This window comes from Leptinotarsa decemlineata, unplaced genomic scaffold (assembly GCF_025532065.1).
Source record: "Leptinotarsa decemlineata unplaced genomic scaffold, Ldec_3_MD MMD2_tig00001064_RagTag_RagTag, whole genome shotgun sequence".
Classification (NCBI taxonomy): domain Eukaryota; kingdom Metazoa; phylum Arthropoda; class Insecta; order Coleoptera; family Chrysomelidae; genus Leptinotarsa; species Leptinotarsa decemlineata.
This window is the reverse complement of record NW_027412558.1, coordinates 9,309,649-9,886,364: the sequence shown is the minus strand read 5'-3', so window position 1 is coordinate 9,886,364 and position 576,716 is coordinate 9,309,649. Positions and strand designations below refer to the sequence as shown.

The 576,716-nt window shown below is 35.0% G+C and overlaps 3 protein-coding genes, 1 long non-coding RNA gene and 1 pseudogene across 4 annotated transcripts; 3 read left to right on the top strand and 2 right to left on the bottom strand.

The window, feature by feature from the left end:
• The first annotated feature begins 100,273 nt into the window (after nt 1-100,273).
• On the top strand, nt 100,274-109,666 carry LOC111505492 (alanine--glyoxylate aminotransferase). Its single transcript, XM_023160311.2, has 7 exons — nt 100,274-100,519; nt 102,574-102,766; nt 103,373-103,538; nt 105,546-105,701; nt 108,903-108,998; nt 109,094-109,342; nt 109,448-109,666. The coding sequence occupies exons 1-7, from the start codon at nt 100,370-100,372 to the stop codon at nt 109,611-109,613; spliced, it is 1,176 nt and encodes a 391-aa protein (XP_023016079.2). The 5' UTR covers nt 100,274-100,369; the 3' UTR covers nt 109,614-109,666.
• Nucleotides 109,667-111,673: 2,007 nt separating this feature from the next.
• On the top strand, nt 111,674-554,077 carry LOC141482424 (uncharacterized). Its single transcript, XR_012465528.1, has 5 exons — nt 111,674-111,998; nt 267,962-268,013; nt 360,248-360,351; nt 505,974-506,067; nt 553,603-554,077. It is a non-coding gene; the product is annotated as an uncharacterized lncRNA (long non-coding RNA).
• Nucleotides 114,663-198,876, bottom strand: sog (chordin short gastrulation). Its single transcript, XM_074175647.1, has 9 exons — nt 198,265-198,876; nt 156,768-156,871; nt 148,056-148,188; nt 123,662-123,724; nt 122,652-123,280; nt 122,208-122,595; nt 120,634-121,115; nt 119,309-120,004; nt 114,663-117,844 (listed from the first exon to the last, which is right to left on the bottom strand). The coding sequence occupies exons 1-9, from the start codon at nt 198,380-198,382 to the stop codon at nt 117,656-117,658; spliced, it is 2,802 nt and encodes a 933-aa protein (XP_074031748.1). The 5' UTR covers nt 198,383-198,876; the 3' UTR covers nt 114,663-117,655.
• LOC111509560 (peroxiredoxin 2-like) lies at nt 163,625-164,406 on the top strand (annotated as a pseudogene).
• Ptr (patched domain-containing protein) lies at nt 486,502-574,530 on the bottom strand. The gene is made up of 16 exons (XM_074175646.1): nt 574,223-574,530; nt 526,022-526,295; nt 519,360-519,574; nt 512,673-512,854; nt 509,964-510,151; nt 507,592-507,750; nt 506,600-506,800; nt 506,405-506,536; nt 497,436-497,742; nt 494,404-494,623; nt 494,111-494,320; nt 490,973-491,183; nt 490,616-490,885; nt 489,489-489,642; nt 488,958-489,200; nt 486,502-486,982 (listed from the first exon to the last, which is right to left on the bottom strand). Exons 2-16 carry the CDS (start codon nt 526,293-526,295, stop codon nt 486,763-486,765), a joined length of 3,186 nt encoding a protein of 1,061 aa, XP_074031747.1. The 5' UTR covers nt 574,223-574,530; the 3' UTR covers nt 486,502-486,762.
• Between the last annotated feature and the right edge of the window lie 2,186 nt (nt 574,531-576,716).

Genomic DNA, 576,716 nt, shown 5'->3' with positions numbered 1-576,716 from the left:
ATCGTTTCTGCATCAGCAAGCATGAACCGATCCTAATTGTAAAGCGCAATAAAATTTTTATTGAAACTATCGATCTTAGTGTATCAACTTGCCAACGCTAATTGGAAAGCTTGAAGTTGTATAATTACTTCGGAAGGATTTCTGCAGACAAGGAAATGTTGTTCTTCGGGCTTGACAAATATTTGGGCAATTAGCCGATCAGTCGATGGAAAACATGGAGTGTTTTTGTTGGGAAGAGCAACATAGAGAGAAAGGCTCAAGTAGGAAGTTGGAGTGGTTTGTTATTTGGTTTGCTCGAATCCCGTAGACAGACATGCAATCCCGATGTAGAGGAATAACACTGCAGTTCTTAATGAGGTAGGGAGGTGCATCGAGTTCTCGTTGTGAACAATAGAATTAGGTATTTCAGGTTGTAGAGGAAGGGTCTTCGAACTCAATAAAAGAAGATTTATGATATAGGTAATTAGTTTTCTATACCGCCGGACAGCATCCTGAAACGCTATTGCTTATTTAAATAGAGAGGGTTATATTTTTAGGAGTGACTAATTTTTCGGGAAAGAAAGTTTATGGCTTTCTACTACTCCATCTTGATACACAAAATGTAGAAATCTTCCAAAGAAAGGAAGGAAGTAATCAATTTGTATACAAAATACTGTTCCAAACTGTATATAGAAGTACTTTCCCAAAACAAGGTTCTTTACTGACTTTTCAATTTTTTTAAGTTCTTCAATTGATGTAATATGTTTTGGTAGATGATTATATATTTGTCTACTTCTATAGATTTGAGACTGCCTGGTCATAAATGATGTCGGCAGTGGAAGGGCAAGTTTTTTGCTATGCGTAGACCTTTCTGTATGGCTTTCAAACTTTCCTTTATGGATGTGAAGTAAGCAGACAGTCTCTAAAATGAATATTTCAAATATTGTTATTATTTTATTTCTGCAGAAAAGTGGCCTACACGAGTCACGCATCTTCAATTTGAATATTATTCTCAAAGCTCTTTTCTGTATAACGAATATACTCTGCATCAAAATCTGGCTGGCTGAGCCCCTGAAAGGAATTCTATACCGGAGATGACTCTCCATAAATGAATAGTATGCATTTATTGCTGCTGAAAATCCGAGTTCACGAGATATGGCAAAGCAACCAGAAGATAATTCCTTTTCAAAGCAGTAATTTGCGTATCAAATTTTAAATTACTGTCAATGAGTATACCAAGAAATTTAGTTACAGGCTTACTTTCAGTCATGTGTTCACCTAGTATTACTTGTTCTAAGTCCCACTTACCAGATTTGTTTTAGAAACATTCAGCGATAGCATAATAATAATAATAATAATAATAATACCTTTATTTCCAACAGGTTAACACCCAATCACAGGAAATACAGAACAATGCAATTAAAACTATTTCTTAGAGATACTATAATGAAATGTTACATAGGCATAAAAATTAGTACTAATATAAAATTAATTAATAACAAATGAAATTCAAGAGAATGCAGAAACTTATAAATGGAATTTATACACATACATTTATACACATATTGACTATGAACGACATATTCGATTCACACAGTATCAGGAACTTTATTACGCCAAAGTACCGTAGTGTCATCCGTAAACAAGGTAAATGCCCCAGATATATCAAGTTTTGACATATCGTTAATATATAGCAAGAATAAAATTGGGCCCAGGACTGACCCCTGAAGAACTCCGCGTACAATTTTTCTACTAGCGGAAGTGTTGTTGCTCAATGTTATCTTTTGACTTCTACCAGTACTATAAGATCTGAACTATTCTAAGACTGTTCCCTGAATTCCATAATGAAAGAGTTTTTGCAGCAGGATTTCATGTTCCACGCAATCAAATGCCTTAGAAAGGTCCAGAAATATTGCCGCCGCCACTTCTTTATCATTTAGGCTCGTGTAAACGTTTTCGAGGAAATGAAAGATAGTGTCATTCGTGTTTTTTCGTGTCGGAATCCAAACTGTACGGGAGCTATAATTTTGTTTTTTTCCAAGAAACTCACTATCCTCCTACTTTTGATTGGTTTTTCAAAAATTTTTGATAACCTTGATAAAATTGAGATCGGTCTGAAATTGCTGGGGTCATCAATGGCACCTCCTTTGTAAAGCGGTATCACTTTTACTGATTTTAAACTAGAAGGAAAGACACCAGTAGTAAACGACGAGTTTATAGCTATTACTAAAGCTTGAAGAGCTCCATCAGGCAATTGTAAAAACAACTTTGGTGATAAGTTGTCTTCACCAGCAGAATTTTTGTTTATTTTTTTTTTACTAACTTCAGCTCACTCAAATATGTGTCATATAAAAACAAGAAATTCATTGGAGAGCTTACCTTACTCAAATTCTGAAGCGGGTCAACTGTTGGAATGATATCGTTGGTTAATTTTGAGGTTATTGAACAATAATAATCATTTAACTGATTCAGGTTTATCTTTATTTCCGGATGGTTCTCTTTCATATTTCCTCTCAAGTCATTTACTATTATCCACATTTCTTTTTTTCTATTTGCTGCTTCATTCAGTCTATTATTATAATAGCGATCTTTGGCTAGTTTAATAATTTGTCTGTAGATATGACGACAATTATTAAAGAGTGACATAAAAAATATATTGTCACTGGGGAATTTTCTAACGGTATGTAGGCACCTTAGATTTTTCCAAGAAATTTTAAGTCCTTTAGTGATCCAAGGTTTGGATTTTTTTCCTTTTATCAAACGCAGGGGAAAGGCCTTGCTAAATTTTTCACAGACAAATTTCTGAAATTCATTCACTGGATCTTCTGCCCCATGTATATAATTCCAATCTGTGACCTGACAGTTATTTTAAAATTGATCATAATTTTTTCTGCTATATATTCGTCCATACAGTTTACCCTGGTGTATGTTTTTATGTCTGAGAATGTTCGGGATGAGGCAAAGAATATCCTCGTGATCAAATAATCCTGAATTTAGCGTGATACAACTTTGATGTTTGTGACTAGATTAAATCAGTCTGATAAGTTATTGAGCGTTTGGGTATCAGCGCATGTTTTGTTTTCGTAATGTATGTTGAAGTATCCAGCTAAAATTTTTGATGCAAGTGTGGGTAATTTTAACAAGTATTCTAGTCTTTCTATAAACATTTTATGATCTGTATTTCATCAGTTCGGACTTCCATTATCTAATATAATATAAATTGATTTGAAATCCCTGAAAAAAATAAAAAGATTAACCGAAAATAACAATTTTATTAAAACAAAAAACTGAAATTACAAGAAAATAACATACAAGCTACAACCAGAAAATAAAAAATATCTTCAGATGATGTGGAGCTGCAGGTTTTTCCGGGTTTTCCTGCAGCTGAAAAAGCAAATGCGCCACTGGAATCAATTAAGTCGCCCCGGAGCGCCAATTAAATTTAATTGTTGTTTTTATTTTATTTTTATCGTTGTTTTAACAAACGCATTAGCAGTATTTTAAACTAGGCAAGTCTTCAAAACCTATTTCATACAAACAATCAGCTCAAACCTCTCTTGAAGATTGAACATTGAAATATTAATAAAAGCTGAAACTTAAAAAATATCATTACCTAACACAAATGAAAAATAAAAATAAAAATTGAAAGATTCCAAACCAAGTTACGCCATGACGTTTCGATTGTTAGTATCTACAATCGTCTTCGGGTGATAACGGGTTATCACCCGAAGTTATCATAATATTTTTTTAATTTTCAGCTTTTATTAATATTTAAATTTTTTTATTTTCTGATTGTAGCTTGTATGTTATTTTCTTGTAATTTCAGTTTTTTGTTTTATTAAAATTGTTATTTTCGGTAATCTTTTTACTTTTTCAGGGATTTCAAACCAATTTATATTATATTAGACAATGGAAGTCCGAACTGATGAAATACACCACGAAACATTGTCAACCATCTTCAAACAAATTTTATGATCTGATGAAGGTGGCCACACGATTTTTGAACATTCAGAAGATTTTGCTGATCCAGAAAAATATTTAACTAATCAGTTTTGTTACGCAACGATTGAATATTTAGTAACATTAATGATACACAGTCAACATTGTGTTCTGATCTAAAAAAGGCAAAACTGGATTTGTGTTTGACGAACTGTCACTAGAATCATTACAATAATATGTTTTAGTCGATATGTTCCTCGCAAGGTGTACCTCAGATATGAATTCTGATGAGTCATTTTCCTCTTCCTGTGGACTCTCTGTAGTTACTCTATTAACTAGTGTATCTCCGACTAGTGAATTTTGTGTTTCTGACTCCTGGTTTTTCAGTAGTTTCACCACTGCCTTATTCAAATATCACTTTCCTGTTTTCTTAATATTTTGACCATCTGTACTATAGTTTGTTTCACGAAATATGTTGTTACAGTCAAAAATGTTCACATGATCGATAAAAGAATTGTGTATTATTTTTGCCAGATCTAGATTTTTTTTGTAAAGTCTATCATTGATATGGTAGTGGTCATAGCGATATGGTTCAATTATGATAATAGCATTTGTGTGTACCATCATGGAAAGGGTTTCTTTTATGGAACTATCATTTTTTGAAGCCATATGACTACGTCATTCGTGGAAAAAAATGTGAAATTTTCCAGCGCTGTTTGCAATAGTATATGGTTTCACAAATGAGATGATCCTAGTTGAACCTCCAGTCTGAAAATTTTTTATTTTTGATACATCTTTTCCGGCATTACCTGCTACAAAGAGAATGCTATTTTTCTTGAGTTTTAAATATGCTGTACTTCATTGTCTTTTTGAAGCCAATAGCCTTCGAAAATATATGCAAAGGGAAGACTCATTAAATTTTAATATATTTTAGATAGTAGCCTATTATTTGAGGTGGTTGGTCACTTGTTCTCGTTGAATCAATGCGGGATGGATTCCTACTCGGGGACGACAGGTATCCACTGTGTTTCGTCTGATCCGTGCTAGGTACATTGAAATATAAGACCTTGTTAATCCTCAGCTCGTACAAAATTCGACTAAAAAGAGTTTTTGCTCGTATAGAATTACTCAGTTGAAGTAATTATTAGTTTCAAAAATATTTTGAAATCCCATGAATTTTTCCAATTTATTTTATACAGCGCCGTTGAATCTAGGGAAAATGGAAAACTGTGAAATATATCGTGGAAAGTAATGAAAACTCATACACCGACTTCTCGCTTATTTTATCTATAAAAAATAATGGATTCGACGTAATATCAAACTGACGAATCAAAATTTTGCAGGAAACATGCCAAAGTGCCCTGAAAACAGAAATGCGATATACCAGCTGAATTTCCCATTATGAAATCAAGTTTCCACCAGCGTTGAAAAGTTTCAACGTTTTTAATGGACTCACATACATGGCTGGATGCATGTCGAATGTGATTAGAAGAAACTCTGAAAGACATGGAAACTTTTATGCGGATTTACCTACCCAGGACAGTAATAGGAGCAGATGTTCAATTATTTTGAAGAGGGAAAATTTTTGTTGCCCTGGGAATGCTACGTGAAGCTAATTTGGATAGATCTGGGGAGATGGAAAAGACACTGAATTGGGGTTGATCTCAGGAATGAAATTAGATTGTTAAACGTACTTTAGGGTGAATCTCACTTAAAAAATGGTTGTGGATCTTGTTTTTAAGTAGTTATATGTGAAATGACGGATTTAAGACATTGCTGGAGTTTGTATTCATTTTGATACCGAATTGTTGGTAAAAAGCATTTTTGACTTTTTACTTCGTTATTGCTAAACTATTTGGCAACGGTATACCATTTTTTTTTCTTTACCCATCAGTTTTTCAAACGTAGTTCCTCGAATAAACTACATGAATGTGCCACTTTGTTGGTTCATTTCATCTTTAGATACAATTTTTTTCAAAATTTGCAGAATAATAATGCAGTTTTAGTTAAAACCATAATGATTCAAGGGTTGTCGTATGTTGTCAGATATAGACTATAAAGTTTCCCATACAGGATTGGGGGAGATTGAGGTAGGTTTAGATGATTCTTCATCAGAATGGTGACCTACTCATAACAAAGAAGGGAACAAAAGACCCAGTTAGATGACTTCTGCGTTCAACATATTTCAAACTCACTTGACTCCTGTGAAGTGATTTGAAAAATTATATACATACAACTACCACAATATCATGTGGAAACAAGTAGTTGTAAAAGAAACAAAACTCATTCAGAATACAATGCTTCGAAATAATCTGGAAGTTACATAAAATCAGCGTTTCGATTAGGCATCCAAAAGGAAATAGAAACGTTCGAGGCTATATCCAGGGAATACGAAGTTATGAAGAAAAAGCCAGGTAGGTCTAGAGTGAATGTCGTCGACGTTACTTGGTGAAGATGCTCGAGCAAATAATTATTCCTATTATGTTAGCACCTTATGAACCAATCTCAGTAATCAGCCAGTCGATGAAAATTTAATTGGTATCACAATAACCTAGTTCACACGTGAACATTTTAAAACCTCCAACATTCAACGGGAAATCTTTGTGAACCATATTATGGTCTGTTTGAAGCAGCAGCAAGCAAATATTGCTTTTGGGAAGAAAATGCCACCACTTCCACTTCACGAGGTTTAGATGAGTCTCCACATTCGTATTCGGGTAATAACTGGTAATAACGGGTAATAACTGATTTATGGTACTACGAGACAATTTTTAGACTAGTTGAGTGCGCTTCTTCTTCTCTTGTTTTGGATCGTACGGTTTTCCAGTTCAATGAACTGTAGACCATTTTGTCACTTGATTCAAAGTGAACATACTTTACGGATCTACAGAACTCACGAATCTCTAAAATGATCTCAATATGTACGTGGTTTGAACTTTCGTTTGAACCAGTCTTCCTCTCTAAAAGTGATCTCAGATCCGGTATATCCATATATTTTTCGGTATTTTCTTCTTTCATAGACGATCCTCTTTCCTATCATACCTAGGAACGGTAATTCAGTGTGAAATTGTTTTGTCATCGTTGGCTATGAACGGTGTGAGCGATACCATTGGCAGACCACCATGCTGATTGGAAAGTTCGTCCCTCAGTTAGCGACATCAGTTTTGATCATGAAGTTGGCAACAGAAAGAGACATAGATTTCTGTTGCCAACTTCATTTTGGTTTCTAGACCCTCATCGTAGAATCGCTTCTTCTGATCAGTTGAACTCAATCTATGACGTCCATTTCCTTTAGTAACTCGACAATGTTTTCAGTCAATAGAATTTTAAACTTCTAACAGTCAACAAATACTATTGCCGAACACATTTGAATAAATACATGTATTCTTTCCTTGTGAGTTGTTAAAACGTTCTAAATGAGGTTTATCGTCAAAAAATGCTTTAATTTTTCTTATGAAACTATTATTTCGGAGTCGTTATGGATAACCAGAGAAACTACATGAAACTTTGTCCTCTCTTTATGAGGCTGCCCTTTATGGTTTATTACTTCACACAGTCACAGAGACATGGCAATTTAGCTTCAGATTGGTTTTCCATCATGACAGGATTCAGACTATCTCTCCTAATATCTTATTAGGAACTATATTTCTATTTTTGCACCTGGAAACATCAGATGGCTGTGGTACTTTTTATAGCTTCCCAGATACCACAAGTAGCAGTAGAAGTATGTCCTAAGTGAATGAGTCTATTGGACCCCCACTGTAATTCGTGAGATTTTATTGTGATCACGAATAAATAAGTCAATTTTTTCAACGAAACCGATTAGATTGTTAGTGAGTGATCCGATGAAGAGATTGAAATTTTGCCAAATATTTGATTCTGGGCAGGCGAATCTTGAATGATTCTACCAGAAGTCTGTAACTTTTGAAGCCTAATTCATGAAAAAGGAAAGATTAGGCCGTTCATGATACATAGGCAATCAATATGAATCTAGTTTGCAGAAACAACCAATAAGTTACGAGTATGACTGGTGTTATTGAGATTCATTGTTTTATGTTGGTGTGTTCAATGCTACCAATATTATGGAATGGAAATTTCGAAAAATATAGGTACTTTACGTCTTTTTGAATCAGATTCAACCATTGTCTTATTGGGTGCGTCCCCAGGTGGCGGATAGGTGAACGGCCAGGGGACTGGAGGCCCTGTCCGGAAAGCCAATGTGGCCTTACGGACGAGGTCGCCGGACTCCTGGTCAGTGGCAGAATAAGTAGGGTGAGGGATCCTAAAACTCCTCGAAAACCTTTGCTAAACATGCCACCGTGGACCAACCTACCTAAGCTATGGTGTAAGGAATCGTGTCGACCGACAGCGGAATAGTCGCAGGTTGATATGCGGTTACGAACGATTCCCCTGGAAACCGGGCGAAACCTCATTATAATCAGCCTTTCTCTGGTAATGCGAGGCTCTGCCAGAGGTGACCAACTCTTTCCTTGCTACCCGTGGAAACAAACAGAAACAACAAAAACCAATCCAGAGGCTGGACAGAAGTGTTCATATCAATCTATGGCGGTGGCTGGGGATGAACAGAAATGTCCACCCCAATATACCGCTCGGAATGAGGCTGGAGATAGCAGATCACCTCGAGATGTAATACAAAGGCCAAGGCATAAGAGCATTTGCGGCGCCGAGGCCAAAAGGAGAAAGAGAGCGATAGAGGCAGGAGTGGCAGCAAATATAAGTGCATCCTCCTCCTCCCTCACTCCTCCAAGGAACCGGCTGCCCCTGCAGGAAAGCGCTCTCACTTCAGCACCTTCACGAAGAGAACCTCAAGAAGGTTGAAGAGGCCGCGCAACGACACTAATGTCGCTGCACCCCTCAAAACCTTCGCGGAGGCCGCAGTGAGACACCTCAAGGTTGCCATCATAGATAAGACTAACCCGTACAATAAGGTTACCGCAAAACGGGAAATTCTCATCGAAAATCAACTGCTGGAGGAGCTGGACAAGATCATATTCTCCGCCTCCAGCAGCAATCTGGCGATGACCAGGAGAAACCTATGCTTAACAGTAGGGTTTCTGACTGTCAACTAAAGAAACACCTATAATATGGAGGATGTGTGAACAGGAAGATGAAACTGTCAGGCATGTCCTATGTGAGTGTCCAGAGTTATTGTCAATAACAGAGTGTGAGTTCGGCGAGTCTTGGCCTACACCTGCCGTCCTGCCGATTTAAAGGAGATGTCTCCTAGGGAACTGTCCACCTTCCTGGAAAGGACAGGATGGACGACTCCTCGGGAGGATGTACATGGGTTACATGTGGCCCTCCTCATGGACTATATTCAAAGCGATGCCAATGGTAGATTTATGATGCAACAGACAAAGAAAAGGAGTCGTTAGAAAATTCCTGGGTACCACCAAAATAATAATGATTTTGTTGATTTAAGTTTTCATTTTTTTCCCTTCTCTTCTCCCTCTTTGAAAATGTATGTGTCTCCCACTTTAGTTATGATCCTGGGAACGCCTTCGCCCACTTATATAGGAAGATATACATCAGAATCATAGCTGGATCATTGGTATTCCTTGAAGAAATACGCCCGAAGTTGGAAACGATTTACAGCCTATTCACCCAGACCGGTATAATACGTAGTTTGATTATTGAGTTTATTCCTTGAATACCGTTTCACAAGTGCTTTATTGACCCGACAGATTGAACCTCGAGAGCCGTATCAAACAACGTGAAAGATATCCAGGAGCGGACATCGATTGCGATCACGACCTTGTTAAGATGCTGTCACACCCGGAACTTTATGAAATATATGGCTGTTGAATTCGAAACAATGTGGTGTATGAGGAGTCGAGTTGTAAAAATCGAGTAGGTAGTAGGCGGAGAAATATGAGTAAAAAAGTGTTGCCTTTTTTCAACTCGATTTAATTCATATTACGACGAGATGGCGACAACAGCAGATATCCTTAAGTTTTCAATACAAGAAATTGATCAATCACCAAGTGATGGTGCTAAAATACTAGGAATAACAAGGTAACAAGTAGCAATCAGAGGGTAAAAATTAACAAACTGGGAAGTATAGGAACAACGAAAACGAACAAAATTGAGGAAAGAGAAAATGGGAGAGAAAGAAAGAAAAGAAGAGAAAGAGAAAGAGGAGAGAAGAATAGAAAGAAGAGGGAAGAACCCGTTGAAAAAAAGGTAGTAAAATGAAGAATAAACAAGAAAAGGAATTCAGTAGAAGTCTGAAAATGAAAATAAAAGAATAGAAAAGGAAACACAACAGAAAAAAAAGATGGGAAGGACGCGTTGCTAGTAGAAACAGTAATTTCAGAAGTTTAACGAAAAAGAATTACTGAGTGAAACAAATACAAGGTGAAATCTACAACATTAGAGAGGAAGTCTGATATAAAATGGAGACAGTCAGCCGACGAGTATGAGAAATTGAAACTGAGTTGGTGAATGAATATTAAGATCAACTCAAGCATATCCACATAGCCAAGCAATCAATTCCCTTGGACAGAGCACAACGGTTTTGACAAGGTGATAGGCTTATCGTCAGCATAAAGTAGCCTGAAGCATTATAACAACTTCGTGGAGTATGGGTGTCAAAAAATTCATTATACTCGTTGCCATCCAACACAGGAAATGTTTTCATGTGAATATATTGAAAATATCTTAAGTGGCTTAAGCGGAAATGGTCTCAAGTCAATTATTTTCAATAGATCCCCCTGTATAAGTTTGATAGAATATGAAATTACATATAGCACTCTAGACATATCGTCAAAAGGGAAAAACAAAAGACAAAGGCTGGTTCAGAAAAAGGAGACTCGTTTTCAGTAGTTTATAAAATATACGCTTTCATGTTGAGATTTGAAAAATATCACAAACTCTTAAATTTTTGAGGTAAATGAAGTGAAAATGGTATTTGTATAATATGAATGAAAATTACATCAATTGGTGAAACATTTAAATTTTTGATTTGAGTTTATAAAAAAAAATCACCTTGAAGGTGCTGCTTCGTTCCCTCCTGTGCCACGTGCCAGTATATGGGTGTCTGCAATATGCTGTGTAATACCCATTATAAATAATCCTACTGTGATTCGAAAGTGCATATAGATTATAACGACAAGGAGCCACTTTGTCTGCTGCATAATTGCTCACATAAAATTCTTCTAAACAAAAGTCAATGGCAATAAAATAAAACACAAGCAAAAAATTGAGAATTGAACAATTGAAAAGACAAGAAAGAATATTTAATAGTTCAATTTTCAATTTTTTGCTTGCATTTCATTTTATTGTAATTTCATTTCAGGATTTTTTTGCTTAATATAATTGTTATTGGTTCTTCAAATCATTTTATATCATATTAGACTATGGAAGTTCGAACTAATGAAAATCATCATGAAACTTTGTCAAACACCTTCAAACAAACGATGAAATTTCAAATTATATCAAATCAGTTGAAAATACAAGCACTACAGGAAAATCCTTAAGGGGCTCTCAATGCCTGTGCGAAAGTAGCGATTCACATTGGATTTGAATCGCTTTGGAAAAATGTTCTCAGGAAGTTTATTCCACATAAAGGAAGTTCTCCAGAAGAAAGAGTTCTTGAACAGTGAAGTTCGAGGTGTACTGAGTTGAACCTCACAACGATGAGCAGCCACAGTCCGTCGCGTATTTCTGATATGTACCGCTCTTGGTGAAATCAAATGTGCCAAGTCACTTGAACACTATCCGTAAAAATATCTATAGAAAAGAGACAATTCTCCAACCTTTCTTCTATGTTCCAGGCTATCAAAGTTGCACGTGATGTTTGCGTCTCCAATCAGGCCCATGGCCCTTTTCTGGATGGAATCCAGCATCTTCAGGGTATGTTTGGGGGCAAAGCTTTATGCATGAGAACAATACTACAAAAAAGGTCTAATCTGAGCTTCATAAAGCATCAAAAGTTGCTGAGGTGTTTACAGTTTTCTGGTTCGGAATAGTGTTTCAAGCTTTTGAGAAGCAGCCTTTGCAATTCCGGCGACATGATTGTGCCAAGACATATTGGTGTCCATTTTAACCCCCAACAAACTTATCGAAGCAGAACGTGGAATTGTCTGAGCTGACATTGCTCCGTGTGCAATTATTTTGTTATCACTAGGTATATCGTCGACAATTTGAAGCAGAAATTGGTCAGTACTTTTTTAGCACCGCAAGGTCAGCACTAGATATACACATGCAGAGCATGTCTATACAAAAATTAGAGGATAATGTAAGCTCTGGAAATAAAACATGCTCAACAATACTTGAAGCAAGTATATATACCAAAGCCAACTCAGCCCCGATTGAATTTGTGAAATAGATTGTAGTAGAGACTCCACCAATGATTCAAGACTTCGAGGTGCAACAAGTTCCAATACTAAGTTTATACGGTGTTACTGTGAAGGGTGTAAAGAATGAAAATGTAGATGAGAAGTTACTATGTCTGACGGATAAATGTTGAAGGATAGAGTGATAGGTAGAGAGATAGAAGTGACCAAATGAAATTAGAGGAAGAGCAGCATACTTCTAGAATAAAATACAAAGTTCCTCGAAAGACAAGAAATCGTTCCTGTGTAAGATATCTTCTTCAGTCGCATTTCCAAGTGATTCAATCTTCATAGTTGAGAATAATTGTTACGGATTTTTTTTTCAATTTGTATCTGAAAAAAACGTTTGCGCATGACCCTCAAGCTTTGATGTATTTTGATGTTCTGATTCATTTGATTTTTTCTACCTTTCTTCGGATGCCCATAATTTCTTTATAGTGATGAAGAAGTATAATACAGCAGTAACAAAAAAAAATTCATTTTACTAATTTTTGAATCCATATTACATGCCCCTACTCACCATGTCCTCAAAGAGTCCATCCCTGCGGAAAACCTCCGTATATTCATTGGAATCTTTGTCTCCCATCTGCATATATTGATTTTTTATCTGGTAGAAAAAGTACGGAGATCATATTGATGCTACAAAATGAAGTTCTTCTCATGATTGTCGCCTTCAAAGTCCTCTGCGATAGTTTCATACATTTTAAGCGATTTCGTGATTGGAGGAATGAATTACTCATGGGATTAATGGATTGAATCTCTTCAATTACGTTGAATGTCGTTTGGATATAGAAGTTCGCTTGATTAAAATATTTAGGATACATCGCGCGATTCCCTCGAGTTCTCGAGATTTAATCCTTTCAATGAATTAATGGAATAGAGACTTGTTTATCATCATTTGTTAGAGAATTAATTCAGTTTGGTTCAGTTATTTTTTGTTCTCGTACTCTTTTGATTGGGTAAAATTGAAATAATAATAATAATAATAATAAATAGTAATAATTTTTTTTGGTACCGTGTAAATACTTTTACCTATGTATACCAAGTATACATACTTGGTAGTGATTGAAATGATTTGATCTGTTTTACTTGATAACTCATCATTACAATTATGATTTCACAAGATTACCAAATATCTTTCGTTCATTATGAAGAATTTACTCGTTTTTCAAAAGTGTTATATTGAATATTCTTTGGTATCATCTCATATATTCTTGTGGCGATATAATTAGCATTGCGTTGTTCGATAATTTTTTCAGAATTGGGAAGTAACAATCCAGTATTTTCTTTCGTCAGTGTATATGGGGTGATATAATCTGATATAGTTTATTGCGAAGAATCTGTTATAATCCATAACTTGTACATCATCACAGAGAGTGTGACTAGGATAATCACCGTAAGATTATTGTGACTACACTAACGAGTGATGAATAGTTTTCAGGTGCAGTATATCAAGACATTCATTCAGATATTTGAAGATGGCCGGTGTAGGAGCTTGAACTTGAGTTTTTATTTATATCAAGTTGTCCTAAATTTGGTAGTTCACACGCGTTCTCTGTAAACGGCAGGTTTCTGTGAAGTTTGGAGTCAATTCATTGAATTGGGACTATTCGATAATTTTGAAAAATTTTCTTGTATAATTTGCCTCATGTTTTTCCAAGAAGAGGAAGTGTTCATGACAACCATATTATCAGCAAAGCTCGAAATCTTTCCAGTTGTGTTGGTTTCTAGCATGCTATTTATGTAAATAATAAAAATAGGACCAGACCTAGTGCAGGGCCCTGGGGCACACCTTGGATAGCTCAAACTGTTCAATCGTTCGTGTTCGTTCTACTTAAACTACGAAGAAGTTCTGCCAGTGATTCAGGTCTGCAATATTCCTTCTCCCATTTATTCGATCCCTCATACCACATCTATGATCAACATTACCTCTTTCTTAAGGCCAATCTGTTTGATTTCCACCATGTTTTTCAAGAGAAACAGAGCACAAATGATACAATTTTTAGTTTTCCGGAAATTTTTTAGCTGCGATATTCTGTGATTTGTCACATGCCTACTACAGAAGCTTGATCATTATGGATTCGAAGATTTGGAAGAATTGGATGTGCTCTTACATAGCAGGAAAAAGTCAATCTGTCAAACTCTTCTATATTAAATGTGAAATGTGGAGTATTACGAGGATCAATTCTGGGCATCATTTTTTTCTCCTTCACGTAAACAATCTCACTTGAATGATTACAATGGAAAAATTCACAATATTCACTAATGACACCTCAATTATGTGGCATGGAAAAATATAAATACTCTCCATAGCAATGTAAACTGTGATCCCAAGAGAAACTGTAGTGTGATGCCAATTTCTCAGCCTTCAACACAAAAAAGACCAAAGAACCCACCTTCGAATGTAACATACTGAACCTACTTCAAGGAAAAACCACTCTCGTAGACTACAAAATTATTGGAGCTATAGATAGATGGGATACTAAAATTACAGAACCACAAAAAAACCTCTTGAAAGTTAGCTTCTGTAGAGTATGCTATCAGGATGGTTTCAATTGAACAGTTACATCGTGGGAAGCGAAGCCATAAGTTCGTTGAACTACATGCTGGTCAGCTTAGAATTCTGAAACCAACTCGACGTTTATGAAAAAAATTGTGGTTTACAACGGTTTGAAAATATTCAATAAAGTGCCTATGACTTTCAGAGCGGCTGAAAGTTACGACTTGTTCAGGAAAAAACTCAAAATCACCTTGTTGATAAGGTTCATTATACATTAACAGAATATTACAATAATTGAGCAATTTTTTTTTCAACAAACGATCTAAATCTAAATTTTTTAAGACAATTAACATTTATTCATTCATTCAAACTAACCTAGATGATCATGTCCACTCAGGAAACCTACCTGGTAACAATACAGAGGAGACCGATCCACTTCTTCTGGAGTTTATAGCTGATACCTTTCTTTCTCTGTAGGTAGTAGAGCCAACAACATAGACTTGTTTTAGTATTTTTCATGCCCATCGGCTGTGCCGATGGAGTCCTCTCAAAGCTGCGAAACATGTGACGTAAGTGGTCATTAGTACGAACATAGTGTGCCATAGATGAAAGCTTGCTAGATATATCCAGCCCAGATTTCTGTCGTAGTACGGTAAGTCAGGACTCCAGTAAAAGAGTAAACACTTCAACAGAGGTGTTTGCGTAAAGTCTGCGGTTTTCAAAGAGTGTTTCTCGATAAACCATCATTTTTCTCCCCTTTTCGTATAATATTCGTGTCACCGGAAGCTGAAAACTCTAAAATGACATCGACCTAATTGACGTCGAGAAGAACTACATAAGGTTTATCAATCTGAGGATGGTGAATGAAGCTTAAGCTGTCTCTTCAATGGTAGGAAGATGGTAGCATATGTAATACGTTGTACGCCTACAGGTACAGGCATTAGCTGGACGTGCTGACAGTAAACGCCTAAGGGTCTCAGGCGCTTCACGGTGGGTCATGCATCTGGTGTCAACAATATCTATGTCCATCACTAGACTACAGTGACCAAGGTTTAAACACACCATACATACTGGTCATGATGAAGCTGTCGGCTTATGATCTCAGCCCACTTGACCTGAGCAAGGCAAAGGTAAGGAAATATAATTGATACTGGCATAGCCTCATGTAGCCACAGGAATAAATAGAGAAGCAGAGTAGCAGATTTTGTGTAAGCTTTTTGTTTAACGGGTTTCATCTTGATGTCGAAGTTCAAGCCAAGTTAACTGACCGCTCCTATTCCTGTCTCAGAAAGACATGTTCAAATTTTTTTCTTGGTTACTGATCATGCAGTTGAGAGGTGCCATTACTATCACATGGCAAGGATAGGGAGAGCATTCACCAATATATTTAGATGTGGATGACTAAATTATGACGTTGTAATGAGAAAACCATTTTTCTGTAATATAAATAAATGGCATAAGATGATTAAAGTTATTTATGATAAAAGACAGCAAAATGCTGCTTTCCTTGATGTCAGGAATAGACATTTATTTACATTGCAGGAAAATATATTTATCTTCAACGACTTTCAAAACAGAGCTTTACAACCAGAAATCCAATCGCTTTTCGCATTCCCACCAAATGGATTAGTTTCAGATTATACTCCTTATTGAGCGCCTTTCAATCGATTATTGTCGACCAGCAAAGTATTCGTCTCTGCTGACCCCGACGAGGTCAGAACTCTATTAGACCACTTGGGGATATGCGGGTTTCAATCATCAATTCGATTTGTTGCCGGGAAAAGGAACAGACAAAAAACGCCTTTGAGTGTTAGGAGTGACACATTTGGATGTTGATCATTTGGGGTTTGTACCGGGGCTGGTCGAATGATAGCGTGAAAAAACCGAAGAAATGTTTTTTTCCAGAAGTGGGATGAAGGTGAGATAACTAAACGGAGTGTCCATTATAGATAAATTTTGACTCGATTTATGACACACTAAAATACAGTCACATTTTATTATATTTTTGAACTGACAGATGAATTTTATTAACAATTGAAAATTAACAAAATTTAAGAGACAAGAGAAATTAAAACACCTCAAAAGTGCTGCTTCGTTCTCTCCTGTTCCTAAAAGAGGACATATGCCTCCTCACTCATAAGCGAATTAGGTGTAATTGGGGACACATGGGAATCGTTGTATTCATGCCACGCGCCCCTATATGGGTGTCTGCAATATGCTGTGTAATGCCCGTTGTAAGTAGTCCCACTGTGATTCGAAAATGCATATATAGTATAACGACAAGGGGCCACTTTGTCTGCTGCATAATTGCTCATATCTAATCCTTCTAAAGAAAAGTCGATGACAACATTTAATTTGTTTCTGAATCTTTCCGTTGGAGAGAATATTTTTAAATGAATTACTTAAATACGGGGAAATTCATGGATTGATAGGGACTTTGTGCATTTTCTCCTTTCCTTACAACTCGAAGACATTGGTTCCAGAGTTTCCTCTCTAGTGAAGGAATCCAAGCATTGTAACAAACTCAATTGGTCAGTTCTTTGTGGTATGGAGAGAGACAAATCCCAGAAGGGATACTGAAGAGTATCCACAGTGTGTACACTTCATAGTGGATTTTAATTGACCAACAAAAATTGTCCACAATTTTAGAGTTGTTCATGTTTAAATATCTCAGCCAGGTTTAGGTTTTTCAGTAATTCTACTGAGGTCCTCATGTAAACCTTCTAAAAGATATCGAAGGAATTCCTGGGCGTTTTGATGGGCAGATCCCATGAATCGAGGAGCAAATTTTTGAATCTGAGTTTTCAAGTAAGCAGTGTTTATTACTCTATGAGATGAATTTTCTGACCACAATTCCTTGATAACCAAAATATGTAACGTAGTCAGTGCTACTTTGAATACCCAGGCTAGTCACTACAGAACGGTGTGAATTTTTTGGACAAGAAAATGAGATAAAAACTTCCTTCTGCGATCAGGTGAGCATAAATCTATAACAATTTGTTTAAAATCTGTTTCTGTTCAAATCTGTTTTTCCGTTAACCAGTTGCCGCACCCCTACGAACGACATCCCTCAGAAGTCGAAACTTGTGTGAGCTAAGGATTAACGAGGTCTTACCTTTTAAAATGTGATTCCTAACAATGTATACATATATTTATGAAAATAGAAAAAACAGCTACCAGATATTGAGCTCTTCCACCTTCTCACCTCTACCAGAGAAAAGTCTTTTTTTTTATCCCTCCTTGTCAAAATCTTCCTCCTTTCATTCTCTCTCCTTACCTATCTTCACGTTAGTTGTGAACCAAAGATGGCTTATGCTAGGAGGAACGGCTGCCAATACCGGTTACACAGAATTCAGAAATCAGCTTTGAACAACACTTCATAGATGTCACATTTTATCATATCATATATAGAATGAAATGATAGTAACGAATATATCGTTACAGAGTAATTCTAAGGCACATAATTCTGATACAACTTTTTGGTTATAGGCGTTCGTTTCTATAGATCGACATTTAATATTTGACTTTAAGAAAATGCAAACACCTCCATGTTGATTAAAACTTCCGCAGTAATAGGAATGATGAATAAATTGCAAATCCACTGAGGGTTCAACCCTGTGTGTGGTTAAATTAACAAATACAGAAAATGAAATAATGTTACATATAACACAATCATAATTACTCACGTAAAACAATTTGTTGTAATAGCTAAAAAAATATCAATGTCATATATTCCCGCATTGATAGACAAAATCAAAGATTACAAAAAAATTAAGAAACAACCAACCACATACAGACAGACCACGGAAATTCATATTTGTTTGTGAGGATAACAAATATTGAAGTTTCACACATTATACTATGGTATTGATAAACTGAGGAGATACAAATATTGACCAAATTAATAATATGAAATATATAAAATACAATAATATACATGTATTGGGTAGAATGCAGAAAGGGCCAAGTTCATATTTTAGTAGTGTGAGGTTCAAATTCCATGATTTACAACTGTTTATCTTTTGTCTTATTTTATTGGATCAAATTAAATTATGAACACTCTCGCCAGGTAAGTTCTTTTGAATTGGTTAATCTTACGTATCTTTTGAATATTTGAAGGTAAGCTATTGTATAATTTTAGACCCAAGTATTGATGAAATTTCTGGCCCACCGATTTATGCACACGAGGACATTGGAACTGCTTACTATAGTCATGGATAAGTGTTACTAACTGATTCTTGTGTTTATGTTACAGTTTTTGTAATACAATTGTCTTACAATTAGTAATCCCGATTCTTTATAAAGTGTATTACTTGGATATCTCGAGCTCTTAGATAGCATCAGTTTTAGAAATCGTTTCTGAATTACTGCAAGAGAATGAATGTGACTTTCAGATATACCTCCCTATCCGAGTAGTCGATAAGTGATGTGACTTTCCACAAGACTGTGATAAATTATCTTTTTTTGTTTCAGGTCAAGAATATCATTCTCTGTCGGAATTTATAAAGAACAAATCGAAGTTTTTTCAGAAGGAAGTTGATGTGATGGTCCCATTTCAGATGTATATCTATAACTATTCCAAGATATTTTATCATATTTGCCGACATTACTCGTGTATTGTTTTCTAGAAATAGAGAATCAAATTTGGGCATTGTTGTTTCGTAATTAGAAAAAGGTAAAAATAAGTTTTATCTGTGTTGATGGTTAGAAGCTTGTTGTCAAAGAACGATTTGATTAGGGAAAAATCTGATTCTACATCTTCTTTCAAAGTAGGCCATGACTCGCCCTCATAAAATATTGGAGTATCATCTGCGAAAGCTGATTATTTTTCCTTTGCTCTGAATGGAAAATAAGCTGTTTTTGTATATTGAAAATAGTATCGGCCCCAGCACGGTACCCTGAGGCACACCATATTCAATTCATCTGAAATAAATATCTGTTTCATTTATTCTCAGACATTGTGTTCGATTCTCAAGGTAGCTTTTAAATAACAGTAGACAACTGTCTCTTATCCCAATTTTTTCCAGTGAAGATATCAAAATGGTGTGGCTCACGGTATCAAAAGCCTTTGCAAGGTCTACAAAAATGACAAGACATGGTCTACTTTCATCTAAGGCTCCATAAATATGATTTGTCAGCCCAATAATGGCATCTTCCGTTGATTTGCCCTCTTTGAAACCGTACTGCCTATCAAATAGAAGTCTATATTTATCCAGATCATTGGATAACCTTATTTTTATAATTTTCTTAAAGATCTTACTGAAGTTCGTAATGAGAGAACAGTAACTCACAAACTTATAAGTAGATGCAATATGACTAGCGCTATCTATATGTTAGGCCCGAGTCTTTTCAGCCCATGTAGTATTTGACGAGCTTTTTTGCATTCATTCTAACTATATAATTTTGAAAAATCACCTCTCAACTAAGAATTTTTCGAGTCCGACACTGTACCACTCATATATCCCACCTATCCCAAGTACTCTGGAGGACAGTTTTTCTAGTAAATAAAAAGCTCTTAGTCGTTTCGCCAACAAAGCGAAGAGCAGGAAATATAAGTCACAATAACGTGTGAGGATGTTCTAGTGTGTTTGACATGTTTAGGCAGGGTGTCGGCTCGGTGGAATGTCAAAATATATGGATGGCGTCTTCGGTGAAGTAGAAAAGAATTTTGATTTCAGAGGATATCGATGACCACTATGCGACCACTTGAAGTCCTCAAGAAGAGCGATGATATAACAACTTTCTCCGAATAAAGTAGCAGGGGATGACGTGCGGTTAATATTCTAGTTGTATTTTAATTAGGTCATTGGATATGGAAATCGAATTAGTTTTCAGATTGAATGTTAAATTGGGACTCGACCAGAAACGTAACCAATTAAATTAATGCTGGAAGAATTGCAGATGTAGGTATAGAAATTATAGATTATTTACTGTTCAGTGGCTTCATCACTGTTTGAATTTGCAGACTTCACTTAACTTACATGGATTTTTCTATAATTTTTAATGCCTCTGTGGAAGATTATAATTGAAAAGACAAAAAAAATTTGATTAGGAACATTTTTCATAATATACAATAATACAACCGATACACAGAAGAAACTACCAATTCATTATTTTTTTTATATTGAACCAAATATGGTATAACTAATGCAATTTTATCTATTTGATTATTCTGATAGAAAAAAAACCATTAAATTCCCACATGAATATAGCCAAGAAAAAAATTTAAAAAAACATGCTTTAATAGCAACACAAACTAAAAAATAATAAATAATTATAAACTAATTTAAGATTATGTTCCACATCGATAGTATAAGTTCTATGGCTTGATATAACTAATGACTATTGATAAGGCTGAAATCAGAATAAATCTATTTAAAAATTAATTTTTGTTGTTGTAAAAATGCATGGGATGTTCAAAATTATATTTTTATTATAGCTCCAATCTGGCAAACATCTAACCACTTTTTAGTTTCAATGTATGTTGTCCAACAACGCATTCAGTCAAGCTAGCGTAGAGATACGTAACATATGAAAACTTCTAATCAAGCGGAAAACGACCAACTCCCGCCGAACTTGGTTAGAAATCTTTTAATTTTTATTTTTTCATTTTTTGTTAATAATGTTTTTAATTTTTCAATTTTTTCAGCTTTTATTAAGATTTAAATTTTTATTTTTTTGGTTGTTGCTTGTATGTTATTTCTTTGTAATTTAAGTTTTTTGTTTAATAAAATTGTTATTTTCGATTAATCTTTTTGATTCTTTTCAGGGTTATCAAATAAATTTATATTATATTAGACAATGGAAGTCCGAACTGATGAAATACACCACGAAACATTGTCAACCACCTTCAAATAATATATATATATATATATATATATATATATATATATATATATATATATATATATATATATATATATATATATATATATACGCATGCGCAGACAGTGTGGTTGTCTCATTTGCTCTCACACAGAGACTGTGTTCATGATACTCACCATATTCGCGGATGTGAATTAAATGATATTTACCCGTGGGTTGGGTTACCTTTTGGGCGCGTCCCCAGGTGGCGGTTGGGGATAGGGGAACGGCCAGGGGACTGGAGGCCCTGTTCGGGAAGCCATTGTGGTCTTACGGACGGGGTTGCAGGACTTCTGATCAGTGGCAGAAATAAGTAGGGTGAGAGGAACTTAAACCCCCCAGCAGCCTTTGCAAAACATGCCACCGTGGACCAACCAACCCAAGCTAAGGTGTAAGGAATCGTGCCGACAGCTGAATAGTCGCAGGGTGATATGTGGTCACAAGCGACCCCCTGGGAAACTGGGCGAAACCTCATTGTTATCAGCCAACCTCTGATAATGCGGGGCTCTGCCAGAGGTTACCAACTCTTGCTACTCGTGGGAACAAACATGAATGAAACAACACAAAAACAGAAACAACAAAAACAAAAACCAATCCCGAGGCTGGACAGAAGTGCTCACCTCGATCTAAGGTGGTGGCTGGGGATCAACAGAAATGTCCACCCCAATCTACCGCTTGGAATGAGGCTGGACATAGCAGATCACCTCCAACAGCAAGGGCACTTTCTGCGGAGGGCGCCAAGAGCTCCGCCTTGAATAAAGGCAAGGAACCGACTGCTCCTGCAGGAAAGCTCCATCACTTGTGCACCTCCATGGAAGGAACCCCAAGAAGGTTGAAGAAGCCGCGCAACGACAGTAATGTCGCTGCACCTTCCAAAACCTTATATTGATACCTGTCAATATAGAGGAGATGTCTCCCAGAGACCTGTTCACCTTTCTGGAAAGGACAGGACGGACGATGACCTAGGAGGACAACTCCTCGAGAGGATGTACGATGGGTCACATGTGGCCTAAGTGCTGTGAGTCTACACTCACCCTCCCTACTCTACAGATCAGAGATCAGATAGATAACATTTATCCAATCTTCATTTATAATATTCTTATTACAAAAGTATGAGTGCTAAATTGAGAGATACATGTTTGGTTTCTTATTCTCCATCTTCGTAAAAAAATGTGGAAATCTTCCAAGGAAGAAAGCAATTAATTTCAAAATAAATTCTTTACAAAAATATGTAGATCATGCAAATAAGTAACTTTCAGACAAAAACTGGAGGGAAAACCCTCTCGAAACAACTACTTTCATATAAACGAAAGAAAGCATACTTTCAAAACGACCACTTTTATATGAACATTGAATTATACAAGATACACCTTCTCCTATTCAGTTTGTATTTCAAATATTCGTTATGGAATTGAATAAGATATCATTCACAGGATTGCTACACAGTATAGTTATATACAATTTTTATACTTGTTATTTTTGTTTATTAGGAAGTTTTACTCTATTCAGTTCAACTATTTTCTCAATATTGTTGTGGATTAATTTTAAACACAAACTACCTTTTCAAAAATAGATATTTTATGGAGTTACCTTATACGTAAAGTCTGAAAACTGCATCATCTGTCATCAATTTTTGATAGCAAATTTTTAATTTTGTAGAAAAATCAAACAATTAATATGTTTTATCCTTAAGAAAATATGTCTGCAATGAAGCATTGTGGAAACTTAAGAATTTTATGTATATGGCGCTGAATTTTTCATATGGACTAAACATTGTGTTCAGGAAAACTTTCTAGAATAAGGCTTTTTGGATACTTCAAGAAATGACTCCACTTTTGTCTTTTTTGGAAAAAATCAAATTTGTCAGATAATGCGAATCACGTGACTACATTTTTGAGTTATTTTCTATCCCGATCAAAGCAGAGATTTTAATTTTAAATAAGGCTAACAATAAAAAAATCAAGGATCGTTATCTGCTTTGAGACGATGGATGTTCACCACTTACCGTCTGACTTGAAGAGGGAGTCGCATGCTGAAAAGTAAGACCTCGTTATCCCTTAGCTTGCAAACGTCTCGACTTTTGAGCACTGACGTTCGTATGGTGATGACTGCATTTTGATGGAAAAACCACTTCGATCCAGTTTTCATCTGATATTATTTTTTTGCGCTTCCATCACTTTCCAATCTCTAGCTGGTTTGTTTGAGAAAAAGAAGTATCCGGATATTTGATAACCCAATTTACACAGAGACTAAAGGAATAACTATAAGGGAAAGTACTTCTGATAATAACTCAGAGGGCTCAGAAAAAGGTCTTGCACTTCAGAGCTTTTTTCATGAACAACTATATAGTCGACATCATTTCACATTGTCTAAGATGCGGATTATTATCAATTTTTGTGTTTTCCCTGCATTAAATTACTTCCTTTCATTAATTTGAGCAGGTTGCCAAACTTAGCATTGCGTGATTGTGCTTCTGAAAAATACAAATAATGAGTGAGTGACGCGATATACTTCGGTGAACATTTGAAGTGAGGTCAGTAAAACTAGTAGAGTTGTTTCAGGAATGATTTATGAAGCTAACAACTTGTAGAAATGTTAAAGAAATTGAAAACCCTGAATTATCCAGAAAACTGCCCCTGAAGTTATTCAAAATGTATTTATTTATTAATGAGTAAATATTTGCCGAAGTGAAACTTCTGAGAAACACATTCATGACACAAGACGAAAGAATAATATACCCTTTTCAGTGAATAACAATAATATACCCAACCTCCAACCACTTGTTGGTTGGAGGATGTGAAAACAACATCGTGAAAATCACACCAGCTACAGATTTAGACTTTCTCGGTGTAATGATAGACAATCATATAAAATGGAACTTATACATTAGGAAGTCAGTGCAAAAAAATTAGAAGCCCATTGTCTAAATTCATCAGTTCAGACTTATTATATAAAATGATTTGAAATCCCTGGCGTCTTCGTGAGGGGAGATGTCAGCGCCCTTAGTTTAGGTTAGGTTAGGTCAAAAGTGAGAGGGTCTATTTTACCCTCCCACAAAGGTTTATTGTGGCTCACACTTATTCACACTCGACCAAATAAACCCAGTTTCTTATCGAAGCCGATTAGTTTGTATGGTGAGTGATCTTTCAAGTCAAATGGTGAGAGTACGGCTCTGCAAAACTCTGAGAAACTGATTCAATCCCCCGTGGGGCTGTTTCATCATTTTTGAAACAAAGGCGACATACACCGTCTTCCGACATTGCGAGAAGGCCAGTTAAGCATCGTAGTTCATCCCTACTGTAGTCCAACAACTGTTTGGTATCAAGCTTCGAAGGGTGAATAAACGCCTTGAAGTGAACCAATCTTGGAAGATTCTGTCAGAAGTTCATAAATCTTCTTGCCATCCAGGGGTTCTATGTTTGTTTGGCAAAGCCTAAAGCGATGCCAATGACAGATTCTGGTCCGATGAAGCTGCTTGCAGCACCTTCCTTTGCAAGGGAGTCAGCAGCCTCCTTGCCTTCCAGGCCGGTATAGTTGAGAATCTAGACCAGAGACAATCTGTTAAGTCTTCCTATCGAAGAGAGTCGTTTTTGGCAATTTGCTACCAATTTAGACGTTGCTCGGTAGTAGCCAAGAGCTTCCAACGCCGCTTGACTGCCCGAGAATATTTTTGTTGACTTGTGTATGACGTTGGATTCTTCCAATCTTTCCACACACAATTCAATAGTGTAAATTTCCGCTTGAAATACAGTCGCATAGGTTCCTAGGCAGGTTGATATCTCTGTCCTGGGTCTGCGACTGAAAACACCTGCACCAAAACCGGAAGGTGTTTTCGATCCATCTGTGAACCAACAATTGTCTGGTCTCAATACTTCCTTCTCCCGGAGGATCCAGTCCTCTCTACTCGGGAACAGTACTAAGGCAGTTCGTAGTTGACAGTTGGAGGCTTAAAGTCAGAGGTCATTTCTAGAATGCTGTGACTTCAAACAAAAGTCTGTTGCACCCTGTATTAAATTGATTTGTGCAATTGGCAATGTGCACAAGTCTACATGCAGTCCATCTAGCCTCTCACTCCAGAAAAATGTGGAGAGAAGGTAGATCTAGAAGGATCTCCATGGCCGCTGACGGTTTGGTCATTTATAATGACATGACAGAAATGAGAGTTTCAGTTTAAGTCAATACGTCAAGAAGAGTACGCCACTGAAGATGTCTGCCACAGTTGCATTTGAAACGTTTGGAAATTGTGACTGAGCCGGGAAACCAACCAAAACAGATTTCCATTTGTTATGGTTTTGAAAACTGTCCAGTGAAAACCTTCCATTTTGAGTAACATTTATATGGAACAATAAAAAAAATATTTTGATGAAACTCATCAGCTTTAGAGAATCTTCTCAGTGATCAGTTGTTTTTTCAGTTTGTATCTAAAGAAAAGTTTTATCCACAATGCAAACAACTTTGTGGGGAGTTTTTATTAATATATTTGATTTTTTCTTCGTTTTTGGAAGTTTCAGCTCTTTATATATTTATGAAACCTAAAAGGATTTTTCCAGAAGATATTGATTTCAATTTTTTTAATCCTTTGGTTGAGAAAAATTCCAATAAAAATTGATATACTGCTACTGACAGCTACTAGAGTGTCGAATGTTTATATTTATTACAAAAATCTGTTTAAAATCTGTTAGCCGTTAATCATCTGTCGCCTCCATATGAACGACAACTTTCAGAAGTTGAGAAACTTGTGCGAGCTAAGGACTAACGCGGTCTTACCTTTTAACGTGTGATTCCTAACACGGTTGCAGAATCATTCTAGCTTCAACCAGATAAATTCTTTCGAGAAAAATATCTGGTCGAGGCGGGAATCGAACCCACGGTCTTACGATCGTGAGTCGGGCGCACTACCACCGCGGCCAATTCCACAACAACATAGTATATGTCCGAGAGAGTTTTTTTATTTTCACACTCCCATGAGTTTCTGTTAACTTTGAAAATACCAAGGCACACCTCTGCTTTCTCCGACAAAAAATGACTTCGATCCAATTATTTTAATTTTTGGAGGTTTCGTATATAATTCATCCTGTCACAAGTTTCTCTGATGTATTAATTCTGATCGTCAATTTATCGTCTCATAACTGACAAATCAGACTGAAAATATTCGCTCCCACTAAAGTAACTATTCAAGATACATGCTGGGGAGAATTTCCATTCATATTGAGTCTGAATTATGCGGCTACTGTAATTATCCAATCAGTTTAAAATGATTGATGCAACGTGGAAACCATGCATACTTTCCATCACTCTCGAACTGAACGTGTTCGCTGCAGCACAGAAAATGCCACTATTGAAAAATCCAAGCGTAAAAAAAGAGTAAATTCAATTTGTCAAAAGCCGCTAAAATAAATCAGTCTCGGTAAGGAAAGACAAAACAAAAAACTGGCTCCACAATTTTCAAGGACGCCAAGATTCATGTTTGATGAAGAAACCGCTCGAAGACTTTGAAGTATGCTGTCGAAAGGACAAGAAATCATTTCGTTTTCGATAGTATACGGAGATGGCTGGAAATATCTTGTTTATAGAACTCACTTGGACTTTTATACAAATTAGGTACACATAGAGGTAAGCGGGAGAATTTGGCTTTCAATATATTAGTCGCGTGCTGCGCTGTGATATATCGTTTTTATTAAAGCGCTGAATAAATATTAGCTCTAACAGAAAAGCCAGCCTTTGGAATTTTATTTTTCCACTAATATTTGGCGAACACGCAGAATTGTTCCATTTTCTTTCATATTTACTTTCTAGGTTATTTTACGAGGTCTCTCCAGTATTGAAAAGTATTGTTTCTGGGAGATATTTACTGAAAGTTCTAACAGATATACATATTTGCCATTCAAAAGTAAATCCGTGAGGAACAGAATATTTCCCCTCTTTGCACACGAATTCCAAATATGTTGTTCCCTGTATTGATTTTTTTAGATGTTTGTCATATTCGTCTGAACCTATTTTGGTTGTTGCATTCAAGAATCGGATTCTCAACTTCTTCAATAGGATTGCTCATATCCCATTTTTCAAATCGAATTCAGCTCGTCGAATATGGAGGTGTTCCTGTCGAACTGCTATATTTTCATTTCAGGCGTACCCCAGAGGTCTAATTTGAAGCCTCTCTCATTCTTGCTGTTTATAAGTGACATATCGTAAAAGATCACATTCCCGCGTTTATGTTGGTCGGACGACTTCAGAATTTATTCAGTAATTAACTCGTTAGACAAGCATCCCTTTGTGAAGTTATATCTGAAGTAGTGAGAACAGACTTGAGTACAATTTGGATGAATACAAAGTAGTGTTTTTCTATAGTAAATCATCATCCAATAATTTTCAAATATTCCATCGATGATACGACTCTGGAAAAGTGTGACACGTTTAAAGATTTGGGGGTCGTGTTTGATCGATGGCTTACATACATATATCTCACATTGTATCGCCGGCGTTGAAGCAATTGGCTTATTTCTCCAGGAACTAGAGAATTCTCCAAATGTTGATACGATCAAATTGTTGTAGTGGGATGTTTGTTATGTTGTTTCACCCCTCTCGAACATATATCACATTTTCAGCTGTTTAGCATGTTTAGTTTGTTTTGAGATTTACAGTTTTTCGTGTTCGGCAATTTTCTGCTATCGAAAAAAAAAGAATCAAAGAATAATCATGCCTCAGCCATCATATTCGTCCCAAGATTGAAAGGATCTATGAAAATTTGGCGTTTTGCATTGATTGAGGTTATAGAAATTGAATCGCTGCGATTCCTCAAGGACATGCCATACCAAAAACATCAGAATTGCTTCGAGAATTAAAAATAAACAGTGGCACAAGTGAGGGAAACCACTTTCAAGGGAACAAAATAGAAATTGGTGAATTAATGTTTTTTGAGAAAAATTAAAATTCACCTAATGTTTTGAAAATAGTAGTATGTTTGTTTACATAAGAAGTAAGGAAGATTATGCAGCTTCAATTTGGTCTCCATTATATCAAAATTCCATTCAGCTCTTCGAATCTCGAGTGCAATGGCTAGGGGAACAGACAAGAATATTTCATAAAACACATTCAACTTGGAGGAACTGACGATTGAAAAAAATGCACTGCAATCATGTTTGTACAATTTGTTGTACCTAGCTCGCAATATAATATTTCTTCAATAGGTATTCAAGGACAAATTTGTTGTAATAATCACCGATACTTGTAATATGTGTGTTGTTCAATGAAGTGCCCGACCTGTGCGATATACATTACAACAGCAAACAGTTTATTCTAAGAACTATTGAAAACTTGATGTTATGAATGTTTTCCATTTTTTATATTCTGAATTTTTCTTTATACTCTCTGATTATTTGTGTTTTCTCCATTTGTGTGTATAAACCTATTGAGAATGAACATATTATTGGTATTATTTTTATTGTTTTCAGCTGAGCTGTCCGTTATACAGTCCTATTTTGTTCAGAAGTCCACCAAGTGGATAGTGTGCAATGCATAATTATAATTATTCAGAGACCAATTCCTCTTCTAGATATGCAGTTCTTTTGAATTCAAATATAATTTATTACCAATCAAAATATTTATGACACTGAATTTCATACAGAAATACGTAATTTCTTCAACTAACTGATTACTGAGGTCGTAACTTATTGAAACTAGACGTCATAAACAACGCATTGGTAGTCCAATAACTTATAGCGCTGTTTTAGCCCATCATAGTTTTTATTAGTGGTGAAAGGCTGTACCACAAATGCCCCAGTAGGTTATTGTCTAACGGTCATTAGAGAAGTTTAACATTTATAGTAGTAGCAGCATGAACAGCATGTTTTTATAACATTGTTTATTTCATTTTCGAATATTTTTATTCCATATTAATATATTCTTCTCTTCTCCCTATAAAAAATATCCAGCTACGCCTTTGCAAGCCTTACAGTTTATTATGAAGAAATAAAATACCTCATGGTTCACATCGAACCCGTAGCATTAGCGATATTTCCTAACCCACCTGTCGTGTCTGATTTCATTCAGACACGATAATCATTCTGATAAAATCATTCTGATAAAATCATCCAACATGCATTTCATCTGGAATTCATCAAATTGTTTACCCACACTTCCTCTTCAAGTGAATTTTTAATGTTACGCCTAGAATAACAGGCTTTACTTTAATTTTCAATTATCCCTCTCCTATTATTATTATTCATTTTATAAATTTCTACCTGGGATGCGGTTACGAACCATGACAAAAGTGGTTGGGTATCACAAAGTGGCGGTCTATAATTCCATATAGCAGAGGAGCCCACGATACAAAATGGGGATTTACTCGAGTGTCATTGAGACATATTAGGTTGCAAAGCACAGATGAAAAAAAAATGTTATATAATATATACCTTTTCATCGGTGGGGGAAGCGGCTATAGATGTTTAAATATCTAAAAAAAATACTGTTGCATGGACATCCTCGAGCGCGTCAGATATTGATTGCATCAATGTCCTACGTTTTTTTAATAATGTTGGTATGTTAATCTGATGGTTTGCATGATGTTGGTGGTTGTACGTAAGGGTTAAAAGTGAAAAGAAAAAAAATCATTGAGCGCGTCAAATTTTCTAAGGGGGTGTTAAGTGCAACAAAAAAAATCTCTCATTCAATAATCTGACGATTTCAATCTGACCCAAACTCGCGGCCATTATTATAATGTGCAAAAAAATTCGCCATTTTGAAATACTCAAGCGCGTCAGATTAAGATATATATGGTTCATCTTTATGTTTTAGACGTGCTGTGTTAATCTGATGATTATCTAGAGATCTAGAGGGATTCGCTTGATCTGACAAAAACGATATTTTAAAAAAAATAATTCTTTGAATTTAATTAATTGAAAAGCTCAGGAAATAGCATGCAAATAAATGAGTGTATGTTTTTTAAGTAGAACACTTGTATTTATAAAAAAATGCTCAAAAAATATATTTTTTTATAATCAATTGATTAATTGATGAAGAAAAGAGAAATGAAACTTTCTATGTTTTTTATCACTTTTAAGTAACTAACTAACGTTACTGCAATTTCGTCCTATATATATATATATATATATATATATATATATATATATATATATATATATATATATACATATATATATATATATATATATATATATATATATATATATATATATATATATATATATATAAATTTGAAAATATCCTTATATATTGTATAAGTTTGAAAATGTCCTTATTCTTACCACGTAGTAACGGCTACATCCATCAATTAATTGATTAATTAATCATCATCTTCATCTTCATCACGAACGAGTCTCTGTGATCAGCTGTGATGGCGTCATGGCAACAGAATTCAGAGTGGGGATGGAGTGAGAGAGTAATAGACACAGAAAAAGTGAATAGAGAATAGAGGAATAGAAACTCGGAGAGGCAAATATAGGTATCACACAGCTGCACGCATTAAACTTTATCGACGAATTTTTGTTATTTCGGCTTGCGGAAATCGTCAGATTATATATTTTTCGGTACCCTTGAATTATTTTCTTCAAAATGAAACAAATTAGCTACGCTCGAGAATGTCGAAATGACTTAATTTTTCTACAACTTTGCTGCCCTCCCCTTTCTTTACGTCACTCTCAAATTGTCAGATTACTGGAATATACACTTTTTAACAGGTAATTAACTCACCCTACCTTAATCTGACGTGCTCCAGAATTTCTGATGATCACTTTTTTTTACTAATCTGATCCTTTACCCCTTACAGACAGCTTTATATATGGGGCTCATATTTGGTTGAGGTACTTAACCGGGTACAAGCTATCCCCCTGTATATTTATATGCTGCGCTTTAGTAAATTCCGAAATCCCCGCTTGGGCTCCCCTATTAATATGGCAAACGCAGAAGTGGTTTGTAGGGAAGGTGATCATTTTGATATTTACCTTCTAAGTGACTATCGCTATAATCAGGGATAATAAAAAATCACTGCGATGTTAGGGCTAGTGGTTCTTTCCAGGTGGGATACTTGCAAGTCTCCTGTTTCTTTTCAAACGCCAATGAAACTATTTTATTTATCATAACAACGAGGTATTTAATGTTGGTACACCCGTTCGGAAGATTTGTTCACATTTCGGCTGTTTAGCGTGTTTAGTTTGCTGCTGACAGGCATACAAATTTGAATTGTTTTGCGTGTTCGCCGATTTTCTGCTTTCAAAATAATGGATCATAGAATTTGCATCAAATTTTGTTTGAAAAATAGATTGATGGATGTAGCCGGTTACTACGGGTAGAATATCATCATGAAAAATGAGAAAACTATTTATGTTTTCATCACTTTTAATTGGAACTAATGTTATTGCAGTTTCGTCCTATAAGGGCATTTCAAACAATTACAATAACAATTATTGTGATTTTCAAACAATTACAATACTTCTAATTGTTTGAAGATGTCCTATAAAGGACATTATACCTATATTGTTCCTAAAAAACTTCACATTCACGCTTATTCGTGTTTAAATTTTTCTCGACGCCTGCCTAATGTACTACCTGGACCTGTATCAAGGAACTTTCTGAAAAAAACAATTGAGAAGACTGAAGGAACAACTTTTTTTGAAAATAATTTAGCCATCTCTAACTTTTATACTATCATGTCAATGTCTTGGAGGTATGCGTACTTGCGAAAAGCAATACGAAGAAAACATCCTGTATTCAGGAGAAACAATTCAAATGATGAGTGAGCTGCTCACTGATCATTTATTTTTCGTACTTTTTTGTCCGAAAACAACACCGTAATCATGCCTCAGTCACCGTATTCACCAGATTTGCCCCCTGCGAGTTTTTTTGTTTTCAAGATTGAAGAGATCCATGAGAGGACGACGTTTTGCGATGATCTAGAAATCTAGAAGATGAAAACCGAATCGCTGAGAGCGCTGAAGGACATTTTACTCTCGGATTGGTTGACGAAGTCAGGAATTGATCGCAATTTGAGTGTTGAAATTCGATATTGGTGCAGTTATAATAACTTAATTTTTTTTTTAATCTGTTCGAAATGTGGCGTCCTTGGACAAGTACAAATAGTAATAACGAGTGTGGTAACAACGCAGACTTTTTCCAGTGTAGTGATTCCAATAGCGATGGTGAACAATATATCAATGAATAAGATTCGGATGCATGTGAATATTGAAACACAGAGAGTATGTTTCGATTCATATAAGAATCTACATCTCAAGTTTGGATTCGAGGGAAACAAAGTATTACAAGCAACATCAGATTTGACCGAAATTCCTTTCTCAACTGTACGTAAAATAGTCAAAAACAAACCTTATGCACGCAAGACGCGATGTGATACGTTTATAGGTTCATCTAATAAAATTATTAAAAAAAAACAATATACGACTGTTACAAAGACAATGAGATTCCTACAATTGAAAACATAAGGAAGAAATTGAATAATTCCGGCCATACCGTGAGCTGCTGTGACAAAACTCTTCAGAAATGATTGAAGAAACTAGGATTTAGATTTGAAATAATGAACAAATGTCAAACAGTTATGGAAAGTAGAAGAATATTGGAATTGCATAACAAATACTTAGAAAAAAATAACTGAATATAGACAAGAACGGTAAATTTTCTATTTGGACGAAACTTGGTATGACACTCGCGACACAGTTCCGAAAGGGTGGATTGATGGTTCGAGAATGTGTACGCCTAACATGCCTGCAAACAAAGGATCGCGAATAATCATTATGCATTGCGGAGGGAGTGAAGGATGGGTTTCGAATTCTTTGAAATTATGTGGAAAAAAACTTAAGGACTGACAATGTTGACTATCATACTAACATCGAAGCTAATATTTTCGAGGAATGATTCGAAAACACATTGATCGCGACAACTCATCAAAGTACCGAATAAAAATTCAAGGAAAGATGAAATAGAAAGTTTTTCAATGGATATCAATTCGTATTTTGAAGATTACTATACCAAAAACCAACTCCTTGTTTTACAGACAAAAACATTTGAAAAAGTGTATGCCCTTGAGAGTATGGACACACCATACTGAGACTTTTCCCCTATTTTTGTGCCTTTAGTCGCATCGAGTTGATTTGGGGAAAATTGAAACAAAGCATCAGGCCTAGAAATAATTTTCCAAAATTTTATAAGAACGTAACTAGAACTAATTAAAGAAAAGTATCTTATATTACCGAAGAAGACTGACAGAAAAGGATTGAAAAAGTAATTTTAGTTGAAAAAGACAATATTCAGATTGGACACTTCCATAATTATGGTGGAAATGTATTCTTATTGATTTAAATGATGAGAGTGAATGAAACAGAGAATATGGATGAGGAATTATCAGAAACTTTCGAAAAAAGTTAGTGAAGTGTTTTTGAAGCGATCAATTGTTTATATATTATGTGAGTAAGTAGTATTCAGAAGTATTTTCAATTATCACCCTGTTATATATATATATATATATATATATATATATATATATATATATATATATATATATATATATATATATATGTATATATATATATATAATATATATATATATATATATATATATATATATATATATATATATATATAAACATATAATATATTATGGTTATTGTAATTTTGAAATTAGTTAGCTCCCTAACTATATTATTAAAGGGGAGCTGTTGGAAGGTAAGTTGCACTCACTATATCGTTTACTTGAACTATACAAATCATCAAATTACTTTTGAAGTGCATCGAAAAATAATGGCGTATTTTTTGAGAATTTCTTCCAGTGAATATTAAATCGTTCATTTGAGCTTTCTCTCTCTATGAATAGTTCCATTAAAACAATTCCCTGAAAAGAAACCAAGACAGAGGTAATTTGATGTCTTTTGTTTAACACAGGATGCAATATGGAGCTAATAGATGTCGAGAGAAACATGCAATTATTAGCATTCTTTACACAGGAAGTCTGACATGCCCCTATATCTTCAAAAGAGGCTGCCATTCATTTATTCATAAAAGCTACCTGTTTCATGTTACGACTATTCGGCATGCCATTATCAATACAGTCGAGAGCTGTTATCTGACAATTTCTCATTTTGTAAGTCGCGCTTGGTGCAGAACGGTATTGTGAGTTTTGATGTTTGATGAAGTCCAATTCTCCTCCTTCAATTATCGAACGGTTTCATTTCATTTCAAGCAGTTATAAAATTGAAAGTACCTACATTTTCCAGGGCCGTAGCAAGGCACTTCTGCAACCTTGGTGAGGTTGCCCTTCGTCCTCCAATTCCGAGAGACTCTGACATTTTTTTCTGTGAAATTATTCATCATTTTGATATAAAAACACTATTACTATCACTGAAATTCTAATCCATAATAATAATAAAAATTAATGTCTCAACCAACCGGAATCACCGAGGGAAGAGCTATTTTGGTTTTACTCAATTATTCGCTGTCTGAGGATTATTATCACAGTAGGCTTTTTGCCTAATATCAGGGATTCCTAAAATTTCAACTTCAACTTTTTTTTACAATAAATGCCTGTAATGAAGCAGTAGAAGAATATTGGAAGATATGTAGAAAACTTCCTAAGGGAAAAAGAAAGCAATTCAGTTGAAAAAATTATCTTTGAAAGTACAATGAATCTGTTACCTGTATGAGACAGACAAAGATGACATATTTCAGAGGCGTGCTGTTCTGTTTACTTATGTTCCGAGTTTCGAGACATTCTGTGACATATGACATTTTGTGCACCTATACTATCTTCCTCTATATAAATGAATAACAAAACAACTGTTGTTTATGTGGCTTGTGGAGGTGGTATTGAACTATGATTTATATTTTGCCCTAATTGTTAATTTATAAAGATAATTTTCCTTTTTTAAAGTAGAATACGTATAAATTATTTCAACTTGATATAGGCGCTGCTGCCAATATGTGAATTAGAAACAAATCCCTTTAAAAATTAAAACCCAACATTTGAAAAATCAATTTGAATACTTTTCGAAGTGAATTTGAAAAACTCATGAATTGAACTCAACTTTATTTTGTTCAAACTTGCATTTGCTGCATAACCCAAATTAAGAAACATTCCCCATTATGTATGCGGATATCTTACAATAAATAAGTATTGAGTAAAGACAATTTCAGGTAATTTTGTCTTCCAAAATCTGAAAAAATAAAAATGCTTATGGAGAACCTCTAGAATGTAAATGTTTCCCAATAGTAAAGAATAATGAAACCTCATTATATTTTGATTGGCTTCAGGGTTTTGCCAAACGTTTCGACTGCTCCTGCGGCAGTCATCATCAGTGGCGTGGTCGAAATAATCTTATTGACGTGTCAACTGAGTTTCAGTTGACACGTTATTTGCGAACACATTTCCACCAGAGTATCAACGGTATACGAAGTATTTTGGTGTAAGAGAGCGTCATATACATTAAGAATAATAACCTTTTCGTTTACAGCACATTTAATCATTCGTTTTACTGGAGAGAGAACCGAAGTAGCAATTTTAATACACACACTTAGAATAATTTACTAACAACAACACTGTTATACCTGATTCAATCAAGTAACATGTGCTGATATGTAATACATTCAAAAGTGTTTTTCACAGAAAGCATTGAAAATTTTAATCGAAAGTCAAAAGTAGAAACAATAAAAGTGGTGAAACAATTTTGTGTGTTTAATTGAGAAAAAGGAGTAATTATTAATGCGAGTCATACATATTTTCGTTATCCACCATATACAAACAACTATAAAAAGTGTTTTGAGATTCGCTATCTCAAATCGAACAACATTGAATGTTTGAAATAATTACCTCATTTTTTACTTTTTAACCGACACAGTTATATACGCCTATATGGAACAGATACTTGGAAATGATTTATTATTCCTCTGCTTAAGGAAATATATTACAGTAATATATTTTGCATTGTTATGTTCAGTGAAATGAAAGAAGCTGTCATCAACACAATAATGGAAAAGTCATCAAATAAAAAATAATTTGTAATAACTGAATTGAACAGCATTGAAATATGTATAGTCTATCCATTCCCAATTTGAACGGCAATAAAAATAAGAGTACAGCCAAACATTTTTTGCCTGTGGCTCCTAGTCGCCCAGATAGTAAACGTGCTATCAAATGTAGTTGAGGAATAAAGGCTCGGCTAGCTGAACTAGCTGAATACTAATTTTTTGTCCGTTTCACAATATTTCTTTATCAGTGCCGTATGTTCGTGGGGTTAGGTGAGGTAGTGAGTGGTTTTGCAAACCGATTTTTAAAAACTTTTTCTAGAGATCAATTACCCTAACACCATACTGATATTTTTGCACTCGACGCGCGTTTCGCTAACAAGGATAGCATCTTCAGGAGAAGAAAATTAATACTGAATCTAAAGACAAGGGTTAGCTGTTCATATACCTAAAGTTTTTTGGTCCGATGCGGACTTTGTTTGTTAAATGATGATTATCCTAATTGATTTTTCGGTAATTAACTAGTGGAAGCACTACCTGCAAATTAATTTGTCAACAATAAATTAAAAAGCGAACAAATTAATTTGCAGGTAGTGGTTCCATTAGTTAATTACCGAAAAATCAATTAGGATAATCATTATTTAACAAACAAAGTCCACATCGGACCAAAAAAACTTCAGGTATATAAACAGCTAACCCTTGTCAGTATCAGTATCAATTTGCTTCTCCTGAAGATGCTAACCTTGCTAGCGAAACGCGCGTCGAGTGCAAAAATATCAGTTTGGTGTTAGGGTAATTGATCGCTAGAAAAAGTTTTCAACTTTTACACCAAAGGTTCCAATCTCATCGTTTAAACCGATTTTTGTGAAAATCTTAGTGTTTTTGGGTACTTTCATCAATATGGCTTTCTGGAGACCTTTTGAAACAAATGATAACATTACGGGTGAGGAATCTGTGTCAATCGACAGGGATCCGGAATTTGAAAATAAGGACTTACTAGTTCAAATTCAGCGGGTAATTTTAAATATTCATGAATGCTTGAAGAAGGAAAACTGTCACACTTCACAGAATGCTATTGTGAATAGAATATGCAAGTTAACGAAACTATCTCGTTCGATAGTTCTTTGAGTCATTAAAATAGGGGATGTCATTGACCATGCAATGAAACGAAAACAAAGGAATAAAAAATTCGCAAACGTTGATGGTGCTACAAAAGATGTGATTCGGCAAACAATTTATGGTATATACCAAAAAAATTAAGTACCAACCTTGGAAATCATTTGGTATAAATTACTCGACTATCCCGATTACAATTACAAATCTTTAGAAACTCTACGAGGTGTCTTATTGTCTTGTGGTTTCAAATATAAAAAATTGAACAATCGGATGGTCATAATGGAATCGATACGCATTGTTCAACTTCGACAAGAATATTTGAGGCGAATGAAAAGCTACCGAGAATCCAGCAGACATATAATCTATCTCGACGAAACTTGGTTTGACACCCATGATGTTTGTCAAATATGGCTGGGTAGACGAAACCAAGTATTGTGCTTTGAACACACCTTCTTCAAGGGAAAAAACGTGTTATAATTTTGCATGCCGGGAATGAAAGTGGTTTCGTACCTAACGCTTTGCTTCTGTCGGCCAAAAATATAAAAGATTCGTCTGCTGATTACCACGAAGATATGACTGCGGCTTTATTCGAAACCTGGTTCAGTGAGCAGCTTCTCCCAAATATTCCTCCAAACTCGGTTATTGTTATGGATAACGCTTCGTATCATTCTCGATTATTGACTACAATACCGAACAATTACATAAAAAAGCAGATATTGTTAATTTCATGCGAAATCATGACATGGAAATACCCGAAAAGATTCCAACGAAAGAGGTATTACTGGCGACCATAAAACAACGTAATTTCAAAAAAGAGTATATTATTGATTCGATGTGTGAAACACGTGGTCATATTCCCTTACTATTGAGTGTTCAATCCAATTGAAATGGTTTGGGCCACAATGAAAGAAAGCTTGAGGAAATGTAATCAGTCACCGACTTAGAATGCTGTGGTGCTTGACAATATAAGGCGAGTGGTGAATGAAGTAGGTAATAGTGATGTGTGGAAGAACTGTGTGGCCCACGTTATGAAAGAACAGAACAAATATTATGTGCAAAGTTCCATAAATCCGATCGTTATCAACCCGATGATTATTCCACCTCATCCGAATATAGCGAAGAAGAATTTTGATTTTTCTAGCAATTTTGTTGGCCTCTATTATTTTGTAAATATATTCGTTGTGATTATTCGTGTTTCCATTGTATTTTAGAGTTTTCGACTCGGAAATCAACTACCTTAAATTTCGAAGTTTTTCATAATCACCCATGGTGGAAAAATTCAGTTGAGATAACTTTTTCATGGGGTGATCAATTGCTATGATTGTAAAAATAAGTAACTGAAAAACTAGCACTGAAAAATAATATGCCGACGCCTATGTCGGAGCGGGAATTCCTTCTCTGTGCTATTCCAATTGATATTGGAGATACTATACTATAAGTTATTATATGTGGCAGTATTTTTTGTGACGGAAATTAAAAAAAACAGTATCTAAACGAATATTAGTCCATGGCTCCTTCGAATATCTGTCACCTACTGAATTATCAACTATTTTCTGTAATAGATACACATCATTATTTATTGAACACAACAGTACGTACATCTACCTGACGTGGTACTTCCATATCATATTCGAATATCTCAAAACCTGTATCAAAATTAATATCCGATAAAAGCCTACACATTCCCGATTTTATCGCTTTCGATTTATCGCCATAGACCTTATAAACTCTGTAAATCTTCAATTAATGAATGACTGGAATTTGGGCGATGTTCTACTATTGACGCTACTATTTAGAACTTGAAAATATGAGTGAATAGTTATTCATTACACAAATACAACACGAATAATTTTTGTAAACAACATGAATATGCTTTTCACTAAATAATGAATGTTAAATATTTTCACAAATGAATTTTTCAAATACGCTGTTTCTTCAAAAAGTAAGAATTTTCATTTTTCTCAAAAAATATTCAATGTATTCATCAATTTCCGTTTTGTCCCCTTCGAAGTAGTCCCCCTCAGATATAATACACTTGTTCCAGCGTTTTTTCCAATTCCCGAAGCAGTCCTTGAGGTCTATCAGCGACTCGGTTTTTATCTCCTCAAGCGTCGCAAAACGCCGTCCTTTTATTGGTCTCTTCAATTTTGGGAAAAGAAAAAAGTCGCAGGGGGTTAGATCTGGTGAATACGGTGGCTGATACATGATCACGGTATTGATTTTGGACAAAAAATTATGAACAAGCAATGATGACCATGTGGCAAAAACTCTTGATGTACTATGCTACGGTAATCGAAGAAAACAGTGTAGTCTAATCAACAAGTTCAAAAACATGAAAAATAGAGATAAAGATCCTGAAAATATGAGCGATAGCTCATTCGATTCGGAATCACCTCTACGAAAATATTTTTGAAGGATTTTGGTGCAGGTACAAAATTGCAATTGTTATTAACAAAATGAAATATCTAAAAATTGTTCATGAAATTTTTTCAATTGATATTTAGGTATGTCTGTTTCCACATTAAACAATGGCAGTTATTAACATAGGATATGAATTTCTCACGTAATTTGTTTATTAAATTGTTTTAAACAAATAGAGAAATTCAATATTTTTGAAACATTTTTTTTTGCTATTTTGTTGTCTAGAGATAAAAATGATTTAAAAAAAATCTCAATTTTAATTTTTAATTGTTTAAAATCGATTCATTTATATTTCGATTGTTCAAATAATTAATTAAGAAATAATTTTGCTTTCAAAAATCATAATTTACAATTTTAAATAGTTTGTCAAAAAAAAATTATTTATTATTCAATTGTTTATTATTTTAACAATTTGTTATGTACAAAAAAAAATTATAAAAACAGCTACATATAAAAAAGGGCCATAAAATGTTTTTTTATTTATTATTATACTTTCTAATATCATACGATACGGTAATTGTAGCGCCTACTTGACTTGTCAATTGAAAAATTGATGTATCTTCTAAACTATTAGAGATACGATAAAGGATTTGAATGTCCTTTTATAGAGAATAAATTTCTCTTTCAGATAAATCTGAGATCAAGTTCGTAATTTGTTAGGCAATTTATCCCTTAACAAAATTGTTCCTGAGTTTATTGCTGTATCTGCATAATTTAACAAGTTAAAGATTACAAAAGATACGAAAAAGGTAAAAAAATACCGAATTTTCATAAACAAATGCATGTAATAGGTAATAAACAATAGATACGAACTTGGTGTTAGATTTATCAGAAAGAGAAATGTATTCAATATAAAAAAGACTTGAATGTCCTTTATCGTATCTCTAATAGTTTAAAAGATACATCAATTTTTCAATTGACAAGTCAAGTAGACGCTACAATTACTGTATCTTATGATATTAGAAAGTATTATGATAAATGAAAATTATATATAAACTAATAAACAATCAAATAATAAATAATTTTTTTTACAAACTATTCAAAAGTGTAAATTATGATTTTTAAAAGCAAAAGCAAAATGATTTCTCAACTAATTATTTAAACAATCGAAATATAAAAAAATCGATTTTAAACAATTGAAAATTAAAATTAAGGAAACAATTTTTTTAAATCATAATTATCTCTAGACAACAAAATAGAAAACAAAAATTTCAAAAATATTAATTTTCTCTATTTGTTTAAAACAATTCAATAAACAAATTACGTAAAAAATTCATATCCTATGTTAATAACTGCCATTGTTTAATGTGAAAACAGACAGCTGAATATTGGAAAAATTTTATCAACAATTTTTAGATATTTCATTTTGCAATAGTCATAAAAAATCATAATTACTAAATTAATAAATTTTTATGAACTTTCATCGCAGGATTGTATGAAGTATATGTTTGTATCAAAAGAGCGCCACGAAGTTTAAAATTTAAAGGCCAATTATATATACCTTTTATCCAATTATTTATGCCAACGGAGATTGGGAAAAAATTTGTTAGTTAACAATTGAATGACTTTTTGAAAAATGGTGATAAAACTTTTTTTCTACGGGACTCGATTCATTCAATTGTTAAGAAGATACTAGAATTTTTTCAAATTTTCAAAATGACATTTTATGTTATAAAAAAATTATTTCTTTTGCGGCAGCGCGCTCATGCCGTAACATCAGCGCACATTTTTAACGTCAAATTAAAATTATAAATAATGGAGATAGAGTTTCGGGAGACGAGACTTTTTTATCGGAAATTTCCTCCTCTTTAACGACTTTTTGTCAAAATTGCTTAAATATTAATATTTTTGATTTATTAACGAAAAACTAAATAACATTTTTTTTAAATCTTATTTTGTTAATAACAAATGCAATTTGTTTCAAAATAATTTTTCTAGAGGTGATTCCGAATCGAATGAGCTATCGCTCATATTTTTAGGACCTTTATCTCTATTTTTCATGTTTTTGAACTTGTTGATTAGACTAGTGAGCATGGTATGACCCTCCTGAGCAAATCTGCATCGCTGTTCAATAATTCTTGAGCGATGTTCGTGTTAGAGGTGTTTTGGTCGAAATTCAGTAAGTTTGAAACGAATTTCGCTGCCACACACTTCTTGCCCAAAATTTCCGAAAAAATGTCATGGCATGAGCCTCTAATAGTAATTCATATCTTCTTGACCTTCAGTGAAAAGCTTCTACCACATTTTTCTGACTCAGAGTACAATCACCGTATGTCACTGTCAACATTTTGAGTGTTTTTGAGCACTCAATAATTCCATTTTTACACAACATTTGATGCAAATATACACTCGATATACAAAAATATGAGAAGCAAATCTCACAGTCTGAATTAATTCAAGAAAACATTTGGTTCAATTCAGTTGAAAAGTAATTATTGAGAGATCGGCACTTCTATTTCGCTAAAGAATCCATATAGAAATATTTGTTAAAAAAATAAATAAGACTCTTGCCTAGTTTGTATGGTTTCAAAGTCTCCTGGGGAATTAAGTCATCCCTCTATTCAAAGTGACGCCAAGACACTTCATCTCGCTGAATATCTTTCGATAGGTTGCTTTGAAGTGTCGGAAAGTTTTCAAGCTCCCAGCTTTTTCTCTTGCTATGTCAACTTTCGTTTCAGTTTATATCAAGCGTGTAAGTGTGGAAGAAGCCCTTTGCGTTTTTCTTTAATTTATATTTCATTCTTGAAAACTGGATATTGAATCGTTCTTTAGATTTGTAAATTGCAACTAATATATATTCAATAGTCAAATAAGAATGAGTTAAAAACAAAAGGAACATCAAAAAATTTCTCCAAAAAAATATTATCAGATGAATTTGATTTATTTTACTGTAATAAAGGATGACTCAAACAGAGTAATAATGAGATATATCACAGGGATTCAAGTGAATAGTTTTTCAAAATAAGTGTAATTGTTATTTATTCCTTCAATGACTTTGGGAATATTATTATAAGTTGCCCACACTTTATAAAGGTTATTACCCATTATCGTAAAATATTGACAACACAATTTGCAAAACCGCAATAGGTCTTTCTCTATATAACAGCTTCTTCAGGTGTGTATAATTAATTCTGGGGTGAATTCTACGCTATGCTTCTTATACATAGAAATAATTTGAATTATAATATAATGAGGAAAATCCGAGTCTAGGTTAGGTTATGTCCAAAGTGAATGGGTCAATTCGACCCTCCAGCGCAACCTGCAAGGGTTTATTGTGGCTCATACCTATTCACACTCGACCAAATACACCCAGCTTCTCAACGAAGCCGATTAGCTTGCATGGTGAGTGATCTTTCAGGTCAGATGGTGAGAGTACGTCTCCACCGAACTCTAAAAACCTGATTCGATCCCCAGCGGGGCAGGCACAAAATATGTGCTCTGCTGTTTCATAATTTTAGAAGCATAGGCGACATTCACTGTCTTTCGACAGTCCTGCATATGATGATTCAAATGACAGTGACCTGTAAAAAGGCCTGTTAGTTCATCCCTACTGTAGTCCAACAACTGTTTGGTATCAAGCTTCGAAGGATGAATAAACGTCTTGGATTGAGTCAATCCTGGAAGATTCTGCCAGAAATCCATGAATTTTCTTGCCATCCAGGTGTTTGTTTGGCAAAGCCTGAAGCGATGCCAATGACAGGTTCTGGTCCGATGAAGCTGCTTGCAGCACCCTTCTTTGCCATGGAGTCGGCAGCCTCATTGCCTTCCAGCCAATATGGCCAGGAATCCAGACCAGAGACAATCTGTTAAGTCTTTCTATCGAGGAGAGTCATTTTTGGCAATTTGATTCCAATTTAGACGTTGCTTGGTAGGAGCCAAGAGCATCCAACGCCGCTTGACTATCCGAGAATATTTTTATTGTCTTGTGCATGAGGTTGGATTCTTCCAATCTCTCCGCACACAATTCAGTAACATAAATTTCCGCTTGAAATACAGTCGCATAGGTTCCTAGACAGGTTGATATCTCTGTTCTGGGTTTGCGACTGAAAACACCTGCACCAAAACCGGAAGGTGTTTTTGATCCACCTGTGAACCAACAACTGTCTGCTCTTAATACTTCCTTCTCCCAGAGGATCCATTATTCTCTACTCGGGAACAGTACTTTACAAGGCAGTTCGTAGTTGATAGTTGGAGGCATAAAGTAAGAGGTCATTTCCAGAATGCTGTGACTTCCAATGTCAACCAACAGTCTGTTGCACTCTGCATTAAATTGGTTTGTGCAATAGGCAATGTGTACAAGTCTATATCAGTTCCAGCTAGCCTCTCTCTCCAGAAAAGTGTGGAGAAGAGGTACATCTAGAAGGATCTTCATGGCCGCTGACGGTGTGATACTGATGGCACAATTGATGGCCAGACAAGTCTGTCTCTGTGAGCCAAAGAGTTTCACCGGGGTCTGAGTTTAACTATAACTATGAATAAGTAACTACTTAATGACTAATAATTTCAACCATTTTAGAAAAAAACTCATTATATAAATATCAAATAACACCTATATTCTCAATGAATAATTCCATCCCGAAAAAAAATCGAACAGAGAATTTTTAAATTCTATTTGAGTGTTCAAATGTTCAGAATGTAATACGTAAGTAATACGTCATAGTCCTAATTGAACTTATGCCTCTCTACCAAAAGATGCTGTGAATATCTCGTAATAAAGTGAATCGAATAATCGAAATGAGTTGAAAATAAAGCAGTCAATGGAACACAATGAACACAAGGAGCCGAAGGGCTAAACAAAATATTTTAAAAAAAAGAGAATATATTGAAATATTTTACAGGTGTGCTTGAAGAAAAAATTCAACATTGCCTATTACCTTATGTGTTGATTCAGTATTGTTTCAATATTGAATACGTGACTCTGCCGCTTTTGTGAGACTGTTTATACCACCTATTTGGGATTAGTTTTCAGGAAATATTAAATCAAATCAACAATAATTAAGATAAGAAATCAAAAGGTGCGGCAGACATTTCAAAGCTGAACAAAACATCGGTGTTTGTTTTATATTGAAGTAAGTATTTGAATGTCATATCCTGTCATTCATATTATCCAAAAACTAGAGACAAGAACACGAAGAACTTGAGTTCTTACTGAACAAACATTATCGGGTTGTTGGAATTGCCATAAAGCAGATAAAAAAAATATTTTTAGAAATATTAAATTATGAAATATTCCGCCATTTTGTAGTGGGTGAAGACATTGACTTCATATTCTAGAGTTGTGAAGTATTCGTCAGGAGCTTCAAAATGATGTATCACAAGTATCACAGTTTCAATTTTTTTTTCCAGATGGTGCCCTGTCGCCATCTTGAAAGTTATCTTTGTCAATATCACCTCAAAATAAAGTATTCATGCATAAATTTCATTATCAACAATTTCAATTTTTTGAGTTGATCCGTTCAAAAAATGAAAGTGGGGACATTAAAGAAATGCACTGTATAATTCAGGTTCACTACTATTCTTTTAGTATACATTCCAGTTAAACCTGAATGAATCATTTGATATTGAGACTGTAGAAAATCGTGAAACACCATTAATTTTACTTTTCAGGGAAACACAATTTACTCCCTCCCCACAACAACCTTCATGTAAAAAATTTCAAATGGGAATAATAATCGAGTGACACCTTATTTGAAACGTGTCTCTATTCTCTACACAACCCTGTAACATTTTTGACATTACATTATTTGAATTTCATTACGAACTATAACGTAAAACTGAACGGAAAAATTTACTGTATCTATTATGTAGTTTCAGGATACAAGTGGTAATGGTTGATTCTGTTTCTGTTTCAATGGGAGTTCCGCAGAGTTTAATCGTGGCTCCAATTCTTTTTATACTATTCATAAGTGATATAGAAAATTCAAATATATCACAACAAAAAACAATAATCTGTGCAGATGACACAACTCAAATGGTGGCACGAAATGAATCATCTATTTCCGTAGAAGCCGCAAATGCGGTATCTATGATTTTCCAACAAAAAAAAAACATCTTCTATGATTTTTGTCCTCTTATAAATATGGATAGTAGTACATTGAGTATGTAATCAACTTCAAATATTTAGGTCTAACCATTGATCAAAAACTAATATGGGACGTACAAATAGAAAATATAGTAACAATACTGAGCAGCATATGTTTTGTAATAGAACAGTTACGTGAAACTGTCTCTCTGGAAGTGCTAAAATTAATATACTATGGACTTGTGCAGTCTATTTTATCTGACGGATTGCCCTTTTGGGAAAACTTAGTTATGCCAGGAAAGCAGTTAAAATCAAACTGAAAAAAAATTGATGAGATGCCTAGCGGGACTTCACTACTGAGAATCATGTAAGAACACATTCACACAGCTGTCCATACTTACTCTTTCCTGCCTGTACATATATGTAGTAGCCGTAAATTTGAAAAAATGAAGCTCACTACATAAGTAGTATGCCCCTGTGATGGTTTTTCCTTTTTGTATCTATCCCAATAAACAGTTCCCAGTCGAAGAAACAGTTATTTTTTTTGGAAACAGTTTCTTCTTTGAAGTCCACTGTTTGGTCTGTATTACTGTTTGGGACATTTAATGTTGTATCCAAGTTTCATCTGCAGTAATTGATCGGTTCCAAAGCTCTGATTTATGGCGCTTTAACTGAGCCAATAGAGCGTTGGAAATGTTCATTCGAACACGTTTTTGGTCTAACGTGTGCAAACGCGGCATCCATATTATTCATTAAGGTAAAAGGGCCAGATTCGTTCTGAAAACATGTGGTACACAAAATTATATTCTATAAAATTGAACTCTTATGTCAAAAGCATTTTCGTTCAATTTATGAATCATTTATGTTTTCTGAGGATAGCATTTGTGTCGAAGTAGAGTTCTAAACACGTTTGTACATATATTTCATTAAGGTAACGCGGTCTGGAACTACAACAGTAACGCCTTCCTTACTGATTATTTCTGAAAGGTCATGATGTCTCTCATCAACGTTACCAGTTTCCATGTAACAATTCCTATACATATTAATATCTCACATTTCTATTCTCGTTGAAAACACGAGCATAGGCCCTTGCATTTTCCATGAACAAACCCGAATACTTTCATGAAATGTATAAACCAATTTTATAAATGAGAAGAAACTAAGAAAGAATTCTTATAATGAAACTAAGCTGACTATTCCAGAATAATTTTGACATAATAACAAACTCAGCAGTAATAAGGTGATGAATTTCAGGACCATATCGTGTACTTGAACAAACATTTTTTATTTCTATTATTTTCATCATTATTATCATCCAATAGTTGGGTTGACGTGGGTGGTTTGCTCCACTCTCTCAATAGACCAATGTGTTAATCGGTGGTTCGAACCACAAGGCTGGTCGATCGATTTTCGCTTCCTAGCGTCCAGCCCGTGCTCGGTAAGACTTCGTCAGTCCTTAGCTAGCACAAGTTTCGACTTTTGAGAGTTTTCGTTCGTAGGGGGGCGACAGCTTATTAACGGGAAACAGAACAGAACAGAGTAGAGCTTGGTTTGGAACTAAATAAAAATACAACATGGTTTTCTGACATTGGCACCTAAAAAATGTTACAGAATACGGAATGGATACAGAAATAGAAGATCTTTCAGATAAAGAATCACCTTAGCAAAATCATAACTTATTATTGAAATGAAAAAATCCTGGTTTATGTCAACCCTGTCAACATAGTGAACATAAATATATACTCAACTCTTGACAGCCCCACTTTGAAGTCTTCCTGACTCACAAACACTACAGGAAAATCTTTAAGGCGTTCAAAGTGAAGTGCCTGTGCGCAAGTAACGAATCACGTTGGTTTGATTTGAAATCATTATTCTCATTAAGATATGCAACCTCCTGCTGCCAGTGAAGATTTGCCTCCGTAGCCGATGTCCTGGAATCCAAATGGTACGACGAGACAAGTGTGCTGTCATCATCAAAGCAATATATTGGATTCATGTATTGTCACTATGACAATATCGCTAAATTGTATATTTTTCCTTTTCACCCAACTGGTGTATAGCACTTTTCAAATTTCTTTATTATACTCAGAGTGCAGGTCACGTTGCAATATAAATTTGATAAATGTGCTCAACTTCTTCCTGAACCAGCTTTTAAAACTTCACTCATGTTGTGCTTGAAAGCCCCTCATCTACGTTCCCGTTTGGAGGCGTATTATGTTCTGAGGTTGCACTTAATACTTTCTTTAAGGAAAACACATTTTGAGATAAAGTAAATAGATCTCGTGGGACATATTATTTTGAATTTATTTCCAGGATATTCATTACATAAAAATCAGTGGGGTAGCAAAGTGGGACTATGTATACCGGATTTTAAAATTCATATGAAAGGTTATCAGTTTTAATGATAGATTTTTTGTTTAACACTTTCAACAGTTGTATCGCTTTTGTGAAGAAGCATTCCATTGCTGTAAAACTCTGATTTGATGGTCTAGCCTTCAATGTTTTTATAGTTTTATCATTTTTTTTTTTTTTTTTTTTTCTGATTGATTCGGCCGTTACTTGATGAAGATCCATAGTAATTTCACAAACTACACTTAAACGATTTGATCTCCACTAACTTTATTGAAAATAATCATAACATGTTTCGCTAAAACATTAGCTTTTTCAAATGATTAATCATTTGAAAAAGCTAATGTTTTAGCGAAACATGTTATGATTATTTTCAATAAAGTTAGTGGAGATCAAATCGTTTAAGTGTAGTTTGTGAAAATAGTTTTATCAGTTTGAAGGAAATAATCTTTGTTAGTATTTTGATATTGACGTTCTCAATATTTTAGATATAATATTGTCATTTTAAAACATAATACAGCCGAATATTTATAGAAACCACTGTGAAATTGAATCAATTTCATTAGTGGTGCAAAAACCAGAAGTATTCTCAATTGTATTGAATTAGTTGGGAGGCAGATGGGAGGCCTAATTTAATTTTGAAGATACAATAAAAGTAATCTGTTATCGGACACACTGTGTGTATGATTTTTTGGCAGACGCATTGTATCTATGAATCAATAAAAAAATATGACCTGGTTGTGCTGAAGCTGTGGCATTTCTGTTAGACCACATATATTCCTAATATCGATCAAAAAACTATTATGGAGGCGAATTCGTCGATTAAAATATACAAAAACAGTTATATTCGTTTTAGTAAGATTTCCGTTCACTCTGTTTCACAATTTAGTGACTGGAAGATAGGATTTGTCAAGACAAATCTAATCTGTCATGCAGCTTTGTGAGTGCAACATTTCAGCTCTCTAATGGACTCGATAAAGGATTTTATTGAATGATACAGTAACATCAGGACAATAATTTTGACATGATTCTTCAGTTACTTTCAGATACTGTATTAACTTAAGTGGTGAAGCATCATCAGGTGTACATAGAAGGTGGAAGAATATTATAATAAAAATTCTGTTTTTAATTCAGAAATGGCTTGGATGCTCGTTTTTGAACATTCTTGTAAGATTTTCATTATTGTATACATAAACTTCAGGTGACCGTACAGAACTCTTAGATTAAGGTCATGATAGGTCTTCACAAACGCTTAACTTATAAGTTGAATGAATAAATCTGGAATTAGTTTGTATTTTTTTGGCACACAAAAATACTTGACCCAATCATAAGTTTATTCTTTTTTTTTGGATGACCTGAGTGCTTTCCTCATTCTTTGATGAACAAAAATAAGATGTTATCGCTATATTTTCCCAAAACATTTACGAAGACTACTAATTTTGTGATTGAAAAGGCAAAATTGTTTTTTGCTGTGGATATTGTTTATACCGCTTCAAACCTCTACATCATATGGGTCATTGGGGCAAGGAGAAAATGAACGTTTTATGAGAGACCAAAAACATTGATAACGCTGGCTAGGTATAACCCGCCCAAGCGGGGATTTCGGGATTTACTGAAGCGCGGCAGATTAATATACAGGGGGATACCTTGTACCCGGTAAAGTACCTACACCAATTATGAGCCCCATATATATGGCCGCCCGTGAAGGATAAAGGATCAGATTTGTAAAAAAAAAGTTGATCATCAGAAATTCTCGAGCGCGTCAGATTAAGGTAGGGTGAGTTAATTACATCCTAAAAAGTGTATATTCCAGTAATCTGACAATTTGAGAGTGACGTAAAGAAAGGGGAGGGCAGCAAAGTTGTAGAAAAATTAAGTCATTTCGACATTCTCGAGCGTAGCTAATTTTTTTTATTTTGAAGAAAATAACTCAAGGGTACCGAAAAATATATAATCTGACGATTTCCGCAAGCCGAAATAACAAAAATTCGTCGATAAAGTTTAATGCGTGCAGTTGTGTGATACTTATATTTGCCTCTCCGAGTTTCTATTCCTCTATTCTCTATTCACTTTTTTGAGCATTTTTTAAAAATTATTGTTTTATAAATAAAAGTATTCTACTTAAAAAACATACACTTATTTATTTGCATGCTATTTCTTGAGCTTTTCAATTAATTGAGTTCAATGATAAAAAAAATTTTTTTTGGCAGATTAGGCAAATCCCTCTAGATAATCGTCAGATTATGAGACAGCACAGCACGTCTAAAACATGAAGATGAACCATATATATCTTAATCTAACGCGCTTGAGTATTTCAAAATGATACCCTCTTAGAAAATCTGACGCGCTCGATTAAATTTTTTTTTTGTTTTTAACCCTTACGTACAAACACCCACATCATGCAAACGATCAGATTAACATACCAACATTATTAAAAATACGTAGGACATTGATGCTATCAATATCTGACGCGCTCGAGTATGTCCATGCAACAGTTTTTTTTTACATATTTAATAATCTATACCAGCTTCCCCCACCGATGAAAAGGTATATATTATATAACATTTTTTTCTTATTATCATCTAAGTTTTGCAACCTAATATGACTCTATGACGCTCGAGTAAATCCCCACTTTGCATCGTGGGCTCCCCTGCTATTATCAGTATTAAGAAGGCAAGGAATCAGTTCAAATATTTCTGAGGCCAACCAAAATTTGGGACAATGGAGATTAAAGTTATACTTAGCATTTTCGGTTTTCACTACAAGTTGTCTTTCATTGTCGAATTATTTTACATCGTTTAATAATTTCAATCTGAGAATGTAAACTGTGTGAAACTATGTGAAAGCTATTTTTTGTTACAGGCCGGATTGGGAGAATCTAAGAGAAACAAGACGTGAAACGAATATTTAGACCAATAAAATCTACTTTTGGCAACACCCAGGGGATACCGGATTTCTTGTAGCTGCGGGTCGGTCTACATTGGAACCACGAAAAGAAGTGTCTCTCGCTGAACACAAGACAAATTTTGGACTCGGACAAACCGACAAATCAGCTGTAGTCGAACATGCTCTCAACAAAGAAAACATTAATATTATTCCATTGGAAGAGACAGTGTTGCTCGATTAAACTCAGAATTACTATCCAAGAACCCGTGGTTTGGGCTACCTATCGGGCGCATCCCCAGGTAGCGGATAGGGGAACGGCCAGGGGTCTTGGGGCACTATTCGGTAAGCCATTGTGGCCTTACGGACGAGGTCGCCAAACACCTGGTCAGAACCTGGTCAAAACTCCGCAAAAGCCTTTGCGATACATGCCACCGTGGACCAGCCTACCCAAGCTAAGGCGTTCCCCTTGGGGAACCGGTCAAAACCTCATTGTAATCAGCCTTTCTCTGGTAATGTGGTGACCAACTCTTCCCTCGCTACTCGTGGTAAGACACATGAATAAAACAAAAACAGAGATAACAAGATAAAAACCAATCCAGAGGATGGACAGAAGTACTCACCTCAATCTATGGCGTTGGCTGGGGATGAACAGAAAAGTCCACCCCAATTTACCGTTCGGAATGTGGCGGGACATAACAGATCACCTTGTGATGTAATACAGAGGCCAAACCGTAAGCGTTTACCTGGGAAGCTGGCGCCGAAGACATATCTGGCTATGACTAGGAAAAACCTACACTTAACAGTAGGATTTCTGACTGTCAACTGAAGACACACCTCCATATTATAGGTTTAGTGGACACACCCCTATGCGGGATGTGTGAACAGAAAATGTAACTGTCAGGCATGTCTTATGTGAGTGTCTGGAGTTATCCTCAATAAGAGAGTGTGTGTTCGGCGAGTCTTGGCCTACATCTGCCGACATAAAGGAGATGTCTCCTAGTGACCTGTCCACTTTCCAGGAAAGAAACACCGTAGTTACCGCGTTCAGAACGGGAACAAAACTTGAGCACCAACTAGTGCACTGTGACCGTTACCACATTACCTTCGATACTTTTTACCTCAATAGTAAACAATACGTAGGACATAAAAACCTGCAGATCACGGCCAAAAAACCCGGTAAGTAACTTTCACTTTCACACAATTCTGATGTAGATTTTCAAGCAATTCCTGAACAATTCCTCTTTACGAAACAAAATTATTGATTTCCTACGTTACACTCGTCGAGATGAACAAAGAACAAAATAGTTTCCAATTTTCACACGGTTTTCACCAAGAGATGAAGTAATTCAAGAGGATGGTATATAGGTATACTTCATTGATGTTTCGTGTAAACTGGTTGACATAAGACTATGATACTATCTGTACGAAATCGAGACTATGCGAGCTGAAAACGCTGTCCCTTTGAGCTATAACAAAACAATTCACTACATCTTGTTTATATTGAAAGTGGTATATTTTCAGGAGAGATTCATTTTTGGGAAAGGAAGATTTTGTTTTTCACTTTTCCATCTTTATACAAAAAAATGTGTGAATCTTCCAAAGAAAGAAAAAAATCAAATTATTAAAATTAAAAGGCAAATAATAATTACAAAAATACTAACTGGAAGAGAAAGACATCTCGAAAAAAGAGTTCATTTTGTAAATTACTTGCTTTCTTCCTTTCCTTTGGATACTCCCACATTTTTTTGTATAAAGATGTATGAGTAGAAAACCAAAACCTTTTTTTTCAAATATTGTTTTTTATAGGCCTACAAAAAAGTACGTGAAGGCATATATCTATCTTTTAAGGATACAGTAGCGTAGTTAATGTGGTAATTGAAAAGTTATTCAAACAGATACGAGAATGATCCTTATCAAATCAAATACGTTACTTATTTCACTAGTTCGGACTTCCATTGTCTACTATATAAAATTATTTGAAATCCCTGAAACAAGTAAAAAAGAATAATTAAAAAAGAATAGTTGAAAATAACAATTATATTAAGCAACAATAAACCTGAAATGAAATGATAGTGAAATAACCTACAAGTAAAAATATAATAATTGAATAAATAAATATTAAAGGAATGGAAAAAGAAAATAATAAAAAAATAAAAAAGTGTAGAGATTTCAAGTCACGTTAGTTCACGACGTTTCGATTGTTGGTAGCAGCCTCACGAAAACCAGGCCCCCAAACGCGGACTGCGATTCCAAGAATTGCATTTACCGGATACCCTGTGAGTGCGGAAAATCCTATATTGGTGAAACTAAGAGGCCATTGAATGTTCGCATTGCCGAGCACAAGAAGCACACACAGCGAGGAGAAACCAGCAAATCAGGAATAGCAGACCATGTTTGGACCCATCAACACAACATCGAGTGGTCCCAAGCTGAGATCTTGCACAGAGAGGAACATTGGTTCAGGAGAAAATTTAAGGAAACCGCATACATGTTGTCCAACAACGTATTCAGCCAGGCCAGCGTAGATATACGAAACATATGGAAACCCATCATCAAACAAAAAATGACCAACTCCCGCCAAAACGGTCATCTCTCACGGAATCAGTGAAGCGGAAAATGGAAAGTAGAGAAAGTGAAAGTATTTCAACGACCTATAAAATAGTCATCTCTCGGAGGAATCAGTCCAGTCATCACCCGAAGACGATTGTAGATACCAACAATCGAAACGTCGTGAACTAACGTGACTTGGAATCTCTACACTTTTTTATTTTTTTATTATTTTCTTTTTTCATTCCTTTAATATTTATTTATTCAATTATTATATTTTTACTTGTAGGTTATTTCACTATCATTTCATTTCAGGTTTATTGTTGCTTAATATAATTGTTATTTTCAACTATTCTTTTTTACTTGTTTCAGGGATTTCAAATCATTTTATATAGTAGACAATGGAAGTCCGAACTAGTGAAATTCATCACGAAACATTGTCAATCACTTTCAAACATACGTTACTTATCTCAATCATTTTATACACACTATAATTGCCAACACAAAGTGATGAAGAAAGGTTGCATTTGCGTTGGTTCAGTACATAGCGAGTCATTCTAAAGGGTGGGGTCAAAATTTAGTTTTGTTTCATCTTAAGGTGGATAGGAACTTTCAACTGATAGTTGTGAACATATTTTTGTTTGGGAGAATTTCATCGAATGTCATAGTTATCAGTTAAAAGTTTAAGCGACACTATGACTGAAAATAAAACAGGCATATATGCTCTGAACCCTTCCTAAACCGCGGCGGATCTTTAGTAACGAACAAAGTGGTAATCCGTTCAAAATGAGTATTTCTCTCAGTGTAGCTTGTTAATTCACATCAAAACCTCTCCACGATCTCACGAAGCGATCATAAGAGGAGCTAAACAAAAACTCTTTTGTACAACGTTGCACGGTATACAAAGCTCGTTATCTTGTATCGAATTATAATAGATCTCATTATAATTCATAGGAGTTATTTGAATCATGCGATGACAAATCAGATTAAGTGACAACTTGTAAGCGATACGATCTATATTTGTGATTAGGTTCACTTACGATCGTCTACGCTATGCGTTTGTGCTGTGACGAAGACATTTCTGACATTTCTCGGAGTCTTTTGTTCTGCTACGCTTGTTGGATTGTTTTCGAAGTTGAGTCTGCGATTTTGCGATTCTTCGACCCTTCCATTTGACGAATTCTTGAATGAGTTAAACCGGATTCGAACAGTTTTGGGTTCTGTATTGAGCAGAATAGGGAATCGGGAAATGTTCAATGAAGATGTCCATTTGGGAATTTGGATTGGAAACTTCACAAACGATAGGACAGGAAAAGGAATTCATTTGATTTGATCAGTATCGTAAAAGACTTGAAACGTGAATGTCTAGGTCTAGAATATAGCAATTATTGACCTTTGATGTTGGTTAAAATCAGTTGACAATAATTCTAACTTTCAGTTCGATAGAAAAAATAGTCATAAAGCAATCAAACAAAACGTAACATGTACATGAACATACCTCTCAAAGTGAATCAAAACCCTGTCTTTCTGTTTTGGGAAACTTCATAATTCAGGAAAAAAAAGTTTATGCCTAAGCTATGCAAAACAACCTAAGACATCATATGTCATGCTTTTTTTAAATTTACACACATCTTACTAAAAATGAGCATTATTTGAATTTTAATATCTGTATCAAAGATTTGCTAATTAATAACCTGTATGTAAATATTCGAATGAAATATTTGTCTCCTCTTTATATTAACTTCCAAAAAAAGAAATGAAAATTTCTATGTTTTTCACCACTTTTATTTGTAACTAACGTTACTGCAGTTTCGTCCTATATGGACATTCTCAAACTTATACAATAAACTTTATTGTATAAGTTCGAGAATATCGAAACTGCAAACAAATAAAATAGTTACAATAAAGTTTATTGTATAAGTTTGAGAATGGCCATATAGGACGAAACTGCAGTAACGTTAGTTACAAATAAAAGTGATAAAAACCATAGAAATTTTCATTTCTTTTTTCATTATGATCTCCTACCACGTAGTAACGGCTACATCCATCAATTTATTCCATGTCTGATTGTATTACACCTGAGTTTAACAAAACGCTTATATTAATGTTGAAAATTACCAAAAATAAGCATTATGCCCATGTAGGAGATTTTTTTGTTGTGTTTCTTATGATATTCCTTCTCTCTTACTCAAGAAATATGCCCATCTTTCGATCTACAACATAGCTCTAGAAAGAGATCAGATTAGGTTAGGTTACGTTAGGTCCAAAGTGAGTGGGTCTATTCAACCCTCCACCAACCCGCAAGGGTTTATTATGGCTCACACCTTTTCACACTTGACCAAATAAACCCAGCATCTCAAAGAAGCCGAATAGTTTATATGGTGAGTGGCCTTTCAGGTCAGATGGTAAGAGTATGGCTCTGCCAAACTCTGAATGCCTGATTCGGTTCCCACAAATCATGTGCTCTGCTGTTTCATTATTTTCCTTACAGACGCGACACCCACCGTCTTCCGACAGTCCGAATCTCTGCATATAAAGATTCAAATGACAGTGACCTATAAGAAGGCCTGTTAGACATCGTAGTTCATCCCTACTGTAGTCCAACAACTGTTTGGTATCAAGCTTCGAAGGGTGAATAAACGCCTTGGAGTGAGCCAATCCTGGAAGATTCGGCCAGAAGTTCATAAATATTCTTGCCATCCAGGTGTTCAATCTTTGTTTGGCAAAGCTTAAAGAGATGCCAATGACAGGTTCTTGTTCGTTGAAGCTGCTTGCAGGGAATCAGCCTCATTGCCTTCCAGGCCAGTATGGCCAGGAATCCAGACCAGAAACAATATATTAAGTCTTCCTATCGAGCAGAGTTGTTTTTGGCAATTTGCTACCAATTTAGACGTTGCTCGGTAGGAGCCAAAAGCTTCCAACGCCGCTTGACGGTCTGAGAATATTTTTATTGACTTGTATATGAGGTTGGATTCTTCCAATCTTCCCGCACACAATTCAATAGCGTAAATTTCCGCTTGAAATACAGTCGCATAGGTTCCTAGGCAAGTTGATATCTCTGTCCTGGGTCTGCAACTGAAAACAACTGCACCAAAACTGGAAGGTATTTTTGATCCATCTGTGAACCAACAACTATCTGCTCTTAATATTTCCTTCTCCCGGAGAATCCAGTCCTCTCTGCTCGGGAACAGTACTCCATAAGGCAGTTCGTTGTTGACAGTTGGGCATAAAATTAGAGTTGGGCATAAAATCAGAGACCTTCGGCCACCAGGCAATTGCACCATGAGTTATCATTGGTATGACAATCATCACATAAATCCAATGTTTGTTTGGGACTTAAAGTTTCACCACAAATCCTTCGACATGTTCATAGGGACAGTCTGGCTTTGTGTAAAACTTTTTTCAAGTGAGCGTTCCAGGTGAGTTTTTTATCAAGGACAATGCTAAGATATTTCACCTCTGTTCCAAATGAAATGACCTCACGATTGAGGGAAAGTGGCGTTAGATCGTCCAATTTTCTCCTCCTGGTGAAGGGGATTATAACAGTTTTGCTGGGGTAGGAAGAGATTGATCTGCTTACTTTTGAAAACCAATTTTCATACGAATGTTTTATAAATCAGGTTGCATTCAGGATATGCAAAATTATGAAATATCAATCATGAATTACAAAAATTTTCACTGGTCACTGATTATATGGTAAGACAAAGCAAATGTTCGAGTAGCACCATGGATTTGCTCGAGGTAGATCCTCAGTTTTCAATTTATCCATCTATCAGAATGTTATTCAATTATAGAGTCAATTATGATTTGCTGTTTGCTATAAAGAATGGTTTTTGAATTGGTTTAATTGCTTCCTAACTGCCAATAACCAACCTGTCAAGATAAATAACTGCATTTTATATATAATGCAAGTTACATCTGAAACTCCACACATCACACCTCTCCTGGTTATATCAATCAAAACATTAGATTTAGGAACTGTCACTAAGATAAAAAAAATTGGTGTTCTCTTGATGAAACGAAGGGTTGAAAATGTTAATAGTCTTGACAAAATAACTGCTAAAGACTCTCCGATACACATCAATAATTTGGGACGGTGATTTGGGGGAAATCATCTCGTTAAAGTTCCCGTTAATTTTGACGAAATTAGGAAATTGAAAATCTCCTAATTTTAGAGTAAATAATTAGTATGTTTCAACTCCTGAAGACGCTAACTTGTTTGGTTAAACACACATCGAGAATAGTATATTGCAGAACTGATGTTTGGGAAAAGTGCTTGGTGTGGATTTATTCTACGGCAGAGATGCCAGTTTTACCTTTCATAACGAGTTTGGTATACAAACATCGTAATAATTGATTGAAATGTATCTTCTTATGCAGAATAGAATGAGTTAGTGTTTTTTTCTGTGACAGTTTTCTGTAACTATGATGGAACTGATGGTATACGTCCAATCTATGGCTGAATAAATTTGATAATGAAATGAAGAATAATGATAAAATACTTCATCACGAAATTTTTATTTGATTTATTTTTGCTCAGTACTTACTAACCTGATTTTTTATTTCAGATAAGAACAATTTTTACCCGACTCCGCACGATAATAACGATGCAACCCAGCTCCGCACGGGTGGCATCTTGAATCTCCCTCCATTGTTGCAAACCGTATGAAACTTTGTTCGATGATTTTTGGAGTGTTTCGCGTTCATGACCAACAGACAAACGCCGTAGTGATAAGTAATGAAGACTTGTCACAGATTTTGACGTGAATGAATATTTCTATTTCGGTCGTTTAATTTCTTAGATAACTAATATGGTCCTTCGCGGTCTTTCATTGGATGACTTTTTGAGACATGGATCAGATATAAGAATAGATTTAAAACTATTTTTCATTTTAATTCATTTTCTGTCAATGCAGAGCTCAACAAGATTTCTAATGATAATAATAATAATAAGACGTTTATTAATCGGAATTTACAATTACATGATTAGTATGATAATACATATATTTTGTGATATACAGATTAATTGGCCTATTGTCAGCTTTCTGATACGAGATCAGGTGCTGTTGAGGCTCAGAGGGAAAATGCATATACTGAGAGTAAGATTGAGGTTATTATATTTCGAATATTATGGAAACTGTCAGTTTTATTATCCTTTTGAATGACGCCATCGATTTTGAGAAGTCAGTGATTTGGAATTTATTCAGTATAGTTATAATTCCTCTCCTACGAATATTTACATTATAAACATGGCTTCTAAAGATGATTTTTTTGTGTAAATAAGGAGGTTTTTCGTATTTTAAAATTTTATAGAAGAAACAGGTTGTATGAAATAGTCTTCGATTATACATATTCATCCAATTTATTTCCTTCAGTTTATGCGACACTCTCTGTCTTCGCCTTATACCAAATATCTACCTTAAACAAGAATTTTGTAATTTCTGAACGAGTCCGGAATCTATATTATCTAAACACGGCCCATATATGCTATCACAGAAGTTCATGTGTGAGAGAACAATTGAATCACATGGTTCTTTCTTTGTGCTTTGGTTTAGAAATTTTCTCTGGGGGTAGATCATTTTCAAATTAGCATACCCAATTTTCAACTTTGACGTGACATGCTTTTGTCAATTATCAGATTTCTAGCGGATGTTCTGAAAGAAATAATCTCATTAGCTACACTAATGTACAATTAGTGCAATTCTGCAATTCTGCTCTGATTCTATCATTACAAAAAAGTATAGCCATGAATTTTTTTAGATTGATTTTCAATAAATGTTCATTTGATACTTCAAAAAGTTTTTGGAGATCATAGTTGAGGGAGTATTCTGCTGCTGCAATATCTGATGGGTTATGGGAAAATTATAGCTGCGTGTCGTCTGCGTATAGATGATACTTGCAAAAAGTTAATGACTTTACGAACTGTGCAGTATAAATCGCATAAAATAATGGACCCAAAATACTCCCTTGAGGTACACCAGTAGTGACAGTAATCGCCGTCGATGTCTCATTTTTATACACTACTCGCTGTAGTCTGTTCGTTAGGAATTATTTTATCAAATCGCAAGCTCGCACAGAAAAGCCGATATGCTATAGAATTGCCAATAGAATTCTATGATTCAACATATCGAACGCTTTTGTGTAGTCCAGGAGTACCAGAATCGTTGCCTTACTTTCATCCATTCCCCTCAGAACATCATGACAGTGATTATTTATCCAACTTTCATCGGGAGATCCATATTGGAGAGATTTTCAGATTAATTGGAAAATTATTGAATTCTTAATGTACTTTGATCTATTTGATGTTCGATACTGACAAAACACTACAATTTCCCGATAAAGTGACGTACTTCGAGAGTAACACAAAAAATTCCGAACATTTTTTATCTTCGATGAGGACTAGTAGTAGCCGTATTTTATGTTTCTTCGTTGACACTACTGAAAGTTGATTATGTCATGAACAAGTTTAATATGGACACCTTTTGCTTACATGAGAAAGGCCAATTCCGTTACAGGTAGTTTCTGTTTTGCATATTTGAATTTATTGGGCAGTATTTTGAAGATTCCATTTGGAGCTACTCTTATATTTGTTATTAGTCATCTGTAGATGATGTTTGTCCAATCTTGAGTTTTGTTGGCTGTTTGCATTTTCATTGCAGTCATTTATAGTTCATATAAATCATAATTTCGTTTGCAGCACAAGCTTTCTTCTGATTTGGCCACTCCCTGTAATTTTCTTTAGTGTCAATTGTCATATATAGTTGTGTTCTATTCGGTGTTCTCATTATATTCATTTTTGATTGATATTCTCAATTTTTGGTTGAGGTGACAGCATGACACTGATACTTATGTCAAATGGTATACGTCCATACGTCCATGGTATACGTACTAGTCATTATTTGTATAGTAGAGTATATCAAAGGATTTTTTAATTATGTTCTAAATAATAATCTTTCATGTCTCTTGGAAAGAGATATCGCGATCATTAATTTTTCAGGAATATCATGTGAGTGTGTAGGATTTATTATAACAAAAAGTCGAAATTCCTGTTTTCATTATTAAAATTAATGACGTTATTGTTTATAAAGATTAACTAGAATTTACAAATCCACACTTATCAATCCCAAATTGACAGAATGTTTGTATTCAAATCTGAAAACCGGTCTCATTACTGAACCTTGCAGTACTTGAATTTTCAAAATGGACTTTTGACTGAATTAGTTCAACTGACTGAACAAAAGTATTTTCTATAATTTCCGCAGACTTCTGTAGAACTATTTCAGTCTGACAAAACTGTCTCCATTTGATTGGAGATCATGAAAATTCACAGGTTCCATTGGAAAAGTCACAAATACAAGTGGTATATTTCATAAAATTAAATTGCAGTATTTTTACTGATTTACCTTGGATACAAAATTACTAAACGGTAATTTATAGAATAGAATATCGTCTCTACATATATTTGGAACGGTAATTTCTATTTTCAAATCAATTCCCCAGCAAGTAATCCCATATTGACTATTTTGCCCTTTTTTAGATCTTTGCCGTGAGTCAACAATATGCAAATTATTGAACAATAACTTAATGAAAGAATATTTTTATCACTTCATTCACGTTAAAAATTTAAATATCCATCAACAACTTCGAAAGCCTCCACTGAAAGCTTTCATTCCTCATCAACAATAGACCTTCACAACGTATAATTCCTTTGTTAGTTGGCGACGGTCTGTTCAATAATAGCTCCGTGTGTTAAAAAAGATATCTTTCCTAGATGTAGTGAAGATAGTGTCAAATTAATTTCCTCATGGTGGCAGGATTGACAAAGCGTATCTAATCTAATCACCCTGTAACTAGACTAGATAAAATGATGAAATTCATAATGATAGGTTGTCGTACTTCACAATGAAAGAAGGTATCTTGTTTTTCAGAAGCTAGAGGGGACATTGTTCACATTCGGAAAGAAGGTGTTGGCAGATGTCTCGATAAGCTCTTTTGTGAAGAATGGCGAGAACCACACGTTTGGAAACGAACAATTTTTGGAAAAGATAATAATTTCAATGTGAGAAAAATTATTTCTTTTTTGCAATTGTACTGTAACATTCCATTTTTCCACTTTTCATTTTATATTGTTTGCGAGACAATCTGAACACGAAGAAACCCTGTTTGCCAATTCCGAATTATAGATTGTAAAAAACCAATTGTTTAAAATTTCTATTTTCACAAATCTGGGATACTTCTGAGCAGTCTACAATAGTACTCCAAATGAATCATAACCAGAAGGCTGACACCTTTTCAAAGTCCATATTGTTTATTTCGATTATTTTTATTCATGTTCCGGTTAGGTTAGGAAATGACATCAACAACTATTCTTCTATTCAGTCCTAGAGTTGCTTTCATAGTGATTGACGTAGAGTGAGAAGTAAGGTACAGACAGAGATATCTACTTTTAGTAATGCTATACTTACAATCAGTGTGTATGTCTGTGTGTGATGGATGAAATTTTGACCTTCTCTGTGCCTAGTTTCAGATAGAGAACACCTAGTGAAGCTTTCAGTAAAATTTCTGAGAATCATCCATAAGAATGAATTACATCTTTTGTAGTATTTATAGATAATTTAAAAGTGTCATATATTAAATGATATTTTGTCATTATAACTAATCGATGAGTCATTAGGATTTTTTACAATTATTTCATTATAGTTGTGCCAGGCAAAATCATAAAAATCATATGAGCACGAAATCATAAAAAGCGTACAAGCATAAAAAGCATACAAGCACAACAATATCGAAGTAAAAGAACCACGAATAGCATAAACACGGGAATACATTGGACATGCGAGGAGATCGTCTTGGATGTGTCTGGCTGCACTGTAAAAGATAGATCTGAAGTGGCTACTGTTGGAAATTGCCATAATCCCGGATCTCAAGAATAATAAGACTCTAATGGGATGAGTCTAAAACAACAACCTTGAGTTGCCTTGGTGGTGTCTGGAAATTGGATTTCGATTTAATGCACGTGTACGAATTTCCTATCAAAGCAACCTTTGGAAAAAGTAAATAAAATCAGAACCTTGACTCTGACAATTTATGTTTATTACAGATTATTTGGTGTTTTCATTCATTCATTTCAAGGGTAAGGATGTAGAACCCTATTGAAATTATGGTATGCTTGAAGTGTCTCCTATCCAGGTGTAACTTAGTTGGTCCACGTAGTGACAAGGGGTACGGTATTTCCAAAACGCTGGTGTTCCCCAGGGATCCATATTGTCTTCAACCTTCTTTTCATTGTCTATCAACGACTTATTCGAAAAATCCAAGAATTCAATATTTTGTTTTGCTCACGACAGCACACTTGTCTTGTCATTTGGAATCCAGAACATCGGCTGCGGATGCTCATCTTCACCGACAGCAGGAGGTTGCATATCTTGATGAGGATCTAGAGGTAATTTCGAATTGGGATGAAAGTAACCAGGTACAATTCAATGCCACGAAAACCCTGGCAACGGCATCTCCAAACCGGAGGAGTCAGGACAGACAATTCCGCTTTCTGCTTCGATAAGTTTTTTGTGTGTTAAAATGGACCCTGTTCCAAACCAGAGAACTGTACACACCTCAGCAACTTTTGATGCTCCATAAAGCTCAGATAAGACCTTCTTTGGAGTATTGTTCTCATGTATAGAGCTCCGCCCCTAAGCATACCCTGAAGCTGCTGGATTCCATCCAGAAAACAGCCATTCGCCTGATTGAAAACACGAACTTCACTTGCAACTTTGATAGTCTGGAATATCGAAAGAAGATTGGAGACTTGTCTCTCTTTTATTCATACTTCCACAAGAGGTGTTCAAGCGGCTTGGCACATTTGATTCCACTAAGAGCGGTACATATCAGAAATACGCGACGGACTGTGGTTGCTCATCGTTTTAAAGTTCAATTCAATACACCTCAAACTTCACTGTCTAAGAACTCTTCCATTTGGAGAACTGCGTTTATGTGGAATTAACTTCCTGAGAATGTTTTTCCAAATGAATTTAATCTCCAGCAATTCAAATCCAATGAAATGAATTCCTTTCATATTTCATTATTCATATATTGTTTTATCTAGCTACCTTTCCCGACGTGGACCTTGCCAGGATGACAAGGTCATCTGCATAAGCTTGCAGAACAACTTTTCTTCTGTCGAGGGCATCAAGCAGACTATCCACCAGGAGCGACCACAGAAGGGGAGATAGTACCCCACCTTGAGGGCAGCCTCTGGTGACCCTGAACCTGATAGCCTCGCCTTGAAGAGTCGTAGTTGCAGTTCTGTTTACTAGCATGGCATAGGTCCAGCCAGTTATGGTCGATTTTACACCCTTTCTAGCCAGAGACAATCCTATAGATTTAGGTAGTGCATTGTCAAATGCTCCTTCAATATCAAAAAATACAGCAACCGCAATCTCCTTTTTGTTAAGGGATTGGGAGATTTTCTCAACGAGGTTGTTTAATGCTGAATCCGTCGATTTGCCGGATTGATAAGCATACTGGTGGTTATTCAGTGGGGATGCATATAATGCTACCCTCCTGATATGTCCGTCCAGTATCCCCTCAAGTCCTTTCAGCAGGAAGTATGTAAGGCTGATTGGTCGTACCGATTTGGGGTGTGGGTCTTTCCGGCGCACTTTAGGTATATATATCACCCTTGCTGCCAACCAACTGGGTGGTATATAATTCCACGCCAGACTAGCTCTATACAATTTTGTGAGAATAGGTAAAGTTATTTCCAGTCCGTTTTGACAAAGAGCTGGAAATATGCCATCCTCTCCGGGAGATTTGAAGGGCTGAAAAGACTTGATAGCCCATTCAACTGCCGGTGCTGTGATAACCTTTTTTGCGACGTCCCAGTCGTTCTTTTTTGGGCGTTTAACGCCCTCGAAGATGGGTGGTTTGTTGTTATCAAGAGTCAGATTTTCAGGAAAGTGGTTTTCTATCAAAAGCTCTAACGTTTCTTTACTAGAGGTCGTAAATTTCAGCAGTCGGCTCTCTAGAAAGAATCTTGTGAATTCTTGCGCTGCGAGGTAAATCAGAGATACTCTCACAGAACTTCCTCCAAGACTCCCGTTTTGCCTTTCTAATTTCCTTGTTGTATGACAAGGAAATTGTTTTATCTAGCTAATGCCTCAGTGAAAGCTGCACAGAAATGGAAAGTGATTTCCCATTAGACCATGCATGTGGTGAATGTAGCAGGTTTCTTCTTACAGATGAACTGTTTATTTTTGTAGATCTTTGGTTCAAATCCAAAACAAATCAAAAAAATTCATCACTGAGATGTCATGCTTACATTCATATCTTTTTTCGGAATTATAAATTAGTAGGAATACTGCTCATTTCTCAGGTTGGGTACAGTTCGTTATTGTAGGTCTCGCTACAACCGATTATTTGTTACAAAGCAACAAAACCTTTTGTGATATGTAGAATTTAGGACCTCTAGCGTGAAATGAACCTGTAGAAAACACGTTTCCCTAATCAGAACAAAATTCTGTTTTCCGATGCATGTTTCGCTAACCAAGTTAACATCATCAGATGACTAAGACTCAATACTCTCATATGAATTTTCTGAATAGCGTTTGGAAAATTATGAAACGAGAAGAATAAATTATCTAGATAAAGACAAATGAAAACGCTAAAGCCATCAAACTGCTAATTTTGATTTAAAAAATAATAATTCAAACGATGAGCTCCCTGTAAAATAGAGAAAAACCTTGAAGTTTTCAATGAGATGAGAAGTTTGTAAAACATAGTTTGTATTAGGAACTTTCATATTCTACAATTTATTATTATGAATAAACAATCAGGTCACTACATAATTCATTTAAAGTGGAGTTTATTATTGTTAAATTCAGCTTCTCAAGGGCGGACCGGTTTTGAACAAATTAATTACTGAGGCTAATTAGACAAGCATCGAATTAAGCAGATACAAATTAAGGACGTTGATACTTTTCATTTTGAGAGCTGTTAAATTCACTGAAATATTATATAAATAATTACTTCAATCAGTATTAAAATGTCCCACATTCTTTTTATTCCCAGCAGCATGTTAACTAACTGCTTGAATGAAATCTTATTAGATGTTATCTCATTTCAGATCTCGGAAAATGTTTCAGTAACGAGGAATTCAGAAGCGATTCTAATGAGTAACAAAATCCCATATGGAAAATCTCAAACGCTACTTAGTCAACATCTGAAGAGATGAAAGCTATTTAGAGTAAATTGATACAAATTACATTGAAGAAATACAGACTTGTTAGAGGAATTACTACAGTTAAAGATAGTTCAATATTCTTACGTTTTCAAAGATTGGATGAAACACACAGGAATTGTCAATATACAAAGTGCTAAAGAAGTTATAGAATTATTTCGGAAATTATGTATTTGAAGAAAACTAAGACTGAACAATTCCGTAAATAAGATGGTGGTCATTCAATTGAGTGGGACTGAACTGGAAAGTAATGTTTTTCTCTAACAAATTGAGAAAAAATTCGAAGTTTTTGAAAACTGGGTTAATCAGGAAGAACATCAAATTAGTTCAAAGTTCAAAAGGATGTATAAATAAGAAGGTTGGTCACCTAAGCTCCATACGTTGGCCACCTAGGTCGCCATATTCTAACCTTTTGAATTATTTTTTGTGCTTTACTGAAGAAAAATCAATATGCACTACATGCCTACCACCAAGAAATGTAGAATATGATTTGAACGCAATGAATTCTCAATTACAAAAACTACTAACAACTAACCATTCACTTATTTCGAAGAGGGCCGGAAAATGATTGCGGCAAAATGGGGAAATCATCACAAAAAAACGCTTTACAACTCATTAAATAGACATTTACTGATCACCAATTTTCACATTGAAAGAAGAGGGAAATAATTTATTTATTTTGGTCATTCATTGAATTTTCCAGAACTCCTGACATCAAATGTATCTGTTCCAAATGGGATACTTCAAATTCAAGAAAATTTATCTGTGTTCTTTCATTCTTTGGAAAAATGTTCATCCCGATTGACCAATATAATTCGACACTGAAGTTTTGTCGTTATTGTTTTCAGTTTGCTTGTCCGGTAAGCCATATATCCAAATCTTTTCTTTCAAAAATGTTTGCGATGTTATCTATGAGTTCACTAAAGTATATTTATGACCTATAACGCTCATTATTGTTGTTTGGAGTGGGATAGATCTTACAAATGGCTTGTTTTCGCAGTTTGTTTGAAAATTATGGGGCCGATAATATCTACCTTGCAACCTTTGTTGGCAAAAATTGTTCAGAAAGATTCAGTTCTTCCTGAAATTTACTTTCTGACAGTGGAATATTCACAGTCTGTGGAGATATTGTCCACTGTCCCTATCCACATGAAGTAGCTGCTCCACATACTGTGGCAGTTCCACAGTAGCTGCTCCACATACTGTGGAGCTGCCACAGTATGTGGAGCAGCTACTTCATGTGGATAGGGATTTGTGAAAATAGCAAAATCATCTTGATTATTGATTTCTATAATAGTAAAACTTTTCATCAAATCTAAAATAATTTTGAGACAGACAAATAGTTTCCTTAAAAAGTTATATTTTTGATATTATTCCTAATTGATATGTATGAGCAATTTTTACGTATAGAACCGTTACAAACGACACCGCAGGTCTATCTGGAGAAATGGTTTTATGTCATTTGGATCATCGTGGCTTTGACAGGTAACTGGTAACACATATGTATGTATCAGGAACTTAAACACGTCACTCACTGCCAGATACTTAGTATAGTGGCAATTCCTTTTCAAACCCATGGAAATGTAAAGCTAATTTGTAACTGTTCTTTTGTCATTGCAGAAGAACTGAATTTTATGTATGATATCTGGATGTCTTTTGGAATGTCTGCAAGCATTTATCGCACCAAAACAATCCGTATCTATTACTGCTTCAGAGAAATATTTCAGATGAGTTTTTCCAAAACTTGCCGATTTCATTTCACTTAATAGTATAAAACAAAGTCGCTTCCCGCTGTCTGTTCCTATGTATGCTCAGATTATGATGCGGGTTTTTTAATGGATATATCAGATAAATAATAGAGAAACACTGAAAATTTCAGAGGTTTTTAATGTGATGTCGTAAATAAACAAATTTTTTGCGCTTACATTGCAAACGCAGGCTGAACCCTTCGGGATAGATGAAAAAGTGTACTACAGTATTTTACAACGTGAAAACGTCTACAAAAAGTCAGCGACGGCATATGTCTATCTCTTAGGGATAACCCACGATAACCATAACCATAACCGTAAATAATGGCTTATTTACGAAGCGATTTTAAGCAATACTCCTTATCCAATTAAGTGCCTTAAATACATTGTGCATTTAATAAAAATCAATATCGCCCTTGGCAACATTTAATTTGAATGAATATTCTCGGAGATATTACAGATTCAAAATACAGGAACATAGCGGTTGCGGCGGTACCGGCCGAGGGGCCTGCGGCACGTGCCTATAAATAGCGCGTCGAAGGCGGCGCTTCGCCCTATAGAACTTCATGATTAGCAGCGATCGCACGCGTTTATATGTATATTTATTAACAGCATTGTACCCGTGCGAATCCGGGACGGTTCGCTAGTTACCTATATTTCAAATTCAAATTCATTAACAAATGTACAATATCGAATGAATGTTTATGAACATTACAAAAAAATGTAATTACATATATAATATTTTAATATACCGGACTATAACCAGTATCATGAATTTTGTTTCGAAAACTCAAGCTTATTCACGACCCACAATCCACCCAACACCAAAGAATCCCCTTTCTGAAATATCGTCCCGCCACTGACATCAAACAAATCGAACTGACCTTCACTGACCTCAGCATCATGGTACACTCTGTACCGAAAAAGCGACCACCCAAAGTTGGTGTGTACACGTCGAGATCGCTAAATGAAAGAGCGAGTTATAATTTCAAATTAGGAACATGTAATAAAAGAGTATTTCTGGCAGGCTGAAATTTAAATTCGGATAATTTATTTGAAGGATTGGGCGGTAGAAAGGGCCTCATTGCACTGCTACAGACTTCGACAGGTGGAAGAGGAAACCGAAATGGTAAATGATGTGGTGTACCGTGTAATTTGCATTCGTATATTTTCGTGTTGGTTTTTGGGAAAATGATTGAACGCGAAACTGTACACTGTAAAACGACTCAATAAATTGAATAAATATACGAAAATCCTTCCTTGCTTTTTACATTGTGCATAGCCGTGACCCGGGGGGTTCAAGGACATATAGTCCTTCCACAAATGTTTCTACAAAATATGTTGTTTATTTATTCACTTATTTGTCCATTCCATCAAAACCTTTTCACATGAATCAATAATTACCAACACAAATATAAGGTTCCAAACTTTTGTTCGTTTTTATGATTAAAACCTGACACTGCACATACTACTAGGGCAAATGGCCAATATATATCTTTATTAATCCCCAGAACCACCCAATGCCTAAATTCAATTGTTAACAATGGTACGAAAATGCTCGACCATCCACCGAAAGAAATTAAAAGTATTTCTAGCACTCCGAAATTCAGAAGAGCTGTAAAAAAATGTTTAATAATAAGACCGTTTTATGATTTGGGGGAATTTTTTGAACAAAATTTTGAATAGCTGTGACAGCAGTACAAAATATGTCGTATCCATGCCAATACTCTCAATTCATGAAAAGTTGATATTTTGATGATAGTTTGGACAAACTCAAAATATTCAAATAATATCAAGAAATCGACTCCATATCATACAGGGCGTGTTAAAATTACTATTATTTCCATTGTGCATAAAAGTAGTCGAAAGTTCATTTTTTCAAATGAAACCCCCTGTATATTACTCGATAAATTAAAAGACGGTGAAAATGCTTCAAGACGATATACATGTCCCTATACCTAAATCGTCAAGTTTTCTTAATGAAGCCGTTTTTGTGGAAAAATAGCTATTCACGTTTTACCTACAAGTGTTGAAAGTGGCATTTTATTTTGTGAGTGGGGATTATTGCAAAACGAGCGTCAGTAAGTGGAGCAAACTCACGAGCAAAATAAAACCACTTTTAACAAATGTATCATAAAAATTTTTTTGTATAACGTTACTGCTGATAATAAAAAAATTATAGGGTCCATGGGATTTGAACACACGATATTTGGATTACAAGGCATATGTTACAACTACATACGCCAACTCACGTTATTTTAAGGAGGATTATTGGTTAGTCATGAAGGACTTTCTACAGTTGGACTGAATACTACTTCGTCATCGTCAATAACTTCACAGGGCTTTAATATTACCAATAGCACAAACTGCATGTGTGAACTTTTCTAAATGATATTTTGGTAGGTGTTCTGATTGAAGTGTTTTTATCAAAGAGATTTTCAATGACAGTTGTACAAAAAATAATTTTTAAAGAATTTGATTTCTAGGTAGCCGTGGAAATATCAAGCTTATGACAGTTTGGTGACTTTTATAAGTAATTGATAAATGGATTTTGACGGTGTTTCAAAAAATCTCCAAAAATGAATGCAAATATTGATTATTCAAACGAAGTTCTTATGTATCCTGAATTAACACCAATGAACGAGAGGAAGTTTGTAAGATTACAAAATAATTTCCTTAACTATGGCTCCATGTTAAAAGCGCCTTCAACATTACCAAAACCTGTTACTTCAAATGAGGACAATACTGTTAACGTTTTGGCATATTTTTGTGCATATGCTTCCATTCGCAGAGCAGAAAAAGATTTAGGTGTATCACATGCTTCAGTACAACGAATTTTGAAAAATCACGGAATGCATCCGTATAAATTTACCAAAGTTCAAGCTCTAAAAGCAGAAGACTTCGAACGTAGAATGCATTTTTGTGAATCCCTTTTGATTCATACATTGGAAGATCGGGAATTTTTGTCAAAAATAATTTGGAGCGACGAATCAAAATTTACGAGAGATGGTATGTTCAATAGAAGGAATAAACATTTTTGGGCTGATCATAATCCTCATGTTACAAAAGAATAGGGTTTTCAAGAAACCTGAATGTCTGTATTTTGAAGAACAATAAAATTAGCTTTTTTATTTATGAAGACACACTGAATGCAGAGAGATATCTCCAAATATTAAGGACGACTGTAACCGATTTTCTTGAAAATTTGCCTTTAGAGGAATATAGAAATTCGTGGTTTCAACTGGACGGAGCGCCAGCTCATTCCACCCAGGAAGTTTCCAGGAAACTTGACGAACTCTTCGACGATTGTTGGTTTAGGCGTTTAGGGCCGTGGGATTGGCCACCAAGATCACCCGATCTCACGCCACTAATTTTTTTCATGGGGTGTTTTAAAAGAAAGGGTATACAGTACTCCAGTGCCTACCAAAGAAGAATTGCGACGTCGAATAGTGCGGAGTATTGAAGATCTGGATCCCCAGGAAATTGAAAAAGCAACCACAAGTTGCGTACAAAAAAACATTTTGAAGTGTTCAGGATGTAATGTACATCATTTCCAGCATTTACTGTGAAAATGTGATATTTTGTTTACAATTTTGTTATTTTGAATCATCCTATTCTGTTACTGTCTGTACTTTCACATGTTTTAGCCCACAAAATCTTACTTTTTACCTAGAAATGACTGATTTTTGGTTCAGTTGGTACTGGAAACTTTGAGCCATAGTTAAGGAAATTATTTTGTAACCTTACAAACTTCCACTCGTTCATTGGTGTTAATTCAGGATACATTTGGTTGAATTTTTTACACGTTCTGACAATGATTTGATCACTTTGTTCATGTGTATAATAAATAATTTCATAAGAACTTCGTTTGAATAATCGATATTTGCATTCATTTTGGAACATAATTCAAAACACCGTCGATAACTCTTTTTAAATTACTTATAAAAGTAACCGAACAGCTATAAGCTTGATAATTCCACTGCTACCTAAATCTAAATTCTAAAAAAAAATAATGTTTCTAGAAGAAGCGACTTTATTGAGAAAACTTGACTATTTAAGTATAGGGACATGATATATCATCCTGAAGCATTTTTCACCATATTTCAATTTACCGAGTAATATACAGGGGGTTTCATTTGAAAAAATGAACTTTTAACTACTTTTATGCACAATGAAAATAATAGTAATTTTAGCACGCCCTGTATGATATGGAGTCGATTTCTTGGTGTTATTTGAATATTTCGAGTTTGTCCAAACTATCATCAAAATATTAACTTTTCATGAATTGAAAGTACTGATGTACTTAATTTCAATTAAGGCTATGTTTTGGACCAAAATTTAGCACAATTTATTTTTTATCTCGAAAACAGATAGAGATAGGTATAGGACATTATTGACAAAAAAGTATTTAAATACCAGAGCGATTCCAAAAATGTTTTAATATACGGGGTGTTCTATTTAAAAAAATTAAGTTGCTAGGACTTTTTGATGGAAGTGGCAACGCCGCAATGCTGAAAATATTTTAGATCGATAGAACAGTTAAGGAAATGTGACAGGTGAAAGTTTCAAAAAAATCATGCTTTGCGTTTTCCAGAAACGTCTAACCTACCATCGACCGTGAGTCACGCTGTATATGTATATATATTATTTTTATCATCTGACAACTCTGTCCTGTTTTGTATTTATAACCAATTGATATAGAATAAATTAGGGAAAACTGTTTATATATCTATTTTACTGTATTGTTGTGAAAATATTTTATAGTAGCATGACTGTAGTCGGTTGGCAAGAGGTCTGGGGAGTACGGTGGTTAAGGCAGAACTTCGACGCTCGATTCGTTCAATTTTTGGACGGTGATTTGTAAACTGTGTGGATGGGCATTGTCATGTAGCAGGATCGGACCTCGTCCGTTGCAACCTGCTGCAGCTGACGAGATTTTCGGTTGCAGAAAGTTATACTGAATCACATCAGCCGCTAAACACCATACAGTTAACCGTGGTATTTGTTTGAGAAGTGCGTTGGTGGCTCACCGGTTTCCAACCACAGTCCTGAACGTCTCCTTTAACATAGAGGATCCAGTTTTCATCACACGTGCATTACGATCCGAAAATAAATCGTTTTTGTTGCGCAAAAGCAAAGAAAAACAGACCTCGAAACGTGGCAATTTCTGTCGATCGTTCAAATCATGGAGTGCCCACTTTTCGAGCTCTCGACCATTCCAATACGTTAAAACCATCAAAAAGTGTTGGGAGCTGATACCAAATTCTTCCGCCATCCCACGCAACATGGCTCAGTCTTCACCAGGGTCCTAGTCCTGGATTACTCTAGATCGGTCACTTCGGGACTCATCTTCGAGGTAAAAATCTCCGTAACAAAATTTCGCAAACCACCGTCGTTCACTAACACTATCATTGCCGAATGCCTGTTTGATTTTTTTGAACTGTTTCAACAACGTTTTGGTCTAATTTGAATTCGTAGAGCCAAAATTGGCCGAAAATCATATGATGATAAGCTGAATAATGGCCAAAATTGAAATTTAGAAAAAATGGACAGCATCATTGTGAACAAAATTCTCTGTCGATCAGTATATACCACAACAACCTAATATAATTAAAGAATTTTTCAATAACAGCGTTTTGATTGGCTATTATGACCAGAACTGTAGAAGGTTACTTTTGAAAATGGAAAATGAACATAGTCATATACTTTACTGAATACTAAAATATGGCATTAGTTTCTGGGGCAATTCAACTCATGCACGCGATATTTTTACCATTCAAAAAACGAATTGTGAGGTGTATTTTCGAAATTCCGCGGATGGGTTTATGCAAAAATATTTATGAAAGTTGCAATATACTGACAGTTCCTTGTTTATACATATATGAATTATGTGTATACGTTTTCCAGAATACACACGAATTTCTGCACAATATGGATATACACGAACATAATATGGGATAAAAAAGTAACATCTGAGTAAAAATATAGTTTAAAAAACTAAAAACCACGTTTTTAAAGAACATCGAACTAAAAAGTTGAAAATATTTTTTTTGAATAAGCTTGAAACAATAACGAACGAAAAATAAATTATTGTGAAATAAGGGACGAGCGATTGATATATAAAAAATATGGCACGCTTTTTTCATAATAATACTGGTATTTTTCGTTCGTTACTGTTTTCAGCTTATTTAAAAAAATATTTTTAACTTTTTAGTTCGATGTTTTTTAGAAGCATTTATTTTTTTTATTTTTAGTTTCGTATGTTATAAAAGGATGTTTTTTGGTCTTTTCAAACTGTATTTATTTTATCCAAATTTTAGGATCGATCAACCGTATATTGTTTAGAAAAATTACCATTGATACTTTCCGATCCCGGAGAGGGAGCTTGAAAATCAGCTACCAAGCCCAAGACAGCAGGCGCACAAAGGAAGCTTACAAATAAGGCAGCAGGCACGCGTGTCAATAAAAAAATACTTTTTTCAAATGAAGAAATACATGTAAAGTGAGTTCGAAATATATCAAGGAGGTTACGTCAAGCGCCATCTGTCCGCGAATAGATTAAGCAGTAATGTCAATATATCAAGGAAGTTCTGTACAGCGCCATCTGACCGGGAATAGATCAAGCAATTATGTGGATATATCAAGGAGGTTACATACAGCGCCATCTGCCCTCGAATAGATCAAGCAATAATGGTGATAATACTCTTCAGAAAACTTGAATTGTTTTTTATTGACGAATGATGCAAACGAATTTTAATTATTTGATAACGTATGAAACACATTTTTTCAAGGACAAAACACAAGCACTACAGGAAAATCCTTGAGGCACTCTGAGAGCGGTGCCTGTGCGAAAGTACCGATTCACATTGGATTTGAATCGTTGGAGATTAAATCCATTTGGAAAAACGTTCTCATGAATTTTATTCCACATAAACGCAGTTCTCCAGATGAAAGAGTTCTTAAACAGTGAAGTTCGAGGTGTACTGAGTTGAAACTCAAAACGATCCGTCGGGTATTTCTGATATGTACCGCTCTTGGTGGAATAAAATGTACTAAGTCACATGAACACCTCCCGTGAAAGTATCCATAGAAGAGAGACAAATCTCCAACCTTCCTTCGATGTTCCAGGCTATGTTCTACAATCAGGCGGATGGATCTCTCCTGGATGGAATCCAGCAACTTCAGGGTATGTTTGGGGACAGGGCTCCATACATGAGAACAATACTCCAAAGGAGGTCTGATCTGAGCTTTATAAAGCATTAAAAGTTGCTTTTATTTTTTATTGTATGTTTTTAAACCTTTCGCTGAATTGTTTACAATTTCCTAAATTTGTATTCAACAAAAACTGACTATTCCTATACACGTATAGGAATGTCACAAGGAAAATAAACTAATTGATTGATTGAATACTTAAATTTCATATTTAATTTTCAATGCATATTGTCAGTGGAAACAAAACGGAAAATGACTGAAAGATGGGTTCTGAAATTAGATCTGTATTGAGGTAATAGTTCAATTCAAGTTCAATAGTTTGCAACCTGACATGGATAGCGGAATATTGAACGGTATCAAATGAGTTGAGGCTACTATTTATTTATTACCTTACGCAAAAATAGCATTTCAAACAGGTTCCTTCTTTGTTGTTTCTTTGTTATTTCTTAATTTTGTTGTACGAATCGTATTGGAACTACAGAACTACTTATCAACATCTAAATTTAATATTTTGTCGATTTTTTATTAGAAAATTTGGTCTTGACACTCGAAATAATTTTTTTGTTGGGAAAAAAAGGTTCTGGCTTTCTACTTCTCAATCTTGATTCAAAAAATGTGGTAAGTTTCCAAAAATTAATCTCTCCTAAAATATACCCTTTCAATTAAAATATTTGTTTCTGAAATTTTTTTTGAAAAAGGTCCCAAAATGACTGATTAACGACCAACTTGGATATTTTCTTAGTTACGTTTGAGAAAATTTTGACTTCAACCTCGAAATGATGAACTTCCTTTTCGAAGTTCAATGGAGTACATGAAAGCACCGTTTGAAGAAAATAAATGTTATTCAGATTCAATATTTTACTTCGACATTAAATATCAACAATTTTTCTACATTGTCAATCGAGTATCGTATTTAAAAAAAACATGTAACAAGCTGGGCTAACCCTGTAGATGAGCTCTCACAAAATCACCCTCCAGCAGTAAAAAGCATGACCTAAGCAATGCCATGAAAATGTAAATTGATAATTAGTGTTTTCGACTCGTGTGGTTTTTCACCCCTTTAGAAGCCTCATAATACCATATGCATTCAAAGTCGACTACAGCTAACTAATCACATTCATCTAGAACCAATTAAATAGTGCATTTCATTTGGTTTAGGACTTAATTGGGGAAATTTTTAAAGCACTGAAACCACCAATTAACCCAAAACTCCGGAATTTAGCAAATAACATGGATTTGAAATTGAACATTGCGAGCCCGCACCATTTAGCTGATTGGAATTGATGTTGATGTTGTTTTGAATCAAAAGTGAAAAGGATTTTGAAGTAAACAGTGTAAAGCGGTATTTTTTTAAAAAAGACACTTTACAGGAATATTCAAGTAAATTACGAAATGAGTATGAACTAAATAAATAACTGTTAACGTTATCGACATGAAGGTGCAATTGCCTGGTGGCCGAAGGCTTTACAGAAAAGGGCCCAGGCGAAGCTCTCTGGCTCATAAAGACAGGCATATTTGGCCATCAGTGGTGCCATCAGTGCCACACCGTCAGCGGCCATGGAGATCCTTCTAGATCTAACTCCTCTCCACATTTTTCTGGAGAGAGAGGCTAGATGGACTGCACATTGCCAATTGCACAAATCAATTTAATGCAGAGTGCAACAGACTGTTGGTGGACACTGGAAGTTACAGCATTCTGGAATTGACCTATGACTTTATGCATCCAACTGTCAACTACGAACTGCCTTATAAAGAACTGTTTTCCAGTAGAGAGGACTGGATCCTTCGGGAGAAGAAAATATTAAGAGCAAATAGTTGTTGGTTAACAGATGGATCAAAAACAGCTTCCGGTTCTGGTGCAGGTGTTTTCAGTCGCAGACCCAGTCGCTATTGAATTGTGTGCGGAGAGATTGGACCAAACCAACCTCATACACAAGTCAATAAAAATATTCTCGGACAGTCAAGCGGCGTTGGAACCTATTGGCTCCTACCGAGCAACGTCCAAATTGGGAGCAAATTGCCAAAAACGACTCTCCTTGATAGGAAGACTGAACAAATTGCCTCTGCTCTGGATTCCTGGCCATACTGGCAACGACGAAGGCAACGAGGCTGCTGACTGCCTTGCATCGGACCGGAACCTGTCATCGGCATCGCTTTATGCTTTGTCAAAGAAAGATTGAACACCTGAATGGCAAGAAGATTCATGGACTTCTGGCAGAATATTTCAGGATTGGCTCACTCCAAGGCATTTATCCACCCATCGAAGCTTGATACCAAACAGTTGTTGGACTACAGTAGGGATGAACTATGATGTCTTAAAGGCCAGTGTCATCATATGCATAGACTCGGACTGTCGGAGGACAGTGTGTGTCGCCTCTGTTTGGAAAATTATGAAAGAGCAGGGCACATACTTTGTGCCTGCCCCGCTGGGGACCAAATCAGGTTTTTAGACTTCGGCAGAGCCGTTCTCTTACCATCTGACCTGGAAGATCATTCACCATACAAACTAATCGGCTTCGTTAAGAAGCTGGCTTTATTTGGTCGAGTGTGAATAGGTGAGCCACAATAAACCCTTGCGGGTTGCGATGGAGAATCAAATAGACCCACTCACTTTGGACCTAACCTAACTTAACCTTTTGACGTGAAAGTAAAAAAGCAAATGATGAAAAGGCTTAATTATTAAAAACAACTATGAGAAAAAAAATTATGTTGGAGTTGTTTCTTCGTCTTCCCAATCAGAGTAACAATTACTATAACGTTTTTTATAGAATATATGTAGATGCAGGTGTAGGTAGTACATTGGACATACATCGAAGAAAATTGGAACACGTACAAGTGTGAAAGTATATTTGAAAGAAGATTTGACAATGTTTTATGGTGAATTTTATTAGCATGGATTGCCTAATGTGATTTGAAATCTGTGAAAGAACAAATGAAATTAGAATGAATAACTCAAACATCTATCACATTGAGCAATAAAACGTGAAATGAAAATACAACGACACGAATAAAATAATAATGATGCAAAATGAAAATGATCACAGAGTGAAAACTAATTACAATAAAAATGAACAATTAATTATAATCAAGTTACTTCACGACGTTTCGATTGTGAATGTAGAGTTTTGTAGAAATATTATATAATTTGATTATTCTTCCTTCAACACCATTCACATTATTTTACTTCCCGTACTGCACATTCACAGAGAAAAGGAGTCAGATATTCTCTTATAGTAATTTTAGAAATTTTGAGTGGATTCTTCATTTTGTATGAAATGGTATGCAAGGTCTGTTGAAAAAATAAAGTAAATTTTAATCTTTCTCAAAAAATATTAATTTATTCATCAATTTCTATTTTGTCCCTTTCAAAGTAGTCCCCGCCAAGTAAAAAAATACACTTGTGCCGGCGTTAACATGGTGATTCGTTTTTTTAAGTCCTCCACCGTCGTCACAAAACACCATCATTTCATGGATCTCTTCAGTTTTGGGAACAGGAGAAGATCGCCAAATCTGGTGAATATGATGGCTGAGTCATGATTACGTTTTTGTTTTTTGCCAAAAAACTACGAACAAAATATGACGAGTGAGCGAGTGCATTATCGCGATGCAAAAGCCATGACTTATTTTTCCACAATAGATAATACTCCTTTGTTCGAAAGTGGTTGACAATTTTCGGAACGTCCAAATAAAATTAGCGTGAATAGCTTAAATATCAATTATATTAAGCGATGAAACGTGAAATGAAAATACAATAAAACAAATAAAATCATAGTTTTAGACAATGAAAGTACGAGCTAATAAAAATAATATTCCTTATTGACCGTACGACCATATGGCAAGAACTCTCGATGCATTACGCTGGATCGCCGTTGACGCCATTCAACAATTCCTGAACGATTCTCAGGCGACGGTTTTTAGGTCAGAATTTATCAATTTTGGAACGAACTCGCTGCCACATGCTTCATGTCCAAAATTTACGAAAAAAATGCATGGCATGAGCCAAACGATGTGCCGACATCCTCAGCAAGTTCTCTACTAGTGATTCGCCGATTCTCCAAAACAATTTTCTTCACGTTCTCAACATTTTCGTCGGTTGTCGATGTATTGAGGTATCCAGGTCAACCATCGTCATTCACATCCAGTGCTGCCGCAACGTCAATTCAAAAAGTACCGAAATTTACAAGAAAATAGTACCCAAAATGTACTGCGCAAGACTAGGCATGGCACATGCGAATAAGTCATTTCAGACCAAATGCCAGTAATGCCAAACGTGTAATAATGGTATCCATTTAAATTCAGAAAATATATGGAGTAAAAAATTTGCTGGAAACTAAGAAATGTTCTTTAAGAGAAAGATCATAATCAGAACATTTGATAAAAAGGTGTCTTTTTCCTTCTTCGAATTGCTCTTTCATGATTGCAAATGTGTTTTGTTTTAATTAGGTTTCTGTCACAATAGAATGAACAATACTAAAGACGTTTTCAAGTAGCTAAATTCGAGAATTCATTTTTACCTGTCCATATTCCTATTTATTTTGACAAAACAATAAAACCAATTTCTCAAAGGTGAGATGTGAGGTTAGAAGTTAAAACTGCTGTTCTGCTGACTGACTGACAGATGACAGAACCACAGTTCACAGGCACAATACAGAACACAGGATTAAATAATGCAGAGTTATGATGATAGCTCGCAATTTTGACACAAGTACGGTATTTGCTGATCTGGAACTTGAAACATGGAATTGCATTGTTGCCACACATATTGTTGTTATTTTTTACTGTACTCGATGGGAGTCAACGTGAAAATGTAAAAAATTGGGATTATAGTAAATAGTACCGAATAGTCTACATATTGATCCGGGTAGTATCTTCGTATCAAAATCATGGAATAGTACCGAATGCGGTACAATAGTACCTTAACGGCAGCACTGTTCACATCTTCTCGATCTTCTGTGAAAAGCCTGTGCCACTTGTAAATATTTTTTTGACTCAGAGCACAATCATCTTATGCCACTGTCGATATTTCAAGTGATTTTAGAACACTCAATTTCATTTTTTACACGAAATTTGATGCAAATTCTTTTATCCATTTTTTCCATAGCAGATAATCGCCGATCACACGAAACACTTCTAATTTTTATGCCTCTTGCCAACAAACTAAACATGCTAAACAGCTTATGAACATATGAACTATGAACATATGTTCGAGACGAGTGTACCTATATAAAAAAAAAACGTGAACTTCGCCAAAACAACTTCATTCGGTATAGGTCTTCAGAGGGGGTATTGTCGAAGTAACCTTTGTTGTGAATACTTAAAACTATCGGCATCTCAAAGGTCAAGAAAACCAATACAGAGAAATAATGCCGCTGCGAACTATTCCACGTGGACTGAAGAATTAGCAGTTCGTGTGGGATAATCTTTACTAACCGAGTTCTATGACTGGCTGAAGAGTAATAAAATGAAATTTGCAGTCATGATACAGTGACGAATAGAATGTGGGGATTAGTATCGTCAATGTTCAGTTCAGGAACTGTTGGCGATTTGAGTGTTGAAATTCGATATTGGTGCAGTTTTAATTACTTAAAAATGTTATTATCTGTTTTAAATATGGCGTTCTTGAACAAGTACTAATAGTAATAAAGAGTGTGATAACAACGCAGACTTTTTCCAGTGTAGTGATTCCGATAGCGATGGTGAACAATGCAAAAACGAGATACCAGTGAATGATATTTGGATGCATTTGAATATTGGAAATTGGAGAGTATGTTTCAATGTATATAAAAGTCTACATCTCAAGTTTGGTTTCGAGGGAAACAAACTATTACAAGCAGATTTAACCGAAATTCCTTTCTTAGCTGTACGTAAAATAGTCAAAAACACACGATGCAAGACGCGCAAGACGCAATGTGATACAGGATCACCAAAACCTTTAGATGTTCATCTAATAGAATCATTGAAAAAAACAATATACGACATTATGAAGGCAATAAGATTCCTACAACTGAAATCATAAGAATTGAATACTAACAGCCATACCGTGAGCTGCTGTGACAAGACTCTTCAGAATTGAATAAAGAAACTAGGATTTGGATTTAAAATAATAAACAAACGTCCAGCAGTTATGGAAAACAGAAGAATAGTGGAATTGCGTAACAAATACTTAAAACAAATAACTATATATAGACAAGAACAACGGCAAATTTTCTATTCGGTCGAAACGTGGTATGACATTCAAAAATTTGTACGCCTAACATGCCTGCAAACAAAGGACCGCTGATCATTGTAATTGCTGGGGAAATGAAGAATGGGTTCCGAATTCTTTGAAATTATGTGGAAAAAACTTGAGGGTTGCAATTTTGACTATTATAAGAACGTGGAAGCTAATATTTTCGAGGAATGGTTTGAAAACACATTGATCCCAAATTTGAATGCGAATAGTTCTTGTCAACGCTTCCTATCATTCGCGACATTCGCGAATACAAATTCGAGGAAAGATGAAATACAAAAATTTTTTTAATGGATAACAATTTGTATTTTGAAGATTACTCTATACCAAAAACCAACTACTTGAAGTTTTACAGACAAAAACATTTCAAAAAGTGTATGCCCTTGAGAGTATTGCTGAAAAGTATGGACACACCATACTGAGGCTTCCCCCCTATTTTTGTGTTTTCAATCCCATCGAGTTGATTTGGGGAAAATTGAAACAAAGCATTAGGCGTAAAAATAATTTTCCAAAATTTGATGAGATGGTAATAGAGCTAGTTAAAGAAGAAGTATTTAATAATACTGAAGAAGACTGGCAGAAAAGGATTAAAAAGGTAATTTTAGTTGAAAAAGGCTATATGGAGATTGGACACTTCCATATTAATGGTGGAAATAAATTCATTATTGATTTAAATGACGACAGTGATACACTGATAGTGAAACAGACAATAAGGAAGAGGAATTATCAGAAGCTTTCGAAGAAAGTTAGTGAAGTATTTTTGAAGCGATCGATCGTATCATCACTCTGTTATTTGAATCCCTACTTTCCCACCACCCACCTGCATAAACGCAGGTGGGTATATATATATATATATATATATATATATATATATATATATATATATATATATATATATATATATATATATATAAATATATAACTATATTATTAATGGGGGCATGTTGGAAGGTAGGTTGCACTATATCGTTCACTTGATCTATATATGAAGGTGCTATAAGCTTGGTCGTTCTTTGTCAACCATGCGAGGACCTGATGAAGAAGTGTTACTTGACAGTAGGGCAACACATTGTTTTTTATTATTCAACAATAATATCGGCTCAATATTTGTTATTACATAAAAACGGATAAACTGAAGAAAAAATAAATGTTAACGCCCCAACTACGTAATCATGATTTTTTTTGTTTTGGTTCTTCATTTGTGAAAACTTTCACTGAACTGTTCTAGAACTAGTGTGTTCTTGTGTTCCGCGTAATGCGTCAATTCAAAACGATTCTTTAACAGTTACTAAAGCAAAACAGACCAGAAATTTGCTAAGTGGTACGTACTTTCAGGACTCTCAGATCATTATTCGATAAAAAATTACAAAATCCAAATGGTTTTGTAACATCATCAAGAACACGAATTTAATCGTCAAACCTGAGTTGATAGATATTGATAAATAGCATTTAGTCCTGATTGAAATAGATAGAAATGACCAGAAAAATAATCTCTCGTTCGAAACACTTTTTCTTGGGTGATAGCGTTCATCCAATGCATCATTAGAAGAATTTCTAACAGGAAATCCAGGTTTCCAAACTTCACCTGTTATCCAATTATGAAACAAAAACGAAGCACCTAAAAATAACTTCCTCGATTGTAGGAGAAAATGTGTTCGAAGACAAAAACGGCCAATTCGGGCGCGAAGTCTAGAAATGAAATAAGAAATAATGGCAATGAACAGGTGAAACGTGTACTTATCTTTCAAGAAAAATTCTAGCTCCCTTGTCGGCGATAATAACCACTCAGGTAGACACTCACATTCGCAGATCAAGAACGAAGCTCGTACAGGGAGTGTCGAAAGTATAGAGCGTGGGTAGTGTTGATATATGCCATTTTGCTAGATTGAATATTACGTCTTCTTTCATCCTGTTCCGCGACTGCTGTTTTTTTTTTTAAACTATCTCACTGAGGTTTTGAAATTATGAAAATTTTCAATGTTGTGTATCAATGACTAGTTCATTTCAAAAATTAAAGAAAATTTGCTCAATAGTTCAAACTAGTAAATTTTTGGTTTTTGTGAAATTTAAAAAAATTTAATATTTTTTTCATAAAGAGCACATGAGTATTCATGAGATTTGTTTCTTCTTTGATGAGTGGAATATAATATTAAAAACAATGGGAATTTTTGTTTTTTGAAAGAAATATTTATTAATTCGTCTACATTAATGTTGTTGCCTATACTTGGAAAATGAAGACTCTTTACGTTTCTCTTCATTTTTGGAAACAGAAAAAATCACATGGGACTTTGTTCGGTGAATATGGAGACTGGGGTATCGTTACAGTATTGTTCGAGCGATGAAGTATGAGCAGGTGCATTATCGTGTTTTTTCATAAATCCGGGTATTTTTATCAAATTGCTCCACGCAATTCATCAACTACCTTTCTGATTGTGATTCAGGACATCTTTCTCCAACCTTATTTACGTTTTTATCGGTTGTTGATATGCTGGAGCAATCGGGATTGTCATCTTCATCGTCTTCGCGGCTATTTTGGAAACCCTTGATTAATTTCTGAATTATTGTTGACCTTATGGCAGACTCATTATAAGCCTTTGTAAATATATCCCATTTTTTATTATACTTTATTTCATTTTGTACACAGAATTTGATTCACATTCTTATATACATTTGTTTTAACAGACAGACAAACAAACACAGACAAAGGAAACAATAGATACAGCTCAAAATTTTAACATATTGCATCGGACTCTCCGAACCCGTGAAATTTGTAAATTTCCGTTACTTTTGAACATAGTTTCGGTGTTTTGTATAGAATGGAATCAAAATTTTTTGGAAGATAAGTTTTTGGCTTTCTATCTCTCCATATTGACACAAAAAATGTGGTAATTTTCCAAATAAAGGAAGGAAACAATCAATTTGAAAAAATACCTCTATATAAGATAAGATGTGTAGATTATGCAAATATGTAACTTTCATGTACAAACTGGAAGAAAAAATCTTTTTGAAACAGCTATTTTTATATAAACATTGAATTATACGAAAGTAAAATACTTTCGAAACAAATACTTTTATATGAACGCTGAATTAAAGACATTATTTCTATGTCTATTTCTATTCCAATTTCACTTACATGGAACTATGTCATCACTCTCTGGTAGTCTACGTCCACGACAATCCCACGTCCCAAAGAATCCCACAATATGCAGACGATACAACATTATTCTCCTACGCTTCTAACACCAGACAATTACAACAAGACATGATAAACCACTTTACACTCTGGTGCAATAAGTGGTGGATTAAAACCAACCTGACGAAAACCCAGACAATCCTCTTTAGATATCCAAACACCTCAAACCGACCCCAACTTAACGCCAATAACTTGAACCCCAGGCTTCTAGGAGAGCCCCTTCCGCTCCTAGACTCGGTGACCTACCTGGGGGTTACTTTCACGAAAACACTCAACTGGGAATCCGACCTGAGAGATACCCTTGGCAGAAATAAGACAAGAGCAAACCTCCTGAAAGCCTTGAGGGGCAAGCTCGAAAGTTGTGACAGCAAAACACTATTACACACCTACAAGACATACATAAGACCGATCATGGACTATAAAGCCATGAACTACTGCGCAATCCCCCCGAGACTAACACACCGCTTTCTAACCACAGAGAGGAGAATAGTACGAAACGCACACAACCTTCCTTACCGATTCGCCTCCAATGAACTATATAACACCGTAAAACTAACCCATATACATTTGAAATTTCAGGTACACTGAGAAAAATACATCACCAGAATAATCAGAAGCAGCAACACAATCGCAACTGATACACTGGCGACCCCCTGGACGCCCCGCGGGGGCCCAAGGAGGATTCCCAAGAAAAAGCTCCCATTTCCTCCCGTCATGCTCATAGGAGCCCTGAAGGATATTCCAGAGCGGAGAAGACCAGGAATAAATAGTTCTACCTATCCCCCAAGACTCATCAGATCCCGTAACAACCAACAAACCACTTGCAACTATACCCGGACAACCTCACCAAGGATAACCCAACCAATACACAAAAACAGTAATGCTCAAGGAACGGGAGAAAACCCACTAACCCGACCAACACAGGACAAAAGCACTGTAACCATACTAGCAAGGACTAGATTAAGCTACACACAAAAACAGTTAATACAATACAATTTTTTTAATTGACACAGCCCCTGAAGAGGCACTAGCCTACAGTAGGGCACCACATGAAACACATGTAATACCAACATTAAGAGAAAATGAACGTTTTCGATCGATCCATCGTTAGACACTTGCCTTGTTGGTTCTTCAGTATCAAATACGGATACAATTATGAGAAAAAACACTCAATTCGTTCATAAAATTACGACTTTTTGTCACAGAATGTGTCGAATCCACCCATGTCATCGATGACAGTACGTAAATAACATTCATTCGCTTATTTGATTAAATCCCAGCCAAAGGAATCTTGTTTAAATTGAAAGGGTATATTTCTAGTTGATATTAATTTTTGGGAAAGAAAAATTTTGGCTTTCCAAAGAAGAGAAGAAAGCAATCAGTTTCCAATCTATATAAATATGTTTAGATCTTGCATACGAAGAGAAATATTTCGCATTATAGGAATAATTGCCTATAATGAATTACCATTGACATTAAACACTGTTTCAATACAGCAAAATGTAAATTCTCATTGAAAAATGTTTTACTGTATTAATGTACCTACATTATCATATTTGTTAGGTTTCATTATTCATAATAGCAATTCTGAAATTATCTGTTTAAAAATATGTTTAAAATCTGTATTTCCGTTAACCAGCTGTCGAACCCCTACGAATGACAACCCTCAGATGTCGAAACTTGTGCGAGCTAAGGACTAACGAGGTCTTACCTTTTAACGTGTGATTCCTAACACGTGTTGGACGTTGCAAGTATAAATCGATCATTCAGCCTGGGGCTTGAACCACCGACCAACACAGCGGTCAATTCGAGTGAATGAACAAAGCACCCACGTTGAACCGACTGGCTACCGACCGAAGTTATATATTGATATATGACTATTTCTTGTATATATTCCCTGTATGAACCATAGTATAAACAAATTATGAATTTATTTTCGATGTTGATTCAAATTTTACGATTAGAAGACTTTTCTTAAATGTAGATGACCTTTTTCTTGTACGAAGTCTTGCAACTTTACCTTCACTACATCATTCAGTTTTTTTCAACCAAAACATAAAAAATGGAACCTCAAATAAAAAAAGGATGTTTAACCGCCTTCTCCCTCACCGCAATTCAATTTATCAATTACCAAATTCTTCTCGATTGTTTTTCTACATGACGCAACCACCGTTTTTAGTCACGATTTCGATGGTTTACAAAAGACCGTTCGACCTATGTTCCCATTAAAAATCACCGATTATTTTGATTTTTTCCGTACAGCCATACTCCTCTCAGACATGATTGCCGATGTTTTGTCAGTTATAATTATGTTTGTTGAGCAATACAATATTAGTTATTTATGAGATTTGGTCAATCAAAAGTTTACGATCACTGATGGTATCTGTGGCATTTTCATGGATTTATAGAGCATTGAACACTTCAATAAAATGTGCCTTAGTGATTATAATCAGACGAGTAAAAGGGGTGTCTGTAATTTACTGCAATCGTAAACATCAGTAGTTATCAATTAGTTGCACGTTAAATTTCCTTGAAACAGGGTTTCTTCTGTGTTAGGAGCTAAATCTAAGGTTAATGTGAAAACATAGTATGCAAAAAGTCGACAAATGAATAGATAGTCGAAAGTTTTTTTTTAAGGGCGAAACACAAGCACTACAGGAAAATCCTTAAGGGTCTCTCAGAGCGGTGCCTATGCGAAAATAGCTATTCACATTGGATTTGAATCGCTGGAGATTAAATCCATTTGGAAAACCGTTCTCAGGAAGTTAATTCCACATAAACGCAGTTCTTTCTATGAAAAAGTTCTCAAACAGTGAAGTCGAGTTGTACTGATTTGAACCTCAAAACTACGAGCAGCCACAGTCCGTCGCGTATTTCTGATATATACCGCTCTTGGTGGAATCATATGTGCCAAGTCACTTTAACACTTCCCGTGGAAGTATCTATAGAATAAACACAAATCTCCAACCTTTCTTCTATGTTCCAAACTATCAAGGTTGCTCCTAATGTTCGCGTCTCCAATCAGATGGATGGCTTTTCTTTGGATGGAATCCAGCAACTGCAGGGTATGTTTGGGGGCAAAGCTCCATACATGAGAACAATACTCCAAAGAAGGTCTGATTTGAGCTATATGATACGTGAAAAATTGCTAAGGTGTGTACAGTTTTCTTGTTCGGAACAGTGTTCCAAGCTTTTGAGAAGCAGCATTTGCAATTCCAGCTATATTATTGTGCCAAGACATATTGGTGTTCATTTTAACCCCCAACGAACTTATCGAATTAGAAAGCGGAAGTTCAGAGACATTTATCTTCTTCGAGAAAACCAATGTCTGGATTTTTGTGGTATTGAATTGAATCTGGTTACTTTCACCCCAATTCGAAATCATTTCTAGATCCTCATTGAGATCTGCAATCTCCTGCTGCCGGTGAAGATGTGCCTTCGATTTTAGAATCCAAATGGAATAACGAGACAATTGTGCTGTCGTCAGCAAAGAAATATATTGGATTCTTGTTTTTTCCAATAAGTCGTAGATATATAATAAAAAGAGGGTTGGAGACAATATGGATCTCTGAGAAACACCAAGGTTGATGGTGAAAGCATTCGAGAAATATCCATCGACGGCCACTTTCATTAACATCGAAGTTTGGCCAGCAAACCCTCATGCCTCATGCTTTGCTGTCTATTTAAGATAAGAATGCTGTCAACATTCTTCGGGGGGAACTACAAATCTTCTTACAATCAGACTAGTGTAAATACTACTTACAGTGAAGTTTGTCTCGGCAAACTTCAAATGAAAGTACGTCAAACAATAAGAGTAACGTCCCAAAAATGTTAATTAGCATACTAATTCCAAAAAAACTTTCAACTCTCTCTTAGTAATGGCCGTTGTTTCCCACTTGGGCGCATTTTGCCGAGCTGCTTATGTCATCATCAACAGGAGCTTCGTCGGGTGGAGGAGGTGGGGCAACGATCTTGTTAGAAACAATGCTGCCACCCAAATTTTTTTGTGGAACATTCCTGTTATAAAAACATATTAAATTTTTTATAAAGTTGCCTTCTGCTCGAGGGTCCTTTACGTGGTTATCAGAACTACCCCAGCCTGGATACCGGCGTGAATGAAGAGAGCTCCTTACCATTAACTTTTAAAAAAAGTCACACATTTCAATAATTACTGCAATGGACTAATACAACACAAAACCAAGCCCCGCGATAGCACGCGTACCTTCTTTGTGGTCGGACGTTATCGGCCCGTCCGTCCACTTACACGGCCACCACAAAATATCTCGAAAAAATTCAATTTTGGAAATGGCTGGCACATGAGCACATGCCATAACGGGCCTGAAATACAAAACAAAAGGAAGCAAAAAAATTATTGAGAATAATTGAATGACATTAGACGACATATGACATAATGAAAGGTAGTGGTCTAGTACCACTGGTGACAATTGTCATTCCTTGAAGGAGTGGTAGAAGTTTCAAATTCTTTAGTATAAGTGCATATTCCAAACTTGAAAATTTCAATAATTTAATGAGAAGAACCTAAATCCAAAAATTATCCAATGTCTAAAATGAGGAATTTTGAAAGTTACACGGATATTTTCCTCTTGATCATCTTCGAGAGAAAGATCTTCCTCTTGAAGATGATCACTTGGTGATCGAAACACGTGTTGAGATGTTAAAATAACGATTTGTTGTTGGGAAAAAACCCCAGTAATATTCATTACTACACCAAAGGTTCCAAACAGTGCATCACAAGTGGGTAAATTACACTTAAGACCTGTTAATATCCACTTACAATCTTTTGCCTTAAATTCAAATGTGCAAATGTCGATTCAGTTGTGATCCTCAATGAGTTGACTGTCGTGCGTCTATCACATGATAAGTGTGTTGCCAAAAACAGTGTTATAGTTTTATTTCAGTTCCTCTTTGAATCATTATTATGAAACTATATTTCGTCTTTATCTTTCGACCTACCTGATTTTTCAATTTGTTATTTGAGTAAATCAAAAATATAAGCAGCTCCAGAACAGAACCTCGTTGAAGGTCAAATAAAATACCTTGCTCATCAGAAGTTATGATCATGCTCAATTATACAGGGCAAATAGGCCTGATCAGATGTTGGGGCTACACCTTTAGTTACTAGAAGATCTGCCCAAATATTTGGAATAAATGCAGACTATGCAGAAGGTATTTACGCTTGAAAGACCCGGTTCTAAAAACAGAATGGAATAGACAAAACACCCGCAAACATCTCGACATAAACAATTAGTTGAGAAAAGGTGGAAAGAGGAGACGAGTCAACTTGATTATAGGGAAGGAACGGACTTTCAGCGAGAAGAAAGCAAAAGATCGTCACTCACCTAATGATTGACGATAACATAACTGCCAACCCATCGGAGAAAGCATTCCGTGATGACTTAAGGCAAACATTAACATATCCGACTGAATATGTACACCTGCATAACATACAACATCAAATAGTCAATCACTTGGGACTCCACTACGGACACATTCAACTTGAACCAAATTATCCCTCAGAGTCCCATTTACATGAAGACATCTTTTACGCTATCCACTCCGGACCTGATTCCCTCAACCATGGAATCCTCATGGAATCCTCATGAACTTCCTGTCCCACCTCACCTCAACCATATCCTCAATGCCTGCCTCAAGCTAACGTACTGGAAATAGGCAACCATTATGATCTCTAAAATTGATTGACCACACAAAGCCTGTTGGGTATGTACCATTACCCTCCTAAGCTGCTTTGGTAGAGCACTTGAGAGACTGCTGAAATAATTTTAATAACATAATCCCTATGCACCAGCAGGGCTTTCATCCTAAATGCCTTCATCGAACTTCATCTATATTTCCCATAACATAACGCCTCTTACGATACGGTTGCCGTCATACCATACATCTACAAAGTCATTCATATGGCACATGGCACATGGAACTTATGTGGAAATTTATATACATAATCGTCATCAAGCTGATTGTCTCTTCTCTTTTCCAGTGAAAAAATCCGATTTGTCTCTTTTCTATAAATACTTTCTCAGGAAGAGTTCGGAAGACTTATATCTCTTATACCCAGAGCGATATATGTCAGAGGTAGGGCGAAAGACACCTGTCTATCGTTTCGAGTTTCAACTTTCTACACATTTTAAGAACCCTTTCATTTGAAGAAGAGTGTTTTTGTGGAATAAACTTTTTGGGACCAAGTCCAGCATATTGCTCTCAAGGATCATCTTGCAGGGTTTGAGTTTCTGTATGGAAAAATGAAAATTATTGATTGCGATTTGACTCAAGTGTCAACAATTGTTTCATATTGGAATTTCATCGGAGTAATTCAAAGTCAGCACATCTGCAGAGCATCAACGCCGATATTTTATATGGCGGGCGTGGCGGCAGGTTTTCATTGAGGATTTTCAATTAAAACATTAATAGCCGTTTTCGATTTCCAGTTTCCATTCCATTTTTACGAGCCCGCACCAACGCCATACACGCACATTCATTTGTCATCGGACTCATTTGTCAATATTACCAGCAGTTGTTAAAGCAAATGATTAATATAATTGAATATCTGCAAAAGAATCGTGACTGCCGGGCTTGTATTAAACGAAAAATCTCGGCTTCTGCTTTTTACTAACGTATTCCGGCTAGCACTTGACATTTTTGATAGAAAAGAAGATAAATTAACCGTATAGGAGCATATATTTAGACTTGTTTTTTGATACCGCGCACTGACAAGTGAAATTTTAATAGACAGTTGCCGACTAACCAGCTGTGTCTGATGGCTTGAGACATTTTTTTTATTTTGGAATGTTGGATGGTGAAGTGCGTATGATTTCGTAAAGTTCAAAATGAAACTAATTATACTTTACTCGAAGATAATTCGTCAAACGTTCTGTCAGTCATCTAATATGGAATGAAAACCGATTTTGTACTCTGTTATATGTAATTTTTCTTTCAATATGGTTAGCAGATACATTTCAGAAAAAAATTATCATATCGTATTGTTCATTTAAAAGGGGGATATGTTTCAGGAGATTGTTTTGGGAAAAATCTTGCTGGCTCTCCAATTCTACATGAATATATTGAGAGTGGATATGTATTAAATACAATCGAAATTGAGGTTTTTCTTGAAAAAACTGAACCAGCATCATATGTAATTGGGTTGAATGAAAAACAAGAAAAAAATATTGAAAATTGACATGCATGTCATATATATTATTCGATCTGTAGAATGTGGACGTACGTGGTATACATTTTTGTTGTTGAGGATTCATATTGAGTTCCTTATACCTGATCTTCATCATCATAAAAAGTGTTATATAATCAGGATACACGTGATTTCAATACTTTTAGCGATTTCAATTTCAAATATATTCTTAATGAAATTGAAGAAGTGGAGAAACGAAATGAAACTCCTTACAATCGAAATTAATATCCTAGAACTTCCTTTTAGCAAGTATTCATCAGAAAAACTGTGAGAATTTCAAATTAAACTTTAAAATTTTATGAAAGAGCCGAATCTCACAACCAACAAAGCAATCACTCTCGGACAACTATTATTTAATACTGTCCTTTCCTCAACTCTAGTGCATCTATAAGTATTCCAACCAAAACAACTTTACAGAAAAATCCCTCGGATGATATGGAGATATAATATAACAGAACAAAATCCAGTTCATTTTGGGAAAATGAGCCTTAACATTGGTTCGATGGGGTAGACACAAAATTTAAAATGTATGGAATTGTTCAGGAGAAAATATAGTTTGAAAAAGTTATCTGAGTAATTCAATATTCATAGGAAAAAGTAGTTATTTAAGATCGGCTTTCTGTCGGTTTGTATTTATGAGAGTCATCTGTGGATTATCTACTACAGGTATTTCTAAAATGTGGTCTTTCTCCTCTTTTGAGGTGAGCGGGTAAATATCAAAAAAATTCATTATATTGTATTGTATGTTAAAAAATGGGATATTTTTTTGAGAAATTAGTTTTTGAGAGAAAGTTTCTTGACTTTCTAATTCTACATAAATATTTTGAAAGTGGAGATTGTTGTCATGAAGATGAATACAAAATTCATTCGAAACAACTATTTTCGATTATGAACATTGAATTGCCCGAAAAAAAACACGTTTCCTTCATATTTGTACACCACGCTCACCGTTGCTCGCAACAAAAAATGGCCAGGCTACATTTCCTTGACCACAAACTTGTAACGGTCCCTTTCAACAAAAAATATACGTCATCAAGAAATAGATTATCAAGGAAATAGCTGAAAGTAACTGTTATCCCTCAGGCATGGTCGTTGAATATGAAAAGGACTTTTCAAAAACCTGAAAGTTCAAACTTTACAGTTCTGAGCATCGCACGTTAAAAGATAGGACTTCGTTAACCCTTAGCTCGCACAAGTTATGAGAGTTGTCGTTCGTAAGAGGACGATAACCGGTAAACGAAAAACTGCTTTTAGACTAAAACAAATGTTAAACAACCCGAAAGACGGAGAACAACGGAGAAGACTGGGATATACGGAAACAGATGTGAGAATGTTGGTCAAACTAGCCGAAATATCATAACTCGTTTCAAAGAAATTGTGCCAAATATTCAGTTTTGTAGGGAATGGTCACAGAATAAATGGGAAATACTTGGAGTTGTTGGGACCGGGACATGAGTATTTTTCAGGAAGAAACATGTTCTATTCATTAATCAGTCCATTGAAGTCCATTGAAGCTGAAATATGCCTCCGTCTTCAGATTTGAAATAAAATCAAAGATACTTGCAGTTTTTTCCTTTAGTTCGTCATAAAAACTCTTTTGACATTTGTCGAGGACTGTAAGAAAATAAAGCGAACCAAAAAAAAAACAACCGAAAGTATCATTGAACTTTTTCTAATACTGAAGACGGGGGCAGATTTTAGTCTCGGAAACGTCAAGTATTTGTATAATTCTTTTTTGACCGAATTATCAAATACGACAGGTTACTGAAAAATAGAACATTTTTCTTTGTGAAAAATACTTCGAATTTACAGAGTAACTTATCGGAATGAGCTCAGAAGTTTGCATTTTCTACACTTGTATAAAGTTCTTCGTTACAAATTTTCATTTTTTCAGATTGTGGAGGATGAAAATACTCAAAGAAGGTCGATAAAAAGCTATAAATGAAACGTACTTTATCAAGATCACTTCAAATTAATGAAAAATCCGGAAGGTTTATGCATAAACAATCGAATGATGATTGTGAGGATTTATTTTGCCATTTTGTGTATATTTTTATCTCCCTTTCTCTCCTATCTCTTCCTCTCTTTATGTTTATCGCTCTGGAAGTAAATTACTTGAAACGAGTGTCCATTTTACACTCCAACTGGAAAAGACAAACAAGAAGACAGACACATCGTAGTAAAATAAAACGAAACTCAACGAGACCTTCACAAATAAACAGGTCTGAAACACAGTGGAAAATATACTTCCCGTCCGTAAATATTGACTTCTGCCTGGGTATCGGCGTAACGCAAACTTTTGAAGCCATTGATCAGAACGTAACAATCAAATTAATATTGAAGCTTTCGCCTGGTGCTCTTTCAAAGATAACACCGAAGATTCTTGTCAGAGGCGGAGTTTTCCATTTATAACATTTTGAAGTTTCTGAAAAGTTCCGGCGATAAAGTTGAACGTGAATTCGGAATTCTAAGTGAGCAAAACTTTGGGAACTTGAATCGTTTCATTTGCTTGTTTTATCATTATAAACAGAGGAAATGTTCGATTACTTGTCTGAGGAAATGCTGGAGATAATTCCGGGAAAATACTAGTAGTAAAATTAAAAAAGAACTACGGCATGTGAGTTATTCAAATGAAGTATTTCAAAGCTTTCGACAAAGTTTTGTTTGATGTAATTCCAAATTTGTCCTAGAGTTGATCTATTTGAGAACCATGTACAAGGTAATTGATTCATCTGGGTTTGGGAAGTCAGATTGTAATTTTTTTTTCAATATGTTGGTATATATGCCACAGAAGTATTGTTACGTTTTTCCCCGTGGGTTCACCAATAATTGACTACACTGAATAATCAAACTTAACTTTATTTCACTTTAAATACAACAAACACTTCAACTAAAAATTTAACTATTATTTTATGTCTATCCCCTTACTAGATCACTTCGCGTATCGCAAAGTATCTTTCACTTCACTGTCTCGCTCTCAGCCAGCGTATAAATATCGTAATCGAATGTCGTAGAATTTTCGCCGGAATTCTTGCTGCTTCTCGAGCGGCAGGGAATATTGAGCATTCCCGTGCTCATAGCTACGTCACGTTTGGTTAATGGTAACCAGTGGTGGTCGGCGTTATTTTTTTTTCGGACATGATCTACAACACTATCCCCTTTCTTGAGGTTGTTCGCTCCTAACAACATTCCAAGAGGAGACATCACGACCCATAGGGCTCAGCCTATCTATGTGGACAACTTTACGCTTGCTCCTGGGTGAGAATTGGATTCTGTACACCAGATCCTTCATTTCTTGGTTACCAAGTAAGGTCCTTTCCATGGTCTGTGCAACTTGGGACGGAACCTTTCCGACGTTGGGGCTGGTAGAGTCACACTGCATCGCCCTTCTTGAAGCTCACTGGCCGCGACTTTATGTCGAATCTTATCTTCATCGTGTCACTAAAAAGTTGTAATTTGGTCCTGGCAAATTCGTGTACAGTTTCCAGTCTCTCCTTCAGGTCATTCACATACTCTGAAAGATGTACCTCTTGAGATTTATCGAAAGGACTGCCATACAATACATCTATCGGAAGCTTCAGTTACCTGTCAGTTAACAACATGGATGGTGTATAACCTGTCGCGCCATTTTGGGAGCTCCTGTATGCCAACAGAAAAAGAGGAACTAATTTATCCCAGTCTCCTTGGTTTTCGGAGACAAACATCGAGAGGTAGTTATTGATCGTGTGATTATGCCTCTCGACCATTCCATCGGATTGTTGGTGATAAGCAAATGTTCTTTTCTTCTTTATTCCCAACAGAGTCATTGTTTCCTTACATAAATCCGATTCGAAGTTGCGGCCCTGATCCAAGTGTACTTTTTGGGATACTCCGTGTCTGCCAATTACGTTCTGCAACAGGGCTTCTGCCACCGTTTTAGCCTCTTGGTTGGGTAAGGCTACCACTCCACGACATTTGCAAAAGTAGTCCATCACAATAATAAAGTACTTGTTACCGGATGTGGTCATAGGGAGTGGCACAAAATGTATACTGCGATTCTCTCGAAAGGGCACCCATTGAGGCACTGTTTCAACTTTTCTCTTTGCCTTGTCTTCGGACCGTTTCTCGAAGAGCACAGGTCACAGCGCTTACACCACTATCCCACTTCAGACACCAAATGTTACGTTTTTTTGCGTGGGTTCATTAATAATTGACTATAATGAACAATCAAACTTAACTTTATTTCACTTTAAACACAACAAACACTTCAACTGAAGATTCAACTATTATTTTTATGTCTATTGCCTTTCTAGATCACTTCGTGTATCGTACTGTATCTTTCACTCGATACGATCGTAGCCAGAATTTTCGCCGAACTTCTTGCTGCGTCACGTTTGGTTTATGGTTACCAGTGGCGGCCGGCGTTACTTTCTTTCGGGCATGATCTACAACAGTATGACATGATTCATAACTGTATTCATATTTTCTTTATTTGTAACAACCGCTAAGGTCAGACGTGTATTAAGGAGCTCGACGATGTTCGTTTGTTAAAACAAATGGATCAAAGACGTTGTGTTAAATTTGGCATAAAAATGAAATAAAGTGCAACAAAGTGGGCCAAATTGGACACTTTTAAAACGAAACTCCTGTTTTCAAACTAGATAGATGAAAACTGATGGCTGTGTCTGAGAGGCAAATTTTATGACAAGCTCAATGCTGAAAACCGCATAACGATATCTTTAATCTTTTCTGAAGTACAGCATGTTTTTCGAAAATGTGCATTTTCGAAAAGTTGCTGTAACTTTTTTCCTGTAAAAAATTTTTTGTTTCTATCAAGATATTTCCAAAGCACTTTTTCGTAGAATTCAATGGTGCAAAAAACTTATTTTTTCAAATGAAACATCAATAGTTATTGATGGAAATATTTTTTAATGAGACACCCTATATATTCCTGCATATTACCATAGAGTTCAAAATTACTTTTCCAAAAATGTAGCATACTTGATGTTTTGTTGGAGTCATCTTTGAAATACAGAGCTTTTAGGATTTTTCATGTAGACTTTGAAACGCACACTTTGATCAAATATGCTTTAAAAGACGCGGCGATAAAACAGAAAGAAATTGATCCGTAGTAGCTTTCAAATGTTGAGAAATCTTTTGACAACAGTAATTAAAGTACATAGTTTCAATAAAACCGATAACAATTTATAGTATACTAACTACTAATAAATGAACTTCAGCAATAATAATAATAACAATAATAATGAGAAAGAAAAACAGTGAAATATATTTTTTCAGAGAAGGTGTTCGAAATGTCTAACAGGCACACAGGCGAAACCTTTTCTGAAAGTTTTTTGCCGAAATAATTAGTTCAATAGGAGTGAGTGATGCAGAACTTTGCATCACTACCGCTTACAATTCGTATCTAGAATTGGTCGGCAATTTCAAAATAAGATCTTTCAACCTTCTCCAGAGGTAAAAGTCCATAGGCGTTAGATCCGGTGACCTGGCCTGCCAACGGTTTGGTCCTTAGTTGGCTATTCTATTATTACCAAAATTTGCAGCCAAACAATTGGTGGCAATTGCAGTGTTGTGAGAGAAGCATTTTTCTAAGCTCCATTAGTGGCAATTCATCAACAAGGGGTTCAATATGTTGCTTTAGATTTTTTAAATAGCTCTGAGTACCATTATAAATGAACAGGCTGATAATTCTACTCCTGAAAACATCTACTTAATCCAAATATTTCTTGACTTCTCTGTTCCACAATAGAATGAGAATTTTGTTGGGCCCAAGTAAACGATTGTAGCGGTTGAAAATGCCAGCACTGCTCACATAATCTCTGTCTGTTCAAATACAATTCAACGAAAAATCACGCATTTGGTTACAACTTTCCAGGAACCACTGGCAAAAGCCATGAGGTGTTCAAAATCTCCTGGCCTGAGTTGATGAACTCTTCTGGTCCTGTATGGCTTGAATTTGTGTTTTTTCAAAATCCTTCCAACGTTAGTTCTTGGTAGGCCTGTTTATATATTCAAATCTCGCGTTGATATTTTGGGATGCTTTTCAACAGCTCCTAAAACGACTATTTCTTCCAACACCTTATTCCTATTTGATTCATGTAATTTTGGCTTCTTTTTCAAATTGACCACCATTTTTCATTGTTCATAATTCTCATACTTCAAAGCGAATACGTTTGATTATTGAACAGAAACCATTATTTGAAGAGCGTCTTCACTGCTTGAATAATAATTTAACAGCTACCAGTAAAGATTTGCATTTTGTTTTATCACCGCACCGTCCAAAGCCGGAGTGTAATAGTGTTTATGTGGGACAATGTGGTCGAAATTTCTCAAAACGGTATGCTGAACATGAAAGGTTCTTCAGACTAGGAAAAAATGATTCGACGTTTTCAAACCATTCCTTGGGATGCAACCAAAAGTTCCCGAATCTAAACGATACGGAACTTTTACACTATGCAAGGAAGGGTTGCAAACTCAATTATTTGGAATCCTTGGAAATTCATAAGCATAAATATTGCGGGCGCAACCTGTTAAATGATAAAATCAATCTAGTTTACTCACTGGTTTTAAATTAGCGTATCCACGTTGTCACAAGTAAATAAAATGTAGGTACTCAATTAAGCTAAGTACCTCTATTATTACCTACAGTGGTGTAATGTAAGGGCTAATGTAATCAATCATTTTCAGTTTAATATATAAGTGGTGATTTCCTACCACATAGTAACTGCTACATCTATCAATTTATACTAAGTAGGTTAAATCATGTTATGGGTAAAATTGGCTTGAACAAAAATATATGAGTATGTATGAATGTATGAAAACTGAAAAAAATTCATGTGGATTATTACAATTTGAGCTCTACACTGATATTGAGATGAATGCATAGGTGAAAACTACATGTATATTATACAAGGTTTTATAGTTTTTACAATTTTTTTGGCGGTAGTATTTTGTTATAGCTAACATTCGATATGAACTTGGGAACATTTGGATTTGATGGTTATTCCGAAATTGGGAAGCGTTTCATGTAACGAAACAGAGACTTGATATTTGGAATTTTGTTGAAGAAATATTTGATTGAGCAATACTAATTGAATAATTATGTTGTATATTCATTCGTGTACTTTTTTCTCCTCTGCAAAAATCATATACATTTTGGTACGTATTTTGAAAGTGAGGGTAAATCTCATTAGTTGTGACCTCACAATGATTCTCGAAACTTTTATTCTTCTTCAAAATAGAAAAATTTTGGTGTAACTTTCTGATTAATGAACTATTTTTTACAGTACCAACGAAAAAATACTGATTTTATCTTTTTTTTTTTCAAAAAGTGTAAGGGTGTGTATAAAGATACCAGTTTCTGTTGAATAATCCTAACTGAACGTGAAATGTGACAACAATGCAATAAAAACTGCATCCGACAAATCGATGATTTCCGAGAAAGAAATCAACAGGTGGTCTTGATGCAAGATGTTCGAGATTGGGATAGGTAAAAGAGACCTAAATTTTTACGGTCCTTCTGCTAATTTTATATTTCGGCAGGCAGCTAGGCCCCAGTATTTCGTTTTCAATTTCCAGAAGTAATTACAGACGCCATTATATCTCGAGATAAATATTATTGCATTATATTTTAGTAGTTTATATAGCTAGATAAAGGAAGATGAAGAGTATATTATAATTTCCTGTTTTTCATCAGATTCATTACGGTCTTCAACTAAACTCCATCCATCAAACTAATAAAATAACACAAACAATGATGCGTGATCACCACGCACATTTGAATCTATTAGGTAAAATAAACAAGCCTTCTTACCCTGGCCAATCAGGTTTAACTGCAATCGGCTGACGGATGATGGTCAGTTACGTTTTAAAGCCTGTGATGTTACGGTATTTTGAAGTTTGAAATGTTTAAAATGGCAAGTACTGATGTGGCTGAAGAAACTGCTAATTTGTGTCCATACACTCCACCTAAAAAGGTTTCCTATGCCCAGCCGTATTTTATTAAAAATAATCGCTCTGTACAAGCAGCCTTGTCTGGGAGATTACGTGTACTATGCATGATTATGTTTTGAAGCACTCTGTTGCTTGTATGGACAAAGTATAGTTTTCGTTATTTCTAATACTATAAAGAAAACTGTGGGTGATGGTGTAAGGAAAAAATCGGACGTACTTGAAAGAAATAGTTTTTTTTCCAAAAACTAACCTCTCCTGAAAAATACCACTTCCAGTTTAGATTGCAGTAAACTTCTTATTACGTGTTTTTTACTCTTTACAATATGAACTATTCCAAAACGATGTATGTACGTCTTGAGGTTCTGTATAACCTAATTTTCAGCCCAGATACAACAAAATAGGTAACATAAAAAGATTTCAAAACACCAACGTACAATATAAATTGGCATTTAAAGAGATAAACATAATCACTGCTTATCGCAGAGGTCATAACAACACGACTCGACCATAGATTAAACCACAACACTGTATGTAGCATTTCATTTCTTGAAGATTCGGGTAGAAGCAGTTATCCGATATACTAAGAAAACTGTGAATTCAAGAAAATCAATTGACATGGAAATACCACCTCCAGAAGTTCTCAAGAAGTCGCTTGTTGTGCCTTCGAAGACACTTATGGGACCGGGGCCTTCAAATGCCCCTCCAAGAGTTTTGCAGGCAATGAGTTATAGTGTTTTAGGACATATGCATCAAGAAACTTTCCAGGTACAACATATATATTTGATTTCGTAAAGATGGATATGCACTAATTTTATGGTTTTATCGAATTGAGATTATCACTTTTCATTTCAGAAATAACATAAGTAACTTCTTCAAAGTTTATTTGAAACTATCTCATTAGATATCAACCTAAATGGCTCGACTCATGGGAGTTGTCAAATTTAAAGTAAGAATTCATCTTTGTAACTAACCATATATAGAAGTATATATATGCATATATACCTGAATTTTTCTATCATAGTTCACATCAGCTTGTAACTGATGATGAGTTTTGATAAAATTTACCCACTACTATCGATTTCAGTTTTGTACACAAAACAAAAATATGGCCTTAACCTTCAAAGTGATTCACTATTTCAAGCAAAAAACAACGCAACTGCAACCTTCCTTCATTGAATTTATTTTGATTTGAATTGTATGGTGTAAAGAACAAGTATAATGTAGGTAAATGAAATGCTGTATCAATTTGATGAGGATAAATATCATATCTAAATAATTTTACAAATAAAACTGCATTCTTGACAATTTTCTAAAATATTTTAGAATTTTTTTTTAAATATTCAAATGTAGATTAATAGATAGAGATATGCTACCGAGGATTTTTTTGGTTAGTTATATCTCAAAGGAATGAGACAGCGTTTTCGATGAAAAACTTCCCCGGATAGCATCTTCGCTCCAAATACTCATTGATAACGTCATCATTTCAATCAATTCACATAAATGGTACTTTAGTTAAAACCATAGTTTGCAAAGTACCATTAAGTTTTTGAGTTTACCACATTCAGGTAGACAGGCAGACTCTCGTGAGACTTTTATAATATATAGGGAAGAAAGCTTTTGAATCAAAAAAAGGAATTGTGTCTCTCTTCATTACGAAGATAGCAACTTCATTATACTAGTTAAAGAATTGAGGGTTTTTAGTGATGTTCAGCAAGCTAAGGAAGTGTATATCTTTTCACTACGATAGTTGAAATGATGAGGATGCTTGCAAGGAGTTGAATCTTGGCTGACCTCTTTATCTATGATGGACCCACCAGGATACCATAACAATGCGTACAACTCCTTTGTTTTGTTGCTACTCCTTTCATCACATACACGTTAATGGAGGAAGATTTAGCATTGCCTCTGGAGTTTTTATTGTAATTATTTTCTTCCTTTTCGTTGTTGGTAGTATCCCACATTTTTTTCGATGATGAAGAAGCTTTTATCCCCTAGGATTCTCAAACACGCGAATTGTTACACTTTCTGCAACTCAATTTGCATTGATGTTTCCATTTTTTGCCATTGAAACATAGAAATATTGTTTTGATGTCCTCATGATATGACCAGTGGATCATTTCCTTATCAAACCACATGTTCTACACAAAATATTTCAGGGCATATTACAGTTTTCGTGAGATAGAAAAAAGCTGAGGTTCTAAGGAACTTTTGCCCTGTAATTCCTTGGATTCTGAAATTTCTTTCTACTAGACCCCTTATGGATCCGTATAGTTGAGCTCTTTATGATCCTTCGTCCACAACTGTCTGGAACCAGGTAAATGTATCTCTCAAAACTCACTGACGCTCAAATGTTACTAGATAGGGCTGATATTTCTCATTCAATTTTCTCGTCAATCTGATGCCGTCCTTTCGAGGAACTTCATTTCACAAGGGTACGTCTTTCATGATAGCTGGTTTCATATGTTACCATGAGCATGCATCATGTTGACTTCAAGTCGAACTTTGAATGCTTGTGATCCAAAATTGAATATTTATTATTTTCTTTGTTTGTTATGTTCACTTTAGCAGCAGATAAATATTCTAAAAGGTATATTGATGCTTGTGCTTTCTCATATAAGATGATGTACATTCACATTCCAGCCTAGAATAAAATGCTTTTCTGATACCGAGTAATGATACTTTCTCTAAAGTAGACCAAGGACAGGATTATCTGCGATGATGGTCCTACTAAACGATACCAGTAAATTTTCTTTGCTCAAAGCCGTCTTGGGGTAAATAGTCGATACTTACTAATATGTAACTTTTTTTTAATATTCCAGATTATGGACGAAATAAAAGAAGGTATAAAATACCTATTCCAAACAAAAAATGAGCTCTCATTAGCAATTAGTGCATCTGGACATAGTGGAATGGAAGCAACAATGAGTAACTTGATAGAACCAGGCGATAAAGTATTGATATGCAGTAATGGTTTATGGGGATCCAGAGCAGCAGATATGGCGAAACGATGTGGTTGGTTTGTATTTACAAAAATTTTGGTCGAATTCAGTCAACTTAAATTTTGAACATGTTCAAATATAATAAAACAAAATTCACATTTTCATGTCCAGAATCACAGTTGCCGACAAGGCGTTAAATATTGTGAAGTTTATTTTCAAAGTAGGTGCGTTTTCAATGGTCAATAGACTTTATTCACGATATTTCTCTACAGAAACTGTAGTCGAGGTGGGTTTCATAATATTCTTGCTCTTGCAAAATTATACTTCATTATCACTTAAGATATAAAATCATCACTGACCATGATGCGGAAAATGTCAATTCAAGTTTTCAGTAACCGTAATGAAAACCCCAACCGTTGAATAATTTGCATAAAATTGTATTCAAAAGAATATCTGAGACGGGTAGTAATTTGTTTGTCTAAAATTAGTTGCGAATTGAATGGTATATAAAAATTCGGAAAAAAACATTGGACCTCTTTGATGAAACAGTTGGAAATACTTGGACTTTTTGGGCTAAAGAAACCAGTTACATCCAATCGACCAATTGGCTAGAATAGACTTGAACTTTCCAAACGTTTTTCAAAAAACTAAGCTTCATAAAGCATTTTTGACATTTCAGGTGGTATCGTTACAAAAATCGAAAAGAATCTTGGAGACGTCTTCGGTTTGCAAGAAGTAGAAAATTATATTCTGAAACTAAAACCAAAATTACTGTTCGTTGTTCAAGGCGAAAGTTCCACAGGAATTTGGCAGCCAATTGAGGGGTTTGGAGAAATCTGTCAGAAGTAAGTACTGAGAAGTTGTTCTAGTAAATTACATTAATTATTGAAAGTCAGAACCAACTATTCTGCAGAATATGAGCTCACAAAAAAGTAGTAGCTTGTGAAAGAGAGATTCATTTTGGAGAAAGAAAGATTTTGGCTTTCTACTTCTCCATCTTTGCTTGAAAGTAGTTGTTTCAAAAAGGATTCTTCTTCCAGTTTGTATCTGAAAGTAACATCTATGCTTTTTTGTAAGGAGTTCAGTTTGAATGAAATTGCTTCGTTCCTTCTTTTGGAAGTTCACCACATTCCCCTTTCAATTTAGAAATACTTTTTCGTGGTGACACATCGAAATCAGTTTCGCAGAACCAGGTCCAGAATAGTTTGCCATCTAATGATATACACATTCTTGGTCTGCAAATTTTCTTCCTAAACACATTTCTATTTTGAAGAAAGTGGAGTTGATTACATTTCTGACGTGGTGTGTCTTGGACGAAAACCCTGTCATTTATCTTGGATCCATTAGTACATTACACCAATGTATTTCTAAAGACACTGGTTGTTCTAATAATTTTCAGTGTGAAGTTCAGATATTTCCGAAGATTAGGCCAATAACAACTGGCCATAACTCTCTTGCGATATAAAAATGGAATAATATACGTTATCAATGGAACCCCTAATATTTTCAACTGAACATTTAATATGACTGTCATCTCCTATCGCTTGTCTTTGTTTTTGAGTTGTTTCAGTTTTTGCTGATTCTTATATTCTTGAAGGTCCTTCACCTCACACAATGAGTTCCTTACTGAAATAGCATCTGTTGGATCGACAGAAAAGTTGTAAAGTGACGTACAAAGCTATTTCTCAGTTGGTGGTAGATTTCAAATATTTTTGAAAAACTTCGTTTATGTTTAACATTCGTTGTTTCAGTTTTCGTTCGACCAATTGATGGTGCCAGAGTTTTTTTTGTTAAGGACAGAATAGTTGATTCTGGTATTTTGGAAAACGCGTTGTCTAGCAATCGATAAATGAATGTAATGATGCTTTTGATCTACTAACCGATTAAATTTGGAATTTTAGTGTGACTCTTCATTTCAGATTATCATCATATCAGAATACAAACAAAAAAATCATTGTTAATTTACAATGATTTTTTTGATTATTAATTTTATTGAATTTCTCTTACTTCTGGTAAAATGAACGTTATACCCTGGTTGCAACAGAACTTCAGGAGATAGATCTGTTGATCAGTTTTGTCCTGTTTCCTTATTTCAGAATTTAAATAATTCCACCTATAAAGAATTGCATAACTGGTTAGTTTTTTGTATTCCGTATCATGTGACCTTCAAGCGACCTGGGCGAATGTTAGCAAGACTCTATGCGTTTCTTCTCGAAACGTCAGTTCACCTCATACATACATATTCATTTCTTTTCTTTATACACCCGAATGCTACCGGAGCTTTATCCCAACACCAAACTGTTATTTTTAACACCTCGACACGTGATTGACCAGTTTAATCTTCCTTTTAAAGATGATCATTTGGTGATTGAAACACGTGTCGAGGTGTTGAAAATAACGGTTTGGTGTTCGGAAAAAACACCAAAGGTTCCAAACAATGCATAATGAGAAAACGTGTATTCCTACTTGAACCTAACCTAACCTAACCTAACCTTGAACAGATGTCAAATTGAGTTGCCAACCGATTGAAACCAATATAGAAGGAAGCCTTATTACAATCCTCTTCCGCATATTTTAGTCATTTTTGTATTCTCCTGCGAAGTTGTGGCAAGGAAATTGAGTTTCCAAAACCAGTTGTAGAAACAAACTGCTTCAATAACTTCTATTAAATTGTTATGGTTTGAGCTCAACCGTAACTTTCACTCCCTAACTAGTATGGAACAATAAATTCGACCACACATTTTTTGTTTAGCATCATAATTTTGCAAGTCTCCAATCTGGCTGCATGAACTCATGGAATCTTTTCTTCTTTCTAACCTTCCTTACTTTATAGTAAAAGTGATATTTTTCAGATACAATTGTCTTCTAGCCGTGGATGTAGTTGCATCTGTGGGAGGAGTACCATTTCTTATGGATGAATGGAAAGTGGATGTAGCCTATGCAGGGGCACAGAAAGTATTGGGAGTTCCTCCCGGATTAACTCTCATCTCCTTTAGTTCTAGGGCACAGTGAGTATTTTTGTACTTACCTTATTGGTCCAAATGCGGAGGAGAAAAGCCTTCAAAAAGAAATAAATTGGTAGTATTTGCCTTGAATGTTAAAACTCAAAGTATCAACTAACTCATAAATGGAAACATTGGTAAAAATTAACACGATTATCACAAATGACTTTTCTTCAAATTCTATGAACTTATGTATCTTACAAAATGTCCACAAGGCAGTGTGAATTACCCAAAGTGAAATCACTAACAGTAGTCTATTCCTAATAAGAATTTGCGACCATTTTTAAGAGTTGATCAGAAAGTTACAGGTTACCTGATATTTTATCGGTATATATCTGGTAGTAATTATAAAATGTTAAACAGAGGTAAAACGTCAATAAAGAAAGCTTACAGACCCATGGCCAATTATTATAGAATAGTTTGTAAAATCGGTAGAAATGGAACAATATTACAAAAAATATAGTCGAAAGCTGGTTACATCCCTTCTTTTCATTTTCGCAACAATTTTGAAATAGTTGACCATTTTATAGCAACACACATAACACACGAAAATCAAATCACAAAAAAGCACAGTATTCCGTGACAAAATCTTAATAACCAATTATGAACAGATGACAGATGGGTTAATTTCCGCCATCCGTTATTAGTTCTGCACCTGGAGTCGAACTCGCTCTCTCTCTCTCTCCTTGGACTTCTGAGAGAGAGAGAGAGAGAGAGAGATCGACATTGGTGCTCGTGTGTTTATGGATAATTATAGTATATTATTATATTATAGTATAGTATATAATTATAGGTCAGAAAAGACTTCAATGACGGTAGCTTGAAGTTTATTAATCATTAAACCATGCGCAATTCTGGAAATATCGACTTATACGCCTACTTTGAAAATGACGCCATGTTTGAATGGTAATTGAAAAATGAGTGAATATAACATGCGAGACCTTTATTTTGGATAGCATGTGATTTCTGAAATAATTTGTGAAAAAATTTAAAATCTCGTGCAATTATTTTTGCGATTTGGCCCCAACATTCACAATATACATTTGGTGCACAAAAATCGTCAAGATCATCGGAATCATGACCTGTACAACCTTCACCAACCTTTACAGGAAGTACACTGTACCCAAACCTCATCTATGCGAGTTTGACCATATTTCTCAAGGCAGTACAAGCAAAGACCTTTACTATCTCCAGTTTTACTTTTTACCTCATCTTTATTTTTTTTCTTGGTCTGACAGATTCAGCTTTGATATTTTAATTTTCGACTGCGAGTTACTTAGAAGCTCATCTTTATATAGAGATGATGTAGTTATTAAAGTTTCACCTCTGCCACGGGTGACACGTTTAGTGCTGTTTTCTACTAGAGGCATAGGCATTATATCCGACGGTGGTACAAGATAGTGTGACTGGTCGGCTGTTACCCGGTGTCGAGGAAATAATACACTGCATATTGCTTGTAGACTCTGTTTGCAACTCCACCGATGTGAATGTAGAAGAAGTGGCTAATAACGAATTGACAGGAAAAGCTGAAATTTCTCCAACTGGGGGTTCTTGCGAAATAGATGACTCTAAAGATGATGTGAAGGCATGGTGTTTGTATTTGTGGATTAAGTGGCATTTTCTTCTAGTAAAACCATCTCCGTTGTTTCAGCAGCTGCAAAATCTGCCTCACCAAACACATTTTGATTCGTAGGGTATATGCCGGTCTTGGAAAAACCGGAGTGGGCATTTTGCATTTAAGTCTCCCTGGCGTAAGCTTCACCAAAGAGTCTAGAGAGCTGAAATTGCGTGAAAATTCTTCCAGGTACTGTAATAGGTACTCAGTGGGCCCATCAAACTGACGTCCAATGGTTAGAGCCTATGGGTGCAGTGTGGGGGAAAGCTCAACATAATAACTCCATTGTCTTGAGCTTTCATAATCAATAGAAGGTTTTTTTTGCGTGGGTGGAATGTCCGTCCAGCAAGAGCAACACAATGTTTTTTTTTGTAGGCTTTACAGATGAGATCAGATGATCTAACCATTGAACAAATATTTGACTTTGTATGGTGCCCCGTGGGGTGCCATCAAGCAATTCAGCAATTCAGGAAATATTAGCAGCGATGGCAAGTAATATCCAGAGGAAGATAATGCAAAGCACAGCAGTAGTCAGTTGACCCCTCTCGGCAGAACTTGCTAAACCAACTTGCTTCTTCCCTATCAAAGCGATAATTCTGCTGTTTCTTGAGCACGGTTGTTTTGTCAACAATAAAAATATGAGTTGGTGGAAGTTTATGTTGACCCATCAGATCTTCAAGCGAATCAAAAAACTCACCCACACTAACTCTATTAAAACCCATGGCTCTTGCAATAGAGGTTGGCTCAGCAGCACGCAGTGACAGTTCAGGGTGTCTCTTCATAAAACAGGATAACCAATCCTCTCCAGCTTCTTTCCGATTCTTATTGAGATTATGATGGATACCACAGTGAGTTGATAAGCTCAGTCGATGAACGCGAGTAGCTTTTTGATCAGCTGAAAAATTATTTTGAATCGGCTTAATCCATTTTGTGTTGACACTGTTGGGTCATTATTTTGTCAATATTTATCAACACGATCTTGTAACGTGCTTTTTGGCACGCCGAAGACTTGAGAGGCTTTGAGGTATCCAAAAGTTTCTGCGGTCACGCAGTTCATTTGTTCGACATCCCAGTCCCGTCTAGTAGTCATTCTTGAATAATTGCGCGGCAAATGTTAGCATGTCGGGGTATACTAACTGATTTTACCCCATACGGTTCTGCCCCAAGGCAGGTTCTGTCCTTCAAACGAAAATTTGCTCACCACAACAAACACAAATAAATTCAGTTAAACAAACACTGATGATAATAGAAACACAGTGGTTATTTAAACGAAAATTAGATCACTGCACCCGAAAAACAACACAATTGTTTTTGCAACGAACATGGCGGCACCAATAAGTTTATGTCGGCTCTCATTGGAAAATCACATTGACAGAAGTTTGAGCGCGAAATTCAAACAACCAACAAATATAAGTGGACCACACGGTATATGGTTTTGGACGGGTTATTTTGAGAAATCATAAATATAATTAGAAGAATGTACTGTTGAAAGTTACTAATCTGAGTCGTTATTAAATCATAAATATCTGTCAATTGTCAATTGATAATATTACATAAGTGGGTCCGAGAAAACAAACGTTTCATTTTTTCAGGAAAGCAATTTTCGAAAGAAAAACGGCTGGAAACGTCTACTACTGGGATATGACTATTTTGGGGCAGCAGTGGAACTGTTTTAAGAATGTTAGACCGTGAGTTCTATTGCCTTATTTTATTTGATATGTGGAACTTGGAAGCTTTCGAAATTAAAAATGATCACAACAATATTTATTCATACTTTTTGCAGCTACCACCATACAACCTGCTCAAATCTTCTCTGTGCTCTTCGAGAAGCTTTAGCTATGCTTGCAGAAGAGGGTTTGGAGAACGTCATCAAAAGACATGAGGAATGTTACGAGAGGCTGAAAAAGGGATTCGAAAACTTGGGTTTAACATTTTTTGTTAAAGATGAACGTAACAGATTGAGAACCGTTACATCTTTGGTGTTGGAAGGTGGAATTGATAAAAAAGATGTCATTGACTACGCTATGAAGAAGTAAGAGTTGTTTGTGAAATATATTTTCATAAGAGTATCAGAAATAGTGAAATTTCTTAAATTTCAATTATGACAATTGATTCCAACTCCCAACTTGTTTCTTAGGTATAACTTCGAGATAGCGGCTGGTCTTGGTCCGACAGCAATAGGTAACATACTGAGAATTGGTTTAATGGGTTACAATGCCAAACCAGAAACTGTGGATTTCGCACTGGAGGTTCTGAAAGAATCCCTGGATCATGCAAAAAAAAAAACAATAGCAAAATTGTAATTTTATCATCAGAAATTTTATATGTATTTAAATAAAGTTGAAATATTCCATGACATTAATTGATTGAATAACCTTGGAGTGACACTTTGGGATGGTACGGAATCTTCAACTGTGAGATTTCTCTTTGATAAATTGATACCATTCCCACAACTAGTTCTTACTGTATTGAAATTTGATCAATTCAAAATAATTTGAAAATAATTGGATGGATAGTAATTCGAAACAAGCAATTAATGTATACATTATTTGAAAAATTTGGTCTTTTAAAAAAAATTCACTGACTTTTTCGAATGAATTATATCATTATAATAAGTTCGAACTGAGCAGGGGCAGTATACGAAAATTGGAAAATGTCAGAGATACAAAGTCGTTTGGATTAGGAGCAAGTTTACCATTTCAAAGCGTAATTGAATGTCACAAACTACACTTAAACGATTTGATCTCCACTAACTTTATTGAAAATAATCATAACATGTTTCGCTAAAACATTAGCTTTTTCAAATGATTAATGATTTCAATTAATTAATCATTTGAAAAAGCTAATGTTTTAGCGAAACATGTTATGATTATTTTCAATAAAGTTAGTGGAGATCAAATCGTTTAAGTGTAGTTTGTGAAATTACTATGGATCTTCATCAAGTAACGGCCGAATCAATCAGAAAAAGAAAAAAAAAAAAAAAAAAAAAAAAAAAAAAAAAAAAAGTAATTGAATGAGGTTTCAAAAGTCAGAAAATTACGATGAGACTCTAAGATATTCAATTTCGTTTTAATTTTGTTCTGACGTTTTTAAGGAGAAATCAAAAACCAAAAATATTTTCTCATTGCCACTATTGCCACTTCTCAAGCTGTACAAGATGGTGTTTACAGATTTTTAATCCCACGTATCGTCTCAAAGGAAACATGACCAATTTAGCGTTTTCATATGTACCGGAAAAAAGAAACAACCATTATGAGTTTGCTTTTTTGACGACAATTCCACTGATGTATCACACATCATCAGAATTTCCTAAATTTTAAAACGTCACTCAAACATTCTCTAAAATTGGCAACATTATACAATAACAATCATAACATTTTCAAAAACAAGTTTTTATGAACATGCTTCAGAAAGAAAAAATTAGTCTTAAATGATTTCATCAATTTATTGCATTACACAATTCAAGCGAGATATACAAGCGAGATTCTTCTGTGCAAATGAATATATGTAACTTGATCTTGACATAATAAGTTATTCGGAGGAAAAACAATGTTTGATTTCTGGTGAATCAATTCCAAGCTTTTTCAAGAGCATGTTAAATGAAATCCTGTTTTATAAAATGTTCCCTATTATTATTATTTTCCTAATTCAAGCGACTTTGCATTTCTTACGGTTGCCTGAATGAATGTTAGTCGCTTCCGCCATCTATAGAAAAGAAGTAGAACAATATATATTTATAACCAATCTACTAGAATGTAACCCAACTTCCATTGTTTGAAGAGAAATAAGATTGCTTTAATTTTTTATTAACAGCTCAATTCTTTAAAAAAATCGGTTATTTTTTGTAACGACGAAGCTTTGTTACAGTGAAAGCAAAAGAAAGTATGTTTAAACTTGGATGAAAAATAATTAAATATTCATTAATTTTGTCCTTCATTCATAGATGACAAACAGAGCGTATCTTCTTAATAGAGCCTGTTATTATTTGATAATAAAATTTCGATATTTTCCTTTGTTATTTCTAGTATTTCATGTATTCCGCATGCGGTACAGTTTTTCTCGTATTTATTTCAACAGAAAAGGAAGAGTCAAATCATTGAAAGAAATACATTTCTATTTCTAAACTGAAATCAAGCTTCTTCATCGATTTAAGATGTTGAAGGAATTCAAATAAGACCTTGCAGCAACAACAATATTGCGAAACATGATATGGACCAATTTCGGAAAATTTTGGCTATTTGAGTTACCTACAGATCACACAATTGTTTATTTCGCCATCTATTACACAATAGACGAACTAAATTAAGTCACAAATTGTAAAAACAGTTGCATATATTTTTCATCAGTAGACGGTACACGCGTTGTTTGAAGTCAAATAAATCGAGATCATTCAAACAATTTGTCAATAATTTTTTTCAGTAAAGTTGAAGTAACATTATATTATGAAATGGTGGTCAAAATATTGATGCTCTTCGCCTAGCTTCAGAAATTCGAAAAATAGACAGACTTATATAAAAACACGACAGCTGGAATTGTTACTATGAGGAAACAATTCCACAGGGATAACTTTCCCGCTTTTTATAGGGTGTATATTGTGATAAAATTGCGATTTTCAAACCGTAAAGAAGTGTGTGAACTGTAAGTGAGAACTTTGTCAAATTACTGGATTCTGGGACGTAAATGTGAATGTGAGTATTTGTAGTCCAGATGAGAATAAATTTTTATATAAGTAGGTATAGTAAATTTTACCAAACCAGAATTAACGTCTGTAGTAATACCAAAAAACAACTCAAAATTTTGGAATCATCAACAGTTTTATATTGATTATCAAGCCTAAATCTAGCATCTGACAGCTCTATTCTGCTGTTTTCTTCATTTCCTCAAGATGCCAAATTGGTTTGTGAAATGTTAAATAGCCTAATAGGTATGCTCGTCTTACGATATAACTCAACTATGATAAGATGGTCGGTTTCCGGTATTTGGCTTCTTTATATACGGATAAATCACTCACCTAACTGATGAAAAACACGTTTTTTCAAAAAGGATCATTCGAAACTATTTTAACGACTCAAAATACGGCGATTTCAATAAGGTATTTGCCAAGATTGAGTCACTGTACTCAGTCTACTTCCGTAATTTGCTCCGTTCATTTGTAATAAATATCGAATTATTACCAAAAATCGTTACAAAACAATGTCAGGTGTTTCCCAAAGCCATTAGTTGTTTATCTTCATGAACATTATTCAGCAATGCTTCAGATTCTCGAATTTTCTTTTATATGCAGAATATCTTAAACCATACTCCAAAATTTCGTCACTTAACGATTGTTCAAATAATCAATGTGACCTTGAATATTACTGGAGTTTTATCCCAACACCAAACCGTTATTTTCAACACCTTGACACGTGTTTCGATCACCAAGGGGAAGATTAAACTGACCTTTATTGCTTTTCTGCATATTGTGAATGTAACACATTATCCTGACATTGAAAAAATGCTTGCTAATAACTTTTTTAAATAAGCAATGTTTGTTATATTTCAGCTATTATTTCTGTGAAGAAAATCTTGTCAGAGTATATTCAATTATTATTCTAGGAATGATATTAGCTACTCTTCGTTAACATGTCCCAATTTTGATTTTGTGAAGGCCCTATATATCGTATCGGGTTTATCTTTGATATTCGAGGATTGACGATCCCATCTCAATAACAGTACAGTCCAGCAATGCATTTGTGGTTCAGTCTAGCACCACCGATGAGATCTATTGCAGGTCGAAACATTGTTGGATCATTAATGCGTTGCATTTGGGCTTTGGTTTGGACCAGTTGCATAGCAGTGTCAGCTGCAGAGAAAGACAGCATGGCTTTTCTATTGACCACTTCGTGGCGCCTCCGTCATATTTGTTTTTAGAGGGTCTCCATGAGAGGAAATGTCATTACCCTTACTGAAAGATATTGGCTATTGAAAGGAAAACAGATTCAAGACCTTTCTATAGCTAATAGAGGCGTATGATACCTGTATCAAGTTACTTCTTTTAAAATTGATTGCTTCTTTCCATTCTTTGGAAGACTCATACATGTTTTTGTATCAAGATTGAGTAGTAGAAAGCCAAACTTTTTCCCATGAATTTATTATTGCCAGATGTCAAACGCAAGTAAACAATTAGATCCTTCATTGATCACAACATTGATTTCCCGAAAGAAACCTTTGAATCAACTCACTGAATCATGGCTGAATGATTTTTTATCTCACTTAGACTTGCCTCCCTGTCGCCTGATTGTCTGGTCCAATCCTCTTGGGAGTTGATCATTGATTTCTATCAATTTCTTTGAAATACAAATTTTCATTTGTTACCTACTCAAAGGAATGAAGAGTTCTTTTTTTTTTACTTACATTCATGGTTGTGTCCAGATCTACGAAAATACGCAACACAAGCTTAGCTTAGGCGTTTCCCAAAAACTGAACCCCACCACTTATTTATTGTTATTTTTTTTTAATTTACTTTAATTGTTATTTAACATATGTTAACATCCATTATAGACAAGAATATGTATCTGAATTGAATAAATTGATTGTGTTATCTTTTTATTCAAATTATGTTCCAGTCAAATGTAGTGTAGTGATAAAATATAGTGTGATTCGACGAAGGAGTTGACTGTATAACTCAGACATGTTAACAAGAACGTTAAATTAAACCCAGATAAATTAAACCCATTTTTTCTCAACAAAATTCTAAAGTAGATGTTATAACTGGCACTGGATCCAACATGCTTGGCATCTAGACGAAATTTACAAGAAATGCCATACTACATAATAGGAAGAAAATGTATTTGGAAAAAAACAGGATTGATTTTTATAGAAAAGGGAAGTTTTATCTTCAAGTCAGTTCTTCTTTCAATTATGTCTGCATACCGTAAATATACTCTCTTATTGATGTAATCTAGAGTTCATTGTGGTTTTCATATCAAATTTTTCATCCAGAACTATAAACTGAATATTTCGAATGTGCCAACTTCGTTAGTGAGTTCCCAACTTTTTTTGATAAAGTAAATTTAAATCATTTCACAGTTGCAACATATAATTACGGTCATGTGTTTCATGTACTCACAAGTAATATGTAAGAAAAGCTGCTTATCCTAACCTGAAGTCAAAAAAGAAAAACTTATGTGCATCATGTGAAAAGGTTCATGTTTCTTCTATGTATGTCATAATTAATATGAAATGAATCTTATTTCATCATGTATTATCAGTTTCTACTTCACCATACATTTCATTTCTACTATTCTTCAAAAAATATTTGTTTCAAGTGGTTATGAATTTCGTTTGAGATGTTCGAATTAAAACAAAAAAAATGTATTAATGAAGCATATAATATCTACCTAGCAGGTACACTTAGATTTAAATATAGCTTTACTGTTACTCACTGCATTTGCTAATATATTTACAAGTCCATTGATTTACTGACAAAGAATCATTAAGTTACCAAATGCAATATCATGAGGCCCATATTACAACTATTTATATTACAACTTAAAAGAAGTTAGTTCATATAAGTTTTTTCTCATCTAACACTTACGTACATTTGTAGCTTATACTAGAAAACAAATTTACAAAGCGTAAAAGTATTTAATAAGATAGAGGTGAAGAAAAATACAATTTTCTTACCTGCTATCCATGACCTGCACACTGAATTGAAATATTTACAATGTTCTTATTTTAGAAAAAATCACATTCACTCATAAACTACTAAGATTAGACTATGTAATCATTTAGCAAAATACTGTAGTATTGCAAAGGGAGATTCCAGAATGAAATTTTAAATGATATACAAGGTGTTCTGGAATCAAATACGGGGTTTTCTCGATACAGATGATCTGTACTCGAAGTCCAAGTGTCCAGCCACCCTGTAAGTAAATGCTCCTACGAGTATAGGCAAGCCACGTCCGATAACATTTTCGCTTTTTCAAAATTTTTTCTTGACATTCATAACAAATACACAACAACTAATTAAGTATCTATGTTTTTTCGATAATGGCACCAAATATGATATGTCCTACTACAAATATGAAAGTGGCCAAATGTTTCTCTGTGTTTTGTTAAAAAATAATTTGGTTTCATATGATAGTGGGACAGAAAAATTAGGACTAATGAACTAATTATAGTTTTGGTACCAGTGATTGTCTTCTGAGCCTCAAGAGTTCTGTGAAGCACAAGCCGAGATATAAAGAACAAATTACGATCTTTTAAGAGAATTTAACTGAAAATTATTCAGGCTCAATAAAATATCAGTTCAGCTATAATAGAAGAAGCATTATTTGAGTTGATTCTGAACAAATATTGTTTGAAACAATCATTTGTTTTCACTCGTGTCAGTTACTTTTTATGGAGTGTTTTCTTGGATACAGATGAGAATTAATGTCTGAAATAATGTAAAAATATTCTGCTTGAATTTCTTAATACATGTTTACTGTTGTGTAAAACATTCATAGTCTTCCATAATTCTTTAACAATTTTAACAAGACTAATGAAGAGACAATATTTTTTATGTATTTTTGGAAATAGATGCATATTTTCAAACAATCTGGGAAATTTTTGACACGGATGTTATTGAATAAATAATTTGATACATGCTCATATGAACATTGTATGTTATGAGAGCTGAATAGGACAAAGTCAATGCCTAATGAAATATCAATGAGAAATTGTAATACCTGCTACTGCTGAACGTATGTCTAACAAACTGAACATTTTTTTGTTTACTCCTATGTATGTATATATTATCGTCCATATTTTTCAAAATTATTTTTGAGGCAATCTAACATTCAAACAGAGAAAATGAACTTCGTGTCCTAAGTTTTAATCATTATGTTTTGAATATTGATTGAAATAAACACATTTTCTGAAAACGACTCACTACGAGAGCTGAATCTAGATTATAAAGACTATTTTGTAAATACCGATAAAACATGACACCTAACTGTAGAATTTAACACTCAACATTGTTAGCAAGTTGAAAACTTCCGATTCTGATTTGTAAAGAATACTTTTGTATTCAACAGTTAGAAGAACACAGATACTTCTTACAGCAATTTTGATAGAACAGTTTTTATAATGAAGAAACTATTTTTGTGGTAAATACTTTTTGCATAATCCATTCATATAATAACATGTTTAATGAAAAGAAGCTTTTTGCGTTCTACACAAAAAATGTGAGAAACTTTCTAAGAAAGGAAGAAAGCAATGCACTCTTTAGAAAGATGTGTAGATCATGCTCATATGTTTCAGACTAACTTAGAGAGTATAAACTTTATTCTCACTTCTCATACAAAATCGTATTTGGGGAATTTGAAAGTATAGATTGAATTTTTTGGAAGAATGTTGTGTAATACAAAGTGATGAAGGATTCAAAAAGCTTCGAACATGGAACATTCGGTTTTTGACAAGTTCGAAAGTACCAGGAGGAAGTAAAATCGTTTTACATACATCGAATGGATAATTTTGGTTTACGTACAACTATTTATGAGATCTCCATTATTGAAACATGAAATGGAACAACTTACTTTGAAATTCAGATATGAACTTGAATATTTTCATTGCTTGAGTATACAACCTGAAGAAAATAGGAGTTTATTGAACAGACATTTCGTTTTTTCATTGAGAAGTCACTCGTACCATCACTAATCTCACTGGAAAAATCTATCACGTTTTGGCCACCGTCAAAATGATTTAGCTCTATTTCTCTCAACCAGGGAAAAAACAAAAAAAAGTTCGTCATAACGAATTTCAAAATAAAATTCACCATAACGATAATAAATTAAAGGTATAAATATTATACAACAGAGTATGTTTTTCATTTTTTCCCAAAACGATCTATCAGCCTTCGTCTCTAGTGAGTATTGAGAATTCTATCTCGTAGAAACCCTCTGTTTTATACATTTATGGAATAATTTATAATAATTTTGTTGAATAAATAGTGAATAGTTTTTTGAGCGCAGTCAAATGAAACTTCCCTCAGAAATAACTAGAAAAATATAAATAAATAAAATCTCAATTAGCCACCATCGATTTGACTCCGCTCGTTCCTAACGTATATACAGCATACAGGGTGAAGTGGCGAAAAATGCATCACAATTACCCGAGCCAAGTAAATACGTCAAACCCGCTAGGAATGAAACGTTTCGAATTGTGACTAGTTTTCCACACCCACCCTGAGCGATACTTAAAATACAAAATAAATATGACAGCTCTCTTCTCTTCTCATAACTGCCTCAGTCTTCTTTGGTTAAGGGGGTAACTAGGACTTTGAAAGCCTGTTTGAAAGTTCCAGAATTGCGTGAGTTGTCTTTCACTGCGTATGCGAGGTCCTCTCTTCCACCTTCTTTCGGTGCCTCATTCTCTTACATTCCTTGACAGTACAGCAATAATCTGAGAGGTCCATCGGCATCTTCTTGGCTCGCCGTTCTCTGCGGAAGTCGAATAACTTCTTGCAAGTCTTCCATTCACACCTCTGCCTTACGCATGTTGGGCTACCATTCTGGAATAGACGTTAAATATGAGTCATTGGAATCTATCTGTCAGAAACTTAATCTTCGGTTAGATATTTGAAGAAGAAGGAATTATGTTATTCATGATGATAACTAACTACAAATGTTCACAATATATACTTTATTTCCAATACGCGTTTCGCTACAACAGTAGTTATTGTTGTACTATTGTAGGAAACTACTGGCCCAACTGGTCAGTAAGAAACTGCTGGCCAACTGTTGTAGGACTGGTCCAACTGAAGAAACTAATCTTGAAGTAAAACGCATATCGGAAATATTGTGAAGATTTGTAATTATTATCATGAGTGTTACAAATTCTCACCAAGTAACGGGTCAGTGTATTAGAATTAATTGAGGAATGAAGTGAGTAACTCTAATCGATGGCTGCCCCTGCAGAAAAGCACCCTCACTTGTGCACCTTCAAGGAGGGAACCCCAAGAAGGTTGAAGAAGCCGCGCAACGACAGTAATGTCGCTGCACCTTCCAAAACCTTCGCGGAGGCCAACGTGAGACAACTCAAGGTTGCCAAAGAGAGTGTGTGTTCGGCAAGTCTTGGCCTACACCTGCCAATATAAAGGAGATGTCTCCTAGTGACCTATCCACTTTTCTGGAAGGGACAGAATGGACGATGACCTAGGAGGACAACTCTTCGGGAGGATGTACAATGGGTCACAAGTGGCCTAAGTGCTGTGGCCAAACTGGCTTGGAAGGTAACGGAAGTGCTGACTGCAATATCATTTTTGGCCTTATCATGCCAAGATACAGTGCAGTAAATAAACATCAGATTGTGGAAAGTATGTTTTTGGACCCAACAACCAATCTACATGAATCTAAAATCTACACATAATGAACACCAAATGAATGACAAACAGAGGTTTTAGAAGGTTTCAAAAGGTTCACTGTAATGAACATCACATTTTATACGTGCGCAGAATCTTATTATACTTAAGACAATCAAATACATAAAATATATTCAGAAATATCGATTTTATGTAATGGGATATTGCTTCGATGTTTTTGACAGTAGAATATTAGCCTCACCAGCATTACTACTTTTCAAACAGAACGATGTTGATGAAGCTGTCATTTCAATGACATGAATTATATTATTTTCACGATAAGTTTGCACTGAAGCCCATATATGGTGGAAAAGTATGACCAAATACATAAGTGCCTCAGGTTTTTTTGAAAGACAGTTAATAATGTCCATGCTGTTCATGTTGGTAACTCTGTGCGATTGTGGGACATGACACGGGACGCGGCATTCTCCTGTATTTCTCAGCTATCAGAGATGTCAACAAATTATATTATCAAGAATTTATTTTACCCCAACATTATGCGCACCAATATTATACTTTTCATGGAAACAACTCGGACATCGTTATTGGTGGTTTGATGACATCATTGCAAACTTATCGTATCGTGACTGGTTCCAGTTGATGAAAACTACTTACATGACATGTACAGGTGACACATTTATATTCCCCGAGCGATGCTAAGAAGGGATGGAACTTGCTTCCGTTGGGGTAAGGTTTCCTTTCGTCGTTTTGATTTCTGCAGCCTCCCTCCTTCATTATCAAAGCCGGCGGCTTACCATTGTCCTCTTTGTGTTTCGAGCCGTACTTATTCTGAATGAAAGTGATGCCGTCGTCATTGGAAGTCGAAGCAGAAGAGTTTATGTTTTTGCAATTCCTGCAACAATTCTTTTCATTGTCGTCCAACCTCTTGCATTCGATTTCCAAACTTTTGGGATTGCAAAAGCACTCGGTGCACGTATCGAAGCCGGTGGGTATGAGGAAGGGATAAAACTTGCTGCCTGCCGAATATATTCTACCATTGAAAGTGCATTTGTTGCTGCCGGATTTTGTTGCATGTTGGTTGCTGCAGACCGGACAACACTCCCCACTCGTCATGGTTATGTTGTTTTGAGGACAGTCGATTTTTGGGCAGGGCATGAAGTCGCACTTGGAAGTGCCGTCTTCACAGAAGCACGTCTGGCAAGGGTTTTTCGTCGATTCCCAAGAGGTGTCTTTCTTATAGAATTTACCTTCGAAGAAACACTCCTCTGTCGGTAGCGTCAAGGGATTGTCCAGTAAAGTCGGTACGTTGTTGTCGGTGAAGGGTGATCTGCAGGTGAGGGGCAACTGCATCTGAAATTTGATTTTGGTTGAATATGCGATTTCGGGCAGGTAAAATATACATCAACAAGAATTTTTCGTCATTTTTTGCGATATATTTGGAGATATAGGATATATGAGCAAGCATGCCTATAGATAGGTAAGGGTAGTTGTTAGGTTATACTTAGACATAGTCTCAGCAAGCGTGAGTCTAACTTGGTTTTCGAGCAAAGGATTCAATACCAATCCCAACAAAAGACCCACTCTTAGCAACGATATAGAAACGATTCTATATCAATCCTAGCTTAACAGGTAAATAAATGTTAGTAGTAATCAACTAAAAAGTAAGTCTAAATAGTCTAGATCAATAAAGTTTTACCATTTTGACTGCGTTGACCATGATATTTTTTCAGAGGAGTTGAACAGTTATGGAAATAATGGAGTCGTTAAGAATTTTTGGATATGGTGGTTTTGTTTTATGGCTATGTAATTTTTCTTTGTTTCGATTCAAATATGTAGTGGCGTTTCTCATGAATTATTTTTATAGTTTATTTTTAACTTTTTAGTAGAACTTTTTGCGATATCAATCTTGGTTGACACTGAGCAAGTGGCTGCTAAGTGTGGTAATACACTGATGGTGTACAGTACGAATAAAAACTCACCTTAGGTAATGTCGCCGAGAGCAAAATAACCTGCGAAACGATATCCTTGACCTTGATGAATGTTACTCCACCGTCCAATCTATCTAACTCTTCCTTGCTGAGTGCCTCGACGGGGCTTCCTTCCACTTGGTTGCCCTGGAAGTCTTCCAAGTGCTTTTGAATGTACGGTGCTCCAGGTGCTATTATGGGATACATCTCCATGTAGAGTTCTAGTTTTCTGTCGTGTCCAAGGCCCGATATGGAGACATCGTAGTGAAAGTGGCAGTCATTGTCGACGGAAATCCAAACTATTCCCACCACTGAGGAGGGTAAGGTGTAGTTCTCTCGTTTGAGGAGGACCGGAGCTGGAGCATCCCTCGCATCAGCCACTAGCTTGGGGGAGAGGTAGCCATGAAGGGTGTCGTTTGCGATTACGATACTCATATCTAACTTGCCGTTGTAAAGAGGATCTATGATTTTGTGGGCCATTTTTTCTTCTGTGCCTAAGGATCAATTTGAGAATTTGTACTATGGTTTGATTTGATCTTTTGAATTTAACAAATTAAGAATTGGAAAGGAGTAACTTTGAACTTTGACCTCATTAGAATTTTATTCAAATCAGTTGAACTCTTATAATTATAGAGTTGTATTGAAAATAAATCACACAGTACGAGTATGTTGTTTTCAAATAGCTGCCCATTATAAATACTTCTAAAGAACATCATTCAGAACGATAACAACAAATATATTACCAGAAACCAGAATACATTGCTTTGAAGGTTATTCGAATGAAAAACCAACGTCTGAATTGCTCTAGTGGCTCATATTTTTTTCGAGATATCTGATTTCGGAATGATTTGGTAGTTTGAATAAATTTTTTATTTTCGGAGTAGCATTAGATAGCTCTTTTCTCACCAGAAGTTTTTGGGTAACAACCCAGATGAGTTGTATAAACTCCCAACCCAGAGGGTTGGGAGTTTAGTTCAACTGAAATGGAGTTTGTATAGATGATTAATAACCTCAGTTTTCTTGAAAACTGATAAATAAAGAAAAACTACGAATTGCCAAAACAGTTCAACTAGAGACAGTCCAAAAAGAAACTTTTTGAGGTAACTTAATGAATTCCGAACCTCTGACATAGCATTTGAAAATGTTCACCTCCAAGATGTAGAATTCTCATATATATTCACAAAAAAATATTTTCTAGATCGTGTTGTTGAAACAAAATTGTTTCAAACCATACAACCTACAAATCCGTTGTGAGGGAAAATTGTTTGATGCCATTCCGTACATTCGATGAAGGTAAACTATTCAAGTTCAAAATAAATTTTCTCCAAGAAAGAAAAATATCGGGATAATAGTTATTGAGGGTAAGAGTAGCTCTCAAATGAGAATTAATTACCTTTGATGTATTGAAAAATCAAGATTTTTACATACTTCAGAAAGATCGGGAGAGAGACTTATCAAAAAGACTATAGATTGATGACTTCTGATGGAAACTGATGAACACTGCCCGTTGAATTACCATATTTAGACTTATTTTCGTTATTATATCAGTTGGAAAATCTATGCAAATTTGTTGAATCACAACTTACCATTAGCCCATCCCTTATGGAAAGGGGCATAAACTTCTGCCTTCTTCTTTCCCGACGGGTCCGTCAGTGTCATCAAATGGTATGTATCAGAATCTAAGTTGTCGACTTGGACGTTGTAAATCAAAGAACCCTGGTTGTTTAAGTACATCCAGGCTAAACCAGAGTCGCCATCTTGCGAGTGCTTCTCCGAAGACAAAGTCGTTTGGAAAATTTCGCACGTAATCTTGGTTATTACATTCCCGCTTAAACGTAGGGCTTCAGGTTTCGATACTGAAGACACCGTAACCACCAAACGACCCCTTGACAGCGAGCGAAGATCTGCTTGAGATACCGTAGAACTCAGTTCGATGAGGTTCAGGTCTGTGGCTGGTTGGTGAACAATGATGTTCTAGAACAAAACGGGGTTTAGCAAAAGGGCTAAGGAAAGTACGGGTTAGAACTCACTTCTTGAAGAATTACTTGCTTCTTCTCCTCCAATACAAGCATCACGTTGAGTGGCACTTCCACGTCGTCAATGTTTGTGAAGAGTCCGTTAAAGATTATGGCTAAGTGTAACACAGGCGACAACGATGAGGAAGTAGATACTATCGCGGTTCCTCCTGCGCCTGCCATCATCATGGAGTCCGTGCCAGGTGCAGGTTCTAGCAAGGAACTGAACTGTTCGCTTCCTAGAGCGAGGTAGCGCATCACCCTACCGCTCAACGTGAATTCGGTGTCCTTATTTCCCCAAATTAGGACCACGTACATCTTCTCTTCTTTCAACAGATGACGGTAACCTTTCGGTAGTCTTCTCCATATTCCGCATACCTTTCTGGTGGCGTTCTGGTACAAGCTGTTGACCAGTCCGCCTGCGTGGGAAAGTATGAACTCTTCCAGGATGTTACCCTGGTGGTCTATGAAGTGAAGAGAACGTGGTCGTGCTGCTTTTTCCGATATGTAGAAGGAAAAGTGGAGGTTCTTTCTATGGAAAGTGAACCTACCGGTTGCTACCACGTTGTTTTTGTTGAAATCATCGGACCATGAGTGATTGTGAAGGTCCAACGAGGATCTTCCTGTCAAAAGCGCCGCAAAATCTGCAAAGGAATGATTCGTTAGATATGCCAATTGGGCAAACAAAAAAGTTGTTATTAGTAAAAAAAATAATACACTGGTAAGAAGCTGAAGAAGATACTATCAAACCACTACGAACATGAACTCTTAGCCTAAGTTGTATCGATCTGCTGAAATTCGGGTTTAACTAAAGTTTTGCTATGCTAGGTCTTGAATTACCGCGATGCAACTTATCTTAAGAGTAAGCGAGAACAAAAGAAGGCAGAAGTGAAGGAAAGGCGACAGAGAAAGTTACTGGGAAAAAGTTAGTGATGGTAGACAGGGAAAGAGGCATTGGGAAACGGAATAACAATTATAGAGGGAAAGGTATACGTTCTCTCGTCATGTTGGAAATATATGCTTACGTTTATTACTTATTTCATCGTCGTCCGCTGCGTTTTGAGGAACGATGTCTATGATATCGGGATCTGAAAAAAAAATTGAAATTAATTTATTGTTCATTTGCCGTTATCACGTACATTTTTCAAATTTGACTGATTCGACTTTGTAACGATGGCAGTTTATTGGTGAATTCATTGATAGCCAATCAAAATACACGGGAATCAAAATATTGAGTTACAATTAGCTTACTTTGGAAATAATGTTGGTGAAAAGCTACCTGTCTGCTTTACATCACGGAGAGAGTAAGTGAAGGAAGATGCTGAACAGCTAGTCTAATACTTAGGCAAAAATTGATATAATATATAGTTAATTGTCCAAGATCCCAAAAGTCATATGTCATTTACGACTCTGGGGATATTGGGTATTTGTGAATTCAAAAAATAGTTCCAAGTTTTCTTCATGAGACATTCAATTTGACATTCATGATTAGTTTGAAAAAACTAAAGAAACACGCTTTTGAAGTACATCGAACTAAAAAGTAAAAAATATTTTTTTTAAATAAGCTTGAAACAATAACGAACGAAAAATACTAGAATTATTGTTGAAAAAGCGACGGGCGCTTGATATACAAAAATATGGCACAAAGCGCCCACGCTTTCACAATAATACTAGTATTTTTCGTTCGTTGTTGTTTTAAGTTTATTTTAAAAAAATTATTTTTTACTTTTCAGTTGTTCTTTAACAGCGTGTTTCTTTAGTTTTTTTGAACTATATTTATTTTTCACTTTTTAGTCCGATTTATTGTCAAGAATAATTTTATTTTAAGTTTTAGTCACTAGTATTATAAATCTTTAACAGACGGCGCACGAATGTAAAATTCCTCTCAAACAACATAATAAAGTTTGAGGTCTTAAATTCAATAGTAAAACTGAGATGCAGTAAGTCTCCAACAGAGGGCGGATAGTTGTAAAATTTGTTTCGAAGTAAAGATAAAATTTGCAGTAATAATTTCAAAAAACAATTCAGTCTTGATGTTTTGATTTGAAGTTTCATTCAAAATATTAAGGGACTAAAAATATTTTTTCAGTGAATAATTTTATTTTTCAAATCAATCTCTTGATTTGATATGTATGTCAAGCACCTTAATTCTAATTTTTCGATTTTTTGAAATATTTAGGTGTCTGAATTTTTTTAGGTGTACAATTTACGATAAAGTTTTCATTGTTGAAATCCATATTCTGGTTTACTTTCAAATAATTGAATTAGATTTTAAAATGTATCTTCCGTTTCGTTCAAAACACTTTGCTGTACTGAATCACGGGTAATTGAAAATATTTAAATATTTCATCTGTAGTACAAAATTTTGCTTACACTTATAATTCTTAAAATATGTTTTTTATTTTGATTTTCTTTTGAACAACCTATCAAGGAGGTTACGTATAGTGCCATTTGCCCGCGAATAGCTCAAGCAATAATTGATAGTTACATACAGCGACATCTGCCTGCAAATAGATCAAGGAATAATTGATAGTTACGTACAGTGCCATCTGTCCGCGAATAGATCAAGAAATATCAATGAGGTTACGTAAAGTGCCATCTGCCCGCGAATAGATTGAGCAATAATGCCGATAATTCTGTCAATACAGATTCCAAGCTTGAGAGTTACAAACAAACATACATACATACATACAGGTGAAACTAATATAAAGCGTGTAAAAAATGAGGAACTATCCAGAACCCACTGTGATGAAAAGTTTGATATATATGAAATATTTGTCCTGTTATTGAAAAAATTGGTAGTGTGCCGATCATCACTAGCGTATAAGAGCTCTGAAGCATACCAGATCAAAAATGGGTCAAAAGAACAAGAAGAATACCGGAAAAATTTACCTGGAAATACACATATGCCATATACAACGACAGTAATGTCGCTGCACCTTCCAAAACCTTCGCGGAGGCCACCGTGAGACACCTCAAGGTTGCCAAAGAGAGTGTGTGTTCGGCGAGTCTTGGCCTACACTTGCCAATAAAAAAGAGATGTCTCCTAGTGACTAGTGACCTGTCCAACTTCCTGAAAAGGACAGGATGGACGATGACCTAGGAGGACAACTCCTCGGGAGGATGTACAATGGGTCACATATGGCCTAAGTGCTGTGGATCTACACTCACCCTCCCTACTCTACAGATACAGATACATATATCCCATACGCCAACACAAAAAAATGGTATCAAACAAATAAAATTTGCATCCAGTACCTGAAGATTTAAATTTGAAATTCAGGTCTTCCTTAGTTCAACGTCACCTTATGAATAGCCACTGCTGGGAGTTACAAATGTTTTGAAATGTTATTGCACAACTCGGAACGAACTCTGTTACAATCTTAGCGTAAACCTACATCAAACTGCTGAACATTTTTTTATCATCAGTAGTGGGATAATTAATGACCATTCCGATTCAGGTGTGGGACGAAGACTTTATCAGGCCTAGTGAGAGTCCTAATGTTCCCGCCTCTGCTCACGTAACGACACAACCATCAGAAACATAATTTTCCCTATCAATGAAAATTAAAAAGCGCCTCATGAATGGTATAAAAGACGCGGGGGCGTCCACTCGGATGCATTAAGACGAATCTGCGTGGTAAGATAAGAACAAATAGAAAGTTTCGAAAATAAACAAGATTTACAAATAAGGAGGCGAATAAGGCGAACAGCCGTATGCTGTTATTTTCCAAAGACGTGTCGGTTAATTTTTATGCAACAGGTCGGGTATTACTGGCATTTTTCAGGCGGAATGCAAATATGTATGTTTTCTCGTGAAAATTTGCCGTTCGTCTAGCCAAAGGCGTCGTATATGACATGTGAACGGTTACACGAAGACGAGGTGACATTGGCGCACGGTTTTTTTTCAACAGGGGCTGTTCTAGCTTTATTTATTGCTTAAAGTGTAAACTGAGTGCTGAGGTTGAAAAGTTAATTTTCATTTCGTATACTGACACAATCAAAATATTTATCAATAGATGCACATGAAAAAAAGCTCTTTGACATTGATTTTTGCTTTGAATTATACCAAAATAACATGAGTAATGATATTGTCATTCGTTACCTTCAAAATTCAAAATTGTTTTTTTAATTAGAAAATACTGCTCTTCCTTTAATTTTTTGACGATACCAGCTGATTCGGAAACTTTGTAACATCAGAATTAATAAATGTTGTGTTGGGTTGTCAGCTGAGTTATATTTACTTTTTTACGTATGTTACGAAGTCAGGCCATACTAACACGCTCTGTCTTGTCAGCTCATTTTCATGTTTACCAGAAAAGATGTAAATTGGTACAAAAACGGTAAAAAAAAAGTTCTGTATCTGTAGAGTAGGGAGAGTGAGTGTGGGCCCACAGCACTTATGCCACATGTGACCTCCCGAGGAGTTGTCCTCCTAGGTCATCGTCCATCCTCTCCCTTCCAGAAAGGTGAGCAGGTCACTGGGAGACATCTCCTTTATATCGGCAGGTGTAGGTCAAGTCTCGACACGACTCATCTTATGGAGGTGTTTCCTTAGTTGACAGTGGCCAATCAGAAGTCCTAATGTTAGGCGTAGATTTTTCCTGGTCATCGCCAGATATTTCTTCGGCGCCAGCTTCCCAGGGACGCCCAGGGTGATCCTGGCAAGATTGCAATCTTTGATTCCATCCGATCTCTTCAGGGATTGAGCATGAATGTAACACTTTGCTATTTCCGCAATTGTTCTTGGCTAAAGAGTCGGCAATGTGATTACCTTTACTCCTGTCGTGCCAAAATACAGAGTTATTTTGCACTACAATCATTTGATGAATATTATAATAAACCGAGTCACTGAGTCATCACTAGCACTCAAATAGTAGAAAAGTAGCTCGACAGTCAAAACACTAGATCTACTGTTCTATTTTTCTTCATTTGCAGTGGATTGTTTTGCAATGTTCCCTAAACTAATTGAATTATGGTTTCTTTGTGAAAGATTCGATCTTCTCGCTCGATAACACTGTGATATTGCTGACTTTGTTTCTTTTAAAAGATAACTATAATTCATACGCGCACAAATGTCATAACCTCAGTTGTCTTTGCGCGCATCTAACTATTTCGGGCGGAGACAAATCCAATAAATTAAAAATTATTAATATATCAATGGTGTAACTATCATTATGCGACTTCATTTTATATATTCGACACCACATTTCGTCGAGTTGGCACGAAACTGACTTTTCTTCTATTTGTAACAACTGATACTTTTACTGGAAACAGAAGTTAACACAAACAATCGTCTTTGAGCATTTCATATCTCACCAAAAAAAGGAGCTTTTCAAATGCTATGAAATTTTATCCAAGTCATGTAAGGTATAACCAAGAGTTCGACAAAAATTATTGATGAGTAATAACTAGAACAGTACTATTTAAGAAAGAAGAAAAAAGAAATTATGGAGATGGAGAAGTCAGAAATAATTGTTTGGTAATATTCACACAAGTTATACAAAAATGTCATTTCCATATTTCTTTGAAAACGACATTGGCCAGACCATCACTGTCAGTGGTGAGCACAATGGGTCGATGATTATCAACTTCTTTGGCCTGAATTGGATGATCTAGACAACAGAGAGATGTGGTTTCGACAGGAGAAATATTACTTTTCTGAATCAAATTCAAATTCATGTATCAGAGTGAAACGTCTCTACAGTGAGCTGAAACTGAAGAGACGAGTAAGATCAAGTTGGTTCAAGACTACCTTCAAAATACTTGAGGCTATTGAAACTCTGAATTCAAGTTAGGGAAAATACTTTTGTCTTATACTTTGCATAATGAATCGATTCAAAGAAAATCAGATTTTCAGAACCGAAATCCATAGAAATCTCAATCGGTAGCCAAATCTGTCACATGCTTTATAACTTACCATTAGTTTCATCACAATCTACGAGAATCTACGGTTTTGCAGTCTCCCACATCTCCGCCCATGTAAGATAGTACTATCTCACCTTGTGGGCGCCACTCTGCCGTATAAAGATCGTATTCATCTCGAACAACCTGTCCATATACTCATTGATTATGCTACAATCGATTGAAGTATGCTCATACGTCTGTATATCATTACTTAGAAATTATTTTGCGATACGTTTTTGGAAAGTTGAAATATGGTAGTAGACGGTTATTCCGTTGTATTGTATGAATAATGACATCGATGATGGTTTCATCTTACCAAATTGAAATTGTCATTCCGTCTCATTAGTTGTATTCAGGAACTTTAGAAATTGCTATTTATACCACGTTTATACGGCATCTTGTAGGAGTATTTCTAACAACTGATGTTACTGAAACCAACATCAACGCTGGACTTGTGGAGTCATGTAAATATCTACTATAAGCTTTGTTCAAAGACCATGAGATTCCTCCAGAGTGTCAGAAAGTTAATTTGTTTTTGAAGTGGCCAATTCAACAGAGAAACGGAATAGCTGCTTCTCAAAAGTTTGAAACACTGTTCCAAACCAGAAAACGGTGCACACCTCAGCAATTTTTGATGCTTTATAAAGCTCAGATCAAACTTTCTTTGGAGTATTGTTCTCATAACCTGAAGCTGCTGGATTCCATCCAGAAAAGAACCATGTGCCTGATTAGAGACGCGAACACCACTTGCAACCTTGATAGTCTCGAACATCAAAGAAAGGTTGGGGATTCGTCTCTCTTCTATAAATACTTCCACGGGAAGTGTTTATGTTACTTGGCATATTTGAGCGGTGCCTGTCAGAAATACGCTACGGACTGTGGCTGCTCATCGTTATGAGGTTCACCTAAGTACACCTGAAGCTTCACTGTTCAAGAACTCTTTCATTTCGGGAACTGCTTTTATGTGTTTTGTCTTTAAAAAAAAGGTACGAGACTTTAGTGCCTTCTTGACTCATTGAGAAAAACGCAAATAAGACATGAGTTTCACCATCGATGTACAAATTGTTGGTTCATTTTTGAAGAAGTAAAGTAACAATTCATGGGACAATGTATTTTTCAAAAGTGGTAAGAAACATAGAAAGTTTAATTTCTCTTTTCTTCATTATGATTTCCTACCACGTAGTAACGGCTACATCCATCAATTAATTGATTAATTAATCATCTTCATCACGAACGAGTCTCTGTGATCAGCTGTGATGGCGTCATGGCAACAGAATTCAGAGTGGGGACGGAGAGAGAGAGTAATAGATAGAGAAAAAGTGAATAGAGAATAGAGGAATAGAAACTCGGAGAGGAAATATAGGTATCACACAGCTGCCTGCATTAAACTTTATCGACGAATTTTTTTTATTTCGGCTAGCGGAAATCGTCAGATTATATATTTTTCGTTATCCTTCAATTATTTCCTTCAAAATAAAAGAAAAATAGCTACGCTCGAGAATGTTGAAATTACAACTTTGCTGCCCTCTCCTTTCTTTACGTCACTCTCAAATTGTCAGATTACTGGAATATATACTTTTTAGCAGGTAATTTACTAATCTCATCCTTTATCCCTCACAGGGAAAGGAGCTTTTTGGCTTTCTTCTTCTACTTTCAAAAAAAACTTTCAAAGGACGAAAGAAAAAAATTACTATACATATATATATATATATATATATATATATATATATATATATATATATATATATATATATAAACTCTTCATAATATATGTAGTGTATTCATAGACTTTTTTTTTCAGATAGAAAAAACCCTTTCATATGATTATTGAATTACACGAATTACACAACTTTCATAGGAACATTAAATTATGGAAATGAAAAGTTATCTTTCACTGGAACGCTACAAAGTGTGATATATGAAAGAGTATTGATATGAAATGTCACATGAAACAGTTTCATCCTCAATGGTTTACTTCGAAGATTCGGGACAAGATACTCATTTCTTTCACAACATAACGACTTTCACCGAAAAAGCCAAATGAGCTCCTATTGATGGTGATCGCTTGGTGATTGAAACACGTATCGAGGTGTTAAAAATAACAGTTTGGTGTTGGGATAGAACTCCATTGAAGGTTTATTCCAAGAAGGTTTACAAAGTGTGGATGGTTACCGAGATTCTACTTTAAAATAGAACTCTCAGTTGAATAACTGCCTCATACTTTGGATTTCTGGCGTTTTTCAAAACTCTTCATTGATATATAGTAGAAAAAGGGTTGGTGACAATATTGAACTCTAGTACACACTAGTGTTAATGCAGAATGTATCCAATAATTATCGATAGCTCTGTGTTTCTCGATTACATTATTTTAATAATACATGACATAGGAAAAGGTCGCCCGTCGATCTTTGCATGGAGAAATCATATTGATGATCATTTGAGATGTTGAATTATTCCAAAGATAAAAATATGTTGATCAAAAGACTTTTTTGATGTCCTATGATGAAGTCTAGTGGTTATCCAATGAGAAAATCGTTTAGTACAACTGTGTAGTTCATGCATATGTTCAGCAAATTTATACGCTTTTTTATTTCTGTTGGTGTTGAACCATCCGTTTACCTCACTGATGGATTAGTGGACTTCTTTGAATTTTCACCAATGGCCAAGGTATAGGCTAGAAATAACTAGAACCGTTGAGACCGACAAACAATTTATTCCCACTTCTGAGTCTATGCAGGTTTTTCATTTCTTTAAAGACAGCTTCGAAATCGATACCGATTTCTGAACTGAGATTTTTGCTTCACTGTTGGTAGGTTTCTGTTTCCTTGCAGCTCTTTTTGAACCATCATTTTGTTGTAGAGGAAATAAATCCGACTGGTCGTGAAACTTATTTGACGCAAATTTTTGACTCACGACTCACAATAAAATGTTGATTTCAGTAGACATGACTATTACTGATGTTTAACCAGAATCATTAATAAGTAAAAAATATGTATTTTTAAGTATTCATCAGAACAATTTGAAACCGTGCTAGATGAAAATTTGTAATTTTGTTGACGAGAAGGACGGTGACACGGGGTTCCTTTGATGTTATTTTTTTTTCTTTGATTAATGACATTCGTAGATCATTTCCGATATATTTAGATCTGCTAAACGAAATAAATTAATTCTATAATCCCCTTCGACAACTTTTACATACGCTAAAATTTCGACGTAACCTTTTAAATCATTTTAACCGTTTTGTAAAATCGAGGAAATCGTTTATTTTCGTATTTTATATACAGAAAACAGACTTAAATGACTCACGGATCAAAAATTTTGCCGCTGGTTTTGGGCCAAGCTAGGCGACATAAGAGCATTAACTTGTCAAGAAAATGATATAAGGTGTAGGAAATAAGTCTACCACAGTATTTACTATAAGTGTGTTGATATAACGTTGTACATTTTATTTATATTACTTGCACAACAATTTAGGCGCCAAGATATAGGGTGTTTCTATACAGTCTTATCACAGTTTAATCATAGAAGGTTGAAAATTACCTATGATAACCATGTGAGTTATTAATGTGAATTTGTTTCCTGAAAAAAACATTTCGATAATACAAATTAATTTGGTGAAACGTGGTTGAGAAGTTGGAAAAAAAACAATAGACTAATTGAAAAATGAAAACTATATTTGAGCGTTAAGTGTGGACATAGAGGGTATTTCGTATGTTATTTTTCAAATATAAAATATATACAACAGTAAATACTGACCTTGTAAAAAACTTTCAATCACAAAATACAGTTAGAATTCTTCTTCTGGGTATAATGTACTCATTTTCACACATTTTCTTTATCTAGACAAATGTATTAGATATTTAATAATTCTTAATTTTGACACTTGCATTTCAAAAGTATAAAACCAGGCTTGTTACGGAATCTCACAAAACTTCGTCATAATTTAAACCACGGAGTTTTTACGGAGTTTTGTTTATGAGGAGTTTTCACGGAGCTTTGTTTATGAAAGTGTGCGCCATTTTGTGCGGCAATGCTACAAAACTATTATTTGTGAAATATAATTTGGCTTTGGAAAAGTGTTTTTGTGTCAGCATTCCTAGAATTTTCTGGGTTTCACCCTATACTATGCTTTCACATTCCATATTTTTCTCGATGAATATAATCAAGTTGGCTATACTCATCTATAGTTCATTTCCTGAATCACATTTTTCCGATAATTGTTCTCATTGATATTGAAGAAGTTAACATGTTCAATGCTGAAGAAAAATGATTTTATTGAACTGAAATAATTATTCGTTCATTCTTTGGTATTACTTTTTAAGGAGGATTTGTTCAAACGTTTCATATACAAAGATTTAAGAATATCCGGCACGAAGGACCACACTGCATATGTATGGTTAGTAAAGTCTGTTCCTAATCAATTTCCCAATACAACTGACTACGATTTTTTTGATGTGATGAATTTTCAAGGCTTTCGATATGATTGTTTATGGCAATTAACCTCCTAGTAAATCTTCAATGGTTTCAAAGAAACTCTATTTATGGTTAGAGCAATTTATTGGGGCAAAACTATATCGATGTGATATATATGTTTCGAACACTATTCGCAAACATTTTATAACCATTTAAATAAGCAGAACACATTGTTTGTCGCTTATACAATGTATTTTTGTTGGTTCGATGGCAAAGAAACAGTACGAGAAGGTAATAACCGGATTTTTATTTACTTTTCGCATTGTAATCCTATCGATATATCGACGTACTTGAATGCAAGCACTCTGTATACGACTTTGATGACGTTTGCGTATAATATCGTGGCGCCAGTGTAAATATTTTGCTTCAGACATACGACAAAACACTAATCTCGCGGTCTATAGTGTCTACATGTGGGGTCTGTGTACACAACTATAGCTATTTATAGAGAGAATTATTTCATAAATGTAGACCATTTCGCACAATGAACTAGTAGGCGTGCATTTTACTATACTTTCGAAAAATTATGTCTCGACATACGCTCTCGGGAGACTATCGATGACTAATCATTGAATTACGATACGATATTTTAACCGAATTGATTAGCTTGGATACTAGATTAGAATTCAATTAATAAGGATATCTCAATTCTTTTCCGAAAATAAATATTTCTTGTCTGTATATTTAGGACTAAAAGCTACAGGCAAACATTTTTTTTGCGTTTCTGGCATTTTTAAAAATTTTATTTAACATGAAAATATAACCATCCACTTCAACCTCGACGTGACAGCTATCGCCTGAAAATAGCACATTTGAAAACCATATTTCTGTTTTTTTAAGGACTGAACAGAAGCAGTACAGGAAAATTCCTTAGACGCTCTCAGAGCGGTGCCTGTGCGAAAATAGCGATTCACATTGGATTTGAATCGCTGGATATTAAATCCATTCGGAAAAACATTCTCAGGAAGTTTATTCCCCATAAACGCAGTTCTCCAAATGACAGAGTTTTTGAACAGTGAAGTTCGAGGTGTACTGAGTTGAACCTCAAAATAACGAGTAGTCACAGTCCGTCGCGTACCTCTGATATGTACCGCTCTTGGTGGAATCAAATGTGCCAAGTCACTTGAACGCCTTCCGTAAAAGTATCTATAGAAGAGAAACAAATCTCCAACCCTTCTATGATGTTCCAGGCTATCAAGGTTGCACGTGATGTTCGCGTCTCCAATCAGGCGGACGGCTCTTTTCTGGAGGGCATCCAGCAACTTCAGGGTATGTTTGGGGGCAGAGTTCCATACATGAGATCAATACTCTAAAGGAGGTCTGATCTGAGCTTTATGAAGCATCAAAAGTTGCTGAGGTGTGTACAGTTTTCTGGTTCGGAACAGTGTTCCAAGCTTTTGAGAAGCAGCCTTTGCAATTTCAGCGACATGATTGTGCCAAGGCATATTGGTCTCCAATTTAACCTCCAACAAACTTATTGAAGCAGAAAGCGAAATTGTCTGACCTGATATGGAACCTCCTACTGCCGGTGAAGATGTGGCTCCATAGCCAATGTCATGGAATCCAAATGGAATGACGAGACAAGTGTGCTGTTGTCAACAAAGCAATATATTGGATTCAACAAGTAAGTCGTTGATATATATTAAAAAGAGGGTTGGAGACAATATGGATCCCTGGGGAACACCAGCGTTGATGGTGAAAGTATTCGAGAGATATACATCGACGGCCACTTGCAGGGAACGTTATTTCAGGAAGCTGAAGAGTCATAGCATCGAAGTTTGGCCAGCAAACCCTCATGCCACGCACGGTCAAAGGCCTTAGAAATATCAAGCAGCCCATAAAATCTTTTGTTTTTTTATTTTCAATTGATTACTGATCGATAAAATTGTGAGCAGCCTGTTCATACTGATCGATTCAGTTCTTCAAACTGACAATAACTCATTTGTGTCAAACACACATGATCCAAACCTTAATAACGTTGGATTATGGTAATAAACTAAGAATGTAGAAAGATGTTGAGCGATTCTTCCAGATGAAACATTGATTAACATATGTGGTATCAATAAATTTTCGTTTCATCATATTTTGCAGTTGAATTTCTTGTTTAGACGAAGCTTTCCCCAAGAGGTAAATTAGCGAAGCGGTATGCTAAAATGACAAGCTCGCCCTCTCTACTTGATTCCGGTGGATTATTTTTGTTGGGGTTATCTGAAGTACGAACACCATGTTCATATTGAATGTGTTGAAGTGTTCATGCATTCCAAATTTGGTTTATGACAAGTGAATTCATATTTTTTGTGTCGTCAATGTCACACACAAAAATTTTCCTCTCCTAGTTTGTTTGATTCGGCGAAGTATATGCCAAAATATATTTATGTTCTGATTTTTTTTAAATAATGTAGCTGTGTTTTTCGATATCAGCGTTTATTCCGGGATTTATTCACACACTGTCAATGTACGAAAAAATAAACATCGCCAAAATTCTTGGATCCCCTTATATTTGCCTAAATGAGTCAAGAAGTGTATTACATAGTACATTTAATTTGGTTATGTAACCAACGAATATTGGCTGAATTCAATTTTAACTGAACAAGAAAAAAATAAAAAAGAAAAATAGTGCATAATAAAATGTTTACCAGAATTTGAAATGTAGAAGAAAAATACTTTAGAGCGAAATCAGAAATGCATTAAAATTCGGTTAACTCGCCTGTGCATTGAAGCAATAAAAGCGTTAATGGTATCCATTGGGATGTTCCATTCTGCTTGGGCCGCGAGTGTGAGTTCCGCGAGGGTGCTAGGAGGATTAATTCGGTTTGAGATTGCTCGTTTAAAGAAATACCATATGTGCTCAATGGGATTAATGTCTGATGAATTTGCTGGCCACGGTAATCTTTAAATATTCTCAATCTCTAGTGCATTTTGTACTCTTCTCGTGCGATTTGGCGTAGCATTGTCATCCATGAAAATGAAATTGGCTCCAATTTCATTTCGGAGAGGATAAATAATAATGTTTCGAACATATCTATCCCCTGTCATAGTATCTGGAATGGAAATGAGCTGTGTACGACGACCATGCGTCATGCCTCCCCAAAACATTACTAATCCTTCTTGGTATGGAACGCCTTCTCTAGCAAAAGATAGTCCTTATTATCGCCCTGGCCCTCTCCAAACTCTGTGTCGCCGACTATAACTAACTTAACCACATCTGGTTTCGTCCGAAAAAAGGACATTTCGCCACTGAGCTAAAAGCCAGTCTCTATGTACCTGTACCCACTGTAGACGAGCGGCTATGTGTCTGGGAAGTAGCCTGGGTACTCTTCTTGAATTTGTTCGGACTGCTGAGACTGTTATGGTTCGATTTCGATATACATATCCTGCTAGATATCCTGCTTCTCTTACATTAGTTACCCTAGGACGGCCAGTTCCATGTCTCCAGTCAACGCTGTTAGTTTCCTGTTACAAATGCACTATTCGGATAACTGAAGCGCGGGGAATCCTTAGTCTATCCGCGATTTGATAATTCAGCATAGCCTCATCATGCAAAGCCACTATTTTTGCTCTATGGAACACAGAAATTCTATTGCCAGACATAATTGCAAAGAAGAACTCAACACTTAAACTCACTTAAACATGCTAAATAGATATCATTGGTATCTAAAACTAGAGAAAATTGTTTTTGTAAACATTTTTGCATGCCTAGCACAGGTGAAAGAAATAAAGATGAAATGTACAAAAAACCAGCCATGATAAATATTTTGTTTTACAATTTACGAGGGGGTCCAAGAATTTCGTCGATGGGTGTATATAGATGATTCGAAAATGAGAATAGTATTGGAAACTGGTGTAGAAGAATGTATTTGAATTTTATTTTTATTCCACTTCCTCTTGGGCTAAGAATAATTTAGCTGATTCGTTTTATCTATGTTCCTATTGAAATAAATAGTTCTTCCATCTAGTTCTGTGAAGTTATTTGGAAGGTTTCAAAAAGCAAAAAATTTTGAGACAATAAATCAATAATTCGATAGTATCCAATTGAATCATCCTGATATCAAACAGGTTGGAGCCTGGCTCCCTTACCGTTTCGGCTGGCGTTAGTCAGAAGGACAAATGGGACATAACTGAATATAGGTGGCGGCATGAAAGTCCTCAGACATCAGTACCGCCCTTCACGGTGTGCCCCTACCTGGCTGGGGTGCGGGGATGAAAAAATTATTCATCCGTTGGACTTGAGGGCCTCATTCGACAGAGTGTCGGGCCTTCCAAACCTGGAGGGGTCGTCTACAGCATAATCTACAGTTTCCTTTACTAACGGATTATCGTGAGTTTCCGCACCATCGAAAACTCGCCGATTCCTCAACTGAATGGATCGATATTATCCATTTCACCTGATCGTACCATATGTTGATATATCTAAAATCAGCTAACTGAAGCAGGGATACTGCTTAATTCCCATGAATCAATGACTCATGATGTATTAGAACCATTGACATGTTTGGAGCTACACTCAATTTTGACTTTGCTCTTAAGAGCATGATTCCAGCCTTTTTTTCTATCAAAATAAAACAAAAATCACTTCCATAATGAAGTGAGAAAAATAATAATCGTTCAGCAAGGAGATGAATATCGGTAAACCTCTATGATAAAATTGTTGGAAGCAACATATTTCATAGATAATTCAAAGTACGAGGGATGGTTGTATTTATTGAATATTTGATATTTTTTCCTTTTGGAAGACCACATATTTGTGTAAGAAAACATCCATGATCCTGCACATCATTTCAATAAGGCTAATATTTTGTTGTTCCAAATTGTTTCGTAGCACCTAGTTTCGGAAATTTTTGATATACAAAAAGGCAATCTTCATATCAGTCAGATGCCACTCAATTCCTGTTCTATTTTAGAAAGTCAAGCTAATGAAAAAAAAAGCTTGTTGGTGCAGTAGACGAAAAATCAATGAAGATCAGCTTTGTTCGAATTGAAATATATTGAAATTGTAATTTGAATTTTGAAAACGTTGTATCGTTCCCAACCTAGTTTTCTTTGGTGAAAGCACATTTATCAAAGACCCCTTGTATACAAACCTGATCACTTCTTTACTAAAAATATCCCAAGAAAATTAACATATGTCGTATTACCTTTGTAAATTTCACGAGTCGAGCCCGAGAGAGGAAATAAAAAATAAAATAAAGAAAAAAAACAAAGCCGATAAAAATTCCTTGACGGTAGAATCGGTGTTTTGTTCTGAGAAGCGGGATTTGAGACATTTTGACTTGAATGCCGATCTCTGATATAACTTTACGACCAATATATTTAACGCCTTGTCACCAAACGTGTCTCTCGTCCGCCGCTATTTTTTCACATTTTTTCACGCCGTCTGACGGGAGTTGGACACTTCAAGGGTGTATATCGGACGAGGTGGAAATGTTGCAAATTGCGTTTTTGACGTAGAACGTTTTTATAATTGGTAGTTTTTAGAAACTGAGTCCGATAAATGGTTATTTTTGCCAGTAGTGCGTGGCAAAGTTAGACAGGATTATATCGAGAGAGACAGAATTGCGTCATTATTTATAGTTTGCAGGGAAATTACTTTTCGTAAAAATACAAAAATGGTTTTTCAGGGGGGACACTTTTAAATAGAACCATTTCACAAATGAAAGTAAACAATTTAGTTGCTCGATTTATACCAACAAATTCCTTATTTGACACTACTTCATAAAAAATATAAATGAAACAATTGGAATGTACAACTTCTGGGAGCGTTTTTTTTTTATTTGTAAGCAGTTGTCTCTGGACAGCTAAATATCGCTATCTTTGGCTAGCGCTAGCTTTAACATCAACTAAATTTATTCTTATGAAAGTCTTCTGTTTCAAATACTCATATCTACTGAAATTATGATGTGAAACTGAATAGGAATGAATGAATGAAAGGTCTTGAAAGCATCCAAAAATCTAGTGAAGTAATGTACCGATTTCAACAATTTCAGGTAGACATCATTTATTTTATGGCCGTTCTAGAAGGCGTGTTGGGCGGCACTTGATTTTTCTGGTATTCGAAATCGAATATGTGCTGCGTGTTCCTTGACTCGAGTTTTAATGACTCGCTCAGTCTGACCGATATATTTTTTGTCAAAGCCACAGCTCATCTCAGATATCCCCAATTTTCAATTTCCAACACCTTGTATTTGGGGTTACCTAACACGCATTGAAGTGAGCAAGAAGTTTTGAGAACTACTTTCACCTTTAACCTTTTCAAAATACCACCTAATCCATTAGTGTTAGGTTATGTTAGGTCAAAAGTGAGTGGGTCTATTCGACTCTCCGCCGCAACCCGCAAAGGTTTATTGTTGCTCAAACCTATTCACACTTGACCAAATAAACCACCCAGCTTTTTAATGAAGCCGTTTGTATGGTGAGTGATCTTTCAGGTCAAATAGTAAGAGTACGGCTCTGCCAAACTCTGAAAACTTGATTCGATCTCCAGTTCATCCCTACTGTAGTCCAACAACTGTTTGCTTTCCAGCTTGGAAAGATCAATGAACGCCTTGGAGGGATGAACCAATCCTGGAAGATATTGCCAGAAGTCTTTAATTTCTCTTGCCATTCAGGTGTTCAATCTTTGTTTGGCAAAGCCTCAAGCGATGCCAGTGACAGGTTCTGGCCCGATGAAGCTGCTTGCAGCACTCAACTTTGCAAAGGACTCAGCAGCCTTATTGCCTTCCTGGCCAGTATGGCCAGGACTGCAGACCAGAGACAATCTGGTAAGTCTTCCTACCGAGGAGAGTCGTTTTTGGCAATTTGCTATCAATTCAGACGTTGCTCGGTAGCAGCCAAGAGTGTTCGAGAATGTATGCCTAGGTTCCTAGGCAGATTGATATATCTGTCCTGGGTCTGCCACTGAAAACACTTGCACCAGAACCTGAAGGTGTTTTTGTTCCTTCTGCTCTTAATATTTTCTTCTCCCGGAGGATCCAGTGCTCTGTACTCGGGAACACTACTTTATAAAGCAGTTCGTAGTTGACAGTTGGAAATCTGTTAGTGTATCTCGTGTTGATAAACTTTGCATTTTCAGTGACTTGCAAACAATTCGGGATTTGCTTATCGCCTATTTTTCGTAATATTTTCGTAATGGTTTGTTTTCTAGAATTCTTCAACTTCAAGTCGATTTTTTTAAGCCATCAGTTTCATTTGAAGGTGGTTGACAATGTTTCGTGGTGTATTTCATCAGTTCGGACTTCCATTGTCTATTATAATATAAATTGATTTGAAATCCCTGAAATCCCAGTTAAAAAGATTAACCGAAAATAACAATTTTATCAAACAAAAAACCGACAATTACAAAGAAATAACATACAGCAACAACAAAAAAAAATTGAATTATCAATAAAAGCTGAAAATTCAAAAATATCATTAACAAAAAATGAAAAATAAAATTCCAAATCAAGTTACGTCACGACGTTTCGATTGTTAGTATCCACAATCGTCTTCGGGTGATAACTGAATTTATTTTTCATTTTTTGTGAATATTTTTGAATTTTCAGCTTTTATTGATAATTCAATTTTTTATTTTCTTGGTTGTTGCTTGTATGGTATTTCTTTGTAATTTTCAGTTTTTTGTTTATTGAAATTGTTATTTTCCGTTAATCTTTTCAATTTTTTTTCAGGGATTTCAAATCAATTTATATTATAATAGGCAATGGAAGTCCGAACTCATGAAATCCATCAGTTTCAGTTATAATAAGTGTTCTGTTTACAATAAATTTCTATATAGACGTAAATGTTAACCATCATTATTAGCGACTCCATAAATGGAAAATTGGTCTGAAATAATTTCAAACAAGAGGCCTTGATTTACCTTTATATCTCAATAAGTCTGTAATTTATTATAAAAATAATGATTGCGAATAAATCGAATTTGCTCGACGGATTGCTTCAGCTGTTGATTTGTAAAATTATCAAATGATAGTTGTTGATCAATATTGGAATTGTATGGGTGTATTGAGTTTTGAAATCAACCTGAATCAAGTATTATTAATTTTCGTGTAATTCGATCTCGGTTGGTTTGACATACGTTAAGTGTGCCACAATCACTCCTTCACGAATAAAACAGTTATTCTTTATTTTTCTGATTGATTCGGCCATTACTTGATGAAGATCCATAGTAATTTCATGAACTACACCTCACGATTTGATCTATACAAACAGTGATCACTGTTGAAGAAGCTACTGTGTTGGCGAAACACGTCGCGATATATTTTTCTAATGAAGTTTGTGGAGATCAAATTGTGAGTTGTAGTTTATGAAGTTATTCTTTATCTGTTAGCAGTTTATAGATTCCATGTGCAAGTGTGTGTGTATAACTATGTTTTTGTAGTTTGAGAATTTGATCCAGAAAGTTTTGACATCCTCTGATGTTGAACTTAATAATAATCAATTCTTTATACATTCGATACATTTTTTGAGAATAAGTTGGTACTTATTTAATTTTCACTCCTTTAAGAATGAAATGATGGAAGATGAGTTCACTCATATACATTACCAGACGATCCATTGCGTTCTGATATTATTCAATATGAATTAGATTTAATATAGGGTTTAGTTAGAATATCAGTAAGAGATACTAAACTTTTCACATATAGAAGAATGGCTATAAATCAAATCTAAAGGAACAATTCGTTTAGGCCAGTCTCAACGTCTCACACTGTAGGTTGATGGACTGATACCTATCAGAAAACAACTTCTCCCCTGGCTAATACCACGAAGGGCGTTGGATTATATCAGAACGAACTGTTCCTTTAGATTTGAGAGACACTAAACATATTTGTATAAGTTTGTTGATTTCCAGTATGCTCTATTCTGCGCTTGCTAGCAGCAATATCTTCTTTCTGCAAATGGACGCCTTGTAAGAGATCGGCGACCTCACTTATAACAATTTTTTGTAAGTGTTACAAGTGAGTTTAGTATATAGTTGTTGCTATTATTCGTTTATTCGCTCTATCCAATGAGAAACAAAAGAGTTTGGTGTATTTTTGGTTGCATATGTAACCCCATATACCATTCTTCACATTGTTGATTTGAGAAATTTGCAGTCAGTAATTCTTGCCTTTCCCTGGTATGCACCGAAGTAAACAATCGTATGATCCAAGAACGCGAAGTAATAAAAAAACAAATGCATAACTGATAAGGCTATACGAAAGCCTTGTTCCTTGCTGAGGTAAGTAAAATACGAGAGCCGGCTTTAGGTGGGCGCGTAATATTACCGGACACCCACCCATCGTAGATGGCGCCACTATTATATTTCTTTCGTCTGAACCGCTTCTTTTCATTAAATAATACTCCTACTATGACGCGACTCAGTTATTTTTCAAGACAACAACAACACACCGTGATGATACGAGGTGTAAACGAATGTATCTCTGAGGAATATTCGTATATTAACTTAAGATATTTGTTATGAGACATTTATGATTGTGTAAAATTCTTCTGAGTATAGGAAACTACATATTTATACAGACATACATTTTGAGTATTTTTTGTGAGTGAGAGTGAAAAACAAAGGTAAACTGTTTCGGGTTTTGAGCCACCGGTTGTTGGAGTTTCTTCCTGACGTTTCGCCGGCGCAAGTGGCTGGTATTTTCCTGTGGCCAGTGTTTTCACTTCCACAGTTGGAAATTGCGTTTTTATACTTTGTCGATTTATTTCGGATGCACTAATTGATGACGCATGAATGAAGATTGACAGTAAATGTGACAATCAGTGTTTTCATTTTAAAATTGTCATCATCCTAACCCCGAACTCTCGATGTTCGAGACTTGTGCGAGTTGACAATCAAAGTGGTCGTATTTTAACTTGGAATTTCTATATAGTACGGGTTACTTGATGTGTACCTACTGAACACACTCGCTTCTGTAGATGTATATTTTTCAACTCAACAGTTCATGCCGTAATTGTTTCTTGGATAAAAATTGGTGTCCATGGTATTGGTGTCCAACCAAATAAATTTTGATTTATTATGGCGGGCACGAAACTGAAATTTTCTCAATATCAAAAAGTGGTGGTGGGAATTATGGAAAAAATAATTTGATTCACCATTGATGAAGATATAGTTCAGATGCGGTACTTCAAAAATACAAAGGGGGTTGTTAGATACCTACTAGGAGAAAGCACGCCTATGATCAGTGCCCGGCGATCCGATAATTTTAGCTCTCTATTTCAGTAAAATTCTCCGAAAATCGGCGGAAAAGTAATTGCTTGGCAAGTAGTGAACTTTTTTCATCATCCAATGAAACAACAAGTAAAAAAGTAATGTCCAGTTTTTACTCCCCACAAAACAAGGGCTTTCTAGAAAGAAATATATATTTTTGTTTGAAAAACATGGTTAAAAATGGAAAATACTTTGTGAAAGGTAAAAAGTACTGTTTTATATTGTTGCAAAATAACATTAGGATGTGAAATAGTAGAAATCGTTTCATGAATTCGAGTTTATCGCTATGACTTCACAACAGTAGTTTTTCAGAAAAAAATGAATATCGAATAAAGAAAATGACTTTTGTCTAATTTTTACTAAGTTTATTATTTTTTACGACCGGTTTCGGTTTATTATCACTTGAAAATTAGACAAAATAGGTCATCAGTCGAACATTCTAGGAAAAATATTTTTCTCAATTTGTAGGGAAAATTCAAACAGCTTCTAAAAATGTGCTCTAATATTTTCAGAATACATGAAGTACCCAAAATACATCCAATGATTGAAAAGAAATATTTCTAAAGTATTACAGATGTTTTCATTAGAAGTAAAACAAATTCAGATTTTTCAAACAGTATTTTTTTTAAAGTGGGGACATGTATAAATAATTCATTTCAATCCTACCATGAAAATATCAGAATGTTATTGAAGAGATACAATGATGAAGTGTACCACACTGACTTTTCTCCAGAAGGTAATAATTTTCCTCTTACAGTAGTGAATTTTAGATTTCGGAAACTTTTCATTCTTGAAATTTATATTCTAACAAATAACTACTTTTATTGTGCATTAATAAAATTTCCTATAAAATCTATATAATAATAAGCGAATATTTTATCAGTCTGTGTTGACCTTGATTCGAAACTTTGCATGCAAAAGTATTCTTGAAGAACTGAAAAAAATGCAGTATGGAATCAATCTACTTATATAATATAAGGATATTGCCAGAACACTGGGGATATATTTAGAAATCTCATGACAAACCATGATTGATTCCCAGGTTTCGAAAAAACACAAGGTTTTCCATTTTTTTTTCTGGTTGTTACTCATTCAATAACTGATCTAAATTTTTTTATCGGCTTCTCTTTAAGTAAATTTGAAGAACGCAACAGTTAAAAGACACTCACAACAAATCAACAGCTTATCAAACGTTTAGAAAAAAATGTATTTCTTATTGCTCTTTGACTCGCGAGGTTCACAGCTATGTCTGTTTTGAAGCACTAGGCGCCATTCGAAATTATTTAAACTGTTTATCAATTCATTATTCAATACAAGGCGAATACAAGAAATTCGCTTTTAGATTCATTCCATTCACAAACAAAGATAGGATACAATGAATGAACTTTTGCATAATGCCTTGATCTATTTTCTAAACAATGATACTGAAGTATCGTATGAAGTATGAGATAGAAGAAGCAGTCAATAATTATATTGGTTGGTTGACCTTGAGAGGGTGAAGTGAAAACGGATTTCTTGACAAAAATGGTCAACTTCGTATCAACATGTTATCAATATTCACTGATTGGACCTTCAGTGGAGTAATGAATATTATTGGAGTTTAATCCCAATACCAAACAGTTATTTTTAACATCTCGACACGTGATTGAAACACGTGAAAATAACCGTTTGGTGTTGGAGTAAAACTCCAGTAATATTCAATTCATTCAGTAATGACACTGTTTTGGAGATCGTAAATTTTGTGAGAGGAAATATATATACAAAATAATATTCAATGAACACCATGCATTATAGTAGCAATTCGGGATTTTGACATTACATATATTTATATCTTCTATATGAATGTAACTATCAGGGGCAACATGATGAAAAATAAGGAAATAGGAAATAAGTATACCATACAAAACTCCTGATAGAAGATTATCAAAACCTAGAAACACATAATTTTTGCCAACTAATTTCTAAAAATATTACTGGAGTTTTTTCCCAACACCAAACCATTATTCTAACACCTCCAAACCGTTATTTTAACACCTCGACACGTGTTTCGATCACCAAGTCATCTTCCTCTTGAAGATGATAACTTGGTGATCGAAACACGTGTCGAGGTGTTGAAAATAACGATTTGGTGTTGGGAAAAAACTCCAGTAATATTCATTACTACACCAAAGGTTCCAAACAGTGCATCACAAGTAACTATTTCTGTAATGATCTACCAAATGGACTGAAAGATAAATCAGTTACTATCAACTGATTGAAGTATCAAATGAAGAATTTTCTTATCGAAAATATGTTATAAATGTTATATTATATGATGTGTTAATATTTCATGGTGTGATTCTTGAAGAAGTGAGTTATAAAAAAAAGAATGATGATTGGTGTAACCCTTGTTGAAAAACTATTCTTCGCTGGAACGTATCTATCTAATCTTTAGATGCATTTATCATTTTTAGTGGGCACTCGAGTTGATATAGCACGGTGCAACGGTTTTAAAAATAAAATGGCGAATAACGTATTGGTTTACTACTACATGCTTAACATTGTAGAGAATCGTAGTAAACATAGCACTTTTTCAGTATGTAGGTCGGCAGGCGCCATGGATTACTTGATACAGATGGCCTTGTGAATTGCTGTCATTGTGCTATCTCGAAAAATGATACGGTAAACTGAATAAAAAATTGAGGAATTGAAGGCGAAAAGATAACTTTTATTTCTGTGCTTTTACAGCCACAATCAATTTTTAAACGTAAATTTTATGTACTAGAATCAATAATTCCAAAAATTCAAGAAAGGCTCACTTTTTGTGGTGCGATCCCAAGCATACAAACCTGTTCCAATGAAAACCGTAAAATGCGATTCCTTTTAGATGATAGGCTTCAAAACTTCCTCTAGCTCATTTGAAAGGATCCCTTTATTCAGAAGGTCAGTTGATGTTGATAGTGGAGACAAAATTGTTGAAAGCGGTCATCATACTATTGATTTTTCTATACAGTGCATTTCTTTAATATTCCTGCTTTTATTTTTTGAACGGGTCAACTCAAAAATTGAAATTTGGGATAATGAAATTAATGCATGAATACTTTATTTTGAAGTGAAATGGACAGATGAAACTGGGCGCCATCTGGGCTCCTGACAAATGCTTCACAACCTTAGAATATAATGTCAATATCTTCAACTACTACAAAATTGCGGAACTTTCAATAATTGCCTGAATACATTGACATTCAACTAATTTGAGGTAATAAGCTTGAGGTCAATTCAGAAGATGCTTGAAATGGTTTCCTTAAACTACTTGACATATGAACAGCCTATCCGATATTTCACGACGAACATTTTCGAACACAGTAACGTCAATATCCCTCGAAATATTTATTATTCTCTGTCGTATATCCGATATTGAAGAAGTTTTACTTTCGTATACCTTTTGCTTCAAATAGCCCCACAAAAAAGTCCAAAAGTGTCAAATCTGGTGGGCGGGCTGGCCATTCTGTAGGACCTCGGCGACCAATCCAACGACCGGGAAAAGTAGTATCCAAATAGTTTCTTACTTGTCTGGAGTAATGTGGTGGTGCTCCATCTTGTTGGAATACAATATCCATAATTGTGCTTCCATAATTGTGCATCATTGGGCTTCGACGATTTCAGTGATGAGAGGGTCAACAGTAGTTTCCAGCATATTCAAATACAGTTCCCCTGTTTGATTTTGATCAATAAATAGAGGTCCTACAATATGGTTTTCCAATATTCCTGCCCAAACGTTAATTTTTTCTGGATATTGGGTATGTGTTTCCCGGAAAACGTGAGGTTTGGTGTCACTCCAATAACGGCAATTGTCTGTGAACATTGCCGTTTAAAAAAATGTACATTCGTCACTAAAACAAGTATTTGTGTAGGATGCCTTGCAATGGTTTCCGTCATGATTTCGCAGATTTCTGTTCTTCGATCAGGGTCATTAATTGGTGTACGGTTTTGAATGGATGATAAATATTCCTCTTCAAAAGTCTCCACACAGTAGAAGGAGAGATACCTCACAAACATTCGCGATAGAATAAGTAGACTGTTCAGGATTTACTACCATCTCACCAATTATTTGCACTTGCTGTTCTTCCAGAATGGACGGATGACCTGGGGGCTTCTTGTTATGTACACTTTCGGTAGTTGTGGATTTGGATACAAGTTCCCTTAACTATTTTCTACAGATGGGACGTTTCGGAAAACGTTCATTGAAAATCCTTCAGGTCTCGTGGAAGTTAGGCATCGCACTGTAAATAAAAATCGCTTCAATTTTTTCATCCAATAGACGAGAAATGACCATTTTAGAGATTGTTGACGTGGCACCTTTATACTAGTAAAACCGAAAACTAAATGAGAATATTCTAACTGAACAATGATGTTCATTGTCGTACTGACATTTTTTGTCGTTTTTATAAACAAAAAATGACCCAGCAAACCTTATCGGGTTGTTGGAATTGCCATATGGCAGATAAAAAAGGAATATTTCTAGAAATATCGATATTAACGTGTTTGTCTTCAGGAAATTATTAAATGTTCCGCCATTTTGTAGTAGGTGATGATATTCTAGGGTTGTGAAGTATTCGTCAGGAGATTCAAAATGATGTGTCACAAGACCTCCCTCTCCATTTAACTTTTTTTCCCAAATGGTGCCCAGTCGCCATCTTGAAAATTTCATCTGTCAATTTCACTTCAAAATAAAGTATTCATTTAAATTTTTTGAGTTGATCCGTTCGAATAATAAAAGGGGAGGGTCTTTAAAGAAATGCATTGTATAGTAAACACCGCATCATATGTAATTGTGTCGGATTTCTTTGTGTACTTACTGTGATCATCTCCTGGACAACTTTTGCAACATCTTCCTGGCAGCAACACCGGCTCATCACAAGACGGTTCTGGACATTCGCTCTTAATATTCCGACACTGTACCTTCGCGACGATCCTCCTTTTCTTCTGGATCTGAAATGAAAAATGCAGGACGTAATTTTCTCGTTCTCTTTGGCATGTGGGGTCGAATGCGGTTGGCTTTGTTGAATTATTAAGCACCGCAGTCGCATAATAATAAAAAAGGTGGTTAATATTTAGTACTTGGATGACGAGGGTTGCTGGAGATAGCGGACGCGGATGCTGCGGTGTCGTAATTTACGTTTCGCTGAATCTACAAGCTATGGATTATGTAACGGATATGTTTTGAGTTGGACGAATAGGTCTACAAAGGAGATATCAGGGGTATATAATTTGTGAGTGCTCTGACTTGGAGGAGAGAAAAATGAATGGGTTGCAGATCAGGGCTGTAAGGTGGATAGACCAGTAAGTTGTATGGGTCGAGTTTGAAAACTTGTTTTGCCGTCACTGAAGAGTTTTTTATTAATGGACATTGATTGGCGCATTTTGTGGTGAATATAGGGCAAACTTTTCTGTTCTTGTTTTGTCGGTTTGAGCGTAGAATCAATATTGTCAATGCGATCCCCGAGAAAAAAGTCTTGATAACATATACCAAAAAATATATTAATGCTCATTGTAGTTCTGTGAAGTAGTTGTGGTGCTAGCTGAAAAGTCGTTTTTGAGAGATTAAGACTAGTTTACTGCAACTGTTTTATAAATTTTCACTATGTATCAGAAAACTACCGAAGGAAATTATTTTCACACAATTGCAATTTAACTAGCGTTCACCTTGATTATTATGATATCTTTCAGTCAATATATCAGTATCATGATGCGATAACGTGATCTATATTTAGAGAATACAATTGCCACCACTCTAAAATTTGAATTTTGAATTAGAATGAAATCAAGTGCGATTTCACCCTCGTGTCTTTCAGATATTGTTATTAGTTAGTGGGATATGTGAAGATTGGCACTTCGGAAGAGGAATGAAATACTCTGAAAGAATTCCGATTTTCAATTATGGAATATCATTGACTTTAGGTCGATGATGGTCACTATCTTGCACTGACGAGTGGCTAATGAGCCCGAAACCGTTCTGCAAGTGTGCGCGTTCCAGAATTGAAGGTCAACTCTTTCAGTTGTATTGCCAATTGCATATGCAGGAAATTTTCTGTGAAGATTCCTGCACTGACGCCTGTCGGATATAATCCAACACCCTTCGTGTTATTAGCCAGGGGAGTAGTTGTTTTCTGATAGGCGTCAGTCCATTCAACCTACTGTGTAGGTATATCGAGACTGGCTTGAACGTTTGAAGTTCATTTGTTTAGATTTCAGATATTGACTGTCAAAACAGTTATATCCTCATCGATATGAAATGAATTTAAAAACAAAAAAATGTTAAACGAGACGATGGTTTTATCACATTTCAACTCGTGTCATAGTTTATGGTATTTTTCTTCGGAAATCTGATGCCCTTCGTATCGAAAAGGTACAAAATTCATGTCTAAGTCTAATTCTCAGTCTCAAAAGAAGAGATAGGATTTCACATAAGCTTAAGGAAATGGTCTGGTTAAGTATGTCTAATCGTCGTTTACTACATTCGCGTTGTTTTTTTTATAAAATCCTCAAAACTAATAGAATAGAATAGAATAGAATACACCTGAATATCTGTGCAGGAGAGTCACATACAGGACAGATGTTCATCTCAATTTGAGGAGAAAGAATCTTATTGATGTTCCAACGCATACAAATAGATAATATGTAAATCCTCCTTGTCTTATCAGATTCCTATAACTGCCTCTTTACTGGATATTCCCAATTTTGCATTGTCTTTGAATTCTTTAAAAAAAAACAAAAAAAAATTGTTGACCCACCAAGGATATAACCTAGAATAAAATGTACTTTATAGTTTATATTTGTTAACCAGTGATATATTATAAGTATTGATTATTTATATAGGTTATGGGTACGTACCTTATTATAAGTGGGTAGATTTTTCATTAATGATTTATTATTTACAATTTTTTTAGGGGAGTGTGGAAGGATCGGTCATCTGACCTAACACTACTCCTTTTGTTTTGCTGTCTTCTTTGGGTTAAGTTTTACAGTTCTGTAATTATTTCACCGGCAAGCAATAAACAATTTATTATTATTATTATATTACAATAATTTTGATTACAGAAATCAACATCTGATATTTTTACAAGTTTTGGAGTGGTCTACATCGATACTTTAATGAAAATTAATACACAGTTCATCCACTACAAATTTTTATAGCAGTGAGGTTAATCCCTGAAGGGTCGTATTTCTATTTCACCCATAATGTATCTCCTTCAAGCATACCAGCAGATCGTCAATGTTTTAAAAAGAAGCTAACTTCCTTGTTTTTTGAACATATTCTGTTTTTTTATCGGGACCCAATATAACGTGTTTATAAAAGTACCTATACCGTACGCAAATTGATCTTGAAGCTAGTGATATGTCTCAAAGATGACATCCTGTGTAAGGGTAGACTTACTTGGTATTTTTTTTATGTCCGGAATATTTCTCTTGGCAGTATTTCAGTTTCTATACCTTGTGTTGACTTGTTGTAATACTGCATATTTTAGAATTGTTTCTTTGATGCCACGATTGCCGATGTTCTTTACTTCTTGTCGTTAATTGTGAACCTGAAGGTGTTTTAGAGCAGTTCTCAACCGCTGAACATTCCAATTGCTTTAAAGAAAAAGCAGGCCGATTCTTTTATTTTTCTCTCTTTCGGTTTCTATCCACGTTTGCTTCATTTATATCACGTTTCCATTACTATTATGCACCAATTATAATCTTTTATCTCGCCGACAGTCTGTCCGACTTTTTTGGATAAATTAACCAGTTTCAATGATTAGTACGTCGCAAATTGCACGTTTTTTTCGTCGACGTTTTAATTTTTATCAGTACAGACAATTATTTTAAAGGTAGAATAACTCTCCGTACAGACACACTGTGTGCATACCAGTTTGCAGTTGAGTCTAGCGCAGAATTTTAAAATCTGATGAATTATTCAGTCGCATATTTTCACACAAAACGACCTTCCCGGCGAGTCAATATAGAAAAATAAAAGGTATTAAAGCTATTGATAGTGCACTGAGAAGCAGGTTATGGCTGATGCAAGTTTATTTTTTCAAGATGCTTAACTCTAATAGAATGAAAAGGAAGATGAAACCTGCGATGTCAGGTTAGCTGCGATGGTTATTCGCATAGCTAGTTGTATAATCATCCTTTTAGATTTTAAAGTTTTACCGAATTCGAAATAAATTGAAATATTTCAAAGGTATTGAATATATATGTATCCTCTAATTATTTAATAATAATGGATCAAGAGTTCTTCTTATCATGCGAATACTAATTAGCTGACGCATCAGTTGATAAGGTGTTTTGACAATTGACCTTAAAAATTATCTTTCCTCTACACGGCGAACACACGTACAAATAATTATAGCAATACGGTTGAAGGCTCCTCAGGAAAATACTGTTTTGCTCAAGTGCATCAAAATGTTGCTATTAGTTTATCGATTTTATTTGTCCATCTTGATATTGGACATATATGTTAGTAGGTATATGAAACCTTCCTATTTGCTTGTCCAGCGACTCATGAGAATTTACGATAGCAGTAGTTCTATCAGTACCTTCATGAGAATAACATCTCAAATGAAGTCTGTAAATCCTGACCGCTCTGGATTGAATGATTCCGAATAGTCTATCCCGTCTTGTGTTTGTATATCTTTTACTGTAAAAATTCTCACTTGTTTACTTTGTAGTAAATGTTCAAGAGGTAGCAAAAACGTGGGTGATTTTCTAGAACTTCAACAAGCGCTTGCTTTCTAATAACTGGTGATTTTTTAAGAGGTATAGAATTTCATTTTCAAAACAGCTCAAAAAATTTGAAAAAATTGATGAAATCTTAATTGGAATCGATAGAACGATCAATATAATTTAATGTTTGAAGATGATTTCATTCAAATGTTGTCCGCGGCTCCGCTTTAGATGGCCCATACGCACCGACCCATAATCCAAACCAAACAGTGACTTTTTCGGGATGCATCGGTAGCTCTTGCAATACTTGTGGCTGGTATTCACTCCGAGTGCGGCAATTTTGCTTGTTATCGTATCCATTCAACCAGAAATGAGCCTCGTCGCTGAACACAATTTTTCGATAAAAATGTGGATCTTCCTCCAACTTTGCCAGCGCCCATTCACCAAATGTTAGACGTTGTGGGAGGTCGTCTGCTTTCAATTCTTGCACCAGCTGTATCTTATAAGGTTTTACACCCAAATCCTTTCGTAAAATTTTCCACGTAGTGGGGTAACAGAGGCCCAATTGCTGTGAACGGCGGCGAATCGACATTTCACGGTCATCATGAACACTGGCGGATACAGCTGCAATAATTTCTTCGGTCATCACTCTACGTATGCGTGTTGGTAGTTTAATGTACAATAATGTAAACTGGATTCGAAATTTAGTCACAAGCTTCCGAATAGCTCCCTCAGTAGGCCGACGAAACTGCCCATAAATTGGAAGAAGTGCACGATGCACTTTCTTCACCAATCATGAATTTTGATTCTTAAGTCGATTCATGGTTGAATTTATAGACCAAACTGAATAAGTTTGACAATGACATAAGACACGACTCACGCGTGATCTGTCAAAAACAGTGTTGTCAAAAAGATACCAGCAAAAAAATCACTCATTATGACTGATAAACAGTCCGTGCAAAGCTTCCATCTGAAAATGGAACTTTTAACGGGTGATGATCAATTGTATTGCCAAATATGCGCCAAACTAACTGACGATTATAAGGCAAGTATAGCTGAGGCACCAGTCAATCTAATAATAACACTGATTATCTTTAAACATGACTCAATTTCTGACGGATGCACCAAACTCTTACAAAAGTTCGAAATAGATGAACACTTCAATCTAGCAGACCACTATTATAAACTTTATGCAGTCATTGTTCACTGTGGTTCTGGCGTTGAATCTGATCATTATTACGATGCGACGCGACGATAGTCGTATTACTAACCGTTCTGGCGATGACTTGAATTTATTGGAGCCTCTGAACACACCCTTTATTTTGTTTTATGAAAGAGAGGACATTGACAGATCAAGATCTCCAGATGATGTGGTGCTGCAGGTTTTTCCGGATTTTCCTGCAGAATCAATGAAGTCGCCCCGGAGCACCAATTAATTTTTGTTGTTGTTTCATAATTTCATGATTTGTATTACTTTCTTCTTTACTATTACAATAGTTGTATTTAAATGAAGTCTTTTTTGAAAAGTGGTTTTCGTGGCCCGAACATTTTCTTCTACTCGCATTGTTTGAATTTGTGTTTCTATTCAAAATGTTTGTTCTTTTACCTATTCCTTATTTTATTATACTTCAACAGCTGCACACCCGTTTTGTTCACGAATTTGTATAGAAAGAAAAAAAAAGAAACAGTTTTTCGAAATTATCTTATTTTTACTATTGCTCTCATCACAATCTTGAATTTTCAATTTGAGCTGAAGATTACTTTGTAAAGACTGGAAGATTTACCACGCAATTCGTCGATGACATGCTTATACTTATAAACTCCTACGCGACGAATAAATTCTGCGGAATAAAATAAAAAAACTGTCATTGATCCAATTGACTTGAGTCCATTAAGAATAGCGGTTCGATTTTAATGTCATTGTGTGTCATGGTGAGGAAGAGATTTCTCTCTCCATTAATGAATCTATATGGTCGGGGGCGTAAAGGTAGAGGTCAGCCGGGTCTTTGACCGACAACCGACAACTGTTTCATAAGCTGCTGTGATCTACCGACACTTTTCAGTATGGGCGGACTACTTAACCTATTTCGCAATTTTTTTATTCGTGTGAAGGTGTATGGGAGCATATTTATTAGGATATAGTGTGATGGGCTACCGTTTGGTCTGCGAAATGCACCTACGAACATGGGAAGGTTGATTACCGGTTTTGTGTCGTCGGTTGTGGTCAAATTGTTGTTTGTCAACAAATCAATATAATGTACAGAGTGGTTCCCATACTTGAATGACGTTGAAAAAATATATAAACTTGTTTTTTGGTACCCATAAACTATGCTTGAATATTAGAGCCACCTACTAATTTCATCTAATGGGTTTGACTGAGTCCTTTTCTTCTGTCGTGCTCACTTGACATGTAGTTTCAAGGCATTCACAAAATATCTCAGAGAGTCCCTTCTTAAAATTGAATCTGTAGAATATTTGTGGATTTTGTCAACAGGGTCTGTGTCTGTTTAAGCTTGATATGCAGTGAGACAACTGATTCTAGCTCAATCATTGTTGGAAAAATGAGATTTGTCAATCAACCAGTAGTGGAGCTGAGCATGTACTGTGATAACTGTTGAGCTAGGTTTGTTGTTAATTATTTATATTTTCTGCACTGATGGCAGACAAGTCCTATTAGCCTTGAACAGACAACGTGTTATCTCAGGGCTAGTATTAGAGTGCCACCAAGATTTAGCCAAAGCCTCGGTAGATAATAACGTTATCCTGAGGTGGGTTAAAGGGCACGACAGGAGTGAAGGTAATCGCAATACCGACTCTTTAGCCAAGGAAGCGGCTGGACTAAGACTTTTAGGACCCAGTGGCACCTACGGCCTGATAACTTGCGAAACTAGCCAAACATTACACCCATGCTCAATCCCTGAAGAGATGGGATGGAATCAAAGGAAGCAATCTTGCCAGTATCACCCAGGGCGACCCTGGGAAGCTGGCGCCGAAAAAATATTTGGCGGTGACCAGGAGAAATCTACGCTGAACAGTAGAATTTCTGACTGGTCACTGTCAACTAAGGAAACATCTTCATAGTATGGGGCTAGTGGACACACCTCTATGCAGGATGTGTGAACAGGAAGATGAGACTGTCAGGCATGTCCTATGCGAGTGTCCGGAGTTATCGTCAATAAGAGAATGTGTGTTCGGCGAGTCTTGGCCTACACCTGCTGATATAAAGGAGATGTCTCCCAGTAACCTGTCCACCTCCCTGAAAGGATAGGATGGTCGATGACCTAGGAGGACAACTCCTCGGGAGGATGTACAATAGGTCACATGTGGCCTAAGTGCTACAGGCCTACACTCACCCTCCCTACTCTACAGATACAATTGTTTATATTTATCACGAGAGTATGTCAGATGCTCTATAGTAACTGTCATGTAAACGAAAAATGAGTTTGGATCCATCATAAGAGTCGGTCTTTTCATCATTCACTTGTTCCGGAGGTATGGCGTAGCACTAGTTCCGAAGATATAGCCTAATCAACTCATAGTAGCCTTTCTTCCTGCTTATTCGACAAATTATTAATTTTCACTTTCTGTATTTTGGCACGGAGCAGTCGATTGGTCCGGATGTTTTCATCTTGGATGACAATTTGTTGAGCAACATGGAAATTGCTGAGAAGAACTCTGATTCACAAGTTTTTTGCCAGTCATACTTATTGCACCACAAAATCAAACGAATGTTGAAAGATAAACTCATCGAATTGATCATGAGTATGATGAATTGACAAATATGTGTTTGTCAGATTGTGAAAATGACGTCAGTATCCATCTTCATCATCGTCAATAATAATGATGGCTTCAGAGATGTACTTGTGACGTGACGGTTGTGATGACATTCAATTAGAAATTGAAAAACAACCCTAAGGGTATGTACCTTTTGATTTGTTGTCAATTTGTGAAATATCAATACTGTGAATTGCATCTTTTGCTTTGTAATAATTCTTCGTTTCTTTATTGCTGATCAAGTTCTTGTAAAGGAAGGGTCCAATGATAACTCAATTTTTCTTCATAATCATCGATCGTTGACGATCTTGTCGAAATATTGAAATTGAGGCATATATTTAAAATTAAAGTTATGTGCAGGATTCATCTGAAGATACTACGTATGCAGTGAATTTTGGGGCAAAGTAATCTTCAGTTTGAATTTCTTTTATTGAAAATTCGCAGAAAAGGAACGTAAGAGTTTTATTTCATGATGATGAACCGCAAATCCTGTTAAAGGCTATACCAAAATCCTCATTGTGATAATGAAAGATTCACGGCACTTGAAATTTCAATAGAAGAAAGTGATTTTGGGATAACAACTCTCCGGAATGACAGGAAACACGTAAATAATGCTGGAAACATGATGCATCACTACCCAATCAACAAACAATATGAAAATTTCGTCATTTGCCGCTTTCAGACGTTTCCCAAAATGTGGATTACAAAATAAATCCACCCAGACGTGCATCGGATTACCTCGTTGAGTAGTCAAAAGCGTAATGCTAGATAACAATATCTTTTGGAACAGATCTGTGAATCATTATTTCAATTGAACAAAAGGCTTCAATACAAGAAATAGTTCTTTTTTTAATAGCTGAATCAGTGAAAAATATACCTCAAATATACTAACAGCTTTTGATATATCGAATTTGAAGATGTTGTTAGATGGAATCGTACCTTCATTTATAAAATGGAACATCAAACTAGAAGAATTGTCTGACCCCGATAAAACATTTCATTCACAATTATCTATTTGACTATCAATTGGAAATTATTTTTCGACTTAGTGGTAGTGTGGTATGGTAGTGACATTTTCAACTTACCGGGAGACATTCGCATTTCATGCAATAAAGTACACCAATAGGGACGCCCAAATCCGGTATCCACTGTGAGCCCAGCTCCCTAATTTGTTTTCCAAAAACACATTCTGAAACAAATAATAACTGTTAGACGAGGATTATATGAAATACAACATTTCAGTTGTTACTATCCTAAACAGATTCGTTATTTTTCCTTATTTAAACTACATGTTTTTCAAGATCTCTTATTTTTGGCGATGATTAATCAAGTAATTCATTGACACTAAAATGCCTCAGCTGATAATGAACAATTTGTTTTATTTACAATTTGAACTTCATTAATACCATAAATTAACTTTATATGCCTTGTCATTTCTCAAGACATGTTGAAAATATAATATATTAATTATCTTTTTGAATAATTACTTTTTGAATAGGTGAATATATCACCCTGACGTCTTAAAATCTTTAGCTATTCTTTTTTTTATTACGTTGTTTCACAAGATTTGTCTGTTTATATGAGTCTATTTTGAACTGAATACTCTATCAATTCAATGGAAATAAGCGCCATTTGAATCAGTGGACTTTTCTAAACGTAACACGAGTCAATTAATTCTATAAACATAAAATGTTGTGCTCGGCATTCGATGAAATCGACGAAGGCCGTTTTTGACTGGTCCTGATTGGCGAAGGTTCTACCGGTAGGAAAGTTAGCGAACTGCTTGAAAAGAGGGTAGTCGGTTGACGAGAAGGTCTGGAGAGTGTGGTGGGTGAAGCAGAACTTCGACGCTAGTCGGGCGTTGTCGTAGAGGATCCACTTTTCGTCACACGTGACGATTCGATCCAAAAAAGGATTGTTTTGGTTGAGTCAATTGGGTCAGTCTCCATTAAGTTCCCTAAATCTTCGTCCTGGAATACTGTAGGTAGACTACTTTGAGTCTTATCTTCTAGGATGAATCCCCGAACCAACAGTCCGTTCATTAACACTATAGTAGGGGAGCCCACGATGCAAAATGGGGATTTACTCGAGCGTCATAGAGACAAATTAGGTTGCAAAGCTTAGATGATAAGAAGAAAAAAATGTTATATAATATATACCTTTTCATCGGTGGGGGAAGCAGCTATAAATTTTTGAATATGTAGAAAAATACTGTTGCATGGACATACTCGAGCACGTCATATACTGATAGCATCAATGTCTTACATATTTTTAATAATGTTCGTATGTTTATCTGATCGTTTGCATGATGCGGGTAGTTGTACGTAAGGGTTAAAAGTGAAGAGAAAAAAATTCAATCGAGCGCGTCAGATTTTCTAAAGGGCTGTTGAGTGCAACAAAAAAAGCTCTCATTCAATAATCTGACGATTTCGGCCATTATTATAATGTGCAAAAAAAAATTCGCCATTTTGAAATACTGAAGCGCGTCAGATTAAGATATATATCGTTCATCTTTATGTTCTAGACGTGCTCTCTCATAATTTGACGATTACCTAGAGGGATTCGCCTGATCTGCCAAAAAAATATTATTTTTTAATTTTTTTTCAGATCATTGAACTTAATTAATTGAAAAGTTCAGGAAATAGCATGTAAATAAATAAGTGTATGTTTTTTAAGTGGAATACTTGTATTTATAAGAAAATATTTTTTTTAAATGCCCAAAAGAATATAATTTTTTATATTCAATTGATTAGTTATTTATCATCTTCATCACGAACGAGTCTCTGTGATCAGCTGTGATGGTGTCAGTGTGAGAGATTAATAGATAGAGAAAAAGTGGAAGAGGAATAGAAACTTGTAGAGGGAAATATAGGTATCACACAGCTGCACGCATTAAACTTAATCGACGAATTTTTGTTATTTTGGTTTGCGGAAATCGTCAGATTAAATTTTTTTCGTTATCCCTGAATTATATAAATTAATTAAATTAATTTAATTAAATAAAAAAAAATTAGCTACGCTCGAGAATGTCGAAACGGCGTTATTTTCATATTTGGTGGCGGTACTTAACCGGGTACAAGTTATCCCCCTGTATATTAATCTGTCGCGCTTCAGTAAATACCGAAATCCCCGCTTGGGCTCCCCTATTACTATCATTGCCAAATGCCTGGTGGATTTTTCGGACTGTTTCGGCTGCGCTTTGGTTCAATATGAATTCGTAGGAAAAATTGGCCGAAAATCTCTTGAAGATAGCCTTTAGTAATAAGCTGAAAAAGGCAAAAAATTAAAATTTGAAAAAAATCCTCTATCGACCAGTATATACCACGACAAAATACCACTGACAAAACGTTTGAAACAACTTGATATCAACAGAATAGTTGGAAGACAAACGGCTCAATCATATCTTCGGGATATTTCTCGGTAGATAGGCGGTTCGACGTGGGTGCTTTGTTTACTCAGTCAATCGGCCGATGTGTGAGTCGATGGTTCAAGCCCCAGGCTGAACGCTCGATTTTCACTTGCTATCGTCCATCGCGTGTTAGGAATCACACGTTAAAAGGTAAGACCTCGTTAGTCCCTACCTCACACAAGTTTCGACTTGTCGTTCGTAGGGGTGCGATAGCTGGTTAACGGAGGAAACACATTTCAAACATATTTTTTCCTATCTAATATATACATAATGATTATTGAGCTTGGTTGAAGCTAGACCAAAATAACAAATTATATGCATTTTGAAAATTTGCAGAAAAAAATTGAAAGTTTCAATCTACTTTCCCATATTTTGGCCAATGATGCGCCATGATGATTCACCGGCAAAAAATCATCGATTTTCCAACGCCGTATTTTTCTCTTCAATGACTGACTGTATCAGTTGTATGATTATCATGTGCATTTCGTGAGACCAATCCCGAAGACATTCAGCTATGGTATATGATTAACGCCCAAGAAAGTCACAACGCAGGGGAAAGGGAGGGCTGTAATAACAATTTGCCGACAATTGAATTCTTTGCAAATGTAAAGGCAGAATAAATTGAACGAACAAAATGCATGTTGTACGAACTTATAAATAAAGCTATCATGTGGCTTTTTAAAGTAATTGGTTTGTATATAATTATCCTATAACAATGCCGCATGTGTTATGTGCATAGCCGTTTTATTTAAGTATGACCTTTCCTAACATTTTACTCAGCTGCCACAGCTAGACTTTTAGTCTCTTACTTACGAATATAACGCGACGTATACAGGTTGTTTGGGACTACGATTGCCATACTAATAGGGGAATCGTCAATGTTTTTTTAGTGTTGATTTTCTAGAAATTTGTTGTTTTGTTGATACAGGATTTCATAGTTTGAAAATGAAATATAAGCGAAACCCTTTTAAAAACTTTCGAGGTGTTATTTTTGCCCGTTTGAATACTTACATTTTTCTCCGCTATTTTTATACCACAATTATGATTCTTTGAAATATGTTGGATTCTTTCTGCGTAGAAAAAGTATGACCTTCGAATATAAATCTTTTATTTCCGATACATTGTTCATGTCATGATAATATCATTATTACTGACCTAGGCTTTGTGAATCGAGTTACGTTGCATAGGATTTGTATTGGTATATGCAATATAACATATTTCTTTGGGAAATCACGAAAAACTGATTTCCATGGCATAAATATCAAATGAACATTCTTTAGGCTAGCGTTCAAGACATTTCTTTGATGTACAAACTTTCAGAAACGACAACCTGGAACAACTAGTTCTGCTTACACAACTTGTGTTTCAATTTGCACACCAAATATTATATGTTATTAGATGTATTTCAGACAAAATACGTCACTTTCCACAAGCGATAATGGAAATCGCTTTTAGCAAAGTGATTGGTTGACAGATCGCGATGGTTTTAAGAATCACCTCATGTACATTTTGAATAACCTCATCCTAAACGACTATGTTTTCCAAGTAAAATTGAAGATGCAACACAGTTGGAAGATCAATCAAAGGTTTCACTCATTAAAAAAAATCATTTCATACTGAGTGAAATAGAGTATTTTATCCTCCTGAAATTGATATGAAATGATATAAAACGACATATGAGAAAACTGCACATAAGATCATTTTTTTGAAAATCGTAGGCACGGCTGCCATTAAATTTTTCAGTTGGAATTTGATATTGGAACTTACCACTTGTAAAAAAAGTGACCCAACCTTTTTCTACTTCTGTATCTGTCTGTTTCAAAAAAATCAAGGAAAGGCTATTCCTCACGTTTGTGAATTAAACCCATTGTTTTGATAGGTAACGGTATTTATGTTCAGTAGATAAGATAGAACATTTCTGCATTTAGAAGACCTAGTACCGTATTTTCTTAAAGATATGCCGTGACATGCAAATCTCAAGTCAACATTTACTTCAGCAGTTCATAAATGAACCGTAGTGCAACACACTTCTCATTCACAGCATTCTCATTTTATTATTTTTAGAGACGAGATACGAGATAAGACAGGTTTATAATATTGTTTTTCATGTTGATAATTTTTATCACATTTTATCTGGTTTATCAATTGTTGATGCACGATCTTCAAGTCGCTGAAGGGAACATTGTTATATGTTTTGCTTACATAATTTCATTTAAAGCTAATTATGTTATGAAATAATATTTATACTCGACATTACTCAATATTTCTCCAAATGACATATTATTCTGTTAATTTTTTTTGTTTTCGATATTACGTTGTTTTTCCAACTATTAATCCATGAGCGAACAATTTTGGTGAAAACATGTTTTGTAGAACATTATGAACGAAGAACTCATTTACATAATATTTCTTTAAAAAATATTTTTAACGAATTGCAATTGTTTTAATATCATCTAAAACTTTTTTTGGGTGGTCTTAGTTATTGGAGAAATGAACTTGGATATTTTTTCTTTTCATACATGTTCATAGTTTTTTAATGTTCTATAATTGAATAGGTATTTGTTATGTAAGAGAACGTCGAGGGGCATTTTTATTTTATAATCGATAATACAAATTGTCGATTAGCTATATAGCCATCAGCCATTAAAGACAATCGCCACTTTAAACTGTCGATTATTCATAATTAACATTTCAAACTGTCCAGTATATATAACCGACAGTTTAAACTATCGATTATAGATAATCGACAGTTTGAACTGTCAATTATAGATAATCGGCATTTTGAACTATCGATTATGGCTAATCGATAGTTCATACTGTAGATTATGGCTTATCGATAGTTCAAACTGTAGATTATGGCTAATCGTCAGTTTAAACTGTAGATTACTGATAATTGATTATGGAAAATACAAATACTTACTGGAGCGAAATATTTGGAAAAATAAGAACGCCAATTTGTTAATCAAACTGATTTTTATGGCCTGCAATGATTATAAATAAAACGTCAAATATACACAATCAATCAAAAATGATAAAATAATTAGAATAAATGACGAAAAGGATCCACATTCGAAACGTCGTGGAGTAAATTTATTTTTAAGTCTCTTTATTATTTTTTTTTCCTTTATTCTTTCTTGCATTTTAAATAATTTATGGTGATTATTTTGATCCTTATTTATTTCACTTTTGATTATTTGTATATATTTGACTTTTCACATTGTTAACCCCTTAATAGAATTCAGATAACAATAATTTGTTTGCTTTACAAATTAGCGTTCTAATATTTTCTGAATTTTTATACTCATTACTTATTCATTTTTGCCCAAACATTTTTTTCAGTTTATATTTATATATATAATTTATCCGAATTTTCAGTTTCAGTAATTTTTAGTATTTTCAATAATTTTACTATTCCATCATTTTCGTTCCATTTGTTCTTCCATAGATTCGAATCTTTCAACAACTTTTTTAGACAATGACAGTAACAAAAGATTTTTTGTTGAATTTGTTTGAAGAAATAATTTTATGATACAGAAATATATCTTCATTCTCATTGAAATTGATTAGTTTTAAGTTACGATATTGAAAAAACCAACAAGGAAACAAATTTACACTCGTTCTGAAAAATTTCAATCAAAATTCAACACAATATTTTATTAATTTTGAAGCACAATTAAAGATACTGATAGTAATTAAAATCCTTCAACGAACTATTTCGGTTGATGAGCGCAATTAATTAATGATCTTGAAATAGAATTTTGATCAAAAACGAAATTCTCAATATTTCATTCATCTGTAGAAACCGCCGACGATTTGGATATCACAAAAAGTGATTTGTTTATCCATTCGTTCTTGGTAATATCGTTGACAGTATCTGGGTTTTCCGTTTAAAGTTATTGAGTTTAAAATATGCGCTAGTTATGTATTTACGTTCTTAAAAAAATTACAAACCAGTTCTCATATGAGAGAATTGTACCTATCTTGACTTGTATGAGCCCACCGTGAAGTTGAAAAAGGAAAATAAAAAGACCAGAAAATTATTCTTGGACAACTCGGACTTTATTCGCTATGTAAGGAGAGATCTACATACAGAAGTGAGTCGGTTAGCGAAAGATGAACAAATGGAATACGGCTTTATAGTGGCCTGGGGCGAGTTCAATTATGATAGCGCTTGTTTCTTATTTGATGGAAATTGTAATTTTCGTAGCTGTAAAGCTAACAGAAAGATACTTGTGACGCACTGTTTGAAACCTTTGGTGTAGTAATGAATATTACTGGAGTTTTATCCCAACATCAAACCGTTATTTTAACACCTCGACACGTGTTTCGATCACCAAGTGATCATCTTCAAGAGGAAGATCAAACTAAAAATACGTACAATGTTATCCTTATTTACACCATATCTTCCAGGTGCCTGCGGCGTAAGTGTCTTAAATTATGTTTTTGTCGTTGAATCCCTGGATTAATTGTATCCCATTTTATTTGTATCCGTTTTTCGTAGAAGGGGAAGCATATTCTTTAGTCAACTTAACTTACTACAGACTTGACTCATGCCTGTTCCATCTCTACAGAAACCTGCCCCAGCATTCAAAGGAACAGCCGTTGTTGATGGGCTGTTCAAAGATATCTTCGTAGTCCCTTAAGGACTACGAAGGAAAATATGTTGTCTTGTTCTTCTATCCTGTGGATTTCACATTTGTATGTCCTACCAAGATCATAGCCTTCTCCGCTCGTTTTGATGAATTCCACAAAATCAACACTGCTGTTATCGCATGCTCTACTGACAGTCGGTTCTCACATTTGGCTTGGATCAATATTCCTCGTAAACAAGGTGGCATTGGAGATATGGAAGTTCTCGTTCTCGCTGATAAATCAGGTGCTCTTTCTAAGGATTATGGAGTGTTAGATGAAGAGAGTGGCATTCCATTCAGAGGAGTATTATTCATTGATGGAAAAGGAATTTTGAGGGGAGTCACTATCAGTGATTTACCAGTAAGTGGATCTGTGGACGAAACCCTCTGACTTGTTCAAGCTTTCCAGTTTACTGACGAACATGGAGAGGTCTGTCCAGCTGGCTGGAAACCTGGTGGAAATACATTGAAACCAAACCCGAAAGAAAGCATCACTTTCGCAAATTGATGCTAGCTTATCAATTTCATTAGAATTAGACTGGAGGAACAGCCAAGATAGAGTATAAGTTATTTTTACAGTAATTCTACGAGTATTCACTTAGTTAAGATAACTTGATTTCATTTTTGTTTTGCTTCCTACAAAACCTTCCAGATATTTTCCATTAACTTTTGTGATATTTATTTTGTGTATTTTCCAAAGTACACCTGAGATGTGATGAGCTTTTCATTCAATATTTGAGAAAATAAGAATTGAAATTTTTTCCTCTTAATTTTGGATATTTATTTAATTTCACAATATTGCCTTATCTACTAGTCTTAACTTAATTTTACAATGTGTCCTTATGTGATAGTCAGGTAAATCTGATAATTATTTAAACAAGCTATATATCATAGTATTAGAAATTGTTCTACCATCGTTATCCATAATATTTACTTATTTCTACACTCTCATAGGCATCTAGATGCCTGTTGTTGTTAACTTGTCTAACTAATCTTAATGAACTGAAGTTTATGGAATTGTTTTGTTGCAAAATATAATGGGCGACTGCTGATTTTTCAGGTCTTCCATATTTCAAGTGTGCTAAGTGTTCCTTATATCCTATTTCAATAGATCTTTTTGTTTGTCCATAATATTTTGCATGTCAGTCCTTACATTTACGAAATTGAATTATGAGTGATGATGACAATGTCACATTTAAAAAAAATCTATCAATGCTAAGAATGAATAGTTTCACTTACTTTTTCATCAGAATGATATTCTCTTTTTTCATTTTTTGTTCATCAAAAAAGTTTATTACTTTACTTTACGACTTTATTAAAAAGTTTTTTGTGTAGATAGATTTGATTTCTCTGTCTGATTTAATCTTTGAAATTTTGAAAAAACATGCTTATAATGATAAATTGACCATCAGGTTCAACATCATGTTTTTCAGTTCATATTAATATGAGAAAACTTCGCACGCAATTTCTGCATTACGATGAGCATGTGGGTAATAGGTATATATAATATTGTTGCCGTTATCAAATTCAGAGAGATTTACATAAATATCTCGGTAAATATTTTCAAAAATGACTACTTGACATTCTCAGAATTTCAGCATCTTGTAGAGTTGCAAAATTGTTTAGAAACTTTGTCTGGCTACATTCACTTTGAAATGTTCCAGAGTGGAAAACCGTGTTCTACTACAAAATGGCCCTAATTGTCCTGACATTAGAAGAGAAAATGCTCGGCAAATGTCGAGACAGGTGCGGCGCAACGTGATTTATCCGACGACGATTTGTGTTGACCGATTTTATAGAAGTTTTGGTTATAATTTTGCCCGGGTCAAAGGTGAACCTGGATCACTCTTATTAATAACACGATTTATCAATTCTCAACTTAAACGGGAGAGGTTAATAAAATTTTTGTTTTGTTTCTCCTAAAATAGAAAACTGATCAGTTGAAATATACAGGTTGTTCCCAATTAAGTGGGCATTATTGGTAACTTTCTTATTAATTATGGGAGATACGAATTAACTAACTATTATTAAGTTTCAAATTCTTTGAGATGCAAGAAACTATTAATAACGCATCTTCAACTTTTCCAGTAAAATTCAATGTTTCCAAAAAGCTCCCTTGGCATATCTTTCTCAGTATTAGTATAATAATACTTGTATTCGGAAAATTTAGGTATTATTATTATTTGCAGAAAAATACTCATCGTAGTTGATAGCTATTTTTTTGAAGTTGTCTCAACACTGTCTTCAACAGATACTAGAAAACTGCTTTCTTTCTTCAATATGATACGTTTTGGCGTTGTCAGAAATATTTTTTGTATGCGAAAACAAATAGTACACATTCTGTTCAACAACATATAGTAGGGGAGCCCACGATACAAAACGGGGATTTACTCGAGCGTCATAGAGACATATTAGGTTGCAAAGCTTAGATTATAAAAAGAAAAAATGTTATATAATATATACCTTTTCATCGGTGGGGGAAGCGACTATAGATTTTTAAATATGTAAAGAAATACTGTTGCATGGACATACTCGAGCGCGTCAGATATTGATAGCATCAATGTCTTACATATTTTTATGTAATGTTCGTATGTTAATCTAATGGTTTGCATGATACCGGTAGTTGTACGTAAGGGTTAAAAGTGAAAAGAAAAAAATTTAATCAAGCGCGTCAGATTTTCTGAGGGGGTGTTGAGTGCAACAAAAAAAGCTCTCATTCAATAATCTGACGATTTCGATCTGACGCAAACTCGCGGCCATTATTATAATGTGCAAAAAAAGTTCGCCATTTTGAAAAACTCAAGAGCGTCAGATTAAAATATATATGGTTCATCTTTATGTTCTAGACGTGCTGTCTCATAATCTGAAGATTATCTAGAGGGATTCGCCTAATCTGACAATTTTTTTGAAATTTTTCTAATCATCGAAATTGATTGATTGAAAAACTCAGGAGATAGCATGAAAATAAATAAGTGTATGTTTTTTAAATAGAATAGTTGTATTTATAAGAAAATATTTTTTTGAAAATTTAAAAAAAAAATTAATTTTTTATAATCAATTGATTAATTATTCATCATCTTCATCACCAACGAGTCTCTGTTATCAGCTGTGATGGCGTCATGGCATCAGAATTCAGAGTGGGGACGGAGTGAGAGAGTAATAGATAGAGAAGAAGTGAAAAAGTGAAAGAGGAATAGAAACTGCACGCATTAAAGTTTATCGACGAATTTTTGTTATTTCGGCTTACAGAAATCGCCAGATTATGTATTTTTCATTATCCTTCAAAATGAAAAAAAATTTGCTACGCTCGAGGATGTCGAAACGACGTTATTTTTTTACAACTTTGCCGCCCTCCCCTTTCTTTACGTCACTCTCAAATTGTCAGATTACTGAAATATATACTTTTTAGCATGTATTTAACTCACCCTACCTTAATCTGATACGCTCGAGAATTTCTGATGATCATTTTTTTTTACTAATCTGATCATTTATCCTTCACGGGCGGCCTTATATATGGGGCTCATATTTGGTGGAGATACTTAACCGGGTACAAGTTATTCCCCTGTATATTAATCAGCCGCGCTTCAGTGAATCCTGAAATCCCCGCTTGGGCTCCCCTATTAATAGGCTTCATGAAAAATTTGTCACAAACCGTTCACTTACTCTGTTCTATCAGATTTCCCACTTATGTAATCTTTTTCAGTTTCTATAGATATCAAAAAGGTTTAGGATGTTTGGGATATTTGAAAAGTGTTCAAAACCAATTATCTAGTTTCGTAACGATACTCTGAACGTTTTTGAAAACAATAAAAACATTTTTGATAGCGTTATCAACTTTTAAAAGATTTGAATCAACGAAAGTATTTGCTTTGATGCTATCCAATAACATATTCTCTTTAGATTTGATATATGGAGAGTTCTCGCTATCAACTTACTGGGTGAGTTGCATTCAATTCTGGTCAAAAAATATTTTCCTTTTTTATAATTCTGGTGAAATACTCGACAGACCAGAAACTTTATATTCAAAAAAGGTAGAAATACTCGTCATCCAACAACTTTTTTTCCACATAGAAACAAGGCCAGATGAAAACATCTCAACGTCTGGAAAATGCATGTACAGCTTTGATTTTGAGAAGAAATGTCGTTATCGTGCAGAATTCTTGAAATTGCTCGCTCTTTTTATAGTAGGCAAACTACTTCTGTATTTGGTTAAGTTAAACAATAAAGTACACAATGCGTTGGCTATATATGCACGATAAGAGGCCTTCCACTGCTTTCTTGAATATTGCAAAAGAGCAGTTACGAGGCGAATTCGATAATTAGGTCACTTGTCCAGCGATGGAATTCGAGAAAGGAATATGTGAAGATATTCTTTTTTTTCTCCATTTTCGTAACTTCCAATAGCGGCTTGGTTCCAAGTCCACGTCTTATAAATAGATATCTTCAGTTATCAGTGACAAAGTTATATCATTACTGTACGTTGGGGTAGCGCATGTCGGAACTTACGAAAGTCAAGTAACTTTATTTGCTTTATTTTTGTGTGCAAATATTATCCACTATCATAAAAGTCACGAAACTCCAGTAGCTTATGATCCCATAAATGAATGATTCTTCTGGTCATCTAATCTGACCACTAGCCACCACCGGTGTCCATTTCAATCCGTAGCCCGGCCACCTATGAAAATAGTCACTACAAAAATTTCACTGTGATTGTTATGATCTATTTGTCTAAATGAATTACTGATTTAGCTTTCCCACAATGAATCTACTTTTTATCACGGTATCCCCAGGGGATCGGGTTCTGCGCGGTTGAATAAGTTATATTCTGTACTGAATACTGGTAGAGTATACAAGCAAATTCTGTTATGAATTGTTTCCAGCAGAGATGATGAAATTTCAACTAAAGGCGATAGAATTTTTGAAAATTATCCAAGCAGTTTTTGAGTATATTCATTAAAAAAAAATCCTGACTTTTTTATAATATTAATTGATATTATAATTTTGAATCAGATACTTGCATTGTTGGAAAATGTAATGAAATAGGCGAAAAATTTGTCTAGTCATGAGGAAAATAAAAATCCGTGGGACATATACCAATTTTTTAGTTACCACAAAAATAATCAATGACCTCATGAAAGGCGAATACGTTTCTTAAAATTTTCGGTCGCTTTAATGGTTAATTAAAATATTGGCATAGATTTAGATGAAAGTGAGAGTGTTATAAATGTGAGTTAAAGATACACGGGGATGTGGATGTCAAGTCGGTAATACGCTAGACTCGAATAGAAGGCAGTGTTGTCAAGTTGTACGATAACATCTGCAATTTGCCTGCCAGAATCTCGATAATATATTCATTTCCAGTGGTTTCTATTTATAGAAATGTGGATTTTGAATATACAATGTCCACTTTCATGTCCACTTTTCGTATCAGAAATAGTAAACATAGTCGTTTTGTAACTCCCGAATAGTAGAATGAAATATGGCTGATTTGATCCTATTAAATTTATGAACAAAACTATGTCAACACCGAAGATTTACTGTTGACAACATTGTTGGCAATGCCAGTGATACTTTTGGCATCAAGTTCATTTCCATTAGTTCATAAACAGTATCTTTCTGTCAGTAACGATGTTGCCAATTACGTGATATCGATGTAGATATTTCGTATAAACTTGACTTTTGTTACAGATTCCGTTTGTTAATTACCCAGAGGCATGTGTAATTTGAAATGAATAATATTGCTTGTCTATTATCTGTCATGTTCGTTACCAAAATAAGCTTTTTCAGTTTATTTTACATGCAATTGTTTTGAAAATGGTAAAAATAATTTGATACCCCAATAATTACTGAAGAGCTTGATATGTTTTCTCATGATTTCTCTTCAGAGAATTAAAAGCTAGTATATCTAGTGCTAGTGCATTTGTTCAACAGCATCATTTCTTGACTGATGGTTTACATATACTTGGTCATAGTTAGGTAAATATTCACCTTGAAAAATACCAAATGAACGATGGGTTTCGTAAAATTTTTCTAGGTGATTATACTTTACATGATACCTTTATTTAGATCTACACATTCCTTGAGGCTATAATGGCAGTAAAGAATAGATACTTTTTCAAAACCTTTTTTACTGCACACGTTTATGAAACTCGAAGGCAATTTAGTGTCATTAAACCGTCTTGTCAGTTACCAAGACTGGAACTTATGATTTGGTTCCATTTTAGAATTCAAGAAATATACCACCACATTTTATTACTGCAATTCCATAAACTACACCTCACGATGGATCTTCATCAAGTAACAGCCGAATTAATCAGAAAATTTATTACTGCAGGTAGAGTTGTTAGGTGAGAATATTTGAAGTTGAGAGCTCAGTTCAAAATAATAATGAGCATTTTTATCGACCTTCTTTGGTTATTATCACCTTTTACAATCTGAAAAATATGAAAATTGTAATGGAGAACTTTTCACTTTACCCCGATAAGTTACTGTGTAAATTCAAGGTTTTTTTCACAAAGAAAACTGTTCATCGGTAACTTGTCGTATTTAATCATTTTGCCTATCAAAAAAGAGAACTGAGAAATTATACAATACTTAACGTTCCGGAAGCCAAAATCAGCCCCCGTCTTCAGAAATGGACAAAATTCAAGTCTATATGAATCTATTTCTTTGCTGATTATCTCTATTTTTTTCTCGACAGATGTCAAAGGAGTTTTCAAATGTGAATTACGTCAATGTTATTCGATGTAGTACAAGGTGTTTGCTGATATCAGTCTTGTTATTTCGCCACTATCCATATTTTTCTTCAAGACGGGTAGCCAAGTTCGATCTATTTCTAAGGAGCTGTTAGAATCACACTTATACGCTGATTCATTAAGTTTACATCTCTTAAAGTGACGTTTATTGGCAATCATTCTCATTTTGTTCCATCCAACTCGATGTTCAGCAATAAAAATATGATTTCCTTCACAAAAAATGGCTTTTCATTCGCGAAGACGGTTCTTCTAGATATAGTTTTTGATTTCCAGTTATTATTCAGATCTAGTTCTGAGGAATTGGTGCGTAAACAATCATATCTGTTATAAATCAACATGACAGCATTATGCTATTAGGATAGCATCATAATCGAATACTTTGACTGTAAAATTCGTATTTTGATGATAAGGTTGCACGGATTTCGGTCCTGAGGTAGATATGTTTTGTTTCTCAAACATTTGTCTCTAACCCAACTTTTCCTCGCATACTTTCGAAACATTTCTAAGAAATTTCGTCGAGACGTGTCAACATCGCAGAAATGCCAACATTTCATCCAGATGGGCCTCAGGATATATTAGTCATGTTATATTGAGCCTGGCGTGTTTTCAATGCCAACAAACAGACGACACACCTCTCTTCGATGGTAGACTGTGAACATCGCGTCTACATATATATGCATCAAAACCTTGCCTTTACCAAAATGACGGCGGAAAAAGACGAGTTCGTTTCGAATTGAGATTTCTAATGGACGATTTGGTTTCCGGGAAACACCGCCTGTACATTTCGTAACTAACGTTACGTAACTGATACGTTTATTGCGAATGTTACATCAGTTGGTATGAATGCACTTCTAAAGGTCGCGCGGGTAAAAGTTGTGTTCGATTTTTTTTCGAAGAAATATTTGTTATTGGGTACTGAACTGAGCGTTCTTTGGTCTATCTTGGTTTTTTACAGGTGCCGTTACAATTTTAGTAACATTTGCCTTGACTTACATCAGAAACTTTCCAACTTGCAAGTTATCGAAAGTTATACCACAAGACCTCAAAATTTCATCGATAAATTTCAATTTTTCAACGTTAACTCTGTTAATTAGCAAAACCATCAGACCATAAATAGCATGATAAAACCACGAGTCCGTAGGGATAGTTCTGGAAGAATCTTCCAGGATTGGCTCACACCAAGGCGTCCATTCACCCTTCGAAGTTTGATACCAAACAGTTGTTGGACTATAGTAGGGATGAACTATGATTTTTTACGGGTCACTGTCATTGGAATCATCATATACAGAGACTCGAACTGTCGGAAGACAGTGTGTGTCGCCTCTGGTCGGAAAATGATGAAACAGCAGAGCACATACTTTGTGCCTGCCCCGCTGGGGTCCGAATCAGGTTTTTAGAGTTCGGCAGAGACGTACTCTTACCATCTGACCTAAAAGACTACTCACCATACAAACTAATCGGCTTCGTAAAGAAACTGGGTTTATTTGGTCGAGTGTGAATAGGTGTGAGCCACAATAAACTCTTGCGGTTGCGGCGGGGAGTCGTATAGACCTACTCACTTTGGACCTAACTTAACCTAACCGTAGGAATAGTGGTTTCATCTATTGACAGTTATGCGTTACGCGATTGGTATTGTTGGGAAAATTTTCAAGTCGAGTGGTATCGATAAAGATCATTTTTTGAATTATTCTCAGATGAACGCATCGATATAAGAACAAACGATCAATTCTCTGAATAAATCAAGGTTATTACCTGAATAACGAAAAATTCCAACAAGAACATTAGTTTGGAAGTACAATTATTGAATGATAAAGCTAATACTTTTTGAATGTAGGTTTTCATTGTTGAAATCTATCAAGCTTTGAAATGAGACCGCAGATCCGGAACACGACCTACTTGGCGCATCTGGATGGATTACCAGTACGTCGCGTATTCTTTTCGAAAAAATGTCTTATCATTCAAATAGTTTCGATTATGATCTTGACATTTCTGGATATCATATATACATCAATTGTTGATATTCTATTGAAGGATTGTCGTCTTATTTTCGTGAGGTATGCCTATTCATATGAGTTATCTCAAGTAGATTTATGGTCTGGTCACTGTCATATTCATGATAATCAACTAAATCAGTAGATTTCTGTAGAAGTATTTTTGAAAAGTTTTTATATTTAGTCACAATCATATTTGAATATTCGATTCTTGATGAATTTGGTTCAATCCAATTAGGACAGGGACAGTGATTGAAATTTTCAAAATGATGCATAACTATCTAATAACAACCAATTTTCTCAAAAAGAAAGAATCTGGCTTGAATATTGAACCTCAAAGTATCAACTATCTCATAAGGCAACAATGGCAAAAATTAGGATGATTATCAACAATGACTTCTATGAACTTCTATGGAAAAAAAGGATGTCAAAAAGTGATTATTTACTGCAGGAATGCCTCGATAGCCTTAAAGATGGCAGGTATATTATTGACCAAGAAAAAGTTATTAAAGTCCAATATCCAATAAATCATATGGTATTATTTCAAGGTGAATATTTACCTATACTTGACTATCTATAAAACTTCATGTCGGTGGAACAAAAGGGCTGTTTGTTTTGTTTCTATACAATACATTTCTTCAATTAGAAAAAATTATGCCATTTGTAATAATTATGTGCAAAAACAATCTGTTTTTACGTTAACTAGCTGTCGCACTCTACGAACGACAACTCTCAGAAGTCGAAAGATGTGCGACCTGAGGATTAACGAGGTCTTTCATTTTAACGTGTGATTCCTAACACAGGTTGGACGATAGCAAGTGAAAATCTATCGTTCAGCCTAGGGCTTGAATCACCGACCAACCCGGCAGTCAATTCGAGTGAATGAACAAAGCACCCACGTCGAACCTACCGGCTACAGACTGTCTGTAAACGAATGAAATTAAAAAATTAAAGGATGTGCCACCAAAACAGCGATAAAAGCTCCTACCCAAAATCGAAAAACTGACTGCCATGAAATTATTCTGGAATCATACGTAACCAACTAAAATTTTTAGTTAGAATTAAGTTAGTTTGACCCTTGATTAGGTTGGCGACCTTTCCGGAAGGACACATGTTTACATTATGTTTACCTCAAAACAGTTATATAATTAGTTTGTGTCATATTTTGTAAGTATTCATTTGTAGGCTATCCTTGCGAAGAGTTGGATAGATTTTCTGATCTAACTTTTGATAAATATGAATTTTGACCATTACAATGATGTTTTTCCTCTCCAGTCCCAAACACAGCTTTGGGGTGGATATTTAATGTGTAATTAAATGCTGGACTACTTCTATCAAGGCTGTTTTATCATTTCAGTTTTTGTATTTAGACCCAACTTAACTCTGGAAATACCTAATATACTAGATACTATTCAAGTTTTTCATTCAAATTTTCGGCTCTCTGTTCTGTATATTTTTCAACCTTTCCGTTGAAATCGTTTGACTGGAATTGCATAGATACTGTAGAGAACCGGAGATGAAATCATTCAAGTGACGTTGATATGTTAACTAAAAATCTTATGTTTGATATTAACGGTTGCGATTGACTCTTGAAATTATGTGCAATTACCGTGTAATAAACATTCAAATTATTCATGAGCGTATCTCAAATTGCATTGATATAAAATGATAGGAATTTATCTTGATGCATTGCACTTCGTCTGTATATTTTTTCAGTATTAGATCTGGATTGAAACATTCATGATTGGTGTAGGGCTCTTGATACTTCTGAAAAAAGTTCGCTGATATTTCCATGGAACATCTGCGAAAAAACCGTAATAACACTTCCACCGTAAAATGCTAATATGAAGAAATTAATCATAGAGGCCTAATGGTGCCAGATTGTCGCGATATCGAGCCAAATGTAGGCATTAGTTTTACCAGCATTTATTGTCTGGTTGCTCATAACTGGCGAAATCTTGGCTCAAACAAATTACTAAGAGATATAATGGCGGTGATTAAAAAAAGTCTGGGGATTTTAAGAGGTGATGAATTGCGGTTCTATGCGTTTGAGCCGGAAAATACAGAAGTCGTTGTATGTGTGTTTGGAAATGAACCAAATCCAATAAAAGTTGTTCTTGCTCCAAGCACTCTGAAACAAATAGTATTTTGTTTTTTCGAAAAAAAACCTGAACATATGACAACATTGCCTTTAGGTCAACCTAGAACGGTCATTTTTGAATGGTACACAACCATTCCTGAAGTCTCTAGTGATATGAAAAAACCAGCAGGTCAGCTGTCAATAATCATCTTCAAAAACTGGATATTTGAGCACCTGAAACTGATCTGATGAATCATCCACCCTACAGTCCAGATTTGGCACTCAAAGAGTTAATTTTCGCATAATGTAAACACTAAATTGCGTAGACTACGATTTTTGTAGCGACAAGTGTAACGAGCGGAAGTAAATATGAATATTTTTAAAAACAATAGTCATTTTCAATGATAAATCACTGTGACAATGTCAGCTGTCAATAATCATCTCTAAAAACTGAATATTTGAGCACCTAAAACAGAACTGATGGATCATTCTCCATACAGTCCAGATTTGGCACTCAATGAGTTAATTTTCCGCACAACATCAAGGGTGAATTGCGTAGACGATTTTCACCGTGACATTACTGTCCCGCCCACTTCTCACAATATAAAGTGCTGCCCTCATAATGCGAAAATAATAAACAAAAATTTCAAATTTACATTATAACATTCAAGTCGCGGTACCCTTTGACTCAATATTAGCAACAGATGCACATTGCAGTACCATATGAGAAATCGCAATAACAAGGCTCTGTCAAAGCATTACCAGACCATTGACTTTGAGAGAGCTAGCTGTACAGTCGTAATACTGACATATTAAGAGAAGTTTCATATGTGGCGCCGAGTACGCACAAATCCGAATTGAATTAAGATTAAACAGACTTAATTATCGAGTTAATAGCATGATAATAGTGTTATTTATTGCATACTCTGCCTCTTTCACTACCACTTTTCACGACTCCAAACATTAATTATATTGTTATGGAAGGAATGAAAAATTTACATCGTCAGGATGAACTCCCACAAGCTGTGTTCGTATAAGAAAAAGTTATTCGAAAAAGATTGAACGTGCCGTGAGTTTCGAATTGAAGTCACGAGTATCATTGAGTGGTTTTTTAATGTTTGTTTTTCAATTCTATAATCTGTCCAGAATATTCAGTCATGACTGTGATAAAATATCACAGGTGCAATACCTAAGTGAGGGCTTCTTTCGAAAAATTGGTGGTGGTAGGGGATCATTATGAACATAGAAAATTTTGATTCTCATTTTTCAAAAGTAAGGGCCTCACTCAGGTTATAAAGGAGCCATTAAGTATACAACAAATCCTGAAGGGTTCTGTATCTGTAAGAAGGGTGAGTGTAGACCCACACCAATGGGTCACATGTGACCCATTGTACATCCTCCCGAGGAGTTGTCCTTCTAGGCCATCGTCCACCCTGTCCAATCTAGGAAGGTGGACATGTCACTAGGAGATATTTCCTTTATATTGGCAGGTGTAGGCCAAGACCTGCCTTACAGACACTCTCTTTGGCAGCCTTGAGGTATCTCCCGGTGGGTTCCGCGAAGGTTTTAGAAGGTGCAGCGACATTACTGTCATTGTGAGGCTTCTACAACCTTCTTGGGGTTTCCTCCGTGGAGGTGCACAAGTGAAGGAGCTTTCCTGCAGAGGCAGCCAGTTCCTTACCTTTATTCAAGGCGGAGCTCTTGACGCCCGTCGCAGGAAGTGCCTTTGCTGTTGTAGGTGGATTGGGGGAGGCGGAGGGTGCACTTATAGTTGATGCGACTCCTGCTTCTTTCGATCTCTTTCTCCTTTTGGCCTTGGCGCCGCAAATGCCCTGGACATAGCAGACCACCAGGTGATCTGCTATGTCCAGCCTCATTCCAAGCGGTATATTGGGTTATTCCGATATGAAGCTGCGAAAATGACGACAGCTGGTGTTGGCTAAAATATAATACCATAGGAATAACCATTGGAAGGTTCAGACCTACAAATATTTTGTAGTCCAAATAGCGGCATGGTTCAACAAAAGTAGAGAATGAAGTGTAGCTTTCAGGAACGTAGATGGTTACGCAAAGACTCCAGTACTTTCTGAACAATTTGTATTTTATCTACACTCGATTTTCAGGAAAAAATGTCATCACTTTTCCTACCGCATAGTCCACAATATTTCCTTTCGATCCCATCTTCTTGGAAGATGACTAAAACAGCTCAACAACAATAAAGCGTATGGTGCTGATGAAGAACCTAATGTTTTACTTCATGCCTTGCAAAAAAAGCCTTTACTTCCTGTTGCAAGTCCACTCGAGTTCAACCTATACCCAAAAAGGGCAATAAAATTTTTGCTTAGGCCAATTGATCTTCTATTAAAAATCAGGGAGAAAGACAGAACTAACACATTACTGAATATTTGAATTTTTTCAACATCCTGAGCAACATCTGGAAGAAAATATCAACACCATATGTCACCATATTACACTCTTGGGCATACTTGTTTCTTCTTTCCATATGAATCATCTTCCAAAAATCTTCCACAACAAGAAGTTTCACATCTTGAGGAAGCTCTGGAGTAAATTCCGGGATGAGACGACAGTGAAGAAATAAATGCCAACCGTGATGAATTGTATATTGCGAAATCCAAGTATAACGGCATCCCCTGGAAAGCTTCGTTGTTTTTTGAAACTCAAATACAGTTTCAATTCATTCCAACATATGTATCAGTATCTTCCACTAAATTTTTTGGAATAGATCGTTCTGAAACGTCCATTTCACATCAACGGCTCGATCAGGATGAAGTTGTGAGGACTGTCATCAAAAACTATGTTGATCAGAGTACATAAGTAACTGAAATTCGTTTCAAAGAACACAGTGGCACTTAACAGTGGCCTTGGCCAACGGGTTTAGGATAAGATACCATTATTTGATAACGATATGTGACTTTAGAGTCCTTGATGTTTTCAAAAGTTTAGAAATAGCAAAGTGTGACAGTTTCTTGTGATATTTTCCAATAATTTGAACGGATCGTTAAATGTTAGAGATATATATCGTCATTATCGGCTAATTTTATATAGTAGTTTTTTTTAATCATCGTTGGTAGGTTTTCTGGCCTTACCGAATTGTTTGGGAATCAACGTTCACTTATACCTATTCATAATCTTCATCATATTTAGTCACATCCCAATTGTGTCAATCGTAGTGCATATGTCATCAGTGTCTTGTGTTGAAGATCTGATTAATTTTCAGTTTCCAGATAAAATAAATGTACTAGTTTTCTTCGAAATATAACAACTCTAATTTTCCTAATCATGATATTATTCACTAGTCACATTTACTCGTACGAGCGTAAAGAATACGATAGGAATTCTAAAAATTACTCGGTAATAAATCAAAAAAAGGAAAAAAACCCACACCAAGGTGATTCAGTTAATAAATACTTGAACCAAGGAAAGTAAACAATCATTTAGCAAATTAATTGATTATAAATAGAACAAAAATCGGTTTAAAGGGTCTTTTTCAAATTTACAGTCTTCTTCGAAGTCACCCAATGAGAATAGAGATTCAGATTTTATAATTGCAAATTTTAATGCACCGGTGAGTGGTGAATAAAATAAGTTACTTCGTATTAGCAAGTATTGAATACTCATCGGTATAATGCTCTGATAACAAGACTCTTGAATGAATATTCATACTGTTCTAACCTTGTAGTGAATGAAACATTTCACAGACGAAAAAAGGAAAAGGAAATGGATATTCAAGTGCGCATACAAGAGTGTATTTGTTTGTTTCGAAATGAATATGAACCGAGCTTCAATTACTTTAAGTAATAAAGTTTCAAGTGAAGTTGATAGGGACACATTGAAATTTTGAAGATGTTAGCAGTAATAAGCCTTAACCTTATTTGAATAATGTTTGACCTTGAACATATTACCTTAGATGGAGTTATTGGACGAACCTGGAATTTGTCTTGCATTAGTGTCCCCTATTTCTAAACTTCTTTTTTTCACTTTAATTTAAATCATCAAGTTATTTATAAGGGCAAGTATCCTGAACTTGCACTAGTCTTCTCTATTTCTAAGCCTACTTTTCAGGTCGTCAAGTGTATGTTTATTTTCACTTTGATTTAAATCATCAAATGATTTATAACGGCATGTATACAGAACTCCTTTTGAGTGTAAAATAATTCCACGAAAACTCGGAAGGCCCAATCAGTTTTATTATTTGTTTCTTGTAATTTAAGACTTTGAAACTAAAAATTTCGACTTCAATCTTGACATTTCAACTGTATTCATTAAAAAAAAATTGTCCAGAACAGATATTCTTTATAACCATTGTCAGATTTGCTTTCCTTTTGGGTTCAAGCATCTAGAAATAAAATTGATTCAATTTCAAAATTTAATTCCAAATTATGGCGACGGATTCAGAGCAAATACTACAAAAAAAACCGTCACGCTAGTGATAACCATAAACACTTGAAATGCACGCTTTCTTTATCATTCACAGGATATCTCTCACGATCGTTTTATGAAGAAGTTATGGTGTTAGAAACTTCGAAAGATTCATCGAAACTTGGTGACGTCTAAGTCTCTTTTCAATGTTTCGTAAAATCTGGCTACCATGGAGATGTGTCTCTTTTGAGAGTTTGCTGCACTGGGGCTTATAATCCTAACACCACTATTGGTTAAATTTGACAAAAGATTGAACCAGAATTAAGGACATCGTGCAGCACACTCTCACAAGAGAGTGAATTTGGAATTTGGAGATATCCACGGTTGCCAGATTCCACGAATATTCGTTAGTTTCAAACATGGAATTCTCTAACCTATAATTTTTTAGTGAAACAATTTTAAAAATTATCCTGTGAATGATTTAGATCTACTTCATGATGCTTTGAAAATATAATATTTTTTTCCATTCACTTAAGTATGTGAGAAAACTATAAAATTCGTACCATTATCTAAACTAAAAATTGGTCTTTACTGGGATTGAAGGAGAAATTTATGTAATGGATATTTATGGTTATTCGAACGATTTATATGAATTATGACATCATCGCCAAGATATCGATACTAATGCCACTTTTACAATAAATCAGCTCAGCGTCCACTAAATAATGTATGGGTGAAGTGAATTTGTTAAGCCGATTCTACACTTTTCAACTAGATCCGCGAAAAACGGTATAACCAAACTGCACGTGACGTGCATAAATCAATCCGCGTGGGTGGGGAGCACGTCCCAATTGCCCCAAACAAGTATTCAAATTTCGGAGGCCTAACACTCACTACCTACTAATCGCCATTGTTGGCACCCGGCCAAAAAAAGTACGTTCTTAATGAAAGCTTTTATCAAAGACACCGATGATTATTAGAGAATGAATTACCATAAGCGAGCGACGAACCGACACAAAAAATGTTGGAATACATATTATTGAATGCTAATAGGAAAAGGAGTTCCGCCCGTGGAATAAAATCATCAAGCGCGGCACATAAGTAGGCGTTGGAAGAGAACGAGAACGGAATGGAAAAATCTCGCACCATTGTTGCGAATACGAAAAAAAATTGCGGATATTTTTGTGGCCAGACAAAGTACTATGTCACGTCTATTCAAAAACACCTGTGAGATCTTTTTAGGAGTGTTCATTGTGACACTGTGCACGTAGGTGAGTATGGGGGCAGGTACGGAGTGTTAAGGTTACTTTCGTTAATTGAGATGTGTATGTGGTCATTTCGAAACAAATGAGTTGAAAAATACATGCGAATCACTGGTTTCCCCATCTTTACTTTATTTATGTTGTTAGTAGTTTTTACAATGTATGAATGAGATTGTATGATTCATACAGGCCATACTGGCCTGGAAGGCAATGAAAGGAGTTGCAAGGGAGTTAGCAAGAGAGTTAGCAATGAAGCTGCTAACTCCCTTGCAGCTTCATCGGACCAGAACCTGTCATTGGCATAGCTTTAGGCTTTGCTAAACAAATATTGAACACCTGAATGGCAAGTAAATTTATGAACTTCTGGCAAAATCTGGCAAGGCGTTCATTCACCATTCGAAGCTTGAAACCAAACCGTCGTTGGACTGCAGTAGAAATGAACTACGCTGTCTAACAGGCCTTCCCACAGATCATTGTCGTATTAATCATCATATGCAGAGTTTCGGACTATCGAAGACAGTGTGTGTTGCCTCTGTTTGGAAATTGATGAAACAGCAGAGTTCATACATTGTGCCTGCCCCGTCGGGAACCGAATCAGGTTTTTAGAGTTTGGCAGAGCCGCACTTTTATCATCTGACCTGAAATATTATCCACCATCTAAACTAATCGACTTCGTTAATGACCTGGGTTTATTTGGTCGAGTGTGAATATGTGTGAGCCACAATAAACCCTTGCGGCTTGTGGTGGACGATTGAATAGACCCACTCAGTCACTTTTTACCTAACGTAACCTAATATCAACGAATCACCTAAGAAAAATTATCTAAACCGCTCAAAATTTGGGTACTACAGATCTACCACAGATGATACGTCAACATATACTTAGGAAGTCACCTACGAAAGCCTATATTTCTTTTTCAATGAAATGACCTTCTAGCGGTAAATTTGTTTCGGAATGCGAGCAAGTTGTGGCCTCCAAAATTTTGAAAACTAACATAGTGAGAATCTGTTCAGTCGGTTAATTCGGTACAAACTATTTTGCTGGTCATTGAGTAAATTCGCTTCTCAAAAGTTCACCAAATGCACAACTTCACCCCTACATAACTTCTTTTGATCGTCTGTGTTTTCAAATAGACTTGCAAAGAGGAATTACTACATGACAAGCAATGAATCCCAAAGACATGGATTCCATGTTGGGAGCCAACATTTTCCAATCATCACCCAGAAACCTTTAGCTGAATGTTCACTGTATCCTATTGATTTTTTTGTTGAGCGCTGTTTTTTATGTTTAAGATTTTTTTGAAGTTTAAATTTTTGACTGGTGGTAACCAAGATGAAAATGTGATAAGTCGGAATATTGCGAATTGAAAACCAAGATGGTTGCTGTTCTAAATGCTTCGAATTTGTAGTTGAAATGCTTCAACTGTTACCGCATGTTGCTTCGTTCAAAAACTTACGAGGCATGAGAACTTTAATTGTGTGCAGGATAGGTTAAGTCACTTTCGTGTTGCACAGTCTTCGTGTTTTCGAAATGAATAATACTATAGTGAGTAGAACTTCGATATGACGGTTGCAGGTTGAACTAACTCTCCATATATTCTACTTTGAGACAGACAGCACCGCAGGTAGCTGAGGTTCCCCCAAAGTGGCTTTGTGGGTTTTTCCCCAATATTTTCACTGAAGCTCAGAAGAGAATACTTCATCTGAATAACTTTTGTTGTTCTTGACTAAAAGATCACTTGTTTGAGCTTGTAATTTTTTTAATAGTGAAAACCTTATTATATGATATTTTGAAAGGCAATGTAGATGTCTACCAAATTCATGCTGAATCATTGAATAATTTTTTATTGTTTATAGGGTATACGTGAGAAAAGTAAAGAACTACCAAAATCAAAATGAAAATCCTTTAATTATTGAAATCAAAAGTAAACAAAAAGTTGTTTCTGAGTTACAATTAATTGCTCAGTATCTTGTGTTTCCTCCTCGGGCAGAAATCACAGCTCGAATTCGCTGGAGCATGGTTTTTATGAGCCTCCTGAGGTTTTCTTGAGGAAAACGCTCCCACTCGTCTCAAGGAGCGGTTTCCAGCTCATCCATAGTAGTGGGTTGGTTTTGACGGGTTCGGATGCTTCTTCCCAGTTGATACCAGACATGTTTGATGAGCTTCAGGTCCGGGCTGCAAGCGGGCCCACACAAATTGGTGATATAATGGGCTTATGCATAAAAATGAAAATATGCCTTCAGCCCTGTGACGTATCTGAACATCAAACATCTCATAAACCCACCTTTAGGTGGTCAGGGATCCGTTGCGGATGTCTACAAAGTCTGTACGATCATTGAGTGTTATTACACCCCACACCATTATTGATCCACCTCCAAATGGACCCTTGAAGATAAGCAACAGGGAATGAAATGTTCATTCCTTCTTCTGTATACTTTGGCCTGACCATCATTACCAAAATGAGTGAATTCCGAAGGTCACATTAATATTTTTATCAAAAAATTATTCATGTACACAATCATTACAAAGTAGTCATCATTTAATTGTTTTGATTAGTGCATAATTTATATAGCTGAATGAAAGAAATAAACAAATATACTTAACAAGGCTTGACACTGGAAGGAACTTTCTTCAATAGATTTCTCTGGAAATCTGTATTGAAGGTATTCGCTGATTATTGCGTTACTGACATAAAAAATAAAATAATTGAATTCAAGAAACCACAATGTTTCAGAGTTCGTCAACACACATGAACTCGTCTACCTTGATACATTGGACAGTGATAAAATGAGTTTTAATATTGAACGTCTAACAGGTGAAGAGTCAAGAGTCCACAAGTTTTGGCGACCGCCGCATCTAATAAATATTTCCGTATTTTATAATAGACAGAAGAAATCGGAGATTGCTACAATCTAACTAAACTCAAAACACATTTCACTAGCGTTTTACCAGATCACAGAAGTTACATTAGCATTAAATTTGCTCGTAATGGACGATTTTGCGAGAATTATTGCAGCAGTATTTTCCCGAAATATTAAAGCAACGTCACCGAGAAGACAAACAGAAATCAAAATGCGATGATATGAGCTTTCATGGCGGATATTTCAGCGGAAATATAGGAGCACATTTTCTTCATTAAGGTTGAGTTTATTGAGTTTTTCTCTGTAAGTAATGGCTCGGAGGAGGTGGAGTTTGACATGATATCTGCTCCGTTTTAAAATAGAAATGTTGCTTTTCTGGAAGCGACTGAGAAAGCTAGAGTCTGATCTTGGTCTACCCAATAACCTGATAAAAGAGATCGTTCAGTTCGGATATAATCGAAAAAGTCTATGTGAACGTTTTATCAGTATGAATATGCATTCCAGTAAACGATCGATGACAGTAATCATGAATGTACTTTTCGATTTTGATTGGCGATTAGTCAGTTGAAGGTCTTTTTTGCGATCCCGAGAATATATAATCCGTTTTTCAGCTATCTTAGACTCCTATAGTACATAAAAGAAAAAAGGACGTACTGCAATTGAATTACACAAAATTTACTTTATCTTTCTAGAAAACATAAAAAATCCACAACAGAAATGAAACAAATATATTTCACTAGTTGTTGCCCGCGGCTCCGCCCGCGTAGAATTTGGTTTGTCGCATTAAGTTTCGTGACAGACCATTTTAAACAAGTAGTTACAATATTTTTTTAACGACCCAAAACAGGTTTCCAACATCATAATTGACGAAATTCAATACAATCTTTGAACCCCTATTTTCCCCCCTTGGGGTGGGAATTCCTGAATCCCTTTCTTGATGCTTATTCAGGCTATACAAAGAACCTACCTGCATATTTCAAGATTCTATATTCAAGATTTCATTTTCCAGTCCATAAAGTTTCTGTAAGCGATTTTATATTTTTCTCTTAATGTGCTTTGTAGTAAATTATTGCAAACATCTATTGCTTTCTGAACAATTTCTGAACTGTTTATACTATAACAATCAACATTAAAACTATTTCAGTTGGGTAAGTTGACAACAATAATTATGCAGTGCTTCGGTTTTGTTGTTATGGAAACGCCGACAATGGGCTACTTGGATATTGCACGCGAATCGTCGGCGTAGCGTTGTCAACATGGAGAACGTGTCATATCAATCTGACATGTAACAATTCATGACTGACTTGGGTTATCGTGATAACAGTGAGAAATTATTTCTCACTGTAATGGCGGATATTTCTCACAGCGTGAGAAATTGTTCGTTTTAAACGTATAGAAGCGATGAGAGAAGTGGCACATTGTATAGCATCCGTAGAAAAACAATCTTACGGTACCTGCATGTACCTCCAACGGTATATAGGCAGCAAACGCCAAGATAGCTCTCAAGGAGCAAGAATTTTTCCGACTTACTCAATACTTATCGTTATATTACGAAGAAAATTATACAAAACGTTTGTAAATTTTAGCCTACATATTATTCTGATGTATAAGCTGTATTTATGTGAAGTTTCCTCTAAATCCGTTCAGTCGTTTAGGCGTGAAAGAGCCACAAACATACATCCATCCTCATCAACTTTTACATTAATAATATTTGTATAGATTCACGGGGAACGCTAAAGAACTAAACGAATGTATTGAATATTGGTATCGAAAGATAACGTTTTTCCTGAAAATTCTGTCGTATCTGTGTTTGTTACAACTTATTTACATTATGAAACACTACATTCGACCTTGTGTACGTGTGTCTTATTCTTTTCGATATCGTTGACCCTATTGTCAGGTAGAAGTGGCGCCTATGATAGTTTGCCTTTTATATCGAAACATATATCGTCTGAGAAATTTCAATCGATCAGATTACCTAATCATTGTATGAAACCAACGAATGTTATCACATAACAATAGGTGAGGCGAGATTAGCTTATCTTCCACATAGTAGATTCGTGCTATTTGTTGGTTAATTTCGAGGAAAATCGTCGTGCTTTTGACAATTTTCTGCGCAGTTGCTGTAATTTTAATTGCAGCGTTTCTAATCCATAGGAACAGCAAAAAAATATTATCGATCATAAATATTGCTTCAAAGCTTTCATCGGAATGATTTCACCACGCATTCAGGTTCATTGATGCTCTAACTTTTCGAATATATAGAGTAACTTTCATAAGTTAGAAGAAAATCAAGAGGTTTATTTACTTTCAATGTTTTTTTTGTAGGGAGGCAATCAAACTACGGTGAACTTGTGTTCACCATGTTACAGTTGTGTCAATTTTGATCATACAACTTGAGATTATTTGACAATACTGATGGTTGTTCTGCTGTCATCATCAGTAGCTGAGCCATTGGCATACCAAAACCTCGAGCAACCTGACGGACTAAACTACTGCAGTTGTACTTTCGGTTTTTACTTCTCATAGCTTTGTAGTTTTTGATATAACTGCAAAATCGTTTATAGAAAAAGTGTTTGGAAGCTTTCAGTAGACTCTGCGATTTCAATAATGAATTCGATATATTTCTTCTTCCTAAAAAATGAGAATTGAGATCCAACCAAAATTTTACCTAGATGACTATCGCAAGCTAATGTTACACTCTCACAAAACATAGGTGCTATGAAGATTATAGACTGGTAATGATAAAAATCTGACCACACTACTAAAACGACATTAAACGACATATTTTTATAATTTATAACTTACTGGAGTTTTTTCCCAACACCAAATCGTTATTTTTAACACATCGACACGTGTTTCGATCACCAAGTGATCATCTTCAAGAGGAATATCAAACTGGAAAACTTGCGAAGCTAACCCTTTTTATGCTATTCAGGTATACCATACAGGTATACCACACAAACAGGTATACCACACCTTTGGTGTCTTAAATTAATTTTACAATTTGCCTTGTATATCAATTTTACAATATGTCCTTATGTAATGTTTAAATGTTATAGCTAAAACAATTTTCAAGTTTTCACAATATTGCCTATCTGAATTTATTTTTACAATGTGTCCTTATGAAATAGTCAGTAAATCTAATAACATTATTTTAACAAGCTATATATTATGCTATTTGGTATTGGTCCGTCATCGTTATTCATAATATTATTATGTTTACTTATTTCTACACTCTCATAGGCATCTAGTTGCCTGTTGTTGTTAACTTGTCTAACTAATCTTAATGAACTGAAGTCTATGGAGTGGTTTTGTTGCAAAATATAATGGGCGACTGCTGATTTTTCAGGTCTTCCATATTTAAAGTGTGCTATGTGTTCCTTATATCTTACTTTAATAGATCTTTTTGTCTGTCCATAATATTTCGCATCGCAGTCCTTACATTCAATTTCGTAAATTTCAGACTTTTATGAATTCTCAGCTTTGTCTTTTGGACTTTCCAAAAGACTCTGTAGTGTATGACTTTTTTTAAAAATACCTTCATATAGTGTACCTGTATGGCATAAATAGGGTTAGCTTTACAAGTTTTCCAGTTTAATATTCCTTTTGAAGGTGATCACTTGGTGATCGAAACACGTGTCGAGGTTTGAAAATAACGATTTGGTGTGCATCGTAAGTGATAACTATAACTTCAAAAATGTTGAATTGAAGAACAGTTTTCAATGAAATTTCGGACAGTGAAGAACAAAAACTTGTTGAAGTAATCAGAATTTAAAAATTCTGGAACTGAATTGGTGGGATAATGAAATGGCACATTTTTCAAAATGTTTTTACCTATAATTTTTTTGGTGACGAATGCTTTCTAACGTAATTTTGGTATGAATCATTTCAAAACCCTGTGAATCCATTGATTTAAAAAAATCACTAATAGTTTTTTCGATTTTTGATATTGGAAAAATAATAACAATTATTTTTGAAAATGAAAAGTCAATCATGAAATTTGTTCTACTAGATTTTTTGAATGTGTCACGATGTATATTTTCAAGTCAATTAAAAGTAATTACTGAAAAATTAACGTAATTACTTTTTCGTGCGGAAATATGATGCAAAAATGTCACCTTGTTGACTTTTTCGAGCGGTCCAAATAAGAAAGTCTATCCTGGTGGAATTCAACAAAACGGTTCTTCGACTCCAGCCTTTCGTGATATCTAATCAAAATTCCTTCACACTAGCATTCTTGAAATCTGAAATCACACATGAAATTCGCATAGTGAACGGCGCTGTCGTTTCGTACCAAATATAACACTCCTCCGTCGCGACGGCAAAATTCTATTTGGAGCTGCACTCGATTGAGGTCATCTACTCCGGACGACACAACACATTATAAAACAAATGCAGACTAATTCGATGATGCGTGAAATTTCCACTGTTTTGATACTTATACAGTTTTTTTATAGCTCCGAACTTTCTAAAAATATGCTCGCTGGTCAAAACAAAGTTTATTTTGTTTTGTAACTCGAAGAAATGAATCAAAAAGAGGACAGGTCTGTATACCATCTTACAAGAGCGCCGAGTTGGTTCGTGAGACAAGGTGTCTACCACCTGCAATTCTGGAAAGGACTGGGGTGTGGAATGGCCGCCTCATTGTCCCGAGTGGAGCCCTATTAGTATTTTTGAGAAATATTTATTCATGATCGCATGTGTACACTCTGTAGCGCGATTTTTCATCCTCCGTTCAATTTCTAAGATCTGATGAAACGATTGAGATTATACACGTCGACACGTACTTTTATTGCAAATACCGATAAGAAAGTGAAGGTGACCACTTCTTGATTGAACATTTGTAAAACTATTACTGATTAATATTGGTTCCGTTTCAGACCTGGTTGATCCTAACAACGACTCCATTATGATATTATTAATAATGATGATAATAATAATAATAATGTTTATTCACAATACGTATACATCCAAGTCTCTATTGAGTCTTTTAACACGTCATGTACTTTTCATCAAAGTCTCATAAAAATTATTGATCAATGGTCAAGAATGTAATATATACAGAAACAAAAATTCTAAAATTTTGGAACCTTCAAGTCTATACTCCCGAAAATACAGAACTACATAGTTCATATTTCCATTCACAGTCTCTTACGTTCACCAAATCAGTCTTGAGGCACATTTCATTTATGATTTATTCCTTTCATCCTCGTTGAGAGTCTGTTATAATGAAATTAATATTTTGTACTACGTTTTATACAATTTCCTCATGTGAAACAGATTATGAAATATTTTATTGCATTGATAGAAATAACCTAAATTTAGAATCCACAAGGCAATCTAAAAGTTATAGATATATAAATTTACATTATCTGCTTTATAACACTGATATCGTGCTTTGAATGAATTTATTGTATTTTTCCTATACCAATTTAATAATTTGTTTAATTTTTATCTGAATTGTCTCCTGTAAAATGGATCAGGAAGGTATGAATATAATAAAAAAAAACATCACACAGTGAATAGCTGTCTGTTTATGATATTGATATTGGAAATGTTATATTTTTTGAGAACAACACAAACATTTTCAACACATACAAAAATGTCAATTTTCTAGAAAGAAAAATCTAACGAAATCAATCAATCAAAAATGTATATTAGTGACAGTTATAGTTAAAAGAAAGAGAGAGAGAGAAAAAGAGAGGGAGAGAGAGAAGAGAGAGGGAGAGAGAAAAAGAGAGAGGGAGAGAGAGAAAGATACTAGGTTTTATTCAATATAATTACCTCATCTACAACTGGATATCAATATTCATGTGAAAGTAGTTGATTTGGGAGGGCTTTTTTCCAGTTCGTTTCTGAAATAAATATTGATTTTCTGTTGAATGAAACAGTGTTACCATTTTCTAAGTTTCTTCAAAATGATTAGGGAAGAATTTCTACATATCCTGATAATTCTTGATTCTTGTCTTCATTTATGAAGACAAATGGACAGACAAACAGGACAAGATTGGCCAAAAACCAACTACGGACCTGGTTGGCCAAATGAAAAATGAGTCTGATCTTACGATTGTAGAACACTTTTGAATTATATGTAAGAGTTGGTATTTTTGGCAATGCCCCCACGATTACCAGAATTGTCTCTGCTTGTTTCCTCCCTATAGAAGCATTCGAAAAGCAAAATGTATGCAACCCAACCTGATTTGAGGTTCGAGAATTTCGCTCAATCGTTAAAAAAATGCCCCAAAATGCCCAGAACATTTTCAGTAGAACCTACGAGGTCCGGCTATTAAATTACAAGACTACTTACGAAAAAGGGTTTTGTTATAAAAATTATTCTACATTCGAATGCTCCCCTTCAGTATACTCCCCTCCCCTCGCCACACACCTTTCCATACGTTTTTTCCATTGATCTAAGCAGTACTGGAAGTCTTCTTTCGTGAGGGCCTTCAGGAGAACTTTGCTTTTGCTTTCCAGCTTCCATCGACTCAAATCGGGTCCCTTTCAAAGCAGATTTTATCTTCGGAAACAAAAAAAGTCACACGGTGCCAAATCTGGCGAGTACGGGCATGTTCGAGCACTGGAGTGCGTTTATCGGCCAAATACCGCTTCACAGATAGCGCGTTATGGGCAGGTGCGTTGTCCTTGTGCAAAATCCACGAGTTGTTCTTCCACAACTCGGGCCGTTTATTACGAACTCTTTCTCGCAGTGATGTCAAAAATGACAAATGGTAAGTCTGATTGACAGTCTGACCCTCTGGAACCCAGTCAGTAATCACAATACCGATAATATCGAAAAAAACGATCAATACTGCCTTAAATTTTGATTTGGACATCGTTACTTTTTTGATTCTGGGCAATTCAGGCATCTTCCAATGCATGCAACATCGTATTGAAAATTCACGTTTCGTTGCAAGTAATAATGTTTCCCATCAGTCTGGGATCTTCTTCTAACCTTTCATGGAAATCTGAGCAGACCTGTTGACGCAATAGCTTTTAGTCAGGAGGCGGGTTTCTTGGCACCAACTTTGCACAGGCTTTTGTCATGTGTAATTCCTCTTGTAAATTTTTTCTAACCGTTTCTTTATCGGCGTTTACAGCCTCGGCAATCATCCAGATGGTCATTCGACGATCGACACGCACAATTTGATTGATTTTGGTTTCTGAAGTTGAAACAGTGATAGGGCGACTTGGGGTCTGGTCATCTTCGGTGCTACCTCGGCCCTCACTGAAGCGCTTACACCACTCAAAAACACACGCACGAAATTGAGAATTGTCCCCATAGGCCTCTTGCAACAATTTGTAGCATTCAGTTGGAAATTTTTTCAATTTAAAGAGTAATTTGTAATACATGGTTTTCAGCATGAGAAAAAACACGTTCGTTTCAAACCGCCACTGCACAAATACTATAATAGTGACGAAAACGTGTTTTGGTACGTGAATAATGAAGATTTCCAGATACCCAACGCCAGTGGGTAATCACACTTGTCGTATATGCTTCCGACTTCTTTCCGATTTACCGATCCGGATGATACACTTGCCATTCTTGCCAGTGTCGATTCAAGCAATATCTAGGAAGGTCCTCTAAGCAAAATGTTCAAGAATTTTATCAACTGCGATTTAGTCATTAGGGCACTCTGTTTGGAAGAAGAAGATGATGAAAATCGGAGAGCTCTCATAGAGAACAGCGGTATAGCTCTTCAGATTGGTCATACAGAATTGGATATTTTCTGACTTGTTCAATAAGTTCCTCCGGTTTTAATGACATGTCCCGCAACTGGAGAACAAATAGGCTGCACCATCTGATCATTATCTAATACAGGATCGGAATCGGGTGGGAGCGGGGTTGGCCACGCATCGGAACGATGTGAATTACTCTATTCGGACTAAAGTACAGTTGGACACTTGTCCAACTGTATGATGGGAGTCGGATCTGAATGGTGTATGACAGGTGTGTCGCGGCCTTAACTCGTTTTTTCCCCACCCCTCTAGAGCGCCTTTTAGGCGTGCAGTCTCGTTATTTAATAGCCGGACCTCGTACATCTTTGCTTGGAACTTGGGGTGCACATTTGGAGGATTTGTTCAGATGAGAAAAATGTTAGTCAATATAACCCTATACTTATGGTTCATAACAATTTGAAACATTTTACTATCATTGTTTTGAGAATTTCACGGCCTCGATCCCATTCCGTATTCACATTTTTGGGGTGGTTCACCCTACTCCTCGTGGGTTGAAGTGACTGTGCTGCAAGTAGGGAAACAAAATGTTCCCTATGTTTCAATGGGCTACCCCGTATGTTATAGTCTTCTTTGAATTGATTTCCACTTTGCATAATCTGAAATTTCGAAACGAAGCTTTTAATAGCTTTATAAATTTATATTTCCTCCATTAAAACAACTTTTACTCGCCAAAGTATAAATTTCTCAAAAAGTAATTTTTCAATGAAACTAAAAATAATCCCATTCAAAATTTGGCATTTATATTTCTGTTATTCGATGATAGGTCCAAACTACGTCGGTACTCATCAATCACCGAACATCCTGCGTCCGTTTACGACCACCTTTTGACTTTCCGAATTACACCCACTTTCACACTTTTTGCACACCTTGTTCAACCGCCTCTACAGTTATTTTTAGTCCCATTCATAAAACTTTATGTAAGGTTGTTGTAAAAATGTGTGAAGACTGACAATTACACCACCCGTTTACGATGTTTTCCCCTTTTTCAATAAACCGATCTCTCACAAGGGTGAGGCAATTTGTTTTACTTTCACTGATAAGGCGTTAAATATATCACTATTTGGAGAAACAATAAAACTTGGCAAACGTACAAAAAACATTGGGTAATGATAGTAATCGTTTGTCGAGTTATGTAATTTTGGAGTGAATTTGCAAAGCAAAAACTCGTCATATCCACAATTAAATCCGGCATAGGCGTACCGAAGGGTATGGTTGTACGGTAACTATCATCATCAGATATCCTACCAGGTTTTGAGAAATAAATCATTCGAACTTACGTATTCTTGTCCGCTCTTCAGAGATCCGGCCACTCAGAAGTGGAAAAATCGGCTATTCCAGCAACTCATTTTCGGGAATACAAAAAAAAAACGATATCAAACTTGAACATTATTATTTGGCAGGTAAACTGATCCTCACGATCAAGTCATTATCATCAAGTCAAGATAAACTTTGACGTTAATAGCATGTTATTTGGAGAACATGCAAAAGTACTAAGCGCCGAACGAGACCGAATATTGCCGAGAAGAGCCGAATACGTGAGTGAAACTGGAAGCATTTCTAATATTCTAAAGAAGACGATTGTTTATGAGAGTAAATGACACTCACAAGGGACTTTTACACTGATTCTGTTAGTAGTGTCAGCAGATTGAACTAGAAATATGTGCAATGTTTTCAAAATTATGTGGGTACCAAAATGCTACATTAAATTTTTGTGAATTAGTACCTTTCACAAGTGATTCCATGTTTGTAATTTGAAATAAGTCTAAACTAATAAGTTATATTTATAAGTGGGAATGGAGAATCAAGTGATAGTCATGATGACAGTAAGTAAAAATTACTAAAATGGTGGATTTATTCAATGAAACCATAGTAATGGATTGAAAAATACACATTTATTGTATCATTATGAGCGGGATTAATAGTATTTTGAAAAAATAAAATTACAAAATACGGCAAGCCGCCATGACATCTTGAAGGCCAATCAGAGCGAATTACGTCACGTTAGAGTACACAAACGAATACGACATCTTGTATAATACAACAATGATACTCTAAGCTAGTTTTCTTTGATTTTTTTATGACTTTATATTGTACAGCGGTAATATGCCTAAAATTGCCTTGTTGCTGCTGGGAGAGTTTCTGCTGAGTTCTGGGCAATACTCCTGTTGAATCTCATGTTGCAACTTCAAGCCACTTATTTCGTATTGTTGTTTTTTGTAAGAGACGAACATAAATAACTTGTGCGGAGTTTTTATTGATGTATTAGTACAGTGAAGGACCACACAACACCGATATTCCTTTGAATTCGTATTCAATACTACATGTAGACTACTACATGTAGTAGTCTATTCGAACGTGACGTCACAAGCGACGACATGACACTTTGAAGTGTTATGGTGCAAATTTTAAACTTATGAATTGAAGTGTATTTACTTTAAACTGGAATTCAATTTTTTGCAGAAATATGATGTCATCATTCCTATTCTAAGGAATAGCTAAGCAAAATTTTCGAAGTTTGGCAATAAACTAAATAAATAAAAATAAACCATCACTTCCATGCCTTGACTTTTCGCTTTATTGCCAACAAATAATAATAAAAACTCTAGTGTTATTGGACATTTTTCTATTTATTACAAATTATCTAAGTAATATGAATCGTTTTTTTATCAACATCATCAAATCTATACCCTCATATAAGTATAATTATTGAAATTTCAGAGGTATTACGTGGTATTATGAGGCACGTGGAAAAAGCATTATTTGGAAAAGCATCTGTTTGAAAATCACTTAATTTAAACATATACATTGTTATTGAAGAAAAGTTTGTGAAGGTTTTTTCTGTGGAGAATAAATAGTTTGGCTGGTTTTATTATTTAACAATCTGAAAAAAAATTAAATCATCATCGAGCAATCATTTTCTGGGAAATATTATGAGAGAAAGTGAAATATTTTCTTTAATAATGTTAAAATATTTCTTTTGTCTCATGGATACACAAACACTAACCAACTTTCCAAGTAAACATGTAGATTGAATATATATTTGTTCATATACAAAAAAGTAGAAAATAATCGACCTAAAACAACTTCTTTCTTTTCTATGGATATTAAATTACACTTAAATTTTTTTCACGTCCATCGAAAAGCCGAAACAAGGTTTTTATAATTTTTTAATGCCATCGCTTCATTTATACCAGTTGTTTTAATCAATTTTGGATATTTTGTTGAACCAATTCCAGAATACAACAAATTGCAGCATTTACTCAGATTTTGTAATTACGTTTTTCAGGTTGTGAAATATCATATTATCTAAAAAGACAGTAAAAAAATCTTTTTTGAGTCGACTGATGGAACGTAACGATTTTTAAATCAATGCAAGTTTTTCTAAATAACTACAAAAGACAGTTACTGTCCAAATAGTTATCTATAAAATATTTTACAATTTGAAGTATCGAAGTTCAGGAAAATTTTTATTGAATAGGTCATATTAACTGGATTAAAATTCAATGATTTGGATTCCCAAATTTAAATGGATTTTTAATAATATTTGGTTTAAAAATAAAATTTTCTCATATATTATAAAAAAAGTATCTTTAGCTAAATGATTCCTCGTTAACACGTGAAAAATACTTCATTAATACTAGAAAATCTTAATCTGTTGACTAAATAAATTAAGTGAGCCATACTGACAGAGGTCAAGTTGTAAAGGGTGAAGATTAGGGTCAGGTACTGAAAAGGGCTGGTATTATGGCTAGAATTGAAATGAAGGTGGCCATCTGGAATTCCCCACAATATTCCATAATGTGACTCTTATTCGCTTGACATCCAAAATTGCCGATCCTTTTAACTTCATCCACCCGTGTCGATTGTATGAGATATGTTGACAATTCAACGAAAGTTTGTGACCGATTAAATTTGCTGGATCGAAATAAACATCACAGACACGAAAAAAATATCTATAAATCAGAACGGTCTGTGTTGGTTCGGTATTTTTAAAAACATATGACTAATTTTTGGTGATTTATACCTTGGACATCACACGTTTTATAAGAAGTCGTAAGATATTTTTATCGAGTTTCAGCAAATGACCCACAAAATTCGAGTCTAATGGTATTACATTATATCGTCAAGGTTCTTTGATCTCTGGAAATGTTTATCGAAAGTACATTAAAACCGAAAAGCGTCGATGGGAAACAATAACAAATAATAATAGTAATATACCAGAATATTACATTTAACAGATAATGAAAGTTGTAAAATAAAATGAAGACATTCACAAGCCGCATAAATATTATACTCGTATATAGATAAGAAGTATTACATATGACATATTATTTGTCTAATCAAGGATCATAACAAAATCCTTTTGTTTCGTCTTCCTGAGACGATATCTGATAGGTAGAATTGAAACTTCCGGCAAAAAATGAATAGAAAGGCGTTTTGCTAACTAAGTTGGAATCATCATCAGATGACTAAAACTCTTGATAGTGTTAACTTTTGATGTGTAGGAAACGTGTTTCAATGGCTGATATGTTATGATAAATTAAAATATTCTGCCTGGTAGTAACCGAAATCCCTATTCAAATGGTTAAGATATTGTTTAGAAGCACTTGGTACAATATTAAACGCAAATAGAAGTGAATTATCTGTATTAGGGTGCTAGATATTTTTATGCTAGTGGCGTACTGCCACTTCAGTCCCTTGGTGTCAAAAATTATTAGTTAAAAATGCGAAACAATATTGTTGCCTAGCATCAAACAGATTTGCTTCGCTCACTAATATTCCTGCGGGGTATTTGAAATGTTTACCTAATATTATTCTCAGTATACATTTTTGGATAATTTTTAATCTTTCAATGGTTATTTGTGTGCCATGTGATTGAATCAATGTCTGATAAAGAGTCAGGACTTCACGAGGTACACTCCTAAATATTAACACTTTGGATTATAATTTCTTCATATGAATATTTATAATTCATTATCATCAGGGCCCTAAAACAATACCTAGAAGAATCCCATATTTAGGAATCTCCTTTTTGGTCAATTTTTTCTTAATTTTGACCCTTTTCAGGGTTACGTAATTCTTCAGTAGTTAACATGGCATAAAGCCAATTTTATCCAAAACCAATTTAACTTATATCTTTCGTATTTGAAAGTTTTTATAAAGAAATCACATACTTACCTACCACCGAAAATATACCATACACTTAGTGTGCAGGCTGATACCACGTCGGACATTGAATAACTGCTAAGAGTTTTTTAGCTCCCGAGTGGTATCATTGTCAACTGACAAAATTTGATGATGGAAGTACCATCCTTATGCCACGAGTGGAGACCTCGATTTGAATGAGTGCCTGCAGCCTTACGTGACATCACCGCCGACGAAGAGAAGATTTGCGACAAAGGAGCGAGAAAAAGTGTATATAATGCAAAAATTAGCATAACGATTGTGTGAATTTAGTATGTCAAATCGATAAAGAATGATAAATTGAGCAATATGTTAAAAGTACCAAAATTCATTGATGATATAAAGCGGTATTTCGTGAATGGCATAATACATTAATTTAAACGAAATCTATGTAAATTGGCCATGTCGACATGTCAAAGGTGGACCATTGAGAGATTGCGCCTTGGAAATGAGAGGCAACTTTTCATTTGTTCCGATATGAGCGCATCAGTAATTCGAGTAGAGGTCTGCAAATTCAACATTATAAACAATAATATTTATTATGTTGTTATCGTGGATTTTTTGAAATATAACGCGGAGAACATTATATTATACGAGGACTGAGGAAACAAATGAGAAACATATTCAATTGTATTTTCACTTTAAAATTTAATTATAATAGAGAACGAATAATGGCATTTTACTTTATATTTTAAAAATTATACAATTTTCCTTTGTAATAACAGAAAAAAGTGCCAGATTCAGGCATGAATTGTAAGAATTAACATCTTTTGACTGCACCTATACATATAACATTGCACGCTTATATAATCAGCTACCCATCGAATTGAAATCACTACTACCACTAGGTTTTAAAAAAAAATCTGAAGAGATATAAGTTTCAATCCGCTTATCTTTATTATAATATTGATTAGTTGATACCTATACTTGATATTCATTTACCGTAAATATGTAGAAAATAGCAACATTACCGTTATATAATCTTAATAAATTTTTTTACTATTTATGACATGACTTTCCATATGAAAGAGATTCAATTCTCATCTATTCGTTTTTCGCTGTTCTTTCGTACTTTTCTCCCTCTTTTTATTCAAGTTTTATTCAAAATATTTTGTATTAATATGCGTTAGCTGTTACTGGTTGGATGGAACAGTAATTTCTGTCTTAATTTATCATGTGCCGATGTTGAATTCTACCATTTGTTAAGTTAGGTTAGTTAGTCTCCTGTACTGAGTAACCGTTCAATAAAAACATTTTTATTATTATTATCTTTACTTGAATATTTCCATACTGGTAGTAGTACGACAATATTCCTAATATTTCGCATAACATTTTGCTTTATCGCAAATTACGCCTAAGTAAAACTTTTTTGAAAAAAAAATTTACAAATCAGAAGATTAATTTCTCGTCGAAATAGGAAAAAACTTTTGAAATTCAGCCAAGTGTTAGCAAAATTTATGAGGAGGAACCTAGTATGAATTACCAACATTCTCGAGATCTTTTTCCACTTTTTAAAAATACGAATATTTCAATCGTGCTTTCATTTTGACGAGTGTAATTTATGAAATGAATGATAGATTTTCATCATTTGCAGTCGATATATGTAACAAAATGAATCATAATATTCATGAGTATATAATTGAATATAATTGGAACTTATGACTTCATAGGAATTCTAAATAATTTAACTGATTTACCTGAGTAATTAGTAACGAGATATTTTTTTTCTGGAAAATCCATTCAGAGCTGTTTTTAGTTAATCAGCCGTATAAAACAAATTGTTGTCAGTTTTATAATGATTACTATGTCAGGAATATTTGAACCATCATATATTTTTTTCTCTTCAATTACGTGAGGCGGGTTTTAAATAGGAATACTCCTGACGAAGACAAAAACTACATTTTATGTCGATAGCTTGACATATATTTATTTTTGTTTCATTCTGGTAACAACATTGCTTGTCAAAACTGATGACACTCGATAATTTCATCAAATTAATTTAGTACGTATATGTCGATTTCGCAAAAATGTTCAAATCGCGCTGTATAATCATCTTTATAATCAATCAATAAACATATCCCGGACTATCATGTGAGGCAAAATATGCAGTAAATGAAGAAATGGTTGAAAAAAACTCTTGAGTATTTTGTTGAGAGTAAAACAGTTTTTCAATTGAAAATTGTTGTAAATGTCGAGGTTTTGAAATTAATCAACATATTTAACAAACTTGATGTGTTGTCATGTAAAATCACGTGTTGTCAACTGAAAAATATGAAATCTATCACCCACCTGCTGCCTTATTCCTGGAGATAGCATGGTCGTCGTCAAGCAAAGGCGATTTATTCCTGCTCTCGACGAAGACAACCAAAAAAACAGCGAGTACCAAGATCCTCAAAACACCTTCCATGGTAACTCGAAACAGTTATGTCACTACACACACAAAACACAAAAAATCCAACGAATCTCCAACTTATCTCAGATGCATCTCCGATTTTATGTAATAGAAACAGAGATCAACGCGTATAATCGCCAGCAAAGCGAGCGCCAAACTGAAGTAACGTCAGAAGAAAGCGTACTCGGAGTAGTATGTACATTTCCCCCTACTCCTTCTCGTCCTGGAGGATTACAGTGGCAGGATAACGGCTACCGACTGTGAGGATGTGCCTCTGGACCAATGGGAGTCTGCCGCAAGGACTGGGTTTGCCCAAAGGACGTTAGTTGCAGCATCTTCCCTGTCTCCTGTCAGATGCGGTGTGAAGTTTCCCAAACGAGGTAACAGCCTGTCTAGTAATTCGATTTTCAGTGGCCTGCTGCGGTTAATAAATTAAATGGAATAATTTATAAGGGTACTCGCCTTGGTTAGCCCGAGTATAGGTTCGACTAGGTTCGAAAAATTCACAGCCATATCTAGAGAGCATTTTATCATTATTAATGTATTTATTTCAACTGCGGGATTGAGATAAAGGGATAATTGAAATTTTTATCTACTTGTATAATTTATCGAACCGAATTTGTGAGATTTATATTTTTATAGCTCGTTACGTCCGAGAAGCTGATATTTGTTTGTTTCGGTGGATTAGTTGTAATTATTTCCTGATGATGGCAACTGCGTTTTCTTGAAGGTTTGAGAATCCAGATGATAATAATCATTTGCTCATAATATTTAGATGTACAACAGAGTGACTAACAATAATAGCAAATAAAATAGAAAACTGATAAAAGGTGAAACCTTGTGCATGGGTATGCTACTAAAACATGAGTCTGATCTATAAAATGTAATAATAAAGTTGAAAAAATAATATTAAATATAATAAAAGTCCAGATATATATATATACAGGGTCCTGCAACAGTGGCGTGGTGTCCCATTCCTCAATTTAGGAAACAGATAGGAATCTAAATTTCTATAATATTACCTCATTGCACGAGCTCGACAAAATAAAAATATTGGCGGTCACACAGGGTGTGTTTATTTAAATAGCAACCTATATTTTATATTGCTTTTTCGGTTTCTACATAGAAAATAAAAGACTCTTTATGTATATCTTCACTTCGAAAATATTGACGGTTTTCGAGATATCTAGCATGACAGGTTTTTTTTTCCAATATTCGTCACTCAGAATATTTGAAATTATAAAGTTGTGCCAAGTCCAATTGAATATTTTTTTTGGTCAAATATTCCACATTGGTAACTCTCTCAAAAAATATGTCTGAAATCTACCTGTGATATACAGGGTATGAAAAACCGCTTGCCATATATTGTATATAAAATTTTGAAGAGTCTTCCTTATTTTAAATGGAACACCCTGTATATTATTGATCTTCAGCAGCAAATAGTATCTGAGTATACTATTTGCTAAGACTCTTCCTTTAGTTCATAGAGCATATCTTTTTCTCGTTTAAATAATATTTGTGCTGAACTGTTCTGTCTTCAGTTTCAGGTTGGGAGGATTTTATGTATTCTAATTGTATCGCGATGGGAAAATGGTCAGAGATACATGTATGTATAATGATTGGATGGATTGCTTCATGGTGCAGTTTTGTTTTCAAAAATTTGTGGTCGAAGCAAGTCTTTGAATTATTTTGTGTTCTGGTGTACTCGTTTATTGCTGGCATACAACCGTGTTCACTCATGATGTTTAGATACTCCGTAACGTAGTCTAAATGTCTATATTGATATCGCCTACAATTATTTCGAAATCTTTTTGTTGTTGATTTTTATGGTAGAGGAAGGAGTTTAATGGATCATTGAACTCAAACGGGCAAGTTGATGGTGATCTATAAATTGTGATGATTTCAACTTCTTTCCATTAATTTCCGTTTTTATGATATCATTTTGGTTTAGACCTCCGTTGTTATATCCAGGTATAGGTTCAATTGAAATAAACTTTCAATTTTCCAGGTTCCAGTTAAAGCTATTATATCAAAATCGTATGTGAAATTTTTTAGCGAAATAAATGAAGGAAATCTGAAGAAAAAACTACGTTATTTAGGGTGAACTTTGACTTTTCAGGAACTAGTTATGCTTCCATGATATCAGAAAAATAAATATTAGCACAATTCAGAGACGACTTATTTCGATTTGGTTTGTCTTTGACGACTACTGGCTAATTTTATCAAAAACTAGTTGAATTACATGAAATGATGAAAGTTTTGACTAACCTTTGATGTTTCAGAAAATAATTTTGGTGTCATATCAGGAAAATAAATTTTTGCACTATTCAAAAAACGATTTCTGATAACTTTTCAGTTTACTTTCATTTTTATTTGGTTCCTCATGACAGTTGTCTTTGATGATTTTATGGGAAATTGAAAGTCTCTATGCAAAAACTGTTGAATTAAATGGAATAATTCATGTTTTGCCAATTTAACCGACACTCTATCTCTTATCGTTTACGAGATCCCCATGTACAGAAACGAATTTTAGCCCTCTATATAAGTATATATATATATATATATATACACACATATATATATATATATATATATATATATATATATATATATATATATATATATATATATATATATATATATATATATATATATATATATAATCGAGAAAGGTTAATGCAGCCAAGCTGCTGGAAATAATTCCATGAAAATCAAAATATGAATACATGAGTACTTTCTGATCATTCCCATATTGATTTCAATTTAAGAGCACCCGATAGACAGCAGTTTCAGCCTATTGGGCATCGTCAGTACCGGGCAGGCGGTCCTCGATTGAAGACAAAATGTTAACCATCTTGATTTTATTCAGGTTGAAGCCTGGCCTCCTTCCCCTTTTAACTGAAAAGACAAGACAAAATGTGAAAAAACAGAAAAGTACTTGATAAAAATAGCTGCGTAAACGCAAGCGAAACATAAGTAGAACCACCTATTGGTGTGACACCCAAGTCAACTTGACAAGTTTTTATGTCAGTGTTGGTAGTTTGTAAGGTGACTGCAACCTCAGAAATTGAACTGTTTGATCTTCCTCTTGTCTCGAGGTGTTAAAATAACGGTTTGGTGTTGGGAAAAACTCCAGTAATATTTAGGTACTTCATAGTTGATCATGTGCCCTGAGTAACTGCAATGCTATTTGCCATTCCATTCTTTCAAAAGAGTGGTATGGGTGGAGTAAATCACCTTATTATTTCCGCACTCATTAGCTGGTATCAGCTTGAGTTTTAAAAAATTTGGCGAAAGATATGTTTTGGGATGGAAACATTTATGCAGAATCATTTTTTATATCCCAAAGAAAATTTTTCTAGAAAAAAAATCAATACAAATTTTGAAAATCCAAATTGCTAGCAGCCAAATATAACAACCCTAACAGAGCATCCCTCAAGGTTCCATTTCTGGGCCATACGACCTAATATTTTCGTGAGTTGTCGCGAACGTGTTGAGTTCGCTGTAAATTCATATTTTTAGATTGCAAAATCTGCCAATTTTGACTAATGACTATCGGCGGTATTGATTTTATTACTTCCTCAAAGCTACTTCATTTGTTATTGCTGTGTATGATTTCTTGGTTCATTTGTTTCTCTCAAGTAAAACCGACGTTGAGGTTTCCTAACAATATGAATGTGTTCAACCGACCATGATTTCGAAACATTCCAGGTATGACATTATTGATTAATTATTTGCATTTGGTGCATTTATCAGTAATATCGATGTAACGGTTCACTTACATTTATCTTTATAGCGTTTATGAAATTATGTATGATATGAAGAGTACATTTTCACAATAGTTCAATGATACTCATTTCCCAAGTTGAAATCATGACCAGACTTTTATTTTCGTGCTTTTTTTCATGATCATGTACAGTGCGGTCCAAATTAAATTCTCAACCACTGATAGATTTTTAATTATTGGTGATTATTGATGTGAGACTCATGAAGTCACTGAGATGATTTCTGATCAGTTCGGAAGATTTTGATAAATATTTGTGCCAGCGGGGCAGGCACAAAGTATGTGCTCTGCTGTTTCATTATTTTCCAAACGGAGGCGACACACACTGTCTTACGACAGTCCGAGTCTCTGTATATGTGATTCAAATGAAAGTGACCTGTAAGAAGACCTGTTAGACATTGTAGTTCATATCTACTGTAGTCCAACAAATGTTTGGTTTCAAGCTTCTAAAGGCTAATGAACGCTTTGGAGTGATCCATTCCTATAAGATAAATCTTCTACTTACCATCTAGGTGTTCAATGTTTGTTTGGCAAACGTTAAAGCAACGCCAATTACAGGTCAGCAGTTTCATTGCCTCACAGGCCAGTATGGCCAGGAATCCAAACCAGAGATAATTTGTTCAGTCTTTCTATCGAGGAGAGTCGTTTTTGGCTATTTGCTGGAAAATAAGGTTGTGTGGAGTAGACGATGAATGAGCATCAACTCTATTAATACTAGAAGTTTTTTCGTACAAGAAAAATGTAATTTTGCGGATAAATAAAAAAGTTTCATCTAAATATTAACAATAAAGAGTTTTTGGATACCCAAGTACTAAAAGATGAAATTTGTTCTTGTGATGCACTGTTTGGAACCTTTGGTGTAGTAATAAATATTACTGGAGTTTTTCCCAACACCAAACCGTTACTTTAACAACTCGAAACATGTTTCGATTGCCAAGTGAACATCTTCAAGAGGGCTCTTATGTGATATTATGTTTAATAACTTGTCTTCGTTTATTTGGACCTAATCTCTTCTTCTGTTTGACTCATCGTATAAATTATGTCTGAACTTGAACGGTATGGCATCTAAAGTTTTATGATTATGTGGTAGTTGGCATTGGCTATTACAAATGGTGCTTCTTTTTCAAGGAGTGTGTCTGTGAGTGGGAATTTTCAACTAGCATAACAAATCTTTTGGTTGAAGACTATTAACAGTCCAGTTGACGATAATTTTGAAAGCAAACTCTTTTAAAAACTAAGTACTTTCATTCTATCAAACTTTAAGAGCGTATCACATGTACATATATAAAGTGAATTGTAAAGTGGTAATGATTATTTTCAACTGGTGTGGTTATTAGGCGGTGATTTCCACATTTTATGTCGTCGAAAAATAAAGATGAACCGCTTGGTTAGTTTTGATTGTAGAGACTTCCATAGAAATTAAAGTGAAGATATTTGAGCACTCCAAAAATAGTTTTTATGAGTTTTCCCAAAAAATGGATCGTTTTTCGGTTACTTCATGTTGAATCTTCTCATTTGGCATTTGACGACTTTCAGTACTGTACTACTCCAAAAATACTACCGTACGATTCTCTTTATATTGTGAATTGTGTTTTTCACTTCAACTATTTCGACAATTAAATAATTCTCTTCTGCCGCCCTTCATCAGGCTAGGTGAGCAGAAAGACCGATCGTTGGGTATGCAAATACTGTTAGATTATCTATTCAGCGAATGTACCCTTACATCACATTCAACGTTTAGTCAAGTGAATCTGTTGATTTAACCCAATCAATTTCATCATTTATCTTGGTCTGTTGTAAGCAACAGGAGCGGACTGACAACGTATCATGCTTGAATCTAGATTAATTGGCAAGTGATTTGAGGTTATCTATGCGAGAGCTTAATATAAAGCTTTCGGAGCTGTTATATCTTTGAATACATACTCAAGTGGCAGAGCAGGAAAACGTTTATACATCATTTGGACAGTTCATAATTTTTTTCTGCCTAAAATGTGTAGGTAGGAGGTCAAACAAGAGTATGATAAAGTCAAATCAACAAGTTCAAAAACATGAACAATAGAGATAAAGGTCCTTAAAATATGAGCGATAGCTCATTCTATTCGGAATTACCTATAGAAAAATGTTTTTGAAGGATTTTGGTGCAGGTAAAAAATTGTAAATGTTATTAACAAAATAAGATAAAAAAAATGGTATTAAGTTTTTCGTTAATAACTCAAAAAATTTAGGCAATTTTGAATAAAGCTCGTTGAAGAGGAGAAAATTTCCGATAAAATAGACCCGACTCCCGAAACTCTGTCTCCATTATTCATAATTTTAATTTGACGTTGAAAATAGGGTCCCGCGCGGCTGTTACGGCATGCGCGCGCTGCCGCTAAAGATAGTTTATCAAAATAAATAATTTTTTTATAACATAAAATGTCATTTTGAAATTTTGGAAAAATCTAGTATTTCCTTAACACTTGAATGAATCGAGTCCCCTAGAAAAAAAAGTTTTATCACCATTTTTCAAAAAGTTGTTCAATTGTTAACTAACAAATTTTTTCCCAATCTCCGTTGGCATAAATAATGGGATAAAAGGTATAAATAATTGGCCTATAAATTTTAAACTCCGTGGAGCCCTTTTGATATATATACTTCATACGATTCATACAATTGAATAACTTTTTGAGAAATGGTGATGAAACTTTTTTTCCTACGGGACTCGATTCATTCAAGTGTTAAGAAGATACTAGAATTTTTCAAATTTTTAAAATGACATTTTATGTTATAAAAAAATTATTTCTTTTGATAAACTCTCTTTAGCGGCAGCGCGCGCATGCCGTAATAGTCGCGCGGAACTTTATCTTCAACGTCAATTTAAAATTATAAATAATGGAGATAGAGTTTCGGGAGTCGGGACTTTTTTATTGGAAATTTCCTCCTCTTTATCGAGCTTTTTTCAAAATTGCAAAATTGCTTGAATATTAATATTTTTTGAGTTATTAACGAAAAACTAAATACCATTTTTTTAAAATCTTATTTTGTTAATAACAATTACAATTTTTTACCTGCACCAAAATCCTTCAAAAACATTTTTCTAGAGGTAATTCCGAATCGAATGAGCTATCGCTCACATTTTCAGGACCTTTATCTCTATTTTTCATGTTTTTGAACTTGTTGATTAGACTAATAGTAGGGTGCTAATGACAGCACCCTACTTTTGACGTTTTATTTGTTGGTTTTTCAATCACTTTCCCTACATTGTATATTTATTCATATAGTTTCTCAGCTTTCATGATATACCTGCCAAAGATGTTAGATAATGAAACTCGTGTGTTGGTTTTGTAAACTTTAAAGCCTCGTATGAATACGTTATTGAGGGAGTTTGGGAAATTTCATTTGCTGAACAGGATATTTAGAAAATTGGGATCCGATGTCCCAAACTCATCAGGTGAAACCAAAAAACATAAGCTATATATTTATTTCACAAAAGGGATATATTATGGTATGCTGGATTTTTTATCGGATGGATCTTCAATTAAAAGTAGAAAAGAACTAATGGTGCTAAATGTTTGTTGCTGACAACATCAGATATTTCATGAAATCTAATTCATGTCCAATGCAGATCATCCCGGAATATGAATGGCCCTTCATAGGGATCCCTTAATGGATTCGCAAGGCATCTTAGAAGGCACCTATTCCATGGATATCCATAAGTTTTTCAGAGAAAATATATGAACAAGCTCAAACTTTTTTCCATGAAATACTCCATCACTGGATTTGAACTGGATCAAGTGTAAGGCTTTCAGCTGAGTTAGTCGAACTCCTGAGGGTTAGTTACTCAAGACATTTCAAGAACTTTTATACAAATCACTGTGACACTCTCATCACTGCAGTAAAAGAAACTTACAATATCGAATCTCTTTTCTCCGTTCTCTAATGAGTATTTTTATTATTTTCATATCCTACGTGAGGGTCGTTTTATTATAAAAGCATTCAATTTTATTGAGTTGCTACTGTTGTAATTCTTCCATTCTACCCGGTGTGTTCGTTCACCGCCAAGGCATATCTCAGATGCATCAGTAGGACTAGTTTTTGGTGCTGATTTGTTATTTTAATGTAATAGTAATATTAAGATTACACATATGAATAGAGCTCTTTTGTGAAAATTGATGCTTTTTTGTAAAGAAGAGGGATAAAATTGACATTTTCAATTGATCTCTTCAAAATGCATTACTTTCAGGTTGTTGGCGAATTACTGTGTGATCAATTTTTGAAACTCCGAGTAACTACTTCTCATGGGAAATCTTCAAAAACTACGTCTTTCTAAAGATAATATGTTGCTCTCTCAACCGCCACTGCAATTGTTGACATTCATAATATCATCTTGTTTATGCCAGTGATGATCTGAGTGGTTTTCTGTCCAATGTAATAGCAACTACACTTCATTGGCGACACAATACTGGATTATCTGTCTTCTTCATTTTATAGGATGGTCAGGCTGTTGTAATTGAACATAAATTCAGTTCATATCTACAATCCAAATATTAATAATGGATATCATTGTCAAGACTCTTTTCACATCAAATCCTCATTAGAATGAACCAAAGGTAAAGATAGGTCTAAGGAGGGCTCAAATATAAATCTCAATGATACATTTTCAGTTCATCTGGTTCAACTCATTTGTTATTAATAGGTATATTGAAAACTTGAACACAAGTTCTTCATTTTTTACGTTTCATCAAGTTATTCAGGGTAGCTTATTATTTGTTTGAAAGTCGTTTACAATGTTTCATGGTGAATTTCTACTAGTTCGGACTTCTATTGTCTAATTTTATTTGAAATCTCTCAAAGAACAAATGAAATAAAATATTAAAATGAATAGCTGAAAATAACAATTATATCGAGTAGTGAATATAATGAATCGAAATTCCTTCTTTTCACTGGTTTAATGGAAATTGACAGTTTTTCTGATTGATTAAAGGATTCCCTATGTTGCGAATCTCTACGCTAGCTTGGCTGAATGCGTCGTTGGGCAACATATATGCAGCTTCTTTGAACTTTCTCTCAGACCAGTGCTTCTCCGATAGGATGATGCCCGCTTGAAACTACTTGATGTTATATTGATTAGTTCGAACATGCTCTGCTATTCCCGATTTGCTAGTTTCTTCTCACTGTGTGTTTCTGTTGTGCTCGGCAACGCGGACTTTCGATGGCCTCTTAGTTTCACCGATGTATGATTCTCCACACTCGTGGGTATCCGGTGAATGCAATTATTGGAATCGCAGTCCGCGTTTGGTGGCCTGGTTTTCGTTGGGCTGCTACGGATGGTGTTTCCAGATCTGAAGCGGGTTCTGATATTGCACTTGGACCCAATTCTTTTTATCCTTCTCGATTAAAATCATCTGACGTAGGGAAGGGCAAGCACTGGTTGTTACGGATTCCCTTCCTTGTGAGGCTCTTGCTGTCTTCTAACCAAATTCTGTTACACCATCATTTAGGGTAACCATTCCGTTGAAGATCTCTTTTAATGGTACCCAGTTCCTTCTCGAGACCTTAGTTGATATTTGTTGGATTCGTAATTCAGATACTGTCCTGTTGTTGGGTTTTCGGTATACAGATCTTCTCCACTTCGAGTTGGTCCTCTTCACCAATACGTCTAAGAGTAGCAAATCGTGGATTTTCTTCTCCATTGTGAACGTGATGAAAGGTTTTACGCTGTTGATGTGCTTCAGAAAGGTGTCCAGTTCTGCATTCCCATGGTTCCGTACTATGAAGGTATCGTCAACGTATCTCAACTAGACTCAGGCTTTCAGTGGCCAGAGTTTCAAACCACCCCATATACATGGCTATTCAAATTTGTTTCTGTACATGGGGATCTCGTTAACGATAAGAGATAGAGTGTCAGTTGAATTGTGGCAAAGTTATGTATTTTAGAGACCTATTCAATGATGTGAAGAAATCGAATATAGCTCTTTTGGTTTTGGAGATATACAGGAAAAACAAAAAAATCCCAAATAATTTTTTTGTCTATATCTTTTTTATTCGCAGACATATTAAAAATCTGTCCACATTTTACTATTGGCACTTGATGTGGGCTCTCAGAATATATCCATGAATCTTTTATACAGGGTGTCATCTGACTTGGGCCACCTCCATCTTTGAATTTTTAAATACGGACTTGTATTTTTTGTTGTAGTTTTTGGATCGTAGACGTTCACTTCATCCTGAGAAATTAAAATAAATTTTATATTTCGGGATGTTTCGATAATATTCGATCAGATTGTCCTCAGATTATCATAGAACATGACAAACTGAGATGGTGGGATATTAATGCTAAGTACTTAGTCTTCTAGAGCCTTCTAGTGCAGCAAATTTTGTAATATATCTTTTTGCAATTCTGATGTTAACTCTCAAGACTCTCGATTGCATTTCTGTCACACTGCCTTTTAATACTTAATACGGTTCTGGCTACCTGTTATTGTTTAGTCGTTGTTTTCCTAGACATGTGAGGTGTATTAACTAAAGATAAGATAACGCTTTGAAATAAATCAGGAAGACATTATGTAATCGGGATGGTGCGACGCCTCGTACCATTGTTATTTACTTTGGTGGTACTGTTAGAATATTGATAGTGGAATTGTGTCATGAATCGCCCAACACAAATACTTACATAACACTCTGATGTATTTGAGGCGAAGGTAGCGAATTGAGCAAGGTTTTCGTAGAATGAGTTTTTTTGAAAGTGGTTGTGGAATAAGCCTGTTTGAAGCTATAGCGAAAGAATCGGAAATAGAATATAAATATTATGGAAGAATGTTTTCAAGGTTGCAGCACAGTGCAGTACAAAGAATGTAAAAAAAATGTTTTGTCCCGAAAATGCCAACTGATTATATCAATCGCTTATATCTACAAAGAAAAATTAAATCTCATTCTTATTTGAAATGAACAACAAATCAAAAATAGCCCGTCTAGTGACGATAATCGAAATTTTTAGCCACCACAGATTGACACCTCAAAAAAAGTGATGATATCACCGATCGTTTCCACATAGCGAGCCCAGTTTACAAAAACACAGATATCGTTAGGCTAATTGCACACACACCGATTTTGGACGACTGATTTTATACCGGTCATCCAAATTCCAATAGTGAACCACATGTGGGTACGGGACCTGGCACACACGCCGACCGGTGATCGGCGTCGATCAGCGGTCGGTATGTGTGCAAGGTCCCGTTCCTACATGTGGTTCACTATTCTTTTAGATCGTTCCGCCTGCCGACGGACAACTCAGTAGTTTGTCCATGAATTGAGTGTCTTTTTTGATCCTGTGCTGAAGTCAGAGTATCCATTGTACAGCCCTATTTTGTTCAGGTGTCCTCTAGATGGACTACAATGGACAGTAGCCCTGTAACTGTTCTGAAATGATCCATAGTTTGTTGAAGCAGTTTTTCTGCTGATTTTCTTGTGTGTGTTCTCGATTGTGCTTTTCCAGACGGTCTTCACTTTGTCAAGCTTCAACTTGAATAAACTGCTTTGTGTCTTTCTGTGCTGCTTGCATTAAATGGCAACTAGGTGAAACAATAGCCCACAAAATTTGACAGCAGGCACTATTGTGAGGACAACTTTAGCACTTCATCTTTTGCTCCATTGCATTTGACAATGTCTAACGCAGCTGTAGACGAAATATCAGCTATAAAACCCTACAGACTATTGGTCTGATGGTAAGACTACGGCTCTGCCGAACTCTAAACATAACATACTGTCTTCCGACAGTCCGATTCTCTGCATATGATAATTCAAATGACAGTGACCTGTAAGAAGGTCTGTTAGACATCGTAGTTCATTTATACTATAGTCCAACAACTGTTTGGTATCAAGTTTCGAAGGGTGAATAAACGCCTTGGAGGTAGCCAATCCTGGAAGATTCTGCCAGAGGTTCATAAATCTTTTTGCCATCCAGGTGTTCAATGTTTGTTTGGCAAAGCTTAAAGCGATGCCAATGACAGATTCTGATCTGATGAAGCTGCTTGCAGCACCCTCCTATGCAAGGGAGTGAGTAGCTTCATTGCCTTTCAGGCCAGAATGGCTAGGAATCCAGACCAGAGACAATCTGTTGAATCTTCCTATAAGCAGAGTCGCTTTTGACAATTTGCTACCAATTTAGACGTTGCTCCGTAGGAGCCAAGAGCTTCCAACGCGCTTGACTGTCCAAGAATATTTTTATTGACTTGTTTATGAGGTTGGATCCTTCCAATTTTTCCGCACACAATTCAGTAGCGTAAATTTCCGCTTGAAATACAGTCGCAAAGGTTCCTAGGTCTGAACTGACCTAGGTCTGAACTGCCCCAGAACCGTAAAGTGTTTTTGATTCTTCTGTGAACCAGCATAAAATCAGAAGTAATTTCCAGAATGCTGTGATTTTCAGTGTAAACCAACAGTCTGTTGCACTCTGCATTAAATTGATTTTACGAAAATGTACCGAACCATTATTAGCCAACTACAGAAAGGTAATTCGATACTCTAGTTATCTAAAATAACAATTCGTTCAGGCAAGACTTCAACTCCCTACCCTGAGGTTGATGGACTGGCACCTATCAGAATATAACTACTTCCCTGGCTAATACCACGAAGGGCGTTGGATCATATTCGACAGGTGTCATTGCAGGATTCTTCCATACCCTGAAGTATAGACCTTCACAAAAAGTTTTTTTCTACAAAAAACTCCACAACGTCCATCACCTCTTCGTTAGAAAAATAATTTTTAGACTTTTTATCATTTGAAAAATTTCATGATAGTCGAACGGAGCAAGTTTTTGTGAATGAGAGCGGTGTTGTCCACAGGGTCATTATCCTTTGAATAACTTTCCGCGACATCTCTCTATAATTTTTGTTCGTAGCGTGGTTAGTAATGTCGAATACTAATCCATAGTCACTTTTTTCCTCTTCCAGAAAATCAATCAACATCACTCTCAGCATTACTTCTGGTCAATATTTGGAGATCCATTTTGTAGAATTTTTTCACATGTCAAAATCGACGTGAATTATGTCTAATATTTAGTGCTTCAGATATTTGTTCCACTACAATTTTATGGTTTGATAAAATCATGTCATGATCTGCATCAATTTTTAGTGTATAGAGAAACTGGCCTTCTCGATTGGTCTTTATCCAATGTAAAATTCACTTCTTTCGAAATTTGCCATCCAATTGATAATATTTCGGGTGAGTAAAAAATGTATGGTCCTTCGAGCCGGATCTATATGTTATCGTTTGACTTTCTATGAGGCTTGTGAAGACATGTATCACAGCTGTTTGAAAAACTTCCACAATAGTTTTAGTAGGTTTTAGTAGGTTATTCTTTGTTGTTATGGTAACGAAATATTGTACTTATCTACTGGCTTAGGCTAACTAGATGTCAATATATCCTCAAACATACATTTTGGTTTGGAAGGTAAAAGCGAGCATATTGTATGCAAAGTTTTATTCAGCATTTGAACAAAAATAGCCCAATTAGTCAATTCATTACCTTTTCAGATACCATCCGCTAGAAATTGAATTGCTTCAAAATTATTGATGTCAATCTCTCGTGGGAATTACCAGTTATGTCAATAATGGATAACAATAAAATAACTTGTTTGTATTATAATATTCATGAATCAAGAGTCTCAACAAAGTAAAAGACAAACTGACTACGATAGGAAGAACTGCGACGACAGAAATGATGCATTATTCGATTGCCGTATCAAAGATGAGATTATACAAGCGAATACCATGAATAAAATGAAGTTAAATTCTGGATCACCTTGTACAGAGCCCAGCATAGACTTATCAATAAAGCAAGACAAGAAGTAAAATAAATGGACATATAACACCAGACCTGCGACACATTATAAATATCATAAAAAGTGGTAGCGACTTAAATGGAGCTGTGGGAAAAAACATTAAAACGTATAATCCCAATAGAATCAGGTATTGTAGTTACAAATATGTCAGTTAAACGTGACTTTAAATGTAAATCTCGAAATTTATGGGGAGCCTTTTTTGAAAGTAATCCTTGAGATTTTGAAAGGACGCTTTAAAAATCGTACATATTTTCGATTATTATAATGAGAGGGTTCTTAGAAAACAAAAATAGGTACAAAGCATATGCCCAGCTTACCAGCGGCCATAACTCATACCGCTGCAACAAATTTCATCGTAAAGTGTGCGTCAAAATTCAGGAGTGAAAATCGGCAGAGAAAACTTTATCCATGATGATAAACATACAGTACATTTTTTTATGCCCCCCCTTTTATTTTTGAACGGGTCAACTCAAAAAATTGAAATTTGGGATAATGAAATTAATGCATGAATACTTCATTTTGAAGTGAAATTGACAGATGAAACTTTCAAGATGGCGACTGGGCGCCATCTGAGAAAAAAAAATTAAATGGAAAGAGGGGTCTTGTGACACATCATTTTGAAGCTCCCGACGAATACTTCCCAACCCCAGAATATGAAGTCAATATCTTAACCTACTACAAAATGACGAATCATTTATTAATTTCCCTAAGACAAACACATTCATATCGATATTTCTAGAAATATTCCTTTTTATCTGTCATATGGCAATTTCAACAACCCGATAAGGTTTGTTAGGTTATTTTTTGTTCATAAAAACGACAAAAAATGTCAGTACGACAAGGAACATCAATGTTCAGTTAGAATATTCTCATTAAGTTTTCGGTTTTATTATTAGAAAGGAAGGAATTTCAATGAACGTTTTCCGAATCGTCCTATCTGTAGAAAATATTTGAGGGAATTTGTTTGTATCCAAATTCACAACTACCAGTAGTGTACATAAGAAAAAGCCCCCAGGTCATCCGTTCATTCCGGAAGAAAAGCAAGTGCAAATAATTGGTGAGATGGTAGTGAATCCTGAATAATCTACCTATTCCATCGTGAATGTTTGTGAGGTGTCTCCTTCTACTGTGTGAAGACTTTTGAAGGGGAATATGTATCATCCATACAAAATTAAAATGGTACACCAATTAACTGAAGATGACCCTGATCGAAGAACAGAATTCTGCGAAATCAGGACGGAAACCATTGCAAGGCATCCTACCTATCTCCACAATATTTGTTTTAGTGACGACTGTACACTTTTTTTAAACGGCAATGTTTACAGACAAAATTGCCGTTATTGGAGTGACATCAACCCTCACGTTTTCCGGGAAACACATACACAATATCCAGAAAACAATAACCATATTGTAGGACCTCTATTTATTGATCAAAATTTAAAAAGGGAACTGTATTTGAATATGCTGGAAACTACTGATGACCCTCTCATCACTGAAATCGTTGAAACGAATCCTAATGAATTCGATATAGATATTGTATTCCAACAAGATGGAGCACCACCACATTACTCCAGACAAATAAGAAACTATTTGGATACTACTTTTCCCGGTCGTTGGATTGGCCGTCTAAGTCCTACAAAATGGCCAGCCCGCTCGTCAGATTTGATACCTTTGGACTTTTTTTGTGGGGTTATTTGAAGAAAAAGTTGTACAAAACTGAACCTGTTTCAATATTGGATATACGGCAAAGAATAATAGATATTTCTAGAGATATTGACGTTACTGTGTTCGAAAATGTTTGGCGTGAAATTTCGGATAGGCTGTTCATATGTCAAGAAGTTCAAGGCAACCATATCGAGCATCTTCTGAACTGACCTCAATCTTATTACTTCATATTATGTAGTTGAATGTCAATGTATTCAGGCAGTTATCAAAGGTTTCGCCATTTTTTAGTAGTTGGAGATATTGACATTATATTCTAGGGCTGTGAAGTATTTGTCAGGAGCTTCAAAAGGATGTGTCACAGGACCCCATGAATCTTATTTGAGACGCGTTTCGCTATACGGTACATCAAACTATTCTACAATGTGTTCATATAACAATAGGTGATGACAAAACTCATTAGATGAATAAAAAAAAGTGAGTGTGCTGCTTCAGACCACACGACTGAAGTAAAACTTCTTTAGCTCCATCTATATGTGTGCACAATCTACACATGAATATACATATACATAAACATTAGCGTGTTTCATTTATAGGCGGTATTTTTTTCTCGGTTGGTTATAGAAAGAAAAAATTCTCGTTATTTTTTTTTTGAGTCAATTAGAGGCTTAGCACATACAAAAACTCGATTTTCCATATGAATAACACAGGAACATTTTTATTTTCGATTTCAACTCGATTTTTCGGTATCAAAAATATTTTTACAAAAAATGAATATGAATATTCCGTAGGAAATTGAATTTGCTACAAAAAAGTTCTTTGAGCAAACACTCTCCGTTCAACAGTTTTTGAGCTGTAGAGTTGGAAAGGTGAATGTTAATAATCAGTAATACTAATTTTTTTTTAAATTCGAATTTTTGATGTTATACATATTATTTACATAATGAACTAAAATTCTGATTTTCGAGCTTGTTTTAATTTTCAAATTCCTTCTAGTTTTACTCGAACTAGCGCAGTGTATTTGGGAAACCGTTCCACGAAAAATACTACTTTTGAAGATTCTAAATATACACTTCTTTGAATAGATTTTTTTCATTTATTATTATCATTGTCGGATACTGTAGTTGATTGTAAGACTGAAACAATAGGCTCTTAGTATGAGAAATAAAATACATATGTTTTCGAAAGAAAATCAGAAAGATATCTGGACAAAACTGCATCGATTGCTGTTTCACGTCTTGTGGTAGGCTTTTTTCGGTTATTATTCATTTTTACTTCTAATTTGTCTTGTAGAAAATTTACCATTTTCGGACGCAAAATTAACATTGAAATCCCCTGCTAAAATTGGTGGAAACGTATGATAGTTTTCTTCTAATTCTTCAGAGCCTACTCGACCGTAAATGTGTACTCGCACCTATCTCTCTTGCCCCTACAGTAATATAAGGAACGTAACCCTCTCTCTTTCTATTTTCACCAACTTATACCTCTCTGTCAACTTCCGTTCGCCTCCCCCGATCACACTTCGTAACGCTCTCGTCATGCATTCACCAGCTTACTCCCCAAGTCAAGCGCGTGTAAAGGAGTTTCACTTCAATAAATGTGGTGAAATAGTAAAATATTGGCTTTTTAGGTCAAAACTTAATTAGACAAATGATTAATTCTGGCTAAACAGGTAGATTTGGAAAGAACAATCAATACAATATCACTTCCAGTAAATTTCACTCTTTTTTGATAAAAACAATTGAAATGAACATGAAGGCAATTTATTTCCGAATTTGAATTGACAGTTCTCCTGAGTTTTTATTCTAATCTATTCTTGTTTTCTTTCTCAAATGCAAACTAGAAGTCTATGACAATTATACTTTGTGACCAAGGTATGGTGTGCCAGTATATGAAAGTCGAGAACCACGAGTGATACAAAGTCGGTTGAATGAGGAAGAATTTGACATTTTTGAGCTTATTTGAATAATTGTTTTTCGAAATTTGAGGAAATACCGGAGGTATTTGAAAATGATCGAAACTCACCATTTTTTTTCTGACAAAGGTATTGAAAAACGAAAATTATTTCTCATTGCCACTTTTCGAACTGTACAAGATGACGTTTACATATTTTTCATCGATGTTTTGTTTCCGAGAAAGCAACAACAATTCTGTGACAACTAACTGATGAATTAGCAATTTTTAAGTCCATGAACTGAGCCCCAAAATGGTCAACTTTTTCCAACTATCGCTTACAGTGTCCGATTATTCTTGCTTGGCCTCTCTTTCTTTTGGATACATTAATCAGGCCGTTTTTTTAGCGGATTCCACTATTGCTATCTATTTGTAAGTGTGTAATGAGTTCAATTGGTGTTGTAAAATGTAGGGTAAAGTGTGTATAAAGGAGTCAGTTTTGAAAAACATCAAAAAATGTTAATGGCAGGTGATGGTTATTGAATAAAGTTGCTTTTTGTAAATGATTAGTTTGATAGTCATGATTATCCAATGAAAATAAAATGAGATACAATGACAGAAATTAGTAATATGGCAACTTAAAAAAAAGGGAAATCGGTTCTTTCAAACAAACATGTGTATGAAAGAGCTGAGCATATGATATAAAAGAGCCAGGTTCCTCTTTACAAAAAAACAGTCTTTCAGCAAATAAAAATTACTTTATAAACTATTTATCTGTTATATAAATTTTATCAAAGTGTAAACATTTTCATTCCTGTGAAAATCAGTTATCAGTCTGAAATCACAATTTTCCAACAATCTTAAGCAATATAATGTATATTTTTCAATAATCAGTCTCCATTATGAAATACTCAACTGGAAACCTTGTAATGCCACAAGGCTCCTCTTCACAAAAAAAAACTTTTTTTCAGCAACAACAATTTCTCAATGAACTATTCATCTCTTATAAAAACCTTATCAAACTTGAACATTGCTTATTTCTATTGAAATCACAGTTATTTATCAGTTTCAAATCACAATCTCACAATATTCTTGAGCATCTTGATACAATTATAATTTTTTTTAAATCAGTCTCCTTATGAAATGATTAACTAGAAACATTTTTGGCAAAACAAATTTGTAACACCTTTAATGCTACGAGACTCATGTGCCCAATCATTTTATATTTAGTTTTGTTGATATATTTGTAACACCAATTTTTCTAAGTTTATTTTTCTTCTCTTTTCCTAGTTTTATTTTTTCTGAAGCTGGATTAGATCTGTCGGTCACATATGATGCAATTGATGCATCGTCAGAAAATATGTTGGAATTCAAGGGATATATTTCGGGATATACTCCAGTTTTGATGAATCCATGAGTTACATTTGGTAGGCTAAAAGCTGCTAAATTGGCATCTCTAATTTAAAACTAAAAGTTTTTAGTGTATTGAAAGGGCCAGTTTTCGTGTCATGAAAGAGCCGGCTCAATGAGGTGGCTCCAAAAGTGGCTCTTTCAAAACATTTTGTCATTTAAGTTGTAACATCAAAACACAGCTATTTTGCTTAAACATAATGACAATGGGTTAACGCAAAAAAACTTACTTTTTGGTCCTAAAATCTTTGACGTGGTCTACAGACGCCATTCTTTTTCGCATAACTGTCAAATGTTTGTGGATGCTGTTCAATGTTGCCATACAAACATTGAAATTAAATTATGATAGGATTTTGGTTAGTGGTAGAAAATCACATCGGCTCTTTCAAAGTCTGGCTCTTCAATACACACTCTCCCCTATAATTTCTACAATGTTTCGACATTTTCCAAATGTATAACTGACTGTCCCTTATTTCTAGAGGTAAGGATGTGGTTAGTCTCAATATATTGTTTTTTTTTTCTATTATTTCATTTAAATTTTATTTTCCCTTTCTTCGTAATTTCTCATTCACTGATAAAATTATATAACAATTTACATACTGAACATATTAATTACATATATACACATTTTTGTCTCTTCTCGTTACTTATTATCTATTTTTCAATTTTTTAAAAACTTTTCCGTCTTTTTTTTCAGAGACGGTGAGACCTACAAGGTCGGTTGAATTGAATTTTGAGAAACTAGAATAATCTTCTTCTTTCAGATCGAGAATATCAGTGGTTGTTTTTGAAATATTCGCCAAAATCTAGAATCGTCGAATTTCGTTTTTTTGGCTCTGCTGCCTCCATTTCAAATGATTTAAAAAAAGCAGGGAAACTTTCAATACCGTTTCATATTTGTTATAATCTGATATAAACCAATTTACAATGCCAAAATTTCATGCATTAGATTCCATCATCAATTTTTTTACTAAAGGGCCATTGATGATGAAATCTAATGAACAAAACGTCGCATTGCAAATTAGTTTATATCTGATTATAACGAATATGAAACAGTATCAAAATTTACTATGCCTTTTTTCATTATCATTCCAAATGGAGGCGACAGAGGAAAAAGCGAAGTTTGACTTTTGTACTTTTTGGCGAATATTTCAAAAATAACCACAGATATACTCGGTCTGGAAAGATATTCTTTCAGTTCCTCAAGTAAGTAAATTTTTGTCCGATTCAACCGACCTTGTAGGTCTTACCGTTTACGAGGTAGTACTGATCAATATCGAAATTGAAGTTCGGTAGTTGTCAAAATCTTCAAGCAATTTCCTCAAAGTGTGTTAAGTGTAAAATTATAATGATACCCTAATGAAATAAATAAATGAATCTTTGAAAAAATTCCTGCATAACTCAGAGTACCATAAAGACAGTATTCCTTTGATCCAAAAAAAATCAGGAGTAACATTTATGTCAATAATTAATATGTTGACACTTCGTAATTCAGGTTCAAAATGCAAATTTTTCAATTGTGGTGTCATTGCGCTACGCTTTGCCATTGCATTAGGGGATACTAAAGGTCCCAAGTTAATATTAATCCTAATGATGTTACTAGGTAGCCGATTGACCCTTACGAAATATTGGAAAAACCCCACATTAAATTAATTGTCCTTGAGCTAGGTAAGAATCAAATAGTTAACAACAATTAACTTCCATTCAACTGAATTATTTCGTAAATTGTTGAAAGTAGGTACAATATATTTCAGAAAAATAAATCCTGTATTTTCGACATCATATTCTTTCACAAGAATAATTGATGATTTATTTGTCTTGGCGAACTTCGGATTACATTGGAAAAATATGTAGTAGCTATGAAATATATAAAAACAAAGTTTCCATTCATAAAGGAAGTGTTTTTACTTTAGAAGTTACCCAATCCATTTTGCTGAAATTCATTAGGATTAACTTGATGATATCGATAATTACGAGGTAACGTCCTTGAAATTTAATGAAATTACAAGTATTTACCAATTTTCCTGAGTTATTCAGTCAGAAATTGTTTCGTGAAAATATGAAGGTTTGTATCACCAAATGGTCCTATAACGGTTTTGTAAAAAACACGCGTTTAATGTTGCGCTATATTGAAGGCACTGTGAAATTGTCATAACTTAGTTCTATTTAGGTTATTTAGGATATTATTTTGTAACTGGTGCAATTACAAACATTTACAAAAATATAAAAATTACATTTTGCGATTGAAATTTTGCGTACGGGCTAGAACTTGTATTCAAAAAAACTTTCTGCTAGCGAATATCATAGCTGGTTTTTTCGTTTTTTTTTTATCCCAATCGAAGCACAAAAGGATGTCAAAGTCAAATTTCATATAAAGTTATTAATAAAAACATTCCCATATGAAGTGGACTTTATTATACATGGTGTTCCTTAAACACATGCTAATATTTAAAGAGGTAATTCTTAGACCCATTTTAAGGAAAAAACGTCCTATGGACGTGTGTCCTAAACGACTTAACTTTTGAGATACAGGGTGGCAAAGTTTTCAAAAATAATCAGTTTTTTAATAATAACTGAGATAATTTTGTAGACATCTTTGGCATATTTGGTACATATGTTCCATGCCTCAAGGCGCATTTTCTGATGTACAATTTTCTTAATTTTCTCTGCCAGTGGCGTACGTACGAGTTTTGAAATGTATATTTTTGGCGAAAAAAATACTACGCCACTGCTTTATCTTGAATTGAAAATTATTTTTAAAATCTCCATACATTTTTGAGCACATTTGATTTGCTGGATTTTCTTTGTCCGACGCATGGTTTTCGCTCAAAAAATTAAAAATCGCTTTACTTAAGGATGAATTCCTTAAAAATCTGATGCGGTATCGTGCATCGACTGAAAGCAAACTAAGAGATCAGATTTGTTGCAAAATAATTGAGGATCTAAAAGGTATTTGTTTGTTGTCAGATGCACTGCTCTCAATTAAAATTACGTCATAACGCAGCACCGCTTAATAATTTTTGAAAACATAAATTTAGTTATCCTGGAATAAATGACGTATAGCAGAATTTATTTACTGCACCTCTTGGAAATATGGAGTTTGTCGATATGTGATTTCTTTTAAAGATTGAAAGCAGAAAAAACAGCGTACCCACCATAGCAATAAAAAACGAATTCTCTGTATGTACAAACGTCAGTAGTTGATATTGATGTTGGTTTAAAGTAAGGTGTTGGTGTTAAAAACTGTCACAGCGCGTTTTGATTGATTTTGAAGTGTTATTGAAGTTATTTGGGTAGTCCGCTCTTTTTCTGAATTTCAGTAAATATGGTAAATTATACGAATGCGGAAATGGCGCAAATGCATTACGTATATGGCCTTGCCGATGATAATGCAACAGAAGCCAGGCGCATTTATCAGGAAAGATATCCTAATCGTGCCTTACCAGATAGCCGAACCTTTTCAAATATTCATCGTCGACTTGGGGAAACTGGTAGTTTCAAGAAAGGGACTCCGGAAGGTAGACCTCGTGTAGTAAGAACTCCTGACATTGAGGAAGCGGTGCTGCAAGAAATTGAGGAACATCCTGAGACGAGTACGAGGAAGATCGCTAGAACTCTGGATATTTGTCATCAAATTGTTTGGCGTATTTTGGTTGATTTTTTGTTATACCCATACCATATTTCAAGAGTGCAGGCATTACTCCCAGAGATTTTCCACAGCGTGTGAACTTCAGTCAGTGGTATCTACAAAGTATTGCACTAAATCCGCAGTTTGAGACACAAATTTTGTTCACAGACGAAGCAAATTTTTCTCGGAATGCCATTCAAAATTTCCATAACAATCATGTGTGGGCTGAAGAAAATCCTCATGCAATAACCGAAACCCATTTCCAACACCAATTTTCGGTTAATGTATGGGTAGGAATTATAGGTGATCATCTAATAGGCCCATTTTTTCTACCAGGACGCCTTGATGGTCGTTCTTATTTACACTTTCTCGAAGAAGACTTACCTGGGTTATTGGAAGATGTGCCACTTGCGTTAAGGAATCGTATATGGTACATGCACGATGGCGCCCCTGCTCATTTCAGTGTAATTGTCCGAAACCATTTAAATACAGTTTATCCTAATCGTTGGATAGGTCGCGGAGGACCTCAGCAATGGCCAGCAAGATCCCCCGATCTCAACAGTTTAGATTTTTTTTATGGGGTCACCTTAAAACTCTTGTGTATAAAACTCCCGTTAATACTTTAGAAGATTTAAGATAGCGAATAGTTGTCTCGTGTGAAACTATACGAAATACGCCGGGAATATTTGAACGGGTGCGTAATTCCATGCGTAGAAGGGCGGAAGCATGCATACTAAGTGCAGGTGGCCACTTCCAACAATTTTTATAATCAGTTTTGGTATTATTACTAATTAACAAATTTGTGCTATTCGTTTAGACTTAGTGTTACAAAATAAAATAAAACTCATTTTTGTGAAAAATTTATTTTTTTGCAGATTATGTTTTCAAATATTATTAGGGAATTGGTAATGCGTTATGAAGCAATTTGCTTTCTGTCGATTTTTATTTTTTTGAGTGAAAATCATGCGTCGGACAAAGAAATACCAGGAAATCAAATTTTCTCAAAAATAAATGAGGATTTCAAAAATGATTTTATTTTGAAAAGAAGGCATTGGCGTAGTACTTTTTCCTCAAAAATATTCAATGCGAAACCCGTAGGGATGCCACTGTTTGAAAAAATACAAATTTGTGTACATCTGAAAATGCACCTTGAGGCATGGAACCAAATATGCCAAAGATGTCTACAAAAATTTATTAAATTATTAAAACACTGATTATTTTTGAAAACTTTGCCACACTGTATCTCAAAAGTTAAGGCGTTTAGGACATACGTCCATAGGAAGTTTTTTTCTTAAAATGGGTCTAAGAATCACCTCCTTAAATATTAGCATGTGTTTAGGAACACCCTGTATATGTACGTTTTGAAATGATCAAAATTCCCTATATATACTCAAGATGAAGATACCCCTGTATTTTAGTCACTTTTAAAAGCAGAAATTTTATTTTTGGTACAGGCGTTTGAAAATGTTTTTAAAGGAAGAAACTGCAGTTATTTTAGTTACGAATACAAGTGATAAAAAACATAGAGTATTATCTCTCATTCTTTATGATGATCTTCTACCATCTAGTAACTGCTACATCTATCAATTTATTGAAAGAAGCAGAGTTTATTGTAAATGTTCTTATAGGACGAAACTGCAGTAACGTAAGTTACATGTTCAACTGGTAAAAACGTAATAAGTTATATTTTTCATTTTTCATGATGCTAAATTGATGGATGTAGCCGTTACTACGTGGTAGGAGATCATAATGAAAAGAGAAATGAAAATTTCTATGTTTTTCACCACTTACAATTAAAAGTGGTAAAAAACATAGAAATTCTCATTTCTCTTTTCATTTTCATGATGATATTTTACCACGTAGTAACGGCTACATTCATTAATTAATTGAAAGAAGCAGAGTGTATTGTATTCGTTTGGAAATATTCTTATAGGACGAAACTGCAATAACGTTAGTTACAAGTACAAGTAGTAAAAACGTAATAAGTTTTATTTCTCTTTTTTCATGATGATTTTCTACCACGTAGTAATGGCTACATCCATCAATTAATTGAAAGAAGCAGAGTATATTGTATTCGTTTGAATATTTTCTTATAGGACGAAACTGCAGTAACGTTAGTTACAAATACGAATGAAAAAAAAAAACATAAAAAGTTTTATTTCTCATTTCTCATGATGATCTCCTACCATGTAGTATCGGATACATCCATCACTTTATCACTATCATAATCATAGTACCAAATATGACCTTTAAATTTCTGTAGAAGCATTCATGCAAAGTTTTGATATTTAGTAACAATCATATTCGTGTATATGATTCCATCAGTTCAATTTGATTAGGACAGTGACAGTGATTGAACTTATGAAAATTATTCATAACAAGACCCCGAAAGTCACATATGATTAAAGAATAATCACACCTGAATGTTAATTTCATGGCTGGCAGGTTTATCGCTTTAAAAATATGTTTTGGTGGCCTAGTCTTCAATTGTTTCATCATTTGGTGGTCGGTAGCCAGGCGGTTCGACGTGGGTGCTTTGTTCACTCAGTCGAATTGACTGCCGTATTGGTCGGTGGTTCAAGCCCCAGTCTGTACGATCGATTTTCACTTGCTATCGTCCAACCCGTGTTGGGAATCACACGTCAAAAGGTAAGACCTCGTTAATCCTTAGCTCGCACAAGTTTAGACTTATGAGGGTTGTCGTTTGTGGGGGTGCGACAGCTAGTTAACGGAAAATCCAGATTTTAAACAGATCTTTAGGCAGATTATATCGGCTAGAAGAAAAAATCCTAAATAAATCACTCTTTTCTTCATTTCTGAACAGAATTCAAATCGCAGTTGATTGATGCAGGATCCTGAAATGATTTAATGTTTCTATTCATTTATATACAAATTATGGGCAGGATAATCATTAGAATATATTTTATTTTGGTTATTTCATATACATGGATTGTATATTCTTAGGATAGATCAATTTTTGAGTCAGTGAGGTTTTGGAATTCTACTTCAAAAACTTTTACAAAAAGTGTGAGAAACTTCCAAAGAAAAAAGAAAGCGAATAATTTTTAAATGAACTCTTCACAAAAATATGTAGATCATGCAAAGAAGTATAAGTATAAAGATGAAGAAGAAGATAGCCAAAATCATTCTTTTCCAAAAACACATTTACCTACTCTTGCGGACACACGTTCCTATATTTTTTTTTTCAAAATTGCCAGAAAAAAACTGTAAACCTCCATGAAAATATTGATATGGTGTACAGGTATCGTGTGGAAGAAAGAAAAGGGTAAAATAAAAGTGGGTATAATGATTATATAACCGTCTCAAAGGATACTGTGGACATGCAATCCAAGTTTCTAAACTCTTCACTTCGTTTGAAAAAATACGGATAACTGTTTGAGAAGATATCTATGGTGTTAAAATATTACATTTATTGGATCTGTGTATTTATTTTTTTCCCACGGACCTTGTTACTCAGAACGGCATTTTTATGCATTTATTGGCTTGTTTGGAACTATTTACCTGCTGAAAGGGATTACAAAGTTATCACAAAAGGGATTACAATATATACAAAAGATCAATAAGTCAATGTGTTGGTTTTTCCCCAAGACTTAACGACAAGATCATCAAATGATCACATTTCTGAAGTTGACCCATCCCGAATTTTACCTCATTAAGTGGTAAGAGAAAATCTTGACTTGACGAGATAACGAAGAGTTGAAGATTTCATGATTATTCAATGAATCCTATTTGTTTCAAAAAACCAGAAGTTACCTTTTATTAACGACAACCTTCATAAGTCACGAGTATGTGAGCTGAGGATCAACGAGGTGGATAAATCAAGAATTTTTTATTGACCTCCTTGAAAATTTTATTCTTCTATAATTTGAAACAAATTGAAATTGTAATGAAAAGGACGAATGTAAAATGGACAAACTTCTAGTTTATCTTCACTGAAGATACAATTTCTTCAGAAAAATAACTGGTCCAATTTCATAATGTAGCATTTGGAAATCAAAAAATACCTACTCCTCTCAAAATTTCGGATGCCAAAAATCTGATTCCGTCCTCAGAATTAAAACTTCTTTAAAAACTATATTTTGCAGTGTTCCTTCTCAAATTCGTTAAAATCGTTTCAAACTTTCTCCACAGATGTCAAGGGAAACATTAAATATGAAAAAAGTTGGTGATCGAATTGGGATTATTTTTTGAAGAAATTTTTCATCGTAAACTTCTGTGTAAACTCTGCATATCTTTATAAGGATTTTTATTGTAGTTATCTTATTTCTTTCTTTCTTCAGAAGATTTGTTTAATGTTTCGGGTTGACTTCTGAAACTTAAGATGTAATTTTCTTTTACGATATAAGAATATACGCTGATTTTTTGAATGTACTCCTAACATGTGGTTAATTGATGATCATTCTCTGCTCATTCCATGTCACCATAGGATTCAAAATATTATCAGACATTTCTGATAATGTCTCTTTCTGATACATTTTTGCATTTCGTTCAGTGTCTTTGAATTTTGTATGTGCCTCTGTTTCAGAATTGTTAACAATGAATCTATGGCCAATTCGTTTTATCTTTTCAGATATTCCTGATATTTAGATATTCAGATATAACATATAAGGTTCAACGTTAGTAGTGAAAGTTGTCGGTGATTGTTAAAAAAAATCAAAAAATGTTCACAAACATGAAAATGTGAATAAAAAAAGTTAATAATTATAACTTTTCCAAATTTCATAACGACTGTGAAAAGTTGAAGAGGGTTCAAATTATTCAGTTATATGAAATAACATTGTAGAAGAACTGCCAATAAATTCCATTTGAATTATCGATAATTTGTATCAAAACTATGTTAGAAAAATCAAATGGGAAACCAAATATTCGTCATATATTACATATTTTGAAAAACTAAGAACAATCGCATTGAAAAATGACATAGCTGAAGCTCACGGAGGCACCATAACTGTAGTTGTCGGTTCGAACGAGTATGACAATGAATGAATTGTGAATGACGCAAAATCGAGAAAGAATAATGCAGTCAAGCTGCTGGAAAATAATCACATGGAAATCAAAAGATACATAGATAAGTACTATTCTGATCATTCCTATACTGATTACATTTTATGAGCCACCGGTAGACAGCTCTTTCAGCCTGTCCAGGGGCAGGCGGTCGTCACAAAATGTGGCGGTGGAAGTCATCTTGAATTAAGTCAGGTTGGAGCCTGGCTCCCTTACCCTTTGAGCTGATGTTTGCCAGAAGGACAAACAGGTCATGACTGATATGGGTGTTAATGGTATGGCGGCATGAGTGTCCTCAGACATCATTACCGCCCTTCACGGTGTACTGGGATGAATTGGATGAAAACGTTGTTCATCTTTCTTTCTATATCGGGAGGGGTCGTCTCCAGTATAATCCATAGCTTCCCTGACTAATGGGTTTTCATGAGTTTCTGCACCATCGAAAACTCTCTGATTTCTCGACTGAATGGACTGCCGAATGGAAGGCAGCTGCAAATCTCTGCGGATGGCTTCATTCCGCACGAACCAAGGAGCATTCACAATCATCCTTATTAGCTAGATTTGCAAATTTCCAGAATGGTGATATTAGATTTCGCCGCTTGTCCCCAGACGCCTGAAGCATACATGATGACAGGCTTGAACATCGTATTATAGATGGTAATTTTGTTTTTGAGACTCATTTTTGATTTTTTGTTTATCAGAGGGTACAGACGTGCTATCCGACCCTCGATCTTTGATTTGTCACACGTTATGTGCGGGTTCCAAGTGAGCCTACGGTCTATTAGAAGGCCGAGGTACTTTACCCGCGCTTGCCAGTTAATCTCCCTTCCAGAGATTCTCACTTTTCTGGCCGGAGAAGATTTCAGTCTTCCCATGGTTATTGCCTGAGTCTTATCCGGGTTCACTTGGATCTTCCAATCAAGGTACCAGCGCTCGAGGTCGTCCAATGCACGTTGCATATAGACGACACCGAGCTCCCGACCCATGGAAGATGAGAGGAGAGCCGTGTCATCGGCGTACAGAGATATCTTCACACGCTCGGGACTCGGAAGGTCACTGGTGTAAAGTGAGTACAACGTCGGAGAGAGCACGGCCCCCTGTGGCACTCCAGCAAGGATCTCTCTGTTATATTATCAGACAGAGATCTCTATACTCTAACCTGAAATGTCCTGTCTTTTAGAAAGGACCCGATCCACCAGACGAGGCCCCGAGGCAGGTCGAACGCATTTAATTTGTGCAGAAGACCTTCGTGCCAAACACGGTCGAAGGCCTTCGAGATGTCTAATAGAACAATGTGCACTTTTTTATTGGTGTTTAACTCGTGGATGGTGTTTTCGACCAGCCTTAGAGCCTGTAACTCAGTGGAGTCACAAAATGTGAATGACAGGAAAAGTACTTGATAAAAATAACTGCGTAAACGCAAGCGAGACATAAGTGGAACCACCTATTGGTGTGACACCCAAGTCAACTTGCAAAGTTTTTATGTCAGTGTTGGTGGTTTGACCAATCAACCGACAATTGCGATAGCAGAAATTTGGGAAGCTATCGTGGAATGCTATCGGAAAACGAATCCACATGTTTCTAGAAACTTCCGTTTCATAACGCTCTCGTCACGCATTCACCACCTTACAAGTCAAGCGTGCGTAAAGAAGTTTTACTTCAGCAATGAAAATACTTCATCTGAATATAGAATATGTCAAGAAAAAAATGTTCAACACCAAATTACAGTAAATCACTAAACTTGAACGGTATTTCAAAAATACCCAAACTACTAGTCCTAATGGGACTAGTAGTTTGGGTATTAGTTATCATTTTGCAATTCATCAATCTGTCGTATTTCTTTGACAAAAATATCTCATAAAAACATTCAACATATCTGAACCAACATTATGAATTGGTAAGCTTTGACGTTAGTTTACTTTTAAACAGGAAAGTGAATAAAAACGGACTCAATGATGAAAATTTGAAACTGATGGAGTTGGTTGAATGTTACACTGAAGATGAAAAACAAATCAACTTTGACAATGATGAATGGAAAATAATGGAAACAAAAAGAAGGATGTGTAACCAGAAGCAACTGCTTTGCTAGGACACCGATAAGCGACATCTTTGGGGGGCAACTGAAGTCGAGCATACATTGTGCCGGAGTTCGCATTACTGAGAATATCCAGACTCCTCTCATGCTGTCACTGTCAATGAAACGCCGGAGATACTCGTCTCTAAGAACAGATTATAATAAGAGCTTACTCTGTCGAAAACTAACGAGCAGGTCGAAGCGTGGGAGCAAGTGATGTTCTGAGAACTTCCCGTTATCCTCATATTGCATCTGTAGTCTTTAGATTACACCCACGACAGTTGCAAGAATATTACCAAGGCTTTGGAGTTTGTAGTTGACTTGAAAATTCATTCGAAGCTGATATCACCGAAAACACAATCTCCAAAAGGGAAACAGTTCAAATTATTCGCCGTCGAGAACCACGACAGCAAAGAGGCCAACACGGGACATTACGTGACAGATGCCTTCCAAGTTGGCTAATGCTGCTGGCTGATGTACAACGATTCCTCGGTCAAGACTCCCTCATTCATTATTCTATAGGCGCAGCCATACAATCTGACCTAAATAATGTCCTCCTAGGAGAATGACGTTGCTGCGGTTATCTGGAGGCCGGCGTCTGGAAAAGTACGGAATGTCTTTGTCAATTGTTTGCTGAATTTTATTTTTTTGGTGGTTTCAGTGAAATTGTCATTCCTGCAGTGATTAATGAAATGTAACTAAAATCGTACTTTAGAAATATTTTCAGATATTGATCCGTGACCATCAGAGAGCAGGAATTGAAGCATTTCTCTTTAGGGCAGCTTCTCGAGCAGCTGATGAACTCGGTATAGTTTTCGACACTGAACGAGGTGACCACAACTCTGTCACCGAGTTGAAACCCGTTCAGCAAAAAGCTCAGATAAAAGCCGCAGAGATCACCTCACTTCTGCGGAAACACAAGGATAAGCCAATGCATGGGGTCTTCTTCAATAACATTGGAGACCTTGGCTTATCAAAGCACATGACGTTCGCTTTTCTCAGGTCGAGTGGGCTGAAATCGGAAACTGAGGGGTTCATCATGGCTTGCCAAGATGGTGTCTCCAACACCTCAGTCTACCGCAGTCGCGTGATGGGTATAGAGGTTCCTGACACAAGGTGCAGGGCCTGCCGCGAGGCACCTGAGACCCTAACGCACTTGCTATTAGTATGTCCAGCATATGCGGTCTCGGACTATATCCATCGACATAACGCGGCCCTAAGAGTTGCCCTACGCTCCGGGGAATATTGAATCCGTTGTGGGGAACGAAAAGGGCCGAATTTATTGGAACTTCCCCACACTCAGGCTCAAACAAGCTAATGAGCCTGATGTGTATTTGTCGTGGAGTTTTCAGCTCCTGGTGAGACAAATATCGTCAGAAAAGAGGAGGAAAACTGATAAAATATCGATATTTTATCTTCGAACTCCGGAGACTCTATCCAGATCACTCTGTCAAGATGGTTGTTCTGATTATTGGAGTCCTTGGTGAAATGATGTCCTCTCTACTCTCGAATCTCAAAATCATACCGGCTTGCCGCACTAAGGCAGAAATCTAAGCCGCGCAGATGCAGAAGGCTGTCATTCTTGGCTCACTGCGCTTGCTCAGGGCACATGATTCTCGGACAGAATGATCACTTACCCCACGGTGTGGGGAGTGGTCATTGGTTGATAATGCTGGGGCGTCCTCCCGAATGTATCGGGGGATAGGGTCTGACCAGCGCACACTACGATAATAATATAGTATTTATTGTCCAACAGAAATCATTTACAACAGTGTCACAACAAATAAAAGATGATTTGAAAGGGTTATATTTTTAGGAGTAGTAGAAAGCCAAAAACTTTCTTTCCCAAAAATGAAATATGAGATTAATACAACATAAAAATAAAAAGTAAAAAGATTACATCTATGATTGATTCCCAAATTGCTTAAGATGAGCTCAAAACCTATTTCTTAATTCACTCCTACTGTAGTTGAAAATATCACACATATTTGACAATTTGTTAGCATTTGAACATATCACATTAACTGGTGCTTTAGACATAATATTTGTTTGAGCTCTTTTGCACTTGAAATTGATATTTCATCTAGACTTCAATCTCAGCACATGAAAATCTATTTGTGATAATAGTACAGGGGAGTCAACTTCACAATAGCTTATGTAGAAATATTATGGTTGCTTAATTTCTGCGCTTTTCTAAAGATACGAAATCGAATTTGCGTAGTATATTCAAATAATCAGCTCCATCTACCTTAAAGTATAAACATTTCAAAAACTTATGTTTGCGTACTTATTTTTGGTTTCATTGCTACCTTTCATTGCTACCTTCCATTCGGTTAACAAACTAGAAATAAAACCACACAACAATTACAATCATCATCACAATACCAACAGTCAAAACTAACTGTAACTACTGTCCATTTCTTCCTTAGTGATTCTGAAAACACTAGACGGATATTTTCCAAATTAATGTTGTTCCCAACGAAGCCAAAATAATCGTAAATCTTCATTGACTCGGGCAAACATCAAGTAAATAAACATTTCGAATGTCAATTCACATCTCCATAGTTTCTACACAGTAAAATCTGTCAATTTGGAATATTTTTAATAATCAAAACGTGTAAAATAAATATTTTCAACTGAATATTATTTGCTTTCATTGATTTTCCATATTGGATTTATTCTCAATAGTGTTTTGAGGACAGGGATATATATAAATTGACTTCTGATTTTTGTCCAACTTTCATAGATATGGGTGTAGATCCATTGAAAACACTTTCCCAACAAGAGAACAAAAATAGTGTCTCTTGACGTACGTTTCGCTAACTAACTTAGCGTCCTCAGGAGACCATTGTGACTACATTTTACTACTATGTTAGTGTTTTAAACGCTAGTGGCCTGACTACTACCTGTTATTGTTCCTATGCTAAACTACTACAGGTAATTAACTGCTATTGTTCCTATACTAAACTCCATGTAGTAGTAGTATGAATATTACTGGAGTTTTTCCCAAAACCAAACCGTTATTTTAATACTTCGACACTTGTTTTGATCACCAAATGATCATCGTCAAGAGGAAGTTTGATCTTCCTCTTGAAGATGATCCTTTGGTGATTGAAACACGTGTCGAGGTGTTAAAATAACGGTTTGTTGTTCGGAAAAAAACTCCAGCAATATTCATTACTAACCAAAGGTTTCAAACAGGGCATCACAAGTATACGAACTATCATGGGTACAGATAATAATTCAGAAATATAGTCTTGGCCGTGTTATCGATTGTTTATATTGTTCTCAGCATGAAATTTCTTTAATGTAACTAAGTGAAATGCTCTCAGTTATCTATCAGAATGATCCCATTCTTGAGAAATCCCGTGTGGTAGACAAAACGCTGACGACGACCTATTTACCAGCATCTTTCTCTTATCTTAACACGATTTATTATAAATTCGCTATATATTATATCTCGTAAATATTTTGAATATGGTTGTCAACATAACACCATAATTTCACACTACACGAGTATCGACTGATAAAAAGTCATAGGAATATTTTCGCTGAATAGTGGTTGAAATATTATAAACATATTTCGAGATGAGATCGGAAATGTTTATGGTTGATATAATCTTTTAACAAGCGGGATACTTACTATTCAAATGAATTCAATTACATAGTAAATATTTTCACTGACTTTGCATTATGTATTCATATTTCCAAATCTTCAGACCAACCTGTGAGAGTACAAATATTTATCGCTTACTCTTCAACAGATTCTGGGCTCCACAATTATTAATTATTTCAAACATTATAGTATTTTCGATACATGAATCGAAAAAATTGTAGATGGTTGGCGAAATTGTAAAAGAATCCAATAGCATAACAGCAGTAACTTTTTTCTGTCTCTCTCAGAATTTATGGAAAGGAAGGTTCAGTATTTGAAACAACAGTGGTATGTCAATTATTAGGTTCTTTCAAAAGTTTTGTCTGTTTCAATGTCCTGTGTTTTTGTAGCTCCATATCTAAATATACAAGGCGTTCCAATGAAAACTTGACTCCCCCTGTAATACAGAGACAGACGTGTAATCGAAAATTTCAAAGTACACGTCAATTTTTATTTCTAGAGAAACTAATTCTGATATGGGAATCATACCCGAAACTTCACCCCCCTGCGGTCAGCAACTACCCCCCCCTAGTTTTTCAATGGCGTGGGGGGTCGAGTGATATAGCATTTTCAAAATATTAGTACTATTAAGAGAAATAAAATTCGGAATTCATTTGTTCTGCAAAACAGGCTCAACACCAGTTTTTTTATCAACTTATCCAGTCTCTTTTATCCAAAATATAATTGGACTTTGTCTAATTTTTTGCAAAGTTTTGAGCACACCATCCATTGATGCGACGGAACACGCAAGGATAATATCTTCATCCTAAATTTCCATATTCACTCGATTGATTTCGTGGATAATATTCGCTGAAATAGTTGAATTGAGAATAAATTTAAAAACTTTCATAGCAGTTGAGAGATGACCTGCTTCGTACTTAGCTTCTGGAGCATGAGAAGTTTGCGTAACTTCTTCTAAGGATTTCACTAATTCTGGCAAATTACTTAATAGGACATTCACAGCAACATGTTTCGCTTATTTATTTCAAATTTTGGTTAACATATTTTTTCATAATGGCCCACCTTGTAGTGGAGCCAACAAAAAAGCAATATACTTTTTCAACCAGTTCAAATAGGTCAATAGCTTCCTGGCATGATGAGGCAGAATGAACATCAACAAAATTCAAAGTGAGCCAAGCACGGTTCGTTGATGTACAATAAAAAGAGGGTTGGAGACAATAAGGATCCGTGTGGAATACCAACGTTGATATGGGTAACATACGATAGAAAATCGCCGTTGATCTTTTTTGCCGAAAGCCATATTGATGATCGCTGAAGATGTTGAAGTCTTCCAAATATTTAGGATATGGTGGTTTACGGCTTTCTCTATGATTTTTAACATCACTGATTGCAAAGCGACTGGTTTATAGTTATTTGAAAGAGTTTTCTTGCTCTTTTTGGGAATTTGCTGAATGTTGTATGCTGAATGTTGTATTAATTGGAGTAAAATTGCATATTACCGATATATATTTTTTGTCATCCATTCAACTACAATGAAATTCAGTGGATCGTAATTCCTGGACTATTTGTGTTGTGAAGTTACACCCTTCTTTATATTATGAAATATCTACAGAGTATGTGTGATTTACAATACCACGCTTCTCACTATAACCTTATCGAGTGGCATTTTCGAAAGTATACATGATATTTATTGTTAACATAGATTTTATTGTTTTCCTTTTTTTTTCACACAATTATCTTGTTAGTAATCTGATTATACTAACTGAAAGGCGCTATATATCTGATTAAATCTGCTGAAAGGCATTGACACGTTGACACCATGTGAATTATGTACTTGCTACATAATATTTCTCACATTTTTTTAAAATATCTTTTGTTGTTCGGATTGCTAGTAATCTACATATTTCCTAAAATATAGAGTGAAAAGAAAGATGATGAGGTCATACTTTTAATGATAATGACATTCAACTTTTCAAACACAAAGCTCTAGAAGGGCCGTAAACAGTTTTATTTTTAGTAAGATCACGAGTTTTTTATGAAAATGTCTGCAATTTTCTATTGATCTCGATTTTTTCGAAATATCGCTTTTTTATCCAGATATCACTTTTTTCTCAAGGAGTAAAAAGAAAAGAATTCCTGAATATAAAACGATCACTTGAGAAGAAGATGATTTCTAGAATGAACTAGTGATATAGCTTTTATTTGCAATTAATTTAATTGATGCAATTGAACCCAGGTTTTTGTTCAATGAACCTAACAAAATGCAAATAAAACAGAACACAGAGTCAGATGCTACCAGCGTGGTTCAAACAGAACTGGTTGGTATCTCAATAGCCACAAAAGAAATAATCAGGAGAGAAATTTCTGGCAAAAACATAACAATCTGCACTGATAGCAGCCAAGCCCTATTAGCCTTGAACAGACAACGTGTTACCTCAAGGCTAGTACTAGAGTGCCAACAAAACTTAGCCACGCCTCGGTAGATGATAACATTATCCTGAGGTAGGTTGAAGGGCACGACAGGAGGTAGTCGCATTGCCGACTATTTAGCCAAGGAAGCGGCTGGACTAAGATATCTAGGACCCAGTGACACCTACGGCCTGATGACTTCACCCTGGCCCTGGGAAGCTGGCGCCGAAGAAATATTTGGCGATGACCAGGAAAAATCTACGCTCAACAGTAGGATTTCTGACTGGCCACTGCAACTAAAGAAACAACTCCAATATGGGGCTAGTGTACACACCTCAATGCAGGATCTGTGAACACGAAGATGAAACTATCAGGCATGTCCTATGCGAGTCTCCGGAGTTCGGCGAGTCATAACCTACAGCTGCCGATATAAAGGATATGTCTCCCAGTGACCTGTCCACCTTCCTGGAAAGGACAGGATGGACGATGACCTAGGAGGACAACTCCTCGGGAGCATGTACAATGGGTCACATGTGGAATAAGTGCTGTGGGCCTACACTCTCCCTCCCTACTCTACAGATACAGATTGCTTTTAATTCACCAGAATTGTAACTCTCTTCTTTTTGCGCTGACGTCTACTAACTCCAAAGTAGACTATTTATATTTATCGGAATGAAACTTCACTTCTAGTCATACATCAAAGACCTGTGTACTAATTAGCGAGAAACGTTTGTTTGAAGGTGATTGACAATGTTTCGTGATGAATTTCACTAGTTCGGACTTCCATTGTCTATTATATAAAATGATTTGAAATCCCTGAAACAAGTAAAAAAGAATAATTAAAAAGAATAGTTGAAAATAACAATTATATTAAGCAACAATAAACCTGAAATGAAATGATAGTGAAATAACCTACAAGTAAATTGAATATAATAATAATTGAATAAATAAAAATTAAAGGAATGCAAAAAGAAAATAATAAAAAATAAAAATAAAAAGTGTAGAGATTCCAAGTCACGTTAGTTCACGACGTTTCGATTGTTGGTATATACAATCGTCTTCGGGTGATGACTGGACTGATTCCTCCGAGAGAAGACTATTTTATAGGTCGTTGAAATACTTTCTCTACTTTCCATTTTCCGCTTCACTGATTCCGTGAGAGATGACCGATTTGGCGGGAGTACGTTGTTGGACAACATGTATGCGGCTTCCTTAAATTTTCTCCTGAACCAATGTTCCTCTCTGTGCAAGATCTCAGCTTGGGACCACTCGATGTTGTGTTGATGGGTCCAAACATGGTCTGCTATTCCTGATTTGCTGGTTTCTCCTCGCTGTGTGTGCTTCTTGTGCTCGGCAATGCGAACATTCAATGGCCTCTTAGTTTCACCAATATAGGATTTTCCGCACTCACAGGGTATCCGGTAAATGCAATTCTTGGAATCGCAGTCCGCGTTTGGGGGCCTGGTTTTCGTGAGGCTGCTACGGATAGTGTTACCGGATCTGAAACAGGTTCTAATGTTGTACTTGGAACCAATTCTTCTTATCCTCTCCGATAATCCTCTGATGTAGGGAAGTGCAAGCACTGGTTGTGACGGCTTCTCTTCCTTGCAAGGCTTCTGCTGTCTTTTAGCCAAAGTCTTTTCTACCATCGCTTTGGAGTATCCATTCCGCTGAAGATTATTTTTGATGATGTCTAGTTCCTTCTCGAGACCTCCCTTTGTATTACAGAGCCCAAAAGCACGGTCTAATAGAGTCTTGATGATTCCTCTTTTTGTCGATTGATGGTGGTTGGATTCGTGGTTCAGATACTGTCCCGTATGAGTGGGTTTTCGGTATACAGATGTTTCCCACTTAGTGTCGGTCCTCTTCACCAAAACGTCTAAGAATGGCAATTCATTGTGGATTTCCTTCTCCATTGTGAAAGTGATGGAAGGTCTCACGCTGTTGATGTGTTTCAGAAAGGCGTCTAGTTCAGTATTCCCATGGTTCCATATTATGAAGGTGTCGTCAACATATCTCAACCAGACTCGAGGTTTCTTGTGGGCTTCTTCAATGGCCAGAGTTTCAAACCACTCCATATATATGTTGGCTATGACTGGTGAAAGTGGCGATCCCATTGGCAGTCCCTCATCTTGTGTAAAGAATTCGTCCTTCAGTTGGAAATAATAGTTTCGTACACAGACAGCATCCTAGTAATTCCATAATTACTTCTATAGGTAGATTCGTTCTCTCTTTCAGGTTCCCGTCTTCGGATAGCTTTCTCTGTATGATTTGGAGTGCTTCTTCGACCGGAACGTTCTTTTTTACTTGTTTCAGGGATTTCAAATCATTTTATATAATAGACAATGGAAGTCCGAACTAGTGAAATTCAATTAGCGAGAAAGTTCCTGTTAATTTGAAAAGAGGTATTCATGAATAATGTGCCTTGAAAACAAATCATTCGTTTTCCAACAACAGGTAGCGCTGAATCGACCCGCCATAGATTCCATCAGTGGTGCTAGGCTGAACCACGCATACGTTGCTGGACTCAGTTGTCCTTGAAGGACAAGCTTGAGTGAGTTGAGGTCATGGTATATCTCTATACGAAAACGTTTTCTATTAAATGAACAGAAGAGTTGGTCTATGAATATCTAAGATGAGTGAGGCTCCCCAAGGCGGTCAGTTGCAAAGCCATGTTTCGACTGTGAAATTACTCTAAATTCAATCTTCTCGAATAATATATCGACTTTGAAGTATTCCCTTTCTACATTCATTCATTTCTGGAGCATCGTTCTAGATGTCAGGTGATATATAATGGAAAAAAAATTATAATAATGTAATCAACACAATAACTTTTCGAATAAATGAGTAATAATAAATGGGAAAGTAGTTATTAGCAATTTCTACTCATTCTGGAACCAAACACTCTATTTTGAGAATAATGCCAAAGTATCTTTTATGTAGAACCGCAATAACAATATTACTACGTTTTATTATAAAAGAAGAAGATATAGAATAAATTTGACTTTCACTTTCCTTTCCTCTTCAAAGTATGCAAATTGAGTGCCTATTTGTATTTTTCCAAATTGACTGAATTAATTAAATTTTTTGTCACCTAATTTACAAAGTTTCAGATCTATTATACAGTTTCAGGTAGCGATAATTCGACCTGGTTATATTTTATCCTGTTTCGTGTATTACTACAACAAATTCTTGTTATATTGAAGGAATACATTTTATTGAAGTTACCTTCTGACATAACGTAGATTTGAGGCGAAGAAAAGTCGATATAATGACAATTCGACATAATGCAAAACTTGGTACTTTTTTTTCAAGGACAAAACACAAGCACTGCAGAAAAATAATTGAGGCGCTCATAGAGCGGTGCCTGTGCGAAGGTAGTGATCAATATTGGATTTGAATTGCTGGAGATTAAATCCATTTGGAAAAACTTTCTCAGGAAGTTCATTCCACATAAACGCCGTTCTTGAACAGTGAAGTTTGGGGTGTACTGATTTGAACCTCGAAATGATGAGCAGCCACAATCCGTCGCGTATTTCTGATATGTACCGCTCTTGGTGGTCACTTGAAGTGACTTGGCACTTAAACTCCATACATGAGTAAAATAATCCAAAGAAGGTCTGACCTGAGCTGTATGGAGCATCAAAAGTTGCTGAGGTGTGTACAGTTTTCTGGTTCGGAACAGTGTTTCAAGCTTTTGAGAAGCAGCCTTTGCAATTCCAGGGACATGATTGTGCCAAGAGATATTGGTGTCCATTTCAACGCCAGAGAAACTTATCGAAGCAGAAAGCGGAATTATCTGACCTGACATTATTATATCCGGTTCCGAAACATTTATATTTTTGATGAAAACCGATGCCTGGGTTTTTGTGGCATTGAATTGAACTTGTATACTTCTACCCCAATTGGAAACTACTTCTGGAACCCCATTAAGATATACAACCTCCCGCTGCTGCTGAAGATGTGCCTCCGTAGTCGATGTCCTGGAATCCAAATGAAATGACGAGAGAAGTGTGCTGTCGCCAGCAAAGCAATCTATTGGATTCTTGTTATTTTCTAATAAGTCGTTGATATACAATAAAAAGGGTGTTGGAGACAATATGGATCCCTGCGGAACACCAGCGTTGTGGTGAAAGTATTCGAGAGATATCCATCCACAGCCACTTGCAGGGAACGTTTTTTCAGGAAGCTGAGGAGCCATACGCAGTCAAAGGCCTTAGGAATATCAAGCGCAACATACAGATTCAGGTCCACTTGTACAATCATTTTGAATGTGGTGCAAATTTTAGGCAGATTCAACGGTATACCTGATTTATTTCACCTCATTAGCCCAATTTTACTGAACAATCGATTCAAAGGCCGACCAAGCTCGACTCGATACAGGGGTGCGCATAAGTCCGGAATAAAATTAATATCTTTTTAACCAGTATTTTAGGGACAAAACGCTGAAATATGTCAGTTGATTTCACGTTGTGCGCATTTTCTGGCAATAAAATGAAATCTTTTTTCCAACCCCGTAGCTGCAACCCTCCCCAACTTTTTTTTTTCAAATGCAAACCTATGTCGTGTATGGGCCCATTGAAAAGCTCGTAAAAATGGAATCTGACCATACTCTTTATTTTTCTTTACTCATACGATTACCACGAAATGTGAAAAAATTAGAAATACCTACTTAGTGCTAACTACGGATGAATTAACGTTGCAAAAAACAAATAAGTGGTGATGATGACATTGCACAATGATTGCTAAGGATCACCAGTACCTTCTTTCTAAAAGTTTACAAATTTTAAGAACAGACCAACCGGGCCAGGCACCACAACAAATTTTATTGATTTTTGTGTAAAACTGATAACGTAATGTAGCATCAACATTCTGTGGATTTTAGTTTTTCACCAAAAACTTACACATAAAATTAGTTCCATCCCAAGCATTTGTTGACTAGTGTACCTCAAAAAGAGAAAAAGGTTGTTGCATTTTTTGTACCAAAATGAATGCCCTGATAAGAACTATTATCTTGACTCAGTTTTAAAATTGTGGCATTTCTGGGTGAAATTGAAAATATGTATGTTTAATTTATTAATTGGGTACCTTCAAAGTGTTCTTATTCAATTTGCTAAACAAAAATGGTATTGTCAGAGAGGCAGCGTATCGAAGTCTTGATAATGTTGGGATAGAATACGGAGTCAAAGTGAGGTGTGCACTTTATTTAATGCAAAATATCCGGAAAATCACATTTCCCAGGCTACTGTGAGTAAGATCTTACACAAATTTGAAGAACATGGTACAGTGAAGGACTTGCCCAGAAGTGGCCGGCCACATGTTTTAGACGAAGATCAAAAATTGGACATTGCCGTATCTCTGCAGGAAAATCCACATTTGTCAACGGTTTCATTATCCCTAAACAATCCTGCGTCTAGACGTACGATTGGGAGGTTTATGAAAACAAAAAAATACCACCCACATAAAGTATGTTTCGTCCAAGAGCTCTTGGAAGATGACTATGACAGGCGTTTGCAATTTTGTGAGGAAATAATGAGGCGATGTGACGAGAATAATGGGTTTCCACTCAACATACTCACAGCGTCCTCAGAAAGTAAATGTATGGGCTGGCATCATCAACAACAGAATATGAGGGCCATACTTTTTTGAAGGAAATCTTACAGCTGCACGCTACTTGGACTTTTTACGCTTTGAATTAGTCCCTGCTTCAGCTGTTATGTTTCCCAATGGAGCAGATCCAGATATCCGCACTGAAACACTTTGGTTCCAACAGGACGGTGCTCCCCCACATTTTGGTATTAATGTCATAGAATATCTCGATGACATATTTGCAGGACGCTAGATTGGACGACGTGGTGCAATTGAATGGCCTCCAAGATCCCCAGACTTAACGCCATTAGATTATTTTTATTGGAGATATATGAAAGATAAGGTTTATCAAAATAGGCCGGCTAATATTGAAGATCTAAAAAGCAGAATTAGAGTGGAATCACATAACATACCGGCTGAGGCCATTCGGAATTCTGTAGACGGGTTTTACCAACACCTAGGAGCCTGCCAAGTAGAGGGTGGAGGCCAATTTCAGCATCTGTTACGTTAATTCACCCGTAGATAGCACTAAATTAGGAATTCGTAACTTTTCAAAAGAGTTTTTTGTCATTTCGTTGTAACCACAAAAAAAGGGTATGGTCAGAATCCATTTTTTACGAGCTTTTCAATGAGCCCATACACGACATAGGTTTACATTTGAAAAAAAAGTTGGGGGGGTTGCAGCTAAGGGGTTGAAGAAAAAGTTTCATTTTATTGCCAAAAAATGCGTACAACGTGAAATCAACTGACGTGTTTCAGCGTTTTTCTCCTAAAATACTGGTTGAAAAGATATTAATTTTATTCCGAACTTTTGCGCACCCCTGTATAAATTCAACCTGACCCCAGAATACTCATTTGAATTTTGTGACGTTTTTACTTTTGGTGTTGGAATTAACTTATTTTTCCTGACTTCGTTGAAGTCATTTTTAATTGTGATGCTGGAAACATCTGCGAAATTATAGAAACAGGCAAAATCACCTTTTGATAGGAAATTATTCTATATGAACATTACCGTTCTTTGCGATTGCGATTGGAATGTTACGAGAATGTTTGCTAGCCTATAAAACAGATATGTAATGATGTCTCAGATTGAATAGGATGAAAGATTTTTTTTAGTTTATTATATCATGAAATTTCCTAAAAGACACCTCATAATCCTTCTCAGATCTTGGAATAAGATGGAAACAACTTTTGGAAAAGAGTTTGATTGATGGCTAAACGTTCTAACTGAAATTATGACAAAATTGCCTTTTCAACAATATAATCCAAATAATGTAAAGGAGTTGCCCTCCCATTTGTGGATAAATTAACATGAAATCTCATAGAATATTTATGGTATTCATAATGTCATTATTTCATAGTATTTTGATTCGTTGTCAACCCTTACTATTACAATTTTTGATTTTTCAATATAAAAATGTACTTTCCCCTTCTGTCTTTCCGTAAATTATCTTCCTGATCACGTTAAGAATCATATCTTTCATCACTCATATATGCTTTCATCATATTACGGCTGAAATCTATTCTACCCAAGATATTTAGTTACATTTGATTTTACAAAGAATTACAATATTCAAACCAAGTTCTGAGTTGAATGAGGTTTAACTGAGTCTGAACTTGAGAAAAGCACCTTAGTGCAATCTAGAGTTAGGTCGAACATGATCCTATTTTCATTGAAAATGTTAAAGCTTCAATCGAACGTCTATATTTATTCCGACTCGTAAATTTATGATGAAATAATTGATCTCATTTGGTAATTTTTGAAGATTGATATTGAATTTTGATTATTTTGACTGCGAAAATTCAAAACAGCAACTCAACATTCAGTGTTAATGAAGAACTTTCAATCAAGTGAATATTTCTAATAGGAAATGGTGCCAAATAACGCAAACAGTGAATGTAACCAGCTTGAATATTATTCAGACTCTTTCTAAGTTTTCGCAGAATGTTTTTTGTTACTTTCTTGTTATCTGTGAATGTCCTCAAATTTTTATCGCCGCTTGAAAAAAAAGTAATTGAAGATAGTGTCCTCTTATCATGCTATTTTAGAATGTGGTTTGCTGAGTGATTGAATATATTTATATAATTTGTATTGAATGAAACCTAGAATTTTGAAATGTTTCACAATGTGACAAATCCACTTGATATTTCTTTGGTTTAAATTTGAATTATTATGCCTTAATTATCGGATAGAGATATTTAGTTTAGCGAAATTGTATTGGTCGAAGTAACACAGTTTATGCTGATGAGGGTATTTTATTAGCTTTTGAAGATTTTTTTCTCAATATCAGAGAGTTTGAGAATAATTTAGAAGAGAATATTTTTGTTCAACTGATACAAATTATATTTAAAGATCTGTAATAATAATTTTCGTGCCCGGGATGACAAAGAGCCGCGTCATACAGTGACCTAAGTTACTCGTAAAAAAATCGAGAACTTCAGTCGAATTAACGAAAGAATATACCATTCAACAAAAATTCTGATTATTTTCCATGAAATTTCTAATTCTCTTCAAAAATCAAAAAGCGGCGCTCTCCCTTATTTATAAAGTTACGGCCCTTCAAACTTCAGAAAAGGGCAACTTTTCAGCCTTCTTTTTCACAAGATGAACTATTTAAAAACATAAGCATTTATTCACTGGGTCACCTTTATACCATATTCCACCTTTCAATACAACTTTTCAATACAACAGTCAACATTTTTCTTATAAAAAACTTAATTCAAAAACGAATTCTTCTTCTGGTGACACTTCTCTATTTCTAGGTTAGTTACTAGTGACAGAAAGACGCGGTTGGTATTTGCCGCCTACTAATTCAAATTCGTAGATTTGGATTTTTAGTTTGACGTGAGTCATTAGAAAAACACAAAATGAATTTGAATGAAATTAATAATTTAGTGAAAAAAAGAGAAAATTTAATTCTTTATTTAGTTCAAGTAGGAGTGTTGGCAGCAACAATACGTTGTACCAATTGCAATGATGAGTGCAAATGGAATTATGACACTTTACTGTGTTTACTTCTTAAATCCATCTTATATTAATATACCATCAAAAACCAATTTATGATCTAAAGAATGAAGGCAAAAAACATTTGAATTACTTTAGGAATATTGACAGCATCAGTCGTACCAACCATGCCATTAACCTTAAAAACGTAAAATACAGAGAGATATAACCAAAAAGCAGCTCAGTGTCAAGGAAGGAGGAATAAGGTGTAAAGGTGACCTAGTGAATAAATGTTTGTGTTTTTAAATAGTTTATCTTGTGCAAAAGAAGGCTGAAAAGTTGCCCTTTTCTGAACTTTGAAGAGTTTGTAAATAAGAAAGAGCGCCGATTTTTTCTTTCGGATTCGTAATACACGCATCAAAATAAGTAAATACACTCAAAAAATTTTTCAAAATCGTCGGCTGCCCTCAAAACGAATATTTACCAAACAAATTATTTTGTGAATTGATACTTCTGAAAATATCACTGATTTTTGGACCACAAGTGTACTAAGTAATACTATTTTTGAAGACATTATTAATTGAAACTGAAACTGGAGTAGAATGAATCTTCGACTTTTCAAAAAGAAGACGTATCAAAGTCTGATGGGATTCCAACAGATTCAATTTTTATCTTTTATTATCTGTATGTGGTATGTTGTAGTTCATGTTCATCCTTATTGTGGTCTGAAATTCGGCAAGCATACGTGGAATTTGTCCTCTTTGTTTGAAAATTTCTCTTGTGTTCTGAAGTTCTATTTTCGAAATTTCTAGACATGTTCCGCCTACATATATTTTGGGCATGATCCATATGTTGTTCTCCACTTGTCTACCCTTTATATGTCTTGCATGCTGTGTTGATGTTCTGTTCAGTTAGTAGTTTTTCAACACGCTTTTATTAGCTTCATCTGTATGTATGTTTGTTTGTTTGTAACTCTCGCGGGCAGATGGCGCTGTACGTAACCTCATTGATATAATTCGAACTCACTTTATTTTCTTCATTTGAAAAAAAGTATTTTTTTTATTATAACACGCGCCCCTGCTGCCTTATTTGTAACCCTCCTTTGCGCACCTGCTGCCTTGGGCTTGGTAGCTGATTTTCAGGCTCCCTCTCCAGGGATTTTGGAATATTTTTAAATTCCCTAAATGGCCTCTCAATACTTATTTGTAGAAATAATGATAAAGTGATTATAGGTGGCGACTTCAATATCGATTTTATTGGCAGTAGTATGAATCTCAATCTTATACAAGATCAATTAGCTTCTTTTGATCTGGAGAGCACTATATCTGTCGCAACTAGGGTACCTTGCTCCTCAAAGACATACTTGGACAATTTTTTCATTAATGCTGAAGCTGAATATAATGTATCAGTCAAAAACCTCCCTATATCGGATCACTATGTCCAAATAATTAATATTCCTCTTATTACATGTACATGATAATGACACATGATAATGACACAAAGTCTAAAAATAGCTATAGAAGACAATTCTCTGAAGAAAATGTTTCAACTTTCAAAAAACTTTCAGTTAGCGAAAATTGGGATGACCTTTATGTTCAAAGCTGTCCAAACAAAGCATATGACATATTTCACCAATATTACATCGAAGTAGCCTTTCCTATGAGACGTAACCACATCAGCCCCGTTGACCAAGGAACTCGTTGATTTGAAAAACTTGGTGTCTCTTTACTCAGAATATGCTAGAACAAATAATAATGCCTTCTGCATTAAGATTCGAGAGTAAAGAGGACATCATTCCACCAAGGACTCCAATAATCAGAACAACCATCTTGACAGAGTGATCTGGATAGAGTCTGTGGAATTCGAAGAGAAAATCTCGACATTTTATCCGTTTTTCCTCCTCTTTTCTGACGATATTCGTCTCGCCAGGAGCTGAAAACTCCACGACAAATATCGTTTTGCTCTGGTGGTCGAGAAGGACCACATCAGGCTTATTAGCTTATATGAGCCTGAGGGTGGGGAACGAATAGTTACAATAAATTCGGCACTTCTCCTTCCCCACAACGGATTCAATATCCCCCGGAGCGTGGGGCAACACCGGTGTCTCGTCAATACCGTAAGAGTGCCGTAGATGTTAATATAGCACTCTTAGGGCCGCGTTATGTCGATGGATATAGACCGAGATCGCATATGCTGGACATGCTGATAGCAAGTGCATTAGGGTCTCGGGCGCCTCGCGGCAGGCCCTGCACCTTATGTCAGGAACCTCTATACCCATCACGCGACTGCGGTGGACTAAGGTGTTGAAGACACCATCCTGGCAAGCCATGATGAACCCCTCAATTTCCGACTTCAGCCCACTCGACCTTAGAAAAGCGAAGGTCAGGCGCTTTGATAAGCCAAGGTCTCCAATGTTATTGAAGTACACCCCATGCATTGGCTTATCCTTGTGTTTCCGCAGAAGTAAGGTAATCTCTGCGGCTTTTATCTGAGCTTTTTGATGAACAGGTTCCAACTCGGTGACAAAGTTGTGGTCACCTCGTTCAGTGTCGAAAACTATACTGAGTTCATTAACTGCTCGGGCAGCTGCCCTAAAGAGAAATGCTCCAATTCCTGCTTTCTCATGGTCACGGACCATGCAGAGAAGGGGATTCGAACTCCTGACGACTTCACAGGCTGTATCCAGCACCATTCTGTCATGCAGACACTCCAAACTCAAAAGTCCACGGCCTCCCTGTTGTCGGGAGAAGTACAACCGTGGAACGGACGATTTAGGATGCAAACTTCTATAGAAATGCATCATTTTTCGGGTCTTTACGTCGAGTTGATACAGCTCCTCTCGAGTCCACTTTACTACTCCAAACGAGCAGAGTAAGATTGGAACGGCAAGCATATTTGGTGCAGCAACTTTGTTCTTCCCCGACAGTTCCGATGACCAGATCTGTCGAAGTTTGTGCTGATACTTGCCGCGGAGAGAGTTTTTCATTGCAGTTACCTCTTGTGAGTGGCGTTGTTCCACCCCGAGGTAAGTATACGTCTCTCCTGCATCCAGATGGTGTGATATGCTTCCATCTACGAGCTGTACATCCTCTCCGTAGTCCCCTCATCGTCCTCTTTTGAGATGGACCATTGCACATTTGTCTATCTCGAATTTCATACCGATAGCATGCGTGTACTCTTCCACCACCCTCAAGGACTGATGGAGATCCTTCTCTCCAGAGGCATAAAGTTTAAGATCATCCATATAAAACAAATGGTTGACCTTGTGCCTTCGGTTACCGGGGGTGCCACAGTTATACCCTCGAGTGTTTTACCATAACATCTGGTCAAGCAAGAGTCCAAACAGGGTGGGTCAGAAGGGGTGTATTTCAGGGTGATTCTCTCAGTCCACTTCTCTTCTGCATCTCACTATTGCCATTATCCGTTGCGCTCAGAAATATTATTATTATTATTATTGTATTATCAGAAAATATCTTCTGTAAACAATATACGGCTGATTTATCCCAAAGTTTAGATCAAATGAATATAGTTTAAAAAGACTAAAAAACATGCTTTAGCATACGAAACTAAAAAATGAAAAATAAATATAGTTTAAAAAACTAAAAAACACGCTTTTAAAGAACATCGAACTAAAAAGTTGAAGCGCCCGTAGATTTTTTTACAAATTTTTTAAAACTTTTTTAGGTCGATGTTCTTTAAAAGCGTGTTTTTTAATTCGCTAAACTATATTAACTTTTCTGAAAATTTTCTGGTATATGTAAAGGTTTGTAGGTGTTAGGTGGGGTTAAGTGGAAGAACATTTTCTGTGATGCATTGCATTACAGACGATGAACTTCGCCCTTTATTTCATTTCGTAGATCAAGGATATAATTATGTTAATTTCTGTTTCTTATTTTTTGTAATGAAATAATAAAGACGATATCATTATTATTATTATATTTTTATTGTGAATATTGTTATCCAGATTGGTACTGAAGAGGCAATAAGTCATGTGTCTTATTCCGAAACATCAGATATCCGTGAAAATTTACCTCTTTCATGTGTAGCAATTCTGGCAATGATATTTATTGCAGTTCCGTAACTATCTTTGAAGTACAAACTGTCCAGAAAACAATATAGGTATAAAAGTAGTTGTTTCGTGTAATTCAATATTGATATGAAAATAGCTGTTTCTTACAGCTTTTGTTTAAAAGTTACTTCTTTGCATGATCTAAACATACTTGTATGTGCTCAAATAAATTGCTTTCTCCCTTTCATTGGAAGATTCCTATATTTTTTGTATAAAGAGAATTAAAAAGCCAAACCTTTGTTTTCCAAACATTGATATATCCTAAAACCTTTTTCAATTCAATATGAAGATATATTTGGTTAATGTCATCAGATTCAGTTCTTTATTAACTTTTTTGTGGTAATTGAGATATTTTTGAGGATCATTCTATGGTAAGTTGATGATAGTATTTATTGATAATGGTAAGTAAAATGATTACTGGTGATTTTTATATTCGGGAGCTCTAAACAATTTATCGAATTATTAGTTTCTAGTTCTATCGTGAACCCAAATTGAAGCTACTGAAAACTTGTTCTCATACTTCTTTCCAGTCTTTTCAGGGCTTTTAAATTTCTCCATCTCTTCAAAACTCATTGTATTGCCAATTTAAACTTTCTGCAGAATGGCTATACGACACCTGTTGGAAAACGTGACTGAAGAGACCAACTACAGGTTAAAATGACATCTGGTTTAGATTGAACGGGTACAATTAACATTTTGGTATACGACAGTTCGGTTTTAAGTGAAGAGTTTCAAATTATAGTGTACTTGAAGATTTCACATCGGATAATGATAGCTGGTGTTTAATACAGTGGTTCTCAATGGAGTTTCTAGAAAAAAGGTTTTGGCAAACCCCAAGAGTTGAAAATCATTTTCGAAATTATTATCGCTTCCTTGTAAGATGTGTCAATATTTTTATGAAACCAAGAAAAGGTCATGAAATGACAACTCCAAGGATTTTGTCAGAAAATCCCCAATGAAATTGTTTGAAGTTACGAAAAAGATAAATATATGTTGAGATGAAAGAAGGATGATAAAATAATTCAGAAATATGAGACCTGCATTACTTTTTCATTTTACCATAATTTCAATACTGAATGGTAAGAAAAGTAAGAAAGAATTGCCTATATGTTTGAAACTACCAGCAGTACAAGATGGGCTCGTTATACACAAACAAATGAATTTTTTTACAGTAACACTACTTCAATAAAATCAGTTGCAAGCTCTATTTTTTATCATGTTATTCTCTGCAAAAATTTTGATGTTTTTATTTCATAATTGTCACCGTTTTTATAGAATTTGGAGTTCATTTGATAATATGGATATATATCAAATAAAATATCTCCAGAACCGTCAAATTCATGTTTTGGATCTCAATGATTTGCATGAGATAAACATCTTTGTAAAGAACTTTTGTTGATGTTGACCGATTTTTCCAAATCAATTTCGAAAAATTGACTCATTACAAAATGTGTAGATCATGCAAAGAAGTAACTTATAGACACGAACTGGAAGAAAAAGTTCTCTCGAAACAGCTACTTGCATTGAATTACACGAAAACAAGATATTTTCATAATTCGTTATGTTTACATAACATCTCTTTAAGATGATATTATGAGAAAGAAAAAGTTTAGGTTGGGAATGAACGAAATTTCGACTTTTAGGAACTACGAAGATAAATATATCTCAATTCCATACTACCAATACACGAAGAACTTTGAAAAGATTTTCCAGAAACTAGGTAAAATAAGCCATACCCTACAGACCCTTTCAGGAAATCCAAAAGACAAAGTCGAGAATTCAGAAAAGTTTGGAATTTTCGAAATTCAATTTAAGGACTGCGATCCAAAATATTATGACCAGACTAAAAGGTCTATTGAAATAAGATATAAGGAACATTCAGCACACCTGAAATATGGAAGACCAGCAGTCGCCCATCATATTTTGCAACAAAACCATTCCATAGGCTTCAGTTCATCAATATTAGTTAGACAATTTGTTTGAAGGTGGTTGACAATGTTTCGTGGGATATTTCATCAGTTCGGACTTCCATTGTCTGATATAATATAAATTGATTTGAAATCCATAAAAAAAAGAGGGGGAAGAGGAGATAGGTGAAAGCACTCGAATGACCTATAAATAGTCAGGTCTCGGAGGAATAAGTCTAATTATCACCCGAAACCGATTGTGGATACTGACAATCGAAACGTCGTGACGTAACTTGGTTTGGAATCTTTTAATTTTTATTTTTCATTTTTGTTAATATTTTTTAATTTTCAGCTTTTATTAAAATTTCTATTTTTTTTTTGGTTGTTTCTTGTATGTTATTTCTTTGTAATTTCAGTGTTTTATTTAATAAAATTGTTATTTTTGGTTGATCTTTTTAATTTTTTTTCAGGGATTTCAAATCAATTTATATTATATTAGACAATGGAAGTCCGAACTGATAAAATTCATTAGTTAGACAAGTTAACAACAACAGGCATCTAGATGCCTATGAGAGTGTAGAAATAAATGAACATAATGATATTATGAATAACAATGGTGGACCAGTACCTAATAGTAAACTATATAGCTTGTTGAAATATTATTTTAATTATTAGATTTACCTGACACATTGTAAAATTAATCCTTCTTATGGTCCTTATAGGACAAAACTGCAGTAACGTTAGTTACAAATAAAAGTGGTGAAAAATATAGAAATTTTCAATTCTCTTTTCTCCATTTCAGTTATGTATGTATTTAAACTCATTTTCTGAGAAATATAATTGAATTATTCAAAAAACACTTAAATATTTACTTCCATTTATAGTGCAATTCACTCAAAACGAGCCATCATGAATAAAATATTAGATATTGAGACTAAAAAAATCTGTGGTAAATTCTAAAGATCTATAAATTCAAGCAATGTCGGAGAAAAATTAAATACACTTTTGAGTTTCCAAGTAAAATGAAAGGTCAACCTGAGCACAAGCTTTCATATTTGGAATCTTCAAACTGTGTATTAGTGAATAATTCTACTGAAAGTAACAGAAATAAGAACTCGCGGTAGACAATTTCTTGATCAAGTACACAATGTGGCCCCAGATTTATCACCTAGTTACTTCTGAAGTTATTGATGTTTATGTTAAAATTATTCTGCAATAGCCAATGTTCAGTTTCATTGAAAGTCACAAATTCTGACTTTCTGACAACAAATGACATGAAAATTTATGGAATGTTGAAATTATTGAAAATACTAAAAATTGCCGTATCGAAATATTTAAGTTAGTTGAAACTGGTATAATTTAGGAAAGATTAGTGTGAAAAAATCAGGGAAATAGTCTAAGAATGCTAGTTTGTGAAGCAAAACATTTATTGTGCCATTAATGAAAATGAAATTATAAATATATGTCAACTGTATAAAAACAACAAAAATTAATTGAAAATATAATGAAATAAGCGAATAATTGACGAAAAATGCAAAAATATCAAAAACAAGATGAACTTAGAAAAAAATCAAAAAAAATTCATAACAAGGTACTACACTTGTTTGAAGGTGGTTGACAATATTTCGTGGTGCATTTTATCAGTTCGGACTTCCATTGTCTAATATAATATAAATTGATTTGAAATCCCTGAAAAAAATAAAAGATTAACCGAAAATAACAATTTTATTAAAACAAAAAACTGAAATTACAAGGAAATAACATACAAGCTACAACCAGAAAATAAAAAATTCAAATATTGATAAAAGCTGAAAATTAAAAAATATTCAATACAATGTATTGAATGGCCACGAATCGACCTCGAATTCTGAAAAACTGTCCAACATAAGAAAAACAAGAAAAGAAAATAACATTTAGTTTTTCTGTACATTGCTCACCAGTGTCAGATGATATTCGAATTTACCACATTAACTTACTCTATTGATATTTCACAAAATATGCAAACAAGTGAGAAAATAACAGCACACAAGATAATTTATATTAAATGTCATCTGCCCGAGAATTATGTATTTAATATTGTTTGCAGTCTTGGCCTGGAGAAATGCAGCAGAGACATCTGAAACACTTCCTGTATCACAGTAACTTGGCCTCAAATAACAAACAATTCACTTGGTTGTCTAATATCCTTTGACAGGATACTGGAATAATCAACATTTGGCAAATATATTTGTTTAATATTCTTGAGTATACTAGTATGCGAAACTAAACATTGTCTACTGTGTGTTGGGATTTTATCAACCAAAAAATGTTTTGTTTTTTCCCAGGGTCTGTGAGAATGATTTGAGCTTACAATATTTGATGAAGAAGATTTTGGAACAACAGGAATAGTATTCGGTATATTTACGTAATTCAACATTAGAATAAATATCCAGAAATCCAACCTACATCTATAATGCAGATTTTATATTGCATTGAGTCGCAAGGTCATCCAGCTTCTCAGTAATGTGATCTATAAGATCTTTTCTACATAATACGATCTATCAGTGACACATGAACTGTTCAATTTTCTCTGGCGGCATAGGCTAAACACTAATCACTCTTTCAGTCTATGTTCCGGTATTTATTCCAGTGATATCTCAATTGATCACTACCTGTTTGTCGCAATTATTTCTTTGTGTTGCTATTCCTTGAAAATACTCCGGTCCAGAGACTCTCCTTTTTTGTGAGGGCATCAGCTGTTGAATTCCTTCAATTCCTTTGAGACATCTGTTACTCTCATTAATTTCACTGTGTCTGTACGACCTCATAGTGAAGAAGTAATTCACTTCATAGATTTTAGTATTTATGTCTTTCAAGGCTGTTTAGAAAAGTTTTGCAGAGCTTCAAATTTGACTCTATTACATCCACTCTAAGCTCTCATTCCATATTGATTGATGAGTTCTCAGCTATTGGCGGCTTATACGAAACGTTTGTTAGAAAGCTGTTCATGCAATTCAAGCTTCACCTTGGAATCATGCCCAACTGGCAAAACATCTGTGGGTTTCAATAAAGATTGAAATAAGATCCAGCATTTTCTTGGGTCCACACAGATTTTTTTCTCTCTGCCAGCTCTTTTGAACCCTAACTGCTGCTTCTTTTATAATACAAACATCAAATGGTGAAAGATTTAGTTTCATTGGCTTTGTGGGCGCATAAAGATTACCCTTTGGATCATATGCGACTCTGCATACAAATGGCCCTTTTGTATAGAAATTACTCTTCTGCATAGAAATCACTTTTCTGCATAGAAATTATGTTTTTGCATAGAAATTACATTTTTGCATAGAAATCACCCTTTTGCATAAAAATTACCCTTTAGCATAGAAATTACCCTCTTTGTATAACAGTTACCCTTTAGATTCTCTCTGCTGTGAGTTTTTGTACTATTTCCAACTGAACTGCTGAAGGCTGCTGGGTGTAATACTACTATATCAGTGAGGCATAGGTTTGGTAATCTTTAGATATGAGCAGTAGATCATTTTTGGTTTCAAACTGCACCAAATATTCTATTGCATATCTAGGCAAACTATACAGCGTGACATAGAATCATTGTACATATGCCTCTCTTCTGTACCTCTTGAGCTATTTTTACGAAATTCGTTTTATTGTATATGCTCAGAAAGAGGCACTTTTTAATGCAAAGGGAGATTTTTTCCAGCTTTTTTTTTCCGGAAATGACATGAAAGTTTGATTTTTATATGAATCTCCATATAATATAACCTTGATACCGATGATACCCAATGATGATACCCGATGATACCCAATAGTTGATATTTGAATTATGGATTGGAACACGTGGTTTTGTCAGGTGGTCTACAAGCTCATCCGACTTAACCTCTTTAAACCTCTATCAGGCCCTCGCAGATTTTTGGGGAAGTTGCTATGATCCAATAAAACAACTTATTGTATTTCGATGCATTGTTATTGTTAGCTAGTTACTGAATACAAAGTTGGAAATCATATTGATAAAATAAATGAGTTGAAAATTCTTTTTCATGAGTACATTCATTGTGCCAACTTTCAGATTAATAGTTGAATAATTAAAGAAATAACGAAGGGTGTACCATAAGTCTAAACTCTGTTCTTGAAGACGCTTGAAGTAATTTTTCTCCTGACATTATCGTACGATGCGATTTGCCGACATTTCCTGTGGATAAGCTGCATATACACCAACTTGTGGCATTTTCAACTTATGTCTGTTATCAATGCGACATACAACAATGTATTCAGTAACTTACTAACAATAATGTTTCATCAAAACGTCAAAAGTTGTTTAATTATTTTATAGCAACTTTTTCGATAACCCCTGAAGACCTTCAAGAGGTCCAAAGGGTTTAAGTAGGGTGATCTTGCAGGCCACCTGAAAGGACCATGTGTTCCAATCTATAATTCAATTATCAACTATGGCGTATCATCGAATCCAGAAAATTATGTAGATTTTAAAAACATAATAGTATGCAGGGTGTTTCATTTGAAAATGAAACTTTGGTGTCATTTTCAGAAAAACCGGATGTATATTACCAATTTCGTGAAAATGGCTTGAGAAATATAGAAAAAATTAGGGGTGTACAATGAGTCTGTGTCACCCGGTATGGACAAGGTTGTTTATGTGATTTTCATGAGTTAACTATTTCAGCGTATTATACTTATACAATATTAACGTTCTGAATAACATAATCATTCTATAGAAACTAACATTTTGAAAACAAATTGCACGGTTTTGTGTAGAAAATCCATATGTATCAAAGAAATATTATTTATCTGTTTTGGTTGTGAAAAAGATTCTCCACAATAATTGCTCTCGATATTATGACAAAAAATTAAGAAGAGATTTATCAAAAAACCCCACATTTTTTATTTACTGCATTTTAAACTTAGTTTTCCATCGTCTTTTTGTACATTCAGGATTTCATAGTAAAGCTGGAGTTGAAATAACTAAAAACTTGTTTTCTCGTTTCTCACAGAATGAGTTGAAAAATTTACTTTGTTAATTGGCATAAACTATTTCAGGAGAGAAAATGTCAAGTCACTATGACGTCTGGAATGCTTAATTGAACAAACTTACTATTCTTTCTTGGAATGTATTTAAGTATAATGAAAATACACATATGTTCTCTTTTTCCGCTTGAACTCACACTTTCGTGGAAAAATCCTCGCAATTATATTCTCGAGTGACTTCAATCATAAAATAAATGAGGTCAGATGTTAGAATTGGTGAGTTTCAATGAAGAACAGGAAAATAGGAAAATAAGAATTCCAAGCTGATTCATTACATTTGTTATTAGCTGAAATGATTGATCCTTGACAGTTTTTGTATCGCTTACTTTCTACAATCCGAAACATAAATAAATGTAGATCAACAGAGAATTTGTTCAAGTGTAATAACAAGAAAACAGAAAAGTTCACCCCGGAAAATTATGGCGTAGTATCTTCGAAGAGGCAAGTTACCCAGTAAATTGCCGTGTTTATAAATTTTGCCACGAATGAATTCAAAAAACCACTTTTCCAGTTACCACAAATACAATATTGTTCTCGACGCGATAAGTTGGCATCTTCAGGCGAATATGACAACTCGACATTTAATTCTTACAACAGTAGTCAGAAAAGAACATTTGATAGGAATTTTTTCAGGTTTCGAGAACGGAAAACGACTTTTTGTAAAGATAAGCCGTTTTGAGAAAACTAAGTATTGAAATGAAATGTTTCAATTCTGTGCTCTATTTGAAGGCAACAGTTATAAATTCAACAAATTATGGGGTCAAATCCGAAACCGGTCATATAAATAAAATCTACCAGTGGTATTCAGATAAAAGTGTTTTTTATTCATTTCATTTGAGTCAACAAATTATATTGATCAACTGGACCCTTCAAAGATTCATATTACATGGTAACTTTTCGGGGAGAACTTTTCAAATCGCCATTAATAACACTTAAGCAGATTCTCTGTTGATCATGTTTTCTTCTCCAGAATGAGTTGCACCGTAACGACTTATTGGAACTTCAGATAGAAAGTGAGTGGGATTATTCGCCCCTACACTGTAAATCGCAGGGCTTCAGTGTGGCTCACAACCATCTGAAATCGATAAAATATGTCCAACTTCTTCTAAGAATTGTTTGGTACCATACTTGGTATAGTTCAAGTAAACGATATAGTGCACCCTACCTTCCAGCAGTTCCCCTTTAATAAAATAGTTAGGGAGCTAACTAATTTTGTTATTCAATAATCATCTCTGATTATATAAGAATCACAATAACTATAATATACAGTGTCACCATTAAAGTGCGAACCATATGGGAAATTTTTTTTTCGAAAAGTTTCAATGAAATTTAACTTCGGCACTTGCTTGTGCTTTAAATTTAACTTGAAATGATGCGGCCAACTGCGACCCACTGACGTTCAGTGTTTGTCAAATTCAACTTTTTTTTTGTTTCTAGATCGAATTTAACAAAAAGTTACTTGAAAAAGTTGTGTCTACGGCAATTTTATATCCATATGCCAAATTTTATGCAACTGGAATAAAGTTAACGGTTTGCTTATTTTTGACAGATATCCACTTTATTTTAAAAAACAAGTTCAGTTAATTGTCATCAATTCATGTATACATAACAAACTCATCAAGGAGTTTAACTTTTCTGATACATATTTACTTATACGGACATTTTTAGAGAGAAATTAAAAATTTGCTATAAAAATTTCAACATGACTGGTGCAAAGTTTCAATCACTTGGCTATTTTTTTAAACAAACCTTTGATTCCAAAAAAGCAGAGGCAACTGAAAAAAATGCAAATAATTTCGATAGAACTATTATTATTATTATAAATTTTAAACAAAAATAATGTTATAGAAAATACAAATCGGTATAAAATATTACTTATTGATCTAAATGAGGTTGTCAAACACTTATAGCCTACATTTCAGTATGTCGTCCTCCACGTTCAATACAAATTATGGTCCGTCTATTGACTGATCTGTAACTGCTTTTTTAATAAATCGTGGATTTATACTTGCACAGCACTTTTTGTTTCTGGTAACCCCACAAGAAAAAGTATAATGGCGTCAAGTTGGGTGATCTAGGTGGCCAATAATGTTCCCAGTTACGTCGAATCACTTTGCTTCTGAACATTTGTTGGAGGGACTGTTTTACAGCAACCGTATGATGTATTGGTGCGCCATCAAGCTAATGCCATAGGTCGTATTTATTATTTAAAGGCATATTATCTAAAACTTCACTAACCTCATTATTCAAAAAGGTTGAGATAACCGACGGATGATAAATTTTCCCTAAAGAAAAATGGCCCAATTATTTGGTCGTTAAGTATCCCACACCATACATTAGTTTCAAAGGAGTACTGATCACCACATTCAACTGTGAAATTGGGAGTTTCTTGGGTCCACCATCGGCAATTTTGAGAACTTAAAGTTCCATTTGAAGAGAACGTTGTCTCATCTGTCCATAAAATTTTATACGGAAACTTTTCATTTCCTTCTCTCTCTCCTTGAAACCAGAATGAGAACCCCAAACGGACATCAAAATCTCGTTCTTTTAATGTGTCAATAAATTTTGGCTTGTAAGGCCAAAATTTATTCTTTAATAAAATTTGTCTAACACTTTCTCTCTTGTAATCGGTATTTTTTATAATATCGGTTATGCTCATTTGCCCGTATTCAATAACTTTTAAACAAATGTTAAGTTGGGCCTCCTCATCATATTTACTTGGAGTGTGCTTTTTCTTAAATTGATTTGCTAAGGATCCTGTTTCTCTGAATTTCGACATTATCCTTGACACAGTAGTATGTTGAACATTTTTTCCTGGATGCCGTTCATTAAAAATGTTAGCTACTTGCCGGTATGGTGTATTCTCACCACATATTAAAACTATTTCTATTCTTTCCTGAAGAGACAACATTATTGCAACAATAACTGTTTAAAATTTGACAAGTTAATCAACAACTTGACACTACCATACCATGCATTTTGTTTGTCATGACCTACTTAAAAATTTTATTCAACGTGATTAAGCATCCTTACCGCCCTAGTTAGTGTTTATAAATAATCTGTAAATACTGAATATTGAAATTTCAATGTAATTTTAACTCTAGTAATTTTATTAATACTTATTGCAGTTTTTGAGTTCTGTCTGCATTTTCAAAATTGAAGGTACTGACGTTTGTTTGAGAAAATAGCCAAATGATTGAAACTTTGCCCCAGTCATGTTAAAATTTTTATAGTACATTTTTAATTTCTCCCTAAAAAAATTGCCGTAGACACAACTTTTTCAAGTAACTTTTTGTTAAATTCGATCTAGAAATGCACTTTTTTAATTTTTTTCAAAAAAAAAGTTGAATTTGACAAACACTGAACGTCAGTGGGTCGTAGTTGGCCGCATCATTTCAAGTTAAATTCAAAGCACAAACAAGTGCCGAAGTTAAAAAGTTTTCGAAAAAAAAGTTTCCCATATGGTGCGCACTTCAATGGTGACACTGTATATATATATATATATATATATATATATATATATATATATATATATATATATATATATATATATAGAATAGTAGTTTTTTGGGGATTCGGTCTGATTAGAATAAATATTTACTCTTTTTAGCTGCCCGAGCTTTCGCTAATGTTTATTAGCTTTATCGAGGGCTGTAATATAAAAAGGACATGAAAAATATATATATATATATAAAACATAATAACGGATAAAACAGAATACCTGTGCTATTTGAGAATATTCAATTTGAAAATTTCAATTTTGAAAGAAGTCTTCAACATCACAATGACAACTTTTTGACATTTTGACATATATATATTTTTCATGTCCTTTTTATATTACAGCCCTCGATAAAGCTAATAAACATTAGCGAAAGCTCGGGCAGCTAAAAAGAGTAAATATTTATTCTAATCAGACCGAATCCCCGAAAAACTACTATTCTATACATACATACGGTCGTTACACTATCAATTATATATATATATATATATATATATATATATATATATATATATATTTATATCTATTTTCAGTATTTTAATATTAATATGAGTCACAACAAGGATGTGAAGCTTTATAACTTCTATTTAATTATATGCGAGCGCTTTCGACAGCTGGTCGTGCTGTCATCCTCTAGGCTCTACGCAAACTTTTGAGTTTATATCCCAGTTAAGGTGCATTCGAAATGCAGACCTCTGTATTTCGAGTCGTAAGACTCGCCACTCAGAATATTTGATTAAGAAGTGCAAAATCTTGATGGTGTATCATTAAAACATTAATTTTTTGCAAATATATATTGCGCAGCATCGAAATAACCACAAATAAGCCTCAAACACTGCCGTTTTTTTATTTTATATTCTTTTTTGTATCATCACATCGACTGCCACATTACTACAAACATTTCCATACGAACACTTGGAAATGTATTTCAGAGTGCTTCAAGTTGAAAGGAGGTCCGTCATATTTTTTCAATGTTAAATATATCCATTCAACTGCTATCAACAATCCTCTATTTCACAGACGCTATTAACCCGAGAGTCAGAGATAAGTGCAAATTTCCATTTGCATTTTATTATCAAAATCACCGCTCCAGAAATCGGCTGCTTTTTCTTTTTCGTGTGTAATCGCCAAATCGAGTCCGAAAATAAAACGGCACACTGAATCAAAGGAGAAAAAATCGCCCATCAATATAAGTCTGGTTTCCAGCCGGTGATAATTAAATATTATTTATCAAATATCTGCGAAATAATTTTTGGCTAGTAATCGTGGCGCCTGGCGCCTTTCATAAATATTTCACGTACAAAATCACGTTCGTCACTGGTCGTGATCGTTATTGCAATGAAAACCGCTGAGAATATGAACTGTTGGGCAATATTTTTATGGGTCGTCAAGACAAAGCATTATTGTAGACGAGAGCTATGACCTCAACCAATTGAAAATATGAAATGTTTAATGAGAAAAAAGCATAAATAAGCTTGTAGGTGATTTTTGTTTCGAATATTGGTTATGTTAATTGTGATCAGTGTTGCTCCATAGTGGTCAATTATACGAAATTCAATATTTTAAGCTGTGTTGTACGTTTTGCATCGCTTCCGCAAAATACCCTAAAATCTGTTTAAAAAAAATCTGTTTAAAATCTGTTTTTCCGTTAACCAGCTGTCGCACCCCTACGAACGACAACCCTCAGAAGTCTAAACTTGTGCGAGCTAAGGATTAACGAGGTCTTACCTTTTAACGTGTGATTCCTAACACGGGTTGGACGGTAGCAAGTGAAGATCGATCGTTCAGACTAGGGCTTGAACCACCGACCAACACGGCAGTCAATTCGAGTGAGTGAACAAAGCACCCACGCCGAACCGCTTGGCTAACGACTGACCAATGCTGTACAATTTCAAATTTCATCCAATTAAGGGCTTATAATGGAAAACCCACTGTTGGCAGAAATTTTCGTAGATGCTTTAGAACGAAAAATTGTGTGTTTCACAGGAACAAATGGACCATTTATTTGAGTTCTTGCAATTTTCTGCACCCTTCCCCATCACATTATCTATGGAGATAGAAGACCAAATAGACCAAACCCTATCATTGGAAATGAGGAAAAAGAATTTCTCATTATAGGATCCATCATAGAAACCCCTCTTACGAGTCAACGTAAGTTCGAGAAAGATACAGGAATAATCAGACAGAGAATTAAAAAATACAAATTTAACCTGTACCGTATTATGATTCACCAGGAATTATTTGAAATCAAGTTTTGTCTATGGGTTCTGGACAACTTTAGTGGGGATGAACATTTTTTGGATCCCATTTTATTTTTTGAAAAACCTACTCTTCATAACAATGGCTTGGTAAACAGACACAACTTCCATTATTATTGTTACGTGAATCCTCATTTGTTCTGCACTCTGGATCATGAATTATAGGTACCATGCGTTTTTGGTGGAAACTTGAATGGACAAAAATGTTGAAAATTTTTACCTGAACTTTTGGAGAATGTGAAGCTGAACATCAGTCAACGGATGTGGTTACAAATGGATGGAGCTCCGGCACATTTCAAATTCAGTGTCAAACAGTTTTAGAAAGAGTGCTTTCCGAATAAATGGATCGGTGGGGGAAGACCACAAAATTGGCCAGCGAGATCACCAGATTTGATTTGCCTCGAGTTTTGCCCATGGGGATACTTGAGGTTCACGACACTCCTCCAACCACATTGAAAAATATGAAAGAGAGGGTTGCTTTTCGAAGAGCCTCAAATGTTACTAAATGTTGAGCAGTCTTTCATAGAGAGAGTGGATTTTTGTATTCAACAAAATGTTCATCATTTCGAGCACCTACTTTCAATTAAATACATTTGCTTTTCATATTTTGTTGTTGATTCAGTTGAATAATAAAAAAAATGTATAGTTTGTTTAATGAACTACTACTGTCAGACTATGAATGTAAATGATAAATTCATTTTAGTGAACAGTGAATATTTTCGATGAAGTGAAGTATAACAACTGTCAATGAGAATTCTGTAAGCAAATCAAATAAATGCCGTTCCAAAGTTATTTTGATTTAAAGAATGCATTTTAATGAGAACTACTATTCAATAAAAAAAAATCTGTTTAAAAATCTGTTTTTCCGTTAATCAGCTGTCGCCCCCATACGAACAACTCTCAGAAGTTCAGAAACTTGTGCGAGCTAAGGACTAACGAGGTCTTATCTTTTAACGTGTGATTCCTAAAACGGCCAATATCTGAAAAACTATTTAAGTTAGATATAGGGAACCCCAAAATAATTGAATTCTATATTGTACAGACTAGAAAAATATAGAGTGTTCCATTCGAAATAGTAAAGTTATCTTCGTCCTAAACTATAAAAAAGTGAAAATGATTTTTGAACATTCTGTATTATATAATAATAATAATAATAATAATAATCGTCTTTATTGTTACCCAGCTGTACTTACATACAAATATTTAAATAAATTAGAGAGCTAGTTGCTGGCATAACAAAAGGCGAAGTTCAACTCAGTTAGCACAAGTGCTATTGAGTTGTTCTTCCACTCAACCTCAAAAAGATTCTACCTAAGCTAAAACAAAAAAAAGTAATACATAAAATAAGAAAAAAATTGGGATTGTTCCAATATCTATTTGGATTCTGGAGAGGATGTCCATTACTAAGGCTTATTCTGGTCTCATAATGATGAAAAGTGTATAGTTTGGGCAGGTTATATTTGAAGTTGGCTTTCGAACAGAAGTAGTTTGAATCTTTTCCGTAAAACAGAAAGTTCTAAATTTCTTTTAGTAACAGGTTGATCACTTGGCAAATATTATAGCTGAAAGATCGCTTGAAAAATTCAGTTTTAAAACTAGGTGGGGTAAGAGTACCCTCAAATCTGATGTTCAGATTGTGAACATCAGTACGAAAAGTTATTTTTCTGTACAGATAACGAGGCGTTTTGGTTTGTATAATTTTGTTATATAAATTAGCAGCATTCAATATCCGTCTGTTTTCCATTGTGATCCACCCCGTATCCCGTAACTTATGGGATATTCTTTGATATTTCCCAATTCCGTGAATGAACCGTAGACACGAGTTTTGTACTTTCTGTATTTTCTGAGCATACTGTTTGGTTAAACATGGCCCATATACCATATAAAGTATCCGAGTAGTTAAAGCGCGATAAAACCAGTGCATCACAGAGAGTTGTTTTCGTCTGCTTCGTGAGTATGTCAATACTCAATAGCCTAAAACCTTGGTTATGCTTGGTCAGAATTCGAAGGGATGATTTCAATACATTTCCATTTTATTTAGTTTCCAATTGTACCTAGCATTTTCATATAGAAAACAATAACTAGAAAACGGTTTTAGTTGGGTACATAGTACCTCTTATTTAATCATATTATTTTTTCCTGGCCTATTCAAAAGTGTAACGAAATATAGGATGTTTTATATAAAAAACACTATTTTGCTATGTCACACTTTTTCAATCAATATAAATATAATGAAATGAAGAAATTCCTGAAAATATTTGGTTTGGTTTACAGTCAGCCTGAGGTGCTCCACCCTGTATAACTACGAAATAAAATCACCCTGTATAAATCACAAACATTGAAAAGTATCGAGTCAAATTTTTGTCTAATCAAAATTGTATTTGATTTTTACTCAGTCTAGAACCTGCATAATCGTGGTTTCTTGTATCTCTCAATTGATCAACAATTGAAAAACAGTTCAACTACCCTTAAACAGGTATCGGATGGAACGTGTCCAGATATAATGAGCCGAACACCTGTTATACCCTTGGTATTTCCTGCCTTCTGTTAAAGAAGTAAGAGTGTTACTTAGAGAGAAATGACTTTTACAATTTTATTTTTGCGGGTAAGAAATACGGGGTTTTACATGTAGTTTTATTGTTCAAGAGACTAACTAATACTGGGATAATATCAACCGACATTATGTTCAGTGTTCAATAATTTGTTGTGTCGTAATTAACCGACAAGTTCAATAAGATCATTATCCCATTCAAACTGAAAGGGGATATTTTCAGGAGAGATTAGTTTATGGGGAAAAAGGTTTTGACTTTCTAGTTCTCCATCTCTATACAAAAAAATTGTGGCGATCTTCCAAAGGAAGGAAAAAAGCAATTAATTTCCAAATAAACTCTTTACGAATATGTTTAGATCATGCAAAGAAATAACTTTCAGACACAAACTGAAATAAATAATAGTTTGAAAAACTAAAACTAAATAACTATTAAAATAGGTTCAGATTCAACAATCATCAAGATACAAATCCACATCCAGGCGAATCCTTCTTTCGCCGCCATATTGCATTTTTTTAAAATGGATTGAATTTTTTATTTCGAAAGCCACCTTACATCAGTTATGAATAAAATGGAAGGGGATAATTTTCTGAAATGATATTGAATTTTATTGATATCAATTCACATATTTTTTCATTGTATCCATATTGAAATTTTCCAATTGCATTTTCCTTCGAATAGGTTCGTGTATCTGTTAGAAATAGATTATCATTATTATATTATCTAATCAGTTTTCACCTATCAATCGCCGACTTTGAAAGTTAATACAATTTTCGACCTCAGAAGAGAAGGCCTAATTCAAATCAAATCCTAAGAATTTCCTTACATCTGACTGCACTGATTTCATTATGATCCCCCAAAACTTATTGATTTCATTAAAAGCGGACGTTCAAACTTGGAAGCCGGAGTTTAGATGCCTTCCGATATCCCCATGCAATTAGAAACTTGTGAAAATAAAGGGGTTTACCTTTCGATAAAATTCGTTTATGCGGTGCTTTCCAAAGTAGGAAAGTTTTAATCGAAATTTTCTACTTATCGGGAATTGCTGCCTCAGTGGCCTGCTTGGGAATAATTTAATGGGACTAAACTTGCATTTCGAAATTGAGATTATTCTGTTATGGAACATGCAAAAATGGGATAAACTTTCACATGGGACAACGGAACATCTACGCACGGTCCCTTTTCATTTATTATGATCTAGGCCCGGGTACGCAACTGTGACAGAACATGTATTCCAACATTTTTTATGTCATAGTGTAAGTTAGGTTAGGTCCAAAGTGAGTGGGTCTATTCGACCCTCCACCGCAACACGCAAGGGTTTATTGTGGCCCACACCTATTCATACTCGGTCAAATAAACCCAGCTTCTTAACGAAGCCTCTGGTTTTGGTGAATCATCACTAGAGCGCAAACGTTTGCTAACCTGCCCATGGGGGGTTTGTTCCCCCACCTGAGACAGATTCTGCGTACGCCACTCAAGAATTTGGTGCAAGGCGGTTTTATAAGGTACCCCGCTCTTGAGGAGACGACTCAGTCGTTTCCTGGCTGCACCACCAAACCCTTTTTTATAAGGTTCAGTTGTTGGATCAGGAGTTGCGAGAGTTGAGAAGCTCTCGCTCCTGATCTAAATTTACAAGGAGGTTGTTGTGGTTGCCCTTTATCCCACATCCAAGTAGAAGGTTTCCGTTCTCGCCTGAAGGGCGTGCTTTTGAAGCTATAACGGTTCCAAGTTTCGTTTTCTAGATCAATCCAGATCACCTGAAAGTATTTCAGAGCATTCCACAACATTCTAAACGCTACCAGAATGTTAAAGAATGTTGGTAAATAGTCTGGAACGATCAGGAACACCCATATACCTTTTCTTGAATGCTGCGGGAACATTGTAGATCATTCAAACAAAAGTATATTTAAAATTATCGATTTCAATTTCAAAGTAGGTCATTTAGAAAGTCATTTAGAAAGTTTTGTCCGTTTTATGAGTATAGAAATAAAAATAGAAATATAACCCTATTCGTGCACCTTTGTGAACGTAACACAAGTCGATTAATTCCGCCAGCACGAAAATTATGTGCTAAGTCAACAAAGGCCGTTTCTACCTGGTCCTAATTGGCGAAGGTTCTACTGGTGAGATAGTTATCGAAGTTCTTGAAAAAGTGGTAGTCGGTTGGCGAGAGGACTGAGGAGTATGGTGAGTGGAGCAAAATTTCGACGCTCAATTCTTTAAATTTTTGAACGGTCATTCGTGAAAGGTGCGGATGGGCGTTGTCGCATAGCAGGAGCAGACCTCTACTGCTGACCAGTTTCGACTCCTGCTGACGCAATTTTCAGTACATTTCGTTGATTTCCTCAAAATATGTTGGGTTAGGTCCAAAGTGAGTGGCTTTATTCGACCCTCCACCGCAACCCGCAAGGGTTTACTGTAGCTCACACCTTTTCACACTCGACCAAATAAACGCAACTGTCAACGAATCCAATTAGTTTATATGGTGAGTGGTCTTTCAGGTCGGATGATAAGAGTAAGGCTCTGCCGACCTCTATACACATGATTCTGTCCCCAGCGGGGCAGGCACAAAGTATGTGCTCTGCTGTTTCATAATTTTCCAAACAGAAGCGACATAAACTGTCTTCCGACAGTCCGAGTCTCTGCATATGATGATTCAAATGACAGTGACCTGTAAGAAGACCTGTTGAACATCGAAGTTCAACCTTACTGTAGTCCAACAAGCTTCGAAGGGTGAATAAATGCCTTGAAGTGAGCCAATCCTGGAAGATTCTGCCAGAAGTACATAAATCTTCTTGCCATGGAGCTGTTCAATGTTTGTTTGGCAAAGCCTAATGCGATGCCAGTGACAGGTTCTGATCTGGTGAAGCTGCTTGCAGTACCCTGCTTTGCAAGAGAATCAGTAGCTTCATTGCTTTTCAGGCCAGAATGACCAGGAATCCAGTCCAGAGACAGTCTGTGAAATCTTCCATTCGAGGAAAGTCGTTTTTGGCAATTTACTACCAATTTAGACGTTGCTCGGTAGGAGCCAAGAGCTTCCAACGCCGCTTGACTGTCCAAGAATGTTTTCATTGACTTGTGTACGAGGTTGGACTCTTTCAATCTCTCCGCACACAAGTCAATAGCGTGAATTTCCGCTTGAAATACAGTCACAGACGTTCCTAGGCAGGTTGATATCTCTCAATATCTGGGTCTGCGACTGAAAACACCTGCAGCGCAACCGGAAGGTGTTTTTGATCCAGCTGTGAACCAACAACTATCTGCTCTTAATATTTTCTTCTCCCGGAGGATCCGTAGACCCAGGACAGAGATATCAACCTGCCTGGGAACCTATGCGACTGCATTTCAACCGGAAATTTACGCTAATGAATTGTGCGCGGAGAGATTTGAAGAATCCAACCTCATATACAAGTCAATAAAAATATTCTTGGACACTCAAGCGGCGTTGGGAGCTCTTGGCTCCTACCGAGCAACGTCTAAATTGGTAGCAAATTGCCAAAAACGACTCTCCTCGATAGGAAGACTTAACAGAATGTCCCTGGTCTGGATTCCTGGCCATCTGGAAGGCAATGAAGCTACTGACTCCCTTGAAAAGAGGGTGCTGCAAGCAGCTTCATCAGACCAGAATCTGTTATTGGCATCGCTTTAGGCTTTGCCAAACAAACATTGAACACCTGGATGGCAAAAAGATTTATGAACTCCTGGCAGAATCTTCCAGGATTGGCTGACTCCAAGGCGTTTATTCACCCTTCGAAGCTTGACACCAAACAGTTGCTAGACTCCAGAAGGCATGAACTACGATGTTTAACAGACCTTCTAACAGGTCATTGTCATTTGAATCATCATTTGCAGAGACTTGGACTGTCGGAAGACAGTGGGTGTCGCCGCTCTTGGGAAAAATATGAAACAGAAGAGCACATACTTTGTGTTTGCCCTTCTGGGGACCGAATTAGATTTTTAGAGTTCGGCAAAGCCGTACTCTTACTATCTGACCTCAAAGACCACTCACCATACAAACTAATCGACTTCGTTAAGAAGCTCGATTTATTTGGTCGAGTGTGAATAGGTGTGGGCCCGCAACACTTGCGGGTTGCGATGGAGGGTCGAATAGACACTTTGGAGCTAACCTAATCTACTGTTTGAATAACAGAAATAGTTGTGTTCCCGCTTCATAAGGTTTCGAATTTCTAATAATACAAACAACAATCATGGTAACTGAAACTGTTTCTGAGGACTTTCGATGAAAAAACTTAGTTGACTCATTTCCAAAATGTCACAATTGATTACCAGTTTGCGCTATGAAAGAAACCATGAAAAAAATCCTAAAGTACCTGATATCTACTGTTCAACAAGAAACAAGATGGAGTATTAGAAAGCCAAAAACGTTCTTTCCCAAAAATTATTCACTCCTAAAAATATAACCCCTTCAGTTCTAACAAGAAACGTTTTGAAGAATACATGCAGTCAAGACATACCCACTCAATTTTCAGTTGGCACTCATTGAAGAAAATTACAGCATCCTGCACAGAAAATGGCTTTCACATAAAACCACGGTACGGTGCGTATGATTGCAATTCTCCTTCAACTACCTCCGTTGTTGGCATATTCATTTCCACTTTTCCAATTCAAATTCAAAATAAACAGCCGAACAGTCCTTAGGTTATCATCAAACATGTAAACATAGCAAGTTACAGAGCTATTACAACCCACAACGGCAATTTCGAAGGTGAGCAGGCACATAGCAGGTGGCAATAATAATAATTTTCTGAAATAACTTTTGCTGGAGACGGAATAATGGATTCGAAATAATGAAAGTGTGCGAGTCAACAATAGAAGTAATGACCTTTTTTTGTGCCAGTTCTTGTTGGGAAACAATCAAGTTATCGGGTTAACTCATTATTGAACGATCATTTCTGTTATATATTGTAGGGCAAAAAAGGTTACTGAAATGGTAAACAAATTTAATTGCAATTATTAGCCAGCAGGATGAATTCAGGACATATTTCTATATGAATGAAATATATTTTTTCATTCAAGAAACACGTTATTGTGAGATTTTCACTACATAGTTTTATAAAAACGCAACACGTGTTCCTCACTAAACAATAGCTTCTTCAGGCGTTTCTACACTGTGTTCTCTTCTTCATCGATGACGGTCGGTCGGTAGCCAGTCCGTTCGATATGGGTGCTTTGTTCACTCACTCAAATTGACCGCCATGTTGGTCTGTGGTTCAAGCGTTAAAAGGTAAGACCTCGTTAGTCCTTAGCTCGCATAAGTTTCAACTTCTGAGGGTTGTCGGTCGTAGGGTTGCGACAGCTGGTTGACGGTAAAACAGATTTTAAACAGATTTTTTTAAACAGTTTAGTCACGCATAAAGAAAGGAACATGGGTTACGTTTTTGTAAAATTGTGTAGTAACAATCTCAGAAAGTGTTTCTTGAATATGGATTTTCATCAAGAATCGGCCGATTCCATACATATATTTTTATATTTTTTTCGTAAACTGTCTCCAAAATTGTGTATAACTCTTCTGTAATCTATTATTCATAACTAGGATATCTTAATCGGATGTACGGATGTTGAACATATAATTCAATAAACCTAAATTTTTTCAGAAAGCTTCAGAACTGTTTAATCCGTGAAAGCTCGGTTTTACCATATGATAACAGAAAAATTGGTTAATAAATGTTCGGTTTTTGGGAAGAAAACTTTTCGGTTTTCGACTTCAACATAATTGAATGAAAAATATGGGGAACTTTCAAGCTTTCTACAAATATTCCTTATGAAATCGAAACAGATATTCATAGGAACGCTACACAACGTTATTATATATGGTAGAGTATTGATATAAAATGTCAGTTACATGGAAGACTATCATCCACAGTGGTGTACTTCGAAGTTTCGGGACAAGACACCGGAAGAGACAATATGCTTTTCACCCACCCATGAGAATTCCATTCGAATTGGAAAAGGAATCTTTTCAAAAGAGATTAGTTTTTTGAGAAAACCCCCTTTAGCTTCCTACTTTTCCGTCATTAAACAAAAAATGTGGGTAACTTTAAAAGATAGTGTTTAGTTTTTCCCCGTGGGTTGACCAATAATTGACTACACTGAGCAATAATCAAACTTTAATTTATTTCACTTTTAGTACAACAAACACTTCAACTAAAACTTCAACTATTATTTGAATGTCTATCGAGAAAGAACTAGAATAACTACAATGAAATTATATGTGGGGCATTCACAGATACAGATACAAACTGGAAAAAAAGCTGTGTTGAAACAACTACTTTCACGTGAATATTGAATTACACGAAAATTACTTTTTCACACTCAGTGTGTACTACAAAAAAATAATATCATCTGAAAATAAACTTTTTTCAATTGAAATGTTAGCTATATGTTTTTGTCTTTTCCAGATAACGAGCAGCATCAAAAAGTTCACAGATGAGATATAACTGGACATGACGAGTGAGTATAAAATTCGAAGTTGTTTGAATGTTGATAATTTTTTATTAATTCGCTTACTTAAAATATTTCTTTTTCACTCAGTGTAATCAGTTTGAATCAGTTCTATTTTTAGAAAAAGAACAGTGTTTTGTCAACCAAGCATTATCAAATGTTGTTACTGTGACTATGGTACTCGTATTACTACTTTTCTTCATTTATTCATTAATTGAATACAAGCGTGGTTATACTTCAAGGAAAACCTTGGAAATTGCATTATATGAAGTTGGTATTACTTGCATTGAACATTCTAGAACGGAAACTTGTATGCTCACAAGATGGGTAGATACCTACTCACGAGTATTGTAATATTGATTCATCATTGTACAGTATCAATCACAAATGTCAAAGATACTCCAGTCGAACGTAGTATACAATTTTTTCAAACTCACATAATTTCAACCCTTCCGAAACTTCAACGACGTCTCTAATCACTTTGACTAAAAATTGCTTTGTGTTTAGACATTCTCGAATTCTGTTTGAAATGGATATTTTACACCGTTTTGTGATATTTGCAGTTATAGCTCAAATGTTTAAAAATAAAAAAAATATATTCAAATTTCTACATAAAGCATATATGTAGTATTTATTGATTGCTATGAAAATGGCGAAACTGTAACATATCTTTCAACGGCCTAGCATCCGCTGGCTCTGGTCTTCTGTGGCTAAAGTAATCCAGCAAGAATTCAACCCTGTGTCTTCAGAGGAGATCTTTCCAGTTCTCCAACTACTGATCTTGTTAACCAACCTAGAAGGCTAGATGGTGCAGCCAGGAAACGAGCAGGTCGCCTCTCCATGAGCAAGATAACGTATGAATCTGTTTTGCATCAAATTATTGAGCAGCAAAATTATAATCTGCATCAGTAGAGTAAATGATTCTCCCAAACCATGGGCGAAAAAGCCCTGTATGTGTGCATATAATATATTCTCATTCATAGGTGACTTACACATACTCTCATATGAAAGGATTGCTGTAGTTTTTGCACCTAGCCATCTGACAACATCAATATCAACCAATCAACTGGTATCAGCTCTGTTACGCCAGCAACGCAAAGTACGGAAATCGCATTTAGATAATGCCAAAATTAGATACTCTTTAGGTGCTTTTTAGGTACCGAAGTCAAAAATTAGGTGCTCCGTAACTTACACCGCAACTGAATACTCAAAGTTGCGTTGCTAGCATTATGTGATGCTAGCAACGCAATGAAAATAATAATAAAATAGTGAATGTTAAGGGAACACTATTAGGTGCTGATTAAGTATTAAACGGTGAGGACCGTAAAATTTTCTAATTAATAAACAAAAGCTTCCAATTTCGCTAAACAACAGATCTAAAAATCAGGTCTCTCGAAAACGAGGACGAATGCTCTATCAGGTATAAACTAAGTGTGATAATAAAGTGCTAATTAGGTACTTGCAAGAAATTAAGATGAAAACGACCGCGAATAAGCGAAAAAAAATCGAGATACCTCATCTGAGAAAAAAATTAACAATATGCAATAAAATCTTGATATACTCGTAAAATAATACAGAGACAATCAAAATAAAGTGCTAATTAAGTGTTCATTAGATATTCATACTAAAACTAGATTGTTTAATGCCTTGGGACTCATGGACCTGAAAACCACCATGATTGATGTACTGAGTTATTTAATGAATAAATAAGGCAAGAAATTGAAGTGCTTATTAGGTGCTCACTAGATAAATAATAGTAAACCTAGATTCCATAATGGAAAACCCTACGAACGGTAACCTTCAGAAATCGAAACTTGTGCGAGCTAAGAACTAACGAGGTCTTACCTTTTAACGTGTGATTCCTACCGACTGGTCGGTCGGTAGCCGGGCGGTTCTGAGGGTTATCGTTCGTAGGGGTGCGATTGCTGGTTAACGGAAAAAACCTTTTTTTAAAACATTTTTTTTAATGGTGGTTATCGGGTCCATGGTGGTTATCGCTCCATATGAATTATGGAATCTAGATTTACTGTAAATATCTAATGAGCACCTAATTAGCACTTTATTCTCATACCCTTACTTATCGAGGAACATACTGTAAGAACTCAGTCCATCAGTCATAGTGGTTTTCCATAATGCCTATGGGGCAATCTAGGTTTACTATTATTTATCTAGTGAGCACCTGATCAGCTCTTTAATTTCTTGCCCTTATTCATTGAATAATGTACTATAAAAACTCAGTACATCTATCATTGTGGTTTTCAGGTCCATGAGCTCCATAGGCATTAAATAATCTAGTTTTACTATGAATATCTAGTGAGCACTTAATTAGCACTTCATTTTGATTGTCTATGTATTAGTTTACTAGTATCTCAAGACTTTATTGCATATTGTTAATTTTTTTTCTCAAATCAGGTATCTCGGTTTTTTTTTCGCTTATTCGCGGTCATTTTCATTTTAATTTCTTGCAAGAACCTAATAAGTACTTCATTACCACGCTTAGTATATACCTGATAGAGCATTCGTCCTCGTTTTCGAGAGACCTGATTCTTAGATCTGTTGTTTAGCGAAATTGCGTTGCTAGCATCATATAATGGTAGCAACGCAACTTTGAGTATTGAGTTGCGGTGTAAGTTTCAGAGCACCTAATTTTTGACTTTGGTACCTAAAAAGTACCTAATTTTAACATTTTCTAAATGCGATTTCCGTACTTTGTGTTGCTGGCGTAACAAAGCTACTGGTATCTCTTTAGGATGCCATGATAGCTGCCGTAGAGGATATTCCGGAATATGGTCCGAGCTGCACATTCTAGCCTGGATGACTACAAGTTACCAGGGAAAATAAGGAGTGTATCTCATGCCTGTTAGGTGCTGTTATGAATTGCAGGCTTGCAGAGTGTCTTTTTGATATGCATCACAAGAGACGTACTAGCTACACATTTGTAATCCTCATCTACCCGCCGAAAGTAGTCGCAGACTGATTGAATTCAGGTCCTCCCTGGATTGGGAAAAATGTACCATAGTCATTCAACCTTGGATTTCGCAACGAAATTCAGACTTTGTTAGCGGAGTCCATACTCAGCGTTTGGCAGAGTATTACCTTTGCCAGCCGGCATGAAAGATTACTCATTATAAAATTAAACGATTGTGAGCCACAATATACCCTTGCTGGTTGCAGAATAGAGTTGAATAGACCAACTCATTTTGAACCTACGTACCCACTACTGATAATACTCATTATGAAAACAGTTTCCTCAATTTGATCACACGTTTTACTCTCGTACAGAGAAATGTGTCTTTCTCTGTTATTAGTTACGTGTCTTCCAACAGGGACTTCCGAAATTTGACAATGACCCAATGACTTCAAATGACCCCATAGAAAGAAATCTACAGGAGTGAGATCCGAAGACCTTGGTGGCCATTCTGAAGGACTTCTTCTGCCAATCCAACGACCAGGAACATGATAATCCAAAAATTGTCACACTCAAGCTGCGTAATGAGGAGGTGCACCACCCTGCTGAAAAAATATTTCTTATTCGAATAAATTTAGATCCTCCTCAATTGCCCTATTGATGCACGGTATTATTCGATTCTCCAATATATCCAAATATTTATCAATGGTCTAATTATTATTGATAAAAATAGGTTCTATGATGTGGTCACCTAAAATTCCTGCCCAAACATTCGATTTTTGCGGTCGTTGTGTATGAACTTGACGGTATAAATGAGGATTCGTACCACTCCAATATCGACAAGTTTGCCGATTCACCTCTCCATTCACTCATTCTTGATTCTCGAGATAACTTTAGAAAGAGATTTCAATTCGTTTTGGAAGCGTATAAAACATTGCTTCTCAAGAGTTCACAAAAACAGAAAGACCGATTGTAACTTCACCTGGAAAATGGCAGGCAGAAGATCCTTCTGCCTGTCATTTTCAAGAAAACAACGCTCATTCCAATTTCTCAAAAAAAAAAATCAAAAACAGAAAAACATGGCCAGAACTTTTACTATCAATTATCATAAATGCGGATTCAAATAACTAGAACAACACATCAATACTATTTACATTCTGAAAATATCAATAATTTTAATATATTATACTATATTTGTCTGAAATGTCTCTCAGTATGTTCTATTTTCATTTTGTATTTATACAGTTTTATAATTCGACAAGTTTTATACTCGTAAGGGTCGTTGTACCAAAAAAAAATCCAAAAGAAATTTTCTATCCATCAGTCTGTCTCCATTCCTGTATAGTTTCCACATTTCATACTCCTTTTCAAGACTCAGCTGAAAAAACTGTGAACTAAAATCTTGTCCAGGCGATAATTCACCGAACGAAATATTTCTACATCTCAGTCGATTTACGATAGACTAATGTTTTTACGACACAACATATCATCGAAATGTTAATTATAAAACAATTACAAAACCCTTCACAATTTGTTTAAATGTCGGAGGTCAAATAATATTGGTGACAGAAACGAACATTGGAGGATGTCTAAAGTCTATAAATAAATCGGAGTCGTTTATTAATCTAAAATTGCATTATATATGGCGGAAAATATTACTTGGCGCCGCGTAATTCATAAACATTGTTAATAAGAATGAATAAATATGGCTACGAGGGAGATTGGGTAATTTCGTTATGTTAAGTATGAATGAATCTATAAAATCAACTGATTTTCAAACTAGTGAATCCAAAATGTATCGTTCAATGAACCAGTGTGATGATTATATAATTGAAAATTCGTCAATGCACATATTTTTGCTATATTCAAAAATGAGTATGAAAAGAAAAGTATACTCAGAATTGATTAGCCAATGTCCAAAAATGTACTCTCTTCAACAGAAATATTTTACTCAAAATAATAAAGAAAATAAAATACAAGCAACAACCAAAAAATCAAAGAAATTGAACTATTAATACGAGATGAAAATTAAAATATTATAAACAATAAAAGAAAATTAAAAATTTAAAGATTCCAAACCAAGTTACTTCACGACGTTACGATTGTTAGTATCCACAATCGTCTTCAGGTGATAACTATACTCATTTCTCCGAGATCTGACTATTTATAGGTCATTCGAGTGCTTTCTCCTATCCCCTCTTCCCTCTATCCGCTTCATCGGTTTTAGCGGAAGCTGACCGGGGGGTGGGAGTTTGTCGTGTTCCGCTTGATTTCGTGTGATTACAGTGACTAGTGTTCCTCCTGATTTCAGCTAGAGCCCATTTGATGTTATGTTGATGAGGCCAAACATGATCTGCTATTTCTTATTTGCTGGTTTCTCCACACTATATGTGTTTTTTGTGCTCGGCAATGTGAATTTTCACTGGCCTCTTAGTTTCACCGATGTATGTATGATTCTCCGCACTCGCAGGGTATCCGGTAAATGCAATTCTTGGAATCGCACTCCGCGTTTGGAGTCCTGGTTTTCGTGAGGCTGCTACGGATAGTGTTTCCAAATCTGAAACAGGTTATGATGTTGTACTTGGACCCAATCCTTCTTATCATTTCCGACAATCCTCTGATGGATCACTTTGGAGTAACCATTCCGTACCTTTTCGAGACATTCCTTTGTATTACAGAGCCCGAAAGCACAGTCTAGTAGATTCTTGATGATTCCTCTCTTAGTCGATTGATGGTGGTTGGATTCCTGGTTCATATACTATACTGTTAGTGTGGGTTTTTGATATAGGGGTGACCTAGGAGAGTTGTGACAAATTTTACTTTAAGGGACATATCTTGCTCAAGAAACATTTCTCAGTGATGGTGTTTGTGAATTAATGTAGCACCATTCCTTCACTTTGCAAAACAATTATCAAAAGCAATTGAAGTATTATGGTTTCTGAGAAAATCAACAAATTCAGAGATTACTACTTTTGTTACAATTCTCCTATCATCGAGGTAAGTTGTGACAAGTACCTATAGGTGAGTTGTGACAGCTTTGTATTTAGACTATTAAACTATTACAAAACATCATTATGAATAGAGTAAATCAAACAAACATTTTCATTTTGCAAAAAAGTATGAAATCATCTTTTATAAGCAATTATGCCATAATTTTGAGATCAATCATAATATTAATCAGTAAAAAATCTTATTTCAATCTGTTAAACAATTATGGCAAATATATTGCAGCATATCTCCAGTACAATCTACGTGTGATCATCCTTTGCATTCTAGGCATTGGACCCACTGCTCATTTGATCTGCTGTTTGCATAGGCTTCTAGGCAAACCAAGCAAAAGTAATTATTGTTTTCTGCCTCTCCATCGTCATCACCTGTTCCCTTATGCTTTTTAGTCCTCTTGGTTTTATAAGGTTTCTTCTTTTCTGCACTTAAGATATTCCTCTTCACATTTCTCGACTTCCTATCAGCTTCTATAGCAGCTATTTTGTCTTTAGTAGGTGTGTCAGTAAGCACAGCAAATTTAATTTTGCGTCTTTTCGGTTGGCTGTTTTTTCTTGGCGGGGCTTTCGGCAACGGCCTCACTGATTCTGGTAAAATACATTAGAAACATTGGCAAGAGGAATATGGACTGTAGACGTGGATGCAATAGGTTCAATGGGTTTAGTATTCAGAACTGTGATATGGGCTGTAGACGTGGAGGCAACAGGTTCATTGGTATAATTTACAACCGATGAATTTGTAGATGGCATAGTCTGATTTGTAGATGTACCTGGAATGATGGCTCTTGCTTCATCATTATCAACTGTGTCGGTGTTGACATTTGAAGTTGTGATGCTTTCCGCTGGATTGTCCACAATTTCTGAAACAAGTTGTTGTAGTTCTGGGTTGGGACGATCACTGCAGACTTTGAATGCAGACTTTGCAATTGATGGTATATCATATATGGTCATGACTTTGCCGGCATTGCTTCGCATCCAATTATCACACGCTGTATTGATTGCTTTTTTAAAGGTCCAAAAATAGCACGATCCATGGGCTGTAGCTTGTGCGTACAATGTGGGGGAAATGTGAGTAAAATTATCCCATTTTCTCTACAAAACTCAATGTTTTTCAGTGATGTATGCGAAACATGATTATCTAGAAGCAACAGAGCTCTATGCTCTTTAGATGGTCTAACGTGATTTTCAAAATGTTAAGGAAAACATGAAAATCATCCTCTTGCATCCAACCTGATCCGTTAGCTGTTCCGATTGAACCAGTTGGGCCGTCCCTAATAAAATGCTCTTGGAATCATTTGCTTGGGAATACAAATATGGGTGGTATATAATTACCTATTGCATTTCCAGCTAAAACCAGTGTGACCAAAGTCCCCCTTTCTGCAGATGTCATAGCACTAACCTGTTTTTCTCCGCGTCGTGGACGGCTTCTGGACGGTAGTTATTCCGGTTTCGTCGATATTCCAAATATCCAAATATCTTTTGCATCAAGTTTATGCTTATTTGAGACGCCTGTGTAGTTATCAAAGAAAATGGCCACATTTGTCTTATTGAAACTGGTAGCGCGAGCCATGCTAGTGGGTTGTGGTAATCTTAAAGATAAATTGGGATGCCGTTTCATAAATAGCTTGAGCCACACTTCTCCAGCTTTTTTATTTTGCCTCCATGTCTGATATGCGATAACTCTAGTTTCTTTCGTAGTCAGCCCACGTTAACAAATAGCCACTCAATATATTCTCCTCCTCTGCTGTGAAAATTGTCGAACAGACTGTCACAACTCTTCTAGGTGTCCAAAATGATGACTTGGCCCGAATAATAATTCATATTTTCTAAATACGATGGAAACACAAACGCTCAGCCTTATGCTTTGAGACTTGAATAATCATACTACTCAAGAAAAAATAACACAGCAATGCACATGTATTAAGACATGATATAATTTCAATCAAAATTTCGAGGAAAAACTTACTTTTCGTATTTTTTGCACACAGTTATCGTAGTCACACAACGGCTTCTCATGCGACGCCAGTGGGTACTAAGTCAAGTACTAAGTAAGCAACAAAGCTGCGTTGTTGCCAACTAGCTAACTATTGTTGGTAAGGAGAAATCGCCTTTGTCACAACTCTCCTCTGTCACAACTCTCCTAGGTCTCCCCTACAGATGTTTTCCATCGATCTGATCAAGGCAGAAGAATTCAGATGAATCAAGGCAGAAGAACTCAGATGGAAAATCAGAGAACAGCTAGATCAAGAACGAGTTCCAACATCTAACATCAGCAATGAAGAACGAAGAGCCCTGAACGGGCTACGTAGAGGCAATACCATCAAGATCTTACCTGTGGATAAGGGAAACGCTACCGTTGTGATGCATACTGATCTCTATGAACAGAAGATCATGGAGGTGCTTCAGAAAGAAAAATACACGAAGATTGTAAGGGGTCCTACTGCATCAATTGAAAGGAAGTTGTACCAGACGTTGAAAAAACACCAAGTTTATTTTTCGGAAAAAGAGAGATCATCGCTAACACCATAGCACAGTAAGCTCCCTGACTTGTATGGACTACCCAAAATTCACAAGAAAGATGTTCCGCTCAGACCACTAATTAAACCACTGCAAGGAAAAATATCTTTCTTTGTGAAAAATTCAAGGCATTCTGTTGAACTACTAGGGGTAATCGCCACTACTTAAAAAACTACCCAAAAAACTCATAGATTATTTTGTTCATAAAACAAAAATAGGATGATCCTGCTAAAGTATTATAAACCCGCATTGTGTGTTTTTCATACATGATAAACATTTATTACTCTTTATTGTTATACTCTGTGTATAACGCATTTATTTGATAAGGATTGACATCGTATCCATCTATACCGGGTGTCCCACATTTTATGTGACAGGCAATATCTGGTTTGTTGAAGGAGATACATAAAAATGTTTCATACAAAAGTTTTAGGAGTTCATGAGAGCTATATTTTGATATAATTTTTAAATATACAGGGTGTTTGGTGTAGGTGCTACAGACCAAAATTCCATTTTTTAAAATAGAACGCCCTGTATATCATTACATATTCAGATGCTACGTTGAATTCTGATATCATTTCATGTTTGGTTTTTGAAATTCGGTTACGGCGTTGTTGAGTTATTGCACTTTTCCTTAAATATAAAGTTTCAAAAAAACTTATTTACTCGTACACGAATCCAGTCTATATCTTTTATTAGATTGAACTAGACTACTACTGAATACAAACCATTAGTCTCACCTCTACGATACGATATCGATATCAGTTGAATATAATATTGATATTCTTGAGAATGTGACTAACTTGAGGGTGAATTGCTTTATATTGCACAATTTCATCAAGTAGCTTATGCTTGTTGATGCCATAGTAACAAATGTTGTTGAATTGTATCTACTTGTCAGTTCGATTCAATGATTCTTTGCAAAACAGTAACTGTGTTCTTTGTGCGAAAACTCCAGTATGCCTTTCGCGTTTAGTCCAAGTGATTGCATTGATATGTTATTAATTTTTGGGGAATGTCAGAAAAACTGCCGTCAAGCACAACGTCTATACCAAGAACGTTTTCCAGACAGACCCATTCCGTCACGATTGACTTTTTCGAGAGTTGTAGAAAAATTGCGAACTGGGTCATTTCATTCTACTATAAAGCATCGTCATCATACGAGATCTGTTAGAACTGAAGATTTAGAGATCAATGTGTTGGCTTATATTATTATTCATCCACATGTTTCTATCCGTACTCTTGCATAAGAAGTCGGTGTGAGTAAATCTAATGTACAGAGAATTCTGAAAGAAAATAAATACCACCCATTCAAAATTCAGTTGGTACAAGGTTTGAAACCCACGGACTTTGAACGACGACTTGAATTCATTGCTTGTATTCAGGTAATATTACATGAAAGTCCTAACATATTCAGTCAAATTTTGTGGAGCGATGAATCGCGATTCCACAATAATGGAGTTGTGAATCGACATAACAGTCACTATTGGTCTCAAGAAAATCCCCACTGGGTCCGCGAAAGTAATTTTCAAACTACTTGGGGTATTAATGTATGGTGTGGATTGTTCAATGGCCGCATCATAGGACCTTACTTTTTCAATGAAAATCTCAATGGATTGCGATATTTACATTTTCTAGAAAATGATTTGATCCAGTTGATGGAAGATATTCCCATAGCAGAACGACAAGGAATTTGGTGGCAACAAGATGGTGCTCCTCCTCCCAATTCACAGGTTGTTACTGAATATCTGGATAGAACGTACCCAAATAGATGGATTGGTAATAAGGGTCCAATTCGGTGGCCGCCTCGTTCCCCAGATTTATCACCGCTTAAATTTTTCCTATGGGGTTATTTAAAAGATATTGTTTTCACTACTCCCCTTTGAATGTGGATGATCTGAAAATGAAAATTCGACTAGCGTGCAGTGATATTACGCCTGATATTATAAGAGCGATTTGTACGAGAGAAGTCATTCGACGTTTCGAAGCCTGTATAATATCTAATGGGCATCACTTTGAACAATTTTTATGACATATTTCTAGGTACCTACCATTCTTATGAAATGATTTATCAAGTTATATTATTTACATTGTTATTAATTAAAGATTTGTTTTCGAATACACCTCTTTCAATTTCGCAATTGTTTCATATTCAAAATGATTCCTGACTGAATTCCACAACTCAAAATTGAAACCATTACTTCGAACACCCAAAATTTTGACTAATTTTCATGTGATCTGATGCAGTACGCTATCCTTTAAAAATACACATATGCCTTCGCGGACTTTTTGTAGACCTATGAAAGAAGAACTTTATCTAGTGGTTTTACATATCCCAACATAATTAAGCAGCGTTTTTGATGAAAGCTCTTCAGGTAACACTATTTGTGTGACTCCTCATGAATAAATAACATTAATAAACTATTCACATAAACCTACCTGTTAATGACATCCATTGCTGAAAACCGTATGAAAATCCATTCAATAGTTTTATGATATGTAGTGATGATTGATTGTCTGACGCTTCAATGCAAGAGGGGATTTCTAGTGACAGAAAAAGACAGTTAGAAGGGAATCTATAAATTTTGAAATTTGTGAATCATCATTGAATATGACCTCTTATTGAGAATAACTATTCGTCATTCAGTTAGTTATTTTCCAAAAAAGGATATGACTAATACAACTCAAACTATCATATTCTGAATAACTGTTCAAAATGATATAATATTATTCTATAATATATTAGCATGTTGATAAGTTGATCATGATATCACCCCCCAATAAATATTCACACATTCTCCAGGCGCCTCATTTGAATTCTCTTTAACTTCATTTTAATATTATGTTGCCATTACAACACAATACATACTATTCATTGAACGCGTTTTCAATAATTTACGCGAGTAATAAGTACATTATTTTCTTCCAATTTATTATCATATAATGAACAAAACAACTCTTTGAAATTTGCAAATTGGTCATTTTAATCGTGACTGGTGCGTCATGAGTCGTGCAAGTCGTCTGGCTATTGTTATGATATTATTTAAAAATAATAATAATAATAATACTATACTTCTTCAATAACATTGGAGACCTTGGCTTATCAAAGCGCCTGACGTTCGCTTTTCTCAGGTCGAGTGAGCTGAAGTCGGAAACTGAGGGGTTCATCATGGCTTGCCAGGATGGTGTCTTCAAAACCTTAGTCTACCGCAGTCGCGTGATGGGTATAGAGGTTCCTGACACAAGGTGCAGGGCCTCCCGCGAGTCGCCCGAGACTCTAATGCACTTGCAATCTGCATGTCCAGCATATGCGGTCTCAGCCTATATCCATCGACATAACGCGGCCCTAAGAGTGCTATATTACCATCTACGGCACTCTTACAGTATTGACGAGACACCGGTGTTGCCCTACGCTACGGGAGATATTGAATCCGTTGTGGGGAACGAGAAGTGCCGAATTTATTGGAACTATTCGTTCTCCACCATCAGGCTCATACAAGCTAATAAGCCTGATGTGGTCCTTCTCGACCACCAGAGCAAAACGATATTTGTCGTGGAGTTTTCAGCTCCTGGCGAGACGAATATCGAAGAGGAGGAAAGACGGATAAAATATCGAGATTTTCTCTTCGAACTCCGCAGTTTCTATCCAGATCACTCTGTCAAGATGGTTGTTCTGATTATTGGAGTCCTTGGTGGAATGATGTACTCTCTACTCTCGAATCTTAAAATCATACCGGCTTGCCGCACTAAGGCAGAAATCTTAGCCGTACAGATGCAGAAGGCTGTCATTCTTGGCTCACTGCGCTTGCTCAGGGCACATGATTCTCGGACCCAATGATCACTTACTTACGCTCATTTTATCAAAACAATTCATATGAAGGGGTTGTTGTTGGGAATATCACCTTTATTACTGTATATTGCTGTATTGAAATACTTTTTTTACCAAGGCAAAGTTGCTGTCTCTCGATGCGCGTTTACAACCAAGTTAGCATCATCGGGAGATTTTTGTTTTAGTGGAGAAAATGTGTTTTGAAAAGATTCATTTCACCCCAGAGGTATCTGTATCTGTAGAGTAGGGAGGGTGAGTGTTGGCCCACAGCACTTAGGCCACATGTGACTCATTGTACATTGCCCCGAGGAGTTGTCCTTCTAAGTTATCGTCCATCCTGTCCTTTCCAGGAAGGTGTAGGCCAAGACTAGCCGAACACACACGATAACTCTGGACACTCCCATGAGACACGCCTGACAATTTCATCTTCCTGTTCACACATCCTGTATAGAGGTGTGTCCACTAGCCCCATAATATGGAGGTGTTTCCTTAGTTGACAGTGACCAGTCAGAAATCCCACTGTTGAGCGTAGCTTCTTCCTGGTCATCGCCCAGGGTGATCCTGACAAGACTGCATCCTTTGATTCCATCCTTTAGGGATGGGTGTGGCTTTTGGCTAGTTCCGCAATTGTCGAAGTCATCAGGCCATAGGTGTCACTGGGTCCTAAAATTATTACCCCACCGCTTCCTTGGCTAAAGAGTCGGCAATGCGAATACCTTTACTCCTGTCGTGCCCTTTAACCCACCTCAGGATAATGTTATTTACCGAGGCTTTGGCTCGGCAGTCTTCACCTCACAGCTTATTTCATGTATCCTCGACTTTTTATTTTCCAGCATCTCTTCAGTGTTACATAACATGAACAGTTTTCAGAATTACTTTCAAAATGAGATCTAATCCGTGAGTGTATCTTGGTTCATATGAAAGAACCATCAACATTGGATCAGTTCCTTCTTGAGAAGTCGAAGATTTACGAAGATTCTCCATAAATTTACTATACTTGAAGGATACCCATTTCTCTCAGCTTATGTTACTGATAACAGTTTTGTTAATTATTGTTAATATGGTTCCTTTCTTTAATTGAGGGGATCGTAACAAACCTATGGACAAGAAAGTTCAGTCCAGCTATTTCGTGAACTATCAGGAATACACGTGGACTGTTCAAAGGTAAATGTTCAAATTTAGTGGAATACGTAAATTCAAATAGCGAATTTTTCATTTTTTTATGTTGATTTGCTCGTCTCGAACAGTGTTTACAGTCTCAGCTCTCTAGCATGTTTAGGCTCGATCAAATCTCGCTGTGTCTACACTACTAGTTCCACACTCAGTCTGTCTCGATCCATGGTCATAGTAGTAATAGCAGTAGAAATTCAAAAACTTTCTTCCCCAAAAGTCAACTATTCTTTTAAAATGTTTGCGAATTTCACCATACTTTTTTTTCGGGAAAAACGCTTATAAAAAGTTGGCGAAAATAATTATAGTGTGATTATTTATTATTTATGATCAAATGTTATAAATAACTCAATAACTCAAGAACTTACCTTTTTCAGAATCCCACGATTTATTACTAGCCATGACTAGAAGAAAAATGTAACGTCTCCTTGCAATACCGAAGAAAAACTGGAGTTGAAACAAAAACGTATTCACACTGTCGGTACAAGTCATGACAGGTCCGATCTCGCTCCAGTCTCGCTTCTGTCAAATATTCTTTTTGACCAACCGGTACTGGCGCCATGCCGGATTGGAACCAGAGCGATACGATAGTGAGAATACGCTGATTCTCTTTTGTTTGAGAATATTTTACCGGACCGGGAACGGACCGAGACCGGAGCGAGATCGGACCGAAAACGGCAACATAGTGTGGATCGAGCCTTAGTTTATTGGTGAGAGGTATACATGTTTTGCGTGTTCGGCAATTTTCTGCTATCAAAAACATGGATCAGAGAATTCGCAACAAATTCAATGCAAAATTAGGTGGATAACCGATAAAAATGTTGAGAAAGTGAGGAAAATTGTTATAGAGAATCGTCGAATGACTTTTGAAAAAGTTTTTGGGGATGTCGGCAGTTGTCTCATGCCATGCCATTTTTTCGAAAATTTTGGGCATGAAGCGTGTGGCATCGAAGTTCGTTCCAAAATTGTTGAATTTTGACAGAAAATTGTTGAGTTGAAAATATTCAGTACACAAGAAATTCAGTTATTCCAAACTAGATTTCGAAATCCATGAAATTCATGTCAGAAAATGTAATCTTACGAAATACAAAAAATTGCCAAAATAAGCCGGGGCAATGGCTTTCAACCACCTTCCAAGAAAAATTAAAGATATTCTTGATCACAAAAAGTTTAAAAAACAATTGAAGACATTTTTATTGGATAACAATTTTTATTCACTTAGTGAATTTTCAAATCATAAAGAAAAGTGAGTTATGTTTTTCTTTTTATATGTACGGGGTGTAACATAAGTACGTTAAAATATTCAAGTGACGTATTCCTGAGACAATTTTAAGAAAAAAGTCTATATGATCTTGTGTCCGAAAATGCTTTGTTTGGGAGATACGGGGTGTTGAAGTTGAATTTTTTTGTTCGCTTTTTGAAAATAACTCCTGCAAAAAATAAGTTATTTGCACAAAATTCGGTACCCGATGTTTTTTTTGACGTGGGAAATCATAATTTCGTATTGATTTTGATTTAACATCTAGAGGGCGCTGCGTACGCTGGCATTATTTATTTCAAATTGCCCTAACTTTTCTGGCAGTAAACTTTTGATACTTTTCATGAAAAAACCTAATTCCTACACTTTTTCCAAGTAAAAAAGGTACACTTCCTCAACAACGCTGGAGGTGACCGTTTTCGAGATATTTACAATTTTCTATATCGATACATATTACTTAACTCCTAGGGCGCTAAGTGAAGTTGCTGAGAACATTACAAAAACTAAGTATGTGGTGGATCTCGTCGAGATAAACAACTTTTTCCTATCCATCGTTGGGGATATGCTACGTTTAAAAAAATTCTTGCTATCACACTAAAATGAGAAGGAGCTCCATCGTGCATAAACCAAGAGTGATTTCGGAGACCAATGGGAACATCTTCCATAAGTTGGCGAAGCTCGTGTTCCAAAATATATAGGTGGGCATCTCCATTCAAACGTAAGGGGAGAAAAAAGGGCCCAATTAAATAATCCCCAATTATGCCTACCCATACATTAAAAGAGAATCTGTCTTCGAAATAAGTTTGCGTTATCGCATGTGGATTATCTTTCGCCCAGATGTGGTTGTTATGGAAGTTCATGATACCATTTCTTGAAAAATTAGCCTTATCTGTGAAGAGGATTTTCGATAAAATGTGCGGATGTTGTTCGACTTTTCTTTGAAGCCATTGAGCAAATTCGATACGTGGTTGGAAATCATGTATAGCGTATATACCTGGACACGCTGAATATGATAAGGATATAATTGCTGTTTCTTTAAAATTCTGTGAACTGTCATGTGACTCACATTTAAATTTTGACTAATTTTTCTTGTACTTGTCTCTGTCAGTTCACTAATTTCTTCGAGAACCGCCTCCTCCAATTCTACAGTTCTTGTAGTCCGTGGCCGTCCTACTGCAGAATTTGTTTCAAAGCTTCAAGATTCGAAAAGTCGCCGGAAAAGATTCGCAAATGTCGCTGCACAAGGAGTCACGCGTTGGGGATACCTTTCCTGATAGATGCGTCTGGCCTCGCTTGAATTTCCGTCAGCCACGCCGTATGCAAAAACCATATCAGCCATTTCAGCATTCGTAAATTCGGGCATGGCATCAAAAAATTACTTTATAAACTCCGAAACTCTGAATTTGTCAATTATTAGTTAAAAATGTGACAGCGAACTTCTATTTTTATAAACAAACTTTCATAGCCTACTCGATTTGATTAACTCAATTTGCAAGCGGAGAGTGGAAAAATTTTTGAAATCAAATTTGGCTATAAAGTGATTTGAATCGATATAGAAAATTGTAAATATTTCGAAAACGATCACCTCCAGCGTTGTTGAGGAGGTGTGCCTTTTTTACTTGGAAAAGGTGTGGGAATTAGGTTTCTTCATGAAAAGTATCAAAGGTTTACTATCAAAAAAGTTAGGGTAATTTGAAATAAATAATGACAGCGTATGCAGCGTCCTGTAGATGTTACATGAAAATTAAACGAAATTATGATTTCCCACGTCAAAAAAAACCCGGGTACCGAATTTCGTGCAAATAACTTATTGTTTGCAAATATTTTCAAAGAGCGAACAAAAAAATTCAATTTTAACACCCGGTATCTCCGAAACTAACTATTTTCGGACACAAGTTTATATAGACTTTTTATCTTAAAATTGTCAGAAATACGTCACTTGAATATTTTAACGTACTTGTGTTACACCCTGTATACCATGTGTACCTAAAAAGATGAAATATATATCTTATCTTATCCAATCTTATCTTATCTAGTCTAGTCTTGTCTTGTCTTGTCTTAGCTTCGCTAAAGAATTGTTGAGTGACGTCAACGGCGATCCAGATTTAATTGAACAGGTCAGAAGTGGTGGCGAATCATGGGTATATTGGTACGACATGGAAACCAAAGTCCAATCGTCCGTATGGAAGAGCCTAGGAGAGCCAAGATCACAAAAGTGCAATCAAATGTCAATGTTTTGCTAAATTTTTTCTTTGATTTCCGTGGCGTAGTGCAGCAGTTTTTGCCACAGGGGTGGCAGGTCGTACGGTACGATAGGATCTGAAAAGATCCATGAAAGGATGGCGTTCTACGAAGATTGTGGAGATAAAAACCGAATTGCTGAGAGACCTCAAAGATATATTTAAAATTCTCTTCAGAACTTCTTCACGGTTTGGAAAAAATGCCGGCACAACTGTATTATATCTGAGAGGGGCTACTTTGAAAGGTACAGAATAGAAATGTATAAATAAATATTTTTCTGGGAAAAATGAAAATTCACTTTATTTTTTGAACAACCAGCGCATCTAATAGAACTGATGACCTACCTGTAGGTCGTCTGAAAAATACCGTTAAATTGCTTTTTATTTGTTTTGAAGAGTAATTTTCATATATTTTTCTTCTCACTCTGGGTTCTCACGTTGTTCTCAGAATAAGCCTAATTTCCTCTTCATTTGACGAATTGATAAATAATTATCCGGTGAATTTTTTGTTCGTGATGATTCAATGTGATCAAATCGCGAATATATCCTTTCACAAACAATAACTGGCGTACAAACCATATTACTTTTTGAATCATCGTTTTTTACTCCCCATTTCGACAACAATCACTATAATTATTATATGGGTGGTTTTCTTTTCAGTTCCTCATTAAAAACAATAATATCACGAAGAAAGCAGAAACGTTTTATTGCAAACTTTATTGCTCACAATTGCACTAATTACTATAAATACCGCTACATACGGAACTGCCCAGATTCTGCTGTTTCATTCTTTCGAATGGACTATTGCCTACAAATTCACCGTTTATTGTTATTGGGTATTTTTGCGACCGGTCGTTAGAGATATTTCAAGATAGTTAGCGATAGATAGAGATCGAAATAATGAAATGAAAGACCCATGTCTATTACCAATCGATATGCCCTATAATTTCAATCTATTCTCAGACAGTTACATTAAGTAGTATGATGAGATTTGTTACCAAGAACTATGTAGTCGCTCTCGTTTACGTTTGAATTGAAACATTTGTTCTGCTTCTTGTTACGTAGAACAGGTAATGATGAATGACTGAAAGGAACAATAATTATGGGAAAAATAACAAGACTTCCGAATTATTTTAGACTGCTCTATACTTGAATCCAAATCAGAACAATACAGTTTACGGTGATTGTCACCATGAAAAGTTTACATAAACGTCACACTAGTTTTGCTATTTAATAGCTTCCTCAGTGAGAAATGATGAAGCTTAAAAATCCCCACGACTGAAAGGAAATATTTCAAATTGGAAAACGATTATTTTCAGGAGAAATTAGATTTGTTTTGTTTTGGACTTCTTCATCAATAAAAAAAATGAGTGAATCTTACGAAAAGAAAATAAATAACCTTTAGAAATCACCTTTTTGTTTGTTGGGAATTAACATGGACACCAATATGTCGCTGAAATTGCAAAACATCGAAGAAAGGTTGGAGATTTGTCTCTCTTCTATAGATACTTTCATGGAAAGTGTTCAAGTAACTTGGCATATTTGATTCCAGAAAGAGCGGTACATATCAGAAGTACGCGACGGACCGTGGCTGCTCATTGTTTTAAGGTTCGAGTCAGTACACCGCGAGCTTCACTATTCGAGAAGTCTTCCATTTAGATATCTACATCTAGTGGAATAATCTTGAGAACGTTTCTTCAAATGAATTTATTTTCCAGCGATTTAAATCCAGTGTGAATCGTTACTTACGCACAAACACCGCTCTTAAAGCGTCTTGACGATATTCCTATAGTGCTTGTGTGTTGTCCTTAAAAAACTGATATCCAAAAAGGAGCTGATGAGGTGGTAAGACATATGTCTTGTCCCGAAACTTCAAAGTACACCATTGAGGATGAAATAACATTTCATATAAATTCATATGTTTCAATTCCATAACGAATGTTTAGAGTACAAACTGCATGATTACTAGTGAATTTCGTGTAATTCAATATTTATGTGGAAGTATTTGTTTGGAATGGTTTTTTCTTTCAGTTCATTTCTGAAAGAAACTACTGTGTATGATCCACTGATCTTTACGAAGAGTTTATATCCACAAGCACTTTTCCCATTCATCAAAAATGCAATACTTTTCTCGACGCCAATTTCACCAAGCAAGTTGGCGTCTTCAGGAGATGAAGAAAAGTTGAACGAAAGTATTTTTTTCTCTTAAATCCACAAATTTGTGATCTTCTTCTAAGTGACTGATCTGAAACAAAAAGCAGAAAGAGAGAGTATTTTCAAACCGTCAAAAATCTTTCATGTGTCATTTTAATTGGAGTATGTCATTAGCTAGCTGACAAACCAAATTTTTTCCGAAAATACCAATTTTCCGAAGATAATTCAATGGATCTCAAACACATATTAGGCCATTCCAGAGAAGGTATTGAAAATTATATATGGAAATTAAAAAAAAAATCAATATCATAGGGGTAATGTAATTGTCTATGAACCATACAAACTAGGAAACTGATTATCTATCCTATTCACAGGATGTCCAAGAAGTATGAAGCCCACATGAAAAGCGTACTTCGCGGTTTCGAAAAGAGGTATCTGATGTCATAGGCGAATTATTCAGAGAGATTTCTAGCTCACTGCTCTAGGTATAATAGCTCAGATATGATGTCCAAAGTGTCCTAATGAATTTGTTGTCTTTATTTTTATTATTTTTGATGAGTGAAAAAATCATTTATTTTCGACAAGTTAAAAATCAAACCGTTACAGAGCTTTGTAAAATATTCTGTAACAAAACCGAAATACTGATTTCTGAGTTTATGATTTTTTCATCAAGCTATCGCTTCCTTTTAAAGAACTCAATAATAAATTTAAGCGAATTTCATAAATTTTGATGAGTCCTCAGCCTTTCAACTTTAAACACAATATTTTTCTTCCTTTCTCGGGTATATGAGGAAGTTGATTGAATATCCTGAAAAGTAAAGTATAGTTACATTTTTCCACTGAAAAATCAGATGTTCTCTCGCATTGGTGCCCTACAGTGTAAAATTCAAAGGCAAAATAAATATTTATGTAGATACACGAGGAATATGAATTCATTAGAATTTTTACGATCGGCTTCTGAACATTACTAGGATGACATGTCTTGGATAATAAATAAAATATATATGATACGATCTTATTTGATTTTCATGACTTGTTTTGCAACAATTCTGCATTTTTTCACGAACGTGTCGAGTCTATTAACTATATTTAAATATATAAATGTCTGTTATATCCGTGGAAGATTTATAGGGAAGCGAATTGTTGCATGACACATCGTTTAATGAACATCTGCGGATTATTGTTTTCTACGTGATTCGAGTGTGAAACAGATCAAGAAAAGTACGAGTAACGTTGAGTACTGATACGCAAAAAAATCCCGGAGGTGTGTCTTTGAATGCCAGCGAAACGTTTATGTCGTACAGGCGAATTCACTGATTCAGATAAAATTGAGAAGCAACATATTTCATAATTCACAAACGCGTTGCATAGTTTAGTTCACACTCAGAAATGTTGGCAACTTGTTTAATGGGAATAACTTGTAAAAGGTGTTTTTCTTTTTCCCCATGATTTCTGGATAACCGTTGACAGTATCACCTTCACCTCTGAAGTTTCAGTTACATCGGATCCAGCTCCAGACAAAAAGGTGGCCACAAACCAATGGAACAACAGTTCGGGTGATAACTTCGGAAATACAATTTTGTAGTAGTAGACTTTATTTTAGGAATCCTGATATACAATATTTAGTTATGTATATATAAATAATTTAATGTAGGAGATGACGAGTAAACCTGGATCGGTTGAATGAGAACAGTCACAGCTAAGCATTCTTGGAGTCCACACGTGTTGTTTATTAATGTTCTTTATGGGATTAGAATAAATATTGTATTCGAAAACTTCGTGTTTATGTTATCTGACACATATAAAATGTATAACATGTTCTTGTGTTATATGAATGAAGATCACTATTTCGAACTGAATATCTGCTACGACAGGCTGGTTGTATCCCACTCGTAATTTTGAAAATAAAAATCATGCTCAAATAATACAGTCTTTTATGTACCAGCTGCCATTGTAGAGTATTCAACATGAATTCAATAGAGGTATACTGGTTGCATCTCAAAATAATTCTCATACCTCGATTTTGTAGTTTCTGTAACTGTCCCACTTGATTGTAGTTGAATATATACATCAGTGTGGCACAGTAGTCAAAGTGTGACCTTGTTATGCAGTTGTAACATGTTAGTCTAGCAAAGGTTGATAAAGATTTTGAAATTCTAGAGAGAAAATACATTTTTATAGATATCTTTCTAATGGTATATTCAGCATGCTCAACAATTTTGTATCTTTATACCTAGTAGTTCTGAAGATTGTTGAAGAAAACATTTTCATTGATATTCCTATCATAATTCATAAGTCCAATATGTTTTTAACTGGTAGTACAAACCCTGGTATACCTGTTTAGTTAACTGCTGTTGGAAAGTGAATTCAATTTAGTGGAAGCATATCAACTATTATCGAGAAGGGTAGATCTATTCAAAGGTTGTGCTTCTCATTCAGAAATGAAGAGGATTCTTCGACCTGTTTTTCATCAGAGTAACGTTCCACTTAACACCCGGGATGAAGAGTCCCGGACCTAAGAAAGAAAGCGTGTTTTTTTGTTCAACATTGGCTTCATTCATCAACGTAATCTCCATTAAGAGCCACACAATCATTCCAGGACCACTCTAACATTTCAATACAACTTTTATAGAACAGTTTATCTTTTATCTCAAACTAAGCCTCAGTTTCAGCAGTAACCTCTTCATTTCACCGAAATTTCTTACCGGTGAGCATTTTTCTGAGGTCTGCGAACAGCCAATAGTTGTTGGGAGCCAAATCTGATGAATATTGTATATGCGGGAACAATTCGAAGCCATTTCATGCAATTTTGTCATCGTTTTCATTGATTTGTGAGACTGAGCATTGTCTTGATGGAGCAGCACTTTCTTTTCCCTCAAATGGAGTCGGTTTTCCGCAATTTCTGCCTTCAAACGCTTCAATAACGCCACATAATATTCACTGTTGATGGTATTTTCCTTCTCAAGATAGTCAATGAATTTTACATCACGCACATCCCAAAATACCGAGGCCATAGCCTTTCCAGCCGATTGTTGTGCTTTCGGGCGCTTTGGACGAAGTTCACCAGTTGCTCTCCACTCAGATGACGATCGTTTTGACTCCGAAGTGAAGTAATGGATCCATGTTTCATCCATTGTCACATATCGATGCAAAAATTCCGGTTTGTTATGTTTAAACATGGCCAAACACTGCCCAGAATCTTCAAGACGTTCTTGTTTTTGTTCAGCAGTGAGCTCGCGAGGCACTCATTTTGACCAGAGCTTTCCTACAGTTAAATGCTCATGCAATATAAAATCAACACGTTCTGTCGATATCTTTATAATGACAGCTAACTCACACAACTTTACATTTCGACCACTCAAAAGATTTAGTGGATTTTTTTATGTTTTCTGGTGTTACTGCCTCATTTGGAGGTCCACTGCATTCATCGTTGTCTCTACGACCACGTTTGAAGTCAGCAAACCAACGTTTGATTGTTCTTCTGATGGAGCGGAGTCTTCATAACACTTTTCAACCCTTTGCTTCGCTTGAACGGTTTTTTTTTCCATCAAGAAGCAGTCAAAAATCAAAACATGAAATTGTTTCTGATCCATTGTTTTAAAAATAATGAAAGTAATATCACTCTCAGCACAATAACTCATAAAATTATGAGTAGATCATCATGAAATTTCAACAGCTTTCTTTCGAAGGTTGTTACCAACTGAAAAAGCGATAAATGCAATAAGAGTATTAGGCCCGAGACTTTTCATCCCAGGTAGTATTATCTCGTTCTTGTATCTGTAGAGTAGGGAGGGTAAGTATAGACTCACAACACTTATGCCACATTTGACTCATTGTACATCATCCCGAGGAGTTGTCCTCCTAGGTCATCGTTCATCCTGTCCTTTCCAGGAACGTGAACAGGTCACTAGCAGACATCTCCTTAATATTGGCAGGTGTAGGCCAAGACTTACCGAACACACACTCTCTTTGGCAATCTTGAGGTGTCTCACGGTGACCTCCGCGAAGGTTTTGGAAGGTGTAGCGATATTACTGTCGTTGTGCGACTTCTTCAACTTTGATCCCGCGAATCTTCGCCCGATCTCTCTCATTCTAACTATAGCCAAAGTTCTTGAAAAACTTGTGAAAATACGTCTGACAATTTTCCTAAAACACCACAATATTTTAAGTGAAAGCCAGATTGGTTTTCAAAGCAATAAAAACACGCACGATGCCATCTTTTCGTTTCTTTATGATATTTACTCCAAGTTTAATTCTGGTAGTGTAGCAGCTGCGGTCTTTTATGATATTTCTAAGGCGTTTGATTGCGTTGATCATAAGATCTTGCTAAGAAAAATTCACCAATACGGCTGCACAGAAATGACGCTCAAATGGTTTGAATCTTACCTTTCAGGACGGAGTCAAATTGTAAGAACAACAGGACTTTCATTAATAAAAGGAAATTTTTTGTGGGGTTCCACAAGGATCTGTTTTGGGGCCCATCGAACTCTTATTATCTGTCAGTGACATTGCAAATTTGAACATTTCAGGAAATTTCACTCTTTTAGCTGATGACACGACGATATTGTGGAACAACAAAAACTAAAATGATTTACACAATGCAATATCTACTGATATGAAAACAATCAAGGAGTGGTGTGATGCTAATTTGCTATCCTTCAATGTCACTAAAACAAACATTTTATCATTTAGATATGCTCTTGATGACCTGTCATTCGGTGATAACTTAGTGATCAGGAATGAAATTCCATCTAAATTTATAGGTATTCACATTGACAACAAGCTCAAATCTATTGAGCATATTAAACAACTTGAAAGTAAAATTTGTTCTGGATGTTATGCAGTGAGAGTAACTTCAATACATTTGGGAATCAAAACTGCCAGAACGGTGTATTACGCCCTCGTTGAATCCAACCTACGCTATGGAATACCGTTTTGGGGAGTATGCAATTCATCAGCACTTCTTTCTGTATTAGTACTGCGGAAACGGGCTATCAGGTATATGTGTAAAATTAAACCTCGTGATTCATGCAGACACAAATTCGCTGAACAATAGATTTCAACAGTGATTGCTTTGTTCATTTTGGAAACGGTTTGCCTCATTTACAAAAATATGTCCCTATTTGAGGCTTCATGCCATTCTTATAGCACCCGTTCTACCGCGTTGAAATTGACAATTCCTTTAACAAATTTGGTCAGGAATTCTATTTATTACAATGGGATCAAGATGTTTAATCACTCGCCCTCAGATATAAGACAGGCAAATTTGACCAACAGAATGTTTAGAATAAAAGTAAAAACATGTCTGGATAGACCCTATTATAATTTGCGAGAGTTCTATAATGATAAATTTACGTGACAAAATGTGCATATTTGAATTCAGGTTATATAACATTTTTGTTTTTTTTTGTTTTGATATAAATGTTTGCTGACTGGTTCAATGGGTGTGTTTATTTATGAATATTACTGGAGTTTCTTCCCAACACCAAATCGTTATTTTTACACCTCGACACGTGTTTCGATCGCCAAGTGATCATCTTCAAGAGGTTTTTATCTTCTCTTCCTCTTGAAGATCTTCTCTTGAAGATCTTCCTCTTAAAGTGATCACTTGGTGATCGAAACACGTGTCGAGGTGTAAAAATAACGATTTGGTGTTGGGAAAAAACTCCAGTAATATTCATTACTACACCAAAGGTTCCAAACAGTATATCACAAGTGTTTATTTATGTTATATATAAGTAGATATATATATATATATATATATATATATATATATATATATATATATATATATATATATATATATATATATATATATATATATATATATATATATATATATATATATATATGTCTATAAGTGTTGATAATATTTTTAATCAAGTCTGTACACAACCATGTTGAGACAAAATTTCGATATTGAACTATAGTGTATGTTCTAACTTTACTTTTTTGTAGGTATTTTTATATTCACATTTTATATTTCTATACGTACATTTGTATGTACTTTTCACAAGCTTTGTCCACAAGATTTATTCTTAATGACAATAAAGTATATTATCATTATTCTTGGGTTTTCACTCGTGGAGGTGCACAAGTGGGAGAGCTTTCCTGCAGGGACGCCGGTTCCTTGCCTTTATTCAAGGCGGAGCTCTTGGCGCCCGCCGTAGGAAGTGCCCTTGCTGTTGGAGGTGAGGCTGGACATTGCATCCAGCCTCATTCCAAGCGGTAGATTGGGGAGGACATTTCTGTTCATCCCCAGCCACCGCCTTAGATTGAGGTGAGCACTTCTGTCCAGCCTCGGGATTAGTTTTTGTTTTTGTTGTTTCTGTTGTTTCATTCATGTGTGTTCCCACGAGTAGCAAGGGAAGAGTTGGTCACCTCTGGCAGAGCCCTGTATTTCCAGAGGTAGGCTGATTACCATGAGGTTTCGCCCAGTTCCCCAAGGGGATCGTTCGTGACCGCATATCACCCTGCGGCCATTCAGCTGTCGGCACGATTCCTTACATTTTAGCTTGAGTAGGCAGGTCCATGGTGGCATATTTTGCAAAGGCTTTTGGGGAGTTTTAATTCCCCTCACCCTACTTATTTCTGCCACTGACCAGGAGTCAGGCGACCCCGTCCGTAAGGCCACATTGGCTTCTAGGACAGGGCCTCCAGTCCCATGGCTGTTTCCCTTCCGCAACCTGGGGACGCGCCCGATAGGTAGCCCAACTCATGGGGTATTTTCTGGTCATTTTGTGTTTATGGATGCTTCGTCATGATTCAATATTTCGAATGTTCTCCCAATACTTCATAAAGGCATTTAGAGCTTTGAAAAATTGCGCACATATATGAAACTACGCTTCCAAGCATACCATGACAGGAACAAGTTCTATCCAGAATAGTACATACAATACTCTTACATTTCAGGCAACCTTGATGGTCTGGAACATCAAAGGAAGGTAATTTTCGACTGACTTCGACCATTTGAAAGTGATACTACATGTCAGAACTGCCATATGCATGGCTTTGATGTTCAACTCGATACACCTCGGACTATGTTTTCGAGAAATCTTTCATATCGAGAACCTTACCTTGTGAAATACATGCACTCTTTGATACGGAAGAAACTAATCAAATGAAAGCATTTCAAGTTCTGAAACATTTTCAAAATCCATTTTTTTCGCCATATAGCAGAAAATATTATATATGTCATAATATTATATTGTCATAATTATTATAATTGTCACGTCTATTGAATTAATGTCATTCCTGACTTATTCCGTATTCATCTGGAATAAAAATGGATTTATTTTCACCAAGAAAATGAAAGTTACTCTGGAATTGGGATACTTTGCCACAGCACTGTGTTTAATTCACTTCGGACAGTTATTGTCAACAAGTGGATTCAACAATTCAATTGGAACTTGCGCATTTCATTGAGTATTATTGCACAAAAAGTGTATCGAGTTAGTTCCAATTATTTCAATAAAGTAGATGATGTCATCGAGATCAATTCTCGGATGAATTTATTTCTCTTTTCATTTAACTTCGATTGAACATAATTAACATACATGTCGTTGTAATTAACACACCTTGAAATGTTATAAAAAATCACGAATAAAATATCTTGTACAGTATTCTTTTCCTGCTGAGCATTATTGACTTCATGAATACTTCCAGCGCTGATTATTTTCCAAGGAATTAATCAGATTTTTCTCACACATTCAGTTTAATGTGCTTGAGATACTTCTGATATCATTGTGAATTTTATCTGAAACGCAATGACTCTTTTAATTCTTAAATATATTAAAGAAAAAAGTAATAGAAATTATGAAACAACAACAAAAATTAATTGGCGCTCCGAGGCGACTTCATTGATTCCAGTGGCGCATTTGCTTTTTCAGCTGTAAGAAAACCCGGAAAAACCTGCAGCACCACATCATCTGAATATCTTGGTCTGACAATGTCCTCTCTTTCATAAAACAAAATCTAGGGTGTCTCAAGAGGCTCCAATAGATTCAATGCATCGCCAGAACACTTCGTGACTCGACTATCGTCAAACTTGAACCAGTCCATTTCGTCTTTGACTAAGGCGTAATAATGACCAAATTCAACGCCAGAACCTCAGTGAACAATGACTGCATGAAGATTATAATAGCGGTCTGCTAGATTGAAGTGTTCATCTATTTCGAACCTTCGTAAGAGTTTGGTGCTTCCATCAGAGGTTAAGTCATGTTTGAAGATTATCAGTGTCATTATTAGATTGACTAGTGCCTCAGATATTCTTGTTTTTTTATAACAATCAGTTAATTTGGCGCATCTTTGGCAATACAGTTAAAAGTTCCATTTTCAGATGATTCAACAATAAGCTTTGCACGGACTGGTTATCAGTCACATTAGGAAACTCTAGTTGAAGTTCCGTATATTCTAATATAAATTCGTTGAATGAAAATTTGGTTCTTTTTATTTGTATTCAGTTGAAGAAGAATTAGGTACAACACGATATGGATATAATTTGGATATTTCACTTATTCTTTTTTATAATATTCTTCGTGGCTCTATATTGTATAGATCAATGCGAAAGTCTCTTAGAAACGCAAGAAAGAGAAAAAAATTAGCAACAGCGTGAAATGGGATGAATTTGAGTAGTGAAAAGAGTTTTCTATTATTTCCACTGAAACTAGACCTCCGAATCTCATTAAACAAAATATCCTTCTTTATTGAAATCATTTTGAATGGAATCCCAGGTTGAACAATTTTACTGAATTGGGCATTGTGATGCACTGTTTGGAACCTTTGGTGTAGTAATGAATATTACTGGAGTTTTTTCCCAACACCAAACCGTTGTTTCAACACCTTGACACGTGTTTCGATCACCAAGTGATCATCTTCAAGAAGAAGAATAAATTGTTTATTCTTCCCCTTGAACGGTTTGGTGTTGGGAAAGAACTCCAGTACCTAATATTCAGAATTGGGCATGTTAAACAGAAATTGACTTTCCATTTTCATTCCTACAGAAAATGCTCTGCACCATCTATTTCTGTTATTACAATTATCAGTTTCAATTTAACGGGAAAACCTCAAAATATGCGATCCCTTCAGTCAGCACGAGTCTAAACGATAACAAATAAAAACGAATCATTTATTTGGTTATAACGAGTATATTCCAAGACCATTTATGACATCATCAAATATTCCCAAAGGAATTTTACGCGTTTTCGTCGAGGAGATAAACTTTCATTGGGTAATTTTCACCTTTTTCAAAATATACTGACGCCATCATGAATGCACAATTTGACAAGATTAATTATCTAATTAAGCAAAACGCATTAAAGCACGAACATTTGAACACTGGAGTGACTTGAAATCATATGACTAGGTGGTTGCCCAATTATAAACTTTGTCAATCGTGAGATTCGACAATATGGCTTATTTGTGTAGAAGTTTGTTGATAACAAACCGAAAGGAATAGAAGAGTTTTTTAGTTAGCTTTCTCTTCTTCATCTGATACAAAATATTTAGAAATGTATATAGATTGTTGTCTGAAGTGGAAAAACATTCGCTGGAATTAACAAAAAAATTAAGAAAATGTCCTTATGAGTTCAGACTTCTAAGATATATATTTGAAGTGAAAACTTTATTAATGTTTCATCATGCATCATTTTCCAACATTATGACCGATGGAATCATAGCCAGGGGTGGTGTATATGAAAATTTAATAAAATCTGTAAAGTATATTTACAAGTATGCAAGGAAAATAATTTTTAAAAAACCTTTCAGATTTTCATTAAAAGTTTTATTCAGGAAAAATTTAATTCTAACTCCTAAACAAACATTCTACAAAGTCTATATAAAAAAAACTACTGATATAATTGAACATTAGTATAATAGAAGATCAAAGACCAATGATTTCTAATTGCTAAGTGTAGTCTACATTCGATGCAACAACACTGCATATGTATTGGTTGTGAAATTCCACGATATATTAAAAAGTTGAAATCAACAGCATTAAAAAAAACAGTTAACTAGTTTAGTTATCCGATAATAATTTTTCTTTTCTCTTTTCTTGTCAACGTTTCGAATTTAATTAAATTCTTCTTCAGGGCTCGAAAAGTAGTTTCTTCATGTTAATATTACTATTTTAAAAAGCATTAGATATATTAGATATACTAAAAAAATAAAAAACATTGCAACAGTCAAATTTTTGAGACAACATCAACACAGAACGGCACGAGTTTCATGTCGTTCTGTTTTTTAAATGTATCTAATATGTCTAATGGTTTTTAAAATGGTAATATTAATACGAAGGAACTAATTTTCGAGCCCTGAAGAAGAATTTAGTTAAATCCGAAACGTTGGCAAAAAACAATTGTTTTTTAAAGAAAAAATTGATCTTGTTACCGAACCAATCTTTCTTCATTCAAAAAAACATTACAAATTGGATATTACATGCTACTGAAAAAATTGAAAATGTGCTCACATTAAAATAATTCAATTGAACAGATAATTTATTTCACCCTTATTCATAATAAAACACTATTTTTAGTACATTCCTCCATTTCCATTTGTTTTTTCATGAACAATATCTATTAACAGTTGAGATAATCTTTATTATTCAACTAAGTGTAAACACACATGTTTACACTCAGTAGACTGTGTTAAAATATTATGCATGTACTAACTTTTTTTAATATTCATAGACATTCATTTGATATTGTACATTTGTTAATAAATATTAATTTGAAATTTGAATTTTGAAAAAAAAATTATTTCGTTCGAAATGAACTATTTACAAAGATGTGCAGACCATGTATAGCAGTCACTTTCAGATACAAACTGGAAGAAAAAGCCCTTACGAAACAACTACTTTCACATCAGCTGTTCACTTCGTACTCTATGTAAGTGAAATTTCATATGTAACTCTTTCATATATTATATTGTGTAGCATTCCTATGGATTATATCTAATTAAGTACAAACAAGCTGAACAGGATAAAGTTTTCTTGTAGTTCATTCAATGTTTATGTGAAAGTAGTTGTTTCGAATGTATTTTTTCTTTCGTGTTATTCAACGTTCAAGTTTTTTTTTTATTTATTTCAAGATTAGCGCATTAACCACTAGGGTTATTAGCGCTACGTTACATTTTACATTCCATGATTATTGTATTCAAATTGAATGATATATATTGATATTTGTCAAGAATGATTTGAGATTTTCAATATTACAAGTGTCACTGAGAGTTTCTCGTAGTTCTTTCGGTATTCCGAATTCTATTCTTGCTTCCTGATACTTGGGACAAATTTGAAGAACGTGTTTCACAGTTACTGCTCTATCACATATATCACAAATAGTTTGTTCCTCCCGTGATGAAAGAAAATCGTGCGAAAATTTGGCAATGTGCAATACGAAGTCGACAAAGGATTACCGGATGTTTTCTGGTTTATGGTAGGTGTGTCCGGGGTTTCACGGATGGTTTTATTTCGTTTAGTTTCGAATTCGTCTGGAGGCATTCCCTCTGCTACTAGTTTATTATCATATTCTTGATGTATCTTTTCGTATCAGACGGAGTTATTTTGTTGATTATCCTGGACCTATGATCGTCTATCGCTTCTTTGGCTGCAATATCTGCCTTTTCATTACCAGCGATTCCAATATGCGATCTGTTTTAAAAAATCTGTTTTAAAATCTGTTTTTCCGTTAATCAGCTGCCGCCCCCATACGAACGACAACTCTCAGAAGTTGAGAAACTTGTGCGAGCTAAGGACTAACGAAGTCTTACCTTCTGTTACAATCAGAAATCTATCAGCAGGATGATTTTTCAGAAATTATAATGCCTGTAGTATTGCGAATAGTTCAGCTGTGTATATACATGTAGCTTGGGGAAGTTTGTATTTTAAAGTTTCGTCCGGCGATACAACAGCTGACCCAACTACCTGATCTGTTTTTGAAGCATCGGTGTAGTGGATTACAGGGTTCTCATAAAGGGTTAGTTTTTGTTTGAAAAGTTCAGTAGAATTTGGGAAAGAGTATCATTTTTTTGAAACAGGATCAAGAGGAGTCACATTTAGGAGGATTGATCATTCAAGGAGAAGAGGTAGTTATGGAGTTGGAAAATAATGAAGGAAGTGTATACCCAAATTGTTCTAAATATTTGTTTATCCTTTCGTTAAAAGGAGGGTCCGTTCTTGGATGTCCCGTGAAATTTTGTTTGAAACGACTTGAAAAAACATCATTATATGTACAATGTGTTGGTTTGGTTGCAATAGAAGTAGCATAGGAGATACTCATATATCGTCTACGGTACCTTAGTGGGATTTCATTTGCTTCGCATAGTAAGCTTTCGATTGGGCTTGTTCGATGAGCTCCTAATGGTACTCAAAGGTCTGTACTTTGAACAACGTTTAGTTTTCGGATTGTCGACTGGTTTGCAGAAGCATATGCTATTGCTCCATAGTCGATTCTGGATCTAATAAGGGATCTGTAGAGTCGAATAAGTGTAGTTGTGTCGGCACCCCATGTTGTAGTGGATAGCATCCTCAGCAAACTCAACCCTTCTTGGCACTTTCTGATGAGATAGTGTCTGTGTGATTTCCAGTTTAATTTTTGATCGAAGATCATTCCAAGAAATTTTATTTCTTCAACATATTCCAGATTTTTACCATAGAGTTGTAGTATTGGTCAGTCTCTGATGTGTGTTTTCGAAAAGAGTATTAATTTTATTTTTTCTGAAGAGAAAGTGAGTCCTGTTAATTCAGACTCTAGCTCTAGCTGTTGTAGGTGTTGATGGAGTATTGAACTCATTGTTTCAATATTGTTTAGAATATTGTTTCAATATTAGAAGTAGGTCATCAGCGTAAAGCCGTGCCTTCACTGGTAGTTAGAGATGTTCTATCATCTGGTTGATTGCTATAAGAAATAATGTTACGCTAATAATTAATAGAACCCTGTGGTGTACCATTTTCTTGGGTTCTCAGATTCGATAGTTTCGAAAGTGATTTTTCTTCCACTCTGTATCTGAAAATAACTTTTCTCCTGAAAAAATTCGCCTTTCAATTTGGATAGAAGTGTATTGGAAATACCCAATTCGCAAACTTATCAAAAGTCAGCCTCTCTTTGAACTTTGAACATATTTTTACTACGTATTGCTACGTAGGTGATGATTGATTTTACCAATCAGTCCTTTGTGAAATATGAAGGTGTAACCAGCCTTCACTATGACTAGCATGTTTGAAATTTCCTTCCATATTTTGAATTTTTTGAATTCTGTTTTACTCTTGTCACACTTTTCGTTTGAACGAGGCAATCTTGAATGCTTCTAAATGGACTCATTTCCTTTCGTTACTCATTTACATAAAGAAAAACCGATAACATCAGTCTCTGGGTAGAGAATGTGAAAATCCTATAGGCCATGAACTGTCCAATTTTCACATAACTAACTTTCTCTTATATACGGAAATTCCTCTGAGCTATCAGAAATGTTCAAAGAATATTTTAGACTGAAATGACTTCAAAAATGCATCCTTCAGGTAAACGTAACTTTCTTCATAATCAAGCTGATGTGACACTATAACAGAAGTAAAATGTTGATATGTATTTTGTCTGAAGTCAAATCAGATTGAATAAACTGGAGAAATGAACCTCACTATACCCATCCTACAGAAAAAACAACCCAAACGAAGAAAGATGCGTGATCCAAGTATGATCATTTCGCACATTAGTATCTATTGGGTGAAATAAAGAAGCCTCCTTAAACTGGCAAGATTTAACTGCAATCGGCTGGCGGAATTCAGTGTGTATATAATATCGGTGTGGTCACGTTTCAACGCCTGTGGTATTGATGAAGTTAAACATATTTTCAACGAGTCCTTCAGATAGGGTATTTTTCCAGATGTTTGGAAGGTTGCTAATATGATTCCAATTCCGAAAAAGAATGCACCTACCACGCTCTAAAATTTTCAAGAAAAATGTTTCCCATCAAGTATGAGCTTTTCCTAAAGAAAGTCGAATACTCCCATACAAGCAGTCTGGGTTCCGCAAAAAACACGGAACACAGACTGCCCTCTTGAAAGTAATCGACGATCTTGCGAGATTCAGAGATCAATTAAAAGTCACCATTTTAGTACTGCTTGATCAAAGTTTTCCATTTAGTAAATTTCGATTTACTCATCAGCAAGCTCAAGTTCATAGGATTCGATGACATTTCTGCTAAATGGATGACCAGCTATCTCACAGGCCGATCACAGAGGGTGAAACTGGATGATTACTCATGGTCATTCCTAAAAGAAACAATCTCAGGTGTACCGCAGGAAAGTATTTTAGCACCCTTGATGTTTTCAGTGTTCATTTTTTATTACTCCAATTTCTTATCACATTGATAAGTACATTTAGAAGCAGATGATATACAGCTATATTTGTCTTCTCATAACACCGATAGAGAAAGTTGCGTGGCCAATATAAACACAGATTTGCACAAAACAGTCCTTTACTCGGAGAATCATGGACTGAAAACCAATCCAAATAAAACTTTGGCCTTATGCATAGGGTCTCAAAGTCAAATAGTAGAAACTCAGTGTAACTCTAGATTCACTCTCGATAACGCAGACATTGACTGGGTACACAGTGCTAAAAATCTTGGCGTAACCATGTCTTTCCATGAACATGTGACAAACATTTTCAAAGTATCATTCTTCGAACTCAAATCGCTATATAGATTCAAGTATTAGTTATCAGAAGAAATGAAACTCAGATTAGTTAAAACTCTTATTTACTCCGATATCAAGTATTGTTGTTCGGTGTATTAAATTTTTTTGCCGCAATATAACAAGCCGAGGTTACAACGTATACAAAATGCTTGCATGCGATTCGTATACTGTATACCATATGGTGAACATGTCACACCATTTTTGTTAAAAATGAAGGAGCTAAATGTGGGGTACAGAATCCAATATTTGATAGAATTTTTTTTGTTTAAGTTGCTTCAAACTAAAACACCTAGTTATTTATATGGTTCATTAAGCAGGCATTTTGACATACATATGATCAATTCGAGAATTAACTCATTCAACATACCAAGGCACTGTACTTCCAAATTTAAAGGATGTTTTTCTTATATATCCCCTTCTCATCTGAATGAAATTTTACCACTTTCAAATCATAATATTCATCAATTTGAGAAAGAAATAAAATCACAGATGGTTACTGCTCAGTGCTAATTGAAAAATTTATATATTTCTGAATACGACAATAAAAATTAATTGGCGCTCCGGGGCTAATTTAAAAAAATTAAAATTTAATGTATAGTATAACAATGAAATTGTTAAATTGACCAAAATAATGTTAAGAATATTGAGAGTTATTAGCAACTATATGTTCTATTATTTTTTCTCTTCTGTATCATTGTTATGATAGTAGTAAATGATTATTTTAATAATTATTTTGTTATACTTACTGTATACATTTTGGGAAGGGTGGAAGACAGTCTTTGGCTAACACTTCTCCTTTTATGTATAAATGTATTTTTTATGCATAATAAACGATATATTATGAAAAATAAAATAAAATCTCGGTCGTTCTCTAGTGCGACTCTGTGCATACAGCCTTGTCTAGGGGATCACGTGCACTATGCATGATAATGTTTTGGTGGATGGACAGCGCATAGTTATCCGTTTCTGCAGGTATCTTTCATGTTGTTGAATTTTCCGAATGATACTCAGAATCTGTCAAGGACTTTGTACAACTTTGAGTTGAGAAAATTAATTAATTTTCGAGGTGAAAACCAGCTCACTTTTCTCAAAAACCATGTTTTTCAATGATCTACTTCGTCGAGAGGTATTACCTTTCTAACACTTCTGTACTTCAAATAGGTGTAGGACAAAACAGATCAAAATTTTCTTAAATTTCGCGAGGAAGTAAGACGCAAAAAACCTCACTGGAAGTAGTTTGGTGTTTTATTTACTCAAATAATTAATTCATCGATTCATGAGCTGTGGCAGGTACGTAAAATGACAAATTGTTTTCATTTTTAGATTAAAGGGACCGTAATAAAAAATAATTATTAATTACTCAAACAAAACAGTCGATTCTTTCATATCGCTAAGTGTATCCAAAAATTACTTACCGTTTATCGTGATTTCGCATAAACTCGAATTTGAATATACTCATATATCTGGGCATATCACGTTGGTTTTACACTTGGATAAAACTTGAAACGCATTTCATTCAAATCCATTCTGCATAAAAAATGCTTTTCTTGAAATTTCTCCATTTCATTTTCTCTCAAAGATGGATTTTACGATGAGTATTATTCTCATATATCCCATTTCAAGGAGAGTTTCATTTCCTGCAGAAATACGTGTTTTCTTGAGGGAAATGACTTGGGAAACAAGAATGGATGCAACTTTATATTTCAAAGGAGTCAAGATCCATGAAATTGTTAGTAGTATGTGAAAGAGAATGTGGAAGTAACATTTTTATGCGGATTAGGTTTTGTGAAAAGTTTTTTCGAACTTCACCCCAACAATTCTTCAGTTCGGAAAGCTGTTCAGACAGATGCGATGTTAATCTTCATCAAATGAATACGTTAGTTGCCTTGAGCATTTCACGTACATTATGATTAACTTTACACTATATAATTCAAATTGATATTTTGGAAATGAAAGGAAAAACTTGAACGTGGCTAACCGGACAAATATTGAATCAAGGAAGTTTATTACGAGTAAAAACAATGAAGACAAAGGTGATTCTTGCCATAAAATTTATATTGGCCAAACATAATGAATCTTAACCCAGAGAATAAAGAATCATATGAGTTGTTTCTTGAATGTGAAGAACGATTCCACGTGTTTTTAAAATTTGATTTTCAAGTATTCACTTGAAAATTAATACATTTGAAAATTCTGAAAATTAACTGAATGACCAAATAAAATTGAGTTAGTAAATATTTTCAATTAGTTCATATCCGAACTCAGGTGAAGTTAACATTAAAATCAAGTGGTTAGAAATATGATGGAATTGGCCGATTCTTGAAGAAATCAAAGATTTACGAGGCCTTCCAAAGCGGTCAGGTGCAAAACCAAGCTTCAAGATTCGTCCTAGGTCTTCCATGGCAGCTTTAATGGCAAGGCAACTAGATGATCTTGTGATTCAACACCAGATAGCGCTGTTTCAACCCAAAAAAGTTCCATCATTGGACAGTTGAGTGGTTCAGCCTAGCACTACTGATGGCATCTTGGTGGATCGAAACACCTTTGTCTGCTGTTGTATTACAAGTTCATCAATTCAAGTGTGCCTTTTGGGGTATTTTCACTGTGAATTTTCAAATGTTTCCACAAATTGGTACTGTGCTATATGGACCCAACTTCTGATTTTGGCACAGTTAATAATAATAATAATAATTAGCTGCTCAGGCAGCTGACCAAGCAGCTGATGAACTCCGTTCAGTTTTCGAAACTGAACCAGGTGACCATAACTCTGTCACCGAGTTGGAACCCGTTCAGCAAAAAGCTCATATAAAAGCCGCCTCACTTCTTCGGAAACACAAGAATAACCCAATGCATGGGGTTTTCTTCAAATGACATTGAATATCTTGGCTTATCAAAGCGCCTGACTTTCGCTTTCCTCAGGTTGGGTGGGCTGAAGTCGGAAACTGGAGGTTTATCATGGCTTGCCAGGATGGTGTGTCTTCAACACCTTAGTCTACCGCAGTCGCGTGATGGGTATAGAGGTTTATGGCCTGCCGCGAGGCGTCCAAGACCCTAATGCACTTGCAATCAGCATGTCCAGCATATGTGGTCTCGGCCACCAGAACAAGACGACATTTGTCGTGGAGCTCCTGGCGAGACGAATATCGTCAGAAAAGAGGAGGTGAAACAGATGAATTATCGATATTTTCTCTTCGAATTCCACAAATTCTATCCAGACCACTCTGTCAAGATGTTTGTTCTGATTATTGTAGTCCTTGGTGGAATGATTACTTCTCTATTCTCGAATCATACCGGCTTGCCGCACTAAGGCCGAAAAGATGCAGAAGTCTGTCATTTCGGGCCCAATGATCACTTACCCCACGGTGTGGAAAGTGGTAGTTGGTTGATAATGCTGGCGCGCCCTCCCGAATGTATCGGGGCTTCGAGGGATGGGGCCTGGCCAGCGCATACTACGGGGAAAAATATATCTTCATTCATAATTTTTACAAAAGCATTTGATTGAAGAATAAAAGATACTTCACATAAGTGATGATCAGGCGGGATTCATTTATAAGAGCTGCTTCCAAATCCAACTTCATCAATCAATTTCCCATAACATACACCGAATAAGATGATTCGAGCTAATCTCCGCCATTTTGAATTGCAAACCTGGCGTATTGACTTGTAAACCCAGTTGCACCGTATTACATGAACACAGAAAATTTTACCGAATATGTACAAAATCTGGGAAATTTTTAGGTTTTCTACTCTACACTTTTTGATATTTTTCGACTAATTTCGAAATTTTGCCAGTCATTTGTTTGTTTTTGGCTTTAGATCACTGTCAGACATTTTTTCCACCCCATTCATTTGCAAAACATATCTACGTCGCACTCCATCAACTACGACTTTTTCTACAATTGCTCCAAAAAATATGACTTGAAAAAGTTCTTATTCACTATATGTTTTTTGAAAGATGACATGATTGATTATGCCCTTTCCAGCTATCTGGTTTGAACTTTCTTCTCGGCCTCTTGGCACAATTTTTTGGTGAACGTTTCTCTCATCAGATCCATCTCACATCAAAAACTACTCCATTATAATTTTATTGTTTCTTATCGCTCAGCTGATAGCAACACTTTTAATAATTTCAGAACAAGATTTATGTCATGCTGATTTTTTATGCTGAATTTTTCACACAATCTAATCTTTAGATAACAATAAAGAATTCATGTTTTGTAATAGGTGCATTCTTAATAGGTATAAATCACAGCCTCATTGAAATGAATGGAACATTTAGATTTATTTGTCATTTAATCATATGGAAATGTCTATTAAACTGTTTTTATCATATCAATCAGGTCGTATGTTGCTATTTCACAACTTAATTAATAAATATCTCAACTGCATAAAAGAATGAGCTAGTGATAAAACACATGATATTGTTCTGAAGATTGATTATCTTTTTTATAGTGACATCACCTCTCGAAATGAAACAATCGAAAGTACAACAATTACAGTTTCAAGTGGTGTTACTAATTCGAAAATAATGAAACCACTAGGATTTAATTAAGGAAATATTCGTATGTGATAAATTTCCCAACGCATAGAATGGTCACGGTATTCTTGGCTCAGATCATAAATCATTATTCATATTGATTTTCAGTAGATATGTATCTTATATAATATAATCGGCGATATCATCATTTGAAATATTACTATTCCTACAGGAAAACTTTAATTTTTGAAAAATCTAAATGGAACGAATCAAATATAAAGAGCAAACTGACTTCGACAAAACCGGTAAACGTATAACGGAAGACATAAAATTGTCCCCGTAGGTTCGATAGTAATTGACACTGTCCAATTAAACTCAAGTTCATGTTCCTAATGCAATGACATTACAACGAAATTTTAGACTAATAGTCGAATATCTATCGCCTTATAAGTCCAATAGGTACTGCACTTTCCAAACTAGACTGACACTCCTACGTCGTGGTAATGCTTATATAACCCAATGGAACTATTTGGAAGCTTGTGGAGAGACACGGCATTCTAGAAGTTTCGAGAGGAGGCTGAGCGTGACCTCCACTAATTTCCAGTCGATCGGAGTTATTTTTTTGGGAGGATAATGCACAACAGTATACTAATGAGACTTCTAGAACATTCAGAATGAAGAAGCTGAACACAAATCTGACATAAAAACGAGATATAGGAAAATCTAAAATATCTGAACATATTTCGAATTTGTGTTTCATCGAAAAGAAGATACTTTCATAATGTTGAATAAAACTAATGATATTGTAACGTGATTTATATACGATCATACATAAATAGGAAAAGATATTGAAGTTTCGAATTATAATATCTGATATATTTGTTTTGTTTTATTTTCTATTGTTTTTGTAAAATAAGGTTTGGCGGTCGAAGTCGAAGCTTTGTTTGAAGGTGGTTGACAATGTTTCGTGGTGTATTTCATCAATTCGAACTTCCATTCTCTAATATAATATAAATTGATTTGAAATTCCTGGAAAATATTAGAAAGATTAACCGAAAATAACAATTTTATTTAAACAAAAAAACTGAATTTACAAAGAAATAACATAAAACCACATAACCAAAAAATAAAAATGGAAATATTAATGAAAGCTGGAAATTGAAAATTATTATTAACAAGAAATGAAAAATAAAAATCAAAAGATTTCAGACCAAGTTGACATAACTTGGTCTGACAAGTTATGTCAATTCGATTGTCTGACAATTCGATTGTTAGTATCCACAATTCCACAAAGAGCAGGATCAACTGATCAGTTTCGACGTGGAAAGCCTCTATACCAACGTTCCTGTCGAAAAAGCACTTCAAATCATACAGAAGAAGATATCCGAAGATAGGGACTTGGAAGATAGAACAAACTTACCGATACAAGTAATTATGGAATTACTAGGATGCTGTGTACGAAACTGCTACTTCCAACTGAAGGACGAATTCTTTACGCACGATGAGGGACTGCCAATAGGATCGCCACTTTCACCGGTTATAGCTAATATATATATATATATATATATATATATATATATATATATATATATATATATATATATATATATATATATATATATATATATATATATATATATATATATATATATATATATATATATATATATATAAAGATTTTATCGAGTGTATATGATGTACAAATCAAAAAGTTATATATATATATATATATATATATATATATATATATATATATATGTAGTGGTTTGAAACTCTGGCCATTGAAGATGCCCACAAGAAGCCCCGAGTCTGGTTGAGATACGTAGACGAAACCTTCATTATATGGAACCATGGGAATGCAGAACTAGACACTTTCCTGTAGCACATCAACAACGTAAGTCCTTCCATCACTTTCACAATGGAAAAGGAAGTCCACAACGAATTGCCTATATATCGTAAACCCACTCACACAGGACAGTATCTGAATCAGAAATCTAACCACCATCAATCGACAAAACTCTACTAGACCGTGCCTTCGGGATCTGTAATACAAAGGAAGGTTTCGAAAGGGAACTAGGCATCATCCAAAACGACCTTCAACGAAATGGTTACTCCAGAGTGATGGTAGAACAGGCTTTAGCTGAAAGACTTCAAGAGCTTCACAAGGAAGAGAAGCCTCCACAAGCAGTACTTGTACTTCCCTACATCAGAGGATTATCGGAAAGGATACGAAGGATTGGGTCCAAGTATAACATCAGGACCTGCTTCAGATCTGGGAACACTATTCGTGGCAGCCTCACGATAACCAGGCCACCAAACGCGGACTGCGATTCCAAGAATTGCATTGCAAGTGCGGAGAATCATACATCGGTGAAACTAAGGGCCATTGAAAGTTCGCATTGCTGAGCACAAGAAACACACACAGTGAGGAGAAACCAGCAAATCCGGAATAGCAGAGCAAGTGGGCTCAAGCGGAAATCATCCACAAAGAGGAGGAAATTCAAAGAATCCTCGTATATGTTGTCCAACAACGCATTTAATCAAGCTATATTAGAGATACGTAACATATGGAAACCTCTAATCAAACGAAAAAAGACCAACTCCCGCCGAACGGTCATCTCCCGCTAAAACCAATGAAGCGGTGAGAGAGAAGGTATAGGTGAAAGCACTCGAATGGCCTATAAATAGTCGGATCTCGGAGGAATAAGTCCAGTTATCACCCAAAGACGATTGTGGATACTAACAATCGAAACGTCGTGACATAACTTCTGATTTTTATTTTTATTTTTCATTTTTTGTTAATAATAATTTTTAATTTTCAGCTCTCATTAATATTTCAATTTTCATTTTTTAGTTGTTGTTTGGTTTTATGTTATTTCTTTGTAATTTCAGTTTTTTGGTTCAAATAAAATTGTAATTTTCGGTTAATCTTTTTAATATCTTTTCAGTAATTTCAAATCAATTTATATTATATTAGACAATGGAAATTCGAACTGATGAAATCGAAGCTTTGTTTTACAACGGACCGCTTTTGGGAGCCTCTTTATCTTAGATAATCGTTGAATTATTTTTTTGCCGACCCTATGGATGGTAATTTCTCAAATCAATCGTATTTAGAATTTTTTTTCTGATTCTCTCCCTCAACCGATTCAACTTGGCGTTTCGAAATATTCGCATCTTTTCAGTGTATCTATTTAAAAAAAGAAATTCCATCAGCAAGGTCAAGGTTTTCCAACTCACTCGAAGTTCGTTAAAGTATCATTAGTTTCGAAACCATTACGTCGCTGTCAAAAGATATAATTTCTCCAGTAATTAAGATCCATTTCCGAGTGAGTCACAGAAAATGGCGGTAATGAAATAATTGCGAAGTTTCGGTCCAGATGTGCAAAAAAAAGAGAACTTCTGGTTGCATCATCGTATATTGATGCATTTGAGGACTTTTTTAATAATCATGTTCGTTCTACTTTTAATCGGAAATTGAAATGGCACTTGAGTTGATAAATTACATCCTTTGGTTCTGCGTGCTTTATTGATATTTTATAATTTTATCGACATTCACTTCTTTGGAATATTCAATCACCGTTGTTCCATTCAACTTTTTTATAAATGCACAATATTTCAAAGGAATAATTACGTTTTTAACAGTTGCTAGTAATTAGATGCATTTGAATCGAAACGGTGTCTTTTCAGAAAAAAAAATGATTCAATTGAAAATGATGTCGTTTTCATAATATGGAAATGATAAACTCAATATTCAGTATCATATAGGGTGAAGTTTGTATGTGGTTTGTTATTAATTACTCTATAGAAATAATTTCATCAATGAATATGTACGTAGATATGAAAAAAAGCTAGTTGGGCAGAATTCTACATTCTAGTCACTTCAATAACTAGGACTGATTTGTCAATCGGTAGAGATCGAAAAATGTGACCTACTTTCAGCGGCGGCGCAAGACCTAAATTCAATGTGGGCAAGATACATTTTGCGAGGCCCTCTGATGGTGAAGGAAGAACGTGTTATCGTTTTAAAACTATGTAACACTATAATTCATTCTTACATCAAATTCTTTCAGAAACTATTATATAGGAACATGAAGCGAGACTGCGTCTGCATGCGATACTTTGATTGGATTTCTATCAAGCGGAAGTCCCGATGTATTCGACCGGGGATTCCCCGCGATAGCAGCTCAACGTTAAGTGATGTTGCCAGATTAATCAAAATCGAATGACCAGAAAGGACAAAAATGAGAATTTTTTAAATAATTAATTTTATAGTAGGATATGGTTTATCAGGTATGGGGTAACAGCAAGGCAACAATTCATCTTATTTAGAACACATTTCATAGATGAAGTTACGATAATGCGTCCTCAAGAAGACTCTGGTACAAATTACAAAGAGTTTCACTACCGTGATGCCATCTTTGGACTTCGAAGGTACCACAAATTCATAGAATAAATCAGGGAGTAGAATAAAATTTTATGAATTGACGAAACCATGCCTACAGATTACCAGCTCCCAGATGAGAAAGCAGCTGGAGAGAAAAGTCGCGGGCTTCGACTTCAATCAAGGGAACACACTAGAGAAAGGAAAGAGATTTGCTCCAAGCAACAGAAGAGATGGAAAGGTTTCTAATTGGTGATCAAAAAGATAAATGACCTAATTTATCGCATTCACTTGCTTAAAAAACCAAACCATTGGACTAGAGAGCATTTCCATAAGGAAAAACGAATTCATGACAAGTTCTGCAACTGTTTTCGTTCCGTCGTGGTACGATGTAACCGATTCAACCTCAAAGCAGCCAAGAAATTGTGAAAAAATGGTACGGTACTTTCATAAATGAAAGTACTATAATTTGATAGCTATGATAAAATATTTGACGTTGATGGAGATCTACTACTCTTGATGGTGATGTTAGGATAGGTTAGGCCAAAAGTGAGTGGGTCTATTCGACCCTCCACCGCAAACCGCAGGGGCTCACACTTATTCGAACTCGACCAAATAAACCCAGCTACTTGACGAAGCCGATTAGTTTATGTGATGAATGATATTTCAGGTCCGATTTCTTTCAAACGCTGAACCTGATTCGGTCCGCAGCAGACACAAAGTATATCCTCTGCTGTTTCATCATTTTCCAAACAGAGGCAACACACACTATCTTCCGATAGTCCGAGTCTCTGGATATGATGATTCAGATGACAGTGACCTGCGAGAAGGCCTGTTAGACATTGTAGCTCATCTCCACTGTAGCCCAACAACTGTTTTGTTTCAAGCTTTGAAGGGTGAATGAACGCCTTGGAGTGAGACAATCCTGGAAGATTTTGCCAGTTTTTGAATCTTCTTGCCATCCAGGTGTTCAATGTTTATTTGGCAAAACTTAAAGCAATGCCAATGACAGGTTCTGGTCTGATGAAGCTACTTGCAGCACCCTCCTTTGGCGAGATCATGGTTTAAATTCAAACCAAGATGCCGCTACACCGAAGTAGAAGATGCATTTCCTCGTAGTAAGAAATGGACATGCTGCGCCTGGACTAAAAATGTTAAATTTATTCATCCCAGATCGATGGTCCCAGTAAAAAAATGAAACCTAAATATCAGAATAAGCTGCATGTCTACGAGATACAGGACATACTCAATAAATAATCCACATTCACCTTTCTTTGAGCAATATATCCCAAGATAGCTCCACTATCTTCCTGCAGCAAAAATTCAATATCCCGCATCTTTCATCCCTTTCGAAGGAGATGAGTTATTCGATATTACCTAGACGGATCTCTTAGTCGAACGAGGTTTCACTATCGGGACTCTCGCAAACTCTAAAATGCATGGCTGCCATAAGTCTTAACTAAATCTTGATTTAAGGCCACGTTCGACAGTTACGACTGGAAGTATTTTCCTCGACATTTTCTTTAGCGTTGCTTTTCAATTTTGTACCGAAATAAATAGGAGTTTCGGAAAATGAGGATTGGTGCGTAAAGCTTCGTTTATGTGATGTGACTTTCGGTTGGAGTTGGTTTTATTGAGGACGTACTTTATTTAACTTTTTATTGCTATTGAATTTTCATCCAGATGGATATTTCTGAAGCCGTTCTATATTCAAAGCGCTCGAAATTCTTGTTGGGACGAACTTTTCGAAATGTTTTTTGATTCCCATCAAACATCCAGACTATATAAAGTTTTTGTCCGTTGAGTCTTATTTTTGCAAATATTCGAGGAAAAGAGAAACCACGCCAACACCTAACGAAAATTAAATAAAATAAGTTAGAAACATTTTTATATTAAACGGTTTTAATGTATTAAAACCTAAAAAATAATTCGGAAGGTCCTAGGGACAGTTATCACAACACTCTCCTCAGCAATCTACGGTATTGATCAGAAAAAAAAAATGAAATCGTTGGGCGTATCGTAACCGGAGTAAATATATGAACACAATGCCCAACTATTTTTATTATTTTTTTTATCTGATAAATACCGTAGATTGCTGAGAAAAGTGGTGTGATGACTGCTACTTAGGACCTTCCGAATAATATTTCAGTTTTTAATACATTAAAGCTATTTAATATAAAAAAAATTGCAATTATTTCATTTTCGAATTTTTAGTTTATAATTTTGTTATTGAATTCCTCTCATTCTGTTTAGTTCATTTAGTACCTTAGTATTGCAAGGTAATATGTAATCTACCCATATTCAAAGAAAAAACCTCAACCGAAGACGCCATTCTTGAACTGACAAAAATGATACATAAATCCCTAGAGAAAAGAAAACCTTCTTCATGTCTATTTATAGATCTAACGAAGGCTTTCGATACTGTCGATCATCAACTACTCCTACAAAGTTTCGATAATAATAGTATCAGAGGGAACTGCCAAACGATTTTTGAAAGCTTTCTTCGAAATAGAATGCAAGTTGTCCGAATTGCAGATACAATTAGCAATCAAAAACAAATAGAATATGGAATCCCACAAGGTACGGTACTGGGTCATCTGCTTTTTAATTCATATCTAAATGAATTATTCAATTTGGACAGCGTTGTGCAAATAATTGGACACGCAGGCGATACTGCAATATGCTTTGAGGCAGACACTTGGCTTGATTTGAAAAAAAAACGTACAAACAGATTTCCATTCACTCAACAATTGGTTTGACCAAAGGCTTCTGACAGTGAATCTAAAAAAAACCTAATTTTCTTCCTTTCAGCTGCAATCTATCCAATGATTGTCCATTTGAAACTTTCGATGTCGGCGAACAAGGAAAAACACTAAAAATAGATTCTCTGAGAGAAATCAAACACTTGGATGTTACGTAGATAGAAACTTGAGGTGGGACTCTCATATAAAATATATAATAAAAAAAACTGCAAACAATGCTTCACAACTTTCGTTCCTTGAAAAATTACTTACCTCACAAAAAACTTAGACAATTATATAGTTCCCTTGTTGAGAGCCATTTGAGATATGGTATAACAGCATGGGGATCAGCTCTGCATCGTGTACACCTCAATCCCTTAGAGATAGTACAAAGGAGATTCATGAAGTTGAATCATGTCTAGAAATTCGCGTTTCTCGTCAGATCTTCGGTATAAAGAGTGTGAAGTTATGGATATAAGAAAATCGTATTACTATTGTACAAACGTGAAGTATCATTTCAGCAAAAATAAAGCATCATCGGGAAACCACGAGTATAACATACAACATAGTGACCAACTAACCTATCCTACTGTTAAAAACTCAATTTCACAAAGAGCAAATTCTTTCATGGTAACTAAATTATATAACACTGTACCTCACAAAATGAAAAACTCTTATTCCAAACCAATATTCAAAAAACAAATAAGAAAACACATTCTCGAAAAAGAGACCATATTGCCCAAGATTTTATATATTTATACATTAATATTTTATTCTTATAAAATGTCTAATATTTGTCCAAGGTTTTATCTATTTTTCTTATTTTTTGTCTAGTATTTAATCGGCCTATTTTACCTCAAGCCGAAATATAATTTGTTCAACTATAACTATGGAACGCCGTTTTACTTTTTATTGTCACAAATATTCATTCCTAAATTTATTCAACTAACAATTTATTTGTTTGAATTTAATTGATTCATGCATTTGTTCGGCGTGCCACGCCGCTTTACTTTTTATTATTATTCCTTTGGAAAGAATTGAATTGATTTGTTTGTTGCATTTCAGTGATACATGAATTGAATTGTATGTTGATAATTTTTATTCCGCGTACTTTCGCGGAACTACATAACTGCATATGATATGTATGTGATTGGTCATAGTACGGTAATAATCCGTTTGACTGCAGCGCCGAATAAAAATTATCAACAAACAATTTAATTCATGTATCACTGAAATTCAACAAAGAAAATAATTCAGATCATTTCAAAGGAATATTAATAAAAAGTAAAACGGCGTGGCACGCCGTTTTACTTTCTATTGGTATTTTGTGAAAATGAATTGTTTTGACTGTTGCATTTAGGTGATACATGAATAAAATTGATTGTTGATAATTTTTATTCGTCGCCGCGGTCTAACGGATTATTACCGTACTATGACCAACGCCATACATATATACAGTTGAGTAGTTCCATAAAAATACGCCCGACGACAGCGCCGAATAAAAATTATCAACAAACAATTTAATTCATGTATCACTGAAATTCAACAAACAAAATAATTCAATTCTTTTCAAAATAATATTAATAAAAATTAAAACGGCGTGGCACGATGTTTTACTTTCTATTGGCATTTTGTAAATTGTTTTCATTGTTGCTTTTAGGTGATACATGAATTAAATTGATTTTTGATAATTTTTATTCGGCGCTGCGGTCGGACGGAATATTGTGTTACTATCACTAGACTATCATGTTGCCAGATTTAAAAATTCAGCTTCTGCAAGAATCCGCTCGACGCTAGCGCCGAATTAAAATTATCAACAATCGTTTTGATTCATGTAACTATAATTATCAACTGACAATTTTATTCATGTTTCACAGAAATTGTAGTAAATTACTGGATAGTTACAAAAAAGTATATATGACAAACATTTACTTCAAAAAATTTCAAACAATAAATCTATATTATAACTGTTCGCAACTTTTCATCAAATAAATTAACTCTTGTAACATTTTAAATCCAGTGCCATTTAAAATAGAACAAATTTTGCGAACAATCGTTTTTAATGTGTCGAACAAATGCATGAATCAATTAAATTCAAACAAATAAATTGTTAGTTGAATAAATTGAGGAATGAGTATTTGTGACAATAAAAAGTAAAACGGCGTTCCATATATAACACATAATTCACAAAATTTAATAAAATGTTTCGTAGTTTCTACTCCATGAACGCTTTACTTTCTTACAAATATTTATACTCTTGTTTCTTGCGAAACAAGAGCTCTGCTCTTATCGCCAAACCACTTTGTTCACATATTTTGTTTCAATTCTCTACTCTAATCTGTATACGTTGTGAATAAAGTTACTTTTTTTCACCGTAGTGTGCTCTGGTCAGGCCCTATCCCCCGTAGCCCGATACATTCGTTAGGGCGCGCCAGCATTATCAACCAGTGACCACTTCCCACACCGTGGGGTTGGTGATCATTGGGTCCGAGAATCGTGTTCCCTGAGCAAGCGCAGTGAGCCAAGAATGATAGCCTTCTGCATCTGTGCGGCTGAGATTTCTGCCGGCAAGCCGGTATGATTTTAAGATTCGAGAGTAGAGAGGACACCATTCCACCAAGGACTCCAATAATCAGAACAACCATCTTGACAGAGTGATCTGGATAGAGTCTGCGGAGTTCGAAGAGAAAATCTCGATATTTCATTCGTTTTTCCTCCTCTTTTCGGACGATATTCGTCTCGCCAGGAACTGAAAACTCCATGACAAATATCGTCTTGCTCTGGTGGTCGAGAAGGACTACATCAGGCTTAGTAGCTTGTATGAGCCTGAGGGTGGGGAACGAATAGTTCCAATAAATTCATTCCCCACAACGGATTCAATATCCCCCGGAGCGTAGAGCAACACCGGTGTCTCTTCAATACCGTAAGAGTGCCGTAGATGGTAATATAGCACTCTTAGGGCTGCGTAATATCGATGGCTATAGGCCGAGACCGCATATGCTGGACATGCGGTCTCGGCCTATTATTATTATTTTTTTTTTCACCGTAGTGTACCAACTATCAGATCAATCTGTCAACAGGAAGGGGTTCAAACTTCAATTACTAAATTTGACAAAAACAAATAAATAAACAAATAGGGCCAGCTAAAATAAACCGTTTGAAAATGATCTTCTTCGTATAGTTATATCATATAGTCAAAACTATGAAGTGTTAATAGCCAAACACATCTTCAAACACTACAATTCATGAAATGCCAAACATAAAATCATAATTTCAGAAATGTTTTAACTCCATTGACTATTAAAATGGTTGTATAAATGAAATAATACGCATTCCTCGGTTTAAAGTTTTCATAACAATCCTGAGATTCATTAGACCGAAGCGACAGAATTGAAATATTTTCCTTATTGTAATGTAATATAATATAGAAGCTTAAAGTAGTCAGTTCGTTCAATTTACTCTTCAATTAACATCTTTCACCAATGTTTATCATCTTTTCATACGGGGTGGCTACCTTTTCAATTGGATCGTGTTACTATCTAACTATCAAGACATGTAACTTCGAATTCAATGAGGCAAAGCCAGAAAATGTCACCTGAAAACTCAGTAACATTTTTTCAATGGCAGACAATGTCAGTCGGTAGCCAAGCGGTTCGGCGTGGGTGCTTTGTTCACTCACTCGAATTGACTGCCGTGTTGGTCGGTGGTTCAAGCCCTAGTCTGAACGATCGATCTTCACTTGCTACCGTCCAACCCGTGTTAGGAATCACACGTTAAAAGGTAAGACCTCGTTAATCCTTAGCTCGCACAAGTTTCGACTTCTGAGGGTTGTCGTTCGTAGGGGTGCGACAGCTGGTTAACGGAAAAACAGATTTTAAACAGATTTTTAAACAGAAAAAAAACGGTTTTGACTTTGTCTCTATAAAACCGAACCTAGTATTATCGATTTATTTTCACCAGTAGGTAGTGCCCTGGAATATGGTACTTTCACTAATTAATATGTTTTAGAAACACTCCACTCGGTATAATTATGAGAAACGACATGAAAATAATAATCGCCAAGGGTCTAAATTTCAATTTATGACGAACTTTGAATGTGATCAATTACGTCTATTATGGTTGCTTGATTATCTCAGATTCAGATGTCAAATAGGTCATTTGTTTCCAGCGTCATAATGAAATCTAAAAACTCGATCCTATTAAAAGCCCTACATACATGCAATATTATTTAATGCCTCATTAGCGTGCATTATGACAAATATCTCGAATTAAATGGACTGTTTCACATTCAACATCCTGTTTTGTATTGAGGGTACACCCAACGGATAAATGCTAGGGTGAGTCCGATTTACATACGGGAAAATCATTCGCGAATTTAAGGTTGGCCTCTACAATAGCTCACGAGTATGACTTAATTTGTGGGTAAATTGCATTCCTCTGAAGGACATTTCGTTAATAACACTTGTATAAGGTACGTTATTAATTTGAAACTGACTCGCATTCTAATTGAAAAATTTGCACGCATTGAAATATCAGACATTCTTACTTATCTGCCTCAATTGCAGTTCTATTTGGTGTACCGCAGGGATCCCATTTAAGACCATAAATGTTCAACCTATTTGTGGATGATATGGATGATGTTATTCTCTATAGTGAATTACTGTTGACCTAAAAATGTCATTCAAACTCCATATTGCCAATGTTACTTCTAGAGCACAAAAAAGTTTGGTTTCTCTCTCAGATCTGCAAAGGAGGTGATCTCTCTCTTTCTTAAAAATGATATTGTTCACTTGTTAGATGAAACTGCTGACTCCCTTGTAAAGGAGAGTGTTTGGAAAATGATGAAACTGCAGAGCACATACTTTGTGTCTGCCCCGATGGGAACCAAATCGGGTTTTTAAAGTTCAGCAGATCCGTACTCTTACCATCTGACCTGAAAGACCACTTAACATACAAATAATCAGCTTCGTTAAGAAGCTGGGTTTATTTGGTCGAGTGTGAATAGGTGTAAGCCACAATAAATCTTTGCGGGTTGGGATGGAGGGTCGAATAGACCCACTCACTTTGGACCTAACCTAACCTAGATTAATAATCGAATACAACTTCATATATTTTGGATATTGATATGCTTCAAAGTATTCAGCACAAGTTAATAACGTATTCTGCATATTAACTGGTATGTCATATTGGTGAATATGACTATAAAATTGTAATAATAATAATAATAATAAAGGTCTTTATTATTTTCAAATAATATACATATAGATTTTAACATTGTATGCAAAAAAAATAAAAACATTTCTGAAAATAAAAGGCGAAGTTCATTTTCTGCAGACAAACGATAGTTTTACTACGAACCCACTTAACCCTAATATTGGACCTAACTTGAACAGTGTGGCTTATAGAAGATTGGAATCCGATCTCACACCAAGTTTTTTTACGTCACGAGATACAGCTATATAGATATAAAAAACACTGTTCTATCTTGAATTTCACTAGTTCGGACTTTCACTTATCGCCGCTTTTCATTTTCCGCTTCACTGGTTCCGTGGGAGATGACCGTTTGGCGGGAGTTGGCTATTTTTCGCTTGATGATGGGTTTCCATATGTTGCGTATCTCTACGCTAGCTTGGCTGAATACCTTGTTGGACAACATGTATGCGGCTTCCTTGAATTTTCTCCTAAACCAATGTTCATCTCTGTGCAGGATCTCAGCTTGGGACCACTCGATGTTGTGTTGATGGGTCCAAACATGGTCTGCTATTCCTGATTTGCTGGTTTCCCCTCGCTGTGTGTGTTTCTTGTGCTCGGCAATGGGAACATTCAATGGCCTCTTAGTTTCACCAATATAGGATTTTCCGCACTCACAGGGTATCTGGTAAATGTAATTTTTGGAATCGCAGTTCGCCTTTGGTGGCCTGGTTTCCGTGAGGCTGCTACGGATAGTGTTACCGGATCTGAAGCAGATTCTGATGTTGTATTTGGAACCAATTCTTCTTATCCTCTCCGTTGTTGTCCAACAACGTATTCAGCCAAGCCAGCGTAGAAATATGCAACATATGGAAACCCATCATCAAGCGAAAAATGGCCAACTCCCGCCAAACGGTCATCTCCCACAGAACCAGTGAAGCGAAAAATGAAAAGCGGGGATGAGAGAAAGTACTCGAACGACCTATAAATAGTCATCTCTCGGAGGAATCAGTCCAGTCATCACCCGAAGACGATTGTAGATACTAACAATCGAAACGTCGTGAACTAACGTGACTTGGAATCTCTCCACTTTTTATTCTTATTTTTATTTTCTTTTTTCATTTCTTTATTTTTATTTATTCAATCGTTCTACTTTTACTTGTATTTTATTTCACTATTATTTCATTTCAGGTTTATTTTGCTTAATATAATTATTTTCAGCGATTCATTTTTAATTCTTCTTTTTTAGTTGTTTCAGGGATTTCAAATCATTTTATATAGTAGATAATGGAAGTCCGAACTAGTGAAATTCATCATGAAACATTGTCAATCACCTTCAAACAAACTGTTCTATCTATTTTGATACACGATTCAGTTTGATAAACTTCGTTAGCTCTAGGTTCCAGGTGATGAAAATGGACATGGGTATTCGAGTATCCACAAAAACAGTGTTGTTATTTTTTTATCTTATTTGTTCAATTTATAATTCAATTTATAGTTCAATTTATAATTTCAATATCAAGATGCTATTTAGTTAATTTATTCTTATCGAATCCTGACCTGTATTTTCTTGATTCCGATTCTGACCTTGTAATCCGAGAAACAAACCAATACTTTTCTACGCCTGCCTAAAATGTTGTGTAACATCAAACTACCTTATGAGCGTGGGAAATTTTTATTAACAAATTCCAAATCGGTTAGTGTGTGGTTTGAATGAGAACGAATTCGATTCCAGTAGTGTTGAGGAAATTTTCTAATGGATAATTAAATAAGTTTATTATTAAGTCTAATGGATGTATAAAATATTTGCTGAGCTATAAATCAATTTCATGGCGTTGGTGGTAATCCAATCATATTTACAATTATAAATACATTACAATTTTTTTTCAATTACAAGGAAAGAACAAGGGATATAAAGAATTATTCTTATTTTCATCATGACGCTGGAGTACTAAACGAAAACTTTCAAATCCAAATTTCAGTCAAGACCATCTACATATAGAAAACGAAGACGGGATCCATAGGATTGAATATCGAAGTTGAGTGAAGGTCCCAAAGGATCATTGTTCACACATGATCGTTCTTTCTAAGAACAGGAAATTTCGAATGTTGCCTGCATGACCCTGCCAAGTATCACTGATATTATGGATGACAGATCAACACAGTGCTATTCATTATTGAATAGTAAACGCAACACTTTCTAACCTTGGTATCATCCAGTTGCCTCTTCTCAGAGTGAAACCTGCAGACAGAGACATACTACGATCTATAATTTTGTCATCGATGATGAAGCCGGGCTTTTTTTCAAATCACCATTGAAACCCTCGTTAATCTTGATAATTACCATTAATACGCTCGGTAAAATCGAATAAATGTATCTGAAGCAAGTAAATATACATGAGAATACAAATGCTCCTCTACTCCAAATTATGAAAACTATGAAAGATGTTTAAAACTCTCGAATTTGTTGCCAAATAATCATTTTATAGATAGACTTTCATTAATCTGTGGTCCTGTGTAATATTTCAATTGAAATAAAAATGGAGACAAGTGTATTCGTTATTCGTAATATTTCAACTAGAATAAAAATGGAGACACGAGTATTCATTTCCCTATCAGTGAGTAACTGCTGCACATTGAAGCTATTATTGTCATTATTATTAATTTCATAATAATAATAATTTCTGGCACTAATTGCACTGGTCGCGTTCTCCCGAAGCCCCGCAGAAGAGCGTACCAGCTTCACCAAACAACAACCACTACCCAGACCGTGGAATAAGTGATTATTGTGTCCAAGAATCAAGTGCCTCAATCAGTCGCAATGAAAGGAGAATGACAACCTGCTATATTCGTCTGACCGAGACTTCTGCCTTAGTGCGGCAAGCCGGCACGAGTTTGAGGGTAGGGAATGAATAGTTCCAATGAACTTGGCAGTTTTGATTAATATGCACAACGAATTTAATATCGTCCGAAGCATAGGTCTCTTCAATACCGTAAACGTACCGTAGGTGATAATAAAACACTCTTGGGGCTGTCGAAGTATAAAGGCTGAGACCATGTAAGGTGGACATGCTAACAGCAAGAGCATTAAGCTATCAGGTTTCAGCAACCTCTAAACCCTGAACCTCTACGGAAGACTAGAATTTTAAAGACACTTTGCTGGCAGGCCATGATGAACCCCTCAGTTTTAAACTTCAGTCCACTTGACCTGAGAAACCCAAGGTTGTTAAAGAATACCCTTGTGTTGCTGCAGGAGTGAAGTAATATCTGCGGATTGCGGCTCGGTGACAGAGTTGTGATCACCTCGTTGAATGTCGAAAACTGATCGAAGTTTAGGGCAGCTGCTTCGAAGAGAAATGCTGCAATTTAGGCTCTTTCATTGTCGCGGACAATACAAAGAGAGGAACTCCTGATTACTTTACAGGTTCCATCATGTACCATTGTGTCATGTAGATACTCCAAACTCAAAAATCCATGGCCTCCGTGTTGTCGGAGAATATACATCCATGGAACGAACTATTTGGAATGCAAATCCCTATGGAAATGCATCATTTTTCAGCGGATACAGCTCCTCCCCAGCTCACTTCACTACTCCGAAGGAGTATAGTAAGATTGTTACGGCAAGCATATTCGTAGCAGCAACAGTTCTTTGCCAATAGTTCCGTCGTCGGAGGTTTGTGCTGATACTTGTCGTGGAAAGACTTTTCCACCGCTGTTACCTTTCATGAGTGGCATTGTTCCAACTCAGGGTGAGTATATGTCTCTCCGGCATTCAGATGGTGCAGGATGCATCTATCTGCAACCTGTACACCCTCTTTGTACTCCCCGTATCGTTCTTGTTTGAGTTGGACCATTGCACATTCGTCTACCCTGAATTTCATACCGATAGCATGTGTGTACTTTCACATCACCTTCAAGGACTGACGGAGATCCTCTTCTCCAGATGCATAAAGTTTAAGATCGCCTTGAAATACACCCCTTTTGAATTTGGCCCACTTTGTTTGGACTCTAGCCTGACAGATGTTATGGTGAGGCGAGTGCGCCAGAGTGGTATCAGTTGTTCAAGGCATCTCACTATTCTGTCATCGACTCCTCTCTTCGACTCTCTTCGTTCATAAATCCGTTCGGTCAGCTGCGGTGAGTATTGGTATAGTAGATGCTCGTAAACAACGCATAACATTAATTTCAACATGGGGTGAGTAATCAATACGGAATCGGCTCCTCTCTGTCCAGCTATGAGTTGAAAACTCTGGCCAGATGTGGGTGGGCACTTGGAAGTTTTTCCCACCAATAAATGCTCAGCTGATAGAGAAAACTGTTTTTGGTATAATTCAGTGTTCATACGAAATTATTTTTTCTGTGAGAGGAAAAAAGGTTGACATTTTATCTCTGATGACAGGTAACAAATGTCACTTTTTATGAAATTACTTTTTTCCCGTGAAAAAAGTGAGTACTTTTTCACGGATATATATATATATATATATATATATATATATATATATATATATATATATATATATATATATATATATATATATATATATATATATATATATATATAAGTTAAAGGACAGTCTTTGCTGACTAGTTAAGAACAAAACTTGCAAAATATCTTTGGGTGATCAGCAGAACGGAAGTGTACTCTTATAACACAAGTTATTCCAATATTTCGATAAAATTCATCATCATCTTCAGGGAAAAGTGTAAGTGAGGTTGGCCGTGTCGAACAGAATGTTATATTTATACAATTGAAACATGTCAATACAATAAACAAGTCATTAAAATAAAAGAGGTTGACTCCTCACAAGATACAAAGAAGAATATTAAATTGAATTTACTGAAAATCGTTATTTGTTCAAAATTATGGATTACCGGTAAAAGCCATGTGGTTAACTATTTTTTATTGTCTCAAGTGACATCTTTCATATATAGTAGAAAAGTGATGTACTGTTTGTGCTTACTGACATTTCAGTTAAAATAATCGATAGTATTCGCCTCAGACCAACTTTATTTTTCTGTTTATCACGTGCAATCCATCTCCTAATGAACTTCAAAGTGATGAGTGTTCGTTAATAGACTTGCTTCCACGCGAAAAGTTAGGAACTTCACACCTCCACTTCTAGGAAAAAATACAGACGATCTAATACTTGAAACACTCGCCAGTTTCTCTCAATTTTTTCGGGGCGTAAAACCGTGGGCAAAGCGAAAGCTTTTAGAACGATATTTATGTCACTCTGGCCGAGACTAATCACTATTTTCTTCCACGCTTTCTGCCACGTCCATCGGAGTTGTATATTGACTTTTATTCTTGGGACTCGGGGTTTCAGCGCTTTCAGGCTAATCCTTGGTACAATAAAAAGGACGTGAATAATTAGTATTTGTGTCGACGGTGACGGTGATTCTTTCACAAAATTACTTTTTTCTTCTTCTTCTTCTTCTTGTTTGTCTTCAGTCACGAAATTAGGAGAGACCAGTGGTTTATAGTTTGTGTTATTGATTATTTCCAGTAATTAAATATGTTGTTCAATTCACTTGAAACGTGAACAATAAAGAGATTCGAAGGTGCATTTTGTCTTATTAAACTTTATGACCCAAACAAATTTTATTTTAGGAAGGAACTAATTAATGAAAGAATTTTTACCAACCCCATTGAATCGACATGTGATGAACTAATTACCGATTTCCAAATGAAAACAAAGATTCAACAAGTAAAAACAGTTCATATCTATTTGGACATTAAGAACATATTCAGAATTCTTTAATCTATTAATTTCCGAATATTCCAGAAGATTTAGTTCCTAACCTTTATTTTCCTAATATTACACGTCTTAGTCATAGTTGAACTTATGCCTCTCTGCTGAAAGATGCTTTGCAAACGTGGAATCGGTCTTCTTATTCGAGAAACTACCCATGTGTTCTTTAATTCTTTGGGAAAGGTTCTCCCTTTTATGCCAATATAAAGTTTTCTGATATATCGTGATATATCAACACTAAATTTCAGTCGTCATTGTTTTTAATTGATTTGGATTATTTATTCATTCGTTTTGTGAGTCACGTCTAAGTCTTCCGTTTTCAAAAAACAAGCGATGTTATTGATGGGTTCACCATGATATATCAATGTCTTATGACGCTCATTATCGTTTCTTGAAGTGGGATAGACTTGATGAATAATTTGTTTCCGTAGTTTTTTGAAAATAATTCAGTGATATCTACCTTGTAAGTGGAAGAATTCTAATATACTTTATACTGTGAAGCATACTATTCAATGCTGCTACAATGTAGTGGAAAATTGTAAAAATTCAACGTTTATTCTCTAAAAGAGAAATTAGACACCTCTGGTCTATATATGTAGCCAAACAAGTGAAAATGTTCTTTTTAACGACTTATTTCACTCAGTTTGATTCACCAGCAGATTTTTTGTCGTAATCATCATAGCTTATTTCGTAAATCTTTTCTGCCATCCAGTTTTTCGGGTTACCTAACATCTGTTGAAGTGTACGAGTAATTTTGAAAGTCACTTTCATGTTAAAAAATCTGAAACTATCAAATCCTTTACTTTGTGGAGCATGTTGAAAAGTACCATTTCATCGAAAAAAATGTAAACATAGGCACTTTCCTGAAGGTTATCGCATTTCTCAAAAAAAAAATGTTGGTTATACAGTCAAGAAATCAATAGTCATTAACAGCGAGCAGATCAACAAATTCACTGGGGAAGCAAATAATGAAAAGGTAATTTTAACAAAATATTACGATTGTAGGATATGAAATTATAAACTCAATTCACTTTAATTTTAGGTATAGTATTTCCAATACCAATTGGAAAAGCACAGAGAAGGAATTCCCGCCTCGACATAGGCATCGGCATATTATTTTTCAGTGGTAGTTTTTCAATTACTTATTCTAAAAATTGATCACCCCATGAAAAAATTATCTCAACTGAATTTTTCCACCATGGGTAATTATGAAAAACTTCGAAATTTAAGGTAGTTGATTTCCGAGCCGAAAACTCTAAAATACAATGAAAATACAAGTAATCACACCGAATTCTTGTCAAACATATATTTACAAAATGATAGACGCCAACAAAATTGCTAGAAAAATCAAAATTCTTCTTCGCTATTTTCGGATGAGGTAGAATCATCATCGAGTTGAATAACGATCGGATTTATGGAACTTTGCACATAATATTTGTTCTCTTCTTTTATAACGTGGGCCACACAGTTCTTCCACACATAACTATTACCTGCTTCATTCACTTCACTTCATTCACTACAGCATTCAAAGTCGGTGACTGATTACATTTCCGCAAGCTTTCTTTCATTGTGGCCCAAACCATTTCAAATGGATTGAACACACAATAGTATAGAGGCAAACGTAAGAGAATATGATCACGTGTTTCACACATCGAATCAATAATATACTCTTTTTTGAAATTACGTTGTTTTATGGTCGCCAGTAATACCTTGGCCAGTAATACCACCAGTAATACGTTGGAATCTTTTCGGGTATTTCCATGTCATGATTTCACATGAAATCAACAATATCTGATTTTTTGTGTTATTGTTTGGTATGGTCAATAACCGAGAATGATACGAAGCGTTATCCATAACAATAAACGAGTTTGGGAAAAGCTGCTCACTGAACCAGTTTCCGAATAAATCCGCAGTCATATCTTCGTGGTGATCAGCAGACGAATCTTTTATATTTTTGGCCGACAGAAGCAAAGCGTTAGCTACGAAACCACTTCCTTTCCCGGCATGCAAAATTATAACACGTTTTTCCCTTGAAGAAGGTGTGTTCAAAGCACAATACTTGGTTCCGTCTACCCAGACATATTTGACAACATCATGGGTGTCAAACCAAGTTTCGTCGAGGTAGATTATGACCATCCGATTGTTCAATATTTCATATTTGAAACCACAAGACAATAAGACACCTCGTAGAGTTTCTGAAGATTGGTAATTGTAATCGGGATAGTCGAGTAATTTATACCAAATCATTTCCAAGGTTGGTACTTCATTTTTTTGGTATATACCATAAATTGTTCGCCGAATCACATCTTTTGTAGCACCATCAACGTTTGCGAATTTTTTATTCCTTTGTTTTCGTTTCATTGCATGGTCGAAGAACTCTCGAACGAGAGTTAACTCGCATATTGTATTCACAATAGCATTCTGTGAAGTGTGACAGTTTTTCTTCTTCAAGCATTCATGAATATTTAAAATTACTCGTTGAACTTGAACATGTAAGTCCTTATTTTCAAATTTCGGATCCCTGTCGATTAACACAGATTCCTCACACGTAATGTTATCATTTGTTCGAAAAGGTCTCCAGAAAGCCATATTGATGAAAGTACCCAAAAACACTAAGATTTTCACAAAAATTGGTTTAAACGATGAGATTGGAACCTTTGGTGTGGAAGTTGAGAACTTTTTCTAGAGATCAATTACCCTAACACCAAACTGATATTTTTGCACTCGACACGCGTTTTGCTAACAAGGTTAGCATCTTCAGGAGAAGCAAATTGATACTGAATCTGAAGACAAGGGTTAGCTGTTTCTATACCTAAAGTTTTTTGGTCCCATGTGGACTTTGTTTGTTGAATGATGATTATCCTAATTGATTTTTCGGTAATTAACTAGTGGAACCACTACCTGCAAATTAATTTGTCCGCTTTTTGATTTATTGTTGATTTGTTATAGTTAATGTGAAACAGAAACTTTACCTTTTTATTCTGACTTCAACAAAAGGCATTTTTTTGTTTTAATAAAATTGTTATTTTCGGTTAATCTCTTATTTTTTCAGGGATTTCAAATCAATTTATATTATATTAGACAATGGAAGTCCGAACTGATGAAATACACCACGAAACATTGTCAACCACCTTCAAACAAAAGGCATTTAAACATACCACTCATTTCAAACAAATTGAATCCCTTCAATATTAGCAATTGCTCCAATTCTCATATTGATAAAAAATCTAATTTCTGTTAGGGCCCAGTTTTTGTTCGAATATCAATATATTTAATACAAATAAAATTGAAATGTTCAAAATTTTGAATAAAGAAACGGCTACGGCACGTCCTAGAATTTTGTCAACTCGTCCAAAAGACAGTATTTTCAGAACTTGTTACGTAGATTACTATTTGGATGATACGAAACAAAAAAATCAGTTTAATGAAGACGGTTAACAACGTATATGTAATATTCGATGCTGTTTGTAAACAAATTGATGCGCTTCGTTACTGAACAGAGAATATCGCTTTATTTTTGGAATGAAGTAAGTAAATTAAAGTGTTCCGTCACTGGAGTGAAATGGACCAAGGTCTATATGTGGCCGTATTGTATAAGGCTTTCTTTGCCAAACTTACCTTTTATAGTAAGTAACGAGACGGTTTCCATACAAGTAGTGTCGACAGCAACTATATAGACCGAATATCGACTGGTCTGGCTGACTATTACGAGCGACTTTCTTTATATTCTAATGAAAGTAATTTTGTAAGAAATCTGATGGCGTTACGAAAAATTTGAAGCGGGAAATATTTCAGCGGTAATTGTTCACGGTGTTACTCAAATTCGTGATTTTGTAAATGACAGAGTGAAATTTTTTATTTCAGAAATATATGATTTCAATCATCTACATCTACATGAGGTAAAATGTGGGTTGAATTGATAGTCCAGTCAAATTAGATCAAAATATAAGAGTAAAGCTACGTAAATTCCCACCAAGCTGAAAATCAGTAAGATTGTTTAAAATATGATCAACAATGAAATTTGAAAGTTCCCCATCTTTCCCCTGCATGGAAAAAAATTATTCAAAGTCAAAGGTCAAAACGGTTCATAAAAATACTCCAGACAAAAATTGTAGATCATAAAATTGTCTACAAAAAATGTACGCTTTCGCGACACTGTTTTTGAGATATAATGATTAAAACAGTTGTAAAAGTTGTAATCGTCCTAATATGCACGAGTACGCCACGTATATATATCTCTGTAGTTGTAATATATGTTAAAATATATTTTTCTGTCGGTCATTGTAACTTACACTTATAATATAAAATATACATAAGTTATAACTAAAAGAATATCAAGTGATAATTGGCTGTGATACGACATCTGCATTTTATAGGAGGGGTAAAATAACAGTTTTCAAAATGTTTGAAAAACAAAATTCAGTTCAATGTGCTGAAGTTTTCAAAAATAGTCATTCAACTCGACAACAAATCATCACTAATGGCATTCACTTTCTTCTTTCTATGTACGGAGCTTCTAAAAAAAACTACCTGCTTAGATAAGTTTTGTTATGTTTCGCATGTTTCGTTAAAACTACCAAAAGTAAAGAACCTGGTCTCCCTCCAACCTCAGTTGCTACTTATCAAAATCTTTTTTGGGTATATTACCAAGTTCAAATGTGGCTTGGTTATCAGCTAGACCCTACATACTGGGGTTGGAAGTTAGTCAACACTTCATTAGAACCAGTCCAAACTTTACTTCCACCTGCGCCAAAAAAACTGCTGAACACAATTTTTTGTCACTGCAAAAGGGGGTGTAGTGCTAAATGTGGTTGCCAAAAAGCTGGACTGTTTTGTTCTCTGGCATATCTACATTGTCAAGGCCGGTCGTGCTATAATATTGAATCACCAACAGTGGAGGATCCGTTTGATTCCAACGAGGTGACATGCGATACATCGCTGTTAACGCAGTTTACATGTACTCAGGATGAAGATGAAGGAGAACAAGAACAAGACGAACAAGAACAAATAGATCAAGAAGAAGAATAAGAAGAATAATTTGAAAGTTACGACTCGGACGATTAAATTTCACTACTTTTTTTACCTTAAATTGCTTTTATCTTTTCAATCTCTGCTAATATCCATTATTTTGCAATAGTTTCAAATTGAACAGGATCACAACTGACCCATGGAATAGGCCTACTGAGAAAATCACGTTAAAAAAAACGCGCTAAGTACACTACCTTATAGGTGGCGTCGGAACGTGTGCATATTATGACGATTACAACTTTTTGAATCGTTATATCTCAAAAATGGTGGCTCGTAGGAAAAAAATATTGATATTGTAGATAATTTTATGATAAAATTGAAGTATTTTCATGATGAAAATTACCGTTTTGCTGAGCATAGCGAAAAACTAGTTTTTTGACTTTTGACCTTGAATAAACAGAATAAAATAAAACAGGGAAAAGATGAGGAATCAAATTTTATTTTTATTCATCTTCAATACTCTCACTGATTTTCAGCTGTGTGGGAATTTAGGTAGCTTGAAATGTCTAAATTGAGCGGACTATGAGGTGAAGTTGCATATTTTCGGGATACGATTCCAAAAAGTCGCGCCCACTATCTTGATTCCATGTATACACGGAAAAAACTGAAAATTTGTGTTTTTTTTTGTATCTCTCCAAACAAATTGAAAATCTATTCACACTTCATCATTGGAACTTCCATTTTACTACTATACAGGGTGTCGTAAGACTTGGCACACCACAACGTTGAAATTTTAAATACAGACACCTGTATTTTTCATAACAATTTTTCGATGCAGGAATATGAATCGGTGTATGAGAAAAATGAGCCAATGTTGATTTCTTTCTGTAAATACATTTGTATCTTTTCTTATTGGATACTTATCGTAAGTTCCTGAGAAATTTTATTATTATTCTGAGAATTCATAAAAATGAACGACAGTAGCAAAAACCGATACCAGCTCATTTGTTTAAACAATCCCGCGTATTTTTATTACTGATTGAGTCCCAATAGAACAATGTGAGAATAGAAGTGGGACAGGACGTTGGGAAACCTCACGAGAAATATTAGAGGCAATTTCAACACATTCCAGACACTAAGTCAAGTTTTTTGAATGAGTTTTGTTACCTAAAGAGAATGAAAATTACTTTTCTCAGAGTGATCATCAAGGCTGTGATAAATAAATAACATTGCTTTTGGCCAAAGTCACGCTCAACCCTACTTACGTTACTCTCATTACTTTCCCATTACTTTCATTGGTATATACAAGCACTACCAACAGGCAGATGAGGCTAGTCTAGATGAAAGTGCGGTACGAAGAAAGCTAATAAGGCAATAGACATTTGAGAATTAGTCTGAAGTTCAGTTTAACTTTTTGTCTTGTTTTGGCACTGTAGTAGTGAAATAAAGTTGAGTTTAACTGTACACTGTTATCAATTATTGTCGAACCCATAGGGAAAACGCAACACTATTATCATATTATATTATTCTATTCATAATCATACACCTATGTATATTTAATACTGTCTTCTTGTGCAATTGACCTTAAAATTGTATGTGTAGGTATCAATATACAGTTTCTTCTCAATAAAGCTTTTTTCATTTTTTGTGAAGTAATAATAATTGAGATCGTTTATTCAGGAATATCAAAGGTGTAATATTGATATCAATGTTTCAATTAGTCTATATAATTAGAAATTTGTTAAACTGAACAGCAAAATTGAGTGGCGGTTTTGAAGAAGACATATTTTGGAAGCAAAAACCTAAAAATCTGAATTGGATAGAAATTTGAATTACTCAACTTCTAAATGACTTCCTTCACAGGTCAACATGGAAAATTTCAAGAATGGTCCAAATTTAATTTATGATTCAGCTTCGGCATGTCGGATAGGTTATAACTCATTTTGTAGATATATGTGAAACATTTACATCAAACATACTAGTCAAATATCGAATTGTGGTTAACTTTTTGAGTAAACTTCACTCCTTCAAATATACACACTTCGTATATGAATCACTAGTTCAAACAGTTTTTCTATGAGTCGCTTAAAAATATGTTGGTTTTCATCATCATAACGTTAGATGTCGGCTTCATTTAACATATCCCTTGAAGTTGTATTTGTCTAGAAAAATGTTAGTGTTGAATAACAATAATAATAATAATAATGACGAATTTATTGAAACTATTCGTTTCAGACTCATACAAGCTGATAGGCCCTTCTTGACCACCAGAGGAAGACGCTATTTGTCGTGGAGTTTTCAGCTCCTGGCGAGACGATGATCGTTCGAAAAGAGGAGGAAAAACCGATAAAATATCGGGCTTGCCGCACTAAGGCAGAAATCTTAGCCAGACAGATGCAGAAGGCTGTCATTCTTGGCTCATTGCGCTTGCTCAGTGCACATTATTCTTGGACTCAATGATCACTTGCCATACGTTGTGGGGAGTGGTCGTTGGTTGATAATGCAGGCGTGCCCTCCCGAATGTATCGGAGCTCCAGGGGATAGGGCCTGACCAGCGCATACTACGGTAAAAAAATAATAATAAACGAAGAAAATATTAATTATCGGATGAAATATCGAGATTTTTTCTTCGAACTTCGCAGGCTCTATCCAGACCACTCTGTCAAGGTCGTTGTTCTGATTATTGGAGTGATGTTATATGTTTTTTTCCGTTAACCAGCTATCGCACTCCTACGAACGACAATCCCCAGAAGAACTTGTGCGAGCTAAGGACTAACGAGGTCTTACCTTTTAACGTGTGATTCCTAACACGGGTTAGGCGATAGCAAGTTAAAATCGAGCATTTAGCCTGGAGCTCGAACCATCAATTCACACATTGGCCGATTGACTGAGTGTACAGAGCACGTCGAACCGCTCGGCTACCGACCAAATCCTTCTTATCCTTTACGACAATCCTCTAACGTAGGGAAGTACAAGTAATGGTTGTGGCGGCTTCTCTTCCTTGTGGAGCTCTTGCTGTCTTCCAGATAAAGCCTGTTCCACCATCACTTTGAAGTAACCATTCCGTTGGAGGTCATTTTTGACGATGCTTAGTTCTTTCTCGAGACCTTTCTTTGTATTGCAGAGCACGAAAGCACGGTCTAGTAGAGTATTGATGATTTCTCTCTCAGTCGATTGATGGTGGTTGGATTCCTGGTTCAGATACTGTCCTGTGTGAGTAGGTTTTCGATATATTTAGTGTCTTTCTTTTAAATTTTTTTGTTGTTGCTTGTATTTCATTTCATTGTAATTTCAGTTTTTGTTTGCTTGATACACTTGTTACTTTTCAGCTAATCTTTTTTTATTTTTTACCAGTGATTTTCATAAGTTACTGTATTTCCTCTTTGAATTTTTTTTCAACTTTGAACTTGTTCCATTCCACCATCATTTTTATATTTTTAAAGAAAATTTGCCATTGGGGAGCAATTTTTGTTATTGTCAGTGATTTTTCAAACTGTTGAACCTTCATTTGTTTGAACGCAATACGCAATTATATATAGTTGAAACGATTTAATTTTTATTTACAATTACCGTTGGTGAAAAAAATTATTATTATATGTGTCAAACGGCAATATATCGAAATGAAAGTTACACCACCTATAACGTGCTTTTCAGTGTTATAGTACTATAATTATCAACTACGTTTTACTCACACCTATTTCTCACTGATAATAATATAATAGTATTTTTTCCGGAATTTTCACAAATGCGATCAAGTATTCTAGGATTGGCAATTAAATGGTGAAATTCCAATCAGGCTAGGCTTGCACATGGAAATGAAAACTAAAAAATGAGTGTCGCGGTAGAAACCAATACTTATACAAGAAGAAGTGAAGAAAAAAATCGATCTCAACTTTGGTGCACCTAGTTGTAGAAAATTAGGTTGTTTCAAAAGTTTTGTCCATTTTTATGAGTTTACTTTAATCTTAGTGAATAATTCAATTCAATCGATATTAGCACCATTTGAATCAGTGTATGGTGAGTGAGAACTTTCTCGCTCATTTCGTTCAATTTTTGGACGGTGATTTGTGAAACGTGCAGACGGACGTTGCCGATTCTCTCATAATTGGACTGTGCTGTACAGTAACCATGTATTGTTTTGTGGGTTTTCACCTTTGGGTAGTGTCTTGGTGGCTTTTCGTTGTCCTACCGTTTTCATTAACGTCTCCTATTGTCGTAGAGGATCCACTTTTCATCACACGTGATGATTCTATCCAAAAAATAATCGTTATGGTTTCACAAATCCTCGCCATGGATTACTGTAGGTGGGCCACTTCGAGGTTCATCTTTGAGGCTAAACAGAACGAAATTTTGCAAATCGATGTCGAACAGTGCGTTCATTAACACCATCACTGCCAAATGCTCTGTTATTTTTTCGGGTTGTTTCGGCAGAAATTCTATATTTCAAAATAATGATCTAGAATGGAATGGAACTGACCTATACTTAATGAAAAGGAAGCTTTTTCATATCAAAACATGTCACGTAAACTTTTTATAGTAATTCTTCTCAGGAAAAGATGATGGAAGATTGTGTTATGTCATTGGAGAGAAAGGAATTTTAGTTAGTTAACTTAGTATAATTCACTAATAATAACACCGATTGAAGTTGGGTTAGGTTATGTTAGGTCCAAAGTGAGTGGATCTATTCGACCCTCCACCGCAACGCGCAAGGTTTTATTGGCAAAGCCTGAAGCCATGCCAATGACAGATTCTGGTCCGATGAAGCTGCTTGCAGCACCCTTCTTCACAAGGGAGTAAGCAGCTTCATTGCCTTTCAGGCCAGTATGGCCAGGAATCCAGACTAGAGACAATCTGTTGAATTTTCTCAATTTGCTACCAATTTAGACGTTGCTCGGTAGAAGCCAAGAGCCTCCAACGCCACTTGACTATCCGAGAATATTTTTACCGATTAAGGTTATGAAGTAGCTAATTGAACCTCTAATATATCGGATCGCCATCCTGTTTTCTAGCGATGATTGAAAATATCGCAGTTATGCTTGATTCAATCTGGTAAGCTGCGTAGGTATGCGATACATTGAAAAGTGCTTTTCATGGAGATTATTGAAATTCAGAAGTAAAAATAATTTTTGTTGTTCAATTAAATAAATCTATCATATATTAATGCCAATGTTCCATATTTTTGTTACTCACCTTATATATAAAACTATAAAAATTCTCTTTAGATTTGTTATATCAAATAACAACATATGTTTGAAATAAATAGCACATTTTTCACTTTTCAACCGACTGAGTTATGTACGCCTATGGCAGAGTCACTTGAAAGTGATTTATTACTCCGCTGCTTCAAAAAATATATTATAGAAGTTTGTTTGTGTCATTCTCATTTGTAGATGTCATTAAACATCCAAAATTATGAGTACAAATTGCAAAAATACATATTGTACTGTTTGCAAATGGTGAAGCAACAATTTACTTTAATCTCTGTTGAGTACCTAGCTGATGGTTTCATCATGCATATTCTAATTGTCAGTTTGGTATATCCCTGAAAACATTTGGCTCATCAAAAATGTACAGATCTTATCTGATAGATTTTGCTATTAGCAATTGCTCCACAATGTTTCCTGTATTTCTCTTTTCTTCTTCTTCGAATAATCCAATTCTATGGTTATATCCGCATGCTTCCTCTAAACTCACATTCAGCCTACATTCCATCCCTCTCAATTACCCCCCCTGCAGTAGAGTAACCACAATCGCACGAACAACCTCACTATTATAAACGTTATCCTTATCGGTTACAACGTTGTTATTAGCCGTAACACCTCTTCATCCGATTCAGGTGTAAAGTTGTTAAAAGTGGCACCACAGGTTTCGATGACTCATTTTCTATTTAAATATTGGGATTCTTAGTAGACCGCTCGACGACGAATTCGAAGCATGACGAGGATTTCCGTAGGATTAGAGACTCATTGTTGATGCGGGTCGGTATTTGAAATAGTCGGGTAGATTACTTTCGCTTAGGTTGACGTTGATGGAATGCGAAATCGTTCTCCCACTTGGAAAACATACCAGATATGGTTATTCATGTACTGTCTTTTCCTAGAAAGGGAAGTCTAATACAATTTACTTATAAAATTGATAAAATTCCCATCAATCGAAATGAAAGACCTTGGCGTTAATTTTGAACAAAAATTCATTTTTGTTTCAACACGTACTAAGGCTGTTTCATTCGCTAGTCAAATGTTGGGCTTCATAATAAGGAACACAAGAGAATTCAGAGAAGTAAAGGTAATAATTACGCTATTCAATGCTTATGTGAGTTCCAAACTTGAATATGAGGCGATGATCTGGTATCCCATTTACAATAATAATTATAATATTTTATTTGTAGTTCCTTTTTACACATAAATACAACAATTATTCAATCTATGAAACTAATAAAAAAACTACAAATGAGGCTATAAACAACATGTACCGGAAACGTACTGTTGATCTTAGTTCTAGCCTTGAAAAAAACGAAACTAGAGAGAAAAACAAAAAAAAGAAGAGAAACAAAAAAAAAGAGAGAGGGAAGAGGGAGAGAGAACATGCTGAATGTTCATACTGAAAATTTTTTAGAAGTATAAAATCTATGAAATCAATGACTTTCTGATTGAGCAGCGATGAGATATTTTTTGTAACAACACTTAAATGAGGAAACTTCACTAACTTTAATTTTTTTTTTAATATTATTATACAAACTATATACGTTATAACTGAAGGATCGTCGATATAAAGTGGTTCGATGGGGACGGAGATGAAAGTAACCCTCAAATTTAAACTATGTACATCGCTACGAAATTGATAATAAGTGATGATGAGGATAAAGCATTTTTAAACTGATGTAACTTCTCTGAAGACATTTTGTGACATGTTTTGTAAACCTTAAATATACGTCCATTTCGATACCTGAATTTTTTACCACGTTCCTGGGGCATATTGCTGCATCACCAGTAATAATATTAATATATCTTTCCACCAAGCTACCATTAGTACCAAAAACAAGCAGATTAGTTTTGTTTGAATTGATTTTAAGGTTATGAGCTTCAGATGTTGAAATAAGACGAGCTAGATCTTTATTCAGTTTTCGATTAGCAGTAGCAACGTCGTTAGGGTTGAATGATAGATATAGTTGTGTGTCATCCGCATACATATGTGAATTACAATGTCTTAAAACAGAAACTAGATCACAAGTGTATACACAGAATAATAAGGGTCCAAATATAGATCCCTGAGGCACTCCAAATTTGAAAAATTCCCTGCTTGATTTTCGCTTCGAGGTTTATACAAACTGTGAAGGTTCTTTGAAATAGCTTTTAATTAAATTTATAGCAGATTCAGATTATGATTCCCACATACAGCAAATTGAAGCTGTCCAAAGAAAGTTCTTGAAATTCTTACCTTTTGACGTTACATGCACTTAGGTACCCCCAAAGAGAAGTTCATTATTTTTTCCTTTTAAATCCATTTGATAATATGATATTGAATACAGGTTGACTCTCTGTTACAGTCGCATTTCTATATAATTTAATAAATAATAACATCTTTTGTGCTCCGTTCCAACAAAAATTCGTGTACATATGTGAATTACAATGTCTTAAAACAGAAACTAGATCACAAGTGAAAAGGTGCGCAAAATAATAAGGGTCCAAATATAGATCCCTGAGGCACTCCAAATTTTAAAAAAAATCACTGCTTGATTTTCGCTTCGAAGTTTCTACAAACTGTGAACGATCTTTGAAATATCTTTTAATTAAATTTACAGCTGGTTCAGGTTATAATTCTCACAGCAAATTGAAGCTGTTCAAAGAAAGTTCTTAAAATTCTTACCTTATGGCGATACAGGCACTTAGGCACTCCCAAAGAGGAATTCATTATTTTATCCTTTTAAACCCATTTGATATTATATTATTGAATACAGGTCGACTCTTCGTTACAGTCACATTTCTATATAATTTAATAAATAATAACATCCCTTGTGCTCCGCTCCAACAATAATTCAGTTTTCAAGTACCACGGCTGAACTTCAGATACGAGAAAATATTTTATTGTCAAAGTAGTAGAATGAATTCAAATCTCAGCATATTTTCTTTAACATTTCCTCTAATTGGGTGTACACTTGTTGAAAATGAAGTGATATCTACCTATCTTTTATTCTAACATTAGTGCCCTTCTGTGGTAGAAGGTATCCTTGAAAAAAATATTGAATGAAGATTTTGTGGAAGGGCAGCTTTCTTCGGGGCTAAATAGCTGCAAGCAGCGTCAAATATTTCAGGTCAAGTTTGGGAAATAGTAGAACGGAAATATTTTATTCTTGTTTGAAAAATTATCGTAAACAATTCATTGTGAAAAATATTCACCCAGAAATGTTAGTAATGAACAAAATGCGATTCAAGTAGAAACATACATGATTATCACGGGCTTGGTGACATGAACAACTGTTGAGGAAGAAGATAATAATGCATTATCAGCTGATACTGTGGCAGATAATAATTGTATAGCAAAATTTTTAAATTCAATTGATTATGGTAGACATCAAGAAAATCTAAGCTACCAAGATACGTCAAATCTTGATGATGATTCGATACAATATGTAGAGAATCAACAGAAGCAGATATCTATATATGTTGAACAAGTTATCATCTTAAAATGAAAGACTAAAACAAATCTTTATATTTTTTATTTGCTTAACAATACTTATTTTTTATCTGGAATACATTTAGTAGAAAGCATTAAACACATTTTTTTTCAGTGAGACTCATTTCGGTACAGTTTCGTTTGTAGGAAGCATCTAGAAGATCTCTCTGAAGCGTTGAACAATAGTCCGCCATTATTGAGATGCTCCATCTTCCCTGATATCTTTTTCCATCTCCTAAATATTTTGGTGAAATCGTTCACCTTGCTCTCCACTCACATCTCCTGAATTTTCTGGAAAGAAGTCGAGGTGGAAAGGAGAAAATGAACTTCTAAATTAATTAGTTTGAAACGCTTTCAACAAGCCCCTGGCTACTTGTCTGTAGTTACGGTCTATTTTATTGCCTAAAATTTCCTCTATGGCCTCTTTGAAGATAATTCACCTTCATAAGACTTCTAATCTCTGGTCCAACGAAAACCACCATTTTTTTCAGTTCTCCAAATGAAAGTGTTCTTTAACATTGGAGTTCGAGGTGTACTGAGTTGAACCTCAAAACGATTAGCAGTCATAGTCCGTCGGGTATTTCTGATATGCATCGCTTTTGGTGGAATAAAATGTGCCAAGTCACTTGAACACTAATCGTGGAAGTATCTACAGAAGGTAGACAAATGTTTTTTTAGATGTTCCAGACTATCGAGGTTGCAAGTGATGTTCGCGTCTCCAATCAGGAGACTTGAATCCAGCAGCTTCAGGGTATGCTTAGGGGATGCTTTGCCACTGAGAGGCTTGGAAACTTAGGTATTATAAGTATTTGTGTCATTTTGCATGTCTTGGAAGTAACTTTAAAAATTGTTTCATCAATCCTGGCTTTATGTGACGCGGTGGTAGAAGAGTTTCAAGAGGAGGCAGCAAAGTTTCATGTAGGACGTTCTTTTCGTCAACGTTAAGCTCTCTCGGGGGCCAACGGCGTTCTTCATTTATCAAGTAATGATAGTTATGGCCTGTATACATTCAAAAACAATTATAAAAGTCAAATTGTACCTATATATTCATGACTTCAAGTCTCAAGACTTCAAAAAATCTCTTTAAATAATACAATTTTGCGTTTTGCAAAATAACCAGACGTTCTGAGTACTTTTTTAGTTTTTAGGACAGCTAAATTCATAGAAATCAGGTGAAAACCTCCAGAAAGCTATTTTTTTGCACACTTGTATTATTTGTTATATTTTGAATTACGCTGGATCTAATGAGGATTTCAGAGACGGATGAGTTCTTGATTATAATGATGTTTAGTATTGAAAATTGTTTTTTACTTAAATAATGATGGAAAATGAAATGAAGGCTTGGACTATACTGAATTTTTCGATATTTTCAATATAAATATAAATGTTTATAACTTTTGAATGAATGGAAAAAAAAATTACAACTCTGAGATTATTCGTTAGACTTTGTGAATATGATTTAAAAAAGTTGAAAAATTCACATTTTTCGATTCTTTGTAAACTTTTCATTATGCCACACTGCTGAGCTGTAAATTTCCATCTTTTATTGCAAATATCTCGGTTTCTATCGCAAATATGTCAAAAGTGATTTATGACGATTTTATAGAAAATTTTAATTCCTACATTTTTTGTTCGTTCTTTTTTTTCACTTTTCTCATGTTTTTGAGATATTCTCAAAAATGTGATTTTTGTGATAGTTTTCAATCATTTTTTATCCCCCATCAACTATGAAACCTTTAAGTGTATCCTCATTTTATTGGACTAACGAATTTTTTTGAAATTCTGTAAATCACTGTTCAACTTACTAAGCAATGTTGATGAAAATGTCAGGTCTGATTATTGTTTCATTTCATTTCAATACAACATGTAAAATGTCGTGACTGGTTTCAAAGAAATAATAACATCAAGAAAAGTATTATACGTTCAGAAAAAACTAGTAGTTACTACATCCTTAATTGACTCCAAACTCTTCCTCATTCGAAACGTTCCCAAAAAAATAATCGAATCAACAATTACATCTAGATCATGATAATTCAGATAATTTTGTCGAAGACTCTGGGTCTAGACTATTAATTATAAATAATCCGTACATGGTCAGACAAGGTTAAATATCTTGTGATTCTTGGGGTGATATTTAATGTTATTGAGTTATTAATATGCCTGTTCTGGTGATTTTTTCAATTTCAAGCTCACTTGCACCATTAACACGTCAATCATCATTAAATGTTTTTCAATAGATGCTTATAAAAGTGGTCTTGTTAGTACTTAGATGATTCGGTGATTAATATACAGACAAGTGTCACTTACAGACGATTATGTACGCATGGTGTATCAATTTTAGCCTTGCTTTGGTATTTTGAAGAGTTATTTCAGAGAATAGCGTTTATCAAACAACTTGTTGTAAGTAACCTTGTCTCGGGATTTGCAGAACAAGATCTTCACTTTTTTAAATCAACAGGTTCTGCAGTTCTAGTGATTAGGAAAAGTGCTTGTTTTAGATAGGATCGGAGTGTAGATTAATGATGCTCGAACCTAGTAAGAATTTGTGAAATGTAACAAAATATCGCCCTTTAGAACCAATTCAGCTGGTAATGAATAGACTTTACCTTCTTGTTTGAAAGATAATTTTCGAATTTGATACATGTATAAATTTCATCTCTACTTACGAAGATGCCATCGATCGGATTGATATGGACCAAGCTCGTCTTCGGTTCAATCAGGTTGGAGCCTAGCTCCCTTACCCTTGTAGCTGATTTATGTCAGAAGGACAAATGGGTTCATGACTAAGAGATGGTGGCGGTATGAAAGTCCTCAGACATCAGTACCGCCCTTTACGCGGTACTCCTACCTGGCTGAGGTGGGATGGATGAAAAATTTGTTCATCCGTTAACGGGGGACATGAGGGCCTCATTAGACAGAGTGTCGGGGCCTTCTATATCGAGAGGGGTCATCTACAGCATAATCTATAGCTTCCCTAACTAACGGGTTTTCTTGAGTTTCCGCGCTATCAAAAACTCGCCGATTCCTCGACTGAATGGACTGCCGAATGAAAGGCAGTTGCATATCTCTGCGGATGGCTTCATTCTGCACGAACTATGGAGTATTCACAGCCATCTAAAGTAGCTTATTTTGTAGTCTCTCCAGGATGGAGATGTTAGACGGAGCCGCTTGTCCTCAGACGCCTGAAACATACATGATAACAGGCTTGATCCTTGCTTTAACGTACATAATGTACGGGTTCCTGGTGAGCCTATGGTCTATTAGAAGACCGAAGTACTTTACCCGCGCTTGCCAGTCGATCTCCTTTCCAGAGATTCTCACTTTTCTGGCCGGAGAAGATTTCAATCCTCCCATGGTTACCGCCTGAGTCTTGTGTCGTTCACTCGGCTCTTCCATTCGAGGTACCAGCGCTCGAGGTCGTCCAATGCACGTTGCATATAGATGAACCCGGAGCTCCCAACCCATGGAAGATGAGAGGAGAGCCGTGTAGACGGCGTATAGAGATATCTTCACACGCTCAGACTTCGGAAGGTCGCTGGTGTAAAGAGAGTACAGCGTGGGGATCGATATGAAACTCAAACCACGAACGTGAGTTCCTTAGGCAGCAATTACAAAGCCAAACTTCAGATTTGACTTCCTGATGAGGTTCACAATCTCTTTTTCCACAGCTTTCGCCTCAAGTAGTCATCTAGATGATAGATGATACCAGAGTCTAAGATCTTCACAGTCTTATCATCGGAATCGGCTGGGTCATATAGCCAACTTTGAATTCTCCTGTCCTTGGTAACGACAAATCGAAACAATGGTGAAATCATAAATGCAACGTTTTTGGGTTCTAATATTTTCTAATTTTCTGCTTGCAGAGAAAGATATTAATGGTTTGTGTTCTCTGTTGATCTTGAAGATGGCGACTTCGTCGAGAGAAATGTGGTTACCTTCTCCTACTCAGGGTTATTCTTGTGTTCAAATCTTGCTTTCATGACCCAGGCACTACCACTACTGATGGCAGATGATACAGCGCTGTCTGGTATAGGGACCATAGAGGCAACACTTCTGATTCTGTTATCATCTTATATTCTCATAATTCATTTGTTTTTCTTGTGCCACTCCAAAAGTCCATGAAAATAGTCTGGGCTCGAAAAAATTGCAAAAGTTATAAACAATTTAGTAAAAGAAGGGGGGTTTGGCTTTTTGCAAATATCTCTGAAAATATTGAAGATATCCGAAATTTGAAAAGAGATCCTTAAAGAGAGGGAAATTTCCTAAAAATTATGTAAAATCATTTTTATGTAACTTTAAATGATAAGAATACGAATAAATTTGAATGTTGAAAAAAATTCATTGCTTCAATTGAATTTTTCACTTTTTAACCTCTTTGATTATTATTAACAAAGAGAAAAATATTTTTTTTTATTTTTCCAACAGGAATCTTTTCTGAAGGCTTTCAAGTGAAAAAAAATTTGAGGATTCTAGGGTTTTTATGTAAATTTAGAACTTGTAAAAATTTTTTAATTAACAAAAGTATATCTAATAAAATAATTACAGGAAAAAAATTTTTCATGGATTTTCGATTATTCAAGTGTCTAGAAAGAAAGTATGCAATTTTTTTTCTCAATATTTAATGGGTTAAAATATATTTTGTTGTCCGTATCGGTCAGCGCGTACGGAATGCGCATAGCCCGCTTTTCGCCTAAAAATTAAAACTATAAATATTGGTGATAGATATCCAGGAGGTAGGACTTATTTTAGTAAATTTTCTCCTCTTCAAGAATCTTTTTTCAAATTTCAGATAACTTCAATATTGTCTGACATATTTGCAAAAAACCAAACCTCCCCTTCAATGTCAGTAAGTTGTTTATAAATTTTGCAATTTTTTCGAACCCCTCTTGAAAATTTTTAAAAATTTCTAGAGGTCATTCTGAATCGAATGAGTCCTGCATCATAATTTTCGGTGCCCTTGGACAGAAGTTCCAAGAAGGTATCTTGTGGCCCAGACTAAAATGGTTAGAGAAAGAACTGTTGATACATCAAGGTTCGTTTATATATTTCTGTTAGTCAATTAGGTCACCATAAAAGTAAATTCTGTGTCAAAAAATTCAACATCAGGACATTTGGATCTCTATGTTGAAGATGGCTTCAAAAATGGGTACTAAAAACAAGTGTTTCCACACCTTTAAAGAGCACAGGCAGGGACTACGGTAATAATAATTTTGAATGAGTATGAAATATGTATACAGAAAAAATACACGCATACAAAATATCCAGTCATATCCAATTCAGTCATGGGTCTCCTGTGAATATTTAATCAATAATACTAATGATAATGATATTAATCGATTTTATTGCCGAAGAAAAACAAAAACCTGATCAGATCAGAAAGGTATCCAGTATGTGAAAAAAATTTAAAAAATCTAATCTCCACAGTACTTCCAAAGGATAGTGGGCTACTGAGATCAGATATAACTGGGGATTGAATGGAAAAGTATGACGGGGAACTCGAAACTGTCAAATATAAATAACATGCGGGAAAGAAGTGAAGCTGCCTATTTAAAAAAAACTGGAAGATTTATTTCGACATAGACGTATTTCAATGACATATACGTATTTCAATGATCCTAACCCTGAGGTTTTATACATATAGAGTCACATTGAATATTCGCTATATCAAGTAACGGCCGAATCAATCTGAAAAACAACTTTTTATGCTTTTACTCTTTGTATTTGTAACTTCAAACGAATAAACTCTCTCACTATAAGTTCTATAATGCTTGATAGTACTTCATTTTCAGTTTAAAGTAGTATGTGGCTTGTCTATAGCTGCACTTGCTTCTTTCAATAAATTGATGGATATAGCCGTTGCTACGTGGTAGAAGATCATCCTGAAAATGATAATTGTATTAGTTTGAAAATGTCCTCCTAGGATAAAACTGCAGTAACGTTACTTACAAATGAAAGTGATAAACAAACAGAGAAAGTTTAATTTCTCATTTTTCACTTCGAATAACCTTTCTTGCAACTTTGAATCTGTTCGACTAGCCCGTTTCTTCAAAATCTTGGAAAACAATGCTGCCTCATTGACTGATTACTTCTCACCCTGTATTTTCATAAAAAAATTACAACAATATTGTTTTCTGCTCGTTTGTACATAACCTTTGTTGGATATATTTCACATTATTCTGGGCACAAATTTGGTTGTTCATAAATATCACATTTGCATAAATCATAGCAAGTTGCTTCTGTTGTTTTGTTGCATTGCCTACAGCCAAGATGTTGGTTTTACAGCCCTTTTTTCATCAGGTGTCTATAGGCAATGTCCAGTAAGTAGCCCTGTGATTATTCTGACCCAGTTGAGGGTGAATATACGTTATAAAAATAATATTTTTTTTCAGACCCCTTCATTTTTTGAGTTTATGTAATTCAGAAAAAGATTCATTTTGTTCCTACTCTGTCCTAAGTTGACATTTGAGACATTACTGCGATCCACTTAAAATATGACGATTTTCAGAATTCAACACATATATGTTACACAACTTTTTTTTGTTTGAAGGTGGTTGACAATGTTTCGTGGTTTATTTCTTCAGTTCGGACTTCCATTGTCTAATATAATATAAATTGATCCAAAATCCCTGAAAAAAATTAAAAAATAAAAAGATTAACCAAAAATAACAATTTTATTAAAACAAAAAACTGAAATTACAAGGAAATAATATACAAGCTACAACCAGAAAAATAAAAAATTGAAATATTAATAAAAGCTGAAAATTAAAAAATATTGTTAACAAAAATGAAAAATAATCCACAAAGAGGAACACTGGTTTAGGAGAAAATTCAAGGAAGCATATGTTGTCCAACAACGCATTTAGTCAAGCTAGCGTAGAGATACGTAACGTATGGAAACCTGTTATCAAGCGAAAAACGACCAACTCCCGCCAAACGGTCATCTCCCGCTAAAAATGATGAAGCGGAAAGAGTGGATAGGTGAAAGTTGAAAGCACCCGAATGACCTATAAATAATCGGATCTCGGAGGAATGAGTCCAGTTATCACCCGAAGACGATTGTGGATACTAACAATCGAAACGTCGTGACGTAACTTGATTTGGAATCTTTCAATTTTAATTTTAATTTTTCAGTTTTGTTAAAAATATTTTTTAATTTTCAGCTTTCATTAATATTTCAATTTTTTATTTTCTGGTTGTAGCTTGTATGTTATTTCCTTGTAATTTCAGTTTTTTGTTTCAATAAAATTGTTATTTTCGGTTAACCTTTTTATTTTTTCCAGGAATTTCAAATCAATTTATATTATATTAGACAATGGAAGTCCGAACTGATGAAAAATTTTTTTTTTGCTTTCTTAGAAGTTCTTTTTATGTATCGATAATATATTCAACAATCACATGGTATACTCTGGTCAAAAGTATTCGAAAAGGTGCTGTCCTCCGACCGAAATAAAATCCAGGCCTTTGGCCCATTGACCCGATTTTCCGCGACATTTCTCCGCGCTCTACGCCTATGCATGTTATGTTAATCTTGATACCACGTAAATAATTCCTGTAAAACGCCGCTAAGCTTCGTCCAATCCGATCCCGAGAGACATAATTTGATTTCACGGTACAATGTCGGAATGTCAGGGGCTTGTATAATGATGAATCTTATCTCAAAACACGAATGCGAACTGTTAACCCGAGTTTTAAAATGTTTTTCGGGGTTCTTTTAAGGCTCTTTTTTCGGCTACCGTTGTTCGAGATTCCGAGAAATCCAATATAGCCAGAATAACGACTTTTTTCTATCAGTTCGATATCAATTTTGGGTGTGCGATTCAAATTCCATAGAGTGGCGCTCGGTTTCTGGATAATGAGCGTTTATTGTACAGGGCGAAATCAATAATTTTTGTCTCGTTCCAAAAATTATGTGAACCTGAAGAGGATTGATTTCAAAACTCAGTAGAATAATTTAATTCTAAACAATGTTGTACATCGCTTTCTTATAAACGAACCAAACAGATAATAAATGTACACTGGCTATCAGTATAAGCGTATATTTGTTGCTGATCAGCCTATAGCTCCAACTCCTCTAAAGAAAGTCAGTAATTAATCAACTCCCACACCGCAAGGTAATCATTGAGTCTGAGAATTATGTGCGCTGAGGAGACACATCGATTCAAGAATGCCAACTCGTGCTAGTTACTTTGAGAAATACATGTGAATACCCATTTATTTTATATGGATGATCTTCTTAAAGTGCATGCTCCTGGTGAAATGATGCTCCATCAATCCTTAAGGGTGATAAAAAAGTGCTCATATGTTATTGGAATGAAAATTAGGAGTATAGAAAAATGTGCAAAAAAGTTGCTGCCACAAATATGCTTGGTGTTCCGATCCTACTCTACTCAAGTGTGTTCCAGAATAGCTGTATCAACTCGACTTGAAGACCTAAAAATTGAATTTCACAGACTCCTGTCGAAATATCTTTGAAAGTAATAAATTAGTTACTCTATAAAGGATTGATATTTATGTGGGGGTTATTTTCGTTTATGGCAAGAAAGTGAAATTAATCATCCATGAAAACATTCACGAGTACTTCATTAGGAATAACGTGAACCTCATTCTTCCTAAACATAGACAAAGAAATTGGAACCTTTGGTGTAGTAACGAATATTACTGGAGTTTAATCCCAACATCAAACCATTATTTTTAATATCTTGTGATGTGTTTCGATCACAAAGTCATCTTCATCATCTTCAAAACTAAACTGTTTAGTTTAATCTTCCTTTTGAAGATAATCACTTGATGACTGAAACACGTGTCGAGGTGTTGAATATTACTGGATTAAGCTCCAGTAATATTCATAAACAAAGAAATACAAAAAGAGGTCCACGCTATACGGTTTTCGAATCATACAATCATTCACTACTGACAATCAGAGAAGAAGGCAGACGGCATATTTTTAAGAATATAATTTTCGGTTTGTTGTGACGATTATAGAAAACAATAGAAAACAGAAAGTAGGGAATCAATACTAGTATTAGTTATTAGAATTATCATAACCTCAACAACTATATACATATCTCTTAGACAAATGAGTTAATTCGAAAACTTCAATAAATCTATCATCTTCGTAGCAGTTTGCATCCTTAATCGACCGTTCTGCGTTTATGCATTCCTGGGAGACCGTACGCTTTGGAGTTTGGAGTCTCTTCATAACAGAAAGACTGGCAGCAGTCCACATCCTCTCTTTTGCATGATCTGTTTCCAACTCTACTACTCGTTCAGCAAAAGATATCGAAGTCGTATCAGTTTACTCCGGTAGCTACACAAGGAAAGGCCGATTCTTCTTTAAACAACATTGAAGACCTCGGCTCATCTTTGCTTCCCTTCGGTCAAGTGGGCTCATGTCAGAAACTGAGGGACTTATCATGGCCTGTCAGGATTGTTTTCAACACCTTGGATCACCTTAGTCGCGTGATGTGTGTAAAGGACCTTGACATCAGATGCAGGGCTTGCATTAGGCAAGCTAAATATTTGCTGTCGACATGTTCAGTATATGCATATACCTAAGAATGTATAATTACAGCCTTCGGAACTTCTATGGTATTGACGAGAAACCAGTGTTGTTATATGCTCCGGGAGATATCGAGTTCGTTGTAAAGGATTAGGGGTGCCAAATTTATTGGTACTACTCATTCACCTCAGGAAGATACAAGTTAATGAGCCTGATAGAGAGAATACTATACGAAAGGAAGAGAAAAAACGGAGAAGTAATCATTTTGTCAACGCTGCGCCTCTACTTATATCACTTTATTGAAATTGTTTTTCTGATTATAGGAGTCCTAGGTGAATTGATGCCTTCACTGCTCTCCAATTTCATCAAAATAGTACATCAGCTACAGGTAATTGAATAAATGTATATTAAGGTAATATGAACAACATAATATGTAGGTAGAAATTAAAAAATGGATTAATTATTCATCAGAGAAAAGGAAAAATACAATATACAGTCTTTCGGATGACATGGAGATGAGTTTATTCTCAAAATGATAATAAGTTTCTCAAAATAAAATACAATAATGTAATAATTGTGCACTTTCATTCAGAGATATTTCGAATAAACAAGTATCCACTAAGGCAGTGCCTGTGCGTGGATGATTTACCTATTCCAAATATTGACAATAATTAGTACACTTTAAAATCGGGTTCAGTTGCATCTCTATGTATAAAATTATGTATAATTCACTAAAATGTTGTAACATAATAAAAATATAGTAAATGTAATAAAATTAGGCTAATGAGCCTTATACATACAATTATTGAAACATAAATATCATAACGTAGCTAACAAACATAAATAATCAACAAGAATAAAATATATTGAATATTCTAATATTCAAACAAAGAATGGACAGCCTTACGTTCTAAACAAAGAACATAATGTTTAGTCTTTTTTTTTGAAGGAATATATGTTTGTGGCTTCTTCGTTTTCCGTCGGCAAAAAGTTATAAAATTTACTAAATAAAAAAGTATGATTTCTCTGTCCTATTCTCTTTCTGGCTGGTTTCATTTTCAGAGAATTATTCTCTTTCAGACGAGTTTGGTAGTTAAGGCTGATGAGTGGGAGATTAAATCTGTTTTTGAATTGTCTTATCACAATTTTATAGTAATAGTGCTGACGCAAATCAAAGACTTCCGTTTCTGCAAATAGTAGGTCGGAGGAATACCTAATTGGTTTGGAAGATATAATTTTCAAAAATATTTTTTGTATTACTTCAAGATTCTGCAAGTGAGCATTTGTTGCTGCCCACCAAGCTAGAATACCGTAAGTAAGTCGTGTTTCCACAATGATTGATAAAGAATTTTGAGATACTTGAAATCCAGTATTTGCTGAAAGTATTTGAATCTATATAGGAAATAACGTAGAGTTTTACAGACTAGCACCAGGTGTTTATCCCACCTAAGATGACAATCCACTATTATGCCCAGATATTTCGCATTATTGTCTCTTTTAATCGTAATAGTTTCATATCAATTATTTTTCATAGCAATAAACTGATGAATTTCTATTTAGGGGTTATTAAGGGTGTTTTTGAAATTTGGACTTCAACATCAAAGCAACACAGTTGGTAAGTTTCAAGTGACAGGAGATGAAACCATATAGCTTCGATGCCAGGTGAATATAAAACTTCCGTGATATATAGTTTTGTACATGCGTGGACTTCGAATAGAATTCATTCTGTATCGAGTATTAGGATTACGTTTGAGAGTTAGCTTCTCGCAGATTTCAGGGAGGATCTAAAAAATATATGGTCTGTCCCCTACATTTTTCAGATGATGATTCGTAACGCCTTCCTAAATGATTATGCCATACAACAAATGAGTTGTACCAATTCTTTGTAAACAAGTTTTAGATTCCTGAGTTCTAGAATATTTTTGGGGAATTTGGATTTCAACATTGCTCATTGGAGTTTTGGTGAAGTTGCTCATATACGCATTCCATTTTAGATTACTGTTCAGACATTACCTGGATATTTTACTGCCATTGGAATATTGATTAGTAGCCTAACAGATTTTCATGACAGTAAATGGCCCAAAACAAAATGTTTCCCAGTTAAACCTCGATAGTTTACTACTGATGTGCATGTACGATTATTTGTTTCAGGATATCATAGTATTTTTTTGTAAGAAGACCATACCATCAGCGTAGTTACTTTTGCAGGAAATGGGCAGTTGGAAACCAAATTAATGTCAATTTTGGCTCTAGTTTACCATTTTATCTTTTCTTAGCTTTCATTTTCATAAACTATCGACAAACATACATTAGAGTATTTCAAAATATGTCATTGTCAAAAATAACAATTAATCATCCCTCTATAGATCCAACCCTACGTTATTCCTAGAAACACACTTTTGTGCAAACAGTTATGATTCCACCTTTAAACTAGAGTCGTTAACAATGAATACAATGATTATTTTTCTAAAGATCTATTACTATACTCGCACTAGCAGGTACCCTGTATTCTGAGGAGTGTTACAAAAGAAATACGTTGGGCGTTGTCCTTTGTACCTAAACAAATGTACTATTTTTCTTACTAAAAGTTTGCACACGACAAAAAAATGAAACCTTTGGCGCCGGGCTGTCGAGGACAGACACCTTCTGGAAAAATACATTGTTAAACTTGTGAAAGAGTGTGCATTTTGGGCCCCATTCACTGTAGCGATGTGGTATGGAATGGTGATAATATAACATGTATTTATATTACTTCCACATAGCCCAATACAGGCTTTTAGATCTCCCTTTACGAAATTGAAAAAAAAATTTTTTTTCCAATTTTAAATATGTAGGTAGGTAGCTGTAGTTTTAGATGGTAGAAAAATTAGACTTTGATCAAGAATAGAAGAAGACTCAACAAATGGAAAAAATTGGGTTCAACATTTTTTTTGACTCAACAATAATCTGATGGAAATTTTAGTCTCTTGAATTGTTGAGTGTCAGGCGGAGAATACGTCTGAATACTTTCATATTTTTGAACGAATTTATGTGTTTGTGTTATGTTTTTCCGTTAACCGTTAAGGACTAACGAGGCCTTACCTTTTAACGAGTGATTCATACATGGAAGATAACAATACTGGTATTTCTAGTATAAAGCTTTAATCAAAGCGTTCGCAGAAGTTATCAAGGAATTGTGGTCAGAAGATTCATTCGAAAGAGTAATAAACACTGCCCACTATAAAAGTCATATTCAAAGATTTGCCCCTCGACTCATGGGACCTGCCCATCAAGACCCCCGGGAATTCCTTCGGTATCTTTTAGAAGGTTTGCATGAGGACCTCAATAGTATTACAATAGAAAAATTGAGCAGCAGCGGAAAAGCGCAAGAGTCCTGGATGAGATATTTGAACGTAAACAACTCTAAGATTTTAGACAATTTCATTGGTCAGTCAAAATCTACTATGAAGTGCACACACAGTTGACTGATGTTACTGATGAATAGTAACCTTCGATCGTTTCTGGGATTTGTCTTTCCCCATACCACAAAGAACTGGCCAATTGAATCACATTGCTTGGATTCCTTCACAAGAGAGGAAACTCTGGATGGAGATGTTCGAGGTGCAAGGAAAGAAGAAAATGCACAAAGGCCCTACCAATCCATAAGTTTTCCCGTATTCAATTCAAAAAGATTCTCCTCAAATTGAATATTGTCAACTTTTCTTTAGAAGGATTAGATATGAGCAGTTGTGCAGCAGACAATGTGGCTTCTTGTCTTTATAATCTATATGCACTCTCGAATCACATTGGGACTACTTACAACTGGCACTGTGAAATTGGCCGCGGTGGTAGTGCGCCCGACTCACGATCATTAGACCGTGGGTTCGATTCCTGCCTCGACCAGATATTTTTCTCGAGAGAATTTATCTGGTTGAAGCTGGGATGATTCTGCAAGCGTGTTAGGAATCACACATTAAAAGGTGAGACCTCGTTAGTCCTTAGCTCACACAAGTTTCTCAACTTCTGAAAGTTGTCGTTCATATGGGGGCGACAACGGAAAAACAGATTTTTCAAACAGATTACACATCATATTGCAGACACCCACATAGTGGCACGTGGCATGAATACAAAGATTCACACGTGTCCCCAATTTCACCAAAATCGCTTGTGAGTGAGAACGGATATGTCCTCTTTTATGAAGAGGATACAAAGCAGCACTTTTGAGGTGTTTTTTTCTCTTTTCATAAACCAAATTCTGGTAATTGATTTGTATTTCATGATTCTTATTGCCTGAAGTGGTAATAATATCTCAATTCCTAATTTACATGTTAGTGACTTCCATAATTGAATAGAACTGGCCGATACTTGATGAAAATCCATATTAAAACTCATAAATAAAGTTTATTGTAAGATTTTTACTGTAAAGTGTTTTACAAAAACCGCGACACCTGTTTCGCTATACAATAGCTTTCTCAGGTGTAAACTATTTTATACTTTACGCTCGAGAAAGCTATTGTATAGCGAGACACATGTCGCGGTTATTGTAAAACCGTTTATAGTGAAAATCATACAATAAACTGTATTAATGAGTTTTAGTGACTACCTGTTATGTACCTAACATTGACCTAATTTCTATTTCTGATTTATATAAGTGGGTTAACAACGTTCTGTTTGGAGTTTTCAATTTCGAAATTTTCAAAGACATCTAAAAGCCTGTTGTCATGTACTGTGGCAGTCTCAGGCGTGTTCAGTGAAACGCGGTACTATAGTTCGCTTACTTTCACCTACATACCTTTTGTCCCTATCCTCACAGCGTATGTCATAATCTCTGGCATTTTTTCTGTGTTTCGGATTGCCCAACACTCATTGGAGTGTACGGGTTTTGGAAGCTACTTTCATATTTAATTTTTCGAATATTTGGAGCAATTTATGGTGTATTTTGCTTCATATGAAAAAACTATAAACTATGAGTTATCGTCTCTTTGCAAATTTACAGAGACCGTCTACGGTCATCGATATCCTTCTAGATCTACCTCCTCTCCACATTTTTCTGGACTGCATGCAGACTTGCACATTGCCAATATGCCAATTGCACAAATAAATTTAATGCAGAGTGCAACAGACTGTTGGTTGACAGTGGAAGTCACAGCATTCTGGAAATGACCTCCGACATTATGCCTCCAACTGTCAACTACGAATTGCCTGATAAAGTACTGTTCCCAAGTAAAGAGGACTGGATCCGCCAAAAGAAGGAAATATTAAGAGCAGATAGTTGTTGGTTCATAGATGGCTCCAAAATACCTTCTGGTTTGGGTGCAGGTGTTTTTAGTCGCAGACCCAGGACAGAAATATCAACCTGCCCAGGAACCTATGCTACTGTATTTCAAGCGGAAATTTACGCTATTGAATTGCGTGCGGAGAGATTGGAAGAATCCAACTTCAAACACAAGTCAATAAAAATATTCTCGGCGTTAGAAGCTCTTGGCTCATATCGAGCAACTTCTAAATTGGGAGCTAATTGCCAAAAACGACTCTCCTCGATAGAAAGACCTAACATTGTCTCTGGTCTGGATTTCTGGCCATACTGGCCTAGAAGGCAAATAGGCTGCTGACTATCTTGCAAAGGAGGGTGCTGCAAGCAGCTTTATCGTACCAGAACCTATTATTGGCATCGTTTTAGGCTTTGCCAAACAAAGATTGAACACCTGGATGGCAAGAAAATGTATGGACTTCTGACAGAATCTTCCAGGATTGACTCACTCCAAGGTACTTATTTAACCTTCGAAGCTTGATACCATACAGCTTGATACTGGATTACAGTAGGGATGAATCACGATGTCTAACAGGCCTTCTTACAGGTTACTGTCATTTGAATCATCATATGCAGACTATCGGAAGACAGTCTGTCTCGCCTATGTTTGGAAAATGATGAAACAGCAGAGCACATACTTTGTGCCTGCCCCGCTGGGGATAGAATCAAATTTTTAGAGTTTGGTAAAGCCGTATTCTTACCATCTGACTCGAAAGACCACTCACCATACAAACTAATCGGCTTCGTTGAGAAGCTGGGTTTATTTGGTCGAGTGTGAATATGTGTGAGCCACAATAAACCCTTGCGGGTTGGACCTAACCTAACCTAACCTAACCCCAATTATAATTTCCTTAACAACTTATCGACTATGTTAGAAGGATATCCGTTTCTCCTGGTTACCGAAACGGGCGTCGAGACAGTGTTGGTGTGGGAAAAGTGTTCTTTTAAGATAGAGTGTTTTCTGTTGTGGAATGATTGACAAATCGCATTTTTCGGCGTTCCAACTATTTAGTGGATGGTTTACATTTCGCCCACCTGGTAAACCGCCGCCGATGACCATTTTGCACGCCTCTGAGCCCACCAACACCGTTCTAGCATCGGATTATCACGGCACGCTGTCAATCCAACTTGCGGTCGGCTCCGACACAAAGAACGAAACGTTGGAATGCGATTAAACAAATGACAAATGCATCTCGCACCAGCATAAAAGAATCCCCTCTTTTAGGTGTGCACAATAATAAAGGTGGTTACAATGGTTGGGACATTGCGGCGCCAGTGGTTTCATTCATTTTTTTCTCTTCTATGAATGCCACTCTCTCGGGCTTTTGTGGGAATAAATGGCGCTTTTTGCGGAAATATAGTAAAATATACGTTCTAGCTCACAATGGGCTAGTACTCGGTCTTTGTGCTCCTCGAAGAATAGGGGACGGATTGTGACAATGCATATATTTAACGAGTATTTGAAGAGGGTGGCTTGAGGAATGCGGTGCACCGGCTCGAGGATAATTATGGTGAAAGCTGCATAGCAATTTACTTGAACTGATTTTAGGTAACTATTACAACGTATATCGTAAACGATTTTTCAAGAAGATGATGAAGCACTGCAAGAAAATCCTTGAAACGCTTCGAGAGGTGCGAAAATGGTGAATTAGAATAGTGTTGCAAATATTTGTTTTGAGAATCGGCTCGTAAGCTTCAAGAAGTAGAACAATTCATTAACAGCAACTTACAACAAATAATTCCAGAGTAATGATAATTACAAATATTTGTAAACAAGAATATCGTTTATGAAAAATCCTTTATGTATTATGAATAATACATATCCTTCAGTCATACTTTGATATATTTGCCCTCGAACATAGTCGCAAAATTTTGCTGACTTGTTGCAGTGCTATAAATCGCACGTTGAAAATTAAGACCTCGTTAATCCTCAGCTCGCAGATGTTTAGACTTTTGAAGATTGTCGTTCTTAGGGGGGCGACAGCTGGTTAACGAAAAAACATATTTTAAACAGATTTTTTTTTATCAGCATCGATCAGTCCGTTTTACTAGTGTTAGGATTTCAGCCTTCATCACTCAAGCTATAGATTCCTGAAACACCCTTCTCAGATTACACAGTCTCAGTAATTTTTCCATTGATAACATTCGAGAATTCTGTTTCCTCGATGTGTGATTCCTCTGCTCCGATTGAGCCTGCTTCATGCGACTGGCAATATGCACAATTCTGTACGCTGTCCATCTAGTCTCTCCAGCAGGTTGTAGAAAGGACGTTGGTCCTGAAATATCCTAGTAAACATATCTCTGTAGACTATAGAGTTTCACCTGAGCCGTTTGCCATACATTTTTCTGTTACCAGGCAATCGCTACATACGTAATCATTTATCATAAAAGCTTCACATATATCCAGTGGATTTGTTCACGTCCTGAACCCGTATATTATCTACATATCCTCTAACACCTCCATTGGGACAGTCTGGCAAATAAGCTATCAAGGTATGTTTATTGTCTGGGACAATACTCAGATATTCCACCTCTGTTGCACCATTGAAGTGAAGTGATGTTAATCATCCGGTCTCCTCTTTCTGTTGAAAGGACCATTCCAGGTTTGCTATGGTTCACAGACAACTTCTTCCTCTGGCTCCACATGCGAACCTCCAGCATTATCTGGGGATATTACAGTCCGCCCTTTCCGACGTGGTACTTGGCAGGATGACAATTCCTTCTACATAAGCTGGCAGATCTATGTTTCGTCTGTGAAGAACTTCAAGCAGACTCATCCATCAGGAGTGATCACGAAAGAGGGGATAGAGACTCATCCATCAGGAGTGATCACGAAAAAGGGGATAGAGACTCATCCAACAGGAGAGATCACGGGAGAGAGCATAGCACCGGACCGTGGTCATCCTGAAACTGAACCTGATGTGTTCATCGTAGTCGTAGTTGATATTATGTAGTCAACGAATGATAATCTCATTTCCTCATTCGTTTGTGTATACGTTTTTTATTTCAGATTTTAATTCAATATTGAAACTGTCACATCATTTTCGTAGCCGAAAGCTTGTTAGGGTGGGATGATCGATACCAAATTTTCATTTTTAGTAAAAACAACTGAATCTCCTTCGCTAACCCACAAGAGATTTCAATTTGAGATCGTGCTAATCTGATATTTCGAAACTTTCAAGCTAATTCGAAAAGAGGTTTAACTTTTTTGTGGCACTTTGCGTAAATGCCCACCTCTTTCGAAGAAGATTAATAAAAACAGTTGACAATTCCTCCCACGCTGAATCTCGCAATTTGCATAATCCTCCTTTTTATGCAACACATTCGCCGTCTTTTGTTTTTATTTTGTAACGTGAACTTTTAGCACGAGATATTATTTCATAAAAGTATCGGGTATCATGTAGGTATAACGTTTGGTTGTTAAAAAATGATCGCCCGCGCATTTGTTCTTGAAAAAAATGATGGTGAAGCTCTCTATCACACATCTGTTGTTGAGTCTCTCCATATAAGGGTAGCCGACGTAGGACGGAGGAACGGACTGGTTTCAGAAGCTGAGATTATACCGAATGATGATTTTTGTTCATTTTGATATCTATTGGAATATCTTAGTTTGAAGGCAGATTCAACTAAACTTTATTCAGCGGAGGTGGATTTGTTAAAATAATAATTTTTGATTAAAAGTCCATACATACAATATTATTAATTTTATAGACATCACTCGTCGACAATTCTTGACGAACACCAAACACAAAATTCAACTCACTTTTCAGGTGACAAATCTTATAACAATGCAGTCAGTGTCAATAAAATTTCATCTGAATCAAGGCTTAATTGAATGACCTCCAGTGTCTCCAGATTTGAATCCCCTCTGATTTATTCCTGTGGGAATATCTGGATTATATTTGATTTTTTCTACGGTGATGTTTATCATGTTACAAATAACAATCATGTGAGACGTCTTCCTTTAAGATTTAGGAATCAAACGAATGAAATCTTCACAAATTGAGTGGGCATACTTGAATACTGGCTGTATATCAAATTATCTAAAAGAACCATTCGTTCAGGCCAGTCGCAAATTACCTATACTGTAGGTTAATGGACTGACACCTATCAGAAAACAATTAATTCCCTGGCTAATACCACGAAGGGCGTTGGATTATATCCAACAGGTGTCAGTGCAGGATTCTTCACCGAAGTTATTCCTGCATATGATGTTGGCGCCAATAGAGGTGGTAATTGTTTTCTGATTCAAATGAAATCTTTTCATCTCAAAGGAGGAATGCTCTGAACTGTTCTAGAAAATTCTGAACGGCGAAACTTCCAGCCCTCATATCTTCATAAGCACGCTTCAGATAAACATAGAAACCTTCCTCATGGATGGAGTATGGAGGCCTACCACAACATATAACTTAGTTTGGATCGTTTAACGATATTACAAGTTACAAACAACTTTCGGAAATTCCGTGGAATACTCTCAATTGATTCCAACTGGGAATGTCTTTCATGGATGAGGAAAGAAGGCTACTGTTGAAAAATCTGTTCGAATATGTCTTTTCGTTAACCAGCTGTCGTTCCCTATCGAACGTCACTTGTGCGAGCTAAGGATTAACGAGGTCTCACCTCTAAACATGCGATTCCTACTACAATGTATAATTTCCTTAATCGTCCGTCCCACAATAATCTGGAATGTTCCGAAATGTTGTGTAATGGTGTGAACACTCTTTTCTGTTTTAGACTGTTCCAAAACTTCCTAGAGGGAAGGTGAAAAAGAAAATCTTCACAAAGACGGGGAATACAGAGCTACCGATCCATTTAGCTCCTTTGATCGTTCCACCATGATCTGGACTATTACGGGATTTTTGTTAACATTTCAGACTATTTTCGAACATTCCACAAAATTCAGGGATGTTCTGGAAAGTTGTGGAGTGCTTCTGAATCCTCTCGAATGTCTTTATATTTTGAAATCCATGTCCTTTGGATAAAATGGGAACCTTCTTCATGAGAAAGTAAATGTGGCACTATATTTCCAAAATACTCACAGTAAAATTGATACTCTGTGTGTTCTGTTTTAAAATATGTTTTCCGTTAGCCAGCTGTCGAGGTCTTACCTTTTAACGTGTGATTCCTAACAGGAAATGGACGATAGGAAGTGAAAATCGTTTCGAACCACCGGTTCAGGTTGACCAAATCACCCACGTCAACCCACCAGACTACCGGTATTATTTGTATTCAATGTGTAGTTGGGAAATATAAAAATTCTGTTTTATACAATGAATTGCGTGTTTCCAAGTATATAGATATTTTTTCAGTTTTCAACTTATTCAGCTGACAACATTGAACTGCAGTCAGTGGATTAAGTAATTTGTCAATCCTAAATAGTATTATTTAATATCCACTTTAAATTTGTTAATAATATCAATAAAGCTCTCATTTGTCACCAGAGGCCAGTTTTATGTTTCATTTTAATGATAATTTTATTATTCGCGATGAAAATTTTGAATAGTTTTATGAGATAAGGAGAAATATAACAGAAAATTGTGAAAAGGTGAAAAAAAAGTTAAAAAAATTATGCTGAAGAAGAGTTGGACCAAGAGTAATGTAAGACAGGGAGACGGGGAGACGAGGAGAGTGATTTAGATTCTGATACTTAGCAAAAACTCTATGAGTTTGCAGCTTTTTTACATACATAGCTGCCGGACTGAGTAATGGCCGGAGAGAAGCCCCCCTCAGACGTGAACTATATTTATTGATACTGATGCATGATGCGACGTTGTAGAAAAAAAAGTGCAACATATTTCCTTAGGAAGTTTGTGTTTGTCAAATGTTGAGGTTTTGTTCGTCATTTCTGAGTTTCGGTTTTTTTCTGAATAGGATGGTGTTATCGTTACAGAATATGTTATAGAACACACAGGCCACATGATGGCTTTGTCTACTTCATATACAGTGCATTCCATTTAAAACGAGCCACCATGAGAAACTTTTGCTACAATGATTTCCAGGAAAAATAAAAAATACGTCAACAATAGTATACAGGAGGACACATTTTGACATGATGTTACTTCCCTTATCGCACCCCCAGAGCATGTCACCAACTTTTTTAAGTTGGTGACATGCTCTGACATGCTCTGGTGACATATTGTTTCACATTATCAGATGCTCCATGATGAGCATATTTCAACAAAGTATAAAACATATGGTCAGAAGCTTATGGTTCGGGAGATACAAATTATTTGAGTTGAAAATGATCCACCCTGTATAACTCTTGAAAAAATGATTTCTGGGAAAAACACAAAAACAGGTCAACAATTATACAGGAGACCATATTTTGAAATATTCGTTCCAGAGACAAATATGGAAGCAATTAATCAGAAAAAAAGATTTTTTATCAATTCTTGAATTAAAATTTGATAACTGGACAATGAGAAGAAGAGAATTTTTTGTAGTAAATGTTCAAAAATGCTTCCACATGGTTGAGAATCTCGCGTTGAGTTATTTTTCTGCAATGCCTCATGATGTTCTCTCTCGAATCTTCAAATGTTGTTGATTCTATCTCAAACACTTCAGACTCCAAATGCTCCCATAGAAAGAAGTGTGATTCGGAGACCATGGTGGCCATTCTGTAGGACCTCTTCTGCCAATCCAACGACCAGGGAAATGATCATCCAAAAATTGTTGCACTGGATCTGCATAATGAAGAAGTGCACCATTCTGCTGAAAACCTGTTTCGTCCTAGGATGTGGTCCCCTAAAATTCCTGCCCAAACATTCAGTTTTTGAGGTCGTTGGGTATGAACTTGACGATATAAATGAGAATTCGTATCACTCCAATATCGACAATTTATCATTCAACAGACTGGCATCAGCTCTAGCAATATTTCCAATCTGGTAGTACAATCTCATTAATTCAATCCGTTCTCGAAGCATATAAACCATTGCTTCTCAAGAATTCACAAAAACAGAAACACCAATTCATTTCATTTTCATTCAATATCGAATTCAAAGTCAGCTAGGCAAAATAAGACTTTTTTTGAAGTATACTTCACAAAAACACCAATGAAACCTAGGTAATAGATTGTACAGAAGTTCATTCGTTTTCAACTCAAACTCAACTCCATACTATGAGCTTCAGACCATAATGCATTCTACTTTGTTGAAATCTGTTCATCATGGAATATCTGAAAGTTAAATCAAATGTGAATTTGTCAAAATGTGTCCCCCTGTATACTATTGTTGAGGTGTTTTCTTATTTTTCCTGAAAATCATTGTTTCAAAAGTTACTCAGGGTGGCTCGTTTTCAACTCGAATAATTTGTAACTCCCGAACCATAAATGTGAAAATGTGTCCCACTGTATGGTTGACGTATTTTTTTATTTTTCCTGCAAATCAATGTACCAAAAGTTATGCAGAGTGGCTCGTTTTAAATGGAATGCACTGTTTACTGATATATCCTAACAAAAATATGTATTCTTTAAATGAATCGATCCGATAATAACTGTATTTTGCAGGTACTCGTAAGGTGTATCTCGGAAACATTTGAGCAAGGGATGTACACTACACTGCAGTTATGCGAAAGCACATGAATCCCACTACATTCTTTCAATATCAACTGGTGAGTACTGTTGTATATTTGCATCGCCAATTACTGAAATCTAATAGGGTTTAAACAGTATCATTTTTATCGTTAAATATCAAAATCACCGATTTATTTTCATTGAAAAGGTCAGTTGAAATCTGAATGTGAAAGTTTGTGAGAATGGAGGTGTATATGTACCTATGTATGTTTGTGACTCTTTCACGCCTAAACGACTTAACGGATTCACATGAAACTTTACCTAAATACAGCGCATACAACAGAATAAGATACTGACTACACTTTACAAAAGTTTTGTGTAATTTTGGTCATGATATAACGATAAGTATTAAGTAAGTCGGAAAAATTCTTGCTTCCTGAGAGCTTTCTTGGCTTCTGCTGCCTATACCTTTGGAGTTACACGCAGATATTGTACCGTAAGATTGTTTACCTTAAATAGTTCTAAATAAAAATCCGCGATAGCATATCTACCTCTTATGTGGTAGCCACTGAACGCAAAATACTGAAACATAAACACAATTGAATTGGATGCACATTTTAGAATATCTGTCAAATTCTCATGAAAATGTATAGAATTGTCGTTTTAAGCATTTGAGCATGATGAGAATAAATGCAACGTAGTAGGTCTATACGCGTCGCGTCTACTGTAAGACGACGGGCGACGATGCGCGGGGGTAGAGGGGCGGTCTAAGCAATAAAGCACAATCGCCGAGAACGCGGCACGAACGCAGGCAGACGCGGGAGCGCAGACGTCGTTGACGATTGTGTTAGTTTTACGAATTTCTTCATCGGTAATATAATTCGATTCTCGAAGGTATTCATTACTTAGTGCAGTTGCATATTTTTCCAGATACTGTATTTTTAAAGTAGAAATTAAAATTACTAGCTGTTGCTCGCTCTCATATTAACGTACAGTCGAAGCTACTGAACCTTGAAATATGCAGGTATGTTCTTTGTATAGCATTAAAAAGCATCAAGAAAGGGAATCAGGAATTTCCACCCCCCAAGAGGAAAAATAGGGGTTCAAAGATTGTATCGAATTTTGTCAGTTTTCTAGGTTGGTAACCTGACGTTTGGGTTAATGAAAAAATAATGTAACTATTTATTTGTTTAAAATAGTTTGTCAGGAAACTCAATGTGACATACCAAATTCTACGCCGGCGAAGCCGCGAGCAACAACTAGTTTTATATAACGGACTGAGATCGTAAATAATTGACGGAGACAGAAATTTTGCTTCACTTCGTTATCAGGAAATTCAAAAAGAATCAAATTGATTTATCGTTATAAACATTAACGGACTTCCAAATATAAGTTATAAACCTTTCTACTGAAAATTAATTCTAAGATATTGTATAATGGATCTCTTGATTTTTTGACAATGTTTTTACTTAATCAAAATCCTATCAGGTGAATTTTCATTTCCACAATCGTGAATGAATAATAACTTCCGACCTGTGCGGTGCATTTGGCGGTTGCCAATAAATTCAGGTCAGTTCGTTTATTGTTTTAGAAATTTATCGCTCCATGACTCAAATGCTTCCTGTTTTCGGAAAACAAACGAAAATAAACGATGTGCTTCTAGTATCCAAGCAATTACACATTACAGTATTATTTATAGAATCATCACAAGCGCATCAGATCATAACGACGAAGAAATAGCACGGGGTCTATTTTGGAATAGAAAAATTGCAGTGGGTGGAATCGTAAATGCATTTTGAAAATAATTCGTGATGGTCTTTACTTGTATGAAATCAAGTCAAAGATGACAATTATTTTCAGATCTACTTACTATTTGTTTATCTCAAAATTATTTTCAATTTAGTGGAAAGTTTTATTCATCATGCAGTAAAGGGCTAATAATAATTCATAATAATCAGTTGAACAACAATTTCTAATTCCGCTACAGATCGGAGATGATATAGCTAGGCAGTTGGGCAAGTTTGTCTAGTGTTCATTCGCCCATCAAATGAATTCACCAATGAAATGGGGTTAAATAATTCAATGAATTTTCTTACATGACTCTCTCTGAAATCAATAATAATGATAATGTTTATTCACTAATAATCAATAAAATGATATTCAGAAAGTATACATGATGATGAAAGTAAATGAACAATGTTTGTCACACAAGCTCAAATTTCAGTGAAACTATCTCTTGTACGTGAATTCCTATCTACATAGAGCAATAGATAGTTCACAATAAGAAAATATAATGATTTTTCAATGAAAATAGTACAATATAGGATATAAAGTTGGTGATACAATTTTTAACATTTACAGTTTCCTTCAAATAATCAAAATTGAAATATACCAGCGATATCTGGTAGAAGTGAGATATAGTTAGTAAATGTGATTTAAAATTTCTAAATGTGTCCATTCATATTCGACTGTATGGTTTCTTAGGGATTTGCAATAATACATTACTTCCCTGAAGAAGTTCAACATTTGTTTTTCTTGTTGACAAAATCATGTATTTCTTCACGTATTTCTCTTTGGCAATTTAATAGCCATGGTTTTGTTTTTTTTAAGAGACTGATATTATTTATATTCTTTATTTCGACAGGAAGTGAAGAATATAGTCTTGGTGCCAGATAATTACAATGTTGCTTAACGAATCATATTTACTTCTGGTATTATGTTGATGTGCCACAAGATTGAAAAATATTTTATTTTTTTTAATATTGAGGATCATAGGAATATAAAAAGGTTGCCTGAAATTGAATAAACCTGATTCGTTATAAAGCTCTCAATTTCGAAATGTTATTGGTTTGCCCAATATGATTCTAAAAATAAATCTGTGAATTGTGTTCAAGTTTTCCAGGTGATTGTGTTTCGACAAAGGCGTATTTTGGGATGTTTTATATCCAGGAGATCTTTCATACTATTGAATCTAAAAGGCATTTCTCTCAACTTCTTCACTACATATCTAGATGTAGGTTCCACTTCAGATATCGATCAATTACGATACCTAAATATTTAATTGATTTGGCCTCAGGAATCTGACAGTATTCACCGATCATCAGAGGTCCCATATCAGAAAGTCCATTTGAGTCTAAAAAGAATGGTAAATATTTTGGTTTTTTTCAACTGAGTGTCAGAATATTATATCTGAACCATTTCTCTATTATCTCAAAACCATATTCCACTTCTGACTTCAAAGATTTCCATTACTCATGCTCATAAAAAAGCATTGTTGTCTGCGAAACTCAGAATTTTGCTTCAAGTTTTTATATTCAAAAACCAATTAATATATAGAGTAAACAAGACAGGGCCAAATACCGTTCTTTGTGGTACTCCATATGTAACAGTCATTGGTTCACACAAAGTCTCGCCAATGCGAACTCTTTGGTAACGATCTGCAGAATAACTCTTCAAAATTATGTGAGTTTTACCTGTCATCCCATAGTTTTTCATTTTTATCAGTAATTTCATATAGCTCACAGTAATAAACATGATTCAAAATTTTCCACAAATCATTTCATACGGATTATTGTCATACTAAATTCCTCGACATATCCCTATCAACATAAAGTAGCAACATGCAATAGTATACTTCACAGACTACTGCATATTTCTCTGTCAGATAGTAATTTTCAGATAGAACTGAGTTTTATTAAAGAAATTGATATCAAAACGGTCACAAGGTAGATATTATCGACTCCATTCTTTCAAAAATCCACGAAAACAAGCAATTTACCAGATCTATCATACTTCAAGAAACGATAATGAACTTCATAGGACATTGACTTACTTTGGTGAACTTACTTTGAAAAAGAAAAGTTCTGGTAGTACAATTAATAATAATTTAAGCAAATACATTAAAAACAATGAAGACAAAACTTCAGTGTCGAATATATCAGGAGTATATAAGTTGACTTGTTCCTCCTGAAAACTTTATATTGGCCTAACAGAGAAAACCTTCTTCCAAAGACTAAAAGAACATAGGGGTATTTTTTTTCTTTTTTTTCTGATTGATTCGGCCGTTACTTGATAAAGATCCATAGTAATTCCAAAAACTTCAAGTGATTTATGCTCTTGAAAAAGCCACTGTGCTAGCGAAACATGTTGTGATATATTTTTCCAATTATAGTTTGTGAATATCAAATCGTGAGGTGTAGTTTTTGGCAAAATAGGGGTAGTTTATTGAATGTGAATACCAATTCCACATTAGCAAACCATCTTTTGGTGGAGGGACTACGACGTATTACATTTGATTTTTCTATCACGTTCTAGTAATTCATGAGCCTAAATTGTCATTGAAATGTTGACTGTTTTCTTTTTCGTCTAATTGTATTTCACTCTCCTATTCATTTATTCGTCAGGTGATATTATTTGATTTGTAATGCACTGTTTGTATGAAATTAATTAGAATACACTGCGTGAATTTTCACTAGTAATACCACTAGAAGTCAAATTTCCGGAAATTTTTTCGAGCTCATGAATATTTTGAAAATAGTATTCGGTAAGAAAATTCCACCCCGAATTGTGGTCGAAAATAAAATTTTTAAAAATTTATTTTTCCATTTTCAACAATGCATATTATTTTCTTCATGAAGTCATTGTTTTCTACTCATTATAGTTACACAGTAATGCAGTTTTATGATGAAATATATTACATTCTTTGATTTTTTTTTATTTACTTCGGGATATTACAAGTGGTAGAGAATAAAAAAATAGTACTTTTATAGATACATACCTACAGGAACATTAATGTTCAGTTTGTCTTTACACCAATGGACTCTTAGCCTATAAAGTGTTGTTCCAATTTATAGTTACTTGAGCTTATTACAAGTGGTAGAATATCATAATTTTAGAGTTATTTCGGAAAGCTGCATAAACAGATTTACAGCGCGTCATAGCTTTGGTATCAATTATTTAGGCCTTCAAATTGGTAATTTCTACTCATTGTAGTTGCATGGGAATACCATTTCAAGATATAAAATAGCATATCCTTCAATTTTACATGAGTTTTGAGTAACTACAAGTAGTAGATTTTTTTTTCAGTTTTTATTAATGTGGCTTATGCGCGCTTTAATGGTATAGAATTCATAACCAGCGTTAGCAAGCATCAATCATTAGGAGGCTGACAGTTCAAAACATCAAAAAACTCGTGTTTTGTTGCAATAAAGAATATTCCCCAGCCAGTAAAACCAAAAAAATTCTTTGTTAAAATGAATCGATTTGAAAATCATACTGTATGCAAAATATGCGTGAACTTGTCTGATGGAATGATCAATTATCGTACTATGACTTATTTGCTCGTATCAATAGAGGATTGTGGCTCCTACTTGAAGAAAGAAAATTTGTTCCGCATTGTCCACGAATATTTGGATCTGAACTATGCAAAATTGAAAGAACTGAATGGGAAAAAGGTGAAAGTCCTGCATTTTCGCCATTAAGAAGAGAGGAGGTGTCCGAAGAATATAGAAAACATATTAGCTTTGTAATTAAAATGTATCAAAACTAAATATTATGTGAAAAAATAAAAACAAATATGTCAAAAATGGTCTGTTATCAAAAAATTTCCAGTATAATTCGCTGTTGGGTATCCCACGAGAAAAAATTCCACTAAAATACCTCCTTTGCCATAGTGATTTGTCAAAATAACGTATGATTGGTTCAAAATTACAGATGTGGAATCTTGAGAGAAATAGAATTGGAACATTTCTCAAAGAATGAACCCAAGAAAAATGTTTCTCCCACATAACAAAATTCTCGACAAGCAAATCACCAACCAGGTTGATTTCATCAAAAGACGAACAATTACAGTTCTGGCATGTGTGAGTTTTTTTGCGCTTAATATGTTATGTATATAATATACACAGTTATATAAGGCATACTCACTACACTGAAAGTTCCGAATGTTGGAGATTACAATATTTGAAAGACTTATAAGTGTTCCATACAGTTCTTTTGAAATCATTTTACGAGTACGCCTATGTTAGTTACCTATCATCACTCGATCCAAATCTGAAAATAAACTGTATATATATCAGCAGACTAAACCTCTAAGCGCCACTACAGACAAACAAAATTACAAACCGTGGAAATAAATTATTATTCGGAAAGCAAACAATTCCCATCGTTACATACGAAATTTTAGTTAGACCCAGCGTTAACGTGTTGAACTGGTTTTATAGTCTACGAATCTACGCAACAAGTCCCTTTTCAACAATTTTCCGACTAGTTTCACAGAAAATTATGATTGATTTGTCGTTCGATTTGAAGGTGAAAATGAGGTTAAAAACGGGCTGCTCGATTCGCCCCTTCACCAATAAATATATATTCGACTTGTAAAAAATAAATATTAAAGAATGAAAAAATACAGAAATAAAGAGCAATTCGTTACAAACACATTCTTTTAGCAATTTGTTATTACTTAAGCTTTAGTTGAAAACAATTTTTTACAATTTGAAAATTCACATAAATCCGTGATATTCATTAAACTGAAGACTTCCAACTTTTCTACTTTTCGAGTCTCTTGCTGAGAGGCTTTAGAAAAATCAGAAAATTTTATAAACCTTTTTTACAACATGATCAAAATATTCCGATTGTTCAATTTACTTAATAGTGAAACACTCTATGAATATATATTCTTGAGATTTTTCCCTTGTCATCAATTTATTGAAAATTTGTTATGAATAAATGCAGTGTTCACAAAATATTGACAGTTTATTTTGGAATTCAAACATTTGTGAAATATACATTGATAAATCTCCAATCATCTTTGTCTGCATATTTAAAAAATTTCTCATGGCTGTTTTTATTATCTTTTCCACAATTGAAAATACATGTTTATTGAATGGACAATTAAAACATATCAAAGAGCAATGCATCTATATGCAATATAAATCTATTTAGGGAAAGTCATAAAAATCATTATTTTAACCAATGACTTAATCCTTAAAAAAAAATTAATATTCAATAAAAAATTAATTTGTTTATACTTTTCCAACCAATCGCAATGAAAAAATTATAAAATTGGTAATCCGATATTAAAATATGAAACAATCGAATTATCTGAACAAAACGAAATATTTGACAATAATTTGTTTTTTTTATATTTTTTTCTACTCTGAATTATTCAAAATATTTTTATTTTTTCAACAGGATTCTTTCTCAAATTCTATCAACAATAGAATCAAGTGGAAAAATTGGGGCCTTCAGTTTCAAGAACATCAAGGTTTTTATGTGAATTTTCAAAATGAAAAAACAGATTGCGAAAATTTGTTTTGTAACGTATTATTTTTCATCAATATATTCAAGTGACTGAATTTTTTCATTCCTCAAAATTTACATACTATAATTCAAATCAGTTTCAGCCCCGTTTTCACTTCCAAACTAAACATAAATATTGATGGAACAGTTATGATTTTTTTGTGGGAAATATCTTTCTCTCTGAAGATCGTCTCCAATACTATCAAAACATTTTCGAAACACAAAACCCGTTTTATTTTTTAATTAGTTATTTATGAATTCAACATTTTTTTACGCGAAACTTGGAAATTCTTCAAAAAGTTTCTAGATGCCATTCCGAAGCGAATAAAATGATTTTCGGTGCAGGTGAACGAAAAATCTTTGCTAAGACTATTTCAACAATATATAAGCAGAGCCGTCATCCATTGACATAAAATTGTTCATAAATTATATTGGGCGAAAATGGATCATCAATGAGTGATTAAGGAATGTTTGCGTCAGCGAAAGCACGATGAAGAGGAAACCATTGAATCTGTTTAGGAGTTATCTACGCAAACAGGATATTAATATGATTTTTTATTTAGGAATTCGAATGTAGGAGAGAGAGATTTGAGAGTATGGTGACTAATGTATCGCATTCCAACAAAAATAACGTCACAATCAAGAAATTTCCCATTTTTCAATACAGCGGAAATAATATCACCTTATATAGTTGTAGTGAGTTTATTTATTTATGAAACTCTAAAATCAAATATCAAGTAACATAATGGGGACAGATCATTATAATTATTTTTTTAACACGTTTTTATTAGCTTCACCTGTATGTATGTATGTTTGTTTGTATGTCAGTTTGTTTGTAACTCTCAAGCTCAGGATCTGTATTTGACAGAATTATCGACATTATTGCTTGATCTATTCGCGGGTAGATGGCGCTATACGTAACCTCCTTGATATAATTCGAACTTACTTTACATGTATTTCTTCATTTGAAAAAAGTATTTTTTCAACACGCGCGCCTGCTGCCTTATTTCAAACCTTTCTTTGCGCGCCTGCTACCTTCCTTGGGCTTGGTACCTGAATTTCAGGCTCCCTCTTCGGAATCGGAAAATATCGCTGATTCATCCCATCCCATAAATATAGTTCGAAAAGACTAAAAAACACGCTTTTATAGCATACGAAATTAAAATATGAAAAAATAAATTGAAGAACACAAAAAAATATGGCACAAAACGCCCTCGCTTTTTTCACAATAATATCAGTATTTTTTGTTCGTTACTGTTTTAAACTTATTTTATTAAAAATTACTCTTCACTTTTTACTTCGATGTTCTTTAAAAGCGGGTTTTTTATTTTTTTTAAAACTATTGTGTTTATTTTCCTCTTTGACAATTTACATTGTATAGGAATAGCCAGTCTTAGTGTAGATCACAAACAAACACAATATCTCTCAATAACATGAATTATAGAATTATACTATTTTCAAGTGAGCTCTGTATAAAGTCGATGATTAAAAAAACGAGAATAAATATTTCAATAAATTTATCGAATCGATACTCAGAAATCAAAGCCCAAATATGTTAGATAAGACCATAGTACACAATTTTTAGAGTTTTGCACTGGTCTGTGTAACAGATTTTTCGGTCAAGCACGTTGTCCAAATGGCCGTTCATCATCCAGTCTTCCAATGGTAAGTTCAACCTTGATGTTGTGTTATCGATGTTATGTGATCCTAGTCTAATCAACAAGTTCAAAAACATGAAAAATAGAGATAAAGGTCCTAACAATATGAGCGATAGTTCATTCGATTCGGAATCACCTCTAGAAAAATGTTTTTAGAGGATTTCGGTGCAGGTAAAAAATTGCAATTGTTAACAAAATAAGATTTAAAAAAAATGGTATGTAGTTTTTCGTTACTAACTCAAAAAATATTAATATTTAAGCAATTTTGAAAAAGTTCGTTAAAGAGGAGGAAATTTCCGATAAAAAAGTCCCAACTCCCGAAACTCTATCTCCATTATTTATAATTTTAATTTGACGTTGAAAATAGGGTTCCGCGCGGATGTTACGGCATGCGCGCCTTGCCGCTAAAGAGAGTTTATCAAAAGAAATAATTTTTTTATAACATAAAATGTCATTTTGAAAATTTGAAAAAATTCTAGTACCTTCTTAACATTTGAATAAATCGAGTCCCGTAGAAAAAAAAATTCATCACCATTTTTCAGAAAGTTATTCAATTGTTAACTAACACATTTTTCCCAATCTCCGTTGGCATAAATAATGGAATAAAAGGCATAAATATTTGGCCCATAAATTTTAAACCTTGTGGAGCCCTATTGATATTTATACTTCATACGATCATGCGATAAAAGTTCATAAAAATGTATTAATTATGATTTTTTAAAACTATTGCAAAATGAAATATCTAAAAATTGTTGATAATTTTTTTTTCCAATTGATATTTAGCTGTCTGTTTCCACATTGAACAATGGCAGTTATTAACACAGGATATGAATTTTTTACATAATTTGTTCATTAAATTGTTTTAAACAAATAGAGAAATTCAATATTTTTAAGAAATTTTTTTTTGCTATTTTGTTGTCTAGAGATAATTATGATTTGAAAATAAATTTTCTTAATTTTAATTTTCAATTGTTTAAAATTGATTTTTTTTATATTTCGATTGTTTAAATAATTAGTTAAGAAATAATTTTTCTTTTGAAAATCATAATTCACACTTTTAAATAGTTTGACAATTTGTTATAAACAAATATTGACCAACGTTATATTTTTTTTCTGAAGCAGAAAAAAATTATAAAAACAGCTATATATAAAAAAGTCCATAAAAAGAAAGTATTATAATAAATAAACAAAATTTATAGCACTTTTTTATATATTGCTGTTTTTATAATTTATTTGTGCTTCAGAAAAAAAATATAACGTTGATCAATATTTGTTTATAGCAAATTGTTAAACTAATAAACAATTAAATAATGAATAAAAAAAGTTTTGCCAATCTATTTAAGAGTGTAAATTATGATTTAAAAAAATCATTATTAATAATTTTTTTATTTTTTATTAATAGACGTTTATCGCAGGATCGTATGAAGTATATATATATATATATATATATATATATTATATTTTATATATATATATATATATATATATATATATATATTTATATATATATATATATATATATATATATATATATATATATATATATATAAATATATATATATATATATATATATATAAAAAATATAATATATATATATATATATATATATATATATATATATATATATATATATCAGGGCTACATGGAGTTTGAAATTTATAGGTCATTTATTTATACCTTTTATCCCATTATTTATGCCAACGGAAATTTGGAAAAAATTTGTTAGTTAAGAATCGGATAACTTTTTGAAAAATGGTGACAAAACTTTTTTTCTACGGGACACGATTCGTTCAAGTGTTAAGAAGATACTAGAATTTTTTCAAATTTTTAAAATGACATTTTATGTTATAAGAATATTATTTCTTTTGAAAAACTTCCTTTAGCGGCAGCGGGCGCATGCCGTAACTGCTGCGTGGAACCCTATTTTCAAAGTCTAATGAAAATTATAAACAATGGAGATAAAGTTTCGGGAGTCGGGCCTTTTTTATCGGAAATTTCCTCCTCTTCAACGAGCTCTTTTAAAAATTGCTTAAATATCCTCCTTTTTAACGACCTTTTTTCAAAATTGCTTAAATATCAATAATTTTTGAGTTATTAACAAAAAACTAAATACCATTTTTTCAAAATCTTATTTTGTTAATAACAATTGCAATTTTTTACCTGCACCAAAATCCTTCAAAAACATTTTTTAGGACCTTCATCTCTATTTTTCATGTTTTCAAACTTGTTGATTAGACTATCCATGAACATGTCAAAAATTAGAAAATATTCAAAAATTTCTTTATTTGAGAGACCCTTTCATTTCAGAAGCCAACCCTGTACAATTTTTGACATTACAATGACAAGCAATGTTGGGAAAAATAAAATACTTAGCTAAATTTGAATTCAACTCCGAACTAAAAAGTGATACTTAACAGACAATCGACCGACTTTAGCCGGTCGGTTTGACGTGGGTGCTTGATTCACTCACTCAAATCGACCGCCGTGTTGGTCGGTGATTCAAACCCCATGCTGAACGATCGATTTTCACTTGCTATCGTCCGTGTTAGGAATCACACGTTAAAATGTAAGACCTCGTTAGTCCTTAGCTCGCACACGTTTCGACTTTTGAGAGTCGTCGTTCGTAGGGGTGCGACAGTTAGTTAACGGAAAAACAGATTTACAATAATTTTTGTAACAGAAACAGAAAAATTTACTTTATCAAATATTCGAACTGAGCATTATTAACTTGCATGCGATGGTGAGAACAAGCTTTTGTTTCCTTCCCCAACATAAACTTACAAAACTAATTGTTTCGCCTTTTTTCGTTTGATTCTTCACTCGTATTGTGCTTTTTATTTTCGTATAATATGCAGAAATAGCTAAGAATGTGTGATTTCGCATTGTTTACGACAAAACTTTCAACCAGTTTATTTGAATGTGGGTTGTAAAATTTACATCAAAACTTTGTTAGTTCCGAGTCTGAATATGGGAGAATAAAAGTTCGCTTCCAAGTTTATGATTAGTTTTCATTTTATGAATATTTTGCCAACTTTTGAATGTTTCCTCTCGCTGACTGTGGTTGCATTTACTGAAAATGTGGAAATTAATGTTCCAAGACAATGAATTTCTATTGGTGCATTTCTATTGAAATGCACCAAAATCGTTTCACAATAATGATTACAATATTCTCGGTTTACATGTATATAAAATAGTTACAAATACCATCAAATATAAATTGAGATCTTGAATAATCAGCAAAAGTTATTTCTCATTTAATATTCTCTCGTAAAGCAATATCAATTTTTTCTTGGAAACAATAATGAACCACTAACAAAAAAAACCACACATATACAAAGCGAGAATGTCGATGTTCTTGCGTAAATAATCACTAATATTGATGAAGAGGAAACGATTATTTCTATTACTATTCTATTCAGAAGCCAATTGACGCAAGTAGATTATTACGTGGGGAAATAAAATAGTACTTTCCATAATAAAGTCTGTAAAAGTGTTATTCGTATTACACTTTTATATATCGCTAGATTTTGAGAATTCTGTTTAATTAAGTGTTCAAGATCATAATTATAGCCATGGAATATATCTCTTCATCACTAAATGCTTGTACACGGATATGACAATAGTTTTATCACTATTGGTCTTCATGTTATGGATATATTACGTCAGCAAATAATTCAACAGAAATCAATAAAATTGCTCATCATCATTCCATTATTGTAACTTTCACATTTCTCAGATTTCTAACGATCTATTGCATTCTGATATTGAATTATTACTATTTCCCTATGATTCTACTAAGTTTTAGTGATTAGTAAGATGTCAATAATTTTGTCAATAATCTGGTAGGTACAGTGAAAAGAAGGAAATAGGCAACATTTTAATTAACAAAGTTACTTGTAATACATACATAATCATGAAATACAAATCAATTCCCAGAATTAGGTTTATAAAAAGAAAGGCAGAAGATAAAAATCACCTCAAAGGTTCTGCTTCGTTCCCTTCTGTTCATAAAAGAGGACATATGCCTCATCACTCACAAGCGATTTTGGTGAAATTGGGGACACGCGTGAATCGTTGCACGTGCCACTTTATGGGTGTTTGCAATATGCTATGTAATGCTATCAGCATGTCCATATGCTGGACTTGCTGATTGCAAGTGCATTAGGGTCTCGGGCGCCTTGCGGCAGGCCCTGCACCTTGTGTCAGGAACCTCTATTCCCCTCACGTGACTGCGGTAGACTAAGGTATTGAAGACACCATCCTGGCAAGCCATGTTGAACACCTCAGTTTCCGACTTCAGCCCACTCGACCTGAGAAAAGCGCACGTCAGGCGCGTTGATAAGCCAAGGTCTCCAATGTTATTGAAAGAGACCCCATGCATTGGCTCATCCTTGTGTTTCCGCAGAAGTAAGGTGATCTCTGCGGCTTTTATCGGAGCTTTTTGCTGAACGGGTTCCAACTCGGTGACAGAGTTGTAGTCACCTCGTTCAGTTTCGAAAACTATACCGAGTTCATCAGCTGCTCGGGCAGCTCCCTAAAGAGAAATGTTCCAATTCCTGCTCTCTCATGGTCACGGACCATGCAGAGAAGGGGATTCGAACTCCTGACGACTTTACAGGCTGTATCCAGTACCATTCTGTTCTGTAGACACTCCAAACTCAACAGTCCACGGCCTCCCTGGTGTCGGGGGAAGTACAACCGTGGAACGGACGATTTGGGATGCAAACTCCTACAGAGATGCATCATATACAGCTCTTCCACGTCACTACTCCAAACGAGTATAGTAAGATTGGAACGGCAAGCATATTTGTTGCAGCAACTTTGTTCTTCCCCGACTGTCCGATGACCAGATCTGTCGAAGTTTGTGCTGATACTTGCCGCGGAAAGAGTTTTTCACTGCGTGATGAATATTCCAATCAGTCAGAAACTCGTCGTAACTGACTAATTATTAAAAATGTATTCCATGTTTCACAACAAAATCTCAGCCATAACATTGGTTACTTCAAAAGAGTAGAAAATGATGATCGGTCTTATGTGAAGAAGCTTTCTGGAACCAACCAAACCCACAATTTTTACAATAATTGTCAGCCCAAAAGAGATTAGAGCAATAATAAGTCATGGAATTGATAGTGAGGAAAACATAATTCAGTATAAGTCTCAGGCCGTAAGTCGAGCAAAATGAGACAAGAGTCCACTGACAGGGAAGCTCTGGCAATCATCCATGTTACACAATAATTTTATAACTATAACCTAATTTGTATATTACACCCAAACCAACCTCTTCTTCAAATGACGATGAATGACATACGTTTCGTTTCATAGTTTTTTGAAATACAATGTTCGATGTAAGAAAAGCAGTAAGAGTGGTAACGTAGATTGTCTTTTCCTTGCACCAGTCAAGCAAAGCAACTGAAATGGTTCTGAGTAAAGGCGTCATGCAGATACAGTATTTTGCTCAACACTTTCGGGAATAACTGCAGAAACTATTACCGAAGAAAGTGCAGAAGTTGCCGAACTCCAAACACTGACTGGTGTTGGATATCATTACCTATGTTTATGTAGGACTTCAATTCTATCGTTTTACAAGCTTGCCTCTTGTATCGTAAATTCAACTAGTCCTATATGAAAGATTGTAAAGAACTACTGCACTATTGTCCACTAGTCAATGAAATATCACCGGATACGAGAAGACATTTGCATTTCAAAACATCTGTACGATATTTACGAACGGATAATCAAAATAACCAAATTAGGAAACTGGAACTAGTAGGTTTCACGAGTGAAAATGTATATATTTGTACCCACCTCATACTGGTTTTGCTAATGTTTCGAAGATGCTGGATATTAAATAGATCTTGAACAAGGTGAAATCGCTCAAGAAATATTGTAAATAAACAAACAAAAATGACTCATATTCAAAGCTGCGAGGACTTTATATCGATTCACGATTTTGTTTGGCAGTCCTCAATTTTATTGAAAAGCTTTTCCATTACGTTCCTATGATATTGTTAATGGCTTTTTGGTCAACAATCTACACAATAATTCAAGAGATTGAATATTTGAAATATTTTGATCAATATAGACTAAATAAAATATCAGTAAGAGCTTCATAAATGTTTTAGTCAGTGGACTATGCTTGAAAACAGGCAGTAAACAAATCTAAAGAAAGGAACTTCAAATGTTCAAGCCAGTCTCGGATATACGTTAACAGTAGGTTGAATGGACTGACGCCTATCAGAAACCAACTACTCTCCTGGCTAATACTACGAACGGCGTCGGATTATATCCGACAGGCGTCAGTGCAGGAATCTTCACAGAAAATTTCCTGCATATGCAATTGGCAATACAACTGAAAAAGTCGACCTTCAATTTTGGAACGGGCATACTTGCAGACCGGCGAACAACAAAAATGTCACTCCATCTAGTGGACGAGGTGCTGACCAACTGCATATCCGCTCTAAGTTAGGACGAGGAATGAAATGCTCTGAAAGAATTTTGATTTTCAATTCTGTTTGTCTGTTAAATCTGTTTTAAAATCTGTTTTTCCGTTAATCAGCTGCCGCCCCCATACGAACGACAACTCTCAGAAATTGAGAAACTTGTGCGAGCTAAGGATTAACGAGGTCTTACCTTTTAACGTGTGATTCCTAACACGGAATGAAATATCATTGACTTTAGGTCGATGATGGCCACTATCTTACACTGACGAGTGGCTGATGAACCCGAAACCGGCCTGCTTGTGTGCCCGTTCCAAAACTGAAGGTCGACTCTTTCAGTTGTATTGCCAATTGCATATGCAGGAAATTTTTGTGAAGATTTCTGCACTGACGTCTGTCTGATGTAATCCAATGCCGTTCGTGGTATTTGGAGTATTTGTTTTCTAATAGGCGTCTTCCATTCAACCTACTGTATAGGTATATCCGAGACTGGCTTGAACATTCAAAAGTTCATTTCTTAAGATTTCATAAATGTTGTTTCTCAACGAAAATGAGGCTAAAATCTAAAGACGGAGGCAGATTTTAGCGACCGAAACGTTAAGAACTTATCAGCTATAATATCCCAAGGACATTGATAACTAACGAAATAATTTTATCACAGTTTTCGAAAGCACGTTATTTGGTAACATCCCGACGCCGAAGGCGGAGGGATGTTACCTAAAATAACGTGCTTGAGGAAGTTGTGATAAAATTATGAGTTATTTATCAATGTTCGAGGGATATTCGATGAGAAAATTTTTTGCAATTCGAACAAAATTATTTATTGAACACACAGTTATTAAAAGAACAATTCGTATAATGATATTCCGTTGATCTTGCTGTATTTGCCTCGGTTACTGCATAGGTGTCTATTGACAGTATTTTTTGGTGTATTTTCTTCAATGATTTTGTCAATTGCCGCATCATTTTGAACACCAAAGCGAGGAAGTGACATTTTCGAAATAAATTGAATTACTGAAATGTCAAACAACTTTATTGTGTTGATTGCTTAGCAATGTCATGACATAAGTGATAACCACCCGTGAAAACTATCCATGGGTAGTTATCAGTGTAATGATGGTTTCATTGGTTATTTCGACACACATGACTAGAAATAGACAAATTTGATAGGATAATTTTTTTGGCAAAAAATTTTCGAAGTAAACTGAATAGTGAACTCGATAATTTTTGTTACATTGTTGAAAATGAAAACTTTCCATTTTTTTCTTGCATTATTTTGTACCCATGTCTAATATTGGATCGTATCCCAACTAAGCTAAGTGTACTTTGTGTGTGTGTGAACAACTTAAGCAAACTTTCACATCTGTTTATGTTTGCCAGGCTACCAACTTTTATATCGAATTCTTTGGATCAAAATTCAAATTGTTATCGAATCGGTCAGTAATGCGGATTTTCGTAGGATTCATTTGAATTGTCACAGCAGCAGTTACCTATTTCATTTCCCAATTTCGAACGAATGTGATGTTTTCAATTACTGTCCATCTAAGAAACAATGTGCTCCAAAAAACTATCATTCATGGTGCACGTGATCTCCCAGACAAGGCTACTTGTACAGAGTCGTACTAAGGAACGATCGGAGTTTTATTTAATTTTTTTCAATATTATGCGGCTGTTTTTTCCGACGTATCAGTGTATTTGACATTTCAAAAATGTTGAACTTCAAAATACCGTATATGTAGATCACAGGCGTTAAAACGTAACTGACCACTTCGACACTGTAACAATGAATTCTGCAAGCCGATTGCAGTTAAATCTGATTTTCCAGCGTAAGGAGGCTTGTTTATTTTACCCAATAGATGCAAATGTGCGTGGTGATAATGCTTTAATCAAAAATCTATCTTTGTTTAAGTTACTGACTTTGTTAGATGAATATAATACAGTAATTACCTATGATAGTGTAACGAAACTGAAGCCGTCCCTGACCGATATGCCGGCCATCAAACAAACAACTGACATCACCCCAAAAGGAATGCAGCTGGCAACCGCCGGTAAAACTCTAGTTGAGTACCGAAACGACTACAGATTTCTGGAAAGAACCGTTACACTATATGAGCCCGGCTTCTCGACCCACGAGGGCAGTTCAGAAAATGAATCGAGCAGTTAAACAAAGAACTCAAATAGTGGAAATAACTTGAGCGGTAGTTGCTAAGTGTGGTAAATAAATTAGTTTGTGATTAGTGAAGTATTGTCAGAAATAAATTTCTTCAAGACACTTGATTCTTTGATTTGTTACAGTAGCTTCGAAATACGCAGAATTGCCACACAAATGAAGTGTCCACTCACGCTTGTCTTATCCATCTAAAAGAAATACCCAAATTGAGGTTTCATTACGGAGAATATCTAGATATCGAATGAATTCCGGAAAAAATAGACACTCCCGGTTTATCACAAAACTCAATTAACAAGAAAATCCATTTTTGTAAATAATTTTTCAAAAAGAAAAGGGAGTTTGAACTTAACCTATTCACCTATTTCATGAAAAAATTAATTTTTTTCTTAGAATCACTCATGTTAAGATCAAGTGTATTCATATCTACCTGCACACATAAATCTTGCGACAAGTTTAATATCATATAAATTGTGTAGTGCTATGAATTGTTGGGTTGGAATCAGTTTGAATTTTTTTTCTTTTTAGGGTATGTTGATAACATCTCGTTTCAAAACATGTTCTCAAATAATGATTTATATTTCTATTTTTGGTTGTTTTCGCTGGTTATATTCCTCAGGCTGTTACTTTCATTTAAAGCATTGTTCTTCCATGGTCGGTCCCTATAAAATTCATTCGAGAATCTTGTTTTTCGATATGTATGGTTTTCCCTACAACGACTTACTTTAGAAACATTTTATTTCGTTATTGATTTTTATGTTTGTATTATAAATTCTTGTGAGGAAATTAACCTTTCATCCGCCAAAATATCCATGTGCTTGGGTTTCTTATGTTAATTCTTTTATTTTATCATTTTTATCATTTTTGTATTTCCTCATGGCATATCATTGAAAGGCTCTCGTCTCTTGAATCTAGAGTTTATTGCCGAGAAACATATGGATATTTATATCGACAGGAACCACTTGGGTACTCATTGTTAACACTTTTATGGACAAAGACAAGAGCCTAAGTGGTTGATCCTTTTTGACTAAATTCATGACTGGATCTTTTGTCGGTGAGAAACTTCGAATACAATTTTTAGCCGATTCATCCATTCATTCTGTTCTTAGATTTCGGTCGAGAACTATTTCATTCTGTTCTGAGATTTCGGCCGGAAACTGATCCCAATTCTGATTCGCCACGCCACGAGGTTACACTTGCATTTTTTTTGTTTGTCGTGTTGTTGGTGTTATTAATAAACTTTATTATTTGTAACTGATTAATAATTCACCTATCACCAGTCCCGACAGATACATTCAATGTTTTTCCACATGAACCATTTAATTTCATAACCAGATTACGGTTATTTTTAACACCTCGACGTTTTAATTACCAAGTGATCATCTTCGAGAGGAAGACTGAAATGTTTAAACTTCCTCTTGAAGATGATCACTTGGTGATTGAAGCACGTGTCGAAGTGTTAAAAATAACGGTTTGGTGTTGAAATTAAACTCCAGTAATATTCACTATCACACCAAAGGTTCCAAATAGTGCATTATAAGTTCAGATTACGGTGGTGGATAAGAGAACATAGTACCATCTTTGGAACTCGACCTTAGATGTTCGCAATATTGGATTTATAGTTACGTCATTTTATATTTCCTATTCTTTTCAGCAAATCCGTCCATTTGAAATCCATCATATCGTAGTGTTTGGCGGATCGTTATCTTGAGCTATCCACCATACTGAACATATCATTCCAGTACATTTTTCTCTATATTGAATATTTCTTCATAAAGAAAATATAACCAGCAATCTCCAAAGAACGTGTGATTTCGTCAGAAAACCATCAGCTCCTCAGGATATAAAAGAGGTAATCGAAATATACATCACCAAAAGTATCGTCACGGATCTGTTGTCTGAAAAAAAAAATCGTTAGATTTGGTGACAATATGAATGACGTTCTCAGAATAGTTATCTGTGCTTCTCATTAATTCATCAGTAACATCTGTCAAACCACCTCATGATTTGAATAACCTGTTCCGTGTTTCCCGAAAGGTATAATTCCAATCAGACCACTGGCACATCACGGATGCAAGAAATTTGCACGGGAGCTCTCTCTATCTTTTGATGCGACAATAAAATTTTAGTGCCCACATCGGTCGGGGTCAAACTGGCTACCCACTAATTATCCCGATAGCTAATTTCAGCGCTGTAACGTTCATTTTAAGCCGTTTGATCGACCATAAACGCTATCTCACGTTTTCAGGCCCACATTTCCATTATTCTGTTGGGAGTGTTTGTTTTATAGGTATGCATTTGTTTAGAATGGCCGCGAACTGGGTTTTGGTGGAAATTAATTCAGCTGAGAATGAATTTCGGCTATCTTCCACTGAATATCTGAATGTTTCGTGTGATATTATGGGCAGTGTTGATATTCCAGGGAAACTGGTCTCCGACGAGATCATGATTACGTTCAAGAATTTCGAGAATGGAAATGAGGTTGCTACATACATTTTCTATTGGTCGCATTTTGTGTAGTCTGAGTTCATGAAAGATCTGTAGCTGATGGCTGAAAGGATTGTTATTTTAACAGTACTCAAACTTCTCAGTTCATCAGTTTTATGGAGGGTCTTTTATGTCAAAGAGTCATTAGTGTTGCCATTCCAGAAACTCAAATGTTTCACAACCCAGAGTTTAGCATTCTTAAAGCAAGTGTACTGCAGTTTGGACATCTTAGCTACAACTGTCACCATTCTCTCTTGCAACAAATCCATGGTATCAGTGATATCAAAAACCATGGATGAAGCAGTAAACCGCCATATTCTTTATTATTTGGAAGGCTTCAACGTCTTGAGCGATCATCAGTATGACTTTCAGAAACAAAGATCAACAGGTGACTTCCTATCGTATGTCACTCATTTTTGAAATAACGCAATCGAGAAACATGGAGAGTCAAGAGCTGTTGCGTTTGATATTTCTAAGGCTTTTGACCGTGTGTGTCATTAGGTTTTGTTGGCAAAACTTCGATATTATGGCTCGAAGCTTCCTGAAAGAGCGTTCCTTGAAAGTGGCCGTCAATAGATATCTCTCGAATACTTATATCATCAACGCTGGTGTTCCCTAGGATCCATATCGTGTCCAACCCTCTTTATTGAATATCAATAGCTTATTGGAAAAAACAAGAATCAAATGTATTGATTTGCTGACGACGGCACACTCATCTCGTAATTCCATTTGGATTCCAGGACATCTGCTGCGGATGCACATCTTCACCGGCAGCAGGAGGTTGCATATCTTAATGAGGATCTAGAGTTGATTTCAAATTGAGGTGAAAGTAACCAGATTCAATTTAATGTCACAATAATCCAGGCATCAGTTTTCTCCAAAAAGATAAATGTCTCCGAACCGAATATGATAATGCCAGGACAGACAATTTCGCTTTCAGCTTCGATGAGTTTGTTGGGGGTTGAAATGGGGAACAATATGTCTGGCACAACCATGTCGATGGAATGGGGAATGTTCCTCTATTTGGGTTTTTACTGCAAATGCAAGTTTAAACAAAATAAAGTTGACTTTAATTCATGAGTTTCTCAAATTCACTCCAAAAAGTATTCAAATTAATGTTTCAAATGTTGGGTTTTGATTTTTAAAGGGATTTGTTTCTAATTCACATATTGGCAACATCACCTATATCAAGTTGAAAAAATTTATACGTACCTAGATATTCTGCTTTAAAAAAGAAAAATTATTTTTATGAATCAACAATTAAGGCTAAATATAAATTATAGTTCAATACCACCTCCACAAGCCACATAAACAACAGTCGTTTTGTTATTTATTTATATAGAGGAAGATAGGTTAGGTACACAAGATGTCATATGTCACAGAATGTCTCGGAACTCGGAACATAAGTAAACAGAACAGCACGCCTCTAAAATATGTCATCTTTGTTTGTCTCATATAGGTAACATATTCATTGTCCTTTATTAGCTACAACCGATGTTGCCAAATGGTGAAATAGAAACGAATCCCTTTAAATGTTGAATGCATTATTCCATTCCTCTTTTTCAAGTATTCAAATAGTTTTTTAAAGAAAAAGGTTGAAAGGGTAAGTTTAAAATGCGTTGTTTCAGAGCTCTTTTATGAAAACTACTTGATTTTCGTCAGGAGGAACATTCCCCATTGCAAAGGCTGCTTCTCAAAAGCTTGCAACATTGTTCCAGATCAGAAAATTGTACACACCTCAGCAACTTTTCATGCTTGATAAAGTTCAGACCAATACTTCATTGAAGTATTGGTCTCATATATGGAGCTCCGCTCTCAATCATGCCCTGAAGCTGCTGGATTCCATCCAGAAAAGAGTAATCCGCCTGATTGGAATCACGAACTTCACCTTGATAGTCTGGATCATAAAAGACAGGTTGGAGATTTGTTTTTTTATAGATACTTTCACGGAAGGTGTTCAAGTGACTTGGCACATTTGATTCTACCAAGAGCGGTACATATCAGAAATACGCGACGGATTGTGGCTGCTCAGTACACCTCAAACTTTACTGTTTGAGAACTGTTCCATTCGGTGAACTGCGTTCATGTAGAATAAACTTCCTGAGAATGAATTTAATCTCCGGAGATTCAAATCCAACGTGAATTGCTTGTATTTTGCTTGTGCTTGTGTTTTGTTCTTAAGGAAATGACAAATATTAGTCTAATTTGTGAACCCTAAAAACATAGTTTCTAGTTGTGCACTTCATTAAATAAATATCCTTTTCATAGCTTACCTGCTAGTTTCCATTTGTGACTTCTTAGCTTTCTAAAATATCTTCACCATCGATGTTTCTCGAATGGCTTCTGTTTGACACTGATGTTTTTAACAAATCATATGATCTTCCAATCATCACTAGCACGAACGAAATTGAATGTTCAGAACACCGAAGAGATATTAATGAATTTTTCGTGCTCCATGGGAAGTTTTCTACAGACACAGCTTGCTTGAGTCCTCTCAGAGCTATACACATCTGAAATATCAAGTTCTATCCTTTCGAGATCCAGCTGGGTGGGAACTTCTTGATAATGGTGAACTAATGAAACTTCTATGGATGGAGATATTAGCTTGGAAGTTATACAGCTGTAATTCAGGTCCTCCAACTCTTTTCAAACTAACCTCCACACATTCTGACTCATTACTAAGTGCTAAACTATAAAAAGATTCACAGGAAAATTTGATAAGTATGCCAGACATATACCCCTACCCCCCACCAATTCTGACTTTCTACTGGGAGCTAGATTACAGAGACATTCACAAGAAATGAAGAATCTGATGAGTATGCCAAATATATATATATATATATATATATATATATATATATATATATATATATATATATATATATATATATATATTTATATATATATATACATATATATATATATATATATATATATATATATATGTATATATATATATATATATATATATATATCGTTGAATCCACATATGGGGCGAAACCATAATAAACTAATTGGTATAGAATCGTATCCGAAATGTATCAACAAGAAACATAAAGTATACCACGAAAATATTCCTGACACACACTCACACATAGGAAAAGCTTTATAGAAAGATTATCTGAACGAAGAACAGAAAAGTTGCACCAACTGAGCAGAGATTAGCTCAGAAAAAGTATAGGGGTGCTCACTGGACATTATCCATTTGGAGGCCAATCGAGCTAAATAACAAAATAGCTATATAAAAATAATGATAATAATGAGAGCGCTTCATTAGCAACTACGGCAATTTTACGGTATTGTCCTACGCTCCGGGGAATATTGAATCCGTTGTGGGGAATGAACAAGCACTTCAAATTCAAATAATCTAAAGGAACAATTCGTTAAGGCCAGTCTCATTTCCCTATACTCTAAGGTAATGGAATGACACCTGTCAGAAAACAACTACTCCCCTGGCTAATACCACGAAGGGCGTTGCATTATTCACTGAAGTTATTCCTGCATATGCTGTTCGCGATACAACTGTCGCAATAGACTTTCAATTATTGAACACACTTTCGGACCGGTTTCGGGCTGTTTGGCCACTCATCAGTGCAAGATATCCCCATATCCGAAATTTGCCCAATTCCGCGTATATGGAAAGAACACTTTTCACATATTGTCATAGACACTACCTTGCACTGACGAGTGGCCAAACAGCCCGAAACCGGTCTGCAAGTGTGTTTCAATAGTTGAACATCTATTACGGCAGTTGTATCACCAACAGCATTTGCAGGAATAACTTCAGTGATGAATCCTGCACTGAAACTTGTCGGATATAATCCAACGTCCTTCGTAGTATTAGCCAGGGAAGTAGTTGTTTTCTGACAGGTGTCAGTCAGGGTAGGGAGATGAGGCTGGCCTGAACGAATTGTTCTTTCAAATGATTTGATTTATAGCCAGTTTTCAAGTATGCTCACTGACTATATGTGAAAACCTCTTCCTAACACTAAAATTCCAACGCTCTTCTCGACGGACGTTTCACCAATCAAGTTGACTTCTTCAGGAGATGAAGTAGACTTAGGTTTGAATTTCTACCCAATTTACTTTTCTCTGAAGAAACCATAATAAAGTGAAATTGTTAACCCTAATATTGGAAAAACAATGAAATTATCTCTTCATGTTGGTTGAAAGAAATTTGGCTACTACTGCAAATATCATGACTAGTGTATACCTACTACAAGAATCAATAATTTATGATTAGTAGTAGACAATTTCTCTCGATGAATGTCTCCGGATAATTTTACAAAAAAAACACAACAACATAATTTTTGAAAATCATGTTTTTTTTTATCTCACAATTTACTTTATCCAAGTTTTCAAATTTGTTTCAAGTGTGTTGCCAAATTACAGGCGATATTGAGAATATTTTTGTTGATATAAAGAATTTGAATTCAATTGACCAATATAGGTGTTGCACACAAAAAACCGAGAATTTTCAAAATTTGGAGTGATTATCCCTCATTGATGCAAAGGTCTCTTCCGCATAGAAATATTCTAATCATTCGCTTTTGAAAAGACATCAAATAGTAAATGAAATTGCCTAATGAAAAAATAATCAACATAAATCGATAAAAAAACCGATGGTAAATTCTACTATCGTTGAGGGCAATTAACTGTAACGATCTAGCATGTTACAAGACGTTGCCCACAATATTTCCAATTAATTTCCTAAAACGATTCTACTCGCAACTTAATCCACATGTGACACAAAAGTAATCTCATATTAGCTAATGGTGTTGTAACAAAAGATACCAAACAAATGCCTAATCCATACACACAAACATATTTGTCATTCCGATAAGGCTTGCTCGCGAGTGAAAAATAAACGAGATTGAAACAATTAATTAAAAGAGATAAAGCTCTGGAGAGGGTCCTGGGCAGCTTTTATCGACAGTGGCGTGACAGGAGAATCATTATCAACCATCGTATACGTTTTTCGGGAAAATAATTCATGAAAAGAACTCATATTTTCTACTTGCCATGATCTGTTCGTTTCATTAGCTTCTTGGGTGTCATATTTATTGAAAAGCTCTTCTTATGAATTCTCCGGTTTTTTGATTAATTTTTCCTCGAATTTCAACAAAATAGCCAAAACGAATAAAAACTGGAGATGTTTGAATCATGCCTACCAAAATTCCTAATTATAATGACCAGTCTAGTACTGGTACCCGTTTTGTGATCCTTCGTTATTTTAATAAAGGTTTACATAAAGGTTTATAAAGATATGAACATCTACATCTTTTTTTATTAACTTTCGTGGGTAATTTCACCTTTCACAATCTGAAAAATATAAAAATTATAACTTTAGAACTTTAGAACTTTATACAAGTGTAGAAAGGGCAAAATTTTTGGTTTATCCTGGTAAGTTACTACGTAAAATCAAAAGAAGAATGTTCTATTTATCAATAACTTGTCGTATTCAACAATTTTGTTAACCAAATTGCTAAGATATAATACAATACTTATCTTAACGTTTTGGAGGCCAAAATCTGCCTCCGTCTTCAGAAATGGAAAAAAATTCAAATATACTTGCAGTTATTCCTTTGCTGATTATTTCTCAACTTCTTCGACATATATCAAAGGAATTTTTAAATGTGAATTATGTCAATGTTGTTGATTAACTACTGAAACATAGTGGCGAAATGACTGATATCGGAGAGCACCTTGTATTACATCGAATGTTTCAGTAGCAATTTTTTTGATAGGCTAAATTGTTGAATACGACAAGTAACTGATGAATATAACATTGTTCTTCGTGAAAAACACTTTGAATGTACGCAGTAACTTATGTGGGTGAACTGAAAAGTTTGCCCTTTCTACACTTGTATAGAGTTATCCATTATAATTTTCATATTTTTGGATTGTGAAAGGTGAAAATACCCAAAAAAGGTAGATAAGAAACTGTTTTCTCCACAAAAATGACTTCCGTTCAATATAAATATCTTCTTGGTTTAATGAATTTTTCTGATATGCTATACCACCATAAAGTTTTACTTCAGAACACATTTATGCATCAAATTTAGAACTACCTTGAAGTGTATGAAATACCCCTCAGAGACTTCACTTCGTTTCCCAAAAATTGAAGTCATTTCAATAGGACGCTTAACGCCTCCTCTACTGATAATTTGTGATTCAATCTGAATATCAGAAACTCTATCAGAGAGCTTAACACGCTTGATAATGTCTTGAGAATACACAGTTTTATCTATGAACACTCTCTTGGATAGCTTCAATCCTACAAATACAAGAAAGGGGATCATATGTCGAAAGAACTCCCAAATTTTCTTTCAATAAGAGGGTCAAGAGAGGCATTACTGAAAAATTCAACAAAGTCAAGCAGTTTCAGTGAAGAATAGACGATTTCAAGCATTTGTTAAAGTTTTTTTTTCAGGAGAGGTAGTTTGCAGAATCCTTACATTCAGACTGAGATATATAATACTGGTATTGAGACAATTGCGCTTTTGTTTCAGGAAATCTTCTTAGGTTAGGTTAGGTCTGAAGTGAGTGGGTCTATTCGACCTCCACCGCAACCCGTAAGGGTTTATTGAGGCTCACACCTATTCACACTCGACCAAATAAACCCAGCGTCTTAACGAAGCCGATTAGTTTGAATGGTGAGTAGTCTTTCAGATCAGATGGTGAGAGTATGGCTCTGCCGAACTCTGAAAACTTGATTCGGTCCCCAACGGGGCAGGCACAAAGTATATGCTCTACTGTCTTTCGACAGTCCGAGTCTCTGCATATAATGATTCTAATGACAGTGACCTGTAAGAAGGTCTGTCAGACATCGTAGTTCATCCCTACTGTAGTCCAACAACTGTTTGGTATCAAACTTCGAAGGGTGAATAAAGGCCTTAGAGAAAGCCAATCCTGGAAGACGCTACTAGAAGTACATAAATCTTCTTGCCATCCAGGTGTTCAATTCTGCTTACAGCACCCTTTTTTGCAAGGGACTCCGCAGCCTCATTGCCTTTCAGGCCAGTATGGCCAGAAATCCACACCAGAGACAATATGTTGAGTCTTTCTATCTAGGAGAGTCGTTTTTGGCAATTTGCTACCAATTTAGACGTTGCTTTCAACGCTGCTTGACTGAGAAAATCATGTAGATCAGACGTTGTGTTCAGAAGTTGCTGATAGCCGGTGCCTCAGTAGATATGTCTATTCATTTTAGTTTTCATCTGATCTATAACAAGGAATATCTTCAATGATAGTTTTTATCGGAACTGAATAAGCGATAATATTGCAGACTGTCACGCTCATAGTTTAGGGTCTGGAGGTTTCTCAAATTTTTTCTCAACTGAAAAAAACTACAAGTGATGAAAATTTAGGGTCAGTAGATAAACATTTTGGAGGTTTGGGGGCTGAGATTCGATGCAATTTCGTTTTCATTGTTGGTTCTATTTGATTAAAGTTCCATCAATGTGGTTTTTGAGGTTATTTGTGATGTCGTTTAATCCTTAGATTTTGATTGGAACTTTCAATTTCATGAATTGACGTTCAAACTTCAAAAATTTAAGGTTTACTGGTTTGGACTCTAATAATTGAAGTTGTGAATTCAAAGTTTGTTTGGATGTAAAGATGTGTACATCTGGAGTTCATGATCATGGCTATGTGAGTCTAATAGATATTTGCTTTCAGAGTTGAGGCAACGAATAAAAAATAAGAACCTAAAATTTCAATGATTAAATACACTCATATTTTGAAAATTAGTTTTTACATTCGAATATATTTTGCAAATCACCTAGGAAGAGTTGTCTGGAATCAACTTAGATTGGGCTAATTGAAGAAAGTCTAAAGTTTTGTGACCGAGACTTAAGGTGAGCTCCAGCCACGTATGTGAAAACTCTTGTGTAATAAATATTTCAAAAGGTAGGGATCTGTGATTTGTTATTAATCATTTCATAGTTTTAAGGTGTAGTTTCATCAGGTTTGTGGGTTTCATGAGTTCATCGTATAGTGACTTGTCTTTCAGGTTTAATGGGCTGACAAATTTTAGATTTTCAGTTTAGGTTATGTCATTAATTTCTATTGAAGATTTTGTGAGTTTTGAGTATATTCACGTTATTTTCTCTTCAAGTATTCCTTTTCCGATTCGCACGCCATTGTCTTCAATATATATGTCTCTCCCACACCATCCGGTCACCCATCGCGGGCGTCGTAGCTCTCTTTAGTGCCTCCATCTCCACCTTCGTACACATTTCCAAAAATGCAAATGTCTTCCCGAGTGGAACAGAAGATAATTTACAGATTTAATACGTAGGAAAGACATAAGATATAGCATCGTAAATTCTGGTTGGATCTGTTTGAATCAAAGAGCTGATTACTCGTTTATCAATGCCCCTATAAAACGTTTGAGGTCAGGTGTTACTGGGTGATCTAAGAGTGTAGAGTGTGTCTCAATATACTGGAAGTGTGACTGCAACTTGGGAAAGTTGGAAGAACTTTGTAGTTCTTGATTGTTTGAGAGTAACGTTGAAGAAGAAATGTTTTGACTGGTTAGGCGATTGAGAGACACTTTCATTAAGCGTTTCCCATTTTCAAATTCAAATAAAACAAATTGTCTGTGAGATATCATCCAAATTTTAATTGGTTTGGAAGACCTATTGATGCCATCATGTGTTCTCTGGGTGAAACGTATGTGAAACGTCCAATTTTCCATGATTCGGCGCATAAATCAATTCAATTTGACCGATGGCATAGGTTATGTTGGCTTTGAGGAGCGCTGTAGTTTGTGGCTTATTCGCATACAACTGCGACTCAAGAAATCCCCACAAGAAAAACTCTAACGGGGTCAAATTGTACGATCTAGGTTCGATGGAAACTTGGGTCAGCTGCCAACTGCTCCATAGCCCATTCAGCGAACACACTATGGTTGTTCACCTTCAGTTCATGGGTTAGTTGAAGCAGAACCAAACCACGACGCAAAATTCACCAAGTTGTGGTCTGCGAAAGGCCGAATTCTTGTGGGTAATGCGAAATAGACTGCCTCGGATTCTCCTGTACACTCTCACAGACAGCGGCGATGTTTTCGGTAGATCTTGCATTTTGTCGACGTACGGATGTTGGTCGATTGTTTACTGAACTAGTGGACTCAAATTTGGTCCCTGTTGGAAGACCCTATACTAGATGGGAACATGTGAATTTGAAAATTATGTTCTGTATTCTTCAACCTATGAATTTTACTTCATGAAATCACAGTTCTTTCTTCATTTCACAACACGTTTTACATATTGTAGTGGCTTTTCAGTCTCACAACTCTACAGCCTATTCATTTTGAGAACCTCTATAAACTGTTCGGGAAGTTGACAAAATTTATAAGCTCCATGATGACTTATTGTTGCTGAAAGAGCATCATGTTTCACCTTCAAGAGTCCTGAGCCTGTAATAGAGCAGAGCATGACATTCGCACAATAGATATTTTGTATGAATTGATAGGGGTATAGTTTCAGGACAGATTAGCTTTGAGAAAATGTGGAATACCTACGAAGTAAGAAAAAAAGCAATCAGAAAAAACTCTCAATTGCTCATCTTTCGCTTTCGGATCTGCTCATTGTGAGTGAGGTAAAATCACCTTTTTCCGCATTCAATGAAGTCTTGAAACTCTTGCTATGTTTGTGTCATCTGCGAATAGGATAATGAAACCTTGTTTTATATACTTCGGAAGATCATTTATATAGATAGAGAAAAGCAGCGGGCCTAAAATGGACTCCTGTGGTACCTCAAGGATAATATATTCAGATACTGCATTATTCAGTCACTACCATTTTCCTATCTTCCATAAAATATTTTATCCATTCCAGAAGGAACCCTCCAATGCCAATGTTATATAACTTACTAACCAGTATGTCACTATTTACTGAATCAAACGCTTTAGCCAAGTCAAATAATATTGAAACGACGTACTTTCCCTTATCGATTTAATTGTAAATAAACTCGAATTCTCTAGCAATAGCAGTCTCAACTGATCTAGCTTTTCTAAAACCATGTTGATCATCGGTTAGAATCTTGTATTTTTCGAGAAACGCAATAATTCTATTTGCTATTATTTTTTCAATGAGTTTAGATGGAATATGATGGAATGCTGTAATTAATATTTACTCGATACCATTAATAATAATAATTTAGTTTTTTCCTTCTATCCCAAAATTCCATAAGATTAACGGTTCCTCAGTTTGAATCTGCGAAAATAAACTGGAGGCATCCTTCACATTTTTTTTGTTTCTGCATCGCATTTCGTCCTGGATAAACTGTTGAAAACTAATCTGTTGCAAATTTGGCGCCCAACGTGGGGCTTGAACTTACGACCTAAAAATTGGAAATTTCATGCTCTACCTTCTGAACTAGCCGAATTGTTTTATAAAGCACCAATTAGGTACAATTCCGTACTTCACTATGCTTTTGCATAGTGAAGTACGTTTTGCAGTTTTGTGAACTGTTCAGCGAAAATCTCACAATGTGTTACTTGAATACATCAGGAGGTGTTTCCCAGGTATCAGTTTGGGATGAATTTTTGAATCCCTATTGTCGTTGTTTTCAATGTCTGAAAAATCTTCGGTGAATATTAGAAATTGTGGAAATACAAAAATCATCTTCATTGTACAATAATTTTCAATCGGTTCTCCCATACAGACAGTACGTAAAGGCATTCCATTCTGTGGTTCACTCAATATATCAATCGCTTATGATATGTGTACTATTCATACAAATAAATTACGAAATGGAAAGTTCGTCAGGCGCGGGCAGGCATTCAGCAGGAATGCATCTTTCACGAGGTTATGAACCGGAATATTTGTGTGAAAGTGTTCGGTTTAGAAATTCTGCGGCTGTCACAAATCATTTTGCGATACGGCTTTTAGCAAGCTGAACGCTGCAACTGTAAACACGATAGAATCCGTTCGTAACGAATTGGCGACGTGAGAAGTAATGCGAACGACGAAAGGTTGATTTTCTCTTACAGTGTGTTTGTTTCTCAGTAATAATGACAGCTTTTGAAATGTCAGATATTGAGTTTTGAATAAAAAAAAATCTACTGAGCTTACTATAAATTAAAAAGCAAACATCAGAAATGATTTTTGAACTAATAAAAATAGTATTCTTTTAGAAAACTTGTAAAAATATATAATTATCATCTTCTTCACCGAAGAGAGTGTCTGTTTTTTTCTCAAGGCATTTTTCTTTTATCCAACCTATTTTTCAATTGGGAGACTCTAATGTGATGTGAAACACCTTTTCCTTCGCCCAATTTGTATATCTTAACGAAGCCATTAACATTCACCTACCAATTGAATTTTCAACCCAATGATGTCTTGAGTTCTAACATAAAATTTTATTTTTGATACCATTAGAGGTGATTGAAAATTTGATCCAGACCGAAATACATCCATAAAGTCGGGTGTATTAACCCTTCCGATATATTTGTTTGAAGGTGATTGACAATGTTTCGTGATGAATTTCACTAGTTCGGACTTCCATTGTCTACTATATAAAATGATTTGAAATCCCTGAAACAAGTAAAAAAGAATAATTAAAAAGACTAGTTGAAAATAACAATTACAATGATTTTGTTAGGAATCACAAAATAAAAAGTAAGACCTCGTGAATCCTTAGCTCGCACAAGTTCCGACTTCTGAGGGTTGTCGTTCGTATGGGTACGACAGCAGATTTTTAAAAAGATTTTGAAACAGGATATAAATTAAAAACCAGCCTTCACATTACGGTTGACGTTTTGGAAAAAAATCTTTTTCAGTTTTCAATGCCTGCCAGATAACTTTTGTATAAGTCTCTTTTGGGAATGTGTGTGTTTGACAAATGACAAATAATATTTTATTCCAGTGTATTTGAAAGTATTATTGCAGGTTTTGAAAATGGAAAAGTCGGCCGTATTGAAACCAAGTTTCAAAAGGTACATTCAAATATTTGGGTTGAAAACCAAAAAACATTAAGGAATATTAACTATTCCACAAAAAGTAATGTCTTCCAGTTTTCGGAAAGTGAATAAATTTTAAATTATATAATTTTCTATTCAATTGTAGAAAAACCCCAACTGCATGTCTTGTTGATCAAGCGTAACTTTTCGTTTATTCGTAATAAGTTATCCTGCCGGAGATATTCATCAGCAACGCGGTACCGTAATTGCTTCGGTACTTTATCATGGAATACAAATCGATAAATTCGCGAGATACCGCGCTTTTCAGTGTTCACAACGTAAAAGCGAACTCTGACCAATGACCACGGCGACTGTTGACCTCATCATGCAAAACGAGCAATTCTTGAATCGGTGACTTTTTATCAACGACACCTCGTCCGCCGATCTGCGCCATTCATTCGGATAATATCAAGGAGCAAGGTAATATTTTTGCGCGTATTGCATAAATGCCGAAGCTTTTTTGCATATCTGCCGGATTGTAGTTTGTAAACAAGCTACAATGTATGTAATATGGGGTCACATGGATTGGAAAACACTTTTTTCGTTCGAAGCTGAAGGAGATTAACCTCCTTTGATCTCACGGTTACGTTTCCATAATAGGCAACGACGATCAAAGATTAGATTTCTCGATGGGAAGTGTCTAGTCGACCGGCAACGTACTCAAAGAGATGATGCACGATAAATTGTAAGACATAAGATATTAGAAATTTAATGATTGGTGTTCGTTTTCATGTGAATATTTATTGATATTCATAAATCACATGGCAATAGCAAAATGGTACTAGACATACATAATTTCATTAACAGAAATAATATTTTTTTCAAAGAAATGAATAAAACCACTAGTCAACTAGTGGTAATTTATTTCTTTATTTTTGTTCAATCGTTCTATTTTTACTTGTATTTTATTTCACTATTATTTCATTTCAGGTTATTTTTGCTTAATATAATTGTTATTTTCAACTATTCATTTTTAATTCTTCTTTTTTAGTTGTTTGAGGGATTTCAAATCATTTTCTATATTAGACAATGGAAGTCCTAACTAGTGACATTCACAGTGGGTCGACTGTTAAACTGTTACAAATAGTACTTGATGCTGGTTTGAAATGGAATATTCATATTGATAATCTGTCCACTAAACTGTTCACTCAGATATTTCTGTTACGGAAACTGAAAAAAAAATCTTAGAACTGATGCACTGCTTACTTTTTGCCACTTCCTGTTTCAGTCACACATATGCTGCAGAACATTGCTGTGGGACAGACAACTTGTCAGGCCATAAGACGAGGATTTTGTTTGAAGAAGCGAGCATTGAGAATCTTTGATGAAAGCACGTTTTCGCGATCTATAGAAGCAAATTTTAATAAAATATAAGATAATGTCTATCTCTTATTGAAATTCGGGAAAATTGATGAGATTTCTAGCTGAACTTTGGTTTTCATAGCTATCCAACACGCAGTGTTTGCCAGATGCGATCACAAAAGTTGAAACCTTATGCAACTCATTCTAATTTACTGAAGCCTATATGTATAGTTGAATTCGTGAGAATTCAACTATACATATAGTTAATGAATTCATACCTGTTCTTTTCAAGTAGATTCATTCATTAGAAATTAGGCATACCAGTAGGTGATAGGTTAGAGTATATAATGGTTGTAATTCAGAAATAACTTTTTGTTTGTGCTTGTGAAAACTATTGTATAGCAAAATACGTGTCGCGGTTTTTGTAAGACCCGTTATAGTTAAAATCGTGCAATAAATTGTATTAATTAGTTTGAAGAACAGAGAATATCTATGTTTTTCTATCTATTTTCGATGTTTTTTACCAAAAGTGTTTCATTTCTCTTTTCTCCATTATGATTTCCTACCACGTAGTAACAGCTACATCCATCAATTTATCAATTAGTTTTTTCGACCCAAACAATTAAATAAATTAAGAGACAAACAAACAAGGCAAGCTAAATAAAACCATTTAATAAAAACCTTATAAAATTAAAATTTGAAATAAAATTTGGTGGTATTGAAATTGGGAAAAATGCTTTTTGCTTTAAATTATCCCGGATTTTCTCATCCCGACTATGACCTCCCAGGCACTTTCAAAGTCGAACCTGTAAGTTTCTGATTATTATGCTATTATGCCCCATTAATGTTTTGTCATGTCTAGACGCTAAGAAGTCTTTCTTTAGCTTTGAGCAACCATCAATAAAAATGTTTTATACAGACTTCTATTGTGGCACTGAAAGAACAACAACTGATTTATCATAAAAATTATGACACTGCTTTTGTGTGCGCTTTTTTGAGGTTTTCTACAATGTATTATTCGCTTTGTTCAGCTCGTTTTAATATATTCGAGGCATCGACAAGGTGAGTTATCGAAACTTATGATACCAGGAATCCCTTTTTAATAATGGTGATCATTCTATTTGATGCGACCTTCCTTAAAATACAAACAATTCATTAATTAGATTGCTAGTAATGTGATGGAATACATATTTTCAACATTCAAGTTTACTTTTCGAATGTCAAGTTTTCCGTAGTAATCTCGTTTACTTCAACTACTGGAATATTGTCAATAAAAGATTTATGAACAATTAATCAAGAGTCAAATAGATTTTATATTCATATTTAATACATCGCAATTAATAACATACATACAATACAAACAATTCATTAATTAGATCGCTAGTAATGTGATGGAATACATATTTTCAACATTTCAGTTTACTTTTCGAAAGTCAAGTTTTCCGTAGTAACCTCGTTTACTTCAACTACTGGAATATTGCCTATAAAAGATTTATGAACAATTAATCAAGAGTCAAATAGATTTTATATTCATATTTAATACATCGCAATTAATAATGTTCTCAACATTCGCTTTTTGTAATAGCATTAATCAATTTTCAGACACCACGAAAGCCAGGATCAGATTTTAAAATACTCATTATCCTTTCTTCTATATGATTAGGGATACGTGAATAATAATGATATGTCTTCATTAGAACAGCATGAAAAACGGAACAAATATGTTTTACATTAATTTACAAATAACTGCTGACCTTAAAGGAGAAGTTCAGTAGCCCACTATGTATAACCTAATAAGGTTCTACTCTACCACTCAACCATCTACCCTACTATTAATAAGTACTTGGATACCATGTATTCAATGAGGTCGCTATTACACTAACCTTATCCTAACTTAACCTACAAGATTCTCCTAGTTTACATTCATTTGGAAAACCTAACACAAGAGTAACTAACTGTCAATATATTTGTTTGTTTGCTCCAAGGGAATTTGATTAGTAAACGTGTTTGATTCTTTAACAAATTAAAACTACATGGTCAGATATGATTGTAAAATCAATTGAAAAAGTTGAGAAATACTATGTGAACTAACGGTACATCAGATTTGATCTTTTGTTAAAAGTTGAAAAGTATTCTTTTCGAACTCATAATGAGAGGGGGTATTTATAATATATGAGGCCAAATGAACGTTTGAATCAGATTGAATTGTGTTGTGGAATATGGATTCGATTTTCCTGTCGAATGTGTACAGACTGAATTTGCGACCGAAATGATATTTTGTTATATACATATTGAGGTGTCTTTTACATCAAAATTTTGTGAAAGGTTAGGTTAGGTCATAGAGTGGGTCTATTCGACCTTCCATCGTAACCCGCAAGGGTTTATTGTGGCTTACACCTATTCACACTCGACCAAATAAACCCAGCGTCTTAACGAAACCTATTAGTTTGTATGGTGAGTGGTCTTTCAGGTCAGATGGTGAGAGTACGGATCTGCCGAACTCAAAGAACCTGATTCAGTCACCAGCGGGGCAGACACAAAGTATATGCTCTGCAGTTTCATCAGATAGAGGCGACACACACTGTCTTCCGACAGTCCAAGTCTCTGCATGTGATGATTCAAATGACAGTGACCTGTAAGAAGGCCTGTTAGATATCGTAGTTCATCCCTACTGTAGTCCAACAACTGTTTGGTATCAAGCTTCGAAGGGTGAATGAACGCCTTGGAGTGAGCCAATCCTGGAAGATTCTGCCAGAAGTCCATAACTCTTCTTGCCATCCAGGTGTTCAGTGTTTGTTTGGCAAAGTCCGAAGCGATGCCAATGACAGTTTCTAGTCCAATGAAGCCGCTTGCAGCACCCTCCTTTGCAAGAGAGTCAGCAACTTCATTGCCTTCCAGGCCAGTATAGCCAGGAATCCAGATCAGAGACAATCTGCTTAGTCTTCCTATCGAGGAGAGTCTTTTTTGGCAGTTTGCTACTCGGTAGGAGCCAAGAGCTCCTAACGCCACTTGACTATCCGAGAATATGTTTATTGACTTGTGAGTGAGGTTGGATTTATCCAATCTCTCCGCACACAATTCAATAGCGTAAGTTTCCGCTTGAAATACAGTCGCATAAGTTCCTAGGCAGGTAGATAACTCTGTCCTGGGTCTGCGACTGAAAACACCTGCACCAGAACCGGAAGGTATTTTTGATCTATCTGTGAACCAACAACTATCTATTCCTAATATTTCCTTCTCCCAAATCAATGAGGTAGTCGGAGAATCAAGGTGCAAGATTGCTACCTTGCTACCCGCGACAACTTTACCATATGAGGGTTTTTGCACGTCAGCTACACCTGACGATGCCTTCGATTCAACCTTGAAGAGCTTTTTCGCATCTGATTTGTTCCTCCACCCAAGACAGATTCTACGTACGCTGCTCAAGAATTTGGTACAAGGCGGTTGTATAAGGTATCCCGCCCTTGAGGAAACGCCCTGGCTGCACCACCAAACTTTTTTTCAGGTTCAGCTATTGGATCAGAAGTTGGAGAGTTGACAAGCTCTCGCTCCTGAACTAAATTTACAGGGACGTCAGTTGTAGTCGTAAACTCGACATCTATCTCCTTTGTAAACTCGTTCCTGATCTAAATTTACAGGGAGGTCAGTTGGAGTCGTAAACTCGACATCCATCTCCTCTATACACTCAGCGTCAGAAAGAATTTTTAAGTTTACTCTGTCCATAAAAGTCCCACGAGTAGGTGGGGAAAGAAGGTCAATCACGGCAGAGCCCCGCATTACCGTTAGAAGGCAATGCTACGACGAGAGGGCACCCGACACCTCGAAGGTTCCGTAGAGACAGCTGATAGGCTAAGTGTCATTTATCGTCTCGGCATGGATACACACACCTTAGGATTAAGCCATCGTTGAGATGCCATTCAGTTAGGGAATAACAGAATCAGAAGTGATTCTGTCATTACCATATCCAGCGGGGCTACGTGGAAGCAGGCATTCGTTGGACGGTTTGCACAACCCCCACATCCCAAGCTAATGCACTCGTCAAAAACAGCATGCACAGTGGTTCAGGTAGTGAAAGATGAACAAGGACAGCCAACCCGCCTTGTGAAAGGTTCATGCAGTATGAAGAAATATTATTTTTTTTTCATATTCAGCCAGCCGAGTTCCGTGAGTTTAACCGAAACATGGGAATATCGTCTCGAACCGTATATGAATCTAATACATTGATTCTGAATTTTTTGTAATCGTGATCCATATTTTACAGATAAATAAGGACCATTAATCACATCGTCAAAGATAAGCTGGGACAAGGATAAATAATTCTGATAAAACAGAATTGTCATGATAGTCCATATACCAGCCAATGTTTCTGGCATTGTCAATTATTGGGAGAATTTCATCGTTTAATAACGAAATCCTTTAGAAATTACAAACGATTAGCCTTAGATCCAAACAATATCACTATAGATTTGGATATAAATGAGGTATAAATCGAAAATAACAGAGGGCCTAAAATTGTTTCTTGTGGAATTCCGCAGGATAGATATAGTGGCTGCGAAGTTGTTTGTTCAATTTTTACTGCTTGAATTCTGTTAGAAAGATAATTGCTTAGTAAAAGCCATGCACCATCATTCAAACCAGTGTGGTGGAGAATTCCTGGTAAAAGACAATCATTAATAGTATCAAATGCCTTTGAATGATCCAGAAGTACAAGAGCAGTCAGTTCTCCAGTATCCTGCGAAGGAAATATATCGTCTGCAACTTTGAGCAAAGCTGTAACGCAGCCACGATTTTTCCTGAAACCACATTGAGTTTCAGACAGAATCGAATATTTAGCCAGATAATTACGTAACTGCTTCTCAACACTGGAAAACGTTATAAGAGATTACCAGCTCACACTGATCAGATTGTACTCATTGGTTTTCACATTTCTATATGAGATAAATTATATTCATGAATGCTATAAGATACTTTGATCATTAGCCTCATATTTTGGGTAGACAATGTTGATAACTTCCCGAGCCACTTAGGCAGCATCTTGGCTGAATGTTTCGCCATTTACTTCCTATGCAGAATGTTTCATTTCATATTTGAACTATTTTATCTTTTCAAAATCAGCGTTAGGACGATCTGAGGTTGCGTTGATGGTATAAGAAGTGTTTACCATTTTTTCGTTAGTTTCTTGTGGCTGGGTTTTCCTCTTGTGGGTGCAAATTCTGATAGTTGTTGATTCGTTGGTTTGAACAATCTTGTTTCGGCGATATCTGTTTTCTTCTAAATGTATCGTTACAAAAAGTTATGTTATTATGTCATATAGTCCGTACCTGGAAGAAAGTAATGTGTTGGTTATTATTTTCACAATCATAATTATGTTGTAGACCTACAAACATTAATGCATGTATCCAGTGGTTTTAGTGCTAATAAAATGAAGACAGTGTAGCAACAACGATAATAAATTCATACTTAGGTAACTAACAGTTATATACAGGGTTCAGGAGGTATTTGAACTGATTGATACTTTTTTTATGTCGAAGAAGAAACGGTCATCCAGAAGAATATACAATCTTTAAGCAAATTGATTGAAGAATAAATTTCAGTATTTCGATAATTCTGTTCTTTTTCAGAATATTTTCTTGTCTTACTAGTCTTTTGTCTTCCAAACTACTGCCACGATGCTTCCCCTGCTTCCATTTTCTATTTATTTTTAGGTTTGTCCTAATGTCATATTGATAATTTTTTACAATTTTCATCTGAGCTATATTCAGATGGCATATTCCCATAATATTTATTTTCATGTCTGTAATTTTCACTATGTAAATAATCTTATTTCTCGCTATACCTGATTTTCATTTTCTTCTTTTCTTTCCAAAATCTGACAGTGAATTCCACTTCTCCTCATTGATGATTTCATGAACATTATTAATTTATTTTTGATATTATGTTCACTCTCATGTCCTATAAGATCTTTTGCTACGTTATTTCAAATTTCTTCCAAATGTTCTATTTCTTTCATGGTACTGTTTTGGTCGTTCTGACGGTGACTCCAATTCCCTTCTTCTGTTTACCAATTTAGTTTTAGATACATAGTTTGTGCTCATTTGTACACACTTGTGCCCTATATCGCTCTCTTTATTGTCACATGACTTATCCATTTGTGTATTGTGTACAATTTTTCTTTGTCAGTGAATACATCTCTTTTGCTTCTAATTCACATGGGTTAAAGCAATAATGTGAAATGAAATATGGAACTGAATGTTTTTTCTATTAAAATTCTACATATAATTTTATTAAAACAACGATAAAAATAAAATAAAAACAACAATAAAAATTCATTGGCGCTCCGGGGCGACTTCATTGATTCCAGTGGCGCATTTGCTTTTTCAGCTGCAGGAAAACTCGGAAAAACCTGCAGCACCACATCATCTGAAGATCTTGATCTCTCTTATAAAACAAAATGTAGGGTGTCTCCAGAGGCTCCAATAAATTCAATGCATCACCAGAACACTTCGTGACACGACTATCGTCAAACTTAAACCAGTCCGTTTCTTCTTTGACCAAGGCGTAGTAATGATCAATTCGTAATAATGACCAAATTTAACGCCAGAACCACAGTGAACAATGACTGCATGAATATTATAATAGTGGTCTGCTAGGTTGAAATGTTCATCTATTTCGAACGTTCCAAAGAGTTTCTTGCTTCCGTTAGAGGTTGAGTCTTGTTTGAAAATCATCAGTGTTATTATTAGATTGACTGGAGCCTCAGCTATACTTGTTTCCTTATAACAGTCAGTTAGTTTGGCGCATGTTTGACAATACAGTTGATCATCACCTGTTATAAATTCCATTTTCAGATGATTTAACAATAAGCTTTGCACGGACTGGTTATTAGTCGTATTAGGAAAAGCTAGATGAAGTTCCAGAAACTCACATAAGTTTTCGGTACTTCTTGAACATTTACCACAAAGTAAACCAGTGAGGATTTTTCCAACAGAAGATTTACAAACACAAGACGAGATGGGTTGTACGGAATCATTCAGTCCAGAGCGGTCAGGAGTATTGATTTTGCTATTGTTTTGCTCACGAAGAGTATTCAACAAGAACCCCAAGAATTCGGAACAATCCTCTTGTTGTCCTAACGAGTATCTAGTGGACTTCAAAGACTTCAGGAAATCGGTTGGAGGGAAAGATGATACCTTCTTACGAAACTGCAGCTGCATGAACAGTTGTTTGAGTTTGATGAATAAGTAGGAAACATTCCCGTTCTCGTTCATCATTAAAACTTCGTTCTTGAAATTCTTCGTCATGAACAACACTTGTAAAATGCTATTCATGTAGCAAGTGTTTCCTAAATCATCCAATCCAATTCTCTTCTCTAGATTTTCAGAACAACTATCTACTGATTCGTGAGGGTGAGGAAATAATAATAAGATTATATCAGAATGTTATTCTGATATAATCTTATTATTATTTTTTCTTGCTTGGCAGACTTATTCATTTCATTTCTGACACTCAATGAGGTCTCTGAAATTGATAGTGTTTTCCCCATCCATTTCTTACACTTACTCCAATTATTTTATCTCACGTACTTGTTCATACAGATCTTCTGTTGAGTGCAGACTTCGTTGAAAAACTCTGATTTGTCGAGGTGAACAATGTCTTGATATTAGTTTTATAAGTATTCTGAGCTGATATTTGTTAGGTTGAAACAGTTCTTGTTATTCTCTCAGACTGCTATTTTTAAAGATTTTTCTGTATTTACTCCAAATACTCTTATACTTTCTATTGAGCCTTCTTCTGATCTTGTCCGATACCAGTTATTAGTGCAACCCCAAAGCTAGTTTGGAGCAGACATATGGAGTTAATGTCATAGTTTTTCTAACCTATGATTCTTGAGTATAATGCCATCCTTTGCTGCATTCCCAGACTGTTCTCGAGGTCTTTCTTGAGTTTAGTCTGACTAAGAATATCAATCTGCTCAGTTAATTAGGTCTCAGAATAATATTCATTTGGGCCTACAAGATGGATAGGTAATGACCTGTGATTTCAACCGCGAACTATACTTCAAAAGTCTAAACTTGTGCGAGCTAAAGACTAAAGAGGTCACACTTTTTAACATATGGTTCCTAGCACGGGTTGGACAATAGGAACAGAAAATCTATCGAACGGCCTTGCGATTCTAACCACCGGTTCACACAGCGGCCGATTGATTGAAACGAACAAACCAGCCACGTCACCCTACCGTATGGTTCGGATTATCAAAAATACTATGGTAATGAATCAATACCAATATACAAAGTTCATTCTTATCTCACTTGGTGCGGTAGAATAGTTATGTCCACACCTGAGGCAAAATCGATAGAGGAGAATAGTTATGCATCTATACCGAGTTAACTTCGTAGGGTTTCGTCTGCTACTGCGACATCATTATTAGTATATGTGTTGACTGCGAGGACCAAGGTTATATCTAGAAGTCTCAACAATAATTTGAGAGGGTGGTTGGGGTAATGATTGAAAAAGCTGTAGAAGTGATGGTGGTGAAGGTGGGAGTGAAGTGTTGATCATAATGTTCACTTCTAATTGGTCCACAATTTGGCTGAGTTGTTCTGATTGTTCCACGTTGTTGGCAGGTTTGCTGTTGCTGGAATATCGATCAGAGTTGTATTCTAGTACATTTTTGGCCTTCTTGGGTGATACATAACATATAATGTTCTCCCGATTATATTCTTTTTTTCTGTTGATACTGTTAGGATGCTTATAGATTTCGATAGAATCCTTAAAAAGTCGTGCGTGATAATTCCTCGAATCAGACAGGACAATTATCTCTTCATATTCCATTGTGTGGTCTATTTCTACAAGGCAGTAGCTGCGCTTGTGTTCTTGTATCCTGATGTTGATGCAGCATTTTGTATTTCTGATATAAAACTGAGCAATAGGAACAGGGAAAAGTGTGAAAATCCGTAGATGTCTGGGCTTTTTCCTGTTCTTGGCCGATCTGATAGTGTTGCGAAGTTGATTAGTTCGCTTGTGACATTTAAACAGTTTTTCAATGCGGTCCGTGATTGTGTTTATTACGGAAAACAGATTGTCTCTACCACTGGAGGCTGAATCGTGATAGAAGTTGGAGTATTTTTCTTTCTAGGATGTAGAACAAGTTTGATGTCTCACGTTGTATATTCATTGACTTATAGAGCTTGATCTACATGATGAAGTTGTTGAGAGAGATGCGTCTCATCATAAATACTGGTTGAACGATCAACAAAGTTTTACATCATAAAATTATAAATACGAGTGAACATGGAGCTCTCCAGTGAATTGTTGCTGAAACTTCGAGATGTAACCTTCGTCTTCACAGTCAATACAATCTTGATATCAGTGCGATGACTCTGAAGACATTGACCACCGCAGTAGCAAACGAAAAGTTTGGTACTATGAGTTCCATTCACCGACAGCCTACCAGTCCAGATTGTATTTTCTCCGGCCTCCATTCCGGTGCCACCGCAACCGTTATGTTCCCTACTGAAAATTCATGTAGTCGACAGCAGAGAATACTTGAATATTTAGATCATCAAGACCATCGGTGTGAAAGCTTTTTAAAGTATTTGTGGATGAAAGATTACCTCCTGTAAATTCAAAAGTAATTTATGCTCCACTTCCCCACGTCGCGTACAAGAAAGTTACATTTTACGTGAAAACTGTTAATAATGTAAATCAAATTTGTATTAATAGCATCATACAGACCAATAATAATCGATGAAGCGACAAATCACCGTCTCAAAACCAGAAAAACATTATTTACTCTGCTAGTCGCCAGCAATCACATATCTTACGTTCGATTTCCATGGGCTCGTATAAGAAACGCAGCGAAATGTTAATTTTATTCAATTTGAATAATCTTAATTGATGATCATTAGATAAGCGAGGCTGATTCCGATCGAAACATTCCAATACCTTCGACGGGTGATGGCAGAAAATTATTAAATTATTTTTGTTCAATAATAAACTAGATTCAGGCGAATAGAACCTATATCCTTGTTGTTAGGTCTAGCGATTATCTGTGTTAATCGAACATTCTATTGTTTGAAAATTTTAAATTTTAAAAAATATTCATGTGTATTATTTCGAATTCAAAAATCAACCATTTCAACTCATTATATTATTTATCAAAATTAATCATAATATTTTCAATAGAAAACAAATACAAAGCTTACGACATCAATGAAAAAAATATTTTCCGTGTTAGGAATCACACGTTAAAAGGTAAGATCTCGTTAGTCCTTAGCTCGCACAAGTTTCTCAACTTCTGAGAGTTGTCGTTCATATGGGGACAACAGCTGATTAATGAAAAAACAGATTTTAAATAGATTCTTTTAAACAGATTTTAATGACGTTTTCGAGTTACCTAACAATTTTAAGAAGTATCTTTATTCTTTTGTTGCAACTCGCTTTGCTTATTTCGAGAAGATTTTTCGGAGGTTGCTCCGGTCAGCGTACTAAGGCAAAATGCTTGATGCGCATCCGTGTAAAGTTTGCGTATTTGGAGATTGTTTTATATTTCTATATCCTATAATCGTATCAATTTTAATATCTATGAACTTGGAATATCGAAAGATGGAATTGTGAATACTGAGTGATTTTATTTTAGAATATTGATATTGAGGTTGAAACATCTTTCAATTCAGGTATTTGCTATGGATTTGAATCATTTCATGATGATTTTCCATATTTGTTTATTTTACTGTACATACTTAAATCCCTTATATATTCCCAAAATTATGTGAGTGTCAGTTTTGAACTCTCCTCTCCTGCAAAATTTAGATATCTGATCCTCCACTCATTTTTTCACACCACAAGCTGGTGTGATCACATATTTTGAAGAAAAATCACCAGAGAGATACATTGTTACATATTCGTATGTTGGAAAGTCTTAGGAAAATTCAAAAAACTATTACAGATATAATTTGCTCCTATGATTCAGTGAATGAAATACGACGAGCTTCTTTGACTCTTTGTTGTTGAGTTTTTCGTTATATATTCCCTTTTGGTTCAGATGTCTTTTAAATGGACAGTGTTCAGTAAGTAGCCCTCACTAAGTCACTACAGTTTGAGAGTTCTTTTCTCAAAAAGTCTCTTCGTAGAAGCTTCCCTTGGTATATTTCCTCAGTTTCTATTCGAACCGTGTTCTGATTTGGACTAGTTCTTTTTATAGCCCTAAAGCTAAATTCAAGCTCATATCTGAAGTTGATGGATACGTGTCTAGCACACTCATCGGATTTTTCATTTTCTATGATTCCTGATGGTCTGGTTTCCTGTCAATTCGATAGATGGAATTAGAATCTCTGGCGTGAAATGAATCTAAAGAATATCTCCCAATGATGCTAACTTGGTTAGCGAAATGTGCGTTGAGAGACAATTATTTTGTTCTTTCGGGGAAATAGTGCCAATTATATCCTCTATAACAGTTCTTCTAGTTCTTTACGACATTTCCACACTACAAATGTGCTTACTGTTTGGATCTTATTCTTCCACAAAAGTTTGCATCACAAATCGCCCATTCCACTTTCATCATTTTTTTGGCATCAGGGGAGCCGCTAACTTGTGAATTTGTAGTTATATGCAATAGAATTATTCTGGATGGAACCTTCAAAGTCATCAGGGGTTCGGACCCAATTTTATGCATGGATCACGTCAGTGGGGAAACAGAACTTAGAACATTCTTTATAAGCCAGATTCCTGAGTGGCTGATGAATTTGGTTTAGTTTTTGTCACTCACCATAGTGATCAAAACTCTGTCACCGAGTTGAAAGCCCAAAGTAAGGAGTTTTCTACAAGATCATTGAAGGCTTCAGCTTATGAGCATCTAATCTTTGCTTTCCTCACATCGAGTGTAATGAAGTAAAAAACTAAGAATTCCATTAAGGTCATCAAACATTTTAGATTTATCGTCATCTCGTAATTTGAATAAAGGCTCCTGACCCTAGCGCTTGAGACACCTCATACTTTTGAAGTCGGCAAGTCCAAAATATTCGGCCTCAGTCTATATCCATCGACACACCGATACAATATGATTGCTATGTTATGATCTCTGGTACCCACAAGAGTAGGTACATTGGAACTACTCTTTCTCTACCTTCAGGCTGATACGAGCTATTGGGCTTGATGTAGTTCTCCTCGACCGTCAAAGTAATAATATTCATGGGGGACTTTCTCGCTCCGGGTGAAGCGAAAATCATCCGAAAAGAAAAGGAGAAACGAGTGAAATATCAAGATCTTGTATTTGCACTCTGCAGACTACTCTGTTGACGCGTTCTGATTATGCAAGTGGTGGAATAATGTCTTCGCATGCAGTTTTAGAACCGTTTTAAGAGGCTGCTGAAGGATTTCTCCTGCTTTTTGTAATTTTTCTGCATTCGCCCGTGCTACCATCAGCCTCCTGCAATACAATCCGTGGTCCAGCATCTTCGCTAAGCTGAGACTCTGTTCCGGTGCGGCACCAAATGCCGGATGCGTTCGAGTCGGGGCGCCAGGTGACGTCACATCTTTCTTGCGGTGAGGCGCCGCGCCGATCTTGCCTAACGTGGCGCCGCCGACCGACCGGCTGGAGAACGTTTGTCGGTTTCGGTTCTCAGGGACGAGACTCACCTCCGTATGCGGACGTTCGAATTTTTGAGCGAAACGAAGTAGATAGTCGTGTTCGCTATTTGAATAAATGATTAGATTTTCCTCCAGTGCTGATTTTAATTGATGCGAGGTGCGTTCGAAGAGAAGTCGTTTTAGCGCCATGCCTGTCCCGGTAGAATGTTGGAATGATACTGTGAGAGTTTACAAAACTTATATAAGGTCTTTTATTAGGCGCTTTCTATCATTGAATTCAAATCAAACAAAGTGGGTTCAATAAGCTTTTCGAACGAAAAAAAATTTCCATATTTCATACACACTTTGTGTGGAATTTAACGTCGTATGAATGTCCGCCCCGGCTTCTCGATGGAGCGCATCCAGAACATTCAATTTTTCATTACTTTGGCGCATGAATGAGGCTGAATTAGATCGATGGCATGGAAAATGTTGGCTTTGATGACTGATGTGTCTTATGGCTTACTTGCGTATACCTGCGACATAAGAAAACTCCACAATAAAAAGTCTAACGGGGCCAAATCGCACGATATCGATGGCAGGTTCACCTAACCTCTACGTGAGATGACCATGCATATGGCATGAACTGTGTGGCATGTAGCGCCGTCCTGTTGAAACCGCATCTCTCTGGTGTCCAGATCATTGAATTCAAGCCAATAGAAGTTGGTAATCATCGGCCTATAGTGCTGGCCAACGTTCTCAAAGAAATATGAACCGATTACTCCTCCAGCACAAAATCCACACAAAACAGTGACATTTTTGGGATGCATTGGACGCTCTTGGATCCTATGTGGATTGGTATCTTCCCAAATTCGACAATTTTGTTTGTTCACGTACCCATTGGTCCAGAAAAGGGTCTCATCGCTGAAGATGAATTTTCGATGGAAATCAGGGTCAGTTGCCAACTGCCCCAGAGCCCATTCAGCAAACAAGCGTCGTTTTCTATGGTCAGTTCCTAGGTCAGTTAAATTTGGTGCGGGTGCAGGCCCAAGTCACAACGTAAAATTCGCAAAAGGCCGAGTTCTTGTGACGCGAAATCGTCTGCCTTGGATTCTCTTGCACACTCTCACATACAACGGTGATGTTTTCGGAAGATCTTGCATTTTGTCGACGTACAACGTAATACACGCTTGAGCGTTAATAAACTCTTGAGAAAGCTATTGTATAGCGAAACACGTTTTTGTAAAACCCCTTATAGTGAAAATCATACAATAAACTATATTAATGAGTTTCAATATCTACAAAGCTGAATCAGATGTTAATTATTACATATTATTCAAATAACATGAGTGAGAAATTTGGTACAAGAATTGAGGATAACTGTAAAAAAAACGGAAAGTCTGCGGAAATAAAACCATTCCAACATATGTCAGATCAAAATAAAAGATAACAAAATACAAACTGATGAAAAATAAATAATGAGTACATTGAAGAAACAATTCCAAGAACTATTGAACGCTAATGTTAAAACACATGATAGACTTGTAGAGGCAGAAATACACGGCCATCAGATAATATTTGTACAGATGAGGTTATATAGGCCTTATCGTGTTCGAAGAAAGAAAAGTCCGCTGGACATGATGAAATTACTCAAGAATTTTTAAAAACTTGAAAAGTGCCGGTTCAAAGGTTATGACTGAAAAGTTCGATAAAGCTTTGAACACAGGTACTGTACCTCAAAACTGGGAAATTGGAATCATCCCACCAGTATTTAACAATGCGATACAAGAAATTGTAGTAACTACAGAAGAATCACATTGCTAGGCCTGGTATTCAAAACTTATGAGCACATATTGAATAAAAGATTGAGAACAATTATAGAACCAAGTTCAGACAGAACTAGACTTAGGTCTGCCAAACTGAAGTCAAGGTATTTTTTAATGAAAAATAAATAACAGAAGCCTAAATTCAACAATTGAAAAATGGAACAAGCCGATGTGTACAACAATCTAGGTGTAAATTTGACAGTAAAGAAAGATCTAAAGGAGTCATTGAAAGATGAATCCAATGTGTCACGACTATACCACAGACCAAGGCTAACTCATGGCAGCAAAAGTTGGATTCTTAACCAATCAGTCAAGAGCAAAGTAAATGCTATGAACCTGAAATATATTAGGAGAGAGAAAGAGTTTATTGTATTCGTTTGAAAATTCCCTTATAGGACGAAATAACAGTTACGTCGCTTTTAGTGGAATCAAATGTGCCAAGTCACTTGAACACTTTCCGTGGAAGTAAGTATCTAAGAAAAAGAAACAAATATCCAACCTTTCTTCGATGTTCCAAACTATCAAGGTTATAAGTGATTTTGTGCATTAAGAAACTTGAATTTCTGATAACCTGACCATGCCACACAGCCCCCTACGTCTATGAAGAATGATTCTTCCAGCCCCCTACGACTGTGAGAAAGAAGAAGATTAAATCCTCTTCCTCTTTGAAGATGATCACTTGGTGATCGAAACACGTGTCGAGGTGTTAAAAATAACGATTTGGTGTTGGGAAAAAACTCCAATAATATTCAGATACAGAAAAGTGCGTGTTTTGTTATTTTCATTGTGTTGTTGTTTTCATTTAGTAGCCTTGTTTTTTTATAGCCTTTATAGATCCATTATCAACAGACGACGATGAAAAATGGCCTTCTTCCAAAAATAAGGATAAATAATGTGACAAATTAGGCTACAATGTTTTTGTTTACTGAAAATTTTGCAATCAAGGCCCCTAATGAAGTTATTACAGCTTTAGATTTCTATCTGAAGAAAGACAAATCCAATAAACAAGTTATATTGTAAATTTTTTGCGACAACTGTTCGCAGAATAAAAACAAATTTTTGTTTACGTATTGGATTCTCTTTGTGCATCTGGGCTCTTTCATTAGATCCTGATATATTATCCTATTCCAGGGCATTCATTGATGCCAACAGTCCGGTGCTTTGCACTGATAGAAAAAAAAGACTTAATACTGTAAAGGTAGATAAACCTAACAATAAAGATCTTTTTGAAATAGTGTTTTTGGAACACAGCTTATTTACCAAAAATGCTGATATTTCCGATGAATTCACAACGTTGAGCTTCCATTGCCGCCCTCACATGGTTGAGAATTTCGGCAGTTATTTATCTGCAATACCTCATGATATTCTCACTCAAATCTTCTATTGTTGTTGATTTTATTTCATACACTTTAGACTTCGAATGACCCAATAGAAATAAATCTACAGGAGTAAGATTCGGAGACCTTGGTGACCATTCTGTAGGACCTCTTCTGCCAATCCAGCGACCAGGAAAATGTTCATCTGAAAATTGTCGCACTGGAGTTGCATAATAAGGAGGTGCACCATACTACTGAAAAACTATTTCGTTTTCGAATAAATTTATATCCTCCTCAATTGCCCTATTGATGCACGGTATTATTCGATTCTCTAACATATCCAAATATTTATCACTAGTCAAATTATCATCGATAAAAAAATATCCTGTGATGTGGTCACCTAAAATTCCTGCCCAAACATTCAGTTTTTGAGGTCGTTGGGTATGAACTTGACGGTATAAATGAGGATTCGTATCAATCCAATATCGAAAGTTTTGCCGATTCACCTCTCCATTCAAACTAAACGTACATTCATCCGAAAAACAAGAAATTCGGATGCAAGTTGATCCGTTCAGTGAGACTTTCACAAAACTCGATACGTCTATCGAAACCATCTTCGTTCAATACATGAACTACTCTAATCTTATATGGATGAAATTTGTACTTATGAAGGATCCTGAAAACATTTGTATGGCTGATTTCTGATTCTCGAGATAACTTAGTAGGAGATTGCGAATTTTCCATAAGTCTAACGTGCTTTAAAACTGCAGTACAAATAGCTTCATCGTTAACAACTCCTGAACGGCTATGCTTCTTATTTTTAACATATCCAGTTTCCATAAATTTGTTCAATAATTCCGAAACGTATTTTTGTCGTACGTTTTTTCCTGGATGATTATCATTAAACATACGGGCAGCAGCTCTAGCAAGATTTCCATTCTGGTAGTACAAACTCACTATTTCAATCCAGTCTCGAAGCGTATAAACCATTACTTCTCAAGAATTCACAAAAAAACACACACATTGAACCTCACCTGGTAGGTAATCGTTATTGTGGAATGAGACAAATACAAAATGAAGAGAATATCGAATATCAGTCTTTGCTTTGCTTCACGCATTCGTGCTTTGTTCACGCATTCGAATTGACTGCCGTGTTGGTCGGTGGTTCAAGCCCTAGTCTGAACGATCGATTTTCACTTGCTATCGTCCAACCCGTGTTAGGAATCACACGTTAAAAGGTAATACCTCGTTAATCCTTAGTTCGCACAAGTTTCGACTTCTGAGGGTTGTAGTTGCTGTATATCATGGTTGACGTGTTTTTTATTTTTCTTGCAAATCATTGTACTGAAAGTTATTCGAGGTGGCTCGTTTTAAATGGAATGCACTGTATATTGAACATATATTCAAAACAGAAATGGCCCCAACACACTGCCTTGATGAATTCCGTTGTTTACTGAGATACTTCCAATGGTTTGAGTATTTCAATAAAATAATTGTGATCTGTTTTAGAGTCATGAAATCTTCAGTATCAGAGCTACAAGAGAGAAACTATATAATTTTAAAAAAAATGTATTCGAATATAGTGACAGAAACAAACACTTTTCTGAGATATGCAAAAATTGGTAGTGAGTTTGAAGATACCCCAAACCCCTCGGTTACAAATTCAGTACATCAATTCACAATACTTTGACAAAGGTCAATAACTAAAAAAAAAGCGGATGCCAAACTAGTTTAGTCAATCATATCAAATTGTATTGCCTAGAGATTGGTAAAAGCTAGAACATAATAGGATGCCATCGTACTGCATTGCAAAATCATGAACGATATGCCTTTCATAGGCTGACACCGCGTCAAAGCGTTTTATGCGCCCTATAAATCAGTTTCCGATGAAAAGAGAATCAGGAATATATGCGCTTAATTTATTGCCAAAATTAAATTAGAAGTTTGATAAATTCAGTATGCCGAGGTAACGCTTTCCTGAAATTTATTGGAGTCACTCGGTGAAATTTACTGGATAAAATCGATATATGATGAAGGGTTATCGGAGATGGACATTATTTTGGAAAACGCCACTACAAGTCAAGGGTGTTATATCTTTTTGTAATTCGTCCTGTACGTTATAGCTCACGATGCAAAATGGGGATTTACTCGAGCGTCATTGAGGCATATTACGTTGCAAAGCTTAGATGATAAGAAGAAAAAATGTTATATAATATATACCTTTTCATCGGTGGGGAAAGCGGCTATAGATTTTCAAATATGTAAAGTTGTTGCATGGACATACTCGAGCGCGTCAGATATTGATAGCATCAATGTCCTACGTATTTTTAATAATGTTGGTATGTTAATATGATCGTTTGCATGATGTGGGTGGTTGTACGTAAGGGTTAAAAGTGAAAAGAAAAAAAAATAATCAAGCGCGTCAGATTTTCTAAGGGGGTGTTGAGTGCAACAAAAAAAAAAGCTCTCATTCAATAATCTGACGATTTCGATCTGACGCAAACTCACGGCCATTATCATAATGTGCAAAAAAAATTCAACATTTTGAAATACTCAAGCGCGTCAGATTAATATATATATGGTTCATCTTTATGTTTTAGACGTGCTGTCTCATAATCTGACGATTATCTAGAGGGATTCGCTTAATCTGACAAAAACAATATTTTTTTAATTTTTTTTCAATTCATTGAACTTAATTAATTGAAAAGCTCGGCAAATAGCATGCAAATAAATAAGTGTATGTTTTTTAAGTAGACTACTTGTATTTATGAAAAAAAAAAATTTTAAATGCTCAAAAAAAAAGGTTTATAATCAATTGATTAATTAATGAAGAAAAGAGAAATTAAACTTTCTATGTTTTTTACCACTTTTATTTGTAACTAACGTTACTGCAGTTTCGTCCTATATGGACATTTTCAAACTTATATATTGTACAAGTTTGAAGATGTTCTTATATATTGTATAAGTTTCAGAATGTCCTTATAGGACGAAACAAATAAAAGTGATAAAAAACATAGAAAGTTTAATTTCTCTTTTCTTCAATACCACGTAGTAACGGCTACATCCATCAATTAATTGATTAATCAATCATCATCTTCATCTTCATCACGAACGAGTCTCTGTGATCAGCTGTGATGGCGTCATGGCAATAGAATTCAGAGTGAGGACGGAGTGAGGGAGTAATAGATAGAGAAAAAGTGAATAGAGAATAGAGGAATAGAAACTGGGAGAGGGAAATATAGGTATCACACAGCTGCACGCATTGAACTTTATCGACTAATTTTTGTTATTTCGCCTTGCGGAAATGGTCAGATTATATATTTTTCGTTATCCTTAAATTATTTCCTTCAAAATAAAAAAAATAGCTACGCTCGAGAATGTCGAAATGACGTTATTTTTTTACAACTTTGCTGTCCTCCCCTTTTTTTAAGTCACTCTTAAATTGTCAGATTACTGGAATATACACTTTTCAGCAGGTAATTAACCCACCCTACCTTAATCTGACGCGCTCGAGAATTTCTGATGATCAATTTTTTTTACTAATTTGATCCTTTATCCCTCACAGGCGCCCTTATATATGGAGCTCATATTTGGTGGAGGTACTTAACCGGGTACAAGGTATCCCCCTGTATATTGATCTGCCGCGCTTTAGTAAATCCCGAAATCCCCGCTTGGGCTCCCCTATTATTACAGGAGAATTGATTCGATTTCTGAATTGAAGACATAATTATTTTAACGTTTTCTGTAGAGTAAGTAACTCACACTTTCGAACAAATCACAATTGACCAGATCCATAACTCACTACCTCGAGGCTAGTATTAGTGCATTCTTCGCTTCTTCAGTTAGTACCTTCAGAATGAACCTGTTGAAATTAATGAAAATCTACTCATAAGTTTGAGAGTTATTGTGCTAAGAGTGACACTACATTTGTTGTAAATCAAAATGAATCAAATGAATCAAAAAAAGTTCGTGTTTTAATTTTACACTGCTTCTTCGTGGTGTTGACTTTATATTGCATGAGCATTTGACCATGAGTAAGCTCTGTTCAAAGTGGCTGCAGCGCGAGCTCACTGTTGACCATAAACAAGAACGTCTTGATGATTGTGAGCAGTGTTTGGCCATGTTCAAACATAAAAAACTGGAATTTTTCGTCGATATGTGACAATGGATGGAACATGGATCCACCACTTCACTTCGGAATCAAAACGATCGTCATCTGAGTGGAGAACAACTGGTAAACCTCGTCCAAAGCGCCCGAAGTCTTAACAATCGGCTGGAAGGTTATAGCCTCGATATCATAATGTGATCGTGATTTTAAATAGATCATTTATTGTCGCTCCGGGGCGACTTCATTGAAAAACCAGCAGCACCAAATGGAGAGTGTCTCCAGAGGCTCCAATAAATTCAAAACATCGCCAGAACACTTCGTGACACGACTATCGTCAAACTTGAACCAGTCAGTTTTGTCTTTGCCCAATGCGTAATAATGACCAGAACCACAGTGAACGATGACAGCATGAAGACATAATAGTGGTCTGCTAGATTGAAGTGTTCATCTATTTCGAACTTTCGTAAGAGTTTGGTGCATCCGTCAGAGGTTGAGTCATGTTTGAAGATCATCAGTGTCGTTATTAGATTGACTGGTGCCTCAGCTATTCTTGTTTTCTTATGATAGTCACTTAATTTGGCGCATGCTTGGCAATACAGCTGATCATCACCCCTTAAAAATTCCATTGTCAGATAATTTGACAATAAGCTTTGTACGGACTCGTTATCAGTCATATTAGAAAAATACGATTTTGCTACCTCTTGAACAGTTACTACAAAGTAAACAAGTGATAATTTTTCCAGCAAAAGATCTACAAACACAAGACGAGATAGACTATACGGAATTATTCAATCCAGAGCGGTCAGGAGTATTGATTCTGCAATTTTTTTGCTCATGAAAAGTATTCAACAAGAACCCCAAAATTTCGGAGCAATCCTCTTGTTGTCCTAACGAGTATCTAGTGGACTTCAAAGACTCCAGAAAATCGGTTGGTGGGAAAGATTATACATTCTTTCGACACTGCAAGTGCATAAACAATTGTTTCATTTTGGTTAATAAGTAGGAAACATTCTCGTTCTCGTTCATCGTTAAAACCTTGTTCTTGAAATTCTTCGTCATGAACAACACTTGTGTTTCCTAAATTATCTAATCCAATTTTCTTCTCAAGATTTTCATGACAACTGTCTACTTATTCGTAAGAATGAACATGTTTCACAGAATCTGCATCAGAACCATTTCTTAAGCTGCAATCGATACTTCCAAGTGATGAAAGGTTTCGTATAGGGATCGATTCGGCTTTTGCTTCATGAAGCTCTTCCACTGAAAAGGAACCAGAAGCTCGAGGACTGCAACTCATATTTGGGGAGCAAGAATGTCTCAAGTCCATTGACTGCACTGAAAAAGAAGAAGGTGGATCAATCACTTGCGAATTTACCTTGATAGGAGACTGATGAATATACACATATCTCGGCTTATTTCGAAGAGATTTCAGTATGAATAGATTTATTAGAATTACTTATACCAAAATAACTATCCACTATTTTAATAAGTATTTCATCATTCCATCATTGGAAAGATTCCTTCGATTGAGAAGGAATGAAAAATAGCAATTGGGAGATGAATCAAAGAGCATAAAAACGATGGGAATAGTAATTCTGGAGTCGGAACCGTTGCAAAAAAACGCGGCTAATGATCTGTTAATATCTTGGCACCAAATACCTGTGAATTACGCCTCTTTATTATGTATCGGAACATAAAACTTCAAGGGCATGAAAAATCGCAATTCCAAAATATTTATAGCCCACTTTTATGTCGTTCACTCTGAATGTTTATCGTCTTATCTCGTTTTCAATCTATCCATCTACGAAGCGTGAGTTCGATTCGATTTATTTCACGGTGTTACGTAAATAAGGCGCGAAAAAGGATTCGCCGAGATAATATCGGTATTAAATGACAGGTTATGCATGTCTTCGGCGTGGCGAACTGACTAGCGCCATATGCTACGTGAAATTGGTGTCTGGGACCCACCTACAGAGTGTCCTCTGAAACGAGCAGCCTGTTGAAATTGTCCAATGATATGTGGTTTTCTGAGGAGAACAAAATCCATAGTGGTAGGTCGTGGTCGAATAAATCCTCTAGTACTAAACTGTTCGTCTGTTACTGCAGCAGATATATCCAAGAGATGCTACTACATGTGCTGAAGAGTCTCGGGCCTACCACATAGATGGGGCATTCTTCAAAAGAAAGCTGTTGATCACTTGGTGATCGAAACACTTTTCGAGATGTTACAAATAACGGTTTGGTGTTGGGAAAATCTCCAATAATATTCATTATTACATCAAAGATTCCAAACAGTGCATCACAAGTTCTCTACAATGCTTATAAGATAACATAAATAACAATTTGTCCAGATCCATCTCATTCCCTCCAGAATGTAGCCAAGATAAAAGTTTCACCGTCTTCGAATGTGACAATGATAGATTCAGCAGAAGATCCTTCTTAGAGTTGTTCTTGTTGTTCTAGTAATGCTGATTCCATTAACAATCTGGTTCAACCCCAGGAAACTGTAACTCAATATATTGTCCCTTCATCTGGATATATGGACCTTAAAGGGGGACATCACCCAGATGGCTGGTATCTACTGATAGTAATAGTGTCATTTATATATGAATTTTGATGACAGTAGTCACTGAGTTGTTAAGTTACACCTTTGTTGAATGTTGCTACCGTTGAATGCTGGACTATCATTGAAGACTCTGAGATATCCAATTCTGAAAGGTGTTCCACCTGGACAGTATTATCAACTTCATTCAATATCAATATCAACAATATTGTATCAAATTGCCACACCAATTTGAAGTCTATTGAAACTTTTCAAGCATTCCTGTTCGTAATTATAATACATCTTTCGCAGAAGCATCAGAAAGAAATAATCCCGTGAAGAATTATAGATAAGCCAAATAATCATTAGAAATGGCAAAGAAGTGCCAAAGAGCGCCACACTGTGAAATAAAATGAATAAAAAGTATCATTGATTTACGTCTATCTTAATGAATGAATTTCCCCTTCATTCATAATCATTTCGTTTCATACTATGAAATTATCATATGGCAGTCCTTGCTGACTATTCTATAAGTATTCATGTGAAAGTCCAAGTCAGTGGCCTCTGAATATCCTATGGATATCCACATCAGGGATTCATGGGACATCTATGAGGAATTTCCTATGGAAGTCCAACTCAGTAGCCACTGAACATCCTATGGATATATGTAGGACATTCATTGGACATGAAGAGATGTAGTATGGATATATGAGACATCGGAGTAAAACATCCACTGAAGATCCATTGGACATCTGTGTATTCAATTGGAACCCATAAACGTCTAGCTAATCACGTTCTACGACGAGATGAAGTTTGGTGAAGATGGAAGAGCAACTTCTCATTGAGTCATTCGTGACAAGATCAAAAATTGAATTCTGCCTTTTGATAGGTACGTAGGTGAATTGTATATATTGTATTCCATACATTGTATTATATTTTTCTTACCTATCAATGAAAACATTTATTATTATCACCGAAGTGTGCGGTGGTCAGGCCCTATCCCCCGAAGCCCCGATACATTCGGAAGAGACTATTCCCCACATCGTGCGTAAGTGCTCATTGGATCCAAGAATCATGTGCCCTGAGCAAGCGCAATGAGCCAAGAATGAAAACCTTCTGCATCTGTCCGGCTGAGATTTCTGCCTTAGTGCGGCAAGCCGGTGTGATTCGAGAATAGAGAGGGAATCATTCCACCAAGGACTCCAATAATCAGAACAACCATTTCGACAGAGTGATCTCGATAGAGTCTGCGGAGTTCGAAGGGAAAACAAGTATTATTATTATTATGGTTCCAATATAGACAGACATGTTGATATTGATGTTCTAACGTCAAGATTCAAGCTCTCTAAACCATTTTCGTCAACTTTCAAGCCAACGTGTATTCAAACTGCTCAAAAATCGAGTATCAGAATCTTCAAAAGTGAGAAGTCAACATCTGGAAGAACTGCATTATTTTATTGGATTGAATCTGTATTTTGAATGCCATCAAAAACTTTCCGTACATAAAATTATTTTTTCTGTTATAGAAAAGAGCCCTGTTTTTGTAATCTTGCCCAGACGATTTTTCAATCATGCTAATTGCATGAAACAATACTGCCGATACTGTTGTAGTTGTTGACGATGCGGTAGGTGTGATAACTGCTTGGATAAGATTTTTTAATTTTTTTGAATTGTCTTACTAACAAAAATTTTGGATGATCATTATCCCCAAGAATATACAGGGTGTTAATTAAGTATTTACCATAAATTTAACAGACGATTCTTAAGGTCATCTTAAGACGAAATGTTCATATAAACATGAGTCCGCAAATCCTTCGTTCTCAAGATACAGGGTGTTAAAATAAAAGTAAAAAAAAGTTATGCGTAAATATCTTAAATATCCTTTGCCTAATTTTGTTGTAATTTGGCAATGGTATTTATGAAATTAAGGAGCTAATTTAGTCCGAACGTGATTCAAGTTATTAAGTCCAGTTGCGTCTCGAGCGGGATCTGAACGAATATTTTTGACTTAAAAATGTACGCCACTGACTTTTGTGCAATTTTTATTGTTTCTTTGGATTAAGCAATCAGAAATAAATGTTGACAATTGCATATCCCTGGACCTCACAAGGAATAATATGGGAAATTATTATTTTTACAATTTTTCATTACTAATTATGTAACAATAACAACAAATATTAAATAACATTAACATCTAGACTAACGAATTGCACTAAATTAAGTGTTGGAAATGGCCTCCTTCGACTTCAATATAACCGTCTAGCCGCCGCATCATTGAATTTCGCACTCTTCTGAAAATACCATGAATAATAATCAAGGGTTGACTTGGAAAACGATTGCAGCATTTCATAAACAACTTGACAGTTGTTGTCAACTTTATAAGCTTTTAATTTATAATTGTTATAAAAAGTGTGTTTAGTGGTTATTTTTCGAACCATTTTTGTTAAACATGGTTCAACAGTACTCGGAAAATAGCTGAAGAACTGAATATTTTCAAAAGAGTGCGAAATTCAATGATGCGGCGGCTAGACGGTTGTATTGAAGCCGAAGAAGGCCATTTCCAACACTTAATTTAGTGCAATTCGTTAGTCTAGATGTTAATTTTATTTAATATTTGTTGTTATTGTTACATGATCAGTAATGAAAAATTGTAAAAATAATAATTTCCAAAAGAAACATTTAATTCCCCATATTATTTCTTGTGAGGTCCAGTGATATGGAATTAGGTTGACTTTTTTTCTTAAAAACTAAGCAAGATACGAAAAAAATTCAAGAGGCAAAAAAGTTGTATTTCTGATTGTTCAATCCAATGAAATAATAAAAATTGCATTAAAGTCAGTGGCTTTCATTTTTAAGTCAAAAATATTCGTTCAAATCCCGCTCGAGACGCCACTGGACCTAATAAAATGAATCACGATCGGGTTAAATTACCTTCTTGATGTTATAAATATAATTGCCAAATTACAACTAAATTAGATAAAGGATATTTGAGATATTTACGAATACCTTTTTTTTTATTTTAACACCCTGTATCTTGAGAACGAAGGATTTGGGGACCCACGTTCATATGAACATTTCATCTTAAAATTACGTAAAGAATCGTCTGTTGAATTTATGGTACATACTTAATTAACACCCTGTATTTGATGAAGATAATTTCGTTTTCAAAATTTTGTTGTGAATGGAATCAGCTTGGCTGTTACATGAAGAATTTAATTTATAACCATTTCCAATGATTCAAATAACAAATTAAAAGCTTTTCAAATACTAACACCCAAATAATTGTAACTAAGTACCCGAGAAAAATTTGTCTCAGAAATTTAGGACGACAGTCAATATTATGTCCCGAAAAATTATTGAACAATTGTTTGAGTAAATCGTACGATGAACCGAATTTCACGTGTACGTGAGAAAAAAAAATGCGAGTTGACAATTTAATGAACCGGATTCAATTATGAATGATAATTGAGTGCTCTACGTTTGAAATCGCACGCGGCAAAATTTCAAGTAAACGTGATGTATGACATGAAATAGTTTTGGTTTCACTAATAAAGTAACGTGGGAGTGTGTAGCATATAATTAAACTAAAGAAGAATATCAATTAAGTACAAATTAGGTATCATTCAACACATCATATTCAATGTTTTCGAACGATGTGTAATATTCAACAATTCTCACAGTGAAACCCGGAATAACTAGTGAACTGACCTTAAATTTTCAAATAGAAAAATTCCATCCAGGAAAGTTATTCAGATTGATATTATTCACTCGATTCTGAATTCATGACTCTCTAGATTTCAAAAAACTCTAAATCATGTTTGTGCCAAATTTATTTCTCAAATTGTTCCTTAAAAATGGAAAACTTTTTCAGTACCGATTTTCCAAAAATTTTACTGTTCATAAAAGTTGTGCATTATCCTAAATTCAGATAACATACTTCAAGTTTGAAAAACAGCCTATAATCATACAGAGGGGACCTGAAATGAAAAATTTGTGTAAAAGCAAACTTCCCTTGTATAACATTTCACCTTCTATCATTATAACAGAACGTTTTGTCAAAATCTGTTAGAAATGTGAATCAAGTCGATTTATCATCATTACTATTATTAATATATTTCCAAATACAGAGAAATGTTATTCGAAAAAGTGAAACAGTGAAAACTGTTACTAAAATAAAATATATTTCACCCAAGATTGATAGATAAATTCAATTTTTGGTGGACTTGAAATCATATTCGAGTCAACGGTATCAATCTGAACAACTTTATCAAAAATAGTTTCTGTATTTGAAAATTCAAAGCTACTTCACTTTTTGAATCAATTACTAAGTTTTGATTCACTCTGTAAGATACCTTTTCGCAGTATCTTTTCCAGGAACAAAAAATTGTTGTCGAATCGATAACAAAACAGTTTTCAATTTGTAGGGAACAATTCAATACTCACTGACCCTATTACTGCTAACCGACCCACAAGGTCGGTTAAACTGAACAAAAGTTTCCTATTTTGGGAAACTGGAATAATCTCTTTTCAGATCGAGAATATCAGTGGTTGTTTTTGAATTAATTGTCAAAAACTAAAACTGTCGAATTTGGTTTCTCATTTCATTCCATTTCGAATGACATGAAAAAAGGCAGAGGAACACTGTTTCATATTTGTTATAATCTGGTATAAACAATTGTTGAATGGACTAACGCCTATCAGAAAACAACTACTCCACTGGCACCACGAACGGCGTTGGATTATATCCGACAGGCGCCAGTGCATAAATCTTCACAGAAAATTTCCTGCATATGCAATTGGCAATACAACTGAAAGAGTCGACCTTCAATTTTGGAACGGGCACACTTGCAGACCGGTTTCGGGCTCATCAGACACTCGTCAGTGCAAGATAGTGGCCATCATCGACCTAAAGTCAATGATATTCCATAATTGAAAATCCCCCCCATGCCCCCTACTGGGTTGAGTGCCCTGAAGTAAAAGCTTCTCCCCACAACTAATTTGCGAGGAAAACCTAATACTCCACTCCATCCACCCCCGCTCTCCGAGCGGTCCTCAACTTACTGATGGACACTTCAGCAAGATTGACATCTGACCTCCTTTAGTCGAAAGCCAGCCTTTAGGTGTTATACTTTCGCGATCGGTTGTATTGTTTTGTCGTGACTATTCCTAGCTGAATTTTAATTGTATTTAGAGTATTCAGAGTATTTCATTCCTCGTCTTAAGTTGGAGCGGACATAAAAAATATGGCTAATAAGAAAGTGTTTCCTTATTCAGAGGAATCGGGCAAATTTCAGATATGCAGTTGGTTAGAACCTCGTCCACTAGATGGAGTGACATTTTTGATGTTCGCTCCAACATAAGACGAGGAATGAAGTACTCTGAAAGAATTTCGATTTTCAATTATGAAATATCATTGACTTTAGTTCGATGATGGTCACTATCTTGCACTGACGAGTGGCTAAAGAGCCCCGAAACCGGTCTGCAAGTGTGCCCCGTTCCAAAATTGAAGGTCGACTCTTTCAGTAGTATTGCCAATTGCATATGCAGGAAATTTTCTGTGAAGATTCCTGCACTGACGCCTGTCGGATATAATCCAATGCCGTTCGTGGTACTAGCCAGTGGAGTAGTTGTCTTCTGATAGGCGTCAGTCCATTCAACCTACTGCGTAGGTATATCCGAGACGGGCTTGAACATTTAAAGTTAATTTTTTTAGATAAAGCTGAATTTGTTTGTTATTACAGTGGCTACGAAAATCTATAAGAAAATTAGAGATCAGTATTTGAAAATATAAAGTTGATGGTGGAATGTAATGAACGAAACGTCACATTTACAATTGTTTCATATCAGATAATAGCAAATATGAAACAGAATTGAAAGTTTCTCTGCCTGTTTTCATGCCTTTCGAAATGGAGGCGGTAGAGGCAAAAAACGAAACTCGACATATCTAGTTTTTGTCGAATATTTCAAAAAGAGATTTTTCTATTTCTCCAGAATTATATTGAACTGGACGTTTGTTCAATTCAATCGATTTCGTAGGTCTTACTGTCTCCCATATAGCAATAGTGAGATCAGTTAAAAAAATCGGCCTTTATAAATGGAGAGAAAGAATTTTGTTGCGTGGAAACATATAATATAAGTTCAAGATCACGTTTTCAAAAAACAATCCACAGCAAAAAAGACAATATGTCAAAAATCGATAATTGAATACGAATTATGGTTATTAACACGGTTCAGGATGTTATTGTTCCGACTGATGGGTGTGGGCTTTCTCGTCATTTCTTAAACTCCCTTAAAAAAAACATAATGAATATACTGCGAGTTCGGTTTATAAATAGCGGTGACTGGCGCCTATTGTTGCAAAAATAGAATCAGTTTGTAACAACAATTATTGATGTGATTAGGTTAATATCTAAAGATCAGATAAATGAATAATTGCTATTTAATCACTGTTTACGTAAACGAGTATCGGGATGGTGCCATAAGATTTATAGCTCCATTCTTTATAACATAAAACACGCAACGATAGTTTGTAATCTGTTTGAATCTTCATAAATCGACCTCAATGTAGTTTCAATTCTCATCTCTTGATGACATTGAAGAATTTCAAGTTCTCTTTTTACATTGAGCGAGGTTTGGGAGTATTCTTATCTGATGCTTACTCAGGGATGGGATAGGTGCAACCCGCAAGAGTTTGTTGTGACTCACACTTTTTCAAATTCGAACACGAAGCAGATGTTGGGTGATCTTTCAGGTCAGCTGACCAGAGTAAGACTCTGCCAAACCCTGAAAACCGGATCCAGAATAGTATACACTATACACAATAATGAAAAGAGAAATGGAAATTTCTATGTTTTTTACCACTTCAATGTATAACTAACGTTACTGCAGTTTTGTCCTATACGGACATTTTCGAACTTATACAATAACCTAACAATGATTCATTACATTCGCCATTATATACCACCCTTGTAGGTACTGATAGAAATAGAGGTACTTGACTTGATTGAGTACCTGAATTTACAGTTCACAATGCGGATGTGCCAATTTAAAAACTGTTTAGTAAATTAAATCGATTTGATCATTTAACAGGTTGCACCCGCAATGTTTATGCTTGTGAATTTCCAAGGATTCTAGATAATTGAGTTTGCAACCCTTCTTTGCATAGTGCAGAATTTCCGTATCGTTTACATTCGGAAACTTGTGGTTGTTTGCCAAGGAATGGTTTGAAGACGTCGAATCATTTTTTCTTAGTCTGAAGGACCTTTTATGTTAAGCATACCGTTTTTGGAAATTTCGGCCACATTGTCCCACATAAACACTATTACACTCCGGACACTTAAGCTTATAAACTCCAAATTTTTCCAACTTGCCGACCTTATCTTTGGCATTGAAAAGGAATTGAGATAACCTGGCATGTGGTCTGAATGCTACTTCCACATTGTTTTCTCTGAAGAAACCTGCGATTATTTCTGTTCTTTTTCCAAAATATGTTAGCGTTACCCATTTTTTGATTTCTGGTTGTTTGACCTGAGAGTATATTAATTTGTAAGTGAATTTCCGGCTTTGTTTCCTGACTAACTTCTGGGTAGTATCTGCGTTGAAACCATTATTATGACCTATCTGTGTAATTATATCAATTTCTCTAGCTAGACTGTCTGCAGAGAAATGCAGTGAGAATGCTCTGTGCAACATTGAATTGTAGGCTGCTAATTTATGACTGTCTGGATGGAAAGAATCGCTTGGAATAGTGATGTCTGTATAGCTAGGTTTTCTGAAAACATTGAACTCAAATTTATTCTGATTGTGTAAAATGGCCCAGGTCTAAGAAATTTATCTGTTTCTCTATCTCTGTTTCGAGTGTGAACTGAATGTTGCTATTGAGATGGTTCATGAATGTCATAAATTGGTTCAGCTGTCGTGTAGTACCTCTGAAACAGGCGAGAATATCGTCTACATATCTGTACATAAAATGAATATGTTTTTTACCCAGGTAGGCGTTTACTATAGTGGTCTCCAAGTTATTCATAAATATGTCTTCTAAAAGTGGACTAAGGGGTGAGCCCATTGGTAAACCTGAATTCTGTTTATAAAATTTGTTGTTGAACTGTATAGGTAGCTCTGATTTGGGCACACATCGAAAACTGTTGAAACTTCAAAGGAAGTGATATAGTCCACTTTGGCTTGATCTAATATGTCTAAAATGAGGGGCTTACACTCATTGCACGGTATGTTGGAGAACATACTCTTTACATCGAATGAAACTAAAATTGAAGTATGTGGCGTGGTTTGGTTCCTTAGGTTTTCTACTAAAGTCAGTGAATTTTCAATGCTGTGAGGTGGGACGAAATTGGTAATATTTCTGAACAACTTGCTAAGACGTATTCCTAGTTCTCTTACCGGACTATTTATATGCGAAACCGATCTTATGAGGTTATCCTCTTTATGTGTTTTTATCAGGCCATATTGTTTAGGGCAAGAGGGTTTCATGTTGGTGATTCTCCGTTTCTCTGATTCCGTGAAAATGATTTTAGTATCTAGAAGTATTTTTTTTAATTTTTTCATTTCATTTTGACTATTTTTCGTCTTTCTTGATGACAATAAGGTTTTCATCTCGAATGACTGACTCAATTTTCTGAACATATGTTTCTCGTTCAAGGGTAACGATGGCATTCGATTAATCAGATTTCGTGAAAACAAGATCATTATCAAGATTTCGTTAGAAATCACACGTTAAAAGGTAAGACTTTTAACTTCTGAATGTTGTCGTTCGTATGGGGGCGACAACTGATTAACGGAAAAACAGATTACACAGATTTTTGAACATATAGCTTTTTCAGTCATTGTTAAAAATTTGTTTTTTACCAACAAAAATCGATTTTTCTTCTTTTGTTTTCATTTTCCTACGTCAACTACTGAGCCTAGCGAGAAAATAGATAGTTTTTATGTGGAGAAAATGGAACCAAGTGCTCAAAAACACTTGAAATATCGATAGTGGCATACGTTGATTGTGCTCTAAGTCAGATTCTTTTTTACATGCATACAAACTTTTAACTAAAGAAAAAAATGTGAATGAAGACTCGCCCTGGACGCCTCAGCATATCAACAAGCAACAAAGCATATCAACAAAGTGAAGTAAATTTTTATAGAAAATCATCTAAACCCAAAGTAGTTGTTGAGGATGTCGGCATACTGGTTCAATTCTATTAAATTTTTTCGGAAATTTTGGACATGAATCATTCCAAACCTAATGAATTTCTACCAAAAAACCGTCGCATGACCATTGCTCAGGAGTTACTGAATGACGGTAGCAGCGATCCAGATTTGCTGATCAGCAAGCAGCAGCAGCAGAAGAAAACGTCCGGTATTTTGGAAAATCAATTTATGTCTTTTACTTCACGATAATTCACCTGCTCACTCATCAGTGCTTATTCGTAATTTTTTGGCCTAAAACAAGAACGTGATCATGCTTCAGCCACTGTATTCACCAGATTTAGCCCCCTAAAATTGAAGAGATCCATGAAAGGACGGTGTTTTGTGACTATTGATGAGATAAAAACCGAATCGCTCAGAGAGCTCAAGGACATACCAAAAATTGCATATCTGAACTGCTTTAGGATTGGAAAAAACGCGGGCACAAGTGTATTATGTCTGAGGGGGACTACTTTGAAGGAGACGAACTAGAAATCGATGATTAAAGGAATCACACGTGTTAGAAATCACACGTTAAAAGGTAAGACCTCATTAGTCCTTAGCTCGCACAAGTTTCTCAACTTCTGAGAGTTGTCGTATGGGGGCGACAGCTGATTAACGGAAAAACAGATTTCAAACAGATTTTTTTTTAACTTTTTTTTTGAAAAATGAAATTTCACTTAATTTTGTGAAGGGGCCTCGTATATAAAAATTTTTTTGGTAGTTTTCTTGATACAGGCGAAATACATATTGACATTTGAAAACTGCCCCTGTCCGAAACTACACCCCCACCCTCCAGTACTTTCAGTATGATGTTCAGGAAACTGTTTTTCACATCTTCATAAATGTTGAATTTCACTAGTTCGGACTTCCATTGTCTATTATATAAAATGATTTGAAATCCCTGAAACAAGTAAAAAAGAATAATTAAAAAAGAATAGTTGAAAATAACACTTATATTAAGCAACAATAAACCTGAAATGAAATGATAGTAAAATAACCTACAAGTAAAAATATAATAATTGAATAAATAAAAATTAAAGGAATGCAAAAAGAAAATAAAAATAAAAAGTGTAGAGATTCCAAGTCACGTTAGTTCACGACGTTTCGATTGTTGGTATCTACAATCGTCTTCGGGTGATGACTGACCCGAAGACGATTGTAGATACCAACAATCGAAACGTCGTGAACTAACGTGACTTGGAATCTCTACACTTTTTTATTTTTATTTTCTTTTTGCATTCCTTTAATTTTTATTTATTCAATTATTATATTTTTACTTGTAGGTTATTTTACTATCATTTCATTTCAGGTTTATTGTTGCTTAATATAAGTGTTATTTTCAACTATTCTTTTTTAATTATTCTTTTTTACTTGTTTCAGGGATTTCAAATCATTTTATATAATAGACAATGGAAGTCCGAACTAGTGAAATTCATCACGAAACATTGTCAATCACCTTCATAAATGTTAGCTTATCTATCTATTTAAGGGGATTGGCAATTTTCGATCTTCGTGAATTAGGCTGAAATAAATGTTTTCTATGCCAGTTGACGTTGCTATGCCAAGAGACAGTTGATTCTGTTTTAATTCATGGCTGTGAAATTAATCAGAGGACAATGAAATAAAAAGATTTCGAATGTCAGTAATACTCCGGAAATATGTTTCATATCAAACATTCCTGACAGTAAAAAATGTCGTTTATAACAAAATTCCACAACGTGAAACTGTGTGAAACGTGAAACTTTGCCGCCCATTTTCAAGTATAATATTTCATCTTTTGTTCCTCTGAGCAGACCAGCTATCACCCTAATAACCCCACATTTATGCCATTAGTTATGGTAACAAGAATAACCGCATAGACACGTTAGACATGATTTCTTTTCATCAACATTTCTTGGTAGAACCGGCGATATAAATCAAAGTTATGGCATAATTATAGTGTATACAAATTTCAATTGCAATAGTCATCGACTTCTGGTGTTTGAGTTGGTTGGTTTATTTCTAATGAAGGTACTAGTTCATGAATCATTTGAGTAATGTGATGTGAATATAACTTAAAAGTTATTACAGTTATCAACATTTTTTTCTGAATATTTTAATCATATGTATAGTCATTATATGTCCATATTGTCACTACATCAACAACTTGCAGATTTTTTCAGAGAATTTAAATATCAGCTGTTAAATAAACTTTTTAGCTACCGTTTCTTTTTTGTGGGAAGTCATCTTTCGAATCCTCAAAAATTCTCATGATTTCTTATTCTTTGACATTCAGGAATTTTCAGAATATTAGCAATGTTGTTACTAACATATGCTTAATTTGATCGCAAGAATACCAATTTACTAATATGATAGAATTCAAATATTAATATCGTTAATTTTTCCAAGACACGCATATCCCTAACGTATTCAAAAAACACTTCATTGCGAGATTTTCACTAAACGATTTCACATAAATGCAACACGTGTTTCGCCATACAATGGCTTCTTCGGGAGTGTCTTTACTAACTATATTCTACAATGCTTAATACACCTAACTTTGGAATTTGAAGTACCTACTACATTTCGAGTACCTGAGTTTTACCCGAGTTGTAATGAATTAAATTACCTGAGTTTATGTCCCAGTTTCCACATTTGCAAAAATATTTAGTAATGGTGACTTATTCAATTTTAATTGATCATTCAGTAAATTACCCGAATTCTTGACTTTATTGATTTCTAAACATTCTAGAAGATTGAGTTTCAAACTTTTCTTGTCTAAATGCAATCAATGTAATATTTACAAAACTACCTCCATACTCTTTAATTCTTTGAGAAAACGTATTCCCTGATTGGCCAATATACAGATTTGGGCAAGAGCCACAAGTCAGCTTGTATACTCCTGATTTATTCGCCACCGAAGTTTTATCTTTATCGTTTTTAATTAATTTACTGAGACTATTGTTCGTTCTGTATGCTACGTTTACGCATTCTTTCTTCAAAAAACGATAACAATGTCCTATAACTGACGTTATCGCACTTGAATTTGGGTGGACCTGGTTCATGGCTTGCCTTTGTAGTTTCTTGGAAAGAATGGAGTCTATACTATTCTACCTTATAACCATTGTTGACCGCGATTTGATCAAACTCAGCTCTCTCTGGAAATTACTCCCAGACAGTGGACTATTTAATAGTCTGTGGAGCATACTACTGAATGCAGCAACTTTATGATGATAAGGGTGTGTGGAGGAGTTATGCATGATGATGTCTTTTTAAGATGCTTTGTGGAAAATTGCAAATTCATGTTCATTGTTATTTTTCGTAAAGGTTTATTGAGGTAATTTATTGAATTATTTAGCTTCCTTTCAGTGGTGAATTTTATTGATGGGTGGATGGAATTGACATATTCCGTGAATTTGCCTAATTGCCTATCGGTACCAGTAAAACAGACTTAGATAATATCATCTACGTATCTGTACCAGTTCTGGAAACTGTTAACTGATTATTATGGATTTCATACTCTATGTTATCCATGAAAATGTCACCCAGCAAAGGACTCAAAGGGTTCCCCATTATTAGTCCTTAACTGCATGAATAAAATTTTTCGTCAAACTGGAAATAATTTTGAGATAGCATATGCTTGTGTGGATTCGATATTTATTCATCACATTCGTTTTCATTGAAGCTGTACTCTCGTTTATTCAATTATGAATAAAATATTATGATTATGATGATATGGTGTTTTTAAATTTTAATATTCGTGCGTTTTGCCGCCATGCATGGGACTTACTGTCCATATCATAGAATTCATGAATTATCTTTTCTGTTTACCAAGAATAAATACGAACCCAACAAAAATTCGAAGAAAATTAGTTGAATGTCGAGAGGAAATGCCTCTTTTCTAACTTTATCTACATAACAATTGTTGCGAAATAGTTTCCATTACTCGGTAGCAATAAATTATAATGATTAGAGTCGACATCCGACTGTGGATTTATACAATGATTATTTATTATGCTGTTGGAATATTAAAAGTTCGAAGAAACGAAATGGGGAAATATGTCTTTTGTAACGTAACTTGGAAATGGGATATGATTGAAATGGTTCAGAAGTTTACATCAGTTTCAGCTATAAAATTGTTATATATTTATTAAGACTGGAAGTCTTCACAAAAATCAATCCATTTCACAAACCAAAATAGCTGAAACCAATATATCTTGTGAATGTAATGAGTAGTAATTTATTTACTATTATTTTCTCTTTCACTGCAATTCATTTTAAGGGTATCCATTTTTCTGTCAGGAAGTTTTGAATATGATCCCAAATCAAACGACATGCTTTTGAATTTTCGGGCATGATACTTCGCAATACATTCCGATGATCCACATAAATATACGAGGTCAGTTCAAAAAATAAGGTGAATTTTAACTTTTTTCAAAAAATATTTATTTTATTTATTCATCAATATTTATTTTATCATCTTCAAAGTAGTCTTTCTTAGATATGATACAAGCGTTTTTTCCAATTATCGAATAGTCGTAATATGCACTTTTTGGTATGTCGTTGAGCTGTCTCAGTGATTCGGTTTTTATCTCCCCATATTGCTTTTTGCAAGCGGCGCATAACTTTGAAACAATTCTCCTTATTGTCATTCACATTTTCTCAACTTGCTGTGAGAGGTTGTACCACATGTGAACATTTTTCTGACTCAAAGTACAATCATAATATGTCCCTGTCAACATTTCAAGTGTTTTTGAGCACTCAATTAAATTTTCAACACAAAGTTTAATGCAAAAATTGTGATTCACTTTTGTCGATAGCAGAAAATTGCCCGACACGCAAAATACTTGTAACTTTTATGCCTCTCATCTACAAACTAAACATGCTCAACAGCTGAAATTGTGAGTATTCGACCATTGAGATAAAACTATCTTAGAAGCGAATCTAGAAGTTTCATATTAACTAAACTCAGTTGTGAATACGAGAAATTCTGTCACAACTGCAAACTTTACCAGGTGATCACGAAATTTTTGCGAATGAACGCACCAACAAATAGAGGAACACACCGATTCAGATCTGTTTAAATCTGTTTTTCCGTTAATCAGCTGTCGCCCCCATACGAACGACAACTCTCAGAAGTTGAGATACTCGTGCGGGTATATATGGTGATCTGAGTTAAGTAAATACATTTCTAGTTATTAATATTATTTTTGTTGTTCTTGAAATCTTATGTTGACTCTTATGTTGAATTTAAATCCTATAACTTAGTGTATAGAGATTTTTCTCAACACCTCAGGTGGATTCAAGCACAAACACAACGATTATCTTTCTTGCAGATGTTCCTGGGAAGAAATTTGAAAAAGACACAACTGATTTCAGAAAATGTAGAACAATTTTAATTATAAATGTAAAAATGTTGAATTCAAAATGTATAAGTGATCAAACGAAAAAATGACTAATTCTAAAATGTTCTAAACCTACACTGAACTAATATAGTGTGAATATCGGTAAGCATTCTTTGTCTGTAAAATGTAAGTTAATTACTCAGGGTCACTGTAACTTATTTGGTTTGCAAACGAAGTTTCTGGATTCGAAGTTTGATTTTATTGTCCTGTTATTTTATTCTTGGACAATTTCTTTTTATATATGCATATATTTCACTAGAAGTGGAATTGGTAAATACCTGGTTTTCCTGCAATGTTGGTGTGTGGTGTGAGTTTTGTAAACTTCGGAGCTGGAATCTGGAAATATGACTGAAACTGGGTTTTTCAGGTTGGTCCTCACTGAATTTACTTTTACTTATTGATATTCAATACTATTATATACAATTTATAACTTTTCTTTATAATATTTTTCAAATTTCTGGAGACAAAAAATTTACGTGGCGTTCACCTTTGTCGCCTTGAGAAGAATCCCCTTGTTGATAAAAAAGTTGAAAATCTCTTACTTTCCTTAGTTACCAGTTGTCAATTTTCATAAATACAAATTTTCAACTTCAATATCAGAAAAATTATCTATTCTATGATTTTCATATTCGTTCTTAAATTTAGATACATTTTTACTTAACAATTATATACAGAAATGGGTAACCTCACTTATGTCTAAATATAAATATTCTTCAAAAGCGTCACTTGATGAACGTATCCAAGTAAATAGTCTATAACAATAATTTTCGATTTTTTTATCATTCCTAAATATTTACAATTAGTTTATTATGTCTTTTCCAATTTTACATAATAGATATGAATCTGATTTCATCTGACATTTATTTATAACCTATATCGGTTGTCTGTTTTTTGAAATTTAATGCAATTTGGTACACAAATCTTAAAATTTAAATTTCCCACTCTTTCGTACTTGTTTCCTGTCAATTCTATGGGTTTCAATACATGTACAGGGTGTCCTCGCTCTACCTCTGTATCTGAAATTTTCTGAAGTTGTAAAAATATACACACATTGTTGTTATATATATATATATATATATATATATATATATATATACATATATATATATATATATATATATATATATATATATATATATATATATATATATAAAACTCCGTCTTGAATTCTATCATCCATAGATCTAGCAACCTCACAAACCACCACAACAAATCACAAGAGCTAGCCCAACTCAAATTAGCTCTCTTTCCAAATGGATTTATAGACCATCAAATTGACAGATTGATCCGTCGTCAACAAACTCCATCGTCCAGTCCCAAAGATCCAAAAGACGTTCCCCACAATTTTTCTTCCCACATTGAAAGTATAACTGACAAAATTGGCCGAATTCTCAAAAAACAGGACATAAAAACGATATTCACCGCCAACAATCAAATTTCCACATTCCTCCGTTCTCCCAAGGATAAACTTATCAATGAATCCCAAGGTATATATGAAATTTCATGCTGCGATTGCGATAGATCATATGTAGGTCAGACCAAAATACGTGTGACAAGTAGAGAATATGAACATCCACTTGCTGTCTGAATGTCATACCCATCATCAACCCTGTCCAAACATCATCAAGAGACAGGGCACAACATGGACTTTGCGAATACTAAGGCCACAAAGAAAATACTACAAGCTCGGATAATTCGCAAGGCCATCTGAATCGAAAAGAGACTTTTCTGCCTGAAGAAACGTGACCTCCAACTGCCTGGATATCCTCAATTTCTCGATGCTCACCCCACACCTTAGAGAGACCTGGGGAGTAGGCAGATTGAGGCCGCGGCGTCAAGTCTCATCAATTTCTTGAAAATATCTTCAAAACAGGAGCCGAAACGTCGAATACAAAACTCCGGACGCGGTTCAACCCGAACTCAACGACAACATACTACTGACCGCGGAAACCTATCCGATAGTCCGATATCTGATAATCCAAAGTCGTCAATTTTTCTATTGATATTCAAAACTTTTTTTTCAATGAAACTCATTTATCATTTTACCGCTGTCAAACTTCGAAATGATGATCACTTCTCTATACTTAAAATACATAGATTTCATAGAAATGAATAATTTAATATTCCAATTCTACAGCAAGTAAATATTCACACAAATAAAATAAGTGGGCTGTGGAAAAGATCGTTATGAGTTTGGGAATGTTCGATAACTATTCAGACCTGTCAAAATAGCTGCACAAATTTTGATATTCATGCTAGCTGAATATTTCAATTTGTTTTTTTTTTGGACAATTTAATAAATTTTGACCAGAACCTGCACGTGCTTGAAAAAAGGCAGCTGCTTTCTATTCACACCAATAAAATTACGTTCTTCGAATTCGAGACATTCAGTATATCTCGGAAGGAAACTTTTGTGTGTCTTGCACAAATCTGGCGAACGAGGTGGCCAGTAAACCGGCCATTATTTGCTATTCAGCGGTCCTAGAACAGTTTTTTTATAAAATTATTCACGATTTCACTGTGGAGAAGGGCACCATCATATTGGTAAAAAACTTGTATAAAATCAACATAAAAAAGTTTCTGCTTCGATTTTATAAACATCTAAAAATATTACCATGCGACTTTTTTCGTAAAAGTATAAATAATCAACACTTTCATTTTATAATGGCTTGGAGACCATTTTCTTCATATTCTAGAGAAATGGATTTTGTCTACAGACTATCTTGTACTTCCGAAGCTGATCTGAAAGAACATGCCCAAATCAACGTGTACACTAATCTCGATGGCGTGTGCAGACATTTTATTAGAATTGCTGAATAGAACGAAGGCGTGTCTAGACTACGTATGCAACTCGACGTGAATAATCTAAAATTCAATAACTTATTACATGGAACAACGTAATTTCTAAATCGCATTATTATTCTTGGTATTTGTTGAAGGAATTTACAATAAAACAACAATTAATAAATTATTTTAATGTATCTATTTTATTGTCTCTCGCTGAGCGCAAATTGGCTTTCTTTCTAATTGAAGGTCGAATTGAAATTCTCGTTTAATTTTTTCAAAAGTTGACAGTGGGAATTCGAAGTTGCTTGTTAGATAATCGAAAACAGTAATTAACTACAACCAGTACGGTTAGTCAACGTTCAATGAATAATATGGCTGTTTTTTGAGCACAGTTTCAACAAAATAGTGTTACAGTAATATTAACAGTAATATACTTTGAGGAGATCCTTTTCTATGCTGGACTTTTGCAGTATAAGCTTCTAATAAGCTTGATAATTATCAAAAGGCATTTTATTGTATTATCAAGAGAGCCTCGATTTGGTTTGTTCTGCATTATGTTTAGACTGCTGTCACACTATCCGTTTTCAGCAGAATTGAAAACAGTTCACTAAAAACACAGATTTTATTAGATTGTTTCATAAATTTTGTCCACTTCAGTGTTGTATGTTTTTGTAGCTCCATATCTCAAATAAATATTCATTCTGCTGTATCATAATATATACGGATCGATAGAGAAATTTGTACTCTATACATTGATGCTGTTCCATATTTTCAAAATTTCAATTTTTTCACTCTTTCCAGCTTATTACTGTACGATGCCGTTAAGCGATTTTTGGTCAATTTTTCTCCATGAATTCAAATTGTTCCAAAGCGCTGCCGAAACAGATCCTAAAATTAACCAGGCATTTGGCAATTACTTCGTTGTGAATATTTCAGCCTGGAAGATGAGCCCCAAAGTAGTCGACCTACAGTAATCCAGGATGCGGATTTGGGGACTATAGTCTGGGTCACAAGATCTTTTTTTGGAACTTCTGTCCAAGGACACCGAAAAGTATGATCTAGAGCTCATTCGATTTGGAATGACCTCTAGCAACTTTTTGAAAAATTTCAAGAGGGGCTCGAAAAAATTGCAAGAATTATAAACAATTTAGTACTAGAAAGGGGGTTTGGTTTTTTGCAAATATCTCGGAAAATATTAAAGATATCCGAAATTTGACAAAATACCCTTAAAAAGGAGGATATTTTCTGAAAAATAATCCAACCTTCTGGAACTCTATCACAAATATTTATAATATTAATTAGAAGGTGAAAGTAGCGCTAAAAGCGGGTGATGCGCTTACAAGTTTTAAATTTACATAAAAACCCTGATAATTTTTGAACTAAAAGCCTCTAATTTTGTTCACTTCTTGGAGCTTTTTTTGAAAGCCTTCAAAAAAGATTTTTGTCGGAAAAATTTTGATTTCCCACTTTGTTATTATTAATCAAAGACGTTAGAAAGTGAAAAATTCAATGAAAGCAATGACATTTTTTTCCATATTCAAATTTATTCGTGTTCTCATTATTTGAAGTTACATAAAAATCATTTTTCATAATTTTTAGCTCTATTTGTTTAAAAATGTGTTGTAAACGAATGTATTGTTTATAATATATTTGAATTTTTTTTGGGGGAATTTTTATCAGTCATGAATATTATGATAAAATTGTTTATTGCCTAAAAACGCATTTGTTGATTAACAATTTTTTTGCTATTGAATATGAATATTAAGGAACGTTTTTTTTAATCATAATCTTTATTTCTTTTTGATAATCCGAAAAAAGACTTTTAAATTTTTATTTTTTTTATTCATCCAATAAACAGTTCGTTTTTAACAAATTGTTTATTGGATATATATTTTTTTATGCTGCAAAAAAAACAAAAATGAAAAATATTAAAAAATTTGTAAAAAATAGAGACAATTTTTTGCACAAAAAGTGACATATGGTTATTTTTGTTTTATTGTAGTATTTAAAAAAATATATCGTCGGAATCAATTTGTTCGAAACAAGTTGTTTATTAAATAAATAAAGAAAATATAAATGAATTTTTGTATTCAGAATATCAAAGAGAAATAGAAATTATGATTTAGAAAAAAAATCGTTCCTTAATATTCATATTTAGTGGCAACACAAAATTGTTAATCAACAAATGCGTTTTTAAGCAATAAACATTTTTTTTAAGAAACGATTTTGTTTTTGAACATCATAAAATTCATCACTTTTCCTACAACCACTCCACCTTTTCTCATACCAGCAGTAGCTCATGGGCCAAGATTTTTCAACCATTTGAATCATATTATTTTTCAGAAAATTTCTTCCTCTTTGAGGATCTTTTTTCAAATTTCGGCTTTCTTTAATATTTTCCCAGATATTTGCCAAAAACCAAAACCCCCCTTTTTCACTAAACTGTTTATAACTTTTACAATTTCTTTGAGCCTCTCTTGAATTTTTTTTAAAAAGTTGTAAGAGGTCATTCCGAATCGAATGAGCACTGGATCATAATTTTCGGTGCCCTTGGACAGAATTTCCAAAAAAATGATCTTGTGACTCAGACTACTAAAGCAAATTCAAATCCAAGATATAGTGGATGTAAACATTGACATGCCCTACGCACGTGATATTGAAAATCCCAAGAATTGGGCAGGGTCGTATTCAGAACCAACATCTTGTTGATCGCAAATGCTATATCATACTTAGGAAAACTTTTTTATAATAACGAGTGAAATGCACAAGTTTTGCAGTTTAACGGGAAAAATGCAGATAATATGCGTAATATTAAAAGATTTCCATTGGATTTTTCTTAGCGCACTCAAGCATTATATGAAAAGAGATGTAATTATTTCTTTATTATAGTCTATTTCAAAAGAGTGTAGAGTAATAAATCATGAAGTGTCATAAAATTTGCCTGAATTTCGTTGTCGTCCATGGGCGTAGGCAAATCTTAGGATTATTAAACTTAATAATTAAAGTAAATTAAAAATTACAGACATAGATAATAATAAAAGGCCATTTTTGGGAAGTAATTTGGTCTAAAACTAAGTACCTACATGTATTTAGGTAAGTAAAATTTCTTAAAAAAAGATTAAGATTAATTTTAGTGGTTCTTGTAAACTTATTTAATATGCAATTTGGGTTCATATACTTGAGCATGATTTCTCAAAAAAGGGTTAACACTTAGTTCCGAGGTGCCATGTCATTATAATAATCCCTTTTTGACCCTGCCCACCAATCATGCAATACCTATTAAACCCAGGTAATTAAGAAAAAGGGTTTAAATATATTGTAATGGTGTCTTAAACATTCGAGTTATAATAGTAATTGTTACTACACCAATTAAACGTACAGTGATATTGTGATATAGAAATAGTGAAAAAGTTATAAAATGGGGACATTTACTCCAAAGAAAAGAAGTGTAAAAAATTCTCCGCTATCTGTTTGCGAAAAAGTTATAATTTTAAATGTATATGATTGCATAAAACACGATCACCCTAGTTTGTCTGTGCAAGAAAGTGTTGAGCGATGTGCCCGAATGACTGGAATTGGACAGTCCACGATTTTTAAATTATTGCGAGAAAGAAAGATATCAGGCCAGGTAAGTCCATGCAAGAGAAAATCAGAAAGACCAATAAAAATCTTAGATGAAGACACCAAATGTGACATTCGAAGAAAAGTTCATTCGTTTTATTTTAAAAAGGAAATACCCACTCTTGAAAAAATATTTATCGAGATAAGCCAAGATAACGATATTCCTTTGATATCCAGAAAACTTTTATGGAAAACTTTAAAAAGTATGAATTTTGCCTGGGAAAAGCACAATCGAAAGGCACTATTACTGGAAAGTGATGAAATTGTTTGCTGGAGACGAAAATATTTGACAACTATAAAGCAGTACCGCAGAGAGCAAAAGAAAATTTTTTATCTTGATGAGACGTGGATAAACGAAGGTTATATAGTCAAAAAAATGTGGCAAGATAAAAATATAACAAGTTCTCGCCAAGCTTTCATAGAAGGCCTTTCGACGGGTATTAAAGTGCCTTCGGGAAAAGGGAAGAGGCTTATAATTGCTCACATTGGAAGCGAAGACGGATTTTTAAAAGAAGGTTTGTTAAGCTTTGAGTCGTGCCGGACGGGAGATTATCATGAGGACATGAATTCGGATGTCTTCGAAGACTACTTCGGGGAAATGTTAAAATTTCTTTCAGCTGATTCGGTCGTGGTTATGGATAATGCAAGCTACCATTCAAGGCGCTTAGAGAAGGTACCAACTTCAGCTTGGAGAAAGCAAGAAATTATTAACTGGCTGTCAAATAAAGGTATTCAGTTTGAGACGAATTCAGTAAAGAAGGAACTACTAGCCATAGTAAAACAACATAAATCTCGCTTCATGAAATATGCCGTAGAAGATGTAGCAGAAAAGTATAAAGTAACTGTGCTGCGCCTACCGCCATATCATTGCGAATTAAATCCTATAGAACTTATATGGGCACAAGTTAAAGGATATGTTGCAAGGCACAATACCACATTTAAAATGAAAGATGTCAAGGTATTGTTTGATCAAGCCATTATGGAAATCACATCAGAAAACTGGCAAAAAGCAATCCAGCATGTTTTAAAAGAGGAAGATAAAATGTGGGAACTGGACAACTTGGTCGATCAGGTGGTTGACCCTATAATTATAACACCAGGGGATGATGACAGTTCTTCGGATGAAGACTATACTGATGTAGAATAATTTAATTGAATTGTAAATATACTGTAGCGGGATAAGCAATCTGGACAGAGACCAGTGTATCAGTGACAGTGACACTTTTGCTTAGGTTAGGGTTTAGAATTAAGGGTAGTCTGAATAATTATTTTCTCGGAAGGTTCTCGAAAATTGTACCTAGTAATCTCTAGAACATTCAATTAGGGTATAAATAGAGTGTTGTTAAACGTTAAGGGAAGTTCACAGTTTTAGTATTGTTCAAGTGTCAAATTGTAATAACGTATCCAGTAAAGTTCTTGTCGTTTTTGTGAATAAATTGATTTAAAGTCCCCACAAGTGTTTCAATACGTAAAGTTCGTTCGTGTGTGTTTGTGAGTATTTCCCGATTTCGGTTCGTATATATTTTATTGTTACATTTTATATTTTTTTAATAACACTGTTCTGCTGTATTAAATTTTTATTTCCTTTAATATAATTTTTATGAATGCATATTCTTTTGGCAATTATCCCACTAGCGCGCCTCTGGCTCAGTATTTATCCGTCGATAACAATGGACAAATCCCTTAAAACAGGGTGATACCTACCTGCTCTTTATGAAACGACATAATTTTGCAATGCGGACTAGGGAAGTGACAGAATTTATTGACGGATCACCCTGTAGCGCTTTTGAATACTTAATGAGATTTTATTACTCTACACTCTTTTGAAATAGACTATAATAATTTTTATTTTATGTAAAATCAAATGGAATATTAATCAAAATTATTCAACTGGATGAATTTGTCTCTTCATCAGTAGTGTCATCCTCACCAATCTGAATTATCAGTGGCACGATTTGTGCCTCTATTATGTTATCAAGCTTCCACATCTTTGTCTCGACTTCCAATATTACATGCCGAATACACTACTCTTATTTTTCCGCTGTGACTCTTTTCAAAGCCTCATCAAAAAGTACTTTCAGATCTGCAAATTTGAACGTGGTGTTATGCTGAGCTACATAATTCTTCACATCCGCCCATATTAACTCGATGGGATTGAGCTCGCAGTGGTATGGAGGCAGGCGAAGGACAATTTTGTTTTGGCCTGCTGCCATCTCATCGACTATATATTTTTGGTATTCAAGCTTGCGCTCCTTAACAATTTTTAATAGCGGTACTCTTAGCATTGAGTCTTCAAAGCTAATATTCTTTGATTGCAGCCAATTTTGGATTTCAACTTTCTTTGAAGACGTTGTCGGAATCTTCTTTAACCGTCGCGAATGATAAGGTGCATTGTCCATTACAATCACAGCATTATTGTCCAGATGGGGTAGAACGGTGAATCTTTAGAATCACTGTTCTAAAGATTCACCGTTCATTTCTTCGTGATAATCTCCAGTTTTCTTCAACTCGAAACACCACAGCCCTTCAGCAACAAACCCATTCTCATTGCCGATGTGACAAATAATGAGCCGTTTTCCTTTACCTGAGGTATGTAAGTAAATAAAACAAATACGAAGTTTACTTTTTATATATTGAGATTGAGGCAGGTCTTAATATAGATATAGGTTTACCTGAAAGATTTGTTAATCCATATAGAAAGGCCCTCCTAGATGAGGTCACAGTTTCATCGACCCATACTTTAGGGGTAGTATGACCAGCATTAACCCAGGTTTTATTCATATGATAAATTGTTCTCTGTTGTTCCCTATAATATTTAATTTTGGTCAAATACTCTCTCCTCCATAACACAATTTCCTCTCTATCCAATAATAAACTATTGCGCCCTCGTTTTTTCCATACAAAATTCAAATGTTTCAATACTTTAAGGAATGTTGACCGCTTAAAACTTGGCAATAAAACATCTTCATTTATTTCTGTAAGTACTTTGTCTATCGTGGGTATTTCATTTCTGAAAAAGTACTCATGCACTTTCCTCCTGATTGCATGTTTATCAGCATCATTTATTGATTTTATAATGGTTTGACGATTCTGATTTGTATTCGGTTTGAAAAATCTATGATTTTGTTTATATTCCCGTAAAACCTTGTAAATCGTAGCGCAACACACTCCAATTTTATCGGAAACTCTCGATACGACTTCATCGACAGTCGATGTCTCAATTTCATCCATCTCTTTCTTGAACACATTCAAAATCACTTCTTTCACCTCAACACTCAAATGTCTTTTTTTGGATCGTTTCTTGGCTGGACTCAGAGGATAGCTCACAGTGTCATCAGCAGTGTCTGTACTGGACATCTTGGAAAACTATTTCAAACAATATACTATAACGCACGCCACACAAACACGCAAACGACTAATTACAACCCTATGCTGGTACCGAACTCGTACCAAGAAGGCGAATTCACCAATGAACGCTGCCCTTTCCATCTGACACTGGGCGATCACATGAACATCACGCTTCGGTTTTGTTTTACTCTATCTTGGATTTGGATAGACTTTAGTACAGACTAACCCAAACGATGCGTGGAATGGTAAAATAATTGGACGTCAGCCACCATGCGGTTTTTGATGGTTTAACACATATTGGAAAGGTAAATAAGCTTGAAAAGTGGGTGCCCCACAAATTGAACGATCGACAAAAATTCTCACTTTTCGAAGTCTATTCTTATTCACTTTTGCGTTTCCAAAACGATCCTTTTTTGGAATGGATCATCATGTGCGATGAAAAGTGGACCCTCTACCACAACAGAAGACGTTCAGGACAGTGGTTGCACACCGATAAGGCACTGCTCAAAGGCGAAAGCCCACTCAAAGATACCATGGTGGTCAGCGGCTGGTATTATTCACTATAAGTATAACAACAAAGTTCTATTGTGAGGAAAATGACAAAATATACGGAAAATTGCGTCAGCATCAGCCAACGTTGGTCATTAGAATTTTGCTCCACGACAAGCACTTCGATAACTTTCTCCCGGGTAAAACTTTCACCAATCAGTACCAGGCAAAAATGGCTTTCATCAACTACAACGAATCCCAAGCACAAAATTTTTATGCTGACTGATTTAATCGACTATTCAAGTGGTACTTATTTCGATTGAATGGATAAAGATTCCCTGAGGTTTTACAGTTCAAAATATACTCATAAAAATGAACATTTTTTAAATAACCTAATGATACATACATTCAATTGGTGAATCTTTAGTACCTGTAATAGCTATTTGAGATATGAGTGTTGAAAGTAAGGTTTAATTTTGTGAGTGAAAAAGTAGCGTAGCGAGTTGAGCAATTTAACGAACCAAGTGAGACTTTCAGAGATTTCACATCAATGTATATCATATTAAACAATGACCTAATGAAATACAGCACGAAACATTGTCAACCACCTTCGAACAGAAATAAACCTTACTTTTAACACAAATATCATACAAAGTTTCTTGTACAGCTGTCCTGTTTTCATAATAAAATAGATAAATTCAATATTTCTATGAAAACACATTTTGACATCTCTTGTCAGTTAATTATTTTCATGTTATCACAATTGCTGTGAAGTGGCCGTATCAGGTGACGCCGAATTACCTGGTTACCAACAAATAGTATTGTTTACAGCTCACGCGTTTTATTTAAAATGACATTCAAAGTTCTTGCTTGTGTTTAATGTCTTACATAATGAAGAACAATAGTGAGGAATTGTGACTTATTGATGATATTGAAGAGGCTGCAAAAAGAATTTCAATTGAATTGTTACCAAAAAAATCGACTCAGGAGTACGACATCGCACATTCTAATTTTCTTAGCTGGTGTAGACTCAAAAATGTCGAATGAAATTTCAGCGAAACCGTCTTCTTAGCCTATCTAGCCTATCGAATCTTATTATTATTGTTTTATTTATATTTTTTGTCAACTCATAACGTCATGTCTTTTCAAATTATTATTTTTTATTTTTATGTTACATTCTATTTGTCTTGTAGCGTACTCTATAAATTATACTCCTTTTTACACAATAACGAAACATAGGCCTAGCCTATCTAGCTAGATAGGCTAGGCCTATCTAGCCTATCTAGAAAAGAAATCAAAAATATGAACTCGTCAACTTTGTGGAGCCACTTTTCAGTGGTAAAGTCGAGTGCGCTCGTTAAAAATTCAAGCAACTATTTCAAGGTAATAGCATTCTTGAAGCGGAAAAATGAGAGTTATAAGCCCAAAAAATCAAAAACTCTTACGTTTGAATAAGTAGAGAGGTTTATAAATGAGGCGTCAGAAGAAAAAATATTTAATCATGAACGTTTTTTTTGCATTGTTAAAAAAACATTGACTATTTTAATAAATACGTTGTATTAGGCCCTTCTATCATCAATCATCAACGTTTTCCTCTGAAACACTCAAATTATAAATATAGTGCCATTCCAGTTGGTATAAACACGTATGATGCACTGTTTGCAACCTTTGGTGTAGTAATATCACTGGAGTTTTTAACACCTCGACATCTTCAAAGAGGAAGATTAAAACTAGAAACTAACGCGAAGCTAACCCTATTTATGATATATGATATCCCATATAGGTAAACCATCCAGGTGTACCACCCATACATGTATACCAACCTAAATCAATTTTATAATTTTTCCTTATCTATTATTTTACAATATCTGTTCAACTGTTATCGCTGTATATAAAACAATTTTCAGCTATATAAAATTAATTTCACAATAATGCCTATCTAAATTTGTTTTTGTAATGTGACCTTATGTAGTAACCAGTAAATCCAACAATATTATTTCAACAAGCTATATAATATGCTGTTTGGTATTAGGTCCGTCATCGTCATTCATAATATTATTTTGTTTACTTATTTCTACACTCTCATAGGCATCTAGTTGCCTGTTGTTGTTAACTTGCCTAACTAATCTCAATGAACTGAAGTCTATGGAATGGTTTTTTTGCAAAATATGATAGGCGACTGCTGATTTTTCAGGTCTTCCATATTTTAAGTGTGCTATGTGTTCCTTATATCTTACTTTAATAGATCTTTTTGTCTGTCCATAATATTTTGCATTGCAGTCCTTACATTCAATTTCGTAAATTCCAGATTCATAATAAAACGCCTTTGAAAATTGAATTATTGTTTTGTTTATTGGTATTTGGTCAAAAAATCGTTTCAAAAATATTTTTAATACGCCACTTCGTAAACATCATCTTTTAATACTCTTGACAACCATTAAAAATGCCACATTTAATGACAGTTGTAAAAAAATATATTACTATTCAGGTGAATGAAATTTTCAACAAAACTGTAATAAAAATGAATGATCTTCGGTAGTATTAACAAAAATCAACTGCAAAAAGATCTTGCTCTATGCAAGAATTTCGCAATATCAGGTTCTAGATTTTCAGGAGCTAATGTTGCAAACTCTCCACTCTTGTATAAAGTTGAGCTTGTGAAATATACTAGTAATGAATTGAACACTATTAGTATATCGATGGTATATAACAATGTCAACATAAGAATAATCATTTTCCAACATCGGTGTTACCCGTTCTCAATTTCAAAGCAACCAACTTTCATATCACGCCAAAAATTCAGATAAGTTTGAAATAATTATGAACTTGAAGCCAAAAGTCCCGAGATTATTCTTTTATTCGATGTTTTTATGAAGCACTGAGTTTCTTGAAGAAGATGTGAAAACTTTCGTCAAAAACTTCCGGAGTGCCACAACTCCAACACTCAATCATCATAATGAGAGTCAACGACAAATCTTTGCTCTGAAAACGAACGCCTCTTTCTGAATAAGATTTCAGTAAACGGGGTTTTATTTTACGAAGGATTTCCTTATTTCCACCAGTTCAGTGGGAATTAGAATTATTCGGCTCGACAGGAATGTCCACAACTTCCTAACTGGGAGTTTAATTGATTTGACTTGAAGAGTTGGAATGGGAATTGGAAGCATCGATTGTGCTAATCGTGATTGAAATAAGTTTCGGTGAGGTCGTTCTGGCTCACTAATTCGAAACAAGCATAACAAAGGGATGTAATCGATTTGCAGGGAAGCAGGAAAAGATTGGAGGTAGGGTAAAATTTGTGCAATGAAATAGGGACTAGATGGTTGAAAATGAACGAATATCTCAGATTCCTGCTCGAGAGACGTGAACTCGGTTTTTTATTAAAGAACTTCAAAGAGATGAAATTTTGAGTTTATTGAAGGTATGTTCATGTAGTATTCGGAAACTGCAATAGTATTTTACATTATACGTCCGGTATAGGTGACTTATTACAGTACGAGATATTTTAAAGGCGATGTAGGAATCCGAAATACAAACTAGTACTTTAATAACACCTAACGAACATGTATTGTATGATATTCTTTATACAAATTTCATATGGCATTTGAGAATAATGGTACCAAATTTATTTGAGCAAAATATACAGGGTGTGATAAAAAATAACTCGATTGGATATAACTTTACTCTAATGCAAATGTACACACAAAAACATACGTCTTTGGTAGCAAAATTATATAAAGAACAATTCGTTTAAGCCAATCTCAAATTATCTACACTGTAGGTTAATGGACTGACACCTGTCAGAAAACCACTACTTCCCTGGCTGATACCACGAAGGGCGTTGGGTTTTATTTTGGATAATTTGATTCACAACCAGTCTCTAAGTACGCTAACTCATTCTGTGGGGTATTTGGAAGCCTTTGTAAAGTACAGAATGAATATCAGTTTTTTAAATATCACATGAACTGTTCATTACCTTGTAGCACTTTTTCGAAAAAACAACTTTTATCGAGCTTTTATCAGAACTTGTCAAAAAATATTTCAATTCACCGATGAATAGAAATGACCTTAAAAATCACCATAACGCCCTAATATGGGCCGAAGGAAACCCTTACGCAAAAAGAAAGACTCATCACCAAAGGACTTTTGAAGTCAATGTTTGGGCAGGCATTGTTAATAACAATTCAAAAGGCCCAGCATTTCTTCCAAATAATTTGAATGGTGCAAATTACTTACAATTACTTACAATTACATTTTACAATTACAAAATGATTCACTAGAACATTTAGATAAAGATAAAAATCAGATACTGATTATGGAAGTTTTCAGAGTGACTACAAGTCTGTTAAAAAACAGAACAAAATTTTTACGCATCATGTCTGAATCATGTTGAAGCACAATTTAGAAGAAAATGTCGTAAGGAGTTTGTGACTACAATGAAACATAATTTAAATATCTTTTCGGTTTTTTCCCTGTACGTTGGATTGGAAGGAGCCCTGATGCATCTATTTGTTGACCAGACAGAAGTCCAGATCTTAACTCTATTGACTTTTGCTCCTGAGTTTTATAGAATGAATTCAATTTGTTTCGAATGCTTAGTATTTTAATGCCTTTTGTGGATGTCAGAACAAAAAGGTGAAATTGCCGTTTCACATTGATTGTTTTCATCTGATAATTTTTGAAAGGTCTTGGCAATTTGAATTTTGTTTATATTTGTCCAAATATCATTCAGCGGCATTGGTAGACTTCCAGTCACCGCAATATTTTTACCATTATCAGCAAATAACGTCGCTGAAATTCAACGAATACTATGGCTTGTGTGTTTTTTTAATTGGGTAAATTTAATAATTCTACGACTTCTAATTCGGGGTTTCCAAAACTATGTATACCAACAGATTGGGTTGGATACCAACAGATTGGGTCAAACATTTTCCTTTTTTATAATTCACGAATAATCTGTTATATGGAGTATGGGAAGGTCGTAAAGATAAATATTGTCTATACAACAGCAGATTTTCTTGCCTAATTACAACACAAGTTCTCTCAATATATGTTTTGATACTTGTATATCCTACAATCGCAATATTGTTTTAATTACTTTTATTATCAGCTATATTTGTTTTCTTGACATCATTGAAGAAATTGATGAACAAAAAACATTCTGTTTTTTCCCTTTTCCAGCCACATGCTAGTACCCTTAGATAGATAAGTCAAGAACCACAGTTTTGTTCCATTTTGAAAAATCTCATTATGGAACAAATGACTCAATTAGACTAAAATATATATTCGAATGTTTGACAATTGTTGTGTAATTCACATTTCAGTGTAGTCAGAAACTACTTAGTTCATTTTTTTTATATTGTGCCTTGACATGATTGTTAGTAGTGATGATTAGACTAATTTCTCCGAGAGATGACTATTTATAGGTCATTCGAGTGCTTTCACCTATCCCCTCTTCCCTCTCTCCGCTTCACCGGTTCAGCGGGAGATGTCAATTTAGCGGGAGTTTCCATGGAAACCCATAATCAAGCGACCCCCATGCCCCTCACGGATTGAGTGCACTGAAGTAGAAGTTCCCCCCAGCGAGGAGAACCTAATACCCCAATCCATCCACCACCGCTCTCCGAGCGGTCCTCAACTTACTGATTGGCACTACAGCGAGATTGACATCTGACCTCTTTTGGTCGAAAGTCAGCCTTTAGGTGCTATTCTTTCACGATCGGGTAAATGTTTTGTCTTGAATATTCCTAACTGAATTTTTGCATGGGTAATCAAGCGAAAACTGCCCAATTTTCGCCAAACGGTCATCACCCACTTAACCGGGGAAGCGAAGAGAGGTCAGAGGGGATAGTTGAAAGCACTCGAATGATCTATAAATAGTCATCTTTCGGAGAAATTATTCCAGTCATCATTCGAAGACGATTGTGGATAGTAACAATCGAAACGTCGAGAAGTAACTTGGCTTGAAATCTCTTAAATTGTATTTCCTTTTATTTTGTTCAATTGTTTCATTTTCAGCCGTGAAAGTCTAAACCATTTTGTCATTTAAATATCATACTAGACAATGGAAGTTGGAACTAATGAAATTCAAAATCAATTCTGACCCAAAATAATTTTCTCGACAGTTACTCCACCATTTTAATTGAATATAAAAATACCCAGCAATTCGTACCGTCCTTGAATCCCATAACTCCATAAACATTCCTGATGACCAATACCCGACCCATCAAAAACGAATAATTCTTTGTAACAAATGAAAACAAAAAAACAGCCAGGATGGTGTTGAATCGGACATTCTCGGAAGATCACAAAGACGGTTACGGACACCTCGTGGACCCCCTGGGGCTTCGCAATGACCCGCCTACCGCGATTTGAAGATAAATCATCCCTCTATCGTTCATTTGTTTATTTTCGTCAGGCGCTAATACTGCAACTCACACCTACGTCTGGCTCATAAAACATACGAGGTGGAAAAAATAAATAAAAATCTTAAGGACGTTCGAAGTGAAATATTACTTTTGGTTTCATTTTGTTATTATGCGGGTTCGTAATCGACTTAAGCAATGCCACAACAATTCTTCGGTATTTATATTACTTGGAAACAAGGAGAGGTGAAGAGTCTACACGATGATCCATTCAGTTCGTCTCAAAAGAGTTTTCACTCATTTGATGTACTCAGTGAAAAAGTATCATGAAGTTAGAAATGCGGCTAAGCTGAGAGTGACTGAGAAAGAACTTCCCTCGCGAACAGAAGAAAGATGTATAATTAAGGTCACGCATACTCTCATATTTGCAGGAACGCATTGAAATCAGACAAGGACTTCCGAACTTTGACAATTGATAACGACCATCTGTCAAATTAGTTGTTATTTATTCAATCTCTTTTGCCAATTCAGCATAGACGGATATAGCATTCAGTAACACGTGAAAATAATAAAATTGTTTCATCAAAATGGGTGTTCTATTCGGGCAACGTACCGCGCGCTTCGCCTATTTTACGATCGCCATAATCGTCCTACGGTAAGGATTATTGACAATGTGATGGATAAATTTGAGTCAACTGGTTCAGTTAACGACCCGATCAGTACCCAAACGTCGACCAAACGCAAGATTTGCCAAAAACATCGACGCTGACAGTGTGCACACCTGACCCAGAAACTGGAGGTGTACGACCATAGACAACGACGGGTATTTATTTATTTATTCACTGTTCTGCAGGTTACACCAAACTACAGAACAGGGATATAAGTCAAATCACAATACAATGCAATCAAAATAAGTTATAAGATAAAAACAATACATATAGAATTAGCTGAAGTAAAAAGACCTAATTTCAGAGATGGAACAGTAAAATGTGTCGAGCTGACAACTTGCAGAATTTCATTTGTCACACATGTTATGCAGAGATGAACGTTTCAGAATATTTGTACGTGGTGTAGGCAGATTAAAAGGATTAACCACTCTATAGGTTGGTCTAGGTACATTAAAATTCAGTTTTTGCAGAATATGTGAATCAATAGTTAAATTATTAATCATTTTAAAAAGGAAACTTATGGAGGTACAATCACGTCGGCTACTCAAGCTAACAATGCATCATGGGGAAATCCAATTGGTGGATAGATATTGTCTGATCTATAGGAGGGAAGTTTTAGGAAACGACGTACTGATTCATCTTTCTCTTCTGTATACAACTGATGAGATGGATTCCAGATTATGGATGCATATTCTAATTTTATTCTGACGAAAGCATAGTATAAGGTTTTTGATGTAGATGGATCCGCGAAATCTCTGAAAGAAGATGACCCCAACGAGATTTGAACACACAACCTTCTGATCTGGAGTCAGACGCACTAGCGTTGCGCCACGGAGTCATGTGTTCACTGAATAGGCTCTGGAGCAGTTGGCAACTGACCCTGATTTTCATCAAAAAAGCGTTTAATGCATCTGAAAAATGTAGATTTTTGATGTAGATTTTGAGCTGACGGCATCATCGGTCCATATTTGTTTGAGAACGATGTTTGCCACTGGTTTCACTGTTAACGGCGAGGTGAAGGTGAAGTGAACTGACCACCGAGATCGTGCGATTTGACCTCATTAGACTTTTCCTTCTGGTATTTTTTTCAAATCAAGTGTATGCGAATGAGCTTCAAACCACAGCGCAGCGATCCTCAAATCCAACGTAACACATGTCATCGGTTAAATTCAGCCTGATTTATGCGCCAGAGTAATGGAAAATTGGACGTTTTGGATGAGCTGCATCCAGTGATGGCGTGGAGGACATTTAAACGATGTTACATTCCACACATGATGGCATCAATAGGTCCTTCAAAGAAATTAAAAAAAAATATATGAAATCTCACACACACCCTGTTTTATTTAAATTTGGAAATAGAAATTTAGAGATGAATGGCCCTATATTTTGCTTTTTTCAATGTCCAGGGATACCCTATTGAGAGATATTCACAAAACGATTAAATAAGCAAAACCGCAGAACATTTTTCTCCGCATTATAATAATAGGGAGCCCAAGCGGGGATTTCGGGATTCACTAAAGCGCGGCAGATTAATATACAAGGGGATACCTTGTAACCGGTTAAATGATCAGATTAGTGAAAAATGATCATCAGAAATTATCGAGCGCGTCAGATTAAGGTAGGGTGAGTTAATTAACTGCTAAAAAGTGTATATTCCAGTAATCTGACAATTTGAGAGTGACGTAAAGAAAGTGGAGGGCAGCAAAGTTGAAAAAAAATAACGTCATTCCAACATTCTCGAGCGTAGCTATTTTTTTTTTCATTTTGAAGGAAATAATTCAAGGATAACGAAGAATATGTAATCTAACGATTTCCGCAAGCCGAAATAACAAAAATTCGTCGATAAAGTTTAATGCGTGCAGCTGTGTGATACCTATATTTCCCTTTCCGTGTTTCTGTTCCTCTATTCTCTTTTTCTCTATCTATTACTCTCTCACTCCGTCCACACTCTGAACTCTGTTGCCATGTTGACATCACAACTGCTCACAGAGACTCGTTCGTGATGAAGATGAAGATGATGATTAATTAATCAATTAATTAATGGATGTAGTACTAAGTACGTGGTAGGAAATCATAATGAAGAAAAAGAAATTAAACTTTCTATGTTTTTTACCACTTTTCTCTGTAACTAATGTTACTGCAGTTTCGTCCTATAGTAAAGACATTTTCAAACTTATACAATTTATAAATTTGAAAATGTACTCATAGGACGAAACTCCAGTAACGTTAGTTACAAATAAAATTGGTAAAAAACATAAAAAGTTCATTTCTCTTTTCTTCATCAATTAATCAATTGATTATAAGAAATTAAATTTTTTTGAGCATTTTTCAAAAATTATTTTCTCATAAATACAAGTATTCTACTAAAAAAACATGCACTTATTTATTTGCATGCTATTGCCTGAGCTTTTCAGTTGATTGAGTTCAATGAAAAAAAAAAATAAAAAATATTGTTTTTGTCGGATTAAGCGAATCCCTCTAGATAATCGTCAGATTATGACACAGCACGTCTAAAACATAAAGATGAACCATGCCTATATATCTTAATCTAAAGCGCTTGAGTATTTCAAAATGGCGATTTTTTTGCACATTATAATAACGGCCGCGAGTTTGCGTCATATCGAAATCATCAGATTATTGAATGAGAGCTTATTTTTTGTTGCACTTAACACCCCTTTATACAATCTGACGCGCTCGATTAAATTTTTTTTTCACTTTTAACCCTTACTACCCTTAATCCTTACCACATCATGCAAATGATCAGATCAACACACGAACATTATTAAAAATACGTAGGACATTGATGCTATCAATATCTGACGCGCTCGAGTATGTCCACGCAACAGTATTTTTTTACATATTTGAACATCTATAGCCGCTTCCCCCACCGATGAAAAGGTATATATTATATAACTTTTTTTTTGTTATCATCTAAGTTTTGCAACCTAATATATCTCAATGACGCTCGAGTAAATCCCCATTTTGCATCGTGGGCTCCCCTGCTATAACGTCTACTGGCTTTATTATCAATATTAAACGCCTGAAGAAGTCATTGTACACGTTGTCAAGATTAAAAATTCAAACAACACTTGAAAAGGGAATAAATCGTCATGAAGCTTCTTTTTGATACCATTAATAATGGAACTCCTTCTTTATGAGTTTCATAATAATCTCGTCAAAAATATCACCTTTATCGAAATCACGACCTGTAGCCCATGTCTCGCCAAGGATTATTTTCTCACAATACACCTTCGCTTTTTATGAGTATATTATGATAAAACCGTAAGACACAAAAAAGTCACAGGAGCCATACAACCATATTTTCTTACCTGACAAATAAAGCCTTTTATATCCGCATACAAAAATAAACATATTCCATTAACAACAGTTACTGTGCATGAGAAAATATGACAGGAGATTAGCTGGTGAATATTTTATTGGTTTCAAAAAAGGCCTGGCAGTTTCTGTTTAATTAAATGTCAGCCTAAAAATCATATCCACGTAATGTTCGTGGAATAGATGCTTGTTGGCCCGTTTATGGTTTTTGATTCTAACGTGAGAGTAATGTGAATCTGCAAAACTGATTCTTTCCAAGGGACACCATAGAAACTGGAAAAATTCCGATAATGTATGATAAAAAACGTATTGAAATAACTCCGATGCAGTATCTTTCACGGAAAAAATTAATTAGTGTACAAATTATGTCATGTTTTCTTGAAAACTCAGCGAGTTGTTTTCCTCAATCTATTTCCAGTTATTGATACAATCTCACATAAATTAAATAAAATTGGTTATATTACCGTCGATACCATGATAACACCAAATCACTTCGGTTTTTAAGTATATTGTCATGTTTAATTTATCATGTTATGAATAACATTTTTTCGAATAGAATCTTAAAAATTATATCCAAGATGTTCAAAACACGAATATAGTGAGTGAATATGAAAAATGATCACATGGTGCATAGATCAGTGGTTTTCACCAGTGAAACGTGAGTCAATCTGATGGAAAATTGGAATGAATCAAAATTATTCTTCAACTGACCAAAGGTAATAACACAACTCCAAGTAGAAATGGCAGATTCTGGGATTCTGATTCGGTGAAGTTGATAAATGAATAAGATTCTGATCACTGAATTCCACTCTTCGTCCACATATAGAGTATGTAATCTAAACCTCACATAAATCCTAAAAATACCACTATTTGAATGTGGCCGACAACATTTTTTTTGGAAAAATAATTTTTCTTCAAGAGGATGGTAGCCCGGTGGGTTTACGTGGGTGGTTTGCTAGACACACTTAATCGACCGCTGTGTGAACCGGTGGTTCGAACCTCAATGCCGGACGGTCGAATTTCACTTTCTATCGTCTACCCCGTGTTAGGAGTCACACGTTGAGAGGTAAGACCTCGTTAGTCTTTAGCTCGCACAAGTTTCGACCTTTCAGAGTTGTCGTTCGTTGGGAAACGACACCTGGTTAACGGAAAAACAGATTTTGACAGGCAAATTTGAAACAGAACGAATATTAGATTGTTTCAAAAGTGTTGTTCTTTTTTTATGAGACTACTTCAAAGGGTAATATCTTAGTGAATACGTATTCAATTCGATCGAAATAAGTGCCATTTAAATCAGTACCATTTGACAACGTAACACAAATCTATTGATTCCGTCAGCGTAAAAATTGTGTGCTCAGGATTCGATGAAGTCGACGAAGGCCGTTTTTGCTTGGTCCTGATTGGCGAAGGTTATCTTGGCGGGAATGTTATCGAAGTGCTTGAAAAGATGGTAGTCGGTTGACGAGAGGTCTGGAAAATGTGGTGGGTGAGGCAGAACTTCGAAGTTCAATTTGTTTAACACAGTGGGGGCAGACGTTGTCGTGGAGTAGGATCGGACCTCGCCTGTTGACCAGTGCCGGCTACTTGTGACGCAATTTCCGGTACATTTCGTCGATTTCCTCGCAATAGCACTGTGCTGTGATGGTTTAGCCTGGTTGCATAACATTTTAGTGACCACCATAAAGAGATCGATTTTTTGGTAGATTATTTTCGCTTCTAGGAAGTGCCTGGGTGGGTCATTCAACGACTATTGTCATAGAGGATCCACATTTCCTGATACATGACGATCCGATCCAAAATAGGATCGTTTTGGTTGCGCAAAAGCAAAGAAGAACAGACCCCGAAGCGTCAATCGTTCGGATCTTGGGGCGCCCACTTTTCGATCTTTTTGACTTTTCCAATACGTTTTTTATCATCAAAAATCGCATGGGAACTGACGCCGAGTTCTTCAGCCATCCCATGCACCTTTTGTGATGGGTCAGTCTCCACCACGCTCCTCAAATCCTCGTCCTGGATTACTGTAGGTGAACCACTTCGGGGTTCATCTTCAAGGCTAAAACCTCCGGTATGAAATTTTGCAAAGCAACGTCGACCATTGCGATCATTAAGACTATCATTGCAAAATGCCTGGTTAATTTTTCGAACTGTTTCGTACGACATCATGCAATAATGAGCTAAAAAAGGAAAGAATCAAAATTAGAAAAAAATTAACTGATGTATAGAGTACAAAATTTTTCATCTACTTAGCATTGATGTAGTCCCAACATCATCCTGTCCAATTATATTGTCTTATACACAGGTCCATCAGATTGACTGACAGCCACAATAGATTCAAGGACTAGAGGACCTCAAATCTGCCCTTCGCCAAAACGACAGTTCCGAATCCCAAATCCACAGATCCATACAACTTCAGCAAACCCGTACCCCATATCACAAACAGTCCGATAAACAGACAGACTACCCAAAAAGCTTTTCTTCTAGTTATGGTGTTACCGATAAAGTGAGCCGAATTCTGAAAAGGCACGATAGAACAACAATATTCACAGCCAACAATCACATTTCTCTCTTATATGAACACCTGAGGACACAATACCCAATGACGCACAGGGCATATAAGAAATACCCGCTCCAGAACTTACATCGGCCTTACCAACAGAAAAGTCTCCAACAAGGCCTATGAACATGAGATTGTTGTCCGTAAATCAAATCCACACTCTTCAAACATCATCTTGAAATAGACCATGCAATAAACTTCGAAAACACCAATACTATTGCCATCAAAAAAACTTTCTAGGCCATTGCACAACATTGCACACCTGCAGGTCAAAACTCTGTTCAAATTCACCATCGTTTCCACTACCTGCCCCTCCTCCACTAGTCTAGGGACATGAATACCAGACCGGATCCTATGGACTCACAGTCGACGCTTGGAAGTAGGCAAATTGAGACCCTTGCAGAGACCACCAACGAGACCAACAAGATTATTCACGAAGAATATCTCTTTCAAGGAGATTATTACTCTCACGCCATACATCTCACAGCATAGCACATCTCACTTTTGCAGGTCACAACTCTGTTCCTACTATCAACTCCACCATTGTTTCCACTATCTGTCATCCCCTCACTAATCTAGGGAAATGAATACCAGACCGGATCCTATGGACTCACAGTCGACGCTTGGTAGTAGGCAAATTGAGGCCCTTGCAGAGACCACCAGTGAGACCAACAAGGTGATTCACGAAGAATACCTCTTTCAAAGAGATTATAACTGTCACACTATACATCTCACAACATTGCACATCTCTCTTCTGCAGGTCACAACTCTGTCCCTACTGTCATCTCCACCATCGTTCCCACCACCCGTCCTCTTTCCACTAATCTAGGGACATGAATACCAGACCAGATCCTGTGGACCCACAGTCGACGCTTAGGAGTAGGCAAATTGAGACTCTTGCAGAGACCACCAACTAGACCAACAAGTCTAGATCCACTAGTCTAGAGACATGAATACCAGACCAGATCCTGTGGACCCGCAGACGACGCTTGGGAGTAGGCGAATTGAGACCCTTGCAGAGACCACCAACGAGACCAACAAGATGATTCACGAAGAATACCTCTTTCAAGGGGATTATTACTGTTACGCCATTCATCTCATAGCTCTGTTCCTACTATCAACTCCACCTGTCCCTCCTATCCTAGTCTAAGGACATGAATACCACACCACATCCTGTGGACCCACAGTCGACGCTTGGGAGTAGACAGATTGAGACCTATGCAGAGATTAGTGACGAGACCTTGGGAGTAGTAGGCAGATTGAGATGTCAGTGTCGTCATAGCTTCTTCAAAATGGTATTAAAGTCGAAACCGAAACAACTGAAAAAAACTGAAGCATCTGAGAGGAATCGTGGATATATAAGTCATACTGTAATTTTTTTATTGGTTTCAAGTATTTACGTTTCTGCTAATATCATTCTTCAGTAGGTATTAGAGATTAGAGCATTATTCTTTTATTGTTAAACTTGCAAGTAAACTCTTTCAGTATGTTATTTTGCAACATCCTTCATCGCAGTTAATGAACTGAGCTGTAAAGTGTTTTCAGAAATAAATAAAAAGACAAGTCGATCCTGAATTGTAAAATTAGCGGATAGTTACTCAATTGATATACAAATTTGTTTTCAAAAAAACAATGTAAATAATTCTGTCCCCGCTTCGAAAAGTTTCTATCTTCAAATGATGTATGAGACAAAAATTAAAACAACCTCAGAATCGGAGTTATTTTCGAAGATTCCCAAAGAAAAGACTTCCTGGATTCGACTACTGATACCAGAGTATAATTGCTGAAAACAACCGTAAGAAGCAAAATGTTTTCAGACTGCTAGAATGCAACCCATTTCGCATTAGTTGCACCTATTAATGTAAAAAAATTAAAATAATTTCTGGAACGATTCGAAGGATGTTTAAACCTTTTTTTTCGTCTAGAGAATTTGATAATGTGTTGGGTGTAGTTTATTTTATTTCTTACAGACTGTGATGCTATCGGAACTTGTAAGTTATTTAGTGAAGAAAGAAACAAGAATCAAGCAGACATTCTTTCAAGGCGGCTACAGATTTTCGATAAAATATTTCAAATGAGACTTCACCACGTGGAGAATGGAAATTAGTCAGATACGCTTCCATAACATATTCGAAAAATTCTTCATTGGTGTGGATATCTAGAGTGAGGTGGTGTGCATATTTATGGAAGCAACTTTATTTATTCGGGTTTATATTAGTTTGGAAGTTATAGATAGTGAATTGGTAAATTACACAGAAACCAGATAACTCTGAGATCTCCAGAAGTATTCAAATGTAGTCAAATGCTGTCATGGCAATTTTCAACATGTTGGGAAACCAAAAACCATCATATAGGTACTGTGCACTTCAATTTGTTTCAAATCCAGAAGGTTTAGGCTTCTGGAGAAGTGAATTCATTTAACGGCAGATAAATACACTAGTAGTAATACACTAGTAGTAATAAATACACTAGTAGTATTCCTCCAAATACTTTCATAGTCTAGTTCACATGTACTTTTTTTTGTAACATTTTTCAGCCCTCTCCAAAAATTACGACCAAGGTTTCATTCGATTCGTATTTTTGCCTAGAAAGTTTAAGGAGAGGTCCGAAAACGCGCCGATAAAAATTACAAAAGTTATAAACAATTTAGTGAAAAAAAAATATGGAGCTTTAGTTTTTTCTTAATATCTCGGAAAATTTTCAAAATTTTGAAAATTTGTAAAAAGATTTGAAAAGATCAATGAATTTGCGTTAAAAAAGTCCCTACTCCCAAAACTGTATCTCGATTATTTATAGTTTTTACAGAGCCCTGAAAATAGAGAAAAAAGCGGGTAGTCTGGCTTCCGCGCGCCTTTCGTCATTCTGACATGAAAACAAAAAAAATATTTAAACATACGCAGTCAAAAAATGTTTATTTCAATTTTAACGTTAATTATAAGTTTTTCAATTAATAACTTTTTCTGAATTGAAAGTTAATATAAAAATCCCTATAATTATTAAACTAAAACCCTGGCATTTTTTTCCTTTGGTAAAATTATCCTTAATAGGCAAAAAATAGATTACAAAAATAAAAAAATTGTTATTTTCTATTTTTTATTGACAATTGAAAATTATAATTTTATATAAAATGCATTATAAATTTTTTTTTCTGATTTTTTATTGTTTCAATGTCTCGTGGCTTGAAACTAATTGATATTTTTTTTAAAAAAGTTTACAGCTATTGTTAATGAATTTATTATAAACAAATACATTGTTTATAAGCAATTTGAAATTTGTTTTTTGCATTATGTAAATGGAAAAAAATCATGAGTTTTAGAAAAAAAATTGTTTCTTAGAAAAATTTCTTTGTTACTAAAATATGCGTTTGTTGATTAACAATCGTTTTTTGCAACTAAATATTGAAATAAAAGAACCATTTTTTTCAAATCATAAATTCTATTGTTCTTTAAGGTTTTGAGAAAACTTTTTTTTATTTTTTTTTAATTGTTTATTAAAAAAAATTGTTATAAAACTATTTTTTATAAAACTTTTAATATTGTGATACCTTGATACTTGCTTCTAGTCTTTTTGTTCATTATGAATTTATTAACAATTTAAGCCTTTCACTAAAGTTGTAGTCCTATTATTTATTCAATGATTGATCGTTTTTTATTGAAAAAAGAAATATTTTTAAGTCTTTTCAACATAAACTTCGTGTCATGTAACAATAAATCAAAAGAATTTTATTACTTGCACTTTTAGTAGTTGTAGGATTATTAACATTCACTTATTGTCATATTTGTATGGAGTTTAAGAAAATTAAATGAAACAATCAGTCATTCTGTTAATTTAATTTTAATGAGTTTACTCATTAACCTTCCTTAAATTTCCGATGCTCACAACTTTAGTAAAAGGCGAAAATTGTTAATAAATTCATAATGAACAAAAAAGACTTGAAGCATATTTGTTATAACTCCAATAGTTTATAAGTTATTATAATTATGTAATTATAAAAGCGAAGGAGCGAATGAAAAAGACAAGTATCAACGTATCACAATATTGAAAGTTTTATAAAAAATAGAATAAATAAAAAAACACATAGTTACTTTTATTATAGAACAAAGTATTTATTATAACAATTTTTTTTAAATAAACAATTAAAAAAAGAATAAAAAACATGTTTTTCCAAAACCTTAAAGAACAATAGAATTTATGATTTAAAAAAAAACGGTTCCTCAATTTTGATATTTAGTTGCAAAAAACGATTGTTAATTAACAAACGCATTTTTTAGCAACAAAGAATTTTTTTTTAAGAAACCAGTTTTTTCTAAAATCATGATTTGTTTCAATTAACATAATGCAAAAAAAAATTTTCAAATTGCTTATAAACAATGTATTTGTTTGTAATAAATGTATCAACAATAGCTGTAAAAAATTAAAAAATATATTATTAATTAGTTTTCAGCCATGAGACATCGAAACAACGAAAAATTTGAAAAACAAAATTGTAATGTATTTTCTATACAATTATAATTCTCAATTGTTAATAAAAAAATAGAAAATAGCAATTTTTTTATTTTGGCAACGGTAATCTATTTTTTTTGCCTACCAAGGATAACTTCACCAAAGGATTCCAGGGTTTTAGTTTAATAATTATAGGGATTTTCATATCAACTTTCAATTCAGAAAAAGTTATTAATTAACAAATTTATAATCAACGTTAAAATTGGGATAGAAATTTTTGACTGCGGATTATTGTTTATTGGTGTATCCCAACATTACAATAATTTTTTTTATTCCTTAATATTTACATTTGATATGTTTAAATAATTTTTATTGTTTTTATGTCAGAGTGACGAAAGGCGCGCAGAAGCCAGACTACCCGCTTTTGGCTCTATTTTCATAATCAAGATACAATTTCGGGAGTCGGGACTTTTTTTACGCAAATTCATTGGTTTTTTCAAATCTTTTTTCAAATTTCCAAAATTTTGAAAATTTTCCGAAATATTAATAAAAAACTAAAGCTCCATATTTTTTTTTTCACTTAATTGTTTATAACTTTTGTAATTTTTATCGGCGCGTTTTCGGACCTCTCCTTAAACTTTCTAGGCAAAAATACGAATCGAATGAAACCTTGGTCGTAATTTTTGGACAGGGCTGAAAAATGTCACCAAAAAGAGCTAAATCGAGTACATGTGAACCAGACTATCAACCTAACCTAATCCTCTTAGAATTGAACTTTGAAGCAGATGCATTCAAAAAAAAAGTGATTTGGTGTTTTTTATGTGCCTCCGTAAAACCAAAGCAATGTACAAAAAATTACTATTTAGAAATTATTGAATGGAGTTTTGAAACTAACTTTTATTCTTTTCTTTCATTAAGAGAGAAACTTGAGACAAGTTTAGGTTACGTCAAAAGTAAGTAGGTCATACCTATTCAAACTCGACCAAATAAACCCGGCTTAATAAAGCCGATTAGTTTGTATGGTGAATGATCTTTCAGGTCAGATGGTAAAAGCGTGGCTCTGCCAAACTCTGAAAACCTGATTCGGTCCTGATTTTCATAATTTTTTTGACCGTGTTCTTATTGTAAACGGTCCAGTGAATGGAACAAAAATCCAGTTTAATGTTTCTCTTCTTATCTTTTCTCTGAACCCCTATAATTTGATAGTGGAAATATGGAAGTAAATGAATATGTGTAGAACTACCAACACTTGCATGTACTGAATGGGTAAAATTTTCATTATTTTTTCTATTGACTGTTCGTATCATTCAAATGAAAATTGGAAAGGAGTGAATTGACTTTTCACTGATAGTCAGTGGGCATACTTGAAGACTGGCTATAAATCAATTCATCTAAAGAAACAATTCGTTCGGGCCAGATTCAACTACCTACACTGTAGGTTAATGGACTGACAGAAAACAACTACTCTCCTGGCTAATACCACGCAGGGCGTTGGATTATATACGTCAGGATTCTTCACTGAAGTTTTTCGTGCACATGCTATTGGCGATACAACTGCCGCAATAGATTGTCGATTTTTGGACCACGCTTGCAGACCGATTTAGGACCGTTTCGCCACTCGTCAGTGCGAGGTAGTGCCTATGATCAACATGAAGTCGATGATTTCCAATAATTGAAAATCGAATTCCTTGGGCAAATTTCGGAAATGCGATTGGTTACCTCGTTTACAAGCAGATGGTGCGATGACAAACCTGTTGTTTATTGTCCGCTTCAGCCTAGTTCGAGCAATTATTCTCTGAAGGAATTCGATTTTCAATTATCGGAAATCATCGGAAATCATCCACTGTTGTTTTTAGTATTCATAAATGACATACAGTCTTGTTTCCTTTATTCTAATATTTTGTTATATGCGGACGACTTGAAAATATTTAAAAAAATTACCTCCATAAGAGACTGTTTAAAAATTCAGGAAGACCTTGCTAGATTTGTAATATATTGTGATATGAATAAGCTGAAACTCAACGTGGAAAAATGTACATGTATTTCGTTTTATAGAAATCATTCACCCATATTGTTTCAGTATTTGTTGAATAGCATTGCATTAAATAGAGTAGAATATATCAAGGACCTTGGAGTATACTTTGACACAAAATTGAATTTCAATCGCCATGTTGAATATGTCATAAATAGAAGCAACAGAACACTGGGTTTCTTCAATAGAATGTGCAGAGACTTCAACAACGAAGCCGCTATTAAAACTATCTATTATGCATTTGTTTATAGCAAGTTGAATTTCGCTAGCATTATATGGAATCCTTGCTATACTACATTCAAATTGCGTTTAGAACGATTGCAAAATAGGTTTGTTAGACATCTTCATTACCGAATCACTAATGTCTATGTAACTCACGGTATTAATCAAATCCGTAACTATTATAACATTCAGCCTCTAGAATAACGGAGAATCACTTCGGATCCAGTGTTTGGCTATAAAATTTTAACGAATCTTATTGACTCGCCTGAGTTGATAGCAATGATGTCCTTTCATGTACCCCAGAGAAACACAAGGAATAAATATTTATTAGCTACTTCCACATATAACACCAATGTGGGGAAAAACTCTCCAATAAATAGAATTACAGACTCCTTCAACAGATACTGTTCCAATTTGGACGTTTTCTCCATGTCCTTACAAATGTATAAAAGTAACATAGGGAAAACATTCAATGTTTAATCATTTATGTTTTAGATTAAGCATTTAGATCATTTACCTGTTGAACGCCAGTTTTGTTAGCACAATCTGTATTTTAGTGGATACTTGTTTGGGTTCTTTTACCTGTATGTGTCCCGAATTTAGAATAAATAAATAAATAAATAAATAAATAAATAAATAAATAAAATCATATTGATGATAGACACTACCTTGCAGTGACGAGTGGCCAGACAATCCGAAACCAGTCTGCAAGTGTGTTCCAATAATTGAAAATCTATTGCTGCAGTTGTATCGCCGACAGCTAATGCAGAAATAACTTCAGTGAAGAATCCTGCACTGACACCTGTCGGATATAATCCAACGCCCTTCGTGATATTAGCCAGGGTGTAGTTTTTTTCTGATAGGTGTCAGTCTATTAACTCACAGTGTAGGGAGTTGAGTCTAGCCTGAACGAATTGTTCCTTCAGATGATTTGAAGTGAATTGAATTATTTAATCGGCATCAGGGATCTTTCACAATTGAGAAATATTTTCAACCGTTTTCGTACATTTATGGCTGAATATACTTTCATTTCTGGAATAACTGTGGTTTTTGATCTATGTAATTTTTCTTGACTATATAAATTATTTTGAGATACTACGGCTGAAATACTATCACAACAATCTCTTGTCTTTCTAGTTATTCGTTATTCTTACTTGAAGAACAGAGAGGAGAGCTAGACTCTGAATCATTGTCCGATTGTACAATGTCTAGCATGTCTCCTCATCTTAGTTATTCCATGTAAATTCAAGATCACATGCTATGATATCATGGTCAACATAAGATGTTTTTATATCGTCTTTTAGCTCAACATGAGTCATATCTTTCAGTATAAACAAGCAAGCCCATCAAAGCATACTGACTACCTTGGGAAACCTCATTGTCTTTAATATCCGTGGATTTAGTAGACAGTTGAGACCAACAGTGCATTGATGGTTCAGCTTAGCACCACTGATAAGACCTATGGCTGTTTAAAACAGCAATGTCTTACGTTGAATCAGGAGATATGGGTATCGAATGAATGGGTTTACTGAAGAGAATTCGGAAAATGACGTCACTTTATATCAAACTTAGCGAACCGCCCAAGATGGCAGGCTGGTAATTTTTTATATACCTCCAAAAAATGGCCATCTAATGAAAGGATTTGCTAAATAGAATATGTAAAATGAAATGACGTCAATCAAATACAAATGGCAGACACACAAAGAAAAGTGGACTATGTTTTTATGAATCCCCCTGATATTTGTATCAAGATTTGCACCACTAAACGTGGTGCTCCAACTACTGTTGTAGGAAACGACAATGTAACAATGTGACGCATTAAATGAAATGGAAGACTAAGACTGAAAAAACTGAAAGATGTACAAAAGATGTTATTTACACAATCTAAAAGGAAAACAAAAGAAAATAGGCTTAAAAAATTACAATTTATTACATTACACCATTACTATGGTAAAAAATCTTGTGACAAGATTTACCTGGGCACAGGACAGTGTCTGTGCGAAAGTAGCGATTCACATTGGATTTGAATCAATGGAGATTAAATTCATTTGGAAAAACGTTCTCAGGAAGTTTATTCCACATAAACACAGTTCTCTAGATGAAAGACTTCTTGAACAGTGAAGTTCGAGGTGTACTGAGTTGAATCTCAAAACGATGAGCAGCCACAATCCGTCGCGTATTTGTGATATGTATCGCTCTTGGTGGAATCGAATGTGCCAAGTCACTTGAACACATCTCTTGGAAGTATCTATAGAAGAGAGACAGATCTCCAACCTTTCATCTATGTTCCAGAATATGCACGTAATATTCACGTCTCCAATCAGGCGGATGGCCTGATGGATGAGATCCAGCTTCAAACTTATTGAAGCAAAAAGCGGAATTGTCTGACCTGACATTATTATATCCGGTTCGGAGACATGTATTTTTTTCATGAAGAAAACCGATGCCTGGGTTTTTGTGTCATTGGATTTAACCTGGTTACTTCCACCCCAACTCGAAATCACTTCTAGATCCTCATTAAGATATGCAACCTCCTGCTGGCGGTTGAAGATGTTTAAAAATCTGTTTAAAATCTGTTCAAAATCTGAACAGAGTTTAAAATCAGAAGTCGAAACTTGTGCGAGCTAAGGATTAACGAGATCTTACCTTTTAACGTGTGATTCCTGACACGAATTGGACGATAGCAAGTGAAGATCGATCGTTCAGACTAGGGCTTGAACCACCGACCAACACGGCAGTCAATTCGAGTGAGTGAACAAACCACCCACGCCGAACCGCTTGGCTACCGACCGACGAAGATGTGCCTTCGTAGACAATGTCCTGGAATCCAAATGGAATGGCGAGACAAGTGTGCTGTCGTCAGCAGAGCAATATATTGGATTCTTGGTTTTTTCTAACAATAAAAAGAGGGTTGGAAACAATATGGATCACTGGGGAACACCAGCGTTGATGGTGAATGTTTTCGAGAGATATCCTTCAACGGCCACTTGAAGGGAACGTTAATTCGCAAAAATGAATCGACAAGCCATAGCATCGAAGTTTGGCCAGCAAACCCTCATGCCACACACGGTCAAAGGCCTTAGAAATATCAAGCGTAACAGCCCTTGATACTCCATGTTTCTCGATCGCGTTATTCTAAATATGGGTGACATACTTTAGAAGGTCGCCTGCTGATCTTTGTTTCCGAAAGCCATATTAATGATCGCTCAAGATGTTGAAGCCTTCCAAATATTTGTTGATATGGTGGTTTACGATTTTCTTGGATGTTAACCCAAGTAAGAGAACAAGTTTTTTAAAAAAGATGTAATTTTGATTTAATTTAAAGTTAATATTTTCAAAAATATTTTTTTAATAATAATTTATTTCGATTTATTTCTTCCGCGACCTCCAAATCGATTTTTTTGTTGGCGTTGGAACAAACGATATTTGTACGGAAGGATCAAAACGAACGAAGCTGTATTTCTCCCGTCTGCATATATGGAAGGAAAAAAAAAACATGATATTCTTCATCGTATATCGTCCAATAGTTCATGTTAAATACCGATTCATCAACATGGGTATATGATATCATACCTCGTTTTTTATTTTTTGCTTCCTCCTTTGTTTCGATTTTTTTGTATGTGTGTGTTCGATAACGTTTCATTTTTTATCGGACATCTGTTGGCTTGTAATATGGAGTGTGGCGCCTTGGTTTTGTAGAGCCTCACGCCTTCTTTGACAAGGATTTGTTTACATGGGCGTCGAATGAACTTTGATTTCGAAGGTAAATCTTCATTCATGTGAAGTGATCATAGAAAGGTTTTCTCACATATCCAAAACAATCCCCTTTCTGTAAGTACACAACTTTTGATAGATATTTTTTATATTCTTCTGGATGTAAATTGCAGCCTGCATCCTCTCATTTGGAATCAGTGTCCCACAGGGTTCTGTTGTGGGCCCCTTGTTGTTCAACATTTATGCTGCAAACTGAATATCTACACTGTAGTATTATTCGTTTTCTCCAGATGAAGTGGGAGACGCTTGTGCACTTATAAATCATGACCTCAATCAATTCACAACTCTTTCTACTGAACATGGTCTCTTTATCAATGTGAATTAATTCAATATAATTTCATTCGTGTCTGAATTGAACATCAGCATAAACATAGGCAATGATCCTCTAAAACTGGTGAAATTGAATGGATATCTAGATAATCTCATTCAAAATTCCTATACTTATCTGAAAATTATTTTCAGCAACTGAAACTTCCTTCAGTAAAACAAAAAAAATTGACGAGCTATCAGTACTATGTTTACATGGGCTACATTTAACTAAAAAATATCAGCAAAAATTCAGGAAGTTCAAAATTTCTGTACGAGGCACAGACTTGTATATGTTTTATAAACATATAACCGAAGTATAAAATATTTGATAACGTATCGAATTGAAAAGCAATTCAATGAAGAAGGGCTCCACGAAGTGAAAACATTTTACGGTAATTATTTAAATATTTATTTTACTTTGACCGATAAAGAAAGTTTTAGAAAATTTTGTTAATTACAAATTGCCTAGATTATTGAAAAATTTACTATAATGAAAAATTATTAATTATTATTATTATTGAAAATTTTTCTATTCACTTTAAGTACCTCAAAAAAATTATTTTCTAGTCACGTACTCGCTTAGAGGCCATGCGCGAAACCTAAAAGTGGCGCGCGGACGGCTATTTTCAGCGTTAAATTAAAATTATAAATAATGGAGATACCGTTTCGTTAGTCAGAACTCTTTTTCAGTAAATTTCCTCCTCTTCAAGGATTTTTTTTTCAAAATTCAAAAATATTTATAGTTTACGAACTATAAACAACAAAACCGAACACTGCTTTCTAGGGTCTTTAATTGTTTATAACTTCAGAATGTTTTATGAATTAATTTACTTTTTTTTCACAATGATCTTGACAATATTCCGGATCGAATGAGCCTAACCACTTAATTTTACAAAAAGTATGTCCATTTAACACGAATCTAAACTTAAAGCTCAGACTAATTGATACAAACGTAAGTATTTCTGAATTTGTGAACTTATATACTAAGTAAGTCATCGACAAAGAGAGGACAGCGCTATGTTGCGATATTTCCGGGTTTCACTTTGCTCGCAGCAATTAAATCGAAGGCACCTTTGGAATACACGAATGAAAATATATTGGGTTATTGGGCACATGTTTAATTGAAATATACGAAAAGAAAGATTTTAATTAAACGTTTCGCCTCTGGCCAGAGGCATCTTCAGTAAAATTCTTTTTTAATCAGTGAAGGAGGGTAACATTTTTCAGTAATTAACAGCTGGAAGATAAAACAAAAAACCCTATTAAATTGAGTGTTAAATATTCAAGAAAGGAGGGTTACATACCTTGGCAAGTACTGCATAATTCATTATTATATTTGGCTTTTTTCCATATTATCATTTTAACAATAAATGTTATAGTTGATGGAAAACGGTGTGTCAATATGTATATCAGTGCGTGTCTCAGTTCTGCAGGATATCGGATATAAAATTTTGTTTTGCGATTGGGTCTTTTTTACATTTTGTTGAAATGTTTATTTGCTATGTGTAGGGGTAATAGGGGTAGTTTTATTATGAAGTGTGGTTGAATTGTTAGGATATTTTTGAAGTTAAAGAACTGTGTGGTAGATTTGGCTGAGGTTGTTGATATCTGTTCTATTGTTTATAGTGTTTGGTGATTTTTTAATATATATCATTTCTTTTATAGTTCTTTTATCATGGTTGTGTTCATACGCTAAAACTTTGGTGCCATTAAAATTTGGGTTGTGGTTATCAGTAACAATATGCTTATTTAGAGCAGTACTAGAATTTTTCATATGTTTGTGTCCATTTTGTCGGTTATTTAATAATTGTGACGTCATCCCAATGTAAACTTTATCGCAGTCAAAACATGGAATACTATAAATCAAGTTGGATTGTTTCATAACAGGAACTTTGCTTTTTAGTGACGTGAAAAGTTTTTTCGTTAGGTTATAAGATTTGTAACATGTTTGTATGTTTTGTTTTTTAAGGATATTGACTATATTTTCTGATAAGCCAGGAACGTATGGTATGGCGGTAAAGGAAACAGGATTTTTATTTATAATGTGCGTTTTTTTATGATATTATTTATCAAATTAATTGGGAAATTGTTATTGATAATTGTTATTGTTATTGGTAATCACGAACATAGAAACCAGCATAAAAAATCTGCCAGCAACTAATTGTAATGAAATTCGAACAAAAGTTGTCAATGCAATTAATAACCATAAAAATAAAATCAAAAACAACAAAATCAGAAACAACTCTACCCAAAAAATTATGATCCAAAATGTTAATAAAACCAGATGGTTTTTCAAAAATAATCCGCAAATAATTGTTGTAAAGCCCGATAAAAGTAAGAAAACAGTTGTAATGGATAAATCTGACTATGAAAACAAAATGAAACAACTTCTCAATGACAAACACACTTATAGAGAATGAATAGAGATCCCACCAGGAAATTTCAAATTCAGAATAATTCACTTATTAAACAATGGTCACAAAAAAAGATAATTACAAACGAAATGTTTGAAAAATTAACCATCAATAACGCAACCCCCCCAAAAATTTACGGCCTACCCAAACTCCACAAGCAGAACCACCCCCTCAGACCAATAGTATGCAGTATCCAATCACCATATTACAACCTGTCAAAATTCTTATCCAACAGCATTTCCAAAATCACAGGTCAAAATCAATATTACATAAAAGACTCTTTCTCATTTAAAAAATTCATTGATTCTGTACAAATTCCTGAAAACCACATTCTTCTCTCACTAGATGTTGTGTCCCTATATACCAACATTCCAAACAATTTAGTAAAAAAAGTTATAGATATTAAATGGGACGTATTGAAAGAACATACCCCACTACCTAAACCTGAGTTTATAAAAGCATTAGATCTAACACTTTCTAATAGCTACTTCCAATATAATGATGAATTTTACCAACAAATAAGTGGATGTGCTATTGGTGCGTCTATATCCAGTAGTATAGCACAGCTAGTAATGGAACATTTAGAAGAAACAGTAATAAAAAACTTACATTTTAGCCCATTATTTTTTAAACGTTATGTTGACGACTGCATAACAGCAATACCTCATGATAAAATAAATTTACTTATAAATGCTTTCAACAGTTTCAATCCAAAACTACAATTTACCAAGAAAACAGTAATAAAATAAATTTTTAGACCTTACATTGATTAAAAATAATAGTCTAATATTAACAGAAAGGTACACAAAGCCAACATGGTCAGGCAAATATTTAAACTATCATTCTAACCACCCCATAAGCCATAAAAAATCAGCAGTGATAGAGTTAACCGACAGAGCCCTCTATTTAAGTAGTCCCCAATTTAGACAATAAGCCTCAAAAAAAGTAACTGATACACTTACCAATAACAATTTCCCAATTAATTTCATAAATAATATCATAAAAAACGCACATACAAAATGTACAATTCTACAAACCTCATTATAATTAAAAATCCTGTTTTCTTTACCGCCATACCATACGTTCCTGGCTTATCAGAAAATATAGTCAATATCCTTAAAAAACAAAACATACAAACATGTTACAAATCTTATAACCTAACGAAAAAACTTTTCACGTCACTAAAAAGCAAAGTTCCTGTTATGAAACAATCCAACTTGATTTATAGTATTCCATGTTTTGACTGCGATAAAGTTTACATTAAAATAAATAAATAAAATAAAATATTTATTAATCCTTTCAACTATTGTTAACAATAGATAGGATAAGTCAAAAACAGAGTTATTAAGTTTCAATTGACAAACAGGACGAAACAAGCACAATGATCACTAACATAGACTATGTAAAATACACTTCGATATCATCTCAAAATTGAAAAGTATAATTCAAATTCCTCTACAGTATAGAAACATTCTCTGATAAAGAGTTCCCTAAGTCTATACTTAAAAACCGCCGGGGATCCTGCGTATTTTATTTCGTTCGAAGACAGTTAAAAAAACGGAAGCCTGCATTGATGGGCTATATAAAAGAACTATAAAAGAAATAATATATATTAAAAAATCACCAAACACTGTAAACAATAGAACAGATATCAACAACCTCAGCCAAATCTACCACACAGTTCTTTAACTTCAAAAATATACCAACAATTCAACCACACTTCATAATAAAACTACCCCTATTACCCCTACACATAGCAAATAAACATTCCAACAAAATGTAAAAAAAGACCCAATCGCAAAACAAAATTTTATATCCGATATCCTGCAGAACTTAGACACGCACTGTTATACATATTGACACACCGTTTTCCATCAACTATAACATTTATTGTTAAAATGATAATATGGAAAAAAGCCAAATATAATAATGAATTATGCAGTACTTGCCAAGGTATGTAACCCTCCTTTCTTGAATATTTAACACTCAATTTAATAGGGTTTTTTGTTTTATCTTCCAGCTGTTAATTACTGGAAAATGTTACCCTCCTTCACTGATTAAAAAGAATTTTACTGAAGATGCCCCTGGTCAGAGGCGAAACGTTTAATTAAAATCTTTCTTTTCGTATATTTTAATTGAACATGTGCCCAATAACCCAATAAAAATAATCAAATATATATATATATATATATATATATATATATATATATATATATATATATATATATATATATATATATATATATATATATATATATATATATATATATATATATAAAATCTAGAAAGGTTAATGCAGTCAAGCTGCTGGAAAATAATTCCATGAAAATCAAAAATAAATAGATAAGTACTCTTTGATCATTCCCATATTGATTTCAATTTAAGAGCCACCGGTATACAGCTGTTTCAGCCTATTGGGCATCGTCAGTACCGGCAGGCGGTCCTCGATTGAAGACAAAATGAGAAAAAACCAAGAAAGTACTTGATAAAAATAGCTGCGTAAACGCAAGCGAAACATAAGTGGAACCACCTATTGGTGTGACACCCAAGTCAACTTGCCAAGTTTTTATGTCAGTGTTGGTGTTTTGACCAATCAACCGACAACTGCGGTAGCAGAAATTTGGGAAGCTAACCTGAAATGCCATCGGAAAACGAATCCACATGTTTCTAGAAATGATATGAAATCTAGAAAGGTTAATGCAGTCAAGCTGCTGGAAAATAATTCCATGAAAATCAAAAAATAAATAGATAAGTACTCTTTGATCATTCCCATATTGATTTCAATTTAAGAGCCACCGGTATACAGCTGTTTCAGCCTATTGGGCATCGTCAGTACCGGGCAGGCGGTCCTCGATTGAAGACAAAATGAGAAAAAACCAAGAAAGTACTTGATAAAAATAGCTGCGTAAACGCAAGCGAAACATAAGTGGAACCACCTATTGGTGTGACACCCAAGTCAACTTGCCAAGTTTTTATGTCAGTGTTGGTGTTTTGACCAATCAACCGACAACTGCGGTAGCAGAAATTTGGGAAGCTAACCTGAAATGCCATCGGAAAACGAATCCACATGTTTCTAGAAATGATATGAAATCTAGAAAGGTTAATGCAGTCAAGCTGCTGGAAAATAATTCCATGAAAATCAAAAAATAAATAGATAAGTACTCTTTGATCATTCCCATATTGATTTCAATTTAAGAGCCACCGGTATACAGCTGTTTCAGCCTATTGGGCTTGCGTTTACGCAGCTATTTTTATCAAGTACTTTCTTGGTTTTTTCTCATTTTGTCTTCAATCGAGGACCGCCTGCCCGGTACTGACGATGCCCAATAGGCTGAAACAGCTGTATACCGGTGGCTCTTAAATTGAAATCAATATGGGAATGATCAAAGAGTACTTATCTATTTATTTTTTGATTTTCATGGAATTATTTTCCAGCAGCTTGACTGCATTAACCTTTCTAGATTTCATATCATTTCTAGAAACATGTGGATTCGTTTTCCGATGGCATTTCAGGTTAGCTTCCCAAATTTCTGCTACCGCAGTTGTCGGTTGATTGGTCAAAACACCAACACTGACATAAAAACTTGGCAAGTTGACTTGGGTGTCACACCAATAGGTGGTTCCACTTATGTTTCGCTTGCGTTTACGCAGCTATTTTTATCAAGTACTTTCTTGGTTTTTTCTCATTTTGTCTTCAATCGAGGACCGCCTGCCCGGTACTGACGATGCCCAATAGGCTGAAACAGCTGTATACCGGTGGCTCTTAAATTGAAATCAATATGGGAATGATCAAAGAGTACTTATCTATTTATTTTTATATATATATATATATATATATATATATATATATATATATATATATATATATATATATAATATATATATATATTGACTTGGGTGTCACACCAATAGGTGTTTCCACTTATTTTTCGCTTGCGTTTACGCAGCTATTTTTATCGAGTACTTTGTTGGTTTTTCACATTTTTTCTTCAATTACTAATTAATTCTTACTATTAGTTAGTAAGAATTAATTAGTGAGATATGCCCGTGGAAGCCATTGTATGGCGAAACACGTGTTGGGTTTTTGTAAAACTGTCTAGTAAAATTCTCACAATAAAGTGTTTTTAGAATACATCTGATTTATCTTTTTTTGGTGCTCTGTTCGTACTTAGTTATGTTATAATTGGTTTCTGAATTATTGCTAATTTTCCCTGGTATATATTATATATTTCTTGGTAAAATAAATCATTAATATTACTATTTCTTTTATTCCGGACCGTTCATTATGAAGGAGTCACAGTTTTTTTTAATCCGGTGGCGAAGTGTTTGATAGAGATGCTCACGAGATAAAATGAACATATGTATAATGGAAAAAAAACTAATTTAAAATTCGTTTTGCTCGGTGGTACATATCGCGGTACGCCCATGACTAGTCGTGGGTGTACCAGAACCAGAATTTCATTCAGGTTTCTTGCTGTTATTCATGTCGTTATGGCCCGTCTTCATCACACTTACCTTTTGTAGTATTTAATTAAATGATGATTAATCGTGATTTTTTTTAAATGACGGCAAGCGTTAATGGAAAAGGCCGTCAGGCGATTTTTTATTCAAATTCAATTTTTTTTTCTGCGTTGAAACGAGTGCTTGGGGGCGTGGAGCGGGAAAATCACATTAATTAGATTTGTACATGTCGTAAATCATAGAAAATTGAATTTTGTTGAGAAAAATGTGTTAACAATCTTGTAGGTAGTGTTGTTGCAATAAATTGCAGATTCATCTAGGTGGGAATCGGAGATGGATGCCTTCTGTCAGGAAATGAGTTCATTTCTGTTTAAACTCGATCCGAATAACAACCGCCCTACTCAAGTTATTTTCAGAGCTTCAGAAGATGCTATATTATAATGAACGAAATAGAGCAAGAAATTCAAATTTCGATTTACAGAAATACAAACAGTAAAAAAAACCAATAGCCGTAACTAATGAAATATAGTCTGTTAAAATTATCTCAAAATTCGAATTCTATGCGAGCTAAGTATAAACGAGGTGTTACCTTTTTACACGATTTATATTAGCTTCACCTGTATGTATGTAGAATAGAATAGAATAGAATTAATTCGTGCAATGTATACGTAAATAGTATTCGCATACGTCAATGGGATAAATAGTATATATAAATTAAAATCAATGTAACACAATACAGTCAAATGAATATTGTTGTATAAAAATATATCAATTATTTATTAGATATGCAACAAATTTGTTGATGAGTCGAAATAATTAAAATATTCTTCGAATATATAAAAGGCATTCTGTAAAAGAATATTCTTAATTTTCACTTTAAAAGTGTTCATACTCATGTCTAAAGTCTGAAAATCATATTACCATATGTAGCTGTTTCAGCCTATTGGGCATCGTCAGTACCGGGCAGGCGGCCTCGATTGAAGACAAAATGAGAAAAACCAAGAAAGTACTTGATAAAAATAGCTGCGTAAACGCAAGCGAAACATAAGTGGAAACACCTATTGGTGTGACCCAAGTCAACTTGCCAAGTTTTTATGTCAGTGTCAGCCAACAATTGCGGTAGCAGAAATTTGGGAAGCTAACCTGAAATGCCATCGGAAAACGAATCCACATGTTTCTAGAAATGATATGAAATCTAGAAAGGTTAATGCAGTCAAGCTGCTGGAAAATAATTCCATGAAAATCCAAAAATAAATAGATAAGTGTTTTTTGATCACTCCCATATTGATTTCAATTCAAGAGCCACCGGTAGACAGCTGTTTCAGCCTATTGGGCATCGTCAGTACCGGTGGCTCTTAAACTGAATTCAATATGGGAGTGATCAAAAAGTACATATCTATTTGTTTTTTGATTTTCATTGAATTATTTTCCAGCAGCTAGACATCACCACAGTTACATGGAATCCTGTAAATTCCCGCCGACTCGAACGGAGCTCTACTATCTTTTGGTGATCTCAGATATGTTGTTAATTTTTCCCTTCTTTAGAATTTTCCCGACTCGGTTGGTATTACCTTCTATATATGGCAGATAGACAGTGCCTTGGGGTTGATTTTCACTGGTGGTTCTCTTCTTCTACCTTGGTCGCGTATCGCGGATTATGTCTTTTCTGTCGTAGCCGTCCACTACGACAGCCGTTAGGTGTTTTGTTTCATCGTTGACGTACCTTTCTTCACATATTCTCAAAGATCTGTTCACTAGGGCGTTGATAGAGGTTCGTTGCTGTTTTGGATGATGGTTGGATCCATTATGTTGGTATCGTACACTGTACACCTTATGGACTAGTTGATTACCTTCTTTGATGACTAAAACATCAAGAAATGGGATTTGGGTGATTTCTTCGAACTCCATGGATTCTTCTAACAACTGGATTTTTTTAAGAAAGCTATTCAGATGATTTTGGAAGTTCTGAAGTTCTTCTTATCCATGGCTCCAAGCAACAAATTTGTCATGTACATACCTCAACCAGTGCTTCAGTATCAGAAATGTTGTTTTCTTCTTCATATTCACAACTAATTGTTGCTCTTGAAGTTGTTTTCCAATTTTACGGCTCATCATTGATTTGGTACGTCCGTCCCTGCAAGGAGGTACAAAATGGGTGTATTATCAAAAAACCTTATGAATTTGCATTTCACATTATTGTAGTCAGGAGGAACGGTTAATTTGCAAATTTATTTATAAAAAAAAATGCCGATGGCAAATGACTCACGTACAAGGTGCTAGACAGAATTAAATGTCAACTGTTCTATGTATATCATCAAACCGGTATATTGTAGGAACCAATGATAGGTCGAAATAATATGACAAACATCTTCTGAAGACTTCCATAGTTTTTGAATTGATAGATTTCTGTATCGTACTTCAAGTTATTGTTATTGAAATATCAAACAGTGGAAAGATGTCCGAGAATTCAAGAATTCAACAATTCATTACATTCTTTTCTAGTACTTCACTACATTTTATAAGATATAATCCCCTCGTCCCGTCTATTTGTCTGAACGGGATACACTCAAAAACTACCTTATGGGTTTTCATATCGTTTTCATCAATAGTGGGAATGATTCAAGAGGAAGATACGATTATATAATACCGTTTCAATTTCACAAGTCATAATGAGTTCTTAATTAAATTACTCACCGAAAAGTAGTTTCTTCGTGTTAATGATAAAAAAATATAGCAACAACCAAATTTACGAGACAACACAAAACGACATGAAACAAACGAATGATTTTATCTGTGATTCTGACAAGGTGGTGTCTGTTTTTTGATCAATCACGGAAAAAAGAAAGAAGAATGAAAAAAGGGTAAATTATTCCTGAGCGAACCTCATGCGATGTTTTTTTTTATCAAAATTCAGCAATTTCGGAACAAATTTCACTGCCACACGTTTCATACACAAAATCTCTGAAACATTTCCATGGCATGTGCCAACTGATGTCCTAACATCCTCAGCGACTCCTATAATAGTGATTCAACGATTTTCCATAACAATTTTTTTCATTTCCCAATATTTCCATGGATTCAGGTGAGCTTCATCTTTCACATCTTCTGGACTTTCTGTGAAAAGCTGATACCACCGGTAAACATTTTTCTGACCCAGAGTTCAATCACCATATGCCACTGCTAACATATTCCACACAAAATTTTATGCAAATTCTTTCATTAATTTTTTCGATAGCGGAAAATCGCTGAACTCGCAAAACATTTGTAACTTTCATACCTCTCACCAACAAACTAAACATGCTAAACAGCTGACGGGGGTACCAATTTAAAAAAATTAAAAAATCACCAATCGAATGTACGTATTGCGGGAAGTTGAAACATTCACCTTGTTTTTTCAAACAGACTTTGTTCTTCACACTAATTCCTATTCAACCAGATATAGATAACAAATGAAAAAAGATTTATTTAATTTTTATACCGGTCTTCACAATTTAAAACAATGTTCATTCATCCTATAAGCGACACTAGACTTTTCTGCTCCATGAAATATATCATGCGTCATGTGTCTATTAAAACAAATAATCGCGTGCCCAATCTTTATTTATTACAGCCCTCACAAATAATTACATGAATCAGTGACTTTTCCAAGGAAAATGTTTCGATCTTTTCAAGTTACACTTTATTGTGAGAAAAACTTTGATAATGTGTTAATATGAACAAAATATTAAAATAACCCCAAAAAATATTGAAACTATTTTGTGGGAATTTATGACATTCCTTGTAACAATAATTGTAACTTGGATTATTTTGGAACAACATCCAGAATTCCTAATGATAGAAGAACATCACATAAAATTAATTTAAAACTCAATAAAAGACATCAAGTTGGTTGAAGATCGTATGATTTGAATTTTTATGTTATACAGTGTCATCCCCAAAGTACCCACCATATAGAGAACTTGTTCATTAAGGGTTTTTCAACAAAAAGTTATTCTTGATAAAAGTTTGTGCATCGCCTAAAACTAAACAAGAACCAACAAAATACAGTAAAACACAAATATTTGATTTTGAGACGAGAGTAGAGTACTCTTATTTTGAAAAATATCAGGAAATGTTATTCAAGAAAGTTGTTTAACATTAAAAAATACATCTAGATTTGAAGTCTAGAGTTGAAATCATCTAGATTTTGAAGAGCACATAAATTTCAAAGTTTTTGGTGCTAAGCTATTTTTATTTTTTGTTAAAATCGAAAATTATTCAAAGTTGTACAGTATTGTAACAAAAACTTAATATTCAATGATATCAAATCACAAAACATCAAAATAAAATAGGTATTTCGGAACAAACTTGATTTGCTGGAGATTTTCTTGTCTGAAATAGTTGTCCAAAATAATATCCAGAAAATCAATGAGTTTGTTTCAAAATACCTATTTTATTTTGTTGTTTTGTGTGTAATTTGTAATATTACAGGCTTTTAAAATAAACCGTCGTATACAAGATATTGCCTATATATCGTTTCAGCAATTTTTTTCGTAGTCCCCATTAAAAAAAATGGGTAAAAAAATAAAACTCAACTTAGATGTCCATGACTTCAAACCTAGATGTATTTTTTAATGCGGAACAACTTTTTCAAATAACATTTTGCGAGATTTTTCAAAACAAGAGTACTTTACTTTTGTCTCAAAATCAAACATTTGAAGGCTCCTCGTAAATTACGTATGTTTTACTGTATTTTGTTGGTGCATGTTCAATTTTAGGGGATGCACAAACTTTAGTGAATTTTTTTGTGGAAAAACCCTTTTTTTTGTATCTTGGGAGCTGTCTGACTTGTCCATTTAGTCCAAGTCTCCAGGAAACACTGCAGCCTCTTGGGCTTATTGCGTTTATTCTCCCATCTTCTCATGACACCCATTTCATCAGTCTCGTTCCCTGTACTAGTTTGTGCAGGTTCCGGGTTGGATGTTCGTCATATTCTTCTGGACGTAATTTTGTACGTCCATATATTGCCTGCCTCCTGTGATTCAGTGCCTCACATTCGCTTAAGATGTGTAGAGCTGGTTCTTTCCCTTCGTTGCATAATCTGCAGCTGAGGTCTCCATTGTACAGTCCCATTTTATTCAGGTTAGTAACCCTGTAATTATTCTGAGCCGATCCCTACTATATTGAAGTAGTTTTTCGGTTCTTTTCTCAGACGGTTCCCCAATGAAGGTTCTACTGTGTTTGTTGTCAGGTACTTTTGTCCAGTACTCTGTGTGCTTCTTATTGGTCCATATCCTAATCTGGTTTCGTACCAGTGATTTTGATACCCCCAGAGCTGGTTTAGGACCTATATATGAAGTTGATGATCCGCGTCTAGCGCATTCATCAGCTTTATCATTACCTGTGATTCCTGAATGCCCTGGCACCCAGTATAAAGTTAATTTGTTCCTGTTTGCAAGTTTATTCAGTTCTTCATGGCATTCCCAGACCAGTTTTGATGTCATCTTCGGGTTTGTCAGAGCCCCTAGTGTGCTCTTGCTGTCTGTAAAAATATTGATCCGGTCATTTCTTTGAGGTCTCAATTTAATAAGCCTTGCACACTGCAAGATAGCATACACTTCCGCCTGAAATACGGATGTGTATAGTACTAACGGATAGCTGTAGTTTAGATTTCTATCCGCTCGGTATATTCCAGCTCCCATTCCATGTTTGGTCTTCGATCCATCTGTATACCAGGTGTTTTTTCCAAACATGTTTTCGGGATGACTAATGGTCTTCCACTCTTCACGGCTTATGATTTTGGCCGTGAAGTTTGTGTTAAAGGTGTACTTCGGTGTCATGTGGTCCGTGCACATATTCAATATGTGCTCCTCCACTTGTTCCGAAATTTCTGTTCGGTCCGATCTTTTGTAGTTCGGTGAGTTTTCCAGTCTGAATTGGCCCATCCTGGCCTCCCCCATTATCACAAAGTATAAAGGAGGTAGATTCAGGAGTGTCTCCATTGCAGCTGTTGGGGTAGTTCTCATTGCTCCCGTCATTCCCAAACATGTAAGTCTTTGCAACTTGCCTAGTTTGTTGATGGCGGTCGCCTGCTTCACATTTGGCCACCAGACCAGAGATGCGTATGTTATCATGGGTTTAACCACCATCGTGTATAGCCAATATACCATGTCTGGTTTTAGTCCCCATGTTTTTCCATAGGTGCGTCTGGTGAGCATCAGTGCTACCTCCGCTTTCCTCTTTATCCTGTCCACATGTTGATTCCAGGTCACTTTGGAATCTAGGATTACTCACAGATATTTAACCTCCCCCGACACTTATATTTCTTCACCTCGAAGTTTTAGAGGTCCGAGACCCTCCGTTTTAGTCCTCTTGGTGAATGCTACTATGGTCGATTTGTATGGGCTTATGTTAAGCCCTTCACTTCACTTCATTACATTAATGTATTTACCCTGGACTAGGATGACTAAGTCGTCTGCATAGCCCAGTGCTTTATACCCATTACGGTCCAGGAGACATAGTAGCTCGTCCATTACAAGGTTCCATAACAGTCCCCCCTGTGGACAGCCCCTTGCTACCCGTGCCACGACTGTTTCCCCCATAATGGTTGTATATACCAATCTTCCCCTAAGCATGCAGTCTATCCACCTGCAGCTTGTCTTGCGAGATTTTTCAAAACAAGAGTACTTTACTTTTGTCTCAAAATCAAACATTTGAAGGCTCCTCGTAAATTACATATGTTTTACTGTATTTTGTTGGTGCATGTTCAATTTTAGGGGATGCACAAACTTTGGTCAAATTTTTTGTGGAAAAACCCTTAATAAATAAGTTTCCCATATGGTGCATACTTTCGGGATGACACAGTATAAAGTCTAATTAGGTAGAACTCAATCAGTATAAACATGTGTGTACACTTGTTGTAATTTTGTAACTGTTACTTGAATACTATATGGATTCTTATCAACTATCAAGCAGTTCATATAAACACTACTCTGAGGTGAAGCTGGGAGAGTTTTTTCAACGTATCACCATTCAGATCACTTCGGTACTGCCCATAACCTCAAACGTATTCTTCTTGTTGGTGATAGTAATGCAAAACAAAATTGAACGAACTCGCCTTGAATTTCAAGAATCATTGACGTTGAGCATATATTTTGGATACACAATTTATATTATATCCCTACCGAATTTTTATCTTTGCCTATTCTCCCAGCCCGTTTCACGTTTACCAGGGATTACCATCAATAAAAATGTAAATTTATTATCCAGATTGATGACCCTATTCGAGCCATTCTCTCCGCCTACCCTACATTTTTTTCTTCCAAACTTCACACCCGAATGAAACCTTGTTAATTTTCCGCTCGATGTATCCTGGAAAATTATTATTCGTTCAATGCGACACATTATTTTTCCTAATTAGACTGTTCATTGAGCAATAACTTTGTATCACTATTATTTATAACGATTCTCTAATATTCACTTACGTCAAAATAAATTGTTTTGAATTTGATTGTATTCAGGAGGCGTGTGTAGTTTTTCATTGACGTCGTACTTGCGTTAATTAGTATTCTCCAATTAACGAAGTCGATGAGTAATCCTTTTGTCTTAGACAGGACATTGAAATGCGCTGCACTGTAGGTATTGAGATCATCGCTACGTATTAACACATCTGGAACATTTCTTCTCAGATGAATGAGTAATGTTGTTCGTTCATTTATCCAGTTTTCTCCTAATCTAACCTAACTCTTCGAAAAAGAGCGTATAGGAAAATGAACCCCGGCTCTAATGTTACCAGATTCTGATTTTGAAAATCACACAGGCCAACAAAAAATTGGTTGTATAATATATTTCTGACACAATATTGCCCACAGTTTTTTAATAAATATGACATCGATTGATGTTTAGATGTTCTCTAGATGTTCTCGGTAATCACTCACAATCTCTGGTACCGTCTACTATTTTTTACGTCCAGGGGCACTATTCTTGACCGTTCGCAACTTTTAAGGTCCTTCCAAAGTTTGAATATTGCGAATGACCCTAGAGTAATGGTATTCTTGACCCTTCGCACAATCTGCAATCGCTCTCAATTTACTGCGAGCGAACTTTGTAGTTCGCAAACGATTTGCGAACCACAGAATTTTGTGGTTAGGTAGAGTGGTTCAGAAAGTTTATGTTTAGTGGTTGAAATTTGTCGTATTAGTTGAGTTGTACCTAGTTGATAAATTTATATAAAATGGATGAACTGCAGTATATAGCAAATTTAGATAACTTAGAAATAGCATAGGAACCAATACATCAACCTAATAGGTTTAATAATATCGATCCTTTTGATGTTTTGAGTGAGCATCAGTTTTTGCAAACCTTTAGAATGGCCAAGGAGCTATGTAGATATTTAATTGATATGGTATCTCCGTTTATGCGACCACAACGACGACGTACTGATATGAGCGTTGCTACCAGGGTAAGATTGATATAAATTTAATAAAATGTTTTTAAAAAATGTATTCCTCAGGTACTGGTCGCGTTACGCTTCTTCTCAACAGGAAGTTATCAAATGGACATCGGGAGAGGAATTTTTGTATCTGTTTCACAATCTTCTGTATCTCGATATATTGAGGAAGTAAGTGTTGCACTTAATGAGCCAGCAATTTTTGGCAGATGGGTGACTTTCCCAAGAAATATGGAAGAACTAAATGGAGAACGATTACGGTAAATACCTACAAAAGTATATATCTTTCTAGAAACTGGGTATATAAACAGATATTCAGTTTCAACTCAACCTCCACATATCTGAATGAAAACTCAAATAGTTTTTAGATTTTTCAAAGATTTCAATTTTCCGGGGGTTGTTGGCTGTATCGATTGTACGCACATAGCAATATTTCCACCCAATGTCGATGATGCTGAACATCCCGAACATATTTATGTTAATCGCAAAGGCTACCACTCCATTAATGTTCAACTGGTAAGTCTACTTCTACGTTTGTGATTGCAGATTCTGATATGCCTTTTTTAAATTAATTCAGCAAAAATGTAATGACAACTTTAATTTTCAATAAATTGATGGATGTAGCCGTTACTACAAACCAGAAGTATGATTGAAAGATGTAATGGGGTTTTGAAAATGAGATTCAGATGTTTATTCAAGCATAGAGCTTTGCATTATAAACCAGCCGTGGTATGCAGGATAATAAACTCGTGTGTTGTTCTTCACAATATGTGTATAGAGTATAACATCCCAATGCCTGAGAATGACAATGAAGATATACAAAATATTGACTTTGGAGTTATTCTCAATGCAAATCTTAATGATAACAATGAAAATAATGATGGGCACATTCCAGTGAGGCGCATAAATCCCCAGCTAGCTGCAGGAAGGAGAGCAAGGCAGCGTCTAATAGATAACTATTTTCGGAATAATAAGAATAATTTTGTACATTATCAGAATGTCCATTATATTGTTATATTATACTGGTTAACCATCAAACACTGAAATCAAACACTGAAATATCAAATACATATAAACCAACAATTCATGAAGTTTCATTTGAACCATAAAGATTATTTCTCAGTAACCTTACTGTATATTTTAAAATTTTCGAAAGAATATTGAAAAACTTGATTTTTTTCGTGAATTCCATAAAAAACCGTTTATGAAAATATTGGTTTTTACTAGTACGTAATTTACGTCAATAAAATATCTTGTTTTGGACATAAAAATATTTTTTTTCAAAATTTAAATTTACAGGAATTTACAGCAAACAGCTTCTATTTAAAATATAGCCTCAACTAAATCTCTTAAATAGTGTATGCTTTCTTCCATTGCAGCAGCTGTTCTTTCCTTGGCAGCTGCTGATCTTTCTTTGGCAGCTGCTGTTCTTTCCGTGGCAGCTGCTATTCTTTCCTTGGCAGCAGCAGCTTTTTCTTTAGCTGCGGCAAACTCTTCTTCAGCAGCGACAGACTTTTCTTTTACAGCAGCTAACGTTTTCATCATCATACTTTTTTCCTCACAGTATTTTTCTTTAATACAATTTTTCCGGCCAAGGGAAACCTTATAATTAGCTGCTGCCTCAGATGCATATACCAACTTCTTTTTTGATACACGAGGAAACTTTTTTTGGACACGAATTTTAGGTGTTTCCTTTGATGTAGAAGGTCCACACTCTAATTCAATAGGTGGCAATTCATCAATATTCACTACATCACCAATTGGATTTGTTTGGTTTCCTTCGCTTGATTCGAATGGAATAAGATCGTCTTTCCCATTTGTATTGAATGTAAAATCTGTGCAGGATTCTTTAATATTCAGATGACCTTGTATCGATACAGGTTTAATTGTTTCAAGCACCTCTCTCTCGAATTCATTTTTCGGATCTTGCACAGCGGGTCCACCACCAGTTCCATTTTGGTGTCTGTTGAAGTCACCATGTTTCACTTTTGTTCTTGACCTTATAATATCATGCCATGTCTGAAAAATATTTGAAATTGTTCACTTATCTACTGACCAACTATGATAAACTTCTTACCTTTCTCCAGGATTTTCAATCTTTATTTGTGCCACCCCCACAGCTATTGAGGAGCACTGCTAGCTCCTGCCACAAAATTTGAGCATCTTTCTGTGTAAACTCATTAGAAAACTTTCCACTTATGAGACGCGGATTTTTTTTAAGAATTCCAAAATCAGCTGTTTTTGTTCTGATGAGGCATTATCTCGTCTATGCTTTTGGTTGACGTTCATCAGGAATATTATCGAATATTTGAACACCTAATTTTAATATTTTATTAAATTATAACAAATAGTAAGATGTTTATTAATCTATAATCGTAGACTATAACTCGCGGCAAACACATAATTTGAAATTTGACATAACATTCAACATTTGTATATAGACTAACCAACATTAATGCGGTGTTGCCGATAATAATGTGCGAATGATTACGTTTCTTACACTTTGCGAAGGGTAGTCAAGAATAGCATTTCCATTAAGTCTTCGCAAGTAGACCCTTCGCAGTGTTGCGAACGATCGTAGTTGCGAAGGATCTCAAGAATAGCGCCCCAGGTACGTTCATGAATAACTTCATTGAATAATATGTAAATCCCCATTTTGTAACCTTCACTTTGAAGTTTGGTTTCTGCTGATAGGGAATTTTTTACGTAAATATTTGAAACATTCGCTATCTGTTGGCAAGGTTTGCATAAACTGTTTCACTAACTTGATGTGAAATGGTGGTAGAAGAATTTTCGCTGATTCTACTGTAGTTTTATGCACAGTATTAAGAACTAATTGAGATACTCCTTAAACGACATTTTTTTGTGGAGGACTCAATATTTCATACTGTTTATTTGGGGTTCATAACCTTCCTCAATCTGAACAAATAAAAGATAAATCAATAGAGATCTGCTGAAGTGTTGTGAAGGACAAACTGAAAAGTTCACCCGAAAAGTTACTGCGTAATATAAACTACTGGAAAGTCCAATTACTCAGTAACTTGTCGTAGGTTTTGATAAGCTTTGCTTACAAATTGAAAAAAATCAATTGAAAAAATTAAATATTGGTGTTATATTTTTGATTTTCTTGAAAGTATAATATATAAAGGAAATATTCACTTCAAGACCTAATGATTCAACAACGTACTTTTGTAACTAACAACAAACATGACAGTTCCTATTCCTAATACTTATATCTCATTGTCATCAAAAGTATGGTAATATAATATATAACATCTCTCCATTCAAGTTCAATTACTTATATAATTCGAAGTCTTTGAATTTTGATGGTACTCTAATAATTCTATTAGATTTTCTAGGAATGGGTGAAATAGAAGATGAAGGCGAATGTGTTTCCAACTCTATTTTATTTTCATCAAGTGTGTTTTTAATCGATGGCTGATTATCTGGACTGTTATTAATAGTTGGTTCTGACCTAAAGAATTTTCTGTTTCTCAAAAGTTGACCGTCATCTGTATCTACCACGTAGGCCCTAGAAGATGAATGAATTCCCTTTATTTTACCTCTCTCCCAAACTTTTCCCTTTCTGTAATACACATTTTCCCCTTCATTTGAAGGCCGCAGGTCTTTTGCTCCTTTCTATTTTAATAGAATTTTTGTTTTTTATGTGCTAATATTCTCTTTTCTTGGTGTCAGAAGTGGGCTTTCTTGAGTGGTTCACAGGCAGATGGGGCGATAATAAACCTGTTGTTTATTGTCCGCTTCAGCCTAGTTCGAGGAATGATACTCTGAACGAATTCGACTTTCAATTATCGGAAATCATTGACTTTATGTTGACGAGAGACACCGAATGGCCAAACAGCCCAAAACCGATCTGCAAGTGTGTTCCAATAATTTCTAAATCTAGTGCGGCAGTTGAAGCGCCAGAGGCATATGCAGTAATAACTTCAGTGAAGAATCCTGCACTGACACCTGTCGGATATAATCCAACGCCCTTCGTGGTATTAGTCAGGGGAGTAGTTGTTTTCTGATAGGTATCAGTTTATCAACCTACAGTGTAGGGAGGTAAGAATGGCCTGACCGATTTGCATTCACAACAGGTTCGTCTCAATTTTTCAGACAAACCGTGAGGTAATTGTGTTGTTGTTGGGTTTATAATGATTGTGGAATCTGTATGTGCTGGTTACTGTTTCTACCGATTTCATCAAGACCTCTTTCTGCAAAATATTCTGGATATGCGTTTTCCTCCGAAATTTTGATAATAATAGTCATTTCAGATCATCAACTGAATTCAAACCGTCCTAGCTCTGCCATACAAAAAGTAAATAAGCAAGTAAATTTAGGAAAAACAATATCTTATGAAGTTATATCCAAAAACATCAATGCTACAGTGATAACCTTTCAATGATATTTCTGTTTTGTTTTCATTTCCTGGGTTCTGAGAATTAAGAATTTTTTTTCTTTCTTGAACTATTTTTCCGATCTTTGACATACAACATACTTTGTGGAGAAGTCCAACGTGTTCGTTGATTGCCGATGCCTACACCAAAGTCTTTCTCTTATTCAGTATTATATTATTTCAAATAATACTGACAATAATTTATTAAGTTGAAGCTGGGATGATTCTGCAACGTTACATGGCTGACGGACTGTAAATAGCCATGATGCTCCCTAGGTGGCTCGGTGAGTTATTAACATTACCTACTCAGAACACGAGACTAATGACCAATGCAGTCGATGCCGTGACACCCAAAACAAAAATACTGACAATATAATTATAATTATTTTTCATTGGAAATTCAATATTTTCATCTCACTCTACTTCTTTGGAATTTTGGACATGAAATTTCTAGAGAAAACTCGAATTTCAAAAAAAATAATTCGAAATTCAAGTCGAAATATCGAAAAAATAAGTGGAGATCCCGAAAAAATTGTCAACATCTCGTTTTACCCTTTTGTTCCGAAATTTTCACTTAACAAAATAAAAGATCGACTAAAGATAATCTTGACAGAAAAATATACTTGATGATTTCCAACACAAATAAATGAAAAATATACATTTCTGCGCCATCTGTGAGACAATAGCAGAACTAGGCGTAGTTAAAGTGTGAATAAAGAAGCGACCATTTTTTCTGCTAGACAGACAGTTCTGTAAACGTCTTTATTGAAAAGTATTTAAAAATATCATTTGAATATTTTGAGAAAATTGTAAAAATGTTTATCACTTGAGTGCGAAAGCGCAGATGGGCCACATTTTTTCATCATTTCCAATTACGATTTCATTACTCGAAATTTCGACTGTAATCTCGAAATTACTACTTTAAACCCAAAATTTCGACTTCTACCTCGAAATTAAGGCTTCAAACCCGAAATTTCAATTTCCAGTTAATTGTCATGATTTCTACTTTAAACTAGAGATTCGTTTAATGCCAAGGCAACTGGTTGCCTTGAAACTAAAACCCAAACACAAGCATTTATGATGCAACACCAGACAGCGGTGTTTCGACCCTCTCTAGGTCTCATCGGTGGTGCTGGGCTGAACCACGAATGCATAGCTGGGGTCAACTGTGCTTAAAGGCCCGAGTAAGTAAGGACGGAAGTCTTGTAGTCTGGCTCACCTGTACATTTACTCAATGACATAGTAATTTACAAGGGTTTCAACTGGGTGATAGTTTGGGTTTTTATCTATATTAGTTTTCGTTCTGATTTGAAAAATTTCAAAAATACTATTTCAACATTTTCAGACAAGGCCAGAAGCAATAACTTTTAATTTTTTCAAATATATCTACGAGAAACAAAGTTCAAAGTTATAAGAAACCGTTTTTGGCATTTTTTCAGGTAGTTAATTTTCCACAATCTGGAAATTTCATTTTTTTGACGTTTTTCGAATGAAATAAACCCAATTTCTTCTGGATGTTTTTACAAGTATGTTGGTTTTCTAAAACATTAGTCTTCTATATAAATATTTTCCAGGGTTTATTCAATTTGTAGGCAACATTTTTGGTGTGACAAGTCACTGACTAAATAGACCCTTCACTGTAACTTGATGGGGTCAACTTTTCAGTTTACCATTCATCACACTTCAACTGATTCTCTATTGATTGAGCTCTGTTTATTTTTTGGTTTGTGAAAGATTTTACACCAAGAAAAACAGCAAGAACCATTTACTCCACCAAATATGTTTTGCAACTGTAACTATTTCACTATAATAATAATCTTGTGATGTGAAGTAGTTACTATTACAACTTCCACACTAATAATATGTATCGTGTGTAGCACTGATGTAAAAGTGTGGTATGCTAACTGAAAAATAAAAACTTAGAAAGAAAAACATTTTTTCATAAATACATATTTATTTTCATGAATGTAAAAATATTTTACAAAATTATCATTTACTGTACAATCATACTATCTACTTGAGCAATGTAGCATGATAAACAAAGGTACTCTCACTCTCCCTTTTATGAGGAAACGATCATTACAAAGAGAAAAACTATCCTGTCTACTATTGCTAGTGTCTACATCAGTCAAAATCATATCAATCGACAGAATCATAACAACCATTTCATTTTATTTATATAAAACTTTACACATAAATATATAAACAGAAATAAGGTATTTTTTCCATTTTTGAAATATTCAATACAACAATTTTTTCAAACCATCGTAACTATTTCTCCCTCTCATACATTAGTATAGATAGGGAGATTTTTTTTCAGAAATTCCAAATACGGATAAACTCATTCAGGAATTTTTCTAAATATCGTATTTCTCCGAAGAAAATGATATATTTTCATTATATTTGATATTACTCGACTTACATCATCCTAGAACTGAAACAAGTGTCAAATTTGTTTTGATTTACGTAATTCGCCACTAGTCATATTTCTATTCCCTTTGGACTTGAACAGGTCACATTAAAACATTCCTACTATGAAATCCATAAAAACAACAATAACACCATGAAAATCACTCATTAGTTAATTGAAAATTACACTGATGTCCTAAGGAAATCTAGATTCCTTTATGAATTTTGGATCCTTAACATACCTAGGATGTATTATATTATGATAAGAGTTGGATCTAGCAATTTGTTCTCTGGGATGGTACCTCGTTTCAGTTGGTGAATGCTTTGTTTTCGTCTCGTATCGAGAACGTACTTGTTCTGGTCTTTTCTGCTCGTACATTCGTGTATTTTTCGCCTCCGGTATCCTCTGTCTTTGCCTAAAAAAATTATTTAACACTAAGAAAAATGGTCCAAATGAACTGTTTATTCAACATATACATGATATTCAACATAATGGTTAACATATTATCATTGAATACCATTTAAATGGGTGACTGGTGTGAAATAAAAATGTTTTATGGATTATAATGTTGCAAATCATCCCCTGAAAAAAATAACGCAGGCCGCCGCTGGTCTTTGTCAATCGACTGTGACTTGGCCAAGGTCGCGCTCATCTCTAAGTGTGTTACTGGATCGTTCTAGGTGTCGCGTCCCTTCGAGAATAATTATATTGGCATCCTAAGACTTCCATTGGCATATATAAACACTACCCACTCGCATATCGGAAGAAGTCTAATTGACAGTACGTAGTGCGCAGTGGAATAAAGTTATATATAAATCTAACTCTACCTGAAGAAGAAATAATAGAATGTAAATGTCTTCTGATGTTGCAAAGCAATACATTATCATATTTTTTCATTATTGGATGACTGATAGAATCTAGTGCCGATTTAGAGTCTGACACGATAATTGATTCGCCCAACCTGTTGCTCGTTATCCACAGTAATGCCCTTTGTATCGTGTAAACCTAAGCTGAGTAAATAGATGCATCATTATATATTCGAACTTTGTGAGCCACTTTGGTGGTTGATACGTGAAAATCACATCCAGTACCTAACTCAGTTTTAGAGCCATCAGTGTATATAATTTCCACATTAGGCTTGTGGTAACTCAACAAAGTTTTGATGAGGTTATTATTCACGCTAGGAATTTCCGAATATTGGGGAATTATGACAATGAGCTTGAGTATTATTTCTTGTAAGTTAAGGTAATAAAGAAGAAAATGGCAAGGCTTCGATAGATTTCATCTCTATATAGGCCTCTGCAAAAGGTGGACTATTTTTTATTCTCCAATAGTTGTTTGTGAAATTCTCTACCGACAGACTACAGACCTTGTCTGTGAACCCGTCTGATGATAACCTCAGTTTTTTGACTGATATCTTGCATGTCAAGAATTGTCTTCTTATATGTAGAAGTGGCTCTTGTGTCTCCGCTAGAATTGCAGTACATGGAGAGGTTCTAATTGCTCCTATACATATTCTAATTGCCCATACAACACACATCCATAGTCGACGATAGAGCGTATATAGGCCCTATAAAACATTAGTGATATTTTTGGATTTTCACCTTGCATAGTGTTTGCTACACCTCTTAACATGTTCATGCCTTATTCACATTTTTTTGCACATGCTCAATAGGAGACGTCCAGGTAAGTTTTCTGACCAGAACCATACCTGGATACTTATGCTCGTGCTTCACTGGTATATTGATACCACATGATTTTATTCTATTTGTAGTAGAGAGGGGAAGTCTGGAGAAAAATGTGATTTTTCGGCTGTATACACGTTGAGTAGAATGGGGCTCATCACTGACCCCTGTGGTAATCCTTGAGAAACGAATCTAGATTCATGCAAGACGTGGGAATCTCTCACAAAAACTTGTCTCTCACGATATAGCATATTTAAACTGTTATCAGTTTATTAATCTTAGAAACTGAATATAGGTATGTTTGTTGCTCAAAAAATATATGACAATGCAGCCTATTGACATACTTGATAATACGCGACAAAGACGTACGACTAATATTATCAATAAAGACATTGACTTTTCAGCAAAAAATTATAATATTTTCATCAACTGTTATATAAAAAAATTAAGGAATTTCTTTAAAACAATAAAAAAGTCACTTTTAACTAAACCATACTAAAGCCTTGATTAATATTTCAGTGATAAATTTTAGGTTGCGTTTTCAATTAACTTATCAGTTTATAGTAGGTATAATGTTAAATTTGACAAGTATTCAACGTAGTTATTTGTGGCAAGTTTTTATTTTATATTTTCAATGTCTTCGTGTATAATTTTCATAATTGATCAACTATATTCTCGTATTCCTCTTCGATAAAAAACACCCACCTGTAATATTCTGCTTCGGAATCATTTCCAAAGATATCCAGCACCTGTGATGAACGGAACTGATTTATGGCAGCCTCAGAATTTCGACGCCAGGCGTCGCGGTACCTTTTCTCTAAAGCAGCGTCGTCTGGGGGAGGTTTTCTTTGTGAATGTACAGATGATTCGCTGGAGTTTTCTTCTGACGTACCCAGGCCTAAATCTTTTTCGACGTCGGGATAGACTTTGAAGGGTTTCTTGGCGTATCTGAAATGGGATTCCTTTTTTATTAATTCGTTTCTACGATGTTCAAATATTTAATAATTTCTCTCCATAGATGGCAGCATGTGCTTAATTTTTCAAGCGTAAGTATAGCCAAGTATAAGTATAGCTGAGTGTAAGTATAGTTGTTTTCGAAACTGTAAATGACCAATTGATAATATACGATAATTGGCTCGAAATATACTTAGAAAACAGTTTTTGCTCTGATATTATCGATGCCTTGTGATTTCTTCGTTTTTATGTATATGTATATTCGCAGATGATAACTCTTACCTCTCTATACTTGGTATGTTAGATCCTTTCAAAGCTCCTAAATTGCTACCGTTTAGAGTAAACTGAGGGTGTGGTATGCAGTACGGAGAAGGTAGTGATTCTTCTATGGTGGATAGTTTCATATCGGAATCATCAGTGGATCTCGAACACGATCCTATAAACAAAATAAAATGTGACTGAATTTTTCAAATGTTTTTGACACATTCATATTAGGGCGATGGATTCAATATTGATATGATTCAGAATGAACTATCAATCTTAGTTTTTTTCGATACCGAACAACACTTAGTGTAGAAGAATTTTTGAATTATTCTTTTTAATGTAATAAAAAAAAATAAAATGTTTTTGTGAATGACCTTACATTGTCTCTCAATATTTTGTGTACTATGTGACGTGCTATAAACCACTGTGTGAAATAGCCAATATCTATCTATCTCTCTATCTATCTATGTCTTGTTCATCCCATCAGATTCATTTGATGAATTTTCTATTATAAGAAATATTAATAGCTCCAAAGTCAACAGGACACTAGCCGGGTTGGCATAGTTTGTTATACTCATTCAGTCGACCTCTATAAGGAACGTTGGTTCGAGCCGACATACATATGATCGATTTCTAATGCGCATCGCCCATTCCTTGTCGGGAATATTGCTTTGTAAAATTAGACCTCCTTGATCCTTAACTCGCATAAGTCTCGACTTCTGAGAGTTGTCGTTCGAAAGACAGCGTTTGCCAGTAAACAGAAAACAAATGTTTAACAGATTTTTTATATTTCTCTTGATGTTTTTTTGAATTGCTAATATGAAAAACTTCAGCTATTTGAATCAGATTTTTCAAGTTGTGTTTTGACTTTGAGGTCATAAAAATATGCTGCTCGATTTTCTAGTGAAATCATCAAAGATGCTTTCGAAGAACCAATCAACATGAGTCCAATCGTGAAAAAAGAAAGTTTCAGAAACATTTGATATTTGATAAAAATTATCTCTCTTGTGTTTAAAATTGCAAACAGTGTCAATGCCGACAAACGAAATTTCAAATTCCAACTTTATATCATTTGGACTATAATATTCTGATTCTTATGATTTTTTACATTCGTATTCTTTGAGTAATGAAAAATTGATGATTACCTGGTCCAAACAAGGACAGTAATACGGGAAGCAAAAATAATCCATGCATCGCACCAAAAAAGACCACTAGGAATACCATTTTGAAAAAAACTGAGAAAATATAATTGTTGGCTAGGTGCAGAGCAAGCATTCCCAAAATAGTGCTCACAGATCCTTGGAAAATGGGAAGTCCTAGTGCGTAGAGAGATTCCTTCACTTTTTCTTTCGGAGTTTTGGCTTTTGATGACATATAAGCATAGCAAATATGGGCCGTAAAGTCGACACTGAATCCTGAAAAATATGAACGAAATGTAAGCTTTTAATTTTTTTCACTGAAATATCCAGATATTCAATAATAATTTTTTATGTCAAACATACCTATACACATAATAAGATTGATCATGGAAATAGAATCCAGGTTCACTTTCCATAGAGCCATATATCCTACGACTCCTGCTTCTATAGAAATTATACTGAGCGCTACCCATAAGGAGCACAAAATATTGGGAATGAAGATGAAAGACACTAACATCATTATTCCAGCACCAATCACCATATTCTGGATAGATAGAGGTCGCACCAATTCGAACTGCAAAAAATGAATTGAATTCAGGAATATATAATACTTTCACATCATTTTCAATTTTATTCATTCACGAATGCACGTCTCTCAAATAATTCTGTATCAATAGTATTCTCCAGATATTGATAAGATTGGAATTACTATTGGTAGAGTTGGGTTTTCTCAAGGACAGAATACAAGCACTACAGGAAAATCCTCGAGGCGCTCTCAGAGCGGTGCCTATGCGAAACTAGTGATTCACATTGGATTTGAATCGCTGGAGATTAAATCCATTTGCAAAAACGTTTTCAGGAAGTTTATTCCACGTAAACGCAGTACCGATGATATGTACCGCTCTTGGTGGAATCAAATGTGCCAAGTCACTTGAACACTTTCCGTGAAAGTATCCATAGAAGAGAGACAAGCCCCCAACCTTTCTTCGATGTTTCAGACTATCAATCAGGCGGATGTTTCTCTTCTGAGGTGTGTACAATTTTCTAGTTCGGAACAGTTTTCCAAGCTTTTCAGAAGCAGCCTTTGCAATTGCAGCTACATGGTTGTGCCAAAACATATTGGTGTCCATTTTAACCCTCAACAAACGGAATTGCCTGTTCTGACATTCTTATATCCGGATCGGAAACATTTATTTTCTTGGAGAAAACTGATGACTGGGTTTTTGTAGCATTAAATTGAACCTGGTTACTTTCTTCCCAATTCAAAATCACTTCTAGATCCTCATTAAGATATGCAACCTCCTTCTGCCGCTGAAGATGTACATACATAGCCAATATCCTGGAATCCAAATGGAATCAAGAGACAATTTTGTTGTCGTCAGGAAAGCAATATATTGGATTCTTGCGTTTTCCAATGAGTCGAGAAAAAGAGTTGGAGACAATATGAATCCCTGAACACCAGCATTGATGGTAAAAGTATTCGAGAGTTATCCATCGACGGCCACTTGAAGGAAACGTTCTTTCAGGAAGCTGGAGAGCCATACACAAAAATGATCCGACAAACCATAGCATCGAAGTTTGGCCAGCAAACCCTCATGCCACTTACGCTCGAAGGTCTTAGAAATATCAGGCGTAACACTCCATGTTTCTCGGTTGCGTTATTCCAAATATGGGTAACATACAATAGAAGGTCGCCCGTTCATCTTTGTTCACATTGATGATTGCTCAAGATGCCTTCCAAATATTTAAGGATAGTTTGGAAGATTTTTCTTGTCCTTTTTCGGATAGGCTGAACGCAAGCAGCCTTCCAACAAGAAGACAAAAAACCTTTCTTGTAAGACAGGTTGAAGAGTCTGCAAAATACTGGTGAGAGTTCATTTACGCACTTTTCAAGTACGATGCCGGGCACTTCATTGAGATCAAACGCCTTATTGATATTGAGCTGTTTCAAAATTCGCTTGACTATACGTTGCCGTAAAGTTATTTCTGGCATTGTGGATACTAGTATGCGAATAGTCAGTGGTGCCTTTCCCAGAAAATCGACTGTGTATTGGAATGAAAATTGTTCAGCTAGTGGATTTGCTTTATCTATGGCTGTTGTTGCAATTGAATCAATCTTTCGTATTAGTGGTAGAATTGTAGATTTTGTAATGTTTTGATTACCAGCTTTAGCTACCGACTAGAAGGATCTAGACCCGTTGGGATTGGCAAGAAGTTTGTCCCTAATTCTTTGATTGTGAAGTTCTTTGCATTCATTCATTCTACGTTTGCAGCTGTTGCGAGCATTAACAAACCTAGTTCGGTTGTCAGCACTGGGATTTTTGCGCCACTGCCGGTAGCGTAACCATAAAATTCTAAGTGACCTTGTTAGAATAGTTGGTTGTTAATCTCTGTAGGCAGAAATGAACAGATACTATTGTTTTCCATTTTGACGAGTTTCATAACAAGCCGGTTTTACAAAAGTTAACCTGTTTCCTTTCACTAACTTCAAACTTTCAAACACTTTGGTATTTTTCTGTCAGATTTGGAACCCTCTTTGATTCCACAGGACAGTATTTGATTTTTGAGTTGATCTTGATCTGAACCTGATCAGTAGCTATAGACTTGTTCTTGGTTTCAGATTTGCAGGACAAATCAGTTCAAAAACTATTGCAACGGTTGAACATAGCATTATTTTCTACGATATAATCGCTCTCTACATATTGTGTGGAATAATTCAAAAATATTACTTGTCATCAGAACATTGTTTTCCAGAAACTCAATATCATATGGAACTGGTTTTGATCACTAATTGCTGAGCAGAAAGGCTGTGAGTGGCTTCACCCAACATTTTACCCAATAGATTCAAATGTGTGTGGTGGTCACGCATCTATCATTGTTTGAGTTACTTTGTTTCATGGAAAAAGTTGAGTACATAAAAGTCTAAAAATGATGTATTATATTGTATGGCGGCAACACTGTACACTGAATGTCTTAAGGCGAAACATCGGTGTATACCAGTGAGGGTGACAGTGTTCCATGTAAGTGCAATTTATTACCATTCATTCAAAGTAGAACTCATGTGAATGATATCTGATTTTTATTCTACAATGAATGTTTGGAATACAAACTGAGTAGAGAAAAGTATCTTCAGTGTTTATATAAAAGTATTTGTTTCGATAGAATTTTTTTCTTTCGTGTAATTCAATGTTTATATGAAAGTAGCTGTTTCAGGAGGACTTTCTTTCAGTTTGTGTCTGAAAGTTACTTCTTTGCATGATCTACACATCCATGTATAGAGTTACTTATTTTCAAATTGATTACTTTCTTCCTTTCTTTGGAATTAATCACTCCTAAAAATATAACCCCTTCAATTCAAATAATCTGGTAATATTACATATTTATTGAGAAAGAAAGTTTTTGGCTTTCTACTACTCCATCTTGATACAAAAAAAAGGATAAGGGAATCTTATTTATATACTTGAAAAGTTACTAGTTTTACTTCTGTTTTCTATTACTCACCTGGTCGAAAAAAACGAAATATGGGTTGAACACGGTAACATTCAGCGGCGAGTCTCTGCATATTTTTCTTATAGCTCTCACCATCTCTTTCTCGTGTTCGGTTCCGGATATATTGACCGCCTGAATAAGGAATCGCATGGCAATGATATTTTCCCCTGTATCGTCAAACTTCACGTCTAAGGAGAACGAACTGCTCGGCGCTAACCAATACTACAAAGGGCTATTCGTTAGATTTTTGATCCCAAAATTATTCCTTGTGGTACTCTTTATAGTATAGTGATGATTTATCTTACCTCTTTTAGTGCATCGGTGAATCCTTTTTTGTTATCTACTGTGAGGTTCAGGTAATCACGATTTCTCTCAGTATATTCAATAAAACTGCGCAACCATGATTCAGTGTATAATGTGTCTGATATGTAAGATGTATTTTCGAAAGTTCTAGTGAGTTCTTCGACCTGTCGCTGAATATTTGGATCTGAATAATCGTACTGACCAGAAACTATCACCTGCACTCTGGAAATGTAATAAAAATCAATTTACTTATGTTTTTATGTATGTCAGATATTCATTCAAGTTTTTCTCGCTTCCACTATCAATTTCGAAACTGGTGCGCTAATTTACTGTGCAATTTTTCGGGTCCTTTGTGGTACCAAATAATTGAATTGATTTGAATAATTTTTCGTTGTGACTTCCGAATTAGAAATCAATCAAATAAATTGGGCACGTACGTTTCGAATTAATGTTCAAAATATTCATCGAAAACAATTTAGTACTATTTGAACGATAATTCCCCTCCTATTCTCAGAGCGATTATAATTTTGAGAAAGCTTGGTTGAATACCAGGGTGGTCCCAGAAGTAACTGACATGACTTAGAGATGACGGTAGTTGTTTGAAGAATAGAATATTAGAAAGTACACAATGTTTTGAGTTTGAAGGCGCTGCGCTGTTCACTATTTGTTTGGCAGCCATTAATAGCGAACGTTTTTGGTGAATTTGTGAAAATGGAGAAAATTGGTCATCGTTATGTGGTACAATACTTTCATTTGAAAGGCCTCAGATTAACCAATATAAAAGCTGAACTGAAGTAAACTTTGGGTGGGTCTGCTCCTTCGTTTACAACAGTAAAATATTGGGTAGAGGCCGTACGAGCCGCCAACACGAGCATCGCAGTGGTCGACCAAATGACGTGACGTCTCCAGAGACGGTGAAGAAAATCCACAAAGCGATACTGAATGATCGTCGACTGAAAATGTGCGAGTTAGCAGACTTGGTAGGCGTTTCAAAAAGTGGAGTACATTATATTATATCACCTGAAAAGTTGAACATGAGGAAGCTGTGTGCAAGATGGGTGCCGCGTTTGCTCACACTCGAGCAAAAACAGTGTCGTGAAGACATTTCAATTGTGTGTTTAGCGGAGTTTCAAAGTAACAAAGCAGAATTCTTGCGTTGTTTCATAACCATGGATGAAACATGGATCCATCACTTCACACCCGAGACAAAAAACAATGAAAAAAGGATACTCGAAAGGAAAAACAGGCTCTAATGAAGGCGAAGACCATGTCATCCGCAGGCAACGTCATGGCAACGGTTTTTTGGGATGCACGTGGGATAATTTTCATTGACTATCTTAAAAAAAGTAAAACTATCAACAACGAGTATCGTACAAACTTATTGCAACGGTTTAGTCAAAAAATCAAGCAAAAACGGTCGCATTTGGCTAAGTAAAAGTGTTGTTTCATCAAGACATTGCATCAGCTCATAATTAACGAATTAAAGTTTGAATTGCTACCTCATACACCATATTCACCAGATTTAGCCCCCTCGGACTCTTCTCGGGTTCTCAAACTTGAAAAATGGCTCAGGGGTCAAAAATTCACCATCGAAGAGGAAGTGATGTCGGCAGTTAATGGCTGCACCGTAGTGGATTCAACTTAATTGATCAAACTAGAAAAACTACTACATCAGGGACAAATCAATGACTACAGGGAAAATATGTCATTCAGGGCAGATATATCAATGAAAACAGAACAACGTCGGGTCGCGAAAAAGCAGAACATAGAGGATCAAATAAAAATAACAGAACATGCAAATCAACCACAGTCTTAGCATTCACCGGAAGGATCAAGATAGGGAAACTGAAACATTTCAAGACTTCGAGTGAAGATATATTGTTGACGAGGGAGGTTGAATGTATGACAGTTACATTGGATACCTGGGTTGACATGGAACCATCATCTAGAATGAACAATAGAAGAAGTACTAGTAGCCCTAATTCGGGCCAAACACAAACACCTGTGGTGCTTAAACGGAGCTGAAATCGAACATGGGTGAGTAAAATATACATTTTTGATCTGGTAGGTAGTCATATCTAAGCTAGAATACATTGTGTGATAGAAATCTACATTACTACTTATAAGAATATGATCCTCCTGACGGTCGTGAGTTTACCCAATCCGCGAAAGAGCCAGGGACGATACCTGAAGTTATCAAAATGAGTGGAGTAATGTTCCTAACTGAAACGACGTATTGGTGAACTGGCAATGAATTATTTCTCTACTTGGTGCCAAGATACAGAGAAACTGAAATGTGTTTAGAACAGAACCGAGACCATTGTCTACATATATCATCCCTGAACCATCTGAAAGGTATGGGACCACATTAGGAAATTGGTTGATACAAAAAAAGAAGAAGAGTTTTAGGGCAATATCCCAGAAAGAGCAGGCGGTTCATGAAAAGACTGTTCGAAAAAAAAGAATCGAGAAAACGTTTCAACATAGCAAAAATCGGCTAAGAATATTTTCAGGGCTTAGGCCATTTTAATGACACCTGTACAAACTAGTGTTGCAATTTATTCATTTTGGCACATCATGTAGAAATTTGAAAGAGCAATATCAGTTATGAAACATTGTAGAGAAATTTCATGGATATTGTTTTTTGTAATTGTCGATGTGTTATATTCTTGTATTTTTTATATAATGAAGGTGAATTGAAGTCCATCGAACATTTCTACACACCCAGAACCAGAAACCGTAAATCCTTACCAATATTTCCAACACTAGTAAAGGGAAAAAGATGAAATGAGTTCAATGCAAGTATAAGGCTACAATATTTTCCAGAAATTCATAAGAAATGTCAGACGATTACCATGCATCAACAAAAACATAAAGTGATATGCTTCTAGTTCGTTTATGTCTCTTGGACTTGAATGTCTAGAAGCTTCATTGCAGTTCTTCTACCATCATTCTTACGTTCAAGTCTAGGTAAAAACTTCAATCTTGGAAGTCTGTATCCTGAGAGTTATTTATGTATATTCAATGTTCCTACCTGTAGGGAAACTCTCTGTAATAATCATCTTCTCTGTCGAAAAACTCGATGGCATAAGAATCGTTTTTGGCCACTTTTCTTCTCTCTAAGCCTTCTTCTATTTGAGTAATGCCATAGCCTGCTCCAAGTAAGTAAACTGCGAAGACAATAATGACGATGAACTTGACACAACCGTTGTTGAGCACAGCTCCGAGATAGTCCCGGAAAAATACCATCATTCCGTGTTCTTTATTGTCTTGCGGATTGTCCATGTCGGTGGGATCCACTCCACCGCTACAAAACCAGCGATAAAGGAAGCATCTGTCTTCTGAAAGTAGAGAGATGTAAATGAGTCTAGAAAATATCTACGAAAGTATAATATACAAATATTTTTACAAGTTCATAGCTCAAAAACGAGTTACTGTCTTCAAACACCAGAATTTCACTTTTCTAACTGTCTACTTCATCTCCTGAGGACGCCAACGTGGTTGGGTGAAATGAGAGTCGGAAATAGGTTGCAGTTCGGATATTTGAGAGCAGTGCTAATTTTGGATTCATTTTACACCAAATGCTCTAGTTCTATCTTTCTCGACTTCAAAATATACAATAATGAAGGGCCTGAAGGGCCTGAATAATTGATCTGTATTACAAAAAATCAACATTGTTTTTCGTGAGTGAGCATGTAGTTAAGAAAATATAGCGTCAGTAGCCGAGAGTACATGGTACGGGCTAGATTTCTCGTTTGAGCTGTTCTCGAAAGTTTGCTTTAAGTAGTATGTAACAACTTGACTTAATAAGGATCTTCGTTTGATAGTATACAAAATTCAACTCGTGCAAGAATTGAAGACGGCTGTACTTTCAACGTTATTCTCATGATAAGCTTTCAAAAGATCTTCTATTTCAGACTCAAAAGTTGTTTCTAACTTATTGGTTACGTAATCACTACGATTTGTGACTGAATCATATAGAGGTCTGTGTCATCCAGCCTACTCTTGAAGAGAATAAATAGAAGTAGATATTTATCAGTGCTACAAAAATTACGAAGCATCAATATAGGCATTGCCGGAAATATTCACATAATTTTCGGGGTAGTTTCCAATTAGTAATCCAACATTGTTTGTTCTGCAATGAAGAAGCGTAAGGTATGCACTACCTGTAGCTAGGAATTAAACAGAAATGTTGAATCATACGATGAATCTGTTTAAAAAAAATCTGTTTTTCCGTTAATCAGTTGTCGCCCCCATACGAACGACAACTCTCAGAAGTTGAGAAACTTGTGCGAGCTAAGGACTAACGAGGTCTTACCTTTTAACGTGTGATTCCTAACACGGTTGCAGAATCATCCCCGCTTCAACCCGATAAATTCTCTCGAGAAGAATATCTGGTCAAGGCAGGAATCGAACCCACGATCTTCCGATCGTGAGATGGGCGCACTACCACCGCGGCCAATTCCACAATAAATCAGCTGATTGAATACTGATATCAATTCGATCCTTTCTTGGAGATAACTATTGATTCCGTGAAGGATAATAAAGTTGTAAAGTATTTAAATCGCTAATGAAATTTCAGTTGCGTAATTGTCCGTGATTGTGGAAGATTAAATACACAAACCATGCACCTATTACCTTAATTTTTTTTTCGTTGGCGGTAATTTCGATGTGCTGGTTTTGTAAGGCACTCGCTATTTTTTTACAGAATTTATTAATTTTATATTTGAAGTTGCTGCCGGTTAACCAGGTGGAAGTTAAGTGATCGACTGTTCAACTTGTTCTGCTAAAGTACCAACTCGCTCCTTCACTACTCTGTTCGAAACATAAGATGAACTTTCATTTTTCTCAAGAGTAGTCCCTTCCACTTCTACCAGCTTTTTTTCCAATCCTCGGAATAGTTCTGATATACACTTTTTGGTATGTTCTTGAGCTCTTTCAGCAATTTAGTGTTTATCTCCACAATCGTCACAGAACGCCGTCTCTTCAATCTTGGTAATAGGGAAGAATCTGGCGAATATATTGGCTGAGGCATGATTATAGTGTTGTTTTTGGCCATGTGTTATCATGATGCAAAAGCCATGAATTGTTTTACCGCAATACCGGACGTTTTCTTCGTATTGCTTCTGCTATTGGCTGTTGGACCATGTGGTAAAAACTCCTAATGCACTAATTCCGATAATAATCAAAGAAAACAGTGAGCGAAACCTTGACATTTGATCGGACTTGGCATGCTCTTTTTGGTCTTGGCTGTCCGGGCTCTTTCATTAAGACGATTAGACTTTGGATTGGAAGTCATATCAATATATCAATGATTCGTCACCACTTATGATACTTTTGAGTAAATCTGGATCGGCGTTGACTACATTCATTTTTCTGATTCAGAGTACAATCATCATATGCCACTGTCAACATTTCTTATATATTCATTCATTCAGCTAATGTAATAATGATGCATAGATTTTTGTCGATGATAAATCACAGTTCAGTATCACGAAACGTAAATGCAATGGATATCATTTAATGTTTCATTCGTTGGTTTCTTCATTGTGATCATAATCATATTCTTTGGTGATTAAGCCTTTACCGTGAGTCATTAGCATTGTGTTAATTCAGTGAAACTTTCCGAATACTTAGAATATTTTCATTACACTGAAAAGGAAGTAAATCACCCTTCTTCTTGGGCTGTTTTTGAGAATGTTTTCAATATTCATTTTCCAATTAACAAAACCTTTGACTTTTTCTACTTTTTCCCTCTATCATTTACTTCCTTTTACTGATTTATCTTCCACTTTATGCAGTTTTCAATTCTCTATTGAAGTGGAAGTTATTTTCAAACAATAATCTCACAACAAAACTTATCTTATCTTAACTTCGAGTTAAAAACGATTAGTTTTACTTCAGATATTTCAATGGACACTTTTCATTGTCCATTTTAGCAATACAATAATTCAGAACTTGACGCCAAATAAAAAAAACTAGCTTCATTGTTAAAGGCATTTGAAAAACCGTCGATAGTGTCACGTACACGAGAGGAGAGAAAGTGAATTGCTAGGTTAGAATTTGCATTTTACGTGATCCCATTATGTAATTCGTCAAGTCGATGGAAAAACAAATTTTGGTCAGGTAAACAAAACCGCGTGTTCCGAAATGATCTGCATCTGAAGTATAATAATAATAATGTTTATTAATATTTACTGATAATTTTTATAGTCGGGATAAAATTAAAATAGTAACTGAATAAATGATTTGAATACTAATTGATCAATGAAGTGTATGGCACATATAGTTGATTAATGTTTATTAATGATCGAAATCAAAAAATGTAACATGGAGATTAGAATTTCCATCAGATAGAAGAAGAAAGCAAAAACTTTTTAAATTCTGATTCGAATTTTTTTGTTTTTTGATTTATTTTTAATTTTTCTGGAATATTATTATATAACGTCTAAATGAATGGATGAAAAGAACTTCAAAAATCAAAAATAGATACTACAAGCAAACCGGCTAACAAACGAAATTACAGTATACGGCGCCATATTTTTATACCATTTGATAAAATAGGAAATGCTTTTTTCAATACAAGCGTCTGCCAAATGTCTGTCATTTCATAGCAGACATTTTCTCTTAATTCAACTTTGTGGCACTATAACGTCATTTATGGTAATTTTGTCAAAAAAGTGATTCAATGACAAACAAAGACGAACGTTGCTTAGTTTTTAAGCAAATAATTTCGAATTTTATCTTCAATTCTTACTTTTTTTAATTTTATGTCATTTTTTACTTCATTCATCTCGAAAATCGCAATAAAAAGTGGTATTTTTCAAATATATAAAGCTCTGAAGAGTCTAATCAATCAGTCACTCGTACTTATACATTTAACTTATAAATAAAATAAATAATTGTGAAAAAACTTTTTTTAATTAGATTCTTTTAAATGTCTGACATTACTTTGAAAAGTGATAACCAAGTAGAAATTAACAAATACGTGATTGATCCATTTTGTTTTATATCATGAAAATACTCGAATGAATATCGAAACAAATATCAACGTATCAGTACAGGATCCCGCAGCAAAATCACTACGTTCATAGCGTAGTTAATCAAACTCAAATTTATAGATACATTTATAAAAGTGGCCGCCAATATTTTTATTTGAAAAAATCAAGCTACTAAAATATTTCATTGAGTGGAGCCGGGTTAATTCCTCTACGAAACCGTTCATCATTTGGAAGGATCGATTGCAGCTTGAGAAATGGTTCTGAAGCAGATTCTGTGAAACTCTTATATTCATTCTTCAAACTCCATTCTGAAATGTTATTATTATCCTTTTGCTAATGTGAAATTTCGGACTGTTTGGACTGATTTCAAGAGTTTAAAATCATCAGCAAAAAGAAGATAATCTATATATTTCAGAACTGACGGTAAATCATTGATCCTTGTGTTACACCTAACCTAGCTGGAAATTCACCTGAATTTTTTCATATATGTTTGACAATGAAAAACCGATTTTGAAGATAATTCTCCGTTACTTCCAATTTTTTTTATTTCATATTTTCATATTAAAAATATTTGCGGCCACATTTTGACTGGCACCCTGTCGTAAATGTATTCTCCTATTCACAAATGTATGTAAAAATCTGAGTTTGGTTAACTACGCTATAAACGTAGTGATTCTGCAGCGGGATCCTAGATAATATGGAAAACCTAACAAATGATTAGCTGATGAAGAACTATAGCAAAATGAATGAAAACTTCATAGAGCTTCCCGGACACTTTTACTTCAAATTATTTTGGCATTACCTCGATGATATGGATTTGTTGTTTTTCTACTATTGATTCATTCAGCTTGCTTTTTGTTGTGAAATTTATATAATTTCTTTCATTTGAAATATTCTCCTCATTTGGGATTTTCACAGTTATTTATATTATGAGTCAGAGTGAGAGTATAGTATTCTGTTTCATATGACACGATTCTATGATTTATGACAAATTTCATTCTCAAGAACACTAGTTGAGATAAATATTGGAAAAAGCGTCAATTATATGACCACTTTTTCTTGAGTAAGTAGACAAAATAATCCATAACTCATACCTCCGAACAAAAAAATTGATCAGATTCCTAACTTACTGACTTCCAGGCTAATTACAGATGAGCATTTCATAAGTTTACAGCTGTGTTTCAATTATTTCACCCATTTGAAAAATGTTCTCAAACGTCATACGTAATCGTTGAAATATATAGTTTTTATCAAAAAGTTAGAATAAAAATGTGGAATAGAAAATTAGAAAAGAATGTATTCCAACAGAAATTTGTGATAGAACGAAGAAATCCATTTTTCACCTAATGAAAAAGTAAGAGTAGTGAGAAACTCAAAATAGCTTCATATGTCACACCAATTTGTAAGTCAGTTTTGTGTAGTAGTGTCAAGTCCCATCCACGGTTGTTTTTCAAATTCATTTTTAACTATCTGAGATTTACGTCTTGTTATGAAATTGATTGGTATTGGTCTGATTTGAGATATCCTTCACAATTAAATCTCATTCAGAATAATTTCTAAAATGTCATGAAAAATTATACTATTCTGCTGGCCATTACTTGCTTGAATGATTTAAAATATGCTCACGTCGTTAACCTTCAATCTCACGACTAATGGACTGTTGAACATGAGAAAATACATTTTTCTGTTGATATAGAAAAATATTTGCCTCATTATTCAAACTAAAATAACTCTGATGTAATTTAAAACCCGAACACGTTAGAAATTATTTTGTTTAATTATGTAAATGTAGCACAGATCCCGTGTCAGTGGCCATTGGATTAATTAAAAAAAATATATGAAACAGAAATGTATAGAATGCTCATACATTATTGTTCATTGCGACACAGTTTCCACACCGACAAACCGGCCGGCACCCACTGACCAAGCCGTCTACCTTTCTTCTTTCTCTTCTCGAACTTCAGCTGCGAGGTGATGACATAACCTCACAAGGACGGAAGAGAAGAAAGTTCGAAATTTCCGTAAACTGTCTCGAATCCGACAAAGAGTCAGTGTACCCGCTGTAGAGATTATTCGCGTTATGCAATATTGATTAAGGCGAGTGTTTCTATAAGCTGATGGGGTTATTGGATACTTTGATTTTAGAGTTTTTTATGAGGTTGTTTATTGGTTGTTTGCCGGAACATCCCGGCATCCGAGCATTTGTAGATGAACTCACTGTTCGACTTTGGTTTGCGAAATTCCGTTCCGGAGATTTTTGACTCGAATATGAGACCATAAGTCGTCGACCTACAGTAATACAGAACGAGGATTTAAGGACTCTGACGGAGACTGACCCATCATAAACGGTGCATGGAATGGCGGAAGAACTAGACGTCAGCTCCCATGCAGTTTTTGATGGTTCAAAACGTATTGGAAGATCAGAACGCCCCGAAAAATTAGTGCCCCTCGATTTGAAAGACAGACAGAAGTTGTCGCGTTTCGAGTTCTGTCTTTATTGCTTTTGCGGAAAGCGGATCCACTATTACAACAGGAGACGTTCAGGACAGTAATTGGACAGCGAAGAGCCACCCAGGCATTTCCCAAAGGGAAAACACACCAAAAAAAGTTTGGTTACTGTATGGTGGTCAGCGGCTGGTGAGATTCACTATAATTTTCGCCATATGATCACAGCAGAGTCCTATTATGAGGAATTCGAAGGAATATGCTAGAAATTGCATCAGCAGCAGCTCTTCCGCACTTTTCCAGAATCGCTGTTCAACAATGAAACGAATTGAGCTTCTTCTGTCTCACTTATCATACTCCCCAGACCTGTCGCTAACCGATCACCATTTTCCAAGCACTTTGATAACTTTCTCGCTGGTTAAATATTTGCCAATCAGGACCAGGGAAAACGGCCTTCTTCAACTTCATCGAATCCCGAGCTACTATGTTTATGCTGACGGAATTCATCGACTTGTGTTACGTTGGCGAAAGTACTAGTCCGGTCAAATTAGACCAAAAAATTAGAGTAAAGCTACCTAAATTCTCACCAAGCTGAAAATCAGTAGGATTGTTTGAAATACAAATAAAAATAAAATTTGAAAGTTCCCCGTCTTCCCCTGTATGGAAAAAAGTTTATTCAAGGTCAAAGGTTTTCGCGGTTTTCAGCAAAACGGTAAGTTTTATCATAAAAATACTTCAGATAAAATTGTAGATCATAAAATTATCTACAAAAAATGTATCAATACTTTTTTCTACGAGCCACCGTTTTTGGGATATAACGATTCAAAAAGTTGTAAAAGTTGTAATTGCCATAATGTGTGTTAAAATATTTTTCTATCGGCCATCGTAACTTCGTATATATCGTAACACTTATAAAATATACATATATACATATACTTTAGCAACATCTACATGAATTGATATTTTATTTGATGAAAATATGATAGTTCCAACCAGTCAACAAAAATTTCTTACAAATACAACAAATCTCGGTTCATTTCAATGTTGAAAAAAAAATACTGCTGAAAATATATTGGTAAAACAAGCTAATAATGATGCTGATGTATTGATAATTGAAACAGCAATAGAGCAATTCAATATGACAAATACAGCTATTGTTGTTTGAAGACGTAGATTTACTCGTATTACGCACTGCTCGAACTCCAACTGAAAAATCTATTTTCTTCTTGAAACCAAGAAATGCTCAACATATATTCATAAAAAATTTTATCTACTTTTGCAAAGTGTCAAAATCATGTACTATTTTTACACGCAATAACTGGCTACGACATCTGCATTTTACAGGAGGGGTGAAATAACAGTTTTCAAAATGTTTGAAAAACAAAATTCAGTTCAATGTGCCGACGTTTTTAAAAATAGTAATTCAACTCGACGAGAAATTATCACTAACGGCATTCGCTTTCTTCTTTCTATGTACGGGGTTCCTAAGAAAACTACCTGTTCAGATAAGTATAGATATGCATGTTTCGTTAAAAATACCAAAAATAAAAAACGAGTACAGTTACCTTGTCTTCCTCCAACCTCAGTTGCTGCTCATCAACATCTTTTTCGGGTATTGACCCGCGTAATTAGACTACTGGGGAATCACGTTAAAAAAACGCGCTAAGTACAGTAGCTCATAGGTGGCGTGGAAACGTGTGCATATTATGACGATTACAACTTTAACAATTTTTTGAATCGTTATATCTCAAAAACAGTGACTCGTAGGAAAAAAAGTATTGATACATTTTCATGTATAATCTACAATTTTTGTCTGAAGTATTTTTATGATAAAACTCACCGTTTTGCTGAAAATTATATTTTAAACAATCTTGCTAATTCTCAGCTTGATGGGAATATAGGTAGCTTTGAATGTTTAAATTGACCGGACTATACAATGATTCAAATGTCGCTTATTTCTATCGAATTGAAAGTCTGAATTTTGTCCCGGAGAACACCGTGTGAAACGTAGATTCAACTTCGCTGTATTTTGAGAAACTCGAGCATAAATACATTTCATAAGGTATAAAAAAGTTTCCCAATTCATATCACACGGAAACAGTATGAGACATTTATGTTTGTTTTAGATCAGAGTATCCAGATGTCGTAAAGATATCTAGACAGATGAATTGTTAGTTAATATCCTCCATGGACATTCTGGTGGAAAACATTTAAAATAGAGTGAGTATTATGAATTTCTCAGTTCTAGTATGTGGTGCTTAGATTTAGTTTGAGTAATTAGCTAAATCATGTTTCAATTCAATTGATGACTTTGTTGTCGAAGCTACTGTTATCATCTGCCATAGTTGATTTTATAATGATGATGATTCTTTTTGGAATATAGAATTCCATGAAATATATTGAAGAAATGTACCGAAAAAAATATTACGTTATAGTTTCTAGGATTCATTCTCCTTCAAGAATTATTATACTTCAGTTGAGCTAGTTCAATATATTGTATCATTATATAATATTAAGTGATTATTGAAATACTTCTTTTGAGTAAGATAATACTCACTTGATTTGGATACAGGCTGGACTTCGAAGCAAAACACTGAGTGAAGATTCTTCTCTTCGCAGTAGCCTGAGATGGCCACACAAGCAGCAAAGAAAGTCAAATGCCATATGAAGAGGAGGCAAGTTGCAGCTCCTACAAAACCATCATATTTTCATTTCCATTTTTGAAATAGAAGTGTCATCCCACTATATTTACCTGAATAAATGCAAAATATTGTCACCGATGGGAAGGGACTAAAGATACCAATCCAGAAACTGAAGAAATCGGTTACAGATGTAATTGTGATAGACACAGCCGCTTCTGATAACATCTGGGCCATCCTTTCAGGAACAGGCGTTTTTATTGAAGTCCTCCTCCAGGCTGCTAACATCACGAAAGTGTCATCGATACCAATTCCTGAGAAACAAGCAATTATCGAATTAAGTTCCAAAATCAATATTGAGATAACTTATTTTTGTAGAACATGCCCTAAAGAAAGTAACGCCGGCCGCCGCTGGTAGCCATAATTCAATTGTGACGTAACCAAGATCACGCCTAACTCGACGTGCGCTAGCGGGCGTCCCAGACGTGGTGTTGCTTCGAGAATTATGTTCCCGATGTTTCGCGGCTGTTCGATGTTCGTTAGAATTCCGAAGAATTCTCCAGAGCGTTCGATTGCCAAATATAAGCGCCATCCACTCGCCTATCGGGACAGTCAAGTGGAAGTGATAGTGCGGTACGCGGAGCCATCTGATGAGGCGATGGACATTTGAACAATAGTTGAAGTTTCAGTTAGTATTTTGTTGTATTATAATAAAATACAGTTAAGTTTGATAATTGTTCAGCGTAGTGAATTATTGGTTAACCCACGGGAAAAAACGTAACAGTATTCAAAAACACTTTATCGTAAAATTTTCACTAGACAGTTTCACAAAACCGCAACACGTGTTTCGCCATACAATGGCTTTAGTAAAGACACGCCTAATTTTCATCAAGTATCGACCAATTCCATCATAAATATTGAAAGAGAAACTTCACGAAAAATCTGCCCCGCTTCATCAAAGATATGAGCAAAGCCTAGAAAAATCAACAAACATATAGAGTTAATGATTACACCTGAAGGCCTGACATCTTCAATAAGATATGAATTTAGTTGAAATAATGCCTTCAGTATTTTTTTAAATTTCCAATGTTGGTTATCTACTTACCTATCATCAGAAAAGGAGCAGCTAAATTCAAACCAATGAAGTCAACTCCAGCGTACATGCAGAATCCGAAACCACAGAGTGTAGCCATGGCGGCACTTATGTTACCTAGCAGTCCTAACCATGGCTTCGATCGTACCCAGTCGAACATCATACATGTAACTGAAAAATAAAATTATCTGGTATGACCATGACATACTGACGAAAGATCATCATACGAATTTTAAAGTGGTTATCAATCCAATTTGATATAATAATGGCAGGACAGACAATTCCAATTTTTGCTTCGATGAGTCTGTTGGGGGTTAAAATAGACACCAATATGTCTTGGCACAATCAAATCGCTGGAATTGCAATGACTGCTTCACAAAAGCTTGGAACACTGTTCCGAACCAGAAAACGATACACATTTCAGCAACTTTTGATGCTTTATAAAGTTCAGATCAGACCTTCTTTGGAGTATTATTCACGTGTACGGAGCTCCGCCCCTAAGCATACTTCAAAGCTGATGGATTCCTTCCAGAAAAGAGCCATCCACTTGATTGGAAATGCGAACATAACGTGCAACCTTGATAGTCTGGAACATCGAAGAAAGGCTGGAGATTTGTCTCTCTTTTATATATACTTTCACGGGAGGTGACTTGGCACATTTGATTACACCAAGAGCGGTACATATCAGAAATACGCGATGGACTGTGGCTGCTCATCGTTTTGAGGTTCAACTCAATACACCTCGACCTCCACTGTTTAAGAACTATTTTATCTGTAGAACTGCGTATATGTGGAATAAACTTCCTGAGAACATTTTTCCAAATAAATTCAATCGCCAGCGATTCAAATTCAACGTGAATCGCTACTTTTGCACAGGCACCGCTCTTAGAATGTCTAAAGGATTCTCCTGTAGCTCTTGTGTTTTGTTAAAAAAAAAACGTAAAACTGGAACATCAGGCGTAGAACGAATCCACAACCAGCACTTTTTCCAAACACCAGAACTGCAATATACTATTCTTGACGCGTTTTTTACGAACCAAGTTGGCGTCTTCAGGAGATGAGCGAAACTGTGTCTCCAGAATCTTGAGATGTCCCTATAGGTAAAAACCAAGACTGTTCAGATCTGGAGATCCAGGTGGTCATGATTGTGATCATGCGAGCCATATCAACTAACATGCTTCTGTTGATCAGGAAATTCCGTATACAGAGATTGAAAAGGGCAGATGCACTATCGTGCATAAACCACATACGATGTCTGATTAAAATGGTGACGTTTGGTGAACTCTGTTAAAGAAATGGCGATAATTATTTTCGTTCAATTATCCCTGAGGCCCAATCGAATAGTAACCAATAAGTTCACCACATATATTTAGAGAAAATTGCTCTTGGTAGTGGGATTCCATGATGGCATGTGAGTTTTCTTCAACCCAGAAATAGTTACTGATTTTTCTGGTACTCATTTCAGGGATTTCTTCAACTGAATTTAAAAACACTTTCTTGGTTTTCGATATTCGTACAGTATGGTGTGTCTTTTTGAATTACACGCGCTTTTGCATATTTTGCATATTGGCAAACAGCATTCATGGAATTGCCCATAATAGTTAATCGTTTGAAAAGTATTACGTATTCAAAATTTGAAGTGAGCATCAATTATTTTGTCACCTCCATAGTTTCCTTCACAACATAGTTGTTAAAATGTCATATCCATATTGCGTAATAAATCATTTTCATTCATTTTATACGAAACCATTCATGGACCGAAAAAATTATTTCATCTTCACCAAAAAAAAAATGAATCTCGATTTTAGAAACAATATTGATGAAAAAACAGATATTTGCTGATACGTTGACCATGCATTAAAATCGTTTATATTTTTCATATAAAAATCGCATGTGGGACAAAAAGAAGTTAAGAGAGCAAATTTACCCTAAAATAAATGGGTATTACGGAAAAAGTGTTTTCATTTTGAGGAAAAAGAGTGGCGTACATAATATTTAGTACACTTTGATGTACGTACGCCACTGGTTAAATCCTTAAAAACCTCTCACATCACATGAAAAAACAATTTTTTTTCTGTGACGGGAAGAAAGTTTGACATTTTATCTCTGATGACAGGTAACAAAATGTCAGTTTCATAAATTTTCCGCGATTTAGCTGGCAATAATTTTTATGTTTCCTAGCAACGCTATAAGTACAACAACCTACCTGTTTAAAAATTCAAATTTCACATCGATAATTTTCTGACTTTAACATATTGTAATAATATGTTTTTCTCAATATTAAATCGTCGTTTTTTCCGTCACAGAAAAAAATTGTGTCTTATACACGGGAAAAATATTAGATTTTAGCTTTTTATTACACATTTAACGGTAATTATACTTACCAACAGAGAAAACGGCCATTATAATGAAAGTAGAAGCAAAGTATGGTACAACTGATTGTGCATTTTTCTCCAATTCATGTCCCAGTGTCCCAGATGTGAATCTAGCTATTCGTATATGTTCAAACTTGTTTTCCTTGTCTTGAAGTTGTTCGATAAGATCTAAGAATGCATCTTCCCACGCTGCACCCCTGTTGATATCAAAATAAAGTAATAATTATACAAATTGGACTATTGTAACTGTTAAAAAATGATAACCTTGAAAAGTACACTCGTAGGCTATTCAAAAAATAAGGTGATTATTCAAATTTCGTGGGCTATGTTATCCTGGCAAGGTCCACGTCGGGAAGAGTAACTTGTAATATCCTCCAAAGCGCGTTGGACGTTGTTCACAGTTGGTGCCTGAGGGAGCAGATGTCTGTCAACCCCAGCAAAACTGTGTTAATCCCCTTCACCAAGAGAAGGAAATTGGACGATCTAACGCCACTTTCTCTCAATGGTGTGGTCATTTGGAACGGAGGTGGAATATCTTGGCATTGCCCTTGATAAAAGACTCACCTGGAATGCTCACTTGGAAAAAGTTTTACACAAAGTCAGACTGTCTCTATGGACATGTCGAAGGATTTGTGGTAAAACTTGGGGTTTAGGTCCCAAACAAATCCATTGGATTTATGTGAAGATTGTCAGACCAATGATCACGTATGGTGCAATTGCTTGGTGGCCGAAGGCTTTACAGAAAACTGCCCAAGCGAAACTCTCTGGCTTACAGAGACAGGCTTGTCTGGCTATCAGTGGTGCCATCAGTACCACACCGTCAGCGGCCATGGAGATTCTTCTAGATCTACCTCCTGTCCACATTTTTCTGGAGAGAGAGGCTAGATGGACTACATAAGAACTTGTGCACATTGCCAATTGCACAAATCAATTCAATGCAGAGTGCAACAGACTGTTGGTTGACATTGAAAGTCACAGCATTCTGGAAATGACCTCTGACTTTGTGCTTCCAACTGTCAACTACGAACTGCCTTATAAAGTACTATTCCCGAGTAGAGAGGACTGGATCCTGCGGGAGAAGGAAATATTAAGAACAGATAGTTGTTGGTTCACAGATGGATCAAAAACACCTTCCGGTTCTGGTTCAGGTGTTTTCAGTCGTAGACCCAGGACAGAGTTATCTTCCTGCCTAGGAACTTACGCGACTGTATTCCAAGCGGAAATTTACGCTATTGAATTGTGTGCGGAGAGATTGGATAAATCCAACCTCACTCACAAGTCAATGAAAATATTCTCGGACAGTCAAGCGGTACAACATATTGTCTCTGGTCTGGATTCCTGGCCATACTGGCCTGGAAGGCAATGAAGCTGCTGACTCTCTTGCAAAGGAGGGTGCTGCAAGCGGCTTCATTGGACCAGAACCTGTCATTGGCTTTGCCAATGACTGTCATTGGGCTTTGCCAAACAAACACTTAACATCTGGATGGCTGGAAGAGTTATGGACTTCTGGAAGAATCTTCCAGGATTGGCTCACTCCAAGGCGTTCATTCACCCTTCGCAGCTTGATACCAAACAGTTGTTGGACTACAGTAGGGATGAACTACGATGTCTAACAGGCCTTCTTACAGGTCACTGTCATTTGAATCATCACATGCAGAGACTTGGACTGTCGGAAGACAGACAGGAAGACAGATTGTACTCTGAGTCAGAAAAATGTTTACAAGTGGAAAGTGGTACACGCTTTTCACAAAAAGTCGTGAAGATGTGACTGACGAAGCTTTTCCTGAATGCTCCAGTACATTAACAACCGATGGAAATGTTGAGAAAGTGAAGAAAATTGTTATGGAAAATCGATGAATCACTATGGGAGAAGTTACTGAGAATGTTGTCATATCGGTTGGATCATCCCGTGCAATAGGTTTCGAAAATTTTCGCAACCAGACGCATGAAGCGTCTTTTACCATGGCATAGTATATTAGGATTTTTGTCACATGGTCGTACGGTCAATAAAGAGTATCATCTTGAAGTAATGCGCCGCTTGCGAGGAGCAATACGAAGAAAACGTCCGATATACTGGAAAAACAACTCATGACTTATGCACCTGCTTACTCGCCATTGCTTGTTCGTAATTTTTTGGCTGAAAACCAGCCTCAGCCACCGTATTCACCAGATTTGACTCCCTGCGACTTTTGTATCTAACCCAGACTGAAGGAACTCGGGAAAGGATGGCGTTTTGCAAAAATTTAGGGGATGAAAACTGAATCGCTGGCATAAGTGTATTATGTATTAGTTGTGGAATTGGCCGCGTTGGTAGTGCGCCCGACTCACGATCGGAAGATCGTGGGTTCGATTCCCGCCTCGACCAGATATTTTTCTCGAGAGAATTTATCTGGTTGAAGCTGGAAAGATTCTGCAACCGTGTTAGGAATCACACGTTAAAAGGTAAGACCTCGTTAGTCCTTAGCTCGCACAAGTTCTCAACTTTTGAGAGTTGTCGTTCGTATGGGAGCGACAGCTGATTAACGGAAAAACAGATTTTGAACAGATTTTGAACAGATGTATGAAGACGACTACTTTGAATGGGACAAGATAGAAAAATGAATATTTTTTGAGAAAAATGGTAGTATTCCGAGAATTTGGTACTTTTTTGTATGATGACAAGTGAAAACTATCAAAATTAATGAAATTCTCCATACAATCATTCATGTGAATACTCACAATTTGTCCAATTTTTTCGTGTCAGAGTTTCCAAAATACGCCAGTTGCAATGATGGCACGCTGATGATGAATCCTTCTTCGCTGACTTCGGTACCACCGAAAAATACAGGAAAAGCATGAGCATCCCATGTGACTGGGTTGAACATGAGAGGAAAAGTGAGGTTAATATTCTTGCTTTCGACCTGAAAAATATAAAGAAATGGTGAATGGGCAACATTTTTCTTCAAGTAATACTATTTTTCTTTGAATATGTGACAGCTAAACACGAATGGAAATTCAGATTCAAATGAAAAAAAAACAGATATCTGGGAAATATTCATCTATTTGCTTTTGAAGCAATTGTCTTTCTATTTTTCAATTAAGAGTTTATAATTACCCAGTTAAACTTGTTTAAATTGTTTGGTTTAAATTGAGTCTCTGAAAATGGAAAGAAACTTCATTTTCTGTTATTCCACCAACAAAAAATGTTTCAATTTGCTACATTCACGGTTCATGAGGCTTCAACTTGAACATTTTTTGGATAGTTTTACAAAAATCATCGAAAAAATGTTCAGAATATATTTTCTAGTCCAGACAAATTTTCAATATATTCATACATATTCATTGGTATCATAGAAGATTGGTGAATCACCATGGACAGAATTTAATTTTATAAGAATATTTCGTGGCGAACATAAATGCATTACTTTTATCATGAGAATTTTTTCATTGAAAATTCATTACAGGACATAAATGATACCTATTTGAACAGAGGTAGTATTGGAATTTAATAACAGTTCTGGTTAAACATAATTCAACCATTATCTTAAAGAAACCTCAGCATATACAGCTTTATGGTTTAATAAAATTAATTCAATGATTCACTTTCTCTTCAGTTGTTATTGTTAACCCATCATCTTCGAAATTGATGGAAGAAGTGGAGTCCAAATTCCTGTCTGCTAGAATAGTGTCTATTAGAAATATTCATAATATTTTTTTATTACTCGATTATTCCATTTTCCACTTGGTGATTGTAGAATAGTTGGTGTTCTAAGTGACTAATGTCAAAACTTTGAAACAATTTTTGAATGACACTTAAATTTGATTGAATTTATTTGATAATTATTGTATTCAAAAACTTTGGCAATAAAATAGACATAATAATGGGCTTGTTTCATGATTTTTGGTTAACAGTTGATTTGATAGTAATTTCAAATTAAAAAATAGTTTACTTTGTTTCAGCTCTCTAAATAGTGACGTCACGGGCCCAGTCGCGCTTCTTGTTCGATTGACCAATAGAAACAATACAAATAATTAGCTTCAAAGTATAATCACGCTCACTTCCGACAACTAAATCTAAGAAAAAATTTTAAGAAATGCACTGGAAGGGAGAATTAATTATACATGGGATCCAAATAACACACAACACAATAAAAACGTTATTTTTGAAATATCTCCGGCAGTAAACATTTTCATGTTGATATCACAGAAATTTCAATAATGGAAGTGTATATGAACCTGTTAACATTTGAATTCATGAAAAAATTCTCCATATGAAATAAAATGTACTGGAAAACCATGGTTCTAAATAAAATTTAATGGTTCTCAAAGGCTCATGAACCCCAATAAAATAAATCAATTATGCATTAATGCCACCCACTAATAATAATATATTAGCCATATTGTCACCCAGTCAGCTATCTCTCTTGAATGTATGAGACAATGTACTCTTTCTAATGTTTAATAACTTCGTTAAAATAATTAGCACTTAGTAACACCGCTGTAGACACGCGGCTAACTTAAACTCTTGCTTCTCGAATTTTTCTTTTTTCTACAAATATGAAGAGGTATTAGGACCGATTAGGCTCGATAAGTATAATATATTCCCAACTTGATGAAACAAGCTCATTATGTATGCTCCTTTGATACAAAATAATACAAGAGAGGAGGTTTATTATCTGTAATATAAATATAAAAGAGTGAAATTGATTCAGTATTTTTCCATCCATGTCTGCATATTATGAATCCACTCTTTCATTTTCAAAATAATGTTAGTTTTTTTCAATAATTCTTCTATATTAACTATAGTACATAGTTCCATGTGTGATTTGATATAACTGAGATGATCTAAATTTATAGTAGATGTTACATTAGTTGATTTCAATCAGTAACCATATCGATATTCTGATTCAAATAATCAGTAATGCACAAAGCATAAAGAATATGTACAGTACAAGGAGTAAAAAAATGGTGTAAGAAGATAGAGATGTTGAGAATCTTCACTCAAGTACAAGGTCAAGATTTATGTCATCTGGTGATATGTCAAGGCATTGATCTACTCTCAAAAACCAACGACATTGGGAAAAATATTCATAGAATTTTTTTCCAGATTACAAGATAAATAATGATTGAAGTTCTTGAAGAAATTGAAGATACATTAAATTTATTGATAGTTCCAAACTGAAGATTGTTTGAACATATCTTGTGAATTCTAGCTCTTTGAAATTGATGCCTTTTCAAATTTTTTTCAAGAATTATGTATTTTGCAGATAGAAATCAATTAGTTTATAGGGTGTTCCATTTGAGAAAACTAAGAAAAACGATTCCTGTTTTTGATTACCTCTGTACATGTAAATGCATCACTTGGTAAAATTACGAATAGTTAATGAAAATAGATACACTATTCTCAAGGATAATTGAGAATATTTCAATTTGATCAATTACGAGATATTTAGTGACATAAATCTCACCACCAACCAAGTATAGACTCAAACGACTATATCTTTTTGAGAACAACTTTTTCGAAAGAAATCAATCGTTGTGCAAATATACAGAGTATTCTACCATATTCTACCATATTCTACCAACTTTGGTACATCACATTTTTGTACAACCTGTATATTGATGCTTATTTTCATTTTCACAAGTTTTGACAGCTTGGTTAAGCTACTTGTTGTTTGGTATAGATTGTTTTTGGGGGTTAAGGGGATTCGGATGTAGGTGGGTAGAAGAGTTAGTCCATATGGGTATGGAGTTTAATGCTTTAAAATCAAATAAGCGACTGATCTTGGCGCTCCCAGATAAAATGGGATGGCGTATATTTGGTTTGGTAGGGATTGACTCTAAGGCTTCAGCTGAGCTCGCCTTGGAATACGTTGAGGGAGCTTCGCGCTCATCTAGACTTTTGCTCTACTCAATGAAAACTACCATCTGCTAGAGTTTAATGAAATTTGACTGAAGCCACGAAAATGGTTCTTCAGATATGTCTACCTGGACCAATCAATAGGCTTCCTTCACTCTGTAGCAAGGCGTTCAATATGGTGTTCAATGTGGTTTTCAATAAATCAGAACAATCATGAAGTTTTGTGCTTTCATATTTCTGTTATACATATTAGATCAATTAGACGAAGAATATTCCAATTTGAATAGTTAGAACATGAACTCACTAATGTGTGTCATGTCAATAAAGAAGATATAACAAATTTTTTCAATCCAAGCTCCTATTGAATATTAACTTGTGAAAGTGAGTGTTATAATTACAATGAAGATTGAAATTCGCTGACCTTCTTTTCTGAATGAAGCTGTCTCATTAACATTGTGATCCTCGAGTAGGTGCTCATTTTTTCTCACGTTGCGCTCAATTCTATTATGTGAACCTTGAACTCTGAAGTGTGTTATCTTGTTTGAAAATTTTAATCAGATTCGAGAATGAAAGGAAAAGAGATTGTCGATTGTGAATAGTCGAAGAAAGCGAAGCTTTAATGTATTTTCTTATGCCTGTAGCGACAAAGAGTCGTATAATCAAACAAACGGCAGTGTCAGTGGTATTCTGTTCTTTGTTCTCAATTTCTAGTCTACACGATGTCTACCTCCTGTCGATCTGGGGAAGATGAACTGATTGTTTTACAGTTATTGATAGTCGGCAAGTTATTATTATAATTTTTATTTTCCGGTATCATTTCATTGCAAAGAATCGCAATTTGAAAAGTAAGATCTCGTTAATCCTTAGCTGGTACAAGTTTCAACTCTTGAGGGGTGTAAGGAGGCGACAGCTGGATGAAGAAAAAACGTTTCTCAAACATATTAATGAAAATACAACTTTTGTATTAAGTATCGGCAGAGGATGTATTTGGGTCACTATGATTTCATAATGTTACTATTCAAAAATTATTCTTCTGAATAGATCTTTATAATTTTTTTATCGCAAGTTGCAAATTAACGACATTGATTATTTGAGCGAAAACAAAAAAATAAGAAACCAGATTTGCTCTGTTCAACTCTCTTGCAATTTCCCTTGTACTTACATGAGGATTTTCAACTGTTGAAAGCATCTCCGCTAATTAATTTTTTTCATTTGTCGCAATTTTATTTTTTACTTTTCTTATGATTGACACTGCCTGTTTCCTAGAACTGGATACATTTCCGACGGAAATAAAGTAGCCAATCCCTACTTTTTCTGAAAGGTGGACTATTCTGGGATGGTCCTATGTACGGGGTGTTCCATTTGAAAAAACTGCGAAAAAAGTGATCCCGAGTTTTGTTTATATCTGTATAGAAAAAGTGTCGTTCGGTAAACTTATGAAGACGAAATGAAAATACACTACACTCAAGGATATTTGGTTGAAAAATTTCCTCATTGCATTCGATCCAGTAGGAGATATTTTTCCGAGATAAATTTCACTATAACTTCTGAACCCGAGAAACTTTATAATTCAATGAAATAAATAGAATACTCCAGATATTTTCACTATCTGGAGTATTCTATTTAAAAAAAAAGTTCAGTCTGTCATACATTTATTGGACACCTTGTATATTAGTAATAATTATTGGAACATAGGTTTCACTATTCTCTACAACTTTTTCCCGAAACCCCTCCTATCTTTGATACACCCTGTATGTAAATTAGCTCACTACAATTCCGAGGGCAATGTTAATTAGGTTAGGTTACTTCTTGAACAGAAAATTTTCAAGAATTAACAATTTCAATAATTTTTCTGAAGATAGGTTTCGAATTTAATTAAATTTTTCTTGAGGACTCTGTCACAATTAATTCTTGATTAAATTACTCACCGAAAAGTTTTTTCTTCCTGTTTATAATATTACTATTTTGAAAACCATCTTTAACTTGGGTAAACATCTTCACTCACCAAACAAAGAAACTAATGACTCAATATTTGCCGAATAATTTCACTATTCGTGGTATTATATTAACGTTCATTTTCATTCTTCTATTGTTTCAGTATTCGATCACCATCCTTGATCCAAAATAATAAATTTAATTGCCGACCACAATATATTGAGCACCTGACCTTATAGATGTTACACAAAGTTTGATGTCGTTCTTAAATTGCGGGAGCATCGAATTTAATTGTCGTTTGAAAACACAATGGAATACGCTTGTCCATAAAGGAATTTTCGAAACGTACTGTTTTATGTCTCCCCCATAAAAAACCTATTTCTTAGCGGAAGTAATATCGTCAACATTTTTCAGAACTGCATCTGATCTTTGAATCAGGAACAGTTTTCTACAGAAATACTCTGGAACGAATAAAATGTTCATATTCAGCAAAAATTGGGTGTTCTTTTTGCGATTTGAGTTACTTTGCATGAATCATCAAAACAGACTTGTTCAATAGCGAAATTTGCAATAAAAAGATAGTTACATTGGATTTATGATTATACTATATTGGAAACTATGTCTTCTTTCGGAAAACGAACCAAATTTCATAATAGAACCGTCACTTTATCTATCATGAATCGACCATTTCTCAAAAACCTGAAAATAGAAATAATCATCCCTATTCATAAAAAACTGTACTAACTTGATGGTTAACTATCGTCCCCTCACAATAACATTTAAGTTTTTCAAATATATTTTCTGGATAGGATCTTGGAATTGACCGCCTTCAATATATAATTATACCGGAACATTTCCCTGGATGAATCACATGAACCATTTTTGAATCTAAAGTAGTTGACGATGGACTTCCACAAGGATCTATACTTGGCCCAAATGTTATTCTTGTATACATATGAACGATCTTGAAAAATTCATCACAGGGATTGATGGAACATGTATACTAATGACCCTTTTTCGGTAATATCAGATAAGACTGGAATTGTAACTCAACGGAAAAGTGAACTAATACGTAAAAATGAGTGATGCTGCTCTAATTTTTTGTATATGAATGCATCGCATCTCTGCGTGGCAATAACTGGGTTAGTTATTTTACCGTCGGGTATCTGTCACAAGTACTTACAACATTGTAGGTCTCGTAAGAGAGAAAAGGGTTTAGTATTTTTACCAGAACTTGGGTAGTCAGAAAAATGTTTTCAATAATTCAGATAATGTATCGACGAGTGAATGAAGAAATGACTGAATTCGGTGAAATAAAGTATTTTTCAACAGAGATGCAATATACAATTTTTCCAGGCTTACAATAAAAGCTGTTTTTTTTTACCGAATCATAATGAACCCATCAAGGGTTCAACAATCGTTGGTAGCTTCTAAAATCATCGAACATGAAAAATGTTTTCCTGGGAATAACATGTTAAAATGTGAAGTCTCATTAATACACAACTAGCACAAGTTTGTACCTTTGAACCGTTCGTGAAGGGATGAAACCCCCATTTTGATTCCATACAGCTTACAAATTTTCACACTATATACAACACCCTGTAAGCATTTAATATTACGAGTCTACTCACATCGTCCATTATATAATCCAAATTGAGAATGTCGTTGGTGAAACAATCCGTCATCCATTTTGCGCACATGTCTTTATAGGAAAAGTATTCATCATCATAGAACACAGTCATATTTTGGACGTATTCATCTAGAAGTCTCAATTCTCTCCAGACATCAGCTCTCAGCAAATTTTTGTCGCCATCTTTTGAAGTCACAATTACTCGGCCGAAGCGACCTGGAAAAATACGGATTGATGAGTTATTTGAGGCTAGTAATAAGGGATTATCTATAATTGACTCTATAACTACTTGAAATTATTAGTCACCAAAAGAGATGTTACTCAAGTAGAATATAATCAACTGAAAAATTGAATAGATTTTTACGATGATTGCATATTTCTATATATCGACGGAAAAGTAAAAACTCAAGAAATTTTTTTCCTAAAAAATTTATAAACTAGTCACTTTTCAATAAACGAAATATAGACATTTGTAAAGATAACAGTTGGACTGAAGAGTTCGTAGGCTAACATAGAAAAAAATTGATAAAAAGTCGCTGGAGGCCACATCTGAAGAATACGGTGGATGCGGAACCAATTCGAAGCACAATTCATGCAAGTTTGCCCTCGTTTTCATTGATTTCTAACAGGGTGGATTGTCTTGATGAAGAATCGCTTTCTTTTTCTTCAGATGTTGATGTTTTTCCACAATTTCGTCCTTCGAACGCTCCCATAATACTATGTTATAGTTGGTTTTGATGGTTTTTTTCTTTTCAAGATGAATATTATACCATGCGCATCCCAAAATACTGATACCCTAACCTTGCCAACCGACTGTTTCGTCTTTGCATGCTTTGGAGACGGTTCACCACGTGCAGTCCACTCTAATGACGATCGTTTTGATCCTGGTGTGGAATGATGGAGCCATGTTTCATCCATTATCACATATCGACGCACACATTCAGGTTTTTTATGGTGGAAGAGCATCAAACACTAGTTAGAATCATCAATTCGTAGATGTTTTTGGTCGATTGTGACCTCGCGCGGCACCCATTTTGAACAAAGCTTTCTCATACCCCAATATCCATACACGATATGTTCATCACGTTCGTTTGATATCTTTAAAGCCTCAGCTATCTCTATCAACTTCACTTTGTGGTCATCCAAAATTATTCTGGGGTCTTGTTTCATGTTTTTGTCGGTATAGTCGAAGTAAACGATATTGTGCACTTTTAAAGTTGGCGGCACTCTCAAAGACCAAAAAAAATGCATAGAAATGAACCGGCAGCGAACTAGTCCACGTGACTGTAGACTTGGCGGTTCGTATTGGATAATTTTTACTAACCGAGTTTTATGATTGGCTGAAGGGTCATAAAGTTGAATTTGAAGTCATGTTACGGTGGCGAATAGAAATCAAGAATGCGGGGATGTTTATCGCCGTCGTGTCATTAATGTTCAGTTCAGGAACTGATCGTGATTTGAGTGTTGAAATTCGATATTGGTGCATTGGTGTCATTGAAAAATGACATTTATGTGAAGGTATGAAATTTGTCAAAACAAAAAAATTCATCAATGTTTAACTTTCTTTCGTCAATTTATATGTTCAATTCATTATTTTTCACTTATTTTTACTGTAAGTATGATTTGTAATGTTATTCATTGGCAAAAAACCCACAACTCAATAAATTATAGGCCCTGAAGAAGGTTCCGATTAGAAGCGAAAGCTTGGCAAAGTGAAGCAGATTTTTGATTTTTTATTTTTGACTTTACATACCTCCAGTCGCTTAGTTTCTCAATTTTATATATAAAATCTCAAGTTTGGTTTCGAGGGAAACAAACTATTACCAGCAACATCAGATTTGACTGAAATTTCTTCCTTAGGAACGCAAGACGCGATATGATACAGGATTACCAAAATCCTTTAGATGTTCATCTAATAAAATCATTGAAAAAAACTATATGCGACTGTTACAAAAACAATGAGATTCCTACAACTGAAATCATAAGGAAGAAATTGAATACTTCCGGCCATAACATGAGCTGCTGTGACAAAACTCTTCAGAATTAGATACAGAAACTAGGATTTAGATTTAAAATAATAAACAAACTTCAAGCAGTTATGAAAAGCACAAGAATAGTGGAATTGCATAACAAATTCTTAGAACAAATAACTAAATATAGACAAGAACAACGGCAAATTTTCTATTTGGATGAAACTTGGTATGACACTCACGACACAGTTACGAAAGGGTGGACAGATGGTTCGAGAATGTGTACGCTCAACATGTCTGCAAACAAAATTTAATAAGAAGGTAATAGATCTAATTGAAGAGGAAGTATCTAATATTACCAAAGAAGACTGGCAGAAAAGATTAAAAAAGTAATTTAAGTTGAAAAAGACCATATGGACACTTCCATATTAATGGTGGAAATAAGTTCATTTAAATGACGACAGTGATGGTGAAAGAGAGAATATGGAAAAGGAGTTACCAGAAGCTTTCGAAGAAAGTTAGTGAAGTGTTTTTGAAGCGATAGATTGTATATATATGTGAGTAAGTATTCAGAAGTATTTTCAATTATCACCCTGTTATTTGAATTCCTACTTTCCCACTCACTTATATAAACCTATATATATATATATATATATATATATATATATATATATATATATATATATATATATATATATATATATATCATACCTCATTGATTTGAATTCAAGAGCCACCGGTAGACAACTGTCTACCGGTCTACAATGACATAAAAACTTGGCAATTTGACTTGGGTATCATACCAATAGGTGGTTCCACTTATGTCTCGCTTGCGTTTACGCAGTTATTTTTATTAAGTACTTTTCTTGGTTATTCACATTTTGTCTTCAATCGAGAACCGCCTGCCCGGTACTGACGATGCCCAATAGGCTGAAACAGCTGTCTACCGGTAGCTCTTGAATTGAAATCAATGTGGGAACAATGGGAACAAAACAACTGTCGTATTGTTACAATGTACATATCGATATACCTTAGATCAGTAACGCACTAATGACAAATGATTGCTTTCAATTACCACAATTATAGTTTTCACTCAAATTCAATGAGGATGTGTATGCAAATTATTTCAATATGAATTATTAATTTCGCTACCATTCGGTATGAAAACTCCGGCGCTTTCTATTTGAAGAAGCAACAATGTTGTAATTCTCAGTATTTGTTATTTGATGATATATTAAATTTAAACATTGAATTTGAAATCGCAACAGAAAATGTGATGTGAACACAAAAGGTCGTATTACTTTTCATTATAATGAGCAATCTCTTTGATTTGCTAGCTTTCTAGCTGTGCTCTCAATTAGAATGTGAATTTATAACACTTATTACTCGGATATTATCCAGACATTATTTATGAAAGAGCAAATATGTATACTTTTCATGAAATACACCATGGGTCAAAAATGTCGATCGTCGAAAATGTTTGCAAAAATTCAGTTAAATGCTGCTGAATATGAATATATTCAAAAGTCAAACTAGCATTCATAGAAACGAGTGAAGAGCAGTGTATTTCACACTCTTGCTAATATAAACATTATATTAATATTATGTTAACCGATTGTACACACCATCATTTAGAATATCATCACTCTATATGTGATTGATTTGACTATAAATATTTTATTCAAGAATGGAATATGTAAACAAATCCTAATTTATCAATGTCAATATCACAATTAATTCACTCGTGTTTTTCATAGCCACTTAAGAAAGTAACTTTTGCTATAGCCACCTGATCTACGAACATTAAATTCGAATCTTCACAAAAAAGATATCATCAGATTTCTGATCAGGACCAAGGCAGGTTTTTTCTAACCTACAAAATCTGAGATACCCTACAATTGAAAAAAAAATCATTATTCATCGTTTCCATCGTGAAAGTATTTGAATAATTAATAAAAACTATGAGAAAGGCGAAAATAATTTCAGGTTTTTGATCTCTATTATCATTTCGACATTATTATTATTCACGAAAACTCAAAATTATCCATTTTGACCATGTTTATGAGTTCTTAGTGACTCAAATGCTATTTGATTATTGTGTATCAACGTTACAGTGGAATCAACTCTGAATATGGAAACTAATTGAAATGATTATTATCTATGCAGCATGTAGCAAAATAGGTAGAATATAAATTAGGATAATTGAGATCATGCTTCCGATTCGACTATCAATGTGGAACATTGAGAGGAGTCGTCAGACATACGGCACATTAATTGCAAGAAGGATGATACTTCAATGACAAGAGTGGTGGAATTAGTCCTAATGATAATATGATGAATGTATGTGAATCAGAAATGTCAATGAACTAAACGTTTAACATTGTTTCTGTGTTGATTTATATGAACTCGATAAATGACTCATGAAGAAGATAAGGATTTGTTTGCGATGAATATGAATATTTATTGTGTTTTCTTCTGTAACGCTTTCAGTTAAAATGAGAATAACATTGAGATTTCCAAACTGGAATACAAAATTTTGGAAATTTATCATTTATTTTCAAATGTAGGCAGGTTCTTCATAGAAAACTTCGATAAAACTAGCGGCGTTGACAAGACATTTTTCAAAATGGAGGGCAATCATACTAAGGTAAAGTAATCTTAAGAAATTCATCAATTTTGGGGACACTTGTGAATTGTTGTATTAATGCCACGTGCCACTATATGGTTGTCTGCAGTATGCTGTGTAATGTCCGTTGTGAGTATTTCATTGTAACTTCCATTTTTTTGCTTAATATACTTGTTTTTTTTTTCAGCTAATATTTTTAATTTTTATAGATTTTTCAGGGATTTAAGTCAATTCATATCATATTAAACAATGAAAGTCCGAACTGATGAAATGCACCACGAAACATTGTCAACCACCTTTAAACGTACGTAGTCCCACTGTGATTCGAAAGTGCATATAGATTTTAACAACAAGGAGCCACATTGTCTGCTGCATAACTGCTCATATCCAATCCTTTTAAAGAAAAGTCAATAGCAACATTCGATTTGCCTCTGAATCTTTCCGATTAAGAGAATCTTTTTAAACGAATTACTAAAGTACGGAGAAACTTATGGATTATTGATTGGTACTTTGTGCATTTTTTCCTTTCCTTGCACCTCGAAGCAGTTAGTTTTCCATCTCCATCCAGAGTTTCCTCTCTTAGGATGGAATCCAGGCATTGTGACGAACTCAGTTGACCAGTTCTTTGTGGTATGAGGAGAGACAAATCCCAGAAACGATCGATGATTCCTGATGAGTGTCCACAGTCTGTGCACTTTTTAGTGGATTTTTTTTGATCAACGAAATTTGTTCATGTTCAAATATCTCAGCCAGGACTCTTGGCGGTTTAGGTTTCTCAGTAATTCTATTAAGGTTCCCATGTAAACCTTCCAAAAGATATCCAAAGAATTTCTAGGCGTCTTGATGGACAGAAACAATGAATCGGGGGCAAATCTTTGAATCTGACTTTTGAAGTAGGCAGTGTTTATTACTCTATCAGATGCATCTTCTGACCACTTTGTGAACAACTTTTGTGAACGCTTTGACTAAAGCACCTTTCATTCAAGAAATACTTCTTCTTCCAGCAAACATCTCGTTTTTGATAAACATTGGATTACAGTTTTCATGAAACAGGTGTTTCCAATATTTTTCAACCCATTACCATTAGACCCAAGAGTTCTGACTGAAGAATGTATTACTGATGCAAAGTTGTAACTGTTGATACTACGATCGTCATCGCTGTCTTCTTCTGAGTAATCACCCCTTCGTTGGATCGGTGGGATGAGGAATTCAAAGCTAAACGCCTTGAAACTGAATTGGATATGGCAGACTTTTGAATTTGGTAGAAGAAGATAATTCTAAAACTTGTTCATATTTCTCTCTATCTTCTGGTGGAAGCTTATGGAGAGTATTACCAGGAATATGGAAGGTGTTATGAGAAATCAATCTCTCATCATGACGGGTATGAATATGATTTGAAAACTACGGGATGAAGAAAACTTTCATCGGGTGGATATGACGATGGAAATGTGACGAAAACAGAAGCTGAATTACCACGCTGTATAGCTCAGCTAATTTGTTGTATCAGAAAGGTGGTACATCTTCTTTCTTTAGTTTCTTCAGTCATCCTTCTGTCAATTTCATTAACGAAATTTAGCCAAATACACCGAAAGTTTCACAGCCTCATGATTAAATATAGAAGTATTTCCATATTTCTGCTGTTTGGCAGCAGCACCTGCATTTTTGTATGTTCCAAATGAATGAGATGGAGCCAATGTGACTGCTCATGTTAAATCCCAAACGACAGCTTTGCCACATTTCTAGGGAACGAGGGTCATCCCATCAGGATGTTTGCCATCATCACGACTAGTACTTAGTGGTTCTAGGATGAAAGATATCCCGGCTGATATCAAGGCCTTTTTTATGATGTCGTTGACTTGGTAATGTCTTGGAAAACGTCCAGAACTTTGTCTGCAGCTGAAACCATGGGTCCCTTTTTCATTTACCTCACTACCACAAACAAATACAATTCATTCAAAATGTTTCTCATAGGACGAAAGTACAGTTAGATTTTTTAAATCGTTAAATTTATGTATTTGTATGTTTCATGCTGAAAGGAATATAAAAATTATTATTGTAATCACTCACCAGCCCTTGTTATTCTAGCTACACTAAATCGGCTGCTGTAGTTGACTTTGAAAAAACTTTCCACTATCGCTCTTTCGACCTTTCCTTCACCATTGATAGGACTGAAAAGGTATTCAGGATCTATGTTGTTCTGTATTCGTTGGAAACCAGTCAATCCTATTATCGTTACGAGTATAGGAACGGTCAGAAAAATGACAGGATGTTTGCCCACCAGAAGTCCTAATTTGTAGAAAGATTTATTCAAAGTGTCATCCACTATTCGTAGGCCCACCATCTGGAAAAAAATACAAGATATTATTATTGAAACTCAAATTCTGTCGAAGATGAACAGTAACATTCGTTATCAAAAATGATACTGTATAAAAAATGCCTTCGAAATATTTTTTCCTCAGTTTTCATAGTAATTAACCCCAACAGGGGGAATCACTATGTTAAGTCGTGATTGGTAAAAAATGATAAATTATACAGAAATATGGCTTATATATTTATAAGTGATACTGTGGAGAACTTATACGAGTATGATAGAAAAATAAATGAATCTCACAAATATATTTAACGAAAATTCAAATGATATGTTGAAATCATTGAAACTTCAATTGATATTCTTCAAATTTGAAAAAGTCTACCTATTTTAAATTCTTAAGATAACCGCACGTTTTATATGCATACATATAAAATAGGAAAAAATCATTGACATTAAGAAAAACCTTGTTAATTATAAAATATTTGAATAAATTACGGAACAGTTACTTTTTCACCATAATAACAGTTCACCTCGTTCCATGATGTTATAATGTCATTGACTACTCTTGACCCCCTAAAACTATATTACGAAATTTCCCGATGTCGTTTTAAAATTTTTGATATATTTATTGGTTTGTAAGGCAAATTAGATTTTCAGTATTGGTGATATTTGTCAATATTTGAATTGGAAAATATGTTGATCTTGAACACATGGAACACATTTAAATATATTTCCTCTTTGGCTATTTTATTCATCTTCAATCAGTTTGAATATCGAGTGTTTTAAAAAATTGACTGAGCTTAATAACACTTAATAGACTTTTTATTTTTATTTATTATTTTCATTACTGGATACATCAGTAATTACTGTAGTTGATTGTAAGACTGAGATATTAGGCTTATGTTATGAGAAATTAGATACATAAGTTTTCGAGTGGAAATCAGAAAAATGTCTAGAGAAAACGGCATCGATTGTTGTTTAATGTCTTGTGGTAGGCTCATTTCGGTTCCAATTAATTTATAATTCTAATTCATCTTTAAGAGTTCTTGTTACTGGTTAGAAATTATATGTTTGAAAACAACTGTGATGAATTTGAAAAATGACTTTTTCCTGTTTAAAATTTCTCTCTGATGAGTAATAATTCAAGAAAACACATTGAATTCATTTGTTTTATTACATATTCAAGCCACATACCAATAAAAACTGTTCAATTTGTTTTGGTTGTGGTTGTTCCATATGAAAAGTAATTTAACCAATTTATAACCAATTAGATAAGTTATTTAAGATTGGTATTCGAGGAAACATAAATCAGCTTATAATGTCTTTCCTAACAAATAGATATTTTCAGGTGAAACAAAATGATACAATGTTCGATAGATTCTTTGTAACAAATGGGACACCTCAAGGCAGTGTACTCGGTCCACTAATTTTTTTATTATATGTGAATGATCTATATGATAATATAAGTAATGGTGCGATATACCTTTAAGCAGACGACACTTCCATTATTCTTCCAAGTAAAACAACAGAAAAATGCATAAACTTGTAAACTCAGTCCTAAACGAATTTGATGACTGGTGTTACAGAAATAGACTTATAGTTAACCTGAGAAAAACTACATGGAATTATTTGCAAATTCATCTCGAAGCCTACATGATTTCAATTTCGTTTTCCGGAATGAATCCTTGGCATTAACAAGCTCAACAAAATTCTTAGGAACAATAATGGACTCACTTTTCACTTGGCAAGAACATATAGAGTTCATATCCAAGAAATTGAATCAATCGTATTATCTCATTAAATCTCTTAAGAATAAATTAGATACTAAGGTACTGATATCAGTTCATTTCGCTAAGTTTCAATCGTTTATTCACAACAACATTGCTGTCTGGGTTTAGCAACTGAGGTGAACTGAATTTTAATAAAACAGAAAGCATTACTGAGGCTAATTTTCAATCTAGATTACAGAACGTCATGTGAAGAGATCTTTCGTTAAAATAAAATACTGACTGTTGCCTATTTGTTCATTCTAAAAACATTGGCGTATATCCATGAAAATAGAAGACAACTAGAGTCGAGATCGGAAGTCCATAATTATCATACTAGGAATAACCATATGCTCATCACCCAAAAACACCATCACGCAAAGTATAAAAAGTGTCCTATGTTTGCTGGTATCCGTCTCCTCAATATACTGCCATGCGATATGAAGACACTGCCACCTCAAGTTTTAAAAAAAACAGTTGAAAGTCTTTCTATCAGAAAAAGGTTTCTACTCAGAAGATGAATTTATACTTGAAGTTGGTGATGTCATTTTCATTGTGACGTATATATCGTAACATTTTGTTGTTTATCTATTTCTATTTTTTACTTATATTTTAATATGTATTTGTTTGTTTTACAATGTGTGTCACATTATTATTTATTCAAATGGCATTTTATAATGTTATACATTTATATTATACCCCAGAAATATGACCTGCCCATCTACATAATGTAGCACAAATGACTAATAAATCAATATATCTATCTATGTATAACAAAGTATAACTTTCTACCATACTTTCCTAGCTGGTTAGTGCCAGAATATTCAAAACTTCTGAGGATTTCTCATGAGGACGGAGCTGATTGTTCTTCAAAAACTATTTCAAACGATTTTATACGAAGCCGATGTGAGTTTTTTATTTTGGCAGCGATTTCTCGAATGATTAGCCGCCCGAAGCGTGTAGAGACACGTCCGAAAAAAACCATTGTATGGCAAAACACGTGTCACGTTTTTTCAAAACTGTAATAAGGTAATTTGTGAAAATCTCAATCATATGTATTGAATTTTCCAAATCTGAGGTTTCATTTGTCATATGAAAATGATAAATTTGTAATACAACGTTGATTCAGTGTATAGGTAGGTAGGTCTAAAGTGGGTGGGTCTATTCGACCCTTCACCGCAACCCACAAGGGTTTATTGTGGCTCACACCTATTCACACCCGGCCAGTGTGTATGTTCATACACGAAAATAAATTTGTTTCATTCAATTTGATAGTGATTTTCGATAATATTTGTGAACTACTAGAGTGGTTCAGTAATTTAAAAGGATTTGAAGCTTTATTAACTTCTACTTATTATATGCGAGCGCTTTCGATAGCAGGCTGTGCTATCATCTTCAAAGCTTCACTCAAACTGAACGTTTTATCTTCTTGTTTGTTTTTTTTATACGGTTAGAACGCCTTAGTTCAAATATTTGTCCTGTCCTGTCATTCGGATGTCTCTTTAAATTTGCTTGTACTTGAGTTACATCAGGTAATATCCTTTGAGTTGGAGTACACAATACAACAGAATCAATTGAGAAAGGCATCAATTTCCAGTATAATTTACTAATACTGTTTCTAGGAATGTGTATTCTATTGTGTAGTATATTGAATGTTAGGTCTTGTTGTGTTTTGATTTGTATTTGTTCCACGATAAGTGAATTATGACTTTTGAATTTATGGATGTTTAGGTTTTCCAAGATGTCCATACGGTTTCCTTTATTGACTTGTTTTATGAGTTTGATGTTTCTTTTCCCCACTTTTCCCCACTAGAAAACTAAAATTGCAAAAATCACTTGAGAATTGAGAATAATAATAATTGAAACGGCACCATTTTATTTATTTTAGATTTATGGAAAGAAACCTTTTCATTAAGAAAAATTAATTGGTCAAACATCAGATAGAAACTGTCGAAAATCACTTTTATTGTCTCAATTCATACCTTCTTTTTCATATTTGAAATATCAAAATTGGACATTGAATATGTTATGTTGGCAAAGAAGTATAAATTTCTTTAGAAGTGGGAAACATGATGTCAAGAAAAACCGACAGACACCCTGAAGTTAGCTTCTTCTTCTTTCATTTATATGACCCTCGGTCATTCGGTTTACTGAACATTTGTTTTAGGTTATGTTATTTACATGTCTCTTTTCAGTTCATGTTATCACTTACTTTCAGTGATTTTACTTTTGTGATAATTTTGTGGTTCCAGTTATATGTTATTTATATTTCGCACAAGCCTTTGTAAATAAGAATTTATTCTATGGACGTTAAAGTATATTTTGAATTAAATTGAATTACTAAAACATAATTACATCCAAAAAACTTATGCAACATTCAATTAGCCATTGAACTGATACATTGTGGTTCGTGGTAGGAAAACAACAAGATAACTACTAGTATACGGTAATTTCGTATTCGTGTCATAGCAATTATTTATTTCATATATTAATTACATCTCATTACATCAGCGAGTGAAGATAACGGACATCTAAATGAGTTTTGGTTGTTGAAGAAGGTTATTGGAGTAAATCTAGTCTTAGGTCAAATGAGTAATCAAAGCATTCCTTGAAAATTCAAGTAGTGTTGTTTATTCATCGTATAGCAAGGCATCGTTATTGAACAAATATTTGATCAAGTATAATCGTATTCTCCGGAAGAACATGAATTTTGAAGGGAAACAATCAAACACAGAAGAAAGATGTGAACTAGAATGCTTTCTTCTGAAAAATTGCTAAATGATGAAAAGTCTTTAATATGAAACACCAAAAAATGTTCATTCACTTGCCAATAATGTTCTTTTCTTATCTGTATTCACTAATTTCAGAAATGCCTTGAAGGAGCTACTTTCAGACTATGTTTTTCATACACTGAGGAATTTCATGAGGAACTATTTGAGGATCTGAATTGCTTTTGTATCTGAATATTGCTGTTTTTATCCGTTTTATATAGTTGCGTTTATAAGTCCATTTCATTCTGTGATACTTCTTTTGTTTTATATTCTACAATGACTTTGTCAATGTGACTTGTTTCTTATGACAATGAAGCGTATTGATTGATTATTTGATATCACAGTTCCTTGACACACCTATACAGTAATAGCATTCAAAATTGTGCTTACAAACTACTGAATAATCTTTTTTCTGAAAAAACATTTCAAAGACGATTGACTAGATGAGTGAGTTTATTTTTTCTAGCTCATTAAGAATTTGGGATAATCTGGAACAGTTTGGAATAATTTGGAACAATTATATGCTTTGGTGAAACTTTCAAAGATATTTATCGTTTCTCAAAGGATGATTCAGATGCATCTTGAGAAACGAAAAATTATTGAAGTAATCTCATTGAAAATGTCAAAAAAAAAAGAAGTACAGTGTTTGACAGATCTAGAACACATTATTCCAAGAGCGAAAACACATTCCGAAAGGATGTTGAAGTAGGTTTGAAATGGAAAGACCAACCAGACAGAAGTTTAAGAATTCCACCATGGTTATGGGGTATCAGGTATTACATTACCATTACCATGAGGAAGTTGTAATTTCAGTTATCCGGCAAAATGACAAAAAGAATGAACGGCAGTTCGAAAAATTATATTTCTTCGATAATTGAACCAAATCAGTCAAAGTTTTTCTTGAAGAAATTTATTCGTATAACATTTCCAGCAAAAGGTTAATTTTTAATACCAAACCTGGTCAAAAAGTCATGGTGTCTGAAGTGAAATCAGGCATGTACAGGTGATATCCAAAAAGTTCGAATAAATACCATATTGTGTAGAAATCCTGTAAAGTTTGGAGTGCCAACTGAATGGAAAAATGTATTTTTTGTAAAATTTTGTTTTCTACTTTGTTTAAAAGATTCTCACATATTTTTTGTCTGAAGAAGGATAAATAAAAGCCAAAACCCTTCTCTCCAAGTTCTTGGCAATGTTCAGGAAATTAGCGAAAGAGTTTGAGAATCTAAAAATGAGTCGATGTTGCATAATATACTTATATAATTTTGACTGGATTCTTAGTTTTCAACCGACTTCGAATTATATTGATTGAATATTTTGTGATATTTTGTTCTGAAATTTATATATTCATTTAATTTCTAACAGCAGCCAATCAACAGGTAATCGCATTAGTCGACGTCAGTTTGAGATTTGCAATAACGACTAGCATTAGGTCTACAATGATAAAATAAATTTTCCGTCAGCTCACATTATTCGTCTAAACAGTGTTGGAGATTAGACAATGATGTAAGAACCTAACCTGAGTTTGGTATCGGACACACCTGAAGAGGATATTTTATTTCAACGTATATTTCGGTTTAGTAAACAGATCATTTGAAAAACATGGTTTAAAGAAAATAACTTTTGTCTAATTTCTAACAAAGTTTTTATTTGTGACGACAGGTTTAGTTTCATTAAACTGAAGCATATTGACAAACAAATCCTTAAATATACAATGATATGGTCAGTGTCCTATAGATACCTGTAATATGTATCTTCAATAAAAAAAATGTTACCTGCTTTATCAATACTTTATCACTGAGATACCAGAACAACATATAAAAATTACTGATTTTTGATCCAAATACACTAGTTGTGGATTGTTACAAATACCAATGGAACCGAAACTAGTTATCAAAATTCACATATTCAAAAGGGCAGAGCTGCATAGTTCTATTTGGTCTAGTTGGTCACTGCATGTCTGGCCTAGGTTTTACGTAATATGATATGATTCCTGAATTCAAAAAAATCAAGCAGATATAGACTAGAATGTGGTGACCGTTCAGCAGCAGCATGTACTGCGAGAATGTATTATCAGATAAAAGCAGATAGTTGTTTGTTCACAGATGGATCAAAAACACCCTCCGGTTCTGGTGCAGGTGTTTTCAGTCGCGACCCATGACAGAGATATCAACCTGCCTATGAACCTATGCGACTGTATTTCAAGCGAAAATTTACGCTATTGAATTGTGTACGGAGAGATTGGAAAAACCCAACCTCATACACAAGTCAATAAAAATATTCTCGGACAGTCAAGCGGCGTTGGAAGCTCTTGGCTCCTACCGAGGAACGTCTGAATTGGTAGCAAATTGCCAAAAACGACTCTCCTCGATGTGAAGACTCAACAGATTGTCTCTGGTCTGGATTCCTGGCCATACTGGCCTGGAAGGCTATGAGGCTGCGGATGCCCTTGAAAAGGAGGGTGCTGCAAGCAGCTTCATCGGACCAGAACCTGTCATTGGCATCGCTTTAGGCTTTGCCAAACAAATATTGAACACCTGGATGGCAAGAAGATTTATGGACTTCTGGCACAATCTTCCAGGATTGGCTCATTCCAAAGCGTTTATTCACCCTTCGAAGCTTGATACCAAACAGTTGTTGGACTACAGTAGGGATGAACTACGATGTAACAGGGCTTGAACCATCATGTGCAGAGACTTGGACTGTCGGAAGACAGTGTGTGTCGCCTCTGTTTGGAAAATGATGAAACAGCAGAGCACATACTTTGGGCCTGCCCCGCTGTGGACCGAATCATATTTTTAGAGTTCGACAGAGTTGTTCGGCATTTTTGTTATTTCACGTACCTCTGTCAGTCTGGGTAAGTTTATTTGAGAAATAAAGCACAAACAAAAACAGCATCAAATAGAATAGTAGAAATTAGATAAAAGTTATTTTCCCTATTCTGTATTTCATGTCAATTTCTATAAAATAAGTGGGACTTCAATTGAACAAGGTGATTATTTCAAAATGCCACAACAGTGAGTAAATTTTCTATGAATTCAAACAGGCTTTTGTAGAGATGTGCTTCGGTTGTTTCGTTAAATTTTGCAGAATTCTCATTTCCGCCAACCTTCTCATAAACTTCGAGAACCAATGCGACAGGTATACACGTTATAGTTCAACTTTTATTTTCAAATTGTCTTGCACACGTTTAAAGTCAGTAGGTCCCCATAACTGGGTTACGATAGGATAGTCCATCATCATGTTGCGCTCGTCACGGTTAAATCTGTATCGAGAGTTTCATCTTGCATCTACCGTTACCGTTCGACGATGATCACACCGGCCGAGTGCATCAATTAATTTTATACAGGTGAGAAATGTTTTGCTAACGCGAGCGATTATTGGTGTTAGGAAGCTGGAATCTTGCACTTGTTCTTGAGGCGCATTCTCTAGAAGAGTTATGAGGTTTTCGTGTGTTGCTTCCTTGATTCTTTTGGCATTCTGATAGCCGTGATATCTTATTTAAAATGATTTATTTTTTTGTAATGTATGTTTGTAATGTAAATATATGGAAAAATAAGACTTTTCCTGGTCCTGTCAAAATTATGCTTTATTCTGAACTCAATTTTTCGGTCTACAAAGATAATAATAATATTAATAATAGCTTTATTGTCCAACAGTTGCGCGTTTATGGGATAATATAAAATTATATTTACAATACTTAACCATAAACAACGAAAAATAAAATGAACAAAAAAAAAACGAATTCTAATTACCTACTTCAAGTACACGTTTGCAATTCTAATAATATTATGATGGTTAGTGAATAATATATCACAATGAGAACAAATGAAATTCATACACATAACATATATTGGAGAATTGTGCAAAGTGTTAGTTCTTGCTCTGAGACGTCTACTGGTCGTGGTACATTGAAGTTAATTTGTTCCAGAATTTTAGAACAGTCAACTCTCTCATTCACCAATTTGAGTAAAAATATGAGCAACGCACATTTTCTGCGATGGTCTAAACTAAAAAGTTCCAAACGTTCCTACATGACACCATTACTGATACCTCTCTCAGGGTAAAAACCCTCTATTCTGAAAATTGGAAATTTACAAAACTTTCTTTGAACTCTTTCAATGTACAGAGTCTTTCACGACGAGCGTTCGTTAGGAATATATGGAGAACGATTCAAAATAAAAACATGAAATTTTGTGGTGGTGGGTTTTACAAAATGGCCTTCTTAACTAAAATATTTTCAACTGCCGATCTCCTTCTGTTATACCGGAAGTTGAGGGCAACTTCCTTATTTCAAATGGAACACCCAGTATTTGATTACATTTTTGAATTTCTCAGTACATTTTAGGCCCACTTTTCATAACAATGCCTATACCCAAATTTGTTAGTTTTCGAGATATTACTTTTTTTCTGAAAAATTTGACACTCCGAAAAAATCATACCTCATTGACAGTAACAGTTGAAAATGTGAAAATAATTCACAGGGTGGTCGAAATTTCCACCTAACACATAACATCGAAAAAACTGATGAAACACGATTTTTTCAAATGGAAACTATACACTATTCTATTATTTTTGGTAACTACAAAAAAAAATATCAAATTCATGAAAAATGTTCTACCTAAAATACACCCCTGGCAAGATATATCCGATTTTGAGAAATATTTGAAATGTAAATCATTCGAAGCAATACCAAACCAAGAAAGCTTTGAAAACAATTGAACTAATATTAACTCTGTCTCTGTATTATGAATCTCATAGAATGGACTCTAGACGTTACTTACATTTTCTATCTTTGAACATACGTAGGTGAAATACAACAGCTTCGTAGCTTTAATATTATAAAAGTTTCTGCAATTTCTAACAATGAAACCATAAGCTCTCAAAGATTCTGAAACTTTTTGTGAAATATGTTTACCAACTGTTAATTTATGGTCGATTATTACCCCTAGGTCTTTGATCTCATTGCATCTCAGCAGATCTGAATCTTGTATTACATACGGAAATGTATAAACCTCTTTTTTTCGACTATAACTCGCTACTTTACATTTCTCCACATTGAGTTTCAATTTATTACAGCTGCACCAAGCAACAAGAAATTCTAATTGAGATTGACGATTTATACAGCCACCTACTTCCTTAATTATAGAAAATAATTTCAAGTCATCCGCGAAGCATAACCGCTCACAAGTTAAACTTTCACATAAGTCATTAATGAACGATAAAAACAGAAGAGGACCTAGGTTGGAGCCCTGAGACACACCAGAAGAAGCTATATAGGTTCTAGATTTATAACTGTTATAGGAGACGAATTGTTTTCTACATGTCAGATAGGATTGCATCAGTTGACAGGCAGGATTCGAAACACCGAAACCCATTAGGTTATTGAGCAAGACACCATGATCAATTTTATCAAATGCTTTAAAGAAATCCGTGTATATAACATCAACTTGGCCATTGTTATCTAATGCTTCGAAAATAAATTGAGTATTGATAACTAGATTTGTAACAGTAGAACGACTACCTTTGAAGGATCCATCACAAACAACTCATAACAGTTATAAACCATTTCGCGAAAATATTTGAAAAATGTTTTGAAAAACAGATTAGTAATTTTTCTTGACAACAACAAAATCTTTTTCAACTCCCAATATGAATTCTGGGAAAAATTATCAACAGAACAAGCTGTTTTTGAACTAACAAGGTATTCAACGTCTTTCAGAATCAGATAAAATGTTTAACTGTATTTTTAGACCTGGCAAAGGCGCTTGATACCGTCGTACATACGCTTTCAGAGATTGGAGGACGTAGGAGTAAGAGGTGTTGCATTAAATTTATTCAAAGATTATTTATCCAACAGAATACAGAGAATAAATATAAATGATTATTATTGTGATCCAGTGCCTGTTACCAGGGGTATACCACACTGAACTGTCATGGGTCCCATACTATTTTTACTGTATGTCAATAATATTTTCAACAGTAAAAATTTTGAAGGAAATTCAACGTCTTACGCTGATGATACGGCTATGGCATTTGTAATAATGAAACATTGTTTATTGCTTGCTGGTAAAATAATTACAGAACTGTAAAACATGGAACAAAGTATATGAAAACGTACTAATTGGCCTAAAACAAATTCACTCTTATAGCAAAATACTAACCTACTGAGCCTCAATCTAGACAAAACAAAATTCATAACTTTCTCCTCTACAAACAAAGATCAACCAAAACAAACAATACTTCCTACTCACAAATCTCAAAAAATGCTAATTGCTCTTGCCTCGAAATGAAAAAAAAAAATAGAATCAATCCACCAAGTACTTGGGTGTCATGATTGATCAATCACTTCTCTGGAACGATCATGTAAAATATTCGTGAACAGACTTCGAAAGCTCAGTTCTAAATTTTATCAACTCCAAAATATCCTTAAAAGAGACGTTATGTTGCTGGTTTATAACGTCTTGGCTGAGTCAATCATACGCTATGGTATCATTATTTGAGGGGATTATACAAGACTCCCTTACACAATTTAGATATAATTCAAAACACTTTAATTAAATTAATGTTTAGAAGAACTCGAAGGTGTTCAACCGAGTCCTTATATGAAGAAACTGGTCTATTTAACGTAAGGATAATATATGCTTATGAATGCTTACAATAGACAATGTGTTAACCCATTAATATAATCTAGCACAGGCAGAATACACGAATGATGGCAAGTCAAGTTATAATATACCATGTTGCAGATTGACTCTCAACCAAAAATTTGTCACTTACTTTGGTCCTAAACTATACAGTCAGGTACCTACACATATGAAAAAATTCAATAGCCACAAAAAACTCAAAAAAAGAAATGAAACTATCCATGTAAAATCATTATAATCGTCTGAAAATTATCTTTGAGAACGATTGAAACAAAAACCTCCATCATTGTATACTCTAACTTGACCCTCTACATCAATATTTATATCTATATATTCATATCAAATCTCTATATTTGTCTCTTCTCAAACTGTTTTGTAAAACTAAGTTACCTCTTCAGTTATATATCATTGGTACATCAGTACAATAGCTCTAATGATATCATTCATGTTCAGAAAAAATTTAGCAGCCTGAAGGAGACAATAAAAGCTCAGCTTAGGTGACCTTAGACTGTTAGGAATAGAATATTCTACATTAACTTCGTTTACTCAATATGTATTTATATCAAATTTGTAATACTGACATCGACTGAATAAAAATCTATCTATATCTATCTATCTATAAACTCAAAAATTACAAGTAATAGAAAAAATTTATAAATTTCTTGATGAAAGTCATTTTTGATCCAACAGTCCTGTACCATTGAGTTCTGCCAATCCTTACTTTAAACATTCAAAACCAAAACACCCCTCGTCATAACTTGATAGATACTATTTTTCACATTAATTCAACGAAAAACTGTATCCAAATATAGTAACCAATATACAAATAGGCGATGTTATACAAATAGACGACATTGGAGCTGACTACTAGAAATAATTCCAACTTCTCCATGTCAACGCAAGTGACTGACAACTTTTAAAACGTTGTTCTTTTATTTTATAGCCCCTGAATATTTTCTGGCCTGCAAACAACATATTTTTGAGTATTTCGGATCAAAAAATTAATGACATGTCATATGTACAATATCTGCCGCACCATAGTCAAGAAATTAGTTACATATTCACTACATACTTCCCATGAACGATTTATAAGTAATTTTTTTAATTTACTTTAGTTAAAGTCTCATCAACCTCCAGGGTTATTACCGACTGAACAATGTATCAGTTGAAGGGGAATTATATAAGGTTGAACAAGTTGATATTTTCTAAAAATTTTACAATATTTTCAATATAACACTTAGGCCCTAATGTGTTGTTAATTGAAGGCGGGATGCCATGAGTTAGTCTTTTGTTGGAATATGGCACACACTTTGTTAAGATATGGTCAACAGTTACAGGAAAGTCGCACACTTCACACATAGGGCTGGTGATTCATATAAGTACACTTGTTTTTACTATGGAAAGTTTACTGCAAGACCCATTTTATTGATCTTGCCATAATTCAGTGAGGATTTTCCTATAGACTGGTTTCATATCTGTATGGACAACATAGTTTTTTGTTTTCTGTTTAATGGACAGACAGTGGCTTCTTTAGCTAATCGATAAGCCTTTTCATTTCCTATTATACCTACGTGAGAAGGAACCTTTTTCATAGAGTATATTGAATTTTTTATATGAGGAATGATGGGATGGTTGGAGAAGAGCAACTTCAGGAAAAATTTCCTGAAGTTGCTCTTCTCTAGGTACTGCAGTGCTTTCCACTGCTGGTTGATGAAGGTTCAAATTATGTAGATACTCATTTGGTCTCTGGTGAACAGGAAGGTCAGCTCTTTTCGTTTTAACATATGTTGCTTTGCTGTAATGGAAGCAATAGAAGTGAGGGTTAAAAACTGCTTTTGGGTTGCTAAAGATGGTTCGCCTGATTCAGCTTTTAGTTGGACTTGTGCAGAATGATTCAAGAGCAATTCTGATAGCATTATTGTATTATTGTTTCAGAACCTATTTCTTCGCCAAATTATATACTATTGATACTTAGTCTAAATTTGACCTGGTGAACGTAGGCGATACCCGAGTTATACATTCGTAGTTTTGGTAAATTATCTTTGGAACATTTACAGAAATGCATAGTTCTGGTCTTCTCTAAAGATATTTGTAGCCCGGAGCTTGAAGACCATTTTTGTAACTGGACCAAAAAATGTTGAAGGTAATCATGGACAGTCTTTAGGTCTTTACCTCTACCAAATACAATCAGATCGCCCGCATAGAGTCTTGCTTTCAATTATATTGTTAATTGCTATAAAAAATGGGGTAGACTCAGTGAACAGCCCTGAGGAACTCCGTTTTCCTGAAATTTGTTTAAAGATACGACTCCATTCGCTCGGACTCGAAAACTACGGTATGCCAAAAAATTTGTAATGAACTTTAAGATATTTCCATGAAATTACCACTTGCGGAGTATGTTGATAATTGTGTGTCTCCATACTATATCATATACTTGGTCATCGGCAAAAGATTCATGGATTTCAGATTCGAGGTCTACCAGATTATCAAGTGTAGATCGTTTTTTTTCCAAATCCGCTTTGTTGAGGTATGAGAAGTGTTTGTTTTTACAGAATCCACATTAATCTTCTGTTGATGATTCAGTATGATTCTGTATGATTCAGTGGACGATTTTGAATGATCGGTTTTATAAGTGACTTTTCTTTCATAAAATAATTATAGTTCCTGATTCTAAGATTCAATATATGTTCTTATAACCGAATAATAATAAATAGTTTGAAAGAAGTGGGTAATGAAATATTAAAGAAATCTTGCAGAATGAACCGAAGTAACGAAAGCAACGTGATCATCAGTTCTAATTAAAAGTAGTTTTATCAAGATACTGAACCAGATTTCGATAATAACTAATGGTGACCAGAAGGTATTCGCTTTACTTTAATATAACTATACCGTTACAAATCTTGGTAAAAACTTACTAATTAATTTTTTCTGCCTCTGCCAACTGCGAAACGAAGTAATATCCAGTTGCAAGACGTGAAGGAGTGTCCTGAATTATATCCACTTTGATGTTGTAAGTCTTGATCGGTTGACAGACACCAGAGTATGGTCCCAAAAATGTTATTCGAAATTTTGGAGGATGAATAATTGAATTCGCCTTGGTTGGTGAAAATTTGAATACAGAGTTCCATGTTGGATAATCGCTAGAGAAACATTCTTTTTTCAACCTGACGTTTAGTCGATATGAATGTCTCTTGATTTTAAAGTCATTTTTGAAACAAGAAAAACTAGAAAGACAGTAGTGTTAATATAAATGTAAAAACTATGTCCACAAAACCCTTAACAATTCAGAATATCCTGTTCAATATTCCATTCTGACTATCTCGAAAGTAAATTTTTAATCTACACCTTCGAAAACTCCTGAAATATCTGTTGTAGAAGATATTGTTGAAGAATATAATATTTTCTTACTATAAAAACAGTTATTATAGGATCTTTCATTAAGCGATTCCGGTCTTCAAATTTAAATAAAACAAGGTGTGTTGAGATATCATCCAAATTTTTTATTCTTTTGAAAGACATTGGCGCATAAATCAGCCTGAATTTGACAAAAAAAGTCTAACGGTGTTCAGATCATCCAAAAGAAGTTGGCAATCATTGACCTATAGTGCTCGCCATTGACAGATGACGCCGCCATCCCAAAATCCACAACAAACAGTGACTCTTTCGGGATGCCCTGGACGCTCTTGGATCTTATTTGGATTGGTATTGTCCCAAATTTGACAATTTTATTTGTTCACGTACCCATTCATCCGGCAGGGCTGAGTTAGGATATCGAACAGCAAACATTTTACTGATTAATAAACAATTTCTGTCACGTTCACCCAACTTGTAGATCATGTAGACAATTTCATTTCTAGGATAAAAAATAGTAAAATTCAATCATAAATTAACCTGTTCAATAATTGAATGTAAAGTGTGTTGACAATTCCAATAACATTCGAATGTTCCAAGGGCAATTTGATATAACTGAAATGATCTATATTCCGAGTAGATGTTACATAAGCTGGGCGGGTTGGCTGTTCATCTTTCACTGCCTGAACCACTGTGCATGCTGTTTTTGGCGAGTGCATTGGCTTGGGATGTAGGGGTTGAGCAATACGACCATCGGATGCCTGCTTCCACATAGCCCCACTAGATACGGGAATGACAGAATCACTTGTGGTTCTGTTATTCCCTAACTGAATTGAATCCCAACGATGGCTTGATCCTAAGGTGTGTGTATCCGTGCCGAGAGGATGAATAACACTGAGCCTATCAGCTGTTTCTACGGAACCTTCGAGATACCGGCCGCCCTCTCGTCGTAGCATCGCCTTGCCACGGTAATGCGGGGCTCTGCCGTGGTCGACCTTCTTTCCTAGCTACTTGTGGGACTTTTATGGACAGAGTAAACTTAAAAATCATTTCTGACGCTGAGTCTATAGAGGAGATGTCGAGCTTACGAACCCAACTGACCTCCCTGTAAATTTAGATCAGGAGCGAGTCCACAGAGGAGATGGATGTCGAGTTTACGACTCCAACTGACCTCCCTGTAAATTTAGTTCAGGAGCGTGTCTACAGAGGAGATGGTTGTCGAATTTTCGACTCCAACTGACCTCCCTGTAAATTTAGTTCAGTTCAACTCCTGAACCTGAATAAAGGTTTGGTGGTGCAGCCAGGAAACAACTAAGTTGTTTCTTCAAGAGCGGGGTACCTTATAAAACCACCTTGCACCAAATTCTTAAGTGGCGTACGCAGAATCTGTCTCAGGTGGAGGAACAAACCCCCTATGAGCAGGTTAACAAACGGTTGCACCCAAGTGATGATTCACCAGAACCAGAGCGAAAAAGCTCTGCACGGTTTAGTCTAAGGCATCGTCAGGTGTAGCTGACGTGCAAAGACCCTCATATAGGAAGGTTGTCGCGGGTATCGAGGTGTAAATCTTGCATCTTGACTATCCCATTAACGATGAATCCGCAGAGCATATACTTTGTGTCTGCCCCGTTGGGGACCGAATCACTACATTGTCTCTACAATTTAGGACTCAAAACTGATACGGCTCTCTTGCTTCATTGTCAAGCTTTATTTCAATTTTTATTTTCATTATTTCATTCTAATTAACAAATTAGTATCTATTAGTCGCTCCTTCAGATTTCTCTCACTCAATCTGGTAGAAATACTTCGTTAGCTTCTTTTCACGTTTCACTAAGAGTCAACATCAAGAATAGTATGTAGAGTCTGCCGTTTCATGCTGAGGGCTATAATATACCAGTGAGAAGAAAGATAGAGAGGTCCCTATTTCTGGTGGTCTGACTGTTCCTTTTATAGTTATTTCGTTAGACTGGAAATGAAGAGCTCTTGTTCTAGTCCTCATTAATTCCAGCCGATTATAATTCAACTCGAAAATGTTGCTACAGCAAAGGTACACATTTGGAAAAATAATCTATTACAATTATCAAGTTCTTGTTTCCAAAAGTGGAAAAGGGATTCAGTATGTCCGCGGTTTTTTTGTCGAAGAGGCTACCGCTTTTATAGTTTCTTAGTTCAATTCTGATACTGTCTTTGAGCTCGTTCACACAGTTCAAAGTGCTCGTTTCATTCCTCCACGCTATACATCTGAGTTCACTACGACTTCTTAAGTACTCTCACCAAAGTTCTGTTCACTCCAAACTGTTATTCTGCACGTCTGGAATAGGCAGATGCTCTTAATAGGAATATCTGTAACTTGAATATCTGAAAACTAGTTTTTCGAATTTATTTTTGATTGACAAGCTTGTCACATGCCAAGTCTGGTTGCTGCATACACCCTCAAGCTCTATCAATACGTAGTAACCGATATAGTAATTCTTAAAGCTTTGGCGAACTCAAAGGCTAAAAAAAACAATACAAAGGAATAATGCCGCTACAAATCAGTCCACGTGGACTGAAGAATTGTCGGTTCGTATTGGATAATTTTTACTAACCGAGTTTTATGATTGGCTGAATAGTCATAAAATTAAATTTGAAGTCATGTTACGGTGACTAATAGAATGTTAGGATGGTTAGAGAGTTTATTGTATAAGTTTGAAAATGTCCGTATAGGACAAAACTCCAGAAACGTTAGTTACAAATAAAAGTGGTAAAAAACATAGAAAGTTTCATTTCTCTTTTCTTCATTAGAAGAGTCGTGTTGTCAATGTTCAGTTCAGGAACTAATCGCCATTTGAGTGTTGAAATTCGATATTGGTGAAGTTATAATTACTTAAAATTTTTGTTATTTGTTTAATATGTGGCGTTCTTGGACAAGTACTAATAGTAACAACGAGTGTGATAACAACGCAGACTATTTCCTGTGTAGTGATTTCAATAGCGCTGGTGAATATATATATATATAATATATTTATAGTGATTCTTATATAATCAGAAATGATAATTGAATAACAAAATTAGTTAGCTGCCTAACTATTTTATCAAAGGGAAACTGCTGGAATTGAACTTGGAAATACCATTGCGACGCATTTTCGACTAGAGACAAGTTGATATAATTTTCTGATCATTATCATATTTCATTGACAAAATCTCGGTGTCAATAAGCACTGTTACTGAATGTTATCAATGCCATTATTCAATGAAATACATGCTCACTAATTTTCAGAAAGTCTTCTAATAGGCATGTCATTTCAAATATAAACAAGACATTTTGCTGGCACTCTTCCGTGCAAATCATCTAGTGAAGTAGACTTGAAATATCATGAAACGTTCCGGCAAACCCTCTGCGCAATTGTTATGTAATAACACATCATTAACTGTAATAATATTATACTTATTCAACTTCTATTCTTAAGTTTCGTCAGAGGCTGCATTCACTGAATATTGATGCAAAGTTTTTTGTCACATTTTCACCTTCACTAATAGAATCTCTCTGCACTTATCGATGGATCAAAATTGTTTTGTCAGGACCGTTATGTTGAAATATGACGTAATTAGATCTATAAATTTTGTATTGAATAATGAGTTGGACAGTTTGTGTCCCATCTTCTCATTGACTGGACGACGTTAGACGACGATAATTAGGAAATTGAATGAGGTCCGCCCAAGGACGATTTTTTATTAACGATCTTTCTAGTAGCTCTACAAATTTTATTTTCACAGTACCAAATAATTTAATAGGTAGAAAGAGCGTTTGTAGTTGTTTCGTACTGAGAGCATATGATAATTGACAATCTAGTGATAAAAACAGGTTGCCTACAGAATGTCCTAAAAATCTGCTTGAAGTTATCTGTAATTTTCAAAGCGAATTCATTAAGTTATATTGAAGATATGTTCAAAAGCAACGAAGGTTGTGAAAAAAATATTTTATAATTTTATAAAACTGAGACCTATTACGATTCAAACCACAGACCTTTCGATGTCGAGTCGTAAACTCAAATTCAAAAAATCTAAATCAAAAATATTTCATTGACAATTTTTTTTTCTTCTCGCTCTGGCACGAGGAAAAAATGAGAAGAAAAAATCTAATTAGTAGGCAATGTTTTTTGTATGAACTTGTGGATGGCCTCTATATCGTAGGGGCGGATCCAGCCAGGAGGGCGCCCCCTGTGGACGCAGAAAATGTTTGATTATGGGGCCTAAGCCGGTCCTACACTCTTGCCCATTACCAAACCGCAACCAAAAACCAGATTATTACTGCATGAGTCTTCTCAACTTATTTGAATAAAATAAGTATCACTAATTGAAAGTATAAGTTTCAGTCACTAATTTATTACTTCTAAATTACGAATGTCCTGAGAGAGGTCGTTACCTGCTCTTTCTCCTTCTCTTTTCTGTGTTGTTTGTGTTGTGATCTGAACTAGATCTAGAATACTCCAGTCACACTAACTACCCCAGTTGATGTTGATATTTCAGTTTAAATATTGAACAGTATCACTTTCTTCATTCTATCTTATTTATTTCTTATTATAATTAGGTTGGTAACAGTTTTCATTGATATGGCAATATTTAATGGAACCGAAAACGCATGATTGTCTCTTCTGTTTCATTTCAAACGCTTATCATTTTCACTAAACATCTTAATTTTCATTATTTATATATAGTGAAAAACGTATCTCAAGTGCGCTTCTCCCAAAATAAATTCCTAGATTCGCTCCTGACAGGGCCGTTACCATGGGTGGGGGGATGGGGGAGCCTCCCCCCCTGCTTTTTCGACTTGAGAAAAAGTTGGGAAGTGAAGATAGGATAAAATAATAGTAAAAAAATGAACAAAAATTAAAAAAATAAAAACGAAAAAAAAGAAAGGGAGAGGTAATAAGGAAAGGGAAAGTAAGAGAACAGTCCACAAATTTTGAAGTGACAAGTTTACAAAATTCCCAACTTTTCGCTGTTTATTCGACTTGGAAAAGTTGGGAAATTTCGGGCCGTGTGGAAAACAATAAGCACAATATGATTTAAGTGTTGTTTCCTTTCATTTGTTGTGGAATTGGCCGCGGTGGTAGTGCGCCCGACTCACGATCGGAAGATCGTGGGTTCGATTCCCGCCTCGACCAGATATTTTCCTCGAGAGAATTTATCTAGTTGAAGCCTGAATGATTCTGCAATCGTGTTAGGAATCACACGTGAAAATGTGAGACCTCGTTAGGCCTTAGCTTGCACAAGTTTCTCAACTTCTGAGAGTTGTCGTTCGTATGGGGGCGACAGCTGATTAACGGAAAAACAGATTTTAAACAGATTTTTTTTAAACAGATTTGTATTGAATATTCCTATACATGGTAGATATAGTGGAAGACTAAGGACCTTGGTCCTTCCCGTTATTATTTTTATAATTACCAAAATTTATTTTTGTTTGTGTATACCCTAACGGGCATGAGCATTCAGCCAATCTTTGGATAGCTAAGTGAGAAAATTAATATATTATAGTATTAACTAATCCCTTGGCTTTCATTTTTTCAAAAGTTAGGAAATTTTGCTGGTGGGGTTGGGAAAATTTGGATTCCTTTCCCCCCTGGTTTTTATTTTCGCTACTGGCTCCTGATACCTCATTCCCATAAACTTGGAGACTATTTGTTTACTGAAGTAAACATTCATAACAACTATTCAAAGGTATCTGATTCACAGATGCCAGAAATACCTTCTACAAATTCAATATTATTTGGAATGATGGTAACTAGCCTACTTCAGCAGAGCATTCATAGAAAATAGTGGCAGATGGAGACCATAACGAATAGTTCGGTGTCTTGTAGAAACATAAAAAAATTATTCGTTTTTTTTATTAACGCGCTTTTATCAGCTTCACCTGTATGTATGTATGTTTGTTTATTTGTAACTCTCTAGCTCGGGATCTGTATTTGACAGAATTATCGACATTATTGCTTGATCTATTCGCGGGCAGATGGCGCTGTACGTAACCTTCTTGATATAATTCGAACTCACTTTACATGTATTTCTTCATTTGAAAAAATTATTTTTTTTATCAACATGCGTGCTGCCTTATTTGTAACCCTCCTTTGCGCGCCTGCTGCCTTCTTTGGGCTTGGTAGCTGATTTTCAGGCTCCCTCTCCGGAATCGGAAAATATCAATGGTCATTTTTCTAAACAATATACGGCTGATTGATCCCAAAGTTCAGATAAAATAAATATAGTTTAAAAATACTAAAAAACACGCTTTTATAGCATACGAAACTAAAAAATAAAAAATAAATATAGTTTAAAAAACTAAAAAACACGCTTTTGAAGAACATCGAACTAATTTTTTTTAAATAAAGCTTTAAACAATAACGAAGCGCCCACGCTTTGTACCAAATTTTTTATATATCAATCGCCCGTCGCTTTTTTCACAATAATACTGGTAATTTTCGTTCGTTATTGTTTTAGGTTTATTAAAAAATATATTTTCAACTTTTTAGTTCGATGTTCTTTAGAAGCGTGTTTTTTAGTTTTTTAAACTATATTTATTCCCTTTTATCTATCTTTCGGATCTTATATTTTCACAGTGAAACAACAGAAGTGTTTTTCTTTCGATTTTTTTTTTTTCAGCTTGAATTATCTGCTCACAAGAATTATATTTTATGTTGTCTTTGTCTACGATTCAACCTTCAACCGAGTTTGTGTTCAATTTTGTAATTTAAAAATTGGAAGTACTCAAGATGACTGATTTACAATACCATACCAGGAGTATATAAGTTGACTTGTGACTCTTGCCCAAAACTTTATATTGGTCAAATGGGAGAACTTTTTTCCGAAGAATTAAAGACCATAGATAGAAGTAGTTCCTTGTATGGAAAGATCAATTTCACATTTGCAAACCATTTAGGAGAGAAAAGTTCCATTTCAATCAAGTATCGGCCGATTCCACCACATTTATATTTTTACTTGAACTTTTTTTATGAGCCTGTCCTTAACGGGGTTTTCTTCGACTTTCTATAGAAGTATTTATAATTTGGCTTCACCACAACCACGATAGTATCAAACCTTTTCAATCTCTAACTCATTAAATATTTCAAACTGTGATTTGAACTATTGCCTTTCAGAAGTTTCTCAGGAGAAATCATTATTTATATTGATATTATTTTAATTGATGTAAATTTTCACAAAATTCACAAGGTCTACATCGTTAGAAGTGAATTACAATAGGAAAGTGAAATTACCTTTCTTTCAGTTCATTATGATCGATGTGAAATCTTTCATTCATTATTCGAAAATAGGTCTTTGCAATGGATATTGAAATTAAATATGTAGCAATCCTGTAAATCGTAGCTGACATTTAGCTGACAAGTAAATTGTTTCCATAGAAAATTTCAACCAAAAAATACATATACGTTGCTGATAATGGAATAATGAAAAATAAATGCGGTTGTGTCCTATTTTGTTGTGGTTAAAACGTCAGTAAACGGATTCGTATGTTGAAATCTGAAGGATGTTTGGGCAATCATCACAATTTGTACTCATGATGACCGATTAATATCTAGTTGAGCGAGATCATAGTGACACAGATTACGTTTCACATAATCTGAGCTAAATGTAGAGTTGGCAATTGAGTAAGAAATGCAAACCACATTCTCGAAATAATAATTATAAGCAGTTATCCTTAATTGATTGTGAATTATCAAAAGTTTCTTGGTTAGAGGATTTGTTCGAAGGTGTTATTGATTGAAGGCCGAAATTTCCATTTTCTCTACTACTAACGAATCTATGTGTATGCACACATCTATATGAGTGCAAATAATTTTCTGTATTGTTGTATTGAGAACAAATGAAGTCCAGTGAGAATCAGCAATCAATTATTTTTGAGTTCCTTTCTCTCATTGTCAGTATTCATCCAGATTTCAAGAACACTATAAAAAATCAATTGAGGAATTTGTCAAATATATTTGTCCTAGATTCAGTTTAGTCAATCACCACAATTGCCGTACATGGACCAATAGCAATCCCAGTCCTCCTTTGCTTTCCGGAAATCTGAAAGATGACATGACATGTACATGGATTTACTTCAAAATGTTATCGACCCAACTATTACTAATTTCTTCAAGACCCTAAATTATGTTTGATCAAGATGGTGCTTTTCCACATTACTGACAAAATATTTTAATTATTTGGTGGACAGATTTCGAGACTGGTCGATATGACGATGAAGTTAAATCAAGAGGCCTCCTCCATCACCAGACTTGAGTCCTTACGATTGCACTCCAACTGATTCATGTATTTCTTGAAATGAAACTGCAAGTGCTCCAAAATGATCATAATGACTGAATATTTAGTTTTTTCAAAACTAGCGAACCCGATTTTCAAAAGCAAAGCAGCAATTGATAGGGAATCGAAAGTCATAAACTCCATCAGTTTTGAATATTCTATACTTTTTTAAGAATTCTAGAAACTGAAGAAGTGTCAATATTTTGAAGACAAGGTGCATTTTGATAAGTGAAAGGAGAATGATACTTTTTCACTTTTCTATGAATGTAATAGTACCAATTGATGAAAATTTCCTTTCAGTGAATTTACCATATTACCCTCATTCGATACTGATCTTTCAGTTGTTTGCAGATGCTACTTTCTAAGAATATCGGTAGATAATTCAACTTCGCGAATCATTTGGGATCATCGCTATCGTTATTAACTACTTCGGTAAAATCTACGCTTGTTCATACTACACGTAGATAAAATGAAATTTCGGTCCATACAAAAATGTACAGCTCAACAAGATCAAGGTTTTTACTATTTACGACTACCTAATACCGCAAGGAAAATACTTGTGGGAGTATGAACATGCGGAGGGAAAAAGGTACATAATTGCCATGTAGGTCGCCTTGTACTATGATCAGACTGTAACAATCACTTATTGATTTAGTTTGATGTGAGAGGAATTGAAAGTCATATTAGCATGAATGGACAGTTTTTTTTGTAAATACTAATTTGAATAAATTGTTCTCCTTAGGTAAATCAAGGTTTTTTGGTGATTACTCAACGATTAGAAGAACTTTTACTGGCAACAGAAAAATATTAAACGCAATTGAAACTAATTGGAATAAATAAATAGAGCTAATCCGGGTACATAAACCCTACGGATGTCGTCATAATGTTTAAAGTACTTCATTTCACAAAAACAAAGCCTTCGTGATTCATTACCATACAACGCTGTTTCGATCTGCAAAGGTATCATCAGTGGTTCTAGGTTGAACCGCGAGTGCATTATTGGACCTGTATGAAGTTCTTCATCGTGTAAATTGTATTTTCCTTCTAATTTTTTCAGATTGTAAACCGTATAAGTATCCAAAAATACCAAAAAACTTTGCTCTCTCCACAATCAAAGTTTTTCATTGTTATCAATTCTGAAAGTGCAGAATTCCAAAGTTGACAAATTCATATTGGTTTGATCAACTTAAGTTCAAGTTTATTCAATTTTCGGAAACACAATACGGCTGCTTCTTCTAAAAATACAGTATTGTTTGTTTCGTTAACGTGCTTTTCCCCTATGACCAATCGAAATGATTCTGAAAGTAATAGTGAGGACCAAAAGTTATTGGAAAGACTGAGACTATTTTGGTCGAGTTAGCCTGTTTATCTAAAATTTTGGCGGATGCGCAAAATGACTAGTCCGGCAGCGAAGAGATAACGAGAGCCAAGAAGAAGCGAATGGAACCAGTAAAATAATGATATCAATTTAGTCTGAATCATTATTGAAGTATATGTACAAGTAGTACATTTAGACAACCAATAGGTACAACACTATTTTTTTAATTGTTATAGCAGAAAATTCAAATGGTGAATCAAGAAGTACAATTTCAATGAATCTTTAGGTTTCTCATCTTCTCGCTACTGGAGCCTATCACGGTTTTTGAGCAATTATAATCTTTTCAAAGCCCCGGAATGCCAGGACCTTCAGGAAAGTTATCAGTTTCTTGGATCCAGCTCCTCAATATCAGAGGACATAATGGTGCTCCTCTGCTTTCAAGGACTCAAGCCTTTTGCAGACCTGAGTTTTCTATTTCCAAAGCAAAAATTTTGCCGCTGCAGCTGTGATAGAAGTATTTTTGTTGGACTCAGAAGTTATCACAAACGGATAAATGTTCAGCTCAAAGTGTTGTTGTTGATGAGTGAAAGTATATAAAATATGAGTTGTATTTATGTGATATTTATGAACACATATTATGCAACATAATACTATAGAACACAGAATACTATAGTTTCTTCAGGTGTTCCTAATGAAAACTTAACTTCCCAAGTATATCAATAAGTTGAATCACAATGACTTTCACAAATTGATATCGATAGATATTGAAAATGGGAAAGCAACTGATACTACCTGAGAAATAGAAAAAACATATTCTTTTACCATCAACGCTGATGTTTCCTAGGGATCTATATTGTCTCCAACCGTTTTTGTATTGTATATCAACGACTTATTAAAGGAAAACAAGAATCCAATATATTGTTTTGATGACGACAGCACACTTATCTCGTCATTCCATTTAGATTCCAGGACATCGGCTACGGATGCACATCTTCACTGGCAGCAGGAAGTTGCATATCTTAATGAGGATCTAGAAGTAATTTGGAATTGGGGTGAAAATAACCAGGTTCAATTCAATGCCACAAAAACCTAAACTCCGTTTTTTCACATAAAAATAAATGTCTCCGAACCGGATATAATAATGTCAGTTCAGACAATTACACTTTCTGCTTCGATAAGTTTCTTGGGGGTTTGAATGGACACCAATATGTCTTGTCGCTGGAACTGGAAAAGCCACTTCTCAAAAGGTTGGAAATCTGTTCTGAACCAGAAAACTGTACAAACCTCAGCAACTTTTGATACTTTATGAATCTCATATCAGACCTTCTTTGGAGTATTGTTCACATGTATGGAGCTGTTTTTCTAAGCATACCCTGAAGTTGCTGGATTTCATCCAGAAAAGAGCCATCCGCCTGATTGGAGAAGAGAAGACATCACTTGAAACCTTGATTATCTGCGGAACATTGAAGAAAAGTTGGAAATTTGTTTACTTTCTATAGATACTTTCACGGAAGGTGTTCGAGTGACTCTTGGCACATTTGATTCAACCAAGAATCGTACATATCAGAAATACGTGACAGACTGTGGCTGCTCATCGTTTTGAGGCTCAACTCAGTAAACCTCGAATTTCACTGTTCAACAACTCTTTCATTTAGAGAACTACGTTTATGTGAAATAAACCTCCAATGTCAATCAATACTCTTGCATAGGCACTGCTCTTAGAGCGCCTTAAGGATTTTGCTATAGTGCTTCTATTTTGTCTTTTAAGGAAAGTTATTGAGCAGTTGTTCTTTATTATTGAACATGTTCATTTACTTTCAAACCTTTTTTTTGAACTCCAGTAAGTCATTATTGTTATTGAACATATGCTCGTTTACCAAAAGTTGCTTGAAAAATATTGAATGGGTCTCCTTTCTGAAAAAACTCTTATTATCATTTTTTATTTTGGAAATAAAGTTGGATCAAGACTAACTCATTCATTCTTCATCTATCAGACACTGAATTTTATCTTTACTGTTGATAATGAATTTTCTCACATCATTAAGCTACATACTAGAAAAAGATAAGCGATATTCATGGGATTCAGCAAATGTTTTTGTCAAAACTTCATTATTTTTTTCTATCTATGTTTTATTATAAAAGTGGTAAAAAAACATAGAAAGTTTTATTTCTCTTTTCTTCATTATGATTTCCTACCACGTAATAACGGCTACATCCATCAATTCATTATATATTTTTTATTGTGATTTGTTTTATGAAATTTGGAAATGGCAAATAATCTTGTTTTGTTTCTAGAGATGATGATGTATGATGCTATTTATCACAATGAGTAGAAGAAATGAAACGCATCTTTTATAAAAACTCAATTGACATGGTTCCATTATCAAAAGTTACGTGAAAGCCCGAGTATGTCCCGAATAATAAGCATGAAATGATAAGTTTTTTATTCGATTTCTAAGAATTCCTTGCGCAATGTGAGCGTTCGCAATACAGAACGGATAAAGCTATTATTGTAATAAGTTTGATTTAATTAGATTTTACATAAATTCAGTACACACAAACGATTAGCTCCTGTATGTGAATTGTGGAGAATGAGGTCGTAGAGAATTTTTCGAATATCATTCTTCTCGGCATGCTGCGGAAGTGAAATAAACCATAAAAGATCGTGTTGGAATATCTCCATATTCAATTGAGGCAAAAGTTTTGATTTATTTGTGAGTATTCACGAAATTATTGAAATTTAAAAAACCTGTTATTCCTGTTGTCATTCTGATTCCTTTGAGTTACCATCATAACCATTACAAAAAGTAACCATTTACATTATATTTGCTATCACGTTGGTCATAGAGGTTTTCGATTTGAATATTCATTCAATAAATTGATCGATGTAGCCGTTCCCACGTGTTAGGAGATGATCATGAAACGTGAGAAATTGAACATTTATGTTATCCTCTTAATGGCGAGTACAGTAATACTAAAATGAATTAAACCATATTTTCCTGTATAAATATTTTTATTGGCTTCCGGGTTTTGCCGTAGTCATCTTTGGTTATAATCTCCGGAATCCATTCAAAACATTGACGTCAGCCGTGAAAGGCTACCTTTCTATATAGATGTGAAAAAAATTCATTATAACATTAAAGTTAACAGATCAAAAATAATTTTTCGACACGCTCAAACTCGTTTCCTCCTTTTCAGAAAAGAGGATGCATGCATCTCCACTCACAAGCGATTTGGGTGAAATTGGTGACACGTGTGAATCATTGTATTCCTGCCACGTGCCAGTACAGGGATGTCTGCAGAATGCTGTATAATGTTCGCTGTAAGTATACCCACTGTGATTCGAAAGGACATATAGATTATAACGACACGGAGTCACATTGTCTGCTGCATAATCCTTCATATCCATCTAGAGAAATTCATTGGCAACATATAACTTGCTTCTAAATATTTCCTTTAGGTAGAATACTTTGAAGTGAATTACTAAAATACTGGGAAACTTATGGGTTGATAAAGACTTTGTGCATTTTCTTCTTTCCTTGCAACTCCAACACGTTTCCTTTCATGTGAAAAAATCCAAGCATTGTGATAAACTCAATTCGCCAGTTCTTTGTAGTATGGGAAGTGCCAAATCCCAGAAAGGATCGATGGTTACAGATGAGTGTCCACAGTGTGTTCACCAAGGAAACTATCTACAATCTTAGAGTTATGTGTATTCAAATACATCAGGTATGACTCTTGTGCTTTTTTGTTGTCGCTCGATTTTTCGTTATTCTTCGTTAAGATCGGTTTAAGTTTCTCATCAATTCTATTAACGTCGTCATGTAAACCTTCTAAAAGATAACGAAGGAACTCCTGGGTGTCTTGATGCGTATGACCCATGCGCATCAAGGCTTTTTGAGGAGACTTGAGTTCACTGCTCTATCAGATGAAACTTCTGACTAACAATTCCTTGATAACTTCTGCGAAAGCTTTGATTAAAGCACCCTCCATGCTAGAAATATTAGTATTGATATATTTCATGTAGTCATCCTTTTTCAAATAATTCAATAACCATCTTGTATTTGATAAGCATTGGATAAGTATTGCCAATATTTTTCAACCTATTTATTTTGAGTCCAAGGGTTTTGATAATTTCGACACTGCTGTTTTCCTTCGAGTAATCACGGATGCTATGATTCTCTCCAACGTAATGAGGAATTTGAAGTCAAATTACTTGAAACTGAATTAGATAGATTCATGGTAGTTTTTTCGAATTTGTAAGAGAAAGATAATTTCAGAACTTGTTTATTTTCCTCTGCATCTTCTGAGAAAATCGGGAAATGGTCAATCTGCTTACTCCATTTTGCGTTGTTAATAGAAAATTCTGATTTGTAAAAATATCTACATTTTGGATAACACCTGTCTCTGGCTAAAAAAGTGCTAGCATGAGAATTTATAATCAATGTCTTGCTTCATTAAAACTCAAGGTGTAATCGTACACGAAAAGCAAAAAAAGTACAAAATAAGAAATATCTTTCTTTGTTTTCTTTTCGTAATTCATTGGCCGTGAAAATATTACCAGAATTAAACCTCAATTCTTATTTCATATATCTGTTTCTTTTTTGTTAATTAAGTAATTCAGTTGCGAAAAATATGAAATTCTTCGATAATTAAAACGTGTCATGTTACGAAAAAACTCTTGAAATGAATGAATGGCAGTTTGAAGTGGAAGTAGAGTATTGTAATTACATAATAGGTATAAATAATTGATGTTCCACATGGGATACTGTTGGATGACTCATTCGTATTGTGGTATTCACTTGGTTATAAAAGTGCACAACTTTCATTCAGATTGAAATTCATATTCATGGTAAATTTGAAGATTGATGTAACTTAAATGGATTTTAAATAACGCCCTTGAAGAAACTTGCCCTCTTTTCTTAAGGACAAAACACAAGCACAGGAAAATCCTTAAGGCGCTCTAGAACGGTGTCTGTGCGAAAGTAGCGATTCACATTGGATTTGAATCAGTGGAGATTAAATCCATTTGGAAAAACGTTCTCAGGAAGTTTATTCTACATAAACGCAGTTCTCCAGATGAAAGAGTTTTCAAACAGTGAAGTTCGAAGTGTACTGAGTTGAACCTCAAAACGATGAGCAGCCATAGTCCGTCGCGTATTTCTGATATGTACCGCCCTTGGTGGAATCAAATGTACCAAAGTATCTATTGACATTCCAGGCTATCAAGGTTGTACGTGATGTTCACGTCTCCAATCAGGCGGATGGCTCTTTTCTGGATGGAACAACCCAGCAACTTCAGGGTATGTTTGGAGGAAGAGCTCCATACGTGAGACCAATACTGACTGACGATGACATCGGAAAAACATGTATACTCGTTTATACAGTTTATACTCGTTGCAAATGAAATGTAAACAATTACTGATTGCTGTTGTTAAGTAAAACAAAACTCAATTTCGAAGAAATCGAGAGGAACATGACAAATAGACAGTAGATAGGCTGGAAGGCAGAAGACTGTATAGAACATATAAATGGATTTCTACTAGTAGACTATTTTGATGATCTCGCCGAAACATTTTCTTTAAAGTCCTCACAGTCCAAATATTCCATAGTAAAAAAGACTGTTTGTGTAAAGAAGTAGGTATCGCGTCGCTAGAAACCAGCCCCTCCACTTTACTCTAACGTCTGACTGTACGTCTCTGACTTTACGTGACGTCCAGCGTACAGTGTTGCCGCCGCCATACAATATAATAAATACAACATTTTTAGACTTTTGGCGGTTTTGACATCTAGTGTACAGTGTTGCCGGAATTTAACTATATATATATATATATATATATATATATATATATATATATATATATATATATATATATATTTATATACCTAATCTATCCTAACGTAACCTAACCTAACCAAACCTAACCTAACCTAACCCCTAACCTAACCGTAACAAATTTCCGATAAAAAAGTCCCAACTACCGAAACTCTATCTACATTGTTTATAATTTTAAGACTCTGAAGATAGGGTTATTTATACCTTTTATCCCGTTATTTATGCCAACGGAGATTAGGAAAAAACTTGTTAGATAACAATTGAATAACTTTTTGAAAAATGGTAATAAAACTTTTTTTTCTACGGGACTTGATTCATTCAAGTGTTAAGAAGATCCTAGAATTCTTTTCAAATTTTTAAAATGACATTTTATGTCATAAAAAAATTATTTATTTTGATAAACTCTCTTTAGCGGCAGCGCGCGCATGCCGTAACAGCCGCGCGGAACCCTATTTTCAAAGTCGAATTGAAATTATAAATAATGGAGATAGAGTTTCGGGAGATGGAAATTTTTATCGGAAATTACCTCCTCTTCAACCATCTTTTTTCAAAATTGCTCACTTATTAATATTTTTTGAGTTATTAACGAAAAACTAAATACCATTTTTTTAAAATCTCATTTTGTCTCCGAAAGCCATATTGATGATCGCTCAAGATGTTGAAGCCTTCCAAATAATTAAAGGTATGGTGGTTTATGGCTCTCTCCTTGAATTTTTATATCACTGATAGCAAAGCTGGGTAGCATTCCTGTGAATGATATCTTCTTCAATTCCTTCACGAGTGTTCGGAGTAAAAACCGAATGGGAGTGGCTTTCGTATGATTCAATATTGGAAAGTAGTTATTTCGAATTTATTTTTATTCCAGTTTGTATATGAAACAAACGTATGTGAATAATTCACACATATTTGTAAAACGTTATTTTTTTCATTTATTCACAAAGTTCCCAATTTATGATGATATAGTATTGGGAAGTCAAATGATTTATTGTCAAGAACTGATCTATGTCTTATTCAAGAAACAATTTACTTCTACATTTTTAAGTAAATAGCTTTAAAAAATATACTAAAGTATATTATAGTATAGACACGCCTGAAGAAGTTATTGTATAGTGAAACACGTGTGGCGGTTTTGTAACATTGTTTAGTGAAAATCTCACAATTAAGTATATTTCCATCACATAATCTTTCTCTCTTGAAATACTAATGAATTAGTGTAGCTCAAATTGTTTGATGAACATTCATAGAAGTAAAGTGATAGTGCTCAGACACTTGAGCGATAAAATATATTATTAGTATCGTCTCTAGCTTATTACAATATTCACTTCCTTGTCAAGTAATAGCTCGACGCAACTCATGAAATTCTATGATTAATCGAAGACTGATCGACACAATACTATACGTAATTTAGGTAATCAAGTGAAAATAATAAAGTACACCGACACGGTCGCGGAGTTCGAATAGACTTTCCTTTATTGGACGTTTTGCGAAATCCTAAGACCTGGTCGCGTTTGATGAACTGAATGGATAATTTCGTAGCCAAGGCTGAAATTTGAATTTAATAAAATATTTTCTGATGCATTGGGCAACGGCGGTCAATACCGGCATTACTAATTAAGTTGCGAGAACGTTTCATTGGCAGGGTTGGGATCTTGACGAATATTGATACATTTTACTCACATCAAATGCATACCTTTACTAATGCAAGGGACGGAATTTCATTGTTGCTGCCAAGAAAAGAGACTTTCATCTCTTGTCTCGTCTTGTCTTGAGTCGAACGAGGCCAAAGGAGATTTTTCTCTTGAAAAATCCAATCTCCTCCACAAGACCAGAGATTGGGTCATCTTGTTCAATACGATTAATTCTCTTTCAGAAAAGTTGTGATAATAGTGACAATACCAAAATTCACTTGATTTTTCATGCACAGCTCATTGAAAGTAATTTTTTATGATCGTACTGAACTGAAAATAATAATTATATTTCGAACTCAGTAGTGAGGCTATCAGATCCACCTGAAACTCGTTTGTTTTCTTTTTGAATTTTAACTGTTTCCATAGCAAAAGTACTGTAAAATGTTTGCAGTGAAATACCGATAAGCTATTCGAGCAACGTAATTAGCTACTAGACACAGTGAAACCCAACAACATCGATTTTAGAACGAATGGAGATGACTTTGAAGTGAAATATGCTCATAATCAGAATTCTTGATCGTTTCTTCATGTTGAGAGAATAATCATGTTTCTGGAACAGTTTTAGCAGCAAGTTTTCTTATATACCAGAATGGGGGTAAGTTTGAAGACTGGCAGTAAACAAATCTAAAAAAATGAACTTTAAACGTTCAAGCCAGTCTCGGATATACATCCACAGTAGGTTAAATGGACTGACGCCTATCAGAAAACAACTACTCCGCTCGCTCCAACTTAAGACGAGGAATGAAATACTCTGAAAGAATTTCGATTTTCAATTATGAAATATCATTGAAGGTCACTATCTTGCACTGACGAGTGGCTAAGAAGCCCGAAACCGGTCTGCAAGTGTGCCCGTTCCAGAATTGAAGGTTGACTTTTTCAGTTGTATTGCCAATTGCATATGCAGGAAATTTTCTGTGAATATTCCTGCGCTGACGCCTGTCGGATATAATCTAACGCCGTTCGTGGTATTAGCCAGGGGAGTAGTTGTTTTCTGATTCAACCTACTGTATAGGTATATCCGAAATTGGCTTGAACGTTTGAAGTTCATTTATTCAGATTTTATATCTGCTGATATCATCATTGAGATTTGAATTGTCAATTCCGTATATCTTTGAAAAAAACGCAGTTATTAGGTTGTCTCAAAGTTGTTTTTGTACCTCCATAAATAATCGGTTTTTTTGTCTCTTTTCAGTTTATAACTATATAATACTGTTAAGCAATTTTTGGTCAATTTTTCTTCACCAATCCAAATTGAACCAAAACGCTGTTGAAGACTGATCCACCACAAATGGTGCATGCAATGGCGGAAGAAGAACTAGGCGTCAGCTCCCATGTGGTTTTTGATGGTTTGAAACATATGGGAAAGGTCAAAAGTTCTAAAAGTGGGTGCTCTCCGATTTGAATGATAGACAAAAATTATTTTTCTATGCTTTTGCGCAACTTTTGGATCTGATCGTGAAGTGTGATGAAAAGTGAATCCTCTGCGGCAACAGAAAACGTTCAGGAACGTGTTTGGACACCGATGAGCCTCCCAGAAACTTTTCAAAAGAAAAAAGTCACCAAAAAAGACCATGGGTACTGTATGGTGGTTAGCGGCTGATGTGATTCACTATAACTTCCTGCAACCAGGTCAAAACATCACAGCAAAGTCCTCATGTAAGGCAGCAGCCAACACTGGTCAACAGAAGAGATCCAATTCTGCTTCTAAGACAACGACCGTCTGCACGTTTCACCAATCTTTTTGCCAAAAATTTAACGAGTTAAGCGTCAAAGTTCTGCCTCACTAACCATACTCCACAGAACTCCTGGCTGGATATATGCCATGCTGGTGAACATAACTGCAACTACGAGTCTTCAGAGCGAAGCCATTAAGTTCAGGATCACCAGAGAGTGCCCTCAAGGTGGCGTACTATCTCCTCTTCTGTGGTCGCTCCATGTGGATAGTCTGCTTGATGCCCTCGACAGGTGATATTGTCATCTTGGCCAGGTCCACGTCGGGAAGATTAGCTTGTAATTTCCTCTAAAGCACGACGGATGTTGTTCACAGTTGGTGTCCCACTTGGAACGCTCACTTGGAAAAAGTGATACACAAAGCCAGACTGTCCCTATGGACATGTCGAAGGATTTGTGGTAAAACTTGGGACATATGGTGCAATTAACTTGTGGTCGAAGGCTTTACAAAAAATGGCCTAGGTGAAGCTTTCTGGCTTACATAGGCAGGCTTGTCTGGCCATCACTGGTGCCATCAGTACCACACTGTCAGCGGCCATGCATATCCTTCTAGATCTGCCTCCTTTCCACATTTTTCTGGAGAGAGAGGCTAGATGGACTGCATATAGATTTATGTACATTGCCAATTACACAAATCAATTTAATGCAGAGTGCAGCTGGAAGTCACAGCATTCTGGAAGTGACCAATGACTTTATGCATCCAGCTGTCAACTACGAACTGTGTTTTAAAGTATTATCCCCGAGTAAAGAGGACTGGATCCTCCGGGAGAAGGAAGTATCAAGAGCAGATAATTGTTGGTTCACAAATGGATCAAAAACACCTTCCGGTTCTGGTGCAGGTGTTTCGAGTCGCAGACCCAGGACAGAGATATCAACCTGCCTAGGAATCTATGCGACTGTACTTCAAGGCGAAATTTACGCTATTGAATTGTGTGCGGAGTGATTGGAAAAATCCAACAAGTCAATAAAAATATTCTCGGGCAGTCAAGCGGCGTTAAAATCTCTTGGCTAATACCGAGCAACGTCTTAATTGGTAGCAAATTGCCAAAAAAACAACTCTCGTTAATAGGAAGACGTATCAGATTGTCTCTGGTCTGGATTTCTGGCCATATTAGCCTGGAAGGCAAGCTGCTGACTCTCTTGCAAAGAAGGATGCTATAAGAAGCTTCATCGGACCAGAACCTGTCATTGGCATCACTTTAGGCTTTTCCAAACGAAGATTGAACACCTGGATGGCATGAAGATGTATGGACTTCTAGCAGAGTCTTCCAGGATTGGCTCACTCCAATACGTTTATTCACCCTTCGAAGCTTCATACAAATCAGTTGTTGGACTACAGTAGGAATGAACTTCGATGTCTAATAGTCCTTCTTATAGGTCCTGTCATTTGAATCATCATATGCAGAGACTCGGACTGTTGGAAGACAGTGTGTAATATTGCCTCTGTTTGGGAAATGATGAAGCAGCAGAGCACATACTTTGTGCCTGCCCCGCTGGGGACCGAATCAGGTCTTTAGAGTTCGGCAGAGCCGAACTCTTACCATCTGACCTGAAAGACCTCTTACCATACAAACTAATCGGCTTCGTTAAAAAGCTGGGTTGATTTGGTCGAGTGTGAATAGGTGTGAGCCACAATGAACCCTTGCGGGTTGCGGTGGAGGGTCGAATAGATCCACTCACTTCGGACCTAACCTGACCTAACCTGTATCCGAAAGAAAGTTTTGTGTATGACCTACACGTCTTCACAAGGTCCTCACTTTCTATATATCGATTAAAAAATACCAAATAGATTTTATTAACAAAAACAAATCACTTATAAAAAATATCCCCTTCACAGTGAACTAGTTTATGTAACGTAACAACATTACTGAGAGTTGGGTGAAACTTTTTTCGTTGACCTATGAGATTTTCATTATTTTTTTCATTTAATTATTATGAAAAATGACTGATTGAAATTCACATTATAATCTCTCTGAACTTTTTTCAAACTAGCAATGTTGTATTTTCCTTGACCGTAGGTCATACTTGAAGTAATAAACCAATCTCGGAATAATATGTATTCATTTGCATCGCTTTTATGTTATCAACACAAAATATTTGTACGAAACTTTGGACTCCAATCTTGGAATGACATGAAAATCAAACCACGTCAATCATATCCTTATCTTCACTCTCTTCAATCTACGCCGTTTTTCTTATTATTTATACAATTAATAAAATTCAATAGATTCCTTAAATTTGACCTAATCACTTCAACCTGATCTTTGGAATTTGATGACCCAAAAATCATAAATTCTAATTAAAAAAACTTGCATTTATCTTCCGCCTTCATCACTGAACAAAAATGTGTGTCAACATTATTTTGTAGAGTGGGACTTAAAAGAATACGCGTTTTACCGATTAACTGATCAACAGAATTGTTTGTCGTTATTCCAATTGTATTTTTTTGGTATTCCTTATGTAAAGGTATTGATAGAAAAATTATGAAAATGAAACATCTCATCACTATGTTAAAATATTTGATAATATATAAATTCCGACAAATTTTCTATCATATATTTTTTTTTTTAGTTATATGGCAATGATTGATAGTGCCAACTACTCGATATACCCTCACATTTTTCAGTCAACTGAATAAGAGACCAATAGAGCTCACTCGTAAAAGGTCGGGTAGTTTGCTGTTGTCCAGGATGGTTAGTGAGTGTTTAAAATGCAAAATGTACAAAATCCTCCTCTCTGCGCCACTGGCAAACTTGAAGAACTTGAAAAATAGCGACTCTTCCATCAGATTTTTACTTATTTCTTCTATATATTGCATTCAATCATGATTATCATAATTAAATGAAATAAATAAAATGTCCTATAATTACATTTTACAATGTGCTGCGTCCGGAAAGTGCAATTTTTGGTTTTCTGAAATGCAAACTATCAACCACAGAAAAAAAAGTGTAAGGATATGAATTGTGGCAAATTTGATTCTCTACAACATTAAATAGAACCATTTTGTAAATGGCATGTACCAAAAACAAGATATATGTGAAAATATAACGAATGCACTCAACTGACGTTGAGTATTGCTTTAGTGCTTACTGCAGTTGACCAGATGTTAATTGTGAAAAGATATTTTGACATTTTCTATGCGTTTTAGGTTTGAAGATTTCTTCTTTACTATATTTTTAGTAAATATGTTTATTTAACAATATTATCAAAATTTCTCAAATTCACTGTATTTCTGATTCATTTTATTATGTTAATGGGGTGATAACTTCAAGTTCTGATTATTTCAGTTTCTGCAAGCCTTGGATACCTATTTGGTCACATGGAAAACTATGTTGAATGCAAGGACATTACTGGAGAATGATTTCTATATCCGAGAAGTTTTTCTAGATTTCTAGATAGCTATGTTAATAGGAAGTGAGTTTTGTAGGTCCCGATATAAGAAAGACCTTGAAAGACACTATTTTTGGGAAAGAAAGTTTTTGGCTTTCTACTACTCCATCTTGATACAGAAAAAGAGATGTGGGAATCTTCCAAAAAAAGAAAGGAAATAATCAATTTGAAAATTAGTAACTCTATACATAGATGTGTAGATCATGCAAAGAACACAAAAATTGCACTTACATGGAAAACTGTCATCCTCACTGGTATACATTGATGCCGTAAGACACTTGCCTTAAGGCTCTTTAGTACCAAATTGGATAACATTATAGAAAATACACACAATTCATTCATGAATTACGATTTTTAATGTCACGGAATAAGCTTGATCTGCTTATGTCATCGATGACATCGTAATGATATTCATTCACATATTTGATTTAATCCCAGCCAAGAGGAATCTTATTTGAATTGAATTGGAGGAGTTATATTTTTAGGAGTGATTAATTTGTGGGAAAGAATGTTTGGAATACAAACTGATAGAGAAAAGTATCTTCTGTATAATTCAGTATTCATATAAGAGTATTTGTTTCGAAAGAATTTTTTTCTTTCGTGTAATTCAATGTTTATATGAAAGTAGCTGTATCAGGAGGACTTTCTTACAGTTAGTGTCTGAAATTTACTTCTTTGCATGATCTACACATCCATGTATAGAGTTACTTCGGTCGGTCGGTAGCCAAGCGGTTCGGCGTGGGTGATTTGTTCACTCACTCGAATTGACTGCCGTGTTGGTCGGTGGTTCAAGCCCTAGTCTGAACGATCGATCTTCACTTGCTATCGTCCAACCCGTGTTAGGAATCACACGTTAAAAGGTAAGACCTCGTTAATCCTTAGCTCGCACAAGTTTCGACTTCTGAGGGTTGTCGTTCGTAGGGGTGCGACAGCTGGTTAACGGAAAAACAGATTTTAAACAGAAACAGACAGATTTTTTTTAAACTTATTTTCAAATTGATTACTTCCTTCCTTTTTTTGGAAGATTCCCACATCTCTTTTATTGTATCAAGATGGAGTAGTAGAAAGCCAAAAACTTTCTTTCCCACAAATTAATCACTCCTAAAAATATAACCCCTTCAATTCACACTATTTTTATTTAAACAGCAAAACCAAAAAAAATGCATGGCTCAACTTTGTTGACGTTGCAAAAAAGTAAACTATAACTTTTACATAACTACGCTATGACTTGTCGGATCATTGCTACAAAAACCTAGGCATCGGTTTTCTCCAAAAAAATAAATGTCTCCGAACCAGATATAATAATGTCAGGTCAGAAAATTCCGCTTTCTGCGTGGAGTTAAAATGGACACCAATATGTCTTGGCACAATCATGTCGCTGGAATTGCAAATGCTGATTATCGAAAGTTTGGAACAGAATATTTTGTATGATTTTTTCAAGTTTTTCAATCAATGAAATATTTCATCGTATTGCAATTTCAGACAGCTAATTATTTCAAACCTGAAAGAATTGTTCATGAGGAACTTGTAACAAACAAAAAATACTGAAAAAACTTCACTCGAAAATGAATTTAAAAATATTTCAGCAGAAATAAAAATATTTATTTTGCCAAAAATTCTAATAAAACCAATAATAAATACATTTTTCGAAAATCACAAACAATCGTATAACATGAGGTCGATTCTGAAAATTTTTTAGACGTCTCCGTTTGGGTCACCCTCTATGTAATAAATATAGAATGCATGAAAAATTCGAATTGCGTCTCTTGTATTGACATTAAACATGCTATTTTGTGATCCTATCAAGTTCGAACTGAAAATGCAATTTTTATCAACAGTTCACCACTGATCAACACCGTATAGCTACGCAAACACCTCGCCAAGCAGTTATGTAAATTTGAAAACTGAAGAGTCACAAGACTTCAATTCAATCCATTAAAATTGTCACATACTTATTTAATAAACGTTAGCTGGTATCCGAAATGGAATAATGGCATCGCAATTGGTCACGTTTCCTGCATCCACAACCTCCCGAAGCCAAGTTTATTCAACTCACCCACTCCAGAAAATATTATAGAATCAAATAATCTGTTGCTTTCGTGGTCTGCAGGATTTTAGGCGTTTCATCTGTAACTGCGGTAGACATAGACAAGATAATGCGGCAATGGTTGAAGTGATCTACGTGTATTGTAACAAGGTAAATCACAGGCAATGGTTGGCTTTTATAATGTCCACCGCAGACGAAACGAATGGCCTGAAAACCTGCGGACCCTGCTTGAGAAGCACGAAAACAGCTAATGATTTGTTAGCCACCAGTCGAGGAAGCCCACAGCATCATAAAAAAAATTATCATTGATTTTCTTTCAATATGACTTTAGTAAACGACTCATAGTTTTGAATTATCGTCGAAACAAACAATATCTGAATATCTCTACCTTTATGCAGTTATTTGCATAACTTTTTTAAAAATTTCAATATTGTTAATATCAATGTTCTTCTGATTATATTTGACTAGTCAGTTCAATTAATACAAATATTATTTTTTCACCTTTGTGTATAATACGTTTCCGATAAATAAATTAACTCAGTTTTGAAGCTAAACTTTGCCCCCCCATGATAATGAAAAAAATATATGCTGGTTGATGAGTTAGTCTCTTTAAAGACTTGCTTGATTCGTACAAATTCGCTGGAAATCTCAAGGTGAGCACAGTTCGGTTCAATTTAAAATATTATATCTCTCTATTTACCAAAATCACGCAAAAGGACAACATTCATATTCATATGACAGAAAATACAGTCCGCGTAGATTGATACTCAACAGCTATTATATAGACAAAGGAGACATTTTTCATGTTATTGAACTTTTAGAAATTTCAGAAAAAAATTCATATGAAACTCCAGTCATCCGTGTGTCAGTGGTTCATGGTAATTTCAAATAATTTTACAAATGTTCAAAATGGCGACATTTTGGCCACCTTTTTTTAAAATATGTTTTTACTCCTCTTGTATAACTTTTAGAAAATTTGGCTACAAAATTATCGGTTTCAGGCATATTCTGCGGGAAACATAAGAAAGTATTTAGACTAAAATTGTCTGCAGCAATGGATAGGCCCGATTCACTGATCACCGAGGTCTCCAGATCTAAATCCCTTGGATTTTTCTATTGAGGTTTTATACGTGACTCCTGTATCCACGGAAGCAGGTCATCGAAGGAGAATTCAGTTGCCTGTGGTGTACATCAGCTCTGAAGGCTGTGCAAGAATAGCAAAAGACTGCAATTTTGTGCAAGTGTTGTAATTATTTGAAATCAGAACATTAAGTTTCAATTTGAAAATTTGTGGAAGTTAAAAAAATATAAAATTTTCGCCTGGCAGGTCGATAGCAATGTAAAAAGTTCTAATAATGAAAATGCGAGAAAAATAACAGATAATCTGTATCAAGCGAGTACTTTCTCAAAACCTACCTCCAGTTATTTTTTATTTCTTCATGGATGGGGAGTTATCAGGCTCAAAAAGTTATTTTACTTAAAGATTTTGAAAAAACCATGCGAAAGTAGAGATATTCCAATATTTCTTTGTTTTGACGATGAATTGACATATATGAGACTTTCACTAAGATTTTCACAATTTACACAATTCTTGTTTCATTTAATTGCGTTTAAATCAAATTCATGTGTAATTATTGAAACTGTGATCGGTAAAAAATGTAGCATATTGATTACAACTGTTAAACACCCACTTTGTGGGAGATTAATTTGCAAATCACAATCCAATCACAAGTTTCCCACACAGACAAAAAAATGACACACATTTGTTATAACTGAGTAGGAGTTTTATAGTAAGTACCGTTTATGAAATGAACTTTTAAAGCACTGTATTCCGAATTATTTCTACCTGAGTCATCCAGGTATGTCTACTAAATTGTCGGCATTTTTTTGTTTGATTAGTAAATATTGTTAAGTTACAGTAAATTTTAGTGTGTTTATTTATATATCCGGACTATAAGAAAAAATATTTATAGTTTTATAGTCTATTTCCTTGAGCAGTGGAATGATGCATAATTTTCAAGTACCTGTACCGCAGGCATACACAATTGAGTATGCTAAAAAGTGAAAAATCTCAAAAGACTGTTTACAGTTGTATGCATACATTGAGTAACAAAAATATGGAACACTCATATGAATTGATATATTCTCTTTAAAATAAACCCAAAATTGTTTTTACTTTCGAGAGATGACTATTTAAAGGTCATTTCTTCTATCCCCCTTCCCTCTCTCCGCTTCACCGGTTTAGCGAGAGTTGATCGGATTTTCACTTGATTACATATTTTCATATGTTGTGTATATATACGTTAGCTTGGTTGAATGAGTCGTTGGACCACATATATGCAGCTTCTTTGAATTTCCTCTTGAACTTGTGTTCCTCCCAGTGTCGCTATGTGTTTCTCTTGTGCTCGGCAATGCGGGCTTTCAATGGCCTCTTAATTCCACCGATAAAGCATTTGCCGCACCCACAGAGTATCCGGTAAATACAATTCTAGGAATCGCAGTCCGCGTTTGGTGGTCTGATTTTCGTGAGGCTGCTACGGATGGTGTTTCCGGATCTGAAGCAATTTCTGATATTATATTTGAACCCAATAATTCTCTGAATTAGGGAAGGGCAAGCTGTCTTTTAGACAGAATCTGTCCCACCATCACTTTGGAGTAACCATTCCGTTGAAGAGTTTTTATGATCATGTCTAGTTTCTTCTCGAGACCTTCCTTCGTATTACAGAACCCGAAAGCACGGTCTGCTAGAGTCTTGATGATTTCTCGTTAAGCTTTTTGTAAATAACTTCCACTCACAGGGAAATCATATAATAATAATAATATTTATGTATTCCGCACAAGGCTGTCCATGAATGTCATATTTTTAGTAGATATACACAGATGCAATTTAACATAAAAAAAAAACATGATTCACATACAAGAACGAGAACCATAAGGATGTTGACACTATTTTTACTCTTCATGAGATGAAGTTTTAACAATTTGTAGGTGTAGAATTTTTCAAAAAAGATCACAAGTAAGTTTATATATGGTTGTGATACGGCGAGATCTGACGTAATTATTGGAATATCAATTACAAACGTTTATGATATCATTTTCAAGTAAAAAAGCGCTTTTTGGCAACCGCTCACGATAGGGATACCCAAAAAGTATTTGCACTGCCAGTCATTTTTGTTAATTGTTAGTGGGATTTTGATGAACATTTTCATTTTTTGCTATCAATATCATGGAAAAAAATATATTTGTATATCTATGTACTCCGCTCAAAACGTCATTAATCGTGATCTACAGACCATTCTTGATATTTTATCAGGTCATAAATTGAAGTTATACTCCAAAAAGTCGGCAGTAATGATCTTTGGACTGAAAAGATTGCGAGATACTGCTAAAAATAGTTTTCATATTGATATAAATGGTGACGTTCTGCCTTTTTTAACCGAAACAAAGAAGGCCTTTGGTTTGATTCTGAACTGCGCTTTACAAAACACGTTAGCCATTTGATTCAAACGTCATTCAACATCTTAAGGCAACTGTTTCCAAATCGGGACTCAACTCAAACTAAATTATGTGAGGCGCTAATCATATCGAAAGTTTCATATTGCGATAGCATTTATGGCCCTGCATTACTTCGATTTGATTCCCTCCGTTTTCAATGCAGTTGCCTTCGTTTTTCTTTTGGCGTTCGAAAATACGACCACATATCACCGGTCATGAAGGAATCAGGTTGGCTGCGACTAGAGAAACTCAGGACACTGCACCTTCTCACAAACACCCACAAAGTCTTGAAGACTGGAATGCAACATTATTTGATGAAAAAATTGAATTCTTTCTCAAATATCAACACCAGAAATAGGTCGGTGCTGGTCATTCCTGAACACAGGTCTTCTGTATTTACTTGCAGTTTCCCATACAACGCAGCTAAATTCTACAATCTCTTGCCCAGTGAATTTAGATCCTCCTACACGATGAAAAACTTTGAAAAAAGACTCAAAGAGCATTTATTTGAGTAGTTCACTTTCCTCATGCTAACCGTGGCTCATGCGTTTACACAAAAGATTTGGTGACTGAATAATAATAATTATGTATGTACCGTAATTTTCTTTTATTCCTTTCAAATTTCATTTTTTTTCTCGAAGGTTGAGTTTAAAAACAGCTTTGCTGACACTCCGTCCATTCACCTCAATATTTTTTGTATATTCTGTATGTTCTTACTTCAAGTGAATAAAGACGTTTTATTATTATTATTATTACCTGTCATCAACTATCGAGGAAGCAATTTTGAAGACATCGAATTTCAGTGTTCCTTGTAAACATATAGTAATTTCACATAGTTTCGTTGATTACGAAGGGAGAAAATAGAAGAGGAAAATTGTGCTTCTCGGAATTGCTCAAGACACACAACATTCGATCCTATTGGTCACTTATCTGAAGTAACTGATCATTGAGTTAGAGAATTGTATGCCCTGTTTCAGGAAATCAATATTGATTTCCTGAAACATATTTACTAGACAGGCCTTTATCCGAATCAAGGCCACCACGCTTTGGAGTGATCATTGTGTCCAGGAATGGCTTTTTCCTGAATTATTTTGTTTAATGAATAGAAAGAAAAAGTTCACACGAAATGGTTATACTCAATAAGAAGAAGAGATCTCATCAAATGAAAGTTAAAACGAGTAATTTGTTTCCCATGAAGTCCGATAACCATCCAAATTCACAATTAAACCCATTAACTAAGTAGTTCAAAACTATATGGGAGTTTGAAAACAATAACTCATCAAAATAAAACAAGTAAAAGTTATTTCTTCTGCTATTACTAAGTTATGGTCTGTAAGACTTGATTTTAAATGAATATTCTGAACTGAAAAAGAAAGTATTCCACGTTGGGTTATCTAGCCTGAGGTGAAGAGATGATTACATGTATTATCACTCCTTCATAGATATTGGATTGAAAAATTCCTTTAAGTAGGCTTTGAGAGCACAAGGATCGTTGACTTTCGATGGAATGGACTTTGATTTTTTTGAATAAATTCTGAACACAGTGTTTCTTGTTTTTCGAGAATCCATCCCCATATCTCAGTTGTTAAAACTGTGAAACTATTATTCAACCAATGAAATAAATATTTTTGTTCTGTTTCATGTGTAGTGAAGAGGTCGATTTTTTGAGAAGAGAATATTAGGTGCCAATGTAAATAAAACTATTTTCAAATTCAGGTTCAGCATCCCCAAAAACTCTTCTGTACAAGATGATTCTAAAAAATATCTGAAACTGATCGAGAAAGAACTGACTGAACATCGTTTTTTCACACATAGAAGAATTCTGTTCAAAAAATAATAAGCTCATACTTTACTTGAATATTAAAATCAATTCTTTTATACTATCGCGGGAAAACATCGAATAAATGGCCAATTTTATTTTTTTTTATGTTAGCTCCATATATTTATTTTAATATTTCAGTTTTTCAGAGTCTAGTATACGTACCCTTATATTTTTATGTATTTTTCTAATACCCTTGTGGAAAGGGTATTAGAATTGGACGTTTTTGAAAGTTTAAGGAATAATTTCTTGACAAGCTTTTTGTTCAATAAAGAAAACTAGAAAGTTTACCAACTCCCCAATTCTAAAGGAATATGAATTTTTAACAACTGAGATAGATCCGTAGATATGAGAAAAATGGAACACACTGTATACTAGCTGACATAAATTTGTAGAGCTGTTTCACATACTATTTAAATGTTGAATTTTAACGAAGCTGTATCGAATGTTGACCTCCAGTAGACGAATTGCCATGAGATTCATATGAAGTATTTCACAATTTTTTTATATTTCAATATATATCCATAATTATTTTTTTGAATTAATCTGCCATGAACCGCTGGCACCTCAAGATTGTTGATGACATCATGTAAAGTTTAGTTCTTGAAGTCTGGAACAAAATGGTTGTGAAAAAATTCAAAATCATTTCAACAACATCGATGACTAGTTCTGCTGCTCAATTGGTATGCCTCACAAACTGAGTCTCAGTCTGTAACAGCGGTATATCTTTAAGAATTTACAACCACTGCTTATTTCAATTTTCTTATTAGTCAGTGGGCTATGCTTGAAGACAGGCAGTAAACAAATCTAAAGAAATGAACTTTGAATGTTCAAGCCCGTCTCGGATATACCTACACAGTAGGTTGAATAGACTGACGCCTATCAGAAAACAACTACTCCACTGGCTAATACCACGAACGGCGAGGAATGAAATACTATAAAAGAATTTCGATTTTTAATTGAGGAATATCATTGACTTTAGGTCGATGATGGTCACTATTTTGCTCTGACGAGTAGCTAAGGAGCCCGAAACCGGTCTGCAAGTGTGCCCGTTCCAAAATTGAGGGTCAACTCTTTCAGTTGTATTGCCAATTGCATATGCAGGAAATTTTCTGTGAATATTTCTGCACTGACGCCTGTCGGATATAATCCAACGCCGTTCGTGGTATTAGCCAGTGGAGTAGTTGTTTTCTTATAGGCGTCAATCCATTCAATCCAGTGTTGGTATATCCAAGACGGGCTTGAACATTCAAAGTTCATTTCTTCAGATTTATTTATTTCAATACCGAAACCTATATTGGACTGACATTTTAGAACGTTAACTTAAGGTGATATATTGGAATTCAATTTTAAACAATTTCAAGGCAGATGTCGTATTTCCCAAATACATAACATGAATGAAATGAATTTTTCACATCTCATTTCATGAAGCTAGTTATTGCTGATTGCCAGTGTTTGAAAAACTCTAAATTGAGAATTATTTCTAACTCTACTGATGCACGAACCGAAATTTTCCGAAAATTTTGCTTTGATATCCGGGACAAAATAACATTTTTTTTATATAATTGAGAATAACAAATGACCCGGGTTCTCAGTGCCTTGGTAACTGAAAAAAAGTTTATACTTTTTACATTAGCATAATTTGAAATTACTGTTTCTGTGGTTTGATCCTGAAGTAAATATAACAATTTTATACTAGTCTCTTCATGAAAAAATACAGTTTTCCCGACAGACATATCGATGGTGATACTTATATCGAAAGTTACTTCCATAATTACTTTAATAAAAAATTAAAAATTAAAGTTCATCAAGTTCAAACAAGAATAATTTTTTATTCCACCAATACGGAGAAACACTTTCACTTCTGCAAAGAAATTTAATGTAATCCGGTCAAATATCAAATTATGAATCATTCTTACTTTACTTTATAGTTCCTCAAGATGAAAGAACCATACAGTTTTATAAACTGGGTGTTTCAATTCAAGACTACAGACTGATGATATAATTTAGAACAAAATACTACTAAAGTATTTTGTTCTAAATTTATTTTTGGTAATAGGCTTTTATTCATCAACATTCACGATTGAAAAAAATATTTTTAAAATCCTCAAATGAAATCTTGAATTTAATTTTATATGTGAATTGATAAAATAATATGTGAATTATGTTCAAAATATATCTATCATAAATGAGGCAAGTTTTGATAGATATATGATGGAAATGATCGATACTCGATGAAAATCCATAACGTATTCAAAAAAACACTTTATTGTGAGTTTTTTACAGAACAGTTTTACAAAAACGCAACACGTGTTTAGCCATACACCCAAAGAAGCCATTGAAGAACGTTTAGGATATGTATTTCATGCATAGCAAAAGATAGGATTTTCAATAAAAATATGTATAACGAAAATGAAAATCAAATATATGTTTGCATACTGTGTACAAAGTTTGCTAAAACTTTGCTCACAACTCGCGGATGTAGTAAATTAGAACAGCAATACAGATATTAGAAAAAACATCCTGCAAATCATACGCATAGATCTGTTGTAAGAGATAGAAACCATAAGCCTTTTATATATCACTAAATGAAAGTGGAGCTTACTCCTGAAAAACGTAAAATTCCTGGAAGAATTCTTGAATCTCTCCCGTATTTTCGAGCCAGATCTGCTCCATATTTTTGCAGTTCTTCAATTGATATTTTCAAAATATTAGTACTAATAAAAAATGCAAAATTCAGCATGGTAGCACAATTAAACTTTTTTTCAATTTCTAAAATGATTCGATCAAATACCATAATTACTTCTTTAGAAAATAATTGAACAGGTTGGAGTGTTTGTAATTCATCTTCACAAATCTCATCGAATTGGTTTTTACGTTACGGAATTCGTTTGTTTTGCAGCCTGTTTTATCCAATATTTCATTGGATTTTGTCTCATTGCTTGCGAAGTTTTGAGCAGACTATCCATTAGTGCGACGGAACGGGTAAGGATAGCAGGGCGGTTCGACGTGGGTTCTTTTGTACTCTGTCAAGCGGCCGATGTGTGAGTCGATGGTTCAATCCCCAGGCTGAACGCTCGATTTTCACTTGCTATCGTCCAACCCCTGTTAGGAATCACACGTTAAAAGGTAAGATCTCGTTAATCCTTAGCTCGGACAAGTTTCGACTTCTGAGGGTTGTCGTTCGTAGGGGTGCGATAGCTGGTTGGCGGAAAACTCCATATAACATATTTCAAACATAATATCTTCTTTCTGAATTTCTATATTCACTTGATTTCGCGGAGAATATTCTCCTAAATAGTCAAATTGGGAATAAATTTGAAATTTTTTATAGCAGTGAAGAGATGACACGTCTCGTACTTAGCTTCTGGAGCATGAAATGTTCGTGCCTAGTATAAGTCAAAGTTAAGTAAATTATGAGTTTTCCATTCGTCTGTAAGTGTGAATTTGGCCGCCCTCAGAATTTGCCGCCCGGGGCATAGGCCCCGGTTTACCCCCATCCCCTAGATTCGCAACTGCGTGACTATATTATATCTAATCAAAACTGTCGACTCCATCTCATTGAAAAAAAAATTACATTTTGAGTTCACCGTTTTAAATGTAGAATGGCTTAAATCAGAAGAGATTTTTTTAAACAATAGTTGTTGAAGAAAAATCAGAGAACTCAGCAAATATTTTTATTTCTTACTTGAGAAATGTTTTCTTCAATAATACGACTCTAAGGTTGATTTAAAAAAAATTATTCAAATCACTGAGGAGTCGTGAATCTGCAAAATATACATTTTTGAAAAATAAGCTCAATAAGTACAAACCTTGTTGAAATGTTTCAGTGTAATCCGAAAAGCTGGAGAACAACTCGGAATCCAAAATCACTGGAAAAATTATTGTCACCGACACAAAAGGTTGAATACAGAAACTGACATAGTCAAAATTGTCAACGATAATAAGCAAGAAACCGAAAAAATCACCTTTTTCTAACTAGCCGCACAATGTTTTGTCAACCGCGCTCCAACCAACCTAGCTTCCGTCTTTCACCGCTTTTTCGACCGACTGCACTTCTTTCGTTCGTTCGAGAAGACCTTCCGCAGTGGACTAGTAGGCTGCGACTTTCGGTATGTAATCAAGTCGGTTGTGGTTTGTCCCACTTGTTCGAGTGCTTGGACCAAAGCTCGATAAGCCGGTGTTTATTGAGAGAGGCACTTTTGATTTTGATGGAAGGCACATGTTTTGTCTTGATATCAAGGCAGGTGTTTTTGGGAGATTGTTTTCATTTCGGAGAAATGCCGAGGAATGTTTTGGGATTTCTTTGACTTTGGGTTTTATAGACTTTTGTTGATTACATCAAAATGTACATATCTATTATAAAAAATAAAGTATCTAAACTCTACTTCCTCAAGCAGTGGAGTAGCAAATCATTTTCGAAAAGCTGTTCCATAGGCGTTCAAAATTGAGTCGGTTGAAAACAGAAAATGTAAAATTTCGAATGAAATATTCAATACTTTCTATGAAAAGCACTCTTTAATGTATCACATATCCACACAACTCTACAAGATACCTGATTAAATGAGGCATACCTGAGATACTTTCAATTTTCGCTGGAAAAGAGGATGACGTCATGAATAGTGATTCAATAAGGTACTTAACCAGCTGAACAATATAAATTTATAAACGATGAAGCACTTGTGTCTTATGTCAAATGATTTCCGGGTTTTGCCGCGATCTTCTGTAGTTATAATATCCAAGGGTTTCAACTGCAACTGCTGAACTGTCTTGCAGCAGTGGCGTGTTCTTCAGTCTTGACGTATCAACTGAAACTTGCGTCTTAATGTGTTATTATTAGTAAGTTATACTTACTGTGTGAATTAAAATTGGTACTTCAGGTTTTTCTCCAGTAAAACGAATGAAAAAATGTGCTTTTTCCTCTGAACGAAAATATTATTATACTCAATATATATGACACTCCCATACACCAAATTCCTTCGTATAACTTTGATACTTTAGTGGAAATGTGTTCGCAAATGATGGGAGTTTCAAAATCATCGATAAATAAATTCAAGATTGAGAGAAAAATTTAGGTTGTTAAATCACGAAAACTATCTTCAGGAAGGAAAAATGTGACTGTTGAAGAAACTACAAACTGACAATTGAAAAAACAGTACATTCATTTCATTAAAAGAAACAAATAGACAGGAGAAAAGTGTGGAAGACTGAAAATTATTAGCTGGAAAAACAAAACAAACCCAACCTTCATTGTTCAAAACAACATTTCACTCTTCAGATGAATATTTCTCACCAAATTGGGAATTACACTTATTTTATCAGTTATATTAGCCTACCCATCTTACATCTATTTTTTATTATAACTCCAGTAATATATTTCATGTAGTGAGTATGATCTGGTATGACATTTGACATATTCACCTCTATCTTTTCAGTCTCTGATATATCCTTTGACTAAAAAGTTAAAACTCATTATTTTTTTCTAATAATAATAAAAATATTTATTTACCATTCAATTTGAAATATACCTACAATAATCTTAGTTAACGATAAATAAATATCCCATAGAAGGATAAACCTGTGCATGGGTCATATCATATTAATATACAATAGACTATAATGAATGAAATATAAAAATAAAGTTTTTTCCGTATGAACAAAAACAAGCATTAGAAAAATTGTATACAGATATCACATCAAAATCACATATAGTTAATATATGTTATATATATATATATATATATATATATATGTATATATATATATATATATATATATATATATATATATATATATATATAGGTTATATAATAAAACAATCGCAATAGGTACATTGCATCAAACACCACTCACATATGAATCAAACAAACACCTTCTTTTTTCGAAATGAAACAAACAAATAAACAAAATGGGCAAATTGACATACAGGTTACACAATTCTAACCAAATACATCTTCTACAAACATTTATACATTGTAGTAATATATATTTTTCACATCAACATATTATTGTGTATCTTTGCTACAAAAAATCTAATAAATATTTTGTTTCTCAACAATTAATAAAAACATTAGAAACCACTTGAGAAAAGGGTTTCACCTAATGGAATTTTCCGAAGGATGGTTTATATAAATGAACTGACACTTTTTGAAGGTTGCTGGTACAAAAAAGGTATGTGGAAGTAATTTAGACTCAAATGTGGGTGGTCCCGCAGAAAAGATAGCAAGATCAAAACTACAGTTTTTACGATAGTTTTATAATTATTATACTTTTATGAGTTTTTGATTGCAATATGCAATCAATTTA

Coding starts and splice junctions, on each gene's coding strand:
- LOC111505492 (XM_023160311.2), top strand. CDS start 100,370: ATGGAAATACCACCTCCAGAAGTTCTCAAGAAGTCGCTTGTTGTGCCT. Junction 105,702..108,902: donor TCCTTTAGTTCTAGGGCACA/GTGAGTATTTTT, acceptor TCATTTTTTCAG/GAAAGCAATTTTCGAAAGAA. Junction 108,999..109,093: donor TGTTTTAAGAATGTTAGACC/GTGAGTTCTATT, acceptor TACTTTTTGCAG/CTACCACCATACAACCTGCT.
- sog (XM_074175647.1), bottom strand. CDS start 198,382: ATGGAAGGTGTTTTGAGGATCTTGGTACTCGCTGTTTTTTTGGTTGTC. Junction 123,725..148,055: donor TTGTCCAGGAGATGATCACA/GTAAGTACACAA, acceptor TTTTTTTTTCAG/ATCCCGATATCATAGACATC. Junction 123,281..123,661: donor CGATGAAATAAGTAATAAAC/GTAAGCATATAT, acceptor ATTCCTTTGCAG/ATTTTGCGGCGCTTTTGACA.
- Ptr (XM_074175646.1), bottom strand. CDS start 526,295: ATGGTGGGCCTACGAATAGTGGATGACACTTTGAATAAATCTTTCTAC. Junction 494,624..497,435: donor TACAGAGAGTTTCCCTACAG/GTAGGAACATTG, acceptor TTACATTTCCAG/AGTGCAGGTGATAGTTTCTG. Junction 486,983..488,957: donor TCCGAAGCAGAATATTACAG/GTGGGTGTTTTT, acceptor TAATTTTTTTAG/GCAAAGACAGAGGATACCGG.